Source organism: Amyelois transitella, chromosome Z (genome assembly GCF_032362555.1).
Source record: "Amyelois transitella isolate CPQ chromosome Z, ilAmyTran1.1, whole genome shotgun sequence".
Lineage (NCBI taxonomy): Eukaryota > Metazoa > Arthropoda > Insecta > Lepidoptera > Pyralidae > Amyelois > Amyelois transitella.
This window is the reverse complement of record NC_083535.1, coordinates 5830803-6343464: the sequence shown is the minus strand read 5'-3', so window position 1 is coordinate 6343464 and position 512662 is coordinate 5830803. Positions and strand designations below refer to the sequence as shown.

General features: G+C 34.5%; 26 protein-coding genes and 1 long non-coding RNA gene across 42 annotated transcripts; 13 read left to right on the top strand and 14 right to left on the bottom strand.

Moving 5' to 3' along the window:
- Window positions 1–3144: 3144 nt before the first annotated feature.
- Window positions 3145–16975, bottom strand: LOC106133849 (vesicle-associated membrane protein-associated protein B/C). 3 transcript variants are annotated; one of them, XM_013333690.2, is made up of 8 exons: window positions 16781–16975; window positions 14809–14973; window positions 14631–14734; window positions 14472–14552; window positions 13667–13738; window positions 13295–13372; window positions 11461–11571; window positions 3145–8913 (listed from the first exon to the last, which is right to left on the bottom strand). In XM_013333690.2, the coding sequence occupies exons 1-8, from the start codon at window positions 16830–16832 to the stop codon at window positions 8749–8751; spliced, it is 828 nt and encodes a 275-aa protein (XP_013189144.1). In that variant the 5' UTR covers window positions 16833–16975; the 3' UTR covers window positions 3145–8748. The 3 variants fall into 3 exon arrangements, with proteins under 3 accessions (XP_013189144.1, XP_013189146.1, XP_013189147.1); XM_013333692.2 differs by having other exon boundaries at window positions 14809–14961; XM_013333693.2 differs by lacking the exon at window positions 13295–13372.
- Window positions 16976–17632: 657 nt separating this feature from the next.
- LOC106133841 (pyruvate dehydrogenase [acetyl-transferring]-phosphatase 1, mitochondrial) lies at window positions 17633–22021 on the top strand. Its single transcript, XM_013333682.2, has 4 exons — window positions 17633–18027; window positions 18238–18376; window positions 20112–20278; window positions 20791–22021. The coding sequence occupies exons 1-4, from the start codon at window positions 17812–17814 to the stop codon at window positions 21772–21774; spliced, it is 1506 nt and encodes a 501-aa protein (XP_013189136.1). The 5' UTR covers window positions 17633–17811; the 3' UTR covers window positions 21775–22021.
- A 4721-nt stretch (window positions 22022–26742) lies between these two features.
- LOC106133820 (frequenin-2) lies at window positions 26743–103983 on the bottom strand. The gene is made up of 7 exons (XM_013333653.1): window positions 103920–103983; window positions 30341–30365; window positions 29976–30024; window positions 29466–29555; window positions 27907–27985; window positions 27336–27424; window positions 26743–26910 (listed from the first exon to the last, which is right to left on the bottom strand). The coding sequence occupies exons 1-7, from the start codon at window positions 103981–103983 to the stop codon at window positions 26743–26745; spliced, it is 564 nt and encodes a 187-aa protein (XP_013189107.1).
- On the top strand, window positions 52433–53668 carry LOC132903957 (uncharacterized). Its single transcript, XM_060953691.1, has 2 exons — window positions 52433–52567; window positions 53000–53668. Exons 1-2 carry the CDS (start codon window positions 52547–52549, stop codon window positions 53666–53668), a joined length of 690 nt encoding a protein of 229 aa, XP_060809674.1. The 5' UTR covers window positions 52433–52546.
- On the top strand, window positions 73479–76141 carry LOC106133740 (probable H/ACA ribonucleoprotein complex subunit 1). The gene is made up of 2 exons (XM_060953637.1): window positions 73479–73608; window positions 74998–76141. The coding sequence occupies exons 1-2, from the start codon at window positions 73594–73596 to the stop codon at window positions 75865–75867; spliced, it is 885 nt and encodes a 294-aa protein (XP_060809620.1). The 5' UTR covers window positions 73479–73593; the 3' UTR covers window positions 75868–76141.
- Window positions 103984–134425: 30442 nt separating the features above from the next.
- Window positions 134426–137646, bottom strand: LOC132903994 (uncharacterized). The gene is made up of 3 exons (XM_060953857.1): window positions 137435–137646; window positions 136924–137153; window positions 134426–136831 (listed from the first exon to the last, which is right to left on the bottom strand). The coding sequence occupies exons 2-3, from the start codon at window positions 137117–137119 to the stop codon at window positions 134703–134705; spliced, it is 2325 nt and encodes a 774-aa protein (XP_060809840.1). The 5' UTR covers window positions 137120–137153; window positions 137435–137646; the 3' UTR covers window positions 134426–134702.
- A 7051-nt stretch (window positions 137647–144697) lies between these two features.
- On the bottom strand, window positions 144698–146350 carry LOC106133753 (leucine-rich repeat-containing protein 74B-like). The gene has a single exon (XM_013333584.1). It carries the CDS (start codon window positions 146348–146350, stop codon window positions 144698–144700), a length of 1653 nt encoding a protein of 550 aa, XP_013189038.1.
- A 1185-nt stretch (window positions 146351–147535) lies between these two features.
- LOC106133752 (leucine-rich repeat-containing protein 74B-like) lies at window positions 147536–149194 on the bottom strand. Its single transcript, XM_013333583.1, has one exon. The coding sequence runs from the start codon at window positions 149192–149194 to the stop codon at window positions 147536–147538; it is 1659 nt and encodes a 552-aa protein (XP_013189037.1).
- A 47844-nt stretch (window positions 149195–197038) lies between these two features.
- LOC106134005 (uncharacterized) lies at window positions 197039–213238 on the bottom strand. The gene is made up of 11 exons (XM_013333941.2): window positions 213004–213238; window positions 212708–212836; window positions 210592–210790; window positions 207587–207693; window positions 207044–207248; window positions 206206–206277; window positions 205693–205799; window positions 205097–205225; window positions 203667–203774; window positions 203371–203466; window positions 197039–202986 (listed from the first exon to the last, which is right to left on the bottom strand). Exons 1-11 carry the CDS (start codon window positions 213070–213072, stop codon window positions 202819–202821), a joined length of 1389 nt encoding a protein of 462 aa, XP_013189395.1. The 5' UTR covers window positions 213073–213238; the 3' UTR covers window positions 197039–202818.
- A 20-nt stretch (window positions 213239–213258) lies between these two features.
- Window positions 213259–219418, top strand: LOC106133751 (uncharacterized). The gene is made up of 7 exons (XM_013333582.1): window positions 213259–213348; window positions 213989–214056; window positions 217105–217242; window positions 217611–217759; window positions 218314–218420; window positions 218800–218963; window positions 219322–219418. The coding sequence occupies exons 1-7, from the start codon at window positions 213259–213261 to the stop codon at window positions 219416–219418; spliced, it is 813 nt and encodes a 270-aa protein (XP_013189036.1).
- An 820-nt stretch (window positions 219419–220238) lies between these two features.
- LOC106133750 (uncharacterized) lies at window positions 220239–224774 on the top strand. The gene is made up of 3 exons (XM_060953745.1): window positions 220239–220962; window positions 221040–221171; window positions 222862–224774. Exons 1-3 carry the CDS (start codon window positions 220239–220241, stop codon window positions 224772–224774), a joined length of 2769 nt encoding a protein of 922 aa, XP_060809728.1.
- A 901-nt stretch (window positions 224775–225675) lies between these two features.
- LOC106133749 (uncharacterized) lies at window positions 225676–227579 on the bottom strand. 2 transcript variants are annotated; one of them, XM_013333579.2, is made up of 4 exons: window positions 227400–227579; window positions 226756–226920; window positions 226092–226322; window positions 225676–225911 (listed from the first exon to the last, which is right to left on the bottom strand). In XM_013333579.2, the coding sequence occupies exons 1-4, from the start codon at window positions 227484–227486 to the stop codon at window positions 225744–225746; spliced, it is 651 nt and encodes a 216-aa protein (XP_013189033.1). In that variant the 5' UTR covers window positions 227487–227579; the 3' UTR covers window positions 225676–225743. The 2 variants fall into 2 exon arrangements, with proteins under 2 accessions (XP_013189033.1, XP_060809835.1); XM_060953852.1 differs by having other exon boundaries at window positions 226756–226909; window positions 227400–227480.
- A 1464-nt stretch (window positions 227580–229043) lies between these two features.
- Window positions 229044–254159, bottom strand: LOC106133748 (uncharacterized). The gene is made up of 3 exons (XM_013333578.2): window positions 253997–254159; window positions 231244–231438; window positions 229044–229256 (listed from the first exon to the last, which is right to left on the bottom strand). The coding sequence occupies exons 2-3, from the start codon at window positions 231415–231417 to the stop codon at window positions 229086–229088; spliced, it is 345 nt and encodes a 114-aa protein (XP_013189032.1). The 5' UTR covers window positions 231418–231438; window positions 253997–254159; the 3' UTR covers window positions 229044–229085.
- Window positions 236533–260542, top strand: LOC106133928 (proton-coupled amino acid transporter-like protein pathetic). Its single transcript, XM_013333805.2, has 9 exons — window positions 236533–236721; window positions 253121–253182; window positions 253285–253358; window positions 253535–253609; window positions 254864–255014; window positions 255747–255868; window positions 256458–256542; window positions 256835–257310; window positions 257563–260542. The coding sequence occupies exons 2-9, from the start codon at window positions 253174–253176 to the stop codon at window positions 257972–257974; spliced, it is 1404 nt and encodes a 467-aa protein (XP_013189259.1). The 5' UTR covers window positions 236533–236721; window positions 253121–253173; the 3' UTR covers window positions 257975–260542.
- On the bottom strand, window positions 259038–278102 carry LOC106133927 (USP6 N-terminal-like protein). 2 transcript variants are annotated; one of them, XM_060953849.1, is made up of 6 exons: window positions 277443–278102; window positions 274290–275118; window positions 273905–274140; window positions 273625–273686; window positions 268090–268273; window positions 259038–266035 (listed from the first exon to the last, which is right to left on the bottom strand). In XM_060953849.1, the coding sequence occupies exons 1-6, from the start codon at window positions 277583–277585 to the stop codon at window positions 265657–265659; spliced, it is 1833 nt and encodes a 610-aa protein (XP_060809832.1). In that variant the 5' UTR covers window positions 277586–278102; the 3' UTR covers window positions 259038–265656. The 2 variants fall into 2 exon arrangements, with proteins under 2 accessions (XP_060809832.1, XP_013189258.1); XM_013333804.2 differs by having other exon boundaries at window positions 268081–268273; window positions 277443–278101.
- A 970-nt stretch (window positions 278103–279072) lies between these two features.
- LOC106133967 (medium-chain specific acyl-CoA dehydrogenase, mitochondrial) lies at window positions 279073–291382 on the top strand. Of its 2 annotated transcripts, none has more exons than XM_013333891.2 (10): window positions 279073–279299; window positions 279977–280070; window positions 281340–281507; window positions 284673–284773; window positions 286813–286893; window positions 287770–287900; window positions 288513–288621; window positions 288800–288940; window positions 289470–289659; window positions 290098–291382. In XM_013333891.2, the coding sequence occupies exons 1-10, from the start codon at window positions 279282–279284 to the stop codon at window positions 290331–290333; spliced, it is 1269 nt and encodes a 422-aa protein (XP_013189345.1). In that variant the 5' UTR covers window positions 279073–279281; the 3' UTR covers window positions 290334–291382. The 2 variants fall into 2 exon arrangements, with proteins under 2 accessions (XP_013189345.1, XP_013189344.1); XM_013333890.2 differs by lacking the exon at window positions 284673–284773 and adding an exon at window positions 283809–283912 and having other exon boundaries at window positions 279074–279299.
- A 2357-nt stretch (window positions 291383–293739) lies between these two features.
- Window positions 293740–366904, top strand: LOC106133933 (nuclear hormone receptor FTZ-F1). Its single transcript, XM_013333815.2, is given in 10 exon segments — window positions 293740–294119; window positions 341166–341459; window positions 353697–354319; window positions 357348–357606; window positions 357773–357873; window positions 358094–358141; window positions 358143–358236; window positions 358573–358629; window positions 359891–359940; window positions 361724–366904. Coding segments are annotated over 10 exon segments (1722 nt in total). The 5' UTR covers window positions 293740–293941; the 3' UTR covers window positions 361742–366904.
- Window positions 364899–371044, bottom strand: LOC106133934 (3-hydroxyacyl-CoA dehydrogenase type-2). Its single transcript, XM_013333816.2, has 6 exons — window positions 370803–371044; window positions 370452–370616; window positions 369372–369536; window positions 368479–368607; window positions 367867–367975; window positions 364899–367645 (listed from the first exon to the last, which is right to left on the bottom strand). Exons 1-6 carry the CDS (start codon window positions 370809–370811, stop codon window positions 367455–367457), a joined length of 768 nt encoding a protein of 255 aa, XP_013189270.1. The 5' UTR covers window positions 370812–371044; the 3' UTR covers window positions 364899–367454.
- A 2521-nt stretch (window positions 371045–373565) lies between these two features.
- Window positions 373566–382500, top strand: LOC106133946 (microfibril-associated glycoprotein 4). Of its 3 annotated transcripts, XM_060953407.1 has the most exons (9): window positions 373566–373599; window positions 374385–374761; window positions 378641–378791; window positions 379117–379212; window positions 379559–379715; window positions 380297–380561; window positions 380764–380890; window positions 381373–381529; window positions 382155–382500. In XM_060953407.1, exons 2-9 carry the CDS (start codon window positions 374533–374535, stop codon window positions 382278–382280), a joined length of 1308 nt encoding a protein of 435 aa, XP_060809390.1. In that variant the 5' UTR covers window positions 373566–373599; window positions 374385–374532; the 3' UTR covers window positions 382281–382500. The 3 variants fall into 3 exon arrangements, with proteins under 3 accessions (XP_060809390.1, XP_013189291.1, XP_060809389.1); XM_013333837.2 differs by lacking the exons at window positions 373566–373599; window positions 374385–374761 and adding an exon at window positions 375657–376321 and having other exon boundaries at window positions 382165–382500; XM_060953406.1 differs by lacking the exons at window positions 373566–373599; window positions 374385–374761 and adding an exon at window positions 375657–376321.
- A 1925-nt stretch (window positions 382501–384425) lies between these two features.
- Window positions 384426–441594, bottom strand: LOC106133945 (polyhomeotic-proximal chromatin protein). 8 transcript variants are annotated; one of them, XM_060953403.1, is made up of 28 exons: window positions 441574–441594; window positions 420176–420830; window positions 419816–420064; window positions 419044–419196; window positions 418452–418592; window positions 415686–415808; window positions 415096–415208; window positions 410953–411100; window positions 409041–409131; window positions 405798–405967; window positions 405050–405205; window positions 403694–403895; window positions 401361–401521; window positions 400581–400690; window positions 398579–398693; window positions 398215–398293; window positions 397456–397565; window positions 396986–397087; window positions 396346–396435; window positions 393217–393378; window positions 392055–392223; window positions 391251–391402; window positions 390665–390800; window positions 390182–390273; window positions 389914–389995; window positions 389361–389521; window positions 388659–388872; window positions 384426–388204 (listed from the first exon to the last, which is right to left on the bottom strand). In XM_060953403.1, exons 5-27 carry the CDS (start codon window positions 418476–418478, stop codon window positions 388660–388662), a joined length of 2964 nt encoding a protein of 987 aa, XP_060809386.1. In that variant the 5' UTR covers window positions 418479–418592; window positions 419044–419196; window positions 419816–420064; window positions 420176–420830; window positions 441574–441594; the 3' UTR covers window positions 384426–388204; window position 388659. The 8 variants fall into 8 exon arrangements, with proteins under 8 accessions (XP_060809386.1, XP_060809385.1, XP_060809382.1 ...); XM_060953402.1 differs by lacking the exon at window positions 441574–441594 and adding an exon at window positions 428165–428250; XM_060953399.1 differs by lacking the exon at window positions 441574–441594 and adding an exon at window positions 427977–428119.
- A 537-nt stretch (window positions 441595–442131) lies between these two features.
- Window positions 442132–453392, bottom strand: LOC106133899 (uncharacterized). The gene is made up of 7 exons (XM_013333756.2): window positions 449107–453392; window positions 448184–448343; window positions 445363–445541; window positions 444211–444402; window positions 443686–443807; window positions 442985–443126; window positions 442132–442366 (listed from the first exon to the last, which is right to left on the bottom strand). The coding sequence occupies exons 1-7, from the start codon at window positions 453390–453392 to the stop codon at window positions 442165–442167; spliced, it is 5283 nt and encodes a 1760-aa protein (XP_013189210.1). The 3' UTR covers window positions 442132–442164.
- Window positions 453393–454794: 1402 nt separating this feature from the next.
- On the bottom strand, window positions 454795–458826 carry LOC106133873 (lysophospholipase-like protein 1). 2 transcript variants are annotated; one of them, XM_013333726.2, is made up of 4 exons: window positions 458529–458826; window positions 457687–457953; window positions 455348–455491; window positions 454795–455113 (listed from the first exon to the last, which is right to left on the bottom strand). In XM_013333726.2, exons 1-4 carry the CDS (start codon window positions 458608–458610, stop codon window positions 454914–454916), a joined length of 693 nt encoding a protein of 230 aa, XP_013189180.1. In that variant the 5' UTR covers window positions 458611–458826; the 3' UTR covers window positions 454795–454913. The 2 variants fall into 2 exon arrangements, with proteins under 2 accessions (XP_013189180.1, XP_013189181.1); XM_013333727.2 differs by having other exon boundaries at window positions 458456–458594.
- A 1260-nt stretch (window positions 458827–460086) lies between these two features.
- Window positions 460087–461856, top strand: LOC106133747 (uncharacterized). The gene has a single exon (XM_013333577.1). The coding sequence runs from the start codon at window positions 460087–460089 to the stop codon at window positions 461854–461856; it is 1770 nt and encodes a 589-aa protein (XP_013189031.1).
- A 727-nt stretch (window positions 461857–462583) lies between these two features.
- Window positions 462584–480623, top strand: LOC106133987 (membrane-bound transcription factor site-1 protease). Its single transcript, XM_013333916.2, has 20 exons — window positions 462584–463156; window positions 464742–464921; window positions 465323–465409; window positions 465825–465921; window positions 467052–467272; window positions 467572–467712; window positions 470678–470836; window positions 471201–471288; window positions 472005–472186; window positions 472440–472604; window positions 473132–473281; window positions 473687–473769; window positions 473868–474073; window positions 474651–474849; window positions 475129–475192; window positions 475813–475953; window positions 476385–476522; window positions 476721–476901; window positions 477307–477495; window positions 477869–480623. Exons 1-20 carry the CDS (start codon window positions 462929–462931, stop codon window positions 478090–478092), a joined length of 3123 nt encoding a protein of 1040 aa, XP_013189370.1. The 5' UTR covers window positions 462584–462928; the 3' UTR covers window positions 478093–480623.
- A 632-nt stretch (window positions 480624–481255) lies between these two features.
- On the top strand, window positions 481256–497013 carry LOC106133998 (acetyl-coenzyme A synthetase). Its single transcript, XM_013333929.2, has 9 exons — window positions 481256–481623; window positions 485603–485798; window positions 485996–486235; window positions 487136–487251; window positions 488422–488614; window positions 490479–490612; window positions 491672–491861; window positions 492742–492931; window positions 494187–497013. The coding sequence occupies exons 1-9, from the start codon at window positions 481322–481324 to the stop codon at window positions 494621–494623; spliced, it is 1998 nt and encodes a 665-aa protein (XP_013189383.1). The 5' UTR covers window positions 481256–481321; the 3' UTR covers window positions 494624–497013.
- Window positions 497014–500584: 3571 nt separating this feature from the next.
- On the bottom strand, window positions 500585–507668 carry LOC106133833 (uncharacterized). Its single transcript, XM_013333672.2, has 8 exons — window positions 507543–507668; window positions 505741–505858; window positions 504805–504975; window positions 504314–504611; window positions 503825–504025; window positions 503354–503519; window positions 501208–501335; window positions 500585–500944 (listed from the first exon to the last, which is right to left on the bottom strand). Exons 1-8 carry the CDS (start codon window positions 507561–507563, stop codon window positions 500815–500817), a joined length of 1233 nt encoding a protein of 410 aa, XP_013189126.1. The 5' UTR covers window positions 507564–507668; the 3' UTR covers window positions 500585–500814.
- LOC132903926 (uncharacterized) lies at window positions 502182–502862 on the top strand. The gene is made up of 3 exons (XR_009657526.1): window positions 502182–502266; window positions 502379–502498; window positions 502626–502862. It is a non-coding gene; the product is annotated as an uncharacterized LOC132903926 (long non-coding RNA).
- Window positions 507669–512662: the final 4994 nt, after the last annotated feature.

The following is a 512662-nucleotide window of genomic DNA, read 5'->3' as shown; positions in this document are numbered from 1 at the left end:
GGTATTGATGTTGTCTGGATTCAAGTACGTAAGTATATTTAATCTTTGTGACTTATTATGTATCTTTATTAGTGATAATGTTATAGAAACTTAGACACATGATTAAAAATCTGTGTGATAAGTCGTAAGTCTTGTCGGTCTAAAGTGGAGGGAGAAGCTGGGTGCTGAGGAATTGGGTTTCACGAAGAATGTACAATTGGTAAAAATTTGCGGTAAATATGCATTTAATATTCCAGAGTAAATATTTTATTTATACCTTAAATTGTAGAAATGATTCCACGGCATAATATTTAATTGCGAAATATGTTTAATTAATTAATAGATAGGTTCCCAAATGTAACATTGATGATGGATTAATTTTTTTAATTTATTTAATCCATTGTTAATGTATTTAAATTAATTAGATAGATAAATAGGGTTTCTTTTGATTAAGAACTCCATTTATTTATTGTTTATAAAAATTGCACATTTTACGAATAGTACATTTGGCGGCAAACCCGTAGGGTATTTTTGTATGTGTTGGCTGTATCCGGCGGGAGGTTAGTACGTATACTGTTAGGTACTTGTAGTATTAAGGTAGATGGCCGCTGTAGTCCTACTTAATTTCAATTCGGTACTATTTTGCTTTTTATGCTAAATAAGCTTTGTATGGAACTGACCGAATTGTCTTGAAAGGATGCGGATTTGCAATCAAAAATGTGGACGAAACTTTTCTAAAATTGCTTAAATTTTTTATACGAAAAGTTACTTTGCAAAAATTTGAATAAACCCCAGTAAAAATACGCTGAAAATATGGAACTCATTAAGCTTTAAGTCATGTATATTTTTATAAATTAGATTCTTTCTATTTATTATTTTTAAGCAAGTGTCAAATTATTTTTAATTTGATTAATCAAACGATTGTAAGTTTAAATTATAATAATTTTGCTCGTGCATGATCTTATAAAAAGATTTTATTTTTATTATTTTTCCTTGAATGTTTCTAGTAGCCCGTTCAATACTCCGTAATCCATGGTCCTCTTTCAGGCATTTTTCTTTTCAGTTTGACCAGTCTTTCGTTTTACACTCACAAACATAATCTTCTCTGGTGACGTCATGTTTTCGATCATTTCTCTTTCGGTGACCGACGTAGGCCGCATGGCCTTGAGAAACATTGAAGGTTTGTTCAGAGCTTGGCTGTTTCAGAGATAGCCATTGGTGGTAAGGATGAAAGAGCGGGTGAAAGCTAGCTCTTTATTATCCCTGTAATGGCCAATTTTGAAGCGACACAAGCCAGAGGAGATTAAAAAATTAATGGGGGGTCCCCCATAAATTTTTTAGAACTAAGTTCTTGCATCTAACATATTCAAATATCTGACAAGCACATTCTGGCTTGTGTCGCTTCAAATTGGCCATGATAGGGTTAATAAAGAGCTAGCTATCACCCGCTCTTTCATCCTTACCACCAATGGAACAATTCATCGTGCATTATTTTGCTGAAGAAGCCTTGACGTCACAATGAATGATAAATTTTGTGGTCAGTAATTCTATTTTTATTTTCTTCCTATTTCCACTACTGAGGCTTTAGGTAAATGTTTACTCATGTAGGTAAATTATCATTCGTATTCTCAGTGGATAGATACGAAAACATTATCTGATCTAAACATTTTAATAATCAACGTCTAGATGTTATGTACTTACGCATGCTACCATATGTAAAACCTACTAATTATTTTTGTTAGTTTTATTATTGTTAAGTATTTTTTTTTATTTACAGCATTTAATTTTAATGCATTAAATTAATTAGCAATATCATAATTATAGTTTTCAATATGATCTCAATGATGCACAGTATTTATTATTTTCTGGTTCGCATCAGCCATTTTTCTTAGTTAATACTTTAACTTTATAGGCCGGTGATTGGTTGTCAGGAACCCGACAAATAGAGAACTTCATCACTTTAAGAATTTATCTTTAATTAAGTACATGAAATACTGTGTTGATACTGTTCCGTTTTTGACATTAATATTTTTTTTTGGACTGCTTTATTTGGAATATTCAAGGCAAACAAATTTTTTTCTAGATCATCAGATCTCTCTAACGATACTCTATATCTAATGGAGGGTTTAACCTAACGGCCAATAATCGGTATATATTTAAGATTATGTATTTTTATGATATGTATTATTTTAAGATAAGATTTAATGAAATTTATTTTTATATCAATGTTGATATTATTTTTTAAAATGTTTTATAATGTAATTTGACCATTATATTTGAGTTATACCCTGTTTAATATTTTTGAAACCCAAGATAATATTTGTCACGTGTTACAATGTCTATATGCAATATATTAACAATTTCATCAATGACCGTAATGTTTGTTTTATTTAATCACTAGAGAACTTTCGGAATTTCCTTATACAAAACAGCGACCAACTCAATTGGGACCAGTAGGTTAGATAGAAACTATGGTTAAAATATAAGAACCCACTTATAGGTATGAGTGTGAATCCAACGGGAGGTAACCCTTGGTAGTAGGTATTGATGTTTCTCTTCCTGTGTAAAATAGTGTAAGGAGGTAACAGCAACTATCCCGATCACTAAAATCTGAACTTTTTTGGGTTACAATAAAAATGATAAGAGCGATCAGATTAATATCCTGCCAAGGCACGATTCAGATCTTCACTTTTACGGTGATGGAAATCATTGTAAGAAAACCTGCACGTCCCAGCGTCTGTTGCTTGCTTATAAAAAATAATTGTCTTCTCACTCTTTACATATATCCTTAAAATTTTGACAGTGAACTAAGGGCGTAAAAAGAGGACAAAATGTCATAATGATATCATTTTATAGAGATTTGGTTTACCTTTGAAATTGAACTGAGGGCATTTATGAGGCAAAGCGCTATAAAATCCTCTATGGACTGACTTTCCATAGGGAGGGTGTAGATAGAGGTCAAACCGCCAGAATATCGTTCCTAAAGAAAATTTGTTCTCTCACTCTCGGCTAGCTATAAAATCCTCCACGGACTCCCCCAGGAGATGACAGGAAAATTAAAAGGACCAAAGATAATTTTTAATAAAAATTTGTCTCAAACCTAGTCAATATGAAGTTAATTGTAAAGTCAAATTTTTTCATGCACTTTCCATAAAAGCAGGTAAGTAGTCATAAATTAAGTCTTTTATTTCAGAAAACGATACAATATAGCATAGTTTAATATAACAACAATACCGTAAGGGAATTTTAATTTAAATGGTTCTCTATTGTTAATAAAAAAAGCTACCAATACGCAAATGTCATTAATTACATCAATACAATATCCTCCTTCAAAATAAGATTATACAAGATGACGAAAAGCAGTAATTATTTATAATACAATCATGACAATACATAAGGATTATGGATGATTCTTATTCGATAAAAACCAAGATTATTAATGACATAACGGTTGGTAACAATCCCGATAATGCTACAAACTTGGTTACAATTTAGGGACGCGAGATAAAATTTTCGACTGAGGCGAGAGCAAGTACACACAACACCCTTGAAGAAAGCACGTCTTTACTGCCACATAATGAATGTACCTACATTTAGGCAATGGCTGCGAGATAAACATAGACGATTTTTAAGGAACTAACACGAAAGGTTTACAATGAGTTATTTGTAAATTCCTGGACCTTTTCAACATGATACGAAATATATTGCAATTTAACCTTATCGGTATTTAGTTCCACCTCTTTGATAACATAATATATTGCAGCAAGCAAGGAAAATATTTATTATTTAAACCAAAAAGTCTGATACATAGTTACTATTTACACATCCTTCAATCTCAAAATAAATTGTCCCAGGGCATGGCGATTTTGAATTTAGTAAATCTAATTTGTAAAAAAAATCCATAAATCTTAAAAAGTGTATACGGGATTGTACAAAGGAACTGATTAAAAAAACTGACAGCATACATTTATCTTAATAAAAAATATTTATTTATCACCAATATTAGGTAAGCTTTTATTAACGTTATTCAAATTAATGCAAAAATCGTCTATGATGCCTCTTGTATACTGTTCAAATTTATCTCGCAATCCCAGCGTGGCCAAACTAATGCAAACGGGCGGACTTTTAGAGGTATAGGAACTATGTTTTAAAAAAGTCAATAATAATTAACTACGTTACGAAACAACACCAAAAATTTATGCCACCAATCTGGTCCCGACGAGATTAAATTTGAACGTACATTTTAAACATAACATGATTCTTAAACAGTACTAGCTCCGTCGAATTATGGTTTCTCTCACCATCGTCTCTGTATATGACCCAGTGCTTAACATAGTCATCCTGGCGTTTCGGGACCAAGTGCCAATAGCGAAATGAATACACATACAATGACAGAATGTCACTAATTGTTAAAAAAAAGCAATTTTCTAGCAAGTTCACTAAAATGCTACCGGCACTCTTGGCATCACATACTGAATCGCCCTTCCGGTATAAAACATAAAAACCAAACCACCATTTTATAAAATGAAATTAAAATAACATTAGATAAAATGCAATAACTGAAATCTTTTAATTTTACCGACTCTTCTATTAAAGCTGCTACGAACCACGGATGTTAAAGCCGCTAACGAGTAATGTATGAATTGTATGACACGCGGTCTCATTAATACTTAAGTCATAAGATTGCTACAGATCGATGTTTGTGAATATAACAAGAACATGACCTTATTTACCATTAACTTCTTTGTCAGGTGTTTCTATTGGAATTTCAAAATATTCAACAACTGGTAGTCTAAAAGGAATTAACTAAAATAGCCTGGGTGTTACTATATGGGAGGTGGTAGTTTTATAACTGGCCACAACACTATAGGCAATCTTATTCGTAGATATAAGATCGAAGCTACCCGAGCTTCGAACCAACCTCAATGTTTATAAATTATTCATTCCGCTACATGTTTTATATGCATGAATTGAGTGTATAATTAATAATGTTATAAATAAGCTAGGTAAAGCCATAGCTAAATCATTCCTGTGATAAACCATGGCCTCTATGGGGCACTATTGTGTCAATCAATATTGTCAGAACAAAAGATTCGTTGTTGAACGTCGCTAATATACCAATTCGATCAAATATTAATAATGTTTCAGGAAAAGAATTAAATCGCGGCCGGCGCGATAAACTACACTCAACACGTATCACTAATTTTTAAAATGACATCAATGCAATTATGTAGAATTGGTATATTACACGAACTGTGGCGGCCAGTAAGCGGTGACGTGAAGGCACGGACAATAAGAATACGAATACCTACTTAATAAGCACTCAATACTCAAGTTTAACGAATTGCATTGAAAAAGGAAATATAATACATTTTTATGAAATTAACATATAAACGAGTTACTAAAATTTACCACTCCCTTTCCCCCATTAACATGGCAAGCGTACTTTTAAATCTGTAATTTTTTACTTAAATTGTATTGCAATATAGAGTCGTACACATAATACGAGCACTCATTTGAAACAAATATTACATTTCTTGTGTGGCTAGCTTCAATGTAACATGATGTTAAGACAAATGATTAAGCTTAATTTTTCCAAAAATCTGTTTATAAAACTGGGGCATCAATTGCTTTTGCTATAGAGAACAACGATTTTGTTACTTATTTATGAGAAATGATGAACAGTTGCACAGGTCCCGAGGTCTTAGTTTTAATTCACAAAGGTTCCTCGGTCATATAAATTACTAATCTTAGTAAGCAACCTGTCAGCCTGCTTTCCTCTCTTAGAAATTTTATCTATATTGCGTCTCGGAATATTTGTGTTAAATATCTTAAAAACAGACCAAGCACTTTTCTGTTTCATGATTTCAAATGAGTGCTCATAGATGCCAAAACGTTTAATATTAATTATAATAAGAAATTACAGATACCGATCAATAGATACAGTATTTACATTACTTAAATTTATTATACTCGTCATCTACTCAAATTATATGTTTTTGCCATCAGATTTGTGTAATTCTATAGTTAATATATTTTAAAATTTGTGAACGACATAAAAGGTTAAAGAGCATTTAGCTCTAAATTAGTTTTCATAAATTGTTATGTAATGCATTTTTGATTCGAACCTTTATACAAAGTTTTAAACATGATTATGGGTGATTTACAATAACTATAAAAATACCAAACCACTTTGATATTTGACTGCGATGTGACCTAATAACATAACGGTTTGTAAAATAACTAGTCCGTCATCTTCGTGCACTTTTATTCTAAACATAAGTGGGAAAGGAAAGAGGGAGGGAAGTGTAACAATGGACGTAGGTAGATGGGCGGGTAACGCTTACAATTTTTTTGCATTCCTGATTGCAGATATAAGACACGAAGTTGACGACCTAATACCTAATTATTACTAGAGTTAAAAAGTATTCAAGTATGTATCAGATTTGATTATTAACAGCGTTTGCACCTGACTTCGTTTGTGTTTACGACACTCGTATTAACTCGGTTAATTTCTCAAGGCCAGTTATATGATGCATGTGCATAGATATTTAAGAAGGGTTGGCATTTGATGATTTTTTAAGTAAACTTAAGTTTTTAATTTTACGTACTTAAAATAATAATTGAACGAACATATCTTGATCAAATTAAGGACGTCCTGGTGAAGGGTCAGGTCAAAAGTGCCCGAAACCGCCGAGCTTGCATGAAGAGAGTTATGAATGTGGATGAAGCAAAGGAAGTATGCAGGGATCGTGGCAAGTGGAAAGAGGTAGTCTCTGCCTACCCCTCCGGGAAAGAGGCGTGAGTTTATGTATGTATGTATGTAAATAATAATTGAGTGTGCACTATGAAATTCCCATCCGAATACTTTTCTTTAATTTTTAGTGTAATCTTAAGGCATTTACAACACGTCCAATAATTAGTCCTGAGTAATGTGTTCTAAATAAACCTTACCGATTGTCGTTTCCGCATTTTCATCTTGCTTCAATGTCAAAAACGTATGGTTCGATTTGAGATACTCATTCATAGCTTAGCATATGTATGGCATAAGCTTCTTTCTATTCCGTCAGGGCTCTTGTCAAATCAAATGTAATGTTAACATTTCAGTCTAAAAAAAACTCAGCACTCAAGGTCTGATGTGTGGTTGAACCCAAACAGCAGGAGTATATTCGACTTGGTTATTAGTGAATATAATCGATCGAACATAAGCCTGCCTTTAGGTCAAAATAAGGGCCTCCTTGTTTTCATTTAGTTAATGTATGCAAGTGTTCCCAATATCCTTAATCCAGAGCGAACGTTACGTCGTGTATCTATCTGATTTGATTTTTTTAATACGTAGGATCTCCAAAAGTTACTTCTATGCCGTAAATAGACCTTGGCGTTCCTACCAGTGGCGTCTTGAATAACTCGGTATGCTATACTTTATTTCACTTCGAAATCTAAATAAGTATTCAGGTTCATACTGGTATTTCGTATTTCTGTCCAAGGCTATTCTATACATTGTATTTCATACCAATAGAACGAGTGAAAAACTTCGAGTAGGTACTTGTACGAGTCAAATATTGGGCCTACTTCAGACTACTTCCATGGCCTAGTTATAGGCCTAGTAGTTGAATCAATCCAGATTTCCGATGGTTTAGTTTTAATCACTCCAGTTTTCCTATGGCCTAGTCTTTATCACTTCAGATGTCCCGGGATCGATTCTCAGTTGACATTTGTAATGTCAACTGAGAATCGATCCCGATCCATGTCAAAGAGTGAACATAGATTTCGCTAACAATTAACCAAATAACAATTTTCACAGATTGTATGAGGTTTTGTCTATTATTAGTGTCTGTGTCTCACGATATAAGATTAGCTATTCGCCTGATTCATATACTTTTTAACTCGAGCTTCTTATTTATACAGTAGGCAAAGTATTTGCATAATCAAATATTTTAAGTAAGGGTTAAATCAAAAATAATATACTATTTCAGTGTTGACCCCAAACATGGGGATGCTAATAATGTGCGAAAGATTGGCAAAGACAGGTTAATAATTAATTTATATTATTGCCTCCTGGTATTGTATTATTGTGAACAAGTCTTAATTGCAATTCTTAAATGTTTTACACAACGTGAAGGTAGGTAGTATTTGTTTGGTGTATTTTTCATATATTTATTGTCTGTTACTATTTCAGTGTGAAGAAATCTAAAACATTTCATAAAATGCAAAGAAATTAAATGTTTGTACATTTCACTTTTACATACATATATATCTACCATTCGGATAAATCAGTTTACATAAAAAATAACTTACTTGACGTTGATAGTATATATTGAATAAGCAAGTTTTGATATCATGTATAGTAGAGTAAGAGTAGTAGTATAAGAGTTTATATTTAAACAAAAGAAAACAAAACCTTATAAAGGATAGGATTCTTCTTTAAGGCGATGGGCTAGCAACCTGTCACTATTTGAATCTCAATTCTATCATCAAACCAAAAAGCTGAATATGGCCTATCAGTCTTTTGAAGACTGTTAGCTTTGTCTACCCCGCAAGGGATATAGACGTGACGTATATGTATGTAAAAGAAAAGCGCTTCAGAATTGAAAGAATAGAAACTTAAACGCCTTGAAACCTGACAGAGTGCAGTCAGATCATGAACACAAGTGCACGACAGAATATTTGAGTCATATCGAAACGTTAAGCCTTGTGCTGTTGGTAGGGGAGTGGTATAACAGCGGTGTGTACGAGGTGAGGGTTCACCGCGCGTGTCAGAGAGACCATTCACATGAGGAACTTTCCGATGATGATGCCTATGAAGGCCATGACTAGGGCTGTGACCATCCAAGGCATGGACGCGCCCTGGGCCGTCTTCTCGGGCTCGAACGAGTGAGTGCGGGTCACGCGCCCGTCGCCGCTTGCGCTTTGGTGCAGGCGTAACAGCTCCTCCTGAAATTTCGTTAAGTTAGTTTTTTTTATTTTTAAAAATAAGGTTACTAAGTTACTAAGCTAAACATGAATAAATGAAAATAAGGAATAAAATCGATTTATTATTCCAATAATAACCTTGAAATTACAATTTAGCATTGATCCCACACTAGGATTCCCTCTGTTGTAGAATCCAGCCCCTTACGTAAATTTTACAACAAATCAATATGTAGTCTTTGCTAATGTCCACGCAGTAAATAAAACGATGTGTGATTAATATGTCAAGGAACTTATTTTTTCCAATTCATTCACGATACTCGAAGATATAAAAACAGTTGTATTATGTTGTACAGTCGCTATAGACGCAATGGTTCACTGGTAAATAATGCTTTTAGCATTAGGGTCTGCTAATTGTGCTATGCATTAGTATTTTGTACAATAAAGTTTAAATAAATAAATAAAATAAGAATTATGCACATTCGCAAATCAGCCAATATACAAAAAGGTTCGGTCACTTAGCCATTAGTACATATTATTAATGTGAAAGTGTGTTCTTTTATCAGTCTTTCACGTCAAAAACTTAAACAATTCTCCATGAAAAAAAAATAAAGAAGGGCATAGGATACGGGAGAAAGCTATTATAATGAAATAAATCATCCTCGTTCTGTTAAATCCTTAGATGCAATGCTCTGTTGAGCGAGATAAGGGTCCGCTTTTGCATTTTCACTTCGCAGTTCATGCAAGTCAGTATAATAATAAATCATCATAATCCTTCTGGTTTTAGTTCTTAGATTGAGTTCTATGTTTAGGAGATTAGGGTCCACCTTCGACCGCGATACAGAACCAGTTCAAAAAGATTCTTTCATTTCGCAGTTCATGCAAGTCAATATAATTATAAATCATCATCATCCCTCTGCTTCTGGCAGTAGCGGGTTAAAAAAAATGTTCTTTCACTTTGAAATATATGCAAGGTTTCCTCTTTTTGTATTTAGTCCCTTATAGTTCCCTGTTCGGAATATTAGTGCACTGGCTGAAAGTGCTTATTGCCTTAGCCGTCTCGTACGACATCAACGAAAACTTGAGGCTCAATATTTATGCGCATCACACAGTAGCATTATGGCAATCGCTGCGCTGAAATTCAATGTACCTTTTTTATAAGTGGATCCTCGAATTGAGAAAGAAAAACTGATTGAACTTAATTCTTAGAAAACTGAAATATGACTCCTTATAATTTTTCAAATTCAACCCTCAGTTCAGATTCGGAAAATTATCTAAACTTGTCCTTCGGGCGAAGCCGCGGGTAACAGTTAGTTGTTAGTAGTGACGTACAAATAGTCTATACCTGTAGGCGACTGTACATTTATGTCAGTACTAACTAAATCAAAATTGCATTTTACATTCGCAGTAGCTCAAAGGTAAACTCTCTTCTCTGATTCACGACTTCACTAGAGTCAGCACGCGATTTCACTTATATTATATTATATATATATATATAAATGGTTGTCTATGTGTTATTCTGATGTGTAAGCATCACCGCTAAAGTTAAATTATTAATCGATTATATATTATGTTACGACATACAACTGGACAAGAAATATCTTATTAGCTGTGCCGACTTTGTCCGCGTGGAATAGATATTTTGGGCATCATTGAAGCCCTCAAGGATGAATAATTTTTCCCGTTTTTTTTCACATTTTCCATAATTTCTTCGCTCCTTATAGTTGCAGCGTGATGTTATACAACCTAAAGCCTTCCTCGACAAATGGTCTATTCAACACAAAAAGAATTTTTCAATCCGAAACAGTAGTTCCTGAGATTAGCGGGTTCAAACAAACAAACAAACAAACTCTTCAGCTTTATAACATTAGTATAGATAGGTATTTATTGTTTGTATTGATATAAATAAAAATGTACAGGAACAATATAAATTAAATTCGATTTTTGGCGGTCGTAATAACTTACTCATAAAACCATCTTTTGTTTTATAATAGGAAAGTCTTTTATAAACGAATGTCGGTACTTTAAGTTATTACGAAATAACAATGGTTTATCGGTATCGAGATCGTTTTTATTGTTTTTAATGTGAATATAAGAAACAATACCTAGTTCATTCACGACACCAATCACATAGACGAAGCATAAGAATAAAATTACAATCACAACAACACAGCTTTCTGGGTTCGAAATTGTCAGGTCCCCCATATTGTCAAATATATACTAGATAAATACCTATTTATTAACCCACAAATGTAATAGCATTCTAAAAGTAATTTACAGGTCCTTACATGCATCTTCCTCTGTGGTAGCTCAATAGGTGAGAGTAGTCTGATCCCAAATACCCAAGAGCGTACGCAAACGGGTTTAACGCCAGGGGCTTTTGTATGTAACGTTTAGTAAAGAATAAGTAAGTATGTATTAATTGAAGTAAACGTAACTGTTAGTTAGGAATCCATGTATAAGCAGATCATTCGCGATGCAGCATTATCGCATACCAAAACATGAATTCGCTAGTTAATATATTTACAAATAAAAAAATAAAAAAAAATATATATATAAAAATCTACTCACTTTTAACTGCAAATTCTCTTGTCTTAACTTGCTCTCTTCCTCCCTCAAAAGAATAACTTCTAACGATGCTTTTTGCAGATCGCTTTCCACGTTCTCAGATGTAGGAAGGGTCTGAAAAAAATAAAAATAAAAAATAGACATGCGTTACGCTATAATAAACACAGACGTAATTAATTGCAAATAAAAATAAAACATGCAGTAGAAAGGGAGATCCAAGGTCGTATTAGTTATGTTATGATACAATGTGCCACTCAATCTTATCAAATCCGAGAGACTTTTATTAATAAAGTCAATCCAAGTGTATAAAATTAAATTTATGTTTAAGTAATTATGGTGTCATACGAGGGCGACACTGAAAGTTTTTAGAACTGGCCATTTGTTATTTATATAATAAAAAAAATGAATTCGGATTTCAAAAATGGAACTCTTTAGCAATAATAATGAGTAAAAATTTCATTCTATTGTCATTATTTTTGCAATTTGGCGGCAAAGTGAAAATAATTCGTGCCAAAAATATGAATCTAACGCGAGAAAATTTTCGTGCAATGATTTTTTATGACTTTCGGTGTAAGTTAACTCAATAAGAAAGTTACAAAAGACTTCGATTGGCCTTTCATAATGAAGCCCCATCTCGTGCCACTGTTTACAACTGGTTCAATGAATTTAAGCGTGGTCGGTCTAATCTCACCGATGATCTGCGTGAGGGACGGCCTTCTACGGCGACGAATGAAGAAAACATCAGTGTTGTGCGGCGTATGATAGAGGCTGACAAAAGAGTTACCTATCAGCAGATTCGGACAAGTCTAGGCATTGGCATGAGCCAAATCCATTAAATCCTCCATGAACATTTGGAGGTCAGGAAGATTTGTGCCCCGGTGGATACCCCATAATTTGACTGAGGCCCAAAAACTCCGTCGTGTTAATTGGTGCCGTGATATGATTGAAAAATTTAACGGAGGTGACTCAAATGCCGTATTCGACATACATACGGCTGGATTTATTGTTATGATCCAGAAACTAAAAGGCAGTCGGCCCAGTGGGTGTTTCCGTTCGAGGAGTTGCCCACAAAAGTGAAGAGAGGTCGAAGTATGGGAAAAAAGATGGTGGCTTCGTTCTTCGGAAGGACAGGCCATTACGCAACAATTGTTTTAGAGGATCAAAAAACAGTTAATGCAGAGTGGTATACCAATATTTGTTTGCCACTTGTTTTTGAAAAAGTTCGGGAGAAACGACCTCGCAGCAGAATTCTCCTTCATCACGACAACGCCTCGGCGACATCAAATGTGGAATTACTGGGTCACCCGCCATACAGCCCCGACCTTGCACCTTGTGATTTCTATTTATTCCCCAAAATAAAAGAAAAACTTCGCGGTAAACGTTTCGTGAACGCTGAGGAAGCAGTCGCTACGTTTGAAAGGGCCGTCGAAGAGACACCTAAGGAAGAGTGGGCAAGGTGCTTCTCCCAATGGTTCCATCGGATGCAGCGATGTATTGACGTAAAGGAAACACTATTTTGAAAAGATATAATAAAACTAATATTATAGAAGAATGCTCAGTTTTTGATTTTCTAAAAACTTTCAGTTTGACCCTCGTATCACAGCGTTTTTCATTATCAATGTAAAAAATACCTGTTACAAAACCAAAAATTAAGAAGCCCGAGTGTAACCCAAATAATTATTTTGAATAATGTACCTCAAAGTGCACAAATGAATAAGGCCCGTGAGATTGAAAAATAGCTAACTGATTGACGCTCCATCAATGAAACTGACGGATATGGAAGTGAAAAATGGCAATAATTTTTATTTAAATGAAGTGAGAATACAAAATAAGGTACCGTAGATTTCCCGGATAACCCCGACGTGTGGTCATCATCTCTCCTCTTTGCCTCCTGGTTAAGACCCTCTACAGCATCCTGTAATATAATAATCAAAAACATGCCAGGCTTGGACTGATTTGATAAGCGTTGGCTTTGTTCCCTTAGGACGACCTCATACAATGACGCCAATGAGAAATGAATTTAGTTTTATGAAATTTAGAAGAAAATAGGGGCAAATAAAAAATTAATAAGCACACAAACACTACAAAATTTTCGTGCAACATAAAGCAAGAGTTCCGTGAATATCGAGTTAGTACAATGTCGTTATTACATGAACAGGAACTCTCATGAAATCGAATATGGTGTATTGTGGTGGTCTAGGTTTGTCACCTTTGTTGAGGATTCCGCGACGGCGACTCTCTTTTTGGTCACATCATTTTGGGCGGCATTGTCGCCAGCGTCCTGTAGATAATTATTATATGGAGTAATTAAATTATCTTTATGTCATAATCCATGTAACAATGTTTTCAGTATTCTATAACAACTTTTTTATTGTCTATATTAATTAAATTTTAGTTAACCTGCCTACCTGCCTACTCACAGCATTCGCATGATCCAATCTGGGCAGGTTGCCATACCAAGAATAATGGCCAGAAGACAGTGGGTTGACATTGTTCACATTCCATAAAAAATATATATATATATAAAACATAATATATATATATATATTTATTATTAAAATCTCATATATATATATTAATCTGAACAATGTATTCTCTCGTCCACATTCTATTCTAAATTTGGATATTTGTGCAGTTGATGTTGTTGAAAAAAATGCTGCAGTGCAATTTGTTACCGCTTCTGCTGCACTGACGCCTTGGAAGCGGCAGTAAACTCAGTTTTAAGTAATTTATTTGAGGTCAACCTTGTGAAACCAAATATTTTGACAATTATTAATGATGAAGTATCCTATAATAATCAATAAAAATTTTGAATTTGAATTGAGTTTCTGACTTTACCCTGACATTGATACCAGGATTTTGATTTATTGTGAAACTATAATTTGATATACCTATAGAATATAGAGGAACAAATCACTATGATTTCTTATTAGAGAATTTAAAAATCCAAACATTTCAAGGTATGGTGGTTATATGAAAGACTAATTTAAAAATAAAATTTAGGTATTACATACATTGAGATTAGTGCCACGAGGTGTTTCAAATACACATTTCAGCTTGTAATCCATGAGCTGATCTGGACTTATCTCCTTCCACTGTAAATAATCATTCATTTATAAGATTTTTAAAAAACAAAAAATTCAAATTACATGTAACACATAATAACTACATACCACTTGATCTATATTGGTTTTTCCTTCTGGTGCAATAACACTTTGCACCATGAACTTGTGTTTATTTTTCTCATTGGGGTCGACATACACTGGCTGTGGAGTAACTGAAAAAGTCAGGGACATTAGAAACATATTTTATGCATGCAAATTAAATTTATTATCCTTGATGAACACTTACTTGCTATTTCAACTTTCGAATTAGGCTCCAGCACTCCAGAATTGGGACGTACACAGTATTTCTTTGGTGCAGTAGTCTTAATCTTAAACAATACTGTGTCACTGGAGGGGTTAATGAGTCGCATGTAGGTAGTGTACCCCTGCTCGAATAATCCTGCAGAATCAACTAAAAAAATCAATAATATTGACTATACTTATAACATGAGCTCAAAGTATTAATCGTGAACACCACCGCAAAGGAAAACAAGGCTTAAAAGCAAATAAGAAAATCAGAGTTTAGGAAAATATATAAGTATTTGCCCGTAAATTTAAAGTATGAAGTTTTCTAAAAAATGAGTGTTAGGTATTCCTATGTTACCTCAGAGGGTCTTTCCTAGTGTAACTTGGAGTCAAAATTTTTGGAAACAATTTGTGTTTATTTTTTGTCTCATTAATAACCAATTAAAGACAAATGATCTAGCAGAAACTTAATCAATATCTGTCTGATAACAAAATATTTTTTATTTTACTGACATAAAATGTACAGGTACAAAGAGATAAATGTATGCCTATTACACATTTTATTAAATAGAAAAAGCTCACATTCTTTGAGGTTTGTATCCTGCCACTGCCTGTTTAAAATAATAAATTTAAATAAGTAATTTAATTTGTAAAGATAATGTTTACGTAGAAACAATGTAAAAATTTAAGCAGCATAATTATTATAATTTGTTGTAACTTCTCACTACTTGTACAATTATGATGTCAGTCATTTCCATAAATAAATAATTAAAATACGGAATCCACAATTTAAAAAAAAATAGACATGTATTTATTAAAGATAAGCCTACTTACAATTCAGAACTATTCAATTATGTCAACTAACATATAGGTAAAGCTCTACTTGGTTATAAGAGAAATAAAAAAAAATACAGAATAAATATGTAAGACTAAATAAGTATTTATGACTTATACTGACAATTAGTTGACTTATTTGTTAAACTTAAATGACATGTTAAATGAGCATTATAAATCTTTCTTCTAACAATATGAATCTGAATATGCAACACAGATATCTATTGGCAGAATAGATTTTCATGTTTATGGGCCAAAAAATAATTATAAAAAAGGTGGGAATTGGATATCAAAATGTTTGTAGTACCTTTTTTGTGAATAGGTAAGTAATATTATGCCTATGTTACACTTAAAACATAAATGAAACTGAACAACTATTTGGTTATTTGATTAGTTATTGTATTATAGCTCAACAACTAGAGCATAAATTAAAATATGCAAATGCTGCACTTGAATTAAGTAATTCAATCACTCCTAAACAAACAAAACAATATATAAAAATTAATATATTCATCAGACTATTTATGAGAAACCCTACTGTTTTTTGACAATACAAAACATCATTGGCTGTTTTGTAGCAAAAGTGGTAAATTGTATTATTCTGCCATAGACCAGCATGTAATTAAAAGTATTAAATAGAAAATAAGCTTTTGCTAACATTGTGAATCACCAAATACCGATTCTATGACATACCTACCTATCGAACAACTGTATGTTCCTAAGTATAATTCGCATGTTGATATAGGTCATTAGGTTTCCTTCTTTTGCCTACAATAACTACTGCATACTACTACTATCAAGTCTCAACATGGATTTATTTGTCTTATTGGAATTTTAGTAATAGAGGTATATTTTGATATGAAATAGCGCAAATACAAAATTTATTGTGTTGTAGGTCGTATTTTCGTCGATGTACTGTCCAAGATTAATGTTAACAATGTCACTCAGCTAAATCAGTTCATAGCAATTCTAAATAATATAAGAATACAAACAACATTTACTCAACCGCACCCTAAAAAAATTACGATATCTGGAAATAGAAACTCCATTTGTCAGCATAGTTAGCTCTCGACCTATGTCTGCTGCCCAAGTTTCCAATGCGGCGGTTGCTACTTACGTCAAAAAAATAAGGCACTTACCTTTAAACTTTAGTTCATTTTGGGGCTCTATAGTTAATACCTGGTTGGGCATTTTGTATTTTTATAATTGATGTAATATCTCGTTGGAAAAATTTGTAGATTGAGAAAAATTTAAGTTGCACGATGTCGGCCAAAGCGAACGATGAATGACGAATTCGACATGCGCATAGCGCATGCGCGTTCCTTTTCTTTCTAGGGGAGTCTATTATCGAATTGGGGTTACCAATTTGAAAAAAGACGAAATGAAACGCACAACAATTATTTAAATGTTCGAAATTGAAAATGAATTTACATTTTACAATATTTATTTGTTTCCTTGGTAGCTCATAGTACAAATTTACAATAACATAATTATATTTATTTTATTACTTTGTCTAAATCGATAAATATTTTTTTACTACACCTTGCGCGCGCACTACTGGCAGCAAAAAATTGCATTGTGCCTGGTTATACATAGGTACATCTAGAATTAGTTATTAGTATTTTAGCAACAATTATTACATTAATTTCTCTTCAAGAATATGTAACGCCTAAGTCGTTTCCTTTTTTATTTTCAATTCACGATGTATGTAAATAAATATTACAACAATGATTGAATTAAGAGAAATATAAACGCTGAGCGTAATGATTGCATGAACGAACATACGTAAAAAGCTTACTTAATTTCTCTCTTTAAATTTTTTTAGTTCTATTCCTTCCGCGAGCATAATAGAAAAAATAAGAGCAACGACAATTTAATGTCTATACTAATCGATAAACAAGACATCTTTTTTTTTTAACATATTATCGACTTTCAAGGCCTTCAATTCCGGTTAGGACTTTTAGGTTACCTGCTTGCTCTTCTATCAAAAACGTCAACTTATTTTGTCAATGGCAGTAGAACCAATAAAAATTGAAGTAACTAAGAACAAAGATTTAATTATTTCATTTCACTGATAAACTTGTCAGAAAATCAGCGAATTAAACTTATTTTTTGTTTATTTGTGATTTCATAACATGCCTTGCTATCTTATTAAAACCGTAACGTAAATATGAATTGTTCAAATATCAGTTTTATACTCAATACTTGTCTAAAATTAGATCCTGGGCTAAGACAAAAATTATTAGGTAACTGGTTTATAGACCATAAATCGGAATACCGATGTAAATACCGATCTTCATTTGTCAACTCTCGGCTTTTTCATTCATCTTGTTTAGTTTCACAGTCACAAAAAGATGGAATCACTGTTCTGCCTTCACCACAAGAAGTAAGTATAATTTCATCTTTTTTTGGAATTTCTAAAAAAAGTCTAACATGTGTTTTTGCATAAAGAATCATTCTGGTAATTCAATACTGTAAAGTTTAATTTTTTAATGTTAAGGCATAAAATAAATTTGTTGTCATAACATTTCTGAGAAATTGCATATTATATTTGTAGGAATGTTTACAGTGACTTCAATTGTAATGAATTCTGCAGGTCACACTTATTCTTCGCAAAAATGAATTCAATAAAGAATTCACAACAGGTTCTGTCAAATCATATGACTCAAACCAATTGGCTTCTAACACTCCAATTGAAGATACTCGCAGTGAAGCTCAGTGTAAGATGACACCTGGTGAGTTAACAATTTTAAAATATATTTAAATCTCTACAGTTGAAAGTGTTACTGGTTGAATTGGTGAGTGCCTGGTCAAAATGTATGATGCGCCTAAAAGGCACAGGTTCTAATCCCACTATTTGAATACTAACTGATGCTCTTACGGTGAGGGAAAACATTGTAAGAAAACCTGCACATTCAAGCAACTGGATGTGTCACCATAATCAATCCAATATAGAGTAGGTTTCCCTGCAAAGGTTGCAGAGGACAGATGAGAGTCACTTCCTGTAAAAACCTTACTCATGCTTACTCGCAAGGCTACCAGGCTTATCTTGATTGGAGAATGGTGAGGATGCCATCAACACTAAAGCCAGGAGCAAGGAGAGAATATACATATCTACATATATTTATTTGTTTACATAAATTGTTCATTGATGTATCAACAAAAAGTAGGAGACTGTTTTCTAAAACAAAAAGATACAGTTGATCAAACAATTGTAATTTTACTGTCCAAAGATTGTCCTACAACAGTGTGATACTAGCCAACCTTTTTGTTTCACTTTTAATTGTTACTAAGACAACATTTGGCTTGAAGCAGATTATATTACTGAAAATAGCAAGACATGACAAAAATTCTCTTCAAACTAGAACTACTACTAGAACCATTGCAAATCAAAAGGAAGAGTTGCAATGGTTCTAGTCTAATTTGCTATGGCTAAGAATTAAATACGACTCACATAAATCTATATTATAATAACACTTGTTGCGCCTATGCAACTACCCTATATGTATGTTATTGCGGGTTATTTTCATCTATGTACTGCAAACTCATATAAAGCTCTGTCCAGTGCAGAAGTGTAACAAACTGCATTGCAGCATTTTCTTCACTGACGTCAACTTCACAATTATCCAAACTTAAATTCAAATAGAACCAATTAGAGAACTCAATTTTTATTATTTATTATATACAAAACTTTACCGTTATTGAGTGACTGTTTGAAATACCGATAAAATGTTTCTTAATTGGTCTATTGCACCAAGAGAAAATTTCTGTGAATTGACGATGGACGGGGCATCCTATAGTCTTCAATACATATTTATATTATTATCTTAATTGAGTATAGTTTGGTTTATTACTAATAGAACTACCAGCAAAAACAAATAACAATAAGCAGTTCAGCTCTTTAAAATTGATTTGATTGATTCCTGATGTCAATATCAATTTGTCAGTGCATTTGCATTGTTCATAATTTTGTAAACAAACCGTTACCTAAACATCCTTTTCAAATGTGGGAAAAGCACACTGAATGCAGTGTGATCAGTTTTGACAATTGACAGTGGTTGTTGCATGTACATTTGACAGTAGATTAGTAAGTAAGTAATAAAAATAATGTGGATTTTTATGACTAAGTTTATTTGCAACAGCAATCGCTGTACTGCTTGTTTATTCTTTTCTACGAATCGTAGGTACAGTCTTTTTTGCCTTGTTGTTTCCTGAAACTCCTGAAGGTTGTTTCTGCGCAATTTGTTCCTGAAGGTTGTCTCAACGTAAAATTTCACCAAAATTGAATCTTTTGTTTTTAGTTGATTAGTAAAAAACTAAAATACAGATACGATGTTATTCCCCTTATTAAACAGTTGTATTTCTTTCCCTCATCTTTGCGTGTGCTCGGTAGCTCCTATGCTTCAGTGCCCGAGTACCGCTGTCCGACATTTGCAATATGGTATTTTAACTACTGAAAACAATTTTCAGGTTTACTGATGGGCGTGTACGACGGCCACGGTGGGCCGGCCTGCGCACAAGTCATATCCAAGAGGCTTCTGAACTATGTTGCTGCAGCGCTTCTGCCGGCAGATGTTCTACATAAATACATAAAAGAACAACCCAGGGAGAGCCTGTTAGACACTTTCAATGATAGAGTGAGTTTGTCTCATAATATTTAAACTTTTTGCACTTGTCTTTGATTTCGTAAGCAATAAAAGCCAGACAGTGACAGTTCAGAAAAGAGCTTTGATACTTTAAACAGACACTTAGTTTAACTTTTTATATTCAAGTGATTTCATTGAAATTTTGCCAAAATTGTCATAAACCTTAATAGGACTAAAATAAGACTCAGACTTATTTTAGTCCTTTTAAGGTTCATACTTATCTATCTAATCATGTGCCAAAATTTAGTCGAAATTCAATGTGTTATTGGAAAATGAACGTATATGTATAACAATTTACAGTTATACAGAAGTCTTGTTTTTGGGTGAGTCTTTCCTAGGAACGCAGCATGCTGCTTAAAAACCATACTTAAGATTTACCAACTGATTGAGAATAGTTTTGGCATCATCATCATTCTCCTGACGTTGTCCAGTTAGGTCCTTACCTCTCTTTTAGCTTACCTTAAGATGTACCTTTTTGATAGTTATAAATGTTCATTTTTCAGGTCGAGCTCATAGAAGACTTGAAAGTAGTTTATGAGAATAGTTTTAATAAATATTTATTGCAATTATCAGAAGAGTCGAATAAGAGAGATGTTGGTGCTTCTTTAGAACAAGGCATTATGCAGTTGGATAATGATCTGTCTATGGAGGTTTTGGAGCCATTTCTAAAAGATGGGTACCTAAATCAAAAGACTTTGTCGGTAGCTATGTCCGGCGCGGTCACTTGCGTCACACATATAGACGGTCCTCATCTGCACGTGGCTAATGTAGGAGATTGTAATGCTGTTATAGGCACTAAGACGGAAGATAACGAATGGGTCGCCAAGAAAATTACCAAAGAACACAACTCTGAGAATTATGACGAGATCAAGAGAATATGGAATGAACACCCCGAAGCCGAGAGGAAAACTGTGATAAGAAGAGATAGGCTGTTGGGTGAGCTGGCCCCGTTGCGGAGTATGGGAGATTTCCGATATAAGTGGTCCAAAAAGACGCTCAATGATGTGGCGGTCCCCATGATGGGTAAAAGAGCTATCCCGGCCAACTATGACACGCCGCCATATTTGACTGCTAAGCCTGACATCTATTATCACAGGTTGACACCCAAAGATAAGTTCCTAATTATAGCCTCGGACGGCCTGTGGGATATGATGACGCCGTTGCAGTCTGTCAAGTTGGTGGGAGAGCACATGAAAGGAAAAGTGTTCTTCAATCCTCTCAAATTGCCAAGGAAGAACATTCAGTTGGGGGACATTAACGAATTGTTGATTCATAGGAAGGAAAGTTTGAAGAGTAAACCGAAGGACCGTAATGCGGCCACGCATTTGATAAGGCATGCCATAGGAGGGACTGAGTATGGTGTGGACCACGCTCGACTAGCACATCTTCTGAGTCTATCTCCCGACGTATCTCGAATGTTCCGCGATGATATGACGGTCACGGTGGTGTATTTCGATTCTGAGTTCCTTCGACAATGTCCCGCGTAAATCGCACCAATTTAATACCAAATTTCGAACTGCAGTGCCTTGCGTTTTTCCGCAATATCAGCCTATTACTAGCGCGGTAAATTAATGTTGTGTAGTGCTTATTTATTTATGAAATATTAAACTTAGTCATATTGGTGTATATATTTATTTCTATGTTAGTAGATTACTACTTTCAATGATAAAAACAATTACTGTGAAATCTTTTTCGATGGTGTGTAAATAAATAGTTGAACATAATTATACTCAACTGGGGTTTTTATTGCACCAATTCGGTTTTAACCATTTATACGTGCTCAGCCTTAAATGATGGGAAAAAGTATCTACTTATTAAATGAAATACATCATAATTTCAACTTCGTTTATTAGTAATCATCATTTATTATTAAAAGTGAATATTATAATAACTAGTAAAGTAGGCGAATAATAATTACTATGTACAGATAGAGAGATCTAGATTTGAAAAACATTTATCATAGTTTACGGAGAAATTACATTTTAGCAGCGAACTCAATACTGTACTTTCTTGATTTATCTTTCTGGCTTTTATGTTATTAATCATTCTGCGATGATTAAGAGGGTGAAGTAAATGTAACAATAATATAATCAGGGACCATAGCAGTAAAACAATGAAATTTGAGAATAAACACCTGTTTTTAACGCATCTACTTCAAATTGTCACTGCCATGAGTCACTATGAATGATTTTTTAAATCTTGTTATACATATTTGGAGTTCGCTGCTTGCCAGCACACATACAGAGAACATTCTGAGAATAACAGGTATTTTGTTTACAAACTTGAAAATGTTATGTCCGAAATATAGTGACAAGAAATTCAAGAAATTAAGTAGTTTAATTTGTCTTTGTCGAATCTTGTTGCCAATAATATGAAGAAGTGTCACCTTATATAATTCGCTAACAAATAATTTATAATTTTAACATCAGGTTTTAAAGAAGGAACCTATTTCTCTGTATTTAATTTCTAGAATGTTCTAAGCAAGTACCGGTGCTCTTTCAAATAATTAAAAGCGTGCATAGAAAATACAACTTTGAAGGCCCTGCTTATGCAGTCTCCTTCGTCATATTATTCTGAAAGTTCATGAAAAAGAAAATCATTTCGCTGTTGTATTTTGAAATTTCGATAATAGTGATGTTTTATTGATTAAAAAGAAAATAACAGTTACTAGGTAGTTAAGAAGTATTATCATATGAAGTAGGTTATTAATGCAATATATCAGGAATTACGTTTGCTGAAAGTCTTATAATAACTTCACCAAGATAAATGTTATTATGACTAAGGGAAAAATTATCCCGGATACACAAAAATACAGTAGATACATCCATTACACTTATCCAGATATTTCTGTTGAAAATTTTCTATGTGTAATTTGTTTTATTGCGGATTTAACTGAAATATTTAACATTATGTAGAAGTTAGCAAAGCTGGCGAGTATAGTCTCGATATAAAGCTAGATTTACCTATATACTGCCTGAATAATGTAAAACTAAAGAAAATTACAATAACACATAGGCATAATATTTGCTACTTAAATCTAGACGAAATGCCACAGCCCGCAACAATTTTCCTACTCTAGTTCGTTTGTAAAACGCGCTTTAATCCCTACAAACAATGTCAAAGACACAAATTGACTTGCGATTCGACACTACCAGTTAAACTTTAACTACACTCCCAAAACTCGCTGCAGACATAGCCTTGCATAAACAGCTGAAAGATTACATCAATAGCAAAGATAGTTCACAGTTTTATACTTATAGAAATACGTTAAAGGTATCATAAGAAAGTTTTAAATATAAGCAAAAGATAATACATTTGACTGTATAAAGCTGTTAAGTTACTTACACGATAAATAGATTCTTAATGTTTAAAACTACTACATTATGTTGAGAGTCGCTAACGGAAATATCCAAAAGTCCTCCAAAATATATGTTTTCAGTATTCGCCAAGAAGGATGGAGAGATGAAGATCTAACAATATGTAAGTACTATTCAAAGTTAGTAGTTTGTACACTAAATTTGGCAAAGACAATTTTAAAGGATACATAAGGTATAGGTACGTGCTCTCTGAAAGTGAAGGCCGCAAACTGCGCGACGATATCGATATCCTCGTATCTTATAGCTTCTGAAACTTTACAGGGTGAATAGTGCCTTGTGTTATAAAACTCCTGAAGTTAAATGCTTTCTTATTTCATTAATTACTAAGTCTCTCTAATTTCTGACACTAATATCTAATAACTTTCTCTGCAAAATTTCAGAGCTGATACCATAAATGAACGCATCGTCAAGCGGTCGGTCTAAAAACGTGAAATTCGTGCTAATAAGTATTGACTGTTAATCTTACACATGCTACTATTACACTACAATTCTAAACATGGATAACGTGTCACGAACAAAGTATACGAGTATAAGTGAAATATTTGTCTTTACGAATAGGGTCATCCGCCTGCTATTTTAACTCGATGCCCCAGGTGTCTCTCGAAAAGGTTATTAAAAAACCTTTTATCACCAATTAAATTCTTGCCATTTTAATCGTTTCTTTTTATTACTGATACAAGATATTCTATAAACAATCAAATAATCTAAAAATAATAATTGTAAGAACTGTCTACCTATATACCAAGGATCAACCTAAATTTATTAAAATTATAGCTCTAAATGGTTATGTTTATGTAGATACTTAGCTCCCAAAATTGTAGACATGCAAAACTTATGATATAAAACTTTTTGTGGTTAGCCCACGTAACGCACAACAAAGTGCTAACATGATTATTTTTGTTGATTTTTATCAAAAATTTATATTGTCTTGCAAAAAATTCATGGGGCGCAACTTTTAAAAAATATCTTATTATTAATTAATTTATTAACAATAACAGTAAAACGGTAACCCCTTATTTGTCAACATAGTAAGTTTAATAACGATGAAGAACAGTTTACTTATATCACAGAGTAGACGTAATGATACCAAATATCATACGATCACTCTGTTTTGAGCTGTAAAACTGCTTTTTAGTAGACAAATGTACGTACATTTGGGAATTTTGAAAAATCAGTAGCTATTCACTAGATTTGATAACGCTTAGTCTCATCAAGACTCCCCCCATCGAAACTAAGTATATCGACATCACAAAAATAGAGAGAAAACCTTATCAACCTTCGTGAATAACTGTACTGATCTTAGTGTTTTTAACAATGTTATATTGGCTTTATATTTTGTCTACTCGGTGCCTAAGTTAACTTTAAGTCTTCATCTACAATGTAAACAGGATAATTGCTGAAGAAAAAACTCGGATATTCTAGAAGAAACATTGTATATAAGTAGAAAGAGAGTTTACATTGAATATTAAATACGTGCATGGGCACAATACAATACAATTTATCGCATTATGTCCCTAGTTGGTTTGCTACACAGGGGTGTCGCTTAGTGAACGACCTACTGTTAATGAATTACAAAGAGTTTAGAAAAGTTGCCACGCCAGCTCTCGGCCCGACGCTTCTGCATCTCTCGCCAGGTTTGATTCTCGGTTAGCTATGCAACATTTAAATTCCAGTTTTTATGTGGTTAGTTGCGAAGAAGGCGTCAGTCGTGGTAAGAGGTCACACATCATTTCCAAATTCAAATATTATGTTCTTGATACGACTACAATATGGCAATAACACAATTGTCTACACTTGACGCCCTCTACAACGGTGGTTCCGAGTTATATTGTTCTGAGAATAAAAAATCATGTTCGGCGACACGAAACCACTCATCATTTACTTCAGAAAGAGCATTCAATTTGCCAACACGAAATTAATGGCGAGGATATACAAATTTATTTATTACATTTTCAATAACCAATACACCTAATATTATCATTATATTAAATTATATTTACAATAACAATCGAAACATTAAAAATTCAGAGTTATTATTCAGTCAAACGTTAATATCTCTAGCTTCGGCCAATTAATAAAATAACTGTGCAATCGATGTAACGTACATAAACCTTGGAGTATAACCTGTATTTTTCGCATAATGCTTTTTTGGAAATATAACTTCTTTGTATCATTGAAAGAGATTAAAGAGCAAACGATTAAAAGGCTGGCATTGTGACATCATTTATCGATAGATCACGTACCTTAGTAGTATTATTACCACAGCAGAGTCCGTTGATTATAAGTTCTCCCAAATATTTAAAATCATCACAAACTCTCCCAAAATATATCTTTAAAAAAGAAATATATGTACCAACTTTCTGTATAATTTATGGAAAAAACAAAAAGCCTCGCTCTTTGCTTGGTGTTCATATTGGCAAAATGTAACACAAAAATCGAAGGACCAAAAATAGTCCGCCGCGTGATAATTGTATGTAATAAGTCAAAAAATTCAATGACGGGGATAAAGAGAAAGTATAGGATGGTTTCCATAGGTAAACATTCTCTTAATAAACGTTTTTAATGAGTAGGAAAAGGTATGACTGATCGTGGAGATAATTTAAGTTTCTCTGAAAATTAAAAATCTAAATTATCTTGGCCTTGGGTGGAATTTGGGAGATTTATATAGAACATAACACTTGAATCTACATAAAAAGAAGCTATTGACGAAAGAATCTATGTATATCCATGAATGTGATTTTATAATTTTTAATTGCGATTATTCATTTAAGTTAAAATTTAATTTAATTACTTAACAATTAACATTAAACAGTTACAAAAAGTACTTGATTGTTTATAAGTAGGTATTATTTTAAACATTTCTTATGTAGATAATCCGTAAATAAGTATAGCTTATGATTTCTAAGCTAAATGCAAAGGAAAATTCTTGGTGTGAACATAAACCGGACCAAAATGGCTGAATTGGTTATTTTTATAAAAAAAATAGGGTTATAAATTCAAACCGGAGTGAAAGACACGCGGCGGAGTTTCGGTAGCTCCCTAAGTAAATGTGAAGTCCGGCGAGAGAATAACCGTAGATTAATCTCCTCCCAAAGATAGAGCCTGCACGATGCGAGGGTCCGCTTTGCTGCCTTCACGGAACTCTTCCAGAGTTAGTCGGTCATCGTGGTTCTTGTCCATCTGATCGAAGATCTTGTCAACTCGCTTCTGAGGAGTGTTCTCGTCCTCAGGTTGCGGTGTTTGCCCCTGGAATGTAAGGAATTGAAATGAAATGCACTAAAGTTGTTGATTTATCTTTTTTGGAATAAATAATCGGCCTTTTTTTAGTTCGAAATCAGGAATGCGATGCTTTCTTCATATCGTCGTACTCATTATCAACAGAGTATGGCACTTTTGAACATATGCCTCCTTATTCTCAAACCCCTAATATATCTTTGACGTCAAGTACAGTCTTCTTGCAAAGTCAATCAAGGGAATGGCTTATGTACTTGGGATTCTTCTTTAAGGCGATGGGCCAGCAACTTGTTGCTATCTAAATCCTAATTCCATCACTAAGCCATCCGCCTAAAAGTCGTCTTAAGTTTCAGTCTTTTTGAGACTGTTGGCGGATTTGTCTACCCCATAAGGGAAAAATACGTGATATATGTATGTTTTTAAAAAGAGATACTAACGACCATCTGGTAGATAGCGTCCACTATGTTATACATTTCTTCTCGCGTTATGTAACCGTCGTTGTCTACGTCGTAAAGACGGAAGGCCCCTGAAAGTAAGAAAACGGGTCATGTAAATTATCTTCTCAAGTATCAAAACTGTATTTTACTGAAATTGTTTTAAAATATGAACAAGTTTTTGCTTTTTTTTGTTGTAAATAAGAAAGTCTTGTAATAATTATGCTTTCACGGCTAAACTGCAGCTCCGATTTTGATGGAATTTGATACCTCATAAAGTTAAAGAGTGAGGTCAAACATTTTTTTTTCAAATTTCATCCCTACTACAACCTACAATTAGGAGGATTACCGCTACAAACATTTTGATGAAATTTTGTAGGTACGCATAAAGACAGTTTAAACTTCCGATTTTTTGATAAAACTATATGGGCTGGTCTTTGCTATTTAGCTCCGGACTTCTCAAATGTTGATGTAACTGTCCCACATTCACGAATAATTTAAAAGCAAGACGGGACCCAACATTATCGTCTACATATAGATAGGTACCATACAATTTAGTCATATATGTACGTACAATGTAATTTTTCGTCGAGGTTTCCTCTTGACGTCACCGATAATGCCCGTATGAATTCCTCGAACTCGATGGACCCATCCTGTGGACGAAAACGTTTAGTTATAAATCCGGCTACTCATGATATAAGGGAATATTATTAAAAGTATGATAAAGGTATTTTAGGTTTATCTATACCATATCCATCCATACTTCACTACATAGTATAAAACAAAGTCGCTATTTTAGTCTGTTTGTCTGTATGCTTAAATCTTTAAAATTACGCAACGGATTTTGATGCGGTTTTTTGTAACAGGTAGAGTGATTCAAGAGGAAGGTTTTTATGTATAATAACAAAATTTTGCACTCGTGCGAAGCTGGGGCGGGTCGCTAGTATGTTATAAAGAAAAAAAAATGTAATTTTGTTTGAATTTAATAAATTGAAAAACTACTCTACCGATTTTGACGAAAGTTTTCAGAGCGACAAAATAGACCTTCGGTAGATACATAGGCTACTTTTGGAATTTCCCACCGGATTGAAGCCTCGCACAAAGGCTAGTTTTAGGAAAATCTAAGTGTGGCATGGACTACCAACTTACAAGGTATACAACACTCATACGACAAACGGTTTCCTTAATACGGTTGACAAGTTGTGTAGTTTTTGCATCGCATCCGATTATAATTATGTTATTATGCATTCTATGGCTAAACCACTTAAACTTTTTAATACCATTGACACCTTGTAACGTCCACTTGATTGATTTGAATCCAGTCTAGAAATAAGTTATGAAACTCTTATCGCTTCTCTTTCATTTCTTATGCAACTTTTTTGTCGCACTCCGAAATCCCCACCGTACGTTACGTAATATTTCACAAATTGGAATTTGATGCAAAATCTGCAGTCAGTTGGCACAAAACTCGCTGTTAATTTATGAGCCACCGAAACGTATTGGATCGATGAGGATGAATATGGAACGATGCAGACAAACACACTTATGCATTCAAAGCAATTAGTAATCATACGTTAACTCCTAAAAATGGTCAAGCCAAGCGTGGCGTATTTATTTTATTATGCATTTTTTATTTTGTTGGTGTTTGATAGGTGCATATATTGATTCACATTTACTCTTTTCTAAGTTATGTACTAATTTACATACTTACCTAAATACTAACCTATGCTCTAACTGTGAGCGAAAATATCGTGAGAAATTTGCACATTCAGATCGGATCGATCCAATACGGGTAAGGTTCCCTGAAAAGATTGCGGAGGTCAGATGAGAGTCGCTTCGTGTAAACATCTGACTCTCTCGATCAAGGATCCATCCTCCTCCTCTTCTGAGTGCTGAGAATGCAACCGGTATTAAATCAAGGAGAATAAAGAGATAGAACACTTTATATCATGCGTTTATTAAATTATCTATGAACGCGAGGTACTTCTTAATATAAAATTTATGACGCGGAATTTCGGAGTAAAAATTCCATTAAAGTAAAAGTGAAGTTGATAGTCTCGGAAGTTCTAAAGTGAAGTTTGCAATCTTGCTAATTCAAAAGTTAATAGACAAAAAAGCTGGTGAATAACTTACGTTGTTTTCATCAAACACTCGAAAAACTAGCGACGCAAACTTGCTGGGGTCGCCTTGCGGGAAAAACTGTTTGTAGATTTTAATGAAGCCCTGTAGACAATATTGTTTGTAAGTTTTTGTTACGACAACTTATATTTAATAGTGAAATAGTAAGATCTGGTTGACGGAAGGCTTTAATAACACCTCGAGCCCTATTAGTGAAAGCAAAAAAAATATTTTTTAAATAAAAAAACAATTGGCAGAGATTATTTAACGAGCTCTGGAACTACAGTTGAGTTTCGTAGATTTATGGAAAGTGCTTTCAATACGTAGACCTACGAGAAAACCTGACTTAATACCCTCTGCAGAGGACTCCAGAGACATGAGGATGTAATCGGGACTGATGTTAGTTACAAATAAGAATAAAGTCGTAAAGAGACGTTGGCAAAATGGCTTTTAGGTGCTGCGCCATAAGAAACTGAACAATATTACTTATAATAAGTCAAAAAACCCTAGATAATTAACATTTACCTGTTCCGTAAGTAGACCGTTCGGGCAGTCTTTCAGGAATCCTTTGTGCCTAAAACAATAAACAAAAAGTTAATATGTTTACATCGTATATCGGTGTAAACATATTAGATAAAATTAATAGCAAAAGTTAAGTGAATATAATTATTTTGAGGGTATAATCAATTATGCATTTTAATGTTAAAAATTAAAAAAGCAACGAAATCAAAATACGCTTGACTAATTTCAAGTTCTAATTAAAAGAATAAGTAAACGCTTTTCCATTTAAGTGTGATTTAAGGGGATGGTTAACCAATGCCACTTCAACTTTAACTAAGGAATATATTGAGGATTTATGATAAAACTCGGTCATTGTATTAGATACATACCAAAGTCTTATCTCCTTTTCGGTAACTGAAACAAAGAAAAAGAAATTTTAGGTATTGTATGTAATTGCTAGGATGAGAAAGAAATACAAAGGAAGAACATGTAACTCTTTTAACGTTTAAATACATTGTGTAAGTTCGTGTTTATTCTACTTCATATTCAACCAGTTGAACAGCGAACTGGCATACGAATAAACAAAAAGAGCTTTTCTAAGCCCCTTGAGTATGAGCTTGAAAGCTCAACACTAATTAGCAGAGTTGACAAGAGTTGACTTGACAAAACTTGCAGATTTATGAACTACTTGAAATTGCGCGTAGGTTTGTTTCCGTGAATTCATTTAAATTTTATTTTTTGCAAGAAATCATTATTACTACCCTAAAATTGTGATCTTTTAGATGTAGTTTCATAGTTGTACACTATAGATGTTTTGTTATTAGGTTTTCTTTAAAAAAGACAGTATCTTTTTAATAAGTATTAACCTTAAAATAAGGGCTACGAAACCTTTAATAATATTCCATAGGTACTCCATGATTCTCGTTTTGAAAATTCTGTCCAGTGAGGTGAAGATGCACATGGGACTAACGCCAGGAGGAAGATGGTACAAGTAAACCATTTCCCAACCCGTAGGAATGCAATCGTAAATAAGAAGATACGATACGATGGAACAGATCGAACTTCGTGGAAAAATGTGTGCACAAGCCCTTACATCTGCATAGCATGCCGTTATGTAATTTGTTTATCAGAAGTAGTAGGTACCTATTTTCGGAAGTTTCCATCAGGTATCGGTGTCAAAATGTAACATAGCGCGTTGACTTATTGTGATGGTTGCGTGCGATGAACTACTTAAGTAGCTCATTAAGAGTCACTGTAAATATAGCTATTAGTCAGGGGATTGCTCTCTGTTTTTTTTTTAAAATCTCTCCTTATAATACCAATGTCCAAATGACATAGGTATTCTTCATGAGCAACATACCTCTTCTATTAATTATCTCGTATCGTAAGTATACAGAAAACCGGTCAAGTGCGAGTCAGACAGACTGACAGCGGAGACTTAGTATAGGTAGGTATACTTAGTATATATATTTTTATGGTTCTGTACCTTTTAGGTACGGAACCATAAAAATCATACCAAAGGACATTTTTAAACTTGAATCCCCTATAAGTAGTCAGATTATCTAGTATAAGTAAAATTTAGGTTTTCGTTATTCATGTGGCAAAACGTTGCTTTCTGTTTTGCCTGTAAAGTTTTAACTTTGTGGGCTGGAGGCGAGGGCGGTTACGGCGCGCCATTGTTAGTATGATATTATCGAAACAAAGTTTCAAATTTGCTAAAATATCTGCTATTTACTAAGAAAAACACTGATATGTTTTTTTATAGAACAAGACCTGTGGTATCTTTTTAAAGGTGAAAAAATTTTTTTGATCATCAGCTCTTATAATCAATCTAAAAACCAAAGTTATGAACCTCTTTATAATATTAGTTTAGATTTAGAGCAAGTAGCAACTTTTATTCGGGCTTGGCAAAGATGCATAAGTCAAGGTGTCGAGATAAAGAAGAAAGAAAATAAAAACTAAAGAATAAGATCGATAAAAAGATACAGGAAAACGACGATATCTGGTGGAAACTAGAGCGCTGTCTGATATCTTCAATTTATAGCGGTTCAGGTTCTATTTTCACAGCACCTGTCACCTAAAAACAAAACATAGGTACTATGCGAGTACACAAAATATAACGTTCCTGTATAATGTGGACATAACAGTATTTTGTTAAAATGTTTCTTTAAAATTGTATTCTTTGCTTTTGTCTTCCCAATATTTTTGTTCCTAGGCCTTCTTTAAAAAAAAATCATCCATCACCTCGTGGTCATAACACATGAAAAATCAAGAAAAAACTTAGAACTCACGTGCATTTCCTACGTAGGCTATCTTTTCTTCTAGGTATTTATGTCTGTATTTATAACACGAAAATATGACTTTTGTTCAGTACTCATCTGTCTGCCTCAGAAAATGGGGCGCCACAAATCGACTCCCGAAAATCTTTTAGGATTACATGAAATATGAATTGTGGTGGCGAGGTGTCACGATGACTAATGCGATTTCGATTCCCATAAATAATGTCTGTCGATGTTCACTACCGATTACATACATACATACATACATAAAATCACGCCTCTTTCCCGGAGGGGTAGGCAGAGACTACCTCTTTCCACTTGCCACGATCTCTGCATACTTCTTTCGCTTCGTCCACATTCATAACTCTCTTCATACAAGCTCGGCGGTTTCGGGTACTTTTGACCTGACCCTTTACCAGGACGTCCTTAATTTGATCAAGATACGTTCGTCTAGGTCTTCCCACTCCGACCTTTCCCTCCACACTCTCCTTGTATATCTGCTTAGTCAACCTGCTTTCATTCATCCTCTCCACATGATTCACTACCGATTCTTTATATAAAATTGGTATTTTTTTTTTATAATTGTTACAACTTACCTCGCCTATTTAAATAAGCTTTATTTAAACCAAAATGCTTGATAAGATTAGTTAATTGATAACATCCGAACATTAACAAGATTTATCAACTTAATAGCCTTCACTCCGATTGATACATAAATTAAGGAGCACGCACGGCATAAGAGGTCAATAAATCGGAGTAGTTGAAACTGTAAAAAGTGCTAATATAACGTAAATTTAATCATCTTTATGACGTTTGTCGCAGTTTTGTCCTCCTTGCGGAATTTCCCGGGGTAGGTATGATTTCAATGTAAGTGTGTCTAGGTCGTGAAATTAACCGAAAGACTTAGTTTTATAAAATAACACAATAATGGAACAAGGAGGCCAGAATTTTATTCCATAGCTATAAGTGATTTTAAGATTGATTTTTTCATAGACCTACCCCTATCTCATAACAAGGTCTCCATTCGTATTCATTACCAAACCCTATTATTACTCCCAAACGCTTACGCCAACCCAAACGCTATTGAAAATGGTTTTATATAAATTTAAAATGCTTATGCATCAATTGCTACGTATTAATAATATGGATATAACAGCACAAAAAAGTGCCGTGTGGTTCCCAGCACCAATAAAAAAAAAGAATTGGACCACTCCATCGCCTTCCCATGGATGTCGTAAAAGGCGACTAAGGGATAGGCTTATAAACTTGGGATTCTTCTTTTAGGCGATGGGCTAGCAACCTGTCACTATTTAAATCTCAATTCCATCATAAAGCCAAACAGCTGAACGTGGCCAATCAGTCTTTTCAAGACTGTTGGCTCTGTCTACCCCGCAAGGGATATAGACGTAATTATATGTATGTATGTATATAACAGCACCTACTTATGTAGCAATTCAACTCATTTTAAATGTTTCCCAAAACACATTAAAATGTTGATGTTGATGTTGTCTGCAGTAAAATTCAACATTTTCATAACAAAATGGATGTGCATTTTAAAGTTAATGGGGATAGAGATTATACAATATTATATGATAGAAGAATCATAGTATAAATATCTAAAAATATCAACTTATTAATTAATTCTAATGAAGATGGACGTCGCATTTATATGAGATGGTAGTGAACCACATACAAGCGATAGCGATTAGCGGAAGTAAAATCACAGATCAACTAAACAGATCGTAGAATTTGGAATTACAAATAACGAATTCCTTGATACAGATTTAAGTGCTGATAGTAACATAAAATACTTAAAAATATTATAATAATGTTTTGCACAATGACATAGGTACATGTAGATATTTTTATTACGATATTATTAATTGACAATGAAAAGCTCATAGGTAGATTTATTAATGGTTGTAATAATATTCCAGAAATAGAAAAACGCGATTTTTGGTTTTATGCGGAAGACTGGTGCGTCACACCCAATGTACAATAAGTCCGCGCCCATATGGAAGTGTTATCAAATTGGAAACTAATACTTTATGCAAAATTAATGAATAGAAAGCTTTTATATATAGCAGTCAACTGCAGATTGCTTTATTTCAATTTTATAACATCACAGTGGTGACACCAAGTATGTTTAGCGCTCTGGTTAGTTTAACCAAATATGTATAAATCTTAATTGGCATTTTTTTACGAATAATGTGAGAAGAAAATAATTGTGTTGTTTTTGTTGTAGATATTAGCACTTGTTGTTTTGGCAACGCGCGTAGAAAGCGGATTGTATCCCTACCCCAATGCTGTAAATCAAGACCAAGAACCCCAGGCGATAGTCCAAAATGTGCCAGTAAAACAAGAAGTAAGTTACGAGGTGCCCGAGAAATCTATATCCTATTCTATATCTGCTAATGACTACAATTATTTGAAGCTTCTTAAAAATGGACAAGATGACACACGGTTTAACACTAACAATCTTGATGGACAAGTAACTGCTATTAATAAGCACTTGCCTTGCAACAAGCACCCACATAGTTATGAAAACGTCATTAGTAATGAAGCTGACAATATTTTATCTACACAAGCCAATTTTGTGCAAGTACACAATCCAACACCGGCTGTGCAACCGATTGTTAAAAAATATATTTACTTTCATGTGCCTCCTCCGGAAATGGAAGAGGAATCAGTATACGTCAAGCCAGTTCAACCATCGAAAAAGACATATAACATTATATTTATAAAGGCTCCTTCTCAAAATTATTACAGTTATGCAAACAATGTTCAGAGTTTGTTCAGAAATCAACAACAAGCGAGTGTTGAAGAGAAGACTCTTATCTATGTGTTGGTGAAGAAACCCGAGCCTCAGCCGGAGGTTTTGTTGCCTGATGCACCAAAAAGTTCAGAACATGAAGTATACTACGTGAAATACAAGAATACTCCAGGGGATTTAGCCAATCAATTAAGCAATCTGGGGACATCAAATGCCGAGGAGGTTGCTTCAGTGATTAATTCTGGTGGTGTGAGCCATCATGTAGCATAACGTGAAAAAATTACTTTCTTTAACATATAACAAAATGTTTATTTTTAGGAACAGGTCAAACCAAAGTAAACAACCAAAATATTGCATGCTTAACTTATACAGGTGCCTATACTTTTATATTATCGGTTGTAATTTTATATCATATACAGTTGTTAAAGCTATGCGATTATTTATCACTAATTATTTCATGAATGCCTTTGAAACAACTTTAAATCTGTTTATCTGTTTAAGCTCTATTTTCTTATCCTACAGCTTTAATATTAAATTCTCCAACGATAAGCTATTAGGATTTTTGTATTTATTCTATATAAACTTATTTCTCTTAAAATGTCGTACTCCTGATTTTGTATTATTTTACCTAATTATTTTTTCATTCTTACTTTAAAGAGTGCTTTTGCCATTATATTTATTTATTTATTTATTTATTTATTTATTCGGTAAACAAAAAATATTGTGTTCGAATTTATAAAAAATCTTAAATCTAGGTACTTATAAAAATAAAATATAATGTTACTACTTACTTACATACATTAAATTAAATTAAAATTCACTTAGGGAGTAACAACATTTTTTAACAAGAAGGGCCCTCAACTTTTTATTAAAAATGTTTCGACTGCGTATAGTCTTTAACTCTATAGGCAACTTGTTGAAAAAAACCACTGTTTGTAAACGTACACCTTGCGTTATCACTCTTAGAGTAGGATGTATTCCTGTCCTTAAGTTCTTTCTACGGCTGTTTTCTCTCTCAATCATTTCTTCTTCAGACTCGTAGAGATGCCTTTCTTTATAAAAGTTATTTAAAAGGACCAGGATATACAGACTAGGTACAGTTAAAATTTCTAATTTTTTAAAAAAACTTACACAAGACTCCCAAGGTGGAATTCTCGTCATGGCGCGTATAGCCCTTTTTTGAGCTATAAAGGCTCTTTGCAGATTACATTTAAAACTGTTCCCCCAAAATGCAATGCTATAACGCAGTTTTGACTCGACTAATGCATAGTACACTACCTTCAGCTGTTGAGTTGTCAATTCGTCTCTGAGACTACGGATTGCATAACATGAAGAATTAATTGATTTTTCTACAGCTTCAAGTTCTGTTTTCCAGTTCAAGTCTGAGTCGATATGTACTCCTAAGAATTTAACGTTTTGAACACAATTAATTATTTTATTTTGCAGTTTTATTACTAATTTATCCTTGTTCCGTGATGTTGCTCTAAAAAGAAGAATATTACTTTTGTTGACATTAAGCTCTAAATTATTTATCATAAACCAATTGTTAAACACTGCTATGGTTTTGTTTGCTATCGTTTCTAGTTCATTTATGTTACAACCCGTCAAAACAGCATTTGTGTCGTCTGCAAACAATATAAGTTTTATGTTGGGAATTTCATTATATAAATGTTTTATAACATCATTTATAAAAATTATAAATAATATAGGTCCCAAAATGGAACCTTGTGGTACCCCTCTATTAATTTGTCTCATTTCTGACTTGAAAACGTTTTCAGTTGAGTCATCTTTCATACTTCTTATCTCTACAAATTGTCTTCTGTTGCTCAAATATGACTTAAAGAGACTTAATTCTTTGTTTCTTATACCGTAATGCTCTAATTTATGGATTAGTATATTATGATCTATAGTATCAAACGCTGAGCTTAAATCTAGAAAGAGACCCGCGACTTTCTGTTTTTTATTCAAATTTTCATTGATGTCATTAATTAAATTTTCAATTGCATTATGCGTACCAACATTGTTTTGATATCCAAATTGCCTTGGGTTGATAATTTTATTCAAGTTCAAATGCGACATTAATCTAATTTTTAGCAGTTTCTCAAATATCTTTGATAGAACCGGAAGCAACGAAATTGGTCGATAGTTTTTTGGGTCAGATTTAGAATGTTTTTTAAAAATTGGTATTATCTTTGCAAGTTTTAATTGATCTGGGAAAATATTTTTATGTATGCAATCATTAAAGAAATTCGCCAAGGGTTCCGCCAGTATTTCAATATTTTCCTTAATTATCGAAACTGGTATATCGTCAGAACCGCATGACTTTTTGTTTTGCATCTTACTCACAATTCTCTTGATCTCAATTGCATTAGTACGCCAACAAACCATGTCTCTAGTAGTCCTCTCCGTATTTTTTTGAAGTAAGTTCATGGCCTGTTTCAAGTTACCTTGTCCGTTTGAATAACTGCTATGATCAAATATGTGACTAAAAATTTTAACAATTTCTTGTGGGTCGTCAACTATTTGATCATTCCATTCAAGTTTGATATTCTCCTTTGTACTTGTTTTTCTTTTATTTGTAACTTTATTGACGACCTGCCAGATTCCCTTTGACGTAGTTTTTACTTCTTGTATTTCCGACTGTATCACTAGTTTCCTTGCTTGCCTTAGTACTTTTCTATATATTCTTATGTAATTAGATTTATAATTTACCAAGGTTTCATGACTGTGTTGGCTGTTAATTTGTGACAATACTCTTTTCATTTGGCTGGACACTTTGATTCCCCTAGTAACCCACTTAAGTTTATTCTGTTTGCATACGTTAATGTACTTTTTGGTTTTTTTAAAACATTTTCCAAAAATGTTTTTGAATGTTTTTAGGAATGAATTTAACCCTATGTTAGACCAATCTACCTCCAAAAGTTTTTCCTTAAATAATAGCCTATTTTTAAAACTAAAAAATCGAGACTCCACACACAATTTTTTGTTATAGTTTCTTCTTTTCAGTTTTATTGACTTGATACTAACAGATATCCCATCATGTCCATCAGATAAGCCATTATTATCGACTTGAATATTAGCTAGATTTTCATGTTCAATATTTGTGATAATGTTATCGATGCATGACTCTGCACCATTTCTCCTAAATGTGATTTCCTTGACAAGATGCCTATAGTTGTAACTTTCCAGTATATTCAAAAAATCCATATTAATTTGTTCATCTTTTAACATATCTATATTAAAATCCCCGCATATGACAGTCTTCTTGCTAGAAAAATGCTGAAGCAGCCCATCCAGTCTTTCAAGAAACAAAGATGTTTTTGTGCCATTTTGATAACAACAAATTACATTGATACCAGTATCTAAATCTCTAAGACCACAAACTTCAAAATAATCTAATTTACAAAGGTTTTTACATATTTTTAACTCTTCAACCAATCTGCCTTTCTCAATCATTATTAAAGTACCACCTCTTTTTTTATTGGTTCTAGTATAAAATGTTCCTACCTGATAATTGGAAAAACTAAGAAATTTTATAGATGAATTATTCAAAAAATGTTCACTAATACAAACAAAGTGTACTAAGTTTCCAAGCGATTCTAAATAAAACTCTAATTGATCTTTTTTTGTATTTATGCCACATACATTCTGATGAAAAACATTTAGCCATCTAGTTTCACAATCAGCATTGTAAGTTAAATTACTATTAGTTGACAAATTAATATTATTTACATGCGTTTGAATAGGATGATTGTGAACGAAAAAACACTTTGCTGTCATTTAATGAAGTTTTCTGATTCAAAAGACCATTATCCAATCTACTTTCATACCAGTTATATTCAGTTCTATATTTAATGTGCATAATAGCTCTCCAGATTGACTTACAGGTTTCTGATCTATTAATGTTATAAGTATTGTCATGAAGTATAACTTCAAAAAGACTCATGTCATAATTTTCTAGACATACTGACTTAACACATATATTTAACATATCCATCTTATCATTAACATATTTTGAGACTTTACCTATGACAACATTAGTATTTTTTAGCGATTCTACAGCACTTAATAAGGATGTATAATATTGATGAGGGTTTTGGTTACTTATATCTGCTAACACAATAACAAAATCCTGTTTCGTAAAGCCGCGGCAGTCCTCATTACACGTATCTAGAATGTGATCTATGGTTGCATACGGTTTAAGTATTGATTTTACATTAAATTTGCATCTTAATAACTTCTGGAGTATGCGCCTTAGATGTCTGCCATTTTCATCAGCATAGATCATAACCTGATGGCATTCATTGGATGTGTCACTGCATAATTTATTTATTTTATTCCTCTTTGACTGTTGGGGTATAGCTTGCACTGGGTCAGGATTTTCACCAATATCAGTATTGCCGGACTCTTCAAGATTTGTAAACTTGATTTTGTTTTTAATCAGACTTGATCGTCTTTTGGTCTTTCTGATGCTGCACGGTGTATCTTTCGATTCAGAGTTACAGATTCTGGTTAATTGATCAATACGAATATCGCGTTTCGCCAATTGCTTTTTCAGGACTTGTATTTCCGATAACAGATTTACTATTTCCTGATCCGAACTATCGGCTCTTTCCTTTAATAGTTTAATTTCCTTGCGTAATGATTCTACTTCTTCCATTTGAACAACTTCAGGACAGCTTCTGTGTAGCCTAGTTTGCTTAGATTCATAACTTGTATCACTTTCATCTTCTTCTTGATCTGACTCTGACTCAGATATTATTTTCGATAATTCAGCAAAAGAATTCTCAACCGGAACCCTGGCAAAAATTTTCTTCTTCTGTGTAGTATTCTGTTTTTGCAATTCTGTGTCTTCTTTCAAGACTTCATGACGCGAAAGCGGTGAACTTGCAGTCAAGAGTGCGGTTGGGTCACTCTGTTGTTTTTGCCTTTGAGAATTAGGTGAGGTTCTTATGTCAGAATCATTGCACAAACTCGTAGAACAACCAGGGATTAATTTATTAGTTGTATCTGTGAAGGAGGCATCTGTCAGGACTTGACAGTCCTGCTGAGCGTTATTTATTGCAACCTCCGCATCTGTTTCAAATACGACCTGGTCACTTTGTAGGTTCTTGTTGTTGTTAGGAGGAATAGATATCACTGTAACCGGTGTTTTTGTTTCGACAGATTTTCTTATATTTTTTCTTTCACTCCGTAGACATATCGCACATTTCCAACTTAGCTTGCGATCTTTTGTCATAATATCAAAAAGTTTGGTTGGCTGACTTGAACACTCAGCATGAAAACATTTTAAACAAACAGAACATTTCAGTAGATTTCTTCTGGTAATAGCTTTCTCACATTTGCTACACATAATTACTTGTGGTGGCATTTTACTGTTTCCTTGTCCGTTATAAACACAAATGTAAATTATAGAAACAAAAAAAAAAAAAAAACTCAATATTATAAGTCAATATCTTGGTACAGGCAACGCGATACTTATCGCATTTATTGTCTACTTCGTAGTACTAGGGCAGCGCATGACCACGCAGAAACGCAGAGCCCGCAGTAGGTAGCGATGATTCACTAACTCACTGATTCACCTTAGCGACGACTGTACGGGTTGTCGTAGGTCAGTTATTCAACGGAGTTTTTTAAAATTTGTGCACTATTTTTGCTTGTAGTCTTATAATGCGTGTATTAATTTAAAAAATCTTTAACACTTTTATAAGTTGTTCACTTTAACTTCACAATACTAGTGCTCACACCGAAAACTAATGATTTTTCTATGAGTTTAAGAATAAACAAACGAGCAGCAATTTAATTAGATATTCGCCACTTGACGGCTCGGACGACACTATAAAGTGAATACTTAACATGTAAATATCAACCTTGACTTTTAATTTCTTTTTATTATATTACATATGTAACACTAGTTTTATCCCCAGGTTCTTGGGTTCTATTCCTATAGAGGAGTGAGGATTTTTTTTATTTTACGACTACTTACGTCATTATAGTTGTATATTGTGCCAAATGTTAAAATTATAGTGAAATATATTCGGTTTAATATCAGTTGTGCGTTGTTATAATGGTATTCACCGTTACTTAATATGTACGACTATACATATACAGAAGATTAATAGTATCCGTAATAATTTGAACGTAATACGCATAAATTTATACCTACCTGACCAGATGAAAGTGGCTTAGTCGAGCGAGACTATTATATAATTATTGGTGTCTTCGATAAGAGATAAGGCACATTCATTATTCATATTGTTGCTCATATTTTTCAGTAATAAGTATTATTATCTCCTTTTCTAACAATATCTGAACCTGTCGATCTGTCTACCCCGTAAGGGAGCAAGGTGTGATAATAAAGCGTTATATCTCTTTTATTTCGTACATTTGTTGTCCGTCCCATTATTTTGTGATGCGTTTCGTAGGTACATGAATATACGAGTACATGAAATTTTTTGTACAGGTCAAAAATTTGGCATAACCATCAAAAATGGAAGCTAAACTAATTTGTAAAAAAGGTTGATGTTTGTTCCATTTACGTCCTCTGTCTGTGGAGGAACAAGGATAATCATGGAGCAAAGCGACTTCCGTCTAACCCCCGATACTTCGCTGTGGAACCTTGCCTAGCTTGGGTGTCATCGTTACAAATCCTGTTACTTGAATGTGAAGGTTTCTTTACTCACCGCATCTATTAGTTTACCTAATAGCGTAACTTAAAAATATATTTGTACTAGCCCGCACCTACGCCCGCGCGCTTTTAGGAAAGAAGAGAATACAGGTTTTTCGCAAATCCCACGGGATAGTTTTTATGTTTTCTTTCGACCCTTAACAACGCGTGAAGTGGCAACAATAAACTTATTTAATAAGTTGTGACAATTCATTCGTTACTTATGTAATGGGGCTGACATGCGTCAAGCTTCTCGGCCGCCTATCAGCACATCTCAAATGTTTGTTTTGCTCTTATCTTATCTATTTATAGTCTTAATCGGCGGGCAGCTTGAAGTATTTGGTGTGACGAAAATAACTCTTTCACTTATAGGTACGAGTAGTTATAGTTTGGAATGCATGGGTTAAATCCTATTATGATTGCCACTGATAGTTAAGTTATGAATGTTCTTTAATATTATATAGATTACAGAATGAACTATGGGCCCGTTTGGTTTCCGGCACTTTAGAATAAGGCCATTCCATCACTTTTCAGATGTCACAAAGGCGACTATGAGAATAGGTACATTCATCTAGTGCAGCTTTTACCATGTTCCTATATTTGTTAGGTCGAAGTTGTTTCGTGCAAAAACTTGACTTATTCAATTCAATTCACGATCATGGTAAAAAGGCGCACCTCGGACTCTTCTCCAGAGAGAAAGTCCGGAGGAAGAAGTCACATTTGTCATGGTAATAATATTAGAATAAATAATGTTGATGTTGAATATAAATACGAGTAAATCTGGATCTGTCAAATTTCGAATTTGACTGCTCAAAGCCAAGAGGGGCTTGGGATGCTATTCCGACATTGAATAAAAAAAGTTCGTTTTCAACTGGTTTCACATTTACACCGAAGTATATTCGGATTCGGTTTAGTGTATTTCATTAGATAGATCTATATAATTGATTATTTTTGTAATGTTCATAAATGTAGTCTTTTTAATAACAAAAGGTTCACTTTTATTAAGTACTCATGTTTGTTCAGTTACTTTATATGACATCTTTTTGCATTATTGTAATTGGGCTATCTATTCACCTATTTGAAATAAAAAAAAAAACGATCGTTCGTATACAGGTCTACTGAACCGGTAACGAAAATTCTTCCACTTTTAAAAAGGTATTTTATTTGCGGATGTTATAGGCTATGTAAGTATATATTATGGGCGAAGACTTGCTGAGCAGTCAGCCGTATAAATAAAAATAGCTTGATTACAGAAATCGACACATGTGATACCTACTAAATAAAAGTTCGTAAAAAAGGTGTAAAATTTAATAATAGCCACCCCAGGTTTCGTTTTAGGGAAGCTATGTAACTGAGGAACACAATTCCACGTCTCCTGCTCTTATCTCTATCTCTCAGACAGTTTTATGGTTTTCATTTACTGAAATCCGTTTCACTAGAATAAAAGATGTTTGGAAATCAATTCCAAGCTTAACTGTGTTCGCAATGCCATACTGAGACACTTTTAACTGCGTGAAACATTGTTAAATTACTGTCATTCATGGATTGATAGCTTCGTTTTTGTTTAGTAAATGTTTTGGGATTTGATAGATAAAATCGACTTTTTTTATAAAGTTAGGTAATCTATACATAGAAAATGTATACCTACTTAATATTGAAGAAGCAGATGAAACATGCCTCTATAGACTTTCTGATCTATTTTAATTTACAATCATTAGTCATCAAATAAATACTAGTCTGTTATGCTTTTACAGCTAAATAGGCCCACAGATTTTTTAAAGTTCCACATCGGACATCAAACATATACACTACATTTTTTAGACAAAATCCTACATGAGCATTGAGCGTGCATGCGCTGGAAATTATAAGTAAAATCAACACACACATATTAAAAGAAAAAAATAATAATTGTATAATAATATCTGATAGTCTCCATCGCGTGTTCTCGTCTGATTTTGGCAACTATTGTTCTGGAAAGATAAATATGTAGCGCAACCTAGGGTGGAACGGCTACCAGGTCAAGACCTTCAAGAACGGAAATTAATTCGTTCCTTATCTACAGTCCAGATGGTAGATAAATCCAAAACAGTACCAACTCAAATGAAACACCTTTGATTGAAATCTTTTAGTTTCAGTAATAGGTATAATCACTGAATAATTTATTCAGAATACTGTGGTTATAAATAATCTTTTGTGTGGGTTTTGATTTGATTTGTTAAGTGATTCAGATTATTTTACTTATCTATTTTCAGCGAGAGGTTATGTGTTAAAAAATATGCCTAAAAATAATCAATAAATATGATCTCGTCTTTATCCCTTACGGGGTTGGAAGAGTCAAGAGTTTCGAAATGCTTGAAAGACCCCATTCAGCTGCATAGATTAATGATGGAATTGAGTTTCAAATAGTGAGAGGTTCAAACCCCTAAAAGAAGTCATTTTCCATCATTATATTATAGAACACACAACAATCATGATTAAAAATATGTTTGGACCTATTTATCTGCTTGTCTGTGTCCGTTTATCTCTGATGGCTTAACCGAGCTTGCCTGCGGTTTTCTCTAATGTGTTGGAGTAAGCTTCACTTAACATTTAGTGCTTGATTTAATTCTATCAGTTTTTATATCACACACACATAATCACGTCTATATCTCTTGTGGGATAGGCAGAGCCAGGTTAGGCCAAATTCAGCTGATAGGCTAAATGATAGAATTGAGATTCAAATAGTGACAGGTATACAGTAAATAGCCCAACGACTAAAAGAAGAATCCCAAGTTATTATGCCTATCCCTTAGTCGCGATTTACAACACCCGTGGGAAAGAGATGGAGTGCTCCTATATATATCAGTTTATATAATTTGTTATAAAAATACTTGTTTCGTTAATTCGGCTGAATATTACATCTTGATAATGGAAAAACAGGTATTATTGAATTGTATCTCGGTTCTTTTCATATTGGGTTTGCAGAGTATTGTTTGTGTTCATCAAACCCACTTTACATTCATTTTGTGGTCGCGTTGCTCATTATCATGGCAATAAATAAATATAATCAGGGCAAATAACACAGATTGAGTAAAAAGTGTAAAATAAATACAAATATTATAATAGTTAATGTGTAACTTTGATTATTATTTTTATAAGGGCTTATCTTCAGAAATACTAATTCGTTCGCCGATAAAATGGTAGATTATCCTCGGGTGAAGCTGTGGCGGACCGCCAGTATAAAGAAAACAACCATGACGCAGGACATTGGCTCCAGAAAAATTTAACCTGATTAAAAAAAAAATGTACAAGATATACTATACTTTTGGTTATTGTTTTATCATAAATATTTTATTCTTTACTAAAAAAGGAAATTTCCTCTGACCTGTAAATTGATTGAATCCGGGACTTTGTCATTCAGAAGCAGACTTAATCCACTGCGCTACAGTGGCACTAATATAATGTCGTATGTCTAACCAATCACAAAATTATCGCAATATCGACTTTTGTTTGTGCCATTGCCTACTTTTTGTTACGTAGGTACCTACATTATTAATATTCTCACGTCTTTATTCCACACGAGGTAAACAGAGCCCAAACTTGAAAAGACTGAAAGACCACGTCCAGGTATGGATTGATGGTGGAATAAAGATTCAAATAGTAACAAATTGCTAGACCATTGTCTGAAAGAATTATCATAATGTTCTTTTGCCCTTTCCCTTTATTTACTTTCAGCACAGCACTGCACAGGAAGTGAAGCAGCTGGCACATGCTTTGTTTTTCTTTCGCAATCAGCATGGAAGCTTTATCTTAATTATTTAACTTTTGTATCCAATGACTCGTTGAATCGTTATTTACGGTCTATCTTTACATTTAGATGTGAAAATTCATAAAGTTTTACGGACCATAACTGTCAAATCCCAACAGGCTATTATTCGGAAAGCAAAAATTATAGCCTACGATTACCGTAACTACGGTTATTTATTACATGAATGGTCTTTGGTAGTGTTTTTCTTCATCGCGAAGAACATGAGGTGACAATAAAAATTGTTTAGTTCAAGGACTAGATAGTCTATTGTATAAGAACAAATAACGCAGATTAAAACTAGCAGTAAATCGTATCACTCTTGACTTGACACATTAATTTGAATTAAACGTAGGTATTAAGTATCTAATATAAAATGTTTTTCTGAAAGTCTGATTTATTGTGCCGTTATATCATTAAATCAGTAGTTTCTGTATATTTTATTTGGACTGGAATGGATTCAAATCCAAAGTTTGTTTAATTAATTGAGTGTTCGCATATTGGCAAAACATTGTTCAACGAGATTTGCTTATTGCATATCATATAAACTATAACCGACCTACTCGGTTATGATAGTAACTCCATATTAGGAGTAATTTTGGGTCACGGTCTTATTGGTTGCAATACCTATAATTAACAAGTTTTTTTACTCTTTAAAGGTGTAGGAAACATTGAAACGTCATTATAGATATAGTGTTAATTTGAATTTTTATGATTTCAACGAATGTGAAAAGAAGATTTTTTTTAATAATTACCAGAACTCAAATAATTTTTAGTGGTACTTTTATGTAAGTAGTTATTTTAAGATTCCTTCAAAATTTTGATAAACCACGGGTAAAAACTAAAGTTTCAGATCATTATAACATAATGAAAAATGAAAAGTACAGGAGGTTTCAAACTTTATAGGAGAACACGCCTTAATGGCACAGTTTAAGCCCATTTTGAGTAGGGCGAAGGTACCTGCTTCCTTTGAACTTTGTAACAAAAGTACCTTTCTGCACTTTAAGTAAGTATTTAATCTAATGCCGCTATATTATACCGTTGTCAATGTAATTTTGACTCGTTATTTTGACTTTGTAACAAGTTACTGCACGTCTGACTTAAGAACAGCTTATCTCATCAATAGGACAAATTAATTATCTCGAAAGAAAATTTAGTGCGCTGAAATGGTTATTATAGTACCTACCTATAGGTAAAATAGTACCTACCGAAACATAATTTAACGTTGTTTTCGAAACATGGTATCGTCTTTTCTTGGCGGATAAACAGGTGAAAGTCATCATCATCGTCCTACCGTTAGTTACAGTTGCGTCCTCACATTTTGCATAGAAGCCCGTGGGTTCGCTTTTGACCACAATCTCGGATTGGAAGTGAGGTTTTTACAATAACCAACTCCCGTCGGACCTCCACAACCTAAAAAGGGGAACCTAACCCTTACTAAATCAAACTTACACATCTAGTTGCCATTATTAATTGCCTGGGAAACATCATAAGGAAACCTGCACATTTAGTTTCCCCATGATGTTTTCTCTCATCGTAAGAGCTTGATTTGTAATGAAACTCAGTTAAGTTATAAGCTTTATAGCTAGTACATGGATGAGCTAGGTTACCATATATATAAAACATACATATAATCACGTCAAAGTAAAAGCTAGTCTATTTAATGTATAGGTAGGTAATATTTAGGTATTTGTTTGTTCTGTTACATATATTCGAAGGTTAAATACAAATATTTGCTTAAGACGAATTAGGAGCAACGAATGTGTTTTAATATAAGTATTTTAGGAATTTTATGTAATATCGAGTAATATATTATTTTCACAGATCTCAAATCATATCATTCATATCAAAATAACAATATGTATATAATATTATATATAAGGTTGCGGAGGTCAGACAGGAGTTGGAAGAGAGAACGTACTTAGGACGTGCCAAATAATCGATAATAGTTGTTAACGTTAAAGGCAATTCCATCGATATCGACGACAGCTTTTTTGGGGGCAAGTGAGATTTAAAACATAAAATCTTTGCGGTTTACTTTTGAGAAACTCCCGGGTAACTTAGCTTTTTATTTCTCTTTCAAAGCTTACACAAATTTGTTTATTACTTAAGTAGGGATTTATTTTAAGACAACGAGATTACTTTAATATCTATTTAAGAATCTCTGCTTTCTTTACTAATTAAATAAAAAAGTTGGGAGATGAGTCTGTCGTTTTGATATTATAGATATAAATATATCCTAATCTAAACAAATAAAAATGTCTCTCTCTCATCTTGGCTTGTTCCCAGTTGTATCTTGCGCCATTCCTCTTTCCACCGTCTCCGGTCTACCATCAGTACTAAAACCATTGGCAAGTCTAACTATAAATATTTCTGCTAAGAAAAATTGTCAAAAAAGAAAGGTTGATGAAATTTTGACACAATTTAAAGAACTTTTTCTCATTAGGAGTAAGTTTTAGGAAAAAGCTAGTGTGTAATATCTTTATTGAAGACTAAAAGTACCGCAGCTGAATTAGTGATACGAATTCTCACGCTCTCTCTTCAGTGGTCTGGGATACACATTTTCCCTTCCTACTTTGTTCAGTCTACAGCGCATCAGGATGAAGATTAGTCCTTGTCGCTATTATATGTTTAACTGAAAAAATATATAATATATAAATCTTTGCTTTTAATATTTGGCCAGGAGAAAAATCAAACATTCCGTAAACATATCCCCTCTCTCATAGTTAATCTACAATTACATAGATATATTTACAAATTGTAAAAATGTAAGTAAATAAATATATTTTTTTCCATATTTCAATTTTAGGATCTGCAACAGAATATACACTTTTAAAATGATTTACTGAAGATTTGCCTTTACAAGGTGGAAACTAATGGAATGAAGTTTGAAATCTATTACTATGAATAAAACGATTGCCTTATTGACAATTGTAGGGGAATACTAAGAGAGGAATTGCCGAAATTTCTATTGGACCGGGAAATGCTTATTAGGCTTTTCGTTTTGCTCCGGCGGTTTTGCTGGCGCAATATAATAAAACATCAGCCAGGCATAAACAATTAAAAGATTAAGGAAAGTAATTTGCAAAGTAATTTTGATATCTTCGGTGAGAACAGAATTACATTTATTCTTATCAAATTTTATTTGGTAACAAACGAGAGCTTTTCACATAACATAGAGCTTTTGCTCTGTAATATAAAGCTGTTGTTCTTTATTGGGAGACAATACTTCAAAATTTATCTTGCTTCCGCCTAAGTGCTCTCAACCGCTCCTCTTGGTTTACTAATTCTTTGTTGTCAACATGGATAATATTTGTCAAGGTTTTAATAAAAATGTTCCAGATAATGGAAAAATTTTGTGCAACTTGACGTGTTATAAATTAATACTTCGGTAAAATCCAAGGTTAGGATTCAGTGAAACTTACATTGCCTTTACTTGAATAAACACAAGTTACTTTTCACCTTTAAGTTTCCCAGGGCAAAAACTAGTTACAAATGAACGTAAATTAAGTTATAGGTACATGGAGTAATAGTAAAAAGAGCCATTTGTCTCCGTCGTACACCCTTCCACATAAAAAGTAAAATTATTCGGAATTCCGGAACTAGCATTTTCCAATATACTCTCACGATTAACTACCATACGCTCTAGTAATAGAGTATTATTTCCTTAAAAACTTATGTTAACTCCGGGAATTATTTTGTTTGTGTCAATGGAAGAAATTCTATTTATGTGTAAGTATGACAACTCTACAAAAGGAGGCAAAATGTCAATAGGTATTAATAGCTCCTTTTATGTGACAGAATTTTTTTTGACCTTTGATACGATTCGAGTGTTGAATTTGCGTAGCGAAAGAAAATTATTCAATTTCTGGTCCCGTTTATTTTGGAAAATATATTCATGTGTTTTTGGGGGCTTAATACGAGTAACGTGGGTAATAAATATTTGTTGGGTATAGTGATATTAGTTGTGTTTGTATCCTACGAGTATCATATTTCCTATTTATAAATGCGAAATTTGAGTTGGGTGGATATGGATATGTATGTTTGTCACTCTTTGGCGCAAAATGTTCTAGATGAATTTTGATGAAATTTGGTACACAAGGTAAATTATTACCTGGACTAATATTATATTTACTCTTTCCCCAAAATTCCCACGGAAGCCAAGCCCCGGTGCGCAGCTAGAAAAAATACTAAACTGGTCGCATGTTTTAAATTTACCATGAAGGACACTTTACAAAGATTACAATAATATTATGTTTATTTGCACATAGAATAAATTATCTTACTTTAAAATGACATAAAGTAGATCTTACATTTAGAAGCGTTCATCATTAAACAACCATAAAGTTTAACCAAATGAATAACGAAAGATAAAATAAATTTGGTCATTTTTACTTGCGCTAAAAAATTGGAGCGATAAAGAATAGTGAAGTCCCAAGGACCCTAAAAGATCCCTCTAGAGTCAGCATCATGCTCAAACCTATTACGCAAGAAGTGTCCATGGGCTGTGGTGTGGTAGTTACTTATCCTAATACGCCTTCACCTGCGTATGTAATTACATGCTTACTCATGAGCTTACTTATGAGTAGTATGATGATGATAATAATAAAGAAGTATTATTAAACTACATATAAATATAAATAGCTGTTGCCCGCGACTTCGTCCGCGTAAATTTCGTTACGCATGTTATGTGCGGCAAAACCAGGATACATATTATCAAACTGATATTCACTTATATTTATATGTTATAGGTATAATGCTGTCGTACAATGATAAATGACTTTGAATTTTACATTACGTACCTTATTTGCAGGCAAACTCATGCCTTGAGTTCATTCAAATGACGATAACTTTTTTTTAGTGAACCAATTTTGATGAAACAAACTTTAAATGTTTTTCTGAGTTAAACACAATTGGTGAAAGTTTTTTAGTAAATCGGTTCAGTACTTTCGGAGATAAGCGTGTTCATACATATAGACAGACAGAAAGACAAAAAAAAATTGCTTTCTATTATTCATTCTTAGTGTCCCTCTATCCATTTCAGTCAAAAATACTAAATGTACAGACAAAATATTTTTACTGTTTTATTATAAGTATAGATTAGTTAAAAGCCTTCAGAGCTTACTAAGTAGATTTCTCCAATAAGGGACATTTCTTTAGTCACAGAATTTCTTTCCAGTGGTTTTTACTAAAGGTTTAAATAAACTTTTACAATACATATACATCTTGTTACTATAAATGGAGATCTGTAAATGACTTTATGTTTTTATAACGTTTTGTTTTACTATTTTTATAGTCATTTATCTTCCTAATAAATAAGATCTTGTATGTTATGGTAATGATGATCTGCTATGTCATCAGCAGAATAGCACAATTAAAATTTAAATGCCTCTGTTTAATGAGAAAACACATCTACATATCAGATTTCTCACACAAAATACTGACCATAAGTACAAAAATGTACTGTCAGTCGGTAAAGAAATCGTAGAACCGAAGTTTGTTTCTATAGAGGCAAGCTTTCTTTATTGAAATGGATGTTGAATGTTGTCTCAGTGTCCTAAAAAAGATTTCGGGTGAACCAATATTTCCATCCGTTCATACTCCTCTCCTTGGCTTGGATTAAATATTTTCGACATTTTGTATTTTTTTTTATTATAAACTATATTTATCAAAACATGAAAAGGATTTTTGCTTAAAAGAAATGAAAAGCATATCTAAGTGCCGGAGCAAAAAATTAAAGCGGCCAAGTGCGAGTGGTCTTCTATATATCAGATTATAATAAATTGGCTGTGAACGTACAGACATGATAAAATATAAGGGTTTAATTTTTTGCTGTTCCGCTTCGAAATTGCTTACAATGTTGAAAAAGTTTCTTAAGGATGTCTGTATATCACACAGATTGGTTCGAGTCGATCGCCCAAAGCTTATCTACTCATTCTAATCATATTCTTCATTCTATATATCTATACTTGTGTATTGTTAAAAGATTTGTCAAAAGTTTTATGGTTAGTTGCCTGCAATTAAAATTAATAATGTATGTAGGTAATACATTATAGTCGCTTTGCAGTAATGCAGAGTACGTCATTCGACCCTAGAATAAATTAGAACTTCCAATCAAAAAGGTAAGGAAAAAAAATCTTTAAAAAATATTTCAAAATTCAAAAAATTCAAAATTGTTTAACGTTAACTTTCAAAATATTCTTTTTTGCTTTTTCTTGTTGCCGTTTCTAAGCTATGTTTCGGAGATGTATCGGCTTGTTGAGATTTCAGAGCATTTCTTCACTTCACATTACATAGTTTACTCAACTGGTCACGTTTGCCTAAACGCCGATGTTCGCGGTAAGCATGGATACTATACTTTAAACGATCTACTACGCAAATACTTTATCCACATTTCGTACTCTTTCTCGCCATGAAGTCGAAACGCCGTTATTGGTGTTTGCTCGTTTGTATACATCAAGTATACCAATTAGAAACTATTTGTTGTTATTTGGGATGGGGGTAGGTAACGGGAGTTTTTATTTTTGTTCATATAATTAAACTTTATTGTACAATTTCTAGATAAGGCGGAATCATTTCGGTTAAGCGAGGACTTAGGTAAGCGTGAAATAAAGTCATGATGATGGTTTTCTCTCTCGCTATTTGTAATCAAGCATGTAAAACGGTCTGTAATGTAATCTTCAACTTAACCGGCATCCGTCGTTCTTTGTAAAAATTAAACATCCTTTATCGTTTGTTTTTACACGGAATACGAACAATGAGATATGGCGTGGTCATTATAGCATCATTACGATACGGTATTCAGTTAGAACAATTCCGCCAGTCGTAGTACCTATGGAGCGTGTAAGTGTTTTATTATTTTGTATTTGGCAAATTGATTGAATAGGGTGATGCAATCCTATTATCCTTTTGTTTTGTGAGTGCATATCTATTTACAAGTGTGAATTCAAAGAGTTTCGCCATTCGCGATTTACTTCTGCTCTACAGTGGATGTGGTGAAATGCTTTCTTGAAGACTTTTGAAGATGAATGCAGAGTTTTATAGACGCAGACGACGATTATCGCAGATAATTTTTTAGTTCATTGAATAAAGATGGATTCATTTGATCTAAAAGTGAGTGCTGAATTACGGACGAGTTATTTTGTACACGCCGTAGTAACAAATTTTTTTAATGGTTTTATTTTTTCGTTAACATAACAAACAAGTATAGTTCAAAATAGTGGGTAATTTATTTATGTTTATTTATTTAATTTCGTTTCAATTACTTCTGGGATTTAAAAGTATAATGCCTCTGCGAATAACTGGAAATCGTTTAAGTCAACATAAATTAACCTTTTAAGGCAGTGACCCGGTGTGCATATTTCTTTAATGAAAAGAGGATCTTCTCAGAATTTGCAGCAAATATCAGAGTTGCAGCATTTGAAGGGATGAAGTAAAGAATGTTTTGTTTTCAAACGTTATTAGACACTGGATGTTATAAAGTTTTGTCTTATCTTTTTATTTACTTCTAGTAGATATCTGTTTTTATCTTTATTCATTTTTCAGACGTTGTTGCTGGTTACGATATATGCGAGCAAAATTCTAATGTATCCAATGAAAATGAGAGTACCCCCGTATAGTGCATTATTCAGCGAAGATGAGAAGCAGAAGTCACTGAGCGCCGCTCTTTTGTCGAAATTCGAGCAGAACAGCTTAAAAAACCATTTGGATGCCCCAGGATGTCCACATGGTCTTTCAAGGATAATGTTCCCACTGAAGTTTCATTACGATGACAATCTTTTGGGACGAGGACTGGAAGATCGCGTTAATATAGTGGACTTACCTGCCGTGAAGCAACCTTATCAAAACTACAAGGTGCTGGTGGCAACCGCACCAGCCGGTTTGGAGCTCGACGATGAGGACAGCAAAGCACTTACACTTTACGTAGTGTTTGATAGTGACAATGAGCACAACCCAATGAACTTACCTGCTGTATATTTTGTTAAGAAAAGGCCGGGAGCCTCGCCGCGTGATAATATAAGAGATCCTATTTTTGTAGTTGACAGCAACCGTACAGTCACAAATTTGAGAAGTAAGGAAATACAAAAATTCCTCAAATTCAGAAATAAACTGACCAATCGATTTAGTAGAACCTCCGATAGCGAAGAACTAGACAGTAAACAGGATTTGGAAATTATACCCGAAGAGCTTAAAGAATATCTTAGATATGATTAAGTGTTATTTACTTTTGCAAATTAAAATTAGTTAATAAAGTGTATAACTAAAGCCATAATGATAAAAAAATATTTTATTTATACCGTTATTTAACCGTAGTTAATATATAGACTATATGTATTTATTTTAAGAGTATCTCTTACATTATGTTTTAAACTACTTCCCAAAAATAAATACATACTAGTACCTACCAGCAACAAGCTTTGTCAAATGATAGTAAGTACCTTACAATATTCATTATATCATCTTAAATTTTTATGTATTGTATTCGTCAAAATTAATTAGTCCTGTACCGTCTATACCTATAGTGTATAAAATATAATAAAATGCAACCGGCATTTGCGGAGTTGAGGTAGCGAGAATGGATTTCATAAAGAACCCAACAAAAAAAGGCAATTAGAGTCCCAACAAAGAGATAAACATGGCGGAAAACAAAACGATGTGGAATCATGCGCAAGCTTTTATGAGTAAGTATTTTTTAAGGTGTATTTGTTCTGGATATATTATGATATGGATATGTTTGCAAATCGAACTTAATATTTTAACTTACATAATAATCTTATATACAAAATAAAATCTGACAGAGATTGTTATTTGGCCAGTACATAGGTTTCTCATGTTTTCTTGGGTTGCGCTATGTACTGGATCTCCTGAAATCCCCAGAAATTGCTAGTCCCAGTTACATCCTCAATGTTCTAGAGAGGAGCTCAGGGTACGCTTATGATAAGATCCTGAAGTAAATAAGTTATTCAGTCACGAAGATGTTTATTGCTCTTTACTGGTAAATAATAAATTTGGACATACTAAATTAGGCCAACACAGAAGGCTATCTAACTGATAACATAATAAAGCTAATTTGAGATTTCAATTACTTTTAAAGGAAAGATCGCGACGAATATTTGAAACATTTTAACCTTTATTAATAAATTATTTTTTTGATGAATGTTGTTAAACATTATACATAAAAGCTTTGTATTGGAATAAGTTTAGACCATTATTAGCAACTGATTTTTGTATGTTATCAGGGTTGGGTAACATATATCTAAAAATATAAACAAATTTCGCCTTTGGCAAATTAATTATGCATGACCGCATGCAGGTGACTACATTTAATCTAATTTAAACTGCTTTTTTATACTGAATGTATCAAGTCAGTCTTCTATAAATAGTAGATGACTAATGGGTACAATGTTGAAATACGATACAGTCCATTACTCTATGTATGTTTTTGACTAGTTTTAATAGACGTGACCATATGTATGTATGTATGTAGAAGTTAAACCAAAACTATTAAATTACAGGTGTAGGTATATATCATAGTTAATTATAAAAATATTTTATTAAATTAAAGACTTTTTAAGATCCGAAAGTGTGTTTGTTTGCCTGAAACAATTGGCGAAACTTATTTTTTTTCATTTCTTCTTCTCTTCCATTTTTTTCGTGCCTCAAGAAAAAATGTGATTTCGAAATTGTTTTTTTTTTGCATTTGCATTGTGGATGTAGCAACTGGCAATAGCTAGCACACGTTTTTTTTTAATAAGACTTTTAGAAAGATTCTAAAATTACTATTTAGGTCCATATCCAGTCGGATGTATTTTGCTTTTTTTATTTGTAAGTTTAACTGGAGATTTATATTCATGTAGGCCTCAAGAGCTTACACACTTAACTGATCACACGACTCGAGATGTTATTGCTTAATGTTCAAACATCGATGAATAAGATATATAACAAATTGTACAGATGCTCAATTCAACTAGTAACCTTCGACATTATACACACAAGTACTATCATAATTGCAGGTCAATGATATGACATTGCATATTTATTTGAATACATGCTAAGTGCCTATTTTAAAGAAATTTTAAATTCTGGGATATTTACCCACGGCCTGTTGATTTTTTTGCAATGATCAACTATTGGCATTTAAATAGCTATTTCTTATAAATCTAATGCTCTGTAAGTACATAATGTCTTGTATGTATTTATTTTCTTTTTTGACAAACTTAAATAACTAAAATATAAAATATTTTTTATATATTATAGAGGATTGGCCAGTGAAATATTTTCTGAAAGGTCTACCGGGCAAGGGTCATTTCCGACCCAAAGTGAGGAGAACGATTATAATTAATATAGGGATGTATCCAAATTTATGGTCTGTAGATCTCCTAAAATGGGCAAGCAACTGCTATATTTTCATAGCATGTAAAGTATTTCTTATACTCTTTCAAATGAACTCTAAACTCGAAGCTATAACTTAGAACGAAAATCACAGATTTACCATTATGTCACCCTTGTAGCGTTGGTTCCGGTTGCGTTGTACACCTGTCCTGAGAGGAGCCTTGCTTCCACCTATGACCACAATTCCACGAAGCGACACCCGTCGAACCATCAAAATCTTTGCAGGATGATTGCAAATGTGATCAGGGTCATCAACAATCAAACTATTACACTAGAAATTAAAGAGTCATTCATTCGTATCTGGCCTCATGTAAGGTATGAATTAGAGCAATCACTCCTCACATACAGATCTAAAATTGGTTTATATGATGAGGAGGAGGGAAAGGTATGATTGCGTCCTGGAATCAATCCAATACCAATCTGTGACATGAATGGTAAATGAAAGTACTTATTCGAAAAGTTCTATTGCAACCTTTGTTACGTAAAGGCCCTGCGCGCCAACGGTGCAATTACACAAAATCTATTTTGTTGATACATTTGTCAGGTTGTACGCACTCCGATCTACTTATAATCAATGTATTTTTCGATTTTCACTTAGGCTTTACTATACGTTTTTGGTGAAGTGGGAATTTGGGTGTATTATGACTAGGTACAGCTATCTAGAATAACTTCGATCTCTGTCTAAGTATATTCCTTATGTAACAAAATTTTAATACTCTACGCGTGTAACAAGAAAGAAGGTAACAGGCATAAAACTGAGTCATTTCTCGAAAAAGTCGCTTACAACTAGTGCTTTTAAATTCCTAAGGCGGACACAGACAGGTGTCAAGAAAGCAGAAACATTAAAATTTTAAAAATTATTTCACGGCAAAGTACCTTTTCAGCAAATCGTGCAATTGGTACGTATTATTTTTCATAAACTTTTTTCATCATAAAATATAAAATAGAGATTATAAAACTGATGTAGAAATCAGAAATTTACACACAAACATTGCATTAGATATGTTCAGATAATCACATCTGTTTGTCAGAATATAGTTCGAAATTGTAGACAATTTGAAGATATCAGAAAGAATTAATCGATTTGTGAACAACGGATTTCAATGTTTGTAGTGAACGGGGGGTGGGTAATGGAACGGGGCTGCGCAAAAAGAATCCAGCACGTTGAATAAATTATTCAACAGTGTCAGTGACCCTTAGCAGCTTATTTTATGGTCCCTTTTCCTTAATTCTGTGTGAGGATAAGGTTGGGAGTCACGTAGTGGTTGCGCAAGCGGGTGAAACGCGACGATGATGGGGTCATAGTGGTTGCCATTTATCATGGTGTGATGTGGGAATACCTACGGTTTTCTGAATTCTTATTATTACTATATAGACTGGTCTTATCCTTATGGTATGCTTATTGTTCATTTACCGTCTGTTAATCCCGTTTGTATCCTCAACTAACTGAAGAAGAGCCTAAAGTCCCATCTATTTACTAGATACTAACTAGACTAGATAATAACTAGAGTGGGTAAATCAGGTTTTTACACGTAGCGATTCCTGTCTGACCTCCAAAAGCTTTCAGTGGACTAAAAGTGCATGTCCTCGAGATGTTTTCTCTTATTGTTAGAACATCGATAACAAATATCAAATCAATGATCGTCACTCAGAAATTAGTCATTGGTACTCGTATGCAGCCGCGGTTGTATTCGAACCTACATATGTGACCTTAAAACGGGAACGTTTTAACTAACAAGTCTCGACTATCTTACGAAGTTTTAAAAAAAATGTCCGGCAAGTAAACTACAGTATACCTACGTGCACTATTTCATTTGACCCACAATTTCTTACAAATATATTTTGCTGCGGCAAGCGCAGCCAAGTCTAATCATTAATCAAAGTTGACTTGTTATTCTCCATTTTTGTTTTTGTTGTCTCTCTGACCTTGAGGAAATATCTTACACATTTCGTTACACGTGGCAGAGCGGGGTAGCCGTTCCGTACTTCGTTTTATATGAAATATTTTTTAGAAGGTAATTGCTGTAAGATATTTTACTCATTTAAACTGTGTAGAAATTGTATCAAATGACCTAAGTAAGGTAGTGAACACGTCTTAGGATTCAACAAGGGACATATTCAGTATGATGGATTTTAAATACATTTTGAAAGCAGTAGTTGCAGAAACCATTATATAAAAATTTATCAGTTTATCAATTCTTTCTGATAAAGTTTGCAGTAGCCTGCAAAGATAAAACTTCATACAACGCACTTAGTTCTGCTTTAATTTCCATACCGTAAAGGTGGAACTACCTACCTACTTGTAACTTGATGAAACTTTGGCAAACCGAAGCAATTATTTAAGAGTGTTGAAATCTTGGTTTCTATATTAAAAACCATGTCGCTTAAATTTCGTCAAATTCAATGTGCGAAATGCGAAACTACGTTGTATACATTTATTTTTCTGAACGTTTAGTTCTGTTCTATTGGCAGTGTATTAAATTATGTCAGACCTTTTACATGTACAGAAGATTAGTTTACTAGTACGAGAAACTGTTTTTTATTAATCGTATGCTCAATTATGTAAGATACATTCGACAGATTCTGAAATATAACTTAATTGTTAGGTACGTAACTTGGTGAACTTTTAGTAAATCAATCTTACAAAATATGTATGTCTGTTAAGCTTTTACGGTTAAACCGCTTTATACATGAATATAGTTAATTTCACGAGGGCAACATGGTCCTAAAACGCTAAACGAGAGTGATAAGTACAATTTACGACAAAAACCTAATTAGGTTATTCGCATCAGAAGCATTTTAGAAATTTCTAAGGGAAAGGATTTCCCGGTTTAAAAGTCAGTCAAAGTGGAACAACTCTTACTTTCATTGGCCGAAGAATACCTACAGTTTATCACTCACAAATAATCTTTGGCCGGCAGAATTCGTCGGATTGGGGCATCGCAACAGATTTCACAATAGATCTACATCAAAGTGCATTACACAATCAAATGTCTGTAACCAGTAGCCAAATATTATATGCTACTGTTAGATATATTTTTTGATCATGTGGTTAGCCATCTATTTGCCGTGTGAATAGGACCACTGCATCTAGTTCCCAGGAATGTCGAAAAAGGCAACTTAGGGATAGGCTTATAAACTTGCGGTTCTTTTAGGCAATGGGCTAGCAACCTGTCACTATTTGAATCTCAATTGTATCATTACGCCAAACAGCTGAACGTGGTCTATCAGTCTTTTCAAGACTGTTGGTTCTGTCTACCCCGCAAGGGATATAGACGTGATTATATGTATGTATGTATGTATAATCTTCTTCTTTCTCGAAATAACCGAGATTTTTAGTGTGACACTGGTGGTGCAGCGGCATAAGCATTTGTTCAATATTTCGATAGTGACCAAAGCCAGACAAATCCGCTAATTGCTTAATTTAAAAGCGTATACATAAATAAGAATAAAGATAATTGCTAGAAACTGTACTTATGTCTATCACTAATATAAGGCCTTCTAACGAACAGTTAAATAACAAATGAAAATAATAATTAATTACTGAGCACTATCAACAAGCGCATCTAGAATTGCCAAAGTAGATTGGTGTCAGAGACGGACAGTCTGTTAAAACCTTGCCAGATCTTATAACAGCATGACAAAATTGCGTTCTTAGATTAGAGACTTAAAAACCAACAACTAAGAGATACATTTATTTACTCTATAACAAAATGGTATTTGACATCATATAGTGGCCGAATCGTTGTGGAGTACTGGAGCTTACGCTTGGTGACAGAAAAAAACTGTGTTGTCAAAAAGCTGAAGAGTTTGTTTGTTTGACTGCGCTAATCTCAGGAACTACTGGTGCGAATAGAAAAATTGTTTTTGTGTTGAATAGACCATTTATCGAGGAAGGCTTTAGGCTATATAACATCACGCTGCAACTATAAGGAGCAAAGAAATAATGTGTGAATATGTGAAAAAAAACGGGGAAAATTATTCATCTTTGTGGGATTCAATGATGCCCAAAGTAACTATTCCACGCGGACGAAGTCGCGGGCACAGCTAGTTATGTATATAGTGGGTACCTTTATGTGTGTATCTCTCTATATACATACATATAATGTCTATAGTGCTTTGAAAACTGGGTTCTTTTTTAGTCACCCTGCCTTTCGCAGTGTTCTTCAGATTATTTCGTTCTTTTTTGTACCAGAGTTGATTTCTTGGACCAAAACAATTCATACCTCGAGGTACTCGAAAATGCTGAATTTATTGATTTTATCGGTTCAGATAGTCTGGACTGACGAAGTTAAATAACTTTCGAAGATAAGATAATTAGAGCTCGGCAAAGTTCCTTAAGAAAATTTTCCTGTATTTTGATATTAGACAGAAATCCACGGAGGTATTAAAATGGAATGCCAATAAGAACAATAATATAATAACACGACGGAATGACTTTATAATTTATTTGTATCTGTCTGATTCTGTTGGTTTCCGAATCGAATCACGCCAAACTTATTACGAATTTTGTTTGAATTCGAAGACATCATGACGGCATACTTATAGCCGATGCCAACTTAGGTTAGGCTTCACAAAATTATTATATAAGAATAATTTTACATAATGTAATTATCAAATTTAAGTATTAATTTAAAAAAGTTAGCTGAAGTTCGTCATGTTTTCTCATTATCTTTAGTGAGATTTCTAAGCGGCCAAGTTGGCAAATCTGCTATGTTTTATAATTACTATTCATCTCACGAGCTAACGAAGTACGCAGTTATTTAGAAAGAGGATTTGTTCTTTCACTACCCACATTGTACGAAATATGTAAATTTGTATGCAGAATTGCAGATCATATGGCAACACTTGGTCCTGTACGTGCCTTTAAACACTCTAATGTTAAATAGTATTAGAATGGCTTACGTTCCGCAATGAATTTATTTTTATTACCCCTAAATGCATATAATAAATAAATGGAGTTACAATCGTAATGAAAAGTCTTTAAATTGTCCTATTCCAGTCTAGAACGACGTTATTATTTGTGAGAACGAAAGGAATAAAAATATTGATTAAAAGATTTAACCAAGCGTATAGTCCTAAAGCCCTGATTGCACATAACCGAATTTCGACACAGGTAACTTGTTAACCGTAAAGGACATAAGGCGCTGTTCGTCCCAAAAAATGAGGGTCTCCGGAAGGACGCGTGATAAACCGGATTTCATGCGAGCGAAGCGGAATAACCCGTAGCCGGTCCAATGGCTTCAGGGATTGGTAATAGCCCGAGTTCAAAAGGATACCACATCTATATTCAGTTTTTATACTGTAATGGATGCCTCGTATGCGTGTAGTGGGTGTAAGAGAGACTTGCTCACTTGTCGTCGGTGGTAAGAGTGGAATGAAGAAAATGGTAGTAAGAATTATGGTGTTTATAAGCAAAGGATTACTATTTAAAATTTTATTCATAGAAAATCCTGCCCATATTTGATTTTCCAGTTGTTAGGATAAAAGAGGTCGGAAGTCAAGCTTTACACTTTAATTTCCTTGATGGTGATCATAGGCCGACCTCGAATTCTCCTATCTAGCGAAACTGCTTGAATGTAAATAATGTATCACACATATAATACTTGCATATACTCATAATTAAAAAGGATGATTAATAAGAATCATAAATCGTGTGGACACTGAAATTGAAGATGCCAGAGCGGAATGAACGAAAGCAGAGTAGGTACACGTAATTTGCATATAAAATGTATGTAGTTTGTCGAGGAGTTGGCGGCGTGGGAAATGAGAAGCGCCCATCACCTCAAACATCGGTGACAAACAGCTTCATTTGCTTTTAACTTGTAAATTATAATTTAGCTGTCGTTTCACGTAGTGAAATTTTAGTATCGAAATTCGTAAGATAAATTTACACGGCTGTTGAAAAAGTTATATAATAGGTAATTCTCTTCGAAATTTTATCTAAATATTTTGCCTGATCTTTGAGTTTTTGCTTTGACAGGAATCTAGGCTCGATGGCGATAGAATTGATATATAGGATATATATCAATTCTATCGCCATCAAGCCTAGATTAATGAGTTCTAGCTAAGCTGAGTCGCACGGAAAGACATTGGCTCCTTAGGTAACTTACAAGTTAAAATGTGACTGTACTAACGCAGATGTTACGTTAACGAAGTTGGCGCACATTAGTTTTTAATTGTAAGTTGTACAACAGGTGCATTGTTAGTAATTTGGGGACACATTACAATTCCAAATCCAGTGAAAGTTTTGCATTCATAAAATTAGTAACGTGATACAATTAAAATTGTAAATGCAAATGAGTTAAATGATAGCAATGAAGTTGGCGTGAAATTCAAATTAACAAAACCAAATTTAATCGAGTTATATCGAAGTTAATTTTGAAATTGAGTTGATTAAATGAAATCAAGTAATAGAAGGATGGTTGATAAGGTTTGAAATTGTTTTAATTAGATTATTTGTATGTATTTAAATAGGAAATTGGAACAATAATACTCATGCCTGTCTTTGTCAAGAATTATTCAATAATCCATAAGGCTGGTTGAAGATATTTTTTAGAATATATGAACAGGTTATACTGTACTCAGTCAGAAATCACAAAAAGTCAATGTCATTATAGTTAAAATTTGTGTTGCAGTGCCAAGTATTGACAAATAGGTAATGCAATTTTGAAAGTGAGGTTCGCGACGTGTTTTGTATGAAAAAATGATGATTCACAGAACAAAAGATTATTTGCATGTGACTTAAATAATAAGTATTTTTTCAACCATTTCTTCACTGACGTTCTGCACGGGTTTTATTATTGCAGTCTTTTATGTCATATAAAACTCGTTAAAATAAAAAAATGGCATTAAAACTTTCGAGTGTAAAATTTTTTTTTTCTTATGATTTCTTTTGAGAATAAAAGTAACATACATCCGAATTATGTAAGATGAAGATAAAAACAATTATCTGGCCTGACTATCTCACAGCTGGAAGTCGCTGAGGCTGATCGCGTCTTTCCCAAGGATGGTGCAACTAGGATTTATACGTATGTATATACTAAATGGCGCTATGGTGATAGTGATATAGTTTGCAATTGTAGCATAGAAACTAATGAAAGCAATACGTATCGTTTGCGGTAATAATCAATTTTCTACAAGTTGGATCAAAATTATTTGGACAACATAGAATACGAAAAGATGGCAGAGGATTAAAAAAAAGTAAAGTCATGTCATCATCAATGTCTTTGAATTCTGATCCAGTGGTTTCGATATAATAGTGAAGGTAATATAGCCGTCCTTGGAATCCAGTGCTCCACTTGACCTTTTGAACATCAGTTGAACGTTTGCACATTAATGGTCATTGCCAAGCACATCAAAACTCCATGTCACGCTTATGCAACTTCAATTCTATTACTTCGAAATTATTATCTTCAATGTATGTTTTAAATAAGTCATGTTTGGTTGTATGGTTTATATTATTTGTGAATAAATTATTTATTAGGTATATGTTTATTTTGGTATTAATAATTTGGCCATGAGGTTTTCGGCAAAGTATTAAGAGTCTTTCCGTGAATGTTCTAACTAGGAAAGTAAGAACTCATAAAAAAATATATGGTCAAAAGGCAAAGCATATGCCGGGTATTTTCAGAGAGATGAGAATGTAATCGCGATAAATACCACCAGGAAAAAGAGAAGACTCCTTTCACTAGTCTAAATTAAACTTAATCTAAAATTATAGGTACATTCTTAATTTAAAAAATTATATGTCATGATAACCTTAGGTACAATGATTAACAAATAAAAAAGCATCCTCTACTAAACACCGATGAACTAGTGGCTTCACTACATAGTATAAAACAAAGTCGCTATTTTAGTCTGTTTGTCTGTATGCTTGAATCTTTAAAATTACGCAACGGATTTTGATGCGGTTTTTTGTAACAGGTAGAGTGATTCAAGAGGAAGGTTTTTATGTATAATTTTTTCCGAATTTTGCACCCGTGCGAAGCCCGGGCGGGTCGCTAGTTACTTATAAAAGACGAAAACGTATGTCGTAAAACAAATTTCATGTGAGTAGCCTTATTCCGTTTGCCCTCCAACGAATAAGTGCCTGTATTACGTTCATAGCAATTTTATACATATTTTTGATGGCTACGTATGCATACCCTAAAATATAATGTAACCAATTTGTATAAGAAAAAAATTACTACGAAATGTAAGTGAAGTAAGAGAAGTATGTATGTAGACAGTTAAGTGGACAGATTAAGTCTCTGCCTACTGGTTCTGAAAAAAGGAGTGATTTAACTAATGTATGTAAATAAGAGTAAGTAAATATTTAAATATTTTCTAACCAGATTAATGTAGAAACTGCAACTATCACCCATAAAGCGTTTCAAAATAATAGAAATAATGTTGTGTAAAAGATTTTAATCCAATTCCATGATTGAAGTTATCATCACTGAGGTTCCAAATGAGAGGTCATGGCGACACATTTCGAACTCGACATTATGCAACTTCAACCTTCGGTTGATAAATTAGAGTTTGGTAAATATTCCAACTCTTATTACAAATTTTATGTTGTACTGCGTGACCAGAAAGTCAGGCCGACAAATATGCTAATTAACTAATAAATATTTAGATTATAATTGCACATCGTTGCCTTCGAACCTCTATTGTATAATATATTTTTTAGAAAAAACAACCTCGTCTTATTCAAGGGGAGATTAATTAAAACTATAATTATGGTGTTCACGGCCACCGGTTTATATTCTTAGCGCCTTCTCCTAAGAGACTTTTATATCGCAAGCTTATATAGTATTAAGTCCGACGCTTGAATTACTTGATAATATGTGGTTCATACATATCACATATTGTGTAACCAATTATTACATACGATAATCTATGTAGGATAAATAAAAGTCTTACGTATGAAAGAAATTTAACTCGAACAATTATTTAGATAGTCATATTTTAGTTTACATATATTATCTCAAATCATATCTTATTCCCGATTATTTTAATTGATACCATTTCATTAAGAGAGTTTTGTTTAACGACAAAAATGACAAAAGCATGACTGCCCAAATAAAGGCGAAGGGCAAAGGCTTCCGCTGAAATCTAGTTGAACTCGAGAATCAGAATAGACACCGGCAAAACCCTGCTGGAGGGTTGGTTCATAATACTAGGAAAGAATAGCTTGCTATTAAAATTATATTGTAGTCATATTATCTACTGAGTCATTTGTCAACGCCCACGAACAAAGTTAGTGAACAAAAAATGAGTTGCGTGAGCTTTGACGAGTTATTAAGTTATCATTTCAAATTATGTAGGGGTAGCTTTAAGTATAGGGTAAAGCATAAATGATGCACCGAATTTCAGGGCTATATGATATTACCAATATAAAATTGATCGACTAATATGCTAATGATATGTCAATACTTTAGTGCGAAGAATAATAGGGCGTAACGATTGCATCGATGACACATTGGAAAACAGAATTTTCCCTATTTCAAAAATTATACAAATTACCTATTTTATGAATTGATCAATACCTTTCGGGGAAAAACTTGCCGCGTGCGTGTCGGCCACGCGCACGTAGGCTCTCTTATACGAGTAGTTACTCATCGTAGAATAGTAACTTTAAAAACCTACGAAAACCAGTATAAAATTTTAATTTGAAGTTGTTTCATAATTTTATGATTCCTGTAGAAAGTAGACTATTATTAGTGAAATAATAATCTTAAGTATTTTTAATGCATACATTTCTGTTTCGATGCATTTTCTTCAGGAATTGTACAGAATTTCGAGTATTTAGGAACTTATTCGCGGATGAAGAAATTATGTTTTCGCACACTTTTTTTGCATTGCATCTTTCTCCGATTAAAATAAAAACTTTCTTCATAGATCTAAGCCAAAAGCATTTTGGGCGTTTTGGGCAATTTTTTTTCTTTCAAAAGGAGCCATTGATAGGGCCAGTTATAATATTCCGGCCACGAGAATTCCAAACGTTTTCCGTAACCTATAACTATAAAGACCTTTGGTAATAACCATTTTCCTACATGACGTTTAGAGTGAATGATAAAAGGAAACGCACCTTTTCCTTTTCCCATAAGATTATTTTGTTACCTGTCTGTCTTTCGTTAGCTGTCTCACATCCTTTTTCAGGAAAGCGTACCTACGTATACATATGTAGGTAGGTCAACTATAATAAAACTGTAATTGGTGTATTTATATCCGTAAATATATTATTGAGAACTGGCTTTTGCCCGGGGTTTCTTCTTGAAAGATTTACCAACAATAGTAGCCTATAGTTTGTTCTCGAAAAAAATCGCTTTCGACCATGGCTTCTCTGACGTATAAAATGAAGCCTTTAAATGGATGAGATGTATTAATTCATTGAACTGTTTCCGACAAACCACGTCGTGAACAATAGCTTGTTTATTATACTTGTATTCTAACAAAAATATTCTTAAAATATATTCAAAGCCCACGATGAAATGCCATTCCGGCCGCGTACAGTATATATCTACGCCCGCGTACTTATACTATAAATATATCCGTTAGTATAAAGTGCGTTGGCAACCCTTCAACAAGTCTCTCTTAGTAATGATATTGTTAATCATATACACTAATTAAAAAAAATGGTAAATCTAATCATAGCAACTACTATTTTTATAATAATATTGAAGTTTAAGATATCTTATCTATTATTACCCAAGATTTATGGTTGTAGTTTGATGTTAAATAAACTTTTCCCTTCAAGCGATGTAAATACTTAAACATTCTGCAGACTCTTACAGGGATTGTACTTAAGATTTGTTTCAGTATTATCATTTCAATGAAATTTATCTTTGAAAGTAACGTGTAGAACTTAATCCGAAGAGGTTTTAAGTTTATGAAAAAAGTTTGCTTAGTACTGCGGATCAACTTTGCATTGGCTGTCTACCACGCACACATTGTAAATTTTAGGTACGACAAAATTGATATTAATTATTGGCTGCGTCTTTTAAATAAAAAAACCGGCCAAGTGCAAGTCGTACTCGCGCACGAAAGGTTCCGTACTATCATCACGTTTGTTATTAAACTACTTATTTTTTATATACTCGTTTCTAATTGTTTATTAAAATCGTAGAGAACTTTGAAAGCAAAATAAAATAACAGAATCAAAAACATAACGCATCGAAAGATATTCTTCTCAGAACTAGTTTTCTTGTTGGTTTTTTATCGGTTCGTTACGAAGTCGATTTACTTGCATACTCAACCGAAAGCCAGGATTGGAGATTGTACAATCTTGTTAGTGTACCGATCACTTTATACTTTGTTTCAATCTTGTGCTAGGGTGCATTCACAATGGCGTCTATCAGCGACAGCCTAGTAAGAATAGGACCACTTTATCCTTTTCAACGGATGTCGTAAAGAGCGACTGAGGGATAGGCTAATAAACTTGGGGTTCTTCTTGTACGCGATGGACTAGCAACTGTCGTCACTATTTGATCTCAACTCCATGATATTTGAACGTGGCCTTTCAGTCGTTTCAAGACTTTTTTTTTGGCTGTTATGTACCCCACAAGGGATATTGACGTGATAATATGTATGGATAATAAAAGGGTGACTTACTCCGTGGTAATAAGGAATTGCATACTAAACTACGATAGTATAGATGTATGTTTTACATGTTCTATATAGAGATCTAAGATGCAAATCTTTGATCTATTAGAAGGATTTTTTGTAAAATATAAGGAAATGGATATAAATTCAGTCGTTTTTCTGAGACGGCCTACAAAAAAATTGGGATTACGAAAAAGATCTATTATGTAGGCGGTAATTTATGCGTCGTTTACTCTAACGAATAATCGCTTTCAATTAACGCCCGTGTAAAGTAGCCTTATACTAATGTAAATGTAAAAGTTGATGCCCCTCTTCAATCACAGAAAGAGAGTGGGGCCCATTTCAATATATTATGTGTGTGGTTGATATGTGGTTACTCCGAAAAAGTGCAAAACGATTCCGAAATGGGCAAAGCATTACGAGCGGGCTACTGGCTATATGAACGCATATCAGCTTTGGCACGGTAGCTTAACCAGAAAATAAATAAACTGTAGAATGATGCATAGGAAGGCAAGAACAACTAACATAACATTTGTTGGTAAAATATGAAACTTATAATAAAACGTGTCTCTGAGGAAGGTTGTTTCATCTGTAACCAATATATTTAAAATCGAACACTAATTATTTTCATTCGATAACTGTGCAACTTGTCAGCATATTAAGATGAGCTACATGAGAATATCAATTTTTTTTACGATATTAAGCTACATTTTAACGGCCAGTTTTTCTTCTGTATTTTCCATATAAATTATTGCTATATTTCAGTCATGTGACGCACGGAGATAGGACCGCAAGAAATAATCCTGGCTTGGGTAGCACGGTTTGTTTTATGGACCGTGACGTCATAGAATAAAATTAGACTATTTTTTGTCTTGTCAGTTCCAGGTGAGACGAAAACAATTACGATTCTTAAAAATAATGGTGTTGATTCTGATTTTTTTTAGAGAAAATTATGTACTTTTTAGTTTTTTAAAGATATTTTCAGACAGAAAAAATGGGGTTAAAGACGAGTCTCTAATCTACAAAACGATGGTTTAAATTAATATTCAGCGAGTTTTAATTCCTTCCCAGTTCATTCAGCGATTTTCAAGATTAGAGAGAACAAATTAAAGATTTTGTTGATCTCTCTTTTTAATTATACTTTGCGGAAATAATTGAAATTTAGAATGATTGTTTTATTATAAGTATGTTTAATAAGTGAAATTCATATTTTTGCACTTCGTCGTCTAGAATATTCAGTATGAAGTTATATGGGTATTCTTTTATTTTTCATAAATAATTAAACGTTACAATTTAAAAATGAATTATCATAAGTAAGTTCCGTTCACATTCAACCTGAAGAGTAGTTAAAAAGTAATTCATCTAGGACATTTGTCCTAGATGAATTACTTTTTAATGGTATATACCCTATAAATATAGGGCTTCCCTTCTATGCAACGCGCATAAATCATCGCCGTAAAGATATTTACTTAAGCCTCACCACTGTTGACTCTACAAGAAGCAACGTGATCTAAATAAATATATAAATACACCAATTTTGTTTTCCTACGTCCCAAAACAGTGCAATCATAACATTTGGTGGATACTTAATGTTAACATTTTCCCATCCTTACCGTCTCTTTTCCCTGAGCTGAAACATCAGGATTTTACGATCATTTATATAGATTTCGATTCACAGTAATATCGGACGTTGGGGATTTCAGGCAGCCGCAAAAAACGAGGGCGGGTCACACTGAATGGACTATTCCGTTTATTTTACGGAGTCTAGTTACTTATTCCATTTTGCAGAATGCTATCTCTTTCGGCGGTGTCTCTACAGTCGAATTTCAGGTATATATTGGAATGGATATTTTTTTTGCAATTTCTGAAATGTCATGTATGGTATGGTATCATGGTATCGGATGGTCCATCCGATCAAAGTATGTCGCGACGAATTTATACACGAGGACAAATTTTAAACCGTTCATAATGTAATTATAACGAGTAGTAACAAGACTTTTTTGGTATAATTTAAATTTAAGATTTTGTGGTCTTCGGCGTAAGATCTATTAGTACCAGCTAATAAACTGTATGCACAAATCCGGCAATATGTCGGACAAATGCCGGAATGTTAAATTTTGACAAATAACTGGACCTAAATTACTCTTAACTAATAAAAACTAAAGTTGGAACAAGTAAAAAACAAGTTATTATTGAAATACAATTTGAGCATTAAAGAATTTTGCAGTAGCGAAGTATAACGATTGGTCACTTTCAACCGCCGCCTCAAGCTCAACTTCATACACACAACTATCCAAAATACGGCCAGTTTTCGTTGAGCCCCCTTGACCTTGTTCATGTATGTCATGGCGTGTCATTCATCAAGCTAGACGGCCAAGTGTACACGCAATTTGCTTATGTAATTTTAATACATTCATGTCTTATTAATTGATCTCCGCCTATGTGCCAGCTCAGTTATAAGCAATAGATACCAATTGTCAATTTTGAGTTAAATATCTTTATATTATTTAATCGGATTTAGCGTCGTTTATTCTATCTAATAGATAATTAACGAAGAAAGAACTTAGTGCTCAGTACTGCCTGGAGTATATAAACCCACCCAAATTTATTATTACCACGTCATATAGGTAGTTTCATGCATGACAACTTGATACACGGTTAAGTGCGTCAATATTTAAGTTAGGCAAAAGCTTAATAGTGTGCTAATGTGACCCATTACTTAATTCGAAGTCATAAATCGGTTTAGGACCAAGAGACTCGTTAAGACAACTCTTTCAGAAAATAAACATACCTACAGTAGCGTCCCAGTACATTTTTGATCTTATAATGTATGTAAGGAAAAATAACTCTTTTTTTCAAAAAGTTAGTGCCACAACTGATAGAAATTTACGTAATAAACTTAAATTAGGCATGCCGTATCATAGGCTTAGCAAAGTCAGTAAATCATTTATGGGGAACTGTATACGATTTTATAATAGGTTGCCGGAGTCTGTTCTTGATATGCCCAACCGAAAATTTAAAGAGTATGTAAAGAAAGGCTTATTATAACCTTAATGATAAAAACATCTGGCTTGAGCTTGGCACAGGAACCTCGTAATGAAATGTAGTTTAATTTGAACTTAAATCAAAATTCAGTACACTCTGTACATAAATCTTTTTAAAATTGGCAATCCATATTATATATATATATATATATATATTTTATTATTAAATATATATATATATATATTTTATTATTAAAATCTCATATAAATATATTAATCTGAACAATGTATTCTCTCGTCCACATTCTATTCTAAGTTTAATTGATATTGTGAAGTTGACGTTGTTGAAGAAAATGCTGCAGTGCAGTTTGTACCGCTTCTTCTGCACTGACGCCTTGGAAGCGGCAGTAAACTTAGTTTTAAGTAATTTATTTGACGTCAACTAATGTTGTTAAACCATACGTTATTAAGCAATACGAAGTATCCGATAATAATGAATAAAAATTTTGAATTTGAATTTAAATCTGAAATTTCAATCGAATTTAATTTATTTCATGAGCCTAATGTAATGTTAAAGCAAATATTTGTTTGTTATTTACCAGAATTTATACAACCCTTGAAAGCACTGGAGTTATGCCTTTAATTAGAACTGCATTGTTATACTTTTACAAATTATTGTGTCAGAGTATTTTTACTTATTTTGTATTTTTTAATCTTTTACATAATAACAACTGAACGAATTTGTGTTTAACTATATTATTCAATTTACAAGCATGTAAATCCGGCGCTGGAATGTAGTATTTATATTCTTGCTATTGATTAAAATACACGGTCAGTCCATATATTTCGAGGAAAAGACTTCATATAACAACTTCACCTACAAAGAAAATAAGCATTGTGAACTATGGAAATAATTGAATTGTCGTTTACCCGACTTCGTGTACTTTTATCGATCCAAGCTATTACTAACTCGTATAAGTATGGGCTCTTACCGTATACTCTGTGCTTATCAACGTTTTACGTTCAAGAGGGCGATTTGGGCCATCGACCTCGTCCTGACCTACGGCACGAGGGTTGCTGAACTTTATATATTTTTTCATACGCCCAGTTGTATACAGATTTGAAGACGATAGTGATGTGTACTATTGTTTCAATCATCGGTTCTTTTCTATTTTTTAAATTTTATTGTACATTATTTTTATTAATTTTACGAATAAACATAAAATATATTAAAAAAATATGATGAGAAAAATAATTAAAGAAGAATATTCTTTAATTATTAATTTAATATTGATTGTAATGAATATAATAAAAATATAAGCGCAGAGTTTAACTAGACTTTCAAAAGAAGAGTAGGGTAGTTTTCCAATTTCAAAATAATTATGATCAAAACATTATTTACGACATATGATGTATACGAATCCCTTTCACATCATTATAACGTATTATTCCCGATTGCATTTTCCGTTGTAAGATTCAAAGTTCGGCGTCGACTTAAACAGCACGGAAATAATGTGGCTAACATGTAGATAGTAATTGAATTACGTCTGTTGCTTGTTTCTATGACAACCTCTTGTTATGTATATATTCCAACTAGATTGTGCCTGCAACTCAGCTACGTCACGTCGTAAAAGTCACATGGAAACATTTTTTAAAGAATAGAAAAAGTAAAAATCTAACTTCTTCTAATATTGTTAATTTGCAAAGTTATATTCCTTGTTGTTGTGCCGTGTGGTTCCCGGCACCAATACAAAAAAGAATAGGGCCACTCCATCTCTTTCTCATGGATGTCGTTAAAGGCGACTAAGGGATAGGCTTACAAACTTGGGATTCTTTTTTAGGCGATGGGCTAGCAACCCGTCACTATTTGAATCTCAATTCTCTCATTAAGCAGAATAGCTGACCGTGGCCATTCAGTCTTTTTAAGACTGGTGGCTCTGTCTACCCCCCAAGGGATATAGACGTGACCACGTGTATGTATGTATGTATATTCCTTTGCTGCGATGTAAACGATGTGTGACTATAGCCACGGCCTTGCCAAATCTTTTCACAGGATATCTGTTACTGGGTAGACAGAGCCCCGTTAAGTCGGAGGGCTGTCGATGATAGAAAGAATACAGTAGGACAGAGATAATGACGGAGGGCACAACATCGTCTTAAAGAAAACCCCAAGTTTATAGCCTTTCCCTTGATTATGACTTTAAACAAACTGCATAGGAGAAGTAGATGGTAGCAAAATTTTTTGTTCCACAGGTACCAGACCAGCATGGAAGTATGGGAGCATTTAATCATATAATTAGAGCAACATTTAAATAAATTGTTAAATCTCTAGTGGAAAATTTTTGACAAATTGAGTATGAAATTTATATAATTATTAACGTGAAACTGGTAATATGCTCCTGAACTATGGGAAATAAAGGCTAGAGTTTAGGAATCAAAGATTATGTAGATTGCCATTTGTGTAATCAATTAAAGTAATTAATAACCCAATATTCCTAAACGATTAATTTGTTAAGCCACTGTTTATTGGATTACTACAGAACGGACCAAACAATTGTAGGTACAAATAAGAGCAATTCAAGATATAGGTACATAGATATTAAAAGATTTTGTCATAATTTAGGCTTAATTAAGTGTAATAAAATTTAAATATAGTTTGTAAATATCTTAGATAAACGTTTAACACGGATATGGATTACAGATTAATTCTTGATGACACTAAATTCAAATCGTAATATCGTAATAAAGAATGTCATTCACGATCACTGTGGTACGTTCTAAATATTGATTGATCTAAAAAGCAAAAAAATAATGCTAATGTATCCACGGTAAACTAGACCATACGGCTAGTGATACACCAAAGGCATACGCAGGTACGTACTGCGATCGCTAAGGCAGCATATCGAATGCGCCGGCGCACCGCTACAGACCTCGGCGAAAAGAAAGGACTGTATACTTTTAAATAATGATAGTGAAATGCTCGTAGGGATGGTGTGTACTGACGAGATGAGCACATTGGTATTTAAGAGCGGGTCGGTGTGTGGAATGTCATCAGTTAACACCAACTCACAGCCATAGGAACATCTCCCGAGGCGGAGTTGTTCTACTCTGTCAGATAATATTTCGAGGCACTAAGGTTCTTTACGCATCGGCATCGTTCGACCCAAACCCAATATGCGCGCATTCGTGGTAAGTGTCGTTTGAGGACGAAGGATTCAGTATCAATATTTGGCACATGCCTCTTTTTAATTATATCATTAGTGGTTGAAAATTTTCGGGATAGTGTACAGTGATATGTGTTGTCCTGTTTTGTTCTTTAATACTTATTCATTAATTACTTAATTATAACATGTGCCAAATAGTGATAATTTGAGTGCAAGTGATTGTGATAATTGAATATCAATTCCATTATTAAGCTAAACGTGGCTTTTCAGTCGTTTCAGGACTGTTGGCTCTGTCTTCCCCGTAAGGGATATAGATGTGATCATATACATATATGAGTGTGCTATATTTCATGTAAATTTTCTGGAAATAATAACATTATGAAGTCCTTATATTTTAATACAATAAAATTACTTACCACTAGGGGTCCCTACCCTAACTACCTGGGGCAGTATAGCTAACGGATAATGTAATAATTAAATACTAAAATGTTGAAATAAATATACAAAAATTAGGTAACAATCGAAATCGTCAGAATGTGTCAGATGTTGGGCGGTCACATATTTGTTGCACAAATGCATAGGCATTCACTTCGAGTGCCGTCACCGTTTCTCCGGCCATGTAACAAAAGTAAAGCGATCATCTGTATTCTGAAACGGTGTAAATCAATGACCAAAATTTCAAGTAACTATACCGTGAAATTACGTAATTTGTATAATTTAAACTTCTTCATTCTAACCGCGTACGTTTCACGTATTGCATCATAACATAATAGGATTTTGCACAAATTATTATATATATGTAATCCACTTTCAACTTTGTTATACTTGCGTATATTGTATGTACCTATAATAATTATTATGCTAAGCGAATGATCCTGCTGTGCGGTTTATTACTTACAAACTTTGCCTGTGCTTGTGTTTCACATGTCGCCTTTTCCGACGTCTTTCACTTAACCATAATCTCGTATAACAGAGTTAATAACAGTCTTAAAGAGTTACGTAAGACTGCTGACTTGAAATTTAACTATATCACTTTACGTTGGGTAATTACTTTGTGCTCTCAAAAACTGCACACCGACAAGGACTTTTGATTGCTAACCGGTGTAAGATTGATTGCGAGTTGAGCAAAATCGACTTATGTGATAAATGTTTCGAAACAGATGCAATTTCCGTTATTGACTATTTTCATATCTCGGGAATTAAAAAGCATCTGTGTACTGTGTATCGGAACGGAACGATAACAGAAGTATGTCCAGGCGGCGAACAATCGGTCGGTAATCTAGACTCATCGTAAAATAAACTTTATTATCAAGGAAGATATCTACATTAATATGTGTAACAGGTTAATTAATTAGAATATGAAGTTTTCCAAATTATTATGTCACAAAATAACGATTTTCGTCTTTGTTCTCAGGTACTCGCCTGCGTGGCGCTGGCCTATGGCCGCCCCGAGCCTCCAGTTGGATACAGCTATTCCGCTCCAAGCACCAGATACTCTGCTCCCTCTAGCAGCTATGGAGCTCCATCAGCCGGTGGCCATAGAATCGTTGTCGGAGGACATTCCGGAGGATTATCATTCGGCGGCGGACATTCGAGTGGTATCATTAGCGGCGGACATTCCTCTGGTGGACTCTCTCTCGGAGCTGCTAGCCTCGGAGGCGGTCACTCTGGCGGCCTGAGCTTCGGCGGCGGAGACTCTGGATTTGGTGGTGGCTACGCCGGTGGATATTCCGGCGCTCCTCTTGTCCAGAAGCACATCTACGTTCACGTTCCCCCACCGGAGCCCGTCGAACAGAGAGCCCCACGTATCCCTGCGGTCGCTCCTCCCCAGAAACACTACAAGATCATCTTCATCAAGGCCCCGACTCCCCCGACCCCAGTGGCGCCCATCATCCCCGTGCAGCCTCAGAACGAAGAGAAAACCCTCGTGTACGTCTTGGTCAAGAAGCCCGAAGAGCAACCAGACATCGTTATCCCCACCCCAGCTCCTACTCAGCCATCCAAACCCGAAGTCTACTTCATCAAGTACCAGACTCAGAAGGAATCTGGTGGCGCTATCGGTGGCGGTGCTATCGGTGGTGGATCTATCGGCGGCGGTGATCTCGGTGGTATCGCTCTCGGCGCAGGCTCTGCGGTGGGCGGCGGCGCTGGCGGCCACGGTGGCGATGACATCGGTGCTGACTTCGGCGCCAGCGGCGGCGACAGCGGCTCCGAGGGTGCCCACGGTGGTGCTACGAGCACGCAGTACGGCCCACCCGGACACGTTGCGGGTCCTCTTCATTGAAAAACGTTTCATTCAGGTGGTAGCGGACAGGTGTAGAGCGACAATCATCTATCTGTTGTAAAACGTTCGACCGTGATCTAATCAATAGAAATGTTCCGCGTTGTTCGTGACTAGAATAAGCAGAAAAGATTTGAAGTCTCCCGGACTACACCTGCGGCTCGAGGCGGACGCCTTGTACATAGTCATCTGTTGTGTTCGCTGGTGAGCTCCACCACGACATCAATCATCGTTCTCATTTACTTCATCTACTTGTTAATAGTGCACAGTGTTAAGTTAGTACTAAAGGAGGTTATTTACAGCGACTGTTACGTTATTATGTATTATAGCTTTTTTTACTTTTATAATAAAAAAGTGTGACGCTTAATCTGTTTATTTGATCCTAATGGGGAATGGGTGGTCGCCGATTGCGTCATATCCGAAAGTAGTCGTGAAAGGTTGCCCTGCCGTGACTGAGGGCGTCGGTAGCACTCGCTTGAGACTCCTTTCTCGACCGGTACGATTAGCTAGAACTTAAAATCGGAATTGTGAACGATAATTTGGAGTAATGCAGTGTTGCGTAACAAAGTATAACGAGGTGAGTGAGGGGCTACCATTGATAGCTCGGATTGTAGGCGCGTGCTGGTCGATCCAAACTGCATCGCTTGCGGCTTATATCGGTTGGTGAACACGATGTATTTTCATTTTGATGATATGCTTAAATATAAATAGAATAGATATATAGTTAAAAAGATTTATTTTCAGTACATTACATATCATACATACATATAATCACGTCTAAATCCCTTGCGGGGTAGATAGAGCCAACAGTCTTGAAAAGACTGATAGGCTACGTTCAGCTATTTGGCTTTAAGATAGAATTGAGATCCAAATAGTGACAGGTTGCTAGCTCATTGCTTAAAAGAAGAATCCCGAGTTTATAAGTCTATCCTTTAGCCGTTTTTACGACATCATTGGGCTTTCCCATCTATTTTCCCAAAAATGATATAAGTAGGATTGATGAAAATTGCAGAACAAAAATACCTTATATAAGAAGAAACATGACGAACATATTTCTTTCAACATTCCAGCATACAAGTAAAATAAACCTTAAGAGACAAAGTGAATTCCTATGTCGATATCTATTGCACGTGCGAAAGGTGATAAACAGGTGAAAAACAATAGTAGCGACGTGGTTCGTGGCACATGGTCTCGCCACACACCGCCGCTGCTGGGGCACTCTTAATGGCTGGCTTAATGGATCATACGTGTAATTACACTTTCATATAATTTAGTGGACGTGGTGGTTACATAAAATAATATTATTCGCTGCTTTACACCGTATGAGTCAAGTCATTTTTTATTATGTATTGGGCAAGTTATGTATCTTGTGTTTTCACATGTGCAATACTTTTACAAGGTGACAAAATTGTTTCAAGTAAATCGATTAGCAATTTTTCGATTTAAACCGTAAATCTTCAAACGACTTAAAAAGAAGGACAATTTGTTGCTTTATTGTCTTTTTTCGAAACATATCAATGCTAACACGATTCTTCAAAAAACTTCATGAATCCCTAACTAAACAACTATGTGGGTGTTTCGTGAATGTGATAACTTCCAAAAGAAAAACAAATAAATAACCCTAATAAACAGGCAGCGAAACAAACATTGTTTTTATCCCCAACTTTAACATAGCCGTCAAGGTTCCGTCTATATCTAGGGTTGCCGCCATACTGATAGAGAAATTTGTAGGATTTTTATAATATACTGGTTTTGCCACGTGCAAGTGCCTAGTAGAATGGTATACTCTTCTTCTGTGAATGATCTTACTAATGTTATAAATATGCAAAATTGTGTAAAGATGTGTGGATGTATGAATGCACTTGTTGTAAAATGGTTTAGCATGCTTTTAAGAGTTTCAGGATGCATCATATTTTAACTAGTTAGTTATTCACTTGGCAAAGTCTTCATACGAATATTACAAAATGCTCCTATATTTTTCTTGACTCTAACGATAAAAGTGGATGGAGAAATCTTAATCATTAAAATAGTCAACGTAAAGAGGTATCTCTTGTGTAATTAATACCAAGTACCAAGATTTCTACGTTTTGCGTGGGCAGAGCCGCGGGCGAACGCTAGTATAGAAGACTATTTTCGTATAACGTGCTCGGAATCGAGAGCGTGTTCTAACTGCAGCTTCTACCGTGGCTAGATAGTGTGACAACATTCTAAGCAATATCGCGGTGAGTAAAGCCGACACCTATTAAAGGGTAAGGGACCACACAAATATGGCTGGTATACGGCGAATGCGAAGTGTGCGAATAATCTCCTCGAAGATTGTTACATACTTGTAACAGTTATAAAGTGACGGAGAGAAATCCCACTTGATAAAATAAAAAGGAACGTTTCGTCTCTACAACAAGAAAAAACCGATTTGACGACACCTTTTATTATTGTCTAACGTACCAAGAGTAACCAAACAGAAATCAATTAGCACGACGCTTATTAGCATAATGGATTTTAAAATGTAAATTACCCTAACGTTTATTTTTAATATGGATTACAATCTCGTAACTGCATATGGCGAAATCGTGCAGCAATCATATCTTAGATATGAATAATCATACTGTTTTGCTTTAGTTTTTAGTTCGTGTATATTTCTTCTGATCTCGACCAGAATAAGGGTGAGTTTGACATATTTAACTGTTTGTTACAGCATAGAAAAATGATTTTGGTGTACTTATAAATTCTTTTAGATACACGACAAAAAAAGACATGATTGCACACGTTTGAATTCTATGTAATTTCTACTTTAAAAATAAGATATAGGTAAGACAGACGAGCTTCTCTGAAATAGTGAGGAATAAATTGATTCTCTATAAAATGTTTATAGGAACTACGATATATAGGTTAGACGATAAATGGTGAATGTGGCTATAGCTAAACTGCAGTGATCGTGGCAAGTGGAATAATGGTATACTTATCTCTGCTTACCACATAGGGAAAAGGCTTGATCGATACGTACATATAGTCTAATGGATTTTGGTCTATCGATCCTGCACTTCAGGATTATCTTATCTAAAGCACCTACGGTCTTTAATGTTGCTTGCATCATGGCCATTAAAACACGTTGGTACTAATTAAAACTTCACATGACTTTCAAAGATATTTCAGATAGGCGTTATTTTTATGGCCATAAAGAAGTGTTAATATTACGAGTATGAGAGATTGAGGCAATTGACTACACAATTACCAAAACATACATTTTTATAATGTTACTGCTATGACTTTATCATTATTATGCATCTACAATTTATGACTTGATGGGAATATTTTAACTTGTTATTTTCTTTAGACCTTCTAAGGTCTATGTCATCCACCACAAAGATGAGGTCCTCTTATTATTTAGAACAATATAGAATACCAATAATATACGCATTCGTAATAGTTATATTTTTATCTTCATGCAAGTTCGTTGGTTTATGGTACTCTAAACCTACGAACTTGCATGAAGAGAATGATGAATGTGGATGAAGCGAAAGAAGTGTGGATCGATGGCAAGAGGAAGGATGTAGTCGTTGCTTACCTCTCCGGGAAAGAGGCGGGATTCTATGTACACCTACGTATATTTTAATGATATCAAGATTTCCGAAAGTACGAAAAAAATTTTTTTTCTTCCTAAAACATTAAGAATAAGTTTGAATGTATTTCTCTCAATTCCTGTCGTTCTGGCAAATTGCCAAACACCCACCCATGTGACTGGCTGAGCCACAGAATAATGGCTGAGCTATAACAACTTGTTAAATGTGCAAGTACCACAGAAAATACCGGCGAACGTAGAACTCCACAGAGCAGTTAACTGCCGTCCAATTGGACCATTAAGTCAAAAGTAGATCATAGTTTTAACCTATTTAACTACTTTTTTTTATAAACCGTGTGGTTCCCGGTACCAATAGGAAAAAGAATAGGACCACTTCATCTCTTTCCCATAGATGTCGTAAAAGGCGACTAAGGGATAGGATTATAAACTTGGGATTCTTCTTTTAGGCGACAGGCTAGCAACCTGTCACTATTTGAATCTCAATTCTATCATTAAGCCAAACAGCTGAACGTGTCGAACGTCTTTTCAAGACTGGTTGGCTCTGTCTACCCGGCAAGGTATATAGACGTGATAATATGCATGCATGTATGTTCTATAAACATGCCTAAAAATAAGTGGGTGTAAAAAAAATATCAAAATAAGACTACTGCATCTTTTTCTATTAATGTTGTAAAAAGCGAATAAATATACGAGTATTATATACAGGTGTTCGAAAGATGGGGATAGGTACTTTCATCTAGTACAGCTTTTAACATGAACCATCCAATATGGGTTAAGTTCCAAAGTGATTGTATCTTTTTTAAGTCCATCACACCACAAGTATTATGGTATTCTCATTTGTTCGTTTAGTCAAATTCATAAAGTCAAAATTTTATAAATATGTCTATAAAATTATAAAAAACCCCGGTTGCTCAAGTTTCTATCTTGAATTAATAAATATACCTAGGATAACGTAGGGGATGCTTTTTAATACAATTCAAATCTGTTTACAATGGCCCGAGGTAATGATGTAACAAACAAATTTGAAGCTTCCTTTTTTTTAGTCTGTGACTAAACTTAGTATTAGTACTATATTATTAGTTATCAGTGAAAATGGCATAATCTTACTGTCACGCTACTTTTTAGTTTGAGGTTGAATGTTTTGAGAACAGTTAAGTAAAATATTTTGCAACGATCACTGTCGAGTGAGTCAGTTATATAGTTACGCAAGTTTTATGCCAATGAAAGTGCATCATAATAGTACTTTCAGTGCATTAAATGGACCGCATACTAAAAAGTCTTACGGAAGTATGTTAACTACACGTTCTCATGAAGTCATCGCATTGAACTATAAGTATTATATTCTAGCTATTATCCACGACTTCGTTTGCCGTAAAAGTTCACTGATAAACTTTCATTTCTTTCTTCTTTCCTTTATTAACTACTTCACTCCCTTCTTTTGCAAGAAAAAAGGGTCTACCTCTAACTCTGTACCAAATTTCATCACAATCGGTTCTGTGTGTTTCGGCGTGAAATTGTAACAAACACACAGAGTAACTTTCACATTTATAATATTAGTAGGGATAGAAGGGATTTAAGGTTAGCATTACTCGCGCCTTCGTCGATTAGGTATCACAAATTTTGTTGCACCCTTCGTTACTATGTTTCTGGTCCGAGCATTATTTTGAGATAAAGCAAGTTGACATCTTTTCAGATGATTAAAGCTGTACCATATAATTTAGAATAACTTTAAATCTTATTTCTTATATATTACCTTTAAATGTATTTGGAATGTTGTAGAGAACTAAATAAACTAAAACAAAAATTATTTAACTTAATATTGCAAAAATAGGCGCTAACCCAAATAACCTTATAAAGAGAGATAAATCAATAACTGGTTCTTATTTAAATTTCGCTACTCACGCTCTTTAAAGGAAGACCTTGCTACTGTAGAAAATGTTGTTTACCTCACACTACAAAAATTTAGGTAATTTACAAATTACTTTATGTAACTAACCTAAATTACATTACCTTAGCTCTATATGACACCGTTTCATGGATAAGGTGGATGATAAGGTAATAATATAAATGATTAAATAGTGTGTTTGTATGTGACAAACACACATATCAAGACTTTATCCCTGAGTACCCACTCAGGGATAAAGTCTTGAAGGCAGAGTCAGTATAGTCAGAAGATAATGACAATGATGAGTCCTAAATTTATAGTAAATTTTTAAGTTTACAAAATTATATTGACAAACTTATTTACGCATCTTCTTTGAACGAGCAGGCAGTCACTTTACCCTTGTCACTTGCCATGATCCATGCATACTTTAGTTCATCTCTTAATGTAAGATTGTGTTTAATATTTAATTTTCATATGTATGTGTGTTGTTTTACTCTGAAAAATATACCTAGTAAGTCTTGAAGTTAGACTAAGTACGAGTATTAAACTCAGTCACAGAAGTATCAACATCGAAGTAGCTTCATGTTAATTATACTAATCCATCGTTACATTATAATGCAAAACAGCCATTAGTCAAACAGTTTTTATATGCGGCGAACAAACCAAGACAGCCGCAAGAAATCCCGTTCGATCAATATCGTTTTGTGCGAAACAGCTGCGGAGTTATTTGGGCCTGCGATATTGCGAGGCAATCAAGGAAATCTGGGCCCGCTGGAGACGTAGCTTTACGTTTACCCGGATGCCGATTTCCCCACCTATTTCTGAAATATTTCATAAAATGATAAAGCAGTCAGATTTAATTAAAGTGATTGAACGAGCTCTCCGTACGTACGTACGTGATACCATACGTGAGTTTATCGGTAATAATTTGTCTTGGTGTTTGATTCTATAAAACTATTAGGTATTTATGGTAACCAATTAAATTTGTTTCCAAAATAGAATAAGCATTAAAACAATCGAATATTAGCATTAGAATTTTGCAAGGGATTGTATTATGAAATTAAAAAGATTTCTGTAAATCCAATAAACAAGTGTTTATGCAGAGTGCACTGAATATGACTAAACTTTAAAACACTTCCCGCTCTATTAAAATAACAGTTCACAGTATGAAATTTCAAGCTAAAATTCAATTTGTTGAAAATTTTATGCTTAAAAATATAACACGATGTTTTCCACTTTGCAAAATTTTTTATAACGCCTCGTCATGTACGTGGCTTTAACGAAATATCTATTATGTATAAAAGAGAATGGTGACTGACATAATAATCAACGTACGATTGAATACATTTAACAATTGTGTCGTTGCCTGTTTAATTTTATGGTAAGCTCGGTGTGATGTGACGTAGGCTAAAGAAGAAATATAATTTGCAGATGCAAGAAGTACCTCTGTACTATACTGTAGGATACGGGATCCACTATCCCGTATTGGGCAAGTCAGGTTATGCAACTCCCACCTCATTCCCACAACCTTTGCTGGGTAATCTTGCCCATATTGGATCATAAGCAGATATACAAGGAGAGTGTGAAGGGAAAGGTCGGAGTGGGAAGACCTAGACGAACGTATCTTGATCAAATTAAGGACGTCCTGGTAAAGGGTCAGGTCAAAAGTACCCGAAACCGCCGAGCTTACATGAAGAGAGTAATGAATGTGGATGAAGCGAAGGAAGTATGCAGAGATCGTGGCAAGTGGAAAGAGGTAGTCTCTGCCTACCCCTCCGGGAAAGAGGCGTAATTTTATGCATGTATGTATGTATGTATTGGATCATGGTTATCTATACAATGACCTCAACGTGCACAATGTTTATACTCGGCGTAAGTGTATCGATTACATAAGTACGCATTTCATTTGTATATGTATCTTGTATTGTTGTTATATTCGTTGACAGAATCTCGAGCAAGTATAAACTTAAGTGCCCATTATTCAGTGGATGTTCGGTAGTCAAAGTGTCCATTATCATGTAGTTTACTCTACATAGCCCGGCTGTAAAACTTGGGCCGGGCGATAAAAAATAAATAAATTTGGACACAGCCCGATTGTATTACGATAGATGTAAAAGTCTATCTGATTATTTCTACGTATTGAAAATTTTTAAACGAAGAGACTCCTATTTGACCGCAACCTTTGCAGGGAATCATAATCCATATTGAATCATAGTACCTACACTCGTAGAATGTGCTATTCTCTTACTCGTCTTTTACGACATCCATGGAAAAGAGAAAAGACGGAGTGGTCCTATTCTAAAGTACTGGAGAACACAGGCACCATTCTAAGTAAAATATTAAGACAAATAATATACATTAATATAATATTACACACAGCCAAGATATGAATCGACGCTGCGACATCTTGACAAAGGAATTTTATGGCTTCAGCGTCAAATCCTCCACTTGTGCCAATATCCAGGTCGCGAACCTTGCAGGACAATTGTATCACTCATATGAACAACAAATATATATATACTAGAGATTTAACTCCATAAATAATATTTTGTATAGATTTTATTTTATTTTACATAAATAACATCGTTTGATGCAAATAAGTGATTCAATTCTTTTACATTAATTAATCAGAAATTAACCGCCGAGCCGAATAGAGCTATCGCGCGACCCTCTCTTCAACTTGTTTTCCTGTAGTTCTATTAAAACGAGTAAGTAAGTAGGTATTTCATCATTCATCTTAAACATCTTGTTTTAAGGAAACCTATTTCTTATTCTTCATTGTATGGCTAAGCATTATATTTTAAATTAAAGGAAAACCAAATTCATTAAAAATTTATAAAAATCACACAAATTCCTGGATAAGTTAAATAAAATTTATTCCTAAAGTCATTGAAAAACAAGATGTTCTTCTGTTCTCACTTTTTGTTGCAATTAGCGACATAGCTGATGTTCAATTTTGTGTTCTTAAGTCATGGGAACTAGGTTTGAATTAGATCATATTGCAGTATTTCGTCGTCGACGATGAAAACAATATTTGCCACCATGAGCGTGAAGCCACCCATTTTCTAGGCAATGCACAGCAATTTGTGCAGGTTATATTTGAAGTTATTTCTAAAGTATACGAGCATTCCTGGCCAGTTGTGATAACCGTCCAAGTAAACAACAGTAGAAATGTTAAACATGCTTCGTTAAGTTGATTCGAGCATAAAATGAAATTACTTTTACTTCAGGTTTAATTAAGTCTAGAGTTTTAAGTCAAATATTTTGTTTTGGAGACTTCAGTATTGAGATGTCGGTATGAAATTAATGTACGATAGTTAGTTATTGCTCAATCAATGTTTATGTCATAAGTTTCTTATGCAGTAAAATAAGATATCAACTATATATTTTCAAATTTTTATCTGGCTCATTTTACATACGCCTGGATACATTTCAAAGCCAACCCAGAAACATCTTCAAAAACACAGTCGTGTGAATTTGAAATAGAAATCTTATGAAGTAAGCAGTACATACATAAGACCTGTGCAAAAAATACACCCACAAATAGTGCAGATTGCTGTCCCTTAGTAAGTTTTCATACTTGATAACAGTCAAAGTTTTCCCAAAGAGTGTTGGCGTCAGACAGGCAGCCGACCGTAAAAACTTTACCAAATTGTATCACGGTATTCGTACTTACTGCTAATATTTAAATTAGATAAAGATTTTAATGGAGATAGGGTTAGACATTCGACAAGAGTTTATGAAGAAAACCGAAAGAGGAGCAGACCATAAAAATGTGAGATGACTACACTAGAGAAATAGCAGGATCTCTGCGAAACAGGGGACACACCACAGGCAACAATGGAAAAGTTGTATGAGTTTTTCGCCTACTATGAAAGATTTTCAAAAGTTACTATGTAATAAATCAGTATAATTTTAGAATTACTTAATGTTTTAATACGAGGACTCATTGTGTCTTTCCTTACATAGATACATATATATGTATACTCGTAATCACGTCTATATCCCTTGCGGAGTAGAAAGAGCCAATGCTCTTGCAAAGACTGATATGCAACGTTCAGCTGTTTGGCTTAATGATGATGATGATTGAGATTCTATAATGAAGCCCAACTTTACGAGAAAGATATATATATGAGTATATAGTGTGTGATATCGGAATCACCTTAGCTTAGGACCCTTCTTTCCCACCTTTAACGGACTTATCGCGCCTACTTTATCAAGTGGTTGTTAGAACAAACAATAATTGCATATTGTGACAAAGTTTCTAATTAAATCGTGGCGTCTGACGTCTGAATGGGTCGCTAGCAAAAACTGAACATCGGTAAGCCATAAAATTCTTTGTAGGTATTATCGTAAACGGCGCGGTCGAAGCGGGAATCGGTATTTCTTTTTCAAAGTGCCGTTTCGCTACCACTAACTAATTTATTGCTGATGGAAGCAATAAAAAGTTTTACTTTGAATTTTTAATTTACATTATTGATGAGAAATTTAAATTTCTCATTTATTTGAAATAAGAAATTAAAAAACTGGGGTAACTTTGCGTCACACGCCATCGGGTGCGGTGAATCTGCTGCGATACCCAGACGCTGGCTTGCGAGAGAAGTGATGAGTATGAATGTTCCTCAGGCATATCACCCAGCCTGGTGAAAGATCTTCCATTTGAGGCCGTTGAGCCGTTACAGTTCATACAAATATTAATATAAAAAAACCAAACTCTTGGATTACTGAAGTCATTCAGTAATTAATTGGATTACAGCCGAAACTACTCAAATATATTTTTATATATTTTAGTAGTTTCTGGTATTTTTTATATTCACTAATGAAGAATGTTTTGGAGGAGAAAATAAATTATTTTTACTTCAGTGGGAATATAACTAATCCTTAATTTATAAAAGACCGTATGAAGAAATAGCTAGTTCCTATGCACATATACTTTACAAGACATTATTTTAAAGGGAGGAAAATGGTTTCTTTAGACTGTTTAAATTTGCATCACGAGATAATTAGTCTCCGCGCTGGAGTCTTTGACGCAGATGTCTGAAGACGTAATTGTACAAAGATTTATAGAGTAAATAGAATCGTTCAGAGTTTAGTCTATGTCTCCTTGGAATTTTCCCATATTCGTATGTATGATAATTTTTGTTTTTGTATCCGCGGTGGGCTGCTTCACTTTTCGTGCATATTGCAAAAGTAAATGAAGAGCTTTTACACTCCAAATTCTTTCCTTAAGGCGATAGGTCTCAGTAATTATCGGAATTTCAATTCTAGCACCCAGGGCTCCTTTCTAGGGACTTGTTTCACGCCAGGAGGAACAAAAATCAGTAATTTCAATCATAAATGAACTAAAATGAATCTACAAATTACACATCGTTACACCTATTAATTGTATTTTTTTTACTTTATTAAACAAGGATTTTTAATATTAAAAATTGGATTTCATGCCTGCAGGGCCAGTGACACACGCGGGGCAGCCCTGTTGCCATACCGCATTAATCACTTATCATCAGGTGGTTTGAATTTGTACGTTAGTCATATATTTTTGCTTACTTAGTAGTAGTATGATACAGTGTACCAGCTTCCTCAGCCTGTTACTACGAAAAATTCGAAAATTGTGCTCGGATTTAGCACGGTCAAGTCTTAATTTAATCGATGTAGTAGACTTAATTAACCTGGGTGAAATTCAGCTATGTTAGTTAATATTTGGTAGAATATGTACATACAGCTGAACGTATCCTAACAGACTTTTCAAGCCTGTTGGCTCTGTCTACCTCACAAGGGTTATACACGTGACTATACGTGACTATAAGTTTGTAAATGATTTAAGTGCACAGTTAAATTTGTACAAATTTCTTTCAATATGCAATTTTCATTTTCATCAGGCCACTTGATCGTCAAAAAACGTAATGAAAATGATATGCATTTACGTCCATATGTTGTGAGCATTTAACAAGTTTGCTGTAGATTGGTCCACCAATTTCCAATAATCCCAGCCGCGCAGCCTTTGTCATGGAGATAAGCCTATGATTTTACAATAGGATAACAAACATAAAGTGGATTGTATGGGAATGCCGAAATGGAATAAAGGGAATCGGACTAGTTCCTGTAATACTGAGTTGATAAAAAATGTAATAGCAATCTTATTATTAGTATAAACAAATTGGTTGAAATTCTCAGCTTAATATTCCTGGTAGCATAACATTCAGAACTTCCATCAGTGCGCTATTAAACCTTGATGAACTAAAAGTCCCATTAGGTTTTTATTTTATGACAGATTGTAAAATTTTCCATCACAAACAAGTAAAAATAAGTGGGACGTTGTAACTAGGGGTCACATCCTCCACGCGATATGCAATATGGTTCCGGGACACTTTAGAATAGGACCACCACTCTATCCCTTAACATGGATGTCGTAAAAGGCGACTGAATTATTTCTATTTAAATGTAAATTTCATCTTTAAACCGTACGCTGAACGTGTTGAATTAGTCTTTGCGAGACTGTTGGCTCCGTCTACCCCATATGGAAAAAAGACGTGATTATAAGTAATGTATGTTGTTAATATGAACACACAAACACATATTTTGTCAAGAAAAAAAACAATCAATCAATTCTTGATTATAACATTGCTGATGTTTTACAAGTAAACCTATCATCTATGAAAAGAAAGGTTATATAGAAATCATCAGCTACCTGTGGATACACTGCTACAGTACGTATGAATACCTATGTACTGTACATCCGTTGTAAAATATTAGTTACATATACTATCATTACAAACTCTAAAGAATACACAGACTAATTTTACTTAGTTTGCCAGATACATCATCCCGATGAAACTGTAGGTAGTTTCGAAATTGACATCAGGAATTAGTATTCACTGGTCAAAGTGTACATTCTATCGCCACAGCTTTTACTAATTAACTCGGCGCCGTTGCTCCATTCAGGTAAATACAGACGCAATCAACTAGCATTTAACAGATGCAGGATAGTCGGTTTAGGTTACATTTGATGGGGAACATCTGATGGAATTTGTATAATAAACTTTAATCTTAAAACATTTAGAAAGTTATTCCTATTCTGCATAGCTTATTCTGTCATAGATTTGATATTTAGATGCGATGCTAGTAAATTAGCGTATTTAGTATGTTCAATTGAATTTATAAAAAATAAATAAATTAAGAACAGTGTTTAACATCGGTGAGATGAAACCGTAATAAATAATGCGAACAAAAGAAGACCTCAAGCATTACGCAGCTATGCGAATAGAAATCTGCCGTATTTTCTGCCTTTGTTTTTCCACAGACAAGGAGCCTACGGGGTTGGCAGCCGTGGAAAAGTAAAAAGAATGTCTCTGAAAGTTGCGTCACCTCTTTACTGAACTTATTGTCGTGCAGACAGACATCTGTATTATAAAATATTCAGATTTATTAAAATTTTGTTTAAATGCTTAGCAAATCTTTTTTCGGCTTTTGGTCAGCATATAAAGTCATATTGTGTAAAAAATTGTTATATTGTTTACTAATACTAATAAAAGAAGGCAGGCGTTTTTATCTAATCTTTTTAGATCTACTTGGTTAGAATTAGTATGTTAAGGAAAGGTCCTTTTAGGCCTAATATAATAGCGGCCAAGAGCGCATATTTTTAATGACGTACGTAATTATCATAAGTAATACGGATACATGTTCCGATTCCGCATTATATCATAAGTACTATTATTAATTCTTATTTGAAAAACAAAAGAAAATATTAATGAATATAAATATATAAAGCAGACCGGTAACAACACGTCATAAGTTATGCTATCAATTTTACTTATTTCCTTACGAGATCAAGTGAGTATAGAATATTTGTGCTTGTTGTGGGCTCCAAGTCAATTGCGCGCTCCATATTTGATGGACACTCGATGGCTACAATTGTATCCTCCCTCATCTAGACAGACCGGCGTCATTGTTGATGTGTGTGTGTGTGTGCGTGTTGTGAGTGTATGTAGTGTGCGTGTGTCATAGCTTTGTCAGAACTCAATGTAGCGTAGCCTACGTAACTAACGGGGAGTCACTGTAAATGCGACCAAGAAAAATATGAATATTATGTTTCACATATACAAAAGAGTTAAAATTGTTAACATGCTTATAAATGCTTTTTATTATTCCATAATCATACTCCACTCTATATTATTACTTTTGTTTTATTTATGTATATACTCGACCTCCAAGTATATACATATATATATATATATATATATACATTTATATATATACATTCATTGACATTTATAATACTAGTACGATAGCATGGATTGAAGCGTCAAATTAACATTGTTATTAAATGAGTCAAATGCATTTTTTTTACTTCACCCAAAAACTCCAATACAATTTGTAATACAAATTGCTGTCGTAAACCAAATATGAGACGATCTTATCTAGATGATATAACCACCCTGTCTAGTTCGATCATCTGATAAGGCAAACTTTGTAAATATTACTGCTGACATAGTATATTTATTTTGAAGTTATATAACAAAATAGAAGCTAAGTTAGAAGTGGCGTTAACCTTATAATCGGCTTAGCTTTTGAACCAAGTTGTGAACTGGATTAGATAAAGGTTAGCAAATTCTGAATTATAGGTAAACAGTTATTGGATTATTTACTCCGAATATTTATTAAGTATGTATTTTTTCTGTTTGATTTCTACCAAAGAAGCTTATAAGCTTTTAAAATGAGAGTGTCCCAAGACATTTTTATTTGATATATTATGTTCAGAATAGGTAAGTATATAAAATAAATTGTAACAATAATTTAAGAATCAACTTATTAGGTAAGGAAGCAAAATCTGCTTGCTGATTAAATGCATTGTCTACAAATTCAGTTAGACATAAATAAAATATTCTATATTTTTTTTTCTTTATTCTAATGTCTATATTCCTTGCGGAATAGAAATACTGAAAGGCCTAATGGTAGAACTAAGCACCAAATAGTGACAGTTTTCTAGCCCAACGCCTACTAAAAAAATACCAAGGTTTATTAGCCTTGCCTTAACGGCTTTTTATGACATCCATGCGAAAGATATTGTAGAGCGGTGTCATATGGTGGTAAAATAAAAATTTACAAAACTAAATTAAATCAAAAATTAATATTACATTACTTGTGCTTTACTTGCGACATCTATAATGGTATATGTGGTACTTATTCGTCGAAATAATATTTTTGCTTAGTTGTCGAAGTAAGGAGAATTGGTCCGACTATGTCGAGTCGATTTATTGCCTCGAAAAATATTCTTGAGATTAATTTTTAGAAGTTTGGAAACGGCACGCGTGTTCCCGAGTATGTAGCATATTCATGACACGCGAATTTTTCAAATACCTACGTATTCAAATACGAAAATAATAAAAACAGCCCAGTTATGCTATCATTTTTCAGGTTAATTTTGCTAAACTAGTTAAGACTGTTGTTGAGGTATTCTGATACCTTCTTGGAACCTGTTCTTTACTTGTGCTTTACCTAAAAGTAGTTTAAGTTAATAAAAGGTACAAAATTGGTCGTAAAGCCGCACTCGGCGCTCCTCTCCAGAAAGATGAGGATGTAACCGGGACTAACGTCAGAAGGGAGAAGAAGATATGGGACGAAATTAATTTCATATATCATATTACGACTACCTATCTATGCTTTAAAGTAGACAATCCCGTGACATTTAAACTATGAATAACCTGACTAGTTTGGGATGGCTGAATTACTTGAACCATAGAACAAAAACAGTGGGTATTGTGAAAAACTTTGAGGACCACGAGTTTAGATTTGAGATAACGGGAGACAAGGGTGGACCGCGAAGCTTCGTCATGTCACACTTTGTTCCGGATATGACTAATATTCTGAAGTTTACATGTTATTAATTAGAGGTTCACACGTAACTAAGTTTAAATTAGTTACCTCTGGTGAGTGCGAGTTTGTTGTTACCACTGAGGCTATTATCATAAATTTGCACCTACCTAATTTAGCCAGTTAAACATAATTTAGTCAGTACAAAACGTATGTTATCAAATGTATGAATGCTAAGTATTGTTTATTATCAAATCATTATCTTTACATATGGATTTTGGGTCTTATCATTCCCGAGCTATGATGACTTGTGTTTCAGTTATACAGTTTACTTTTATTCTCTCTATCTCATGTGATATCTTCTATTTTATTGTAATAGTTCTCCTTCGCGGACAAACTATTATTTTTAACACTTAAATGTCTAATGTTCTAAATAAGAATCAACAGACATTTTCATTTAAAATTATTTATTTGTGGTGGATGTGGGCTGTTCATAGAAGGCTTTTTTGTTAAGAATTTCTCCATAAGTTGAAAAATAAGCAGAAGTTAACTTAATGTAAGCCGAAACGGTTTTATTTTTATTAAAAATAATTCAGTCCAGGGTATATCGGATTTTGTTCAGCATTGGTAATGGCAGCTTAGCATTCAGGAGTAATATGAAAATCGGGAGACGTAAACATGTCGTCCGTGGGGTCACGTTATATTTTTAATATTTCTTGATGCATTTTAACCTGTCCCAGGTTAGAAATGATATACGGCGGCCACAACGCGGGTCGTATAAGCATTAGAGCACAAATTTACGAGGCTTGTCGCAAGATGGGTCGTCCGTGTATAAAAATTATGACTTGAATTAAGATACATAACAATTTTAATTTTCCACACAAATGAAAGAAGTTGTTTCACAATAATAGATACTATTGACTTTTATAATCAAAATAGGTTTTGAATGAACTTTGTTCATGTATTCAACCATAGTTGATGTATATGTAGAGTATAATAAGCAATAAATTATATTTGGTGCAGGGTGTCTATTTACAGGGACAATACAATATAAATTTAATTTTGATTTCTTTTATTTTTTATGTAAGACTGAAATTTATTTTATGATTTATTTATTTTCTAATCATTAACTTAGTTTATTTGTCTCCAACACACGTTAAATTAAATCTGTGCCCAACACAGCCAGGGTTTTATTTATTCAATTTTCAGAATTCAGGTGACGGACAAAAATCAACCGACAAAAACAAAAGAGTGCGATATAAACGGTGTCAGACAGGACACTTTGCATTAAATACTGATACACCGCGCCCCAGTGGGTATTATATAAATTTTAAAACGGCTCTCCCGTATCCGGCGTCATAAAGGATGATGGATGTCGCTGCGAGGCCTATTGTTCCTGTGACGTCATCGCCGTTACATTATATAATCCGTGACGTCTGAGCCTGAAAGCATTGAATAGACGTCTACACTAAAACATAAAGGTAGGTTCAATTTCATCTTTGCAAATAACTATTACGTACAGATCGAAATTATGTAGTAGATTATTTGCATTATTTTACTGGAGTTATATTCTGCGGGTGTTTTTTTAAGGTTCAATATGTATGAACAATGGGTCATTCACAGCTTTTTATCATATTTTCTAATTGCTACGTGCAAACATTTACGTCTCTTTTTTGGACTATGATGTCCATATATACATCTAGTAAAAGATTTATAGTAGGTACCATGAATGCAGGATAAATTGATAGTGTTTAAATTTATTCAACGTCACATTCAAATTGTGTACTTACAAATTTTAACTACTCTACTTTTTATGAGATACGAAGAAAATTGAACAGCTTACTAAATCATTATATCCGTTAAGCATGAACCATAAACTTATCTCATTTTCCCGTTAAACAACTTCAGCGCCCGGATCCCCCTTAAATAATGGTTATAAAATGTACAGCGCCGACATGATACAGTAGGATTTTCTTTTTAAAGGAAAAATAAAAATACACAAGTAGGAACGTAAAGGCAAAAAATTTTGAAATGTGAACAATAATAAGATGAATGTCACTATAATATCTGAGTCTATGAAGAAGCTCATATAAATACGGCTTATTAAGGCTTTACGTACACACGACTACAGCTGTATAGCTAAATAATACATACATACATACATAAAATCACGCCTCTTTCCCGGAGGGGTAGGCAGAGACTACCTCTTTCCACTTGCCACGATCTCTGCATACTTCTTTCGCTTCGTCCACATTCATAACTCTCTTCAGACAAGCTCGGCGGTTTCGGGTACTTTTGACCTGACCCTTTACCAGGACGTCCTTAATTTGATCAAGATACGTTCGTCTAGGTCTTCCCACTCCGACCTTTCCCTCCACACTCTCCTTGTATATCTGCTTAGTCAACCTGCTTTCATTCATCCTCTCCACATGACCGAACCATCTTAACATACCCTTTTCTATTCCTGTAACTACATCTTCTTTCACATCACAACATTCCCTTATCACGCTGTTCCTTATCCTGTCACTCAATTTCACACCCATCATACTCCTTAACGCTCTCATTTCCACTGCATTTATTCTGCTTTCATGCTTCTTTTGCCATACCCAACTTTCACTCCCATACATTAATGTCGGGACCAACACGCCCCTGTGCACAGCCAGTCGAGCCTTTTTGGATAGTTTCTGACTGCTCATAAAGGCATGCAAAGCTCCATTCACCATGTTCCCCGCGTTCACTCTCCTTTCAATATCACTATCATACTTGCCATCTGATGTAAACTTTGATCCTAGATATACAAACTCTTTCACTTGCTCCACTTTTTCTCCTCCAATCAAAATATTACATGCTGTCATTTCTTTCTCCATTTCAAAAACCAGTGTTTTAGTTTTACTTACGTTCACTTTCATTCCTTTCTCTTTTAAAGCTTCATGCATACAGTTTACCATCTCCTGTAACTCCTCCGCTGATGACGCCAGTATAACCTGATCGTCGGCATAGAGCAGACATTTGACGAGTAACTCATTCATCCTTAATCCACTTTTAGACTCTTTCAAATCTGTCAAACAGCTATCCATAAATAGGTTGAACAGCCACGGTGACGCAACACATCCTTGCCTAACGCCTTTCTCAATCTTAAACCACTCAGTGTGCGCTCCGTTTATCCTGACACAAGCACTCGAATCCTCATATAAGGAATTCAGTGCTCGTATTAAGAGACTGCTCACCCCATGCATAGAAAGTGCTGACCACAATTCATTCCTCTCAACTCTGTCATAGGCCTTTTCCAGATCTACGAATGTGCAATAGACTTTTTGACTCTTGGCCAAAAACTTTTCGGCTATGCACCGCAAGGAAAAGACCTGATCAGTACATCCCATTCCCTTTCGAAATCCCGCTTGAGCATCCCATATTTTGTCATCAGTTTCATTCCTGACTCTATTAATCAATACCTTAGCATACAATTTGCCGACGACGCTAAGCAGGCTTATACCACGATAATTTTTGCAGTCCAGCTGTGACCCTTTTCCTTTGTAAAGTGGCACGATAACAGCCTTACACCAATCTTTTGGTACTCGGCCGCTTCTCCAACACAAATTGAAAAGGCAGTACAACTGACTAGCTACTACGCCTTTTCCTGCTTTAAGCATCTCGACCGACACTCTATCACACCCAGCAGCCTTTCCCGCTTTCATACTCTTAAGTGCTTCCACAATTTCGAACATTTCAATTTCGCCTTCCATCTCATTCTCTTTTTCTTCGCTATAGCAGAAATCTTTCTTATTTCCTTCCTTTTTTTCAAATAAACTTTCAAAATAGTCCTTCCATATCTTTAGTACACATTCTTCTCCTTTCACAACGCTACCATCCTGGCATCTGATCCTAGTCAGCTCTCTGGTTATAGTATTTCCTCGGGCTGACCTTACGGATTTCCAGAATACTTTCAGATTTGACTGAAAGTCTTCTGATAGCCTTTTATCAAAATCCTCTTTATACTCTTCTTTCTTTCTAATCACAGCTTTCTTAACCAAATCTTTCATTTTCTTATATTCCTTACGTGCTTCATTCACATCTTCATCTATAACCTCTTGCATTCTTAAGTTAGCTTTTGCTGCTAACAAATCCAGCCATGCTTTCTTCTTTAATCGCACAAGTTCTTGCACATCTTTACTCATCCACGCATTTTTGTGATTTTTTCCTTTCCTTCTTCTACTTACACCACACACTTCAACAGCTACTTTCACAATTCTTTCTTTAAATTCCTTCCATCCATCTTCAATATCGCTCATTTCCTCTAAATCTTCAAATTCATCCTTCAGTCTATTAATATACTTCTTACCTACATCCATATCTTGCAAATTTTCTACTTTTACTCTTTCCAAAGCGCTGGTTTGCTCCCTTACCCTGTGCCGCCAGCGATTGAAGATACCCCTTATCCGGGATATCACCAGTAAATGGTCCGAGTCAATGCCAGCACCGCGATATGCACGGGTATCCAGCACTTTGTTCTTCAATCTTTCATCTACAATCACAAAGTCTATCATACTTTTTAAAATACCTTCCACTCTTGTGTAGGTGTGGATCTCTTTATGTTGAAACATTAGCTAAATAATGACTAAATATAATAACTAGCAAAGCACACCTGTATCAAAGTACTCTTTTAGATTTGGTAATAGAATTTTATGGTCATATACCAAATATTACGTGCGTGTTGAGCGCACATTATTAGCCCTAGTGTTTGTTTAGAGTTACAACTATACTTCCGACAATATAATTCCATAGGGTTCATCGCTTTATCCTGTTGTCGTGTGGTTTGTACTTGCTAGCACTTTAGTCCCATGGGTATCCTAAAAGGCGACTAAGGGAAGAAGTACATTGATCTGACTGTTGGTCTGCTAGCGTAAATAAAATATTGTGTGCGTCAGTTGATACTCTTTTCGTGCAGAATGTTAAAAGTTAATTAAGGGAAAGGCTTATGATGTTGAAATTCTCCTTTAAAGCTATGAGATAGCAGCCTTGTCAATCTCATAATCTCAATTCGGCCATTACGTCAAAAAGTGAAAATAAAAAAACGGGTGGTATATAAGCAAGCGATAGTATATACCTAATACGAGCCAAGGGCCGGACTAGTAAGTACTAGTGAGCTAGTATGAAGTTTAGATAAACTTCGGTTTTTATTCTAAGCTAAAGAATATATATAAGTATAACAATTCCTAGCTAGGGAGAATAATGTTCCAATTTATGTCACTTTGATAAGGTATTCACCATTATTACTAATAATTACGATAGACCGACTGATTAGTTCAATTCGTACCTATCTAGTGAAAGCGGATAGCAATAATGGGAAATTACTTTCATTGCACAATTATATGTGGCATAGTAATTACTGTAGAGGAAAATACACGTATTTTCGCCAAATGTATTGAAACATTTTAAAAGTTGCAAATGAAAAGAACATGAATATAAAGTCTGTGAATACATAAAATGTGGATCCGATCTCTGAATACAATACCTATAAAACTCAAATGTGACTGACAGACAGTGCACACTGTAAAGTCAAACTATTTTATAGTCTCAGAAAGCTGTGTTAGTATTTAAATCCTTTGGGAAGACGTCCCGCTAGCGAATTTCCATATTTAGGTAAGCGGCAACGATAAAAACAAATACTTTCGAGATCACGGACAAAAGCACGTTAACTGCAAAATACATTTATTAAAAGAGAAATGCATAATGTTGCACTAAAACCTAAATAAATTTGACCAAAGTTTGTTACGTGTTTTTGTAAACAGGTGTCATTGAGGCGTCCGTTTCCCAGTAGCATTAGGGTGGCCTCCCCATCAGCCTTGACTGAAATGGGACAGAGGGAATGGCAAATGACAAATAGGCCTAAAGCTAAAGGGTATTTTACACATATTCCCCAATACAATTACTGTCTTGGCGAGTCAGTTTTTTGAGCCAGCACAGTTATGCTCATATGTATATAGCTTATAAAATCTAAGGGTAAGTTGTACCTGTAGAATTTGCAATAATAATAAGACTTATTCCGATTTGTATGGTTGCAATAGAAATTAACAATTATTAATGGGTCGCAGTTTAACCAAAACCAAATCTTTACTTTTATCTTTGAAAAAATATATAACCCAAGTTCAACTCTTTATCCTTAATTATTGTGTCTGTATGGCGAATGGTTATAGCTGACGCGCAAAATAGTAATCACACTGGCCTAGCGTTTGGACAGCGATTGGACCAATGTGTAAATCGGACTTGTGATTAGCATTGCACAAATATTTTGTGAGATTAATATTTTTTTTCAAAGTACCCGAAACCGCCGAGCTTGCATGAAGAGAGTTATGAATGTGGATGAAGCAAAGGAAGTATGCAGGGATCGTGGCAAGTGGAAAGAGGTAGTCTCTGCCTACCCCTCCGGGAAAGAGGCGTGATTTTATGTATGTATGTATTAATATTTTTGAGTGCGTATTTTGTACTATTGATTACGTTCGTTATAGGACGCTTTAAATGAATTATCAAAGAAGATAAAAGTTATAAAAAATGAATATCTTTTACATACAGATATATCTAATAAAAGGAATGTTAAAAAGCGTAGTAAAAAAGCATTTGTATCAAACTTATAAACAAGATAAACGTTAATGAGTAAGTACAAAGTCCAAAGTTATCTTTCATAGTCTCCTATAATATATAAACCTATCCAAGAATTCTTATATCAAAATCTACAAGAAAAATTTACGTGACAAATATGGTTTATCCAAATGCACTATGACGAAAATACCAAACAAGTTGCATATCTTTTCACATATTCTATTCTCCATAGGAAAAATCCACATATCACTTTGGAACCATAAAATGCGTCGTAAAACGGAGTATACGCAAAGTAAACCAGGGGGTTCAAAAGGGCTTTATTTTCCTACATATTTCAAAGCTGGTCGTTAAAGTCCGGTCACGTGAACTTCGTAGAGCTTTCTTACTCTGTGTTTGTGTATGGTAAGACAGAGGGTTGGAATGAACTTAAATAGTTGGCTACTTGATGCAACATAGAATTGGTTTTCTGCGGACTTCAAAAAAGAAGGCTATCAATTCGAAGTTATTTTTTGTAGCTTTGTTTTGCGATTATACTTCCGGCAGACTATATCGGATCTCTATCAAGATCTGATGATGAAATCTTAAAGTAAAATAGTTATTAATTGGCAGAATGATTGATGGTGAAAAGTAATTTCAAAATCTTTCAGAGGTTTACATCTGGTCTGTTTGATGAAAACTAAAAATACATACATACATACATAAAATCACGCCTCTTTCCCGGAGGGGTAGGCAGAGACTACCTCTTTCCACTTGCCACGATCTCTGCATACTAAAATAGTAGTAAAAACTAAAAATGAAAGAGGATATTTTGATCTGCTGATGTTCTTCCCCAATCGATGGATTAGCTCTAGAGTATAAAAAGAAAAATGAATTTTGTAATGTTAATGCCTAACCCAAAAAAGTTATAAATAGTAGGTGGCGACACCTACAGCAAATTAGGCAAACACGCGATCTCACCGTCTGAACATGAACACGTCTGGCATTCCACTCCTAACCATATTCTACCCAAAGCAATTTGGATCTTTTATTAACCCTCTGTCATAAATGAGGGGTGCAATTACTTTGATGGACATGCTCTAATCTACTGAGCTAAAACATTCGACTGGTAATGGAAGGCCTAGACGTAAGAATTTGGGTTGTACTAAATAATAGTCAGTGTAATAGCTTAGCATTAAACTAAATGTTTTGTATAATACTTGATTGATCTGAACACGGTAGCTTAATAACTATAGGATACTGCACTTTTAAAGTTTTAAAGTGGTATCATATAAATAAGATGTTAAGCAAGTGTGCTGTTTCGAAAATGTGATCTTTTGCGCCGTAGCTCTTACAATGCCCGAATACCTATATAAATTTGCTGGCGTCTGCCCGAGGCTTCGACGCGTTTTAATTGTAGTCTGAGTGGTATGCTGAAAAATAAGTTACATAACTGTCTTATCTTGTCTTCTTGTCCAAATCAATTCAGGAGACCAACTTAATGTTTTCTTGATCGAACCGTCATGTTTTCGTGCTACGAACTTTTGATGCGATTTGATAAATAAAGTCATAAAAACATAATGTCCATATCGATGGTGATGGCGGTTATATAAGACCAACGATAATTAACGTAGTAGCTAGATACTACTAGTTCGTCGATGTGTATAAAAAAAAATTATTTTTCGCTTATTGAAAAATCAATAAGGCAAAATTCTTTTACTTTATAAGATTTTGCATTTTTGGAAACAAATCTTAATTTCGGAAATTCCCTCAGAAGCATATATAGTTCCAGGAAAGTTCTGATAAGGGTGAAGTTACTTATTAATATGAGTTGAAATATAAATCATGCTGCTGAATAATATTATGTTATTATGAATTTTTGAATAATCTTAACTAAAATGTAACTGGATTAAGTCCGTAAAATGTGAACTCTCGTTTATACCTGTTCCCGATGTTTGTAATTATGGATAAAATAAATAAAAATACTCTAAGGAATGGCAGGATATTCTTCATAAATATTGAATGTGTATTCCACATTTAGCTTTTGACACCCAGTAGTTTGGTATATAGGTTGTCGGTCAGTCACACAATAACACAAAACAAATTGTATTTATTGACTCTTGGTAGATTTGACTGATAAATCAAATACATGTTTATACTTCGGTAATGACAATTACAACTGATTTGAAAAGGCGCATTTGTCATCGTTAGACACGGCAGAAAATACCTGTGTAGGTAGGCGAGTGTTCGCGAGGTCTAACTAGGGCTATGTCTATTATGACGCTGTCAGACATCACTGTAGACCTCACGGCGCCTCCAAGTTTCCCTTAACTCCCCAATAAAGCTAACTTATCCACTTATCCTCGAGCACTCCACAATTACTGGCAAGGTTACTAGCTTTCGAATTAATGCCTTAATTTATTGGCCTGTACATTTCAATTAGTTATAATACGATAAACTTTGTTAATTTGGACTTGCTAAGGATGTACCTACTGGTATCAGTATTATTTTTTCGTTGTTTGGACTCGACCATATAAAAAACAAAATTACTTAGTTACCACTTTTCTGTGATAAACGTTGGTTAGGAATATAAAATAGTCTTTGTCGTCTATACCTAGTAGTTTCAGATGAATCGTGATGGGATAACAAACAAATGTACTTACACACTTTCCCAGAAGGACAGTGATTCTAGAAAATATTGTTCTAGTCAATCCTAAAATTGTATCATCATTTTAGGACTGACTAGCATTGAACCTTCGTGGGAAACTAAAGTAACTGTTATCATCGCTACATATCCAGTTTCCTGGTCGTCCAAGTTCCTTACGATTGTATTCCTTACGACCGTATGAACGTCGGTTTGCAATAACAATCAAACAAATTTATGTAACTCAGAAAAAGGAGGAAATCTAGAAAAAAAAGAAACATTTATAAGTCTCATATTTTAACCCTTCGACTACCGATGGTCATAAACGGTCAGAAGGAAGGAAGAGAGTACAGTATTTTGTTTCTTTTTAATTTGCTTGCCACTTCCATCAGTTAGCCTTGTATTACGTTTATACTGTTTATTTAACTGCTTGTATAAGACACCGTCAAAACGATTAAGGGAGGAGACGGCGAGGCCACAAGGCGTGTCGAATTCACTGCGTAGCAACACGCACACCGACTAATAGCAACACTGTCACTTTGTTTACCTTTTCAAGGAATAAATTAAAACGACTTTTGTCTCGCAACTTTAACGCTGTCAATTTTATTATTATATAATTTCCACAAAAGGCATTTTAATATTATTTTGCTCTACTTGCACATGTAAATACTTCGGTATAGTGGTGCAAGTGAATAAAAAGTCTTTACCTATCCCTCCGGGAAAACGGCGTGATTTATAAGATAACTTTGTGTACTGGATTTGAATCCACGCACTACAGACTTGTTAACAAAAGCCTTAATAAATCCATTGGACTGATTGGCAGTATATTAACAAACATTACATAAATTATGTTACCCTAATATTGTAGTTTTCGTTCTTTGTTAATAAAATACTTACTAAACTGGTCTGTATTTAAAAATTAACAAACATTTGAAATCCAGGTTCATTAGGAAAATAATTGTTTTCTCTTATAACCTGACGTGGGATCGAACCTCGTAACATAAGAGTCAGTACAAAGACTGGCTTAACAAAAATCGGTTATTGGCATTTTGTTTGTGAATTTGTTATAAAAAAATCAGTTAGTTAAATCATTTTGCGTGAAGGTAAGTTTGAACAAAGAGTGATTTAATTGCGACGGCTTGATGAATCGATTTCCACTTATGAAGCCACTTGGCAAGGACGACGAATTCGAATCGAAGCGGAATGCGCAACCAGCAAGGCCTGTCCCAGTTCTAATAGCGCCATAGAGCTATAGCTACAAGAACTGCCTCTCCTGGAAGGTAAAATTAAATACCTACGACACAAAATATCGCGATATTGTTCTAAGCTGGTGTAAATGTAGACGCAGCACTATTGTTTGTTTAAATTTCAGAAAAATATTTCTTTAGCTTCGGTTGTGTTTTAAAGTATACGAAATGATAAAAATATATAAATCGGGTGTACGTAATGTTTGATTATTGTTTTATCATCTCGTATATTTTAAAACACAACCGAAACTAAAGAAATATTTTTCTGTGTAAGTAGATTAGTTACAGTTACTCAGATTTAATAATTCCAAAATGAATTCAAGAGACATATCGCTATTTCGTTTTGGATTGGGTATAGGTTAATCAAACTAACTTATTTAACAAATTATTTTATAATTATTTAAAATGACAAATCACTCGTTTGATAGAGCTTAGATACATGGTACCGTAAGTATACGCAGCTCCAAGAGAGATATTGATATATTGTAAAGGAAAATGTCGTTTCTATGCAAATATAAATTAAAATAAAATCCATGTCTAGTAAGGGAATTTGGGACAACCTGTCTCGTAGATCATCAGTGTTAATTAACAGCGAACCTACTGTACGGGCACGATGTAAGATACGATATATCAAGCTATGTCTCACTTGGCAGAATTCCCGCCAAAATTGGCATGCGATTCAAAGACGCGAGTACGTTTTGAGAGTTGGTATGTTTACTAAATATTACAAGGTGACCTACATTCTAACGACTAAAATTTTACTTTTGTTCAATTTCATTTCGGTTCTTCTGATATTGAAAATAAAGTATAATTTTATTATTGTGCTTCTTTATGTAGTAGTACTGTTTTACTGAAACTGTCAGAGTTCATGTTTTAAAAAGTTAATATTAACTAATACATGATGCCCCATCCCTGCATACTTCTTTTACTATATGATGTTCCCTGGTTTTCTGTTACACTTTCACATCTGATTTTGATGATTTATTTAATTAATAAAGTTAAATATCTGAAGTAAAACAAGCTACCTACTTAATAATATAGTTATTAATACTTATATTACCCTGGCGGAGCTGTGGCAAAAGGTTCGTTTTCTCAAAAATTTGGAAATAAATGTATGTTTGTATAAACATTGAAGCTCACAACGGAGTCTTTAATATCATGTGCACACGTCTATAGAAGTATAGAGCTGTGCCTCAAATATACAATACCTACTATGCGTAGTGTGGTACCACCTATACATGAGCTTGTCGCGTGACATTCACAAAACAGGCAACACGTTGATTTACATTTTATCGTTTCAGTAATGCGCCTATCTGGCTACCTTTATGTTCTTTTATCCATAAAAACATACTTGCATATAATAGGATATCTAGACAGGGAAAACATCGTTCCACTTGCTACAATACCTGCATACTTCTTTTACTCCATTCACAATCATCAATCTACTCATACGCTTGTTGGTTCTTAACGCACTTAACTTTGGTAAGGGTATTCTTGACTTATTCATACACAAGGAAGTCTCCGATTTATACAAGGTACGTACGTCTACTATTAGTATTTTGAAAGTATAAAAGTTATCCCATCTATCTAAAAAGTGAATTTCTAATGAGTACCTATGTACTCATTTTGATTATTCATATATCCCTTAAACCCAGACCTGGGACTTATATTGCCAGAGGGTAAAATCTACCCTTACGACACCACTGTCGAACCAGGCGTTCATACAATTCCATTTAAAAACGACCTTCATAAAAGCTCCATTTCCCTGCGATTTAATTAAAGACCCAAAATGTTACTTCTTTTAAATTACTTCTATTGATATCCAAGTCTTCAATCGTTTCAAATCCAAACTTAGTAATTGTCTTTCATATCCATTAGATCTGAACATTTCACGATCTGACAATAGCCATTTAAATAACTAGGTTAAAAGACTATGAAATATACGAAAAGGTTATTACCGAAATGTCATTTGCACTCTCTTTAGAAAACCCCGAGCTTGAATGAACTCATTGGAGTAAGTAGGTATGTACCGAATTATGGCATTGAAAAAGAGATGCAATAAATAGATAGATGGATGCCTATCCGTATTTACATTTGATCAAAGCATTTTTAATAACATCAATCAATATTAATCTCTATTTAGATCTGTAAGTGTAGCTTTATTTTCAGTTTCCCCGTAGTTCCATTAGTCTGCCAATTTTTCCATAAATAGCTTCGGCCCTATTTATAAAAAGCGGGCATTGAAAGACTGTTCTTGGAATTGACACTTAAAACGGGGACATTGAGAGCAATCAGATGAAACACTAAGGTACTTACAGTAAGTGGCACTCGTCAGTCTATCGATTGTGTCTTGCTTCAGCTTGGAGTTCTTCTTACCCATCTTCGGTGAGATTCTTATAGCCACACGCACACACACACTTGTTTTTGTCACGAGTGACGTTTTACATATTATTCACCCGGTCACTGGTCGGTCCACCTGAAAACAGAGAATTGTATTAAATTTTGTGGTGAAGTATTGCTAATGGGAAATAAGGTTATAGCTGAGGTCACGATAAGATAACGCGTGGATAATATCTATGAATACAATATCAAGTAGTTTTGTGTAATGAAAAAAAAACCTATTTGGCGCAGTGGTAGTGTTTTCTTCCTTCACAAGATCCAGGGTTCGTTTTCCTTAGGTCATGATGATAAACGAGCTTTTTCTGATAAACATGGGTTAAAGATTTTAGTTCAACGTGAAAAGTCTTTATTTTAATTTGTAGTAGGTAGGTAGTCGTTGAGTTAGTATTCAATAGCACAAGTTTAGAATTTACTTTGAGCTTGATCTGTGTAATTCGTGTTTATTTATATAACTAATATTGATTATTTGTACATTATTCCTTTTAGGATCTGTTGCCAGGAAATTCAATGTGATTCAATCATTCCCGAACTTAAATTAATCTGTTTAAATTTTTTTTTTTCAATGATTTTGATAGTACCCAAAAACTATAATTATATTAAAGTAATTATTATAAGAACTTTGTTATTTTATTAAATTTTCATACATAAGAACATTTGTACAAGATAATTATTTGTTGCGACGGATCATACCACTTATTTCGAAATCATGTTTATAAATTCCTTTGATAATTATAAACGTTTTAAGAGTCTAATAAAAACCCGAGTTATCTGATTTCAGTCGAAAGTCAAAAGGACTTACTCCGGAAGATATTGAATAAAGGACAAACAGCAAAATCTCAAGTTGAGTTAGTATCAAGAAGGAACAAGTGTTAGGGGATTATTTGGCTAATATTTTCACAGTAGTATCAGCAGATCCCGAGTTTAAATCTAAAAACAGTTGTATTTTTGTTTGTATTATCTTATCGCACAGAAATTTACACAGTTTCAGGAAAAAGCACATTGAAAAGAAATAAATCACTTGAGTAAGCCAAATAAACTAAAAGTATAAACCTGATTAGCTATCTTAAATATATGCAGTGGCATAGCTAATAGAAATTTCATATACATATAATATTCGTGATAGGTACTTTACAGTTATTTGAACAAGCTTTGATGTTCGACTAAATGGTGAGCGACATTTTTGCGTAACAATATTGTTATAGCACAAGTGACTTTTGAAATTGGGCTTCCAAATAACATGTTATGACAGTTCAATTTTGTGATTTTTTTGCTCAATGAAAATCCAATTTTCACAAGTTTTTGTTTAGTTCCTGAGAGCCACTTGTCTCTGCATCTATCTGCGGTTGTAGCCAGTGTTCTGTCAGTTATGTGGTCGAGTGTCGAATTTGATCAACAATCTGATCCAATCGACCTGAATTTTTGACACAATTTTGCTTGAATGAATGATATTTTTTTATTTCCATTAATTGGTGGCATTCTTATTTTACCTCCAAAAAGTGTTACAAGTATATATATTAAAAATCATAGTATTTAACTTAAAACTGTTTGCTGAAAAGAGAGGCACATACCTACTTTCATAATAATTATTTAAATGTGCAATAAAGATTGATAAATAACTTTTTTTAGTATTATATCGGATTAAAAAAAAAACAACTTTTCAAATTTCATAAAGCAATTTTAGGTCCAGATTGGATTCCATAAATTTTTGTGGCTCAATTTGAAGGAAGCGTTTTTTTCGTCATAATTATCATTATGCATAACGTTTTGCATAAATGGAAAGTATTTTTTTCATTAAACAGTTTTTGTTCTTTCTCTGGAGGCTTAGTGGCAATGTTATCATAACCTACAGAAATTGTCACGTACCTATCCACCCACTCAATGCGTATAAGCTGAGTCAACAGTCCCTGTAACAACTGTCTCTCTCTAATTCTACAAATCATTGTAAGTCTATCCCTTTCAGTATAAATTATGGTTGTTTTCCTTCCCCTGAATATTGTAGGGCGAAAGGCGAGCGGTGGCGGTACGTAAACGAAATACTTATTTTGGCGTATCTTCTACGAAAACAAGCCATTTATAAGCCGACGATAAATCAAGGGTTCTTTCATAATTTGCGAGTAATGTAAGTTTATGTGAATCATACTAATATTATAAATGCAAAAGTTTTTTTTACTCTTGCACGTGTAATCTTCTGAACGTACCTATTTGACTTGAATTTGTACAGTATTAGAGCTGTTTGATCAGAATAATAAATGGGAGCAAGCGACAAACATACATACATTGTAATATTAGTATGAATTAATTAAAACTTGTCGTTCGCCGCGAACATTAGACATCGCAAATACTTTTATTTTTTATAATATTGTGAATTTCTCAGAAACTACTTTGCCGATACCAAATTCTATTGACAGGTCCTACATACCTTTCATATTCCATCAAAATCAGACATACATACAAAAAATGTATTTTCACCCCAAATTCATTGGAAAACCAATCTCATTAGTGTGTACTTAATCTTTGATTTGATTTTGACTAGCTTCAAATAAAATATTTATTAACTACGTACGCCTATGACAATAAATTAAAAGTAAAAATAAAATACCAATTGATTTCGAGAAAATTTTAAAATGTTGTTTTAAGTATGCAAATATATCGGTGAGACCTCAAAACTGTCAAGTCATTCAAATTAATTGGCTAGCAAGTTCACTCGTCAACTTGTAACGTGAAAAAAGAGTGAATGTGACTTCTTTGGATTGTTTTCATCAAATTAGCGAACTTTTTATGATAAAAAATCTTACTTAATAAAGTTACTTAAGTGCTTTGTTTTGTAACTCAACAAATTCGGATCGGACTGACAAAGTTATTGACCCAAGTGAATATAAAATGGTAGACCGGCAGGGAATGCTAATTGGATTGAATTTACTTATTGCAACTTTGAGATAAATATACTCGTTGGATTATGTTTAGGAAGAATACTTCCAATAAATGACAAACAAGATTACCTACAAGAGACTTATTTAAAATCATAAGGTGTTTTTGTTATTTAATTTGTTTTTATTTTATTTTAATAATGTAATTAGGAAACAGCATTAAAACTTTTACTCATATGTGAAAAAAAAACACATAATGGCGGATGTTGCAAATACACGGCGGCGGACAAGTAAAACGCACAATATATATATTCTATTATGTAAAAATATCACTGATTTCCTGCGACATAGCGGTTCAATCTAATTAGATACTCACATACTATGGCATTATGCAGTCTTCGTATATGACTCGTATATTATAAAAAAAATATTATAATAATTAACTTAAAATTATATTAGTTAACTAATCTACTATAACTATAAATTTAAAGTTGTCGGTTTACATGATATATCTACCTTTTTTGTGATGATTTAAAAACACCTTCATACCTTAATGCTGTCGATTCATTCAAATGAGATATTCGCATACTATGGCATTATGCAGTCTCCGTTATTACATACATATTTTATAAAGAAGAAAGAAGATTGTTTGAAATTAAAAACATAACACTAAAATTTATAAACTCGAAATCACCGGTTAACATTTACCTTTTTGTGGCGATTTAAAAACACCTAACTTCATGCTGTCGGCGTCTGGCTGATGTTAATCCAGCTTGGAATTGCTTTTCCCGGTGGACTTTAGCCAATTCTGTTCATTCTGTAAACACCATGACATCCGGCGAACAGCGTTCTGTTTTTTTACGGCATTTGGTAAAAGTATACTGTCTTTAAATAAGTGGTGAGTTAATCGTAAAATTCAGCTTTAATCGTCAGTACTGTATAATAAGAAGGAATTTAATATATTCCCTTAGATTCCCTTGGGAACTCATCTATGACGAGGGTGACCTCGTCATAGATAAGTTCCCAAGTGTCCCTAACTGTGAAGTTATGCGTTGAAATTTAGACAATAGCTGTGCAAGTTCAAACAAAATACAGACAGGAAAAACTGTCTTATGAAACCTTTTAATAGTAAAACAATTTTATTGTGCGAACTTGCGGCCAACTTTGTAGAACGCAAATAAAAGTGACAATTTATCGTTTCACTGAAGCACTGAAGTTCCCTCAGAAGTTAGTCTTGAAACTTTAAAAGCCTTTAACTAGAACTTGATTATTCACGGGACCATGCTCATTTTTATACTTTCTCAGTTTAAAAAATATAGGTATTAACGATAAGACAGGTATCTACGAGTATAATAATAAAACAAGAGCTCGTTTTAGTTGTCTAGTTAAAATAATTCAATTACCTTCATTACACTTTTTATTACTTTATTTATTAAATATAAAAAATATATATATAAAAAAGGAAAGCATTGCAATACAGTCCCTTTTCTGCATATTTTTTAAAATTAGTTAAGTCTCCATCAACTCCATCGTAAAATGGCTTTTGCGCGAGGCTTCGACCCGTGGAAATTTCCAGAAAAAATATACCTATGTATATTCTGTGTACCTAATTTCATCAAAATCGGTTCAGAAGTTTTTGAGTTAATTCGTTACAAAAATACAAATATTATCTCTTTATTATACGTATGGAAGTAGATAAGTAATACGACATCATCATAACACTGTCAATTTATGAAAATTGACAATGGTATGATGATGTGGTGTATGCATCCATAAATTGGCGCTGAATAAATTAACAGTTATTAATGAACTTAACGAGTTAAAATTTAACTAAATACGTTATTGTCAATTTGGTTCAACTTAAATATTAGTATTAGTTATTACCTTCACTTAAACTCTGTTATGGTTTTCTCCAACACGAACCAACAACACCTATACTCCATCACACTTTGACACTATACGAATTCGATTCACTATTTAATTCCTTTCACGATTTCGTTCGGAATCTGAAACGAGGGAGAACTCCAGTTACTTCTTTATATTTAGGGCATTTGCCGACTGGGACATTTGCGCAGTAATCGATGGACCCGAGCAATATTTATAATGTTGTTTGTTACTTTTGCAAATTGCTACTAAGAATATATTAATAGTCAGTTTTGGTTGAATACAAATATGTCAAGAAAAATATTCTATGTACATATTTTTATTTTATAAGTGTTAAATATGACGCAACTGTCAATTATTAAATTTTGTTTGTATCATATCCGCAGAATATATTAATCATAACAACAGGAACACTTGCCCTGAGAGGTATGCCTGAATAAGATTTTTTTTTTACTTTTTACAAGTTAAAACATTCCCATACTTTTGCTTGGTTATGACTTATGTTGTTCTAGACTAGACCTGCCCTTTTTGTACGCCATTTTTATACCTTTCATATAAGCTTATATAAATGTTACTTTTAATTATATCACTTGTGTTTATTATTGTAATGTATGTCTTACTTCGATTATATTGCTCGTTCCAAAATAACTGCTTCAAGTCGGTATACCTTAAAAATTCGCCAAGCAGATAGTTTATATCTAAGAAACTCTAGACAGTGAATCATTGTAAGTATCGAATTATTCGGTTCAGGGACTCCGAATTGATTCACTTTGGTATCAACTTAGATCTTACGTCACCCTCATACGAAAGAAACCAATCCGCATCGACGACGCTCTAAAATTTTTTAGATAAGTAATTTTGGTAAAAATTTTTCAATGCTGGATTTCTTCCCATTTTTGCATTACAAACATTGCTGGATAAAGTATATGTACACTTCCTGTAATACATTGAATCCTCTGGTGATTCATGATGGCTTTTAAGTATAATCGATACAGAGTTCTTTTGTACTCGTACATACATTGAGATTTGAGATCGAGTGAACTTTGATTTTATAGTAAGTGAATTGGATTGCATAGAGATAAAAGTTAACATTTTATTGTCATACTCAACTTAAAATTGACTCTGTCAATAAAGTAAATAAATAAAAAAATTCGCAAAGGCAGTTCGCAAAGCTATACTTACGTCAAACCAATACTCGTTCTATGACAGAATCCAAGGAAAGTCTCACAGATCAGTAGGGTGTATGGTTAGGTTATATTTTATCGCAAGCAATAAAAAACTATAAGTTCTTCGGGTGCTCGAATCAATAAAATATACGCGTCCGTTGGAGAATTTCGAAGTAGGTATTATTAAAAATATGGTTTTAACTTATAGAAAGAATATTCACACTTTTAAAAGGCAAAACACAATCTTACTAATAATATCTCAAACAAAATTGAAATGTGAAAAAAATATACAACTAATAATTATGTAGGCATACAAGTTATGAAAATCACTAGACTGGAACAAATTGATCGGATTAAAAGTTTTTTGAATACCTATATAAAAAATTATCATATTGCTAAAAAATTTCTAGATGAAACCTGTCTATTTTTACATTAAGGTAGTCATCCTTACCTATCTTGTAAGCAAACTATAGTCGCAAACGAAATGGGATTGGAAAAGTTCGTGTTCGAAAAGAATTTTGGGCTATAAAATGTGCCAGAAGCCTGTTATAGGAATGCCACCTGCGACGTTATGATCATAAAAATTCGAGGCGAAAATCGGTTGTTCCGGATTCCGGGTCGTAGTCAAACCATTCATCGAACAGTTCCTATATAAAATTCTGTTCATCGTTATCCTTCTAGTGGACAGGACACGTTAGTCTAGACCACGACCAAGTGTGGGAAAAAAGAAAGGCAGCTTTCCGTACATTTTTGAGATAGGTCAAAATTAGCGTCTTTGATGCCTTGGGGCACAATGCAATTTACCTTTAGGCACGTAACTAGGAAGAGACTTGGTTAACCAAATTCTGATATTCACAAAAAAGTTCTTTGTAACTAAAAAAAGTACAAAATCTTTGTGTTAAACTGTCCCTTAACTGGTCATTGAAGAAATGTTAGCGTAAGAAAACTAACTGCTTTACTTCTTATCAAATTTGAACTTCATCTGAGGTACTACAAGGTTATTAGGAAGTCTGTAGAGATCGATCAACTTTTCTTTGCAACTGAGAAAGAAGTACGAAATCGTTGTGTTAAGCTCTAAAATACTAAGTTTACTTGGTATTTAAGAATGAGAAAGCTAGGTGCTTAGCTTCTTATCGAACTTGAACTTCATCTGGGGAACCACAAGGTTATAGGAAGTCTGCAGCGATCGATCAACTTCCGCCGCACACAATATTTTCCTATACGGTTGCTCGAATTTCCCCAGAGTAATACCAGTGCAGATTCATTCTTCCACATTATATAATTTTTGTAAAATATTGAATGTACTTTTTAAGATTTGTTGTACCTAAACAAATTACTAACTTTAGCTGAGTTAGCTCTATACAGATTCATCAGACAAGTCGTATGTGAAAATATAATATTTTTATTTCTTACTTTAAAAACGAAGTTAATTAGCCACCACCCGGTTGTTTATCAGGCATTACTCGTAGTTAGTTTTACATTTTTGGTGGCAATCGAGCATGAAATTTGTCACTAGCTTCACCCGACTTCTCGTATATTTCCAGCACGTCAGAACTAGATTTGAACTGCATGAATGTCTATTTTATGATGATAAGGATATTAATCGGGAAAGAAAATACTTACAGCTTTAGGAGTGTTCGAGTTTTTGTCATGAGCTATTATTTTATTAGCAGATATTTTTCAGAGACCGCTTATAAGACCGAATCTTAAATTCAACTCCCAGTAGGCAATCGCAAAGAAGGAAAATTATCATCATTAATTTACTGTTGTTTGCATTATGATTTCAGGAAATTTAATTTTGATAATATTACATTTTCTATTAACCCGCTATTTATGGTATTCATATTTTGAGTCATTTATCATTGTCCATTTGCCGTTAGTCCCGTTTGCGTCTTTATCTTCTCTTCAGAAGATAAAGACGCCTAAGGTCTGCTTATGAGAGGGATTGGGATTGGTAAAACACATTTTACAGAAAAAGACTTCCTCGATGGCCACAAAACATTTGCAAGGGGACCTTGGATAGGATTTCAATCTATGCACCACACATATTATCACGTCTATACCCCTTGCGGGGTTATAGGGCTAAATATGGTCTTGAAAAGACTGAAAAGCCACGTTTATGAAATTAAGATTCAAATAGTGACAGATAGCTTCCCTAACGCCTACAAGAAGAATGCTAAGATTATTAACCTATCCCTTAGTTGCCTTTTTTGACATCCATGGGAAAGATATGGTGTGGTCATTTTGTTTGGTGCCGGGAACTACACAAACCTTACACAAACAACAATAAAGTGAATCATGCAAGAGCCAACAATCGGTCAATAATTTAAGAAAAATGGATCCCGAAAAGACGAAACTAAATCCCTACTTGTACATATCTATTACCCTTATGCGAATCAATATCTAATTATTTGCTTGATTTCCACCTAATGAAAAGTAAAACCATTTTCTTTGCCCTCATTTCAGACGAGAAATGACTTAACAAAGGTTCGTTAAGTCATTATTCCTCTGAAGGAGGAGCTTTCCTTCGGAGATAGAAAAAACAGTCTCATCACAATTTGAATAAATAACTGTTTAAATAAATGAATCTACGTTCAGTTAAAAGTAATAATATTTTTCTGACAGGAACATCAAAGGAAATAAAACCTTTTAGTTAAACTTCAAATATAAATCTTTTACCGGATGGGGGGTACCCAAATCGGTTCTTCTAAATCGTTTTTATGTAAATAGGACCAAATACCTAAATTATACCTGCCTACCCCTCCGGGAAAGAGGCGTGATTGTATGTATGTATGTATGTATGTACCTAAATTATAAAAAATTTCGTTGTAATTATTAAAGTAGTCAAAATATCACATACATACATAAAATCACGCCTCTTTCCCGGAGGGGTAGGCAGAGACTACCTCTTTCCACTAAAAAATAAATAAAAAAATATCACAATTGATAAAAATACTACTATCCTAAAATATATGTAAATTATTTTATTCTTTTGTCTATACCGATAAAAATCTACAAGGCGATCGTATAATTTGTTTGTTTAAAACTCCTACAGGGTATTATGTTCATTATTCAACTGAAGTTATATTACAAATTTATGTTTGATGTTCTGATAAAGCACTTCATATTCTGTTGGGTTTTTAATGGCTTATACAAACAACCATTTTCTTGTTTTGTATTCTCGAAACAAAATACTTACTTGAAAGAGTTACGTAACTCGGCTCATGGGAGCCGACGTGGAAAGTTATCAAAGTTTTCTAACTTATTAAAGTTTGACATTATTAAAATTGGTGGTAAATAATTAATTTCTCTTATTTAGAGCGTTGGTGGCGGAATCGGGAAGGTAACTAGTTAAAATGTATGATGCGCATAATGGCACAGGTTTTAATCTATACCATGTTTAAATACCAACTGACTCTGACAATGGGGAAAATATCTTGAAAAAACTTACACATTCAGGCAATTGGATGTGTAACTATGATCGATCCAATACGGGTTAGGTTTAAAGTGTAAAGGTTGCGGAATTCAGATGGAAGTCGCTTCTTGTAAAAACCTGACTCACCCAATGCAGAATCTATCGTTAAAGGCTTACCCCGGGCTAATCTCCAGTGTGATGAGGATGCAACCTTGATTAAAGCCAGAAGGAAGAAGGGCGCTCCTTAAAAAATATTTAAGATATGGAATAATATTTTGAAAATCTACCCTGAGCGCTGAAGCCTTACAGGGGAAGGGTGCAACCGGAAATTTGCAAAGAGATCAATTAGATACTCTACACAAAATTAAATTAAATGAGCTAAAAAAAAAACTTTGACAGATAAGACAAAATTTCGATCCGATTCAGTAACGTGTGTTACTTGAGTCGACTAAAAAGTAATAGAAATTTATGTTTTATTTTTTGCGACCTGTATTTTCATTTGTTTTCCGTTTTCCCCATTTCGACTTTTTAATTACTTGAAACTAAATAAAAGTAAGTATCTACTTTGCTTTTCAAGATGAAAGTAATAGAAAATTCAAGAACTAAATTTATTGTTACAAGAAAAACAGAAAATTTACATGATACTAGACGCTGGTAAATTGCGCTACATTTAAAAGCGTTGCAGCCAAGAATCTACTGTTGGTCTTGATAAAGTTAAGATTAGTCTTGACTCTCTTAGTGCACATATAATTTTCGTTTAAATAACAATACCTTTGTTTTGTTTTGATGAACATTGATGATGTTCCATCGAATTCCCATTGATTTTATTACTGAACTTCACTGCCCGTTTTCAATTGGTGGAGTCATAGTGTTAGCGGATTACTTATCAAACTCCGATGATTTAGGAAGCTCACCGAATTAGACTATATCTCAAATCTGCCGAACAGATCAGGGCAACCATTCGGCGATGGCATGGCTACGCGAGACGCAACGTGTATCGCCAGCCCCCCTAGAATAGGGGGTGAGTACAGAACTAAACGGACACTAGATAGAGATTATGTAGGGAGTCAAGACAGGGTGCGCCGTTGGAAAGCAAACACAAGAGCAGCGCACACCCCCATGATTGGGCTTGTATAAGGGGAGGGTTGGTAGACCCATGGATTGTGGTGGGATAGTTTAAATTCAAAAATTTTATTCATTACTATGGAACATTTCAAACATCACTTAAAATTGACAACATTGGTTGACGTCAAATAAATTACTTAAAACTGAGTTTACTGCCGCTTTCCGTGCAGAAGAAACAGTAACAAACTGCACTGCATCAGTTTCTTTAATAACGTCAACTTTACAATTATCCAAACTTAGAATAGAAATGTGGACGAGAGAATACACTGTTTATTGTAGGGACGATATGTAGAGTGGCTCGCCACAAAATTCAAAAAAATTCAAATACAAAATAATTTTTTACCAGCAGTAAATTTAAAATACTTACTGCTGGTAAACTGTTGCATGGTGTAGTCCGAAATTGGTTTACATTGTACCTATTTGTAAACAGTTTGTAACTAACTATAAATGATATATATAAAAATAGAAAACTTAGAAGTGAAAATGTTGCAAATATAATCCAATGTTTTCCTATTCACAAATATTTTGATACATTAATATCAATTGACCATTGATAACGCGTCAAAGCTTCCCTACACGGGTGGGTGTTCATACCTATTGAATGCAAACTTGTCAAATCTTGGTGCTGCATTTAATACCTCAAACTTAGCTATTAACATTTAAGATTAAAATCGGGAGTACGTGAAGCTGAAAGACAGAAAATTTAAAATCATACTTAAATTAGTTTCTGTGATTACATAGACGGCCGTTGACGAACAAATGCAAATTGCAAAGTACCTAAGTACAGCGAGCGGCAGAGAATCAAGACATAAGCGACCCTGAGGGCCACAGTAAGTACAAAATATCCTATTAACAATGAGGGTCAGGCCGGCTGCTCCTTTATGAGGCCAATGAAGGGCATTAGGGTTAATCTCTATGCGAGTCTGAGCCTGGCATTATCACAGAACAGATAGTATTCTACTCCTCTCACGAAATCAAATTTTAAGGCCCCGCAATAAACGCGACTCTTGTAAGTCAGAATTGGTAATGGAACCATTTTAATAAATAAAAATAAAAATTATATAGGTAGGTACGTAAGTAAATTAGTTTTAAAATTACGTCCACTCGAAAGACATCGAAAACGTGAAAATTTACTAATTCAGTAGATTTAAATTTTCATACATCACAGGTTTTTTTTTTACATTCATGAGTCTTCATGCACGCTCATGAGGTTATGGTACTCTTGACCCATCCTTCCTCCAGGACGTTCCTTTCATCAAGTTAAAATTATGCCATCAAAGGTTATATGTTTTTTGATATCAAAAAATAAAAAATTTGTTAAAGTAATTTTAATAATAGCGTGTTTGCTGTAGGTATTATAATATAGAAATAAGATTGAATAGAATTTTGGCTAAGGTATTTCCATATGTACTTAATGTAAAGTAATCCTTGTTAAGCTGAAGTGGCAATAACCCAATTAATATAATCCAAGTTATATTAATTCGGCTCCCTTATTTTAATAAAAATACTCTAGTACTTGTACTTGTTTGACTTTGGGAATAATTTTGTTAAACCCTATCGTGCACCAAAATTTTCTGTTTTTATTACAATGCCACGAAAGCGGTATTGCAAGTTTTAAATGCTAGTAACTTCATTTCGATTTTCCGCGTTAATTAGGAAGTTTAAAAAAATTGCTACGGTTAAACGAAATCCTTATGTAAATTAATGAAGTTTCCGGTTTCTTAATTTGTACTGATGAATCGTGACACTAAATAAAGCAGACGTTAAATGTATTGTGATAGTGAAGGCTAATATAATATGCCTGAAATTGTACAGAAACCTTTCGCGGCGGTTAAGATTTCAGTAAAAGTTTGAGCATATTGACGTATAAGGTTGCAGTGATGTAATGAGCCTCTGTGGGAACAAAGGGACTTTAAAAAGACGTTACAGATACAGGGAAGATCTAAAAGAGTTACGTAACGGGCAGTACATAAAGGAAGGGGACTTGACGGGAAGTGGGTACGCGGAAAACATTGTGTAAGACATAGCCACTATTCAGAAATGCTTGTGTACATACCTAACTACGTGAATATGAATAGGTACGTATAAATGTACATTCCGTAGTCTCTTAGTAAGTCAAATTTAAAAGTCTATTTGCGTCTATCCCCGAAACAATATGCTCAGGGTTCCTTAATATATCCTTATATGCTTCTGACACTTATTAATAATTGTCTATACGGTACCAATGGTTAATAACTTTAAAATATAGAAAGAATAATTAAAATTTGTTCTGTAGTTCTGTGGGTTTAGCGTGTTCTATGATGCAGCTATGTTAGTTAGTTTGAATCCCGGTCAGGGCAGGTTTCTCCCATTGGCCTGGGTCTGGATGTTTATCTTTGTATATAAGTATTTATTATAAAATATGGCATCGTTGAGTTAGTATTTCGTTAAACAAGATTCGAACTTACTTCGAGGCTAACTCAATTTGCTTATTTGTCCACCAATATATTAATACAAATAGATACCAATTATACAAATAGACATGCAGATCGAAAACATTGTACAAATAATTGTCTATCTCCTTAAGAGAATTTATTTAACGTAAAACGTTACAATTTTTACTGTTTTATTTAATAGGTTCAAGAATCTTAAGTAAATATTAGCATTCACACCCTTACAATCGTAAGTAAGCCTTCCGAGAAATTGGGTCATCGTGACATGATAAATGACTGCTCCAAAGACTTCTCCCCAATTGGATTAAACAAATATTAATGGAATAACCGTTTTTAATCAATTTACCTTTTTTCTTACATAGTTAAATATTTTATTTAATACGTCATGTTAACCACTTCATGAACATTATTAGTAGATTATTATTAGAACATTAATTTAAAATAAAGTTAATTAGTTAGTTGGTGCAGATAAAGCGGCAAAACGAACTTAATATTTACAGTTATTTAATAAACATAAATATAAAAATTAATATGTACCTGTACAATTTACCAAAAGCTATCTTGTAGCGATCTAAGCTGTGCAATTGTCATTTAATTGTTAAAACAAAATACTCGTATGTCGCAAAGTATCCAAGTCACAAATACTAAAACTGAGATTAAAAGAGGATGAAGTAGAAATTATTGACAATGCATCAACGTTACGCGAAGGGTCATAAATCATATTTATTATTTAGACGCTTTACGTGCTGTGGAGCTCGTAACCATTGAAATTTAGCAGATGTTGCCTCAGTTCAAGCCAAATTTATATCAAACCAACAAGTCTTAGGGTATAGATATATGACAAAAAAAGGATGTTACAATGGCGGAACCGAACTTTAATAGCATTTTGATTTATGAGTTTTTAATTTGTAGTTCACTTTATCGGTTTCTGTCGATTTTGTAATACACTTTCAAAGATAAAAGCACTTATTACTGACTTACATGCTATTTTGAGCCAACCCTGTGCTCAGCTTCCGTAGCATGGCACGTGTGAAGCCATGCAAGCGAAAAGCATAATACGTAATAATAAAGGTAAGCATTGTGATGAGAATTATATCAAAAATTTGTGTTAAATCAACTAAAATATAGGTAAGAATATATTCACAATTCTGAAGGCTAAGTTTCATAATTATCAAAGGTACTTAAGCATTATAAATGGTCCAGGGATGTACGGATGCCAGCCTTGTACTAATTAACACAAATAGCTAAGTCGCAAATAAATTATAACGCCTACGTATCTCAGCCGAAAACGGATCTTTATTTATGTGACAGGAATAATTAATAACAATAAAAATGGTAAGCGGAAGTTCGTGGGTATGAAGTGTGTGTAGTTATCTTTATTTTTTTTATTAATTCTAAATCAAGAATTATGAATATAATCGTGCAAATGACAAGGTATTTGCACGATTATATTCATAATTCATTTAAACAATTTATAATGTTGAATTAAACCCCAAATCTACTACAAGCCCCAGAAACGGACATCACGAAAGTTAGTTTTAAAAAGCTTTAGTGTGTCACGATAAATACATTAAGTGATAGTAACAGAGGGTGATGGATATACCAGCTTACACAACTTTCTACATATAATTAACGAGAGGATTAACTTGGTCAATAGGCAACTTCGTCCCTGTTGGTTAAATATCCCTGAATTAATTTTAATTATAGTGAATACTGACAATTCTCGTCAAAAAATTGGAGGAACTAGAAAGAACCTTTACCTCATATAAAAAAGACACATGAAAGTACCGTACTTAAGTATTTTATATATTAATTAATTTATTTACGCATATTTCGGCATTTTGTCGACTTCATAGTTATCAAATAAAATGGAACGGCATGTCTTATTAGTTAACACAGCAAATTATTTTCTTTAGTATCAGATAGTTCTCGCCTTTCCTCGGCATTTAATGAAGACCACGAAATTATCCGCTTGTTAATATCATCCAGAGAGGTATAATAATTTTAGGCCACCGCAAACAACTGATAATCCGGGATTCCGGAAAATTGAAACCTTGAGATGATACTTTTTAGGCATACAACAAATTTTACCATATTTTGGGTTAATTATCTCTACGGTAGTATTAATTGAACTAGAGATTGTATAACAAAACTGAACCTCGTGATACTATGCACGTATAAATGAGCCTCGCTGATATGTAATTCAAAAGTAGGTAGTAGATGCACAGTGAACAAATAGAGATATTCATAAGACCTTATTTTATTTATTCCTTATTTAATTTATTGAAGAAATCTTTGCATCAATAGGTACCTGCAAAAAATGGTTTCAAAGACAGATTGCTGGTAGGACATAGTGTAGAGTGACAAGACGGGAAAGAAAAAGATTGAAGACGTCTTTGCCGTCTTTCAAAGTGATAAATCGGAAGAATACATGCAAATCACAGGCTGACTTATTATTTTGTAATAGGTGCCTTGTTAAGAGATATCTACACTGAAAGATTCTCTTAAAGTAATTTTTTTTAAAGTCTTAGGCTTTCGGGACTAAGTCTTCCCCTGGCTACTGGCTTTGTTTATATTAAGTGTAGTAATGAGTGTTGTCAAGTAAATTTTTCTCGGCAGTGAAATCTTTGATGTATAGGTAGGTATATTAGATATATCCGAGGCAAACAAAACGTTAGCTATATAAAAACTGGCGGCAGGGATGAATACTGATGAAGACAATCAAGTTAACTTGTACTGAAGTGCATTGCCAAAGGTCGGAGGAAATCGTGTTAAAAAGGGTTGTGATGTTCACTGTCAGGCGCATATTATCCAGAAATCAAAGATTTTTTCAACTCAATATTGTTCACTTACGATTTAAACGAAATGTGGTGTGATTCAAGCAAAGGCAAATATACCAACGAAAAGTTTAAAATTAGAGTTGAATAGTTTATCAACTATTTCTAAATATTTACAGTATCCTGTTACTATATATGGGAACATAAAAAACCTTTCATGTGCTCGGCAGTCATACGATAGAAAGTGTCTAGCCAATTTTTGAGCTTCAAACGCATTTTACAATGCAGAAGCTAAATAATTTACCCACTAAAAGCCTTTTCATGCGAATGGTCTAATATAATATTCTCACTAACGGAAAATGGAAAATAAGGGTTGATACCTGTAACTTATATAGAGGTAAATTTCTCAGAAAAATCTAAGTGATTACCAAATTATGTTTTAAGAAATACTTATACGCATCAATTCTTTAAAATGTTACAAATAAACAGAAAAATTCTCAATTTTTATTAATAAAGGGCAGTTAACGGGTAGGTACTCCTAATTAAAACATTAATTTTGAGACCAATAAAAAAGCAGTTGGTTCTTACTTCATTCTCCAATATTATTCAGTAAAAGAGTACCGAAGTGATTCAAGGAATATTAAACCTATTTTTTCACTTTAGTGCATTCAGAAAGACGGGTGTTGCATAATGCAGTAGGTAATTGCAAGTCTGGAGCCGAAACTAGACATCAGCTGCAATTGTATGTAAAATAAAACACCACATTTCCAAATTAATTTTGTTAAATTAATAATAAAATCGTTGTTATTGAGGCTGCGAAATGACTCCACAAAAATTGTAAGAATTTAATTTTACAATGGCGGGAAATTGTGAAGTGGAAGGTTTTGATTTTAAGTTTTTTTTTCTTTAAATATACAGTCTCTTTCTCCGTTGTGTAATTTAACTTTAGGTTTAAAACAAGGGTATCAAATAATTAATTTTGGTTTAACGACACTTTGTTCGATCTTGTGGCTTAGGAAATACTTTTAGATGAAGACAATTTGCAATTATATATTTAAGACCTATATTTATCATATTTATCACCTTATTAATTGCTTATAAAAATATAATTAGTTGATAGGATTTTGCTCATCGAATGAGAGAGTCAGTAAGATGATGGAATAAGTAAAATCAAGATGGGAATAGGTTACAGTAAGTACCCACTGCATTGACCAAGTGTATCCATACCAATTACAATTCCTAATTAAACTCAACAATGCGACATGACGTGAGTAAATGTAATTATTGGAAGTGCAACACTAATTCTGTTTGTCACTGTCTCGATAAGTAATAGCTTATTGTGCGATTGTATAATACAACAATTAAAGTTTGGCAAGCAAACAATGTTTTTCTAAAAATATCATAAAAATAAACTATAGAAATTATTTGTAGATACTTAAAGTTAAAATTAGATTTTTGACACGTCCGAATAATGCTTCTATCTATCTGAATCTCAATGCCATCATTAAGACATACACTTGGGCATAGCTTTATCGGGATATTTAGTTCCCTCAATACCATACGTGCTTGCGATTTGCGAATTGTGTATTAAACATATGTTTGTTCTTTATTTTTTAATATTAATTGGTCCCAAAACTCATTTTTCTAGAGGTCCTTGAGCCCTTGGTAAAAATTAAAAGTTATTCAATTTTATTTCCGAAATGAAACCAAGTCCCCGCGACCGTCTAATTAAGTTTGTCCCAACTCGGGCTTATCCGCTTTTTTCAAGTGTTTTTACTCACCACTTCTGCGAAGGTCAATTCTTTACTAACTTTGCTCAGGGCGACCGAATTACAAATCCCTTTTCAATGAATTTACGAGCTTCGTTACCCTTTGTTTTCTGAAGTAGAAAATTATGTATAAACTTTTATTTAGTTTCAGTTTGTTCAGTTATTAAAACATTTTTTTTATGAACTAAAAAGGAAAATAGCCTGCAAAATACAGGTCGAAAAAAGGAGAACTCTATGTTTATAACTATTTCCTTGATTGACTTTTAATATAATATGCATGAAAGTTTCTAATATCTAAATTATTTATAAAATGTCTGAATGGACTTCGCAAAGCTAAAAGCAGGTAGTTGATAATGACATCGCAGGTCACTAGAAAGAAATTTTACTTCCCACATGGGCGAAACTTGGACAAAAGTTTTGTATAATTACGCAAATAGGAGGAGCTTCTCCAAGTTTAAAACGACGGAACCTGCCATGTCACGTAATGGCAACCTTACTAATGGAACATCTACCCCATGCTAGCCATTGTACATAATTGAAAGCCTTTTACAATAAGCTTTTATTATTATACTCGTATAAACTATCGTGTCGTAATAGGAAAAAATATTTTTATCTACATTTGACCTGTCATGCTGTCTGTATGGAGAAAAATACGTAACACGTAGAGTGTTGGGCAATGATGGTGATGCAGATGAAAGATTTGCTTTTGAGCTCCCTAAATGCAATGACAGGAATACCTCCGACTCATGAGCACAGTGGGGTAATATACCTTTATTCCTCTATGACACTTTTCATTATTTCAGCAACTTATTTATTTCTGTAATTTCGTATTCAGACTTTGTTCATATCTGTCGTAAATTACACTGTGGTATGAGAAAGGCCATCGTAAGAATAATTTTGCGGTGACAGTGATATAAAGCGGCGGCTGACAGATGGAGCCGCGACGTGCGGCGACGCCTGCTTTCTTCTTGATAAGGGATTACCGCACCACGGACTTCACCATCATTTGTAGAATTTTTTGAGGGTCAAAACGAAATAATTTTCTATCTACCCAACAATTTATATCGACTTATATCTCTTTAACATTAATATATTTGACGTGAAACAATACTTATTATATAACGTTATCTTATAAGACTGGAAGGCTACGGTACGTCATAAGGCTTAATGATGGCACAGAGAATTCTCCTAGACTTGTCAAGATTGCGGGTTATGTTTACTCCGTAAGGGATAAAGACGTGACTAAATGTATGTTTCATTAAAAAGGCATATTATAATATTATCTATTTTAGAGCAAAATGACATAATGGACTACAATGTAATCTTACTTAGGGTTTGTTATGGTTGCGTGCCCCAAAAAGTTGGTCTGATATGATCAGGTTCCAATAGTGTGTAATTCAGCCAGAATACACTGTGCGACTTAATCTGAACGCTGTGATTGTGTTAACAAAAAAAACCTTTTCCAGATAGGATCTTAACGTGAAAGTGTTCATTCCCTAGACGAAAAGAGATTGATAAATTCGTAAAGTGAAAAAGTAAGATATCCATTTGTGGAATTGTATTAATACCATTACATTTCACCATCGCTAATTTATATTTGTCGAAATGCGAAAAGTGTTGCTAAGCAAAACGAAATAAACAGTAAGTATGTCCACGAAATGAGCGTTTGCGTATAAGCCGGCTTATCTTTTCTGCTCCGATTTGGTCGTCTGTTTTTCTATCTGCCCCTTATATTTATAACATTGAATGATCAAGAATCTCAATATTGACTTAATTCTCTCATTAAGTGTTTCCCATTTTTCTCCCTACTTGACGCAGTTGAATTAGGGAAGCGATCGTAAAATTATGAAAATCATTTGCCGAAAAGTTAACTTCAAGTAAAGTTTGCTTATAATAGACCCTTAGTTTTGAAGTCAACAAGCTGAGAAGTCAAATGAAAATGAGAAAAAACAAAGGAATTTTAATAAGTTTTAATCTCGATTCCATCATTAAGCCATACAGCTGAGCATTGCCTTTCAGTTTCAAAACTATTTGGCTCTTTCTATCCCGTAATGGATAAAGACGTGATTCTATGTACGTATAAAGAAAGATAATAATCAAGATGCGTATTCTCTCATTCAATAAAAATATACGACGACCATTTGGATAAAAAAAAACAACTTCTTTATTTCCGTTATATTTTACTTAAGAGATTTTTATCGTCTCATTAAGTCATCAAGGACCCGACATAAGTTCTGTGTTCCCTTTCGATACGGGAATAAGCTCATTCGTCAGATGTTATTTTATATCGTTATGTTCGATGTACGAGGAAGTTTGCCGACTTATCCTGTAATAGGAGTTAATTTCTTTTATAGGCAATTAATCACGAACAGCTTTTTTGACTTACTATTAAACATCAGATAAGTTAATGAGAAATTCGCTGAAGGTATTTAATATTTTCTCTATGAAAATTAATAGTTTAATACTTTCAATTCTTAGAGATTAAATAATAAATTCAAGATAATTTTCTATCACCTATTTTTATTTACCAACATAGGATACAATTTTCGTTCCCATGGGACTGCCGGAAAATTATCTTTTAATACACCTGAACTTATAGCTACATACTAAATTTCAGATTTCTAGACCAAACAGTTTACATGTGTATAATATTTGTATTTTTATTAATGGAAATAGTTTAAATCAAAATTTAACAAGCTAACTAGTTTAAATGATTAAAAATTTTGTCCAGAATTTTTAAACTTCCAATACAAATTGCACAGTTGGCTTCGTTACAAAGTTGCCTATCAGGGAGAAACCGCGGCTGTGACGTCACCGGAAGGAGATCTTACGTAATTAGTTTAATTCCACCCCTCGCCATTTCTGTATTTAAACCGCATTCATTAGCAAAACCTTCCAAAACAGCATTTGTTTTGGCCTGAATTTACATTTAAAAATAATATTAACAATAGTACACTCGCGGCTTCGCCCGTGTAAAACGAAAAACCTATTGATTATCGTTTCCGTATAATTCCGTATCGGAATGTTGGGAATCCCCTTATAACACCTTCTTCCTCCAGGCTTTAGTCCTGGTTGCATCCTCACCACTTTGGAGAGGAGTCTGGGTTATGATCTGAAGAGGATCTCTAAGTGCACCTTCACGACCATGATCCCGGATTGGGTGTGTCAGGTTTTTACACGAAGCAACTTCCATCTGACCTCCGCAACCTTTCCAGGGCAATCTAACGCGTATTGGATCAATCATGGTTACACATCCAGTTGCATGAATGTGCAGGTTTCCTCACGATGTTTTCCCTCACCGTAAAAGAGCGTCGGTTAGTATTCAAACTAATGAACATAACTTTGAACATGGCCGAGGTGTGATTTGAACCTGTGCCTTTTTCGCCACGCGCATTTTAACTGGCCACCTTACTGATTCAACCACCGACCCTCCCCTCCTCACCTCCGACCTATACTTATAATAAAACAGTAAAAATATTTTGTCTGTAAATTTAGTATTTTTGACTAAAATGGATAGAGGGACACTTAGAATGAATAATATATAGAAAGCAAAAATATTTTTTTAATAATTTTTGTCTGTCTGTATGTATGATCACGCTTATCTCCAAAAGTACTGCACCGATTTACTAAAAACCAATTGCTTTGTTTTAACTCAGAAAAACATTTAAAGTTTGTTTCATCAAAATCAGTTCACTAAAAAAAAGTTATCGTCATTTGAATGACCTCAAGGCATGAGTTTGCCTGCAAATAAGTTACGAAATTTAAAATTCAAAGTCATTTATCATTGTACGACAGCATAATACCAATAACAAATAAATATAAGTGAAAATCAGGTGAATAATATTCTGGTTTTGCCACACATAACATGCGTAATTCTCACGTAAAAAGATTTTTGGTTTATTAGTCCCAATACCTAACCTAACCAATACAAAAAAGAATAGGACCACTCCATCTCTTTCCCATGGATTTCGTAAAAGGCGACTAAGGGATAGGCTTACAAACTTGGGATTCTTTCTTAGGCGATGGGCGAGCAACCTATCACTATTTGAAGCTCAATTCCATCATTAAGCTAAATAGCTGAACGTGGCCATTCAGTCTTTTCAAGCCTGTTGGATCTGTCTACCCCTTGAAATTTCTCAACTCGTTGAAACAGTTGTTTGGGCTATGCGTTGTCTGCCAGTCTGTCAATCAGTCTAGATTTATTTATTTATGGATAACAAGATACATAAAAGAACTTAAACAAAAAAAAACTCTGTAGAAAGGCTCTGCTTATTTTTCTTCCAAGTAAGTATGCAGTATTTTTATATTTCTAGTATAGGTACAAATATTAATAAAATAAAATCTTTTTTCCAGAACTTTCTCTCTGACTATGACATGTTTTCGAAGCCCTATTATTTATGAGAATTTTATTTTCAATTTGTTGTATTTGAAGACTTGATTTTATGTATAATATGTTTTCATACATACATATAATCACGCTTTATTTTTTACGGGATAGACAGAGACAACAGCTGTGAACGTAATAAGACTGAAAGGCCTCGCTCGCTATAGTTAAAAGATGGAAATTGCTACATTACATTTACGTATTTGAATATTTAAAGTAGTAGAGATAGGGACACATTTAGACATCGCCGGAGTCCTGTCTCCAGGGAAGTTTCTAACTTTGGTAGACTTTCTAAATTTAGGTGTTCAGACAGTGGGTGAACGACTCATGGGCAGTTTGTATAGCGAGATATACATGAAATTTTGATTTGTTGCACGAAAACAATACGTACATATGTATTACAAGCCAACTCACGAATTTCGGTTGGTGGGTTTAAATGAAGTATTTTTTTTATTTTTAATGGTTCTACCACAGAATCACAATGGTCTTGAACATGCCATAAGAAATACTGAAATAGTGCCGAGATGCTAGCCCACCACCAACTCGTTTTTCCTATTTTATCTAAAGATGTGAATAACGCGTTCATTCCTTAGATGGATATTTACGATGTGCGCGGGAAGAAAAGCAGCTGTCTCATTCAATGTTTTGTGTTGGCCCCTAGGCCAACATGAAGGCATCATAGAAAGATTGGCGTGATCATTTAATAGATAAAGTACAAACACTCGGTATGATACCTGTTTTGTCTATGTTATATACATACATATAATAATGTCTAAAACATTTTGCGGGGTACACAGAGCCAACAGTCTTGAAAAGACTTAATGGCTATGGACTTAAACGGCTTCATGATAGAATTGAGATTTAAATAGTAGCAGGTTGCTAAAATTACAGAAGGTTGAAGAATCACAAGTTTATGAGCCTATACCTTAATCGCCTTTTACGACATACATGGGAAAGGGATGGAGTTGTCCAATTCTTATATTTTTTTTTGGTGCCGGGAACCACACGGCATCGTTAATGTTATATCTTTCTAAAATATCGTTCATTTGTTTGCTTAATGTGAACTATAGCCGTGTTACATCAGGGTTTGAAACAATTAAGGGCTGACTTAAATTACGGTGAATAATGTTTGTAGATATTCAATATTTATTTCAAGGTTAGGTTTATGATACGGACGTACAAAATATGAGCCTTAAAATATTTCAGACGTATTCCGTTTCGATTTCACTTCATTAACGCTTGTAGTGAAGTGATGACACGTGTGAAATGACCGAGTGCAAGGTCAACCTGCAATTTAATAGAATTGAAATCGTGGCTGGCGGTCAAGTACTTACACGTGCAATTTATATTCGTCTGGGCGATTTTAATCATTTATTGAAAACGAGAGTACGCCTGTGATTTTGTCTGCGTACTTATACCTACAGAAAAATCAAGTTAGTTTCTCTTATCGCAGAGTTATCGAAATCCTCTATTACATACAATGTGCATTGTTCATAAATAAATTAATGAAAATAAATGAAATGAAATGAAAATATTAGTGAAGCCCTAAATCACTTAATTCAAATCTTTTATTCATTATTATGGGTTTTCAATATCACTTAATATTTGTCATACCTTTTGGTGTCACTACATTGGTTGACGTTATATAAACCAAAGAACCTTAAGAAACCATAATTGCAAAATTTCAACTTTATATGCGACCAGGGGTTTGCGCTGTGCGTTGCATTGTTAGTCAATCAGTCCATTAATAATTTCTTCTTGGACATATAGGTATCGTTAATAGATAATAGAAAAATATAGCATTTAGTGAATTTGATGCACCCTTAAAGTTGGTGATTAGTGCTACAGCTTAGAAATATAGAAAGCAAGAGTGAATAAGCATTATTTGAGTCTGTGTTCACATTTTTAGAGCTCATCTTGCTTACCACTAAGCAGATTGAGATCAAACGCATTCAAATTTCCAATAAATAAAATGTATAAATTACTGTTTTGACGATGAACAGTCACAGTAAGCACACAAACATTTTCACGTGACTTAATCTCTCCCATTTAATTAAAACTTTCTTCAAAATACCAACCTGTGGGAATACCAAAATTTCTAAATGTTTTCATTATTATCAAAGTCTATATCTACTATAATTTATGCTTATCATTATGTTGTTCAGTTCAGTTTTCCACTTAAATATTTTCCATAATAACAGTAATTTCTATGCGAGTTCCTTTGTACTGGTTAGGCGATGTTAATCTACTGCAGCCATCGATCACTAACGCCCATAACTCACCACAAAAGAAAACGCGTTGGTGTTGCTCACTAATAATAAAAATGAATAAGAATTATTTTCGTTCGTGAATTAACCCCTATTTCTGTTATTGGGCAACTATAATTAGCTTTGGGCTATTTTGCTTTGGCTGTCGCATAATCAAGATATAATTACTGCTTTGTTTGTTTATAGGTACTTACACGTTAGGATTATAATTTTGGAATCTGTTTTAAGTTTAAAAAAATTATTGTCAATACGCAAATATACCTATTACTATTAAGAAATAATTATGTAATTTTGATTCCTTCCTTCTTTATATTTTTAATAGGCATGTAAATTCCTTATGTGGTCCAGGGGTGCAATAAAGAAGGATTTCCGGACTTCCCGCTGGAAGGGAAACGAACGGGAATTATCTGGGCATCCTCTAGTTTAATTTGCAATAATTAAATAATAATTACTTACTTCAAAACATATGCAAAAAGGAATGACAAAATGGTCCCTATTAAGTACACATCGTAAACGCTGTCGGCGACTGAAATAACAACAGTTAATTTGTATCGCTGCGTTCAATTTTATTATCCGAACCCGTAGCAAAATTGTGGGGTGATAAATTGAAACGCAATAATGTCTGCGGCAATCAACATACAACAACTAGGACAACATTATATTGGTCTCCATAAAGCGAACGAATCATATAGTCTGTCCAGTTACATTTGTGTATTTAAAACCTACTATGAGCTTAAAACAAATAAATTTGAAATACTTGTGTGTTACCAGTAAATGGACATTTAATATTGACAATCGTTAGGTACTATGCTTATAACTTTTTATTATTTATTTAATTGAATTAAATCTATAAAAACGTTTCATACTAAAAAAAAATTTGAAAATATTCAACTTAAAACCGCTTATAAGTCCGTGAAGTATTTTTAGTCGGAAGAAGAAATTTCCTCTAAAGAAATTCAGTCACTTTGAAGTATGTTGAAGAACTTTGTAGATTTTTTTGCCCCGTTATGCTCCTAGCCGTTTGAAGGTTCATAAATGTTTCTTCCAAGTTTAACTACTGCGAGTAATATTAAAGTACCACAATATCTTGTCGTCCCGTCGTAAAAGCTGAAGGTAATGTTTTACGTTAAAGGAAGCTTATGTGGTCAAATTTTGGAAATAATTTAGGTAAACTGTTTTCATAGTGATGTTATGTGACGAGACTTCTTCGAAATTTCGTTTGGAATTAAAACTCACTTGTTCTAAGATGTTTTTTGATAAATCATCATTATTTCATCGTTACAAAAATACAGAGTAAAATAACAAAATAATTTAAAAAGATAAGGTTTTCCTTTTTCTAAATGCAGTCTTTTTCAGGCTACCACGTAGGCTTAGGAAAAAAATACTATTGTGAATTCATCTTTTTGGGGATGAAGAATAAACTACTTAAAATAAAGTTTCTAAAGCTGAAAGTTAAATAATTCTGTACAATGTAACCTATTAAAATAACTACTCAGTAAAGGCTAGAGGTATAAATAAATTTGCACACAATATATATATATTCGACACTGTATTGGCGTTTATAAAGTTTGTTGTTTAAAAACAAACAGAAAATGCAATATAGTTAATAATTCAGGGATGTGGACAGACGCCAATGTTGCATGCTCCAATGTGGAGACTACGCTTCCAATGAAATATGCAGGGCATAGATTTAAACTTAACTTTTTTATTTTTTTCTTCTTTATAAACATGCGCAATCGTGCATTTAGGGACACAGGTTCAAATCCTTCCTGGGGGATATAGCTTAGACTCTTTTTCGGGAGTTATGTACATAAGTTTGAGTGCAAACCGATGATCTTACAGTGATCGTGAGGAAATCTCCACATTCACGTAACTGACTGACTCTTCAGATAGGTGAGGATGTAACCCGGACAAGCGCCAGGGGGGAGAAGATTGAAGAGTCTCTCCGTTTTATTTGAGTTTATTATTTGGATCGAGACATTGGGACAAAAAAATCTATAGATAGATTCTACTCCTTTTACAGGCAAACAGTTAAGAAGGAAAGCATTCTAGTTCCATAAATGCCATTTTAACGAGGTGCAGAAGTTGTAATCTTTCAAAGCACACTGCAAATGCTCGAATAATTCCATGCAAAAGGGCATGGAATTATTCGAGCATTTGCAGTGGAAAATATGCTGGAAATTATGATAAGAATACTTAGTATAGATACTTAGTATAGATAATTAGTAAGTATTTGTACTCTCAAGTACTCTTAAGTACCATGAGTTAGGTAAATTTTATTGTATAATTTGTATTGACATTTAAGTGGACTTATTTTGAATGAATTTAGTGTAGAATAATGTTAATTATATTAAAGTGTGTGTTCAATAGTATTATATTTTATATTTGTGGATGGAGTAAAAGAATTATACAGAGATTGTAACAAGTGAAACGATGTAGTCTCAGCCTACCCCTCCGGAAAAGAGGCGTGATTGTATATCTACGTTGGTCTTTAGATAAATAACGCCAAAATGTTGTAAATTTAAAAATTTTGTTATGTCATGGAACCTTATTTAATATAAAAAATACATAAATTCATACGTAGGTAAAGGCTACATCATTAACAGTGATGATTGTACTACTATCTACTTACTGATGGTTATTTTTATAAATTAACTTTTGTAAAATAAAATAGATAAGTAACTGTGAATAGGAATTCTTCTTTTTGAAATAGTGTCGTGTATGCAACAAAAAAACCTATTCAGCTTTACTATATGAATTTCAATTCACACAGTTAATTTGATAAATATGACTATTAAAAATAATATTTCAATAAACAATTGGAATAAAATTTTCGATTCACCCTTCCCCTGTTGGTGACATTACTAACCGTGCCAATATTATTAGCTTTTTCATATTCAATAAATTTATGCATGGTAAAGAAATATCGTTTGTAAACATGCCAATTTGGCACCAATTTATTTTGATCGTATATTTTTCCTTTTATTTAAGTTGACGTTAAAAGCTATCATTTTTTTTTAATGTTTTATTGGAATCACTAATAATACCTATGTAGATGCCTCGAGTGAAATCGAAACGTAATTTTGGTATCCATATTTTCTGTTGCGTTGTGCGCGACGACATTTCTACGCCAAAAGCACATAGAAAAATAATCGTTAATAGCGTAAGCAATCTTTCTTTAGTTTGGACCAAAATACAACCTCCGACTCAACATCGTTATAGTTGGCGGATGTTCTTCTCTTTGTGGCCCGAACACCGCTTCCGTAGTCTATGGAAACATAAGTACCCACAATATGTGAATGCAAAAAAGATGCAATCTTTGATTTTAAAAAAAATATTATCTTCCTTCGAATTACTAGTCCTTTTATTTTATGCTGGAAACCAAACAACAAGCCGCTTTTGATATTTTAGCATCACGTTAGCGAACGCCTAAATATAGTTTATACTTCGTGACCTTTTCCCTCATAAAATATGTAAATAATTATGGAATTTAGTGGAGAAATTATATTTAACTATAACTATTCATTGGCTTAATTATATTGACCTAATGGCTCCCTTCTTTGTATATCCTAATCAATAATGTACTAACTGCTACTGATTGGCCATTACTTGGTATTTGCCTTGTCGGTAGAGGGCACGTAGTGGACTAGTGGTATTAATTTCTCTCTCGAACCTTATTTTATTTTATTTGAGCTATTCTATACATGTATACACCCATACATACCATCACGCTAGCCTCCCATTGGGGTAGGCAGAGACTACGGATTAAATAAAAAAAAATAGAAAAACCCCGAAACGGATTTTACTTATAATACATCTCTTTTTTTTACCGTGGGTTAAGATAGTAACACTCATCAATATTCTCAATCAGTGCGCTTTACTCGAGTATATTCGCCGATATTCGGTCTTCCTTCATCATTTGCAACTCCCACAACTTTAAAACGGCTCAACACATTTTGATAAAAAATGTCTAAGAATTAATCACCTGTAATAAAAAAACTAAATTGAAATCGCTTCATCCGTTTGTGAGCTATCATGTCACAGACAGACAAACATATCAATCTTATAACACGTTTTTTAAAACTTATCATCTTTTTCCGTCGGGGGTTTAACTTATGAAAACGCATTGTCACAAAAGTAGTACAGACTGTGTGATTTGTATTGGATACATTTTATTTCAATAAAGGTCAATTTACTGGTCAAATAAGTGTTATAATATTTTTATGTTGCGTGAAGAATATATGACTCAATATGTGGTTTACGTGAAGAATATATAAATCATATTTAAAAGTTCATAACACGTGTAGAAAACCTTTTGGGATTTATATGTATATAGTACAATTAATAATTCCGTGGTGGAACAAAAAAAATGAACTAAAATAAAATAAGCTAATGGAAACTCTCTGAATACATTTACATTATCGTAAAAGCTAATTTATAAAAACTGAAAAGCCTTATTGTGCCGGTAAATACAAAAGAACTAAAATTGAAATTAATTATACATTTGCATGTAACCCACCTTTTGAACAAAATGAAGAAAAAAATATATTATTTTGCGCTCGTTAGGGTTTCATCAAACGATGCCTTAATTTGCATAACTACGCATTTAGATTTATTGCGATAGCTTTATAATATATTAAGCTTTAAAAACATCGATTAATATCATTATTGTAATCGATGTCTAGACTAAAAAAATCTACTTTTCTTTTGCCTATATACGAAGTATTTCGAGAGCGACCCAACCCAACTAACATCTAATGATTTATTCATCCAATCCCATCTAAGAAATTCGATTTAGAATACTTCGTAACTGATGTTGCATATTTCTTGAGTACTTTACTTATTTTTTTCGTTATTATTATTTTATAACACGAATTAAAATCAAATATAAAAATACCTAAACGAAAAACAGTACAATTTTTAAAGTTGTTGTTTCAAATTATAGCAGTAATTTGAGAGTATTAAATTCTAATCAGGATGATCCACTAGGTCTAGTTTATATGACATCGCTGAAAATAAAATCGATGGCCTTTTTATAGAAAATGAATCGTATATAGGTTATAGCCGCGAAGATTTATCACAGCGATGGTAAGCCACATTGACAGTGCAAATTGAAGGCCTGCCAAATCGAAGGCGCACCATATCAATGGTACTCGTACAATGTGTCGAACTACAATGTGTTAAACCGATTTCAAGTCTCATATTTCTTTTGAACGGACTACTTTAGAAGTACAAGAAGATTCATAGAAACAAGAAAATAATCAATCGAAATAATCTCTTCCTTTTGTTTGCTTCGTTTTAGTTGAAAACAAACAATTGCGAAATTCCGTTGAGAGATCAATTCCAACCAGCCAGCTATTTATTATAGAAATTTAACTTTATATTTTATTTTATATAGGTACAAAAAGGTGCCGTGTAGTTCCCGGCGCTTTAAAATAGGACAACTCCATCACCTTACTTACACCTTACTAAGGGGTAGGCTAATAAACTTCGTATTTTTATTTGAATCTCAATTCCATCATTAAGCCAAACAGCAGGACGTGCCCTTTTAGTCTGTGCGAGACTGTTTGTTTTGGTCTACCCCGTAAGTGATTATGATACAGAAATGATTATATGTGGGTATATATGTACATATATACAAAATAAAGTACTCGTAAGTATCAAGTACAAAATTAAATGGATACCCTATTAAATACTACATAGCCCTCGGAAAATCAATCTTTCTTCAAGATTGTTTCCACAGAGATCGACTCCGTGACTTTATTTTTAATAGGGTAAAAGCCGGATAGTTGCCACACTTTTTAAAAAAGCTATTTTTTTTAAAATGTATAGCAATATTTTTTTTATTCAAAGTATATTCTTAAACATAGTTTATTAATCTTCTAACATAGCCTATTTTTTAAAATATAAATATTATAAGTTTTGTGTAAATCCTGTTTTAAGTGACCTCTAAAAAAGCGGATAGTTGCCTACTACGCCGGATAGTAGCCCAACGTTAAAAATGGTTCCGGGGATACTTGCCCGATGTGAGGATAGGTGCCTGTCTGTTTTTTTTTTCAAATAAAAACGAACTTATATTAATTTTAATAATCAGTTTTTATTATTTAAAACAATCTTTTAAATTAAGTATTAATTCAAGTTAACATAATTATAAAATTACAACAAAAATATACTCCAAAATGGCATTTACGTATGCAAAATAATAATAAAGTATTATTAATAATTTTAAAGATAGAACAATAAACAAAATGAGAATCAGCTTTGTCTTTAGCATATATTAAGTAAGTATTCATTCCTTATTATTTACTGAGATCCTTTATTAAGAACTAAGTTTAGTACCTAGTATTTAATAAATGATAATAATGAAGTATTATTATTTATTTTAAAGATAGAACAATAAACAAAATAAAAATCAACTTTGGCATTAGCATCTATTAAGTAAGTATTCATTCGTTATTATTCAATGAGATCATTCATAAAGTACCAAGAGAAGTTAAATTATAACTTTCAACACTCAATAATAGTTTAAAAATTGAAAAATTTAACCTGTAATTTTTTAATAAAATATTAGTATTTATCTTAAATATTAAAAATATGGTAATCAACTTTGGCATTAGCATTGATTATCACCAGAAGCTAAGGTTTTTAACTTGCCACATCTCATGCAATTGTTTTCGAATGTTGTACAAGTTTCATGCAACCACATTAGACACATCTCACATTGAATCCAATCTGATTTTGATTTAGTTAAATTATAATTTTCAAAACATTCTGCACAATAATTATCCACTGAAACTTCTTCATCGGTTTTTTCTTTTTTTGAATTCGCATTTTTTACTTTTAAAACATTTTCAGTGTCTCTAATAGATGTTATGTTTTTTTTGCCTTTAATTGGTAGCCCTTTAGTTGCTTTTCCTTTAGATGTTTTTAAACTTATAACATTTTCTTCATTTTCACTATTAGAACTATAAATACAAATTTTTCTTTGCTTTAAAGCCCTTCCTTTAGTCAAAAGTTCAATAAAACCATCTGTGCTATCTGATTCTGATTCACTGCTGCTAATATCTTTATATTGTTTTGATTTTTTATTTTTTTGTGATCGCCCTCTTTTCTTCGTAATGTTTTCTTTGCTAACAACTGGTTTGTTTTTTGTTTTTTCCGTTTGTTTCATTGTGCTTGTTTTCTTTACTTTCTCAGTTTTATTCTTCTTCTCGATTATTTTATCATTCGAATTTAAAATTTCTGCTGATTGTTTAGCCCTTTTAGACATAGTGAGCGGAATTTTTGGTATGGGAGATGAGTGATGTAAAAATTTTGATGGTGTTTCTTTTTGTAGATCTTTGTTCTGTGACTCATTTAACGATATGATCGATGGCAATGATAGTTCAGCATTATCCAAAATGTAATTCTCAATTTCGCCATCTCCTAGGGCTAAACATTCATGAGAAAGAATCAAAAGACTCGAGGAAGGCCTAGGTGGCGTGTAACTTTGGTTCACGCTATTCTGTTCAGCTTCATTTACGACAGTTTCTGGATTATTTTCATAATGGCTTGGGACTTGATCGCCATGTGGAGTCACTTCATTCTGTCGACTTAATAAATTACCTCGGTCATATTCAGATTCCTGCATGCTCTCACGTAACGCAAGTTCTCTAGAAGCGCCAGGTACTTGATCATTTATAGTTTCAGACTCTTGTTCCTGCGTAAGCTCCCTCAATGCAATATCTGATATAGCAAATTCATTATCAGACAGAGCATTTGGATTGACTGGATAGATTCCGCTGCCGCGAAAACCACTTATTGCATTGGCAGGTGTAGTTGCTCGAATCCACGCCCTTGCTATCAGTTGACCAGAATTGTACCGGTTCAGTTTCTTTTGTGGATTGGTGCGAATAAAATTGTTTGTCTCAGCATAATAGTATTTTTTAAATGGTCCGAAAACAGATACGTCTAAAGGTTGTAAAGCAGAAGTAGTATGACTAGGTAAACAAAGCAGTATCACACCATTGTCACGAGAAGTTTCTAACATATTGACAGCACTAGAATGTGATGAATGACCATCTAAAATTAGTAAAACCTTTCCTGGAGGCTTGTGGGGTATAAAATGTTCAGTCAGCCACTTGTAAAAAAGTTCTGAGGAAATATATGCAGATTTTTTTTGCATATAAACTTTAGAACCAGGCGGAAGTCCTTCTTCAAATTCTGGCTTTTTATTTACTCCCTTGATAATCAGAACAGGTGGGAGAAAATTTCCGATAGCGTTGCAACAAGCAACAACGGTAATTGTTTCGCCTTTTTCTCCGGAAGTAAGTGACTTTACTGCTTTAGTACCTTTCTTGGCTAATACCTTGCCAGGTTTATTATTGAGTTGGACACCACTTTCATCCATATTGAAAATTCGGTCCGGCTTATCAAGCAAATCATTTCTAGTTAAGACGGTTATGAGCAGATCAAAAAATTTGGCAACTTCGGTCCTGCTTAGACCCTTCGCTCTTTGAATTGATAAGCCCTCAGCTTGCCTCACAACAATTTCGGGATTTCTTTCAAGGAAACTTTTCAACCACTGCGGTCCAGCCATTTTAGATTCATTATTAAAATTGTGCCTCAATCCTAGTTTTTCGGCAAACTGATAGGCTAATTGGCGAATTAAACTGCTTTCAGGAGGAAATCCTGCGTCTCCAAGCTTAAGTATATGGGATACTAGTCTTTTTTCATTTTCAAAGCCAAGGACAGGATATTTTCCTAAAAGTGTTAAAAATACAATTAGATTAGAAGGTAGGTATATAAATATTTTTTTTAATTATAAGCTAGATATACGACTTTTAATAACTTACCTTGTGTTACCAGCAGCTGGTTTCTCTTTTCATACCGTCTTCGTAAGGTTCGAGAGGATATGCCATAAATCCGAGATATTTCGTTGATACTTTTTTGTTTTTTATTCAGTTCTTCGAACGCAAGTGCTAAACTATCTTCTGTCCAGTTGATGTGGCGCGGCACCACGCCTGGCTTTCGTTTATACTTGCGAGGCATTTTGCTGTTGAGTATTTATTTTATTTAATATCAACTGTAAAAACAAATGAAAAATTAACTATGAAAAAAATCTGTCTTTGCTCGTTAAAATGTATAGGTACGGATTGTTGCCCTAGGGCAACAATCCGCAAAAGACAGTAGGGCAACTATCCTTTTTGATAGGGATACTTGCCCTTTTTATTTACGAAAAAAATAAAAAATATTTAACAATAAAACGTATTAATCAGTGCAATTTAAAGTCTAATGCATTCAAAAAAATAAATATTTGACTATAATCGCAATAAGTTACAAAAATATTTGACAGAGATTACTTACCAATATAATTCTGACGCTCGCCTAAGTATCACTGCGGAAGATTTTTACTCACACGGACAAAACACGTGCGCCTACTTTAACGGCTTATGCGGCACTAAGGCCTGCGCGGGGGACGCTTTTAACTATGATCAAAACAAAACACTGTCAATACGTCTAACATGGAGCATTTGAAACTGAGGCATGTATCCGTTCGAGGCAACTATACGGCTTTTACCCTAACCAGCGGCGCTAGCTGATGTTAACATCACTTAAGTATGATGAAAAATAAATCTTTTTGTTGATCAGCTTTAGTATGATTACTACGAGTATATTGGCCAGAGATGGCTTGTTCTAGAGAGTGTATTGCACTGCAATGAAAATTCTGAAATCTATTTTCTTTATACGAGTATGTACCTACCTAAGTAATACGAAAGAACATATGTTATCATAGCGACAATAAGACCAACTAACGAATGGAACTCGGGCTGCACTTATGACCACGATCCTGGTATAGGTAAGTCAGTGGTACACTCTCGATTGATTTCCACATTACTGCAGAGGAACCCAACTCATACTGATTACACATCAAGGTACCTGAACATGCAGGTTTCCTTACGATATTTTCCCTCACCGTAAGAGCGTCAGGTAGCATTTAACCTTATGTTCATAACTCAATTTAATTACTCTGCCTCACCCAAAAATTGTCTGTTAGATAATGCATTTAGCATTAAATTCGCCCGTTGTATCCACATTGTCTGTACAATCCAGTTTAAATAAATAAATAAACTCAGAAACGAGTCATAAATAAGAAGGCAATGGTAGGATTTGAACCTTTGCCAACCTGTGCATCACGCTTTTTAATTATGGCGCAAAATATAACGATTATTTCAAAACATAAATGTATTCAACATCATATTCGAATATGTATAAGATGGCATGACACGTTGGTATCAATCCAACATGTTATTGACCGATGAATGGGAATATTCCATAATATGTGCAAAGAATTTCTAAAAGAAGATTCATGACATATGCTTATTGAACTCGGTTATAACATTTATCCACGACCAGTTTCGATTTAACGTCGGATATAGGGAACAAGAATGAGGTTTTCAAGCACGAATGGATCTATACAATAGAAGTGATATGTATGTGTTAGAAAAAGCTAACGGAATAGGTACATATATTTTTATCTACATCGTTCCCTTTGTTGCTTAAAGCGTGTTGTCATGCCTGTTTCCCATGGGAATAAATAAATAAATAAATAGGAGATACGCTAAGAGTGACTTGCTGCGATCCTTTTAAATGTATATTTTACTTCTTCACTCTCTCCCCGTAGATTCTTTACGATTACTAAAACCCATCGTTACATTGAGGTTTTATAAACTTAATTGATATTTCTAGTTATTACTTTAGTGTTCATAAAAATATTTAAGACAGCATATTTTAAAATAGTAGTATTAGTAGATATTCTTAATATTAATAAATCGTCTTTTAAATTAGGTATAGTAAAAATTCAATATCAACTCGTTTCCAGTTTCCAATTTGATTTCCTTTTTACGATGATCATGATTGGCTGTTAATTAAGCAAACATTATTGATGAGGAAATATGAATTCCAACGGAATGTGTTATATTTAACATGCCATATTAAGTAGTAAATTAACAGGAGCATATCCGAAATTGTCAATTTTATTGACAATTTATGTAAATTTAAGAGCTAGTAAAACAGTTTATACCGCATAAACCGCAAGATCATTATCAAATAGGTGACGGACGATGGTATAGACTGCTTTATTGTGTACTTTTCCTGAAAAGCATAATATATTCTATAAAAAAAATTTTAAGGAATTAAATAAAAATACAGTCTATATATATTCTAATATTTTTATGACTATACAAGTAGTTAAATTCATATTTATTAATTTGTCAACTAAGTGTATGTACATTGGTTTTAAAATTAATAGTCTATTCGGTATTCTTTGTCTTCTTAACCTTGCTAGATCACTTTTTGAGCGCATACAATTTGCTAGACAACGAAATTGAAATGTAAACTACATAGGTAAGGTATTTTAGTCACTCGACATGTTTTCAAGAAAATATTGCCCTTTATAGTAATTCTTCATTTTTCTGCTGTGGCCATCTAAATACATTGTGATTGACGAGCTCAGCGTCGCCGGTCAAGCGTGATCGCTATTTATAAGCTGTTCGCTCGACGCAATCACCTTGATAACGTCATACCTATTACTATATAGGTATTATGAATAAACCTTTATTTTTTGTTTCGAGAAAATGAGTCAAGAAAATATAAACATAAATTCATTTTCAACGATAAGCTATTTGATACTTTCAGAAAATTCCAACGCAACAAAATTTTGTAATAAATCAATGACGTGTTAGGTATTACAGGAGAAAAAAACATTTTTCAAACCAGTTTGAATCACTATCAATTGAATTGGTATTCGTATTTTCACATTATACAATTACAAAGTATACCAGAAATATAATGTAAAAATTATGATATGAGCTATTTAGATTTATAAATGATAAGTCACACAAGTCTTGATTTATTCTTCAATTTCTAAAGCTTATCTAATTAGTTTGTTTCTATTCTCGTCTCAAATGCTCACAGAGTAGACATTTGTTCCAGCTTTCCAGGCTCGTTAAGAATTTATACACAATGCACATGCTGTGTTCAGATCCTATTCATGGAAAGAATGTGAATAAAAGAACCTCTTTGAAACTATTAAATATTTTATACGCGGGACCGTTTTCTAGGCAGTGTTCTAAATTGTCTACTTTTTAATGAAACAGAACTGACACATTCCAAAACTTATAACTTAGATTACTTTGTACAGGTGTTTGTGTGTATGGTGTATGGCTAAACCAACTTCAAGTAAGTACCTACTAAGGTAAACTTATAACGTGAAATTATTATTATACTACTTCATAATTAGTTAAATTTAGTTTCGATATACCAATTTATTATTTTTTTTTGGGATTTTTATTATTTATATACTTATTATCTATACATATAATAAAACAGTAAAAATATTTTGTCTGTACATTTAGTATTTTTGACTGACTGACACTTAGAATGATTAATAGAAAGCAAAAATATATTTTTTTAATTTCTTGTCTGTCTGCCTCTATGTATGATCACGATTATCTCCGAGAGTACTGAACCGATTAACTTAAAACTTTCACGAATTGCTTTGTTTTAACTCAAAAAACCTTTAAAGTTTGTTTCATCAAAATCGGTTCACTTAAAAAAAAAGTTATCGACATTTCAATGAACTCAAGGCATGAGTTTGCCTGCAAATAAGTTACGAAATTTAAAATTCAAAGTCATTTATCATTGTACGACAGCATAATACCAATAACAAATAAATATAAGTGAAAATCAGGTGAATAATATTCTGGTTTTGCCACACATAACATGCGTAATTCTCACGTAAAAAGATTTTTGGTTTATTAGTCCCAATACCTAACCTAACCAATACAAAAAAGAATAGGACCACTCCATCTCTTTCCCATGGATTTCGTAAAAGGCGACTAAGGGATAGGCTTACAAACTTGGGATTCTTTCTTAGGCGATGGGCGAGCAACCTATCACTATTTGAAGCTCAATTCCATCATTAAGCTAAATAGCTGAACGTGGCCATCCAGTCTTTTCAAGCCTGTTGGATCTGTCTACCCCGCAAGGGATATAGACGTGACCATATGTATGTATATAGTACATTTAATATTTTGACTGAAATAGATAGATAATTATTTTTTTACATTTTTGTCTGTCTGCCTGTATCTGACTGTATGATCAGGATTCAACTCGAAATATACGCGGACGGAGTCGCGGGCAACAGCTAGTAATGAATAAAATATCACCTAAGATTTTTATTCAATGCAATATTTTTACGTACAGTCTGATGTTAATGGCACCGTAGTAATTCCAGTTGAACGATGAAAAGTAAAAAAAAATCCAATCATGTTGCAGAGGTTGGGCAGATCCTGCCCCGAAGGGTCTGTACGTGTTGGGTCCATTCGAACTTTCCAAAAATAAGGGGTGTATGATGGATATATGATTATACATTTATACGTTCAAAGAACATGTAAGTTACATATATTTACCTACTTTTCGAAATTGGAAATCCGCTATTAGATATTTTACTTCAAACTAGGGCACCACCGCGGAATCAGTCTCGTAAATCAATATTCCCGTACGATTCCGTTCCCGCGGGACTTCGATAAAACCCCTCCCAGTGTATCCCTATGCCACATAAAGAACCTAAATGCCAAATTTCAAGTGTCTACACGAAAAGCAGCTTTGCCTGTGCTTTGATATGTCAGTCAATTATTGTTCCCTTTTATTCAAACATACAGATGGTACCTATGCAAAAAATAAGTAAGATTGTTTATCAATTTTGAATAACGTCTTTCACATAACAACCAACAGATCTCACTATCAGGTTGTCGCTTCAGCGTTAAAGCTTACTATTGCCTCATAATTCCCGATAACAAATAAGATAACTACTTCTCTTTCTCTAAACAGATTCTTGTCGGAAATGAGAAAACTTGGATAAATAACTGCCTCAAGTTTTCTCCTAGGAGCATTTGGTACTAAACCAAAAAGTTGCACCGTACTTAGGTGACTGCAATCACAACGGCTGCTACACAATAGAAACTGTCACAGAGGACCAAATAAAAAATCAAACGTTTTATTGGCTACTACTTGTATTTGATATGATTATTATGGATTAAACATTTTTCCCAACATACTTTTCATACTTCGTACTAACAATGTATCATTCTTTGAGAACGTCAGTCGGTGCCTAGCTAAAATGTTCAAATCCTACCTCGGCCAATGACTTTTCGAGTTATTTACATTAGTTTGAGTGATTTTATGACGAGATTAAAATCGTGAGGAAACCTGCACATTCAGGAAACTGAATCTGTAACTTTGAACCAATATGGGTCTAATTGTCCCTGCAAAAGGTTGCGGAGGTTAGAGGTGCAAGATGCATGTTGTTAAAACCGTATAAAGTTGATCCAGGATCATGGTCAAAGTCATACCCTAGACCCCTCTTGAAAGATAAAGATGTTACTATATCACTAAGTAAATATATTAAGTATTCACGCATTGCTGATTTAAGTACATGCCCATTCAGTTGGCGCGACTTCAAGTCTGATCTGAGGACTTATTGATTTTTCACGCGACCGATTTAATAGCTTTACCTAATAGTTAATACTAATTTGGTTAAAGTAATAGTATACTTAGCAGCCTCTTGACACAGTAGGCTTTTACCTCCAAATCCGGGATCGATGCTTGGGAAGATCAAGATAGACACCTTCTTCCAATTTTTTTATGGGTCATGAGTATTTCTCATAAAAGCTGTGACTTTGACAAAAGTCTTAAACTTAAACAGACACAATTGTAGATAATAATGATCTGAAATAAAGTATCAATATTTTTTTACCTAAAATCCGTTTTTAAGATATAATAACGCAAAAAGTTGCAAGCGTCATAACAAACACTCATTCCCACGCTACCTTAGAGCTCGCGAACTTACTTTAACTTGCTAAACATATTTTTTATCCCAATATTCCAGAAGCTTTTCAATGCACGCTATTTCTTGTTCTATACAATTCGATTCAGCCAAAACATGGACGTACTTAAAAGAGGATAGACGGTGGACAAACATCGGGAATCCACAGCGTAACTTCCATTAGAAAATTGTTTTCTGAACGAGTAAAACGAAAAGCAATTCGTTCGCGACCAACCGCCGGTGACCTTTTCACGTGACAAACTTATTACTAAACCTAAATCTTTTAACGATTCGACAATACTTTTCAAGAAATATCTTAGTTTCAACCTTAAATATCACTACACACAAATATCACGAAGTTTAGCTAAATGGCTTAATTGGTGGAATAAAGATTTTAAAAAAGTAACAGGTTGTTAGCCCATTGCGTCAAATAAGAACTTCGAGTTTTAAACCTTTCCCTTGATTCTCACAAACTGTTAAGTATTCAATACATTCAATAATAGATTTAATTAATAATATTATAAAATGATACAATAATTTTTGCAATGTAGTTGTAGTTTTAAGCATAACTTCCGGTTAGGTCAAAAACAGATTTCCATCATGTTCATGACATACCGGACGAAATGCAGGAGGGCCGACTACACTGGTACGGTCACGTTTTACAGAAGCCTGTAGGCTATCTGGGTAACAAATGTTTGGCCAAGCCGCCTTTACCGAGCCTGGGTAGAAGAAGCAGACGGAAGAAAAAGACAAGATGATATGCGTACTAATAGTCTCAAAAACCAAAAACGCCGCCAGTTACGGATACATATTTATTGCTTTTCCAATTGCTTGATCATAACGACTAATGTTTTAACTGCCGGAATATGGTTCACATAAAATTAAACTGAATATAGGTCTGAATAAGAGAAACAGTAGGACAAATCCTGGTACCACGAGAAAACAGCGTATGAATAACGCTATAATAGTTCATTATTTTGATTGTACATACATGCATACAAACAAAAAAATCACGCCTCTTTCCCGGAGGGTAGCGGTAGGTTCTACCTGCCACGACCCTGAATCCTTCTTTCACTTTATCCACATTCATAAGTCTCTTCAAAGTAGGGTTTCGGGTAATCTTGACCTGACTTTATCACCACTATTCTGATTGTGCTTAATTGATTTTCCACCTACTCAGTTAACGAGCGTGAATTACCACAAGTGTGTTAAAAGGTGTAGGTAAGTCTATAGTGTCGTGAAGAGACTCACAAAAATAAAGACAAAATAACACATCGTTGTCACATATAAAATGAACATTCTTCGAAAATATCCTTCCATCTTTAACAACGTGCCTTATTCGACAATTCAATTTACCTTTGTCTTTACCCTTTAAACCAAACGACACCTGTATCTCCACGAAATTTCCTGCTGGAAATCGTATCGTATTTGTCAGACGAATAGTGTTTTATATACAGCGACTATACATTTAAATGTAGTTATATCGGTAATTTAGCAGAGAAATAATGTAGAATTTATGAAGATAGGATGCTAATCAATTTTTACTAAATAGTAATCAAGCAAGAAAAAAATGTAATATTTCTTTTTTTTAAACAAATTTATTAAAATATTTTAACAACAATATTTTCCCACAATCAAAATCCTTTAAAAATAAATTAATTATTCAATGCTTAAAAACATTTAAAACTAAAATAGCTTCTAAAATCTTATATAATTATATTCTTACAAAACATAAAGGCACATCACTTTTTATTTTTACCTTTCTTTGTTTTTATAACTGGCTCAGGTTCTGGTTCGGGGGGTGGAGTAGGAGGAAGTTTTCGTTCTGGCCATTTTCGCTTAAGATATTCTATGACTGCAGGCAAACTTATTAATTTTATTTTATCACTTTTAGGACCTGGAAACCTATTAGCCATCTCTTCAATCAAATCATCATCGAGCTGAGCTCCATTGGCCCTTATTCTTTGAGCAAAAGTCTTAACGCTCATCGGTTCAGGGTCATCTCTATACATTTGTTGAATAACTAGAGCTATATCAACACGTTTTTTCTTAGATTTGTTGCAGATTGCCTCGCATCTATTAAATACTATTTCTCTGATATCAGTACCAACTGGTGAGAATTTTTTTCTCACCATACCCCAAGTTACAACCGTTTCACTACGAAATTTGTAGGAGAGTATTTCTTTGTGGAGACTAACAAATTCTTCATCCACTATAATGTTATCAAGCAAAAGTCGCTTCAATTTCACTCTGCGCTCTCTCAATCGTTCCAATAAAAGTATAGCATCTTTTGTTGTCAGTGGATTAAAAGATAAATCTAAAGTATCAAGATTTTTAGCCTTGCCTAAGCTAACGGAAATAGATTTAATAACTGGGCCTTCCAATTTATTATTGCTTAAGTATAAATTACGTATTTTTGGATTTGACAAGAGGATCTTTATTGCAAGACCAATTCGACTACCACTTAAAGAATTCCAAGATAAATCCAATTCTTCTAATGAAGAGTTTAACGATAACTGAGTGCAAAGAGCAAAAATTGCATTTGGGGATAACATGCTGTTCCAAGACATGTTCAAATGACTAAGTTTGTTATTTGTTTCAAATGCTTCAGCTAATGCTAGTGGAGATTTTCCAGACAATTTATTAAAACTAAGATTCAATTGTCTTAAGTCTGCCCCTTTGAAAATAGCTTTGGCAAGCAATTCTACGCCAGTGTCCCCTAGGTCATTTCTAGATAGATTTAGACTTTTTAGTGCTTGATTCAAATGTAAATTATGAAATAGACGCCTTGCCCCCGTTGAACCAATTCTACAACCAGTCAAATTCAATTCTCTCAAACTAATGTTATCTATGAGCATCTCACCCAAATGAAAACAGCCGTCTTCGTTTATCCAGTTGTCTGTCAAATCAAGTACTGTAACAAATCTATTTAATTTCAGAGACATTGCCATAGGCCGTAAACCTTTAGGATCAACGCCATAATACTTTAAATCTATTTTATCATCTAGCAGCCCACGATAAAATGATCTTACGGGACACAAATTCATTTCATTACAAAGTGTCAAATAGAATTCTTGTCCGTCATCGGGATAGATGATTCTGGATTCTGGCATGAGAATGGCTCCCACAATACCTGGATCTTTTATTCCAGGGTAGTTGTAATATACGTGTCTGAATACGGAGCTGGCGGAAAGGGGCAAATACTCTGCACAAATTTCTCCACTTCCTGGGTCATAAAGTCCTTGATCATATTTCAGACGCTTTATATTTTCTTGAGGTAATTCCAGTTGAATAGAAGACCATTCCTCCATAGGAGGTTCTTCAGAAGATATTTCATTTTCGAATATGACTTCCACTTCGGGAGTTGCTTCTGCTATCGAGATTTCACTCGACATTTCGATAAATAGTAAACAGTAAAGAAAATTTCAAAATATTTTTTCCTTATTCATTTCATCAAGAAATAAAGAATGTGTTTGTTCCTATGACAACACACAAATAGTACATAAGTATACATTTAAAGAGTATATAACTACTAATAAATTGGTAAAAACTTTTGTTGTCAAATTTTTTAAAAAATATGAATATTTCTTTTCCATTTCATTTTTATCACATATAAGTAAAATAATATTATTAAACTCTTTTTTGCACCAAGATAATATGATATACAGAAAATAATTAAAATATGTATTTACAGTAGTGTAACGACATCACAAATGATACACACCCACTGTCAATCACAGTGAAGAAAAGGACTCTCTCAGCCAATAGCAGCGAAGAGTCAACCAACTTTATATCGTCGGACCTGCAGTTCCGCAGGCATAACACCTAGCCTGGCGGAAGATCTTCCCTTTCGTAGCGGTCGTAGCCGAATCATTGCTCCCGTTATAGTTGTATAAAGACGGCCGGCCCATAGCTTAAGCAATTTCGTACAGGCAACCTGTTTTTAGCATTTATCTCACTCTATATTGTTTGAGAAAATTAAGTGAAGGTATTACAAAAATGCGGGTAGAATATGTCACACATATCGAACGATCCTCCATCTGATTAAACTGCACTTAGTTTTTAGACTTCACTTAGAGATTTTCTATCTATATTATGGACTGTACGAGTACTGTCTATCAGTATACCTACGTTGTAAAATGATAGTCCACTGGGATATGTGTAAAACTAACGCACAGAGATGTTGTATTCTGGTACGACCCAAGAGTAAGCAGGACACCATAAAAATAAGCTAATCATAACAGTTTAGCTAGGAGTGACTGTCGTTGAGTACAGAATAGGAAACCAAGAATCAAGCCCATTCTTAGCTGTGTGCATATGAAAAGAGCTAGTAAGCTGATCTTTAAAATGAACCTAGCAAAATCAAAACGTGTTTCTTGGATAAATACTGTATTTAATTCATGATATAGGTAGGTAGGTATTTGTAAAATGAAATTAAAATGTATAAAATAAATCTTAAATATAAAACTTAATGAATAAAGCTTAAAAAATAAATCTTTAAAAGATATCAAACAAAACAAATCTTAAAAAAAAATAACCTATTAAACATTTAGCAAAAGTTTCATAATGTGTCAGTGTTATTACTTTTTTTTGTTTCCTTTAGCGGCTTTCTTGGGAACAGGTTCCGGTTCAGGTTCAGGTGGTGGTGTGGGTGGTAATTTCTTTTCGGGCCATTTCCTTTGAGTAAAATCTACTAAAATTCTGATATTAATGGTCTTCGCCTTGGCTGATCGAGGCCCAGCAAAAACATTAATTATTTCATCAGCAAGATCAGAGTCCATAGGCACTGATGCCATTGATAATGCAGTAGTAAAATCCTTGGCTTCCATAATTTCAAATTTATCCTTTAGCAATTGCATTGCCACAAGGGTTAGATCACCCGGATTCTTTCGTTGTTTCTTTCTCAAAAACTCAGCCCGATTCAAAAGCACTTCCCGTGGATCAGGTCCCTTAGGCTTAAAAATATTATCGACACGGCCGTATTTCACCACAAAGTTCTTTTTTGATTTCATTTGTTTGAACTGCTCTAACAACTTTAAGAAATTTTCGTCAACAGTTACATTTTCCAACACTAAATGCTGAACTTTTACAGCCACACTTTTAATTTTAGTTAAAACTTTAAGAGCATCATCTATTGAAAGTGGATTATAAGAAATATTCAAATAATTTAACTTTTTGGCCTTGTTCAAGTCTGCTATTATAGTTGTGATGTCTTCACCACTAAACCGATTATTGCTAAGATCTAAGTGACGTAAATTTGGAGCATTTATAACATTCCTAATCCCATTGGCCAGCCGTGCGCCTCCCATAGAATTCCATGACAAATTTAATTCTGTAAGATGTTTATTTTCCATTAATCTGCTTAAGAGACTAAATACACCAACAGGGGAAAATAGATTATTCCAAGAAAGATCAATCACAGTAAAATTATTATAAGTTTCTAAAGATTCAGCCAGTGCGCCGGCACCTTTACTGCCAATTCTGTTGTAACTTAAATAAATTTGCTGGATATCGACACCGGTAAAAACGGCTTCAGCCATATATTGAGCTCCACTATCACCTAAATCATTTTTGTTGAGATTTAACACTTTCAGTGTTTTATTCCCTGATAATCCAGAGAGTAACTTTTTTAATCCCGGCGCTCCTATTTTGCATCCAGATAAATTTAATTCATATAAGCACGAATTTTTGTCCAACATTTGAGCTAAATGAAGGCAAGCGTCTTGAGTTAAGAAATTATCAGTTAAGTTAAACGTTTTAACTATTCTGTTAGACTCAAGCGCTAATGCCATAGCGCGAATGCCTGACGGATTAACGCAATAATATTTTAAATCAATAGTGTCTTCTACCAATCCCCTATAAAATAACTTTACCGGAGGCTGATTCATTTCTTTACAGATATCCAAATAAAGCTCTTGTCCATCATCAGGGTAAATTATTGCTTGTTCTGGGTGCAGCAAAGCTACTTCTATGCCCGGATCAACAACAGCGGGATAGTTATAATAATGGTGGCGTAAAACTGAACTCGCCGACATGGCAATGTACTGTGTACATATTTCTCCACTTCCAGGAGAATAAAGTCTTTTCTCAAACAAAATCCTTTTTGGATTTTCTTCTGGTATTTCGAAATCCAATGAAGACCATTCATCCATCGGTGGATCTTCGGAGCTAACATACTCAACAGACTCTTTGATGATTTCGATTTCCTTTTCTTTTTCTGACTGACTATCATCAGACATGTTTTATCGTGTAGGTAATAATAAAGCGTTAAAAATATCAAAATGTATTATTAAAATATCACAATAAGTATAACGACATTTAGATTAAATTAATCATACCAAATGATGGCAAACGTCAAACTATGTAAAGTTTTACTGTATTTGCACAAAAAAGTTTCAATAGTCTAAGGATTTTCATTTATGGTGGCGCGGGGAGATTTTACATCTTTATGTCAGTACTTCCTTAGCTCTAGTTCTGAAGAGGTAGAATCTATCTAAAATTATAAAGGTTCAAGTGAAAGCTTTGTATTATATAAAAATCATGAAAAATCATACAGCAGTATGTAGGTAATCTTAATTTTGCGTTAACATAAATTTTTAAGTCAAATACAGTGGAACATTCAGTGAAAAAGTGACAAAGTTGTCAGCGTCGTTTTACATTATCTGTTATAATCTTCGGCCTCTGTGAAGCAGCAGTAGTACGCTTGTCTGTGACACCGGAGGTCCCGGGTTCGAATCCCGGCCAGGGCATGATGAGAAAAGAACTTTTTCTGATTGGCCTGGGTCTTGGATGTTTATCTGTATAAGTATTTATTATAAAATATAGTATCGTTGAGTAAGTATCTCGTAACAAAAGTCTTGAACTTACTTCGAGGCGAACTCAATATGTGTAATTTGTCCTGTATATATTTACTTATTTATTTCATCTTAGAGTAGGTATCGACTTCATTATTAATAATTGTTTCAATCTGTTAAAAAAGAATAATAATAAAAATTTCCTATCGCACGTGAAGTAACCTTCATATGCTCAACGCTCAACTTGAGAGTCAATTCATAAATCAAATAAAACATATACTGTTGAAGTAAATATAATGAACCCGTGGCCTTACAAGACATTTTCGTTGATAGATTTAATGAAATATAATAAAGTAGATATACTTTAAGATTGGAATATTGTGTAATTTTTCATGATATATGTGTCATAGAGTGATGTGTGTCATAGAGAATTAGAATGCAGTTACTCTTGCCTTGTGAGGCAGGTATACTCGTAGCTGCAAGGTAACGAGTTCTCTCCGTAGTCTTTTTAGGTCGCCCTTCACACCGAGCCACGAACTGGCTAAAGGTGCGGCCAACAATCCTTACCGGCAGGCTACATCTATATTTAATACACTTAGTCCTCAGCGTGTTCTTTTATTCTACATGAAACATGAAATATCCTGAAATTTATATTTAAAAGAACCTAATGCGAGTAAATAATGTTACTTTAGGACAGTGGAACCCATTAATATGGTCTGCTTTCTTGTCGAGTAACTACGCCAATAAGACGACATTAGACTAGTCATGGATAAACATAATTGTTTTACAATAGGCGTTATTAACCAATAGGTGACGTGACTTAAAATAATTGCACAATCAGAACAAATTGATCTAAACGCCACCGTGTTTTCCATTCTGATACATATTACTTTAGCGTATCATCCTGTATTACTGATACATTCAGTGTTACTGATTGACTGAAAGCTACCCACAGTAGTAACTACTGTAGTATACTCAAAAAGCCGGGACGAATTTCTATCGAAGGATTTTTAAAAACTGTCACTGTGACGGGATTTTAAGTTTAACATAGCCGTAAACGAATGTTACTATTTTTCAATTCTTTACAGCAGGCGTCAGCATCCAACATATTCAGCGTTATTGGCCTTAACCAGTGGCTTACCTAATGTGCACAGCGGCTTAAGACTTATGTGGAGCATCACTTCTAGAGTGCACCTATGAGAGCAGCGTTCAGACGCTTTGATAGGAACCCGTTCTTTATTTGAATTCTACAAAGCACAAAACTGGCAGCTTTTTGTTCTGTTGACACCTTGGTAGATGTATCGTTTAGATGTAGGTAAATGTTCACCATTTACGCTGAACTGAAGCGTTGGTGAGTATTATTATTACAAATGAATGGTTACACAGATATTTAAACCAATCTAATATGTAATAGTTCAAAAATTACAAGTAAATCGAATATTTCAATTCGTTAGTTTATAAAGTACTGCACTTAGGTACTTGTATTGAGTGTGGAAGTATTAATACTCACATTTTTGCCCGACATCAGTTTATTGGAACGACATGTTTCGCGGCCGTAGTTTTGAACTGACTCCAGCATATAGGGTTTTATTTGGTCAATTTAAAAATAACTGGCGTGACGTTGACTGGTTTTTTTGATTTCAGTTTCAAAATAAACGCAGCCGCAGTGCGAAAACATTCCACCATTTCGTAACTCAATTTAGTTTTTGAGTTTTTGTAAGCAAATTGAAATGTTTCACGAAAGTGCTTTTTAACTCGGTGAGATTGTTATAACCACAGAGTTTTGAGCATCGTTACTGGAGTGGTTAGCTGTTGTATCCAACTCCAAGAGTGCTCAGAATCGAATAAGTATTAGTTCGAATAGAACAATTAAAAATTTTACTTTATTACTCGAAAAGATAAATATAAAATTCTAATAAATATCACGTCGAATCTCTTCTGTGTGTGAACTGACCCTTACAAACATTAGCTCTTATGGGACACTGGAGAGTTCGATTCTTAATGAACTTAAAAACTAAGTTTGAAAATTGATTTTCGCTTGATTATCATTATTTAAAATCACATTGCGACAAGATATGAGCAACTGTATATTACTGAACATAGAAAGAAGATGCCGAGTGAATCACTTTTATTACGAATTTCTGTTTCGCTAAGCGTGAAATTGCAGGTAATCCTCACATTGTGCAACCCAGCTAGCTTTGGTCTTAAGTTTCTAACTTATTCTTTCTTTTATACCTATATGAAATTACCTGATAGCTGTCTCAGCCAATCGCTGCTATAGCTCATTAAATAATTGAGATAAAAACCAAATTAACAGATACATTTCAAGTCAGAAATGTGATGCATTGATTCAAATGTGATGCATGTAAATCTGAAAAAAGTTCAGTAACTTGGGAGTTTACTTATCAATGACATACTTTATTTTGACATTTAATATAGATATATCGCTTACAATACATACATACATAAAGTCACGTCTACATCCCTTGCGGGGTAGACAGAGCCACCATTCTTGAAAGACTGATAGGCTATGTTCAGCTGTTTGGCTTTATGATACAATCGAGATTCAAATAGTGAAAAGTTGCTAGCCTAGCCGAAAAGAAGAATCCCAAGTTTTTAAGCCTATCCCTTAGTCTTCTTGTACGTCATCCATGGGACTGAGATGGAGTGGTCCCATTCTTTTTTCTTATTGATGCTGGGAACCACATCGCTTACAATATAATAAATAATAGAGAGAAAGAACATTAACTTTAATTACTTAAATGATTAAAATATATCGTCACTATCACTACATAGTATAAAACAAAGTCGCTTTCGCTGTCCCTATTTCCCTTTGCTTAAATCTTTAAATCTACGCACCGGATTTTGATGCGGTTTTTTTTCAATAGATAGTGATTCGAGAGGAAGGTTTATATGTAAAATAACATCCATTAAATAGTGGAGAAATACTGTTATTTTTGAGGTTTCTAATGTGATGTCGTTAATTATCATATGTTTCAGCTACCCTTTACCCTTGTAAGGCCGGGGCGGGTCGCTAGTTTCCTTACAAATGAAAAATTTGGTACTCTTTATAAAATAAAGCAAGTGCCAACATAGGCGGATCCTGAGAAGCAGCCACTCAAGCTGATGATGAAACTCACAATAAAACGTTGATAAGTAGTTGAGAAGAAATGGTGACATACACTTAGCCGGTTTTCCAGAAATTATTTCAAAAGTCTAAGAAGAAACAGGAAAGTGTCTTCGGCAAATATTTCAAGAGTTCTCTTTACATTTTATCCGTTGCCGCTGTTACATATTTTCATTGTATTGCCTGTAGATATACGAGAAATTATTCCTCATTTTCCCGGTCATTATTCTTCATAGAGACACAACCTTTTGGCTAGATTGTTACTGAATATGTATGTGGCAGCAATGTTTCTACTCCATTAATAGTAACATATGCAGTCGCCGCATTGCCGAAACTTTAGGCGCTTAATTACAATAAGTAATTAATCCACTTATTAATCATAAACTTAGTTATTGTCATCGTTCCCCCAACGCTAAGAGTATAGTCTATAAATAATAATAATAAATAAATATATCGCATATAAATAGATATCCCCAATGACTCCATTCCTGCGTAAGTACATATAATAGCAACGCAAACAAAAAACCCTTTTTAAAGTTTTATTTGAAAATTAATTGTTTACAAAATCAAACGAGTAAACTGTGATATAACGTAACTAAAATTGTTAATGATTAATATATTTATAATTATAACACAAAGAATCCAAAGCATTCCATTTTCGTAAAAAAAATACTTTCCGACTTTGGACATCATGAATTGTATAAAACCTCACGTTAGCTCGCCCGCGATCGTACATGATCCTCGAGAAATATTCACGCGAGCGTGAAAAATATCTTTTCTCAAACATACTTTCATTGTAAATTCTTACCAGGCGTGAGGAAGTCTTAACTAATCCGGATAGGTATGGATGTTATATCCATACCTATCCAGAGCAAATAGAGGAAGGTTGCGCAGTCGGGGAGGCGTTCAACGTTTCGTGTTTTTATGTTATTATGCCTGTGAGAAGGTATAATAAGTACGGACTTTTATATCGATTTGGGTAAGGAAACTATTATAAAATACTTTAGCGTTCTATAATGCTACATAACACCTTAAAGAATATAATAAAATACATACATCACGCCTTTCTCCCGATGGGATAGATAATATATACTTTTACTTGCCACAATCCAGAAATACTTCTTTTGCTTCATCCAAATTCATTCACAAAGATAAATGGAAATAAAACCCACAGTTTAAAAAGATAAATATATTTGGGTTAAATTATTCCAGATAATAAGTAATATCTTGTTGATTTACAAAGAAAAATATCTTCTCTTAACTTTGTTGTTTGCGTTTATTGTTCTGAAGGTAAAAAAAAAAAGAGTTATTTCATAATGCTAACATTGTTTGGGCCCGGTATAAAGCAGACGAAAATTTTGACCTTTTAATTTTACATCTATCTGAATTCTCTCTCGAACAAACATGACAAATCCTCCATACTGAATGTCTCTTCTCTATACACATCTCTGAACTCCATTACGAACCAACATTTATGATAGCCCCGGAAGCGGCTTCTATTGGTAGTTTTGGTAACTACCTGCGCAAACTGCGATGTTCTCACAAATTATACAAGTTGACAACTTAGTGCCCCGACACTGAAACTTTGCCAACTTTGTCCCATCGAGATGGAAATCTCCCGTCCTTTGTCGGTCTCGGTAAGATAGCAAAATGTATTTGACATTACATCACCGGCCTCGCTTTTCATCGATGTATTTGAATTCGTCCGCCTTGTTCGAGTTTTAGTTAACCTTGCTCCCGAAACGCTGGAATTGCATTTTTTTACATACTGATATATTGGATTCAAGGGATTTATTAGTTTTGTAGTTCATTCTCTTTGTCGCTGACGCTTTTGTGATTTTAATGGCGTCATGTTACTTTTGTTGACAAAGTAAATACATTGTGCAGCAGCTCTTTCACAGGATCACCAAAACAGGCTTAATCTGTAGTAATTATGAATGCGACCAAAAAGAAGAATACTCATTCTTTAGATAATAAGAAAAGTATACTCATGTCGGATGTACAAATTTGATTGACGAGGACTGAGAAAAAAAGTCGGAATGCGCAATAATAATAATAGGTATTTAAGACATGATGAGAAAGAAAACTTATTTTCTATTAAAAGAGCCAGATTAAATAACAAAAAACAATCAGCTTCTTAAATTCCTATACTTCTTTTATTGTTATTAGATTATATCGGAATCACAAACAATATATCCTTGGAGCAACATATAGAGAGGCAGTCGGAATTCACAGTGTCTTTGGTAAAATATATTTCTCATAAATGGATATGGCATGTAAGTACGTGTAAATAGCAGAAACAGGGAAATCAGGCCGCGCTGCGGTATGAAAGCGACGCGCCGTACATTCCACCGCAACTGAAGTCACCCTAAGAATTTTCCTTTTTTATTACTGAGAATTATTCACGTTGTTAGCAATGTTATATCTGTGAAATCGGTGAAACGTGACTTTTTAATTTGGTAGGTGCATTTTTTCGACGAAACCAATCTAAACTTAAATTGAAATTTTGCGTAGCATCAATCTATGGGTGTTTTAAATTAAAATCAGATAAATAGCTTTTACTCAGATATTGAAACAAAACTTATGTACAAGAAAATGCAATATTAATTAAACAGCTACTATGAGTTAAAATGAATACTACGAAAGTTAAAATTAACATCATTGGCTTAGCATTTGAACATTTCTTTTGACAAAATAAATTATTTATTACCTATGTAAGTTAACTTTCAAGAACCAAATTTCGAATGCCTTGAAAAAGAGAGATATTAGGAGTACCCATAATCGTCGAATATGCATGAAAAGAGTAATGAGTGTGGAGGAAGCGGAAGAGGTCTGTAAGGATCGTAGCAAGTGGAATTCCATAGTCTCTGCCTACCTCAATGGGAAACAGGCGTGATGGTATATATGTATGTATGTATTACCTATGTAACATGTTTTTTTCAAAAGAAGAAATATGCCTGGCGTTGTTTCTTGGTAATAGGGAACAGCAATTTCTAGTAAAATTATGTATATTTCCAAGCCTGAAATAGGTTTGCGTACTTCCCTTAATTTGATACTTAAATAACCTTTATATTGAAGCTAACTAGAGCAATTACTTTAATGGCTCACTCAATTTCCTGGTATCTAGGATTTTCCAGTGCGGTCATTTAAAATTTACCTTTTCAACGTTACGACGTCGAAACTGTGAAAAGAAAATGCGGTAGTCTTAAGAACTACCTACTTAGATGTCCTGTCTGCTTATTTTTGCCATTCCATTTAAAGAAAATGCAGAATATTCTATGCTTAGAAATTTATATCAATCAGGTACTTATTCATTGAAATGAAGTTCTAATTGAATCATATTTAAAAAAATCTTGCCGATATTTATTTTCGAATAATTTTATAGCCTGCACTCGCTTAAGATAATATGTGACACCTTATATTACCTATTATTGAACTTCATACTGTAGCCTGTGTTTATTTTAAAAACTAATTTTGAAAATTTCCCCTGAAGTGTACTTAGTTCGTAGTCCTCAAAATAATAACAGAAGTATCACTTATTTCGTTAGATGTATCTGCTTATCAAAGTCTAATAACTTTAAATCTGAAACTCTCCAATAAAGTGACGCGTCATTTATTTGGGTGATAAATCATTCTATGAAAAATTGTTCTAAGCCTTACTGAAATTCGGCGACACGATCATTGTTTAAGCTACCAACTTAGTAAAAATAGTAAAAGCATTTTATTTTTAAATATAATCAGGCCCAGATAAGCATATTATACTATTCTGGACCAGGAAATGTGGAAAAGTTTCAGTTAATTTTAATTCTACATAATATATGAGCCTCTAGTGGGATTAGACTTAGATCGATGCGATGCGGATTTGAACAACAATTTTCATCTGGTAGAATTATTATTCAAAATTACGTTAAAAGGAATAAGTGAACAGGGTTACATTTAAAATCTTTAAGAAAATCATTAATATAGCTAAAAAAATCTTTAAGAAAATCATTAATATAAATAAAAAAAAATTCTACGAGTATATTCATTTACACTGACTGTAACTAATGTATTATTAATATTTCTTACATTTATTATGGACATCAATTTACCATGTAATTATTGTGGTTTACATAGGGCATCTCACTAGTTCATTATCGTTTTTATAACGTTTATTCCGGTTGTGTTTCCCCACTTTACCTTTCCATTAATGTCGTAAAAGGTGTCTAAGGAAAGAGGCACATATAACTATTGCATGCTTTCCTGCTTATTTTGGGATTTTTGGCTGAATTTTGACTGGTGATAAAGACGTGATATGTATGTTTTAAAATAAGAATGTATTTAATTGAATTTCATTTGGTATGCGATATAAATACAACCGTTTTACAAAGCAAACCGGGCGCGTAAGGCAGGTTTCATCGGAGATTGTCCGGAAATAACCCAAATGAGCAACCTAACTAGTTTGTCGCTACCCGCCCGGCGCACTGCTAAGTCAGTTAACGGTACGAAAATAATAACTTTGTTTCAGATAAAGCTATCTAACGCATTTAATATTTCTCAATTTAATTTTATAATGTAATTTTGATTTTTGTTTCATGTAAGTTAATTTTCTCGTTTTTGGAATAGAGTATTTACTGGAGTGAGTGTGAGTGAAACCGAGTCGTAGTTAAGGATTTTATTAATTAGTTTTTGACTATACGAAGCGTCTTTTTTCAGGAGGAGTGAACAGAAACTACATATTTTGACTTGACACAATTACCGTGTACATTTGTATGTTCCTCAAATAAAAAAAATATTTTGTACACCAAACACTTTCAGTATTTTAGCCACACGCAGACTGATAAGGAAGTCATCATTTGTAAGGGAATTGGATGTCGAATTTAATTATAATTACCATATATTAAATGATAAATTATTTTATTACAAACGTAGAAGCCGGTCAATGTTCTTGAGAGCTGATTCTTGTCATCGTAATTAATTTATACGATACCTTTAAAAAAAATTGTTGCCCTATTTCTAAGGCCCGTTTGTCCCATTCAATTAAATTAGATTTTTAAATTAAAATGAGATTTTTCAATTAAAATTTCACTTGGTAAGGAGAACTTTTATTGAGAGGGTTTAAATTGATGATTATTAAAAATGTTTTTAATATCTGGACAAAAGAATGATTTTGATGAAGAGAGTTATGAATGTGGATGAAGCGAAGGAAGTATGCAGAGATCGTGGCAAGTGGAAAGAGGTAGTCTCTGCCTACCCCTCCGGGAAAGAGGCGTGATTTTATGTATGTATGTATAGAATGATTTTGAACACGATTTTTTTTTTGCTTAGTATAGAATAGCGAACATAAGAATTAGAACAAATGGTTTGAATAAAATAACATGAATTGAAATGCAAAAAAATGTATCAAGGTTACACATGACGAGGAACATAATAAGCTTTACGTCAAAATACTTTTCTGCGACACAGTGAACATTTATTACACTCCATCGCATTTGCATTTTTTATTTCTTTAATACGAGATCAGATAAAGCAAACCTACTTACTTAGAACTGAGTTTAATAAAATGAATAAGTGGGAAAAAAAATATATGAAAAATATGCGAAATAAGAGAAAATAAAATTAAACGTTAGTAACATAATGTATTAAGGTAACATTTTTATTTTGGTTGCACAAAGAAAAATTTTACACAAATATTATACAAATTACCATTACGGCTTTTTAAACTAAATATTAAAATTAAACGTAGATGTAACGTACTTAGATTCTAGCCTATCAACACCGGGCTAAGGGGCAAAGTGAGTATATTTCAATTCAATAACCCGATATAGCGCGCTCTGGCTGACAGCTGAGAAATCCGAGATGATTCCGGTTCAAGCCGCAGAATATCGACGATTGCTCCAGTAGCTACTTCATTATACGATAGAGTGAGCGCTGCCATTTCTTTCATTTTCGTATATTTTTTACTTTATTGGATACCATACAATAAATTTTAAACAGAGTTATGCGTGTGTGTGGATGAAGCGAAAGAAGTATGCAGGGATCAAAATGGCAAGTGCAAAGAAGAGTTTCTGCCTCAACCCCCGGGCATAGAAAACTCTTCTTTTTATTTTTCTGCTTTCATTATTACCGAACCTCTCAAATTATATGAGCTACCTCGATACTATCGAGGTTTATAATTCTATCGCCATGTAATAATGCCCTCAGCTTAGTAAAATTTACATTATACATATTAAATATAATCGCGATAAAAACGAATCTAACAAAAAATATAAATATTAAGAATATTTGAACTTATCAGACAAACAAATCAGACAAATAAAATGTTGAGTTTCATGATTACATAAATTAAATATGTACATAACATGAAATACATATTCACACTAACTTATACCAAATACTTTACAAAAGGTTAACAAGAAAAGCTTACTTTACACACATTTATTTTTATTTTAATAATAGAGTACCAAAGATGATAGAAGAATATTCGTTACTAAGTTGTAAGAAAAGAGCTCAACTTACTTAGGTTTGAATGAGGTAATCATTGTAATATATTATTTTTTGTTATGCATTTTCTCTGTTCATAAGTAGTTATAATGTAAGTTAACTACAGAAGTAGTAGTGCAATAAATACCTGTTATCTCGATGTTTTGTAAATTCTAATTTGGCATGCAACCTTTGTGGGTAGAGATTCATGTCTCAAGTTCAAATGAAATTTACATTTTCTGTATGCGAACTCATTGTGTAAGCAAATTAAACAATTTATTTTAGCGATTATAAAGCAATCTAGAGCTGTCTCTTTTGTTAGAAAAGGCAAATAATAAGGTACACACATTTGATGACGAATGATTTCCAGTGCCATTTTTTTTTAAATACTCGTGTATCTTTGAAAAGGTCAATATGATTTAAGTATGTTCAAGGATTAAATTAAGTACCGATTTTTGCAGTTCACATTATCGGACTAACATTAAAAGGTTCGGTGAAGCTAACATATTTTCCTTATAACAAATACACAAGGGGATGAAGAGTATAAGATTTTCTATACAGTTGGCTTCGTGTTTACATACAAGTTAAGCCTTTGTGGAAAACAGAATATTTCTTTCGACTTTCTATGTTATTTTATTGGGAAAAGTTCTTCAATATCCTGAGCTGAAACTACCCTTCAAATATTTGTTCTTTTTTATGGACCATAGTTATTTGGGCTTTGTAGAAAATTCTGTAGAGCTGTCTGTTGGTATTTTTTTTTATTTAAAAAGTAATCGCTTCGTCTTTTATATTCGTGTTTTGATGACGAACTTCATGGTATTATATTTTAATTCATTTTTATCATGACCTGACTTGAATCAAGTTCGGGACTTTGCAACTCAGGGACAGCGCTTGTCTCTGAGTTGCAAAGTCCCGACCTTGACAGAGGCCATCGAAAATAATTGTAAGAACATTTCAATATTTCGATAAAAAACTTAAAGAACAAGTCAAAGAGCCCTTCCTTCAAAAAGCTTAACTACAAATGATCATAAGAACTTCTTATGCTCAATTATTTCTTCCTTGCGAGTTTGTATGTATATTATTTTTTGTTAAAAATTTTTTTAGCTCTCGGTCTTAATAATGGGAACAGATTTATTGACGGGGTGGATTCTAGCCTCTGAACTAAAAGGGTCCCGTGAATAAACCTGATTGGTCTGCGTTTTGAGTGTTTCTAATCATTTAATATAAAACAAATCGTTGAGTTAGTATCTCGTAATATAAGTCTCAAACTTACTTCGAAGCTAAATCTAACTCTGTGTAATTAATAATAAAACAATATACTTGTGTATATAAAGGACTTAAGTGTTCCATGGTGCAACAAGGATTTGACAAACTAAACTTGCAGACTAAAGATGCCTGTGCATTAAGGCGGTTGGGTGTTCTCTGCGATAGAAACTAATCCATGAATAGATTCTGCTCAACTTCTATGATTGTATAGTACCTATATTAGCTGTCCGGCAAACGTTGTTTTGCCATATAAATAATCTTTAAGTCATTTCTAGTTAAAAAAATGTTAACACGAAAATTTTATATAAAAGATATTCACGTTATTCATTGCAGAGGGAAACTTCGCAAGAACTAAAGTTTCGCACCGAAATGCCACAAGTGCATCGGACGGTGGTCTGCTGAGTCAGCCTTCGTTTTCTACGTGAAGTTTTTCTTAAATTATGACGGAAATCCTTCGTTCTAGTGGCTTTAATCCCGGTTACATCCTCACCTCCTGAAGAGGAGCTGGGGCGCTTAGACTGCGATCTTAAATTTGGTAAGTCAGGTTTGCACACGAAGCGACTACTGTCTGACCTCCTTAGGGGAACCGTACCCATCATAGTTAAAGTTTTTATCAGGAATAACGAATCCAATCATATAATCAAGCAATTTTATAAAAAAAGATGATAAAATTCTGAAATCCGATAACGACTGCATTCTTTCAAATTGCAAAAAAAAAATCAAAAAAATTACATCTTCTTGGATAAAATTAATTCAGTCCTTACTTTCGTTGAACCCTATCATAAGTCCGCGGGCGACCTTATTTCAATACTATGCAAATCTGCAGTTCATTATTCACTGAACCCGTTGAATGCGGATGTCCGGGCTTCATAGCAAATACTGAAAATTGGACACTGAAAATTGGAAGAGAGACTTGTATTAGATATCATTTACGGGAAAATTTAATATTTTATGTAAAACTAGATTATTAATGCAGCTCCATATCCGTGGCAGTAAACTATTTTCGTATATTTTCCGTTCTCGAGGGAATTTCGGGGTTTTATTCTTTCCTTTTGTACCTTTGGGACATGCTTCATTTTTTCGGTCTCGCAAGTGCGATTTATATAATTTATTCTACTAATATATACGCAAATTTATAACGTTATTTACTCATGCAAGGAATCATAAAAAACATTAAACCAAAGAGCAGTATTTTTTTAAACTCAATCATTTCATGAGAAATGACAATGTTTTTATACCATGTAATTTTTCATTCTATAGTTCAACTTATCGTAATAAAAGGCAACTATAAAACTTAATGACACATCGATAACGTATCGCTTTGTTGAATAAAAATATAGTGCAAAGGTATTAAAATGTTCCTAGCGAAAGATTTCCTTATCAATGGCTACTATGAAATTAGTTATACCTCTGTAAATATGCAATTATTAAGTATTTATTTTATGATTGTATATTTTTATAAATGAACTAACATTTTACTGGAGTTTCGTCTACGTGAAACAATTTTTTTCGGTACCCTTGGGAACCTGCGAAAAAATGTCCAAAGTCATGTCGAAATGTCAAAAGGGATATAAACTTGGGATTTTCGTTTAGGTGATGGGCTAGCGACCTGTCACTATTTAAATCTCGATTCTATCATTGAGCCAAAGGGCTGAACGTGGCCAATCATTATTTTCAAGACTGTTGGCGCTGTCTACCCCGCAAAGGATATAAATGTGTTTATATGTATGTATGAATGTAAAAAAACTGTTTTGAAAGCGGTAAAATCGGCACACAAGTCACAAGAAAACAAACCTTTATTATTTCTATTTTACTTAATATAATATTATAAATGCGAAGTACATATATAAGGATGTGTGTATTAATAACTCTATCACGCAAAAACTACAGAATGATTTTCATGAAACACTACCGTAAATATAGATTATGCATTGTAATAACATATATAATTTTGAAGTAAATTAGAAATGTATAATTTAATTTAGGGAATTAAGGCGGACGAATTCGCAGCCACCAGCACTCAATATTTTTCTCAAGTCTCGAACTGCAACAGTTAACAGTTAATTACACAATAAGCTTAAGCAGTATATTAAATAATATAAGCAAGCTTTAATATTGGCTATTGTCATGTGTTTCAGTTTGACCTTAGAAACTTAACTATATCCGTTAATACAAAATTCACCTAAATCGGTTTAGCCTTGAAAGCATAACAGACTTTCGCATTTTTAATATTAAGTGTTGAATATGAAATTTATATATTAAGAGCGTCGGTGGTCGAATCGGTAAGGTGCCGGTTAAAATGCGTTATGCGCAGAAAGACACAGGTACAAATCCCACCACGACCATGTACCAAAGACTCTTTTCAAAGTTAGACTCTTACTCTTATTGAAGTTTTGTCCATTGGTTTGAATGATCTGACGATGAGAGAAACTTCTTGGAACATTCTCTTCAGGAGTCTGAAGAAGACCAGTTTAAAAAGGGGTTAAAGGATACCCGTTTAAAACAGGTTTCTGTAGGGTTTGCGAAATACCTATATTCCTTTGCCTAAATTCACGAGAGCGCAGCCGCAAGTAAAAGCTAGTATTCATATAAAGTTCGGCGTTCGTTCAATTCTATGTTTCTGGGCGATATCTCCCCTGCTCTAAGCCCAGAAATAATTGGTACATCGTGAAACTTTTTACGAGTTCATGCTAAGTATGAACACGAACATTCTAGTGGGGATACGTCCCCTTTCTGCCATAAAATGTGTCAAACAAAGGAATTTTAGGGCCTCAAACTTGAGCCAAAATACAGAAAATCAAAATAAGAAAAAAAATATTTATGAACTGTATTTTTTTTGTAGATAAATTTGGTTATGCGTCATCAGAAACCACGCGGCAGTTGAGTTATACATACATACATACATACAATCACGTGTATCCTTTGGTGGGTAGACAGAGACAACAGTCTTGAAAAGACTGATAGGCGACTTTCAGCTGTTTGGCTGAATGATAGAATCAAGATTCAAATAGGGTTTTACTTGTATGGTATTTTGTTCGAGTCTTCAAGTTCTTTCTATAAAAGGTATTTTGTAATAAAAAATCTTAAGTGTATCTAAATTCTTAACTGTCAAAACCAATTCCCAGCTGCTTCCATTATCCTGTGAGAGCCATAAGAAAAAACTAACATACATCCTTACATTGTACAGAAATATTAAGATGAAGGCATTGCCAGGATTTTAGCCCATCACCTAAAACATTCATTTAGTACAGCTTTTACCATAATCTAATAAGAATCCCATGCAAAATAATTCCTGTAAAACTTAACTTACTTAATTCAGTATTAAGAAATAGGTCCTTCGCCCGAGTTGCACAATCTGCTTTTATTACGAATGTTGGAAAGTATAAACGGCTTCAACTCATTTTATAAAAATCTCTAATAAACGCAATTATCTAGCTGTACTCGACAAACAACTGAAAATCTGATTGTTTTCTTCCCTCTTTCTGTTTGTATTTTTAATGCTTATCTACCAGTCACTGTTTTATTATTATTAATATTTTCTTTTTCTATATCATTTTATATGTGTGAAAGAAAACGAACAAACAAACATGTTTTAGACAAGGCTAACTAGTGCAACTGGAAATATTAAATTAGGACGTTCTGGTGAAAAGTCAGGCCAAGAGTATCGTAAACAGACAAACGTATATAATTTTTGGAAATTGGCAACTTCGTATAATTAAACAATCCTTAACACTTCAAGGGCATTCTAGCGGATACCAATAAATGGTTGTAATATTTAGAAAATACATGTAAACAGTAACAACATAAAATATAAAGTGTAGGAGTGAAATTGTATTGTCACATGTGTGGAAATTGAATATTACAAAAGGGGCGTGATCGTATGTATGTAGGTATGTATGAATCATATACAGTATGAATTGGAAGGTGTGAATAAATTCCGGCGCGCAGAGTGACATGTCTTTTGTAAACATAGAGTCGAGAGTCCCATTTGACACATGTAGGCAAACAATAACAAAAGAGTTATGTTTATTGCTTATGTTAATAAAATATTCTTTGGGGTTATAATGTTAGTGACATGTTGAACCAAATTTTTCGGGACTCAGTTGACTGTTACTTTGGAAATTTTTTCGTCTGCATCAAAGCACATATTTTTCCTTTAGAAGACCCTATACATTGGAAGCAACAGCTGAAAATGCATTCGAGAATATTCTATGATGAAACAAAGAGGATTATTAAATAAGGTTTATTACAATATACCAGCTTAAATGTAACAAGGCAGGCGATACCAACAATGTCACGTCTAGGCATTATGGGCTTCACGCTATTGGTTGAAACTTTGCTAACAAAAAAGAGAATATTATGCGTCGGGAAAATTATAAATACATAATGCTGGTAAAAGTATCCGTACAAAAAAAAGAAAATATTGTTAGAAACCAGTTAGATGTGTGATACTACATCCAGGTTTTTGTTTGATGTTGCATATAAAGCAAACTGAAATGAAATGAAATTAATAAATTAAATTATTTGTTTGAGTTAGTTTATTTGTATTTTCGTTCCATAATGTGAAAAGTACCTTCTAATATTTATAAATGCGAATAAAAATAACAGCATTGATGTAAAAGTCAAAGACATTGTTTTAAATCGAACAAAAGCTCAATCTATCTACAGCTTACAGTTGAATCATAATTCAACCGTTATCTTTTATCCGAGAGATGTTTTATCGGCTAAACCCCGAATGGAAACAAAGGTTTGACAATAAGGATCGGCGTTGCTCGGGATCTCATCCCAACTCATCCCCCCATCTCAGCTTATGGTCCGTGTAATTAGGTGAGTGAGTCGGCCGACCTTTTGCCCGTCTCACGCCGAAGTTTTCGTGAATCCAAAATCGGGATCGGTAGGTATTATTATCGTGGATATAATTACAGGTAAAAAATGTTTGAATTATGAATTATCAAATCAAAATAACATAGATCCGAATGTAACTCATAAGGTAGGTATAAATTTAGTAACAGTGGAATTTGGGCACAGTGGAATTCTCATCTACTTTAGCAAGGGGTTGATATATAACCCTACGGACGCTCTTTTTTCACTTTATTCTAATGTAAGGTACTAAATGGCTTCATAGTCTTGCATGAAATACTTGCTTTAATAATAAATTACACTTTACTCGTACTTACATGAGCACACTATTTGATTCTAAAATTTTATTTTGATTGACTATTCGACTTTTTAATAAGTGAACATTGACTTACCAAAGCAAAGTTGTAAAATCTGCGTATCAAATCATTATTTATCTTCAACGTTCATAGTTTTGTGTCCAATTAACTGGTCTAACAACTGTTTCCACAATTCTGATCGGAATCTTCAAAACATAACTAGGTGTTTCAACATTATTCAGATTTATATTAATTCGCTGATTATGTTCTTTTAAATTTACTTTAAAATTCGCTTTAATTTAAAAGTCTTTAATTTTATACACCTACTTTAAATTATGGCAAAGAAAAATTAAATTATAATAAATGTAAACTTTCATCGAACGTAATACTTAATGTGAAGGACGTAAGTTTTTCAGTAAAGTAAAATTTAAACTGTCAGCTTCCACTGCACCGTAGTACGAGTATGTTCCGAAGCTAATATCAGGCCATATGGCGTCCAAACATTGTACATTAGTGGTTCCGCCGCGCTTTAGATTGGACAACATGTTTCTCGTTTATACCTCTTTTATTTTTCGTGATATTAGTATCCGGTTGGTGGGCTTCGAAGGCTTTACCTGAGACATTTTAATATGACCTTTTGCCTAAACATTTTAAGGCGAACCGCTTCTCTTTTTTTTTTCCTCTATTTCTCTTGTTAGTTTCTAAACTTGATATCAGCATGTTGCTATGTAATATAATAAATGATATGCTGATGATCTTTTAATGGTCGACATGAAACAATATGTGATGTCTTAGTACTGATTCTGTCGCGGCACAGCTCGCGTGCCCATCATCGCTGATTCGATGAAAATATTACTTTTTAGAAAATTAAGGCTATTTGTAAAATGAGGTGCTGGCACCACGATTTTCAACAAGATTGGTTTTGTTAACTATATCTACTAATAAACTTTAGTTTTGCATTATAAATATTACAGGTTTCAAACCATTTTAATGCCGACATTTCTAAAAACTAATTTGGGTACAAAATTTCGTATTAATTAAAATATTACTTAAGTAAAGTTTGGATGGATGACAGAAGTTTGTAATTATTCAGGCTCCTGTGTTTAGAAATGTACGAAATAAACCACATTATATAAGCTAAACGTTGAATATTTTAAATTGCACCTACGTGCCAAGCCAGCGGACCCCGCCGATCAATGTTAGTACATCTAATAATCTTAAAAGGTCATCTCATACAGCTTGGTTGCTACAATATTAAACCTAATGTGAACAAATATTTACGAAAACATGTCGGCATTTGCATTTAAGACATTCTATCGTTTCTACAGCGGTCTTTGTGGCTTGAATGAGTCACAAGGTCACGGTTTGGATACCCGGTCATATTATGTTAAAAAATACCTTTTATTAAATTGGAAAGAAAAGAATATATACATATACCTAAACATATTAATCACGCCTTCCTATTACTTGCGGGGTAGACAGAGCTAGCAGTCTCGAAAAGACTGAAAGACCACGTTCAGCTTTTTGGCTTGATGATCGAATTGAGATTTAAATTAGCCTGTCCTTACCTGGACTTTCATAATCTGCACGGAAAGAGAATTTGTACGCCAAATGTCTTTTCTACGCTACCGGACCAGCATGAAAGCTATTTTATAATTTTAAAAGAAAGAGAAGGGATATCGTTTCTAGTCTCTCTAAAGTCTGTCTAACAGTCCGTCTCTTCCGCTTTAACAGCTAAACCGCTAGACCGAATTGAATGAAATTTGTTGTGCATATAGTTACAAACGTCTGTTCTAAATCGTGTGGATACATTATTTTTTAAATTACCCATAAAATTATCAATAAAGCTACCCGTGCGAGGCCGGGGTGGAATGCCAGTATTTTCTACATTCAAAAAGTTATTGCAAATATTGTATTAGAATCTATACTAATATTGTAAAGCTGAAGAGTTTGTTTGTTTCTTGTTTGTTTGAACGCGCTAAACTCAGGTACTACTGGTACAAATTGAAAAATTATTTTTGTGTTAAATAGATCATTTATCGAGGAATTCTTTAGGCTATATAACATCACGCTGCAACTTTTAGGAGCGAAGAAATAATGGAAGATGTGAAAAAAAAACGGGGAAAATTATTCACTCTTGCGGGCTTCAATGATGCCCAAAATAACTATTCCACGCGGACGGAGTCGCGGGCTCAGCTAGTAATTTCATATTCATAAACTACGTGTATTTTGTTAGGAGAACTCGTTATTCTTCATCATAAAGTCAGTTCCCTTAATTTAATTTATATTTTTTGGTAAATTTTGGGTGTGGCGGATATTTATACTCCCCATAATCGTTTTCAACAACAAACAACCTTTTTACATGTCATAAAATGGGAAAAGGTGTACATGGCTACATGATAGTGGTATTTTAATGTAGGTACGTATTTAATTATTTCTGGTGTCATATACATAGGTATAAAGTTTACAAAAAAAATTGATTAACTTCCCTAAAGAAAGAAATAATGTTCAAAGGACTTTGTTTATGTTATATCCAAACCGGTAAAAGAACAGTGTTAAACAGATGCCATGTACCCTAATAAATAATTTCACAATTATATGTATATAATAATTACTTAGAGCTTTATTTCAAACTGATATTTGCGTGCCAATTTATTTAGTGTTTCAAACATCAAATCCACACAATAGGGTAAGAATTAACGACAGATATTGTCGTAATCGTAAGATAGCAAGCTTATCGCTGACTGTAATGTCGTAAAGCTGTATAATTTCACTGCCTCAAATCACGAAACGCGACTTTCAAATTGTTAAACCACTTCATTTCAAGTACTCTGTATTGTCTGAATGAATTAAAATGCACAAAATACTTTCCCAGCAGAGACCTACATGCCATTGCAACTTTAAATTAATAAATATAACTGACTAGCTATGCCCGCGACTTCGTCTGCGTGAAATAGTTATTTTGGGCATCATTAAAGCCCTCAAGGATGTATATAGGAGAATAATTTTGTCCGATTTTTTTTCACATTTTCCATTATTTATTCGCTCCTTATAGTTGCAGCGTGATGTTATATAGCCTAAAGCCTTCCTCAATAAATGGTCTATTCAACACAAAAATATGTTTTCTATTCGAACCAGTAGTTCCTGAGATAAGCGCGTTCAAACAAACAAACAGACTCTTCAGCTTTATAATATTAGTATAGATATCCGTTTAGTGCTGATAGGCTTATGAGTCCGCTACCTTTTTCTGTTATTTATAAAAAATGCAACCTTTATTGTTTTGTTTACACAATATGTTCTAACTGATTATTTAAAGAAATGTATCTGATAAATATTCGATTTAGTCAGCACTAAAGGGTGCTGAACTAAGACAAAAACTTCAGCCATTAAACACGATAAACGCAGGACAAAATTAAAGTAAGCTTTCTGACAAAAATTTATACTGGAAATGGGCTATTTCATTGGACGTTTAACAACAGAAACCAATGAAATGATCGACATTCTTGCAATAATTGTCATGTCATCTAACAATAGCGTCGGGAACTCCAGACATCTTCACAATACAAGACCCGTGTCGGGGATATGTTTAGACAATGTGTAGGTATTGCATACATTCTATCATTGGTATTATTCTATCATCTACTCGTATGGTAGTATTCTATCATTGATTATAATATCACGAATTATAATGTCCTGAAAATATGTGAAATACTTTTTAAATTTTTACTTTGACTTCATAAATCTAATAAATATGAGTGTAATATATATTTAAGTTTACTAGTAATGCGGCGATTTTAAAAGTTTTTCAATTTAACATCTGCAAATATAGGCTACTATTTTTATTACCCAGTTGAAAAATTATACCCTTATATGCGCTAATAAAATAAAAAGCAAACGACTACTCAATGGATACACTTTTTGTTAAAATGAAATTTAAAGTGCTGACGGTCAAATTTCCGTAAAAGCCTACCTATTACTATGGAGGGCCCCAATACTCCACCGAATTAAATGGAACTACTCTCAGGTATGAATTTCAGATAAAAGCTGGTTTTGTTTTGTAAATAAATTGCTTATTTCACGAATTCGTGCAATCAACAATCCTTTATTTCTTTGTCTTGCGCTGAATTTAAATTTCTCAAATTACACGCTTATTCAATTAGTTACGATAAATGAATTTTAAACATTTTGCTTGCAAAGGTTTGTTAGCTGGTCAGAACCCTCTTCAAGTATTTATTGCGAGCCCAACATGTATCATCTGAAAGAAAACATTATGTAGAATCTAAATGAAGTAAATTAATTGAATGACCTCGCCCACGAATATTAAATTGATGTTTATTTTCACCCTGCTAGTCATTCTTGACATTAATTAATTAATTACTCGGTTAATTTCAGGTGTTGAGTTCAATTCCTATCATAGACAAAATGGAACTTCGCCTTCGTAAAACGAAAATTGCGTCTTTTATTATATGTATGAATGCATTTTTTTCATACATAGAAATGGAAAGTCACTTTCGAAATGCATGTCATTTATCAATGTCGCTAATCATCAACTGCTACCAACAATATAAGACTTTAATCAGTCATTGATATATCTAGTTGAATTACGACATCATGCAAACACCGTATACAACTTGCTTTATATGTTTGCTATATGATATATATTTCTACTAGCTTCCGCGTAATTTTGACATATGTAGGCTAGGATATAACTGAAAACATATTCAATTCATTCAATTCCGTTCCATAGTTCTTTTATGCAAGATTAACAAACACTGGTAGGTACAACATACTTTGAAAAATTATTCAGATTTATAACAGTATTTTGACAGTATGATGATGAAAAGGAGGTAAAAATATGATTGACACATATAAAAACCGAAACCTCTCAGTGTATTTTACTGAAGTTGACCAATATACCCGTCATCATTATTCACAGATCTGTCTAGAAAACAATCATTTTCGCGTTTTGGTAGTACCGGCTGAGGCTATTTTTTATAAAAATCAATGAGACTTGTCATATAAAATGTATGTATATAACCCACACACCCACAGGTTACCTCAGCAGAATCTGATTGGGGAGACTAGTAATGCGGTTATTTGTATGCAAGTCTGTTTGTTTTCGTAGGCCTCCCTTCGTTCCTACCCTCCGGTCCACTTTTCCACCCTTATTGCGTATAAGAAACAATCGCTAACGTTGGATGAATCAATCGTATCCGGGCTAAGCATTGAGCTCAGAGCACCATTCTGTGTTATCATTCTAAAGGAAATATAAATACTAGATTCAATAAACAAAGAAAATATATTTATTATGTGTAGATAGAATTCGAATAAAAAGCTATTATTGAACAGGTTTATATCCTACAAAGGCCGTGTATGTAGTTACTAATGACTCTTTTTAACGTTATGTACATAAGTTTGATAACTATTAGATGCTCTCGTGGTCGCATCCAGAGCTCCTTTCCATGTGTGGATGATGACGTCATTTTTATAATTAATAATAATATGGTTATATGTATTCCAAAATATCAAATTCTTAAAAATATGTATTTATTACCAGTAAAGAAATGAAATAGAAGTTCGTAATAGTGCTTACAAATAACAATGGCGACCAGTAAATAACTGACCCCCTGCAGAACAAGTTAGTTTTGATTAACCGTGCTTCCTACATCTCATTTTGCAAGACAATCCCTATAACGGCTCGCAGCATACTTTTTCATTATGCTGTAAATTTGTGGGCAATAAAAGTGTTTTGTTCGCACGAGGCTTTGTTCGCAGACTTCCTTTCATTTCTATCTACGCTATTATTCTACGCATTATAATGAATAATTTATAGGGCTTTTAGCATGGTTTAATACTGGATACGATTGTTTGTAAACTGACGAAATTAAGAAGCTCGCCTAAGATCCCGCGGCATAGGCCCTTAAATCTGATTTTAAATTTAAAACAATTAAGTCGTACTTAAACAAAACATTATCTTAAAATGAATCGAATGATAATCATTTTACCTACTTTGTTAACAATAAATTTTTAAGAACTATTAAACTATTTTTAAATTATTACTAAATATGTAAGATACTTTCATATTTTGCTGTCAGACTCCGCAAACTACTCCAAACTAAATTAATACTGATTTGTTGACCCCTAGCTCTCCTGTATTGCTGGAATTCCTGAGATAATGGGATAACCATCGAGATTTGATCTGAGCCGCTCAATTTACGATTCGAATCTCATGGCACGGTAGTCAAAGACAGACATCGCCTGTCCCCTTTCAGCCAAAGGTTTGGGAGCATTATGCTTTCTTTATTGATCTGGCCCATCACATAACAATGGCCGACATTATTGCTCCCATCAGAGATCAAACAGAAGCTCACATGGGCTCATATTCAATCGTGGAGTCAAATATTGGGTGATTTATTTTTACGCATCTGCTACGTATGGAATCTGTTTACAGAGTTTTGTGTAAAAGTGGAAGAGTATGTGAGTACAATAAGTTTTTTTTTTGATAGATACTGTTATCCCTTAATTATGTAGCTAAAAGAATGTATGAGAAAAGACAAGACTTATTGTCAATCGATCAACTGATAGACAACATATTGTATGTAAAGCTTCCGGAAAGCCTTAAAAATCTAAGAGGCATTGTCGAAGAACTTTAATATTATGAAATATTAGTAATAGTGGGGCTTAATATGAATATATTAAAAACACAGTTAAAAGACAAAGTCATTGATGACCTACGAGTAATTTCTGGGTATGGAAATGATTTAGAGAATTAGCAAATATAAATTATCTCGACTTCATCTAAGCTTTCGAGAAAAACAGAGAGATACAGATAAAGCGCCTCTTAATTTTTAAATGGAAAGCGATTATTGAATAGTCTGGTTTGAATCCAAAGCATCAAGTCTTCGGACGACGTGGTCTTATGAAATTTACACTGGTAGTCAAAGGGCTAGTCAAAGAAACTGCAACTCAAGAGACTAAGAACTGGCCACCAAAGAGAGGATATACTATATAACTTGTATCTGGCCAAAAGAAGGCGACGACTGATGGAACCTCAAAACCAAGGAGAATGGCGTGTGTTCTTACATTTCAGCGTTCAATAGAAAGGTACTGGTGATGTACTGAAAAAAAAAGAAAAGAAGCATGCAGATAAAATTAATTTCACAAGCGCTGAAGAATACTAAGCTGTAACATATATGTTATTAGTTCAGATACCGGCTGCTAAGGATGTTTAGTGATTATTTCCCAAAGCAATAATGGAAGTCGACACGTACTAGTTGATCTATATAACTAGTGATAGGAAATACGCTTTAGATACAACAATGGTAATGGACTTAAGGGTAATGGTAATGGTAATCATTGTAAATGGCTCCATATATACAACATAATTAATTTCGACCATTGGCGCTTTAATAAATAGTGTAGATTGTTGGATTTTTGATGCACAGACTGTGGTTTTGCTTAAAACTACAATGAAGAAAGCTTTTTAGTACAAATTAAAATCAGCTTCAATAGTAAGACTCTACACAAAAACTAGCAACCGCTATCTACTTAGAAACTAGATTTAGAGAGACAATGTTCAATGCACAAAGAATCTTTTCAACAACGCCAAAAATCTACTTTCACAGAAGCTCTAAACAAATATATCGAAGACAAAGGAGTTCACAAAGCCGATATTTCAAAAGAAAGTACTTAGATAATCGTTTTTATTTGAAAAACATCAATTCAAATTGAGGTTTGTGTGAGCTTTGCCACTGTGTTTGTTCGATTAAAATAATGGCACCAGGGCGACCACACTTCGCAGTTGTTTGCATTTTCACATAGATGAAATCTATAGCTACATCGATTTATTGCTCCCGAATCCCCATTAAACCGATTCCATCAAATAGCCCTTTCATCAAGATACGCGAAATAAATTTAGATCGAGGATTTATGGTTTCAGTAACTTATTATAATATTAAAATGGGATGTGTATGCTCTGCAAATGATAGAGAGAAAATTCTAGGATTCAAACAATTTAGCACAGGCCTCTCAGGTCATCCCAACCAGAAGCATTACACAATTAAGAAGGTACAACTGGGAACACGCATAAATGAGAGTGAGAGATTTACTATAATTAAACTAAGGGTGAAACAATTCAGATCTAAAATAAAACACTTCATTCTTCGTTGACCATTTCAATTCGCATATCTACAACATCAATTTCGTTAACATATTCAAATATAAACCAATCTACTTATAAACGTGTCTCGCAGTATTATGAAGTTAACTTAATCAATGATCAGTCTCTCCTTCTGTCCCTTTAAGATTGAATTCGTTATAATCTCTCAGATTTTACATCGAATTAATCGTGTTTACTTATGTACGTTCAGAAACTCAACTAAACTCATTAATTTCGGAGAAGATTACGAACAAACGATCAAAATCTACTTTGTTGACTAATACCAAATACTAGTCAAGCAATTATGGTTTGAGTTGATCAACAATATCGCAAACTTGAAACATCAGATAAAACTCATCGTCTCTCATTTAAAACACCGCACGGCAGTAGAACCAAAATGACGACTGTACAGCCAACAGCCACGCTCTCCCATAACACTTCGATTCGTGCTCCTTGATTTGGTCAAGTTAGGAGCCGAATTCTGTATGGTCTTTATTTTAGAATTTGAGTGATCTCTGTAAGATACTCAAGAAAAAGAATCGACCTATATTCTCCAAGCTAGCTAAACGAATTGGAAGGGCAACGTTTTAGAAAGTTTTTTTGATCTCATATTTTTTCAAACGAAAGTAATTCGCCCAAATGGCAGAGGAGATAAAAACAAATTGCAATCCAGGCGTCTAATTTGCTTCAACGTACTGCATTTCATGTTGAATTTCGTTTAGCCATGCATCAAATAAGAGCTAAATGCTTATGTCAGCTTTAGAATAGGGATGAAAAGGAATGCAGCGTTCATTTTGGGGACAACTCTGTTGAATTAAAGGTTTAAGAGGAATGTTTTCAATTAAAACATGGAATCATTAGTGAGCCAGCTAGGCATTTTAAGGATTTATTTTTCAGAATAATCTTGCTAATTAATGAAGATTCTAGATTCACTGGGCTTCCTGCAAAATCACTTCTTTTTTATAATCTTTTTCGTCGTAAAGTAGCTATCTAGAGGTGAGGCTGCATTTAATAATATGACATAAGCCTGCTGAACGTAGCCATCGGGACTTGTGTCTTTAGCTTAATTTTTCCTGTATGGGATCAAAGGCGAAGTGAAGAAAGGCGAATATAAATGATATATGTGTAGTGTTTATTACTTCCACTTTTCTTTATACATATCGAACTCTATTGGAACCCACACTGCTATTATCGAAACAGTTAAACAATGAATCGCACTTGTATGTCTAAAAGTTTGTTCAGTGATGTGATATCACTTCCATTGAGCCGATCTAAACAACCAGTTGCGGCAAATGCAATTAATAAGTTCGAACTCGAGCGGCACCAAAGGGGAAGTATAGTTACACATATACGTGATGAGTGGGTTCGAAAGTTTCTTTGTATTTCCCTCACAAATTAGGTAGGGTCCATACTACAGAAATCCGATTTCTGTGTCACGTATATAAATATTTTAAACTTTTAGAAAATTACTGTTATATTTATTGTGCACAAGCAAAACCAGTTCACGTCAAATTTGATATCAAACATTCAGCTTTTAGCTGATGAATGAAATTTCACTAATATCATATATTTATCACTCAAGTTCACTAATTTCAACAAGGAGCAGATTGTTCATGGGGACAAATGAAACTCTTTTAGACATTGATCTCAAAGAGACGTTGCCAAGAATCTGTTACATGATTTTAGCCCACCATGCTTTTAAATTTCATCATTTTGCCATACATAGCTGAACGTGTAATATATATAGTCACGTCTGTATCCCTTGCTATATATGTGCTTTTCAAATATAATCGCTCGTGATGTTTCTTAGGAATACATAAAAAAGAAAAATCTTTAATGAAGCCACTTTCAATGCTAGCTGAGAAAAAATAAAACGAACGAAGAAGGTCTAAAGATACCTATGTGTTTACGTGGAAGGGGAAAACTTCAATATGAACTCTTTTTGTGTAAGTCGAGTAAAATCGAAGAGGGAAGAGGTGGAAATTCAAATAAAACCTTCACGGCGTTGACTGTATTCTTCGGCGACCCCTTTCCCCCGCTCGTAGTTGTTCTGAGCGCTATCGGACAAGGGAAGGCAAGGGTGGCCCCCATAGCCGCGATTTACCCTACATTGAATATAATGCTCACATTTCACCAAAAACTAACCAATAAGTACAAATTAAGTTAGTTTTAGGTAAAAAAGGATATTCTTGAAATACGAACGAATAGAGAACTAATTAATCTTGTTAGACAGAGATAAGTCGAAATCATTATTTAATTTTACCACGTTTGAATACTTGGCCATTTCTACTATTTAACAAATTTGACAGTTAAATATCTTGGTTACCTACGTTTAAAAATTTAGAAACTTCATTTATTGCTATTTTACCTAAGTTCAGTACAAATATCTTTAAATAAAAAGCCTACCCAAGATGTAGGCTATTCTAACAAGATTGTCGATAAAGAACGCTGCGAACAAAGTCACGGGAAATAGACCGTTATAAATAAACCAAGGTTCGCGTAAAACATTCACATTGCATTCTCAGTAAGTTACATCCGTTGAATAAAATGGCGTGCCACAAAACGGATACTACTCTAAACAAGAAGCCAATGACATAGTTACTTGTAGAATTAATATTGAGAATAACGTCCAAATTTTATTAGAAATTTAAATAAAAGTAATCGAAATCGTTTAGGGGTTAGTCCCGGTTGCATCCTTTCTTCTCTGAAGAGGAGTCCAGGTCCAGCCCACCTACGTTCACAAATCTTGATTTGAAATTAAATCTTAACACGAAGCTAATCAGACCTAGTTCGCAGGGGAACCAATCACATGGGTATTGTATCATTCATGTGTAAAACTGTAGTGGCTTAAATGTTTAGGTTTTTTCATTTCAATTTCGATCAACATATTTTTTTTAATTTATAGAAGTGTATAAGGATCCCTCGCGATAGCGGAGCGAGATGCGAGGATAGGGAGAGAAGGAATTCTTTATCACCCCCACAATCATGTGTATGCCTTTGCCTTCGGTAGGAAGCCTTTCCAAGAATCGCCTTTGAGATCTATTTTCCTTAGGTCGGCGACATTCTATGCGCTTAGTCCCTTGAGTGTGACAGATGGAGCATGCGTATATAGCTCTGCAAAAGGCAATGCGCTACTTGTATTCAAATGCAGATTTCTGAGAAAATGGTGATCATAATGCATCCGAGTGAAAGATTTACATGTTTGTAAGGATTTCTGAAGAATTCGAAACATGATAAAATAAACCTTTCGCATCGCATTGTCTATTTACTAACTATTAGATGCAACAACGCCCGCATTAATATTCCTGTTTTACTCGTTTCCGTGGGAATTTCCAAAAAACGTATTTCAACTTAAGGTGTATTTTCCATGTGTTGTTATTTTAACAATGGCTATATAGGTACAAGCATCAAATCGTCGACCGCAAAAAAATAAATAAAAATAACCGATAGCCCAAGAAAATCTCATGTTTATTAATATAAATCCAAATCAAAAACTAATTATCCTTCAATAGTGAGTAACAATAGAAAACAATAGTTTTGTCTCCTGGTCGTTGAAACGTTAGTACAGAATAGGACGTCCAGATGGAATGCGACCCTACGAGTAATTCGTAGACACAGGCCGATCGCATGCCTAAGTTGAAGTTATAACGATGTTGACAAGCACTGTGGCCAGTTATACTCAGTGGATTAAACTATAATAGCAGAACTGACGGACTCACTGGGCGCGAACTATGGAACACAACAAAACAGCCTAAATGGAAACCAAGCGAAACAGTGAGTTGTCTCTCTAACTTGGTCGGTTAACTGGGACATGGCGAACCAGATTCTTCCAAATGAGTGAATTGTCACTGAGTTATAAGCCAATGGAGATGACGGTATAACTATAATAATAACTACTTGATTTCAGTATTTACAATAGTTATCTCTCATTTGTCCCGTATATATTTATTTATTTATTTTTATTAGTTGATAATAACTGTGTGTTATATGCATTGTCGATCTGAAAGCTTTGCAGAGGATCGAACTTATTTTGCATATTTTGTTATTCTATGTATTATTATATTATATCTGTGGATCAAGCTATTATAGAAAAGGAATTAACTACTAAAACTACTAATAGGTTAATCTTATTAAGTAGGTGTTTCTTATTGTTTGTTGTCTATTCGTTCGTGTAATATTATAAATCGTAGCATATTAAAAAATAAATACAAATAAGAAAAGTTTATTTTTGTGAAATATATAAAATTTTAGTGTGTTGTTTCTACATAAACCTGAAAGCAATTTTTACAAAAATCTTCTTCTTCTTCTTAGCCTTCTTCTATCAGCATTCTGATGTAGGCCTCCTTCATCTCCTTCCATTCTTCTCTATTTTGGGCAGTAAGAGTCCAATTGCTGCCCGCCACCTGCTTGATGTCGTCTTTCCATCTCATTTGTGGCCTTCCCCTGGGTCGCTTTTGATTCCCAAGGTCTCCAGACTAGCAATCTTTTGCACCAAGATTCAGACTTCCTGGCAATATGACCAGCCCACTTCCACTTGAGCTTCGCAACTCTTCTGCCGACATCCGTGACTTTGCTGCGCCGTCTTAGGTCCTTATTGGTCACACGGTCTTTCAGACAGACGCCTACAATTTTCCGCTCCATATGCCTTTGTGCCACCCCAAGCTTGTGTACCTATCACTTCTTGGGTAGTCACCCAGGTTTCGGCGCCATATGTCAGGACGGGTAGTATGCACTGGTCGAAAATTTTACAAAAATACATACATATATTTAATATTTCGTGTCTAAGTATCTCTAAAATTACAGGTTTATCGTTCTCAGAAAAATATAAAAAGGGGCCGACTACGTATAAAAATGGTTAAGCTGCCGGCAAATATAATCATTTTCATACTTTGTTCAGGTATTGTCAGGTACTAGATGAAGAATTTTCAATTATTTTCTTATTATTGATGGCTCCTGCTACCCATCGTTAATTCCTTTTCATAAGAATATTGCTTTGGGTATACGTTTCGTTTATTTTATTTTGATGATTGTAGTTCCTTGTTCGAATAAAAAGTTGTATTTTAAAATGGGAAATCCAAAACTTGCCTCTTCTCAAATTTTTATCTACTTTTGCAAAATAAAATCTTATTTAACACATTATATAGTTTTTTGTCTTAATATATACAGAATCCCAGGAAAATAGCCCTACCGTTTAGATTCTAATTTACTCAGCATAGCACCTCGGGGGCCGAGATATAGCGCCCTCTGGGAAGGAACTTCTTGTACTAAATATTCATTAGAAGAACCCAGTTCGCACGCACTGTCACTAAACGAGCCTACTTAGCTTCAGTTTGTCCTGATTATGAAATGTGAAGACGGAAACAAAAAAAAAAAACAAATTTAGATCTTTGTTGTCTTTATGGTGATACATAAAGTACCGTGGTGGGAATTGTGTTACTTAAAAAAAAGCTCTACCCGCATGTAAAATACTCTATGCCCTTTTTCGTACTCCACACACTTCTTGTTCTGCATCCTAGCGTTAGTCCCGGTTACATCCTAACCTCTTTGAAAAGAAGCCCGGGGTGCACCTTTTTGACCATAATTCAATATTGCCTGAACGTGCAGGATTCCTCAATACGTTTTTCTCAACATAAAAGCATCGATTAGCATTCAGACTAATGTACGTAACTTCTAAAATAGTCATTGGCACGTGACCCAGGTGGGGTTTGAACCAGTACCTATGGAGGTATACAAAGTAAAAAAAGCATATGAATGTATTATCAAGCATTGTTAATATTAGTGCAAACTCTTTCCACAGCAAATACAGGTACTTAATTTGCAAACTTTCTATTTTCAATTTTATTACATTTTGTTTCATTCTACCAAAATGCATCCGAAAAGCTCAGCATGGCTGGGAAATACGAGTAATATCATTATAAAATATTCTACAGGAACATGCCAAAATTGTTTCTAAATATTCACACACGTATTTACCATTTACAGGAGTCAGACTAACAGTTGCAATATTCATCTTTAGCTAGATAACTTAATGACGGAATAGAGGTTTAAGGTTAGTATCTAATTGTTTTCGCCCATCGGCTTAAAAGAAGTACCCCAAGTTTATAAGAATTTCGATGCTTCTCTAGTCTTGTTGGGAATAATGAGGCTTGCGTATATTTTAGGTAGATGTAAAAACGCACTAGAACCTAAATTGAAAAGTTACTGAAGAACTTTAATAACCTATACGGCGCAGTGGTAACATTTTTACCTCAAGAACACGAGTTCTGCAAATTGATCCCCGGACTTAGCGGGGATTAAATCCCGGAGGAGATCAGACCGGTTGGAAAATTATGTTTCTGATTGGCATAGGTCTTAGATGTTGGTAATAATTATTACTTTTTTACAATATGACTAGACTTCAGTAAAATCCCGTTTCTTCCCGTGGGAATTTCGGGATATCTTCTTTAAGTGCACCCCTAGACGCATAACGAACCGTTGGTCTTCCTACGCAACGTATAATTATAATTTTATATACGTATTTATGTACGCAACGTATAATTATAAAAAATTATAATTTTATAAATACTAAAGTACCTCAAGATTGAGTCTCTTTTATTATTTATTTCTTTTAATAGAGAATTTAGACTCGTATCGGTTTTTTTTAATTTCTGAGGTGGTCCCATATTAATTACGTCAAGATTTAATGATGGTCCTTTGTGAAATTCTTAAAATTTTATGGGTAGGGTGATTTTGATAGAAATTTTAAAGATTATTAAGACATTTTCATCTTACAGTAATCATCTAAAGCGGACTACCAAAAAATCTTTCTTAATAAAAGTTAAATAAATTTTTAAAAGAAATTTTGTTGAATATGTTTAAACTAATTGTATGATATGTCGGCGATTATTAAATCGCGAGATTCATACATAGGGTAAATATAATTAATCTAAACTTACGCAAAGTTCCGTACCCGAAGTACAGTCGCTGGCAGCTGAAGATCCCACATGGCGTTGATTTATACTGACCAAGGTTCAAATTTATCGGCCATCAACTGTACATGTTTAATTGCTTTATATTACTAAGTTTACTTCTTCACTCAAATCAAGTTCTAATTATCTAGGTAGTAGGTACATAACCGAGTGACGATTGTATTATTGTGTGGGAAGTTCTAATTAGTAAAAACAAACTTCAGTGCTAAAAGTCTTCTATCCCGTAAAGTCTTAGAGCATTGCGAGGATGAAATTCGAAAACCTAGATTATCCGATCGACATAACGGTTTACGTTGAAATGGAAACAGGCTTCAACAACATTGATTTCATAGACAATATTAAATAGATAGACGAACCTTCATTCAGTGTATTTTTTACTTGTGGAAAAATATACTTACCATTACCTTCATACTTATTATATAATATAATAATCATTATACTATGTATGTAAATATATAAAAGTATATTTTTCTAAGACAGAGCCAACAGTCTCGAAAAAACCGAAAGGCTACGTTACGTTATGCTGTATGGCTTTATAAATGGAATCGAGATTCAAATAGTGACAGGTTGATGATGGCCCGATCGCCTAAAACAAGAATCCCAAGTTTATAAGCCTTCCATGGATAAATAAAATCATTTTATAATAATTTCAAAAATAAAATTATCCAGAGGTTTTACTCACATGAAACTAAACAAAAGATTCTACATATTAAACTCTGATATAATGTAGACAGAATCAGATATCTATAGTTTTAAATTTGTATAACATTGAATTTATTCCAAATGAATGTACTTAATAATTTTCGTGTGTGACAAGGTTGATTATGAATTACATGCAATTGTAGAAATATGCCCTGAATATCTACTTTGTGGCAAGTGGAAAGATGTTATCACTGCCTCTTCTGAGAGAGAGGCTTTATCACATGTATAAAACGTATAGCGGTCATGTTACTGAGGCAATAAAGCAAGTTTCTATCGGTCGTAAACGTTTCGTTATCTATTTCTAATAAGTCAACGGTTTGTGGTTGCTTCAGATCGCTATAATAAATAGCAGAGTCGAATTCGTTCCCGATAAAACCTCATGATATATCGCTCGCGAAAATTGTTGTCCCGAAATACCGATGAAATAAGAATTAATGTCGATTGATGTAATGAAATATTTCCCCGAATTTATCCGAAAGCTTGACTTTTGGAGGTATTATTATTTGAGTATAAAAATAATAATTGATATAAATATAAAATACTAGACATTTTTCCGCGGCCTCATTTCAGTGGCTTACAAATAAAAGTAGTCAATGTCTTTTCTTATCTTGGTGCCAAATATCGTCAAAAGCGATGAAGTTAATCAAGTGAAAGGAAACTGCGACTAGGCCACTTTTTCCTCTAATTTGTAGTAACCTGCCACTATTTGAATCTGAATTCCATGATTACGCCGTACAACTGACGTGGCCTTCCAGCCTTCCATTCCACTACACAATGATAATTTTTTTAAACTTTAGAAACGGTCTAAGCTGCTTTTGCGATTTGGTTATCTAACGATGCAATGCGCCCTCGATTTGGGAATACTAACGATATGTTCCACTAATGATGTGTAAGCTCAGAAATCTGAAAATAACGAGGAATTCTCTGGATGTGGATATTTTTCTTTAGAACATTAATACTACTCGTAAAATAATAAAAGATCTGACATTTTAGTTATTTTATGTAAGTATATGTTACATAAAATAACTAAAATGTCAGATACACTTAAATCAAATATTTTATTTTCTCTCAAATCTTAAGCAGTACTTAAATATATCACGTCTTCGCCCCTTGCGGGGTAGACCTAGTCAATAGTTATAAGACTCGAGGACCGTACATAAATGTTGGAATTAAGATAGAGGTTGCTAGTCCATTACCTTAACTGTTCTTTACTTTATAAGCCTTTTCCTTGATCGTATTTTACAATCCTACCGGAGAGAGAAGGACTTGGCAGAAGTTATGTTTTTCTTCGCTACCCACTGGAAACCCACTGGTGTTTTAAAATATATCATACAATATTATTTAATCCATGTATTTCACATATCACATTGTACGGATACGTCGTTTCTGTAAGCTACTGTCTGCTGTCGATCTGTCCATAACACTGAATTGGCTGCAGGGTTCCGTTGATATGTGATATGCGTATTTGCGTAATTGAAACTGGACGTGTTACAAATTGATTCCAAACTAGCTCTTGCCTGTGACTGGTATTGCCTAGAGAGGTAGACGGAGAATTTTAGGATTAACAGTTTTAAAGTTGAATCAAGCCCAACTGATCTAAGCAAACCGCAATCAAATTGAAATAATTTTTTTCACGTGATGCGAGTACAAACATACAGACAGATAGACGGACAGCCATACTGAAAATCACATTTTTTTATTCTATTGGTCTTTTTTAAGATTACTCCATATCCCTTTTTCGTCATTATCTTTCAAGTACAGACATCGGTCAGTTACTTTTCTTTTATATATATATTATAGAATAGATAAATGGAGATTGGTTATGGCAAGTAAATTGAAAAGAAAACTTTTACAATCCGCCCGTAACGCGCTTCTGTCAAATAAAATGTTTAGAAGGGTCGCCCCTAAGGCCCAGTAGTTTTGGAAACATTGAATGTAAAATTTTGTAGTTTCGCTGTTTATTATATGATATTCATTTTCCTATTAAAAAAGCGTTGAATCCATAAATCAGACTCTGTACGAACATTATTAATAAAAAGACTAAAGTTTTTACTTTTGTTTGTAAAGAAAAAGCTTAAAAACCTAGAACGAGTTTGATGAGAGCACAAAGTCAGATTAGACTCGAGGAGGTACAAAAGCAAATTTTAAAAGAAACCAATAATTTTATCTTAGCTTACTGTCTAAGTCGACTTTAAAATCCTGGGTAAAAGTTTTTTTTTTATTATATACATATATATTTTTCTAAGTAAGTTTTAATATTTATAAAATATATGCTACAAACCATAAGCTTCTATAAATAATTCCATTATTTTCAAATTAAGAAACGAGTCACATCTGTATCGTTTAAAAAATATTCTTTAAAAAAAAGTTATTACGTTTTCAAAGGCAAAACTCGCCGAAGGCATTCCGCTAATAGATGGTCTTGTTCATTTCGCTTCTATTATCGAACATTTAATTCCTGCTCGGGAAGAAAATCCTAGCAGAAACTTTAAATTAAACAATGCGTTCTAGATACTGTACAGTTTTTTAAATGTTTACTTTTAAGTTTTCAGGGTTTCGTACCTACTTATATGTAAGAAATTAAAGAATATTAATGTAAATTCCGTCTATTTAATATCTTTCATCTGGTGTGAGACATTTGCTTCTTTAAATCTTAGATATTCGTGGTGCCTGCTTCTTGACACAATCTCGGATTGTAAAATTAAAAAGTTATCACAAAACAATTCTTGTCGGTACTTTTTAGTTACCTGTACTTTAGTTTCCGTCACCGTAAAATTATAGGTTGCCTTACTGGCAATCTTATATATGTAAGTCTTGAACAAAAATAAACCAACAAAACACCTTTAGTTTTTCTCAGATTATCTGAGTACCAAAGCCGCTATTCTATAATTAAGGCTTCTATGATCCATGTATAAATGTTGTATACGAAAATTTTCAAACATGAAAAGGAATTGATTTTTCAGCTTTTTCAGCTATTCATTGATTCTAAATATTCTTCCATTAAAATGATTCAGAATTTATAAAAAGTCAAATTATAGAGCGCACTCGTTTTAATATCGTAAATATTTATTGAGGGCAATCATTACCATAACCATCATTAAATTGTATATCAATATTCAAGATATACCGAAATAGCTTATAAAAATTATATTAAATTCATGCTGATTTTATAATTTTAGAGAAAGATAGTAAGAAAGCAAACCCACCTCACCTGGCAAGTAAGAGGCCATTGTAATAGTTATACTGAATCGGAGCTGAACGTGGCCTTTAAGTCTTTTCGAGACTATCGGCTCTGTCTACCCCTAAGCGATAAAGACGTGATAATATGTACGTATATACAAAGTTGGCATAATTAAATATTACACCATAATTATTGGTACATATTTTGAACTTCTATAAATTAAAAAAAGTAAGAACATAATTACATTAAATTACAATTACTAGATTTAAAGTAAACTTTATAATAATAATAAACGTTTATTTCATCTAGGTAAATTACACTCGGTTATTTTTACCTCAAGAAATTTCTTTGAGTATGTAAGAAACTTATATTTAAAGCAATAAAATAATATATAATTAATAAGTAATAAAAAATCTTCATAAGGTTTAATTTGATTTTGGGGAAAAGGATTTGGTTTGATAAAATATAGGATACTATCGTAATATTACATTCCCATATTGCATGGCTATAACTTACGTTGCAGCTAGCCTAATCTGTATGAGATTTGTTTCCTATAAGTATGAATATATTTGAAAAAATTAAATATCTTGAAAACATACTCGTACCACAACTAATAGAACCATTTACTCGATTTTGAAGAAATGTTATTTGAAGCTGGTGCACCTTCAATCATTATTCATTAATATAACTTTTTCAGTACAATTGACACGGAACAAATTAATTGAAAGCGCAAACAAAAAACAAACCGATTGTACATTTATTTATCGACACCTGAATTTTAATTAACACGCTACAATTTGTTCAGAACAAAATCATTTTAACTCAACATTGTTTCCAGATAAAAATATAAAAAGATTTTGTGTCAAAAATAAATGAACTAATGGATCTATTAATATAAAAATAAATCGATATCCTACTAATACTATAAATGCGAAAGTTTGTATATCAGGATGTCAGTATGGATATTTGATACTCTTTCACGCAAAAACTACTAAATCGATTACGATGAAATTTGGTATGTGGATAGCTAAAGACCCAGAATAATACATAGGCTACATTTTATCCCAGAGTTCCCGCGGGATTGATTGGGTTTCCATGCGGACGAAGTTGCGGGCGGCCTCATAGTGTTAAAATAATTAAAAAATAAAATTATAAAAGAGGAAATTGATTGACTGACTGTGACAATCAAAAACCGCTGGGTTATATATATTTGAAATCTTTCACGAAAATTCCTTATTTGGATTGCACTTAAAGAGGATTTACCGAAATTCCCAAGAGAACGGAAGATAACGGGATTATATGATACGATACCATTATACGCGCGTTTCTAAATTGTTAAATCTATTACTGAAACCGACACTTGCTCTAAAATAACTTTACATATTTTTGGACTAATTTATCCAAAAATCAGGTCTAAAAACTGATGCCCCGCTTTGATAGGGCCCTTACAAAATTAAAAAAGAAAAACATAATTCATAAAATCACACATGTGATGTAGACAGAGGGAATAGTCACTAAAGCTTGATTTACTACGATTTAGAAGGTAATGACGGTTTGCAAACAGTAATATATGTTTTCCCTTGATTGACTTCTACAATCCATGCGAGATGACATGCAAGTAGCAGACATACATATATTCCATTGCTACCAGACCAGCATATAGAAGGACTAAAATAATCCGCTACGAATAAAAGATGAAGACGGGCTTTGATATAAAAAAAAACTATGTTCAGGCAGAAAAACTGCAATTTAAAAATGTTGGGAATTGTTAGAATTTTTTGTTGGAGTCAGCAAGAATGATATCAAACATATTTATTATAATAATTATTTTCTGAAAACTTCAAAAAATTCAAATAAAAATATCAAATAATCGGTACGGCATTACGGCATATATATAAACAAATGCCCGCAACGCAATACATATATATATATATATATATATATATATATATATATATATGTATATATATTCTCTTTGTCCAAATGTCATATTCGTTCATTATATAGAATTTATTCTTGAAGGATCTACTTAATTATTTCCCCATAGAATAGAAAAATTATAACATAATTACGGTTTCAAAATCATTGCAATAAGTCCGTTTTACTACCCCGTAAAACATCGTAGCAACTATCTACGTCGTAGCTACGAAAGATGCTACGACCGTAAAGGAAGCCCTACGCCGTAGACCTAAGAAAATAGAAATCACATAATATTTGCTGAAAAATGGTTACGGTAACATAATATTTGCTGAAAAAAACAAAGTTAAGTTTACTATGTAATATTACTTCTTAGAATAAACCTTTAACTAAATTGAAATAAGGAGAAATATTAATTTCACGCGTATACCGACGCTGCGAACCATTACTTCGTAGATGTTTATATGTGGATATGTTTTCCGCCACAAGTTTATGCACAATTATTTTTATTTATTCAGTACTTTAGGATATTTTCGACAAATCATAAATTATAAATTTTAGTAGTTCTTAATTAGCAAGCCGAAATTAACAAAACTATCAATAAGAAAGTACGCGTATTTTTAACACCTGAATAATATTCTCACTATTTAATAATGTGAGATCACGGTAAATGAGGTTCCTGAAAAACATTAATCACGCACTCCGGCCGTGGCAGACGTGCAAAAATGATACGAACTTTATTAAACTCCCAGAGGCATGCTGCGAACTCACTACCAGCAGCTTTAAATCTGTTAAAACTTTTATACGAACGTAATTATTCTGGTTAACAATGTTGCATTAACATAGTGAACATTTCACGACGCGCTTTGCTAAGTACTAACATCATTGTCGTTGCGTGACTCGAGCACATAACGACGCCGAGGCGGCAAAGTGTTTTACGCGAATCATTTTGGAGGCGCAACAAAGCCACACCAACCATAAAGTACTTATCCGCCTTATTTAGATTTAATTTACTATTTTAAGAACACCAAACTCGACCTGTTGTACTCATATACAAAAGACGAATTCGCATCAAACACGAACTTAACGGTGACTTAAATATTAAAGCAAACTTTTAAAAAGTCACTTAAATCGCACAGCAAGTAACTGAAAGTGTGATGAGACAACATTCCTAAAAGAAAGTCGAGTCACACAATGTTATATAACAAAATAGCTGAGCAAAAGTACAAACAGTAAAGAATTATGGTAGATAAACAAATGGCTTACCGCCTCCGCCGAGTAGTGAGAAGCCACGAAGTATTAAAGTTTAAAAACGTCTCTAGGGAAATGTTTTGAATAGAGAAAATGTTTAGAATAGTACGGCGATGTCGCAGTAGCGGGAAACGCGGTTGTCGCGAGCACGCGAAGCGAGGCGAAGTGTCGCGCGACGTCGCGTGACAGGGGTCCGCGCGCCAGGGCCGCTCCACTCGGAATCGGCGCCCTCACCCGCGGTTACGTAACGCCGTAGCGCAGCGCCCGACCCCGCACCCCGCTTTTAGGGAAAAGATGAATGAGTAAAGTTTCCTAACGGACGTGAGACCATGGATCGCGCTCGGTTTTGGTTCGCTCGGCGGTTACATAAAGCGGCGTTACACATGCGCGGAGCCCGCCGCCGCATCGTCGACGCTTGCCGCTAGAACGCCCGCGCCGATATCGTATGCACGTCAAGTGCGCAGTTTAACCCTTCTTCGAAATTATCATCAATTTTTAAAAAGCTGGTTTTTACTTACCGCTTTGAAAGGTTTCTACTATGGTTTAAGGTAATAAGTGTGTTCTTGTGAAGCGGTAACTTCAGGCAAGGCAAGGTGATGTAGAGCATTACAGAACCTGCCTGAATTAACCAGTTTAGAGACTTACAGACCATCTGTGGTCTGTAAATCTCTAAACCGGTTAACAGAAATCACTAAACTGGTTGTGTTACTTACAGGCGTGAAGCATGGAACTCGGATAACTTTGAATGAAGATCGAACATAAAAGTTAAGCTATAATTTGGCAATAGCTTTCAGAACTCACACTAAATTTGCATTCTGTATTTACACGGCTATTTAGCCTCATATCGTTTTAGATATTGTACCTAATAAGCAAAAGTTCAGATTGTTTTTCACGTTCCCGCTCTAACGGGCAAACTTCCGTTACCCGTGGGCTATAATTTTGCACACAGATATTAGAACCTTTTTGTACCGGAATTTCCAGGGGTACAAAACTGAAGCTAATTATCAAGTTTATTACAAAGTACCGTGTAATTCCAAGTATTTCAGCACAAAACAAAACCTTTCCTGTGAATGTCATAAGAGGCGATTTAAGGAATAAACACTTTCACCGAGTGAATTTATTATAAAAGTTGACGGTAGGGAAGATAGAGCGGAGCTCTTGAAGACTGCAACTGAGACATATACCATAAGGACGATCTAGTTTATTACAAAGATTAGTTTCATTAGACCAAAATCGACGTCCATGGCGCATTGGCAGTATACTTATATACTTGCTTATATATAAACATCCCCTCTCAATGGTCGTATGCTAGATTCAGATCGAGACCTGGGCTAATATTTATCTAAATTTTTTGCATACCGCCGCAGTGATTATGTTCTTGCATCTTTGCCGTAGTAATTATGTGCTTGCTTCTGAACCACAGGTCCCAGGTTCGAAGCCCGGTCACCCATGATGAAATTAACTAACTTTTTCGAGTTTGCCTGGGACTTGGATAAAAAAATAAATAACCAATACCCATTTTACTATAAATATAATGTCGCTTAGTAAATATACAAGTCTCGATAGAACTTACATCGAGACGACCTCAGTCTACGTGATTTGTCCAGATTAAATATAATTCTTTGTATCCATAATTTTATTTCCTCTTAAAACTTTATTGATAGTGCATTAGGATATCCTGTCATTTGATGCCATTATGCATGGAATATGCTGTCTATTGATGCCCCTCGTTTATAGAGCACAAGAGGAAGGCTTTGTTGTCAGGATGTAACTCGGCGGAAGCCAGTCTAATTTTCAGCTACCATCGTAGGGCTAAAAGTAATGGCAATTTAACATGGTCACATTCTTCAATAATTTTCATGCATTATATACGTATAATGCCTTAGGTAAAATAATTACCTGTTTCTTAGAGTATAATTATACTTAATTATTAATCACTAGCTGTGACAGTTTATTTGTGATGTTTCCAATGGGCAAGACAGCAAATGTTGTATACAAAGAGATACTTTAACTCTCTATTATTACAATATCCTTTTTTTGTCTTTAGAATTTATTAGTTTTTTAACACCTCCGCCCCGGGACTTTGCTTTTGTAGGACAAATAAACTATGTTCTATTCCAGGCATTATTCTTCCCGGGTACGTAAGTTTCATCAAAATCCATCCAGTAGAATTTGCGTGATTGAATAGCATCCTCAAACACGCACTCACGTAGGTACATCTATTTTTTTTTTGCATAATATTACTTTATGTCAATGCAAGGCTCTTTATCTAAGCAATCTTTTTATGGAAGCGAAATTAACGCAGGCGAAGCCGCGGGCAAAAGCTAGTCAATTGATAAGACAACATCATGAAGCGAACAAAGGCAATGATTGATAACTCTTTCATCAGATACAGTTACATTATCTCCATAAGAATTTTTAATTAATTAAAAAATTTGCCAGCGGCTACAATCGTGTTATTTCTTAAATTCTCATGAGGTGCCATCTCGTATCGGGTGGTCAAAAAATAAATATCTAAACCACAGGAAGTAAATAAACAAAGCAAATTGAATTAAATAAATAAAATGCTATTTTTTTATAATTTTTTTAAATCATTATACATATAATAATTAATTATTTATAGATTTTTATATCGATTCAAAAATGACGAAATTCCATACAAACTTGCACCCCCTATTTCATCCCCTTGGGATAGAATTTCAGGATAAAAAGTAGCCTATATTCTAATCCAGGTTACTAACTATATCTGTGCCGAATTTCGTTCAGATCCGTTCGGTAGATTTTGCGTGATGCGCGTACAAACATACAGACAGACAGACGGACAGACAGACAGACAGACAGACGGACAGACAGACAGACAGACAGACAAAAATTCTAAAAAAAATTGTTTTGGCTTCTACTGACCCTAAAAAGACCCCTTATAAATTTTTTTCTTAAATATCTTCAATGTACAGACTAAGTTCAGTTACAGTTTTATTATATGTATATGGATGGATGGATATGGATTTGTCATTTGTTTTAAATGACATCAGAAAAACCACAATTATAGCTACTATCTTGTATAGAAAAAATACTTGATCCAAGTAGAAAATGATTTTGGATTGATTTTCCGTGACGTGAGATCCAGCTTATAATGAAATCATTCGATCATTAGTTGAAATCGTTTTATTTATTATTTCATATATAATTTTGACAACAGCCAACTTTGAGCAAAATCAGTTGAATGCTTTCGTCCGACTATGCACTGATCACTTTAAGTAACTACCATTCTCATCAGCATTTGATTCTAACTTAAGCAAAGCAAATTTGTAATATTGTATGATATTAGCTAGCCCGTCCTCTAAAAAGAGTATCTCGTACCTCTTTTTATCACGTATCAGTTTAAAAGCCTTTCCCTTCAAAAACTTGGAACTCACTATGATTTTTTAATATTCGCATACTTATTTTTCCTTAGTCAAATTTTACGACATCTTTGGTAAAGAGATGTAGTAACTTTCTTTAAACTTGATCTTTGGTAACCACACGGCATATAAAAAAATATTATAATCAATATTCTTGTATAACTTCAATTATGTAATTACCGAAGAAAATGTATTACGGTAATTATGTGGGGCCATGAAGGAGCCCTTCGCAATGCACCAAGGTTCAATGTTTATGAATATTTGATGAAGGGCGGCGGAAACAATATGCGATCGCATATCCAGCGCACCTGTGTGTGTTCACGGCACTCACACACGCACGCTACTTAATAGGGAAAAGTGTTTTAAGCCGATTCCAGATTGGTGCAAAGTGAATCTATCGGTTTTGGTCTAAAATATAAGTATAATTATGTATACATAATCTTGTCTTTATCGGTTACGAGGTAGACAGAGCCAACAGTGTCGAAAACACATTAGTTTTTTAATTGACTCGTACATAAGTATATACAATCATGTCTTTATCTGTATGCACCTCCTTACGGGGTAAAGAGTAAAACAAAGTATTTTTTCTTTTTAATAATCTTTGTTAATCCTTTCACTAGCGATTTTACAGTGAGCTGAAAACCAAATTGTCCGAGGTCACAGGAAATTAATCTAGTTTTTTAATACCAGGCAGATTTTTATACGGACTTGATTCAGACAAAGAATATGCGTAGATTTAAATGTATTAGTACAACGAGGAGCACTAGCACCTTGCAGGGACATACCTAACTTTACATCGTTTCTGAAGAGTAATGCATTTATTATAATTAACAAACGTCCATGATAAGAACCTAAATTTATAGTTTAGTAGCTTTAAAAATAACAGGACGAAATAAGAAGTTATTAAGAAACTATATAGCGTTAAAAGAAACAATCTGGGCAATTTTGATGTTAATTACAATTTGACAAGTCTTCGATCATTATTGTGTTCGAGTAGATTTTGCCCTGCACAAATTGCACACGCGTTTACATATATAAAAACTAAACTCGCGATTTTTTATCATTCTTGCCATAATATAATACGCATTATTGTAAACAGTAATAATACATTATATGTATTATAATTTCATTATTTTAATAGTAAACAGAATAAAAAGTATTCGTGGACTAAAGAGATAACGCTTCGCTTCCCACCAAAAAGTCCTGTATCTACATACCTACCTAAAATCCGTCTAATAATTTGTCATTTATGCTTTCAACGAGCGGTTACGCTTATAACGAAAGTCACTTGTCTAGTCTAACCCGTCGATTCACGTCGTTTAGCTCGTTAGTGTGCCTTGTCTTTTTCTCGCTCGCCTCAAAGCAATCACGTATTCGAAAACAGATAATTCGTCCAACCTCTTTGATTAAATTTTGAAACAAAATCAAATTTAGGTACTTCAATCAGGCCAAAAAAAAACGTTTAACACGATATAATGAGAATATATAATGAATGTAATTACCTATTTAAAATGTTCCGTCGTCCGACCGCGGAAAGTAGGTACCTACTCTATGTTTTTTTCGGAGTTGAACACAAAATGTTTAAATGAATGCCACTTCGATGTTAATAAGTCCAAGTTTAATTACAAGTAATAACAATAAGTGGATAATTTTTTTCAGAACAATTCCTTCGTGACGTCTAGTCAAGTGCATAATTGTTTCAGATTAGCTAATGTTTAATACATTAGAAATAAAAAAATTATAGTCTTTAAATGTCTGTGGAAATAGAGGAAAAATTTTGAAGGCCGGTGAAGATTTTTCTGTTATTTCGTGGCACGATTCACACCGCAAATATGGAGCTGGCTTTATGCTAATTACTCGCGGGGGTAGGCAAATGGGACAGTGGGTTGGTAGATATATTTTTAGACATAGGTATCAATATTTTTGCCGCTTCCACGTTTTAGTACAATCTTTTTATTGACAGTTCAATTTTACAGTATAGACTTAAAAGATTTCATTAACCGGCTAGGCAAAACGTTTTCTATTAACAATGTAGGTACCTAATAAATTACAAGCTCAATCCATTTAGGCGATTGGATCAAAGGAACCTGTAATTTCTTCTTTTTTGCACTACCGGTCGGCACATCCAATGGGCAGTAAAAAGAACTACTGCAAGATTTAAGAGCTAACTCTTGTCATTTTGAATTAAGTGGAGAATAATCCATTTGGAGAAAACAACTTGAATTGGAAACTTGGACAATAAGTCGGAAACTTAGGTTTTTCCGATATCTATAGTCAGGGAAATGAATTGCTCGTTTCATAAGATATATGTGATTAAAAAGCTTTTACCCTGTTATGTGGCTTAATAGTGTAGTTTTCGTCAGAGTAGATAGGTAACATTCCATATATACCTTTAGTACCGTCTTTAACAAAAGGGCCTACGGGGTTTTCTTCCTTAGTCCCGGTTGTATCCTCACCATTTAGGAGTGAGGAGCCCGGTGTATACCCTTGACTATAGATCCTGGTTTGGGTGAGTCAAGTTTTTACACGAAGCGACTCACATCAGACCTCCACAACCTTTGGTAGGGTACCAACCTTACTCGTATTGGTACGATAGATGGTTACACATCTAGTTGCTTGAATGTGCAGGTTTCCTCACGGTATTTCCCTAGAGCAATAATTCAAACTTATTTAATTGTATAACTTGCAAATAGTCAAAGGCCCTGTACCCACCGCCCTTCTCTTCTTGGAGCCTACAGATAATGATCTCTATTTTATTTTTGAATTATGCCTTATCACGAGACCGATGACAAAACAAAAACTTCTCTGGGCATAGGAAAGTACACGAAGGACCCCAAAATTATTACCCGTCAAATTCTTCCGATTTCACCATAATAATTATCAATTAACATGCAATACCTAGCAAGTTTTAGCTCTTTCCCATGGATGTCGTAAAAGGCGACTTAGTCGCTTACAAACTTAGAATTCTTCTTTTAGGCGAACGGCTAGCAACTTGGACTGGATTTTTATTCTATTATTAGGCTCAACAGCTCAACGTGGCCCATCAATTTTTTGAAGATTGTTGCTTACCCTACAAAGGATATAGACATTAATATATGGAGGTATGTATGTATGAAAAAGCAAAAGTTCATTTTAAAGTATTTCTGGTAGAAATTTTATCTTCTATTCAGGATGGAATAAGTTTCAGATGTTAGTTTCCACAGGGATTCCAGTTAACTTTTGAACTTCACAAGAAATAAATCTTAGTGCTGGAATTATTATTCAAAAAGGTGGCATGAAAAGTGATTTTTATTGACTTTTGATGTTCGGTTGAAACTATCTAGGACTTTTACTAGCTACGCGCCAAAGTTTCGTAACTTTTTACTACCAGATTTCAATCGATTTTTTTAAAACGTCGATAGTCGAACAGCTAATATTTACTATCTATATTCCTTTCGAGGTAGACAGAGCCAACAGGCTTGAAAAGACCCATTGGCCACTTTCAGCTGTTTGGCTTAATGACAGAAATGAGATTCAAATCGTGACATGTTACTAGCCAATCGCCTAAAAGAAGAATACCAAGTTTATAAGCCTATCCCTTAGTCGGCTTTTACGACATCCATGGGAAAGAGATGAAGTGGTCCCATTTTATTGGTGCCGGGAACCACATGACACCAGCACTTAGGATAACCAATTTAGAAAAGCGTGCCCATTATAAAGTGCAAGTTGGTATTATCACGTCTCTACCCGTTACCAATACTAACTTTCTGTGTTATTATTTTGATTTATCGATACTCTAGAGTGAAAGACAACATCGTGATTTGGAGAGGACACACAATGTACATTTACGCAACAGGATGCTTCCCCATCATTCAATATGGTTGTGTCAGTCGCTTCGTGTAAAAACCTAACTCAAACGAGTCGATAAATTTTGGTATAGATTTATCTGATCTGCTGTTGACAGTGCTTTTTTTTAAAAATATTTTGTTTACTGTAACAGAATCAGAACCTACACAATCAGTATCAATTTTCCTTATTTTTTCATCCAATCTTCGATTTTTTTATTTTTGGAACCATTTAAAAAAAATAACAAATTTATTATTCTTATACAGACATTGTATTTTCCAAGACTGCCTTAGCCAGTTTGGATACTTTAATAAAATGTGGGTAATTTGCTTGGCACCCAATGATTTAGAGAGTGATGTAAAGAGAGTGTACTTGCGGAACTTAGGTGAAATAAGGTCGAGTATGTCTAATTAGATGGTACCTTTCTGACACTCATTTATTCACCCAGTTTACTTAATTGAATTTGGTCGGGAGGTAGGTAAGGTAACATAAATTTTCAATTAACTTTGGTGGTTAGTCGTGTTATTTAGGTATTTATAAAGGAAACTATGATAGGTAGGTCCATAAGAATTTTAATTAAACTTTTATCCTTTTATTACGTATTACCTAATTATTATTTTTTATTGGGAACTAGCTGTGATCTGCGACGCCATTCGCCGCTAAATGAAATCTGTATTCCTACTAATTCATTGAGATTTTGTCAATAGGTACAAAAAAAACTGACTCCTAAATTACCGCCTTATGAGGGGTGACGAAATAAATTTTTATCCGGTTTTAAGTTGGCCTAAGCCTAACACGTCTGAGAAAACTGCATTCTAGTAAAAGACATGTAATTAAAACAAACTAGAATTTGCCTGGTGTTAACTAATTGTTATCAGTAATTTTCCGGAAGTTGCTGTAGGGAGGTACATTATTTATGCATAAAATATTCATTTTGGTACATGATTATGATTAGATATTACCTTATCAAATTCTATGAAAGTAATCTGGGTAGGTTTTCAATTAATTCCAAACCGTAATTGCAAAATCGTTTTCAGTACGTATGATTGTACGATACCCTTGTAAAAACCATCACAAACATTTTGAACGAAAACTCGTCAAAATCTGAAATGTATCAAAAGTTTTGTAACAGAAGTTTTCGGATAAGCCGAGATTCGATAAAAGGTTATGAATAATAGACGAAAATGGACAAGCGTTTAATTTTTAAAATGACTTGTTTAGATTCTTTTATTATGTGCAAAATGGGTATCTACTCTTTTATATTATTTTTAATATGATCTAGTGTGTTATTTATTATAAAATGTATAAATTTTTGACGAATGTGTTTTACTTCAAATACTATGAATGTCTATAAAAAATCACTGAGCTGAATGCATGTGCATGTAAAAAATACCAATAAATGTCCACATCTGTACATAGTTAAAATTATAAAAAAAGTTAAGACATATTTTGGCTGTCTTTAGGCCTTACGCTTTTTCCGCATTTTAACATTCTCACGTCCTGACGTCTACCATTGTGACTCATAACAATCAATTCTTCAGAGCTCTTGTAATTATAAATATTTATAATCTCAATTCCGTTCTGTACTGATGACATCAACGGACAGCCTAAACTGCTGTCTAAAAATTTTTAATTGGATTGCTTGTGTGGTCTATGGGTGTACAAATAGAGCGATTCTCGAAATTCCGTCTCGAACAGGAATACAGGATCATTCGTTTTACGGGTTGGGCTCTTTGGGTAGTCTTGACTTTAAACATTTAAGTACCTTTCATTTTTCTTATCAATGGAATTTATCATTCGATGGATAGGTATTGGGTGATTTGTACATGGTCATAACAAAAACGCACGATGGTACTTCATATTGTGTATTAATCATTCAGATACTGTACATTAAACATATTTGCATGAAATTCCGAAATTAAAAATAAAGTCATAATCCACATAGGTACACAATAAAATTAATAATCTATATTAAAATCTATTGATCTATACATATGTAACATATTTATCTACTGTCAAAAATTCAAAATAGTTCTGATACAAATAAAAGATAGGTACATAGGTAATAGATTATGATATATACATTATAAAAACGTACCCCGAAATAAATAAAAACCAAAAATTAAGTAGGTAAAATTATAAGTCATGCTATTAAAAACTATTTTATAAATTTTAACAGCAAATATTTTTATTGATTTACAAAAAAAATGGTTAATATTTATTTCCTCTTAACTACTTTATACAGACACTTTGAGTTGACATTTAAGATGAACAAAACTGACTGACATACATACATAAAATCACGCCTCTTTCCCGGAGGGGTAGGCAGAGACTACATCTCTCCACTGACTGACAAATTGATGAAAAAAAGGACAATCAAAACTTTACTAAGACGACAATAACACACGACGCCTTGAACAGCCAAAAAAAGTGGTTTTATTCAGACACGACTTTCCAGACCCTCGGCCCGTTCAAGGAGAAAGTCAGTATGCCTAATTTAATGTCGCTACACAAGTATTTTTGACCACTTGACGAAAAAACGACGGGGTGTAGGAAGTTTGAAACGTCTGAATGTGTTTATCAATCTGTGGCATCGTAGCTCCAGACCGGATGAACCAATTTTGTTTGTTGGAAAGGTGAATTAGTCAGCAGAGTTCTTAGCTATTGTTCATGGAAATGGGACCAAGATAGTCCGAGTCACCATCACCGTCACAAAATGTCCGATTACATTAATTTGCCATAACTTCCAATATTAAATAACAGGACCTGAGAATTACAATAATATACCCCCACACTTGGAGACTTTCGTCGTCTTACTCGCACCTACCTGTATAAAGCACATACCGGTAAAAACGCAACGTGGGCTTCTCAAAGACGAAATTGTCGTGAGCTTTTAAATTTTTTATTTTAATGCCAAATACATTTTTCAATTGATTATTTTAAAACATGTTTACACTGTGTCTATAGGATTGCAAAACACGGCACCTCGTCATATTGTAAATTTATACTAAGAACTAGCGCCGGCTTCGCATTTATAGATATATAAACCTTTCTCAGATAATCCACATTTCAAACAGGAACAAAATCCGTCCAAAACTTTCCAAGATTAGTGCATACATACAGACAGAGAAAATAGGGGAGTTTATAATCTATGGAGAAAGTGGTAATAATTCTACACAGCGTGACAGTGATCAGAAAAGGTTAGAAATAACGGCCGAGGCTGACAAAATGACATGACAAAAAATGAGAGCGGACCAATGAGCGGACAGATGCGTCTTGCATCACGTCTCGAAGGGCACGTGCTCGAGTCGTTTTGTCAGGAAGATTCGCTAGTTGGATAATTAGGCAAAATTATCACACCTAATTTTTTCTTATTATTTGGAACGAGAATCAGAAACCGAGTCCCCTTTCAATATGCAACGCGTTTTACAAGACATCTACAGGGTGTCTTGTAGTGCATGCATGCCCGATGTGACATCTTAAAACGAGCGTCGTATTTTATAACGCCACCTTTGGCTTCTTCATACATTCGGCATGCCCCGGCCTTAAAATACATCTATCTGTATTTTACTACATTATCTTTTACACTATTATATGTCTCTTACAATAAAATTCCATTTACTTATTAACTAAGACATTAAAATGCGTCTATTTAAAAAGATTTGGTAATACTTTTGCGAGTCCGTTTGAAGCACTTTTGTTTAACACTATTTAACAGGATAATATTTACAATGTTTAATTGCAGACTTTTCGCTTTGTGATGAGAAGTATAGTAATTTGTCCTCTTAGAAACTATATCAATAGAAGACAACTTTCAAGATTAATGGTACAATAGAGAGAAACAGTCCACATACATTACATAACTTTAGGGAAGATTTCTTTGTAATAATATACTTAGTAATACACATTCTATTAAATATACATAGGAAACGTACAATATTAATGCATCATGGTATAGTAAGAATAACACGAAGGTAAGTACACGGTGGAATAACAAACTTAAGATTTAGGCTAACTTTTAGTTAACTTAAATGCATCTATCTATTTTTTATACCAAAACATTAAGTGTATGCTTATCAGCCTAAATTTAGTATTATGAAAGGAATTAACTTTACATTATAGTCATTATGAAGAACAGTAAATACACTTTTTTCTCTAACCTAAAATGCATTGTAAAATTTTAAATATGTTAAAAAGTGTGCGTGAATCGAAATTACCTACTTACTATAGAAAGTGTAAAGAATACTGCAGCTACATAATGTGTATGTTTATTGCGCCCATTATCACCTAATCCACATTTAAATATTACTTATAATACATATTTTTGTGCGCATTAACGAGGCGTCTGTCAAGTCCCAGCTAAAAATCTCACTAGTATTTGTAACCATAATTACAAATACATTTTTTTATATACATTACTTATGATCAGTAAGGTGCATATACATATATCCACGGTAAAAAAAAATACGAGGCTTTATATCCTTCCCAGGCCGTAGGCCTCCTCCGTTGTCTTCTATCTTTGTCCCTCGCTGAATGTGGATCTTTTTATTTAGTAGAGGGTATGGATGCTTTTAAAAATTCCTTAAATTAGCAGTTTCGGTGAGATATTAGCTACGACATTTCGATAACAAACACCCTGTATTAGCAACCAGATAATCGAATAATTTAAAGAATAACCACAAATTCGCCATTTATTTACGTGCCCTAAAATTTAATCGCTCACCCTTTTAATACACCTTAAATGCACTAACAACAAATTTTAAAAAGAAATTATACTCACCAAAGTAGATAAAGTTCATAGAAAGTTTATATCAACTTTCTTGAATTATTTTACAATAAAAACCAATTATGAAGACTAGATATATGTGATTATCTCTAATTTGGTGATAATAATATAATAATAGTTCATTAAAATCCAATGTAACAATCAATTGGTCTTGCCCTCCAATGTAACATATAAGCGACCGAAGTTTTTAATGAAAACTTGTTCAGAAACGTTATATTTTCAGGTCATATGGCCAATAAATTTTATTGTTTTAATTTTATTTTGTTGTTATTTTTACTTTGAACATATGTTAATGTGCACTTAAAAAACCGAATATATTTTAACATTCACTATCGACGACGGTTAAACTTTTAGGCTTTTACATAAGTTATAACAACATCAACAACATATAATAATACTTTTTATTATTACTACACGTGAATTACATGAAAGGTATAATTAATTGCTAGTCTAAAAAATATATATTTTAAGCAAATATGATATCTGTTAAAGCTTAGAAGGCCACGATATACTGAAAATGCAAAGCACCGGAAATCGTAATACGAGCACTAGCTAGACAATTGCAAATGCATAAACAAGTTACTATGTCGAACAATGTTTAATAAAATATACATCTTACTTTCTCTCTCTTGGTACCCGATAGAATTTCGATAGAGGTTAAATAACAAGATTTTTCTTTTTAACAGATACAGCTTTTGATAAGACACTTTTTTGTTTGGTAGGGTTTTCGTTTTAAAGGTGAAATGTATCGACCGATCGATATTATATTTGGAGCCATGTTTTAAATCTTATGATAATTATACATAATATAATACAAAATATATCTTTATTTCCAAGGCCTTTCGTCAGAATCCTAGATCCACTTTGGATTCAAATTCTTTGAAGTCAATTGTTGTGAATTGTTACCATTAATATGTACAATACATTGCAACAAAATCTCTTCCAGATACGTGAAGGTCATGCTTAGGTTGTTAAGGTTATAATTATCGGTTTCTCACAAGATTATTATTTAAATTTCGTAATAATTTGTATTATTATATAATTTTACTTGTCACTCATGCACTTCCTTTCCTGATCGGACAAGGTATTTGTTTCATGTTGTACGTACACTTCACAATTATTACATTTAGGTACATTTACAATTACACAATTGACTTTATTCACACCTACAAACGTATTCCATGTTAAAATACTTATTTGAGTCTTAACGTCGAATCAATGATTGCAGGTATTTGAGCAAAAATATTTGTATAATAAAAATTTCGTTATAATTACGCAAAATATAGATAGTTAAATTAAATGTACAACTTAAAGAATAAAATTTTCTATAAAACTCATGTAAAATATTAAATGATTGCAAATTCTTAAGTCCTATCAATTTTTTTTTGTATAAAATCTATACTATTGTGACATTAATAAAATTGTGATGCATATTATACAGCATTATATTACAAGAGAACCGTAGTATGGTTTTGACACCAATCAATATCGAAAACTTAGTCTAAAAACTAGGTTTATACATCGTTAAAAAGAAAGGGTACTTCATTAGGGTAAAGAACAGACAATTTCACGATTTTCTGTCTTTGGAATTTCAGTTTTATATTGTCATAAATATAACGTTCATTCATTTCAGAGAGCGACATTATTTATATTGTAATAAATATATAATTCATTAACGTACTGGGAGTGAAATGGGTTTATTCTTTAGAGAAATAGACAAAATATTTAAATGCATCTGTTTCAAAAGGTGAAATATTCGGCATGTATTAAAGTTTTCACAAAACACCCGAGGCTCTGTCCACAGTAAAAAGGCTGTAGACGTGTATAAACACGTATTATTAAGACGTTAATAATACGTGTACAATATGTATTAAGACGTTAATATTGCAAAATATTTTATTTTAGATATACCGCCATACCCTACCTCTACATTTACTCCGTTGAGCCACCCTAATGCATTACATGTATGCAATGAATAAATGAATTATTGAAACATCTCGCAAGAGTTGGAAATACATATTTGTATCAGGATTCAACAGTTATATGGAAATAGCATTTATTAAAAACCTTTTCTTTACGTCAGAGATAAAAATATAGGTACATATACATTCGCATACATGCATAATTATCATAGTTCATAATAGCTTTATTCAATCCGATACAATAATAAAGGCACTCGTACACCATTCATACATGGAATTTATATTTTACATATTTGTATCAAAAGCCAGTCGCAATAATTTCACTACAACACACTATATTTTGTGCATGAGCAAATGCTAATTATTAGAAACAACAAGTCATGGATTTAAGTTATGTGGATATATCTTTTACCTTTTATACACTGGTAACATTTGAAGGTATCATGTTTACATTCGTTATGCGGAATCCTATTGATTATTATATTGTGAGATGAATATTGTCAGCTATATAATTAACTACAAATTTAAATGACCCTATAATACTTTTAATTTGATTGAAGTGAAGACACAAGCCAATCATATATTATTACAATGTGTTCTAAATGTTGTTCACCAATTTATTGTTTATTAATTTCTCGCATGGTTTGTTTTTTATTCATCACCAGATCTAAATATAGACAAAAATTTTCACTTGCTTCTTAAAAATATGGAAATCACTTTAAATCTAAAAATCGTGGTTCAAGAAACCGCCTCAAAACACTCAATTTGGTAATCCAAAGGTTATAATGATTAAACACAATTTTTAACCTCAACAGTTTGTAGCACAACAATTTTAACAGACATAGTCTTGAGCCTTGATAGAAATTCACAAAATACCATGTCATTTGAATGAATAAATTTTTTTAATTTTCTTAATAAAATTTATTCATTCAAAATCTGGTTCTTTTTCAGAAATGATTGTTCCTAGAAGCTTCTGCGTCCTGTCGGGTGATGTTGAAGGCCTCTGTTTTGAGGAAATCAACGGTTTTGTAAGCGGAGTCTGCGTCGACGGCAGAGAGCGACTTGATGTGAACACCGCAAACGTCCACGCTGTTCACCGGGTTGGGTTCTTGGGACTAAAATGAAAAATACAACATTATAATAAAAAAAATGTAGATATCTATATAATTCTGAATATTTAAGACTCTAGAAGTGGTAACTTCGGTGTGAATATGACATAACAATTGATAGGTGCAATTGACTTATAATATTTTTATATTGCTTCTTAATTTTTGTCAATTTTCAACTGCGCAGAAAATTGCGTGCGATGCAACTCAACGCCAATGCAAGAAAAAAAAATGATATTCATCAGGAATCAAACTACTAGACCACTAGTACGTTAAAGAGGCCACACTATCTGGATCTTAATTCCATCATATCTAGCCACCCACCTGAATGTGTCTTTTTAGACTATGTCTACCCCGTTAGGAATAAAGACGTTACGAAACTATAATGTTTACCTTAGTTGGCGTCGGTTTCGATATGTGCAAGTCCAAATCCAGGTATTGGAGGTTGTTGTCAGACTTCACTTCATTGTGTGGGCTTATCGATAACACCTGTTAATACAAACATTAGTATATTATGTTTTGGAATGGTATGCTTTATTACAGGCAGACAAAATATACATCAATCGCGATCAATACGTTGAAAAAAAGAGTACAGGATATTTAAAATATAATACAAAAAGAGATTAAATGGTGTGACTTTATGTTTTTACGTTATCATTATAAAAAGATTTTGTTATAAAGTAGATTACCTGTCCACTAAGATGGTTTATGTGGCCTATGCTGTAACTGGAATGTCTCGGTTTGAGAGCGCGGTCCACGGCGGGCGGCAACGACGATAAATTGCAATACTGCATCGACTGGCGAATATAAACAATCAATATGGGTCAATATTAGATAGCTATACCTACTATAATTCTAAAAATTGACGGCTAAAATTACTGGAAGACTATTTGGATTTTACTATTACAGATGTTTTTATTATGTAACCTATAAACTGTTATCTATACTAATATTATAAAGCTGAAGAGTTTGTTTGGCTAATCTCAGGAACTACTGGTTCGAATTGAAAAATTCTTATTGTGTTGAATAGACCATTCATCGAGGAAGGCTTAAGGCTAAATAACATCAGGCTGCAACTTTTAGAAGCGAAGAAATAATGGAAAATGGGAAAAAAAACGAAAAATTATCCATCTTTGAGGGCTTCAATGATGCCCATAATAACTATTCCACGCGGACGAAGTCGCGGGCACAGCTGGTAAAGAATAAATCCGATTAGTACTAGGTTCATTCTTAAATTTTGGCATAGAAACTGACAAACCTTCACTATAGGCTACTTTTTTTCTAGAGATTTCCACTCTATTTTAAAAGTTATTAAGCGAATCTGATATATGTTTAATGTGTAAGAAACAGCGATTACGCATAACGGCGACAAATACTCAAAATTTATTTATTGATACATTTAATATTTAAAATGCAAACCGGCTGCATCCGTCCGGTGTTTGCAAAACATGATAACTAAAGGGTTTATATGAATAACTGAATCTTCAATTGAAGCCTTCAGCATGCGGTTTAAATACAAGAATAAATTTTCATGACCACGATATTGTGAATGTATCTTTTTATGGAAAATATCAGCTATAATACGAATTACACAGATTGATTTAGGCTAAAAGTAAGTTCAAGCCTTGTGCTATGAGATACTAACCCAACGCTGCTTTAGTTCATGATAAATACGTCCACGTATTACATAAACATTCAAAAACCCGGCGAATCAAAATTACTTATTTTTTTATCTCTTTATCACTTAACAGGAAGTAAATAAGGATAACAATCTCGAGAATCTCGAAGACCACGTTTAGCGGGATGGCTTAATGATCGAATCGCGAGTATTTTCTTTTAAGGTGATACACTTGTGAGATAGTGCTGTCAAAGTTATCATCTTAAAAGTAAATATGTCAAGAATCCTTTCTCTTGATTGATTCTTACGATTTACACTTGAAAACATTTCTTTTGGAAAATTGCACTTCTTTAAGGCGATGGGCTCGCAACTTGTCACTATTTGAACCTCAACTCGACAATTAAGCCATACAGCTGAACGTGGCCTATCAGCTTTTTGGAGATTGTTGGCTCAGACTACTCCGTAAGGGATAAAGCTATGTTTATATGGATGTAGCCTTACCAGGTGCCCTGGCGATAAATCATCGTCGTCATCAGTGACCCTCAGACAGGGAGTCGGCGTGAGGTGCGATCGAGTCGAGAGTGACAGTGTGCCACCGTGGGACATACGCCGTGGACTACGCATCCAAGGCTGTTTCCAACAAGAAAATAATTGTTACTGATTTATCATTTGTTGTGGAACATCAATTTCAAATGAATGAAGCATCTTCTACCTCCTGGCTTTAGTCCCGGCTACATCCTCACCCACCCAAAGCCAGTGACCATGGACCTGGTCTGATCTGGAGATAGTTTTTACACGAAGCAACTTACTTCTGACCTCCGCAACCTTTTGGAGGAAAACCTTACCCATATAAAATCACGTGCAGGTTTCCTCAACAACAGCCGCGGTTAGTATCCAGACCAATGTACATAAATTCAAAAATAATACAGTAAATATATATCCACGTATACATATGAATATATATATATATATATATTCTCTGTTTTTTTTAATATTATGTATTTTAAGTTCATGCTTATTGCTTTTCTTATGGATTCTAGGTCCCTAGGGAAGATGCGACCGGAACAAATATCAGATTATGTTAATATAATACTTACCGAAACATTATCTTGTACTTCAATAGGCTCCTGAATTTTTGGTCCTTGGTGTATTATCACATCTCTTTGGGGCAATGTTTTTGGAGGTCTTGGGGGTACTGGGGGCCCTAAAAAATCAATTTCCCGCTTAATGTTGGTCTATTAGGTAGCTTTTACATGATTCAAGTTGTTTGTGTGGCCACTTAAGTCAAAATGGCACCCTAATAATATTATAAATGTGAAAGTTTGTATAAGTGTGAAAAATACTGTACGGATTTTAATAAAACTACAGTATGAAATATACTCGTAACTTAGAAATTGGAATATGTAACGCAATTTAAAATAAAAGTCGCGGGCAACAACTAGTTACTATATATTTCACTTAAATTTGGCGTAAAGATAGTGATAAATTGGTGGTAGTGTTGGAGGTCTGAATTAAAAAATAAATAAAATGGGATGTAATTTTCCACAGGGCGAAGCTACAGTTAAATGCTAATGACAGATAAACACCCAAACCATAAAGTAAGTACATACCATCTGCAGATAATCCATTTCTTTTGGGGCTTATTGCTAACTTGGTAAATGATTTCTCAACCGCCCAATCACCTGAAAGTAACACATAGGATTTTTGTGATGACTCAAATAAAAATTTATAGGAATAACTAACATTTACTACTTATTTTAAATAGTTATAAGTGCTACGTCCTCTAGTCGCCTTTTACGACAGATACATTGAGAGATGAAGTGGTTTTATTCTACTACATCTGAAATCAGAGATATAATCTTGCCATATAATTTCTGTGTATCATGATAGTGTTTCATCAGCCGTTTCGTTTAAATTCAAGTATACTCGAGATATTTTTCATGCATCCCATCATTTGGAATCGGTCCTTTTCGTTTCCTTGCTAAGCGTCGTCTTTCGGGCGTAGATAGAAACAAACCATATTGTTTTCACGCCATCAGTGATATGTGCTTAGATTCGCTACCTCATAATCTAGTCTACGATTTATTAAACACTAGCTATTAACCGCAGCTCCACCCGCGCTAATCTTTAAATTCCGTCCTATTTTTTAAAGCGTGCGATTTTTCAGAAATAGTGAATGTTACTTCTAAAGGTTTATTCTTTATATGGGTCAAATTTGGTCAAAATCGATCCAATAGTTTTTGAGTTTATCCGGTACGAACAAAAACCAAATGAAAGAACAATCTTTTCCCTTTATAGTATTAGTATGGATATGGATTACTTGACAAATCTCTATAATATTAGTATACATTTCTAGACCCATCTTTTCCCTTTATAGTATTAGTATGGATATGGATTACTTGACAAATCTCTATAATATTAGTATAGATTACACGACCCAATACATACGTATATTAGACTGACTAGCGTTCAATGACTTGCACTCATCATCGCTCATCGCGGAGTCGTTTTCGGAAAACTCCGCGTTATTGACGCGTATCTGTGGCTGACTCGTGTACATGTGGTGGCCTCTGTTCTCGGACACTTTGTCGAACGGTTTCCGACTGCTCGTAACTATATTTTGCGGATCGAACGTGAACGCTCTACGCGAATCCTGAAATTTTAATGGTCACTTTGTAATTTGTAAAGGTGAAGTTTTATATATGGAGAAAAAGGAATTTAATTTCTTGTTGATTTGGTAGTGAAAAAAAAAATTTTAGGAGCTATATATAGTTCGCACTGTTAGTGTGTGCGAAAATTGGTTGAAGATACTATAAGTCTAACGCTGTAGCGAAGTAGCCCAGAAAAATTACAATTTTCTTTATAATATTTGTGATACAAAACGCGAATGACGCGTACAAAAGCTAGCTAGTTACTACACTTGCCCTTCAATTTATAAGTTTGACTTCAGTATATTAGAAAATAAATCCTTCATTTCTAGTTGTTATTTACCTGAGCTCTCACGCCTGTGATGCATTCCGATATAGGTATGTAGGGACCAGTGCAGTCGTATTGATCATTCATCGCCGTCATGCCGCTACAGTTATTCTGATACGTGCCTGTAATTTGAAAAATATAACGTTTGCAATATGAAGACTTTTATTTAGTTCAAATAAATAAGGGCAGTTACTCATTGACCACTACACATAAATGCAAGGCAAATAAATTTCAAAATTACGTCTATTGATACTATGAACGCACTTAAGTAAGGCGATGAACAGATTTATGTGGAAAACAGATGTTTATCAATTGAAAGGTTCGTTGGTTACTGGAGAACTAATAAGAATATAGCGCAACTCGATTTTCTGAAGTTTATGTAGATCTTATTCAAAAACCTTGATGCATTCACCCAATAACATAATACATTTAAATATTGGTAAAAAAAACGGTAACAGTTTTCATTTATGCATCAATTTTCCAAATGAATAAATACATAAAGTATTATGAAGATCATCAACAATATACAACGCTGCAAAATTTGCGAATAGTCCGACAAATGCAAATGTAAGTTATCGATTCTTTACTATTATTAGAATAAGAATTGACATTAGTAAGTAGTAGTAAGTTAAGGTTAATTATATTTTTTACGGTTTTCAAAATCACTACGGTTAGAATACGAACCACAATTTATTTGGTGCCGTGTGGTTCCCTGCACCAATAAAAAAAGAAAAGGACTACCTAATCACTTTCCGATTGATGTCGTAAAGGGCACTAAGGGATAGGCTAATGAACTTGGGAATCTGCTTTTAGGCGCTTGATTAGCAACCTATCTCTACTGTTGGCTCTGTCTACCCCGCAAGGGATATAGACGTGACTTTATGTATGTATGTATTTACTTGGTGAATGAACGTTTTTGCGATCGATAATAAAGTCATCGATGCATCAAAACATCCTGTGATTGTTTTGCGATGAAATTTGGAGGATTATGTTTAATTTATGTCGCGTTGTTCCAAACACTTTACGATAGGAACATTCTATTTTTTTCTTTAAATATCTTTGAAGGCGACTAAGGAAATAAACACATCAAGCCTAATCTAGCAATCCAGTGACCAGATTGTCAAATTTAATAAAGGGAAAGGCTTATTCACGTGCCCAGTCTTGTGAAAATTGTATCAATACAGTTATCTGTATGACGTTCAATACTCTTAGTATACAGATCATCAAACTATGTAGAAATAAATACAAGAAAATCAAACGTTCGCACAATAAAGAAAGTGAATAATAAATAAGCATTTAAACAGAGCATCAGGTTATCACTAGCGGCTAAAATAAGTAAATAAAAGTGAAGCAGGAAATATACAAATACCATACAGGCACGAGCAGAATAATAAAAAATCAGCAAAAAAAATTAACTCGCGTTAAACACCTTTAGTAAGTAGAATTTATTATCACATTACAAAGAGCCCACGCCGCCGGCGCGTAATTTACAATTTCTGTAGGTATAATAAGTGTTAATATGCCTTCGCTTCTATTTTGCTAAATATGCTTCTTTTTACATAACACAAAATTGTTTTACATGGCCAGCAACATTGCATTTTTTTCTTGGGATTTCAAGCTTACATTGATCACCATCAGATGGGCTATTCACTTTTTACTAAAAAGTATATTAAGCATTTAATGGCATAGTAGCTGAGATTAATACCTTGAGATATCATTCAAATATCGGTTAGGCAAAGGTTAGACAGGAGTTGCTACTTGTATGAACTCCAGTTACCAAGTAAACCAGGATCACGGTCAAAAGGCACACCCGTACATTACACATTGTTCTGGCAGAGAGAGAGAGAGGACCAGGATTTCACGACAGTAATTTAAAAACTGTTGAAAGTATTACAATCAAACACAATTAGATATTGCAATATGGATACTACAGCTGATATTGAAATTTGGAAATGAATGCCTTATTGTTTTAACGACCATACACTATCTTTTGTAACGGGATAGTACCGTTTTTAAATATATATTCTGTCTGTGTCTCAATTAAATTTTTTCACAAGAAATTAAACCCATGCATTAATTATTTTGTTATTAAAAATTCGACCTATGGTTTACCGCTTGGACAATTTCATAGGAACATAATTCACAAACTTCAAAATAAATAGCATATAAGTACTTATTAAATAATTTTATAAATAAGGGATATCCCGCTGTAGGCAAATAAACACATTAATCTTAACTAAAAAATTGCTAAGCAAACACATAAACTGAATATTAAAACTTAAACTTATAATTTAATAAGTTCGCGCATATATAAAAAATCTGTGTATGTTTTCTGTAAGGCAAAGGTAAATGCAACTCATAGCGTAAATACCTGAAGGGATCTGATTAAATTTGGCACATAAAAAGAAATCACCGAATGAACTAAGCTGAAATTTGACATACAGGTAGATATTGAAATATATATTTACAGAAAGGGAGAAAATGTAAATTCTTATTTTATTAATGGCCCATACATATCATAAATTTGACTCCCAGTGAACACAAATATTTGTACGTTTTTAATAGGTGTTATACGCTCTATTGGAGGCGACCTGCATCCAACACTTCAATCATCAGTCCGCCCCGCGAGAGGCCGACCTACGATGCGCTTTCTGGTACTCGAGGAGTTTGGGCCCATCGGCTCTTATATTCTTTTTACATAAATAATGTAATGACAATTTGTAAGATATCACAAAAAATACTCCTAACAAAAACAATATAGGTAGATTAAATTACAACTAATTGTGCCCCAAAATCGAATATTTATATATGCAGTTAAAATTATATTAAAAATAGAACAAAAAAAAGAAAATATTGATGCTTCTATGGGTTAGATTTGGATGGTTTCTATTGTATATACTAGAACCGTAACAGTGATCTTGAATCATATTGTAACATAACTTCATTTTAACTTAACTCAACCTCAACATCAATACTCATCCTTACTATATGAAGATTAAAAATATAAAAAAAATTATTACCTATGGCACCAGGTGAGTCATCCGTGGCCCTCAGTCCGCAGACCCTGCAGATGGCATCCACCCACTTCTCCATGTCCGCTTCACAATCTGCTTCAAGGTGGTAAGTCCGGGATTGGGTCTGGATGGTAAACACGGACCCCCTGTGTTTGGGATCTAAAGGACCATTCCCAGTGCGTTCCATGTGCAAGCCAGCATCAACCTGAAAAAATTAAATTATTTAGCTGAAGGGATTAAAACCATTACATGAATTAAAACTTTTATTATTGAGTAAAGACAAAATTTAACCAACATCATAGAAATTTGCTAGTTAAGATCCTTGCGAAAGACCCCATAACACTATGAGCCTAAATGATGACAGTAGTAAATGTAGAACATTTTTTTAAAGTAACAGTGTTAAAAATTTATTTTCTACTCTGATTAACATAACCTCAAATATATTTTAAATATTGTAAGTATTAATTTTAAATTGTTTGATTATTTTTTCATATTACATGACCATCATACAAAAATTAAAATTTCAGCAATAATAATCTTAAAAGAACATGAAAATAAGGATGTTTCCAACTCATATGGTTATAAATATAGTTCTTAACTCACCAGTTTTGGTAAACATAAGCCTGTAATGTTACATCCATTTTTGGTTCACTACTAATTCAAATTATTATAAATATTGTTTAACCAAACCCGCTTTCCAATTTTATTCATGAAATATTTGCTTTTGATTTTATTATAGTTTCATTGAAAAGATGGAATTTATCATGTCTTCAATTTGAAAATACTATATTATTTCAAAAATATTAAGTTACTGGTAGGCAGCAGACCGTCACTTCAGCAAGAACTATAGTGTACTGAAACTATTTTCGTATTGAAAACACAACGGCTTCACTGCAAGCCGATAAATGCCATGAAAAAGGGACTTTGATGAATACATGCAAATTTTATCCCATGAATAATTTATTAGTACTGCACCCGAAGATACAATGTTATTATCACTACATGATATACAATATCAGGGTTGCCATCTCCTTGAACTTATTTATAAATTTAAGAAGAGTGTTTGATAAGGCGAGCTTGAAATATATATTTACAACTCAAAAGCTTGGTTATCAAATAACGTTTTTTAATAATTTGGTTGAATATTTTGATCACCGCACAAATTGAGCATAAAATATTCTATGTAACATAATATTCAAACTCAACAAACTTTTTTGTCTTTATTATTTTCATAAGATGGGTTAGACTAACATTTTTAATAACAATGACACAAAATATTGCATGCCTGTAGGGGCAAACTGTTTTAATGTATTTTCATCCACATGTCAACACAGTAATGCAATTTTGATCTCTGCCAATACCATATTGCTATAAAGGACAGAGGTATATAAGGCAAGTGCATCATAAAAGAGTTGGTGACCAACAGTGAGGGATCAAAACCCAGCAAAGAAACAAAACTGTTAAATATTTTAACACCACTTAAAGTATAATTTTAATGCTGGTATTAGCCAAACTTAAACCAAACAGCTGAGCAATTGGAATACTCACGCTTTAAAAAAAGGAGATATTTGCAACAAAATTTATTATAACTTAATAGTCTGTTATCACAATACCTTCAATGTGAAATAAATAAACTTTATAAATATAAAGTGTGACTCATTGCTGTTATCACAATTACCTACAAACTTAAAAAATCCTCACTGATCAATTAATTTCTAAACACACAGTAAACCATGAAAACATTCAGTATTAAGTTGTTTACAACTTGTAATACCCTTAGAATGTATTTCACACTCAATGAACATGACATGTTTTCAGCAGTAAATGCAAATAGATAGGTGAGCATTAAGATTTTCAATGACATTAAAATGAAATGCTTTATACAGCTAGGTGTTCATCAATATAATTTATAGTTATTAACCATTGTAACTTTATTGAAAACTTAGAGAAAAGTGGGCGAAATAAATAGGTAAAATATATTTTTATCACCTATTCGATACATAGGTACATATTTCACATACTGTAAATAATTTTAAACTGAGCACACCATTCAAAATTGTTAATTTTGTTTGTATATGTAACATGAGAATATTCTTATGAATTACTAAATGATAATAAATACCTGTTCACACAAATCTAGGTTGATAGTGCCCTTGAGCCGCCTGCGATTCCGGTCTGCGTAATAATCTAGAAAATATTGCCCTGGGAGCTCCCCCGACTGCCGCAAGGCAAACCACCTTCTTCGCCATTTCTAGTAAGTGAACAAATATGCCCATTTTAATGTACCATAAAAACAAACGTTCAAGTTTAATAATGCATAAGCTCGAATATTTCAAAACAATCCCTCAGTGCAACTTAAATAAAGCAGCAGTATAATTCTGTCAACAAAGGTAAAAGTGTGAACTGAATAATGCTTACCGTTCTCCATATACGTTTCGTTGGTGGAGATTTAGTCAGCCATCCTTCGAAAACAATATTTCTGGACATTGTTCCAACTCAAAGGCGTATCATTGGGACATGAGTCACGAAAATTTTTGTTATTTTGTATAAACTTGAGCTTCGTCCATGTCCATACCTACTTCATACATTACTTTTTTCTTTTAACATTTTGGCTTTGGCGTTCATTCATACCGCCAACCTTACGATATCAAATACTACTGTATTCGAATACACATGCAAAGATATTTTAAAAAGAACATTAACGTTCTCATGCAAGAAGGGAAGACAACGATCACATTATTTGATATCGTGACATTTCAACAAGTATTTTTCGATCTATAGTAATTTCGATTAAAATAAAATGTATTACGAGTAGAGGTGTTCGTTATATTAGGTAGCAGAATAAATATTACTAATATAAGATTATATGTAATATTACTAATATATTAAAATAATAGCTAATAATAATATATTGATAAAAAAATATTTTTATCATATATGAGAACAGCGCCATCTACCTACTAATTAATAATATAACTAAATTTTATGACGTCTATTAAATTAAACTGGAGGCATATACTTTCCTGAAAACCGCATCAAAATCGATTCAGGGAAACGTGGGATAATAAAGGACAAATTTTTAATTGCAGTTTGAAATAATATAATAAGCGCTTAAAACATATAAATTACGTTTAATCAGTTAGCATATACCGTTCATAACGTAACGAACCATTTCGCAACTAACACTCGGCGATATTTCAATATGAATCATAGCAGTTTGAACTAATATATTTTAACTTAATAAATATTAGGTTAAAAAATATTAGCATATTCACATAACGCGTTTGCAAAATATAGCCGTATGAACTGAGCACCCTTAATTACGAGCAAGTCGCGTCAAGTTTTCTTCGTTTTATGAAACCGAGTGATACAGACAGAATCATAGGCATCTCCTTCCTAAAAGAATGACCGAAATAATACAAAAAACGCAGAACTAAATTCTTTGGATAAGTCACGAAAATATTCTCAACAGTAAGTAGGTATGACTAGCGAAAAAGCGCAGCTTTATAAAGGCTCGCGAGATTTTTGAGCCTTATAAATAGTTCTTATATTTTTTATAGATCTATATCTACATTTATTATTATTATCCTGTATTATTTTATACATAATTTTATGTTACACAACAAATGACGAGTTCGTTTAGTTAACCTTTACAGTTGCACATCTTAAATCAAAGATGGCGTTAGTGTAACTACATAATAGGGAACATGCAGTAATTTTAGTTTTCATTTCATTTTAAAGAATTCCATGTATAATAAATAGGTCTTAACATATTGAAAAATTAAAACAATCTAATTTGTCGTAAAAAAAATGTGACTTTAAACGGATTGTTTAAATTTTCGCGCCAAAACGGACCTACACTTCCGATGACGTCACTCCAGTCTGTCTGATCGTGCTTGCCTTCGTTGATTATCATAAATTGCAAATTTTCTCGACTTAATTAAAATTAAAATTGAATAAAAAAACAGTATTTTCGAAGCATAGTTTTATTTTATAAATTATGGAAGTTTTTGACAAAAAAATGTTTGAATATTATATAATGTCTTTTAATTTCGGAAATACAGCATCTATCCTGAATTTCTTTGAAATATTCATAACACATACAATACTGTTATCATATGGCACATGGTATATCTAATTCTTTTGATATTTCAAAGTTTGAGTGTGCTATACAGAAAAGTGCTATTTTCCTTTTGCTGAAAAACTTTTGCAGTTGTACTTGTATCTTGAAAGTAGCAAAGAATACTTGCCCGACAATCGTTTCTATTGACAGCATCTACGAATTCTTTTAAAATATCCACCTAAAAATATGCATCTTTTATTGTAACACACATTTAACTTCTTTTCAATCTCTTTAAATAAAAACGCTGCTTACTTGAGAGAAACTGTTATTGACTGAAACAGAAAACCCTTATTAAGTAGTAAAAACAAAACCTCAGTAAATCCATAGAAAATAAGTATAATTAAAAAATCAAAACCCACCACAACTTAGTAAAAACAAAAAAAAACGCTGTTGCCAAGGACCGAACCAAGGAGTTTAGGAGAAAATAAGGTAAAACAAATTTTCCTTCATGTGGGACCTAGTTAGATCGATTTTCTACCTGCATATGCACCTATAATTTAAATTTTAACACAAAATAATTAGCGCCGTTGTCGAGAACACGAGTACAAATATATAATACAGTAGGTACCTACCATTTTTTATAATGTCGATACTCTTAGCTACGAGTCCGAACACCAGTAGTCAGGTTGTATGTGAGTTAAATTGACAATGACAAACGATAGCGGGACAAATATAAATCTATTTCTTTCTTTCTTTTCTATATTATGGCTACCACCGGACTTTCGGTGAATCTGCCGATGTCATGGTTTAAAGAAGAGACACGAAGTTACAAAATTGGTCGATGGACAGTTAGAAATACAAAATATAAATTTACGATGTAAGAGCAATAAGAATAAAAAAAGGCTGTCACTTATTGAATTTTACATTAGATAACACTTTTTACTTTTCGGAAGCTGCTAATAGATGAACGCGTAAATCCACAGTTTTTGATGGAGGTATCTGGCAGTTAGGTAGATAATGTAAAACATGCGTAAGAGTGATGTCACTTTCGGAAAATTAAATATAAGCTTAAAAATATAGGGCTTAAATAGGTATCTCAGGACATAACCATCGGATTTTTTACATTCCTTTAAATGCAAATAAAATTTAAATAAGGCAAGAACTACTGTCGCCTTGTCGATCTAAACATATCTAGAAGTTGGCCGATTCTCAGACTACTTAATATATTCACAAAATTTCATGAGAATCGGTCAAGCCGTTTCGGAGGAGTACGGGAACGAACATTGTGACATGAGAATTTTATATTTAAGAAGTTCCAAAAACGAAAATGAAGATTTTTATCGTTAAATAACCTTTTCCCGCGATTTCCATTCTGCATAATGTCAACGTATAACGCAAATTCGGCGAACTCTTTTTGTACGATACTTTTCCAGGATTACCTAAAGTACCCAGTGTGGTGCCCAATGGTATTTACCGTCTTTTAAATAACCCAGTGGTTTGTGTTTTGCCTTAATAATCAAGTCAATCAGTCAGTCAAGGTCCATTGATGAATAGAGTTTGGTATATCATAATTTACATTCATTATTATTATCTTCTTAAAATTTAAGACTAAGTACGTAGGTATCTATAGTTTTTTCCTCGAATAATCGAGTGGCAATACTTTATAAAAGTCACTCAATTTTGAAAGATACACAAACGGTACAAGCACAAAATGATTTGATTAAAACTATTAATTACTCTCAATAACCACGGTTCCCAATGGATAATAAAATTAACCTGCATCCCTCAGAACCACCAAGCAATGTTGCTAAATTTGGCGGATATGACCCTGACAAGTAAATGTCTATTTTTTAGATTACACAATATATAGGTACCTATCCAACTTATTAAAAATGTAGTCTAGAACAAACACAAACTTATTTTCACGTCTTAAAATGACTAACAAGCACATCCGTCACATCGTAGTCTGCACAAAGACTAACTACCTATTTACTTACCAACTGATCAAGAGGACAAACATTTATTTGCATGTAGAAGACCCTCATCTGCTCGCACCTCGCACCAACACAACCAAGAGCATACAATTACCTATGCTGTCAATATCTGCAGCTTTCTTTTTTGATTTGGAAAGCATCCATTCAGTAGCTGCCCCTTTCAATGGAAAAGGTTGTTGGGTGTTGGTTACCAAAACTCGAACTTATGTCGAATTATTTTTCCTCTTATTTGGTTATCTCATTTCTGTAGACTTACCCAAGGAACTTGGATATTCATTACTACATAATCAAAAAAAGCGTAGCTTTGACATGAGGCTTTCACTCTTGGAAATTAAAATATGGACTCGAAGTTATGATACAAAACGCCGTTCACTGGGTCTTTAATATGCATCTCTTGCACCAGATTTCCGATGCATCTGTAATTTGACACAACCACACCTAATAGAATTTTCTTTATTTCAGATATGTATTAGATAGGGCTCCATTAACTGTCTGTACAGATGAAAGTCTGACCCCGGGTCGCCCACCGCGACTTACTCAGAACACTATAGGCAAGTTCTTGCAGCCACTCACTCGTGAGTTGGTGGAAGTTCCTCCCAGGTACCTAAGTAAGATTATAACTATATCCATCTGCTACAGTAATAATTTAGCTACAGTATACCATTCAATTAGAATCTCCGTTTCGATATCCGGTCAGAATGAAAATTAAGTTTTTTTAGACTACATCTATGTATAATTTAATCACTTATGGGTACTTTATCAGCGAAGTTGATGCTCACAAATGTGTTTCTGTTCTTTTCTAATTAGGTAGGTGATACCCTATAAAAATCCCGTCAGTGGCACGTAAGTATCCCTCCACCCCTCCACCGTTACCCATACACGCTACCTGAAGATTCCTTAATTCAAACTCCTAACTATAATTTACTGAAATGCATCTATGTATATTATCAGAATCATCCAATTCACAGGCCTACAATAAGTGAGTTGCCCGACGCAGTAATTGACCGGATGGTTCAGAAGGACAAAGCATTCTGGGTGGACAAACCTGGCCTGAACGCTTACACCCTTCATGATGCTCACTACAATTGCGGTATGACTTCGGAGAAGGTACAGCCTCGTATGTGTCACGCTGTTTACTATATGTTTCGCCAGTTTGGAGTAAGCCTTCTCCGTCTCTTTCTCGTCAATGTCCTGGATGTCGTTCTTGTCAATGGGCGTATCTTGAAGTGCAATAACAGTGATCCAAGTTAGGTTTCCTTGTTAGAAGGACGAAAGTTGATCTGGGTGATTACCTAATTTTAACTTGGAACTTGGTCAGAGCTGGATTTTTGGCTCCCCTCCAGAGCTGACGCTACCGGGGCAAACACCAGAAGGAAGATGATGATGATGACTTAGTTTAACCCATTTCTTGGCTAACATATCTTCAACTCTTAAACTGAATCTTTTCCTATTAAGAGATTTTGTACACGTGATTGTTTGTTTTTTTTATATATATTTTGAATCATTCAATCAAAAATATCTCTTTCAATGAATTTGCACCGGTTTTTAAGTTCGTTTCTAAGTAAGACCAGCAATATCACTGTGAATTCCAGACCATTTTTTGATTCAGTAGTTTTGGCGTGATGTAAATGAATTCGCAGTAACTACATACAATTTATTTACTTGTTAAAGCTCACCAAGACGTGTTCCCTCGTTCGTATCAGTACGATCTGGAATGTGTGAGGTTTCGTCGTTTACATGCTTGCGATGGGTTAAAGGCCGCTGCTAAAGGACCACAGGTACCTTTTCTCCAAGTATTAAGTATTACCTACCTACGTTATTATTCCCACGGAAATAATATCACTATCGTTTTGAAAGTTTCAACGAAATCCGTTTGATCTGACTGGAGACAAGAACTCCATCTAGGTATTGGTATTAAGCCGATGGATGGTTAAGAATTAACGACGTTTCTTGGTATTTTAATACCTAGGAATAACCATAAGTTAAGATACGGTCAACTTTATAATTTCTACAGTTATTTTATTTAAGTAAAATGACTTTACTGTGATTTAAAAATGCCTGTAAACGTCATAACTCTTCGTTTATGCCGATACTAAGAAACATTATTGCGCATTTCTCTTTACATTCAGAGAATTTTAAAATATCATAATTGTCCAGAAGGCAGTAAGTCCACATTGCCGAGACTGCAGCAAGTGGTTCCAACCGGGTCTGACCCCGTTCCAGCTTGCCTGGGCACAAGATGCTGTCCAGAAAAGGTGGAGGTACTACCCGGATCTGACGGCAGACCTTAGCGCCGAACAGATCAGAGCGTCCATGGATGAGTATGATTCTTTGTACATACTTTTTCGTCCTGGCGTTAGGCCCAGTTACTACTACTACTCTTTTCCAGCGAAGTGAGGATTCACTTCGCTGGAAAAGAGCCCGGGGTGCGCTCTTTGACAATGATCCCGAATTGGCAAAGAAGGTTTCTACACGGAGCGACTCCCACCTGACCTCCACAATCTTTGCAAGAGAACCTTACGTACCTTACCCATACGGCAATGAATAATAGGTGGTCCTATTCTAAAGAGCCAGGAACTATGGATTTGATAGTGATGCTACTTGGTCAACCTCAGTGTCATAAAGGTAATTTTCATGTATGATTAATCTTTTATATTAATTTCTACTTCTTATTTACAGTGTAGGTCGACCATTCCAGAACGAAGCCTGTAATTGGTACTACAAGAACTATCCAACAGTAAAATATAATTGCATCATCCGAAAATTCTCTCAATAATATGAGATTTTTTTCTTGTTATTTTATATCTGTGATAAATAAAATTATTGTTCATTCGTACTTATTTATTTTATAGTCCCTCCGTCAATCGTATTTACCTATAGCAACTCAAAAAGTAAAAAGTGTTTCTTTGTATTTTACCTGTTAGTGGATTTACAACAGTTTGGGTTGCAGGCAGTTATTACAAAAAGTCAAGTGAAAGAGTGCGGAGGTCAGGTCAGGGAGTAGCTTAGTTTCGTATCAAATTCTGACTAACTCACTCCAGTATGCTGCTTGAACCCCGGCTCCGATTCAGAGAGGAGTAATCACAATGCTTGAATGATAATCGCTGTTATTGCCACGGTAAAGGTACGTAGAGACAATAACCCAACACCGAGTGGTTATTACAGTATTAAGTATATTTTTCTTTCGAGAGAATTTTAAACTCTGAAACGATTCATGTATTTCTTTATTGCGCTAGGCCCAACGATCGGTCAGCGACCTGATAAAGCTCTCCACTGTTCAATAAGTGTCATTACACTCATTACATAACATATCATTGGTCCCGATTTACCCCTTGTTTAGCAAATAAACGGTTCGTTAGTGGGACAAAAGTTTGTAGCGTCTACCTCCTATTTGCTAATAATTTGCCCTTGTCGGTATTTGCTAAACAGAACTTTTCAGCAGTTGTAAACTTTTCAAGAAAAAATAATATTTGATGTCACTGCTTGTCCTTTATGTTCTTTTGTTATATCCATCAAATTCACAAAAATGATAAAACACTTTTGAAAAAAAAATATATTAAAATTCTAAATTTCCCATCCCCTGAACGTATTTAGCGATGGCGAAGCAAGATGATGGCCTCTTCCTCCTTGAGGTGCTCATAGATAAAATTGTATTCGTGAAGAGTCCATGTTTCACCGACAAAGACTTCAGGACTTGTGTTAAAATAGACTGTCCCGGAATGGAACCACTGGAGATTTGCGACGATGAACTCGATCCATGCGCCGCAAAGAGCGGCGGACCTTTCGTCAAGACATTCAACAGTGGCAAATCGTGTCTGTTTTCACTTAAGGAATCTGAAATCAGCAATGCCATGAGTTCGTTTCCGATCAAAATATGCGTATACAAAGCACTGCCATGTGGATGCTTACCAGCAAAAATCGTAATGGGAGAGGCAACAATTGACATGACGAAAGAGTTTGTTCAAGCACGAAATAAGTTTCTGGAGTTTCCTAATACTGTTAGCTACCAAGCTTTGAAGGATTCGTTCCGCATAATGGGACCCGATGGCGCGGAAAGTGGTGAAATCGTGATGTTCTTACGCATTTCATGTTTTGGAAAGTTGATCATAACGAAGTTCCAGGGCGCTGGTGGACCGCCGACCTTAGGTGGTCCCGCAGGTGCATCCATTAATGATCGCTCGTGTAATCCGCAGCGAAACTTTCAGAGCAGTGACGATCCTTGTGTCTGTGGAGGTGCCCGAGGAATGCCGGGGGGTGGTGGTGGCGCTGGCGGTGCCGGCGGACCCTGTCCCGGAGGTGGGGGAGGAGTCTGCCCCATAGGTACTTATGTATTTTACGTTTTATATAGTGAGCATTTAATTGATAAACTCAACATGCATTATACCAAATGTTTTCAGCGAGGGATCCATATAACAGCATGCCATGCGTAGAAGGTGATGATGTTTGCTACTGTTCCGGTCCTAAACCAGAGCAAAAGATACCGATGGCATGTAGAAACACTGATCAATACTGCTTACATGTACCAAAAGGTAAGTGTGGGGTAACCACTGTTTGATTGAAAGATAGCGTATATTTTCTGATTATACCCAGGTAATTTACTACGAACTATTTTGGAGTCGAAAAAATTCCATTCAAACCATTCCGCTTTATGCACGTATCTATAACACGTTTGCATAAGCAGACAATGATAGTGCAATATCGAGCAACTTCGAGTAAAATTGACAATCAGTATCTCGGGCAGGCAAGAATTTTTCATAGAGAAACAGCAGGGGCGGCTCTGAACTTCTGATTGTATTAAGGATGCAAATATTTTTACTCACCTTTCAAATAAAGCTACTTCAAAGTACCAACACTACTTTTGGAAATTTTAAATGTACTTATAATTATGTCGGGTAACATTAAGTCCTTACAACCCTAGGACAGGGTCGCCCCAGCATGAAAATCAATTTGTTAATGACCAGGTCGCAGTAAACAATTCGAAGAGATAGGTACAACTTTGGGTGACAATGAACTTAGAATTAAAGTACCAGCCACTTCTTCGATTATAAAGAAGATAAGTCAAACACGTTGCAGTTTACAATGTCCATATGCAAAGGGTGTAGATGGAGGACCTTGTGAACCACCGTGTGGTAAAAACCAACTAAGCTTAGCTTTGCCTAGCGAAGCCACATGTTGCGCTGGCGCTCAGCCGACCACAACACAATTTACTTGCACTACTGAAGGTTGCACTCAAATATCTAAACATGCTCAACAAGCAGCACTTGAAAAGGGAGATACTAAAGACCTACCGCCCACTGATTGTTTTGTTTTAAAAGTCGGAAAAACAGCAATGCAAGGAGATAGGAAGTGCAAATTGGAGCTAGAATTGGTGACACCTAGTGGTCCAGATAAGAAACCGCCTGTCAAAAAAGTTGACACACGCTTACAGTCTGATTTAGATTGTGAATGCTGTGTAAGGCGACTTAAGAAGCCAAAGGGGAAAAAACGTCACTAGATACTGATTTACCAATAAAAAGAAAAAATAAATTTTAATAGTTTATAACTTTTCGGTAGCACTCCAAAAATTAAGGTAAAAAATACTTGACATATCTATGCACTTATTTTAAATTTAGTACTTTGACATAATCAAAAAATTGTGCAGATTGCTGTCCAACGGGGAACAAAGTGGTATTCCAAATGCCATCAGATACCTGCGGGATGGCACATACTCAACGTGCACATTTTAGCCTTACCTCTGAAGGCGTTGGAGATGTCGCAAGAGATGAGCCTGGTCAATTAATGCCAGTCACGGCTGAGGATTATCCGGGCGTAGTGTACGACTTCCCCAGGCAAATTATCAAATTGAGAATAGGAAAGACAATAGAAATGCCAGGAAGGAAGTCCAAACTTGAATATCAGTTTATTACGCCATCGCGATGCCAAGAAAAATACATACCAGTCAAAGATAGTAGTACTGCACAATGCGCTAAAGCTTGTCCAAATTGTTGCCCGAGAAATCACTGCTGTTAAAATACAATCAATGTATTTTTTTTTAATCTATGTTTTTTCAATTAAATTTTATTTGTTGATTCAATCCCAATTGTCTTATTTTCATGAATTACAATTATAAAAAAGTGACTGCTACTTGCATTGTATAGTCACATATACATTTACATACATAATTTATCTCACATTTTTTGCATGTTTACATAATATAAAATTATCGTCAACTGGTCGTAGGTGCCCTGCCGAGCTTGCCGTTTTATCAAGAAGTGACTGAAGAACAAAAACTGAGAATGAAAATATCGACTGTGGTCATGAAGCACTTTATGGATAATTATTATAATATTCCTGCTTTAGATCTTCTTAAATTATTAAATCCACCCATTTCCGACAGTATAGCCCAATATTTGAATGAACTTAGAGGTGTCACAACTTCTATGCAATATTTGTTTGAAGGTTTCCGTTCGAAAGATTCTTTATCTATCACATCTATAAATACCCTATTGGTAAAAGAATTGTGTAAAGAAGATAATCGGACGTCCAGATTAGATCGATCAACATATGGTGAATTGAAAGGTTATAATAGTGGACATTTATTTATTGAAAATAACACTTTTGGCCAAAAGGAAACTGCAGTGTATATGACATATTTAGATGATTTTCGCCATCGCACCTCGGGAACACAAGCTACAGCTTCAATAAACAAATGTTTGCAAGTCAATACTAACACCAGTATTGGTTCATATTACCCATCAAGTTGTAATTCCAATTTAGATGCACCTTCATTGTGTAATAGTGTATCAACAACAGCTTACCGCAGTAATAGAAATGACGTAACTAACAAGATGCACTATTCTGAAGTATATTTTTGGGGAAGAAAGAAAGATGATGAGGGGATGGGAAGTTCAGGATGTAATGAATGTAAAGACTGTAAAGAAAAACTTTCCAAAAAGTCCTCACCACTCAGATCACCAACAAAATGCTGTGGGTCCCAAACAAGATCTGTAAAAGGAGCATCTGCTTCTACGGGCACTGGTAAATCAGTTTGTATAAAAGATGACAAACCAAATAAATGTTGTCCGGCTATGGCTGTATCTAAAGGCGATATATCTGCAACAGTCTCTCATATACGTATTGGCCCAAAAGAGCCATGTCCAGTTCATGGTTGTACTCCATGTCAAGGACCAAAATGCATTGTGGCTTCATCAGGAGAACAACAAGTCCCAGTCAAAGTATCTACAGTGACGAATCCACGTCGTGGTGTATTTGAATTAGTCATCCGAAGAATGACTGGAGCACCGCTTGCAAAGAATGAACTGATGTTAGAATGGACTCCACCTCCAGTCCGGCCTCCGTGTGGTTCACCATGTGCTCCCACGCCTTGCTCGCCGCCGAGCCCTTGTCGGCTTTCTAAGTGCAAAATGATTGTATGTCGAGCTTCACCTTGTAAACCTAAAATATGTAGAAAGGGATGCAAAAGGCCTTGCCGACCAGTGCCATGTCGACCTACACCTTGTAAAAAATGTTGTAAACCTTGTCCTCCCTCCCCCTGTAGACCTTGTCCGCCACCCAAATGTGGTGGTTGTGGCTCTGGGTGTTGCAGTAGATGTCCCTCCACATGGCCTTGTAGACCCTTACCACCATGGCGATATAAAGTTTGTTCTCCATATCCTTGCAAACCTTGCCCGCCATCATCATGCATTTCATGCTCATCTTGTAAGCCATGTCGACCGCGGTCATGTCCTCGCCCTTTGCCTTGCTGCGCTCCACCACCTTGCAGGCCTTTCCCGCCACCACCTTGCAGACCTTGCAAGCCTTGTCCACCCTCGCCTTGTAGGCCTTGCAAACCACCTTCACCGTTCAAGAGTCCCTGTCCGTCCCAGTGTTGCAAAAAGCCATGTTGTGCTTCTCCTTGCAGAAGTTCGCCATGCATACATCCATGTAGACGCCGAAAGCATCCACGCAAATGCAGAAGCTCGCCTAAAATTAAAGCACGCCGAAAACGTATATCGCCTTGTTGTAACCGCACCAAGCAGTGCCCCGTGGTGAGGTGCAGGAGTTTGCCCGGACCCTGCGTCATGTGCTGCAGTGTTCCCCGGTGCCCGCCACGCAAATGCTGCTCCGTCGCTCCATGCAAATCTCCATGTTAAGTTAAAAGAATCCTACTTTCTGCTGTTACGACGCTTACAAATAGGAAATTAAATAGTAATAGTGATTATCTACAATATTTTACACAAGAGTTACAATTTTAAGAAGTTATGTAAAAGGGTACAGCTCGGCATGGCAACCACGGCTTTCTGCATCCCTATGAATAAAAAAGTAACGATATTATACGTTTCGTTTAGGAATAGAGAAGAGGAGCGTATCGCTGAACTAATCTCGTAGAGGTATAACTTCAGTTCAATTTTTTATAAGGTCCAGTGTAAATAAATAAAATATCAATTTAAAATCCAATTTGTTGTTACCAAATAAAGATAATATTTGAAACCAAAATATATGTTATCTATTTGTTTTTTCAAATCTTTTTAAACGATCAATTGTAATCCATTATTTATCCTTTTTGTAAAGCCTTTTGCACATAATTTAGTACTGGAGTGATGAGTAAAGTAATTAAGTGATGGGAGAAATAATTTTGATATTTATGGAGAACCTTACTAGATTGTTATGGAAAATTTATGGAGAACCTCACTAGATTGTTATGGAAATTGCTCATTTTGGAAACCATTGGGATACCAATGATTATAAGTATAAATACTTTGTCAAAGGAACTAACCATCTAACGTGCAGAGAGGATCTATATGTATCTCTACGTTTGGTGTCGCAATACTGTTAGGGAGGGAAGGCATTTTCGTATTGAAGACTGGCTATAATCCAACAAAACACGCGATGCGACTAAGTATACTAATCATCTCAACCGGTTTTTGAACCCCCTTAAAACATAGGATAATGAGCTGATAATGAGAGGGAAAGCAACTTCAATCTATTTATACCAACAATGTAAGTAGGAACCATTCAGTGGCCAAGCTTTATACTGAAGCAAAGAAAAGAAGGTTGAAATCTCAAATTATTTATTACAATTTTTCTTCTTTCCAACTTTTTACATAATGTTTTTACACATTTTACGGGCAACACCTAGGACGCCGTGACTTCCTCTTCTTTGCAGCACCTCCTCGGCACACCCTGCATGGAGCGCAGCACGGTATATCCTGCTCCTCGCATTGGATCTCCTTACACGAGTGAGTGGCCGGCCTTAGCTTAGCTGGTGCCCGAGGAGTCACCAATTCCACCTGAAGACATTAAGTAGTGTAATACAATTGTATGTAACAATATTCCAGCCTGTTCACTTGCTACGATCTGTATAAGCTAGCAATACCTTGTATTATTTACTTGATTTGATTGTCAGATACGTTACGATTTTCTACATAATGTGGATTTAGCCCTTCTATAATAATGATAGCGATACCTACCTCTATATTTCCAGTACGGTTAGGCTCATCCGTTTGTTTACCAATCTTCAGTACGAACACGTCCTTGTCTGGATGTAAAACCTTGTGGGCCTTTACTCCTTTGGGGGCATTTGAGGGGGTCACATTGCAGACGTTGCAGAGGTCCTCATGCGCCTCCATGCCCTTACTGTAGGTTAGCTCAGAGTTTAATGCGTTCCTATTAGTGAGGCCTTCGCATAAGTCATCAGGGATCTGTAAAGTGAAAAGGCTTAATTCACGTATTTTTGTAAATGAAATGTTTGTGCAGTGGTTATCGAGTATTTATTATTAACCACGTCCAGCAGGAGTCAAGAAGATAGCACCTTCTTTTGTTAATCGGTCTGTTTGGTTTGATCACAATCCAGGGAGTAGGTGAATTAATATCCGCACACATCGCAACCGTACCATACATATTTCACGTTATCCTCGTTGAACAACTGACAGGTATGCACAACTAGTTGTGCCAACCCAGTTATGTGTTCTATTCGCCTGGTTTTTTTAATAACATTTTTCTCTTCCGTAAAAGCATCCAAAATACTGTTACCTAACACAGAAAAGTTTCATCTTTTTTCTAAATTGAGGACCTACCTACCTTTTTGCTTGAAAGTTTATTGAAGATATGTGATCACGGGTAATGAAAAAATACCTGAAAGTTGAGTTTGTTGCCATAACCGCCGCCTCCTTCAGACTGACCGCAGGTCTCCGAGCACACGGACTCGTCATCATCGCAGGTGCACTGTTGCTGCAACTTCATCTGAGATGGCGTCAGCTTCGGAGGCTTTGAGGTGCTCTTCGGTACTCTTATCTTGACCTACAGGAAATCCATACTTATAAATGTGAAAATTGGTGTCTTTTTGACCGACTTTTACGTCAAATCCACTAATCCGATCTCTGATTTTTTTTTCACATATAATGTGGAGTATGGAGGAGGGTGCATTACAAGCTATTATCACCTACTCATTAAAAGTAACGTAGGTATTGCCGTTTAAAAAGAAATAATAATGTCATAGGTACTATACCTAGCTATTTAGCATTGCTTTTTTAGCTGTGTTAAAAAAGGAGAAAATTATCTAGAAAATTACTATAGAATTCTTTCATGGAGGTAGAAAAACGACACTTCGTTAAGTTATATGATTCTTGTTTTATGTTAGTGCAGTCAAGTACCTCATAAAACCAACTAGTTCCATTGTGGGACACAAGTGGGACGATTTTATTTGAGCCTCCCATGGCAGATAATTAATAAGTACACAAAGCAATACCTAGTTTAAATTTTCTTTTCATTGTTTTTACCTCATTTCCATTGAAGAAGGCTCCTATTTCTTCATACGGTCTTCTCGGTTTCTTTTGCTTTTCAGAGTTATCGGGTGTCTTCCCCATTTTACATTACAGGGACATAAACTTTAAATGTAAAAATCTGCGACATTGAGTATAAACTACTGAAAATTTACTTTGATTTTCGATAAACACATTCTAAATCTTTGCCCTGTAAGGACTTTACGACATATTTATCTGTCAGTATTGTCAATTTTTGTTGGAATAGACATTACAAAGAGTAAATATTTGACTGGCCAGATCTTAAACTAGATCTTTATGAAGAAGAGTTTATCTACCGCCGATACTAGTTTCTCTTCCTCGAGGACTAAACTTTAACAAGATTTTTTTATCTGTATTATATTTGGCTTTTGAGACTAGAATCTGTTCCTAAGGGAAGTAGTTGTGATATTTCTTAAAAATGTGTATGTAATTCAAGAGCACATTATTAATTTTACAACCTTTACCACGTAACGTTATATAATCATTTTATATTAATTAGATATAAGTAATTAATATATTTATTTTTATGGTTTAATTTCTAATTAGAAGAATGTCAGCATAACGCTTTTGCTGAAATAAGGAACCGAAGATGAAACTACGTGAGATCGAATTTCTTGTAATACCTACCTTTTTCATGATACATATAATCACACATATAATCACACATATAATCACGTCTACATCCCTTGCGGGGTAGACACAACTAACAGACTTAAAAGACTGATAAACCACGTTCAGCTATTTGGCTTGATGATAGAATTGAGATTCAAATAGAGACAGATTGCTAGCCTATCGCCGAAAAAAAGTATCCCATGTTGAAATGGCTATGTTAAAGGTAAAAGAACTGCATCTTGGAATTCGCTATAGGGAGATAGATCCTAAACACATACTACCTATCTAATTCGATCTAATGAATTACAGCGCATACCTAGTTGTAGTTTTGAAGATAACTGAACTAATTTACACTTCATATAGAGAACATTGTATGACTCATGTATGACTGAACGAACATTGGGCCTTGCCACAGATCTTCACTATAGAAATAATTAGTCTCATCTTAATTACTAAAATTACCATAATCTTCTTTGCCTTAGTCCCAGTTCTTTAAATACTCCTAAGTCTTTAAATCCTAGTTGCATCCTTTTCTTTGAGTTGGGTGGTTACAAATCTTCCTAGTTGTGGGAATGTACACGTTTCGCCAAGATGATTTTTCTCGCCGTAAGCGCAATCAAACTAATCTAATCACGTAAATTTAAAAAAAGCCATTCATAGGTGCAGGGTGTATGCCTAGAGTAGGCTTCGAACCTTATGCGAACCTTGTAGTCTGATTTCATAGCCGCTAGACCACCTACCCTTCCCTTCTATCTATAAATACCTGTAGACGTTATTTATAATATATACGCAAAAGTCAAATCGGTCCGTTACTCGGGCACCCGTGTACTACCTACTGAATTGAATTGCAATTTATAATATTAATAAATATTTTTAATGTTTCATCTGTTTCTAACAATGGATTATAATTCAATTCCAACATAAATATAAGAAGGTATTTCATTGTAATCCTAAAATTTTATTGGTAATAAGAAAATTTTAGATTTCACGGAGAAGGCACATAGACTATGGTCCTGAAGGACATAGACAAAATTATACAATAACGTGTTTTCACTTTCTTTTCTTCTTACTCCTCATACAGCAACATGGAGGTGGGTCTGGGTCACACTGGGCCTCCCTGGTGTCAACCCGACCTGGAGGCTTATTGTCGGGCCCTTTGGGAGTGACCAACTCTAATTCCATTTTGCAACGCCGATCTCCAGTAGCTCCAATTTTCGCTACCTATAAACAAAAACAATCCTTAAACTATACATGTAATAAAATTGTAGCTGACAGATGGCTTCAAAGAAAATTACAAAAAATAGACGACAAGGGATCTATATATTGACCAACGGAGAACATGCATACATATTATAATCACTATTCACTAAGTATATATCCCTTGCGGGGTAGACAGAGCCAACAGTCTTGAAAGTACAGATAGTCCACGTTCAGCTTTTTGACTTAATGATGTTTGCCGTAGCTATGAAGGAAGGTTTTTAAAATTTCTATCTGTCAGAATGTTTGTACTCGCATTAAGCGATAGCTTTTGCTCCGTATTAATTGCGGATATCTCATATATTTATGTTTGACATAAAAACATTTCTAACCCCACTCTTCTAAAGGAGCAATACAAAGGGTTATAGGATTTATTTATTGAGATTGTCAGTGAACTGTTGGTCATATACATTTCGTTTTACGGCAAACAAAGTTGCGAGTTACTCCTAGTAAGTAGTACAAAAACTATGTAGCTTAATTCTTCCCATGCAGATCGATAAAGATGGTCAAGAGCTATTAATAGGTCATGTTATAACAATCTGCTATCATTGCAGAATTTCCTTTGGTATATTCAAGTCCACGCCAAGTTTAATATAGTCCTCTCCCTCTAATGATAGTACATATCTGAATGCATGAACTGCTAGCTTATAAGCTCGCCCATTGAAGAAAGTGATAACTACTTTATATGGTTTAAATTGGAATATTTTTACTGTCTATCCCCTGACTGACATTAACTCTAGGAAATGGAAGGCCTACACGAATTTATCATGACCAAATTAGGGATATTCTGGTAAAAGGTCGGGTCACGGGTGCCATTGACTGATGAGCATGCTTAAAAATATTATGAATTCAGATGAAAAAGGTGGAAACTTCAGTTAAAATTCGCCCGGGAAAGAGTTCTTTTCATATTTACTAGCTATAAATCCGTCGATTATTAAAAATCTTCTTAATATACGATTTTATCAAAACGGAAATAATTATAAATACTAATGCGTACATAAATATAAACACATCTTTATCTGAAAGACTGAGAGGCCAGGATCAGATGTATGGCTCAATTAATCAAATTGTAACTCAAATAATAGCAGGGTGCTAGCCCATCTCCTGCAAGAAGAATCCCAAATTTATTATCCTTTCCCTTTGTCGTTTTACGACATCCATGATAAAGATATGGAGTGATCCTATTCTAAAGTACTGGGAACCACACGGCACGAAATATGACAAAAATGCAATACAATACTTAATACTGCCAGTGGTGTTTAATTCTGATGCCATGTATGAAATGTAGTTTCTGACTTCTGAGAAAACCTTTACTTAAAAGGCATTGGAATGTATAGCAGCATCACATGACATGGCCGGTCCTGTGTGTGGCCACATCATTCAAAAAAGGACAAATAATTTTTATTAGACAACACAACACTCAACAGCTAAGTTAAGTAAGCTAAGTATAAAGTTTCAAAATTTCTTTAGTATCTAATTGAAATAAAGGTAAACTAGAAATAGGAAATGTCTTTTTTGCTTGTTTTTCTCATGGCTCACTCAAAGGCATATCAAGATTGTTTTGCCTTTATTTCAGTACCTATAAGGACTATAGTTTGTCAAATTTCTCATCCAGGAGTTTCTTCCTAAGAAGATTAACATATGGCCTGTTTGTCTTGGTGACTGAGTTTGTTTCTCTAGATAGAAATTTAAATAATAATTATTGTACAGAAAAAAATATTTGTATTTTTTCCATTGCTATGAACTGTGCAGCGATAGGAAAACTCACGATGGTGTTCACGAAATTCCCTGTACACACTATCTACCTATATATTTTATGTGTATATGATTGTGGATGATGCGAAAGAAGTACATATGTAGGATCGTGAATGTGGCCTTTCAGTCTTTTCGAGCCTGTCGGTTCTGTCTACCTCGTGAATGATAATTACGTGATTTTATGTATGTAACTAGCCTTAAGAACGAACACATCCTTGTTGGGGTGGAGTACCGCCTGAGCTGGTCCTGGCCCTGGCACGTTCACGGGCACCTGGTTACATAGCCAAGGACAAGGGCCTCCTTTGGTAGGCGGCTTAGAAGGAGGCTTCTTGCCTTGAACCTGGGTCCCTTTGGCGGGCTTGCTAGGCATATTTACACGGAATTCCCGCAACTAGAATTTCAAAATTATTTATACATTAGGCTGAATTACGTACGATCATTTTGGCATTTTAGTGATAAATATAATTGAAAGAATATTTATCAAAGTCTAGTGACAGTGATTTTTTTTATCAACGAATTAGAATCTCAGAGCAATAGATAAGTCTTGTTTAATTGAAAAATGAATTAAACTACAGCATATTTATTACATTCCTTTAAAAAAATGTTTAAAGTGTAAGCTCTGTGGTTGCCCCCAATAACAACTCATTAGTCATAAGCAAAATATTTTGTAGTGCTTAAGAAAATTGACTCTTATTCTTCTCGCAGCTAATATAGGTATTTTGGCAAATCGCCAATGATGAATGGCCTAGCTTATTACATAACAACGATGTAACAAGTGCTAAAATTCAATTATAGACCACGAAAGTTATTTATGTACCTATACTTACCTACGACATTGGGATGAAGCTTTAGATACTCCCAGTGTTCATAAATTAAAATTTTAATGCAAAAGGGAAGATAAAGGCTAATAAATTTAGGATTTTTCTTTTCAGTTTGTGTCGTGAAAAATACATTCATGTATATTTACGTTTGAGCATGAATTTCAAAATTAAAAAGGTGTGTATTATACTGATCACTAGTTTATGAATGAAATGTAATGTTACATCTTGCGCCAAATAAAGATTTCTTTCTTTCTTTCTTTCTAGTTTCCGCTTTCATGATTTTGGAAGGTTAGTGCCGTGTCCTTGTGGTTCCCAGCACTTTAAGGCCACAAGAATCTGTCAGTAACTGAATCTAGGTTTCATCGTTAAGCTAAACAGCTGAACGTGGCCTTTCAGACTTTTATAAGTAGTTACACTACCTTTAAAGTTAACAATTCCAACTTATGGTTCTACCATTGCCATTTAAACTTATGGTTTTACGAAAAATAACCATAGTAATGGTTATTTCAGCAAGCCACAGATTTCATAATATTGCTTGTTTTTGAGAAATGTTGTGAAATACCGAAAAAGTTGACTCATAGAAAACTTTTTAGACAATTTTCGTGTTCTTGATTTTTAAAAAAATTTGAATCTTGGTACCTATATGATTTTCAGCTATATACAGCATTACAAAAAATATAAATAAAAAGTCGATAAAATAATAAATCAACGACATCGACATTTTTTTTAAGTTTTGAGTAAGGCATGATTCTTCCGCAGAAACACTCCGTAATTCCCACATCAATCGTTAAACCGGCCATACGTAAAGACAATCCAATTAATATATTTATCTAAAAATACACGAGTAGAAATTAAAAAACATAATTTATCGTTCGCTTTATCTTATTTTTGGAAGTCCACAAATAATTTTTCCACAAATAAGTAGGTTTTATTTTTTATAAGAGACAAGACGAACAACAAAAGCTAGTAAGGAAATGAATTCAAAAGCGTTGTTAGATGTTATGTAGAACTTTGATGAAGTGATAGCCAAATTTGTAACACCCAAATGGAAAGTACACCAATAAAGCATATGGCTAAAATGGGCATATTAGATCACGTCAACATGAGAAGATTACGTTACGCTGAAACATGTCATAATCGTCATAATACGACATAACATATGTAGGTACCTACTTACTATACATTACTGTAAACGAAGCGAAGCGCCCGCCCGTGCCGCGCCTGCCGTAAGTCTATACGCTATTGCGTCAGCTATCGATATTTCGCTTGCTGGCTGTACACATATGCTAAGCTGTTGGCAGTCCTACAATGGCCTATACATCAATATGGATAGACGGAGATCATCTTATGTAATGATCATCATTAACTTGAAGCAGAGTAGTAGTTGTACTGTTTCCGGGTCTCAATTTGGGATTGAGGGGTTTCAAGAAATCTTAAAATTGATTGAAGAAGCGAAATAAGTACGCAGGGATGGTCGCAACTGAAAAGATGTACCTAGTCTCTGCCTACCCCTCCAGGAAAGAGGCGTGATCATATGCGTATGTTTGTTGGAATTTTTTTTAAAATTGTGGTAGGTATTGACATTTTTTTTTCTGGGTGGACTCACTAAGAATTAGGTAATTGCTTGTGGAGCCACCCAGGACGAGGTTTGGCACCATTTAGGCCAAGGGCAACGCCCTCACAAGTGTAAAAACCATTGCTTGCCCTTGAACTATGAGTTCGAATTAAATCTTAAAATTATTGAAGAATATTGAATTTTTCATTTTATCTAAAGTTAAAAGCGTTATGTTATATAATAAACAATACTAGAAGTTGATTCATATAACTTTTCGATAATTTAAATAAAATAAAATAAAATCTTCAGATACAAAAGTAGCTAAAACGAAACTAATGATGAATTTTGAATGAATGCAGGGTAATGTCATTATTTTAACTCAGTCTTATTTATTTATCCCATATAAGAGAAAATCCATACAAATATAATAAAATTGTAACAGACCGATGTCTGTACTCGAAAGATATTGGCAAAAAATATATAAGACCAACAGAAGCAAATTTTGATTTTTTAATTTCTGTATTTATATTTGTACTCGCATCACGCGAAAACTATTGCTACGATTTACATGTTACAGACGTAGAAGGCTTGGTCCAACTTAAAAACTGGTTTACAATAATTCCTACCCCAAGAATTACAGGAGGTCAGCTTTTATGTCTTAAGATTATCTTTTGACCAGTAGATTTTCTTAAACTCTACACAATCAACTTATGTAGTATATGTATGTTTATTTTATATGCAGTATATATCTATAGTCATAATTATGTATGTAAACTAAATTATATGTAAGTGTATTAAGTAATATATTATTCATATTTTTATTATTATTTCTTTTTTAGTTGTTGCACCACCTGTACATTCATCTCAGTTTCGACTGGCAGAGAATGCCTTGTGGCATTTAAGTCCACCTGTTGTACATTTTACGTGCATAAAGTTTAAATAAAAAAATTGTAGGCGAACGAAGTCGCAGGTTGTTACCTGCTAGTATATATATATATAACAAAGATATATTTCATAATACTTTAACTTTAACAAAAAAATGAAAAATAAACATCGAATCATCAAAATAAAACGCAAATAACAAATCCAAAAGCTTAAAAGCTTGTCTGCAGCAAAAGCTTTTAAAAGCTTTTACGGTGTGGATTTCGATATGACTTAAAAAAAGCGTGATGCATATGTAATGTCGAATGAATCTTATGTTATAGTTTTAGGTATATATTTCACTGTTTAAATTTTAAGTAAATACCAAATTTTTTTTTATACGAGTCGTCGTTCACCCATACCTTTTTAGAGAAGAATAAATGGGTAGATCTTGAATAGGCATATAACGCCTTTGTCTTCATCGCCACCATCATCAGGTGAAATGGATCACAAATGCATAAACCAAATTTAAAAAAAAAACCTTAATTTTGTATGTGATCCTTTAAATTTATGATTGGCTAGATGTGATCCCACTCAGAGATAAGTCCGCTTTTATACTGTGGATCGAAAACAGAACCTCCCTATTTAATTTAAGTCAGATAAAACATGATGCATGTCGTCACCCGTAGGTTAAATTCTCCAATTCACGTCACTCACTCCTCCAACCCACAGATCTTGCTCCCACTCCCACTTGAATCTGACGCAATATAGAGCGTCACTTTCACGGTGCCTTTCTAAACAATGCAGTACCCCCTTGTTCGAAAGTCGGTCAAGTGCAGCCTGCATAGGCAAAGACCTTGGTGAATTTCAAATTCAAATTGCAACAAACGGGTTTGGGTTCGGAACATATTGACCACTATAGTGTCAAACGGATTTTAATAAACCTAGGTACGTGTGAACTCCAAAATAATAAAAAATAATAATTGATTTTATTACATACTAGCTGCGCCCGCGACTTCGCCCGCATGGAATAGTTATTTTGGGCATCATTGAAGACCCTCAAGGATGAATAATTTTCCCCGTTTTCACATTTTCCATTATTTCTTCGCTCCTTAAAGTTGCAGCGTGATGTTATATAGCCAAAAGCCTTCCTCGATAAATGGTCTATTCAACATAAAAATATTTTTTCAATTCGAATTAGTAGTTCCTGAGATTAGCGCGTTCAAACAAACAAACTCTCAGCTCTATTATAATATTAGTATAGATTAATCTGCATTTGTAAAAAAGAATAATCTGACAGGATAATTAACTTTGTGTTTTACTTCCTTAAATTCGGATCCTTTTTGACAAAGGTAGGTTTATCATTATTTTGTTATTGAATACTCAAATTTTTAATGGTTCACGGCCAAATAAACTAATGAGATAATTATTCATTATTATAATTCATTCATCAATTCATAAGTTGCGGAAAGTTTTGCTAACCCCTTAAAAAATTGAAAGATCCCGATAACAATTCTCCTTGGGGATCCAATATCCCTAACGAAAAACACTAGCCATCTAAAAATTATTGGTAATCAAGAGAACGATGCACAACTTTGATAAAAGAATAAGATATCAATATTTATACTTGTTTATAATTATGTCATAAAAAGGAAAAGTGATTGAGGTATTTGTGATCTAAAGTTTGTTTGATTTTATTTTATGTTTCTGGGATTAGAAAATAAATACCCTTGTATCGCCAAGTCTAGATCTAGATAAAATATCTAGGTCTTTCCTGTCTGGAACATGAATGAAACACATGTTTTTTTACACGATGCTAATAAATGAAATAGCTTAAACGAATTAACTCGGTTATTGGCCTCTCGTTATAATCGATTACAACTTAACATTAATCCAAAGTCAAGAATGAGGTGAATGACTTGTCAATTCAATTCTCGTGACCTAAGCCAAGCAGCTCTTTGTTTTTTTAACTAGCTTCAACCCAAAATGAAATGTAAGGAAGTAACTAGGTAAGAATGCACGTAAAATCACATAACAATGTATCGTTTGGTAAAACGAGCAACTGCATTCCAACTGATGCCGGTATTCGATAAGAAAGAATGCACGTTTTATGGGATTACCTACGTTACAAACTATGAGTAAGTATGACGCAACATGGGCTACCGCTTGCTAACGTAGCCAGGTGACGCGTATAGTATAGGCGTAAGTCGCTGTATAGTGGCGGGCAGTGGCTAGCCATGCGCAAGTTTCGTTTCGAGGGCCGTCGGCCGTCGTATACGTTCTTCGATTCGAATGACTGCCAGACATCGCTCATTCTGATTTTACCCAGCGCGCCGGCCGCTCGCGCGCCCCTCGCTATAAACAGCACGTGGTTTGTGTTTCGAACGCATCCTAACCTATAACCCGTCGGCTGCCAGCGAATACGACACCGACCGAGGTAAGTGTAACGTTCACGATATTTATAATATTTTTCTGTTTCTTTGAAAACTGAGACCAAACGTAGCTTATTTTCATGATCTGTGGCGATCGATCGACATTTATAGTACCTAACTACGGCAACGTAGCTTTACGTAAAAATTTATATTTTTCTTGCATTTATTTTCACTGAATTACTCGTATTTAAATCAAAAATACTTTGTGTATGTTCCGGGAATTTCAATCGGAAGTAGCATATCTAACAGCAACGAAGTATTTGACGATACAACGTTTAATTTTAGTCGAGTTGTCAAGCAGTTCATTTTATTTTCAGTAAGACCTGACATTATGATTACCTTTTTTCGTATCATGCGACTTATTTATCCAGAAATTTTATATTATATTTTTTTTGAGACATTTTTTCTAGACATTGAGCAAGGTACAAAATCTTGTTAAATGTGAATAAATTCGTTACTTTATCATTATTTTAAAAAATTGAGCAGAGGAGTGTTAAAGTGCTAAGTAAATAGATAGGTAGTTTATTTAAAACCACTTTTTAGATTCTTTCTAAATATCAAATCTGTGCGCTTCACCAGTCAAAAAGGTGAGGTAATCAATTCCTCTTCATGTAATTTAAAGTTAATCACTTTAATAAATACAGTCTTTACATTTATTTTTGTTTTACAATCGACTATTGTTACTGTAAATTCATTAATTTATACAATGATCTTGAACTTTTCGATGAATGGATATTATTTCTAGGAATAAAGTTTATTATCTTAAATAAAATGCTTTTATTAATTCTGCATTTTATTGCATTTACTCGATTTCAGTTAGTAGGTACTTTCTTTTCAAGCAACAGACCAAAAACATTGAGATTTTATTAAGTAATCACTGATACTGTCACAGAAATCTGATACAGATTTGTATGGATGCTATCAGTTTTTATTCCTCAAGGAGCAGTCAGCTAATTGTTGACATTTGTCTTTTATTTACATAACTAAATAGTGCAGAACCGGTATATGCTCGGATTTAAAGGTCACAACAATATGATTTGCTACGAGGTTAATGCGGTTCTTGTATCTCAACTCAAAAAAAAGGGTTTAAAGTAGTAAAAATTGTCGTAGCTGTAGAAATCGATTTCTATGATCGATAGATAAACATAGAAAGTATGATATAAAATTTCATAGTTTTGCTTAAATATACTGCCGAAATATAAAAAAAAAATCCAGTGTTAATTCAATACTTAATGATACAAAGTGTTATTGTAAATATGTATTACCTAATGTATAATTGTAAAAGAAAACAAAAATGAGGTTAACTGATTCTATATATCTTTATACGCTATACGCATATTTTTATACGCTATGTTGAAAGGGAACTATTATATATCCTAAGAACTACATTAAGGATACAAAGACGTTTTTAAAGAAAAAAGGTACCTATTTGTAGAGAAAATACATATATGTATTTTTGCTGGTAACGAGTAAACACCACTGCACCAATTTTGACGAAATTTACCAGAATAGAATAGGAATTTTAATAATTTAGAATAGGCCTTTTTATGGAAATCCACACGGAAGCGAAGCATCAATAGATCCTAAGTGTAACTGTATCCGTTACGGTGAAACCCTTCATGTTCGAGCTTAATTATATTAACTTGTATTAGGCAGGTACTTGAACTTACAAATCTTGCATACCTGAAACTGAAAAGGCACTTATAAGTTCTTATTTACTTAAGATAAAAATATGAAATCAGAGAAAGTTGAAGTTTTATTAACTGAATAATTTGTAAGGCAGGTATCTACATGAACCTAAGGCAGGTTCATGTAGATACCTACCTTACAAATAGTTTAATAGTACTTTATCTTACTCACTCGTTGGTAAATAGTACACCAACGAGTGAGTAAGATAAAGAAATAAAAATACAAAATCACAGGAAGGTAAAATTTTGAAAATAAGTACCTCTGTTATTTTAAAGGAAATTTAGATATTACAAAATATAACGCAACCCAAAAATATATTTTTACCGTCATGGACATTAAAGGATATGCCATCTCCATGCCTTAATTAAAAGGCCACATTGATTCTGATAAGCCTGATCAAATGCATTATATCGCACACAGTTCACAATTTCTGCGATAAGTTTCAATGCCAACACATGTTTCGCTAGCTTACACACATCTGTAATTAAATTTCGCAATTTTTTTAGTTCAAGAAAATGTAGCCGAGAGGTCTGTAATAGGTATACAAACTTAAAAAACACCATAGAAATATTCAAATTTCTGTGATATGTCGAAGTTCCATCATTAAAATATGGCTAAGACATTTTGCACCATCCCCTACAAAGTAAAAATAGGATACCATTGAAGTGTAAAATTGTTACAAATAGGTAATGTATGTTATATTTTTTTATGAAGCTTTACCTACATATCTCGTAAACATCATCATCATAAGAGAAATAAAAAAATGGTTTTATTAAAAAAAAAAATATTTAATGAATTTAGGTATCCTATATCCATATAGGAAGTGCTACTGTTAAAAAGCAAATTTTTAATGCAAAATTAGAGATAAACAACTACAAACAGCAAAGGTTATTTATATATTTAATGTGCGTATGCGACAGATAACATGTTAACCACGATTTTTATAGTTGATGATAACCATTGAACTAACAAATAAACATACGTAGGTAAGTAATTTGTAAACGTCAATAATTATATAAGCGCTAAAGTTTGAAGGATTATTTGTTACATTTTACGCAATGACTTTCAATGTATGATGACTTAGGTCTTAGACCATAACGTTCGTCAGGTATTTTATGAATAAGGGATTAAGTATTCATGAAATGCCTACGTTTAATTAAAAACTGGGTAGGTATGCGAAATTGCATAGATATCCATTCAATAATTTTCAACTGTTGGTTGGTAATATCTTATAAGTCAAGCACCTTTTTTTATTTTGAAGTACAAATTGAACATTAACATAAGAGACGTCTCTCATAAAGAAGAACTACACACCTTTACGTTATATTTCGCTAAATACCTATTAATTACACAGAGTAACAACTTAAAAAATTTATTCAAGCTATGATTGATTGAAATTCAGCTGCAAATGAAAAATAAAAACATAAATAAGTGGTTAATGTTGTATTGTCGCTGAATCCTAGTTAACTTGGAATAAGGAAATTACATCACAATTGCTATAATAAGCGTTGTCATTACCTTGTTCAGTTTGATTAGCTCGAATTGTCAACTAACGACATCAGCGAACCGTTAACATAGTGTAACTTATAGCTAACTAGTTGTTGCCCGCGACTTCTTGTTCTTCCTTCCTCCGTTTATCTCACAAAATTTGGGTATATAACAGTTCGCAAAAAAGCTGCCCCCTGTATTACTCCTTTTCGTTTTTTACAAAATATATGTTTAAAGTAGTTTTTATATTGGATCAAAGAAAACCCCATCCGGAGCAATGCCACCCTATTCACTTGATGCGAGTACAAACAGTGAGAAATTAAAAAATCACATTATTGGCTCTAGTTCGTTATGTTAATAAGTTGGTTGGTAAACTGATATCCTGATATCATGCAGTTAATAATCATTTTTGAAGCCAACTAAAACTCGCTCGTATTTATTTTTACGCACACGTAGTTTCAGCCAAAAGCCAATGACTTCAAATTCCCCCAGTTGGCAAAATAACAGTTTAAAAATAAATTAGTGGTTAATGATGTCCCAAACAACATAAACTTATGCTTATATATCACATCTATAACCTTACGTGGCAAACAGAGCCAACAGTCTTTGAAAGGCCTCGTACAGCTGGATACTCAGTTCAAAACTTATTTTTATATTTTTTTTCTTTATGGCACAAGCAATTCTGCTTATTTAATTCTTAACCTATTCTGCTTACACACGAATCTGTTTTAATTAGAATGTAAAACATAACGGCAGGATTAAATTTTCACACCTTTTTTAGTCTGGGTTAAAAGTTAATCAAACAAGTTATAATTCTGACGAAGCTGCATACTTTACGAAGAATATACTTAGACTGTAGTTTTCTACTAAATCTCTTTATTAATTCATTAGTTTCGGAGGACTCTAAAATATTCATACTTTAATTCGACTTTACAAGCTAAAACGAAGGACATAAAAAGCGATCGATTATATAATTTATACGTTATCAAATGTAAAGTGTGACATGGTATTATTTATAATTGAATAGAGTATCCATTCAGTTATAAATATGTAATACCAATAATATCTTATGGTGACAACAAGCACTCTCTGAAAGTCAAAACTAAAATAAAAAAAAATCAATGTACTTAAATGAAAAGCAGTTTAACATTACCAAAATGTATTTCATAGAATCTTCTTCTTAAATTTAAGAGCTAACTCTTGTCGGTGCAGTGTCCTCCAATCATCTCTTTTCTCTGTTCATTTTATTATTTGTTGGTTCGATGTAACGTGTACTTTTTGCTTTATTTGATCAAAAGATTTTATTATCTACTTCCTCTCTTTCCATTAATTTATCTTCTACTAAGGTTTAAAAAATTTGTCATCGTCATGTCGGATAAAATGGCCTTTCATTTACCCTCTCCTTTATCTATCTTTTTTAAAATGATTTTTAAAAACGATAGTACTAGTGATAATATTTTGTTGAAATCTATTGGTCCTGCTATCAATTTGTATTTACACAGTCGGGGCTTAGTTTCCATCGTTCGTGGTCAAAACTAATGAAACAAAGCAGTTAACTCGCACTATATTTAAACGTGAACTAACATTGAGGATGGAATATAGTTACAAGTAATTAGTGCCGCTGAATAATTATACAGACTACATACGTAGGTATAGTGTACCAGTAATACTTACACTAGATATTCCATAATTAATGTACCAATAGTCTATTTCTTTAGGCACTGAAATCAGATTTGATAAGTCTTCTAAGTTAAAAATACATTTATAGCCTATAAGAATATATATATATATATAAGAAGAGCAAAATGAGATGGCTAATGTCATAATGAATTACTGTGCTTTGATAATTTCGAATTGATAGACATTTTAAGAATTAGTCCCTTTATTTCTGTTTCCAAAGAAACTGACAATGTAGGTACACAAAAAATTACCTAATGTTGACTGTCACGAGTAAATCTTATAATACCTGATTTATATAAAATGCTCATTATTCAATTTGGAACATAGGCATTTCCCCAGCGAGGACGGAATCGGAATAAACAAAAGATAGATGTTACGAATACATGATTAGTCATACTAAGTTCATGTTGTCTTAAGTGAAATTGCATTATTTTTAATAAATAGGCCAGATATGCAATTGGGTTACGCTATAATGAGATGGAGATAATAGGAGATAACACATATCTTATCGCACTTCCTACGTAACACAATAGTCGGTGGCACCACTCGTCTGTTTTGGCATTTCTCCAAGACATTCATTTGAAAACACACGTGGTACTTTCTTTGTCTTACTTTCTTCTTTATTATGTTGTGACATACAAAATATAAGATGATCATCAATTCATTAATGTGTAGGTATGTAAAATATTAGTGGGAAACGTAAGGGCAATATCGGCAAATCTCATTTTTTGCCTTCAAAAATTCCTTTCTACTTCAGGTAGAAGGACAAGGTACAAAGGGAATCTATCAGTTGGTGCATCGTTATTGGCTATTATTCCACTGGCACATCCCCCTCTTCAAAACACATGAACCCACATTCCAAGCTTGCAAACCATCATCGCATCAGGGCGCCAAAACGTAGATCGAAATCATTTTTATGTACAAATAAATCACTATAATTTTTTGTTAATATTAATATGAAATAAGATCTTTTTAGGGTTGATTACGAAATGCCCTAATATAGATTTTAACACAGATGTTATAAAATATATTGATTTTCCATAACGAAACAGTCTCTTTATCTATCTGTACAAAAAGATTACCGAAATAACCACACAACATATATCTCTATAGGTAAACTACTTAATTGATTAACCAACACTCGTGTCACTCGTCTTGTCAAAAGCAAACTGTAGTTATTAGTTGATAGCGGCACAAAAAATAATAAAGAACCTTAGCTAAGTATACATATTTCTATCAACAATGCCATATTGACTTAGCAAACAAAGTCAAGGAGCAAACCGAGACTGATTTGGCTTATAACAGCAATATTTATTGCCTTCTACTGCTCGTATTTTGTACAAATACCCACTTACTATTTTATTTAAATTTCTGATGTTGCATAAATGGTCTTAATAATAAAGTGCGTACACGATTTTATTTTATAACGTTTACTCATATCCTCTCTTTGTTAAGCTCCGCATAATTAAGTATAGGTACTGCAATTTTCTTATTCTTCCATCATTAGCCAAATAATCCATCAACGAACGAGCTCAACGTTCTTTTCAGTCTTTTTAGACTTTTGTCTTTGTGTTCCCCTAATAGAATTTAGTCTGTCATATTTTGATAGATCAACTCGGGGCGATAATTTAAAAGATCTATCTGTCAATAATATCGTTTTGAGGTATATTCACAATGTTGTCAAAAATAAAAGTGTTTACGACGTCTAAGTTCGCGGCGAACGACTCGTTTATTTTAAAATGCAGTATGCACGTGTAAGTATGTATAATGACATTGTATTATATCTTAGAAATATGTTAGTCCATATAAGTATGTAAAATGAAACGCAAATCCGGCGCCAAGTCAACTCACACGTACGCAAATGTTTACCTCCTCGATTACAAACTAAGAAAATTATTTGCATTAAGAGTACTTACGTATTGTATAGAAAAAACGCAGTTTAGTAATACACTACGCAAAGCAGCCGTGTCATTTTCGTAGTGCTGTGATGTCGACGTTAAGGTGTGTAACCGCAAAAATTAACCTAATGATTGATCGATATCATCATCACAGGTAACCTAATTTTGATGCATTATTTATGTGCGAAATGTCTTTGACCTGCGATCCTCCTTGCTCGTCACTCATATATCAGAGTCAAAGCGATGATTGGATTAACGCGCGCAAAACGCAAAATTAACATGAAAAATATAGGACTGTTTGTTATTAAAAAAAAACAAAACATTTAAATTACTTAAAATATTAGGTCCTTTGTAGTGTGAAAGCAACTGGACAGTCTTACGTCGCGCCTTCTTCTGTCGTACTAAAAATAAAATGTGTGTCAATGTACTGCGTACGGCACATGCCACATGACACTTGAATCACTAGGCCAGGCTTAACTAATGATTTAATTTATATGAATACCTAACACGTTTGTCAATTATCTTAGACACAGTAAAGCTTCCGTTTTAGGCACGTTTTTTGTATGAGTATCCTATTATGAAAATTAATCTATAAAGTTATACTTTAAATTTGAGTATTTTTAGTTTAAAAATTCGATTGCGATCGGAAGCAAGGTGAGGTCTGAAGTGGTACCTACCTTATTGATACGCACAAACTCAAATAAAGATATTCACTTTTCCCTTGTCTATTTGCTACACCAAAGTCCTGTGTTTAATTTCTAATAATGCTTCCCTGCTGTCATAGCTGTATTAGGGATGTGACATTGCTGATAAAAAATCGATTTTTATATAATCGATTTATTTTTTAAGTATGAAAAATCGATTAACAAATAATCGATTTTTCTTAAGAAAATAATCGATTTTATTATATTGATAGATTTTTTCCAAATTTTTCAATTTATGTCAAAATAAACGCCATATACATTATATCAATAGATTTATTCATTAAAAATGAACAACAGAATCAGTAAGTTCTTATACGGGGTGACATTTAATTCAACTGCATAAATTTAACTGTTAAGTGTACTCATCTAAAGGATATTTAAAAACGTAAAAAGAAAAAAATATCGATTCATATTTCAGAAAGTACGAAAAAAAATAAAAGTATCAAAATCCACGATCGTAATATCACCCCGGCCGGCGGAAAAGCGACGCGTAAGATTCAGAGGTCAACGACACAATGCATTCAGCTGAGCGATCTCGACAACTCTGTACTTTACTTGATTTTGATACTAGAAAAATAATTTATTTTTCAGACATTTATTTACATGTTTAGTTTTAAATTATTTTTGTAGTATTGGTCTTAATAAAGCGTGTGACGTAGTTTTTGAGGGTTTTTTTAAATGTGAAAATGATGACGTTTACTTTAAATAAAAATAGGCTCAAACGGCTCAGAAGCATGGGTATAGTGTATGTTTAAAAGGATGCAGTTGTTTTAAATGTCACCCTGTATAATCAACACAAATTTAAGTTTTTAACAATCAAGTTTGAAAAATGAAGTTTCAGCAACGAATAATGAATAAAATATCAACCGAATGTCGGTAAAATACTGTTCATCGACTAATTCCATCTAGAGAATGTTTGATTAAATTAATCATCTAAACTGTTTTAAGAGCACAGAAAGAATGCACAGATGGCGTTAATGTAATATTATGGAGCTATGATAGTATTCTTTGGCAGTTCGCGTTCCAGGCTCAAAGCCAGAAGACAAAAACATAATTTCGGAGTGCATTTATTGGATGATTATAAAAATCGATTTTTAATCGATTATTAATTAAAAAAAAATCAAGTATAAAAATCGATTTTTACTTTAAAAAAATCGATTTTTAATCGATTTTTTCCATAATCGATTTTTTTTTTCACATTCCTAAGCTGTATTTAGTAGACGATTCGTGTGTTTTTTCATCAGTTAGTTTTAGGACCCAACATACGAGATCTTCCTTAAATCATATTCCTACGCGTTAGGGTAATACGTAGATACTCTGTAATATTATGCATTCTGGCGAACACGTGTATCAATCTTAAAATTCAGATTAATTTACCTTTATTGCAGCTTAAATCATTAATTTTATTCATATTCAAACTTTTAAGTAACTACAAAATACTGTCTAGCAAAATAGACGGCGGTATAGAATAGGTAGGTACTATTAAATATATTTGTAGATTGGCACACAAAAGTAAAAGCTTACTATGCATAAAATAAACCGCGTATTTTAAGTGTCGGAAACGATGGGAAATTCTTCCACATAGTAAATACAACAACAATAAAGTATAACACCTGCTGCTACTAGCGTCATACCATTCAAATCATGTCATCTATATCAATATTGTTGTAAAATACATCTGTTTCAACAAATCATTATGCAGATACATACCGTATGCATTATAATGTTATTATCTAACTTCACTGACGCAGGTGCCATTTTGTATTTATTATTGTTATTAAAAGCTTTTATTTAACTTGCAATGTACATAATTATGTATGTTAGTAGGTAATGTATGTTCGGGTAGAATCATTGAACTCAATTTTGAATTTGATATCTTCAACCAATTGAGCGTAATTTTATATACACATTTAGTTTCAATGACAATACATGATAAGGTTTATGACGGCATTCTAAATTAAATATGGCGACTAATATAGCGCTACAAGATAGCGTAATTAACTTTTCCGCCTTTTCGTATGGTTCGCCGTATTTTATGCACTTTTGAACTATGTGTATCTAAATCTAATGTCCATGTCATCCTGATATTCTATTCTTATATTTTGGTGAAACAATTTTCAAAATCGTTTCATTACCTAAGATTACCCCCTACATATAACTAACAAACACTTTTTCTTTATAATATAAGAGAAAGTCTGTTTTATTTTATAAATCTACATATTTTCAAAGAAATAAGGAATGTTAAAAATATCTTAAATTACGCGAAAGATGCGTGTAAAACTTAGAAGTCGGCATATTGAAATAATTTGAAAAATCGGTTATACAGGTCTCTCTTTAATTTTTCAACATCTCCTTTGCTCTACACAAGTTTAACTCACATTTTTTTGTATAAGTTCAACTAAGTACATTGCACACAAAAGAGCCACGCAAACATCAAACTTGGCATGCATTGGGGCACACCTGACAATACACTTGTAAGGTTTATCGAAACATTCACCTTATACGGTTTCTCAAACGATTAATCGATTTCACGATTCCAGTTTTTATTTCATTCAGGCTATGGAATACTTTATTCCATAGCAGGCAAATGATCAAAAAATGACGTTCATCGAATTGTGTAATAGGTGAGAAACACATGTTCAGAAATATTATGAACTTAAAAATGTCATGTCATTCTACCATAAAGAAGGAACTGAATAAGTACAAATGATCTACAAAATCTACTGTTTATAAAAATATGAAATTAAAACAAATATGTTTCAGAAAAGAATAAAGGGACTACTACAAAATTGTAGTGAAATAGTGAAATGTACATTAGCACGTAGGATCAAAAGCTAGTCATACCAATAGTTTGTTGACCATAAACTGACATGAAGTAAAAAAGGCTTATTTTACCGTAACTAATACGACATGAGCTAGAGCAGTAGTTTTCGCTTACTTTGCGGTGGGCTAAAGATATCGGCACATCGACTTACGCAAATTCATCCTTGTTGAGCTATATTACCAAGAAGTAAGGGTCTATGCATGATAATTTGATATGCTGTTGACTATACACACATGCCTATTTGGTAGTAATGTAGATATAGCATACCCGATAATTAGTAACGTGATACGCAACTCTAAGATTTCTTTTGCGTAAGTACATGAAAATCTATTTGATACTAAGAATGGAATGTTGAATTTGTTATTTTCGACTTTCGCTATGTCATCATCCTGCTCTTGGCGTCTCCTGGTTACGTCCTCCACAGGGAGGAGTAAGTACGTGTTTATTGGAAAAGGTATATAAGGACTACTGAAGCCATTCTTCAATATTTATTGATTCACAGAGATTTGAATAGGTGTAATATACTCTTCCCCCTGGCTTTAGTCCCGGTTGCACCTTCACCTCTCTAGAGGGGAGCCACGGGGTATGCCTTTGGCCATAAATCCTATAAGAATACGTATTATGTACTAACGTCGGTATAATATGCTTCATGCACATGACTCGCTTCATGCAAGCTCGTCAATTTAGGGAAGGTTACTATTTATATAGCTTCGTTTATGGACAAAAGGAGTACATCTTTTGGTTCACTGTAAATTTGGAATAATATTGCAAATCATTCATTTCTTTGTGTGAGGCACTTAAGTTTGTGCTTTTTTTATTGTTTTTATAGATGCCGTTTATAGTTGTTAGATGCCGCGTTGTTCCCGACACTGTAGAATACGACCAGTGACCACTGCATATCTTCCCATTGGAAGTCGTAAAAGGCGACTAAGGGAAAGGCTTTTAAACTTAGGATTATGCTTGTAGGCTAAAGGCTAGCAAGCTGCCACTATTTGAATCTCAATTTTGACTATCATTAAAGCATACAGCTGAATGTGGTCCTTCACTCTTTTCAAGATCTGGATCTGTCTCTCCCACATGCGATAACGACGTGACTATATGGATGTATGTTTAGATATAGTATTTTATTAACAAGTTGTTTTGATTTTAATAACTAATATTGTGTACATATGAAATAATAAGTTGCATTGCATGTGTGCTATGTAACTCATACACGTGACTAGAAGTTATCTGCGTTTGCTAATTAATATTGACATAGTGGTCATAACATTGATATCCGGATGTATCAGATCATATCGCTTATATTATTTACTTAAAAATAACATTGTGTTACTTGGTTATGCCTTCGGGTAGGCCTTCTGTTCGATAGATATGCTATGATTAAGTCATGACCCAACATGACCACATGTGACCAACCGACAACTGTTGAAGTATTTCAATGTTATTTTAATAAAAAACTATTTACACTAGCAAATAAAAGAAAAAACACATATTTTGGTTGAGATTTCGTTGAAATGTTTGATCAGATCAGTACATGACCTAAACTTACCAAATGAATTGGCTGGTGTTATGAAGCCACGGTTCTAATATAATATGCGTTGTTAATCTTTGGTAATTTAAAAGCTATCCGACTCCCCGGAAAATAATTTTGCCCATGGGGATGCGATGTTTTTCCGAGGTCAAAAGTAACTCATGTTCTTTTTTAAGTCTCATTCTATCTCCTTACCAAATTTCATTTAAATCTGTTCAGTATTTTAGGCGTAAAAGCGATTGGCCCACCTGAATTTTCCTGTGGAAATGCGTCATTTTCCCGCCGCGAAATCTTTCATCAATGGTATCAAATTTTTTTTCAACATTGTCATATAAATCTGTTCTTTCTCATTCTTACTTTAAAGTAAAGATTAATCTTTACTCTCATAATATATCAACTTATAAATGCCATGTAATTATGTTCATATAGACTTTGGTTTTATCAGTATGTTTACAAACTCGTTACCACTCAATGCTACTAATACAAACACAGTAAAGAAAGATAAATCTTCATTGATAACAACATTATTTGTGATCTTAGTTTGTTTTTTCCTTTGGATTCCAATCCATTGGAGTGGAGTTCATAAAAAACTCTTATACATACTTTAATAAAGAAAGACGCAAAATGACATTTTACAAAATAAAATCTCATTTATTCTACTGTACAGAAAGTATTTTCTGTACTCCTTTAAACTAGAAAAACTATGACATTTATTGTATGAACGCTTTATAAAATGAAATAGGGAAATTTCTGGCGCATTCTTGTATAAACCCCCTAATTTACCTAGTAGTATGAGTAGTAGTATACTAGGAGAACTACTAGGATTTTTCTTCCCAATACACTTGCTGATAGCAGGACTACGCTTCTTGAAAGGAGACAATTGTTTTTGGGCCCACCCGGATGTATTAGCGTTTAGTGATGAAACTTATAATATGCTAGCTTTATAATTAACTGATTATATTATTTGCCAAGCTTTATCTGCTTCCACGGCGGATATAAACCCGTTTCATCAATAAATGCTTTACGAACCGCCGTGGGACCATGCGCCATAAGAAAATAAATTAACCTCTTCTCTGTAGTTTTACCTATTATTTTAAAATTGCTCTCTACTTCGCCCACTTTTTGTAGAGTTTAAAACCGAATCCCGGATTAACTTTTCACGGGATATAAGATTATTAAGTATATGGAAAATTCAAGAAAAAATTGTGCTAAAGTAAAGCTGAATAGAGATAAGAAAATAAATGTACTAGCTCCCTATTTTGTTGGTTAGGAATCTAGCCGAGACGTTGACACGCCAGTTTTCAATGCTCACCAAAGCTAGTACATTGTCAAAATAACTTTCAAGGCTACGCGAATATTTTCATATTCATACAATTACATAAACTTATTTTTTACAAAACATTATTGTGCACACAGTACAGTGCGTAATTAGGTAGATAGTTTTAATTTTAATGTAAAACGGAACGGTAATTTTATAAATGGACAGGTTATTTATTTTATGAGTACATCAAAATGGTACTACTGTATTATAATCGTAATTTATAGTCGGTATTGTTTTTTAGAATAGTGGCATTGTCACCGCCTCTCTTATCACCGGTTGCTAAACCATGATAAGAGAGGGCAATCATTATCACTACATAACAAGATATTGCGACAAATATAATTTATACAAGATCACGCAATCGAATGTACCCAATATATTTGCATTTACCATATTTTTTTTTTATAATAAACATATAATATATTAAGGTACATTGCGGCTCTTGAATTTCGCTACATTTAAGGTTATCTTGAATCCAATAATATTTCTCTTTTTTTGATTTGTAAGTAAGTTAAAATGCAGTAGGTAGTGCAGAATGCAAAGTTTGAGCATGTATGCATGTTTGTTACTCTTTCTCTTTTTCAGTCTTGTCAAGACTATAGACTCTATCTTCCCCGCAATACGTATTTATTAAAAAGATTTACTTTTACTTATTAAATAGCCGCTGTATGAATTTTAAAAAATCAAGGTGTTTATACCGCATTTTGTGATATAATACTTAATCGATTATGCTTAACCAAGTAATATCAAATGATAACAAAGATACATAGGTATAGTTGGACTAAAAGTCGAATTGGTATTCCTTTATCATAAATGGAAGATCATTATCTCGATAAGAATTTTTAGTAGTGCCTAATTCTGGCAATTAGCGATAGGAAAAGCCGAAGTTTTGAATCGATAGATAATGATTAACAATACTTTTCTATTTACATATTGTTTTAATGACAACAAATAGGCATATAGGTACCTACCGTTTCCCCCGTTCAAGTTATTAATATTTCTGAGCTAGCACACGAACCTCAAATGTAAAACCTAAATGTATGTTTTTATTCAATAAATAAATGCAAATTTGCTTATTTTTAATGAAATATAATGATTGATGATAATATTTGCTTAAGCTTCCTACATTGGTAGATACCTAAACTTTTTTTTGTAAGGGCTCCACAAAGGGCACCGTTCACGTAATAAATGTGTACTAACAGAATGTTGTTACAAATGTCTACAAAAAAGTCTTCTTTATAATTCACTCTCGTCACACTCGTATGACAGCCAGTACCTTTTTTATCATGCGACAATAAATTCCTAGTTGGTATTAAAATTGCTTCACTCTAGAAATTAAATACATTGTTAGATCGTCATTATCGAAAGTAGTAACCAGAAATCAAGCACTGAAGCGTAAATTCTTTTGTACGAAAAATTGACACAACGTCGGCGTAAAAAGTTCGTTTCAAAATGAAAGTGTCTATCAGTGTAACCTATTTTTTTATGCCAAATTTCAATTTACAGCAAAGTCGTGCCGATATAGTTAATAGGATTGCATTGCTTAGATGTATCAATGAATTATCACATTTGTACAAACAGATCGTGACGTGACTGTACTTTTGTTATTAGCTAAATGATTTCATAACTTGCACAATTGATCTAAACGAAATTTTACGTAGTTGCAGTCGTATCACTATCCCTAACTTAACTAATAAAAACCTATATATTTACACATTCATTAAATAAACCTACAATGATATATATATACCTACCTATAAAAAAATTGAACCCAGTGAACCGGCAAACAGTTGAAAAGCATTATTATAATGTTTGACGGATTTAAACATAGCCTTAAACCTTAACTTGAACATGTCTAAGGTATTAACATGTGAACGTGCGTCGCTTCCATTCAACGAGTTGGTATCATCGCCGCCGATCGCCCCCGCATCGAGAATAACAAAACGTTAGGTACGGTTCACTGAGGTGAAAATGTCATATTTTGCAAGTATGATTTTATTGATTTGCCAATGCCAACCTCTTGCGCAGATAAGTAGGTCCATTGAAATCTAAATAATAAGTCTATTAGTAAAATTTCTATGGTGTCTGCCGGTCTATTTGTATATCCAGATACTTATTAGTGATAGTTAGTAGCAGGCAGGAATAATACAAACTAAACAACTTAAAATCTGGCCTTTGACAAATAAAAATTTCCAACACTGCCACTGCACTAAAAAATAAAATTATACTTATTTTACTTTTAGAAAACATTTATTTTTAAGACAAGAGTTCACTTTTTATGTAGTTTCAAGAATACCAATTAGCCGTCATTGTCAATTGAAGACCCTTGCCTGTTTACTTTTTATTTATTCTTTCTGAGTTTCTCTTGTAATGAAAATAATGGTTTTGTTTTTCAATTCTAAGTAGGTTCAGCTATTGTAGGTAAATAAAACTGTTCTGTTTTTACATTTATAATCTATATGTAGTAAGACTATGAAATATTTCAAGATATTTTATTCGTCTTACAATAAAGACAGGAATATTTATAAGAAAATCCGTACGTTAGGTAAATCTTTTGTTATTCAAAATTTTTATTCATTATTATAGGATATTTCATATCGCTTAATAATTGTCAAAACTTTTAGTTTCACGACATTGGTTGACGTCAAATAAATTACTTAAAAACTAAGTTTACTGCCGCTTCCAAGGCGTCAGTGCAGAAGAAGCGGTAACAAACTGCACTGCAGCATTTTCTTCAACAACGGATTTATGGAGCCGTATTCTCTTCAATAAAGCAGATTTTTTTATTTTATCATTATCAACGCTATTAGGGATATTCTATTCTATTTCAGTAGATAGTGTTTAACTGTGATGTCATCTTCAAAGATAAAGACTGGTTTGGGTTTCAAATATAGTACTTGTATACTTATACAAAAACCAAGTCGTACGGTAGGTTTACAAAACCATTTTAATGGAAAAAATCTTGGAATATTGGATTTTAAACCTAAATATCCCTATAAAAATTATGTTTGTCTTATTGTTTGCATGAATTTATGCAAGCACATGAGATAGGTTACATTTATAACGGAATACATAATGTGGTAATATATATACGATAACGAACGATAAGTTGCTATTTACGCGATCGAATGGTTTTGAAAGCCACTTGAGTAGCATTTGGTAAGAAACCTAGCAATACCTAAAACTGCGCCATAAGCTACAATTCACATCGACATTATTAATTATTATATATTATACACACATTCTTATAATTTTTTTTTTGTTCACAGATCATCACTCATCCAATAAATATAGGCTATCGGTGGGAAACCAGGTCATCAAAATGGTCAATGTAAGTAAAACTTTTTATAAAAGTTTAATTAATCTATACAAACAAATTCTTGGTGAAACCAAATTTTTGCAAACTCTTGATTTTTTACTTTTTGTTGTTTAGGAAAGTAAAGCTCCCCAGGAGTTGGAAACGTTTCTGTCTCCACAAGAAAAAGGAAATGAAAAAATTGTTAGCAAGTAAGTACGTAGATATAGTCACGTCTATATCCCTTGCGGGGTAGACAGTGACAACAGCCAACAGTCTTGAAAAGACTGAATATATTATATTTTTTTATTTTACGTGAATTATTTTAGTGTTCTTCGCATATACTTAAGTAGTTTGACGAAAAAAATATTATTATTCTTGCTTTCAGATATAATTTAGCAAAAGATGCGGAATCCGGTGATTTTGATCCCTTCACTGAGAGAAAGTTGGATAACCCTACTTCGTAAGTAGATATTTATAATATTTTGTTTCATGTTTCTTCGTCATAACTTGTTTCTATTTTTTGTATATATTGTTCTTGCCAATCTTTTTTTCTCCCGTGTAGGTATCTTTTTAAATTTCTCATATCGATAACTCAAACCTAAATTTTATATACGATACGCATACGAGCAAAAGCGAATACATTTTTTATTGCTCTGCGAAATTATAACGTGAGGTTTTGGGCAATGCTTGCGAAACAAATGCTTATATCGTAGGTAGGTACATGTGGGAAAATCTTCCTGAAATTTATTACTTTATAATTGATAAGAATGATTATAACCTTTTAATTGCCTAGTTTTAACTACGAATAGTAGGTACTACAACTTATTATTATAAGCTAGGTACTTACATGTTATTTCCGCATTTTAGATAAAATCAACATTACAATGGGTATATTTTACAATTTGTAACTACTTGGTGAATAATAGTTTAAATATAATTATACATTGTTTCCGAACTTTTATAAAGGTGTACGAAATAAGACTTGCGGAGTGGTTATTTAAGCGACAAAAATCTTGTTACCGTTTCTTCTGCACTGACGCCTTGGAAGCGGCAGTAAACTTAGTTTTAAGTAATTTATTTGACGTCAACCAATGTTGTTAAACCATACGTTTTGACAATGTAATAATGGAAAAAAAATTTTGAATTTTTGAATTTTTTTTGAATTTTGTTACGGTATAGTAAAAATGCACCGTACACAGTCCCTGTATGGAATATAAAAGATAAAAAGAAGGGGTGAAATACACCATTAAAAAAATTACAATGAATGTCATACCTAAGGGGGAATAACAACATCAACAAATGTATTTAAATAATTATGACATACCACTTAGATTCTGCTATTATCAAACCATATGTTTTGAAGAAAGACATGTTATCTACCAGTGATTTTATGTATATTTGCAGGCAAAATCAAATAAAAAGCATTGCGATTTTTTCTGACTTTTTCTCTCGCTTACAGTACTTATGAAATATTTATTATTTTAAAGTTTATTATTCTGTCCACTCCACACTATTTTAGAAAGTGACAAAGTTCTGTCTTGCCAGTACGTAGGCATTTGTCTTTCTTTATTATTTTACGCTACTTTATTGAATATTTTGCAATCTATTGTTCTTCTGCCGCTATTGGTACTTACAATACATACTTTTTTCCTAGAGAGGTAGGCAAGGACATTACCTATGAATTGCTTTTTATTTATTTATTTTTTTATTTCAGAAACAATGACACCCTCACCCATCTTTTGAAGGCTTCTCTGGGCACAGGTATCCTCGCGATGCCCAAGGCTTTCAAATGCGTGGGCTTAGTTTCTGGGGTATTCTTCACCATCCTCGTCGCTGTGATTTGCACTCACTGCTCTTATATTCTTGTAAGTAAACTTTTTGTTAGCATAAGCGAGCATAATTGAAATTGGTAAAAACTGTATTGTTAACCCACAATCGCCCGCGGTGCCGCCCACGTAAAAAGTACGCAATTTCCTCCGTACTCCACACTATATCAGTACTTTTCTCATTTTTTTTTTCAAAACATTGAGATCGTTTCAGTGGTTTTGACGTGAAAGACGTACAAAAACACACATCTTTCACATATGTAGGTATATGACGTACATAATCTAACAAAGCGTGTTCTACGAAACAGCGCAAGGTAAATATCGACTCGTATTGGCAAAGTTAATTTGACTGAAGCGAATTTAGCAAAGCGAACGGATTACGTAACTGTTACTAGGTACCATTTTGTTATTTAAACTGAGCCAAACCAAATTCATACTAAATCCTATCTTAAACTTAAGATTCAGACCCACTTTACAAGTAAGAATTTGGTTATGTTCCTACCAAAAAAAATGACACCATACATTCTTCCTCCTAGCCTTAGTCTCGATCACACCCTCACGTTTCGACTATGATCCTGATATGGGTGACACAAGTTTTTACACGAAGCGACTCCCACATGATGTCCCACATAACATTCAGAATTTGCCATTCAGTTTACGGGATCAGTTAAATGAATGTGCAGGTTTTCTTACTTTTTTTACCTCGCCATAAGAATATTATTCTCTGGTGTAAGTGTTGACTGATTAATAAAATATATATTTCGGTTGCAGATAAAATGCGCCCACGTGCTTTACAAGAAAACGAAGAAGACCTCTATGACATTTGCGGAAGTCGGCGAGGCGGCGCTGGAGAACGGACCGCAGGGTTTAAGGAGATATGCTAATGCCTTTAGGTTAGACTTTTTTACTTGAGAATTCCAACATGATACACCAGTTATTAACCTGTGCTCCGTGCCATTGTGAATGTGGAAAAAGTAGGTACAACTTTGTTATCTAGGTACCTATTTCTAGACAAATTTTCATTAATCGGAGAGGTTATTCATCAGGATCAACTGATTCCGTATAATATTATAGGACTTTGGATAATCATGATTAAGATTTATACAAAGACATTTTGTCTTAACTTAAAAATAAAGATTGAAGTGCTAAATAGCCACTAATTTAAATCTAATAGGTACTTATTCCCGAACTAATAGTTGTTGCGCTACATGTGACTGGCAGTTTCTTCATGTTTATAAAATTATCCGATTTATTTAATCAACACAGACCAGGGTTTCGAACTCGTATTATGTCTACTGCTGTAATTTAATCTATTTTTTATCCTGGTGCTATTGTATGGATATATTATATGTTCATCCCTCGGATTTGTTTAGATTAGCTTAACTTTAGGCTTGACAATGTTGAATAAACACTTGGCGATTATGAATGTCTGAAAATATCTGTTTAGCATGTAACTGACGTCAGAATCTTTATTTTTTTCAGAATATTTATCATCGTGAGTCTTTTCATGACGTATTTCGGAACTTGCTCCGTTTACACGGTCATTATATCCGAGCACATAATGAAGGTAAGCCATTATGTCTGTACTTTGTCATGTTTTAACCGGTTCTTTACTTAAAACTGCCGTTGCTAGATAAGTACTAGTAAGATAGGTAGGTAGGTGCATGGTAGTAAATAACTGTTTAGATTATGAATTATTATCCAAAGCTTTCATTATTTGAAATAATTGTATGAAAGTTTTTTATCCCATGGCCAATATGATCGGTGCTGTGTGCTCTCTTTTCCTCTCATTGGTTACATAGATGTACATAAACTCTTAGCTAAGTAAACTTGTTTTAATGACCTTTCTATTGTTGCAGGTTGTAGGATTCTACACGAAATCTGCCGGCGGGTACCAAATCGATATAAGATTATATATAATAGCTCTTCTTCTGCCACTCATCTTCATGGCTTGGGTGCGCAACCTCAAGTATCTGGCGCCCGTGTCTATGATGGCTAACATCTTCATGGGACTCGGTTTGGGAATCACTTTTTACTATTTAGTGGGCACTGGTGAAATGCAAATTGATAACATGAAAAATATGCTTTTCAAGCATCCAGTTGAATGGCCAGAATTCTTCTCCCTTACAATCTTTGCCATAGAAGCTATTGGAGTAGTGATGCCACTGGAAAATGCCATGAAGACGCCTCGCTCCATGCTTGGCTTCTGCGGGGTACTGAACAAGGGTATGACTGGCGTCACCATTATCTACTTCACTCTTGGTTTTCTCGGCTACCTTAGGTTTGGCGAGGAAGTGAAAGATTCCATCACACTGAATTTACACGACGATCATATGTGAGTACATTCGCTCTCTCTCATTACATTACGTATACTGAAATGAATAAGTGTTTAAAATAGATGTTCAATTGCATACCTTTTGATTATATATCTTTAACTAGGTACACGAGTAATGTCAGTAAACTAATTAAATTCCAATTTGGTAGATTAAACAAGACTAAATTAAAATAAATGAGGTGAACCTAGTCGTGTAATTTAAATATTGTAAAATAAAAGTGTTAAATAAATATTGTAATTTTACAATTCCAGCCCCGCTCAAATCGTCAACATCTCAATTGCCATTGCTGTGTACTGCACCTTTGGCCTGCAATTCTACGTGTGTATCGAAATCGCATGGAACGGGATCAAAGATAAGTTCACCAAGCGTCCCGACCTGGCCGACTACATCATGCGGACCATCATGGTTACGGGGTGCGTTCTCCTGGCCGTCGCTGTCCCCGCCATTGCGCCGTTCATGGGAGTCATTGGCGCTTTCTGCTTCTCTCTTCTCGGTCTCATTGCCCCTGCCTTTATTGAAATAATCACTTACTGGGACATCGGTTTCGGACCCTGCAAATATCTTATCTGGAAAAACGTTCTGGTCACCTTATTCGGTCTGTTCGCACTCGTCTTCGGGACCAGGGAGGCCGTAAGTAGTATAATACAGAAATATACTACGTAATAAGTTAAAAAATCCAACGGTGTTAAAACCACTTTTAAGGTCTTGATACTATTTCGTTGGTGTTTTTTTATGAATTAATTGGTTGAAACAGACTGATTTTGGAATAATGCCTCCGTATTTCAAATTGATCAGTCTTTTTAACCAGAGACGGTTTGCTTGCTAAGTATTTTATTGTTATACGTATGAATGTAAATGTGTGTTCAGTTGTTCGTGAAAATTCAATGCATTCCCAACCTTGTGAAAGAGAGGTGCTTGTTAGCTGTGCCTTATCTTAAACCGTTAAGAGCGTGTCGCAACGGAATATGTCTAGGAATGGGGTCAACCAATAGGTATTTGCAATCTACGAAATCTTATAGGCAGCACTTTGTATAATAAGTAGTTCATATTTCACGTTCATACCATATTAAATATTTCGTAAAATTTAAAGTAATTATCCGTCTTTATATACACGATAGTAATGTAAGTATATAGTATAAGTATTTTGAAAAATATACTTTTTGATAAATTATAATTGTATTAAATATGTATAAATACTTGTGCACTATTTCTTAGCTTTAATCTTTCTAATACGCAGATGCCTATCGGTTCTTCAATAGCCTTGACTATCGATGGACACGTCTCATGGTTTTTGGTAGATACTTCTTATTCTTTTAAGAACATTCATAATTTGGGTCGCGGCACATTTGTCGTAAGTGCCTTTTTGTCTGTAATTTATCTGGCTAAAGTCAGAAACGTAAAAATAATGTCTTAAACGAATTTCAATTAGATACGTTGGAATGTGTGGAATGTTATCAACGACTTTAGAAACCTCCATGGTCCTAGTAAACTCCATAAAAATCGAAATACTTATTCTACTCGTTTTTCAGATTTTTATGGTAAATAGCTATTTTTTTAGTTTCACAGGGTAGACAGATTCACTATTGGTTGTTCGAATCTTCGACTGTATTTTTTAGCATATTTACTAGGCACTGTCTGAAATCATGGAATTATTTAAGCCGTGAAACCTGTTTTTAAATTAATTGGCCATAAAGGCTACTTAATAGATACATTTTTTCATTCAGACTGATTATATAGGTTTCTGAAGTCGTTGAATGAAATGGTTTCAAGGGTAAAGCCTAAAGAGGCGAAAATGTATTTTGTTACATAAAGGGTAAATGTTTTCATTACCTATATAACTGTTTTGTGTGCATGGTTATTTTATAATCAACTAGCTATCGGAAACAGGCTGTCATTGCATTTAGTTTTAAGTAATTAGTGATTGCACAGATCGATTTTTTATTTAGGAATGTTTAGTGAGTAGGTATCTACTTACATTTAAATGGGAAATCAAGTTTCAAGTTTCCAATACTTATGTAAATTAAAAGTAATAACGTTGAATGTTCGTAGTTGAATTTTGATATTTTTATTAGGTAAAAAGATTTTTAAGACCTATTTTTATTGGGTAAACAGTCAATACTCTATAAAAAACTATTTTTATAGGGTATTGCCTAAACAAAAATATCAAAGTAAAATAAATTTACACATTTTCCAATCCAGATGATTACATAAAGCAATTCTGTGTTCGTTACATCAGAAACTGGAATTAATCTCTGTTTGTGTTGGATGACATCTAGATTAAAGGTGACTTCTTTGTTCATTATATATTAAGATAAATGACTGAAGACCGCAGAATTGCTTTATTATCCAGATTAAGAAACAGAGTTTAAAAGGAAATTGACAAACCCAATCAAATAAAATTAATAATATAGTTACTACATAAAGAATCTATCTGCGACTTTCTTATTAAATATATAATAGGTTTTAAAATATTACATTTGGGTCAGATTAGAATCTTGCTTTTTTAATTTGCATGACTGTATACTCTTTGTAAAAGAGGCCTTCAAAATAGATATTGAATAGGTATCCAAAGATTGATGTTATTTGTCGAAGTATATTTTAAATCATGGACTTTACAAATAATTTATATTTACTTACAACTTGTTCAATTTTTATGCGTAAGAGCAGTTTTCATTAATGGGTGCTTTGATATGCAGAGGTGAATTGCATCCATTTTTATCATTATATTAATTATACACATATTATAACCAATGTATTAATGTTTATGAAAATAGTACTTTTATCACCGATTTTTATATAAAAATCTTACTAGTATTAACGAAAAAATTGGTAATATTGCAGAGACTTAAAAAGCCGGCGTCGGCTATTTTGATTTGCTCTGTGATAACCTCTCTCTACAAATCTTACATTTATTGAAACGAGTCCTAATACTATCCTTACTATAAGATTTATATAATATTCTGCAAAATTATGTATTTTAAAGAACAAATGCAACAATTTTATTGAATGCCGATTAAAAATTAATTTATTATAATTAAAAGTTCCTATTTGATACGATTGTCCGTATAACAGTTTAAATGCCACAAAGTACTTACATATAGGAATTATTCACGACTGATATCTGTTGTTTTGAAAAATGCCTGTATGTATTATCAGTTTAATGATGTTATTTTTATGCATAATACGCGCAATACCTTTGCTGTGAATATACACAAATGAAGTAAATACATATTTATATGGTTTTATTTTTATGAACAGCTTTCCTAGTACCAACACACAAAAGGTATCAGGTATCTAACGGGTCTTTATAACATGCCCAAATTATATCCTAGTTCTCAGCCAACAGCGTCTTATACTATGATGAGACAAGAATTACTAAAGTTTGTTGAAGTGTTATATACATATGTTACATAAATTGGCCAGTTTGAATAATGGTATGTTCTGGTTTCCAGAATGCGCAGGTTTACTCAGAAAAGAGTCATAAGTAGTAGTAGTACATGCCCACGGCAGGTACGCAAACTACCTAAACCCACACCTAGAAACGGACTGTTAAAACACTTCTGACGGTTCCTTTATTAAATAAATTAAATGAAAAACAAAACAATTGCTTTACTCGTTGCTATAATTCTCAAAAGAAAAGAAAAATATTCTTTTAAATAACTAAATGTAACTACAAACATCCATACAAGTATATAACAATAATGGTCAATACTTGTACGTTTTTAACAATAAGTGTCATCGTTAAAATTTTTAAGTTTGCAATATCAACTACACGTTAAAATCATTTTAAATCTTGCGTTATTCGGAATAAAGAACTTAAATTTATAAAAGACTATTAAATTATTACGGATTATATAATTAATCAAGCGAAGCACTTACAAAAATGATAAAAAAAAATAAAATGCGGTGGCTTACCAGATTATGCTTAAATTTTAGAAATGGCACATTTTAACAAAACTTTGGACGTCCATCTACAGTTATTATATTTTAAAAGGTTGCCATAATTTTAACGGTTAGCACCACAGGTCAATTACTTGTACATCACATAAGGGATGAATGGCTGTAAGTATTTAAAAATGCTGCTTGCAATATTCATTTCACAATTTCCATGAATGTTCGACATTGACGGTCGCGATAGCAACGAACCTATTCGGCGTATTCACAATATCACATCTCTTATAACAATTTGCAGTATTTACTTTGGTTACTACAACTTCTACAATAAAATCTATTATTAATTGCTAAGTTGACCATATGGTCAGAATCAATATTATTTTCTCGCCAGCGATTTATATTCGGATAGATGATGTAATGTGTTATACTAGGGATTATTACGAAAATTAGCAGTAGGTATATAACACGATAATTATCAAAATTAAAACTAACAATTTTGATAATTGTCAGTTATAAAATATTGCTATTGCCACAACCCTTAAATATGCAAATATATGACTTGTGGTGTCGTACAGCCAACAAATTAGGTACCTATAAATGTAAACATTGTGCCTTTAAATTGTGACGCCATACTTACATTGCATGCGTACATACTTACATATTACTACACATTTCAAATATAATTTTTCATTGGGGTTATACATGTTTTTACAGTCGACATAATTTTAAAATTTCAAATTAACTACATGATATCGTCACTAAAATAGCAAACTTGATAGTTTTTACTTCAAGATCATTATGCATGGATTTCCCAATAAAATGCAGCTTAGATACAATGACAGCAGGACGGAACGATACTAAAAATAAAAAAGAAATAAGTAAAACTATTACGGCTGTCATGGCGCTTAGCAAAATTTTACGATGTAAGATAAACAGGTGGGTTCAACCGTATAAGGAGAAGTTTTACATTTCAGACGAAACACAGACCAGTAAAATAAAGGTAATACTATTAAAAATTGTAAAAGTGAATTAAAAATAATATACATATTTGATTGAGTTTTAATTATAATGGTTGAAGATTATTATCAATCGGTGATATTTTTGACATTTGTCACAACTTGAGTCACAACTTTCTAGTTATTCCGATTACGTTTTATAGGTATCATGGAGAATTACAAGCACTATTATCAGAGCCAAAGACCATTAAGGTGATACAATTTACTTATAAGAAATACATGATCTGCAGAACATCCAATATACCTATTAAATAAATATATACCTACTTTGACAAGCTTATGAAACTAGCATTGAATATTTGAAAACGACTTTTCGCAATTAGATTTATACCCAATACGGTTGGTGTATCAGCAATATGTACATCAATATGTACAACAATATCGCATATAAATACCTTAATTCTAAGATCTCACTTAACAGTTTTACTGACATTATTGCATTTCTCACTGAAAGTTTAGTAATTCGTAATATTTAAAGGTTTATTTCAACTATTAGCCGCCAACCCAAGGTTTCGTTACTCATTGAAGCGACTGCTAAGCGCTGCTTATATCCATTAAATGAGTCGCTTCGCTCAAATTTCCAAACGTGATGTTTGCTGTCTCTCCCTTTTAGAGACATTTCTTCATAAGATTAATGGTACTAATTAAACAGGAGATAATGTTTCAGAGAGCCACCTCGGAACAGACGGCTAATGTCTAACTCTAACGACTTCCAAGATCCTAAATGCGATTTCTATTCTAGCAAAAATAAAAGAAGAATGCTATTATACTTGTTATTAATATAAGGTGCAATACAATTCTTTTACAATAAATACGATCTTTATAAACATCTAGCAACCAACTAGTTAACTATAATACACATACTTATATAAGTCGGTTTACAATACATTAAGAGTGCTTTTCCTAGAGCCATGTACATATTTTCTTTTACACAATACGGTACAAACATTGACTAAATCAGAGGTTTGATTTATTCGTGCTATAAAAACTTTTGGTGTTCAATCTTGCACCGAATTCTGAGGAAGGTTTTTCAATGGATGACGATTCGTTTTTCGAATTTGATTATGATTTCCCAATGATATCGAACATTTTAAGATACGATTGAAGCTAACTAACTAAACATTGTCTTTAATATCAAGTTTAGTACAAGTCAATACCTAAAGTATTGGAAGTGCGTAATATATTTTTGAATGCAAGCTTTCTATGTTTTTTTTTTTTCATTATTATATGTAAATAGTTTTATCATCGCACCATCCTTCATATCAAGGGAAGAGAATTCATCTAACTCTTAGAACGTGTGCTTAAAATCGATTTCACTATAAGAACCATTAATCTTAAGAGTGAATAACAATACTTAGTGGTGAAGCTCAAAAACGCTTCACCCAAAACCTATAAAAATATACACATATTATGACTGTTTATCCCTTAAGGGAAATTGCCTAATATCGTCTTCCTAATTTAAACATCAATAATTGTAGTAGAATTTAAATATTTTCGTTAAAGTTTAATTCCATCAATAGTATATTCCAATATTATGGGGACATTAGTCATTTTTAATAAACAAGTATGACATCACACAGAATTTTATGGTTGACGCATTCTTTAGCGGGAAAGAGGCTTTTGTTTATTTTGAAGAACGGTTTTTGGTTAGTTTGAAGAACACACCGAACAGTTAGGCCACATTTATTAAATAATTATCAATCTACATATATGTTTATCAAACAAAATAGCGCCCCATTCTTTTTTAAAATTAAACAATTTGTATAAATTTCACATCAAGATTACTCAAATAATGTCATGTCCTAATGCGCAGCACTTCTATTACGTCAAATCTAAAGATATTATAAGGAAATCTTCATCGAAATTCCCAACCTTTCACTTGATATCAACCTCACATGGCGGCCCTGTCAGTGCTAACTTTATACATCACTCTCCGATGGCGACCCCGCCTTTACACAATATCCTTCCGACAAAGTGCTCACCGTGATTTCACGATGATGGATTGGTGTTATGATTTATTTAGCTTATATCAATATCAAAAATAATATAAACACTTGCGTATATACCTTACAAAATTAACTACACAGTTGATTTAAAACTTGAATAATATCCTAATATTCTCTCTTTATGTTACACTAAGACGTGTTATATTGCTTTTGTAAATTCTATTACGTTTATTATAGCTTTTTTCTTAATCACATAATGTATATTTCTGCAAATAAAATGTGTAAATATAATGAGATTAGTTTTGAGTATCGAATTACAACATCTAAACTTTTGGCCCTACAAAATTGTTAATTTAAATAAAGTTAAACCAAAATACAAGTGAAATAGGAAACTTATCATTTACATTTGGCAAAATAGTTTTTGGAGTACAGTTTGAGTTATAATTTACTAAATATATCAACTAAGTACTTAGTAAGTGAACACTTTATATTCTCGTTATAAGTTAATAATTTGTCTTATTCAACTTGCAAAAGATAAACACCTAATACAATGATAAATTCATAACATTAGACGTCTTTCTGAAACTGTATCTTCTAAACTATTTTATAAAAAATGTTGGAGGATGGAAAATCAGTATAGACTTCGTTGTATATCCTAAGTGTATAAAGTTCAACAATTAATATCAAATTGACTTACAAAGTCGCTTAGTTATACATACATATTATAGAAAGTAATACTCATTTATGTGCATTACCACCCATGCGCAGTGCACTTAATAAAAAAAAATACTTTCGCGGTAGCAATTAATAAATTATTAAAATTTTCGGTCAGAGACTAAACATATGCCTTCCTTTTTGCGGCAGAGGTGACTTTTTTAATAAATTTTATTATAAACTGAATTTAATAATTTTTGTTTGTAACCAGAATGAAATAATAACTTAAATACCTACATATTAATTTTGAAATTCATACGCATGGAGCTAGTAGAATATGTCTATTATGTTTTATCATTTTGACATCTTCACACTTGAATTTGGGTTCAGTTTTAGGGCATCTTGCGACAAATGTGACATCTGGAAAATGTTATTTTTCTTAGGATGAAATAACATTTGTAAATTCCTACATGAACAAAGTCCCGAAGTAGAAATTTAAAAAAAAAACATCGTCCTAGAATAACGACATTAATAGATGATAATGTGAAAAGAGTAATCTCTACTTATGCAAAATTTATGTTTTGCCTGTACTTGAAACTTTTCTACTTTTTCCTCAAATATTTTTTCTGTAAAACTATTTGATTTGTATATAAGTGCACTAGTTTACACAAATAAGAACATGTGTTTTTAGATTATTTCAAGAAATCTACACCACTGCAACCGCATAATGTGTAGATGTGACCGTACCTTAACTCTAAGTTTCGAGGACTAACAATTATAAACGCTGCGAATCAGTGACTTATTAACGTGCAACACATACATATAAATTGACATACTATTTCAGATCGTACACATCCGAATGAGATTCTATATATCGTGGGGTAATTATTCTTCCAGAGTCGACGACTGGTGTCAAGAGTTCTTCAGAGGGCACTTGTATTCTAATTCTGTTATCTGAAGGAAGGTTGTTGGCTCCGTTACCCTGGTAGAAGCCTAAGGTGACCGGTTTGTGATGCTCCTCGGCGTAGGCCTTATACTTGGAGGGACTAACTGGGTGCAAGTGGGATGGACTAGCAGCGAGTGGGTTGTACGTGACATGTATACGAACGACGTCATCAGAAAGCGGCGAGACAGAGGGCGGATGAGGCGTGGCCCGCGGGGTAGAGTGCGTCGTCGATGGCGCCCTCTGTATACTTAGGCCGCAGATTCCAGAACTGAAAATTGTTATCATATATCATTTGAAAATACTCAAGTAGTTTTTATTTCGAAATAATATAAATAAAAGGCGTTGTCCAGCTTTTCTTCATTTAAGGCTATAAAATTATTTAAAACAAAATGACAAAAGACAAGTTAGTTAGCCTGAGGCTTGGAACTTCGTTAAACGGACGCCCGCGTGGTTGCGCGTAAGGAGACGGGTCTAGGGTCCGCGACGCGGGGCCCGCTTTTGAGCGAATGAAACCCGTTTGACTCCCGCAGGCGCACTAGAGAACTAAAGATCCGCGAAGAAAATGTTTAAAGGGAACATATATCTCAATATTACCCATAATAAAAAATTTATACATCCGTAATACATCCATAAATCACCATCCCCTACCCGAAAACCTAAGAAATGACCAAAAAAGGGTCATCCGAAAACTTTATGTGTGTAGCGGGAGTTATGATTCATATGAGTTATTGTTAAAGATTTAAAGATGTAGAGATATACATATATTAATGAAGTATAAATAAATTTATCTGATGTATGATTGATTGATAAAGATGTAGTTTAAATTTAAAGAATTATAAAGATGATATGTAAAACTGATGATGTAACTTTATCTACAAATATAAATCTTTATGACGAATCATTCATGAATTGCAAGTCATGCATTAATTTAAAATTTAAAACATCTCTAACGGGAACACATTCTATAATCCGGCCTACCCCGGACCTACGGAGCGCACTGCGTTTTGGCACGCAGTGACACGACACACGACAGTAGCAAGCCGCGGGCGTCCGCTTAGCGCAGTTTCAACCATTAAAGGGATTGTTGTGCCATCAAATAAATAGTCAAGACAGCAAACTGGCACTTAAAAAAATTAGCGTTGTTGCAAAGTAAAACTCCAGCTAATCATATATATCAATTGCTATAACAACTATTTCATTAGCCAACGCTACTTGCAATTTGACCTATTGCACATTAATTGCGTGGTTTTGCTCACCGAGGAGACTTCCCTGGTGTGAACAGTGAAGTCAGGCTGCAAAACATTTATTCTGTAGAGACATTTCTAACCCTAGGTTATCTATTATTTAGTACACAAAAATTTTAAACCGTTAATTATTGAGAAGAATAACGAAATGACAATTATTAAACATGGCAATCTTATACTAGGTAATAGTAGAATAAAGGGTAGTTTAAAAGACGCGTGGTTTCAAAAAGAATGGCGTCCAATCGCTGTGGATGTTTAAAGGGCAAAAATACTAATTAGTGCATCAGAACATCCCAAGGATAGTGCAGCTTTCCGCTAGTGACAGGCTCATATACTTTTCATTTTCTTAATTTTGCAGGTGCTTATATTAGCGAAACTAAAATTATTTTTTTAGGGACGATTAATTATAATAATATCTAAGCTCTAAATAATACTATTGTTACATATCTATATTGTGTGAATTTGTTTTGCGTTTGAACTTAATTACTGAAGTCAAACATAACCAATATGTCAGATTTGCCTAACCATAGGACCACAAATAAGACTTTTTGTAGTGGCTACTAACATATAGAGAATTAGTAGTTTTCCTACTGCACGAGAAAAATTTACTTGAACTAATAAATTTCAAAACATAATAATGTTAACTTTTCTTTATAGACCAAAAACTAAGTGTCAATGCCGATTTCTATCAGTTGAGAATTTTTGTGATTCTTCCCTCAGTGCTCGCTTAGTTTTAGCTCTCTAGAGCAAACAGTTCCTGATGTACGTTAATCGATCGAGACAGTCAGATTATTCATTAAATACATTATTTTTATTGGACACCCACCCACCAACCGATTGCCATATCAACGCGCAGCCCGAACCGCTGGGTCTAAAGGGTTAAAGTTTAGATTTAGATAGAGAGACCACATGTGGAGGATTCTTAAAATTAGGAAAAAGGTCTCTTAGAAAAATCCCGATAAATTAACGAGATTTTTATTTCGAGAGACGGATCCGTCAAGCGTATTCTAGTTTAACGTATGGAACTAAGTTCAAACACGAAGTAGCAGTCTACATTAAATAATCTCACCCATCTGACCCAGTGCCATCGTCGCTAACGTTGCTATGCGTGTCCAGTGAATTATCCGGGGCATGGGATCTTCCACTAGAAAACACACTCAGGTCCGCTGTACTGGTCACACTGGTATCGGCCAAGGAGCGTCTAGAACCCAAGGCCGACACGGAGTCGTCGCAACGAACGCCTCCCGCCACCCCGCTGTGTTCTGTCCAATCACAAACAACTTTGAGCAAGTTTAAAATTTGAATTCGACTAATGCGAACTTATTGGTTTTAACTGGACCATAGCACATTATGATTTACTTCTAGAACCAAAACCTATTATTTAATAGCTGACATAAAGAATAGGAGGCAGACCGCATAATAGTATAATAGTATTATCTACATAAATGCTATGTCCCAAGTTATTCAGCGTAAACATTTTTCACAACTGATAAGAAATGCCAAAAGGATTAATCACTTTATCATCGACCTACTTTGGCTCATCTACCAACACTTAAGTTTTTTTTAGTAATAATTATGTTTCAACTAAAAAGCAAACACACGACCGCGTGTGGAATTCCAGAACTAAATACGCTCATGAATTTTCTTGAGGCATAAGACATGTTCTAATTTATTGCATTAATTACATGGAGTGTCGGAGAGGCAAGGATAGGAAGATGACAGTTTTTGTTTTCTCTTAGTGAAATTTTAAGACGTGAAGTGTAGTCATATGCCCATGGTTTTGGGCATATGGCTATAATCACTACAAAACCTAAATAGAGCTTCTTTTAGCATACCTTATCGGTCACTGTCACTAATACAAAATCTGAAACATCATAAGCACATTACTAAGCATCGCGATATAATTGCGAAGTTCCTGATAATCACAAAAATGGCCGGTGGGCAAAGCATGCAAATGGTAAAATAAAAAATTTAACTTACCGGTTTACAAGATTCACAAGCGCCACAAAACGCACATGCAACTAATGGAGGATTTGTATAATCTCTGCTCAAAACTTTACAAATAAAATGCGTGACAAAATATTCCTTATTTATTGAATAATATCTACAATTATAAACTATCAATGTCTTTGCTTCGATCTCTTACGGTGCCTGGCATTCATTAAATAAGTTTGTAATCCGGGATCGGTGTTACAGGCGGGGATAGGTGCGGGATAGGACACATGGATATCCACGGAGGCGAGAGAATTGCGAAGAGGCACGGCCTGGGATAAACTCTCATCTGCGGTAAAAACACAACATTTACAACGCTTTCCTAAGTATTGGTGAAACAGTACGACTACAGGCACAAATTATATTGTGTGTGAAAAGGTGTATTTAAAGGTATAACATGTTTATGTATTATATATCATCCACTTGGCGTTTGGCTCGGTCGCGTCCTCTCCCTGGAGAGGAGACTAGTGTTCACATTCAGAAAAGCGCGACTCCCGTATGAAATTGATTCCTCCCCTGATTGTTTTATACATAAAAATAAAAGATAATAAAATAATTGGAAGTGCTTTGACTATGCTTAGTGACGGCTAGACAGCAAAACATACCGGACAAGATTTCGGACATGTCGCTTTGTCATTTAATAATTCATGTTCCTCACACTACCACGGGCGGCAAAACTAAAAATAAAAGGAAAACTCCTGTATAGGTTTCGTTGTATACACCAATAACATAAATTGCATTTTAGCCAAGCCAATAATATCGTATCAATTCTATCGAAACAAAAACGCTAATTAGTAATGAAATTTTGAGATAAAAGGTATGAATTTTTTCAACAGATTTGATACAGACTCTTCATTATGTATGTAGATGATATGAATAATTAACTATAACTTAGAAAACTCAAATTATATTCGGTAATAGGAAATAAACTTTAAAAAAGCACAATTGGCCGTAAATAAACTAACATAAAAAATAGAATTATGGTGATTACATTAAACAAAACCAACATAAAGGGGTGGGTTTATGTGATAAAAACGAAACAAATAGACAAAATCAAGTGTTGAGCAGAGATCCACTTAAGCAACAATAATCAATGATACAAAAAAGATTTAGGAAATTAAGTGAGCAAGTGCTGGGTAAGGTTAAACTTAATTATTACCCGTAAAAACAGCCAACTAAATATACTTATGTATATATATGAGACCCAATTTCTCTCAAGGAACAACATGAAATAGAAGAACCATGTACTGCGATACTCATAAATATTCTATCAAAAATTGTGAAGTTTTCCCTTGAGAAAAATTATTAATTTCCGCATGAAATTTGTTATTTTGCAAAATTTTCATCTTTATTCAAAATCGATGTTATTACACTTGATGCGTGGTGTGCGAGTATGCACATAAAAAGCGCAGTGTGCCCTAAGATTCGAGGATTATCCTTAAAATAAACCTAATAATTTACTATTATGTTGAGAAATGTTCACTAGAAATAAGACAATTGTATGGAATTCAAATATGTACATGAAAACAAAAATATTTTCACAAAGAACTTACATCCCATTGTTATTTTGTTAAAAAGTGCTTCCGAATAAATATAATTAAATTTACCCGAACGTCGTGAAAGGACAAAATTATACTACAAAACTAAAATCAGATCCAATATAGAATTATATGGTAAATTTTGCTCACAACAGTAGAAAATTTTTGTGACTCTAATCAATCTGGCCCGACAACCCTCGAACCTTATGAGACGGCGTGTTAAATGCATATCTTAACTGTTGTGTTAATAACGACATAAACCCACCGCCAAACCACCAACATTGCTTATACTTTGTAAAATGTTACATTGCTAACCGGTAACAGAAAAAATACAGTGTGAAGGGTTTCAAATTGCTCAAAATGCCCTGCAAGCTTTTCAAAATAGTCTTTTCATACAACGAAATTTTGTTTTAATTTCCAGAATATACATTAGATTTCGACAAAAGCGAGTCTCCGCTGTATAAAAATTTATCCGTGCAGCCAAATGTTACAGAATTTACTTTCAAATAAATAAAAAAGCAAAGCTTATATATTATCGCAATGACTCCATCTAAAAACTTTATTCACATATATTTAATAGCTTTCATAGAAGCCGAGCTACAATTTACAAAGTATACTGCAATCTAATTTTTACATCAAGTGCCGATAAGTAGACACGAGGAAATAGGGGACACAAATGGCAAGCATTTCAATATTATAAAAAAATAAAACGAATTAAATTAATAACCATGATCCTTAGATTATATTATATCTAATTATGTATAAATGCTGTAATAAAATCCTTGTCATTATCGAATGTATTGCACTAGGTAAACAATATTTAAAGAATAACACTGATTTTCAAAAGTTATCGTTTATGCATTCACATTATTTTATACAACCGCCTATGAATGAAAAAAGATAATCTATACCATAATAAGTAGCACTTTTGTAGCACAATCGTTCATCTGACTTATTCTTACAACATATATTATTAGCTAAACACTTAATAATAGCATGAATAGTTATAAAATAATACAAATAGATTAAAGGAACAAAATTAAACTTTATTTTAAAAAGTAAAATAAAATTAAAATATTAAAAAAGTTCAGCAACGTTCCTTTTATCTACACATAATAACGTTCCTTTTATCTACACATAATATTAAGTTTTATGTATGAAACAAATATTAGACATATCACACAGATAAAATTATATACAAGTATATATATATACAACTTTTTTATATTCAGTAGGTACTAAAAACAAGTGTTAAGTTACAGTAATTTAGTTTCCTCTTCATATCGGCTTTAACGATGTATTTCTCAAATCTAAATATTTATTTTACAAAATTTTATATTATTATATACTCATTAATATTTGTGACCCTTGACTGAAATATTAACTAATCTAAAACACTCATAAACAAAATTTGGGGTTATTATTTTGTACTCGAAATATTTAAATGACAAAACTAGCTAGTGAATCCTACTTTATATTACAAATCCACTCTAATGTATAATAAAATGCTGCTACGCATACAAAAATACAAGGAAGATCATTCAAGTTTTGCTGTAACATTTAAAATTTTTGGAATGATGGTGGTAGAAGGATTAAGTTAATAAAAGCTTACATATGTCTTTCCCAACCATTTATTTTAAATTTACAGCTGCCGCTGCCGTCACGTTTTACATAAATGTTTAACGTTTCGTGAAAATAATTTTAAAAACGTCATTGAAAATTATTCACATTGTGAAATTACACGTATCTATCAACATTATTACTTAATAAATTATTTCTTATCTTAAAGGTTTTAGTTTTTTTAATATTTGTGTTAACAATTTGTGATCAGTACTTAATCAGTTACGTAGAACGGAATATCAGTTCTTCCTAGTGCTTAAAAACGTTAAGTTTTACCTTTGTTTACTTATAGAACAAATATTGCTAAAATTAATAAAAATTTTGGATTTGCAATTCAGAAAAATATTTATGTAATTTTAAATCGATTAAATATTCTTAAGATTGATGAATTAAATCTCATCGGTAACTCATTAATACAACCCAAAATGAGCTGCCAGAATTATAATAACAAATGGTTGGACAAGAAATAGTGCACAGATTTCAAATTCAACCGCGTGCATTACCAATGATACTTTTCTAAATTATGTACCTACATCCATCCATTGAAATGATCCTGGATTCGGTAATTCAGGATTATACACGAAGCAATCCCGTCTAATCGAAGCATCGAATCATTTAATGGCTATGATTTGGCAAGGTTTCGGCGCCTTATTCTCATGTCCGCGTTCATATATAATAATTAATAATTACAATAATTTTAAAATTAATATTTTCTCTAAAAATCTAACAGAAAATGAATGATCTTGGCACTTGATTTACAAATATTAAAACTGATTAAATTCATGCACTCATAAGACAAGCGGCACCTTTCTACTATTTGCCGATCCAGATTTTCTTCACACAAACTGGACACAATTACCTTAGTTTGACCCACATTATGATAACGTAAAAACTAATCTTTAATTTTTTGAAATACGTCTCTTTTTTTAGAAAAAAAAAAGTAACATATAATAAGCTATAAAATCTCTTTCTCAGCAAATGATGAAATGTAGCCTCAGATGTTTACAATCGAGGTGAAATATGTTCAAATAAAAAAAACGGTAAATGCAACGGTTGGCGTTCACACAAACTTCATGCAAATTAATTTTGAAATTATCACATAACAATGGCACATATCGAGATAACCTTGTTAGATTTTAAATAAAACCGAAACGGTAGCTTGTAAAATTAGTGACAAAGTAAGTGATTTTCATAAGAGCAATCAGAAGTGGAATTTAATTTTAATATTAATATTATTTTCGGAATCAAGAGGGGGATTATACTAACGCTCATCCAAATTTTCAAATCTGATATAGATTTCTAAATTTTAAATCTGTTTCAAATTCATCTGTAAAACTAAACTGACAGACATTTTAAAGTGTTGCCATCGTAATGTGTATAATTTTATAAATGCGTGAAATGATTAGAGCCGAGGCTTTCGTCTGAGGTGGAGCGTGTGGTAGGCAGGCTGGCCTCTAAATTACCTGAAACTGTGTCGCTTTGCGATACGCGTAGTTCCTGCAACTCCATTGCCGCTTTTTCTCGTCTGCAATAAGGAAAGTAGCGTAAAAAATCCTGCTAAGAAGACTATAATTTTTAAATAGATAAAGTTAACCAAATTTTAAGGTTAAAGTTGAAAACCAGACTCCAAACTTTGAATCATAACAGCTAAAGGCATCTTTGAATATGCGAAGATGAGAGACATATATTTGAGAAAAAAAAACACTTCTACACCCTTCAAACAAACTTTTGGGTTAACCATACCTTAATATCACAGTAGCACGAGCTTGCTTTTCAGTCTCTGAAAAATTCTCAGCCCGCTGGCCAATTTTGGATTTCTTGTCTGGCTCAACAAACATGCCAAGTGCACGTTTTGGTAGCTCACTGGGTGGTGGGGGTCCTGGATAGTCTAACTTCGCTCTCTTCAGCTCATCCATTGAGCGTTCGAGATGATATATAACAATGTCGTCGTCATATCCAAAATCTTTATGAAGCTTCACCTGAAATCAAAACAGAATAAATTGTTTTGAAACATATCAAAGTGTTCAATCTATTGATTTGATTATGAAAAGTTATGTACTCTATTCATTACAAATTTGTCATAAAAACTAATGACTAAGATGAATCTTAATATAAGATTAAATTATACCTGAATATAATTAACAATCAGATCCATATCATGTAACTTCATGATTGCTTTTTTGTGAAGCTTGAGTATCGTATAGGCCATAGCAGTGATCACTCTTTCACCATCCAACAAATATATATCCCACACTCGCAAACACAGACTAAAGGGCACTCGCTCGACGAAACAAACAAAAAACCATTTGAGAGAATAAAGTATTGCATCCAAACCAAATTTATCAAAATGGTGTTTTAATTTTGGCATGAACTTTGTGAGTATTTTATCATGATGTTCCAGGAATCTCGTTAACTTTGGGAAGCCTTCGACATACAATCCGTGCATCAAATACCTCTTGTCTGACAAGAGTATAGCTAAAGCCCAAAAGGCATCCTCTTCATCCATGTACATTAGAAGAACACCGGCCAAGCCGGACATGCCTTGGCAGTAACCAACTTCTGAATTGTAAATGCTGTAGGCACATAGCACATTGAACAGGGAACATTGCTTTTCCGAATATCTTTCCCTGTAAAACTGATGTTCTCGAAACTGCCTGTTGACATCTGAATCTATTTGTCTTACGTCTGTGGACCACTGCTTCGCTAGTTTTAACATTTCTTGGTACTTTCCGGGACTCTCTGATTTAACTCTATTTATATCGAGTAATTTGCACCATATCTTCATTCGCAGTGACTTTGGAATGCCCTTGTATATCCGCCTGTGTAGTTTCTCCTTCGTGGCGGGGGAGTCCCACGTGGCGAGCATTTTCACCCATTTCTTTTCCCTTTCCACCTCGACGTTGATCTTTTGAGGCGCCGTTTTCTGCGGCAACCGCTCGTCGTGAATGAAGCCATATCTGAAAATTTATAAACTTTATATTGAAAATTAAATTGAAACTAACTAATATGCTACTTAATATGTATTTCCAACAAACAACGACATAGACATCTGATATGATTTCATTTTGAAAATTAGATTATTTTGATATCTTGTGTCAAATTTGCAGTAATTATAAACAAGGCCAACCAGATATTACTTAATTGAGGATGAACCACATATATAGTTTAAGCAGTTCTCATATATTCCTTATTTATTAAAAGTAAGATTTACACATTTTATGACACTACTGCTGAACAAGTATATCTCACATGCCTAGTTGCATGCAATCATGCATTGATAAAATTATCTAAATTGGTATTATAATAATATGTTGTCAAATACCATGTTCGCGATTTTCTAAGGATTTAAGTAAGTACCTACACATGCTTGAAATATAACACAGTTACGATAACCACTAAGTTCATAGATTTTTATAATTTTACTCATCAGTTAACACCTTCGCACAGCATTTGTTTAAAAATATGTGTATGTAGAAGACTGTATCTTGTACAATAGTTGTAACCAGAGTAAAACATTTTTCCTTATGTTTAAAGATGTTATTATTTTGTAGTAGTGAAGAGTGAGCAAGCAAAGAAAGAAGTATAAGATTTGTAAAAAGAGAACTGCTTCCACCTAAGTGTAATCAAAATAAATTCAGTGAAATGCGAGATTATCACGGACAAACATACATAAATACAAGTCAAACTGAGAACCACCATTATTTGAAGGTAGTTAAAAAGGGAATAGACATAATTAAGTATTTCGCATTAATCAGCATCAAATTACAATAATTTCAGCAATTAATAATAATAATGAAAAACCAAAATACTAGTAAAGAGTCTAAAATATGTGGGATGACCCTTATGTAAAAGCCTATGTACAGAAATACAATTCAGTATGCTTCAACACTACATACATTTAGTCACATCTGTATACCTTGCAGGGTACTCAGATGATATAATTAAAAACCCCATTCACATAACATGACCCCATTAGCAGCTCGTTTTTTTTCCTTGTAAACCTAAGAGTATAATTTAAATGCCATTGCCACAATGCCATATCAAGTTCGCTTCAGCCATAGTTATTTTTTAATAATAACTTACAGAATAGAAAAACACACTAAATAGAAAATGCCTTTGAGATTATAATTTTGTCAAAGTTAAACATATATTTTTTTTAATGGGAATTTGGTATTATTTTTATCCCTCAGTCCCTTCCGACGGCCCCTCTCACTACAATCCAGGTATGGGTAAGTCAGATGATTACAGGAAGTGGCTGTGTGACCTCTGCAAATCTGTTAATATGGAAATCCTAAACAATTTTGCAGTGTATTTTTCCCATTATTTTCCCTAACCGTAGGTGAATATTGGTATTTTTAAAAAAAAGGCAACTGGTCACAGTGCATAAAAATATTACATTATATAAATTTCAAGTCAACAATATTAATGTTTGGAGCATCATCCATTTGTTCATTTTAATCAACTATTTCTAAACAGGAAATTAAATACCACATTCGCTTTGGCATTCAGTATAAAATATTGTTAGTTATCACTGTAATGCAGCTTATCACAATAAACTAATCATCCCAATGACAGTGGGTTTCAAAGATATGTACATGACAAAAAAAATAACAATATAAGCATATAACAACAACAACTATTGGAAACTTCTTGATTTTCTCAATACAGATTAGTAATCCACTTTCCTTGCATAGATAGTAGAGAACACATAATTTTAACATGTCACCACCAGCACCCTGTTGTTTTTTTGCAGGTACTTTCTTCCTTTATCAGGTAAAAGGTAAAGCAACTCCAGTCTGACCTAGCTGTGACCATATGAAATAGGGCAACTTAAACAATGGGTGTTGCACGAGGTAAAATGCTTATTGATAGTCACCCTAACATCCATGAGAGGCAATGGTATTTAAAGACAGTGTATTTTTTTTGTTGCTAATGTATCATTTTAGTTAGTGATGCATTATCCTAATGAACAAATAACTAGACATTATTACAATACATAATCAAAACATCGAATTAATTAATATCTACAAAAGATTAAGAATCTCCAGCTCAATACTAAATAACCAATAAATTCCTAAGATGATATCATCTTTAATTAAATACAAACAGGTAAAAACTCTTAAAATATGATAGATGTATGATATTTTAATTTATGTATAATAATACAAATATTTATAAAGATAATTTTCATAAAGATATTGTGTGCTTCCTTACGATAAGGACTCAAATTCGCGTAGGTGTAGGAATATTGGTTATCAACATTTGAAAACAACAAATTTACCTGTCAGTTTTGTGATACTCTTCAAATTCAGGGTCTTCCCAAGGATCTATCTGGCCGGCTAGGTTCTCTCGGCCACGCTCGTACCTCTGGAAGATACGCTCCCGCTCCTCGGAAGCCCGTACTAACAGAGCCTCCTCATTCATAACACGGCCTGACTGTGCCACATACCGAAACACAACTTACGTCCGGGTTTGACCTACTAAAATTTCCAATCACTTTACACAATACACATAAAATAACCTGCCTATACTATGTACTACCCCAATCAACCCATCTTACATGAACTAAATTAACAAACATCACCGCCCTTACACCTTACAATTTCAATTCGCGGACGCCAGACAAAATATTTGAATGACGTTCCCATGTCATGCATGTCATAAACTCGAAACATAAACTTTACACAAGGACATTACGCTGGAAACCAAATATATTTTTTTGTTGTTCTATTGAACAATAATTTATTTTGAGGCACAATTATCACGAATTACAGGATGTTACTCCCTTTCTTTTTTATGGTTACACGACACAAGAAAGAAGCAAAGCAAAACGAGGCGAAACGAGACGGAAATAGGCGAGGGATGGGCGAGGCGAGGGGAACAACTTTTTCAAAACGGACAAACCCAATCAAAATCCAAAATGGACAAGGACAAAAGAACCAATGAGAATCGTGGAATCATGCCAGAAGAAAACTGCAAAAATGTATATAAATTTGTACATTTGAATCAAAAACAAAACGCAGCAGACCCAAAGATAAACTTGGGAGAATTTACTGGGGGCGAGACCCGTGTCCATAAAGTTAAGACTCGCAAGTCTAACATACATAATATGCATACACTATATCTTTCCACTTGCCTGATCGACGACGAAAATTAACGATCCCTGCATACTTAAAATTTGAGCAGACTTGTAAGGTCACACAACTTAAGTAATTGAGGAGAAACTTAAAGAACCGCCAAAGTCAAGAAACATATGTTCCAATTTGGTCCTACTGATCATTAGACGTACGTTCTCTCTGCCATTTTCCCAATCTGCTTTGCACTACAGATCCATTTCCTCCAACCAAAAAGTTGTAAAGACTGATAGGCCACGTTCAGCTATTTGGCTTTAAGATAGGATTGAGATTCAAATAGTGACAGGTTGCCAGCCCATCGCCTAAAAGAAGAATCCCAAGTTTATAAGCCTACCCCTTAGTCGCCTTTTACGACATCCATAGGAAAGAGATGGAGTGGTCCTATTCTTTTTTGTATTGGTGCTAGGAGCCACACGGCAGGATAAATAAATAGGTACTTAATGCTGATCCCTAGTGTAGACCAACTCCCACACTAAACTGTTCAGTAAACCTCATTATAATCAATACATTCTGTAATAAAGTAATAAAAAGAGATGGTGTGGTCCCATTTTATCAAAGTGCCAAAAATCACACGGAAAAGCATAAAATATAATAATAAATAAAAAAATATCGTTTACAGAACCCGATTCCTAAGAACCCATTTTACGGTATTTCGACCGCCTCCTCGAAAGTGCCATTAATATTAAGCAAAAGCAAGTACAATTAAGCAAGAAACAAAACGCAATACAAGATTTTTGACATTGACAATTTGTCAAGTGACGTTTATGTTTGGATACGATCCTCCTTCCTGTCATTTTGCGTGTTGTGTTGGATGAGCGGGGTTATATTTCTTTTCAATTTATTTTATTTCATTTCATTATCATTCGCTGGTGGCCGTGGCCGTGTTCTACGGTTCATGAAATAATAGTACAAAGTCCTCATAATCAAAGTTGTACAATTGTCATTTTAACTTCATTTTATATTCTCTTCTGTTTATCGGATCAAAGATGAATCCAATCACTCAGGTGCGTATTTATATATATAAGTTTGCATTAATTTTTATTTTATTTTATATAAATATTTACATGCTAGATCTTCAGTAAAGATGATTGTCATGTATTTTTTATTTTACTTTTAAAATAAAACAGAATTATCGAATCAGTGTTACAAAATCAAAGTCCAAAGTTCACTAGAGTTACATTTCATGTTTTAGTTATCGTACTTATTTATAAAGTAAACAGGTACCTTTTATCTAAACTATAATAATAATTAAAGCTGTTCAATAGCTATAAATTAGATTAACCTGTAAATGAATCTATTTTGTCAATATAATATTTTTGGTGACCCTTACAATAAATGGAATTATTAAAGTATCACTTCTTTGAAATCCCAAATATCAGAGAAATCTTTAATAATAAGCAGAGAAAAAATGGTTATGACAAATAATTAAAAAAAAATAGGAATTAGTTTTTTTTAATGCCACACTGTTCTTAAAGTCTGTCAGACAATACATAATATCTATATGAATATTGCAGTATTCCAATGCAGATGATATACTAGGCGTAAGACCTGCCAGACCTTCATTTCATTTTATTATTTATTTTTTCTGTAAAAATGACACTATGATAATATCACTAGACAAATGTATATAAAATTTCCAATGTGCGTCATATACTTAAAGAATTTTTGAATTTTGTTCTAGATTGTCCGAGCCAGTAGACCTATCTACAAGAAGTTTTCTACATCAGCTTCTCTTTCTTCCGCGAAACCAATTCCACCTACAGGATATTGTTTTGGTAATTTCTTGTTTATTTGTTTACAAATGGAACATACTGAAATTCTTTGTTCTAAGTTTTTGACCCATAGCTTGGAAAAAGCCTTACCTTTTATTTGCCACAGATTTTTTATTGAATGCAGCATTCCATCTGAGCATTTCGACTTAATTTGTATGCTCTTATTGTTTACAATCATATCACAAGATCTTTGACCATTTACTGTTTTGACACTTTAAAACATCATACTTCTCTCAATTCTTTCATTGGGCCAAAGAGATGGCCAAAAAGACTGAAAGGCTATTCAATCATTTTACAACTTTTCTCTGACTACTCAGTAAGGGATAAAGTACATGATAATATGTATGAAAAAATATGTATTATCATATTATGCAAATATATTTGCATAAACAACCAAATATAAACAAGTAATCTGTATAAATAATAGAGGCACACATGCCAACACTTTATGTTAACAGTTGTGAAAATGTGGGATGAATTATGAATTAATTAATAATAATCTGTTTCTTTTTAATAAAAGTAACAAATTGCATTTGTATAAGAAGAGTTTTTGTAAATCATTCATTTATTATGGATTAAGAATCTTTATATAATATAAGTAATATCTATGACATTGTTGATAACAAATTTGTTAATAAAAGATGGGACAAAGCTCACTACATTATCAGATATATTTGTTATTGTAAATGACTATGGGATATTATCATACGAATTTATTAGACCACAGAGATAAAAATAAACTTAAATATAATCTTATCAACCTCGGTATTAGTGTTTGCCCAGTCAGATAGCTACAAAACAATATGTTTTCTTAATAGATATTATGAAGACTTAAAAACTGTATCAAGAGAAGCTGAAAGTATGTAAATTATTTTTAACTATAATATTTCTTGAACAATGACAAATTATTGTTTTTAATACTGAACTGTTATTGCCAAGCGAACTCAATATTTGACATAACTTCACTTTTTTTTGGATCCTCAATGTAAACATTTTTTTCATTACATTTTTCTTTTCTTTACTTAGAATCTAGGTGTTCCTAAATTCTAAGTAAAGAAAAGATTTAACGCATTCATTTATTTTCCCATTATCTTCTTCCTCTCTTTTAATTCTCTCATGTTCAGTAAAAATCTTATGGAATCATTATGTTTCCTGTACTTTTATTCAAAATATCTCTTTTCAGGTACCAAGCTGTTTTTTAATCTGAAACTTCAATGTTGAATTGATGATAGATAGATTGTTATCTAAGTGTAATAAATAAATAAATTTCAGAGCTTAATGACGAGCAGAAGGCCTTGCAAGAACTGGCACGAAAATTCACCAAGGATGAGATCATTCCTAACGCGGCGCACTATGATAAGACCGGGGAGTACCCTTGGCCAATCGTCAAGAAGGCCTGGTCGATCGGGCTCATGAACAGCCACATCCCTGAACATTGCGGTAATGATATCAATTTCTTTCTACAAAAATCTGAATGTGACCTTTCTGTTTAGCAGTTATTAATTGGAAGTAAAGATTTGAGTTTTCAGTAACATAAATTTATTTGAAAATGCTTCTTTAATAATGTGTAATGAGATATTTTACCGAAGATGGTTCTTAGTAGTTGTATAGTAAGATTTTGATTGCTAATTGTTTTGTGATTACAATTTATTTGTTCATCCCATAGTAGATTAGCGCTGTCATGCATAAACATGTTTCCGCAAAAACCTTCACGTCTTTAGACTATACCATAAACGAATAGATGATAGTCTAGAAATTAAGTAGATAAAATAACAATTAGTTTCACTATTTTCATATCACTAATGGGGACGCTAAAATCAGAAGTATAATTAGGTAATTTATTTGTATAATACCTATGTTACATCCTTTAGAAGACATTTTATGTACTTATTTGCCGGAGGTTGATATGGCTAATTCAAATTAATATTATGGTCAATTTTCCAATACCTTTTCTTCTTTCCGTTTATATTGCTGAACCATCGGTGAAGCATTCCACTTAATTGAATGACAGCCCTCTTTCTTCCCGGCCATAGCCATAAAAGCCAAGTCTGACAGTATTAGACTGCCGAAGACTATGATTGATGTGCTTATTTGCAATAAACTAGATTTATTTTCAAGAACTCTGACCATTCCAACACCTCTCAAGGTAGGATCGGCTACAAAAATGAAATATATTGCAAAAGATGTAAAACAGTATTCAAGTATACGGTCAAATTGGGAAGACCTATTTTTTTTTTGTTTGATGTTTAAAAATTAATAAATGTTTGCAACTTATTAAAGTTCACCGTGTTATTACATCTGCAGGTGGGCTAGGGTTAGGCGTGTTTGAAGCTTCTCTTGTAGCGGAAGAGATTGCGTTCGGCTGCTCCGGAATAATGGCGGCTATTTATATCACAGACGTCGCAGTGAGCTGATGCATAGAATCTTGTGTGGCTTTGTAACCATTCGATTGACTTTCATTCATTTACGAGATTGTTCTGATTGTAGATTTTCCTGATCAAATGCATGAGGTGACGAGGTGGAAGTTTATGAAAAAAAATTATCTTATATATTTTACTAGTACAACTAAGTTTTGCTCGCGGCTCCTTTGTAAATATATTTAAAAGTAAATTTAAATTAAGTAGGAATAAAACTTTTTCTTGATACTTAACAATAGGGTGAATGAAAATGCTGTATGCAAAATGTTTCCAGGAGGTATGCAGTTAGGAACTTTTGATTCGTGTCTTGTTACCGAAGAAATTGCTTTCGGCTGTGCGGGTATAAAAGCAGCCCTTTATACCACCAATATAGCAGTAAGTTGATGCAAAATACAAGCATCCTTGTATCAATGTACATTCAGTTAAAACAGGCTCTATTTATGTTGCCAGATTTATATAAATTTTCCTCTAGTAGTCTTCATGGAGCGTAATAATTTAACCAAACATGAAATAGCTGTATCATACCACCTCTCGCCACGAATTAGTTCAAATATATTTAAAGACCTTTAAGGATAAAAAGATAATTTGTTGTTAATATTTTTATGACTTGCCTATCTTTTAGATGTAACTTTGTACTTGCGATATTATTATTTATTACATTTCGTAGGTATTAACGTAATAACTGCTGCTTCAATAAACGCTTATCATTGTTTGTTAGGTAAGTGAGTTTGCAATAGATAACGAATTACTATGGACGGAGAGTACAAAGTACTTTAACCTTTGATATCTTCGTTAAGACTAAATAGCAACAATATGTTTATATTTAGGCTACATAGATACTTACAATAATGAATGGCCAAGGGTTGGTATCAGGTCGTCAACTACGTGCCTGACACCTTAGCACATGATCTTAGCACCCACATAGTTAGCATCAATAGGAATAGGTACATGACCATTTATTCTTATTATACTCGTATGTGATATATTGGTCAGTTTTAGTTTAGAAATGTTACTTTAAATAATCGCAATAAGTTTCTGCAAGTATATTCAATATGAGTGACCTTTGCTCGCTATTATCCATTGACGACATTCAAAAGATCCGTTTTCGACCAAGAGGTCAATAAATTTATTTATATCAGTCTGAATTTCGCTGTGTGGAAAATCGAAAATAACACGTTTCAGAAAGGAACAAGGGATGGTATAAGTAGATCATAGTATACGTTCGGTTATTTATTGTTCTAGGCAATACAAAAAAAAACAGACCAAAATTATTTTAAGTTTCTTTTGTGTAAACTTTTTTCATTATGTATACGACGTATTTCAGGGGGTATGGGTAACATGGGGGTGTTCGAGGAATGTTTGATGGGGGAAGAGATGAGCTTTGGTTGTACGGGGATTACCGTCGCCATCGGCGGTACCAACCTAGGCGTGAGTGAGATGTTCTAATGCAATTTAACACTGGAATAAGTGTATGATGTCTGTTACGGGGTCACGGTTCATATTTACGATTAAAGGTCAAAGTGTCTTGTACCGGAAAAAAATTGTGTGCATGTAGAGTTTAAATTTTCTATTTGGAAATCACGTTCCAAGACACTTTAACCAGTTTTCTTAAAGCTCCTACTAAAAGCTTTACCATCTTTTCATTAAGCTTCTCTCATCTAAAGCATGAGCATTACGATGTACCTAGGTGATGCACTATGCTTTTTATATACCTATGTAAGTGGACACTAAAGCAAACGAATGAATGAATCGATTCACGTAAGTGTCTGAAGGGTTCGGCTCGATCATTTCAAGAATTTAGGAAACAGTCCAATCTGAACTTTAACTCAACACACAGAATACTGTACGTACTACTTAGATTCGATAACCCAGAATTTTTTACAAAACACGTCTACTTTGTTTTACAAAATCTTCCCAGTAAGACAGTGTAAATACTTTTTTATCTAGTAAAGTTGTAATCAGTAAAGCCATTAACGTTTTCACTTAATATGAACGACAATTAAACTAACAGATTTTTTTTTTTGAAATGTCACCATATCAAGACTTGTTCACTGATAAGGTTATTTTTTTTACCTAATATGTAACTATTTTCGATTGGGAAGACCTATATCTAATACTTATTCATCTACACTTTTAAACATATGTAATTATACACTTTTTTAACATGTACACTTTCATACCGTCGCAGGTGGTATGAATTTAGGGGTGTTTGACCAATGCCTGGTGGCTGAGGAGATTGCTTACGGGTGCACAGGAGTAATGACGGCCATGGAAGCCAGTGGTCTTGGTGTGAGTGTTCTTGTCTTTTCGTTCCTTTGTTTTGTGTGAAGCCCGCTGTACATATTCAGCTAACCAATACACATATTCAGTGAAAATTTATATGACTTAAATGTAGTAGGCGTGTGATTATTTTTTTTATATCATCGTCCTAGCGTTTGTCCCCGTTCGGTCTACCCTGAAGAGCCGAGAGTTGCCTTTATAGTTGTAGAATGTCAGTCAGGTTGCACGGAACGACCTCCGTCTAACTTTAGGGCGACCTAACCCAAAATTTAGTTCATGTTACACTATATTCAGTTCCCTGATTGTAGAGATTAACTCACCATGATTTTTTTAATGAATTTATTTGAATCAACAATTAATTCTCTCATAAATTGTATGTCAAATGTAAATTATATTTTTTCATAGTCTTCTCTCTCTCCATTTATGCAATACGTGCGTGCTTGCAATACGTTGCTCCATTGCAGCTTATATTATTTTTAAAGACACAATTTAATGTGCTTTATTTGTATGTTTCTATATTTAGACTTATTTCGGCTGTTTCTCTGACTAACCTACGCTTAACATGATCCATATCTATCAGCCTGAGATAATCATCTGCTATCAGGACATGAATAAAAGAACATGCTTTCCCTGTGCTTTTTTAAAGAAATAGTATAGCAGAATGTACAAAAATCTCCAAATAACTTACATAATCACTATAATCTTCAATAGAGTAAACCAAGGTAATACCTTGATTGATTACAAAATCGGCTCATGTGTCTTGATATTTTCTTCAGTTATATCTTAAGTCAATGTCCGTTCTAAATAACTGCAAATATTGTAGTGACAAAAACTCAACAGATAATCAATTTACAGAAAAAGTAATGATCATTATTACTACATTTAAAGGAAAAGATGATCTACATAGTAGATCGTCAACTGTTGCAAGAATAACGTAAAGAGCAGCAGGTTATTATTTATTTTTTTTGTTAGCCATATATTTATTTATTAATTTTATTGTAGAATTTGTATTAATTAAATCTTAGTCTTCCCTTTCCATGCAGTTTACAATATTTTAGTTTTAACACTTTTTAGTTCTTTAATCTTTATTTTTATGTAATGGCAAAAGCATGTCCAAAGTGCTGCAAAAGTTGTCAACCTTAGAAGCTACATTAGTTTGTAAAACCATTAATGGTTAGTTGTCAAGACACATGTAGAGTATTTCTTATTAATTAGCATATAAGGCTTGCAAAATTATATACAAAATATTAAGGGTGAGTTTTATTAAATACTGAACTAAATATTTTCAGGTTTACAGCATAATAAAAATGTATCTATATATTTATTTATAAAAAATAATTGTAACAATTTTTCATTAAAATTAAAGTACCTACCGATTAATAAAAAAATATTCGTATCAGTTGATATTTCAAAATCATAGAGGTTTTTAAACGGTTTTATTTAGCTCACCCCGTTTGTTATAAGAATAAATCTTACTCTTTAAATATTCAAATATAGTGTATTCTTGGCAGAAAATTCCTTAAAATATTTGTACTTTATTCGCACAAGTCTTATATTTGTCTGTTGTTTATTCTCTGTACGTGTTTTCTACCTGAAGAATATAGTTTTTATGCGATTGGTCTTAAAAATAACCACCATCATCACATTAGCGCTTCATGAAGACATGATCACAACTATTTCGTAAATCATTTCTTTATCTTATTTTGTTAAATATAAAATATATATTCTACTACAACTATGTTGTGGCTGAGCAATTTGTAAGCTGATTGGTGATCAATTGACAACAATGTGACACAATTACTAGTGATTACAAGACATAATTATTTGTTATAATTAAGATTAAGGCATATGCTCTGTCAACATCAGCATCATTCTGCTTGTAAAATTTAACTTATGTGTGTTTTGTAAAGACAAAATTAATTCGTTTAACCTGGCATCACACAACCCGCTTTAAAATGCTTGTAAAGCTTGGAAATAATTAGCTGGAATTAATATCGAGTATCGTGATTTTGACTATAGAAATACAGCGTTTCAATGTTATGTTTCAGCAAGCCCCAGTCATTCTAGCGGGGACAAAGGAGCAACAGAAAAAGTATCTTGGCAGGCTTATCGAAGAGCCTTTAGTGGCTGTAAGTATTAATTAATTTATCCTGTAAATTTTCCACTACATCTCAATGAAATGTTGAAAGTTTTGACTGGTTAGCTATATCACAATTTTATATTTTGTATTTGCCACACAGTATTACTTTTATTTAATCACTACATAGTATAAAACAAAGTCGCTATTTTAGTCTGTTTGTCTGTAAGCTTAAATCTTAAAAATTACGCAACGGATTTTGATGCGGTTTTTTGTAACAGGTAGAGTGATTCAAGAGGAAAGTTTTTATGTATAATAACATTTATAATTTTGCACCCGTGCGAAGTTATTGTTGAGTGTTTAAAAAATGACAATCTTTTTTTTTCTATCAGTGTTTTGTATCAGTGAGGACATGTAATTAACCATTTATTTCATATGGTCTATATTGGAATAAGCTATAAAGACACTCATTAAACAAACTCTATCTTGAATATTATACTGGATTTGCTTCGAAAATAACAATGAAATATATAACAACCATCACCTGCACTTTCACGGCTTACCAGCTGCAAAGAGAAAGGGGTTGTTCGTTAAAGCGTTATCCCTTCTGGCGAGTAGGTGACCAATACTGAAAGAGTTTCCTCAGCTGGTGCATCTTCTCTAACCAGTGGTCAATTTGTCTGGGCGAAATACCAGCACCCTTTTGGGGAAGGTGTTCGTTTTGAAGAGCGTTCCATTTTGTTCCTTGAAGGGGACGCTAGCCTCAAGGGGGTTGAGTGCTTAGGTAATTTGTTTTTTCTAACTTTTTGAAATATACGACTCTATTAGATATAACTTAAATTATTCAAATGTAAAATCACATGATGAAAGTGCCTCCGCTGGCCTTTTTTCTGAATAAAATATTGATTTTGATTTACTTATATTTTAGGCTTACTGTGTGACTGAACCCGTAGCGGGGTCCGATGTAGCCGGAATTAAGACCAGGGCTGAGAAGAAAGGTGATGAATGGATCCTCAATGGACAGAAGATGTGGATCACCAACGGTGGAGTTGCTAATTGGTAAGTTAGTAATTGTAACCGAAACCGGACCATACTTGACATAACGAATGGTTATATTTTTTCTTCCTAAACTGCATATATTGTGCTTCAGGAATAATCGTCTTACTCCTGGATTAAGTCCCAGTTGTGTTCTCTCTGAAGAGAAGCCCGAGGTGCGCCTATGACCATTATCCTAGATTTAGTAAATCACATTTTTAACACAAATCTGACCTCCGCAACCTTTACAGGAGAACCTCACACATTTTTATCATGCCTGAACGAATATCTAGGTAGATATATCATTGTTGTACTCAAAACGAAAAAGCAGGTGCAACTGTTGGGTTTTTTTTCCAAATGGAAAGTCTGCAAAATGTAAGTTGTTTTACAGACTTGTAAATAGATGGCACTACTGGTGAGTACTTCGTAAATTGCGTGTTAAAACCGGATCCAGGAAGAAACGGGCGGGCCAATGAAATCCTGACATGGGGAAAAATAAGCGAATTGTCTTATAACTGAAGACGCTATAGATCGGACGAAATGGTAGGAGAAAAATCACAAAGCCAGGCGCCGAAGTATATTGTCGGAGGATGCCACTGGGAACAGGCAAAGATGAGAGTAAATTGCTTGTTCTAGGTACTTCGTGTTGGCGCGCACCAACCCAGACCCCAAGTGTCCAGCCAGCAAGGCCTTCACGGGCTTCATTGTGGAGAGGGAATGGCCCGGCGTTACCCCGGGGCGTAAGGTAAGTGTAAATATACATTTATTTTCATTAAATCAGCTCCTATGTGATAAAAGATTTTTTTCTTCCTCTGTAGATCTAATGGGCTTTCTATTTTTTATGTGTTTTTCTTTCTTTTAACATAGCAGTAAATTTGTCGCATAATATAAATAACAAGCTATAAAATATCCCCTACAAACAGGAACAAAACATGGGCCAGCGGGCTTCTGATACTCGCGGCATCACGTTCGAGGACGTGCGCATTCCCAAGGAGAATGTGTTGATCGGGGAAGGAGCCGGCTTCAAAATCGCCATGGGTACCTTTGACAAGACCCGCCCTCCGGTAAGATATTTTATGCATCAATAAAATCAGTAAACTGTAAACTAAACAACTTAGGATTCTTTTTTAGGCGATGGGCTAGCAACCTGTCACTATTTGAATCTCAATTCTACATAATTAAGCCAAATAGCTGAACGTGGCCATTCAGTCTTATCAAGACTGCTCGCTCTGTCTACCTCGCAAGGGATATAGACGTGTGTATGTATGTATGTAAACTGTAAACTGATGATAACAACTTTTCCTTGGTTTGAAAAAGAAGCAAGTAACGTTTTAACTTTTTTTTAATTTTTTGTATTTTTCTTGTATATTTAAGCATCACGCAAAATCTTATAAGAATCACATACGGGTCTTGCAGATTTTATTCTAACAGGTCTAATTTTAAAAACAGGTAATGTTTATAATCCTTTCTTAAAAACATGGTAACACAACATTAGGTTTATGTGAGTATAGATTACTAGGTATTTTTAGTTGGCGGGCAGAAGGCTTAAATAACACATGGACGCATTTATTCTAAATCAGTTTCTGGTTGAAGGTTGGCGCTGGTGCGACGGGCTTGGCTGCTCGTGCTCTCCACGAGGCCACGAAATATTCTCTTGAGCGCAAAACCTTCGGAGTCCCCATCGCACAGCATCAAGCAGTGGCTTTCATACTCGCTGATATGGCGGTAGGCGTGGAGACCGCGCGTTTGGCCTGGATGAGAGCCGCCTGGATGGTCGACCATGGTGAGTGACCTTTTGAACATATAGCAAGCCACACCTTACGAAAAAGCCTAAAAACTACTTTCAGCTGATGAAATATAATTGAAATTCAGATAGCGACAGATTGCTAGTTTATCGCCTAAAAAGAGAAATCGCAAGTGTCTTTTCCTTCTTTCTGTCTTTTCCTTGATTGACTTCTACAAACTGCGCGTGAAGAGAAACAGCTTGGTACTCGCATGGCCTGACTTTTAAACCCCATAAAGAACTTTTTTTATGGGCAATAAAGAGAATTTGTATTTGTAACTCCCGTTTACAAGTTCTGCCTCTGTTTGTGTCGCGTCAAAGTAAACTTCTCTATTTAATTTATTTTACCATTCAAGGCAGTTGACCAATATGATTTGGTGTTATATTTTTAACATAATTATAGCTTAAGCTCTTATATACTAACTTACATTTATACAGGTCAAAAGAACACAGTACTCGCATCAGTTGCTAAACTCCACGCGTCCGAAGTCGCCAACAGGGCAGCCAGCGACGCTGTCCAGATATTCGGTGGCAACGGTTTCAACCAGGACTACCCTGTGGAGAAACTGATGAGGGACGCCAAGATTTATCAGATCTACGAAGGAACATCCCAGATCCAAAGACTTATAATCTCGAGAGAAATCTTGGCCGCCGCTAAGCAGAGCAATGCTTAGTTTTATATCAACTTAGAACTTCATCACTTCAAAATCAATCTCGGAACGTACTTGACTTTGGACGTCCGACACGACACGCAGCAATGTGTCGCAACGCGTCGTGTCGTGTCGGACTTCTGACACGAACGCTAGTGTTCATACTTTACGGCTGCATTACCGCAAAAGCAGTGTCGCGCGGGTACAAATTTACCAATCAGGTGAAATAAAAAACGAAACTCTTTGATTTTTTGATTAAGCAAAGCACCGCTTTTGTGGAAACTCTGCCTACTAATAAAACTGATCCTTTTCTCCTGTTATTGTTATAAATATAGATGCTTATTGGAATTCAAAGAGTAGGTATATCGATGACATTGTTGTGTGAGAAGCGTTTTTGGAATGTATTAAAATGTGTTTGTTCTTAACACAAGATGTATTTGGAATTTATGTATTAAGTCTTTTGTTAAAAAGTGTATAGGATTATAAGAGTAGCAGGACAAAATAAAGAATGTATTGCAGTTTTTATAGCACTTTATATTAAATCATGATCACAAAAATATTTAAAATCATATCATTTATCATATCAAAGGGGAAAGGGTCAAAATTAGATTTTAATATTTATAAGGTATTTTATATTGTTCCACATGATTTTTAGAACCCCATTATTGTGTTTGATAATAAAATGATGATTTTTATATACCTACAATTTTAAATAAACATGCATAGGTGAGTATTAAAGTGAAAATATTACTATTCTAAATAAAGTGTTGTCATTCAGCCACATCCATTTTATAGAGGATAATATTTCATAATAAGTCAGTGCAATATTTTTTTATATTTCTTATGTCGATTATTTTAAAATATTGTAACCGTAACTAAGTGTTGTATTTAAAATGGAGCGGAGCGAAGATGTCCAGTTTTTAGCAGCACAAAGAATTAAAATAACAGTTGAAAAGTTGCACAGCTCCATTCATGTCAGATTTTAAAACAAATTCAGTTACAGTTAATACACTCATCTAGGCCATGTTATATAGACTTTTTCAAGAGCCGTTACAATAAATTTTTTAATTATGTTAGTAAAGTTTTATTTTAATTAAATTTGAAGAAGATTCCCATATACCCTGAATTCTTCATCATCAAAGTACGCCTATGACCACGAAACGACTCCGCTGAGTTCTCCGCAGGGAAAACAGCGACCTAGCACATGTTGACTCACATTTACTGCTACTTACATTTACATTGTGTTCAAGGAATTGTCAATAGATTTTTGTAAATGATATAGAGGTCGCGAAGGCAGTCTTTTTATTATGCCAAAATTTTGAGAAATATAATCTAACTATGCAGATAAAAATTATTTTAATAACTGGAAAACTATGAAACCCAAAATTAGTTTCTACCAAAACTATTTAGTTAACTTATAAGACATGGAATAACACAGTCCAGGGCCTCTTTAAATCGTAAAAGCAGTATCCAGGGTACAACCACCATGATAAGTTAGAATCATCTGATCACAGATGCTTATCTGTATGTTGACACGTTACGGGTCTAAACGATAGGAAAATGCACTAGCACTCCTAACGGAATTTAGGTGATGCAAAATCCTTCGCAATTTCAGATTGCACTAAGGCTCGTTCGTAGAGTTTCTAAACTTAATATGTTTCTCTAACGCTTGTCTGTGACACCGGGGGTCCCGGGTTCGAATCCCGGCCAGGGCATGATGAGAAAAGAACTTTTTCTGATTGGCCTGGGTCTTGGATGTTTATCTATATAAGTATTTATTATAAAATATAGTATCGTTGAGTTAGTATCTCGTAACACAAGTCTCGAACTTACTTCGAGGCTAACTCAATCTGTGTAATTTGTCCCGTATATATAAAAAAAAACTGCAAAATTAATTGGTTCAGAGAAAAATCGGAATTAATTATTCAGATTTTTGAGATACCGATAAATTTTCTTGGTTTTGAAAAGGGACAGGCCAATTTAATTGCTGAAAAATTAAATAAATGATTTATAGAAATTTTAGATACTTTAATTGAATAGATTCAATGCCAATTTGCCAACCATTTGATGCATTTCCCACTGTGATAGGAGTGGGAGTACCTATGTTGTGTTTATAGTTAAAAAAATAAGATGGCGGATGACGCAGCTATAAGGTTCTTGAAATGAAAAAAGAAAAACATGTTATGTAACAATTTTCAGTGCTTTTGAACCCCATCTCTATAAAACAGCTACATATTTTTTCTCTTTATAAAAGCAAAATTACTACCTAGGTAGTGCTAAAAGTTGTTCAAGAAGAAGAATAGATGGCGACCCTAGCTAGTTATTGTTGCAAAAAAAGGTATTTTTAGTTCATATAGTACAGGATAAATAATTTAAGCGTAGGTACTGATTTGTGTTGTTTGTTGTAATATCAAATAATATTTTTGTAACACCAGTTTGGCTTATGACAAAGTTTGAAAATAATTAATATGAAAAAGTATAAAGTGAAAGGGATGCGGTAGGAATATCTACATAAAATAGACGATTGGTTTTTAATACAAAATTTGCAAATATAGGTATATGCAAGTTGCTTTAAAATGGCTTTGAAACATTTCTTTACATTTTAATAACATGTATTTATATTACATTGCACTGGCGAAAGCATGTCAAAAATTATTAAAAGGGCCACGAGATGTCGAGACTATCTTTTAATTACATTATTCATACAGGAATAAATAATTAAAAAAACACTACGGATATATTCAAATCGTCGCAATTTTGTTACACAACTTTCTAAAATGTACGTAAATACATAATATTAATACAAAATAATTTAAATTTGAGAAGTTTTATTCGCGCCATCTATTGAAAACTATTTGTATTAAGACAATATCTCAGTATTGCTTTCTTGTACCGGAAACAACTTGATGCTAATATAACTTTAAATATAAATTAAATAATTAATTCGCAATTCGTATGCATAACATTACAGTGATTGTATTAATAATTAAAAAAATATTAATTTTAAAATACATCTTACTATTCTCTGTTCTTATTAAAACGACTGTATTTGCAATCATACTCATAAAGATTGACCTACATTCAGAGCCCTTGTGAAAGGATTGTGCAATAGAAACGGTCATTTATTACTCAACACAGCGCATTCATAAGCAAACAGATATTTTGCATCATTAACATGACTTTTTTGCATAACAAAGTAAAGTACCTACCTATAATAATATTAAATTGTTACAATAGATATTCTCTTTTATATTTTGTTAATTATTTCTATAAATAAATATGATGTAAAGAATGACAATGTCGACTTTTAAAATACCTCAACATATATCGATAATATTAAGAAATAGGTCACGACACAGATTTTCATAAATTAGGTTAATTTCTTACTGCCCTTTGCCGACATATTTCAATGTCAGTCATGAGTACGGTAGCTCCATTGAACCCGGGTTATGTCGGTCGGAATATCAAAGTGTAAGTGAAGTGGCCTAGAGACCTACATTTTGTGTTTTAATCATTTTATCGCTTATAATGAGCGATTATTGAGATAAATTTTCTTTTTTAGTCTGTATTTGTGATATTTCATAGATTCTGCGCTCGGTAAAGACGCCTCGTTCGATACTTATTCGTGTATCATGCACGAAGACGCTCCAAAAATGAGTGTAGCACAAGGTCTGGCCGCCTCCACTAGCCAGGCGAAGAACGATTTGGTCACAGAAGTGCCAATAGATTATGATTTGAACTCTGTCGATGAGAAACCTCCAGAAGCAATCGGTATGGATCTGAAGATTGCTTATGTCGATCCGGCGAATGGTATGTAATTACTAATTTTACTTTTTTAGTTGGACATATTGCTGGACCCCCATGTAAATATAGATGAGCATAGTTTGAATTTTGGTAGTGATTTCATATCTTAGGTATGGTGATTCAAATCGAAAGTAACTAAATAAGTCTGTATTCTCCTAACTTTATGACAGTATACAGAACTCAATTTCTTATTGACTATCTATGAGTTAACCGAATCGGAAATTCCCAACTTGTTGAGAATATTCAAATTAGATTCTGCTAAGATATTTCGGATATGAGGCCTGAAATAAATTTATGAATAACTTTCATGTAAAATAGGGAACAAGTGTTGTATAATGTACATACATAAATACATTGCGTCGTATGCATTGTGGAGGCTACCTACCTGCTCGTACGCTCCGTTCTGTTGCACAGTGCGGCAACGCCGCCGCGCCGCGCCGATGGGTTTTTTTTCGCGCTATCCTGTGATAGAACTCGCTGGTGTGAAACAGTGTTCTAAAAAAGAGTTAGGCCGGCGCTGAATTTGTTGATTACCTATCTGTTATAAGTTTATAACATTTTGGTTCAATATCGCAGTCAATGCTAATGTTTATGTATTGTCAGCGTATTGTTGTTCGTTACGTATTCAGCTGGTGGAGCGGCGACGCATTTTGATTTCATTCGGTGTCAGTAGGGCACGCCTGGTCGTCAGCGTGTTGCCTGCACTGCAGTGCTTCGCTCACGACATCATTGACTCGTTACAGCTTATGAAACAATTACACGTGAACATCGCGTGAATACTTCTTTTTGTATGAATTAATTATAGATTTAATGTAGGTAGTAAATCTATGGTGTCTATTTATATTTCAGACATTTGCTCCTCACAAGTTTGATATTTTACAGACGACGGACTACAGTCTTCTCGTGGCGTGTTGGGGCGAATGTTCAGTATATTTTTGGAAGTAGGGCGGGCGAACGAATTCTGCTTGGAATCTGACAAGTGCGTTGTAATAAAATAAATTTAATGGAAAACGTTTGCAGACTTAGACCCGGATAACCCCAAATTTATTTATAACACATAATTTTTGTACAATCGTCCTAAGGAATGTGTAATCATCTTTCATCATGCATTGTTTAAACAACGTTAACATTGTTAAAATATATCAAATTTTACGTTGAAATTATGTTTTAAAATTCATACATGGTTAACAAAAGTTTTTAAAAAAAAGTAGACTTTAATAAATAATACTTACAAGCAAATTATAATTAACAAGTGATCTAGCAGTAATTTATAAATACCTACACTCTTATCAAGATTCTTTCAAGATTTTAAAGATGAATATCAATACTAGTGAAAATCTACACGTAAGAAATAACTTGAAAGGTTCGATACCTTACCTAGTTCTTATGAAATCCCTAGTCTCTTTTTACGAAGCTATAAACGGAATCAGTTTAAATACTAAAAAAAGGAATCAAAACTCTTCGGCTTTAATTCAATAAGGGAGACGCTAACATCATAAGTAACGTGTGCACGTAACTATGGAAAACAAAAGCATATTGATCTAAACGAGACCGCTGCGTGCTAATTTCAGCGGCCAAAGTCCGGAATATGAATAAATTACGGGTACTTTTCGTGAGGAAAATATTGATTAGCTTACAAAATAGCGCTATATACGTATTTCGGGGATATTATGAGCGTAACGGAAACTATCACATATGTATTATATTGATCCAAACTTTTATTAAGTAAAGCGTGAGCGTGATTTGTCAACAAAACTTAAACTGCTAGCATTAAAAGGTAGAATAAAATATTGTGGTAAAACTTGGCATGCGGAAAAAAGGTTTCCTGCTAGCTTCCACGCCAGCTGAGCTACAATTATCCAAATTGCCATATGTTAAATAAACAACAATAATATATCTACAGAATAAGCTGAATTATGGGAGAAAATTCTAAAACTGAACAGTTGTTAAAAAAATACACTCAATATTTTTAATGCATAGATCGTAGAACGAAGTATTTCATGCTTTAGAACTAAAAATAATTTGCAACTAAATCATTTTTTTTTTTTTACAAATTACACAGTTTGAGTTAGCCTCGAAGTAAGTTCGAGACTTGTGTTACGAGATACTATAGAATATATTGTAAAATATAGTATCGTTGAGTTAGTCTAACTCAACGATACTATATTTTACAATATATTCTCATACTACCGCTGCGCCACAGAGGCCGTCTGTGCGAATTGCTATTGTAAGCATTGTGTAAAATCATTCCACATAACATAGTAAGCCAACTGACAAAACTTGAGAAGTGGAAAGGTAGCAGGGACTCAACGAAAGTCGTAGTATTTGGGGAGCGCGATAAATTCTATGCACACTGCATAGTCACATATATGTGGTATAGTCTACAACAAGTACGGCAAGAGTAGAGCTGTTCTGATACGAGTACTATATACAAATTTATGCCAGGGCATCAGCTTGTTTGGGCTTAGAATGGCTTTTTAACGGTTAAAGAACAACAAGGCGTCGGGGAGAAGATGTAATAACAAAGTTTTTGAAAATAAATGGAAAACCGATATTAAAGTTTTCCAGAGGTTTTTAATGCAGTCGAAAGTGAGATATGAGTGAATATGCCAGATAAGAGGCGAGGATTTCAGGCATGATGTAACTTTTCTTTTAGAAGAACTTTGACGATATTCTTTTGAGGAATTATTACTTATCACATCTTGAGCCACATAAAAGTTTTAATTATTCTCTATGGTCGTCACGGATCCTTTCACAAACAGGTTGATAACTTGAAGCATTCTGAACAAGTCGGGTTTCGAAAAAGGCTCTTGCATCAGACAACTAACGCGTTGTTAATCAGCGTACCACCATGTCAATCCAGGTACAGGAAGGAAACATGAAGGCTATTCCATATCGATATGTTGTATCTCCGAAACTGTTTATTACTTTTCTTCTGCGGCTTTACTGCTGGGCCCAACGCCAAGGTAGCTCTTATTTCGGGGGTAGTGGCAGGTAATGCTCAACTGGCAAGCACGATAAATTATGCCTCACATGGGTGATTGGTTTCCTTCCTTATTAGTGGTAAATTGCCAAGCTTCACCATCGAAATAACCTTCTCGGCCCGAGATACTATTTAGATCGGTAAATGTACTTCTTAACTATGTAGGTATATATATATATATACATATATGGAAAACCCTCACAAATGACTGGTATCATTTTTTTTATTTAATTTTAATATTTAGTGTAAGGTCGGAACGTTGGTACATACAAACAGAAGCGTAGCATTGATGGAATCACAGGCAGTTTAATTTTTGTTGACAGAAGTAATGGCATAATAAAACTTGTCAAACGTCTCTTTATTTTTAAACTTCTGTAGCTAACATAGGTAGATTTCGGAAGCTCTTTTTAATCTTCGGGGAGCCTTTATTCTACGCAAAGAATGTACTATGGCAGAATAATTCTTGCATTTATTGGTCGGTAAAAGACGTATGCGTCTTTTGATGTAGAGAAAAGTTTTTGCAAAACATGTCGCAAATGTACATATTTATTTAAAAACTCGTCATTCGCAGGTGAAATAGTCTGCTTCAATTGTACTGCTTTTCCTTTGAACCTGTTAGATTTAAGCTCTTCATTTTTTTCATAACAAAACAATTATATTTCTTTGAAAGCCTCATACGTTGCTATCGTAAACACGTAACTGTCGCAAAAACTTATTTTTCGATAACTCTTATGAGCTCAATTATTTGGGAATAATAGGTAATTGTGACGTAAAAATATATACAGGACGGGACAAATTACACAGATTGAGTTAGCCTCTAAATAAACTCGTGACTTGTGTTACAAGATACTAACTCAACGATACTATATTTTATAGTAAATACATACTTATATAAATAAACATCCAAGATTCATGTCAATCAGAAAAAGTTCGTTTCTCATCATGAACCGACCGGGATTCGAACCCGGGACCTCCGGTGTCAGACAAGCGCACTACCGCTGCCACAGAGGCCCTCTATGTGCAAATACACTCCTTCTACGCCGGCCACGTACCATTGACTCTTTTTTGAGTTACAGTCCTTACGAGTACACATGTCCTAACAGTGAAGTAAAACTTCGTGATGAAACATCCAGCCAACTGAATGTGTAAAAATGGCCCAATGTCTGTTAGGTTGCCATGATAGGCTGTAAGGTTACTCAATCGAGGAACCTGTTCAATAGGCGTACCCCGGGGATCTTTCTCTAGAGAGTTTATGACCCGGACAAACAACAGGAGGTAGTATAGAATAAAGTAGCACCTTCAATAGTGAAAAAAAGTATTAGAGGATTCTTATAATTGATAGTCACGGTAACTAAGAAACTGCTGCCCAGCTAGATGGGAAAATATTATTTCTATTTGATAGAGATTCCCATAAACCAAAATGTACAAAAAATTATAGGCATTTCCAAGAAAGGAGTTAATTTCTTTTTGTATGGTGCATGAGCTCACGGCAGATGAATGAATTGGGACGTCGTTAAATCCTTTGGAATTTATATATTTTTGATTGTTGTTTTTCTCAACTATCGCATTAGATATGTAAGACTTGGTTAAAAATATTTCTGGGATCTGGAGATAATGGGGAGCAAAATAATACGCATTTCATCAATTAACGCTATACAATCCTCGGTGGGCCTAAATAAATGTATAATCGATCAGGATTTCGTCTTTTCTCACTAATTCGAAATTTCTCCATATTGTTTGTGAATATGGAAAAATATCTAATTAGTGAGTTGGACCTCGGGACTAAAAAGTAAAGGCTACATTTTTCACCGCACCGATCGTCATCAACAGGAAACGTATTCATTCCTTGTCGGTTTAGGTTCTAGACTTCATACGGGGAGTATATATATACTCCTCGTATGAAGTCCCGACTGTCGAGAGGATAAAAACATGTGATGTTAGTGCACAGCGACTGTTTCGGAAATGGAAATGGCATTCCTTTTAATAATAGCAGCATTAATCAGATTGGCAGAGAAGGTGCTTACGTATTGACAAAAAAAATGCGTAGGCGTGGAATTAGGTAAACATTATTTCAGTTCAAAACATAGTTTTGGAAACAACAGGCGTGCTATCAGCACTCCTCGTCGTTGACCCAGTGACACACTTGTACACGCCAGAATATCGCTTGATTCGTCCACAGTGTGGTCGTACGTATTTATTAGTCAGAATAATTAATAGCAGAATCGTAGTTATATAAAGACGAACTAAATATTCAAAGATTGACTAGAACTATTACTACCTATATTCATTCTGAAATGGTATTTTTTTTTTCTTATTAACCGGATGAAGTCGAATTGGTTAAGTTTTTTGTTTTGCAAATACCTTGTCTCAATAGGATATTTTACAAAAAAAAAACATTTTGTTACAAGCGTATTAAGTGCGTACGATGTCAAATTCGGTGACCGAGCTATTCGACATCAGCTGTTCAGTCTACTTACTCATCATAAATTGAACTGTCACGCGACATACATATAAAGCAAACATGCATACAATTTTAGCGCTATCGATTGAATATATCTGCTTCAAAACCTCGATTCCACGTGAACGAACATAAATAAATAAATATATACGGGACAATTTACACTGATCGAGTTAGCCTAGAAGTAAGTTCTTTGAGACTTGTGTTACGAGATACTAACTCAACGATACTATATTTTATAATAAATACTTATATAGATAATCATCCAAGACCCAGGCCAATCAGAAAAAGTTCTTTTGTCATCATGCCCTGGCCGGGATTCGAACCCGGGACCTCCGATGTCACAGACAAGCGTATTACCGCTGCGCCACAGAGGCCGTTAATAGTAACATAATTATGTACGTTGCAACATAAAAAGATGGAATCGAAAACCACGTTCCTAAATTCGTTAAAAAGTAGTACATGGGGTAAATTCTTATACTGACGCACGACTACACATCGCAGCTACCAGCCAGTAATCCGAAAATTACGTGTGTTTCTAGGGCTTCCTTATGTCATCATAAATGATTTTTATTTTAGGTACACTATACAACATAATTTTATCTCGATTTTATTATTTACCGCTGTTACAAACGTTAGCGCTTTAATATAACTATAAATACAAGTACCTGATGCAGCGCTTGGACTATAAATACAAGTACCTAATGCAGCTTTAGTGGTAGTTTAGGTGGGTTCCTTCAATCCAGAATAAAGTTATCCAGAATAGAATATTTTTCATAGAACAACCCAACTACATCGTTTACCCATCTTGAATTGTGGTTCTGTAAAGAAGTGATATGTATGTGTTAATTGTATAATAAAGCAATAGGTTTCTACTCGTATCGTGAGGTTTTAACAAGCTGCAACAGTCTGATTCTCGGGTGGGTTTATTTTTAGAAGACGTTAACCGTCTTTGTTGGACTTATTTGTGGATTAACTGCTCAGCTCATACAGAATTTTAACATGTGCTTTGAATAAAGAGTTCAGTTTAAAGATAGGGATATAATATTTCTTATTTATATTTCTCTTGGATTTCACGGGTCTATACACCCGGATTTTTGAGAGGCTTGCGTGGGGATATAAATCCAACACGTAGAGGCCCTTTGGAGAAGTTGATGTTATTCTCCTGCCAAAACCCGTTACCGGGCATATCAATAGAGGATATGTCCATGAACAGGTCTCGGCAGGAGGTGGAGCTATTACAAAATAAGGTAAAGGATGATGGGTTATGGAGTTGACGTTTGGATGGATTTAAACTGGGCTATTGCTTGAGAAGTTCGGACACCTGCCATATTGATGAATACGTGACTATTATGTGGCAGGTGGTGACTCGCCACTCACTAAATGGGTCCCTCAAATCAGTCACCATGATTGGCAACAAAGGGGCAACATCGGCGTGGGTGGCTAAGGATGTCGAGAGGTGAGACTGCAGGGCGTGAAATCGTGGTGATCCAGTCAGGCACCCCCGGCGTTATGACATTTTACACTTCTATCCTTCGAGCGTATAGCTCTCGCGACTCCACTCTGACCGGCCGGTCAAGGCAAGCCAGAGGTAGGGGTCCTGTCCTCATCGGTTTCCACTCCGACCTTGGCAAAAAAGACCGGAGGCGAGGAACAGGGACCTCCCCTGGGAGCACTCAAGTCCGTTGTGTCGCTGCTCCCTAACAGCTCGCCACAAGCTGCCCTGCGGAGACTGATTGCACTGGGTGACCCAGGGGGCGATGGGGTCGTCACGTCCCTACGCCTTTATTTATATTATTGTTATTCTTTTCAAAGCTCTATCTTTAGGTATTTTGAATTTATGTAATATTTAGTGTCGGTTTATATGATTTATTTTATTTAAAGCGTGCAGGCAGTTTCTAACAAAAATTAGGATTACAACGTTCTATCGTGTGGATCAAAAATTACCAAAAATTGTTCTCAGGAAGGCTACCGAAACGCACTTAGTAACATGCTGTCGTGAATTTTTTTTTAAAGCTGTTGATAATGACATAACCAGAAACATGCAAAAAAGTTTCAATTGAAGTTGCTCTTAGAATAAGATTTAAAACGACTACTTCGCACAGTACATTATAGTTAACCTAGTAGGAATAATTGAACAAATTGAAAATTATTTATAGTTCGCCAAGATCCGATGGTCCAATAAAATATTCGGATGACGCCCAACCCGCTGACCCGGCACACATCAGCTGGCGCCAACAACTGCGACACACTTTAGTGCAGATTTTTTTTTAATTTTCCTACGTATTTTAAAAGAATTCAGAACGAAACATCTCATAAATTTAAATCATTTGGCTCGGTCGTGATTATGAACACCGAAATGATAAGACACCGTGTTATGTATAACGTCCGACGTAAATGATTGATTGCAATTTTCACGAGCTGATTCTTGCGGGGAAGGATCACGTTCTCTCCCAACTAAAGAAGTGTTGATTTTTTAAGGAGACTTTTTTATTTCCTTCATTTATTTGAAATTTACCAAAAACCACATGAAAGTTAAGAAATCAGCCCCTATGCACTAAAGCGTTTACATGCTTGCCAATGTTCACTGCACTGATCGGATGGCTAGCACAGTTATTTACTTTTCTTATATATCATTTTAATTCTTGTCTGCAGTACAATCTGTTATTTGAATATAGCATTGAAACTCGATTATGTCATACTAGCTGTTTCCGGCGGCTCCGCTCGCGTGTAGATCGCTTTTCGCGTAACCTTTGGAAACTGCAATTATCCAAACTTATAGTACAATACATGATATAATATCCTATTCTCGTGCCAATTTTATATAGCCAAAACAACGTAAAAAATTTTAGCTTTAAAAATACGTCTGTGAAGAAGCCGCATTCTGCTTCAAACTGAAACAGAGTTGAATGCGGTTTACATAGACGTATTTTTATTAAAATTTTATTTAATGTACAAATATGTACTCCATTTTTACTGTTTTATTTTGTGTATTTATTAGTACTATTAATGCTGCACCAAATCATAAATTCCACTAAGTATTGTAGAAGTTCCCCGTGCATTTGTCGACGCCAAAAAGTTGTCATCAATTGACATAAATTTCTGACATTTGTCGTAAATCATACAAGAATGAAACTTACTTTTCCGTAATTTAAATTATTTGCGGATCTTCTATGTTTGGGCGAATTTCAAGTATTTGTTTAGCTACATGTAAAAAGTAATTACGCAAATCTTTTTCGCATATATTCAATAAATAGAATATGATTTGTCAAATCCGCACGTTTCTTATTGGCATGTAAGTAATAAAATATATTCTCGGTACTCTACAGCAACTCGTCGTTTGCAGTATTATAAGATATGAGTAATAAGAACATACTTGTAAGGATTCCCAGTAAGAGAGTCCTTGATATTTAGTAAACAGGAAAGTGATTTTTTTTCCGGTTCCTTTTCATTATTTTCATTATTAATTTTTTTTATGACGGCAGTCCGAGAATTCCAGGTTATTCTACAAAAATAAAATTGTATGTAAATATTTTTTGTTGTAAGTCGCACGTTTCCTAATGAAATAATTACTATATAGGTACTCTGTAAATAATGGTATGGAATGGATACATAGATTTTAGTTGGATAGGCGGGATTTCTGTACGTTAAGCATTAGGAGAATTCCCTGATCGAGCGAGGAACATGTAACGTAATCCATACAGTTAACAACCTAAGCAGGTCTGTCTGTCAACAGTTCTATTCCCTTAATCCGTTTAACTGATTAAACTGCCACGTAGATAGTTAATGTAATTAAATGAATTTATCAATTTCTTTGTTTAATTTATTTGCAGGCTTTATACATTTCGTCGGGAATATTACGTTAGTATGTTAATTTTTTTATTAGTTTTTCTTAATAGTAAAATTAACGCTAAATTACAAATTTTTGATTAGGTTTCTTTTCATTGGAAAACACAATTTTGGGAGGACATTTTTTTAAAATAAGCAATTATAACCATGATGGCGAGGATTATAACATCTGAATAGAACTTTATTTATAAAAATATAGCTTTTGCTACATATCATGATCAAAATCAAATCAGATGACAGAATTAAAAGAAACAAAACTTTAAACCTAACTATGGGTATGAGTGAAAATGACAGAAAATTAAGATTTTATTATAAATGTTATTATTCACTCACTTGTTTTTGTCTTTATATAATTTTTTAATCTTTTTATAAAATATTATTATTTTTCTTATATAATAAAAGCAGTGGACTTAAACCCGCTACGTGCGCTACGAAATCGGTAGCTAAAGACATGGTGAGCTCGTAGGTCGTGCCATCGTAGACGATTTCGTAGCAGACGTAGAGCGTAGGCAACTGCGTAGGCTACGACTACGGCACTTATAGTTCTCTTAGTAAAAATTTTTAATAGAATAAATTAAAGAATCTGTGTTTTTAATAAGCTACAAACATATTTAATAACTAGCTGTTGCCCGCGACTTCGTCCGCGTAAATTTCGAGTTGAATCTTGATCATACAGTCAGATACAGACAGACAAAAAAATGTAAAAGAAAATCTCTATCCGTGTCAGTCAAAATACTAAATATACAGACAAAATATTTTTATCGTTTTATTATATGTAGTATTTTGATTTTCAGTTTTTTTAAATAAAATACTCAAACAACACAAAAAAATATATTTTTAATAAAAAAAATATCTTGCTTTTGTTGGGGCTCGAACTTGGACCGCTAACTTTACAGTCTCACGCGCCAACCACTGGACCATCGAGGCTGTTGCGATGGTATCGCAATTAAAGTAGACTACATACATATGGTCACATCTATATCCCTTGCGGGGTAGACAGAGCCAACAGGCTTGAAAAGACTGAATGGCCACGTTCAGCTATTTGGCTTAATGATAGAATTGAGATTCAAATAGTGATAGGTTGCTCGCCCATTGCCTAAAAAAGAATCCCAATTTTTTAAGCCTATCCTTTAGTCGCCTTTTACGATCTCCATGGGAAAGAGATGGAGTGGTCCTTTTCCTTTTTGTATTGGTGCCTGGAACCACACGGTACTAAAGTAGACTAACAAACCAAAATCATTTTACGTGAGAATTACGCATGTTATGTGCGGCAAAACCAGAATATTATCAAACTGATTTTCACTTATATTTATATGTTATGTATAGGTATTATGCTGTCGTACAATGATAAATGACTTTGAATTTAAAATTTCGTAACTTATTTGCAAGCAAACTCATGCCTTGAGTTCATTCAAATGTCGATAACTTTTTTTAGTGAACCGATTTTTATGAAATATACTTTAAATATTTTTCTGAGTTAAAACAAAGCAATTGGTGAAAGTTTTAAGTAAATCGGTTCAGTACTTCTGGAGATTATCGTGATCATACATACAGACAGACAGACAAGAAATTTAAAAAAAAAATTTTGCTTTCTATTATTCATTCTAAGTGTCCCTCTATCCATTTCAGTCAAAAATACTTAATGTACAAACAAAATATTTTTACTGTTTTGTTATATGTATAGATTACGTATCTTGTTATACTGTAAAAAATGTGCGCATATAAGTGATGCGTTTTCTGTGTGCTACTAAATCCCATTTTTATAGGATAGAGACAGAAAACGAATTTCGAAACGTTGCTTCATAAGAAGTACTCGTACAACTTATAAGTCAACATGAATTAATATCTAAACTTTTCGTTTAACGGGTTCCATTCCATGTTTTAATATAAGCTTTATAACATTTATATACCTATATTATATTAAGATATAATAATATTTAATAACTTACGTGGTTAATGTAGTGTAATACGATTTCACATAAAGATTTTACAGTCGATTGCATATGTTATTACCTAGCACAAAAATAGATATGGAAGTGCAGATCATAATATGCTCGTATATAATAAATAAACTTCTGAACCAAAAAATTATTGTTTATTATGTATAGCTAATTCAGATTTATATGATAAATACGAATTATAATAGCATTTCAGAGTGTTTGGCAGGTAATTTTATGTAATTATTTCACGCATGTAGTTGCCTTGCATACTGCTTTGAGTGTATTTTTCTTTTTCAATGACTGCTTTGGAGTCACTAAGACCCTGATTCGACTTTCGGTCATGATATGTCTATTATTTTCTTATTATTGTGGGTCACACGAAACGATTACCTTATTATTCCGACCCTTCTTTGGTTTGATTAATTAGTTGTCTAATTATACTAAGTACGTTTGAGTAAGTTTCCCATTACATAAGGAAACCTTATTTGGGGCAAATTCAATTAGTCTGATTTGTTCTTATTTTATACTTTATTCTTATTATAGAGTTAAAGGACTTATATTGTTGTAACAAATAAACACAATAACTACTAGAACGATTGTGATGAAATATGGCACAGAAATTAAATAAACCTTCAGGATTAACAAAGCCTACGTTTATTTTTAAAACTTCCAACGTGAGCGAAGCCAAAAAATAAATTACTTTTTTTTATTTTATACACATAATAACGGGAGACTACAACCGACGAGGCGGCTCTTGGCGCAATCCCACACGTGTTTCTTTGTTTGCTTGTATGGTACAGAGCAAAGAAGGTGAGTAGAGATTCAGTGCTCTGTGGTGTGTACTAAGTTATTTAATGGTGGTAGCGTGGGACCGGGGAGACTGACAAAAACTCTTGACGTCCCTGATTCGAAAAGTTTAAAAGATATCGTTTTAAAAAATTAAAGAGCTCGTTTTGGTAGCGTTTCATAGAATACACTTCCCAAATCTCAAACTTACATATTACTACACCTACACATACATAGTTGTGCACACTGAGATAGAAAGTTGAAATGCGTAAGGAGTGCAAGTATATAAAATGGTTTGACAAAATACATTTAAATTTACTGGATGTCAGACGAAATTCTTACTGCGTTTATAACGATTTATAATTTACTAGCTGTCCCGGCAAACGTTGTTTTGCCATATAAATGAATTTTAAGTAATTCCTAGTTAATAAAAAATATGTTCAGGGTGGACTTGTTCTTCCATATTGCCCATGAAGTATATTTGCAAGAATTTGTGCTGTGCATCTTCATCATCATAGGTTGCAATGATCCAATGCGATGGCAAATTTGGCCTTGACTCTGTAAATTCAAAGCCATTTCTGAACACACGAAAAATATTTTTCAATCTTTTTTTAAAAAAAATCACCTAGTTTATTCATCCGTTTTAAATGGTTTAGTATAATCAATACACATTTCTAAACGCACGCGTAATATTTTTCAATCTTTTTTAAAAAAATACACATAATAGTTTATTCATCCATTTCAAATAGTTCTATGAACGCATGGATGAATGTCAATCATTACTTACAGATATTGACAAAAAAAATTGACAGTTCCGAAATTAAAGAACTTTTAGGGAAAATAACGCATTTTTCAAGTATTCGTCAATTTTTCAGTATTTTTAAGATATATTCTGCTATTCGGGGCGGATACAAATCCATCAAATCAAAAACCATGAAAATTTGTCCAGCAGAACTCGAGTTATAAGTGTTGTAACAAACTTTGTTTTATATATATAGATAATCGAGAGTGTTTGAGAATGATTAGAATGTTTTTAAATAAAATTATAAAGATGGTGTTAGTAGGTATTCGTTATAGGTAGGAATGGTGTGTAGAAATAAAAAGGGGTTCGGAAAGTAAAAACAAAAATACAACGCTACAACTCTGTTGCTAAAACAGAACTTTAAGAATAATTTTCATGGTTTCCAACTTTTTAGTACTCTTTTGTTTACGGCAGTCGTGTTTTTCAAAGTTTAAAAGTGCGAAGGATTTTATCTAGAAGCCTTTCTCGTTGGCCTGACTCGCAGCTGGCGTTTGCTATTTAAAATATATTTCGGTAAACGTACATATAGTCACATCTATATGCCATGCAGTGGGAAGGCAGAGCCAACGGTGTTGGAAAGACTAAAAGGCCACATTCAACTGTAAGGCTAAATGATGTTATTGAGATTCAAATAGTGATATGTTGCAAGCTCATCGTTCATATGAAGAATCCCAAGTTTATTAGCCTTTCCCTTAGTGGCCTTTTACGATACCAATGGGAAATATATGGAGTGGTTCTATTCTTTAGTATCGGAACCACACGGCAATAAACCGGTAAGTATATTTTTAATTTAATAAAACCTACGATATCCGTAGTATATACGAGTAGCTATTAGTAGACTAGTTAGGATAATAATTGCTAGATTTCCAAACGTTTCCTTCTCGGTTACGAAATAATTTAATTACTAATATACCTTCCAGTTAAATAAAATATTAACCGAATGTTGCAGTGGCTTATTATTTGTCTGAGTTTAGCAATGTTTGCGAAGGTCAAACGCAACAAAAGTGCTAGTTGCGAATGCTGTTAGAATAAATAATTTGCTTCTTACGCATTCGTTGCGAAACTTTGATTTTTACCAAAATTGTCTGCTGCTGAAAGTACATGGATTATACTGTGTAAATAAATACACAAATTAAATTTTAAATACAAACAGTCTTAACTTTTTTATATTTTATTTTATTACTTTTCTTTATTTTTAATTAACAATGGTTTCAAAAATAATTTATATGATATAATTAATATGACAGAATGTAATAATTTGATTGGAGGAGAATAAAAAAAACTAAAAAACTACGCTTTATTGCTAATCAAACTAAAAAATAGAAAATAAAATTTAAAGACAAAGGAATTATAAAACAGTAGTAGCAAGTCGAACAATCGGTTATAGTCAATTACCTCCGATTAAAATTATAACAAAATTTAATTTATAAACAAAACAATTGAAATCTGAGTAAAAAGCGTGGGGTGCCTGATGTAGTAAATATTAAAATCATTCTATTAGCATATATTTATGACAAGAGAGTTATGAAAATGAAGTAAAATGCACCCCACGCTTTTTACTCTGATTTAAATTGTTTTGTTTATAAATTTAATTTTGTTATAATTTTAATCGGAGGTAATTGACTATAACCGATTGTTCGACTTGCTACTACTGTTTTATAATTCCTTTGTCTTTAAATTTTATTTTCTATTTTTTAGTTTGATTAGCAATAAAGCGTAGTTTTTTAGTTTTTTTTAAACTATTATTTATTTTCTATTTTTTAGTTTGATTAGCAATAAAACGCCTAGTTTTTTAGTTTTTTTATACAATTATTTTTTGGTAGAAGTGTTAACTTCCTACTACTTCTACTACGCTGTATAACTATCTTACTAGAAATGACTTTCGCAACCATGCGCCCATCGCCGGAGGTTTTCACAACTAACTTTCTTAAAGTTATATGTGGCCTGATTGGATTAAATCTCATAATATTCTCATCATCATGATTCTTTTTTAGGCGATGGGCTAGCAACCTGTCACTATTTGAATCTCAATTCTATCTTAAAGCCCAATAGCTGAAGGTGGCCTATCAGTCTTTACAAGACTGTTGGCTCTGTCTACCCCGCAAGGGATATAGACGTGATTATATGTATGCATGTATGTATGATGATTGTTAAACCCAGTTGAAAAGAATTTTATAGTGATAAATCACTGTTAATAATATTTTTGACTATCCAGCAAACAACAATTTTCGATTGTGGCCTTGCCAGGAATCAAACCACAAGATTAAGAGGCAGATTGATACAGGAACAAAAATATTTCAAACATACCTCCACTGCCTTTACAACCAGGAACGCAACAATGTTTATCTGAAGACATCGTGGCACTTTTGTAGTAAAATCTGTCTTTCACAAAAACAAACACAAACTTGGGACTCCTATCTCAAATAATCAGGTACTTTTTACAGGAGTCCTATCTCAAAATATCTGCACAACACAGTGAACACAGTCAGAGTCCAATCTCAGATGATAAAATCACACGAATATCCGGAAGAACAAAGCTCGACTCAACGGAAGATTCCAAACTCCAAATAACGACAAGTTATCAGCACAAAACAAAGTGCAAATAGGTAAATACACAGGCACCGGTAAAAAAACAGAAAGAAAGTTTACAGGTGTTAGAATCGAATTCAAAACTTACTGCAAAACTTATTTTACATAAATAAACAAACTGTCACTCATTTTCCAAGCGAGTATTACAGTGTTGCTATTATAAATATGCAAAAGTTACATAATGTTAATTCAAGAATCGCATTAATATGTTAAATACGTATTAAATATCGCAAAGTTCTGTAGGTAGTAACTTTATTCTTGTATTGTTGTAAATTTAGTTGTTCAATTTTCATTTATTACTTTTGTTTTATTACTTATATATTTTTTATTGTTTTAAAATATTCTACTAATTCTACTATTGTTTCTAATGGTAATTCTAAATGGAGCGATGCGATGAAATAAAAAAGCCTCAGGTTAATAGTAACATTATATGGAAATATATTACATCTCTTTTTGGACTCCTTATACGTCAGAACTTCTTGGTTTCTTGTATGGAGATTACTGGCACTGGTGCTATCTCTGTCTCTCTTACTCTCATACGAAGGATCTAAAAATGAATTTATTAATCCTGGCAGTTTTAATAAGGATAATGAGAAACTCTTATCAAAATATTGCATTGTCATCGGTCCTTGATACGTGTGCAAAGTTTCAAGTTGATCAGACGTTTAGAAATCAGTGAAAATTAAGCTCAAAGATTCCGTTACATACATACATACATACATACATACAACCCAAGCTAATAAAAGCGTAGTAAAAAGTGGAACAAGTGAAAGGGTTTGTATATTTAGGTTCAAAGTTTACAGCAGATTGAAAGTATGCTAGTGATATTGAAACATGTGTGAATGCCGGGAACATGGTGAGCGGAGCGCTTAGGGTATGATCGGTTTTAAAATTGAGTGACAGGAATAGAAAAAGGAATTCGGTTCGTGTCAAGAGGATGAATGAAAGCGGTTTGACTAAGTAGACTAGTATGAACGGGACTGTTGGAGTGGGAAGGCCTAGACGAACGTACCTTGACGGAGACGTTCTAGCAAAAGGTCAGGTCAAGAGTACCTGAAATCGACGAGCTTGCATGAAAAAAGTTAGAAATGTGGATGAAGCGAAAGAAGTATGCTATATAACTAAAGATCCTGGCAAGTGGAAAGATGTGGTCCATGCTTACCCCTCCGGGAAAGATGATTTATGTTTGTATTCCTTTATTTTAATCATGAACGTTAAAAATTTAAATACAGCTTACATTATAATTATGTAGTTATAGTTACCTTAATAAAACTAAAATAAATCTAAATAAAACTAAATAAAGAAAACTAAAAGATAAATCTACAAATAGGCTTAAATATCCAAATATAAATATATAAATGAACGTTTAAATCTCCTTAGGTAATTGATATTGGCTTTATGAAGAATCCTTTTGTTTTGATACTTGAATTGATACGATCAAAAAATATCGCATTACATATCTCCGAAATGGCTGGATAGATTTTTACCATCAAGATATCGTAAAATGTGTATGTATATCCGTCTTATTGACCTAATTGACCTTAGATAGTAAATGTATAAAAAAACGTTGCTTAATTTTATCTGTATGAATTATTTAAAAAAAATTATTTGTTAGAAATAAATTGAAATACTTAAAAACCGATTTGATCAAAATTTGCCGTAGAGGACAAAAAACTATATTTTAAGAGTTATCTTGCAATATCAAGAAAAACAGATGACGAACCGCGGGCGAAGTTGAGAACAGCGCAAGGTGTTCTGGAACCTGAAATTGATTTTTCTGTGAATTAACTTAAATGCTTACTACCTTTCGTCTGCGACTTGGTACAAAATCTCATACACAATCGTGATAAATGAAATCTACTATACTGACTTCATGGAACCGACAGACTGGTTGCGAAACGAGAAATCCTGCGAATCTTTTTTCGAAATTCCGTCGCAGCCACAGGTCAGAGATTGCGATGCAACACCCATGTAAATCAGCCCTTACTTTTGCGATTTCTACATTCGGAAAGCCACATGAATCATTGTTATTTCTTCATAAATGGTATGTTACGTATAATCTTTATTTTTTCTCTGTCTTTGTACGATTTCACTCTTCGTAGGGTTTGAATATGCAGTCTCAGCTGCTATTAAAGCCTATCCTGTGGAGCTATTCACAAAAATTTAAAAGGACTTAATTAATGTTACATACATACATACATACATAAAATCACGCCTCTTTCCCGGAGGGGTAGGCAGAGACTACCTCTTTCCACTTGCCACGATCTCTGCATACTTCTTTCGCTTCGTCCACATTCATAACTCTCTTCATACAAGCTCGGCGGTTTCGGGTACTTTTGACCTGACCCTTTACCAGGACGTCCTTAATTTGATCAAGATACGTTCGTCTAGGTCTTCCCACTCCGACCTTTCCCTCCACACTCTCCTTGTATATCTGCTTAGTCAACCTGCTTTCATTCATCCTCTCCACATGACCGAACCATCTTAACATACCCTTTTCTATTCCTGTAACTACATCTTCTTTCACATCACAACATTCCCTTATCACGCTGTTCCTTATCCTGTCACTCAATTTCACACCCATCATACTCCTTAACGCTCTCATTTCCACTGCATTTATTCTGCTTTCATGCTTCTTTTGCCATACCCAACTTTCACTCCCATACATTAATGTCGGGACCAACACGCCCCTGTGCACAGCCAGTCGAGCCTTTTTGGATAGTTTCTGACTGCTCATAAAGGCATGCAAAGCTCCATTCACCATGTTCCCCGCGTTCACTCTCCTTTCAATATCACTATCATACTTGCCATCTGATGTAAACTTTGATCCTAGATATACAAACTCTTTCACTTGCTCCACTTTTTCTCCTCCAATCAAAATATTACATGCTGTCATTTCTTTCTCCATTTCAAAAACCAGTGTTTTAGTTTTACTTACGTTCACTTTCATTCCTTTCTCTTTTAAAGCTTCATGCATACAGTTTACCATCTCCTGTAACTCCTCCGCTGATGACGCCAGTATAACCTGATCGTCGGCATAGAGCAGACATTTGACGAGTAACTCATTCATCCTTAATCCACTTTTAGACTCTTTCAAATCTGTCAAACAGCTATCCATAAATAGGTTGAACAGCCACGGTGACGCAACACATCCTTGCCTAACGCCTTTCTCAATCTTAAACCACTCAGTGTGCGCTCCGTTTATCCTGACACAAGCACTCGAATCCTCATATAAGGATTTCAGTGCTCGTATTAAGAGACTGCTCACCCCATGCATAGAAAGTGCTGACCACAATTCATTCCTCTCAACTCTGTCATAGGCCTTTTCCAGATCTACGAAAGTGCAATAGACTTTTTGACTCTTGGCCAAAAACTTTTCGGCTATGCACCGCAAGGAAAAGACCTGATCAGTACATCCCATTCCCTTTCGAAATCCCGCTTGAGCATCCCATATTTTGTCATCAGTTTCATTCCTGACTCTATTAATCAATACCTTAGCATACAATTTGCCGACGACGCTAAGCAGGCTTATACCACGATAATTTTTGCAGTCCAGCTGTGACCCTTTTCCTTTGTAAAGTGGCACGATAACAGCCTTACACCAATCTTTTGGTACTCGGCCGCTTCTCCAACACAAATTGAAAAGGCAGTACAACTGACTAGCTACTACGCCTTTTCCTGCTTTAAGCATCTCGACCGACACTCTATCACACCCAGCAGCCTTTCCCGCTTTCATACTCTTAAGTGCTTCCACAATTTCGAACATTTCAATTTCGCCTTCCATCTCATTCTCTTTTTCTTCGCTATAGCAGAAATCTTTCTTATTTCCTTCCTTTTTTTCAAATAAACTTTCAAAATAGTCCTTCCATATCTTTAGTACACATTCTTCTCCTTTCACAACGCTACCATCCTGGCATCTGATCCTAGTCAGCTCTCTCTCTCTCTAAACTCATTAACATTAATTAATGTTAATGAGTTTAATCATAGATAGAAAGTGTACCTTTTTCTATTCTTTTATGTAAATTGCATAAATGAGGCAATAATTTTCGCCCCTTTTCACTAATCAAAAATACAAACAAATAAGACTTAAGCGAACAAGACTAACATAGTTACATTTGTTGCAAAATTTATCTAAGTCAAAACATCATATTTATATAGGTATATCAGTTATTTATTTGTCAAATTAACCCTAGCTTATTACCCGCTCTTTGACATGAGTACACGATAAATTATGTATTTAGGTCGTTTATTTATAACAAGTCTAGTCTTGGTCGATACAATTTTACTCCATTCAATTTTATCGATTTCGGTAAGTTACTTGTCCTTCAGCATCTCGCTTAATAACAACTTATTATTTAATTTTTCGTCTTTCATGGAGTTTAATTTTACCATTGAGAATCGTTGCCTTTAAGTCAAAAGCCAAAAATTTAATGCATTTATCTTTTTCTGGTAGAAAAGCAAATCATCTTTTTGGGTAACGCCGTGCGAGGGCGAGATGGAGCCCTCAAGCTGTAATAATCACCATGCAAGATCGTTATTGTAAGCAGAGGTAGATACGCCAGAAATTAAAAACAGTGGAGGCAGCGTCCGGTTTTTGTGTATTCAAAACGACAGTTTGTGCGCAAAGTATGTCAAGGTACGGATCAGCTCTTGCGCAAGTCGTGTTTTTTTAATACTACGCCCGGTTGCCGAGGTAATTAATTCGATTCAGAGTGTCGCAATGAGCGATACCCGCTGCTTTTCGTGCATTTAAAGCGTTATTTATTTTAAACTCCAATGGTGGTAGATAGGTTTAAAAACATGTGTTGTTACTTATTTGCAACTGTTTTCTTAACATAATTAACACCAAGCGCAGCACTTAAATAATTACTGATATTTCGAGGTAGAATTTGGACCAAAGTTATAGTGACATCCGTTAAGGATGAAGTTTGGCAAATTTCCACCGAAGCTGAACTTTTAGGAAAAAGCTATAGTTATATTTTATTTTATATGATAATTAAAAAATGGTTTCCCCATACGATAAGATGACAGAAATAAGAAATTTAGGACTTTATCCACCGATACGCTGAATGGGGTCCAAATGCAGAGCCTGAGAGCACCTGCGAAATCATACGAAATCCTTGTCGCAAAGACAAAAATGATATAGGCACTCCGACACCGAAATTGCTGGCGCGGCTTTTGGATTTTTTGGTATCTTAATTCTAATATACCACCACGGCATTGGTTAAATTAGAAGATAAACACATGTTTCGTTTTAAATGAATGATTTCGTCATGCTTCTTTATCCGCTGGATAAATCGGCGTCATCCGTTAACCGATGGCCATCTAGGTGTGCATTCCACACCATATTTTAGGTTTGATCAAAGTGTGTATATTAATGTGTGTTAATGCGGAAATATATAATTTATATTTATAAGACCTAATAAAAATGTTATACTAGCTACTAGCCAGTAGCTTAGTAGACCTCGTACGCGTGAAAATGTCTATTACTGTACAAAATTCTGGATTGGGTAAGTCAAGTATTTCCACAAAGCGACTCTCGTCTGACATCCGCATCAATGGAGGGTTACACATTAAGGTATTTGAATTGAGATATTTTCTAACAATCTTTTCTCTCACCGTAAGACCATTGGTAATCAATTCAGTTTCAATAAAGTATTATTAAAAAAATCTCTATATCTGCATGTTTTTAATGTTTTTTGTTTTCTGATTTGTTGGTACTTTTTTCTATTCTACATCATTTTATGGCTTTTCTCACGTCCACCAAGCACCGCTTGGTCAACCAGGTACACTAACTAAAATGGGATTGAATGGGTTATATGAAAAAATATTCTCATGAATACTCGTATACGCCACAAAATCATCTTAGCTACCCCTCTTAAAGAATCTTTAATTATGTTTTCAACATGTTGAAAAATCCGAAGAAGATAATTTTCCGCTCATAAAAATACATGGCGTGTCTGAGAATCCTTTAATTATGATATCATAAGTTCTACACCAACTGTCTTCTATCTTTATTTGAGCTGTACAAAGATAATATAAGTAAATAAACAACAAATAATGTCCCCTTAAGTGTCGAGAGCCGGTGGCCCTGCTCTCGATAGCTCTCCTTAGATGGCTCAGCTGCAGACTAGGTCGAGGATAGCAACTACGATGTCAGTGTCATAACACGCTCTCCTATCCGAAACTATTAAATGTTCATTGTCCAATGCGGCTTCCATTTGAACCAGCGATTTGCTCTGCTGCACTCGAACAGAATGCAACAGCGCACCCAAGGACCGGTTGTTCCACTGCAATGGATAAGTTGCTCAATGGTAGCGGCCAGCGGTGTGGTCAGGCGTATATTGCATATGTACCTACTTTGTTATACACTTCTGTTATTTGCGGCCTCGCGTTTCAAGGTATCCGAAAATGGGATATTAAAAATATTTTTTTCAACCTACGCATATATATTCGAGTATATAGAGAACAATACCACGTATGGGAAAAAATCACTGCATATCTGTTACACAATTCCCATAATTTTTATACCACATTGGTTTTAAGCGGTTTCTGATGGGGATGTGGGAATGGAATTTAATAATTCATATCACAGACGTTGTTTGATAGTTACTTGACCTTTTTCTGTATAGTGCGGGGTACAGTGGGCCACATGTAAAAGTTTCTTTAGTGCGTCTGCGCATCGACATTTAGGTAGTTCGATATTTTTTAAAGAAAGGTTTCGCACTCGGCTCCACCGCTTGCTTTTGTACCTAAAAAAAATTAAAATAATTTTTATCTGCAACTTCTACCTCTGCATCAAATTTCATTCTGATGCGATTCAGTTTAGAGTCAAGGCATGTTTTAGTTTCATGGAAATGGTTTCGCAAATGTGTTGTTGAAGATTTCGAATCAAACAATAAGCAGCACGTAAAAATTTGCGTTTTCAAAATATTTTCGGTGTTTCTTAATGTTTTCTTCTAAACTAATGAAACAGTGAAACAATAAAAGAATTTGCATTGAATTGACTCGAGTTTGATGCATTCATTGTTTTTGCTTTCATATGGGCAGTCCTTCATAATAAGCCAATTTGGAAGAAACTTGGCTAAGCTTAAGCATCAGTATGAGGTATTTAATAAGAATATTTTTTTTATGTTAAATGCTCGACTAACTTTAATATAATGAAATGCCACATCTTGCAAACCAATGGAAATTTAAGAAAAAAATCCCAGAATTTTCCACAAGTTTGTTATTAAAGATACAACCAAATAATGGAAAATTCTGGGAAAGAGCAGGAGACATACTCGAAGGTCTCCATTTGTCGAGGTGCTTGTATTTTATGTATGTGTGTATGAATGTGTACCCGTTCCGTTTCACTCTCGGGGTCACCCGCACATGTGAGTTACTTTATTTTTTGTTAACCTTGCATGTTGCGCAATGCTATTCGGCTATTTATTTAATACTAGAGAACGCCCTCGGCTCCGTTCGCGTAATACTAAAAAATCCGATAATTTCCGTTCCCGCGAGCATTTCGAAAAATGCTCTCTTTGTGATATACCTAGACCACATAAGGAATATACTTGCTTCCCAAATTTCAAATCACTAAGTAATATGCGTTGATTGTTATACAAATTATAGACGCAACTAACAGATACAATTTTTTTGACATTGGTGTTACCCGTAACAAAGAATAGTAAGTTGTAACTGGCAGGTGATATTGGTGCTTCAAAAAAACCGTTTTATGATAGAATTTAACAAGAAAGGCTTTAGGATATATAAAATTTGAAAAACGGGGTAAATTATTCATCCTTGAGGGTTTCAATGAAGCCCAAAATAACTGTTCCACGCGGACAAAGTCGCGGGCACAGCTAGTATGAAATAACTCTTATATCGAAATGAATGAACACATGTAAGTACCTAAGTTACATTTTGTGTATCAATACTCATTGTCTGCAATTGTTTCGGTATTTACTATTATTAAATAAAAAGCTTGTTGCTATTGGAAAATTATGGTCTCTGCCTACCATGTGAGTAGCAATTTGATGGTATTTATGTTTGTAAAAAGCGATCGTAAATGGCTTTAAAAAAATTATATCATGGTTCTAATGTTGAATGAATCTCTTAAATCCGTTAAGTACCAAATGTCATAATAATGCGCTCATCGTCTCACAACGGCACACAGTGCAGATGGCCAATGGCTATAAAGCGTTATCGCATCAATATAATGACGATAAAATAAAGTGATTTCGGTACATCCAGATGATCTAGCAGGCCCACCACGTCTCGCAGTAATCTCGGTATATTCACGGCGCACACAATGGCGGGACGACCTTCGCCTACTTACCCACTCGGTCGGATCGGAGCAAGCCACTCGGAAAATCTTTTCAAAACGCTCATATCTATCGCTCTCACTCTTTTTCCAACCGTATAATAATATACGTAGGTTACGAAACCTAATTCGTCGATAGCGGATCGTGGATGGACTTGCATGACTCGGTATTAACATAATCTGAAGGTTTTGTTTCGTTATTCCCCATAATTTTACTGACTTCAAATGTAAGATAATATTTGGTTGGCTAGTTTGTGTTTTTGAACGTTCTCGTATTAAATGTGATCTGGTGCAGATGCTATTTATCAATTTATTTTATGTAGATTTCATTTTTGTTGTCGTTGTTTGGGTAACATCCCTATTTCCAGTGATACTATTGTACTTCCAAATATTGCAAATAAATAAGTAAATTTAGGACTATAGCGCAATATTCACTTAATTCCCATAAGTGGAATGACCAATGCAGTGTATCCCCATGGCTAGACAGGCGCTGCGCCGGCGCACACGCGCATATTCGCAGAGCGCGGTGTTCTACGCATGGGCACGTGCATTTACATGCGAGCGCGTAACGGTGGTGAATTAATATTAAAGCGAACGTAGACTTTTTCCATTAAAGGTAAAGATTAACTGTAACATTCTCATAGCATTACCTTTAATTTTGTAATTAAGGCTTTTTATGATTAGTAAAAAAGCCTCAAATATACTTGAGTTTGTGTACTTTCTAGAGTCAAAATGACTCTAGAAGTACGAAGATGGATAACACGCTCGCGCTTATACAATGGATACTACCTTAATAAAGATCAAACGATGTTATCAGGACATTAAGTCGTACTACGAGGCTGCCCTGAATAAAAATATAAAATTCTTGAAACCAGCAACATTAAATGTAAATTTAATCAACGTCTCTGTGTAAAGTGGCAAGCCTTTTTATTTTTAGTAGAGACATCTATGAATGCTGCGAATGATTAAATAGCAAACAAAAAATCTGGTACTTATTTTTGTTTAAAAAAACACGAAATTACCTATTTGGTTGACTGGAAGAAATCCCATTTGGGATAAGTCCGCCATTGTACATATTCTTCTAAATCCAGTTTTGTAATTTGTTATATTTATTCTTATGTGCAATAAAGAGTTTACAAACAAACAAATCAATTCATCTAGAGAAATATTATAATTAAATTAATATGCATTCTGTTGACAAGTGCCAAGCGTATTATTGGAAATCTCATTGAAGTCAATAATTATGGTATTGATTAATTTGTAATATAAAATCAAACCGATCACGAAAGCCCTATTTTGCCATCTGTATTGTTTCAAGCACCTAATCACTGTTTCTGCAATAAATGTACCAATATCTAGGTCATTTAAGAAAACTGTTAGGTAGGTACATTCAATAAAAGAGAAATCTAAAGTTTGTATCAGAAGTGGCTTTTGAAATAATTTATTTAAACGAACGAAGTTTCTGGTAGATACTTGCACTTAGAAATGATTGTAAGATTTGAAATGAATTTGAAGAATCTGTAATGATTACAGTATAATTTAAGCTTTTACGGTATTAATTTTATAATTTGAGAATTTGTTTTCTGTATAAGATTTCTGAATTTAGCGGGATGAGTGAGGAAATATTTTCAGTACTATTTAATGTGAACAGTAATGTGTCATTTGTAGTTATGTCTAATAAATAAAAAGCTTTGCCTTCTTAAAGCGGTGACATGTATAAAGATCATAATACAACGAAGGCATACAAAATTTCTAAATATTAAACATCTTTCTTATATGTACATATTCTTTCTTTTGTATGTTGTTTAAGCCTCAATACAACACTGCTGAGCACCATGAGAATTCATAAAGAAATGCGGTGAAGTTCTGTCGCGACTGTGGTATCGCATTATTTACATAAGGCTTAATCACGCTTTATAAATAGCATATCTAGGCACACGAGTTCTCGGCGACCTACATGTAAAGTCAATTGCAGTTTTGTTATCCTGTCCTGGTTTTTGTAAACTTGACCCACTTAACAATATATTCTTGTATAATTAATACAATCAACCTGCACGTATCTACTTTAAGTGTTGAAACATGAGTACGTATGCAATTTGAGTTCGTGCGCTGCGCATGAGCTGCATTAGTACGCGGTGCACCAAGGATTTGTTTCGATGGTAAAGTGAATTTGAAATTTTGCAGCAAATTCTACTTGAACACAACATTTACGAATGAGAAATACAGGGATCATGTATTGATTTCAACAAAAAAATCGGTATAAATCTCTACCTAGACAGATAAACAATTAAATCTTTACAAGGAATGTTCAAACATATCTTAGAAGTGATAAACAAGCAGAATGACTTATATTGCTTAAAGTTACACTACAAGACAAATTAGTAACAGTGCCAGTTCATTTCACAACAAAACTATTAGCTACTCCCATATTCACTCACGGACTTGCATGCATGACATGAATAACCTTATAAAATTGTACTTGAACACTGATGGGCGCTGTCTACCTGCCCACCCTCCTACCACCCCTGGGGTGGCATGAATGCTGTTCCCATCTGACCCATTTCCTGCTTTGATCTTGACCCGACTGCCCTAGATTCGTAATCGCGCGATTTTAACCTACATTCCGAGCTAGGTACATGAATATCCAATATGATACAATTATTTACTGAACTACTGATGGGTCAAATTGTTGTTTAAGTATCTTACGAGAATTATTATGAATAATATAAACGTCAATGGTTTTCGATGTGTGTTATGCATGAATATCTGCATTCATTATAAGTATTATATGCTATGCTCCATAATAATTAATTATCATCATATTTCGAAAAAGAGGCGCTTATAGCCATTAAAAAACTGGACTTTATACGGACAGAACATAATAGCACTGGGGTGATCTTCCGAAAGTAAGTAGTAAGAAGGTATGTAGGTTTTAAATGAACAAAGTATGCTTAATTTGATTGGTATAGATTTTTTGGAACTAGTTTTATTTTTATGGTCTGCCGTGTGCAATAAACGACACAGCTAAATATGTGCATAGCGTGATAACATCGTCACATGACGAAGCCGCGCGGCGCAACAAATATATCCGTTCGGGCTCGATCATTTGGTCGCAGTTGTTTCATTCCCCTGACCTACTTCCATTTGAACTTGACCCATTTTCTCGAGGGGCCCAGTGTACGCACAACAGCGTTATATTAAAATATTACAGTTGATAGTTTTACAGTGATGTAGTAAGTTATTTAGGCGTATTCGTTAATATTGAATTATCCTTATATTTGTCATTAAGATTGGATATTTTATTAGTATCATAAAATGGCCTAAGCCGCAGATAGGACGTAGCTATTAGAAAAAAAATACAACATTTAGTATTAGCAATGTTAATATCTCGTGTCATTATTTATCGCTAAGAAAACACACAAATACTCGGTATTTGAAATTATTTGTGCCGTGTGGTTCCGGCAGTGCCGTGTGGTTCCGGCAGTGCCGTGTGGTTCCGGCAGTGCCGTGTGGTTCCGGCACCAAAAAGAATCGGACCACTCCATCTCGTTCCCATGGATGTCGTAAAAGGCGACTAAGGGATAGGCTTATAAACTTGGGATTCTTCTTTTAGGCGATGGGCTAGCAACCTGTCACTATTTGAATCTCAATTCCATCATAAAGCCAAACAGCTGAACGTGGCCTACCAGTCTTTTCAAGACTGTTGGCTCTGTCTACCCCGCAAGGGATATAGACGTGATAATGTGTGTGTGTGTGTGTTGAAATTATTTTTATGATCTAATTGAATCTACATTCTAAATTACCAATTAAGACTGCCTTACTGCATCTACTTTAAATGAAAAGTACTCATTCATTTCAAATTTAAATATTAGAAGCCATATTATCGACCCGCCGCGGCTTCGCACGGGTAGCCTTTATAGATATAAACGTTCCGCTGAAAACCCGCTTTCCAACATTTAAACAGGAACAAAATGCTTCCACTACTTTCCGAGATTAGCGCATAAATAGAGACAGAGAAAAATATTTGATCTCAATAAAAACAGAAGTAGCATTGCCAAGATAATTAAGCAATTAATTTTCGTATCAGATATGTATTTTACAATAATTTTATACCACCTTCCTAGCTACAGTTCACTGCAAAATATGAATTACTTACAAGGAAAATGAGTATACTGTGCAGCAAAGACCTATTGATGTCAAGGTCACAGAGTTCTGGAAAATTCACCGATTTGTTAGCGTATCGAAATTTTTAATTCATGTAATAATTTCGCTCGTGCAAAGCTGTCTTGCAAATATTTATAATATCTATCTATATCTATACTTACTCGTATAATAAATCTGTAGAGAGGTCAATTCTTTTATTTTTCATTCAAGTACATGGAATACATTTTCAAAATAACTATCAGGGGGTGATTAGTGATCGATACTGATGCCAAAAATGCAATCAGTAAAATTTTTGTCTGTCTGTCTGTATGTTCTTTATAGAAACAAAAATTACTTGATGGATTTCACCGAAACTTAATGCAGTTATTCTTCATACTCCTGAACAGGTTATAGTATACTTTTCATTACGCTACAATAATAGGAGCAAAGCAGTGAAGGGAAATGTTGGGAAAACGGGAGATTACTTGATTTTTTAAGCTTCCGTTGCGTGTGTTTCCTTAATGGTTAAAGCTACAGCGAAACCATGTATAACGGAAATATTCTTCATAAAATTATTTTAAAAAATATCCCAATTTTTGTTTATCTTCGGAAACATAGGTATAGTTATTAGGTTATAAGGTAAAGTAGCAGTAGCTCAATAGAGGGATACATACAAACATACATATGGTCACGTCTACGTCCCTTGCGGGGTAGAAAATGATATAATTGAGATTCAAATAGGTTGCTAGCCCATCGCCTAAAAAGAATCCCAAGTTTGTAAGCCTATCCCTTAGTCGCCTTTTACGACATCCATGGAAAAGAGATGGAGAGGTCCTATTCTTTTTTGTATTGGTGCCGGGAACCACACGGCGGAATAGAGGGAGGATCTCCTTAATTATTATAAGCCTAGCCGTATTTGGGTCCAATAGATATTTTATAAGATGTCATTGTCAGAGTTACTCAAAATGGAGAAATAAACCATCCACGCGAAGACCGACATCCGCGCGGACGGAGTCGCGGGCGGAAGCTAGTTTAAAAATATGTAATTTAAATTTCAAAGTAATCGATTTGATCCTTAAGTAACTTTCAATATATTATGAATTAATTATGTACAAGGAGGATGTCATCAACTTTCTGCAAGATGAAAACGAAAAAAAATCTCTTTTTGTAGCATTTTATAAAGGAAAAGAAATCTTCCATCGCAATCAATTGCCAAAAGATTTCGACTGCATTTTCGGATGTTGGCATGGAGTATTCCTTTCTGCTTTTAATATTGGTATCTGAACGAATATTTTTCGAAATCGTGTTATCCATATCGATAAACTTCCGTTAAAACGAGTACACGTGTACACAAAGCCTTGATTTATGATAAGGAATCGTCGTGTTTTAATATGCTTTTTCGCTAGTGCATCAGTAATCCTTTTTTACTATAAATGTTTATCCTATTTTTTGTGTTCTGTTCCGTAATAAGTGCAATAATGCAATAAATATACCTAATGAAGAGATCCCTCCTATGGATAAGTCTGCCATTGTGCATTATTTTTTTGTCACACTATGTTTTCTGTTATTCTGTTGTGTACAATAAAGTATATACAAACAAACTATAAGCTTTGAACACTTCTATGAAAACTGAAACAAAGGTCGTAGGTATCACAGAATTATCAGTTACTTTGATATGGCAAATTTGACGGCGTCTGTGGCGCAGCGGTAGTACGCTTGTCTATGACAACAGAGGTCCCGGGTTCGAATCCCGGCCAGGGCATGATGAGAAAAGAACTTTTTCTGATTGGCCTGGATCTTGGATGTTTATCTATATAAGTATTTATTATAAAATATAGTATCGTTGAGTTAGTATCTCGTAACACAAGTCTCGAACTTCGAGGCCAACTCAATCAGTAAATAATAAATAAATAAATAAATATATACGGGACAAATTACACAGATTGAGTGAATGATCAGTGTAATTTGTCTCGTATATATTTATTTATTTATTTTATTATCAAGTTATTCAGTAAGGGGTGGCGTCACTAAAAAGCGAGACGAATGGCGCGTTTAAATCGTTTTAAAGAGATGTTATTTATACCATATTTTAGCTTATTTAATAAACTCATGCCAGTTTTATATTTTTATCTGGTTACTTCTAGAAGAATTTATACAATATATTTACGCTTAGATACTATATAGAATGTACATTATAACTATCATAGATATCACAATAACATTACGAAGTACTCTCACATAATTATAAACAGTACAACGTAAGGTTATATTAGATATTTGACGTCAAGAGATGGTATGTGTATGTTGGGTTCAACTTATTTAAATTGAATGTAAACATAGTAAGTCTATGTTGAATGCTTTGGAAAAACGTGAGGCAGACTGTACATCCTGTTTTGCGGTAGCAGGTAATGACTCACATTTTCCCGTATTACTTTTACATCTGTATGACCTTCGTTTGTATGCATAAAGTAAAAAAAATATGGTTAAAGTTCCAGGATAGAGGACAGGACATTAAATGTCGGCGGTGCAAATAAATGGGCCAGTATAGTTATTATTATCTTATACTTTACAATGAGTGCTTTTACATAAATACATATAATACCTCCTTCCTCCTCCTCCTCCTCCCTGTCTTAATTCATTACTGATAAAAAATCTAGAATGGGTATAATATTTTAAATATCGACCTCGATTTAATCGCGGTAAAAAGTAGGTAGGTATTCTTTCCCAAGTTTCAAACGAGTTTTATATACCTGTAGGTAGGTAATGTTCAAACAAAATACTAAGTATATACATTTTCAAATTATATACATAGATGTTCAGTGTGTAGCTTTATTCTCATTAATGCCTATTTAAGCCTGGTATCAAAAGGTGTCAAGGTCGAATCGGAAACAGATTACCCACGGGGACGCAAAGGACGCGTGCACTCGGGAGTCCCTGGGAGCCTCCGCCCCGTGATTGAAGGAAATTGCCATAGATTGTTTCCTAACAAGATCTACATACAGCCTGTTTATAGTCCCAGTAGAGGACGGACCTCGCATAACATTAAGGTCAGGCTACTTTATAACACAGATTAATAGGTTGTTGATAATAAAATGAGTTACGCTGGTCTATTCGAATTACATGGGTGAGGGTTGACCGCCATCACTAGTGACTGAACGCTCAGTTCTATTTATCGTAGGGTAATGCAAAATAGGGTATGTGCAAATGAAATAAGCATATTCTTAATTTCAAGTAGAAGTTTTACATTTTTACGGTTTTAATTGGAATACAATAAATAATTTCTATGTCGGGTCCACATCCTGTTTTTATTCGTAAATAACCCTGAAGGAAGCCTAGCAAATTTCAAAGACCCTTTCACTTCTTTACAAGCGTCGCGTCGCCCATTATTTATTCAAAATTATTTAATTACTAAATAAACATTTGGCAAGGTTAAAATCATCTCTACGCAATGAACAAGTTAGACCTTGACATAATTAATATTCTTTATTCATAGAAAAAGATTACATATTCGAGATGAGTATTTTTAAAACATAAGTATTATATATACCTACTACCAAATTTTTACTATAGCCACGTCATATTTGACGTTCTTAGCAAACCATTGCACTCATTCAATACGAATGTGCATAACACAGTTGATCCGTTATTATGGGGCATCCACCATATTGGATTTAGAATGACATCATCATGCTAATCTCATATTTGTACTACACAGCACAAGCGATTGTGAGTGTAAAATTTATCAGTTATATGCAAGTTTTGACTTGAGTATGAACAAAAGGACCTACGAACAACCGGGAAAATGAAATGCCTTTAAACGGTAGTTGCTAAGGGATTCAAACATATAAACCTTATTATTGAATCTTATCTAATAATAAACATGTTTGAAGTAACGACATGGCAAGGCCAAGCTGCAATTTATTCCATAGCAGGCAAATTACGTTGATTTTCTTTTCAATTTCTTGCATTCAAAGAAATTGAAAGATAAGTACAGACTCCAAGGGAATACTTGATCCTATTCTTACTGCCATATTACCTGACCTAAATATATAATCCGCTTCTCTATTCTAAGGAAGGACACCAGATACACAGATATGGACACACTGAGCTTTTATCAATGTATTTTGCATTGTTACAAGTGCAACAAGGAAACATAAACTCTATTATATATTCAGCGTAAAAATAATTTATAGTAGTTTAAGAATAAAAATCAACAAAATTTTTATATTCAAAACTTAAAACAAATTTTGATGTAGTAATTTATCAAAACACTAATTTTAATAAAAAATCAGCGGCATCGACGAGTATCGGATATATTCACATTCATTTATGTGCGAAGTGTAGGTTTTTTAAATTAGGAATGGAACTTATTACTTAGAAACCTTTACCTAGGTATGGAAAATAGGCGGCGCCAAATATATAGGTACATAATAACAGTATACATGAATTTTGACCCATTTAAAAATATCGGGCCATCCAGGTTCCCCGCAGTTTTCTGTGAAAAATGTTTTTTATTTGATAATTATGATATATACAAGCATATAAGGTTAATGTCAACCTTCAGGGTAAAATTAAATAACTGTGACCCAATGTATTTTCTTTAACTTGGTTTAAAAAAAGAAGCGTAGAAAACAGACAGGGGCTGAGGTAGATTTAAAGTCGTAATAACGTCATGTCATAATGTTGTTTTGGCTTAATGATATCCATTTCTTCGTACGATCTACATGAAAACATATCCGTTATAAAGGCGCGTGTTTAGTGCAAAATTGAAATACAAAATATCTGCCCTAACTTGGAATAACTCTGTATTGTAGATATTTATGGAAAAAAAAGGGATGTCCTTAAAATTTTAGGACCACTTGGCAAACTGTCCAAAAAAGCACTTAGCATTAGTACATATGTAACTTATTCATTGTAAACATTAAAAAATACATGTCAGATGGCGTCTGTTTATTGGAATTGAAAACATACTGTCATGTCCTGTTTTCATAATGTTCCCTTTTTTTCTAAGAATTTAAAGTAACTGGTACTTCAATTGAAATATTGTTCAATATGAGCTGCCATAAAGTGACAGTGAAAAAATGTATGATCCCAACTAATATTATTAAAGCGAAATTAAGTTTGCTACCACTTCACGAGTTATCTGCTGAACCAATCATCTTGAAATTTTACGTATACATTATTAAGGTCAAGAGTACCCGAAACCGATGAGCTTCCATGAAGAAAGATATATGAATATGGATGAAGCGAAATAAGCAGGGATCGCGGCAAGTGGAAAGATGTGGTCTCTGCCTACCTCTCCAGGAAAGAGGCATGATTTATGTATTTATTATGTATGTAGGTACTTATTAATTTTGCCTTTGATGTCAAAAAAGGAGCAATTAATTTCCAAATAAACTTGATAACACACCTTACTTACTCGTAGCACGTTTTATTGTAAGTATACTTATTTATACCAATGTAATGGTGGAAAAAGTTTTCCATAAAGAATAATATATTTCTCTGGAACCGGGGAATTCTCAAGCGAACCGTACCACGTGCTAAAAATGTTTTCAATTTATCTAACGTAGCAGTGTAAATATTAATTATTAAGTAGTAATGAAGGGTGAAATGATGCGCTGTTCCTTAAAGGAAGAAATTGGGAAATCTATCACACAGGCTCATTATTTGGGTGGGTTCTGGAGTTCCTTGAACTGCTTATTAATATGAAGACAAAATGGTATTTGAAACAACATTCCCAACCCGCCGTAACATTTCCATTCATAAGGGACCTCTACTAATTCTGTGAAAGCGAGTACGTTTCCGAGAAATGCGCTTCACACATTTAGATATGTAAGCTTTATATAGCTACATATCACACATAATCATATTATATCGTCGTAGGACGCATTGTGCGACCTCGGCGGACCAAAAGCAGTACCACTGTCACTAGGTAAGTGTGTCAGTGTGCCAGTAGGTCGCGCGTCATCCGCGGCCCTGTCTCCCCCTCCCCCTCCAGCTCCCGTCCACCAAGGTCCTGAGAGACTGCAGTTGCCCGCACCTACATATAAAAGGGTTACTTGTCCAGGTTATCATGCCACCTTATCACATGCTTATAATTCTTGTATTTTCATCATTATAAAATCTTAGATTTTTATTCGCCTATTATTTTTATTGATGATTATTTAGACTCACACTGCGTAAGACTAAGATAAGATTACAATTCAAAAACATATCTATACGTGCCTAGAAATATTAAATTCAATACTTTCTTCTTGATTATCAAGGATTTTTTTACATAAGACATATCTTTATTACTCTTAAGTTTAGCGATAATAAGCTACTTCAAAAAGAAAGGAGGAAAATTATTCAAAGCCAAATTTCTAGATTGTTTAAGGGACTCCGTAGTATCACGCTATTTCATCTTTTACATATGAATCATAATCTAATTTTGGCACTAGATGACTGTTATTCCTTAGATCTAACAAAGTACAAACTTTTCTAAAAACGGGTTGATTTTATAATTATATTAAATTGAGGTCATTAGACCTCAGGCATAAGAACTATAAAACAAAAAAAAGTTTAATTAAAATCCGCTCAGTAATTCCGGAGATAAGCGTGTACCAACGAACATTCAAACAGACAGGACTTTTTTTGAAAATATACTCAATGTACAGACAAAAAATTTTTAATGTTTGTTTTTTGTATTGATCAGAACTCTGTTAGTAGTGTGCAAGTTTCATGTCTGCTGCCTGGTCTAACCGTTGGTCATCTGTTTCTGAATATGTCGTAAAAGACATAATATTTCTGACTCATATGTCAAGCATATTCTGGAACTTTTCTGGCACCTGGAATAAATATCGAACTTTAATCCTTACGTACATCTATTCCTATATTCCTTACTACTGTCTACCCAGACAGAGCCCACCATATCCAAAATACTTTGGTGCTTAAAATGAGGAAATAAAAGGAAATTTTCCCAAGATAACTTCCAATGCATAAGAACGAAGGACGCAATCGAGACCACTTAGTGATGAGAGCAAAATAGTATTATTACAGAACATTGTAGTTTATAAAATATGTACAAAGCGAGGTTAAAAGCAATTAAAAAGTGGACCGAGTTACATAAATATTTAACTAGCTCTACCAACCACGGTATACTATCGATCCGTTTATAGTTGCTGGCGTTGTTAGTGTATAAATAATGCACTTACCTTGTTAGTAAGTACCTAATGCAGGGAAATCCTTTTACTGTTTTTCTTTTTATAATCACGTAGTTTATACATTTTATAAGATACAAGCTTTTACCCGCAATTTCGCCGGTGCGCTTTTGGTGCCATCTACATGCACGAATTTAGCACCACCTACAAAAGAATACAGGTTTTTCGTAAATCCTACGGGAACAATAGTTCTCTCTACTTTAGACTTAATTATATATAGGAACGCAAAATTTCGTAATCATTGGTTCAGTAGATAACGCGTGAAGAGATAAAATCTTATTTTTGCATTTATAATATCAGTTGGGATTGAGATAAGGGTGCGTAGTTCCAGAAACTGTGCAATCAAGCCCTCGGAGACTAGAGAGTTTAATTAGCAGTATGGACTTCTTGTTAAGGTCTTTCCCAGATTATGAGTATCTCAACATTGTAAGCTAATGAATAATTTATTACCCAAGGTCAACCTGGCTGTGGCTCTGTAGTACGTACAAAAATAATGTAGTGTCAAATGTGTGGGTAACACCTCTGCGTGTTTCACATAAGAAGCTCCTTTCAAGACTCCGCTTTTGTTTTGTTTCTAGAAAAATGGACAGAAAAAGCTCGGATAAACTCAGCTTATTAACGCTTAAATCTGTGAAAAAAAAATATTACCTATTTTCATTCAAATTGTTATTCCGATATCTATGTCTGAAACTATAAAACGATTGTTTACTAGAACAAGGACATTATTGTTTAGCCACAATTATCAGATTCGGAAAAAGAGAGTAAAATCGATTGTATTAATAATTATGTACGCTATAATTGAACTGTATTGTATTGATTCTTAATCATTATGTTTCGTAATTGCAACAATCAACCTACTTAACCGATGCGCGGTCAGGTGCGCTGAGCTGACTTGACACGCAAATTGTTAGCTGCTGCAAACTCTTATTCAGTTCGGCTTTTACGCGGATATGTCATGTTATGAAAAACCAGCCGGAAATTTAATACTATCAAAGTTGAAGCTCTATGATAAAGTTATAAATATATAACTAGTACCCATGCAGACTTGACTAACAGAGGGATACAGGAGACTTTTATTATTTGCCATTTTAAAAAAAATAGCAATACTTCTAAAAAAAATAAGTTAATATTTCAAAATGCCCATTCTAATTACATCCCTTTATGCAATTATTCAAGTATTTTGGCAACTCATTTTTTCGTCGAGATCACAGTACCCGACGCATATGGCGGCGTGGGCTCGGTGCGTGTGCGTTTCTTTTCCATGTTGAAGGTTATGTCAGTTGTGCAACCGCTGACTTGGAGGAGCGGGCGACCAGAATATCTGATGAACAAAGGGTTTTGTTAATACCCGCACACTGCTAGAAACCTACTTTTAACTTTAAGTAAACTAACTATATAGATGGTTTATTATGAAAAGTTAACACAATATCGTAACTTTTAAAAAATTTAGTTAACATTTAGGTCAGTAGGTATGCAAATCTTTGCAAACCTATTCAAAAATTATTACATATTAAATATTTTCTGTTTCACCGAACGTTACATGTAACGACAATAAAAAAAATATCCGTTTGGTTTTTCGTATAGGTAATAATAGGTGGCTTAACACAATGTACAGAAATAAATTTTAAATCTTTGAAGCGTTTAGTATTCAGTTTGCGCATATGACTGTTGCCCTTTGGCGAAATTGAATTTCAATTTATCTTTGTAAGTGGGACACGGTGCTCGCGCATGTTGCAATACGCGTACCAATGAATGTGTTTCGCGGAGACACAGAATTGTTTGCACCAGGGCTGTACCTTTGTGTTTCTCTTACAAAACAAAGACATACGTTTAAAAAAAGAGCAATAATTTATGTTTAATAATCTTTATCCTCTTTTTTATTCATTAGAGCCCCAGCTGCCCTTACCTACACGATACGAATACGATACTGCCCTTATATGAAGTGTAAAACAGGGCTAAAAAGGTCGCATTATTCTGGCCTATATAGGTATTTATAGTAACAGATACTGGTATTATAGAAGATTATAACCGAAACCAAAAAACTGGTTAGTCAATCTTGACATAATAGGATCAAATCAGAGTCGATCAGCCGCGCGAACGGTAAAGAGTTAGACAACAATATTAAAAATTTGACGGCTAACATTAAAAGACGTATTAACGTATAATATAAAGAATAACAAGATTTAAATCACTACATAGTAAGTATAAAACAAAATCGCTTTCTCTGTCCCTATGTCCCTTTGTATGCTTAAATCTTTAAAACTACGCACCGGATTTTGATGCGGTTTTTTTTTAATAGATAGAGTGATTCAAGAGGAAGGTTTATATGTATAATAACATCCATTAAATAGTGGAGAAATACTGTTATTTTTGAGGTTTCTGATGTAATGTCGTTAATTATCATATTTTTTTTCGGTTACATTGCAAACGCAGGCTAAATCCTACGAGATTAATCAAAATAATGTACTAATTATTTGTACACATTGAAAAGGTCTACAGAAAACTCCGCGATGGTATTTATGTCTATCTCTCATGGATATCCCATAATAACATTTTTTTGTCATTTACTTTTTACGACAATCAGCACCCGTGCAAAGCCGGGGCGGGGCGCTAGTATTCAAAAATTACAATTCATCATCATAGTTTTTATGCTCATTAGCCTTTACATATCCACAACATGATCATTCAGTTAGTTAAAAATAACACTCTTCTTTAAAGAATAATTGTAAATATCTTTGTAGATTTGTGAGATTATGGATAAGAGGCAAAATCCAATAAGAAGGTACAAACAAAAATAACATAGCTGATAAATTTATGTGCGTGCCCAATAAAAAACAATTGGATCAGGTAGCAAATTGAACAGAAATAAGTAGCAATCACATTATCTTTATTATAATATCGTTATCGATGTGGGGAAACGGATGAGATCACTTAATGAATTGGTTCAGATCGAAAAATAGCGAGCTCATCACCATACGCGTATCTGCTTTAGCGACTGGCTGCGGTGATGAAGTGCACTCACATCGATAGTTTACGGTATATTTGGATATAAAAACAATATGTTTTTCAAATGTGTCAAGTACCTAACAGTTGCAAAATCATTAAGTTGGTGTAATGAAGTGAAGACAAGGTTGTCCCGTTCAAAAGTCTGACGCGTCTTAATCAAGGGTTCTTAGGCAACTCGCATGTGACTTCGAGTTGTTCTTTACTTATAGACTACGGCCCGTTACGGCTTCGCCTCTGGGCACATAGTTACACGTCTATAACACTCGCTAATAATGTACCGTTTTAACAATGAAACAATTTCCATGATTTGTCTGCCCTTACAAACAAACAATTAAAGTTACAATACATACATACATACATATGGTCACGTCTATATCCCTTGCGGGGTAGACAGAGCCAACAGTCTTGAAAAGACTGAATGGCCACGTTCAGCTATTTGGCTTAACGATAGAATTGAAATTCAACTAGAGACAGGTTGCTAGCCCATCGCCTAAAAAAGAATCCCAAGTTTGTAAGCCTATCCCTTAGTCGCCTTTTACTTTTACGAAGTTACAAACTTTTCAATATTTGTATACGTAGATACCGTCCAGCAATTACACAATTTTTATTTATGCAGCTAGTCATGATTTACACCTTACAATATATGAGTATTATGGTAAAGTGTAACTCATTTACTTCCCCAATAAATGCATGATCAAAACGATTAACATTTGAAAGTAATGATAACCTTATATTTCAATTCAATCTCACCGATCTTGATCGATATGGATCTAACGTTGAATTAGGCAATGGAACTGTGCGCTCTACATTAAGATTAAATAACGAACTCAATTTCGTAATTCGCAAATACCTACTATTAAACATTTAGCTATATGCATCATACGTTATTTGAGTACGGTTTATCTAAATTTCAATACTCGAAAAACAGCAATGTATGCAATAAACATACATATTATCTAAATATAATAGTATTAAATGTGGTTTCTTTTATATTTACCACATTGTCATAGCATGTTGCTAAGCATTACAATAAATATGTGTATAGGCAGCTGTTTCCCGAGTGTAGGTCGCTTTTGCATAATCTTACAATTATCCAGACCTTATAATTAGTTCTATAGTATTCTATTCCCGTGCCAAACGTAGAAATCCCGGCTTTATGTTGACCGCATTCACCTCTGTTTAAAAGTTTTGATGCAGTACTTGAAGTAAATAAATTGACCATAAGCTACTTTTTTCCTTAACCGTTGACGATAACTTAACGAAGCAAAGTATTGAAAACGCTCCTATTTATATGAAATCTTCCTGTGAAAACCGCGTTCAAATACGTTAAGTATCAACAGTTAGAAAACAAAAATAATAAAAGTTGTTTTTTTGTTTCTGTTACTTATCTTTTTTAGTACCCTAGTAGTTAGTAGTAGTCCCTATCAGTTTTTTGGAAAAATATTGGATTCAATTACAAGCGATTTTTACCGTCTTTTTACATGAATAGATGAAGATTAAAGTAAACAAATAGATTACGTTCTGCTCATGCTCATCAGAAACAAACGGCTTTCGGTAAATCGTTCGTTTCCGTTTGTTACCTCGCTGAACGAACCTCACCGTTTCTACCGACAACCTTGTGCTACTTCCACATGTGCTGCATATTCGTTTATCTGTACAGTATGTATTGATTGATGCGTATTCGTTCATGATTCGAATGGAATGCAAATCAATTAAAGCCTTAAATGATGCAGACGTATTTCATTTAATTACTAAATTTATTATTTTTTAAATCTAAACTGGCTCTACGCTAAGGCACAGACCCATAAGAATTGAATTTTTAATTTGTGAGGACTAAATTTAAGGTGACTTTTAGTAGAAAAAGAATAACAGCAAAAGTTTAGGATATTATTTACCTTATTAGGCTTTATTTCATAGTTTACTGAGTACTAATATAGCACAATACACATTTGACTTAGCTATGTCTTCTGAAGACATTGCAAATCTGACGAAATTGTAATATGGGAGCATATTGACAATTTGATATTTGGGAAAATAGGTCAATATGAAGTCTGTCGCCAACTTTGCCCTATTTTGTGATGTAATAAAGACAAGTAAGTAACCGTAATGTTTTAGCCAGAAGAATGAGTTCATCGAGGTCTTTGTAAGGAAAATCTTTCTCTCTCGGGCTAAAAATAAATGGTAATTGGTATAACAGACAGCGAAGGTTGTTGGGAGGTACTAACAACATTACATATTTTCTTACTTTGTACTTACCTAATTCATGTTTATTTTATATCTTTGATAAACAATTTCTAAACAAGTTTTTAAAACCAGTTACCAACTGTTCTTAAATCAGCAGTAGAAATTATGAGAATATTTACGGACTAGAACTTGGAAGACAAAGGATCCTAAAAGCTGGATAGTGAGAGAAAAACTAAAGGGCAACGTGGAAGCCCAAAGAAAAATGTTTAATCTATTCAAACAATTTTTACAAAATTTCTATATTTGTTAACTTACATATATATAGTAGTAATAGTAATACAACCTTAAATACTTGATTGAAAGAAGAGAACACTCTGCAGTTGGTAACCTAGACGAATATTATGTGATATGTGAGAAATTTGTTAAATATTTAAAGTTTTAGGAAGTTTAATTGAAGTAATTACAGTAGCTGTTAAGTAAAGTTTCCTTACCAAAGGATTTTCAATTTTTCTGCGAAAGTAAAAATGTTAATGTATTTGAGCTGAAATATATTTTTTTAACTATTTATTGTTAACATTTAATCATATTTACTGCATATAAAAATAAATTGAAACTATATCTAAGTGAGGGTTTCTGTATATGTGTGTGTGTGTGTCTGTAAAAACAACAAAACACCTCAATTATTTTTCCCAAATATTCCTCAATTATATGTAGGTATTCGACATACTACAAGGTTTATACTTCATCCTATTTCAGTGAATTCAATCCCACCAAAAACAATTGAATAAACAAAGATAATAGGTATTTCAACTTGCGTTCTACTTATGGCGAACATTAGGATGGCAATATAATTGCGATTGCTGACCAATTATTTTACAAATGCTATAAAACTTGTAATGCTGATTTTACTAACCGATCGCGACATCCCAAACAATTGTTTTATTATTAAACTCAATCCAAATAGTAATATTATAGGTGTATACGAGTAGATGAATGAATAAATTTGACGAAGAAAGACATGTAACTTATGTTTGAATCATTTCTGTTTAGAAACTAGGACATGATTGCGCCAGACTATTGTGTTCATTGCTCAATTTAGAAGATACTTAAAGATGAAAACGCATTCATTCGTATTATCTCTTATAAAAAAAGCGCGTATTATCTCGTTTTCTACAAAACTGTTACTTATGGTAACTGTTACTTTTCATTCTGATCAACATTGAGCAAAACAAATGAGCAACTACTAATTATTGAAATCATAGGTTTAATAAATAAATTATATTTGTTAAAATGCTTAGCTAAATTCAGTGTACAGTCGCATTGCGCCAGCGCCGCATCACCCGGCCATTTTGTAACACCGCTAAAATCGTGGTAACCGGGCCAAGGCAACACTTATTTACATGTACGTGAGAAATAACGTTCTCATTGTAAATATTTAATATTATCATTTGTTAAAGCAAGCATAGATATGGTTTAAATAGCACATAAATTAAAATTTAATTAGTATATAATTTAGGTTCGTACCTATATAAAAATACTTTTAAGGTCTCTAGTAGGTATACCTACATAAAATTTTCTTAAATAAAAAAGGAGTAGGTACTTGCTATTATTATTACCTTTATACTAATTTATATCATGAAACACCCACAACTTTCATAGTTTCATCACGGAACATATTTCAGGCGAAAGCCACTACGAGTGCTACTATTACCAACAAACCAGTCACCAATACTTGTGTTTTCTGCAGTATGTGTACCGTGCGGTGTGCCCATCACTTTATTTATTTCGATGTATGCGCGCATTGCGCCAGCGCCGCATATCGACGTGAGATTTGATAAAAAAGTGGGTCATCGCCTAATTATGCTTAATGTGGTGCCAACTTACGCGAAACAATTCTGGATGGATTTATGCTAATGCATGCTATGCAATTGTGCTCACTGCGATTTTGTATGCAGCGTTTATGATTACCAACAAGGGCTATCTATATGGGTATTGCGATTTTTCGTATCTAGAGCGTGTTCCAATTTGAAATGCTTGAAAATAATTAATTGCACAAACCTGATGACAATTTTGCTATATGCTATAGTTTATATTTTATCTTTGAAGATCATCAAGCTCATGGACCATCACTGAATATCGTATTAATATACATATTAATATATGTAGTCAATGAACTATAAATTTACTAAGTGTGTAAATAATTGGATGAAATGAAGCATAACTAACTTAGACAAAAATCGTAGGAAATTATGTTCGTTTCTTTAAGCCTGATGTCTGAAGCCTATAACTACAAAGTTCTAGAAATCTATATGACAATAAGGTCCTACGAATTAGGACAGTGCCAGACTGCCGGCGGCCCATAACTCAGAACTTAGCCTTATTGCTACGAAAATTAAGCAAACTGCCTCTTTATTTTCAAAAAACTTTGTTTCGAACCAGAATTTATCACTTTCCCTGATATTAAGACGTCTGTAATAAGTAGATATACATACTTCAGTTAAACTGAGTACCTATTCTCGTTTAAAATGTGTCTCATAGTTCTAAACCTATAAAAATAATACCATTTATAAGCGAAATAAAAACACACTGTAATTGTTTTAGCTTTGGTATGATAATTTTTGAATTTGAATTACCAATTTTCGACTGTTTTGTATAATGAAATATTAATCGGTTGAGAAACGCATCGTAGATGGAGTGAAACTGTCGCATCTTGGAATCAGGTCGCCTGTTTCTTTGCAAGTATTGGATTGAGCAATATGATTTGTTATTCCAAGTAGTTATCTGTATTTTGGAACAGCAAAATGTATTTACCTACTTGCTTCTACCAAGTGTTAATACAAAAAGCATTATTGATGCGTAATGGAACAAAATGCTTAATATTTTCTTGACAAAGTAAAACGGTTACTTCAGGAAATTGTAGTGAGGCAATGATTCAGGTTCGACCGCCACCAAAAGGAAGATCTTCCGCCAGACTAGGTGTCACAGTCCGTCAGAGAGATCTATTCAACATATTTTGAGTTTCGAAATGATAAAACTACTACAAGCTTACGCCCGTGACTTAATACTTAAAACAGTTCGGTTATTTCGGTTTTAAGTTTATGGTTTAAAAGAAGTTTAGTCTTAACTCGTCTATCGCATCTTCCCCGCCTTTTATATTACTGTAGTCAAGCACGAGATTATTGTTTAAATATGTTCATTCATACTTTTTTTATCTTTTCTATTTAATTGCATTCATTAATTACTAACAATTTCCCTTCATTTAAAATTTACTTGCTGTTGCTGTATTTTGTAACGAGATATAACCGTTGAGTAGATAGACAGGGACACCTCAACAAAAAATATTAATGAAACGGATGTCTAAATTGAGAAATAGTGTTCTCAAGTCATAGTATATTTTAAAGACTTGTTCAACGATAGACCATACGATGGGTTAATGAAGAAAAACAAACACACAATGATTACGTAGCCAGATCATATTTAAACATTCGAAGCTACTGGAATTTCTTAACAACCGGGATGATTTAAGAATGTTTATAATCACGTTTTAAATAATTTCGCTTATTTTCAGCTCCTTGGGATTGTGAATTCATGAAGCTTCACTGATAATTCTTGGTCTTATTTGAACGAACTAACAGCTTTCTACCACTTATGGTTTTTGAATAAAATCGGGATTTAAGTCAGCGATAGTGCGCTTATCTCTGACTGTGACATAGTAGGTCACGGGTTCGAATCCTGGCTAGGGCATGCTTAAATACAAACTTTTACTGATTGGCCTGGGTTTTGGATGTTTATATAGTATCGTCGAGTAATACAAGCTTCAAACTCGAACCTACTCCGTGGCTAACTGAATCTGTGTAATTTGTCCCGTTTACCTATATTTATTTTATTATTAATCAAGCGAGCCTTGCAACTAGTAATTGAAAAATGTTTACTGGGCTGCAACAAAACAACTGTCAAAAATAAATTGATAATCATTCGAAACTTTGAAATCTAACGTTCATATCACTTACACATTACAGTTTTATACTTTAGTATTTAATCCTTTAGGATTGAGAAGCAGTTGTAAGAATATTAAATGACGAACGATAAGGCACTGATTTTTCTTTTTAACTAGCTGTTGTTTGCGACTTTAAATAACTTATTATGTTAGTTCAATGCCTTAGCTATATAACTGCAAAGTTTCATGAATATCTATGCAGCAGATTTTGTGTGAAAGAGTTACAAACAAATACTCACATTCACACAACCCATCTAACTTACGCATTTATAATGAAAAAGGAAGCATCGCCCAATATATTTAGCAAATTTTCTTGAGATATACATAATGGGTCGATTTTAAATTCCGTGAGTTCATTTATATGTATATGTTAATTTACGGTCTAAAAACAGATGTTTAACAAGGCAAACAGTACAAGTTATCCCATATGAATGCAATCTGCAATGATATCGTCAAAGCGACAATCGTTTTCATAATATCAAACAGAACAGGTATTTATTACGTGTCATGCGGCCGTGTATTACATGAATCAATGCGCGTCATCGTGCGCAGGGAAAGTGTGACGTCATTTGCGCGTGCGAAGAAAGCAATGTTGCGCGTGCGACGATGCCGCGTCCACTCTTGCTTTCGCAGGAGGTCACGACGTCTGCACGATAGCGAAAACGACACACTTTACGTATACCCACCTCTATAGTTGCTTTTCACTCGATCCTCAGTTCAGAATTATGAAATCGTTGAGTCATTGTAACTTTGTTTTGATGAAAATCTAATTTTGCTTTATCGAATAGTAAGTTCATTAAAATATATGTTTGCGTGATGCTTATTGCTTGCCTATACGTTAAACCAAAGAAAAACGCTAATAATTCAACCCTGTGGGCAGTGGTGTCAGCTTTACCCAGTAGGGGTGTATGAGAATTAAAATTCGTAAATGAGTCTTTAAGGTGCGAGTTAATTTTTCTCCTTCAAAAATATCAGATACTGTTTGGCTTAGCAAGATCATAACTATCTCCAGTAGTCGGTTTAACGATATGCTAAGTCTAATGCGTGGAAGGCGCTCTGACTGCAGTGAATTGTAGTGTTCTCCACCTTGACACAGATAACTGTGAATCTCCAAAATAAAATAACTGTCGTGACAGCATGAAGAAAATGCTTAATGAATTGCAATTTTTAAGTAATGATGGGTCAATTTTTCAAAGACATTGATGACAACTACATTTTATTTTGTGTGTGTAATATTTATTAGTTGATGTTACCGAAATGCAGAATCGCATTATATTGCAGTTACAAGGCTATTACTGACAGTCACTTGTTCGTAACCAGTTAACTGATTTTAACAAAATCCAGGTCAAGATCTTGAATTTATTTCACCTTATCACACGTCACATTGTATAGTCTGAAAATGAATAATTATTTGATTATTGCCGTTAATGTAATTGGTGATTCTATCACCTTAATTTTGTTAGCAAGCGTCACTTGTAATACAAAATAGATACGATTAATCATTTCAATGATGATCTTACTCTACTTAGTTTAGTTAGTGTGTTTGTTAAAGATACCATCTAAAATGAACGAAAAATTTGCAAACGCAAAAAAATATTTTTCGCACATTTTAGCGGTGAATACCGTTAGTTTTACCAACCGGAATGTCTACTTCAGTATACGATTTGGTGTATGTTCTTTAATCGCAAGCGTATCTGCAGTAGTTCCGCAGACGCGTTAGAGCCGTTTGTTTAGTGATGAAATATATGATCCTATTAAGTTCTATTTTTATTTATTGCAATCTCAACAATTTTTTTTTATTATTATCGCTTATCGGACGGGGGTATGTCTTTTTATCTAAGAGATATGTCGCGTGCGTGTCATATTGAATCATGTCTGCTAAAGCAGGTCGAATAATGTCTCAATTCGGTTTTGTCAATGTCAGTAATTGCAGTATCTACGGTAGTGCGCTTCTTGCAAACGAATGCCATGTGAACATAAACATGAGTTGTTCGCAGCAACCCTGCCCTGCTGCGGCACTGCGCGCAACTGGGTCAGTGGGCCGCCCCCCGCGCCGCCCTCAACCCGCGCGGTGGCGCAACCGCGCGAACGCGCACTAACATAGACCTGGATCGCGGGAAAGTGGGTCACCGACTCACTTTCACTTATTACATGGGCTCCTAATCGTTTTCCATTGTGCGAGCGGGCGGGGGCACGCGGGTAGCGGCGGGGCGCGCATGCGGGAGGCGCCGGCACGCGCGCTGTTGTCGCCGGCCGGCCAGCAGTCGATCGCGGAACGTCTCTCGAGCGGCACGCGCGCCGCTTGTTGTAAAACTCTAAACGAGATCGTAACATCACGCGCGTCAACACTCTATGAAAGCTTTGCTTCGCCGGTGAACTGCAACTAAGAGCGTCAACGCCTCCTAAGTTATTGAAACCAATTTTTGGACAAAATGCTCTGGATTTATGTGTCTCCTATTACAGTGCTTGAACAGGTGCAGCCCGCGAGCGGCAGATAGTGTTGCGGTCAGACCGCTAGTGAACTCTTGTGACTGTGTGAACGTTGTTGCGGTTGAACGCCGCTGTAGGGATTTGTAGTGAGTTGCCGCCCTGCGCGGCCGAGCATGACGATGGATCAGCAGGCCGGCCTCATGTCTCTCAACATGTCCCCTTTCGATTTGAGTCCTGGCCCTGACGGCTCTGGTTCGGGGGGTGGACCCTCTGGTACTTCCCAGCAATATGTCCCGCAAGGCGCAGCATACCAATGCGCTCCTGATCAGCAATCCTTTGGTTATGCCAACCTGGATCCGTCTTATCTTTTTCCAACAGGCACTGGAGCTGAACCTGGAGCTTATCTGCCAACAGCTGGCACAGTGTGTGATCAAACTGATACAAAGGATGTAATTGAAGAATTATGCCCGGTTTGCGGTGACAAAGTCAGCGGATACCATTATGGACTTCTGACCTGCGAGTCTTGTAAAGGATTTTTCAAGCGAACCGTTCAGAATAAGAAGGTGTACACGTGCGTCGCTGAACGTGCCTGTCACATTGACAAAACGCAGAGGAAACGGTGCCCTTTCTGCCGCTTTCAAAAATGCCTGGACGTGGGAATGAAACTTGAAGGTAAGTTTAAACCACATACCTATAAAATTTATATTATTTGTTAACAGATATTTTTCGTCGGATACAATAACATAAACACCAGTTGGATTAAGTTTGATTACTTCCAAGGCTCGTGCGCATAGCAGATTTAGGTTGCACGGCCTCTGTGCCTGGCCCCCAACATGATTACATCATTCACTGTCTTGCAAAATTCAGTCAAAACTGAAAGTTTGTTAAACATGATTATGTGTTTTTGAATGAAATATAACCTCAGCTTTGTATAAAAAAGGTTAATTGTATCCAGATTGAACCATTTCATGCTATCCTTATCCTATCTTATTAATTCTACTACAGTTCCACTCTCTGATTAAATTTTCAAATAATTGAATAACAATTTTAGCCACCCAAAGTCTTTTTATAAGTAATTTAAGGACAAATATTGAATACATGATGGTTAAGTTACAGATTATTTAATTCTTAATAACTTAATAAGGAACACAACATGTTATTATAAATAGTCAATACATACTATAAAAGTGTAAATAGATTTTTTTAAAACCAGAACAAGTCACGTTTGTGTTACTTTACTATGCGAATACATGAAATTATACACAAAAAATGTGTCGAGGCAAAGATAAGCCAGATAAGAAAATTGTTGATCAAAAAAGACTTAAACCGCATCAGTTTTAAATGATTCTCATTTCACCTGCTCTTCATAAATAATTTTTTTTTTCTATAATTTACAAAAGAACGATGTACCTAAGTAAAAATATAAACAAATATGTCATAAAAAATTACAGTGTAACATACCTGTTAACCTTTTTTTTTTAATTTTTAACTAGCAACTCGTCCTGTTTTTACACGGGCTTAGTTATAGATATAAACCTTTCTCAGAAAACCATCCAACCAACATTTCAAACAGGAACAAAATCAGTCTGCAGCTTTCCGAGATTAGCTCATACATACTGATAGAGACAAAAGGGGGACTTAGGCCAATGTAATTCGTAAGCTTTTTAAATAAATTAAAAAAAAATTTGTACAGACAATAATAGGGATGGTGTGTCTAACTATCATGACAAGAGTTCTATTGCAGAAAATACGTTCACACTTCGGTAGTTACCAAGTTTTGAAAACCAAACTCTTTTACCTAATAAAATTAGATAACAGACTCGCAATACTTCGTCGTTTTTGTTTTTAAATTTCAAAATAGATGATGTCTTTATTGACTAGAAAAACGGATACCAATGTTATAAAGGTAGAGTTTGCAACATTCAGTCGCATCGGATATACATAATAATCAATTTATATTCCCTAAATTGATAATTTACAATAACCTGGATAATTTAATATAAATCTGCTATAACTAAAACAGCAATGTATTCTCTTTTTCTTTATTTATATTTCTTTTGTTTTGAATACATTTTTTTTAATTTTTTTTGGGATAAGATGTTTTACACAATTATCGTATATAATATTACTTAAATTTCTAAATTTAACCTGCTTGTAGATACCAATTAATGAATAAGCTCTACTTGGAATTTCAAATGTCATGAAATGGTAACATCAATTTTTTAATTCAATTTTTTATCGATACCAGACAAACTTCGTATCTTGTATACACCCCCATTCATAACTTATATATTTTCTAGTGACCACATTTAACCATATTATTACATTCTGGCATATAATAATATCAGGTCGATTTGTTACGCATATTTATTATGATACCTCAAGGGTGTAAGGTCAGGTGGCTGTTTTGAAGGTAAACATTAACTCGTAGTTAAATGATCGCGCCGGGCGGAGCTTCAAGCGCTGATCATTCTAAATTTAAAACGCGCGGCCACAGAGCGCCCTGACCTACTTGCGAGCGGGGCCGCGATGCGGCGCGCGCGCTGCCTGTTTGTGCGTGCATATATACGCAAAGCGAGGTTGCCGCTGTGTGCGTTAGTTGCTCGCCATTCCGCGTTTCGCCAGATGCTAACCGTTGTTTTGCAACATCTAGTTTTCCCAAATTTATAAATAGTTCCTAATCCCTGTGTTGCTTATCGTCAATTAATTTACATAATAAGTCTTGTTAGTATTCAAAATTCTTATAAGAATCTGCCTAATTAGTTTTTAATTTCACATTATGACATGGTCTGGAATATAATGCTTACAAAGTTTCTTTTGATCTTTACGTTTGCCAATACGCTTAATTAACGAGAAACATACAATATGTAGCAGTCCCGAATCTGAATGCTAAATGAATAGATACTTGCATTGATACGAAAAAACAAAAGGCAAACAACAGGCATTAACAATGAGCATATGCTAGATGACACAATTCACACAAATCGCTGGCTGACCCGAATAGCACGGTTGCGAGAGCCTCGCACCGCCTGCCGACCTGGCGCGAGCCTTGTGCAATGCTAGCACCAAACCGCGTCTGCAACTGTGAGTGTTATTGTAGATACTAAATATGTCTGAACGAAATTCTAGTTGCACTTCCAAGCAGGCTCTAGATGATCTTTAAATAAAACAAAATTAAAACTTGTGGAAGATGTAAGTAAACAAACACAAGTGAGGTAAATTTAGAAAAGTCATTAAGTACTTGATAGCTTTTCAAGCAAACAGTGTATTGTCCTTTATTACTTGAATCTCTTTCTAATTTATTAATATTAATCAAGGCACATGACTTAAAGAAGTTTTCACGCTAACTTTAACTTCATAACAATTACATATTCCTGACGCGTCAAACGTTTATTTTGAAAAAGAAATGACAATAAGTAATGTTAGATCAATAATTTATACTACCGTATAATAACTTCTAAGTGGCCTTAAAGCCTTCGCAAATTATAAAATTGAAATCTCTTAATTGTTTGTATGAAATCATAACAGTTTGATTTCGTTTGATCGGATCAAGTGTGTCAGTGAAGAAGATTCAAGTAATGTTCAGAGAGCCTAGTGATATTTAAGTGTAAATGTCACTCATACAACGACGAGTGGGGGTTGTGAATCGGGCATGCGCTGGCGACTGCAACGGCGTTTCATCACCACTGCCGTCGGTGGGGTGCGCATTGCGCTGCGCAAGCGGCGACGTTTCACAAGACTCCTCGCTCGACCTGTCGCAACAGACAACCCAAATGTGACCTGAACACGTATCGCGTTACAACTGTGTATGCGTGCCGCTTTACTTATGGTGTAGACTTTGTAACCAAATTCTGGTAGTCATGTAACTCGCAGGAATACCTATACGCCCGGCAATTAACCCAGGGGTAAAGATTTATACGATCGAAATACAGACAAACTAATCTGTCTGTAACTGGTTCTGAAACACTTGGCAATTGGAAATTAGGAAAAGACATGAATAAATAATATATTCATTTCAAACATGATTTAAAAGATAATCCTACTCTTATAGTTAAGGTATTAGTGGCTAATTGATTATTTTGGAGTATCAGGTTATAGATTTTATAATCATGGATGGTTGACTATGCAGCAAAATATCAACCATAAAGTTATTCACATTCATGTTCTCCTCATTTATTCTGTTTTGGACAAATCTAAGGGGTAGTTTTAGTTAACATACATATATAACTATGTCTTTATTCCTTACGAGATAGACTGAGCCAACAGTCTCGAAAATACTGAAATAAAATGAATAATCAACATCAGTCAACAGATCAGTCTTGCGGAGTAGCGGCATGGTAAAGACGTTATAACAAAACTTTGTCACACATGAACGCTTCTATTTCACCGATTTTACTAATTTTCCTTCCAATTGCGACCTCAAACAATCAGCTTATAGATAATTATACAACATTTCAATTAAAAGACTTGTCCAAAACTACATACATACATAAAATCACGCCTTTTCCCCGGAGGGGTTGGCAGAGATTAAATCTTTCTACTTGCCACGATTTCTGCATACTTCCTTCGCTTTACCCACATTGCCCAAAACTACTTGTTTTAAATGTAGTCTTGCGACACTATAGGTATTATGAAAATAAAATGACGTCAAAACTATAATCTAACACTACTCGTCTTAAATACCCAAGTTTGTATTAAATTGAGCCTATGAGATAAATAAGAATAAACTTCTTAAATTATTTGTCTTTTCCCCTTACGGTGTAAACAGAGCGAGGTGTCACAAGACTTCTAAGACCACGTTCAGCTGGATGGATTAATGATGATAATGATAGAATACGATACTTGTAATAAGAAATCGAATATGGATTTGTTCTACTATTCTACTGACATAATTGACCTAGTTTGGAATTAAAAAATAATTTATGATATCACATGATTTTGATTATCTAAATGCTACCGACTATTAAAATCAAAGTATGTTTGTTGACCACTTCATATAAAAAATAAAAAACCTTATATATCAGCGTGCATAAGATTCTAATTAGATTCCGTTGATCGGTTTGCACCGATATTTGAATAAAGATTTTCTCATTCATAATTTCTAATTCAAGGATAACTTTAAAACGATATTCATGTCACGGTGAAGCGTTTGTATGAGGCACAGGGACATAGGCTGCGGGCAACACAGCGACAGATGTTAGAGCACAAACAATAAAAACGCGCGCCAGCCGACTATTTCGGCGCACTGCCTTGACCTGAATCGAGTATTTCGACAGAGCGGCCTCGCACACCGGGCCTTTCTATTTTTTAGGTATTACCTGTCGTATTATTACGACAGTCCTATAAGCCGCCATCTTGGAAGGATTTCGGTGCGCAGGCGCAGGCGCTTCAGTCGGGTCGCAGTCACGCCCTGCTACTGCAAGAACCGGTTCCAGTACGTAAAATTGTACTTGGGTCGCTAGCATTCGTTTCACCTTACACATAATTCGCCGTTTTAAATCTTGAAGTTGAAGCGTAACGCAAAATAACGTCATCAAATAGACCACCATAAACCTTAAATTAGTGCCTAATAAATGAAGGTTGTTTACTTATCAGAATCTAGTTGGAATCTTGTTGTAAAAGACAATACCTTCGAGGCGAGATCTTGACACAGTTAGCTGGATGATCGCAGGTGATGATTTATCTTAGTTGTGTAACGATTGGAGCTACTACTATCTAGGCGCGCGATCGAGAGCGTGCGGGCGGTCGGCCACAATCGGTCGGCTCCGGCGACGGTCGGAGTGCGGCGTGCGGCGAGGTGCAGAGCGAGGTGCGGGCGGGACGTCAACCTTGACCAAGTTTCACTGGCTCGTTAGAGTCGTCAGTACAAGGAGCGATCCCCACCTCTTCCCGTCCTTTCGATACACGTGTTTTTTTCAAATCTCGTTAGCACAATTACTTAATTTATCGGCCCTGATGTTTATGCCAAGGTTTACGCATACTCGTCACATAGAAGTCAACATGAATGAACTTCCTAATAAAAATTCAAACAACTTTGCGAATTATGAAAACGAACCATATAGGAATATGGCCCGGTAACCTCATTGGCAAAGTCGACCTTGACCCATCTCTGAACAAGTGGGACAAAGTCACAAATAGTATGAGAATGCGAGGTGAACTCATACGTATGAGTCTATTTCTACGCACAGCTGTTTGTCACCGTGACTTATGTTTTTGATTTGTAAAAATGACCTTGACCTTGATCTAGTTTAGTCGCGCAACAACAACTGACCTCGTTTACCGCATTATCGGCTATTATCAACTGTTAATTACATTATAGTAACATTAAGTGATTAGTGATTTTGAAATTTAATAATTGTTTATTCGAGTAGTACTATTTAAAAATAAGTCTGCAATAGTAAAACATCATCGCACTCTTGAATCTCAATCCAACCTAAGCTAGTATTTATAGAACTAGCTTTTACCTCCAGCTTCGCCCGCGTGAATTTAATGTCATCTACAAAAAACGAGAAATTTAACACCATCCACATAAAAGACGAAATTAGCACCACCGCATACAGGTTTTTCGCAAATCCGACGGGAACTTTGAAGTCTTTACGTGTACGTAAAGTGTCTAAGTCTCATAATTATATAGGTACGTGATATTTCAAAAAGATTAATTCAGTAGATAACCCGTGAAGAGGTAACAAGCAAACAAACTTACATTGGCATTTATAATATTTACCCACGAGAATTAAGCGCCATTTACAAAATGAAACGAATTTAAGTTTAACGTCATCTAACAAAAATAAGCAACGAAATTATTACCATCCTCAAAAAGCATCGAATTAAACGCCAACTACACAATAAGACAGGTTTTTCGCAAATCCCACGGGAACTATGTTTTTACCGGGATGAAAGGTACCCTATGTCCTTCTCCAGACTCGTTATATATACATGATATTTCAAGATTAATTCAGTAGATAACCCGTGAAGAGGTAACAAACAAATTAACTTACTTTTTAAGGTTCTTGTAGCGGGAGCGATGATTCAGCTCGACCGCCAGGCTAGGTGTTATGCCTGAAAAACCGCGGCTCCAACGATGTTGTGTTGGAGGTTGTATATATAGCTACAATCCGTGAAATTTTTGCTTGCGCGATTTAGGTTTTTTGCTGTTTTTAATTGATAGTGTTGCGTGATTTAATTTTTTATTTTTGTGACTTGTGGCGTATAGATTTCGCCACAATCCTGATGACATTACCTACATATGAAACTGGCGTATTGGCAACTTTAATCGCAAATTTCGCCTCTTTGATTAGGAATTCGAAATTCAAATTTATACAGCTTTTTTCTATTGATTTTTCTGTTTGCGTCACTCAGTTTACAAAATGGAAAACTTGAAATTTCGCATTATTTACGAGTTCGAGTTCCACCGTGGCACCAGTGCTGCGGAAACGGCTCGAAAGGTTATAGATGTTTATGGCGATCGTGTCACAAAAGAAACACAGTGCACAACGCAAAACACACAAATGTCTTGGGTTCTTCTTTGGTTTTCGTTCTGGAAATTTTGACCTTAAGAACAAGTCGCTCCTTGGATGGCTGGAGACCATAGTTGATAATGAAGAATTGAAGGCTATTGTGGAAGCATAACCATTGCAAACCACGTCCCGAGTTAGCTTTAGGCTTCGGTATTAGTGATAAAACTATTTTAATCCACTTGAAGCAAATTGGGAACATTAAGAAACTTGAAAGGTGGGTACCTCACGAATTGAGTGAAGTAAACCGGCAAACGTGTGTCGACTGCTGCGTTACATTATTTAACCGGCACAATCGACCTCGACATCGACCCTGGTCAGCCAGTCAAATCCTGCTCCATGCGACAATTGACCCAAAAAAATGTTACTTGTAAGCGTTTGGTGGACTAGTGCCGGTGTCGTCCATTACAGTTTTCTCAAATCTGGCCAGACGATTACGGCAGACGTCTATTATCAGCAATTATAATGATGAACTATGATGGAAAAGCTAGCTGTTAAACAGTCGAGGCTGGTCAATCACTCCACGCCACTGCTGCTTCACGACAACGCTAGAGCACACACTGCACAACAGACGGCTACTACCAAATTAGAGGAGCTTCAATCGGAATGTCTAAGACCTACATTACTTCCCGGACCTTGCGACAACAGATTACATTTTTTTTTTTCGAAATTAGGATATCTTCTTTCAAAGTCCAAACCGCCTTCAAATATTATATGGGGATCAATAAAATCTTTCGTAATATAAACTGGAACTCCATTGAACAACAAGATATGACTGTTTCTAAACCATATTATAGAAGTTCAATAGCGAATGAATTCTTTAAAAAAGTAATCGTCCTGCCATTATCAGACTAAAGTGATATTAGTTATTTTGAACGACTGTGGTTTCCTCAGCCTTAAGCACAGTTTAAATATACAATGATTTCTTCTGCGTATTTTTGTCAATTTACTTGAATTATTTTATAATAGTAAATGAAATAAACCTTTAAATAATCAGGTCAAACATAATAATAATCGTGAGGCAATGACGTGTTGATGCTAAAGCAGAATATATAAATTAGCCCACTGCCCCACTTTTTATTGACTTAAATACAAAGTACTTTTATGTGTGTAAGAAGTGGTAATTAAAATGCCTGAAATTATGTTCGCTTTAGTTTATTTCGCATGTTGGTAAAAAAAGTATATAAGATTGCAAACGTAATTTACAAAAAGTATAATGTGAAAGTTATATAATACTCGTAAACATTGAACTGGTCTATTAGTATTACATAAAACAAAGCTTCGGTAAAATATATTCCCCAGCCACAGCAAACCGGTTCTTTAGTATGCCAGGGGACAATGTTTTGAACCTGATTGATATACTCACGTGGATGGCACAAATGCATACATATTTTTCTTACAAATAGCAACGCTTCTTATATAATTCTTATCTATATTGATTATTTATTAGTGCATTTCTTTCACGGGACGGGATCCTATTCCTAGGCTATATATCTAAACTATCTTATTGTCGATTTTAATAAACAGGTAAAAGAGCGAATTAAAAAAAAATTATATTTAAGTAACAAACGAGATTATGGTATGGAATCCTTCGTGCGCGAGACCGACCCGCACTTAGCCGGATTTTTAAATATTAATATGCAAAAAAGCTGTGAAATATTATTAGATTTTTTTAAATACCTATGTATCTATGAGCGCGTCTTACAAGCGTCGCTGCCTTGTATAATTCAATAGAAGGGCAGTTCAAACCATATGCTGTGACACTTAATTCACAGATTTGAGAATAATTAATGAAAGAGGTAATCACCGGGCCACGATTGCCTCAGCAACGAGCACATGCAGCACCATACCGGCGTTTAATTGCCCCATGTTTGAGCTCTGTACAAGGGTAATCATATTATCATCAAGCCTGAACATGGCTTATCAGTCTACAAGACTGTTGGCTCTGTCTACCCCGCAAGGGATATAGTCATGATTATATGTATGTATATATATTAGGTACTTATTTAAAAAGAAACTCGCGAAAGAAAATAAACATGTTACCTACACAATTTAATGGAGGTGTAGTGACGTCAGTCCTAAACACTGCTATGGCTTCCGTTTATTTACGCCAATCTGTCAGTTGCAACTCGTTGATATTATTAAACCTACCGAAGCGATGTGAAAATAACATAATATTGTGATTCAACAATACAAAAGGTTTAGAATAAGGAGTAAGGTACTGAATCATAGGTTTCCTGCGTTTACCTCAAGCAGCCATTTGGAAAATATCCTATTTTAAGTACGATACACATAATGATTTAATAAGTTTCTAAATAAGAATATTGTGTTCATGCTTATTTAAAAATCAGTACCTGAGCCACCGAACACCATATCCCACCACGCAATTGGTCAACACAAAGGTAAATCTATCCGATTTCTCGGGATCGAACCCAGGGCTTGACCGATTTCTCGCCGATTGAGCCATCGTGTCAAGTAATCGCGCCGAGAAATTATTTATCTCTAGCGGCCATTTTATATGGAAAAACATATTTTCCATATGTGTATTTATTTTTTCAAATTAGAGCCGTTTTCGAGATTGCTAGTAGGTACTCGTACAAATATATTTATATAGGTACTGGTACGGCATACAAATACTGCTCAAATTCCGAATTCGGTATGAATTTAGAATTAGAAAGTTAAAAATAAGTATTTCCCATTAACCCTACAATGAACTAGTTAAAGAGTTGGATAGCCTAAATCACATAACAAGATATGATACTAATGAGACCATTTGAACATTATCAACGAACTATGGTTCATAGTTCGTTGATAATGTTCAAATTCGTGCTGCAAACCATTGTAGATCCGATACGTTAGTCAGTCTCATTTCAACAAAGCTTTTCACGAAACTCCGTAAATCTTAGCTTATCGTATCACGAAGTTAATCATTTGATGGCTGGTTTTGCTCAACCTCAACGGTAATAACTGATAAAACACTAAGCTTATTTGGAGCAGTAATACACGAAAATATTTTAGTGTACAAAAAGTAAAACGTAAAACATGCACGTCGCTGAAAATCAAAGCCCTACTTTACTTTTCCAACGAAAATTCTTAGAGACACTGAGAAACTCCTAAACTTCACCACAATCTATATGACTGAACACGACTTTTCAGCCGACATGAAAAATCATTGGTTAAGGATAGAAAACAAGTAAAGACACTTATCCAATCCATCGCATAATATGATTAAAAAAACATTAACACTTATTAATTTTGCTGAGTGGTCTTACCACCGGTATACTTAAGGACTTGATAATTGATTAAGTGCTTTTAGTTTTGTATTCCAAATTTTCGGATGGTCGACATACGGAGTAGGTTATTAAAGCGAGGAGAGAGATTGCTCGAAATTTGGAATTCAGCCAGAATCATAAAGAATACTCTCTCCATTCGTTGTTATGAGGCCGCCGCTTCGAATATCAAGCCGATAAATGTTAATATTGATTGAAGAACAATACTGGCTAAAATTAAATGATACTAATATTGAGTTGGACCTATTTATTGCACTAGAACTAAAAAAAGATATTTGTAAAGACAACAAATATAAATAACAACGACAAAAAAAAATTAGATATATAAATTGAAAAAGCACCTAAGTTTCTAAATAATAATATTGTGTTCATGCTTATTTAAAAATCAGTACCTGAGCCACCGAACACCATATCCCACCACACAATAGGGATGTGGACTGTACTCAAATAAGTATAAAATTTTACCACGAAAAAGTAGTTTCTATAGTAAAAATAATAAAAAACACAATATTTTCCTCAATAAACAAGGGATTATTTTTTTATTTAATAAAATGTAATTAAATATTTCACCCTCAAGTCACGTGACAATGAACACCAATCAAAATGCGTGACGTCACGCGTTGCAATACAAGAATTTTCGCTGTCAAGTATTATGGTGTTTGTTGATATTTGGATCATATTATTACCATGATTTCCGTCCGATTATCTTTTTGAATAAAGTTATAAAGGTTTTACCAAAATGGAAAGTGGATATATTAAGGCAGATAGTTAAAATTTGCCAAGAATTGATTGCTTTACGGTGGCTAATTTCTTCGCAACAAATAGTAACTTCTGCTCTGTTGAATTTATAAAATTTGAAGACATCCATGTAAGTAATATACTCAAGATACATTATAATAGTAATAGTAGGTATTTTTAAACTCGAAAAGGTAAATTATAAGGTAAAAATGAAATAATATGATTTTGCCATATCATTGGCCAACTATAATGAAAGAACGAAACATTGTTTACTTTATTTCTAAACTAAAAATTCGAGTTTTCGTCTTTGAAAACTTGAAGAGAAAAAATATTTTAATACAAGTAAATGTTACAAATATTATCAAAATAATCTTTACAAAAATGCATTTTACAAGTGCCGGATCCCGACGGGCTAATTGAAGCCACTTTTTCCGCATCGTTTTTGTACGTGGAACGTGAATACGTGGTTTTTCGGGTGTTTTAATAGTGGTACTTTAACACTGCGGCACCGCACAATATTTATAAAATTTTGAATTCATATTATTATCACACAACTACGAAATAACTATTCAATACATACAACTTCGACAATATTTTGTAACGCGTGACGTCACAGCGGCCGTTTGACAGGTATTCGCGTTTTGGCGCGATATTTTAAATGGAATTTTAAATAAATTATTTTAAAGGAATTACTTGAAATAAAAAAAAATATAATAAATAGTTTGGGTTATATTGGGTACTTATGCATGGTTTTAAACACTTTCCCAAAAATAGTCCACATCCCTATTGGTCAACACAAAAGTAAATCTATCCGTTGTCGGGGATCGAACCCACGGCTCGACCGATTTCTCGCCGATTGAGCCATCGTGTAAAGTAATATATATAAACCCTAACGATTTATACATTGGCCTACAACGATTATTTGATCTCTAAGACTATTCGGCCACATTCGGATCTATTCGGAATTTTAAAACATTGTTTATTTTTAGATTACTTAACTTACTAATAGGCCGCTATTCGGCCAAGAACCTAATCGGATATTAGTAAGTCAGTATTTAACTGAATGCAATTATTCGTTGTAAAACATTATATTTAAGGACTTATTATTAACATTAAATTTATCCTCTATCAGTCATGATGATGACTTAACATTTTATCGTTCATTAGTAGTTGACTTTCTATTATGTATAATATAAACCTGTTTTACATAAAAATCTAAAAACACCCAAATATGAGACAATCTCATGTTATCAACATACCATTGCGCAGTATTATTACTTCGATGAAATAAACGCCTAACACCATCTCTTTAAGTAATTTATGCGTTTTTACCAGATTTTGCTAACCTTTTATAAAATTTGTTTCAGCTGTAAGGGCAGACCGTATGCGAGGAGGTCGAAATAAATTCGGACCCATGTATAAACGAGATCGCGCTCGCAAACTACAAATGATGAGACAGCGGCAAATTGCAGTGCAGACATTGCGTGGCTCGCTAGGTGATGGCGGGCTGGTCCTCGGCTTCACCTCACCTTACGCTGCCGTGCCTGTTAAACAAGAGATTCAAATTCCCCAAGTGTCGTCACTGACCTCCTCCCCGGAATCATCGCCAGGGCCGGCCCTCCTGGCCGCCCAGCCGCAGCCGCCCCAGCCACCCCCGCCTCCTGCTCATGACAAATGGGAGGCGCGCTCGCCGCATTCCGCATCGCCGGATGGATTCACGTTCGATGCACCTGCCACCACAGCTGCCACACCATCCAATACTGCCGAGCCTACCAGTACAGAAACCCTCCGACTCTCACCCATGATACGCGAGTTTGTGCAAACGATTGATGATCGCGAGTGGCAGAATTCGCTTTTTGGACTCTTGCAGAGCCAAACCTATAATCAGTGTGAGGTCGATCTATTCGAGTTAATGTGTAAAGTGCTGGACCAGAACTTATTCTCACAAGTGGACTGGGCGAGAAACACCGTGTTCTTTAAGTATTTAAAGGTGAATTTCCAGATAAGTATGAAAATCCTGTCCCGAATCCTTGATCCACATCCTGGTGTACACCAAATTGCTGGCGAATAAGACGCATTATGCTGCTCTGCGAATTGTTTTCTTTAGGGTTAATCGCAAGGCTTGGCGAATTTATATTTATGTATCTATGCGTGCTGACAGTAGTTACGATATTGTTGTGTGAGTAGGGGCGCGTGTGACGCAGCGGGCGCCGCGGTGCCGCTCACAATCGCAATCGATACACCGCGCCGCCCGCGCCACGCCACCGCTTCAACTGGGTCAAGTTCCCACGACAAACTTTTCGATTGCGGTTGTCATCGCGTTTAAGTACACGTTTCAAACTATCGACATAACATTAATGTTCGGTCGTCAATCACTAAATTAGGAATATCTTGATATACGCTTATGAAGGTTAAGAGAATCCAATATGTTTAATGTGACGATGGCGTCATTACATTTTCGAAACAACATGCCAATAAATTTATTGTCCTATAGTCAATTCACAAGCCCCACGCGAGAGTTCAATCAATCAGCTAGAGTCAATCGGCGAGGAACGGGAGCTGAGGCAGCCGCAGTGTGGTCGTCGTACGCTTACGCAAGACCCGGAGCCGGTCACGTGGGCGTGCGCCGTTGCCACATCGCACACATTGCTTCGTCTCACTCTAGCCTGACAGCCTACTCCACCTCGTAACTAGCAATTTTTGTTTGTGCTAAAATGACGCAGCATAGTTCTGATCCATATTCTGCGTTTGGAAATAAGATAAATAGGTACTTACACTAATTTATCGCAGATTTGATATATTTTTTGAAACCTTTCATCGACTCCTGAATGAATCGGTTGCCTATATTTTTTCCAAAACAATAAAAGAAAACTATGCTGTTACTCGAGGAGAAGCTACATAATAAAATTCTAGAACAAATGTTGGTTTCCCGAACGCGAGATGTTGATGACCTACGCTTTCTCCAGACGGATATGATGTAACGGTTCGACGTACGGGGCGGCAACGCTGCACTTTCGTCGGCGCACTTGACACACTGCCCGTGGCCGAGTTGCCGCGAGAAAGCACTTTTTACCGCGCCGCGTAACCGTAGGTAACGCAAACGTAACGAGTTATGCCCTCTTTCTACGCTTTCTCTTACGCAATGTTACCAGGTACGATTAGTCATATAACAGCGCGATGAACTTGAGCGGTTGATGACGTTCTTTTTATCATATTCATAGAGTGCACGCGGTATCGAGGTCTGCGGTGTAAATAGATGCAGCTTGGGATATACATTAGTTTTGTATGCATTTTATTTGTTGCACGAGAGGTTATATGGACGGCGGAAGACTTGCTTGATCTTCTTAAGGATCAATTTTATTTCTTTTGTATACCACGCATACCAGTTATAAGCAGATTGCTGATGAATTAAAAGTAATTGAACGAAATTTTTATTAAATCAATTCCATGGAATATCGGCGAATTAATATAATTAATTATTAATTAGGTTTTTTTTGCCGGATTATTATAAAATTTACCGTTTTCAATAAAAATAATATTCTATATTTCGATCCAGTTATGAGCAAGTTTTCAGCCACGCGGAGAATCGACGCGACTTTGACCTAGTTCGCGAGCGCGCCACCTCGTACCGAGAACTCCGTCCAAGATGGCCGCCGAAGGGAATTCTAAGTGTATCTGTCCTAAAAGGTCGCATCTCTCGTAGTCGCACTATGCCTTACCATCCTCAAAATAGAAGCTCATTCCGTGCCTACTCGAGTTATAGGCCGCGTTCATTTCTTATTATTAGGATTGATGTTCATGTCCGTGGATCGAAGTGAACTAGTAATAAAAATGAAGCGACTTCCTTCAATAAAATCAAATCAAATTAATGCAAAATAAATAAATCCACCTCAAGTTTTCAATACTTACATTTCACCTTCCAGTATGTTAGGTCAAAGAATAAATAAATTACTATTATGAACTTAGATTGAAATAGTTTTAGGTTTCTTAAGAGCCATTTCACATTTTCAATGGCGCAGTGCGCGTGGCAATGAGGTTACTCATTTGAAGTAAATAATTTTGTCTAAAGCAGTGACGAAAATTATTAAGGTTCTACATTAAATAACAAGATGATAACAAGCGATTGTTATCATCTTGGTTTTCTAAGTTATTAAGCGATAATTTCTAAAAGTGGCCACTTTTAGCAATAATCGCTATTAACGTAGAAAGAAAACATCTAATTTAATTATATTATCATATTAAATCGCTTGTAATATTATTTAGAAATTTAATGTAGAACATTTATAATGTTCGTCTTTGTTTTAGATTAAATTATTTACTTCAAATAAGGGCATACTGCGCCGTTGAAAAATGTGAGATATTTCTTGTCCTTAAAGTGTCCCGTAGCAAGTAAAAACAAGCACTGAAAGATTGTTTCTATTGATAGCATTCTTTCAATTTGACTGGATCGATCTCGATTCATCTTGTTGAGCAAGCAGTATGGTGTAGCAATAGCTCCAAGCTTTAAAATTTAGTTGTAACATTTCGTAAACGGCAAATTTAACGCGCTCGCGCACCGCCTCGTATTTTCTAATGCAACTCAGAAAAATGTAGGTCACGAAACGACACCGTAGCGGTTGCACCTTGGCAGATAGCGTTTGGGTTCCAAATACGAGTAAAAGTGACTTAACAGAAAAATAGCCTGTATTATTATTGAACGAGTAAAATAATCAATTAAATTTGATTAAAAACTTTTACGATGTTCCACCAACTTGGTAATTTCGTCACACGCTCCATACTACACAACAAATATCTTTTCCCTGACTTTAACCGTGAAGTTGCAGTTTGTAATACGCAAAACCTTTAAAGTTCTTTGAGTAAGAGAGGAGTTGATTTATCAAAAAAATATGCCTGTGCGAATTAAATTTCTCTTTTACTCAAGAAGCAAAAAGACGGTAGAATTCCTTTTACAAGTTCCATGATTACTCAATCGGAATTATGATTGGCGCGTGTAGAAATGTGGTATTTCTTTGTTTCAGGTTGATGACCAAATGAAACTATTGCAGCATTCGTGGTCGGATATGTTGGTGTTGGACCATCTTCACCAGAGAATGCACAATGGACTGCCAGATGAAACCACCCTTCACAATGGACAAAAATTTGATTTATTATGTTTGGGACTTCTAGGTGTCCCATCATTAGCAGATCATTTTAATGAGCTGCAGCACAAACTATCCGAACTAAAGTTTGACGTCCCAGATTACATCTGCGTAAAGTTTCTGCTCCTATTAAATCCTGGTCAGTATCTATTTCCTTTAAATCTTGACTTTTTAATTTTAATAATGCGAATGTCTTTGTGTTTTTTTTTTATTGTCCGTTTTATGTTTTCTATGTAAACTGTGATTACACAGGTTCAACGAATTTATTCATATGTTTGTTTTGAAGAGTTCTCTTGGGGTTTCAGAGGTGAGGGGCATCGTTAACGTCAAATGCGTTCGAGATGGCTACCAGACGGTCCAGGCTGCTTTACTTGACTACACCCTCACCTGTTACCCTACAATACAGGTAAGTACTGGTATCAAATTATCATATTTGTCAATATCACGATAAAAATGAAATCAGTCCTCAATAATGTTAACACTTATCAATAAATTTTTCTTTCGTAAACAAAATGCGCGAGCGTATTGAAAGATGACCCATAAATTGAAATGTTATGAACCTAATCGACAATAATAATTACCTCTTACGTAGTACGCATAATTAAATACATTTTTAAAATTTTCAGGACAAATTTGGGAAACTAGTGCAAGTAGTACCCGAAATCCATGCATTAGCGGCCAGGGGAGAAGAGCACTTATACCAACGACATTGTGCTGGACAAGCGCCCACCCAGACTCTTCTCATGGAAATGTTGCATGCAAAGCGCAAGTAAGTTCTCACCTACTGCGTTTACTTGTGCTGTAAAACTAATAATTGTTTCTATGCATCCTGTCAAATATAGTTATAATTTTATGTACTCATCTGTTAATGTATTTACAGTATTATAAATACATATTTATATTCACTATTATTAAAAAGTTTCTATTAAAATAAGTTTTGTATGAATCATGTTATGTGTTAAGAAGTTTAATAATTTATTTTGTTAAAACGTGAGTAATGAATTTTTGTCCATAAATGAGATCATAGTAACAGTACGAAATAAAAGTAGATCGATAGTTTTTATTTCATATTATTCAAGTGATCGATGACTATATCTCGTTCTAGGCCGAACGGAGGTGAAATGGTTAACCGGAGTGAGCACACATCGACTCTTGACAGATTGTACGTTACCAAATGACATTATCATCATATTACATTTTAGTTTCATATCACTCATCCAGCGAACGGAGTTGCCAGCTACATAAACTAACTGAAAAGATAATTAGTATTTATTTAATTAAGTAGAAAATATTTTATTATATTTAATTTTATACCTTATGCACATTTGTGACTAAAGAACAAATATTTCTGGCAGCTCTAATACAATCATTTTGCATAGCTTTGTTGTATCGGTATAATATTTAATTTTGCTTTTACTCATTAAGTAGGGAAAGACATTCATTGCTAGTTGCTTTTATGTGTGTTAAATTAGAAATACGACTGATATATTAAACGGTCTACTAAAACTAAAATTAATGAGTAATTAATAGGTATCTAGAAAAAAAAACCTTACTTTTCTCATAATGTTAAAACCAAACAATACTGCAGATAAAAAAGTTAAGACTTATAGGTTATATTTTAAGTTTGGTTTTAATTTCCGACTACATTTCTTGCTCCATTAAACTCTCTTCGGAACATCATGATAAAGAAATTGGTCGTTTTAATAAATCATTGCGATCCCTGGTGTTGTATGCCCCAAATTAACTTATAAATACGGTCCCAAACAGAGAAGTGAGAACTTTAAAATAAACAATCGATATAATAACATGAAATTTCATGAGTCTTTTTAAATATCGTGGATATTGATTCTGAGTCGTCACTCAGTCATTACACCGTCATTATGATGAATTCGTATCAAATCTTTTAGGAGAACAATCATTTTGCAGCACGTATTGACGGCAAAAAAAATCACATTGTTACAGTTAATTGTTTTATCTTTGTCCATAAAAACAAAAAACAAATAAAAATTAAATCTTTGTCTTGAAATAGATTAATAAAAATATATTTATTAATTTTAATATTAATTGTAGGTAAAAATATATTTATAAATTTTAATATTAATAGTAGGTAATCCATTTAACTTATATTACATACTACCATAATTCGAAATGTGATGGTATTTTGTCCATTAATATGCTTAATTTTTTTTTAAAATATATTTTGCATTATTATCTCTTATTTTTGTCATGCAACTCCATAGTAATTTATGAATTTGATATATACATTTGGCTTGTAAATATATCATAAATGCCATGATGTATATAAAAGCGAATCCATGTGCTTTAATTGTTGCTAGATAGAATGCGATCTTTATAGGCATTATGAAACATGATATATATTATGTACGTGCCTCAATACTGAGAGTGTAATCTGTATGTGGCAGGTGCGGTTTCCTGCCAAACGACACGATTGAGCCGCATTCGCCAATCTAGAGTAAGCATTAACATATGTGTTGTATTGTTATCACAATATGCAACCTGCACAATGCAATAATAAACAATCCTATGGCACTTTCACCTCGCAGACAGCACGTGATCAGTGAGCCGATCCAGATGTAATACAATTAACCCATCTTCTTCATGAATGCGGCTTAATCATTAATTTCCACTTTCCAATGCACCCGTTAAATCTACTCTTCCCATTAATTGCAAACTATTTACATATATTTATACGCCTATAAATATATCACCCTCAGAAACAAATTTGTGGGAAAAAGAGACTCATCAAGACAATTTACATAACCAGTTGTCTTTTTAGGATTTTTCTATTATGTTGCTTTCTAGGATCTTCTAGAAGATATTCCTTGGCGGTACTATGTTTAAAAAAGTTCTCAATTTCAATGTTATAACTCTGTGCACACGAATTGATAAATACAATTTGAATGGTGATAAATTTTGGTTACAAATTTGAAATTAAACTTAGTGCCTGAGAATTACTTTATACGTATTTAATTGTAAATTATTCTGACCTTGATGGCGCCATTGTGAACGGGTTAAAGTAAGAAAAATATCCAATCCATAATAAATAAATTCATAAAAAAAAACAATTAATAAAATATAAGAATATATATATATCAAAAGAAATTAAAAACAGGGTCTTATGTATTTCTATTTGTACATACTTGACATTAAAACCTAATTTAATGTATTGAAATTTTATATCAAAAACATAGTACATTTATTTTATGTATTATTGCAACATTCAACTCTTTTCATTATTTTATTGCTAACATTATTTTTAGAGTATTTTGGTTAATAACATCTACTAAATATTTTTTATCTATTATTGTTCAGAGTAGCAACAGTTGAAGAAAAAAACTCTTCCCTATTGCCAGTGACAAATTCGTTTTATCATATAATTTAACATTTAACGTTTATACACACAGTGTCAACTTTATATTATCATTGATACTAATAACAATGACTGGCTTGTCTATTAGCCCACTGGAAATGTCTTTGGAATGAAAATTAACAAGAAATATATTTGGATTGGTTATTTGCCAATGTTTTCTTTTTAATTTTACTGCTGTTATATTATCTGTAAAACAATACAGTACATTACAGGAATGAGCCACCTTGTTACTACAAGTATTTGAACGCAAAAATATTATTATAGCTCTGAATGAAATAGTTTTATGACACGACGTTTTTCTGCGCGTACTGCATTCTGCGCAATCAAAATCTGCCTAAAGCCAGTTGACAATAGTTACAACTGGAACATTTTACAACTGACTACATGAGGAATTATTTAAAACATTTTGGAGAAGGCTTATTATAAATATTGCAAATATTTTATTTCTTCAATTTATTAAAAAAAAAATTATATGATTTTTTTTTGTGTTGGAATTGCGTCAAAGTGAATTAATAAGAACTTATGTTATTTTTTACTTATACATGAAATACATTTAACAGACCAGATTCTTGCATATTTAAAATTAATTCGAGAAGTTTTGTTTTGTAGTAGGTATATTGTATAACTCGCTTAAACATATATTTATAAATATATATAATATATATATTTATAAATAGTTCTTGTTATTCCTATCAGCCCCGGAGCATGGCACTCGCGCCGCCGTTTATATCGCGATGACTAATCGCGCGATAGGAGCGCCGTCGCGGGTGCCATGCTACGGGGACTGCTAGAATAAAATGCAATGTATCATAACAATTCATATTTATAAAGGAAATAAAATGCGTTTGTCGATTTATATTTTCAGATCTTGAATGGCCAGTGATTTTTTGCAGTGAGCAAGAGATAGAAGACGCACTATGCGCCCCGATACCGCATCAATAGAATGTTATACAAACTTTACTTATTAGTTAGCTTAAGTTTTACTTGGTGTGTGATTAAATTTAATAAGTTATTGCGCCGGCCGGTGCCGCGCGTGCCTAGTCCGAATACAGATAAAACAAATATTTATCTACCTAATATCTGTAACATAAATATACAAACATATTTTACACCAGTCTTGTGTAGCTACGGTTAATTTATTTAGCAATCTATATTATTTTACATCAAAATTAAGTACATGTAAACTAAGTACTCTTTAAATCCGGTGCGTAAACGAAGAGAAATATTATTACATATTTTAGGAAAGCGTCTGTGATTGTAAAAAAGAAGAAATTTGAGGAAGAACCATTATTGTTGTTAGTTGAGATGAACATTAAGTATAATGATTAGGTTTACAACAGCACCCGTGCAAGCACGGGGCAGGCGGCGCCGCGACCACCATGCGACGTCCGCTCTTTAAATTCATCGTTACTTATTAACTTTATAAATGTACCATTTCTTATTCATTTAAGTCTTAAAGCACTTATCTGTCACAGTTTATAAAATGTAAACAAATTGAGTTGTAAGAATGCTTATGCTTATCCCTAGGATGTATGTGATCGGTTCGTTTTTGTGACATGCTCTTTTAAGTGTATGACACTCACTTAGGCATAATAAATTTGCTCGAGTGTATCAGATTTTAATGAAAGTTAATATATTTAAATTATAAATTAAATTATATACTTGAAATTCACCCTTTTAAAATTTTACAGTTGTTCTTCAAAAATGTTTATCTAAATGTTGTAAAGCATAATTTATATCGGCCATACCAGTACAAATGTAACTATGATCCTTGTAAATAACATGTTAGCACGTTTACAATTATATAAATCTACTTATATTGTAATTATTGTGTAATATATTTCTCAACATACAAGCACGAAGCCTTAAAAATCATAGATTTTTAAAGAAATGTGGGTACTAGCATCTACCGGTCAGTGGCCGAAAGAGATGATGTATTTTTATAAAACATATTGTTCTTTATTAACATATATAATATGTTAACTGAAGGTACATGATTTCGTATTTTTCTAACATAAATATAGTACGTAAATAAACAAGTGTAACGATCAACTTTTAAAGTGGAAAAATTATGTATACATAAATATAAAATTAATCTTATCATTGTCTTAAATACATTACAACGTTGAAAATTTAATTTGAAAACGTTTTAATTTTATTTTGTTAAATCAATTTGGTGGTGTAGAGAAGTTCCTGGTACATTCCCATTATAAGCCTAAATGAAATAAAAGAAATGGATATCTGATAATGTTAAATGTTGTAAGTGAACTCTAAATACATGCCATGTATGAGCAGAACGCGGCACGGAATGTACCAAATGCTCCTCCAGTACACTTGGCTACGAGAAGTACGACTTTATCAGAAATGTGATCGACGGTTTGTGTTGTACAGTGGATGTTTTAATTCTAACAGTTCATTGAAAATTATTTTAGTGTCTTTGCACCAAGTGCGAATGTATGTATAGTAGGCCGCAGCAACGAGTAGTAGATATTATATAATTATTAATTGATGTATATTTTCCATTTGGCTTAGCGGCTCTTACCTAGGCTATTATATGATTATATATATAATAAAATTATGGCACCGATTTTGTCTTATACCGTCCAGTGAACACAGTTATATTTATGACATGACAAAAACAATATAAATTATATTCATTTGTGATTAAATTGCAAATTAAAACATTTTACCCTAGTTAACTAAAGTACGCCAACTGGCAAGATCTTTAATTGTCATACTATAGACGTAAATACTAGTTGGAAAATACAATAATATGGAAAGTAAAGTAACATTGAAAGCAAAAAAACAATTCGAACAAAGTTCCTCAGTATATCGTTGTGGTACAATTTTATTAAATATACATTTCAACTGAATTTATTTAATCAGCACAATCTGAATGATTTTATAAAAATATACTAAAACTAAGAAGTCACGTTCTCAATTATTCCGTATCGAAATAAGAATATACCTACCTATACACAACATTTTTTCAATTCGGTATCTCAAATTATATTTCTAAACGGATGATCACAGATAATACTTATTATATGTGTATAGTATTTATAAATGATTAAGTTAGGATCAGTTAGAAACCCCACGTCCTTGTTATTACTAAAAACACAATATTAAAAAAATATATATTTTACATAATAACGCGAAGCTGTGGTAGTAGCATCGGATAAGAAAGCATGCATTATAAGTTTAGTTCCATATTTTCATTAGGGTCTGCTAAAGTGTTCATTGTTTTTTCTATTCATCACTTAATTCGCCTTTTTAGCAGTATATACCAATAAGTTAAGGAAACCGCAGTTTCGTGATTAAGATGCTTTATCGAAGGCAAAGCTAATCTGTGATGGTAAGACATAGTTAGGTACATTAGGCTGTGTGGGTCTTTTTGTCCATACTTTAGAGGCACAACGATAGTGACCATATTAATATATTTTTCCATGCAGCTTTAATGAATATTATTTTATTAACTTCAAAGCCCTACGTATTTGAACCGAATATTTAACTATTTTAGTGCACTTTAGTGAAAGAAATTATAACTTGTGTGTGCTACTAGAGCAAAGCCCATTTACCTCCACCTTAGATTCTTTTTATTAGTTTTGTGCATTTTTGATTACCAAACAGATGTTACCATTTATATACATCAAAATATTTCGACTTTATAGAGATAGCCAGTAATTTGTTATCATTAACACATCTCCAATAAAAAGAATCTTGTTTGCCTCCGAAGTAATGACTACATATTGTATGTATATATACATATTTATGTATGCATGATATTACACATTTTTATCATAATAATATTCAGGGTATCAGGTATAATGTTTAGTACATAATTGTACATATATATATGTATAATTTATATGATCTAATAATTTCGAATAAACTACATTACTATTTGAATAAAATATCTTTATATTTGTTTTTAATATTTTTTTATATTATTTACGTAACAAAGTAATGTATTGTAGTCCTTCGTGCGTTACTCGGTCACGAGGCTATGGGCTGTTTACACGGGTTTTTCGCTAAAACACCAGTGATTTTTATTCAGGTAAAGTGAACCCGTGTAAAGCAGTCATGTTTATGGAGTCGTGTGCCATTAGTTAAGTGTTTGTACAGGGTCAAGTACAACGTCAGTTTAAGCGCGAAACAAACATCTTTTCCTTGTTTGACAATAAACGGTCTGTTAAGGTGCCAGAGTTCGTGATTGCTTTCCTTTATCATTTCCGTTATTTCAATTATTTGTGAATTATAATCGGTAATCACTATCATTTTAATTATTTAATTGATTTCAAATAATGCTATAAATCTATCTCTAACCTACTATTTACGTCTAAGTTTAGGTTGTAATATACAGCGTAATGTTGTATTTTAGTGTTTGTGTAAGTAAATCTATATTTATGAATATAAATGATAAGTATTTTTAATTATTATGATACACAATGAGTGTTCTATGTAAATGTACATTTTGAGTTCAACTAGTTTGTAAGTAAAAAGTAGGTAATATAACTGCGTATAGAGGGCAAGCGGGCGGTGGCGGTTCTTGGAGCTGATAAAAGTGAACAATAACTATGTTAAACATTTTATCAATTGACTTGCTGTCAATTGTTAAGTTCAGGTTTATGGTCAGCTTTAAGGCCGGCAACACCCGCTGCCCGCAATGAGGGCACTGTTATTTCGCTCAGATTCGCCCGCGCAAGGTCAAGTTTCAGCGATGCGGGCGGCGTCTGTGGCCCACTGTGATCGCCGAAGCCGCCACCGCCGCATCATCGTCATAACCTTTCATTCGACGGTATCGGTATGTTTGGGAATTGATTGCTGGGAAGAGGGTACGTACGCGTCGCACACATTCCAAAATAATTTTATTAGTAACGCCAAGTGACGCGACGACGAACGCGTTACAATTTGTAAGTTAACCACTTTGTTGTTCATTATCGATAAGTTAGGTTTAATCTCAGTCGATGTTTTTTAACTTTAGTATGTGTATAGTGTTTTCTCTGATAAGTATATGTGAGGATGTGAATTTGAGCGAATCGACAGGTCACACCCTGAAAAGTTCATTACTAGATATAAAACTAAGTACCTAATCTATTATTTCTGTTGCACCTAACTTTATTTCGCGAGCCGTGTTAGATATATTTTAATAATTGTACATATAGTTAGGGCGAGGTATACAGTGTTTTAATTCAATCTTAAATGGTTATTGTTGAATCTGAAATATGGGGCTGGCAAATACCAATGCAATGTTGCATTTGCTGTTGATGAATTAAAGTAAATAGTTTATCTGATACCTAGATGTACTGGTATTGAATGTGTTACGTTGTTAGAGAGCAGTGCCGGCCGGGAACTCGAGCCTCGCACCTCGGTCCGCAGACCGGCATCTTATTTTAATGTAATCTTAAGTACACCCAATAAGTTAGCCACGAAGGCTTGTTTTGTGAGGCTGCTTCTATTTTAACTGAATCCCAGAGAAGAGAGCAATCGCAATATAAACGCTACATCACCGCTGACATCACTAATGGTAATAATAATGTACAAGTTGTGCGCGTCTCACTCGTTGTAAAGTTTTGTTATCACAATTGAATCTTATATTTGATAATAGAAACTGCCAACGGTAAATTATCTTGATTACAATAAATGTAACATCACGAATACTAATCGTTGCGTTCAGTTAGAGTAAAGCAACCAGCATAGTTCACCACAGCCACATTTGTACCGTGTCATTACCTCACATTGACTTTTTTACATTATAAAATAAAATTATAGTTATTGTTGTCGCTAAATCTTTGAACTTATTTTTATTGTCGATATTGTTTAGAGGTGTCATTAAGTTATAAACTGTACACAAAGATCTATTTTTAGATGGCAACATAGATACATGTATATGGCGGTGTGAAGTGTCGGCCGTGCATCGTCAGTGTATTTATTTTCATGGTGATGAATAAATATTGTGAGACGCACGAAAGCCGCGACGGCGAGGCGCGCCCGCAAGCCTTGTCGCCGCTCGTTATTGTAGAAATAAATGATATTTTCGTTTAAATCATTGCGTCTTTATTTACAACTAGCTTATATCCGCAACTTCTCTCACGCGAATAACATATATAAAATGCTGCAGCGATTATCGACATTAGTAAAGTGAGTAAGCCTCATTTAGAGGAGGCGCAATTTCATCTGCTGTTGGCTATAAAGCTCAGCGCAATCGCTCAAGAGGTTATGGTAGTGATACTTTAACTACACTATGATCTATATTTTCCATTCTTATGCTATTTTTTATTATTTCCACACAAAGGGTCCATTGGTCCAGTGCTCCTATGCTACTCAACTGGACACTTCCAACACCATATGTCTACGTAGTTATCAATACTAATACAATCAAATACTATACTGCCACATTTCAATCATTGTTTTAAATTAAAAGCTAACTTACTGGGATACCTCCACACTCTGATGCGGTTGATTTTTATCTGAAGAAAAAAGGGGACAATCTACCTACTAAAACTACTTTTACCAATAATACGTTTATTTACATTTATCAGTCTACTCATATTTGTCTACATAATGAGCCTGATATCACTCACATCCTTCACATGTCACGGCTGCATCCTAATGGACCCGTCTAGTCTTATAGTTTCTCCATTCAGCATTGGATTTTGAATGATGCTCTGAACCATCAGGGCAAACTCGTGTGGGTGACCCAGCCGTGGGGGGAAAGGAACTGAAGCTTCCAATTGCTTGATGGCCGGCTCAGGAAGCGACGCCATCATGGGAGTCCTGAATAAACCTGTAATAATAATAATAATTTCGTAAAAGGCCGAGTGAAGGCTAATAAACTTAGGATTCTTCTTGTAGGCGATGGGCTAGCAAAATGTCACTATTTGAATCTCAATTTCATTATTTAGCCATACAGCTGAACATGGCCTTTCAGTCTTTTCGAGACTGTTGGCTTTGTCTACTCCGCAAGTGATATAAACGAGATTACATTTATGTATTGTATATGCCCACCTGGTGCTATGGTGACTACTCTGATGCCTTGCTTGGCGAGATCTCTGGCAATAGGCAGCGTCATGCCCACTACACCAGCTTTTGAAGCAGAATATGCTGCCTGCCCAATCTGTTGTTAAAAAACTACATGGTAAATTAATATCATTAACAACAGAACTCGTTTAAGTCCTATTGCAAGTATTTTATTCCTTTTCTAAACATGAACTCTTTCTTGTAATTGTGTAAATTTCTGGGAAAAACAAATATAACAAAAAATAAACAGGTCAAAAGAAGTACACATGAAGTACGTACAAAAGAGGCGCGATTTTATGTATGTATATGTATGTAAACCTAACAATATGAATTACATGGGACAGATTAAGCTTTCAAGTTCAAGACTTGTGTTATGGGACAATATATACACACATTTTTTTTTTAATTGATACTTTTATAGATAGATGCTCATTAAATTAATCACTTTTTGATGTACCTCTCGAATTTATTTGTCTCCCTAGAACAAGCACAAGTATGTTACTCAGGCAACACAATTATGTTTTGGGCATAAATAATATATTTTAGTTATTTTTAAAACTAGACTAAACATAAGTACAAAACAAGACAATATTTTATTACCTGTCCATCAAAAGCAGCCACACTAGCAGTGTTCACAATTACTCCTCGTTGTCCATCTGCATCTGGAGCGTTTTTACCAATGAGTCCAGCCGATAGTCTAATCACGTTAAAGGTACCCACTAAATTCACCTGAAAAGTTTTTAAAACCTGTTTAAAATCTTTCATATAGAACTAAGTTAAATCCAGAAACTAAAATTGAAGATAAAAAATATAAATAAATATATATACAAATTCCACAGACTGTCTCAAAGTAAGTTTAAGACTTGTGTTATGTAATGCTAACTCAAGAAAAACTCCTTACATACATACATACATATGGTCACGTCTTTATCCCTTGTGGGGTAGACAGAGCCAACAGTCTTGAAAAGACTGAATGGCCACATTCAGCTATTTGGCTTAATGGTAGAACTGAGATTCAAATAGTAATAAATAAATAAATATATACGGGACAAATTACACTGATTGAGTTAGCCTCGAAGTAAGTTCGAAACTTGTGTTACGAGATACTAACTCAACGATACTATATTTTATAATAAATACTTATATAGATAAACATCCAAGACCCAGGACAATCAGAAAAAGTTCTTTTCTCATCATGCCTTGACCGGGATTCGAACCCGGGACCTCCGGTGTCACAGACAAGCGTACTACCGCTGAGCCACAGAGGCCGTCGCCTAAAAAATAATCCTAAAAACTACTTCATTTTAATAATAAATACTTATATAGATACAACATTCAAGATCCAGGTCAATCAGAAAAAGTTCGTTACTCATGATGCCCTGAGTGGGATTTTAACCCGGGAACTACTGTGTCACAGACAGTCGCACTACCACTGCACCACAGAGGCAGACAAAAAAGATAAAAACTTTAAGGACAATTTCCCAACAACAAACCTGAACTGTTCGCTGGAATTCTTGCAGGCTGAATGGTTGTTCTTTTTTAAAATTGTAGACCCGCGATGCTGTTGCTACTCCAGCGCAGTTGACAGCCACATCTAACCGTCCGAACTTATCCAATGTTGTTTGTAGGGCATTCTTAACATCTTGTTCAGAAGTTACCTTAAAAAATATTGTAAACTGGTAGGAGCCTCAATGACTGGAGTCTAATCAGGATTTTGGCAGGGGCTTTTGGTCCCTCGGTGAACACAAAACTGGCCTAGGTTGCCTTACGAAGTTGAATGAGTCATTTTTATACAAACAAATGCAATACAAAATACCAAATCTGTCCTCTGTAAGTATGGGCTAAAGATAAATATAGCCATTATAATGAATGTTTATTTAACTATATTTTTTATAAAACACATAGTCCTTCCTTATGTCCTTCTCCAGTCTTAATTATACATACATACATATAATCCCGTGTATATCCCTTCTGGGGTAGACAGAGCCAACAGTCTTTAAAAGACTGATAGGTCACATTCAGCTGTTTGGCATATGATAGAATTGATAATTAAATTTAGACTCTTAATTATATTTAGACATATTCCATTTTTTGTTGCTGGTCTCACATTTATTTGCTAGTAGGCCCTGCATATTGTTTAAAGTGTGAAACAGTTTGTGGACACAAATATATGAAAAAAAAAATTTCTAGGAATTTGGTTCAGTAGATAATGCTTTGAGGAGACACTTAAAATAAATTAACTTAATTTTGCATTTATAATATTAGTTGGGATAAGTTTTATTACACAACAAATCTTGTTCTTTCTTTTGGTATTAAACGCAATGAGTAAGATCAATTTTTTAAGAAAAAAAATATTTTAAATTTGTTACTAAAGGAGATTCTGTTAGTAAAACATCATTTAAAAAAATAATGCATCTCTTTTAAATGGATGTTGTAAAAGAGAATATGCAATTAAAGTGTGGAGGTTACACAGCAGTTGTTATACTCTTAGTGTAAAAACCTTACTTACCCAATTCAGGAGCTTAGTCAAAAAGTACATGAGGAAAAAGTAATGAAAAAGCAATAAATCTTACATCAACTGGTACAAATGCTGCATTTTCCCCAAGCTGCTTAGCAGTTTGTTGCCCATTGCTGGACGGTAGATCACAAATGATAACACGCCCACCCTGTTTTATCAGCTGCTCTACTGTAGCCAAGCCAAGACCAGACGAGCCCCCAGTTACTAAACCAACGAGTCCCTAAAAATATTAACATCATACATAAGATATTATAAACTATAGTTATTTTTAAGCTTATAGGTTATGTTCAAATATTTCAATGATCACTAGGGCATAATATCATAATGGGGCACAATCTATTTCATTCAACTTTATTAGAAAAAATTGCCTTCAATACAATAAGTATTGAAGGCAATTTTTACTCACCTTAAACATTGTAACAAATTATTTTCAACGTGCTTCCTGGCGGCGGTGTATAAAAAGCGAAACAACCTTTGCACCTTCAGTAACAGAGTTCTTTAACCTTAGGCAATAATTATCATATAACAAACAAATCCATTTAACAATAAGTAGGTATTGTACTGATAATGTTATCAACTGCGCATAATAAACAAAAGCATCGTTTAGTTCCTTCGATTTGCTCCGCCCGCTCGCTCGTTATGTTTGCTTCAAGAAACTGACAACTAGCTTAGCTAATGAGTATGACACTGACAGAAGTTATTACCAACTGTCTTCGGAGAGAAAACTCTAAATCAGTCCCAATCGTCTAAAGAAATGCGCCAATTGGCTAAAATAAAATACACCATCTTTCCAGCCACGATCCAGTCAACCGAACGTGTGCAGATATCATGAACGTTGACATGTATCAAAAAATCGTTATTTTCACTAGTCGTTTCTATTTTTACAAAATGATCACCAACTACTTTACCGAGTTTGATGCCCTACGAACTTAAAAAAATCTATTGCTTAATTTCATCAATATCAGACCGATCTCTCAAACTAATTTACCGAGTTTGAAACCCTACGAACTTAAAAAATTCTATTGATTAAATTCATCAAAATCAGTTCCAGGTAATCGCTTTACAAACAAACATACAAAAAATTTATTTTCGCCCCAAGTTGAATGATAAACAATCTTTCGGATGAGAAATATAATGAAAAGTGACAAAAACATAAACTGTCAACTAAATAAAACGTAGGTAACGCTCAGAGTATCCACATCTGCAACGACCTTTTTTGAAGGCCTATTCCTTTTTTACCTTTATTAATCTTTAAAACCCCTCATAAATCATTAACTGTTTGCGCCAATTACTTATCTGTGCGCAATTTCCATAGTAAAAAAAAAGAAGAAAAATCTTCCCGCCTTTTTTTAAACGTTTTTCCGAATACACACACATCTTTTATCGAGTCAGAAGAGAAAATTATAAATTAGGACTAGTTGTCCTCATCATGGTCCAAAACCGAAGCCGGATGAATAATTAATCTGGATCAGCGTCAATATGTATTATTTCAATAAATTTGACGATTATTAATATCACCGGACTCGAGGCGGCATTACTACCTAAAGGAAAATTCTGCAGATGACATTTTATATGGTGTTAAGTAGCAATATTATATTTAAGTAACTTACCCAACACTCGAACAGGTAATGTTAAGTGTGTTAATTAAAGATTTTATAAGGTTAGTATTATTTGTTAGTACACAGCATCTTTCTCCATTGTTTTTGCGTAATATTTGCTATAATTATATCCAAATTATACTGAATTAGGTAGGTATAGGAAGCATTGTTGTTTTATTATTTGGATATATTATTTGTTATTTTAGCAAATTCTTTTATTATTCACGTAAAATAAAGGTGCATAGGTCAGTTCATTGTTACTACGTTGTCATCGCAGGTGTATCATATGAACCTAGGTACCTAGGTCAATTTTGGTTGCCGTGTATGATAGTGATTTGTTATTTCGGATTAATGAGCCTATTTTATTTTATGGTGATGTACTTATTTTCAATGCAAAGTAATTAATTAACTTGATAGTTTATTTTTGCAACAAAAATCACTTGTTATCATTTAATTCAAGGACAGTAAAGTTTGTTTTATTTAAATTATCGACACATTCATTTTCAATTAATCCATTTTGTTAATTTTATTGTCGACAAATTATTGTTATTACGCATTAAATTGGTAGGCATAACTGTATCTTTACTTTAAACATCGATTGTTTATATTTCCGTTGTAAACATTTCAGGTTGACCACATCCGTTTCCCAATATGTCTGAAGAGAAGTAACTTGTTAAGAAACTAGGTAGTTTTAAAGGACTTTTGACGCTATTCATCAATTACCTGGATGGGATGCCAGAATCTGATGAACAGTTAGACAGTTGTACAGTCACGGAATTGCCATTACGGATGGGGAACATCGAAAGTATGTACGAACTTTACAATGAGGTACAGTTATGTTTAGAATGTTTAGCTGACAATATCAATTTCCGATTAGCCGAACGAGCTGAGTTCGAGCCTTTGTATTACAACTCACTGTCTAGGGCACAGGACTTACTATGTAAATACAATAGTGATAAAGAATCGGTAAGTAGTGATAAAACTACCCGTATTAGTCATCGTAAGCCTGTTAGGTTGCCCACCATACAGCTTCCAAAGTTCAACGGGACCTATAGCAATTGGTTGGAGTTCCGTGACACTTTTATCAGCCTTATTCATTGTTATGACGACGACGAATGATTGACCAAATTAATAAATTCCATTACTTGCGAGCGTCTTTGGAGGGATCTGCTGCTGTAGTAATTCATGCCGTTGAGTTTTCAGACGGAAATTACGACATAGCTTGGAAAATTGATATGTGATCGTTTTGATAAAAGATTATTGGTGCAGAATCATTTATCCTCCTTATTTAATTTAAACGCTATAGTAAAAGAGTCATCTTTTGTGTTAAAAGATTTAATTGATCAACTTAATAAAAATCTACGTGCATTGGAGTCACTAGGTGAGCCTGTGAAACACTGGGACACTTATTAATATATATAGTGACTTGTAAATTACGTCAGCAAACATTGCGTGAGTGGGAGGATCATAAGGGTCGCATAGATAAAAATATAGTAATAACATTTAGTACATTCCTACAATTCATTCGCTCGCGCTCTGATTTGTTGGAAACCTTAGAGTTAGCACGAGCTCGCAATAATGCTTCTCCCTCTAAGCATAGTACAGGTATGATACAATCTATGTTTGTTGCTCAGAATCCCAACAATAATAATATATATAATAAGTCGGATCACTTGTTAAGTAGTTGTTCACAATTCCTTGCACTTAGTGTTGACTCCCGTTACAAGTTAATGCCTAACCTTAAAGTTTGTTATAATTGTTTTCGTGTTGGTCATTTCGCCAATCATTGTAAAAGGCCGGGTTGCAAATTGTGTAAACGCCGTCACAATATATTTGACGGATAATAAGCGTGTTTCAAATTATTGCAATAATAATGATAATAAAAATACAGGCGTAGGGACGTGACGACCCCATCGCCCCCTGGGTCACCTGTCTGTTACATCTTTCGCTTTAGATTTCTTTGTAGAATTCTGAACAAGTTTCAATTTATTTATCAGTAATAACTTTTGTTTAAATTGAAGAACACCTATGTTTCGACAATTTGGCTGGGGTGTAAATATTTAAATATTATTTGGATATATATAACGTTATGGACAACTCCTTGATTATATCACCATATGCTGATATCAAACATCCGAGGCACTTCGAGACAAATTACATAAAATAAGATGTACCTACAATTACACAAAGTGCAGGTATGATCTGAAATTTAAACATTCATTGTGTGATTTTATTTAACAATGAGCGATCTCTTGTTTTTGTAATAAGTTAGCCTTATGTTAAACACGATTCAAGGGGTCGTCATTGTTCCGCATTCGGCAGCCCACAGCGGTGGCTACTTGTGAAATGTATAAATTAATATTTTTCCATCTCTGGTTGATCGTCAGCAGCTTTGCCAGAAGAGAAAATCCTAGGATTCCTAAACATCAGCCGGATTCAGATGAGGTTTCCAATAGCTACTTTAGCACCAATGTGTCCCACCCAGCAAATCAATGGTCGAAGAGTGATTTAATTGTCGAGAAGTTTGTAGAGACTCTTATGACTAGTGAAAGGTATTTGAAGATGGTCGAGACCGTGGAGCGCAAACTAAACCACTTGGATGCGAGTTTCCACGAGCGGACGAACAGCATCCTGAAGCATCTAGCGGAGATGCTCCGTACTGTGAAGGCGTCCCCCGCCAATGCTCTGGAGAACTCGCTAGTAGCAGTCAAGAACGATCTAGACAAGTTAAGGCATTACTTGACGGTCGAGCAACCTTCAATGCGAGGTAACCTATATATATTTTTTTATACTAAACTTGTTAACAATTTCATGACTGTTTATGAACAGGCCATCCGGCATTTCGTTATGAGGGTTGCAACTTAACGCTAGCTTCAAGTGACAAAGGAGAAACAAAGTAGAAAGATATCGATAAACCTCCAATGGATAATAAAAATTTAAAACCTCCAATGGATGTTGTCGTCTTGTATCCCTACTTTGTATTTACAAATACGAATACCTACTTAAATTCCAGAATCAAACTGCACAGTCATTTATAAGCTAAGTTTGTTTAATATGTTAGAACAGCAGCGTCAATAACAATAGCAATGTCCTACAATATCTTCGCAAGTTCTTGTCCTGAGTTTCATCGTCGTTGCGTATTTCCGTTTTCTTGCTTAGAGTTGGCTTCAATATATTAAATTATACTTTATCAACAACATTATGAAATTATTTTTTTCGAGAGATTATTATCACTGATCTAATTGAGTAGTCTACTACGACGCCAACAGAAACAGATGCCAAATATCTCGAAATCATCAAATCATTAAAAAAAATCATGTGATGCTTCCTAACATAGAAAAGAGAATGCAACAAGTTTGAGCCTACACGAAATTCTTATTAAAAGAAGTAACCAGGTGTTCAAACTAACCAGATCTCGATGCTCCAGCAGTAAATTGGTCTTGAACACCCTGCCAGCTTACAGTGCCTGTTACTTCTGTTCAGTCAGAGGAATGATCTTAAGAGGCTAGTTAATGAAACATGAACACATAGTTCGATATTGAAGAGATAATTTATATATGTTTTAACGAAACATAACTAGTGATTTATGAATGTCGGTTTTCAGTATGTACTTTTAGTAACAGATAAAAAAATCCATTTTATTTAGTGATATAATACTTTGTTATGAAAACAATGTGTGGGATCTGTGTTACAGGGTATACGCTGAGCCGGACGCCCCGGTCACCTCTTTGGCATGTTCTTTGTTTATGTTTGTTGAATTTGTTTTTGTAAACTCATTTTCCGCTCATTGGAATCTCACACACAGTCGGCCCGCGTTAAACCTACGGGTCACATCTCGCGATGCTACGCATACTAGTGTTTTCATACATTGTTCTCGCTGTGTTGTCTGCCGTATCTTGCGAAAAGAAAGATAAGAAACAGAGACGGAGAAACGATCACTTGGAAAAATCTTTATGGAAAAAGGAGTATGAAAACGAACTCACTGATGCCATGCTAGCGGCGGCTAGAAAACACCAGAATAACACAAGGAAAGCTGTTGCATTTTCGGATTCTGAGAATGTGTTAGAAAAATTGATGGAAACCATAGTGTCCAGTGAAAGATATTTGAAGAAAGTAGATAGTATTGATTTTAAATTGAATCGTCTTGATATAGAAGTCCATGAGAAAACGAACACAATACTAAAGCAACTGATAGACGTAATGAAGATGCTACGTTCTGCTCAGAGGAACGATCATCATCAATCCTTGATGAATTCTGTGAAGAACGATATTGTCGCTTTACGAGCAATGTTGGAAAAGGGCTCCGGTACTTACAATGAGGGTAATGGTTGGTAATAATACGAATTTGTTTAATTTGTTTCTTGTTTTGTAAAAAAGAAACCAGGGAAGATATCAACGAGTATTTCGCCGGATCACACCTGTAGTTAAAAATGTATAACTCTCCAATACATAACCAATGGGTTCCCAGAAAAACAATGAAGTTATAGGGACGTACATGAGAGCCCCTTCCGTGGTTATCGTAAGGAAATTAGATGACCTAACTGAATTCACAACCTATAAGCAGCTGGTACTGTGACCAGGATGCTACTAAAAATATCTGAATATTTTTTTTATAAAGCTATCTATTATCATTGACCCAGAATGATCTGCTCCTTTAAGGTCCTTTTGGTCTCTTTAGGAATCAAATTCATTTTCCAATATGTTTGGAATATATTTTCGTTAAACGATTTTACGCAAATTATTTAGTTCAAATTTAACGCAGGATTTAAACATTTTGATAGATATATGTGATAATTAAATAATATCAATACATATAATAAATCTGTAGAAGGGTCAATTCTGTACATTGAAAATATTGAAAAAAATAAATAACAGGGGATGTTACTGGACCGATACCAAACCCAAATATGTGATTAAAAAATTTTTTGTCTGTCTGTATGTTCAGTCATCACGTGAAAACAAACGGTTCGATTTCGATGAAACTTGGTATAATAATTATACCTTATTATTCTGGGCATAAAATAGGATACTTTTTATCCTGGTAAGATACGTAGAAAAAAAAATCTTTATTTTTCAGTTTTATCCATAGACGTTGTTCTGTAGAACCGCAAACCCACGTTGCGTTACGCGCAGTGGATTCAGCGCCGTTTCCCAACAATTTTCTAGAATACAGTTTCCTGTAGCTTTGTGTTACGCCATGACAATAAATAAGGCTCAAGGTCAGACCCTAGGAGTTGCTGGCGTAGATCTTACCGCGAGTTGTTTTTCACACGGGCAACTTTACGTAGCTCTTTCCCGTGTGAGCAGTTCAAGAAATGTGTGTCATGTTCATATTCAGGACAAGCTCACTTACAATGTTGTGTATGCTGAAGCTCTCAATTAACTTTCTGTCGAATTGTCACGATCACTTTTTCATTTTTGCAAACTTTTCATCACTGTCAGTAATTTACTGCTACATGCTGTATCAAGGGCGGAATTACTATGAAAAAAGTACTTACTACAGATCGCGAGCTCAACAGCAGTAACTTAATCGAGCGAACTCCTTAATTATTATAGGCCTAGCCGTATTTGGGTCCAATACATATTTATGAGATGGCATAGGCTATTTGACTGTATTAAAAATATACATTTCTTTTATGTCATCAGTCTTAATATTATTCTTTTGGAGCTATTTGTAATAACACGAGATAAAAATATTGCATTATTTAAACAAAATCAGTCTCAGAAAATTAGGTTTTTATATGCAGCTGTCACGTGACTAAAAACGAACGTGATTGGCTATTTCTATTATGACGTCAATTATCCATAAACAGACTGTGGATCGTACCGTTCCTTAGTGTTCGCTATTATTTTTCAAGATTTTATAAGTGTTTGATCGCTCAGGATTACTCAGATAACATAGGTATTTAATAATGGAAACCAATTCCGCGAAAGCTGACAGTCGAAACCTACAAAAAGTGGACGCAATACTTAATGGTTGGAAGAAGAAATCTGGATTGTCTCCTTCAAAGACAATCCAGATTTCTATGCTGCCGAACTGAGGAATGTGAAAACATCAATGTAAGTATATCTTGGTAACCACTGATCTTAGATCATGATCTGAAACCACTTCTTGCGAATATTCAAATCCATCGGCATAGAAAAAAATAGTTTCGTAGGAGATTTTATTGTTGTATTAGTGCATTGAGGCACTGCACAAAATTTATAGGAACTCATTTTAATAATTTTCACACATATGACGTGGCACAAGTTAAATAAAACAAGAGAAAATCAAAACTTTTCGAAACACCAACATGCTTTGTATGATATTTACACGAAATTTACGTCACTGCATGCCATGGCCGCCATATTGCTAAAAGTCGCGTTTTAGCGGCATATTTGAATATTTCATTTTCTTTTTCGAATTTTTAATAAAATAGCTGCAATAAAGGCAGAAAAGTATTTTTGTAGGGCTCCTTATAAACAAATAAATACCCTAAGATAGTTTTTAGAACTTTGTCAAATAGCCTATTGTCAGAAATACTCAAAATGGAGAAATAAACCATCCACGCGAAGACCGACATCCGCGCGGACGGAGTCGCGGGCGAAAGTTAGTAATTAATATAACCTACAAATATGCTTCACTCCTCTATTTTTCATTGTTTAGCGGACGAGCGAGCTTTTCACGCTGGCTCTCCCTTCGACGCAAGACTAAGCATCCTGGAAACCAACGTGAAGAATATCATGTCAGGAGTGGATTCCATCGTCTCTATCATATCGGAAGTTAAATCAAGGCAGTTAGCAAGAACAAATTCCAAGTAAGTGGCCACAATAAACAACAAAATTCGGAATAACATAATCCGATAACCCCCTGAAGCACGAGCCGTGTGCGATTGAAATGTTGAATTACTTATCTAAATGTGGTTATCATACCATCTTTAAACTAAGGCAAGTTTTACTTAGGTTTGACGTAGGCTATTTGACCAAACATATTAAAACATACTTCACCTGGCTCATAAAAGCATGTGGTAGCCGTGAGAAGAAAACTGAACTGTGACTGAACGTGAAGAACCGTTAAAGAATGAATCTTTAAACGGGTCTTCACCACAACTATTTTAATATTATTGTGGCATCATTTTCTAGAAACGAATTTGCACAAGGATCAACTGATGCTGCTGCACTGATAAATGAGTTCAGGAAAACTATGCACGAACAAAAGACGAGAAAGTGCGAATGCAAGTAAGTTTCATCTTAGGTATTTGTATACTACTTACCTAAACTTTTTTCTTCACAGATGATTCATATAAGATTATTTATAAATACAAATAATACTAAGATATTGCAAAAAATACAAAAGATAAGCAAGCAACGAAGCATCCTTTAAACAAATAGGAACATTTTTAGAGATGGTATAAAAATATATACTTGGGTATTTGCATGGCAAGAGTGAATAAGTAGGCATTATTTGAGCTTGTGTGCACCACATTACGCCTCATCTTGCTTACCGCTTGAAATGAAAAGGAGTAACTAAATGCAAAGGCATAGCTTGCGCTGCAAAATCTTAAGATGATTTTATTTAATGCAGAACCGGACGCGTGGACCGCGCTGAGCGGTATCCGACCGACTGTCACGAAATTCAGATGCAAGGCTTCAACGTATCTGGAATTTACAAAATAAAACCTGACGACATGGAGCCTTTCTACGTGCTGTGTGATCTCACGACCGCGGGCGGCGCTTGGACCGTAAGTTACTTAAGCATGACATTCTTTAGCTTATTCTCTTTTCAGACTAGTCGTGGTCTGGCGCACAGTCTCAGTTCAGACTCGACTTTGTTTTGACGTCGATAACCCTGAACTACAAGAAATCTTAGATTGTTGGGCCGGCTTGATTCTCTTTCAAGAAAGTATTTCATATGTAGATTGAGAAATGGTCAATAAATTTGAATATTCTGCCTTACATGGATCGTTCCAGTACAAAAATATAAGAAGGGTAGGGCCATAATTATATTTTTTTAACATTACAGAGGTACAAAGGGTAAAAAGAGCTAACAGTCTTGAAAAGACTGATAGGTTAAGATAGAATTAATATTCAAATAGTGACAGGTTGCTAGCCCATCGCCTAAAAGAAGAATCCCACGTTTATAAGCCTATCCCTTAGTCGCCTTTTACGACATCCATCGGAGAGAGATGAAGTGGTCCTATTCTTTTTCTATCGGTGCCGGGAACCACATGGCGCTTTTATTTTTTTAAAGTGGTATGTATTAATTAGCCTTGAAAGCTTTTATTGGGAGTTTTTCGTTACAATAGATTTTATTGTAATTCAGGTCTTCCAAAACCGCTTTGATGGCTCGCAAGATTTCTTCAAGAGTTGGTCCGACTATAAGAATGGGTTTGGCAATTTAGCGGGCGAGTTTTGGCTCGGCCTGGAGAAACTCAGCTACTTGACAAATCAGAAGCTGTACGAGTTGAGAGTGGAGTTGGAGACACAACAAGGTCATGAAGGCTACTCGGCCTACTCCGTGTTCACGATAGGACCAGAGCATGAAGGCTTTAGAATCAGCACATTGGGCACGTACTACGGGACGGCAGGTTAGATATATTTTTATTCAAATGTTTCTACATAGTTCATAGTGAGCTCAGGGTTACCTCGTTTATTACCACGATCTTGGATTAGTCAAAGTCAAGTTTTTGTAAAGAAACCAAACCCACATTAGAATCTCATTTACATTTCCAGTTACCTGTAAGTTTAAACTCTTTTTTTCAATACTGGACTTAGCTTTTTCATTAACAGGTGATTCATTATCGTACCATGCGGGACAAAAATTTTCAACATTCGACGTAGACAATGATGAATGGAAGGATGGAGCATGTTCCATGGAACACGGGGGTGCTTGGTGGTACAAGGAATGTGACAAAAGGTATGACTGCAGTAGAAATACTTGGAAATAAGATCTAAGGTTCGAACCGTCTCACAGAATAATTCAGTGAATATTTTAAACAATTAAATTCAACATATTTATTCATTGTTATGGGCCTTTTGAACATCACTTAATAATTGTTATATCTTTCGGTTTCACAACATTGGTTGACGTCGAAATAATTACTAAATTTATAGCCGCATCCATAGCGTCAGTGCAGAGGAAGTGGTAACTATCTGCACTGCAGTATTTTCCTCAATATCGTCAACTTTACAATATTCCAAACTTAAAATTAGAATAGAAATTTGTACCAGAGATATCAACCTTATCAACGTTCGAGATTTAATCGCCTTATAGAAAATTAGACGAAAAAAGAGTAAGTAAATAAAATGTGACAAGATGAATGGTGGGATAACTGAATTAGAGCATTTTGCGATATGTGTGGCAAAAGTTATTTTGTGAAGAATAACATATGTTTTCAGTAATCTAAATGGAAAGTACTCTTTAACTGGTGACGACCAACGAGGCCAGACTATATACTGGATTTCGTTCAAGAGCCCCGAAATCCCTATCAGCAAGACCAAAATGATGATCCGGCCTCTCCCGGCTAGCAAACCAGTCAACTACGAAACCAATAGGGTAATGTATGACTGATTTACCGACCGGCTGTAAATAATATGCGAAATAGATTAAACAAATGAATAATTTTATGTGTTTTGCTAATTAGTGTAGTGCTCCAAATTAGTGTAGTTAGCTACTTTATTTACTTGCCGACTAGCTATCAAATTAGTACTTAGTAAATACAATTTTGGCATCCCAATTTTAAGCTCTTTAGGGAAAGGTTAAACGTAGTTTACTACTTTATACTAATTAAGAGTATAAGACGGTTAATTAAACCTGTATTGAATTTTAGAAACGCAATCATGCAATATAGTGTTTTTTAATAAAAAAACTAATACTCTTACCTTCTTATCAATATAAATTAGATATTTATATTGATGTAAGAGTATTAATTTCTTTATTTTCAGCATTTGAACAGACAGGTAATTTCGGTTTAATTATATATCTATATATTTATTAAATTAAGTTTTTTTATTGAAATTTGTTTAACAATTATATTGTGTAAATACCCACCCCCCAGTGTAATTACTTATACAAAACTCCTTACTATTTTAATTATAGGTAGCGAAAACTGTTAACCCATGCAGACAGTTTGTTTATCTAAGTTACTTACCTTAAGGACGAACAGCTCATATCTTTTCAGAATTTTTTAGAAAGCCCCGATCAAAGGATAAAGCAAATAAAACCTAGCGGGACAAAGGGAGGGGCGGCCCGCCTTCCCTTTCGATATGAGGAGCCGAGCCAAGACTTCTTCAACAACTTGAAATGAACACCTTCACGCGAACTTTTATAAATACAACAACTTACAAGTCACTTGTGCTTCGACGAATCGTCAACGTAATGACCAATGCTATGCGAGAAGAAAAAAATAATAAAAAATGTGTTGTAAATATGTTTTTCGTAATCATTATTTAAACCTTCGTAGCAACTTTCTCCGCATGTAAAGGACGCATAGGCATATAATGGCTTTAAGTTCAAATCTCTTGTTATTGATGTCCCGTAGGTTTAGATTATTTTTGTTTAATTAAATTTGCAGTACATAAGCCATTTTGTATTTATTATTAACACTTAAATTAAGAAATTAGAGGTGTGGTTTCTAGCGTAGCAGAAAAAAATCACTTTAACCAAATCTTTCCCTGGATGTCGTAAGAGGTGACTAAGAAAAAATTAGGCTAAATATAAGCTGCTGTTGCGACAAGGATGATGATTATTTAAGAAGTGAGAAGAAAGAAAGAATATTGATTCACGCTACGCACGAGTCGGGTGATCTTTACGCGTGGTTCTATCACCAAATCCCATTGACGGGTGCACGGGAAAATAATTTGCCGTTTTATTCCCATCGAAGAAAAGTATGTAGAATTCTATCAGACATTTCTGTGGGACCACCAAATAGATTTACTGCGTCATAAATGATATTTTAAGTAGAGTAATTAGTTCAACGACAGTTTCTTTTTTTTTTAAATTTGTTTGGAAGGACATTTTCCTTTCATTCTTCTTTCTGATTTGTATGGTAGTATTATGGTACTTTGCTATGATTCTCTGATATGTCTAGTCTAATTTGCTCGCATAAGTATATTTTGGAAATCACAATTAGGTTCATGACTTTGGCTTGAAAAACAAGAGTATTTGGATACCAACCTCCCAATCTACTGGTAGTACGTTTTATTCTACTGGTTCGAGCTTATGCTCTGTACACTTTACACGGGATGGAGTACCAGCACTCCTGCACAAAATGTCGTTCATTATTTGTAGTCAGAACAATCGATTAGTGGCACCACGCATTATTGCATTTTTTTTAAATTAATGCAAACATATAGTCACGCCTAGAAACATTCTCGAAAAAAACAGTCTCAAAAAGACTGAAAGGCACGTTCATGATGGAATTGAGATTCAATTAGTAACAGGTTGCAAGCCCATCGCCTACAAGAGGAAACCCAAATTTATAAGCCGCTTATCTCTTTAGTCGCCTATTATGACATTCATGGAAAATATATGGAGTGGTTCTATTGGCTAGCAACCTGCCACTATTTGAATATCAATTCTATCATTAAGCCAAACAGCTGAACGTAAACTAGCCACGCTTTTCAAGACTGTTGGCTCTGTCTACACCACAAGGGATACAGACGTGAATATATGTATGTATGTTGAAATTATTCAGGTCTTCTCTATTTGACCCGGCGCCTAAAGTCCGATAGTAATTCATAATTTCACCTTGCTTTATTTTCGACGATGAAACACAATTTATATACGAATCGCACTACACAAATCAACAAATCGGATGACTTACAATATTTACTACATACATACACACATATGGTCACGTCTTTGAGCCAACAGTCCTGAAAAGACTGATAGTCCACGCGCAGCTACTACGCTAATTACTTATTTATGGCGTCCAATAAAGTTACATTAGATTTTTCGCTATTTGCACAATTTAGTTAAAATGCAAATCAATTTTCCAATATGAATTTGTTTAAATTACATTTTCTTCATTCCTTAGTGTTTACGGCGCTATCATTACTGGTATAATAAAAAACTTTTACTATCACAAACAGTAATGCACTAATTTCAATGAAAATTGACAGAGATAGCGCCAGGAAAAAGTATAATAATAATTATTTCGATGGATATAAGTATTATTATTCCACTCTATCAATATGAAAGCTGATGATTAAAGCGGATGAATATCTCGGTCGAGCATCATTCAGTAGATTCAGACAGTCTTATGATTTCTCTGTACCGCCTGTACTCTCAAGTTTCCTGCAATTTTTGCTTATTTCTCATAGGTAAAATTTCCAAAAAGAAAAGCAATCACATGTACCTCACTCTTTCAACAATGAATATCTTGATTGTACAGGCGGAAGTCTAATAGAGTAGCGAGAAGATACAGGGTGTATCAAATAAAAATGAAAGGTATCAGTCTTTTTGCTTTATTTTTCTACATTTTCATTAATTCGACATGAACAGTAATGAACAATTAACGTGAACCGACTTGAGCAATGTGTATGTGGACATCGAATTTACAATTTCAGCAACAGGCGACCCGACAATTATCTATCACTTAACACTTAATATACCAGAAAGTTTAATAAGTAATTATCTGTACAAATGTCACACCATATCCAACAAGGCGACGATCGTCGATCGATTCAGGTCGCATGTGTCTGTGCTAATTTCGTGGCAGTGCTTAAGCTGAGCTGTTTTTCAAATGTACACGTATATATCCTAATATTTAACTTACAACCATGGTAAATTTGAGAAGGCATCTCATAATTAGATGACGACCCAAACTGTTGACCTTTTCATAGAATTTCTAAAGATATTTTTACATTATATCCCTATAATAAAGTCAATTCAAACGATCGAAAGAAACTATGCGAGGATAGTTGTGATTTAAAGATCTAGCTTTCTAACTCTGTCAGGAATTCAAAACCATTTTAGTCAATATGGCCAATACTAATTGTCTAGTTAGTTTTAAAATCTACATGGAGGCAATTTTAAAATTTATCCAAAACGCGTGTACATACTTAAAATAGTTTAAATTCCCGGACATGATGTTTCACTGACCTGTTTTTGATAGCTGATTAATATTTTAACAATTTCATTATGTACAATATGTTCACATGCAAAATGCCTTACATTAACTTCAATTATCTAATATTAATGTCGATCAAAAATTATGTGTTAGTTGTAACATTAAGAAAATTCCCTAGCAGCTTATAAACTATAATTACTTAAAATTTTACTGATTTTTGATACTGCCTACGAATATAACATTTTTATACGCCACATCAAACATATCAAACAGATGGTAAAAATGCTACAAACGAAATCTAATTAGCACCATAGATATAATTTGATTAATACTTGAATGCTATAAAAGGTGTACATTAAGATGTACTTACTAAATTCTCTCGTTATACATTTTCACTTGTTATCTATAAGAAAAGCTTATACATTGCATTGCACCTCCATTGTCTAATAGTGCAAGCTCCAACGAGATTTTGTGTAAATATTGACGACATTTTGACCAATGATGTACTTGATGTAATGATCATTATTTTCGATAGTTATAATAGGTAGAAATGTAAAAGATATGAAAAGACTACTCAATAAAGCACGGCCCATGATTAATCTTTTTCTAAATTGGTATATAAGCCGATGGCGACCATTAGAGCCTAGACTATTCGGCAGTTATTTAAATACCTAAAATAATCATCTTAAAATCTAATCGCGACAAATGAAAAAAATCGCTCATATTTACAATTCACAATTTTATGGTAAGTAACAACGCATTTTATTTATAATTTAAAATTTAAAACTATTACAAACGAGTACCAAAGAAATTAAGGCTATATTTCGTTGCAAAAGTACATTCACAACATTTACATAGTATTTTCAGATGTCCGAACTACGTGAATCAATAAACTACAATTGAATTAATAAAGAGGATTACCTGCTGCTTGCAGTAACAACTATTAATGTTTGATCGTTGTGATATATAATTTGGGCAGGTGCAAACGAAATCCTAGAAGGCAGGATTCTAACCCGAATATGCTTACCCACTGTCCTTAACCAGTATTTATATTATCACAAATAAAAGATTATTCGTTCAGCACTTATTTCAGATACCAGAAATATATTTGTCGTTTATTTTAGAATCGATCGTCTAAATAAATCATTACTTGGTGGAGGTTTGTCATTTGGCACTAAAACACTAGTTAATACACTAAACTACTTATCTGGTCTGAACAACAGATACCAGTTTTCAGGCAAAAGCGAGTTTGAACACAGTCGGCTTGCAGCAGACACAAATATGTATATAACTATGAATTAGTGGAGCTAGTAGCGTCAGGAGAAGTGAGTTAAGCTTCTGCCGCAGGATACCATAAATAATTAGTATAGTTACTAGCGTCATGTTAAGTGAATAAAACTTCTACCGCAAGAATAAATACAAAAGACCAAAATTTAAAACTACGAGATGATTTTTATGGTTATCAAGCCAAAAAGTGGCTTTTTACACATTATATATTGTAGGTATTGTCATGCTCAGAATAAGAGTTTGTGTTTTATTAAACAATGTCTTTTTGATTTTGATTGTTTATAGTATTTTGTAAACAATTCGAAAAGGAAACAATCTTTTTTTTTGTGTCTCTGTTCGCGGAAATAAGGTTGTTGTAATACTTTTTTTAAATTTCGGCGTTACACTGGAGGCACCTACAACGGTTCTTCTTTAAATAATTAATTAACTAATCCTTGCACTCCTTATCTTTATATGTAAATAAAATAATATTTTTGTCCAAACGTTTTTAAATTTAAATGTTTCGTAGAAGTTTTTTATTCCTGGGCTAGAAGTCAAAGAGTATATAAGACTTAAAGTAGATACTTAAAACTAGGTAGGCGGAACTTTCGACATTTGTCCTAAGTGCACTGGGCAGGCGAGCGTACGCAATTGCGTATCTAGGACCTAAAGTTAAGGGCCTAGCGCAGGGTTCATACTATTTATAGGACGTCTAACTTATATTAATTTAATCAGCGGATAGAGCCAATTGTATTTTAGAATGAAGGTGAAATCGTGCGGTTCTGTTAAAGTTTCCGTCAGATCGCTCATCAACTGGAGTGCTTTCAGGCGTCTAATCCAATGCACGCCTTCTTCGGTTTGTGCGGTTCGATGTCAAAATGTCAAATTAATAAAATCGCTCATATTTCAATGCCAGCCCCAATTTTAGTGCGGCACGCGCGACGCCGTTTAAATCACGCGAAAAACTATCGCTGTCCCGTTTCACGTCACGCGTTCAACACTGCGGGGACGAACGCGTTTAAAAATGCTTTTATATTGAAATACTGGTCATTGTCGAAATAGTTATGTGATCGCTTTCGGAACACTAGCTATTACCCTGATTTGCGTTGCTGCGTAACCCACCCTGACATAGACGAATTTATAATGACACGCTAAAGAGGGTGTCGAGGGCAGCCATTTCGGGAGATAGATTACAGGACCTGCCTGCTACCACCCAAAAAGCCGCGCTTTAAACGACGATCCTTCTGACATAAGGTGGACACAGAGGTGCCGCATGCCATTTTTGATTTATTTTCTTTGAGGTTGTATGCAGCCTGGCACACTCATGCACGTCACAATCGCGCGGTCAAGTCTGCGTTCTCCTTTAGTGCCGACTTTACAATAACCATAAAAACCTCAGAAATGCGAACCTAACTATTTCTGACAAGTGTTTTAACTAATGTCAGATACAAATAAACCATCCGAGGTTTCAAAACAATCCCTAATAAGTTAAAAAGTTAGTAGCATTAATAAACAAAACATCATTGTAATAAAATTATTGTTAACCAAAATTTAGATAACCGAGCCACAAATTTGATAACCCGAGTATTTCCACAACCAGCCACAACTAATAAATGATGCAAAATACTGTTTTATCGCAAAACAAGTGGCTCAAAATCGTTACAATTTAAAACGTATATCTATATTAAAAAACTTTATACCGTTAACCAACTACGTTAAGACTTACATTTAATCGTATGCGAAATATCGCTATGCAACTACGCTAAAACTACTTATACTTTAGTACAATTACTTTACAATAATAATAAATTAGTTTTCACTCTTACTCATGATTAATGAACACGGTTCCATTATCCGACTCGGCCAAACTTCACGCAGGCCTTAAAATAGATCTGAAAAGAATCATTTAACATTAATATATTTTCCAATACTAACGTAGCTGTCAAGTGGCATGTTCTGAACAAGAATTATTAAATCAAAACTGATATTAAAAAGATTTCTGCTTGGTGGCATACCCAATCTAGAATCAAGGTCAATGCGAGCCCCAAGTGCCCAGAGAGGCGACAAGTCCAGGGGGCTTAGACACGACTCCACGACGTTCGTAAATAACGAACGTTGTTGAGTCGTGTCTTATCTTTTCTTTCTCTCTAAAGAAGGTTATGATAAAGTTTATGGTTCGGATGACGTAGAAGACGAGGTTATCCGAACTATGAAATCAGAGAGGGGCCTGACTCCCATATCAAAACTACCTTAGGGTCAAACTACCTTGGATGTGTATTAAATGTTTTCTGACATATGCCTTGTCAATGTTAATAAATAAGGTGTATGACGAGTAAGTTTCCTCACCTCAGTCGTGATCTGTTTGTTCGCTTTCTGGCCTCAGTGAGTCTATACAAGCGACGATCTTAAGGGCCGGCCCTAATTTCATGGATAACGCCATAACAAGGTGTTCAGGCTTGATCAGCAACAACGCCTCGCCGTCCACTTCTTGCATCAGGAACTCGTCAGCGTACCCAGCACACCCTGGTATGTTGCGGATAAAGTCGCATACTTCGGCCACCTGACAATACAGAATACATTGTGGATTAATTCACTGTATATTATATATTATAATTTTTTCTGGTAAAGGGTCAGGTCAAAAGTACCCGAAACCGCCGAGCTTGCATGAAGAGAGTTATGAATATGGATGAAGCGAAGTAAGTATGCAGAGATCGTGGCAAGTGGAAAGAGGTAGTCTCTGCCTACCCCTCCGGGAAAGAGGTGTGATTTATGTATGTATTTTATAAAAACCGCTGATAAAATGGGCGGAGATAGTTTGTATAAAAATCGCGTAAAGGGCTAAACTATTGGTTCAACAAATCTCACCGTGGTTCAACTAATAGCAAGGTCAAGAGTAACCGAAATCAATGAGCTTGCATGAAAAAACATGAATGTGGGGGAAGCTAAAGAATGCAGGCACCGTGGCAAGTGGACAGATGTAGTCTCTGCCTACTCCTCTGGGTAAGAGGAGGCGAACATTCATACATAATGTATGATCAAATATCTCACCGTCCACTTGTGGGCATTGGGTATCTTCGGCTGCTGTTCTTCCGTGGCGGTGTCCGCGGAATCTGTAACCATGGGCTCTTTGGGCGGGTTCGGCTCGCTCGTGTCCATTGTGGAACTGATCCGAGGCAGACTGCCCACATTGTCCAGCATCTGCTTCTTGCCTGTACAGAATAATTTGTATGTAACAAATTTCTATAGCCGGTGATTGGACTGATCTCATTAGGTTATAAAAATATATTGATTGATCTATTTCTTAATTGGGTTAATTGGTTAAGGGTTAATTGGTAAGTTCTGGTAGAAAAAGTGTGAAGTGTTAAGTGTGACTGCTTTTTGCGCGGAATACAATAGCGGGCAATCGAGGGAAAGGCTTAAAACTTGGGATTCTTCTTTTAGGCGAAAGGCTAGCAGACCTACATAGTGACCCGTTTGAGTCTCAATTTCATTATAAGCCATCTCAACTAGATGAAAAATGGCCTTAGATTTTTCTAGACTATTGGCTCTTGCTACCCCGTGAAGTCAGCATCAAATACTTTGTGTGTTTGTATATACTTACGTGGTGGCTCATCAGCAGAAGGCAGTTTGTTCTCCTTGTCCTGCTCTTTGTCGGTGCCCCACTCCCGCAAAGGCCGATTTACCTTTAATATAAACAAACTCATATTCAATAAGTTTCTTAACAAAATCACTGTACAAATTATTTCGGGTAGAACATTTCTATTATTAAATAAGAATATCTCGGTCTGCTCTATACGAGGAAATATTCTATAGACATATTCAATCAAAAATATTCCAAAACCAAAAAAAAAGCAAGTAACATCACTTACAGCAAAAGGTTCCCCAGCTTCTTGGATCACGTATCCTTCGATGACGTGTGTCAGTATGTTGGGCTTCACCATGGCCTTGGGCAGACCTTTGTCTGTCAACAAGAGATGAAATATCTTTTTAATGAAACAAATTATAAAAAACAACAGGATGCCAATCATACGCTATTCGCTGTAACATAGTGGCTATTTTTAAACCTTTCTGCTTCATCGGCTGTCTGTTTTACGCTTCTTTCTGACACGAGTAGTTTAACCACCTCATAACTAAACTAAAACAGCCCCTCACTACCGCCGTGACTCTATCAACCTTCTGGTTATCGTCGCCGAATCATAAGTGTTTTTCTCGCGTGTGTTTTTCCTATAAGCGCAGGCTTTCTTTGACTCCCTTCAAAACTTTACAGTGTCTTTAAAGTTTTATATTACTCATCCTCTTTCACACATGCTGAACTAAAGCAGAACAAACAAAATGTATCTAAACAAAATTACCTGTATTAGCCTGACTGATGTGGCGAGGTGTGCATTGAGAGCTCTTGAACAACGCCGTCCCGGAAGACACAGGCGCTGTGATAGCCGCAGTCATCGTCGCTGATGACGAAGTTGACGAAGCTACTGTGGTCACCACCTGACAAACGAAAATTAATTAATTAAATTCATCAGAAACACGCTTAGACAAATAATAGGGTGATCACTGTTTAATTTAATTTAAGAGCTCATTTACCGGTTCTGATCATGCTCCGATACCAAATCTGAAAGTACCTATGACCTGCCTCGCCACATCAGTACGAGGTACCTTGCATATACTGGGAAAAAGTAACGTTAACGTAGAATTTTCCAAAAACGTTTCCAAGATGCGAGACAAAAGGTAAGTTATTTTTGTTTGTAAAGAATAAAGTTAAAAAATTATGAACAATTGTTATGACATTTTAAACAATGACAATCAAACCTTAATTTATTATTGTACTATTTATAAATACCACAGGTATTAAACGTGCACATAACGGACTTATCTCTTCATGTGTTATTTCTGGAGATTCCCAAAGGACAGCCGCGGACAAGAGCTAATAATACAAACCTGTGGCGCCACGGGCGTGGTTTGCTGAGCACTGCTCGGCACAGGCGCGGTGGAAGTGGGCACCGATGGTGCAGTGGACGAATTGTCCGTGGCGGGCGCGGGTTCCACCTTCGTTTGACTGGGCTTGGAGGAGTCGGCGGAGGGTGACGTACCTGTATGAATATAATTTATTTTGTAGTTAACAATGCTTGAAAAAGCAGAGGTAAGCTTCGATCAACTGTGTATATGATTTAGAGATGATATCAAAAACTTAAAACTCCTCCCTTTTATACGTCATTACATATAAGATGATAAGCATACTTGAATATTGTGTACTTTATTGCAAAACATTAAGAACCATTTTCGAACGGACGGACGAATTTGTTTTGGTCACTTTTTGAGCGGGATTTTGAGGCTATAGATAGTACATCTATGGAGGTAAGTAAGTTCGTCTATTTCTTGGAGCTGCCTGAGTTTAGACAAGGTATTATATAAGTTTAATACTTGATCCCAATCCAATATTTCTTATATGCGAAAGAAATCATATTATATAACTTTAATAACATTATATAAGTTTTGATTGGGATGATTTGTTACTATTTCACAGTTAATCTACAGAACTGATTTTAATGATAACTTTAGTACAAATATAGATTTGCGTCGCTTATTGTAGGTGGCGCTAAATTCAATGCCTTCAATTAACGTTCAATTCGCAGAAGTTGCAGCTAAAAGCTAGTTAGTAACCCATTGAAACTGAAAAGAAAGTAAGGGTATAAAACGTACATCACGTGTTTGTGTGTGTATCAGAAATGTCAATAAGCTCACCAACGGCAGCAGTACTAGTAGATATAGCGGCGTCTGCATTCGTCACGGAGGTAAGCGTAGTGGCTGGCGCGGCGGAACTGAACACGGTTGCCACAGACGTAGCGGGTTCGACGCTCGCCTCAACACTCGCCATCGGCTGCGGAGCTATTTGCTGGACCACCGGTGCTTGCTGATGGATTGATGGAATTGAAATAAGATTTATTTCTTAAATACGATATTAGGTATCAGTTAATGACTTTAAGACAATCAAATCTACCACACCTTCCAATGCGTTAGTATAGAAGAAACCGCGGAACAAACTACACTGCAGCATTTTTACTGCACATCAATTTACTTATCTTACCATGAACAAATGTACACGTCAATGATGTTGTGTAGTTATTAAATATTATGACGGTGGTATCACAATAAACGGTTGTTGTCGTGTAAATATTTATAGTTTTTAAGTTGCTAATCTTAACTGTTACTATTCACCTTGTCGGTAAATTTTTACTCCTCTTGTAAAGGATAACACATGACGTGGACATGCAAATGTTGAAGATTTTTCAAAAATATTGCACCATCTTAGATTAAATATGGCACGATTTAAAAATATCAATATACATACATTAGTTAAATGCATCGACATTTTGAAGAGCTGTGGATTTTGTGATATTTGATGAAATAAAACACTCACTACCAAGGGAATAGGCGCATGCTACTGCAGCTTTTGCCATGATTCAATGTGGGTAAGGATCCCTTGATAGAGTTGCGGAGGCCAGACAAGAATCGTGACTTTACCCGTTCTAGATTCATAGTCGAGAGGCACACGCTGAGCTCCTCTCCAGAGACATGAGGTTGTACATACATACATACATATAATCACGTCTATATCCCTTGCGGGGTAGACATGGTCTACAGTCTTGCAAAGACTGATGATCCACGTTCAGCTTTTCGGCTTTAAGATAGGATTGAGATTCAAATAGTGACAGGTTGCTAGCCCATCGCCTAAAAGAAGAATCCCAAGTTTATAAGCCTACCCCTTAGTCGGCTTTTACGACATCCATGTGAAAGAGATGGAGTGGTCCTATTCTTTTTTGTATTGGTGCCGGGAACCACACGGCACATGAGGTTGTAACCGAGACTAGCGGCAGGAGGAAGAATAATTAAATGAACTAGTCACCGGTGGCGCCATCTGTTGGCTCTTGTCCTCCTCGCTCTTTACATGGAGCATCGTGGAGGACTGCAGCGGCAGCACGGATCCCTGCACCGGCGCCGCTATCAAGCCGACGGTGCCTGGCGCTTGCAATGTGAGTTGCGGAGAATTTAGGTTGCTCGCCGATACCTGGACAAGATCATTCGAAAAAAATTCCAGTTATTATATTTTTACTTTAGGTGGGGTACCTCAATAATTCAGTACTCTTTAATTGAAGTACTTACTTATACTTACATTTTTAAAGACTCATGTTCTAGTTTAAATGTGAATAATTTACTTGTTCGAAAGAAGAGTATTTGTGGCTAACTAGTTACTCTAACAGACTTGTAAACTGGGTCTGTAACCTGCATCAATAATGTATGACAGTTTTTTTGATATTCTTTTTCATTAGTTGAATATCAATCGATGCTTTAAAACATCATGAGAAATATAATGTATGGTACCAAAGGTCCTGCCCAGTAAGAACGTTAATAAGCACAAACGCCATAATGATGATAAAAATAAAATATTGTAAAAGTTAAATATTTAATATCCGCGTAAAGTTTAAAAATGTCATGCACGTCACACACAAGCTTGACTAAAGATTTAAATAGATTTTTTTTGTATATGTAGTACGCATTTACATGCCATAAACCAAGTTCAAACATAAATAAAACTAGAGACGTAATACAATACTAAACTTTGTTCTTGCGATATCATGCACATACATATTGTTACATTCAGAAATTCCAAACATACGCATAAAAAAAATATAGGTAATTTTAAGAAAACGATTTCCCGACTAATTACCGATTAATAAACAAGGTAACTTATAATAAAACAAATTAGTCTTTTCACAAATAATGATCTGCGTACCCTTGAGGCCCACATAATATTTAGGATTTTGAAACATGCAAAACCTAGTGACGTTCTACATTTTAATAAGAATGAATTAAAATAACGTGCTTAACTTTTGGAAGGTAATAAAATTAGACGTATTTAAACAATAATAAATAAATGTAAGAAAAATATCTTGTGGCTTGAAATTGTAAAGTTATAGATTATAATAAATAATAGTTACTACCCGGTAATAACTACGGTCTACCAGAGATGGCGCTGATATAGTTTCTTAAAACGCGGTTTTTAAAATGTTTATGTTCTCGAACCTAGGACCTTGATAAATCGATTCCTTGAGCCGAAAAGCCCCTAATCTGTAACTTTCATGAAAATCGTTGGAGCCGTTTCCGAGATCCTGATTATATATATACAAGAATTACTCGTTTAAATATATTAGATAGATTATAGGCACATTGACACATAAGGCAAACATTGACAGCTGATAAAGATATGTTAATTTTCCTCTAATATTATTATTACTCCCTATTACTTTTAATTATTTGAAATCAGATACTGGATGGCCCCATTGAATATGCATCGCAATTAACCAGACATTGTTAAAGATAAAGAATGTAAAAAACCATGTTGAGAGACTTGATAGTGCACCAAAAACTTCGAAATCTCATCGCCTCATTTGACTTAAATAAATGGCAGGTCAGAAGAATAATTAACAACATTCAGGATGATTTAAAAGAGAGTCAAACTAAATGACAGGCAAAATGTCGAAAATCGCACCCAAAGCATTGTGGCGTGGGCTTATAACTTTAAAACAGTAATAGTCCTGTGATTCTTATCTTTTCCGAGATTTCGATCAAGTACTCGTTAACATAATACCTCCATTGGTCGTTTAAGTTATGAATGTGAGCAAAACAATGTTATTATTTAAATAAAAAACCTATGATATACGAGTGTTTTCTATAAGAGTATATATATATATATATATATATATATATATATATATATATATATATATATATGTACATATAGTTTAATTAAAACACAGCGGTTTTACTAAGAAACGCCCAAATAAACTTTATCAGTGAGAACCGTTCGTTACTTCAAGCCACAAGAGTTGGTACAAAACAACTGAACGAGATAGTACGGGAGGCTGCTACATCTACCTCGTGATGCAGTATAGCCGGGGAGACTTGCACGAGTGGCGACGCCAGCAGCGAAGCCCCGTCGATCGCCAGCCCGGGCTGAGAACGCCACGCTCGATCATTTAGTTTTGACTACCATTTTTTTATTTTTTTTATATCATGTTGATGTCATGTTTCTTTAAACTATTTATGTTATGTTTACCAACGGTTTCATTTACCGACCAAATAATAATTTGGCTACGTTCAATATTTCAAACTTTTATTAATTTACAGTTTGTTTATTTCTTTCTATGATCGAAATGAAAATATTTTATTTCACATTTGAATCAACAATTTTAAAGACATTGAAGGAGTCTTTTATTATAATCGTAGTAATAAAGTTTAATATATTAAAGCATATTAGCAATAAATTTAATAGTTATTTTCGATATTATACTCAATAAATATAAGCACACACTTGCACACTCTCGGAAATCTTGGTACTTAAATAAACATAGTATACAAGTCAGGGGATTTAGCTACTTTGTCATAGCATTACTTACACTTCAAATAAGTGGGTTCTTTCAAAGGGGAGATCAGTGCCTTATGTGGTTACATGCTTAAAATTTGGGCATAACTGGCGACCACTCACTACATAGTGAAATGTCAAAGTAGAATAAAGAAGATAAATATTTGATGGTATATGAGTACTATGAATATTTTATCTTCTTTAAATTAAAATATATAGGTAAGTTATAAGAACACGAAGATATTTCTTTATTAGTTCAGTAAATGTATAAATATACTTTACCATGTAGTAGTAAATTATGTAATATAGGAAATAAGCCTGACTTTATGCATAACCTAAATTCCCTTACGCCAAAATCGATGAAATTAAGTGACTTATTTCAGAATTCGGTTCCAGCAGATTTACTAATGGCGCATTAGCATCATCATTGTTGCACATACAAAAGAACTTCAGGTCCTACTAATTAAAATAATATCTTTATGATTTTAATTATGAATCCTCATATTCTACTAAAAATACCAATAATTTCAAACCTATATAAATTGAGTTTCAGTTTCGTTTGCCAGTTCCATGATAGTAAATTTTAAGTGAGGGTCTAGATTTCGTACTTACCGTTTGCATCTGCGTAGTGTGATTCAATCCCTGTTGCTGTTGCACGGCCATCCCGACTGAGGTTTGAACAAGGCCACTGCCTACCAATGTCTGCCATAACAAATTATATAATTAATAATTAATACCAAATAATAATATTAATGCGAAAGTCACTTTGTTTGTTTGTTACCTATTCACGCGTTAACTACTTGCGTATATATAATTAAAAGTCTGGAGGACTAAGAGTACTTTTCATCCCAGTAAAAACTATAGTTCCCGTAGGGTTTGAGTGGATTTGATGAAAAACGAGTATTCTTCTGTGGTGGCTAAATTTGCGCGGGTGAAACAACAAATGCTAATAAAATAATAGTTACAATACGGACATGAGTTATGTGCAAAACGGATAATAAGCGCGAAACGTGATTGAAACTAAAAGAGTGAATACCATAAGTAACAACAACCAACGACGCAACAGCTTTATTATTTTGAATGTGGCTTCCATAAAAAAAAAATCTTATAAAATTTCCAAAAACGTAGCAACGGTGACTTCGGTTCACGACAGTTTGTTCGCGGGGTTGTAAACGCAACCGCCTGTGACGTCGTTTGTACAGTCGGCTGCAGATAAACATGTGGATTTCACCTGTTATGAGATTAAATTTACCTGCGGTTGTTGCAGAGTTTGTACTTGAGTGAGCGAAGCGTTAGGTTGTTGTGAAGTGTTGATCTGGCCAACCAAAGTGCCAGGCTGGCCCATTCCTCCGAGCTGCACACAAACAACACAAATATTATTTAAACATAATTTTATAGAACTTACATACACAATACACTAAACATAGACAAACACTCCATAGGTAAGTAGTTATACGTTATGAACGTATTACAGTAAAAGGAGCGGCTACTCTTATAACTACTACTTCTCTCTTCAGTTTCATCGTAATGATAATCATTCTTCTGGCCTTAGTCCCGGGAGCGATCACACCTCAGTTTACCACGATCTTGAATTGAATAAATCAGGTTTTTACACGAAGCTTCTCCCATCTTACCTTCGCAACCTTTGCAGGGTTGACTATCTCACTGTTTTAAAGAGATATTTTACAGGAACCAAGCTATCATCGCACTACGATTACTTACTGGATGAATCTGTGGCACCATTGATATGGTTTGCGGCATTCCGGACATAGGCAAAGTCTGCGCGACGGACCCCACAGGCAGAGTGCCTTGCTGCATACCCAGTGTCATACCTACACAAAACACCAAAGCTCAAAAGAATATTTTAAGAAGCTGAATTGAGAACCTTCACCATTTTAAGTGCTTGACAAGGTTAAAAAAAAAATGTTAAGAAAGACTTCCACAATATTCGAATGAATTTCACTTTGGTCATATTTTATCGGTTACTATAGCGGTACCGGTAACCGGAAGTTTCACGGTTTTCTTGGGATTTCATTATCGTTATAATAATGTGGATCGACCGACATTTAGCTATTAGGCCTCACTAGAAAATTCTAATAAACTTTTCAAGAAGCAGCAGATTGTCCCTATATTTTGTTATCGAGTCGCGCTTCTGCGACATTCACAGAAAGAGTGATTTTACCATTCCGGATGCCAGACAGCACAAAAATCTCTATCATTCATTCGTAAAAAGATGTTACTCTCATATTAATTTCTTATACTTATACACAGTTAAATTATAAGTCAATGTAGTGCAAATCTTATCATATCGGTTCTTTTTTTGTTTATTCATATTTCTTTTTTGTATTTAGGCATTCAATGAACTATCAGTCATTTAATAAAAATGGATTTAACCGCCCAAAACAGAGCGGCTTAGATAACCCTACATCAAAATGGTCTAAGAAGGTTTAAAATTATGAATTGAGAAAGAAAATAAATTACCCTGTTGATAATGTTGAACCATTTGCTGAGTTTGTTGCTGTTGTTGGTGGATCAGTTGTTGTTGCTGCTGTTGTTGTTGCTGTATGTAAGTAAACATTAATATTTCAATTAAAAAAAAAAATATCCATCATAGGTAAAAAACATAGTGTCTTAAATATAAGAAAGAAAAGCAACGTTAAAGTTACTTTACACTAACGTAACTGATTGCTAATGACATTATAATATTAAAAATACTAAAACAAGAAAGGTAACAATGATGGCAGATAAATGTGAATACCGAATATTTTAACGGCGTATTTAAAAGTTGATTTTCACGAATTATAATACTTAAGCTGTTGGTTTTATAATAAAATAACTAAATCACCTGCATAGCTTGCTGTTGCAGCAGGGCTTGCTGCTGTATGCCCTTGCTGATGGGCTGCTTGTCTGGGACGCTCGTGATTTGAGTCATCTGGCCTGACGCGTTCATCACCAGTAACCTGATCAATCAATTAATTTATGTATATCTGTGAAAACAACTACAGTGGGCCACATAGAAATGCATACGTTTCGATAAGTAACTACGATACAAAAGTGACATATTTTTCTTTGTGGTCCATTAGGTATACAAAATTAAAAAAAACTAAAAAACTACGCTTTTATTGCTAATCGAACTAAAAAATAGAAAATAAAAATTAATGACAAAGGAATTATAAAACAGTAGTAGCAAGTCGAACAATCAGTTATAGTCAATTACCTCCAATTAAAATTATAACAAAATTAAACTTATAAACAAAACAATTTAAATCGGAGTAAAAAGCGTGGGGTGCTTGATGTAGTAAATATTAAAATCATTCTATTAGCATATGTTTATGACAAGAGAGTTATGAAAATGAAGTAAAATGCACCCCACGCTTTTTACTCCGATTTAAATTATTTTGTTTATAAATTTAATTTTGTTATAATTTTAATCGGAGGTAATTGACTATAACTGATTGTTCGACTTGCTACTACTGTTTTATAATTCCTTTGTCATTAATTTTTATTTTCTATTTTTTAGTTCGATTAGCAATAAGAGCGTAGTTTTTTAGTTTTTTTTAAACTATTATTTATTTTCTATTTTTTAGTTCGATTAGCAATAAAAGAGTAGTTTTTTAGTTTTTTTATACGATTATTTTTTGGAAGTTAACACTTCTAGTATAACTATCTTACTAGAAAAGACCTTCGCAACCATCTAAGACAAAGAGATAACAACATAATATACTGACATAATTAACATGCAACAGAGTTTTTCCAATATAGATCATTGTATGAAGTCGAGCCTTGTTTTTCTGAATGAAAAGTATTTTCGTTTTAGTCAGTGATTTATGGTTCGATATATTTGTATTATATTTAATTTCTTCTTTGTCGACTGTAAGTCCAAAGCTAGGCCAGGACTGACCTTGACACAAAATCAATCAGAATAGATATAACGGGCAGAGAGAAAAGAAACCGAGGGATATATTAACACAATCAAAACGAGATGCAAAGTTCCAGTTTGGTTTTTTTCAATTCATTTTTGTTAATTTCATTTATATAGATTATAATCTACTCGATAATTGATGATTAAAATTATTTTGATCACGATAAATTCCCTCTTTACTTCCGAAAGTTTTGTTTCGTAAAATAATTTCAAAGTTTATGTTCTGATTAATTTATTGTAATTATAATCTATGAAAGGCGTTAATAAATCGAGGTTGTCATCAAACATCTTATATAAATGTCAAATAGAGTAAATCTACGTGTATGAGGCTTATTAGTATTCACGCAAGTTCGAAAGAGTAGAGTGCTAGCTCTGTCTCTCTTACTCTCCTACGAAGGCGTAGCAGAGTAAGAGAGACAGAGCTATCTAAAAATGAATTTATTAATCCTGGCAGTTTTAATAAGGATAATGAGAAACTCTTATCAAAATATTGCATTGTCATCGGTCCTTGATACGTGTGCAAAGTTCCAAGTTGATCAGACGTTTAGAAACCAGTAAAAATTAAGCTCAAAGATTCCGTTACATACATACATACAACCCAAGCTAATAAAAGCGTAGTAATCACAATCACAAAATTTGTTTAATGGGACAAAACCGCGGTTTGCGCATTATTAAAAAAAAATTATTACTTTCGATTCAACTCAAAAACTATTAAACCAAATTTGATGAAATTTGGTACAAAGACAAATCCATCCGGAGTAATAACCTTATTATTCTCTGGGAATTCCCATGGAAGCGAAAGCCAATGTTATCATTTCTTTCATCCATTTAGAAGACGTGTACAGAAATTATAGAGTTCAGACCACTTCTGAATGAAAGTCAAGAAGCTAATCAACTATGAATACATATAAAAACAATGACTTACTGTTGTTTGGGTTGCTGCATCTGATGTTGCATCTTGTTTGTTTGGTTGGCGGCGTCTTGCTTCGACGCAGGGGCCGGGGACCGTACGCCTGGTTTGCCACGATGTTTGGCCTGCACACGAATAAAAAATAAATACATACATATGCATATACAAGACAAATTACACAGCTTGAAGTAGCCCCGAAGAAAGTTTAAATCATATTGCATATATATAATTAACAGTCTGGAAAAAGATACAGGGTACTTTTTATCCCGGTAAAACTATAGTTCCCGTGGGATTTGCGAAAAACCTATATTCCTTTAAAGATGGCGCTAAATTCGCAATTTTTATTAAAAAAAAACATGATACACTAACGCTGAGGCCTATTAAACCATGTTTTATTTAGTTTGAATGTCGTGAATAGGTAATATGATTAACCGTTCACAGTACTCAAAACTTCTAGCACTACATTTGGAATAAAACTATTCTCTTTTTCCCTTCAAATTATAATCCGATCAATTCTAGTATTCATTTGATAATACGTGATATGAAGAGGGGGTAATAAATAGCTGAAGGGACATTTAACACATTTTGTGGAGAGTCAACAAAGTTGGGGTAAGAGAAAGTAAACGCGAATGCGGCGCGCTCCACCCATGATTCGGGTAATTATCTCGGCGTGGCGACAACTTTCCAACGACAATCAAATTTTGCCACTACAGCCACTTTTAGCATCATCGATCTCTGACATTAGGGTGACAGCAGGTGCTCACAGGAGGTTGGTGGTGGTGGGGTAGTGCTCACCTGATTCTGAGCTTGATTAGCGCTGGTCTGTGTGGAAACCGACGACGCCGGTCTGATGCCCGATGGCAATATGTTCGACAGCGGCCGTGGAGCCTTCGCCATGCCGTCCGATGAAGGCCGGGGCTTCGCCACCGTCGCTGTAGCACACGCCACGCTCGCATCTGAAAAGATCAAGATTAAATTTAATTTAATGTTAAAATATTTCAAGTGTATGGTACTCCTAATGATGTTCATTCGATAATTAAATACCCATAAGACAAAAAAAATTTTATAAGTATAAATACGAGCAAAGCGTAGACCGTACAAAAATGTCATGAAGAAAGGGAGATTAACTGACTTCAAAAATACCATTGCTATTTTGTTTTAAGATTTCTAACGAAATAGTTCCAATATTAGGGTCTATAAGATATAAATTAGTGCTTAGCAAGTATTAAGGCCAATAAACAAATGTGAATTTTGGTACTTCTAACTAATAAAAACAGGCATACTTCCCACCAGATGACAAACGGTTATCGCAGCCTATGCAACTCTTATATGAATAAGCTCACACGCATAGATCCATGAACAATTCAGTATGAATTTAATTCACAACGCGTTATTATTATAAACTAGTAAAGCTGCTAGACGTAACACTTGTTTATGAAGTAATTCAGACAAGTGAAACAACATTTTGGAAGTCGTAGCTACTGAACGATTTAAGGACGTCTGAATGATTTGAAATTGAAAACTAGTCAAGTATATACACGGTTAAACAATGTTCTATTGTAAATAATTTTGAGATGAGTGGGGATACAGTGGGCGTTTTCAGGAACGCCAACGGATGTTTTGTAAGATTAAGTTCATAGAATACAATGTTAGGCAAATTGTAAGCAGATTTTATTGACTTGATTGCGCAACAATAACACTTCTTTGTGTTACAATGTTACAACTAAACAAGAGTTATTTTAAGAGAGACTTATTGTAAGCATTATTAAGAATATGCACAGCTTGTTTAAAAAGTATACTTTAATTTTATTTTAAATGGCAGCGCATAATAATTTTATTAACAATGTAAGATAACACTGCAAATCAAAACGATTATGGATATTTATACACGATGATTAAAATTTATTTTGTTAAAACCCGATCGATACATGTTGTTTAATTTGCATATAATCACGAATACATCTCTGTAAATTGATGCTAATATAAAAATTAGCAAAGTATATATATGTTTACATGTTGTTCACATAACTATGTTCTTTAATCTCTATAGCAGTGTGGTTACACGGCTATAAAGATAGAATAGGACCACTCCATCTCTTTCCAATGGATGTCGTAAAAGGCGACTAAGTTAACGTAAACGTTACGTAAACGTTAACGTAAACTTTGAGGCGATAGGCTAGCAACTTGTCACTATTTGAATTATGTAAACCATACGTCTGAACTGAACATTGCCTTTCAGTCTTTGCGAGAGGGTTGACTTCACCTACCCCGTAAGCGATTAAGACGTGATTATATTTCATACTTTTTACATGAATTTTAGAACTTAATCTATCTCTTCATGACGTGAGATGTGACAAAAAGAATAAGCACCAACCCTTAAGTACCCTGTTAGGTGACAGAGCACGGAGATCATATGAGAGCTCGTGGTCACATGCAGACCCCGACTTCCTAGGAAGGACTCAACCGGTACAAACGCCAGGAGAATCATGATATAAGACCATGAAAGACAGACAGCTAACTTTTGCCACGATATTATCTAAGCCAAACCAGCTAAACATAGCCTTTCAGTCTCTTCGAGAGTCTTGGATCTACTCCGTAAGACATAAACACGTCATGTATGTTTGTATTAAGTTTTCTCAAATTCAAGGTTTAAGGTTAATCCAAGGTTGTAGAAGTCGCGAGTGGCAGTTTGTTTTGATAAATGCACTGTTGGTGATAAACAATTCTTCCAACATTTTGTTAACTCGCAATTGCGCTTGCACTTAAAACTAGTAGCACATAAGCAACAAACACGATCGACATAGCACAAAAACATAAAGCAAGTAAACAAGAAACAATTGAATTAATTTAAAAAATAATTTCATAGCAAAAAACATATACATTGCGCGATCTGATCAGAATAATCAGACTGATACAGGAATTTATCACAATATAATTTAAATAAAATACACCATGAAAAAACAATAAAACACGTACAAAGGTAGGATACAGAACATTGATAATAAATAAGGGACAAATAACAGATTGGCCTAGCCCCAAAAATGATTTGAGATGAGAAAGGGACTGGCGCAGTAGAAACTACAACAACATAACTTTTCATCATAAAGCACGAGGAAATGAATACTTACTGGTATGCTGGACGTTATTCTGTGGCGAATGCTGTATAAACATGGAGGGTTGTGCGTCTGGTTGTGTGCCCCGTATGAAGATGGGGTTGTTGGCTATGAGGCCCCCCGCAGGCAGCGTCCCGGCTTGGAGCCCCCCGGCCCACACCTGGGGCAAAGCCCCGGATATCTGCCACGGGGCGAACTGCATCGTCTGACCGCCAGTCTGGGTGAAAATATGTTTAAATAAATATATTTGTTTAGTTCTGCCTCGGCCACCGGGATAGGGATATGATTTTATGTATGTATGTTTTTTATAAACTTACATATAATAAAGCACTTATGTCAATAAAAGGAGCCGGACTGTAACCTAGCGTGGGTGTAAGTGTCAAATGTTTACTGTATAAACGATTGCTGATTTAAGATGTTAATATATAGTTGGACATCAATTCGAGTCCTGGATCCAATGGGAACAGCCGATAATATATTAAAAAGCCCTTCACGTTCTAATCATCACACAAATAATCAGAAATATTTTTTTCATAAAATATCAAAGACCACCAGAGATGCGATCAGGATACCTATTTTTTTGCCACCCTAGAGCAAAAATACTGAAATTAGGTATATATGTTTCAATGATGAACGTTATAATATTTCTTTTAAAAATTAAACAAAGCATAGCCATGGAAATAATAATAAAACAACATAGAATAAGCATCGCATTGAAATATACATCATATTACCTCGCGGAGCGGAGACATTAAAAATGACATTAAGCATGAAAATCGCATAGCAGAAAATAAATCACAAAAGAAAATTAAAAGCATTAAACTGTTTGCATTTTGGTCTGTTTCCCCCTTTCCATATACAAAATGTATAAATCAAATAAGGTTTCTATTGCTATCTGACGAATCCTTCGAACCTGCTGATTGACGGAGTTTCATACAATTCCTACAATCAACTTCAATCAACTCTCTGGTCGAAATACCCTGCATTAATGATCAAGGCAAGTAGAAAGGCATAGTTTTTGCCTACCCCTCCGGGAAAGAGGCGTGATTTATGGTATGTATTGTTTATCTAGGTTCCTATAAACTTACGTAAAGAATGTGGAAATGTTGAGAACTTTTATGTATTTACACTACTGCCTGCTTAGTACATTATTATGTATTATTATTTATTTAACGTCATCGAGAGTTCTTATATTAAAAATTTGAAAGTGTATTTGTTTGTCCGTCTTTCACAGCAAAACCACTGAAGCGACTCGTTCATGATATTTTATACATACATAAAGTGAAAATACGCAGAAGAAGATAGGGTAGGCTTTCCACGAGGCCGGAGCCACGGACGAAGACTAGATATAAGTATATATATGTATCTAACCTGTAGCGGGCTGATGATCTGCGCCTGCGCCGGTTGCTGCGCGCTGAGCACGGGCTGCGACACTTGAACACACTGCGCCTGCACCGGCACCGATTGCGTGTTGTTGCCGTTGTTGTTGCCGACCTTACCGCCAGTAACCTTGCCACCGCTCATCACCTAATGTAATACAAACAACAAATACAATATATATTCGCACAAAGATAGTTATAACGTATGTAAAAACACGCTTCTTTGACGAAGGGGAAAGCGGATACCACACCTTTTAACTTGCCACGATCCCTGCATACTTTTTCGCTTCAAAAACATTCATAACTCTCTTCATGCTAGCTAGTGCGTTATGAGTACCCTTGAGCCGATCTTTCGCCAGCACGTCGCCGAAATCGAGTCAGTCATATCTAACCTTATTAATAGACAAAATAGGCTTTGTCTAAATCTAAAAAAAACATAACGAATAACAAATCTTTCCTTAGCAAAAATCGGACTTGGAGCATATAGAAATGGACTGGGAGCATATAGAAATGGACTGGGAACATGCATGTGAAGAAGGGAGTGTATAGTGAGATAGCAAGTAAATAAATTGTGCGAAAGACCAGCATCATGGTTCGCACTCTGACTTTGCTCAGCTAACGCCATTAGGTATTATAATACGATCTGTTGGCTCTGTATTTGTATGGCAATTGCTTTTAGGTACCTACTTCTTACTGCATCGAATACACATTAGATGATAAAGTAGCGAAAAAGGACAAACCTTGTGCATTTCGGAAGGTTTCTGTTGCTGACTGATGCCAGACACAATCGGTTGCGAATGAGCCGGCAGTATGCTGGGCTGGGAGCTGATCACACCGAGTGGACTGAACACGAAGGTCTGGTTCTGCGTCGTCGGTATGGCGGGAATCGTCGTGTATCCCGGGAACGGGGCTGTAGGTGTGAACACGCCTTAATATCTCGAGAAGACATGGCCGCACTGATCCGAAGAGTGGTATTGGCATGGAATGGGTGGGATAAAATAGTTCTCGTTTTTAGATTCTGATTTATCCGATTCATGAAATAAATACACTTAGAAATGAGGCCGAAAATTAAAAAGTTATCCTTTATCTAGTTGTAAATGAGATCAGGCTGATATTGTAAAGTCAACTTGTATCTTGTTATAAACGATATCAATATCAATCAAACATCTGTACTTAATAAAACTGTCACTTCATGGAATAATACAAGGTGGTAATTATTTTTTTATCTATTCCCATTCCCTGTTAAAAAGTAATTTACAGTTTAAAAAGAATACCTATTACATTAAATTCATATTGAATATTTAATGTTTTTTCACCTTGAGACGCTCAATATATTTCATTATATGCCTGTGTCCACTCCTCTAGACCTGTGTGCTAAAGGCAGATAAGGAGCAAATTTACAGCATGCATTACACTACCTTACCTAGTTAAGGTTAAGTTGCGAGTGTTAAGTAAGATATTATTATATTATTTTGTACAATATTTCATTGAGATAACTGATTTAGCAGCTATTTACTTATTCTTCGAATACGCAACGTCCATGCAAAAATATTACAGTGATACCATATTATGGTACAGTGATTGTATTTCACGTTTTTGAGTACATTTGTTGTTGTAATAACAAGTGATTCTATACGAATATTAAACACTGCAAATGAATAACAAAATAAAAAACACGATTGCAAATTACTGGTACGTAAAATATATCTAACTTTATTGAAGCACAGCAGCGGGTGGTTAATATTAGTATAAAAAAAGTTACTGTTCAAATCTGTGACAGGTCACAAAACTCTTCAAAATGCTTTCAAAGCTAAAATCATAAGATGCTGCACTTGCAACTGATATGTGGAAATTAAGTTTAGAAAAAGCGGTGGCGTGATATTTCTAAAAAAAAATTTTGAAAATACCGAACATGAACTCATAATTAACGCCAATCACAAAGATACGGTCAATTAACAGAATTATTCAAATTAACAAATTAATTAAATCAAATTGTTTTTCAAAAATTAATTCACATTCACATAGTCCAATCACGAGACTCGAAACAAATATAACTCAGTTTGAAAATGTTATAAACCTTGATCCTGATATGTAGTGAGACCTGTAAAATTTACTGAAAAACTAAATAGTGTAGAAGTTCATTGTCTTTCGCTCGCGAGTGCTCCAGCTTGTAGGCTTTCTATTGATTACGAGTACAACGGTGATAAGTGCGAAACTCTTTGAAGGAAAAAAACTAACATGTTTACAACACCATATATTATATATCAAAATATTAATTACACACATCATTTCTATCAGGAGACACATTTATATCTTCCATATTGTGTTTTCTAAACTTTTGTGGAATACATATTCTGTTCAGCGAATATTTTGTCAGTCTAGATTCGTGTCAGCAAATCTTTAATACAAAGCCATGTTGTACAAAATCTACACTAGTGTACTTTCGAGTGAAAGATTCAAATAATGGCCCTAAAAATTCTAAAATTATTTTATTATGTGCAGCTAAAGGTTATTGTGTAAATGGTACATTAGTACATTGTTCAAACATTTTCATTTAATATCGCCGTTTTCGGACAATTAAATCCTGTTGAGGGCTGTTTTGTCCGTAACATCCTTACGAGGTTGAATCCAAAAGTTTGTGGCCTCACCTAGTAAATAATTTTCTATATTTTTTTTATTTTACTACCCTCATTTTGTAGCTTGTATATTTAGTAGTAAGCGTGCAAATTTGCAATTGGATACATCTCTCTGTCTTTGTTAAATATTTTTTTGTGCAAAGCAAGTCGTGAAGTTTTCTTACTATGGAAAAAATTTAACTGCGTGCTGTGATTAAGTCCTTGTATAAGAAGGGGTTAACGCCAAAGAAAATCTATGAAGATATGGTTAAATCATTATAAGAATCGTCATATTCGTATGTAAAAAAGTGGGAAGCTGAATTGAAACGCGGACGGGAGAGTCTGGAAGACGAACCCAGAAGTGGTCGACCATCAACTTCCACGACCCAGGAAAACGTGGATAAAATTTGTGATCTTATATTAGGAGACCGAAGATTAACTATTAATTATATTGCTGAGATCACTGGCATAAGTTATGGACGAGTACAAAATATTATAACTCAAGATTTAGGTTTTCACAAGGTGTCGGCGAGATGGGTGCCGAGATTGCTTTCAGCTGACCAGAAAAGGGTTCGTTTCACCATTTCACGTGACTGTTTGGAGATGTTTGAGTCCGATCCTGATGATTTTTGTTACGATTTGTAACTATGGATGAAAGTTGGGTTCACCAATTTACTCCCGAGTCGAAGCAGCAGTCTAAACAATGGAAGCGGTGTCCAATTCACCGACTTCCAAGAAGGCAAAGGCAGTGTTGTCAACCAACAAAGTTATGGCGTCTGTTTTTTGGGATGCAAGGGGGGTTATATTGGTAGATTATTTACCAAAGGGTGAAACAATTAATTCTAAATATTACTGTAACCTGCTGAGACAATTAAGAGCAAAAATAAAGGAAATACGACCGGGAATGATCAGTAAACAAAAATTATTTCACCAGGACAATGCCCGCGTTCACACCTCAGCAGAATCAATGGCTGAAATTCACAACTGTGGTTTCGAACTGCTGCCACACCCTCCTTATTCGCCGGATTTGGCTCCGTCGGACTATTACCTCTTTCCGAATTTAAAAAAACACTTGGGAGGATCAAAATTTTCTAATAATGACGAAGCGATAGTTACGGTGGACGAGTATTTTGACGACCTTGAGGAATAATTTTTTTTTTCGAAGGTATTAATATATTGCAGGAATGATGGAGGAAGTGCATTGAACTAAACAGTGATTATGTGGAAAAATAAAAACATTTCTCTTTAAAAAAAATTGTTTTCTTGGTTAGGATACGAACTTTTGGATTCACCCTCGTATTATAGTAAGGTCGGATAGTAGCACCATCACCCTTTTAATTTCGTCATGATAAATAAATGTGGCCTTACCAGCTTGTCCCTGCAGCACCTGTTTCCCTTGCGTGGTCAACATGTGTGGTGCCAGTTGGTTGCTTTGAAACGGCTTGCCGGCAGCAATAACCTACAAAGAAGAAGAAATTGAGCAAATTGAACTGTATACATACATTACAAATGCGTCTTTATCCCGTACGGGGTAGACAGAGCCTACGCTCACAAAACAAAGGCCACGTTCAGCTATATGGCTTAATGGTGGAACTGAGATTTTAGTGACAGTTTGCAAGCCCGTCGCCTAAAGGAAGAATCCCAAGTTTATTTGCCTTTCCCTTGAACTGTAGGTATACATTTTAAATATTGAGGTTTGTATCGTACATACATAAAATCACGCCTCTTTCCCGGAGGGGTAGGCAGAAACTACCACTTTCCACTTGCCACGATCTCTGCATACTTTCTTCGCTTCATCCACATTCATAACTCTCTTCATGCAAGCTCGGCGGTTTCGGGTACTCTTGACCTGAACTTTACCAGGACATATTGTGGTATTGTATTTTACCACTTGCTTTATCCTGCTGCTCCCCCAGAGGGTCCATAAAATTCCAGTCTTTCATCCAATCGTGATAGTTACACATATTGACTGACACTAGAAAGAAGAAGAAGAGAAAAGGAGGGTATTTTCTATTCTTAACTGCCGAGAGCCGCACGACACAAATATGAAGAATGAAAAAATATTTACTTGGAAACGAGAACAAGTACATACAGTATTTACAGAACATACAGTAGGGTATCAATGACATCTGCAGAAGTTATTCAGATCAAGAGCAGCACCAAATCAAGGTGTATTATTGGTGAATTGATTGATCTTCGCCATTCATTGCTAAAAATAAACTTCGTTCAGCAGATAATTTATTTGTTGCCTCAATTACCATAGCCTTTATTAGTCTAGTAAGTAAACATATCAATTTGGGCCCAAACGAAATGCTTATAAAAGGTAATTGGTGTTTTTCCCAGAGTCGCAATCTTTGAAGCCATAAGTAGACTACTTACAAATGGACTGTGATGAAAAATATCTTCTTATTTTTAATTTCCTCGTGACATCTATTTTCGGCGTAAGGGTCGTGACTCAGAATATATTGCGCACACACTTTATCGCAAAAATATTATTGATTGACAAGATTTCAGAATAGATTGACTAGATATCTAAAAAAGTACAAACGTGCCGATGTATGTAGAGTTACCGGGAAAACTATGTCTTTTTTTATTTGAAGAGGATTAGATTAATAAACAACTAGTGAAAACTAGTTAAAACTAGTGAGATATAATAAAACAAATGTGAACAATTTCTTAAGACACGAAATAATATAAATAATGAATAATAAGTAATAACATTATACAGTTATATCTAAAAATGTATCTATCAACACACATCCTAAGCTACAGATGGGATTGCTGTTATTTGATACAGTGATAACGACATAAGTATCCGCTTACTAAGAGTTTATAAACGATCCCACGGGAGCTAGGCGCTATCTATTTTCCCAAACAATAGGTCGGTTTCGTGAGCATCAAAACTCAGGACGGCACAGTATCCAATTCTGCCTAAATTACACTTTTCTAAGTTATGCAAATTCGCAACCTTATCACCAAGAAGAAAAAGATATATGTATTAATATAAATTAAATGGAATTTTGTCTAAATAAACATCATAATATCTTATTGAATTACATTTTACAAAGTACATATATGTGAGGCATCCGCTGCTGAAATCAAACCCTGTTCAAAAGGTATTTTTAGATAGTAGTATTGGACCCACAATAGCGTTCAATAAGAAGCAATTAAAAGTGGACATCCATGGAGAAGAAATTATTAGGACTTCAGAACGAAGGGTCAGTCTATGATAATGCCCGAATTTAGTCTATGAAGAATACGACGAATGAGTCTGTCTCACCTGTATTTGCTGCGAGTTGATCCCGGGATGAAGCGCAATATTCCCGGGCATCAGAAGAGGGCCCTGGGCGTTGTACAGCTGCTGCAGATACGTGCTGTTCTGAAGTGGCTGTTGTATAACTTGCACGCGACTGTGACCCCACTCCGCACTGCGATATACAAAAATATGTACAGGATAAATCACATAGATTGAGTTAGCCCCACAGTATGTTCTATACATAAGAAGTACTTAAATAGGTGTTGTTTTTAAACTTAAATTGCTATTATAAATGTAAGTTCATTTAAAGTTGTAATTCTGGACGAAATATCCAGCTGTAATTTTACTTCGGAGCTGCTATTGTAAAATAATGTACACATTGTTTCAAAAATATAATGGATCTTAAATAAAATTATTACTCTACAATAAAATAAGGATATCACACTTCATTCTGTCTTCATTCGCCACAGACATGAATCAAATATTGAGTTAAAATTCTAACTTAAAATCACCAAATAATAAAATTAAATATATGTATAATGTAAAATAATTAGCCTTATAAAAGCGATCGCCACGAGTGCGTGTGCTCATGACGATCGCTTTTACAAGACTGGCTCAACACGACTCAATCATAAAATGTTACAGTTCTTTTATAAAAACATAGTCAAAACAAGTTGCCCTACACCAAAACAAAAGTAGCTTTCAGCTGCACATGATTACGTCATTTCTACGTTAATATCAACATTTTTTATCGGCGCCAGCGCAGAAATGAGACGTTTCTTAGCAGGTGTACTATTGTCATAAGTTCGTCGCGAAAAATGATATGCGTGCCAATGGCCTTAGAACTTAAAAAAAGTACACGTCAACCTCTATTATAGTATTATATTAAATTAGAGACCAGCCCCGGTTTCGCAAGTGTGCAATTCTGACGTTACCTTCCTCGTGAATCACTCTTATCTATTTAAAGAACACACCAAAATATGTTTGGTAGTCATAAAGATTTATGCGAACATAGGGACATACAGCGTGAAGCAACTTTGTTTAGTACAGTGTAGTGATAGTATTGAAGCAAAAAGGATGTATTGATAAGGCGTACAATGAACTTTACAACAGATGATGAAGGACCGATCAGACAAGAAACCGATGAAATGAGATGAATGTCAGAACTTTCTTTTGATAAAAAGTGATGATCTTATGGCCTTCAAACCTTGACGATAAAATCCGTTATCCCGAAGAGTGTATCACTGATTAAGCTATTAAAATATAAAAAGACAAAGGAACGAAGAAAGAACAAAAAATCTTGTTGGATTGTAAGGAGATTTCACTGCGGTCAGACAAACCCTTCGTGGTTTAAGATCGCCAGAACTTTTTTATTTAATACTAGCTGTGCCCGCGACTTCGTCCGCGTGGAATAGTTTTTTTGGGCATCATTAAAACCCTCAAGCATGAATAATTTTCCCCATTTTTTCACATACTCCATTATATCTTTGTTCCTTATAGTTGCAGCGTGATGTTATATAGCCTAAGGCCTTCCTAGATAAATGGTCTATTCAACGCAAAAATAATGTTTCAATTCGAACCAGTAGTTCCTGAGATTAGCGCGTTCAAACAAACAAAATCTTCAGCTTCATAATATTAGTATAGATAGCTTCCCCCCTCGACTCCGTCCGCGCGGATGTCAGTCTTCGCGTGGATGGTTTATTTCTCCATTTTGAGTAACTCTGACAATGACATCTTATAAATATCTTTTGGACCCAATTACGGCTAGGCCTATAATAATTAAGGAGATCCCTCTATTGAGCTACTGCAGTTGAATTCGCGTTCTGTAGTAAGTAGTCCGGTCAATTTAGACCAAAAAATAAGAATGAAGCTACAGTAATCAAACTGTAAATGAGTATAATTGTATAAAACACAATCAAAAGAATTATTTCAAAATTCCCTATGATTCCGGTTTAAGGAAAAAAAATTACCCAAGGTCAAAGGTAAAAAATGGGGTTTTCACGATTTTCTTCAAAGTAAGTTTTATACATAAAACGGTAAGTTTTATCGGAAAATTACCTCAGACATAGATTGCAGATCATGAAGTTCTCTATAAAAAGGAATCAATATTTTTTTTTCAATAAAGCTACCGTTTCTGAGATATAACGATGCAAAAAGTTGCAAGCGTCATAATATGCATAAGCACGTCTCGTATATACTCTGTGTAGCAGAAATGCTTTATCTCAGAATGCTCAACACATGAAATACCGTTAGTCTTTAATAATAGTAGACGGCTATGGACACCACGGCCTCTCATGCCCTAGCAGTGCCGGCCGTTTAGGGCGCCATGCCGCCCTAAATAATATAATCCTCTGTGCTCTAGCCACCATCCATGTTCCAGCCGTTCTAGAACCAAACGGTCTGGCTCGGGATGATGCCAAGAGACCGGATGGTATGACTTTGGTACCCTAGAGATTGGGGCGGCCTTTGGTGTGGCATGCTACTTGTATCGACACACTTGCGCCGTCTCATCTTCAGGTTACTAAATCTAAAGCCGGTTCTGCTTCAAATGAGGCAAAAAACCTTAAAAGATGCAAATATGTAGGTATCGGTAATACCTATACTTTTGAACCTTTTGGGGTAGAAACTCTGGGACCGGGGGGCCTATCTGCCCATCAGCTTTTCCGACAACTGTCGAAAAAGCTGATTGAGGTATCTCTTGACCGGAGGGCTGGAAATTATCTGGCTCAGGAATCAGCATTGCCATTCAAATTGGCAATGTTGCCAGCCTTCTGGGCACACTCCCGCATGTTGATACGAGACAGGGACTGTACAATTTATAAATTAAATTTAAGTTTGTAGTCATCTTTTTTCTTTCTTTTATAAGTAGTTTTAGTTTTAAGTTGATTTAATTGTAATCTCTATTATTGTCCTAAGATGATTTTCTTCACTTAGGGTTATTCTAATTTATTAAATAATAAATGCGAAAGTTAGTCTTGAGTGCCACTGCGTAGTGAAAACACGTGTATGTAATAATAAGAATGTTAAAAAAAACGCGCTAATAGTACACTACCTCGAGAGGTGGCGTGGAAACGTGTGCATATTATGACGCTTGCAACTTTTTGCATCGTTATATCTCAGAAACGGTAGCTTTATTAAAAAAAAATATTGATACCTTTTTTATAGATAACTTTGTGATCTACAATTTATGTCTGAGGTAATGTTCCGATTTGAAAAACTTACCGTTTTGAAGAAAATCGCGAAACACCTATTTTTTACCTTTGACCTTGGATAAATTTTTTTCCTTGAACCGGAATCATGGGGAATTTTGAAATAATGCTTTTGATTGTGTTTCAAACAATTATACTCATTTTGAGCTTGATGGGAATTAATGTAGCTTCGAATGTCTAGATTGACCGGACTAAAGTATTTTTTTCATAGTAATTAGTAGCGGCCCGCGTGTGCCGCAAACGGTTCAAGCTAAATCCGACTATCGGCGCTACAGTTACGGCGCTGAATCCACTGCGGGTAACGTAACGTGTGTTCGCGGTTCTACAGAACAACGTCTATGGATAAACTGAAAAATTAACATTTTTTTTTCTTCGTATTTTTCCAGGATAAAAAGTATCCTATTTTATGCCCAGGATAATAAGGTATAATTATACCAAGTTTCATCAAAATCGAACTGTTAGTTTTCACGTGATGCCTGAACATACAGACAGACAGACAAAAATTTTTTTAATCACATATTTGTGTTTGGTATCGATCCAGTAACACCCCCTGCTATTTATTTTTTCAATATTTTCAATGTACAGAATTGACCCTTCTACAGATTTATTATATGTATAGAATAGATGTAATGATTTTAAATAATAAAAAAAACTTGCATTGTTTTTGCGACTTAGAAAACAAGTAAAGGGAGAAATGAAACTAGAATAGGTATGATAAACCCCTTATGTTTTCAAATAAAGTTCTCTCAATCCGAAAATCGATCTGCACCCTTATTTACGAACATTGACTTCCATATGTCTTAATTAACATCTCTCTTCTCAATCTTTGACGTTAACCGCAGAGAAAGAGACAGAGTGTAGATAAGGCATGTCTTTATAAACGTTCTTGAATCGACCCACTGATGGTAGAGAAAGTGTCAACATGTCTAAATCGCCCCCATTGTGGGTCAAATGTTACCTTATTTGCTGCGGATGCTGTGCATTGGGCGGTAGACTCTGCAGAGGCGGCATTGTAGAGATGCCGGCTCCGGCTTGCTGTTGGATACCCGCTGTGGGCTGCTGTTGTTGAACCTACAATAAAAAGGTAATAAATAATCTTATAAATAAAAAATATATATGTTCTAGGCATCGCCCATGGATATCGTAAAAGTGACTTGAAAATACAGGCACATTTATTTATATAGGTAGTTCATGTTTTAACATAGGCAAGGTTCCCCTACAATTGCTGCGAAGGTTAATCAGAAAACACATCTTACTAAATCCAAGGACAAAGGATGCACCTCGGGCTTCTCTCCAGAAAGGTGAGGACGCAACTGGGACTGACACAAAGAGAATGATGATGATAAATTTAGAGTTTTATAAAAGACTAGCTTTCGTCGGTGGCTTCGCCCTCGTTAAAAGCACCGTCTTCGTACTCCACACTAAATTAAACAATGTATGCAAAATTTCATGGAGATCAGTAGGCACAGCCAATTTGACGAGAAGGGCAAACAAATACACAAACATACTTTCGCGTTTATAATATTAGCAGGATACAACAGAACTGACCTGATGCTGCGCCATGCTGCTGGGCATGGAAGACACCACGGTGACCGTCTGGTGGTGTTGCTGTGTGGGCTCGTGCTGGGCCATACTCATTTGCTGGACTACTTGGGTTTGACCGTCTACTATCTGCCGACAAAAACCAGGACTTTATCGTGGAATGCCTTTTGTCCCTCAAAGTGTAAGAAGGCGCATTAAATTGGTTTAAGTGCGTAGGCTGGACAGGTGCCAGGATTCCCACACTCTCCTGAGTGAAGAAAGGCTGGTCGTAGAAAGGCTTTCCCTTTCGTAAAAAACACAGTAACTATTAATTCAAATCTAAAAAATCGAGTTATATTAACTATTAAGAATTTTAAAGAAGAGATTTTTTTTTTATATCTTATTGAACCTATCCAAAACTCGAAGTGAAAGTGTTCATGAGTTCAAATAACACTACTGTTTTATAATAAATTGTAATATTAACTGATTCCCTGTTTATATGTGATTCAGCGGACAGGGCACCTGTTTTAAAAAACGCCTCTTTTGGTTTACAGCTAAAAGAGCAATGAAAATTCTTCAGATATAATACGTTCTTAATATCTTACATTGACAACAAACTGATCCAACACTCACAACACGGCACTGATGACTTCGTTCAAGTGACAAAGAGGACTTATGCACATAAGAGGCAGGTGTATTTATTTACTGTTGCGTTACAAATTGCACCACTTGTCCCTACGGAGACACTCCGGTGCACATGTGAAAAATAATGACATACGACGTCTCTTTCTGACGTGTCGCAGTTGTGCAAGGGAAAACACATTCTGATGACCATGCATTATCGAGAATCACCAGTATCATCACTTAAGTTGTAATGAAAAGCCTCTCGTTATCGATGTTTGCTTATTGTTAACCGACTTTTAAACAATGCTCTGCTAGGCTTTTGTACATAGTTTACCTGATGAAAGTAGGGATTTATATAATTGCAGTGGGATTCAAATGGGCAGCTATTGTTTTCTTGGGTTTGTGGTTAACAAAGAGAAGAATAGCAATACGATTAAATAAAAATAAAACTTAAGGGACTGATGGATGAAGAAACATTGTTAATAATTTTATTTCAATAAATTTGGGTGGGCGAAATAAGTATTTACTATAAACTAACCACGAATATTTATTATATTTATTAATAACTAACATACAAAAAAAACAATCTATTCTCTTTATTAATAGTGCGGACTAACGTCCCGCGGCTTCGTTCACGGACATTGTTATTTAACGCAAATCCTATGTAAATAGAATTTTCCGTGATTAAAAGGTATAAAAATAAAAAGTTTCTTCACTGTGGGTAACTTTTGACCGCCAATTGATTTTCCGCTTCCATAGGTATTTCGGGAAATCCTATTAGTGTTCTCTATACTAAGAAAATTAACGATGATTATAATTAAATATCACTGATAAACAATCCCGCGGGAACATGCCTACATTCCTTTTTTCAGGATGAAAGATACCCTTGCAATGTCCTTCTCAGTTCAGTTAAAATTTTGATTTACATACACTCGTTTAATTACAACCCTTTAATAAATACAACATGGCGGCGGTAAACTGCTAATAAAAATATCTAATATGAAAAAAATTGTTAGAAATTGCAATACGAGTATCAATATTTAAGGTTTAATCACAAGCATTTAAAAAAATAATAAACCTGATTATATATTTTATTAATGTATTGAAAACGTGTTTTTTTAATGATAAGACATGATATTTTTAATTTTGTAAAACACCAGGGTTTCAAAAAATTACTTTAAATATACAGTTCAAAATTGATCAATCGGCCTTGTTCTCACTTTCGCCCGGAACCGAAATAAGCGAATGTCCCGTTTGAACTAAAAACCTGTTTTGGTCGGACATTAAATAAAATCTCATGTCGTGTTTCAAAAACGTTATTTTTAATCGATGGCGATGTGCGCCATGCCGAGTGAAGGAAGTGTCGTCCAATTACAAAAACGGGAGAGTACGAAAGAAACTCGAAACTAAACGAACAAATATGAATCAACTTTGCTGCGATGCGACGACGCGCCGTAAATATTAGCATACACAAAAGTCAATGTATTTACCCAGTATGGATACAAATAAAACTATGAACCAGAGCTTAGGCTCTGTGCTTGTTCTCTTGGGCTGGGTTATGTTCTGTGAGATATTTTTTTGTAATTAAAACTGACACCCGCATCTCAAGTGACATTTTTAATGTTAAAATAAATTTAATCGGTTCAGCCATTTTGGCAAATGAAGCTAAAATAGTGCCTTAGCAACAGCTTTTTTCTTAACATTTTTAAAAATACAAAATATATTATTTATCTATTCAAAATAATGTGTCCAGTTGGGAATAGAACCTAAAATTGTCGACATGATAGGCTAACACTACCACTACACCAACAAAAGCGCGCGGGCGACACTGAAATTGTTATATGTAAAAAAGTTTTGGGTGAAAATAAGGAAAAATCTAAATTTCCCAGACCTGGGACCAGCTACATCGTATTTTTGCCCCTTAAGCACATATATTTTAAATTTCAATGATATCTTTTAAGCCATTTTCGGACACTTACAAAATATACACATATATTGCTTGTTTAATAGTAAAGGATTATTATTATTTGAACTACTCATATTATATGGCGTTGGTTTAGCAACCAACTATCTAAGTCTCAATTTGGCGAACGTGGTCTTCGATACTTTTTGTGACTGTTGGCATCATTTACCCCAAATAGGGAAAAAGACGTGCAATGGTTTACTTACTTGTTGCTGTTTGATCTCTCCGCTCATACCGGCCTTCTGGTTCTTTTCAAAAAGCAAGTTGACGTTGTTCTGTGGAGACGCCAAGAAGCTGAGATTGATTTCGCCTATCCCTGGTACGTTGAACTGCTGCGTGTGCACCGGCTGTTGTGGAAAAATGTACGTTAATAATTTAATGATAATATTATAATCGTATCAAACATAGACATAGCTTATTTTTTAAACACACTTTTTATATCAAGATCAAGGAAAAGATTCAGGATTTAAGATTAAAACCTAAGTACATATATAAGAAATTTTTTATTAGAATGATTATTTTTATTAAACCTATAATGAAAACGCCGGTTTGAGGTTGGACAGTAACTAAACTTTATTCAATATGTGACACTGACATGACACTAATTACATACAAGTACCATAGATGGCGCTACTAGTAACAACAGGAGATTATTTGTATATAAATTCAACACCCCAAGTTCAATGAATTTTTTTGGACTATCCAGAGTTACTTCCCGTTGACCAAAGTTCATTTATATTGTACAAAAGAAGATTATAATACCGTACAAGAACGTTAATGTGAGCAAATTGTAAGTACCTGCAATAATTTCTGCTGTTGTAATTCAGGTTGTTGTGCCACCGATTGAAGCTCTGTCTTTTGTTGCTGCTGCTGTTGTTGTTGGTGCTGCTGCTGTTGAAGCTGTTGTTGTTGTTGTTGCTGTTGCTGCAGTTGCTGAAACTGTTTCTGCAACTGAAATGTTTATCAAAATTTGATAATATTATACAAGTAAACAAACAAAGGTCGATAACAATTCAGCAAATGACGCCTAAATAACACTTCGGAGCAACTTCTTTGAGAAAGTCGAAAATCTCGCCATTGTTTGGTATACCTGCTTTTAAAAATATAGTTATATTAAGTGACTAGCACAAAAGAAAAGAACGAATCGTATGCGACGCTATCACTCAACCGTTGACATTCATTAGCTATGTTTATGTTGTGAAAAGTAAAATGTTTAATATCAAACAAATATCAAAAAATAATTTAATAATGGTAGTAATTTTTCAAAAAATTTTATGAAAAATAACAAAGTTATTCCACATTTTGTAACATTCCTACTACTTTTGTATCGATGAAGTCTGACAAATCTGTTTACAAAAGTTTGTGAGAAAGAAGTCTCACAAATTTTACTTCATCACAAAAAAGTTGTGGTACTTTCGTTTTTCATTGTTATGAAATTGTTGTTTAAATTTCGCAGTACGTTCCCTTGTTCTGGCCTACTTTTTATGTTCAGAAGACATAATATTGCAGTTATTGCAAATATAACTTTTTTAACCTTTGAATTAATGGATTTAAACTTTTGAAGTCTTACAAGTTCTTGTTGATCTTGATGAGACTTGATGTGCTGTTGAAAGACCTGCTGATGCTGACGTTGCAGGGCCTGTTGTTGCAGTTGTTGTTGCTGAAACTGTTGTAGTTGAAACTGCTGCAGTTGTTGTTGTTGTTGTTGCTGCTGCTGCTGCTGTTGTTGTTGTTGTTGCTGCTGCTGCTGTTGCTGTTGCTGCTGCTGCTGCTGTTGCTGCTGTTGTTGTTGTTGTTGTTGGATTATCTGCTGCTGGATCTTGAAAATAAGACATAATTTATGAGATATGATCGCTTTAATTGTATAATTAGATGAAAAGATTATAAATAAATATCTTGACATCAGATGCCAATAAATATAAATTATTACCTGCAACTTATCATCCTCTTCTTTTTGATTTCTATACCTGTACTCCTCTCCTTGATTATGATTGTCTGGTTCAGTTTTAGGCTGCTTCAACTCAGGCGGTCGCCTGTAGCTATTATTCTGTTTATCCAAAGCCAAGAGTGTACTTGCGGCTTCGTACTTATCCTCGAAAGTAATCCCAGCTTTCTCTGCAAGAGTTTCTAAGCACTGTAACGGCCGCTTGGCAGGTTTTGGCGCTACTTTCGATTTTTCCGGCTGCCCGCCACCTGGCGATTGTTTTGGTAAAGTCCTAGTTATAGTAATACTATTCTTGTTACAGTCATCTTTCTTGTCATTCTTGGGCTCTAAAGTAAAATAATTTTTGGGAAAGTTATTGTCTTTATCTTTCTCACTATTGAGATTTCCGTTATCTATTAAAGTTATAGTAGTTGAATTAGCTACTTTTATTGTCTTGTCTTTGTCATCCTTTGCTTGGATAGGCTGGGAACCGTGTGTTGGAGACAGGAGCTGTTGAGCTGGAACATGTTGATTCACTGGAGAGCTAACATTTTCAGGAACGTGTTTGTCAGTAGACTTTACTAATTGTGGTTGGAAGCCAGGGCTCTGGGGCTCCTTTTCGTGCTCTTTTTTCTTTTGTATATTTTCTAGAATTTCAGACCTGGAAAGGAAACATTTATGAAGACATTTTGTTTTCAATTAAAATGACAAAAAAATTACTATGCTCATTTAATTACAGTAATAATAAATCCAATGTGCTATAGATATTTTAAGAATGATTCCTTAAATATTTTGACTGAAAATCAGTTGTGAATAGGCACTGGGAAGAGTGAACAGACACTATTTGAGCTAGCGCGCACAACACCATAGGCCTTATCTTACCTAGCACTAGGCGTATAGAGATCAAACACACTCAAATAAAAAAACTGTCATGTAAACAGCAAGTACAAAAATCCATAGAACATCGCTAGAGAAAAAACAATATAAAGGTTTTTTAATAAACATTATTAACAGTTAGTCACAAGTAAGGATGCAATGGGGGAAATGTGGTAACCAGCTGTCACCCGCAATTTCGTAAGCGTGAATTTTTGACGTGTATTTATTGATTAATACGACAAAAGAATTGCTCATTTTGCTTTGATATAAACTTGTCTAACATGATGCTTCATCAGGTGTTACAGTGATCAAAATAGTATAATCCATGTATGTTGCAGAGACTTAATAGCTATACAACCAAAAAAGCATTTCATTAAATACCGGCCCGTAGTTCCACAGATCAGCGTGATTAATCTGATCCCCTGGACAGTGGACCTACACTACATCTACAACATCAAATCTAGGTTGCTTTCCGCGATAATATCCGTTGAAAATTTCCAAGAGAGTAAAGCTCCCTCATGAGCTAGCAGTTTAAAATATAACAAATATTTATATATATTATTTCTAGTAATGTAAATGACAGCAACATTTTGTTTTTACTTCAGATAAGATAATGAAATTGTTATTAGGGTATACTATATTGTATATAACAAATTTAAAGAAGTAAATAATATGGCAATGACTTTGGTACAAACAGCAGAATTATCCCTTGTAGAGATTTCTTCCAGTTAACCAGGTATAAATGCTTACTTAAAATAAAAGAATTCAAGTAAAATATACATATTACATATGGTATTATTACAGGGCAGGTATTATAAATTATTTGTATGTATGGTATCAATTTTAAATTAACTTCAAACAATATAAGTTTTGAAAAATTTAAGATCTGTTCCTAGTCACAAGGAATATGGGATCAATCGATTGTGAAACATTGCGTGGGTGTGTATGATGGAGCAGGAAAGAATTTAATACTCCATATTGAAAGAGCACATAGATCTATCCTAAAGGTTATCTATCATGTTTTTACTTTTATTTTCTTAATTTGATATTTCCTTTCCAACAACATGGTAATCACAAAGTTTGTGAAAACTTTGACTTGCCTTCATGTTTTTACTGTAAAGGTTCCATACCTTTGATTTGTATCAAAAAAATACAGTGTCTTGTCTTGTGTGCAAACTTTTTGTTTTAACGATCATCATGAGAAAACCATAAAAAGAATAAAAACGCTTATTAACATATGGGCCAACACTCTTTATAAAATTAACATATGTAGGTATGACTTGGGGCATATGAAAAAAGATGGTTAAGGGTTGGCTATCGTACTTGAGTTATGCTAAAACAGAGGCATTCGACAGCATTGAACTTTATTTGATTTCACTCTTTTGTCAATATTTTTTTTATTTAATTGATGAGCTTAAATTTAATTTTGTTAATTTACAAATTTACAAATGAAATATACAATTCAAATTGTTTTATACCACTCACAATTTGTCAAACTGCATATTTTTCCCTGTTGGCCTGAAACACAGGCTTTCGACTAGCTAAGGCACCAGTCTTCCACTTTTTTATGCAAAAATAATAGAACCTGCAACCATTTTTAAATGTTTTTGCTACCTTATTAATTTGAATTATACTAATAGTGCTTATTGTGCGAAATATAAAGATATATATTACAAAAATAAAATAAAACAATATTATATAATAAGAACTCAACATGTTACACTAACAATAACATTTTTTAAATTTTCTTGGTTTTTAACTTCATAGGGAAAAAGTGTAATAATAAGTGGTATGACATGTGAGTGTGCTAGAGAAATAAGATTCTGAAAAAGTATTATTTGCCACAAACACCTTGCTACTTCATTAAAAATTTCAATTGTATTTATGAAAGCTAGGTATTTAATATTCCTTAGTTCCACCTTGAGGAGTTTGAATCATTAACCATTTAAATTACAATCTCTATCATCAGCCGCTACAGCCATCATATTCATACAAATTTATGCCATTTTTTATATACAATCTTAATTCTAATTAATTCTTGGGAATAGGCGTACATTTGTAGTAATAATAATATCCATTGTCTTTTGCACAATCTGTAGTACAACTTTGGAAATATGTTGCTTCCAATCTTATAGCCCGATAATAATTACCCTATGGGATGAAATCATTAGCTTATGTTATATTATCTCTAACGGTTATGACGTTAACCCTTTTTACTCTCACCTAAATAGCTATTACCTAGGTATCGACCAGATCGTGTAGGAAGCTGCATATGCAATGAACAGTGGAAAGTCGAAACATACCTGAGCATATAATCAGCCATTGAAAAATAACAAAAGTGGTTTATTAAGGGAACTAAAAAGTGGAACAATCTTGTCCAACTAAAATAAAACTTCTAAAATATGTTTTTAACAGACGATCACAAATTTAATAAGGTAATAACCATGTAAATTTGTACATCTTATTAAATATAAGCAATTTTAGTATGAAGAAATAAACCAATAAAGTACACAAAGTCGCAAAATTATAAAAATAATTACCAAATAAAGATAAGTTACATACCACAATAAAATTGAACGAACAGGAAACAAACATGAACTATCAGCTGTCAAGCGTCAATGTCAACTCACTGTCACAAACAAATATTCTCGTCGTTGAAACGTTCCATTTGCCCACAATATTTTTTATTTATATCATCATAAAAATAGTTAAAAAATCACAGATTTAAAACCATTATTTATTATCATAGCTTGATATAATGTCTGTCTGTGCAGTTATTAGTTTTTTCTTTCAGTATTTCTCAGGCTTTAGGCGTGCTTTGGACAAATTTTGCCCGCGAATTCGTACGTACCGTTTTTCCGCTCCCGTGGGAATTCCTTGTTTACTACACTTTGGATTAAACATCCGCGGATTTAAACTATCAGCGGTCGTTCGTAGACAATCCTGGCAAACATTTCATTTTTTAGGTATGAAAGATACTCTTATAGTATTCTTCTTAGCTAGGGCTAGGAATTTTGGAAGCACTTAGTTAGATATTACTTATGAACTTTTTGTGATAGAGTTAATATCTACTACCAAATTCAATACATAGCGCATTCTTCGGAGTACAAAGAACTTATATAGTGACAGTACCAAATATATTTTTACTACCTAATCAAAATTTAAAATATTTCCCGTCACAAATCACCGTTAGGGCATCATTTAACACTAAAGTAAAGTATATAACTCAGAAAAGAGAATGGCATAGCCCAGGTTGGATTTGAACCCGTCCCTCCACACCACTGTTCGCAATCAATTCATCCAAACATGAATTCACACAAAATTTCAACCAAATATGACATTACATAGGACATTATTTGGATTAACAAAAAAATACTTTATATCCCGAAATTCTAACGGCAGCGGAGCCCCAGGGCACATATAGTTGATATCAAATAATTAATAATCCGTAGGTACCTACTAATGGACTGGACTGATTTAGCATCAGGTAGAACAACTTTAGCTTAGACGTTCTTTCCGTACATATTACAGAGTAACTGGTCCCTTTGGCTTTCAGATCACATGATTCAGATCTTCCACTATTTTTTTCACCGTCAGATTATGCTTATCAGGCTGAACAACTTTTGTGAAGACGTCTTTTCGATATTTAGTTATGGTTCAACGTCGGCTGTTCCAGATTCCCAAATAAATTATATTTATATAAATAAATAATTCTTTGAAAATATACTCAATGTTCAGGCAAACATTTTTTACTGTTTTATTATATGTATTGATTGATGAGTATGATACAATGTTGTGAATACCTACCTTATAAAATCTCATTAGTTAGTTTTAATATACTTTAACGTTAGTTTTTGTCAAACATCCATACTGACTATTAACAAACTTTCGCATTTATAATATGAGTAGGATTCTGCCTGAAATCTAATTTATTTCAAAACAAATGTACACCTATGGCACTTTCGCATAATACAGCTTTCTAATGGTGAAATAATATTTGAAATCGGTTCAGAAGCTTTTAAGTTTATTCGTTACAAAGATACAAAAATACAAGTCTTTTCTCTTTATCAATATTATGGATTTTTGTTTTCGTAAATATATAGACCCGCTCCACTCTCCTATCAGCAATAGTGATGGGGGTGTTAACCAGCAAATTATTATCGATAAAAAGATGATAAGTAAGTAATTTTATTCCGAATAATAACTTATTTATTTAAGGTCCTATTTTTATTTTATTGTTGTTGTTTTCATATGTATCACAAACGCTAATTTTTAATACATATTCATATTGAAAATTGTTATCCATCGTCTTTTTTGGTAAAATAAGTTTTTTTTTTTTATATATATATTATCTAAGTAACGACCTGTTGAAATGCTAGTTCAGGTGGTCTGATAGTAGTTAGTTGTGTAAAAATAATAAAAAAATATATTTGAGTTAAATGATTAAATCACAAAGATATGTTAGTAGATTTTAGCGTTTCTATTTTTTTCAGCAATTACTTGCCATAAAAATTTACTTATCAGTACTTCGAGCACTTCGAGTATTGTAATTTGTAAGCCACGTGGTTTCTGGTAAAATAGAAAATACGTTAACCTTTGGGTTGCGAAGGTCAGACGACAGTCGCTCTGTACAAAAACCAGAGTATATATCTACCTCGGCAAATCAACTATGTTGGGTGTAGTGGAGCCTGGGGTCTGATTAGGCACCACTTAACCAAGAAACTGTGACCACACTCAGATGAGAACCATGCCTATTCATTACTGTAAATTAACTGTCTCTTTCACATTAAAGTCATTTAAGTATAATAGTAAATTTAACCAATTTTTAGGAAATCTATGGAAAGCAATGACTTAATGAGTCTTGAACGAATTCCTATTTTAGTAAGTGTTGATTTAAGGTGTAGGACTATTACAGCTCGTGAAAAATGAATATGTGTTTTAACTTATACATATAATTTAACTTAAAAGAGTAAACAGAAACGAATCAACAGTCAGAAAGTTTTGCCAAGGCAAAGCCACACAGCTGGACGTGGCTTTCAGTCTTTGTAAGACTTTTGACTCCATTGTATTTGTACCTAATAGTTTGAGTTGTGACTGTTGGTGATGTCTGTTGGTTATACATAATATTATAAAGAGAAAAGGTTTGTGGTTTGTGTACTATTGTTTGTAACGAAAAAATTCAAATACTACTGGACCTAATTTGATGAAATTTGGCACAAAGATAGATCAGAAAGTAAGGATTAAAAAAAAATTTTCTTAAATTAATAACTTTGAACCAATTTGGCAAATTTGGCGAAGAGATAAAATAAGCCTTCAGGAATAACATAACATTTTCTGGGCATTCCCACAGACACAAAAGCCCACGCAAAATTTTGTTTGCATCTGATAAACGTAAAATCTAGCGAACAATTTCGATAAAATAGCTTATAATGATAGCCCAGACCTTTGTAAGTAACGTTAACTACTTTTCTTGCAAAAAGTATGCCGATACAAGTGTCACAGGCAACAGATATTGAGGTTCAAAAGACAGATAAAAGGGGGTTTCGACAAACTCGGAAATCAACATTTATATCATAAAAACTAATAAAGAATCCGTAATTTTTATATTGGAGTTTCATTGTTCATGTAGATAGGTACTCATAAACTTTAAAGTAAGCCAAAGCAATTAATATAAAATTAACTTATTATTATTCAAAGGTCAAAAAAAGTGACATGGCCGATAATTGGTGCCAACTGTTATACTTTAGTTTAGTGCATTTTAAATTTTGACCACTAGCTTAAAGTGCACTTTTGGTGAGTGGTCAAAATATCGCATATTGGTCAAGAAATGGCTTGGTCTAGTATTTAACCAACAGGGGGTCCATTTCATAGTAGGCAAGTATATCAGCTGAGAGTTAAACTATTCAAACAAAAAATTTAGAAAGATTACTTAGAACCTACTGGGACCTACCCAATAGTGTTTCGTAAAATTCACACAAAAAGTACTGGAGAAACTCCTTGAAGCTGTTTTGATAGTTCAACATAGGGTAGTAAAGTTGATTTTGTTACTGTAAACCTAAAATGTATGTAAACAAAATTTACGATAATAAATTTGCTAAGTATTGTATGTAAGTTGGTATCCGTGTAAGTTAAGGTACTAAATGAACAAGTACGTCACTTGTGTAGTAGGCAGGTACTACGATGACTAAATTATAAAGCATCATTTATACCTATAAAACTGTGGATAGAACTGAGTCAGAATTTACTAATTTGTTAGTTACGATAGCCATGCTTGTCAATATCAGCATTGTTACTTACCTGTATGACCATTTTTTAAATACTTATCAATAGTCCTATACTCATTTTAGGGACAAATACCTAAATAAAACAACACGTCGGGCATTATTTCACAAGGGGAAGCAAAAAAATAATGAAAACGAGCGAGCGAGATGGAGTCATGCAAACGCGTGTGGTGTGTGAAAGAGATATTCAAATACACAAGGGGAGTTGGCCGGAACGCAAACCGGTTCTGCATGTGTGCAGACAGACGGCGCCCTCCCTCCCCTCGGCTGTCGACCCTCGGGTGCCAGGGCCCCACATTGTCGGCGTTTCCCCGAAGCGTTGCAATAATAATACCAACGAACCCCATTAACAAGGCAGGGCAGGCAGGCCTGAGTTTGGAAGTGTTGAAATTAAGTAATTAACATCCCAAAAATGACAATAGTACTGTTGGAATCATAAAGGTTGTAACTGTGTGTATTTTATTAACTAATCCTTTCTCTTTCACTAACCTATCTATAGGAGAGTTTTGCACTAACACTGTCATTGGCTTACCATGGTAGGAAAGCGTTTCATTGTGATTTATAAAATCTTCAGCTCATTAAATCAAGCCACACGCGTCGCACTCACCACACTTGTTCGCAATGGTAAAGTAAAAAATAACATAAAATACCTTTTGGTGTAAAAACCATAAGAACAACGTTCCATCGTTTCAAAATAAAAGGTTAACTGAAACGTAAGCGCCGTCCCATGCGGCAGTTATTAAAATAAAAAACAAACAAAAAGGTAAGGATTGAGACATTCGCACGGGAGAAAGTAAACACAACACTTATTATCGACGAAAACGACATACAAACACACTTTATCGATAGTCCGGCGCCCGTCTCATTGTAACTATAACCTTCTTTCGAGTAGCGAAACACGACTGTATAAAGTGTAGAGCGCGCGTTCAGCCGGGTACCGGCTTGCCGCACCCATTCCCCGCACCACCCCGCTTCTTAACGCTCTCCACCGCCTGTCACCAATGGTACGCCCGCATTATACTATGGCTTCTCATTGGTTGGTTCATTTTGTGACCGTTCCACAAACAAAACCGGTTGCCAAGAACAGCACGGAAGGGCACGAGGGACGAAATTAGTGTTTTGCAATTTACTTATTTCTATCTCTCTCCTACGCCAGGAAACGTCAAATAGGGATTAAAAATTAGCATCTGCTCGCTTGCTACTCTTTTATCTTACTATGTTTTTTATCTGAACATGAGATTCTCGTAAATGTTATTAAAAACTTGTTATCTATCATTTATCTATTAAATGTACTTTAAATATAAATCATACCATGTTGTTAAAAAAACCATTTAAAATTTTAATAATGATTAAGTATGTAATATTGATACGAACGATTTATTGTTGTGAAAATATGGATTTGATACATAAATTATTTTTATGATCCCCAAACAGTCGTTAGGTACTTATATATTTTGACATTAGTTACATTACATTAGAAAAAATATATATTTAGAATAGGCCCAGTAGGTATATTTTGTGCGTAAATGAAAGGGGTGCTTACTGAAGCACAGGTAAATCACATTTTCAAACAAGCAGACCCCAATTGTTTCAAAAGATTACTCTCAAAAATCCCATTTAAAGGTTTCGTAAAAAATATATATATTACCTATATACCCTGTAGGATTTGTACCTGGGATCACTCGAGCGTCGAATTGTTTGACCGTTCATCCATTACGTTCACAATTGGCTTTAGAAGGTAAATATAGGTAAGTATATAAGTAAGTACCGTGATCCAAGGAGTGGTATATTTTTTTGAGAATCACTGGGTGAATTTGGTGGTAATATTAAGAAAATTAAAAGTAAGTGTCAATATTTGCGAACTGTGTTATTAAAAATGGCGCAATACCTATGGGGATACCAAGTATTAAATTTTTGGGCATTTTTGATTTTATTATATTTTGAAATGAATAGTGTTGGTTTAAAATAAAAAAGATGGAACAAATTTAGCCTAGTTCCATTAGTATTTAGTAATAAACACAATTTAAATTTGGTTCGCGTAATAAAATAGATAAATACATTCTTATTCCACTTATGTTCCGCTCACAAAAGAAAGCAAGCAGTGAAGGAAAGTCTACCTAAGTGAAACTGCTAAGATACCCAAGCTCTTTTTCAACGTTTATGAATAGCCCTGCGTGGGTTTTATGTTTTATCGATTATCGATAACTTTTTTTTTGTGTTGATGATATCACTAACATTTCTATTTCTGACCCTGGTTACTTGGTTTAAAATCCCGTAATCAGTGTTTATTTTTACCATACGAATTGTTATGACATGTCATACCAAATCACTTACTATTGATCAAGTAAGAAAGTAACTTTTTACAGGTAAAATAACGCGTTGGTTAAATATTTAGAAATTAAAAATATGATTAGTAGCGCCATCTATTACACTGTTTCAAATAATTTACAAAAGGGCTTTCAAAGGTATGGTGCACTAGATGGCAGCACAAACTCAAAGCACTGAGCATTGCGAGAATGTACTCGTGCTCGGAGCACAGCACAGAATCTAAAGCTGAGTTAAATCAAAATTCTAGCTAGTCTTTAAATAAATTTTCTTGTACAAAAAGTAGACTCTGGATACAAAACGTATTACAAATGTTTTCAGATATATTACGATCACCTAAAAATTCTTGATTTATAAACTGAGTTTGTGACAAAGACAATTTTAGCACAGACCTTTCGGCGGGAGAGACGTTATTATTGATTTTTTGAGTGCTGATGGCCCAACCATAGAATATACCTATATTTGTTTAAATAAATTTGAACCCTCAGATAGCCAGCACCGTTAATAGACCCTGGAGACCATATCCGACATTACCACGAAGTTTCCAATAGTTACTCTCATATTTTTTTGGAAAACTCTCATGTAGAGGAGACGGAAAGATGACAGAGGGGCTCGTTGCACCACACAGATATTCCCATTATTTTTTTGTTAAAAACTTAGGTAATGACCGAATGTTTTGACCATTATTCTAATGGTCAAAACATTCGGTCTTAACCTAAGTACCACTAGTACCTGTATCAAATAGCAGGTGCCCATCATCGGCGCGACTTTTGTCTACAGTAAATCTTGAAAACCCAATCTAGGAAAAATATTGCCAACATAATGCTTAAATATATAATAAAAAAAAAGTTCCACTATTTGCAATCCTCGGTTTGCACTTAGGTTAGGTGGGGAGGTACTACCTGGGTGCCCAAAGTATTCGACATTTTCAATTCTACTTGGAAATGCGTATACCTACCTATAACACCCCGGTGAAATAATTCGACATAAATGACTGGAGGACGTCCCCCTTTACAACGGAACATCGGCAACTTGATATGAGGTATTGCCTATTCCGTAAAATTTCTCTTTGTGCTAAGTTACCTATATTTTTTTTTCTTTTTATCTTGCTAGGCACTATTAATGTAGGAACTTACGTTGCAACATACTGAACCGTATAAAGAAAGCCCATCAAAAGTAACTAAACTGCTCTGTAAATTATTTTCTTAAATATCTATGGTTTCCATCGTCAAACCTGGGTGACCTGGAGACCTGAAATACAGGTCTAACCTAGTTTAGGCTTCAGTCCACCAGTATAAATATAAATTTAATTAGTATATTGGTATGTTGTGGAATAATAAATCTTTTTCAATGTGTCAAAAAAAACCTGTTATGGCACTTAAGTAGGTATATATAACCCATATGGGCAGGCGTTTACCTACTTTTCAACAGATCAATCAGAATCAGAATCAATTATGTTTAAACACAGGGCTAAAATACTTTTGTTTTTGACCTGGATAGGTAATCTTATAGGAATATAGAAAAAAGAAAACGCCCTTTCCTTCATTCCTCGATATGGAGTTATGATATAATACTCGTATATACAATGTTGATGATCGGATTAAGTATGCTCTTTTGGGCATTAAGGTCTTAAAAGGTTTCAGAAATCTATATTGGTGTAATCCGCGACATAGTCAATATGATCAATACTCCCAATTCTTTTGTTCCGACTGCTGTTGATGATACTGATACCATGCAAAGGCATGCAGGACTAGGTGAGGCGCCCGATTCTGCAGCCACCAGAGAAAATTCCCTTTTTTCTTCGTTGCGGCCGTCAGTGTGGAGTTGAAGTCAGTCCATGTCATATTGAAACTCATAAGAAGGGAACTAAACACAGTGTACTATGGAAGTGCTCCATCTATGGGGAAGCAGGAAAGAATCTTTTAAATAATGCAACCTCAGGGTTACTACACCGGCCTCATGGGATCTAAGCATCGGTGGCACACGATTCAGAGCAACTGCGTGAAAGATCCGATAAACCGGAACGTTATTTAGGATTTTTATTATCAAAACAAGAAATATGCAGTGCTTCCCGTTCTTATCTCTTCCAAGAAATTCTATCTTAGTAGGTACACCAATTGAACCCACAAGGAACCAATAATCTTTTTAGATCTAGCGGTTTGAGCTGTGCACTGATATATCGGTACAAAGAACTTTATTCCTCAGAAATCACTTGTAATTTTAATTAAAATATACAAAGACAATATTTTATTGTTCTAACTCTACATCAACAACTTGTCTGTCAATTTAAGTAGTTTCTTGTTTTATTTCTTACAAAAATTCAGTGCCGGAAACCACGCGGCACAAACCATAAGTAGTTTTTTTTGTTTCTGTCTTTATTCCTGAAGTTCACCCTATTTGTGCCAAATTACATCAAAATCGGTCCGGTAGTTTTTGTTTTGTGTTTATTCGTTACTAGCTGTTGCCCGCAACTTTCTTTGCGTGTTATTGGAAATACGAAGGTTAAGGTTATTAAAATTAACTCAAATTCATAAAAGACAAAAAAATAAAACACTGGTTTTTGAAATGGAGAAAGAAATGACAGCATGTAATATTTTAATTGGAGGAGAAAAAGTTGATCAAGTGAAAGAGTTTGTATATCTAGGATCAAAGTTTACATCAGATGGCAAGTGTGATAGTGATATTGAAAGGAGAGAGAACGCGGGGAAAATGGTAAATGGAGCTTTGCATGTCTTTATGAGCATATAGAAACTATCCAAAAAGGCCCAACTGGCTGTTACTACACTTGGCGGCATAGGGGCGTGTTGGTCCATTAATGTATGGGAGTGAAAGTTGGGTATGGCAAAAGAAGCACGAAAGCAGGATAAATTCAGTGGAAATGAGAGCGTTAAAGAGTATGATGGGTGTGAAATTGAGTGACCGGATAAGGAACAGCGTGATAAGGGAATGCTGTGATGTGAAAGAAGATGTAGTTACAGGAATAGAAAAGGGTATGTTAAGATGGTTTGGTCATGTGGAGAGGATGAATGAAAGCAGGTTGACTAAGCAGATATACAAGCGGAGTGGGAAGACCTAGACGAACGTAGCTTGATCAAATTAATGGACGTCCTGGGATGAAGAGAGTTATGAATGTGGATGAAGCGTTTACAGACATGACAACATTTTTTTGGAAAATATACTCAATTTACAGACAATTTTTTTACTGTTATTATATGTATTGATGATAACTAAAACACGAGAACTGTTACGAATAAACTCAAAACAACAACTTTATAATTTCTGTTGTATGGATTTCCTCATATCATTTACGAGGTAAGTCAGTAGGCTCTATCCATATTCATCTAAGGTAACGTTCTCTCAGTGGTATAGTTTTGGTGGGGCATGGCCGGTGGTATTGGCCGCAGTGCGAAATTCCATCATTATGTTTCTTATTGTTACTTTTAGCTCTGTCTATCCGTAAGGGTTAAAGACATGATGCGTGTGAAAGTGAATCGCAAAGTGCGTGTGTATAAGCACCAATCGAAATCAGTAAAAAATTTGTGGAATACTCGTATAAACCACATCTGTGGATCGTAGTGAGCAGAGCGCGTTCACCTACACATCTTTGACTGTCTCTAGGGCGGCTATGCGAGGGGTGGCTCCATCGATCGGAGAGGGCAACCTCACCCCCCGCACCCTATTACGTAAACCCCGTAACGCTCGTTAAATGACGTAGGACATTGACCCTGGTTGACAGACGACTTTGAAAGTATCAGAAATTGTTCGCCGTCGCGTCGTGCCGAGAAACCGGTGAATGTGGAACATGTTTCGATAGCCTACTTCTAAAAGTGTGCTATTTTGCACGTGAGTTTTGACAACTTCAACTGGGGATTTGTTAAAATATTTTACAAAATCGGACTATGTTTACTTATAAGTAGGTATTAGTCGTTAGACTAAGTAGGTAGTACTTACTACAATTGTTGTTCAATGAATAAGATTGACGATTGGTAAAATGTTAGCGCTACTGTGTAATGAAAAAGCGCGAACTAAGCCATGAAATTTTATCTAGCTATCTATAATAGTTTAATCGTTCATTCGAATCGGATTCCTGAGTGGATATCCTAAACGCAACAGGGATGCATGACCGCATCGGATCAATACTATCGTCCCCTGTAGAGCTTATAATTACCCGGTGGGCCCGGGATTTGGGCCCTATACCGACCGCAATAGACCGCAAGTTTCAGCGACCAAGCGTACTCGGACTCCGGCCCAGTCCTGCCGCGTCCCTCGTCTTTATAGAAATTACACTGGTACCCAACAAATTAACGCTAGGTACAACTAAGAACTAACTCATCATTCTTGGAGTCAGTAGAGGTATAAGCCTAAAATCTAAAATTGTTTGTACAACTTTTCAATCAAAGTTCAACATAATATTATTATTATTCAATTTGATAGTAAGTAGTTCTCGGTCATGTTTTGACGAACTATTGCACTATGGCACTGGCAGCTTAGAGCAATAGTACCTACCGTACTGCTGAATGTAGTGATTTCGAGACATGTTATTGTAAAATATGGCATATTTTAAAATTACTGTAAAAAGATCAAGATCCTTTTTATACAATGTCACCCTTATCCCACTCTTTATGTAATATACTCGTATCTAGAAATTAATGCTAGGAATTTACAACCCCAAACCTTTTATGTATGCATAGATTTTTTCTCGTTATACTGGTTATACCCACCACGCTGTTGTAAAAATACAGTCGACGCAATAAATATTGTTTATGCATAATGTTACACCTATGGTAGAACAGAAAGTAACTTAGAGGAATTAAATAATAAAAACGAGTCGATCAAAAATAATTTTCTGTGTTCGTTAAATCCTACGGACTCACTACCTTATAGTTTTGTGACCAAACTTACGATTTGGGCGTTGACAACAACATCAAGCCTTCCAAGAACCATTAAGATGCAGGTAATGAAATGTACACGTGGCAAGAAAACGAACTAAATTGTCCCTTACTGTCTACACGATAGAGTCTAAAAATCTATAACGGAACACTGGGTTCCATTGTCTTTCGACACCACTTCGTTTGTTTGTATCTAAATGAAACTTTGTAGGTAAGTATGTACTAAACTTTCAAGGTTTTGTGTATTGTTACATACATTATTAACTTCTCATACTTAATAACATAAGACACATTAATATATGACCCCTTTCAATTAGGGATGTGCCGTGCGGTTCCCGGTACCAAAACAAAGAAGAATAAGACCACTCCATCTCTTTCCCATGGACGTCACAAAAGGCGCATTAGGGATAGGCTTAAAAATTTTGCGATTCTTTTTTTAGCTAATGGGCTAGTAACCTGTCACTATTTGAGTCTCAAATCTATCATTAAGCAAAACAGCTGATCGTGGCTTAACTATCAGTCTTTCCAATACTGTTGGCTTCGTCTATGTACGAGTATGTATGTTCAATAAGGAATAATACCAACCTATTAATTTTATCGATAACAAAATACTGAACTGATGAAGGCTGTATCGCTTCTGTACTTCTACTGTAGAAAGCTTCCACAACTGTTTATTAAGGATTCCATACCTAAAAGGTATATTATTAAGCCTCCACTGTCTGTCTGTCCGTCTGTCTATCACCAGGCTGTACTTATCTCATAAATCGTGATAGCTAGAAAGCTAAAAAATTCCTAAATTATAAATTTTACCATTTCCATACAATAAGCGTAGATAGCGCTAGATGGCGTTGTTATGGATTTTACCGATATGAACTGTTTTGATATTTCTTTTTCTTGTGGACCCCATGATGTGGGGTCATGGGGTGGAGCTTGATGGATCTCTCAAAAGCCTGCGAAGTTGAAAATGCTCAAGGACTATTTTGGTAATCCGTACCTAAAGGGGTAAAATCTTTATCACTAAGACATCGCTGTCCGTGTGTCTATCACCTACTAGACGTCGAAATTTTGGCAGAAGATGTATTTCTGTTGCCGCTATAAAAACAAATCTACTAACGGACAAGTACAAGACAACGTACAAGAAATACTAATAGGATATTTAGTTTTATAAATTAATTTGAAAAACTTATTTCTGTTTATACTTTATAAACACATATACCTAAGATTTGTATTTTAGTATTAATGAATAAACTCAAAAATACTGGACAGATTTTCACCGAATTTCCCACGGAAGCGAAGCATATCATTAAATAAAACAAATATTTAAAGGTCATTTAAAAATGTGAATTTCGTGCTCTCTTGGGCCCCGATACAACCCTATCCCGGCCAGGGCATGATGGGAAAATTACTTTTTCTGATTAGCCTGGATGTTTATCTATAGGTATGAGTACATACATACATACATAAAATCACGCCTCTTTCCCGGAGGGGTAGGCAGAGACTACCTCTTTCCACTTGCCACGATCCCTGCATACTTTCTTTGCTTCATCCACATTCATAAATCTCTTCATGCAAGCTCGGCGGTTTCAGGTATGAGTATTTATTATAAAATATAGTATCGTTGGGTAAGTATTTCGTAACACAAGTCTCGAACTTACTTCGAGGCTAACTCAATCTGTGTTATTTGTCCCGTATATATTTAGTGTATTCTATTTATTAATGCAATTTTTTATTTGCGTGTGTTTTGTTATAAGTAGATAACGTACGGAACACTTAACGCGCACATCCGACTTGCACTTGACCGGTTTTTCAAAATAAGAGATCCGTTTGCGATAGTTTAGGCATTTTACTTACAAATTCATTGTTTTGAAATAAATACATAAAATATGACTTCCTTATTCTCTTTGTCAAGAAAGCTATTTTATCGCAGGCACGTACGCCGAATATATTGATATCAAAGTAGGTACCTAAAGATTAGGTGTAGTTGGCTTCCGATCAAATACTACGAAAATAATGATATCGACTTAGAGTGATGTCACCTACTTACCTAGTAAAATTAGACTAAGGGTTAGTCAAATATACCTACTTAATACCCTTTCCATATTATGTATCAATACAAAAATCCGGCAAAATGAGAGTCTTGGTCCAGTACCCTATTACAAAGCCTCCGCTGTCGGTCAGTCTATCCGTCACCAGGCTTTGCTTTGTTTTGCTTTCTAACTATCATTATGAGATACATCTCATAAACAGTGATAGTTAGAAAGCAAAATTTTTGTTAATTATTTATTACCGTGGCCGCTATAATAACAAATACCTAATTTTTTAATTGTTAGGCTTAATATTTATTACGGTACCAGGTACAGCAAAAAAAAAATCACAGAATATTTACATGTATATAACCTTTCAAAATAAATAATTAAATAACAATAAATATTGAAAGGTAATACAAAAATCCGTGTGATTTTCGGCACTTTAGAATAGAACCAACATGGATGTCGTAAAAGCGTCACTATTTGAATTTCAATTCCATCATAAAGTCTTTTTAAGGCTTGATTGGCTCTGTCTACCCTGCAAGGGATATGGACGTGACTATTTGTATGTATGTACAAAAATAAATATTTAAGTAACAAACGTGATGATGGTACGGAACCCTTAGCGGGAGTCCGACTTGCACTTGGCCGTTCTTTTTTCTTAGTAGGTATCCTGGGTCTTGGATCTTCATTTTTTTTTTAATTATTGATTATAAAATAAAGTAACGTTGTGTTATTATATATTATTATATATAATTTTAGGGCTTGGAAGATTTTTATTCTTAGAAATAAATTAATAATGAACTTTTTTTTTTCTTTTTTTAATAAAGCGAAGCATGGACGAAAGTCTAGTCAATATTAACCCCTATATATTAATGTTTTCAATCTCATAAATTTTCACCGCGACAGGGAAATTTATTTTAAAAAAACCCAAGCTATTCATTTCTTTTTATTGTTTGTAAAAGTAACACTCGTAAGGATCTTTACATTCGAGGGACTCATACTTTGTTGTTTAATTGTATTCGTTCGTATTCACTATATTAAAATCTATTTACAAGATTTTTAAATAAACAATAACAATAACCAAACAATCTTATCAACTAATCGCTCCCTACCATAGGTTCAACTCAAGGGTCTGAAATCTAAGCATAGGTGAGTGACATGTCGGTAGATCAGTTTACAAAGACGTAGTTCTTTCTGAAATTCCGCTTTTTTGTAAGTGAAAACGACGGAGAAATTCACAAACCGCATTATGACGACGTCACTTTGTTAGAATAATGTTCGAAAGAACACACAAAATGTAAAAAGACCTTTTTGTATGCAAATAAAAAATTTCACAGGGTCTCAATTATTATTTTTTATGAAAAAGCAAGAGCTAAACAAAGAAACGCACCGATTCCTTTGTGTACATTTATCTCCCTCACGTTTCATTGTAGTTGGAAATTTTGATATTAAAATTTCACAATACGCAATAATAATTTCTCTAGTTATAGATAGAGATGAATATTTTCTGAAGTGTTGTACTTTCTATATATATTTACTTGAATTCAGAGATACCTTTCTCTGTTTTTAAGACATGCATTTGTTTAAATTATTGTAGTCATTTGCAAAGTGATTGTATCTACATAATGATAATAAAAGTAAGTATAATAATTACAATGACAATCTCAATAAAAACTAAGTAATTGGTACATACCACTGATTTCTTTTTCCCAATCGTGTAAGTAAAGCTTTTATGCCTGTTGTGCTCAAACTTTTTCATAAAAAAATAAAATCTCAGTTCGAAGTATATTTCTTGAGATGTCACTGTGAAATGCGTCTATTGCTTGAAAAATCAATAATTCACTATGGTGCAACCTAAAAGTAGCTTAGTCCTTTTTCACGAACACTGATTAGATTAATAAAGTCCTTGTGAGTTGCGCGCCGAAATTCACAGGACATTCACTTTCTATTCTAATCAGATAAGCAATTTTATGTTTCACAGTTTCTTTATAATCAAAGTAGGGAAGTACCCTACTTAGGTTAGTATATTTAACAATATTCTGGGGGGTTTTGATGTAAACAAAGATCGCTCGTTAGTTATTTCTATTCACAAAGCTGTAATTTGGCACAAATTCATCATGTTAAACTGGGGGTCGAAGCTAGGGGCCAAGTTAGTAAAAGTATAGAAATACTTTTACTAACTTGACCGAAATGTGTCGATATGGTGTCGTATTTTGTCGACTAGTTGCTGCCCGCAGCTCCGCCTGAGTGTATGTCGCTTTGCGCGTAAGCTAATAAATTTGCTCACGGGCCTCATTGCGCAAGAGCTATAATAGACTTAATTCTAAAACCATTGAAAAAAAGCAGAACAAAATCAGAAATAAAATCAAACAACATTTTTCAAAAATAGGTAAACATCATTTACTTAACCGATGAAAAACACGTAAACCGGCGATTTTCCATAACTGAACTTGATTTGTGGCCTCATCTGTCATTTTTACTAGGGGGACCAAAAATTTGCCGACTGTTCAAATAACAATCTGTAGGTACATAGAAAAAAAACCTTAAATGGCTATTTTTTTCAAATAACTTAGAAGCATTGTATTCCAGAATTACCAAAAAATATTTATCGTGATGTCACACAACCATCGCACCCTCTCGGTGCTCCTTTTCCTCCCGCCAGCATTCTTTAGAAAGTCAGTGGTTCCAAACTTGTTGAAGTGCACAGTCAGAACAAGAAGGTCCAATAATGTCAAAGGAATTTCCGAATTTAAAAATAGAAGAGCAAAAAAGCGTAGGTACCTAATTGAAAATGATGGTTTTAGTGTAATTACTATAAATTTTGTGCAAATATTGATAGGTGTCATTGCAATCTAGCGTTTTTTGATTAGACTGACTTAGTTCCTTCCCGTAAGAGAAAGAGTAGGCAACACTGCCAAAGAGTTAAGATCAAAGAATTTTTAAGATTTAGGTACTTATTGGAAGTGCCGATTGTACACCTATATGTAATACGCAAACTTGGACTTCCATAGTGTGGTTTTTACAAATCGACGGCAGGTGGAAGGGCAAAACTGTTTGTTGTTAGTACAACGTTGAGTTGCTATAATATTCACGGTCAACGATTAATTATTAGAGTACATAATCTTAGAAACATTTTTGACAACAGACGATAGATACCTATATAAATCAATAAACACAATGCCCGATAGCGAAAATTGTAATCCTCCAATTTGAGTCCAAGATCTAGGTTAGTCATATATCTCATCCTTGACCTAGTGTTTAATCACGATAAGCAAATTTATGTGTGAAAGTGAACTGATGATTAGGTTATACTGGCGTCATCGGCCGATTCACAGGAATTGGGAAACTGTATGTATGAAGCACAGAATAAAAAAGGAACAAACAAAGTGAACGTTAGTTAAACAAAAACAATGGCTTCTCAAAAAGAGCTGGAAATATACAGAATGTAATATATTAATTGCGAGCTTGTGAAAGAATTGGTTTATCTTAAGTTTATTGCAGATAAAGTGTGAGAAGAGAATGAATGCAGGGTGAAAAATATATGGACAGCGCAGGTGATGTTAGAAGCTGTAGAGAAGAAAGGTACAATTAATAAAAAAGTAGTAGTGGAGCAAAAAGGCAAACACGTAGCAGTGCAAGGCATGGGAGTGAAAATTGAGTAAACGCAGTAGAAACGAAAGAATCGGTGTAAAATTGAGGGATGTAAAATTGAGACATGGTACTTTTAACGGTATGTTGTGATGTGAGCTGATAAGTACTGATACTGATAGATGGGTTGAAAGTAGATTATTGTATAAGCCGAAAGGGAACGTTAGAATTGGAAGGGGACAGCCAAGACGAAAGGACCGGAAGTAAATGATTATTAATATTTGCCAAATCCGGGACATTCTGGTGAAAGGTATGCCATAATGTATGTGCAAATTAGATCATTGTTGTTCAATTAAATAAAAGATATTAGAGGTGCAGTAGAATCCTGCCCAGAACCAGACAACACAAAGCGTTAAGTAGCTGATGATGATCGATATACCTAGTTACAGTCTTAATAGGACTTCATCCAAATCCCATTAGCATCCACTCAAGAAAAGCCACAAGTTGTGGCCATTGACAACCCTTCGTCAAACAAGTCTAATAAGAATCCCACTGAGGGTCGATGTATTTCAAAGTTATCAAACAAAAGACAAGTGCTAAATAGTTAGGGTGACTGTGTAGCGGTCGCATTCCAATGACTCCTGCGATAATGATTTGGGTAACATAATGTTTTGTCTTTATAGAAAGATTGGTGATGGCCTTTATCTCCCCTTTTTAATTTTGGGAAGTAGTTCGTCTATTGCTATTTGACTAAAAATGATCGTTACAAATGTAGACGCATTTACACAGGATGCAAGCACAGCTAACTAAATATTGTGTCACAAAGGCGTGAAATTAATGTTACGGATGGTTACTTCAGGAATGTCTAATTGGATACTTCTAACCACTTCAGTTATGAAATAATTATCATTATAAGCTTCTAATTTTTCATCAAGATATATTTTGTTGTCATGTACAGAAAAAAGAAATGGTACAGAACCTACTTTAGGTACGGAGTTTGGTTACTGCAGGGCCTGCAGTTGAGTCAGCTGTTCTATTGGAATCCGTTTCTAATAAAAATACGACCTAAATATTACAAAAGTCTTTCTGTTATGAACGGTGTTTTCTGTAATTAATTCATGAACAATAAAGTGCAGACATTTCATAAAGGTCGGCCTCACATTCTTGCATTTTTATTTGATCACAGTTCATTGACTCTTGAGGATTCCTAAGCTGCTACCCCTAGCGCCATCTATTGTCGGTATGACAAATCAAAAATTAAGTTAACAATCTACTTACACGAAAAGCCTGCCATTGTCTTACGTGCCACGTCTCTTTTCGCTTGTATTGCACATTCACGCACCAATCAGCACATTTGTTGACAAACAACCTAGAAACGCAAGCTTAATAAATCGCGTCGATAACACGATCCTTACCAAGGGCCCGGACGGACTGTCTGATCGAGCGTGCGTCTTTCTATGCGGTCCCTTTCCTGCTAAGGGCACACGATCGGGCAGCTCTCACATTGGCTACGCTGCGAGCCAATCACGACCCCCGCCTCGCATCTACCACTAGCTTGCTAGCGTCACGCCGGAAAAAGCGGTGGGGAAAACTACAGAAACTGACAAATTCGCTTCTACGCTGAACAGACAGCTACTTTACCCGCCTTTCGTTTCATACTCTCTCGTTTAATTTCGAGGCCTTATTACGGATACACTACTCGCTGTCATCGGCTGCTTCGATAGACAAACCCACCGACGCGATGGACGATTGCAAATCGTCGTTTGTACACTACCTTATATAGAGTTATATGGCATATCTCCTCTTAGCAAGCAGAAAATGTATCTTTTCTCTCATTTATACTAATTAAGGAATAAGAGTAATTTTTTTTGTACTTTATTTATATTACAAGAAACACTTGTTTTTTTAGCGATACCCTGAAATTAATAAAAAAATATTCTCACAAAATAAGGACATCAAAAAAGGACTTTATTAATAAATCAAATACCTACTTACAAATAACATAATCACTCAGGGAAGAATGTGGGCTCGCTAGTTTCCGTTTTTGTCTTGGCCGAGGCTTCTTCCATGTTATTGCATTGGCATTTCATCTTTCTTCTCTCCGCCTTGGTGACCGCCTCGCCAGCGGCGTTGTTCATTTCCCACCAGATGGCGCCACCGAGAACGTTGCGGAAATAAGGAGGAACGGTACCCTCGCGGAGGAGGTTCCTGCGATAACATACTCAATATAAACTTCAATAGGTATTTTTATTTTAAAGAGGCCATTTAAAGTCTAGATAATCCACTATAGTAACTTTGACAAAAATTTATAACCCAACTACGAGACGCAATGGAGGTTAATGTGTAAATGTGAATATATATATATATATATATATATATATATATATATATATATATATATATATATATATATATGCATTTATCTATGTTTGTTCCTTAATGACAATGTTGAGACCAAACGTTTTGGATGTCTGTGATGTTTTAACGTTGCGATTGTCACTAAACGCATACTGGCTTGCACACAAATACCTATTTTGAAATGTACAAGTTATATACAATTAAACATATGTAGTTGCTATTATAAGATACGAATTTTAACATGGAGATGTCCTCAGAAAAATGGCAAATATTGTTCACCCTCCTTAGTTTCCGAAAACTGCATGTACTTATGTTGTATGTTTAATTGATATGCGTTACTTGCTGAATCTACATGACATAGGCTTTAAAGACTGTTAGACTAAGCTTGGGCCACAACCTTACATCTTAAGATCTCACTAAGGCCTCAACAAACTGAATTAATAAATAAACAAAAATTTGAGAGTTTACTTGTAAAACTCCTCCTCCTTGAGTTCCTCAGCCCTGCGGCGCCAGTAAGCCTTCAAGTTTGGACTCATCTCATCAGCCGCCTCCAGATCCCTAATTAGGCTCTCTCTTTCCTCGTCCCGAGCTTTTTGTTCATCTACCGCGTCTGCAACAGACAACTCAATACGAATCATCATTGTATTTCTGCCATAAGTTTCTAGTCACGCAATAATTCGACTAAATTTAAAATATCTCTTTCCCATAGATGTCGTAAAAGGCGAATAAGGGATAGGCGTACAAACTTGAGATTATTTTTTAGGGGATGGGCTAGCAACCTGTCACTATTTGAATCTCAATTATATCTTTAAGCCAAATAGCCGAACGTGGCCATTCAGTCTTTTTAAGACTGTTGGCTCTGTCTACCCCGCAAGGGATATAGACGTGACCACATGTAGGTATGTATGTAAATTTAAAATATTCAAAAATCCTTTTTAGACCACTATGTTCGATTTACAATCCCCTCGGGCCATTTTTGGGTGACCACTCACGTTAGTATCTACGAGTTCTTATCGTTAAAAGTTTTATTGATTTTACTTGTAACATGTGTCGAAAATATTTCAGCATTTGAAACTACTATGACGACAAAACGTGCAAAGGCCACAGGGCCACCGCCATTTTGGTTCAACTGTACTCCGGATATTTTACTCAAAGAAACAGCTGATCACCTTCGTCGCCCTCCCCTTCTACAGACAACTCTTCGGGGACAGGCAACGGCTTTGTCGTGATGTCGAGATTCATTCTGCTCTTTACGTCGTCCGCCAATCGCTGTTTCAAGTCCTCGTACGTCCTACAGACAACTTAGTTTTAAAACATTGGATAAAAGAAACGCATTTAAAAATTCACAGATATAATATAAAATGATAAACGATTCAAAGAAATATTTTTGATGGAGCACTCTCTAAAATAGGATTTTTAGTAAGTCTCTTTTCCTTTTTATGAGTTTCACATGGAATATCAATGTACTTAACTATATTATCTCACGAAACCCGCATTCCTTGCTTGATGCAAGACATGGAACATTTTATCTCATGGTTCAATGGTATCTACAAAATCTCTATGCCACTAGAGTTTAAAAAAAATAATTGTAAAAACTCTTACATTTAACTAGTTGTATCCTATCCCACCCGCTCCTAAGTTCAGAATCAGAGGCATAATTTTACAACATTACAAAGTATCGAAGCTTTACTAGCCTATGGGCTATAGCTTGCACGATATCATCAATGTCGCGTTCGTCCTCAGCGCGGGGGTCTATGATGGGCACGTTGAGAATAGTCTCGCTGTCAGACTCCATGATCCTTCGGTAACGCAATATCGCACTGACCAACTCCTTGGCACCCCTCCACTTGTTCCTTGTCTGTTCTTTCCATTGCTGTTCTAAAGTCCTATGAAACGATAAGATATAGATAGATAGAATACATGTAGGTAGTTCTACATATTATTTTTATTACCTACATACTTTCATTTTATTTTTATTGTACTTTCAATAGCTACTTCAGAGTAACTAAACCACTTCATAGGTGCCTAACTTAGGTGATACTTGGTGTTAACATAAAGTTGTTCAGAATTGAGATGAAGTCAGCTCCACAAAAAGGTAGACCAGTCAAGCTTAATTTGGTTTGTTGTTGATAATTAACTTCATTATGGACCTATTGAATTTAATTATCAACTTAAATTGATAGCAATAAATGGCTTAAGAAAAATATAAATCGAGCCTAGAGAAAGCCAAAAGAGGATTAAATCTCCCCACTACCAAGTATTATCTACCAAGGTAAGACGTCGAATTTAAATCTACGAAATAAATTTCAGGTAAAAGAGAAATTATTCTCTTACAAGACTTTTTACACTTAGTATTTATTAACTTTTTAATCCGATAATTACGTGCTGATTGTAAGACGATTCATTGACTTTTGCTAGGCTTCCTTATATTGCTGGATCTTGTAAGTACAGTTTAAATGCCATTTATTTTTTTTTATCTTTCTACTTTCGGCTAGAGTGAATCCAGGCTATACTAACCATCCGCTTCGTTCATCGATTCTCTTTAGTACTTATAGTAACTTATCCAAGGTTTTACGATTTAGATTAACCATACCATACTATCCGTCAAGCTATTATTGTAAAGAGAAAAGTAATATGCTGGACGGATTTAGATGAACACAGATACAGAAGACTTTTAATTGCAATGTAATTTTACTAAGCAAGTAATTTATATTCTGTCGCCGATAACTACGATACTTATATATCTTTCGCCTGGCGTTATTCCTGGTTACTGCCCGCCGTGCACCTTTCGACCTATGTATGTTATTTTATTTATTGTGCTTTAAAAAAGAAATAAAAATTATAACCTTAGCACGTAGGCTCTCGGCAGCCTTGGCGGTAGCACATTGACCGGTTTCATTGGTTTCGGTTCGAATCTGCCAAAAGGACGCATCCAATGATAGAAGCCTTTACCCGGGTCTTTCTTCAAATCCTTGTAGGCTAGATATGCTGGTTTGTCAGCAAGCTTTGAGTCCATCAACCATTTCTATATTTAACATGTTAAAAAAATAACAAATTAATATCTAATATCACTTTCCTAAAAATATATATGTCCCAGAGATAATAAATAAGTTCCATTTTAGTCCGTCGCAGGCAGATATTCCATAATAATTACCTACAACATTATATATACCTAGAGAAAAGATTTGTGCATTTTGTATGGTCTTCAGTAGGTTTATTATTATCTGGAAATTTTCAGGAGAAGCCCAGATCAACATACATTTTCTATGAGGTATAAAATTTTGTACTTATCGATACATTTTGCCCGTGTATGACAACAACATCTAAGTAATATTCTATCATGTGCATATGAAACAAACAAATTTAAACTGCTGGTGGGTGGCATAATAATGAACTTTTGACTAATACTACTAAACCTTCCTAAACTAAACATCATTCAATTGCTCCAATTTATTTGCTCCAAAATGTTTTTTGTGTTTCGAATCGACTATACTTTAGTGACGTTTTGATGAGTTAAGTATTTGCTAGCTGGTGAGGGAAAATAACGTAAGGAAGCCTGCATATTATGGCAACTGAATGTATAATTATGATCCAATGGGTTTTATGTAAGTTCTTCGTAATGATTGCAGTGATAAGAAACCTCCTCGAGTGCCCTGTCTCTTGAAGGCTTAGCTTCTGTTCCTTGATTCAAATGAATCCGGTAACAGTGGTGGGCTGACAAGGGACACGGGACGGTGCACCCCGGGTGACAGCAAATAACTCCCCGATTGACGGGATCTTGTTTGTTGTTGGCCATAGTCCCGCAAATGCGGGGGGATGTTGGTGGGCGGGGTCTATTTCCGGATCTTCGCGTGTTGGGCGCCGCTCCCTCTTGTCTGCATCCAGACGAGTGGATGTGGCGCAACTCTTCGCGCGGCCAAGAACCGACATAGGGTGCCAAGTCGCTCAATTTTGACGTCGCAGCCAGAGGCTGGCTCACTCTCCGAAGGGGAATGGGTGAGCGTGGAAGGATTGTTGGAGGAGCAACCCTGGCAGCGGGCTCCTAAAAGGGGCCGTGAGGGTGAGGATGGTGCCAGTACAGAGGCGCCCAAGACGCCTGCTACTCGTATGAAGGCGATAGCGGCCAAAAAAGGTCGGCTGAAGTCGACTTTGTCCGCTGACGCCCGTCGGGAGCTGGTAGCGGCAAAGCGCGACGAGGCCGAGAAGTCCGTGGCCAAGATGGCCAAAAAGGCGGAGACGCTGCAGGCGATTCAGACGGCATCGCCCGCAGACAAGGGCACCTATCTGAGTGCCCTTGGGGACCAGGCCGCAACGAATATAAAAGTAATTCGAGACATTGCGGCCCGGTCTCCTGCCGGAGAAAACCTTGCGGCCTGCACTGGCGGCTGACAAACGCCGTTTGCCGGCGAAAGGGACGGCGGAAATGAGAGGCTGGCCGACATGCTGTCGGCGTCATACACCAATGAGGAGGAGGTGCCGGCACGGGCACCGGTAAGCCGTGCGGCCATATGGCGGAAATCGCCCCCCCCAACCGGCCCCTGAACCCAAGCCCAAAAAGGGCAAAGGCAAACGGGGTAGGAAGGGAAAGGGCAAAAAACTCCGCCCCACCAGCGGCTGAACCTGACCCGGTACCATTGACATCGGCGGCGCCTCCACCTCGGTTGCCAATTCGCCGTCCTATGCGACTGTAACGGCTGCGCCGGCGTCACGGCCACCCGTTCTGCAACCAGCTTTTGGGCCAAGTGAAGTGCCCTGGAAGAAGGTGCTGAAGAAGGGCGTCAGGAGGAAGCCCGCCGCTGCCGTTGCCCCGTGGTGACCAGGCTGCGACCAATAAAGTGATGGTCCACCCACAACCGCCCTTCGCGAGCGGCTGCGGTTGTGATGAGGATGCAGCCGGACGCGGAAAAGCGGGGAGCGACCTATGGTCAGATCATGAATCTGGCCATGGATAAGGTGGACCTCAGCGCCCTGGGTATATCCGGGGTAAAATTTAAAAAGGCGGCATCCGGTGCCCTCATTTTAGAAATTGCGGTTATAAGGATACAACTACACTAGGCTAACCTCCTGGCGTCCAAATTAAAGGAGGTCCTCAATCCTCAGGTAGCGGAGGTACTCTTTCTACCGGCTGTCGTGAGACAGAAGGTCGACAGCAAGAGGTCGTGGACAGCAGTGCAGACCTTTGCGGAGAGCGTCATGCTCCGCAAAGAGGCGGCGGAAAGGGTGAGAGAGGACACGTCTGACCTCCACATACGCCGCCGGCCGGGTAGACGAAGGTCTTTCCACACGTTAAAAAAACTTCGTTTAAAAACCTGATTTACTCAATCTTTATCGTGATTACAGGCTGACCTCGGGCTCCGCTTAAGAGTTGAATGCGCATCCTTAATGACTAAAATGCGCATCCTTAATGACTAGTATGATGATGTTATGTATGACTGTTACTGTATATTAAATAACCCTGCATGGAATTTGGATAGGTTGATATGCTGCTGACTGTACGGGATGACTCTCGTACCGATGATTTGATGAAATATTATAGGTATTTAAGAAACGCTAATACAATTGTCGTGTAAAAGTAGAAGTTGTCAACTATGGGATACCATATTGTGGTTCATTAGCATTCGTGGTGAACAACTTTTAATTAAAATCTGTAGTTTCAAACAAACAGACCTCTGTTTCGGTAAGGTGTATCGGAGTCAATATTGAAACTATGCTTCTGTTGCCACCAAAGGTGTCGTAATTATTTACTGAGCACCACGGCAGCCAACGACAAAGTTGCTTGTATTCTTCTAATAGTCGTCTGTGCACCAGTTCTGAGCATCCTAAATCCCTAAAATAAGCAGTATATTAAGTAAATCAACTCTCACCCACAGGGATCTCTATCATCTACACTCATAGTACCTACATAGTGATGTTTTAACACGTTTCTTCAGTGGCTAAGTACAGACTACACTGTTCTTAATTATCCTTAATCGTTGTGTCGGTGACTAAATTATCATTACAGAATTGGAATAACGATTCTATACGAGCAAAACCTATAGTCAGTGGCAATGGCAATCTCTGTGTTTAGAACACGTTACACACTCAGAAATTGTAGACTGTACTGCATTTAATAGAATTTTACCTATCTGGGATTCACATCATCACAATATACCAAAGCGCAACTTGCATGGAGCGCATGTTAATCCGTTTTAGTCACGGTCCATTAGAACCAACGCCTGAGCGACTAGGGAACATTGAGAGTACATTTAACGTGGGTTCTACATACATTAATGCGTCGGTGGACGAATAGTCAAGTTAAAAGGCTTCTCGAAATCGAGCGTATGCGTTCCATTGCGGCTTTGCACCAATGACAAATTTATGAGTTATGCGCAAAAGTTTAAATATTACATATAATCACATCTGTATTCCCTGCTGGATAGACAGAGTTAATAGTCTTGAAAATACTGAATGGCCACGTTCTTACCGCTCGACCCTACGCTCTCTGAAACCTGACCCAGAGCCCCAGAGAGGTGAGCAGAACGCTAGAAGGATGTTCATACACTGCGAGGTTTAAAACTAAATAGATTCAAGTAGGTAATTTTAAATCTTACCGTCGAAGAACGAAAAACTTGATAGACCTTGCACTATACATATCGTTGCATTTCCCATGAGCTATCATAGACACCTCTGACTTGTCATTGAAACTATGTGCCATTTTTGAACCATTTACTACTTCGTCTTCAATAACTTCCAAACTATCCTTACTTTCACTTCTACTTCTGCTAATATTACCCTCTTCATTAACAACAATTTTGTTACTAAAGGAGTCCTTCATTGTCAACCAATGTTGATGTACTTTAGTAACGCTGCTTTCGTCATCTGATTTTATTTTAACTTTACAAGTAATATTCGACTGGCAATCAGGGCAAGTTTCTTGCTGTATTATCAAATTTTCTCCATCAAATGAAGCTGAGGTGGATTCATCGAGACTAATGTCATAATTATTATGCTCATCTACAACCACACATGTTCCATTTGGCGAATCGATACTTATTTTTCCATTCAATTTGTTCACAGCAACCGTAGCAAAATTTGCATGTTCAATGTTGAAAGTTATTTGAACAGATATGTATCCATCCGTTCGCACATATTCTTTAATTTCTTCTTCTTCTATCACTTTCTTTGATTGGTAACTCATGCCACTGACGCTGCTTTTTTGTGATACAGATACTTTGGACTTTGTGTCAGTCTCCTGTGTATCAGATTCATACATATCAAAATATTCACGTTCTTCGTCTGTCCACTCTGGATAAATTTCTTCATCTTCTATTACATAAGTAGTAATAATTCTGGTTTTATCAGGGAAAGTTACTACTTGTACTCCATCTTTATTTAACAAAATATTAGTCCCATCCATTCTTTTTGAAAACACTTCTCTTAAATTGAATTCTGTCGCTGTTCGGATTAACAATTTTTCTATATCTGTGGGTATTTCTTTGATCCATTTTTGTCTGAGGCCATTAGTCTCTATGCATTCAAATTCATCAATTACCAACTGATATTCAGGCTGTTTCAAATCAGATATTTTATCTTCGTCCTGCAACGCATTTTTTGAAGATTTCGACGAAGTTTTGCTAGATTTTGGTTTCAGCTTTTCCTTGCCTTTGCCTTTTTTACTCTTATCGGAACTAGTTTCACTGGGAATATCTTCAAAGCCTTCTGGTTGTATAAGTTTTTTCTCACATTTAGTTATTTTTATATAGGAGCTATCTGGACGAAGAACTTCAATAATACCCGATGTTTTAAAAATAATAACTTCTCCATTCAGACTTATGCATCGCATATCTTCTTGTAGATTTGAGATTTTAGTGACATGGTATTGTTTTATATGGGATAAATTTGGAGAATTTTCTTCATATACACTTTCTGTTATAAGACCATTGGGCCAAGTTATAAAAAAATTATGATAATGTCGAGTTTCAAATAATTGAAGAGTACTGATAAGTTTGTCTGAAGATTTCATTTCTTTTCGACCTTTTTCTAAAACAGATGAAGATGTTGCAATTGGTAACGGTATAGAGTAAGTTTGCTTTCTAATATTAATCAAAACTCTGTCTTTGCTAGTTATTCGAAATGATTCACATGTATCAATAATATCTGGTGTTATATTTTCACCTAATGCTCGATGAAACCAAAATTCATTCTGTCCTTTACCTGGCTTTACGCTCAGAAGAATACTCTCAACGTTTATAGGTATAATAAGAGTATAAAAACTAGAGACGCGAGTCCCGTCTTTCGAGAAGTATGTCACGTCTTTTCCGAATACTTCGACTCTTCTGTCGCTTAAATCATAACCTGAAAATGGTTTTCTGGGCGGCCCGGATGGGGTTTGTGGTATTATATTACGAGGCGTGGAAGCTGTCGGTTTCGCCTTTTTAGCACTTCTGGACATATCTGTAGTTGACGGTGAAGCTGTTGTCTTTTTAGACGTTATTTTTGATTCGGTGAATTCCGGGCTAGATTCTTCAATTTCAGCTATTGCTTGATATTTAAGGGAGCCTTCCATAAGTAGCTCCATTTCAATATCAGTATTTTCAATACATGATTTCGCAGCTTTAGGGTCAATCAATTCTATGTTTTCAGACTGTGCTATTACTGCCATCTTCTCATCATAGATCCTCTCTTCTTTTTGAATCCAATCGTAATGTTCTTCTAATACAAAATCAAAAAAATCTTGGAGACAAAGTGGAGTTGGCAAGTGACAGCGCCACTCTTCACGTGCAATTCCATCGTTATCGCAACTATTGTAGAACATCAACACAATACTATCTGTGACTTCACAATATTTGTAATCTACACAGTTAAAAGTGTTAAAAGCATCAAGTATTATTTGAAAAGCACTTACTCCTGTAAATTCATCAAAAAACTCATAATCATCAATCATATGATCGATAAATTTTCCATCGGCAATTTCACTGGCTGTGACTAATTCGCTTAAATCGGGACATTCAAAAAGAAATTTAATGCGGCGATCCTCGATTTCGTAACTGTTGATATTATTTGAAGCGTCCTCACTTTTGGTCATGGGTGGAAAAGACGGTGATGCTGTACTCGAGGTACGCATTAAGGATGAACGTGTCTGTAGAGGTTCAGCGAGCACGCTTCTTTTTAAATATACTTTTTTAAAATCTAATATCGTCGAAGAAGGCAAGTGATGCTTTTTCAATGAACTTCTATTGTTATATAGTTTACGACAAGCCAAAATATGAATCAGTCTGTTGAGTTCTGTATTTTCTACGTCCGGTCTCTCAAAACAAGATAGTAATACATTAATGTGAAAGTTTGATTTAGCTTCTTGCTCTTCCGTGAGTTTAGGTTGACTTGCCCACAAATTGTTTATAGGCATCCCAAGTAACGTATGCCAAACAATATTGTCCAAATTTATATTACCCAAATGGAATGTACTATTTTTTGCGAAATCTCCAAAATTAATAACTACAGGGTCTTTATGTTCCTCGTATTCTTCACCATAAGTGGATCTATACATTTTTTTGTCAGCTTCAGTAATACAAAGTTTAGTGAACACATCTTGCACTAAATTTTCAGCTCTTTCTATTTTATAATCTTCTCCGCTTTTACGAATCTGATTTAACGTCAATGCGGTAGACAACGATGTGATTGTACTTTTTTCTTCCATGTTTTCCATTTGACATACAGTGCGAAGGACAGTATCTAATAGGGAATAAACTGTAACACATTCTAAAGGTACATCCATCAACAATTGATCGTAGTAGCTAAAATAACGTTCTTTATTTGCGGTCTCTTCAGATGCTATCTTAATTATGTCCATATTATCAAGATAATGTAAATGTTGTCTTGTTAAATCTTGAATATCATACATTAAATAACACAGTTCGTCGTAAACTACTTCAGGATTACCACATAAATTATCTGTATCTGAGTATGGAGGCGTAAATACAATAAAAGCTGTTTTTTTATAGTCATCCGCAGAGTCCTTATGAATTCGCAATTGTTGCAAGTCTTCCCAGAATTTTAAAGACTGCTCTGCTAGCATTTCTGTTTGACTTTGACCTCTTTTAGTAGGTCTCAACAAACTGGAAGGGATCCGTATTGTTGCTGGATCAATTCTTACCTGAACTATAGCAGTTAATGGAACTCCAATTTTGATGAGACACCCAGCTAGACTTGGTTCCATAAATCCAGTTACAGCGATATATAAATTAGGACCATCAGTAGGGTAGTCATCGACATAAACTTTATCCCTCCATTCTTCTCCTCTAACTCTTAGCATTGTGTTATATTTCTTTCCTTCAGCGGGCTCCGGTGGTAGCTCGACAGGTTCCTGCTTTTGATTTTTCTTCCCTTTTGAAGGTGGTGGCGGGGGTTCCGCTGGTTCCGGTGGAGGAACATTGACCGTGCCACGAACCTCAGTTCTATCGATCATAGTTTCGGATTCTCTCCTCATTCCTACTTTAACCTCCAGTCGTTGACGTTTTATAAAAAGGTATTCTTCTTTCATTTTTAAGATCAAGTGTTTTATTATTAAAGCTTGAATCTCTGGAGGAATTTCTTTCTTGTCTTTAAGATATGACTGCCCTTCTTCAAAAACACGAAGATTATCGTCTTTAACTTTTTTTTCGCCTCCTAGTTGATTTATCATGAATATTGTTTCAGTTTTACAAATATTTTTTATAACAAATCTTTTTTCTTCGGCAGCATAATTTTCAAATTTATTTAAATAGATGCGATCCTGGTCGCTCCCGGCAGACTCAATCACCAACACGATCGCCTTCCAGTTGTCATCATTTAACGATGTGTTCTCTATACAAGTCCTCCAGAAGTTTTCATCTGTAGTTGCAGTCTTCTTTGGTCCCATTTTTTCTTCAAATATTGATCAATAGATTTATTGGATTTAATCTTGATCTAATAGGTAGATACCTAGGACCGAGACTAAATTATTTGCGTTCATTTTAAATTTCTATGACAAATGTCAATTACAGAATAGGACATATATAATTGTGTCATGTTACTCGTAACATAAAAATAGTTCGAAGTCAAAAAGCAACTGTATAAAAAAAATACTCGCAAAGCAGTCGTGGTATTTTTGCTTGCCTTAAATACTGGAATATCCTTAGACAATGTAAAATTAAAAATAAAGCAAATTATACTTGTTCAGTTGATAATTTTAACTTACATCTCAGACACGTCTAATTATTATTATTACATTGGTAATCAACAGCACAGATATATAATTATCAACGGCGTAATATTTTTATCCCTGTTACGTACTACCTGATCTAGTTTTATAATTTCGTAAAAGCATAAGGGGCAAGTTACGTTCGACCTGTCTGTACAGCCATACGGCCGGGCGGCCTTAGTAATAGTAATACGTTCACGTAACGTACCTTTATTTTATTTCGAACGTTTTGAATCATGTTACAATGACCTGTAGCCGAGCGACGGAAAACCAGCGGGCTGTTACTCCATCTGCACGGCAGACTGTTCTTCTACCGCCAAGTTGTCAACACGCCAACTACCGTCACAATACACACTAACAGAGTCCGTATTCTGGAACACATCCGTTTTAAGGTGAATATGAACAGACTTTGCAGAATGGGGTTACGTTCTTGTAATCACTGGATTCCACGCTCAGGATAACTTAAGACCATTGTCCCTGTTTAAATTGTTCGAATGTTTTTAATTACATCTGCTTCACGAATTAGCTTCGGATAATAATGTCGTTCGTTAGACACTATCTGCGTGCGATGAAATTGTATCCAGTGATTTTCCCCTGTGTCCAGAAGATGTTTCGCTGTGGTCAACTTAGTAGTCTGACGTTTCTTTACAGCTGCAAAATGCTTTTGTTTCCACAATGTTTCGCTTTGTTTAGCCTACTTACCTATGACCTAGGTTAAGTGCGCGTTTAATACCTGTATTATTTAGAAATGGTCTTAGTTATATTTGAATTGATACAAAATTTGGAAGGTCCAAGGTCAAAACCCCAGGACTCTTCGCTAAATGTATTGTAGAAAAGTCGCGCGGACAGGACAGATAATATGCACTAAAGAAGTCTGTCACCACTACCACGTAAAGATTCCCACACATCAAGTCCCAGGCTCGATCGGGATGTATGTGAAATTCTGACTGAGAATTCTTACACAGAAAGGAATAGGTAGCCTGTCAACGCAAAAAGGACTGCGAAATAGTGGACCAATTGCAGAAACTTAGTTATAACCTGCACAGCTAAGTTCTAAATTTAAAAATACAAATACTAAAAGTATAATAAAACATTTTATTCTGCATTTCATTTCTCTTATCAGATTGCACATATATATAGCTTGCTATAAACATTTTAATAACTACCTACCTAGTTGCTATTCATTCAACCATCTTGTTGCTATTCATTTTCAGGTAAATATTTATCAATAAAATCCTTGATTCTTGCCATTCCCCGTTTATTTATAGAGTGGCCTAGCCTTTCGAGGATAACAAACTCTCCTTTGACACCAAGCTCCTTCAATTGGTTGTAAGTCTGCTGACCCCATTTCAAATAAACCATTTCGTCGCTATCGCCGTGTAATTGCAGAAAGGGTGGCACTGTAAAGAAATTAATCAATAAAAACTAAGTATTTGGAATATATGATGACCATGGTCTATATTAATCAGTGCAGCGTCGGAAAAATCTTAGTCCTATGGATTCTAATAACCTGATATAATTACTTCTAATCTTAATCTTATGTAGATTAGATCATAATATAGACATCCATTTATATGGAAATCCAAGCAAGGATTCAGTAAATAATTTTTTACGGAAAGTAGAACTATACTGACATGACCCACTAGGTGAGTTCTTCAAATCATCAAACACCAAAGATTTTTCATTAAGAAATGAGCTGAATACAAATGCAGCAGCCAAATTGCGATCCCATCTGTAAGCTGTGTGAAATGTCAAGGAGCCCCCCATCGAGAATCCTCCTGCAAACAATAAATTTTAATGAGAACAACTTAGCTAAATTAGAGATGACACCGAGGCGTATATTTACTGACTAGTATCCATGGATGTTAAGCAGCGGTATCGGTAGGTACCAAGTAGGTACTTGGAACATCCTCCCCACTACTATGCATTAAAAATTAAAAATCACAGATAACACCAATTATATTCCTGCCTGTATGGGCTCTTGCAGTCACCACACATTAATGATTTATCATAGACTAGCTGTACCCGCGACTTCGTACGCGTGGAATAGTTATTTTGGGCATCATTGAAGCCCTTACATCCGTAAGTAAGAAGGATGTAGTTCCTGAGATTAGCGCGTTTAAACAAACAAACTCATCAGCTTTATAATATAAGTAAAGATAATTCGTTGGAATGTTAGTAGCTCTTTTAATTTGAAGGAAAAAAATATTGATTGTTTACTTTATTACTGAAATGATGATAAATTTAAAATGAACATTTTAATTATGTAATCAACCTTCTTAATATTCTCTTTCAGTGAACTCACACACACAAACACCAAAACTATCTTTAAAACAAAAAAAAAATATGCATATAATAAATAATTTTTTGCATATGTGCTGCTTTAAAATCCCAAAGCTAAATGCCTCCTTACCACAGATGAGTCATTCAGATATTCTTTGAATCACAAATGGTTTTTAACAACATGTTGAACAAATATTGTCATATTTCATTTAATTTACACTCTACCTACCTACAACTTAAAACTGCATGAAAATCCGTTCAGTACTTTTTGAGTTTATCACCTTATAATAGACAGAATTATATTTATTAATTTATATCATATGATAAGTCATATACTACTACATACATACATACATAAAGTCACGCCTCTTTCCCGGAGGGGTAGGCAGAGACTACCTATTTCCACTTGCCACAATCTCTGCATACTTCCTTCGCTTCATCTACATTCATAACTCTCTTCATGCAAGCTCGGCGGTTTCGGGTACTTTTGACCTGACCGTTTACTAGGACGTCCTTAATTTAATCAAGATACGTTCGTCTAGGTATTCCCCCTCACTGCTTAGTCAACCTGCTTTCATTCATCCTCTCCACATTACCAAACCATCTTAACATACCCATATCTATTCCTGTAACTACAATTTCTTTCACATCACAACATTTCCTTATCACGCTGTTCCTTATACCGTCACTCGATTTCACACCCATCATACTACTACTACATACAACTGAGTAAAACAAGTTTAACTCAACATAAACTGCCTTAACGGTAACTCCTAAGATTTGCTACACAATTGTGATAAATTAAAAAAGAAAATAATAATCATAAAACTATTAGGACTTTTTATTAGTTATGTGATAAAAAAACATAATATTTAGAAGAGAACCTAATCCATTTCAGAAGTCGCGATAATTATTATAGTTACATCTATACTAATATTATAAAGCTGAAGAGTTTGTTTGTTTGTTTGAACGCGCTAATCTCAGGAACTACTGGTTCGAATTGAAAAATTATTTTTGTGTTGAATAGACCATTTAGCGCGGAAGGCTTTAGGCTATATAACATCACGCTGCAACTATTAGGAGCGAAGAAAAAATGGAAAATGTGAAAAAAAGGGGGGAATTATTCATCCTTAAGGGCTTCAATGATGCCCAAAATAACTAACGTGGACGAAGTCGCGGGCGCAGCTAGTGTTTGATAATACTTTAACGACTCGAGAAAACTCGATTATCAACAAAAACTTCGGTATTTTCATAGACAATGTCCACAGTTCATCTAATTATGGTGACTGTAGAAGTGAACAAGTATTAAACGTCTGAAGAACTTGTCAATAAATGGAGCGTTTACACAATGTTTGTATTAGATATATTTTCAGTCTCTGGAAATACGATCATATTTCGAAATTTCGTGATCAACTGAACTGGTTGCCTATCAGAGCTCGCCGAAATCTCCATACTCTTTCTCTTCTGTTTTATGTTCTTTTCAATCCATCTTTCCATTTATTCTTTTACACTCTTCCCATTCCTACTCTTTTGCCATTGCAAGTGATTTGTTTCTTTTATAACTATGTACTATTTTCTTATAACAGTGTAAATTTCTATGCAATAAACATATTACAAACAAAACTCAGTGTATGTATAGGGGATAATCTGTGAGATGAAACACAAAATTATTTCGAATTATGTTGATTACCTACTATAATCCTGTTGCTGGGTATGCCTGCATCATTTTCTAGTTTTATTAGTTTTTTTACTTCAGTTTCGATTTTGGCTAATGATTCCACTTTCTCTGGTACATTTGGATTTATATCAGCACGGTCAAACCACACATTGCTCATGTGACCGCCTGCTGGTGTGTACGGCTGCAGGGGAGCTGTGGGATACATCACTTTGATGTGGGGAAAAGTGAAGTTTTTAGACATTATTGAGACCCATTCTTTCATATCATTTCCCGATGAACCTGAAAAACAAAATATCTATCATTAGTGAAAAAGATGGAACATCATTGGAAATAGACATTACTAAAACATGTAAAGAATACATAATTATTTAAATTTCTGTTATATATTTTTTGTGTTTATTGAATTAGTGCCGTGTGGTTCCCGTAACCAATACAAAAAAGAATAGGACCCCTCCATCTCTTTCCCGTGGATGTGGTAAAAGGCGACTAAGGCATAGGCTTACAAACTTGGGATTCTTTTTTAGGTGATGGGCTAGCAACCTGTCAATAGTTGAATCTCAATTCTATAGCCAAATAGCTGAACGTGGCCATCCGTGACCATATGTATGTATGTATGTTTACTGAATTGAAACCATGTTATTATTAATATTTCCAACAAATAATATCAAAACTTTACGTTCATAAAGAGGTTATCTATGTAGTTTGTAACTTTGTTTGTTTGGCTAATTTTGGGAAATAATGAAACATGATCATGAAAATTCTATCACCGATAAAAACTTACATCATCTGCAAATGATATCTATTATATTATAGGATATCGTAGGTTTGTTATTTATGAGTTAAAAGAAACATACCAGACCCATGGAAAAAGATAACAGTAGCTGTATGTTTCGCTCCTGTATGTTTAGTCAAATGTAAAGCTCCTAGTTTCGACATAATTTACATGAGAAACAAATGAATGAGAAAAAAAGCGTAGTAAAAAAGTTATCGTTATCCAAAATAATATTTGTTACATATAAAAAGATTATTTGCAATTTAGAAAGGTAGCTAGAATGTAAACAAGGTATTCGCGGCGTGTTTGCGGTGTTCTTAGCGTTCGTTCGCTGCCGCTGCACGTTCGTCGTTCGGACTGTTGGACAAAGGCACAGATATTAAAATTAATCAAAAAATTTAAATGAGACAAAAGTTATAGTCCGTTTTGACAATGACACATGAACATTTTGATCATAGACTTTAAATATAATAGTTACATTTTTTCAAGAAAATTCCGGATACTTCAAAATAAAATTTACTTTAAACAAGATCCTTGATCAAGTTTTTAACCGACTACGACGGAAGAAGGGTTATGTATTTTCAGTTTAGTGAATATAAATGTATAAAGTTGTAGCGGGAGCGATGATTCGGCTCAACTGCCACCGTCGTCAAAGCCACGGTTCCCCAGGCATAACACCTAGCCTGGCGGAAGTTCTTCCCTTTGGTGGCAGTCGACCCCGAATCATTGCTCCCGTTACATACTAAACAAAAAAAAATAAAAAGTCTGAAAAAGTAAAAAAATATATAAGAAGAAATACAGAAAATCAGCTAACCTAATGCTTTTAAATCTGTGGCTATCCTAGATGACAGAGAAGTAGTGTCCGCGAACATTCAAAAGTAGAATTAAAAGTTATCTCTTTGTTAGACGAAGCTGTTACTCTTTAAGCTCTTTATTTTTTTGTGATTGGAAAACAGATTTAAAAACGTTACTTGAAGTATTATCTGTGAACACGAAGCGAGTTCGCAAATTTTGCAGGGAAAATCTGGGATAGGTTTTCTAAGTTAGGATAAAGGACGTTGCACTGTCGTTTTTTTATTCAATTTTAATTCCATGTTGTGTTCTACATGTCATGTTATATTATATTATGTTATGAAAAATAAACAAATTGAATATTCTCATTTGAGTTGATTGCATCTGGACATGAGTGTTAGCCCATGTCTACCGTATTCTGTGTCCGAGACATAGCTAAACATGTGGATACAATAATAGATAAGGACAAACACCGTTATGTGTGCCTTTCACGTGCACCGGATTTTCGTCTAAGTGCACAGTCCAGATGTCATTGAATTTTTCATGTAACTAAATCCAAGGATTTTTTATGGTAATATGACAGTAGTTAATTCTTAGCCTAAAAGTGAGATTTAATATTTTAAAAAATATCACAAAAATGTAATGTCTGCTGTCATAGGTTTGATTTGACAATGCCACCAAACCAAAATTATTAACAAGAAAAATTAAAGAACCGCGTTTTTTAAAAAAATACTATTCATATTCTTTCGTTTTTTTCTACTTGTTTTATTAAATTTAATTTTTAATCATTGTTAATTGTGATATTAAATAACTTTATGTACGTACCTATATTTTTCTGAAATTTAGATATGGCATATTCTCTGGAAGAAAGATTTCCCTTACCTCCTAAATATTATCAAATTTTCGATCCAGGGGCTTACCTAAATGTTAGTGGTTACAAATTTAAACAAAATAAAGCTCCATTTCTAGTAAAATCTCCACGTGTTACACAATCTTGTAAATTATGGACACACAGCATTTATGATGCAAATATCCCACAAAAAATACCTAACCCGACATCCTTAATGTCAAAATGTCCAAGATTTCCTTATGAAGCTTTTAGTAAAGAAGATTTGGAAAGGCTTCTGTGTCAATGTGGATTACAAGATGAGTGTGAATGTCCAGTCGAGGAAGAAGAACATGAAGATATAACATGCCAAGGAAATATTCCGAGATGTTTGTTTAAAGGACATCCTCCTAGATCAATGATTTTGGGAGATAGTGGTTTATCAGCGCCTTCCAAAAGGGACAATGGATTTGAAATATCAGAAGATGGTTCGCAAAGGCGAAATATAGATAAAGTTACTGACGAGAGCCCCCCATTTTATGACGCCAGAGTTTATGAATCAACAGAATTTTACCATGGATGTAAATGGAGCAAATGGACTACTAAAAGATTTACAAGCTCTATTGCAACCTCTCCAGGACCTGCTGATTATACAATCATGACCAAGCCAACATTTGAACAAATTTGTTATGAAAAAAATCGACATTTGAAGAGAAAAGCTTCAAAGCAATTACGATTCATAGAAATGATTCAAAATTTAAACATAAGAGAAGGACGCCCGGGGCCAGCTTCATATAGTCCTGAGTTACCTAAATCCATTAATACACAACATTATGGTTCAAAAGCTAAAAGGTTCTCTTCATCTAAATATGAAATAAATCCTGGTCCAGCTGAATATACTTTAAAGAGAGTTTTTGATTTACCAGAGGTTCCCGAAATGCCATGTCATGCCAAACTTCCTGAAAGAGCGTGTTTCGGAGTAAAGGCACAACGATTTAAGCCTCAAAAAGAAGAAGGTGCAAGTCCTGCTAGTTTCGATGTTAATTATAAATCTTGTCGATTTTTGCATTGCCCTACTGCTCCATTTGGATCGTCTTCAATTCGATTTAAAAAACCTGTGCCCGACTATGAAGATGATGACGATTTAGTGGCTGTAAATGAATCCAAAAATAATGATGATATAGAGGAATCGTCAAAACAGAAATGTTCTATTCCTACTTGGGGGTTTAAATCTAAAACTATTCGTATGAAACCTCTGATAAAGAGATTTCACGAACCAAGCCCCGCCGATTTACCACAACCTAACAAGAAAGTAATACGGTTACCAGAGCTTCAATATATCGCACCTTTTTGTACATCAGAAGGTCGGTTTGAGCCTTGGAATGACTGGATGCCAGTATTGGGAAAAATGAAAACCCCTGGCCCAGCTTATTATTGTTTGGAAAAACCTAGGTGTATTCCAGCTGTTACTTGTGGACCTTTGGTGCGTTCACCACGGTTTCCTACTTGTAAATGCTCAACTCCAGCTCCAAATGAATATAATGTAGGTGGCGGGCTTGAAATGATACTAAACACACATAATCAACGTCTAAAAAACAATATGGAAAATCAACATAAATTTCATTGGGATCCTCCAAAAGAGCCAAGAAAACTTACGTTTGAGGAACAGGAAATGGAATTATTGGAAAAATCTATATTGTTGTTGGAAGTTATTGACTCTTCTGATAAACCTAGCAATCCCGAATCACCACAAAAACAAATAAAGTCGAAATTTTTACGATGTTTTTTGTAGGTTCCAAATTCAAAAATTCATAATATATTAGTAATTAGTCAGCTTAGTACTGCGTAATTAAGCTCTTTTTATGAAAATTTTAAATCCATTTACATATAATTATTTTATAAATATATACATATATGAATAGAAATTGTTCAACTGTTTTCTGTGCCCTCGTCTGAAATGATTTTGTTATTTTCCAAACCGATTTATTAAAGGAATAATTTTATGTTTTTTGTTTTTGCTATGATTCCTCGAGTTATTATAATTTATTTTTCCTTGTCTATGATGCAAATTGTACCTTAAACCAATCGATATAGACAAATAATTGCACACATTTGTATTGATTTTAGTTTCTTTTCCATTATTTGATCAGAGCATCCACAGATGCGTAGTTTTACATCACCTTCACCGTTCTTAGTGTGGTAGGTAAATGGGCATTCAGGGCATTTTATATTTCGGTACATAGACTGTTACAACTCTAATTGTAGTACTATATATATAGTTGGCAAGGCATATTAGTCATTCTCCAACAAAATTTTATTATGATTAGTTTGGGTTGGTGATAATGGTTTCCCGTTTTCAGGTGAAATATTTTACCACGGGCGTGATCAAGCGGAACCATTTTTGTATATTTGTACCTACATTCTTAGCATGGCCTATGCCTCTTTTTGTGCTGTGACATGAATTTCATTGTCATTCAAACAATTGTCAGGTGCCGTGAATTTGTCATCTGTCATGAATTTCATTGGTGATTGATTTTCACGGATTTTTGTAGGTGTTGGTACCTACCTACCTATAAAAAAATACCTATGTGTTTATTATAAACGAACAATCAACAAATATTATACGCCTAAACAAATATGAAGAGAATTGTTTTATTCGCTTTTGTACAGTAGCACCTACTTTTTAAGTATTTTTTTTTAAATTTGGGAAAAAGATATATTACTATTGAAATTACAGATATGTACTTACTGATCATAATGTTTAATCTGAGTTATTTAGATCGAATTTATCGGAATCTTGTACACAACGTGATAATGCATAAATAGAGTGAACCATGTGTAATTCAATAAAATTGGCGTAAAAAATGGGGCTAATCCTTAAATATTTTGGTATTTTGTTAACATTAAATGGTGTATTATTAGTTTTCGCACACGAAGATTCAGTTGGAGAATGTAACAATACAACTACAGCTCGAGTTGAATATGAGTACAACACAGATGTTGTTAGTACTGAGCATATTATCACCTTTAATGGTTATTTTATGAAATCTACACGAGAAAAATATGTTACTGCTGCATTGAGTAACATTGGGGTAAGTTTCATTAGAATATTTAGGTATTTAAGCTGTCATTCTTCACCAGGGAAGAAGTTGTTCTGATTTGGAGTTATGGAAAGTCTGCTATGACTATGAACCTATGTTGTTCCAAAGACATTCTAATAAATATAAATTGGTACAAATGACACCAATTGAGTTAGCTTTAAACAAATATTGTCTGACTCAACAATTCTATATTTAATAATAATACTAGTGACCAGCCCCATTTGTGTAATTGTGTGAGTGTGAGTGACCATATAAGAAATAATGTGATAAGGGAATGTTGTGATGTGAAAGAAGATATATATATAGTAATAGTAGTATTGACGGCCTCTGTGGCGCAGCGGTTGTACGCTTGCCTGCGACACCGGATGTCCCGAGTTCGAATCCCAGGCAGGGCATGATGAGAAAAGAACTTTTTTTTGATTTTCTGAATACATAGATAAACATCCAAGACCCAGGCCTCTTGGATGTTTATCTATATAAGTATTTATTATAAAATATAGTATCGTTGAGTTAGTATCTCGTAACACAAGTCTTGAACTAACTTCGAGGCTAACTCAATCTGTGTAATTTGTCCTGTATATATTTATTTTATTTATTTAAATAGAAAATGATATGTTAGGATGGTTTGCTCATGTGGAGAGGATAAATGAAAGCAGGTTGATTAAGCAATTATACAAGGAGAATGTGGATAGAAAGGTAGGAGTGGGCCAAGCTTGCATGAAAATAGTTATGAATTTGGATGAAGTGAAAGAAGTATACAGAGATCTTGGCAAGTGGAAAGATGTAGTCTCTGCCTACCCCTCCAGGAAAAAGGCATGATTAAATGTATTTGAAAACTACTAATTATAAGCAGAACAGTGAAAACCTTTTTAGCTGACCCAAAACTTGTATGTAACTAGTATTTTTGGGGCAACCACTATACAATACACATATATATTCCTTCCATAAGCCTATTAATTTAGTTTCATCTTTTGTATGTATATAATGTGATAACTTTACAAACAGCGGTTAGAAAGTTATCACGTAATTGCATAATTTGTTATCTGATTTTGATGATATTCAAAAGGTGTGTAGGTCCTGTGACTAGAATTTTTAAGTTCCTTGTGCATCAAAATCAATTAAGTAGTTATTGAGATATTCACAATTATATGTAAATAATTAAAGTGTTTGCAATGTCCAAGAACTAATTGTCACATTTAGGTAAAAGTCATAAGAAAGAGTGATGAGAGATAATTTAAAAATTAATAGGTTTTTAAAGGGGGACAATGAAGAGGATGAAGGGGGGCGCAGGGGAGACCGTGACGCTTTTGTGGGCTCTGTTAAAGCTGTTAAGCCTCTGATCTTGACGACCACTCTTTCTTGTTCCATAGAGCTCATTAACATTCCCATTTGTACATTGGCTCACAAGTCAGTCCTGGCAGTTTCAAGCCAGATCTTTTGCTATGCCTGTTTTATCTAAGCCTCATGGAAGTAGAATGTATGTATATACTTTATTGTTAAAAAGAAGTAATTATTTACACCGCAAAGAGAGCTAAGCCATAATTTTTCACTGCTAAGTACTGGTTATTTTTAATAGATATCAAATTGGACAATACTACAACGGAATAATCCGGCAAATGAGTTTCCTAGCGACTTTGATGTTATTATCCTGGAGGAAGGAGGACGTCGAGGATTGGATGCATTGCGCGACCACCCTGCCATTCGCAGGGTAACCATCCAACGGCAGGTTCAGAGGACCATCAAGTACATTCAAGAGGTATGTCCAGATTTAATATCAAATCCATCATTGTTAATAACCATCTTTGTTATTATATACCTTAAACAACTTCACTGTTATTGAAAGTTTTACTCCCTTAGTTATATCTGAATGTCTTATTTACCGACTCCAGTACTGTGGTCAGGATCCAGTCAGATCCAGGGTTCTTTGCAGAAAGGTGAGGATGCAACTTAGACTAAAACTAAGGGGAAATTTGCTAGCAACCTGTCACTATTTGAATCTCAATTCCAAGATTAAGCCGAACAGCTGAACGTGGCTTATCAGTCTTTTCAAGACTGTTGGCTCTGTCTATCCCACAAGGGATATAGACGTGATTATATGTATGTATGTCCTTCAAAGATTTTATTAGGATAAATATTTAAAAAAATGTGTATTTTCAGGATGATTGCGGCTCACCACCCTGCTTATACAGTGGATGGCGAAACCACCGCGCACGAAATATCCGTTCCTTCAGAAAAACACGTGAGGTAAATCATAGTTTTGCCCGCGGATCTGCCCACGTGAAAGTACTCATATCGTTCTCCGTACTCCAAAGTATTATGTTTATGTAAAATTTCATCGAGTTCGATTCAGTGGTTTTGGCGTAAAAGACGGACAAACAAACCTCCGTCCATACTCTCCAGCTCAGCATGGCCTTTGAGTGGATAATATGGGCTCTATCTGCTTAATAGGGTCATTTGTATGCGTTTATACAACATTTTTGATGATGCCAGGTTAAGATTTGACGTACCTACTCTTATGTGTTTTGTAAGTAAAAATATATAAATGTAATTGATATCATTTGGGTGGTTTGGATAACGTAAGGAGTGTCTTTAATAATATGTACAGTACATAGACTTACTACTTGTTATTTTTAAAATGATAAACATAATTGTATTGCAGAATGGCGGTTACTCGTCCAGGAAGTTACTGAGAACGGTGCCGCGTCAGATCACGTCAGTGCTCAAGGCAGACGTCCTCTGGTCACTTGGCGTCACAGGTAAACCATACGTAAAATAAACTTCTTTCCCGGAGGGGTAGGCTTCATTTTTCCACTTGTCAAGATCACTGTATACTTTTCGCTTCATTCACATTGATAAGTCTCTTCATGCAAACTCTTCGGTGCAGGGTATCTGACCTTTCATATTTAAATATATTTTTTTTATTCATTGTTCAAAATTCAAAAATTTTATTCATTATTATAGGATACTTCATATCGCTTAATAATTGTCCAAACGTTTGTTTTTACAACATTGGTTGGCGTCAAATAAATTACTTAAAACTAAGTTTCTAAGGCGTCAGTGCAGAAGAAGCGGTAACAAACTGCACTGCAGCATTTTCTTCAACAATGTCAACTTCACAAATATCCAAACTTAGATTGTGGACGAGAGAATACATTGTTCAGATTAATATATTTATATGAGATTTTAATATTAAAAAAATATATATAAATTTTATGATTTGCCAATTTTAAAAAGATTTATGTACAGAGTGTACTGAATTTTGATTTAGGTTCAAATCAAACTACACTATTACTACTGTACGTATACGTCCGTACTACTAACTATTGTTATGGAACATCTCGAACATAGTCTAATAATTGTCATATCTTTCTGTTTCACTACATTGGTTGTCGACATTTAGGTAGGTATAGGTAGTCATCAGTCTTATATTAAGCCTTGTCACAAAATACATTCTTTATATTCACTTTGAATTTTCGGTTAGGCTTACCAAGAACCGATTCCGGCAATCTATTTTAGTATCGTATCGTGTAGTACCTACCGCTGCCGTAGGAACTCAAAATAGGACCACTTCATCTCTTTCCAATAGATGTCGTAAAAGGCGACTTAACGGAAAAGGCGCACATCCATCTTGTGCAAGGTTGTGCAATGGTAGTGAAGAAAAAACTTACATTAAAGTTATACAAACTCACGAGAAGAACTTAATCAAGGGAAAAAATAAACTTGGGTTTCTTCTTTAACGCAATCGGCTTGCAACCGTTCAATATCTGCATCTCAATTCCAACATTAAGCAGTAGACATGAACGAACTCTTAGTCTTTTGCGATATTGTTTTCTCAGTGTAGTTCACAAGGGATAAAGACGTAATTTGTGTTAACTTTTTCAAACAGGTGAAGGCATCAAAGTGGCCGTGTTCGACACGGGTCTAGCGCGTCACCACCCACATTTCGGGCGAGTAAGGGAGCGCACCGACTGGACCGGGGAGAACACGTTGGACGACGCGCTGGGCCATGGGACCTTCGTAGCGGGCGTCATAGCGTCCCGGGCCGACTGCCTGGGATTCGCGCCAGACGCAGATCTCCATATATTTAGAGTGTTCACGGATAATCAGGTGATTGATAGATTTGTGTTTTAACTATTTTGTATTATACCAACTTTGCACGGTGGACATTAAAGCAAGTATTGTATGTAGAATCATTCGGAAATAAATTGAATAAATGATAGCGAAAATTGTTTGAAAATCCGGTGATTTAAAAGTAGTAATCTTAGAAACTATTTTTATTTTACAGAGCAATCTGTGCCTATTGTTTGGTCGCGACTAACGGCAATCTGCATCATATATTTCGTACTTTAAATTATAAAAATTAAAATTAAATGTAGTGTTAAATGAAGCTACCACATTATGTCCAGGTCTCATACACGTCGTGGTTCCTGGACGCGTTCAACTACGCGATAATGCGGAAGATCGACATTTTAAATCTCAGTATCGGAGGACCTGATTTTATGGACCATCCCTTTGTTGATAAGGTGTGGGAACTCAGTGCTAATAGGGTAAGTATCATTTTCATTATCTAAAGTAAAAATATCAAATCAATATACCTACACTTTACACGTAATAAATGTGTGTTATAAATATTAGTAGAGAGGTTCTGTATTTTACTCGCAGGCGTACGTCAAAAATACGGGATATCAGTAGTGAATTTAGTTTTAACACTCTCCCTGCCATGGGATCCGCCGGCGACCCCCACTAATTCTTGTTCCGCAAGCCAAAGCACTTTTGTAACTTTTTAGTTAGGAGGCCATGGGGTCCGCCGGTAGCCCCCAATTATTTTCTTTCCGCACGCCACGCACAATTTGTATAGTTATTCATTAGCACGCCACCCTTTTATTATGACAGTTAGCCGCCGGCCGCCCCCACGGCCTGTCGTGTGCGTTTTTCCCGCGTTTTTACATCGATCGCGAAACTCGATCTTCTTTTGATAATGTCCGACGACTCAGATTTCGATCCCGACTTTATACCCGAGTCGGACGATAGTGAATTAACTTCGGACGACGATGAATCGACGAGTAACAGTAATGCTAACTCCGATGGTGATACTATGACGCCGCCGAACCGCGGCGCTGGCGCCGGCTCATCTCAACGTCCAGTTCAACGTGCGCAGACGTCGAGTAACGCAAGTTGCTGGTACCCGCCAACTGGAACCCGTCAGCAAGTATTTCCTTTTACTGGCACTCCTGGTGTGAAAAACATCCCCCAATTGTGTGAGACTGAATTGGATTATTTTCTTTTGTTTGTTGACGAAGAGATTATCAACTTGATGGTGACAATGACTAATTGTTATGCAGTAAAGACCAAAATAACTACAACTTTGCGACGTTCGAGTAGACTGAATGACTGGAAAGATTGTGATCAACAAGAAATGAAAAAATTTATTGGCTTATTGATGTGGATGGGCCTGAAAAAGCTGCCTAAAATTGCAGATTACTGGAGTCGTAACCCGCTATATGAAAATAAAGTGGCTGGATCTACTATGAGCCGAAATCGTTTCGAATTGTTACTGCGTTGTTGGCATTTCGAAGATACCTTTTTTGCCGAGACATCACGCACAGATAAGTTGATCAAAATAAGGCGTTTAGTTCAGTTGATCACAACCAAATACCAAAATTTTAAGACTCCTGATGAATACCTGACAGTCGATGAGACCATGGTTGCGTTCCGTGGGCGTATAAAGTTCATGCAATATATACCAGGTAAAAGGCACAAATACGGTATCAAGCTTTTTAAAATATGTGGAGACGACGGTTATACGTTTGATTTAATTGTATACGAAGGCAAAAAGGGTCCTGAGCGCCAACAGAATTTATCCAAAAACGTGGTGATGGAATTGAGCACTAAGTTCTTAGATGCTGGCCGAAGCATCATTACTGATAACTATTATACGAGCGTAGATTTGGCCGAGTCTCTATTACAACATTCCACGCATTTGATAGGCACCGTCAGAAAAAACCGGAAAGGGTTACCCAAGAATGTAGTAGGCGAGAAATTGAAGAAGGGAGAATTGGTTGCGATGGAAAACGAAAAGGGGATTTTGGTATTTAAGTGGAAGGATAAGAGAGAAGTCTTGGCCTTGTCTACTAAACACAAAGTGGGATTTGTCACTGTTACAAGCAAGCGCAACAAAAATAAATGTTCTCTGAAACCTATAGCAATTGCGGACTACAATAAGCACAAATGCTCAATTGACCTTTCTGATCAGATGGGAAGCTACTGCAACCCATCACGACGTAGCATTCGTTGGTTCCAAAAACTCGCAGTAGAATTGATACTGAACACATCTGTCATAAATGCTTTTCTTGTTTACACGGCACATAAAAGAGTGAAATCCAAACGCTACACTATAACAAAATTCAGAGAACAACTAAGCATACAGTTATTGGGTTTATATCAGGAAAGCACCAACGTTGCAGAGAATCGCGAAGCAGTAGAGCATAAGTTTGGGAAAAATCCTATAGCTGACCATCGTAATCGGATCATACGGCGTAAATGTATTCATTGTTACCAACTACTGCGCTTGCAAGGTAAAACAAGTGTTGAAGCCAAAAAGCTAACCAAAAAGACAAACACTGTCTGCCTTTTATGCCCCACTAAACCCAGTGTTTGCGCAGAGTGTTTCGCGACAATACACACGAAAAAGTAATTTTTTGAACATTATTATGTGTTTTTCAAACTTTTTATAATAACTAACACAAATAAATACATAAATACTCTACTTATGCTGTTTTTATTTATAATTTTCTCAGTCTCATAAAAAACATATTATTGATCCTACTGACTTGCTTTTTTTTTTTATTTGTAGTTAAGTTCACGCTGACGCCATAACACATATTGAATTTTCCGTATTAGCCAGCCAGCAGGTACAAAATCTGTTTGAATTTGGGAGGTCAAGGCGGATCCCACGGCGTACTGAAACAATTTTTGTTGGTCCCGCCGGCAGACCCCATGGCTTCCTGGAACCATTTTATCTTGTAATTCTCGGCCTATTTATTGCAAAAACTTGGGGTACGCCGGCGACCCCGTGGCCTCCTGAACTAAAATATCATTATACTTTGCCGGCAGGGAGAGTGTTAACTAGTTTTCCCCTAGCTCCACTTGCGTTTTACTAAAAATTCCCTTTCTGGTAAGAATTTAGATAATGCAGAAGCCTATGTTAGACCTCGCCATGAAAGCGTGACAGAGTGACAAACAGATAGATAGACCTTTGCATTTATAATATTTGTTTATGGATAGTATGGATTATACGTAGTCTAATAGTGTAATAATATAATATAAATATAAACTATCTCCTTATAGGAGGAGTGCGCTGCTGTAGCGCATGCGTTCTCTAACAGCGCACCCTTTCTTGAAATCCCAACAAAATCTATTTAGCGTCCCTTTAGTTTTGCATTACTTAGCCTCTGTTCTATGGCGTTGATATAATATTAGTATTATATGATTTCTCAACTATTTATTGAACAGGTAATAATGGTATCGGCGATTGGCAACGACGGTCCCTTGTACGGTACACTCAACAACCCGGCGGATCAGATGGACGTCATCGGTGTGGGCGGTATTGGGTTCGATGACCGCATCGCCAAGTTTTCCTCTAGGGGGATGACTACTTGGGAACTGCCACACGTGAGTTTGTAAATATTACTTTATCATTTGCTGACGCTACTCCGGTGAGGGAAAACATCTGTGGAAACCTGCACGTCGCCCAACTGGATGTTTTACTATGATCCAATACGGGTAAAAATCCCTTGCAAAGGTTGCGAAGGTCAGACGGGAGCACCTTGGTGCTAAATCTTGACATACTTACAAAGGATTATGGTCAAAAGACACACGCTGTGCTCTGATTCACGAACGTTGTTGTCTTTGGGTCTTTTGGCGGTTAACTTCAAAGATAGAGAGGAGAGACAGTGCTAGTAAGGCATAAGACTTTTTAACGTCCAATATTCGAAACCCAAGTGTGTCTTGTACCTTACAATCCCATACGTTTCAGGGCTACGGTCGCATGAAGCCGGACATAGTGACGTACGGCAGCGGCGTGCAGGGATCTAGTGTTTCGGGCGGCTGCAGATCTCTAAGTGGTACGTTTATTTATTTATTTGATTTCGGCAAAAAAAATAAATATGCATAGACCGTAGTTAGTGGAAAAAGTCGTGATTACAATGTATAGTCCATTTCTTTTTACGTACTGAAATAAAGGTTAACTATCACATAATTTTTTTTAAAAATTCATATTGTTGTTAAAAAATTGTAGCCTTGGAAAGAAAAAGAAAAATGAAATAATAATTAATTACTTTTGTTATTAAGTCGGCCTCTGTGATCCCGGGTTCGAATCACGGCCAGGGCATGATGAAAAAATAACTTCTTCTGATTGGCCTGGGTCTTGGATGTTTATCTATATAAGTATTTATTATAAAAATAGTGTATCGTTGAGTTAGTATCTCGTAACACAAATCTCGAACTTATTTCAAGGCTAACTCAATCTGTGTAAATTGTCCCGTATATGTTTATTTATTTATATTAACCATACTTTATTTTGAAAAGCGAGTGAAGCCTGTAGAAATGTATATGTATGTATGTTTGTAACGACATAACTTTAGAACCGTTTTTCTGATTTTGATGAAATTTTAAATGTATGTATTGAAAATCTTTCAATGGTATTTTTAAGTTCGTCGGGCATCAACGTCGGTTAAGTAGTTTTAGAGATATCCACAATTTTGTAAATATTGAAAGTGTTCGCGAGGTTTAAGTAACGACTTGTTACGCAAAACTGTAATTATTAAACCAATTTATTTAGGTACCTCAGTCGCTTCTCCAGTTGTAGCCGGGGCTATCGCGTTGTTAGCTAGCGGTGTGCCCCGACATCACCTCACTCCGGCCTCAGTCAAACAAGCTTTGTGCATCACCGCGCAACGACTCAACGGCCCTAATATGTTCGAACAGGGCCATGGGAAATTGGACCTTATTAGTGCTTATCAGGTCAGTACTAAAACTAATGTGATAGATTCTGTACAGAATCCTAATTTTATTTTGTATGAAAATTTTACGACAGACTTATTGTGTACCGTAGACACGATCGGACGAAAAGTGTGTAGTCTGCGGCGCATAGGAGACAATTATGATAAGATTTATCACTAATAATTAATGATATAAAATTTTATTAATAAAATAATTTTTTTTTTATATATTATATCAAAACACGCGAACAAAATTTGTTTTCCTTAAATCGCAGTTTCTTCGGGAATACGAGCCGCAAGCGAGCCTGAGCCCTCCATACATTGACCTCACAGAATGCCAGTACATGTGGCCGTATTGCACTCAGCCGCTCTACCACAGCGCGCAGCCAACTATTGCTAACGTTACGGTCATCAACGGACTTGGAGTGGCCGGTGAAGTGGTAATTTTGCTTTATTTTTGACAAAATATAGATTACGTAAACCCACAGTTTTCTTAAGTATAAGAACTGAGATCCTCACATTGACCTCACCGAATGCCCGTTCATGTGGCCGTATTGCACTCGGCCTCTTTACCACAGCGCGCAGCCGACTATCAACATAATAACACACTATAACCTCACGGTCATCAACTAACTTAGTGTAGCCGAAGAATTGATAAGTTAAAGTTCATATTAAAGTTCTCTTTCAGACCTGTATTTTTTACAATAAATTAAAATAATAAATTAGTTGGTGTTATTTTAGCAGCAAGCTGCAAGCGGGCTCGTTATTTCATTATTAGGAAAATGTTGAAAACGTATACCCGAAACAGGAATACAACTTTAAACCACTTTGTTTTCGGTCCACATCTTTAATAGGTATTTATAAAAACGTGCAACGCAATAAACACAATATACCTTTTATGCAACATAGCATAAAGTAAATAAGTATAGAGCCATTATTAAGATTTTGTTTTTGTAAATTGTAACAGAAAGAAGTAAGCTGGCACCCCCACCTGCCCCACGGGCCGCTGTTGTCGGTGTGGAGCGAGCACAGTCCGATCCTGTGGCCGTGGTCCGGCTGGATGGCGCTCAGCTTCAGCGTTACAGAGGAAGGCGCTGATTTCGATGGAATTATTGAAGTGAGTGCCGTTATATTGCTCTAACACCATCCATGTCACGGCTGTCTGACTTTCCAAGACTGCTGGCTCTGTCTACCTTGCAAGGGATATAGACTTCATTATATGGATGGAAGGAGCACCATCCATGGCTCTACTAATTTTGGGGCTATCGCCGCCAAATCATGGGAGAACTGCGCTGGATTCTCTAACAGCGCACGTTTTTATTGACTCCCTACAAAATCTCTTTAACGTCCCTTTGGTTCTCTACCTATTATTCTTATTCTCAGGACTGACGTTAATTATCACGCCGGGTAGATATTTCATGTTTTGTAAATAAAAATCCTAAACACAGACTTGGTTGATTTAATTTAATTTAAGGGTTTAATTTAGAGATAATTTAATTATTATTCCTTTTTTAATCCACAGGGTCACGTGAATGTCACTATTGAAAGCCACACCGATTTTGGCGATAGGACTATGAAAAATGTAACTCTTATGCTTCCTATACGGTAAGCTCTAAATCTGAATGTATAGGAGATATTATTTACGTCATTTCCAACCCTTATTATCTACCATTTGTTTACAACGCCCAATATTTTTTCCCCAGCGCCCGTATTATCCCAGTACCGGTGCGATCGCGTCGTCTTCTGTGGGATCAATTCCACAGCCTCCGTTATCCCGGGGGGTATTTCCCCCGGGACGATCTCCGAGCCAAACACGACCCCCTGGACTGGCACGCCGACCATATCCATACAAACTTTAGAGATATGTACCGACGGCTAAGAGAACACGGGTTTTATCTCGAAGTAATGGGTATGTCTTGTTGTTTATTACTTACAGTCTTCTCTAATAAGGGAGCTACTTCCCTCGGATGATCTCCGAGCGAAAGATAGGCGCCCTGGATTGGTACGCCGATGATATTCATTCAAACTTGAGATGTAAAGCTTGAACAGAAATAAGTAGATCTGTCAATGAGGGCGCTAGTTTTGCGTTTCATATAGCAACACCAAATAGTTGTCATATTAAGTTTATAGTAAAGTGATATCACATGCATACTATTGTCAAATATAAACGGACCTGTTTTAGAAAATTCATAGAAATGAAAGCCATACACCAAACTGACAATTTGATAGACTTGGGTTATGATAGACTTACTTTTTAGAAATTATGATTGCCAGCCTAATTTTTTTAATTCCTTTTTTAATCCGCAATATGGCGTGGTCTGCCATATTTTTGGTAAAGCTTAACTTTGTGGTACAGTGTGAAATTTGTGTGAAATCATTGACAATAAAGATATTTTATCACAATTTTATAAATGTTTTTTATAAAAAGTTGAACCAAACACCAAAAGTCGCGGCTGTAAATTATAAGTTTATAAATTTTATTTCAGGTACTCCTTTGACTTGTATCGATACCTCCCTATACGGGGCTTTACTATTAGTAGACCCTGAAGATGAATACTTCCCCGAAGAAATGTCCACTTTGAAGAAAGCTGTGGACGCGGGCTTATCTCTTGTGGTGTTCGCTGACTGGTACAATGCTTCTTTGCTGCGACACGTCAAGTTTTATGATGAGAATACGAGGCAATGGTAAGTGTTGAAAAGTCTGATAAATTACCTACAATAAAACGGTATGACTGAGACGCTTTTAAGTATACAAATATATATAATATTTGTTGAGATTTATTTGACGTCGGCGGTTAAATACTTAACATACTCGTACAAACTCGCTGTCGAGCAGACAAGTGAGAAATAAATGTATTTTTGTAGTATAACAAGGAAGTATCTATGAGTAGGATTGAACGCACATGACAACATTGCAATAAAATTATATTATGAAGATATATATAGGACTAAATTTTTTACCAGGTGGATACCAGAAACAGGAGGTGCTAACGTCCCGGCATTGAATGATTTATTGAGCATGTATCAGGTTTGTAGCACCAACGTTTTTTTTTTAATTTATGAATATACATATCTGCGAGACGATGAGGGAAAACATCGTGAGGAAACCTGCACAGGATATGTAACCACGACCGATCCAATACGGGTTAGTTTTACCTGCAAAGGTTGAGGAGGTGAGATGGTAGACCATGGTCAAAGGCATACCCCGGTTTCCTCTCAGGGTGGTGAGGATGCAACTGGGACTAAAGCCAGGAGAAAGGATACTTTAATTATCACCAACAAATACTGATTTATCCTGAAATTCTCCGGACTCTAATTATGGGAAGTGACTCATCATACATTTTCCTGAGCTTAGTCTCGTTTGCATTCTCAAAACTATTCAAAATTGTTTATTTCCATTAAATTACATGAGATGTCCCTGGGGAACTGGTCCCCGCTCTGTCCCTCAGGTTTACTTTTGACCGCGATTCAAGATAGGTTATAGCGATAAGTCAGGTAGGTACCTAATTAATTCCACGAAGTTGCCGTCCGGTCCATGTTTACAAGGCACGTCACCTAGCTTCGATAAATTTGCCTGAATATTCGACATTCCTTAAAATATTCTCTCGTTATTCTCTTATTCGTTTTTCTACCTTTTTACTTCAATAGGTGGCGCTAGGTGACCGCGTGTTTGAAGGCACTTTCAAACTGGGCGGCCATTCTATGTACTACGCCAGCGGTACACACATACACAGTTTTCCTGAGCACGGGGTACTTATTACAGCTCGTTTGAGCGATCAAGGGCACCAGGTAATTGTTTATAACTTTGGATTTGGTATTTTCTCATTTAATTTTTCACGTCTGTTGGCATTGACTATTCCGCAGGAGATACGCCTTGCGGAGTAGTCAGTGCCAACAGTTCTGAAAAGACTGATTAGCTTAATGATAGAATTTTATTGGTAAATGCAAGAAATTCGTTATTACTGCTTTACCACATCCCACAAAGAGTGGGCTAGTAATTTTTATGTAAATTGCGAGAAATCTTCTATTAGTGCTCAACTACACCCCAAAAGTTGCTACTAATTGCGGGCTTCTAATTTTTTGACATTATGCAGAAGTGTAGTTTGAGAAATGAAACCAGTGCAACTCATTTGTCAACGAAAAACCGACCTGTTTCCTACTATATTTTATTTGTTTTATAATAAAGATTTAATATTTAAACCTTCCTTGTTAATTTCCAGATAATGTCCGGCGAGAAACTAACTGGTTCTACGTCGAGTACCACCACGCAGACGGTGGATGTTCCTATATTAGGACTACTGCAGACCGACGGCGAAACGAGGGACTACGCCAACGATACCATAGATAAAGTGCCTAAGGTACCTAGTTGTTTTTGTAGTAGCTGTATGTTTGTGTTAAGTTTAAGTCCATAAAATATTACTTGATCTTTGTAACAGCAGGATGGAACGATAATTATGACTTAGGTGCCACCACCACTTAGTACGGCAAGTTATATTTTACAGAGTATAAATTGATAATAAGCGATTAACCCTTTTTGACAAATGTATAAATGACAGGCCGGCAGACTAGTGGTATACGGCGACTCCTCCTGCCTAGAAGGCGGGGCGGCCCGGCCTTGCCATTGGCTGTTGCTAGCCGCGTTACAATACGCGCTTGTCGGACATCTGCCTTCAGTTCTCAAGGAGGCGGCCACACCGCGTCAGAATAGACTGCGGGACGTACATATTATACCGTCAGGTGAGAACTCCATATGTGGTATTATCTTCTTCCTCCTCCTTCCCATCCTAACCTTTCCAAATAGGACACCGAGAGCGTCCGTTGACCAACATAATAAATAAATAAATGAAATAAAATTAATTTATTTCGGATAGCAGGGACCCATTTCAACGATAATTACACATTTCATAATGCACATTTTTTTCCAATTACAGTCAATAATGGATTAGGTAAGTCAGATTTTAACAAGGAGCGCGTCTTACCTTTGCATGATAACCTTACCCAAATAGGATCGTGGTAACACATCAGTTGCCTGAATGTGCGGATGCCTGCGCCTCGCGATGTTTTCCTCAGTAAGAGCATCCGATTGCAATCACAACAATAAATATAACCCACCAAAAATATTAATTTCTCTGCATTATAAAGATCTCCCGAAGCGAGCGGAAGGCGGTCGTCTCCACGTGTATTCTCGAGTTTTATCCCCGGACGGGAGTGGCCCCCGCCCCGTCCCGGAATGCCCCAAAGCGAACCCCATGACCCCTCAGCCGGTGCATGCGGCCCCAGCGGCAAGGACATTGGCCCCGAGACATCAACCGACTGACCCTAAGAGCATTGGTAAGTCTTTATCATGTGCTTTTTAAGTTTGTTTCTATTAATTAATTTTTGATTTGGAGGAATCCTTAGGAAAGGCTGTGTCGCCATATAGTACGCGATATAGATAGGAGTGAGGAACTCGGGTGCCATATGGCCCTGATATATATAAGTGAGAAACTCGGGTATTAATTGTGGCGTTAATAGATGGGAGTAGAGTCTTTTACACACGTTAGAAGGCTGGTTGAGGATATTTTCGATTTTCAACATTAACAATAATGTTCACAGTTATTTCAACTGGCACTTTACAACTAGTTAGTGGGTGTTACTCTTAATTATTTACTTTGTAAGTTTGTACCAAAATATATGTTTGGTATTCACCTGCAACATGTTCCAGGGGCTCCAGAAATTGAAGGCACAGAACCCGCTCCCAGGGCATGGCGCGGTGCAGGGGCGGCTCCTTCCAGATCCCACCCGGGAATCGAACCGCAATACCCCAGCACCACCAACCGAGCACTCACGCTATTAGCCATCATAGCCATCATTTACTGCATAACAGCTCTGTGGAAACGATGTGGAAGGAAAATCAGGAGGCGGAGACTCATGTCCCTCGCCACCTAGCGGAAAGTGAACTCAAATAATGGATAGAAAAACGAGTAGTGTGGATGTGTACTTGTGTGTGTGTGGAAAGCAGTATATTATGCGCTTTATATGCAGCAAGAACATCCCAGAAAGGAAGAAAATAGACTCTAATTAGTATGTATTTGAAATAATTGAATTCCATCTGATTAATTCATATATTCTAATGGAAATTTGTCAGTATTTTGTACTATCCCGATTGAAAGACTCCTATAAAACTTAACCTACCAGGGAGAGCAATATTAGGTACTAAGGGATTAATAATGAAATGTAAATTATTGAAAGCTATTTATTAAAATAAACACTTGTATGATTGTGTATTGTGCGTGTACATATGAGTATAATGCTCTGCCTTCGTTCGCCTTGTGAAGGTATCGCTGAGAAAAGACAACGTTAAAAGAAATGTTTCGTTGTTTTGTACATATATTTTGTTACGGTAAAGATTATCTTATCATTAAACGTTGTAAAAAAGTTTTTATATAAAGAAATGTAATAATTAATTGAAATCTAAAACTAACTCTTAGATAGTCGTTGATTTAAATTAAATCGTGGCGCGTCGTATTAATTTTTTGTACAGTCAAACGCTTATACGCTTTTGGTACATATTGCCTCACGACTTTATTTTAATCGACAACTATTTAATTAATTACTAGGTATTTTTAACTACTTAACCGTCAAATTAAATAAATCTGATATTATTCTAAAAATGCTGAGTAAACATAGTATAGAGAAAATACATATCTAAGTTTGTTACATAAGTATATATTAAACAAACAAAATTATTAGTCATGTAAATAGCACATTAAGTTTATTAAATGGATTATATAGTATGATAAACATATAACAATTCTATCTCATCTGTTCAAATGAGCGCTGTTCTTAAGAAAATCTTATCGCAGCCTACTTTAAAATTATGATAAATTTAGGAAAATAGATTGGTGGCTATTTCTTATATTTTGTTATTATCGTCTAGATACGATTATACAATATTTGGAGTATCGTTTTTAAAGCTCTTGCTAATGACGTAACTATGTACGGTATAACGGTAACGGTATAACTGGTACGGCGCTACGTATTTGACCTAAATTACCACTGTCTATAGATGTATACCATATAAATCTACTTTGTTATTCATGTTTTAATATCATTGAAATATTTTCGTGTCTATACTCTTATGAGATTGTTAGCTTTTTATTCAACCACGATTTACAAGTTTTACGAAGTAAGGTCATCATCTCACTTATTGAGGTATTTATGGTTATAAACGATCAACTGCTTCATTACCTACTTAAAGAGTTTTACTTATAACTGAGCAGTACTAGGGTACACCCGCGGCTCCGCCCGCGTGAAATGAAAAGTCCCTCTTATTTCTATCCCCGCCTTAATTGCGAGAAATCCTGTCATAGGGTGCTCTTTGAGAGAATATACTCGTACCACATACCAAATTTCAAATCTATTTCATTGGACCCATCGGTTTAGGCTGGGCTTTTATGTAATTTACATATAATATAGATATGTAGTGACAGCCTAAAATGCTGTGGATGTCTGTTTAGAAATTAAACAAAATAAATATAGGTGTTAAATAAATTATGAATAATTTGTGCAAGCCAAAGCATCTAGCGTAGATAATATTTGTGTAGAGAATGTTTGTTTTTCTTTAGATTACTATGTTTATGGATATCAGCTGTATATTTTTTATGTTTATTTTTGTTTAACGTAGCTAAAGGCGGGTCCGTAGCGGCGTTTTACATGTGCAAACAGGATAATATTGTTTAACAAAATTAAATAAGGCGCTGCGTAATCCACCTAAGATGTACAGAAAGTTTAAAATGAAGAAACATTTCTACAACATTCTGAGTAGCCGCTACTCTGTAGTTTCAATATTTTGTAATTAACAGCATTGGATGTTTTGATTATCTGGGAGAGAAAAAGGATCTTTAAAAATGTGGCTGAATCGAAAAACTTAACGACTACTGGTTGTATTATTTTTAATATTGTTCACGCACATGGAACACATAAAATAAATAAATAATGACATACAGACAGATTTACTTTATTTAGTCTGTAGATGACAGCTTATACAGCTATACTCATAAATGCAAAAATAACAAAGCTCAGTTCAATTAATTATATAACAATGATACGATATCCTTTATTAATTATATCTTGATATTATAAAATTACTCGTAGCGGTATATGAAGTTATAATTCAAAAGTATTTTATAAACAAAACACAGTGAACCATCACAATTATTAGATTTATATGTATTATGTATTACTTAGATAATTGCATTAAAAATCTTATTCTTATGTATTAGTTGTTTATATTAATATGTGTACCTATTTGATAATTTACTTTTACCATATGTTTGTAAATATAGATTTAATGGTTTTTATAAGTAGATATTTTAGTAGAACTTTGAAGTGTAACAATTGAACGACTGACATGTTACTTTCTCGAGAAGATTGTTAGATATTATATATCTGGAGCTTGAAAATGGTGATTGTTTATTTGAAATAAAGTATTTATATCCTTTCTTAGTTTTTTCATTATTAAAATAACTAACTTTTTACATTATGAGAAAAAAAGCTCCATAGGTCAGGTTGGTGTCATATGATTTAATAAAAAAAAAAATATTATTGGTTACGTTATTAATGTACCAAATTTGTTTGTATTTTTGATATTTTTTCCAGCGTTTCGCCACTTGAAGACCAGATATATGTCCACTTCTGAAAAACTAAATAGTAAACGTAGGTAGCTACCTACCTATAAAAATTTGGAATTTCGTCTTGGAATAAATCGTATCAAATATTTGGCAAGACTAGAGCAACTATTATACATAACGAGATGATGTTTATCATCATAGTCAGCCGGCCTAAAAACTTGTTTTGTCGTATTTGTTGCTAACGAAAAGTAAGAAAGTCTATTGTTCTCATGTCACATCTAATCCACGGTCTCTTATCAAATAACTCTAACTCTGTGGGGCATATGTCACTAATCACGTCTCTTGTCTCCAGAGCAAGCAGTAGAATATTGTACGGACACGCGCATAGCATGCGTGCGTCACTTCGCTAACGACAAGGCGAGCCATCGGGGCGAGTCGAGTGGTCAGTGTACTCGTACTCGCTCCTCATTTCGCTCAGTTGTCGCGCGAACTCCGTCGCGAAAAGTCAACACCTGAAAAGCGACGGCCCGGCGCACGACTCCGCGATGACGCGCGTTTATCAGCCCTCCGACTATGTCGTCGAGAAATCGCGCATACCATCTTTCGATAAATACAAAGAGATGCACAAAAAATCCCTCGAAGATCCCGAGGGTTTCTGGTCTGAAATAGCCAATGAATTTTATTGGCAGACACCGCCGCAGCCTGGTAACTTCGTGTCCTACAACTTCGATATAAACAAGGGGAACATTTTCGTGAAATGGATGGAAGGAGCGGTGACCAACGTTTGTTTCAACCTCCTAGATCGCAACGTGAGGAACGGCCATGGAGATAAAATTGCATATTATTGGTAAGTACCTAATTCAGACTGCTATGAATCAATAGTCAGCTGAGCGACTGCACCACTGAGACGGCGCGCGAAATATTGATTTTCCGAAGCAAATTTTAGCCGTTGGTTCCGTCGGTCTATGCTAGACGGGACTAACCCTTGAGTTATGTAATGTTTTATCTCATCTCCACGTTCATCATGCCGCTATGCGAATGTCACTAGCTCTACACTTATCATTGCTTGTGAAACATCGAGATCTGTATCATTGTGATACTATCTTGTCTTAACTCATCTACGTTACCTACTTATTTGTTTTTCCTCAAACACACATTTATGAAAATGTACATTCACATAAATTGATAACAGGCTTATATTGCACAAAAACTAATGTACAATAGTGCCATAAGACGTTTTCTTTCAGTTAAATCTTTGTCTATGCTGTATATTTTATAAAAGAAAACCCTAGAAAGTTGTAATGTAGGTGTACCTAGCAAGCATAAATGTTCATATTGAACATATACTTGCACCAAACAAACAAAATTGTAGAAAAAAATCATTGCTATTAAGGCTTTTAGCCATTTTCAATTCATTTTGCAAGCATTTAGTGCAAATGTTTAGTAGAGTAACTGCTCTTGTTATCCTTCCCCTGCACCCGACTTAATCTTTGTGTAAGCTAAAGGTAAATTATATATAATAAAGTAAAACCTCTGACGATGCCAATGGAGATCTTGGTAATTCAAGGTAACCTACTCGCACATAGGTACTTATTAACCGGATGACTTTTATCTTTGCTGAAACGGTAGCTTAATTGTCATCAAGTAGCTATGAACTATCCTTTTTACTGACTTAAAAAAGTATAATAAAAAAGTAAAATAAATAAATAATTCGACCGTATTTTTGACGGTCCCATCTGCTATTTCCTCGGCCTAGACCCAGGGTCCGCTTATGACATTGGCAGGTAAGATTTTAGAGGTGTGTGACTGCCGCCTTACCTTGTTAACAAGGGAACTTAGATTGGATCGTGGCTACACATTCAGTTTCCTGAATGTAGATTTTCTCACAATGTTGTCCTCTAAGTGAAAAATAGGGATAAGAGATATCCGTTAAAATTTATGATAAGAAGACTGCGCATACCTAGTAGTACGGAACGACATTGCGCGCGCCCGATTATTCAATAATGTCGTCTGGCATATTGCTGATTGATTTGTTAAGTCATCAAAGCAACTCATGTTCGTTACCTATAAGTAGGTACACATGAATGTAACTGATATCAAAATCTTTATTTTTAAGGTATTTACTAAATATGCACTTTGAATGCATATTTAGTAAATTACCTATACATATAACAAAATAGTTCTTTATGCACGCACGATTATTTCAGCGCCGAACAGCTTGATATTGATTTGTCTAATATTAGCTCCAGAGTGATGTTCTCATATGTTAGTTTATGCAAGTGAGGGACTAGGAAAAACATCGTGAGAAAATCTGCAGATTTCAGGCAACTGTATAGCCATAATCCACATTGAGTTTGGTTCACACCTGCATACAACATGACACTAGGGTCAAACGAGAATTCAATTATACACACATAAAAGCATGCCTCTTTGCCGGAGGGGTCGGCAGAGACTAGGTATATCTTTCCACTTGCCACGATTCCTGCATACTTTCGCTTCATCCACATTCATAACTCTCTTCATGCAAGCTCGTCAGTTGGCTTTGACCTGTCTTTTCGCCAGGACGACTTGGATTTGATCTAAATTACGTTGTTCTCGGCTTTTCTCCTCCAACGTTCTCATTCACACGCTTCTTAAACATTTGCTTAGTCAACCTGCTTTTATTCATTTTTACACTAATCATACTTCCTAACGCTCTCACTTCCGCGTTTTTCTGCCACGCCCTTTGAATTTTTTGCGAGAAATGTCGAAGGTTTCATATGCATGGCAATAACTTGCGGAAATAAAATTTTGTAACACGAAATCCCATGCATGCAACATCAGGGCTTCTTTAGGACTTATGATTTTAAACGAATATTTTATATTTTTTAAATTAATTATGTATGAGAAACAAATGTAAATTAAATATGAAATTAAACATAATAAAACTAAAAACTTAAAGAAAACTTAGATCTTTTCATAATTGTATGACTAGCTAGCTAGTCATATTTATCGTGCCTTGCTGGATGGAATAGGCAGGCCACTAAGGGTCTTAGGTCATGTTGACTTGAATAAAGGCTGCATTGAATTCGAATGAGCGTTTATCGATGGTATTAGGATAGTTTCATGTTTGTCAAAAAAAATTAGTTAATTTTTAAACAGGATTTTGTATAATATCATTTACGGCCATTCATGCACCTAACGAAATGTAGGTTGTAGTAAGAACATGTAGCTTCGTGTGATTCTTTTAAAAATAATAAATGTAATGTTAATAACATTTCTTATACAACCAAAGGGTTTCTAATGTTTAGGCAAGAAAGTACATAAGTGGATGAATAAAATATAAATACCACCTTAAGTATCGACCGTAGGTAATTGTGTACCTATGTAAAGGTCAGAAGATGCATGCATACTCGTAAACTTGCAGGTTGCAACATGCAATCTAAATCTATTATTAATCAACTGGAAAATTGCTTCATCAAATTACTTTGTAAGTATTTGGTTGGTACAAATTAAGAATAAATATTTAAGGGTAGATAAAGTCAAAGATATGCCGGGTGGATTCCAGTAAAATTACATACATACAACTCCTTATTAGCTTTCAAACATATACTCGTACAATGACGTGTGTTTGTTTGACAACCATTTAGTGTGCCGTGTGGTTTTCGGCACCAATAAAAAAAAGAATAGGACCACTCCATCTCGTTCCCATGGATGTCGTAAAAGGCGACTAAGGGATAGGCTTGTAAACTTGGGATTCCGCTTTAAGGCGATGGGCTAGCAACCTGTCACTATTTGAATCTCAATTCCATCATAAAGCCAAACAGCTGAACGTGGCCTATCAGTCTTTTCAAGACTGTTGGCTCTGTCTACCCCGCAAGGGATATAGACGTAATTATATGTATGTATGTATGTAGTGTAGTAAAACTTATCGAATCCTGAGCTAGCTCTTGTCGTCCGAGCCATGTAGAGAGTACTCAATTCATTTCTTTTTCTGTTTAAATGGAATTCCATTTGTGCGTCATTGGTGCAGACATTATGGATAAATAAATAAATAAATATAAATATATAAATAAATATATACGGGACAAATTACACTGATTGAGTTAGCCTCGAAGTAAGTTCGAGACTTGTGTTACGAGATACTAACTCAACGATACTATATTTTATAATAAATACTTATATAGATAAACATCCAAGACCCAGGCCAATCGGAGAAAGTTCGTTTCTCATCATGCCCTGGCCGGGATTCGAACCCGGGACCCCTGGTGTCACAGACAAGCGCGCTACCGCTGCGCCACAGAGGCCGTCGATACCTACCTATATGTTATGCAACTTTAGCTGAGAGTGATGAAGGGCTTGCATTACAGATCGATAGCTCGAGTTTAATAATTTAAATAGCTTTATTCGTTTCCTCTATTTTCTTTTCTATTTATTTTCTACTAGTGAGGATAACGAGTACAAAGGAGTTTTGATCTTATTTCTTTATTTTTGCCGTACCTACGAAAAAAAGCCTACAAAAGTCAGTATTTTTATCAATTATTGTGAAGTATCATTATATTGATGTTTTTCGTCATCATTTCTGCTTTTTTTTTTAAATTAGTCAATTATTCATTTCAGACTTCCTGGCGAAAAGTAAGAATCAAAAGTACCCTAAATCGACCATGTTTCATAACCCGAGTGATGAATGACGTGGAAAGTTGTAGTCACTGCGTTCGGAAAACAGGCGTCATTTTGTATGTTATATTTGTGTCTACATACATACATAAATCACGCCTCTTTCCCGGAGGGGTAGGCAGAGACTACTATTTGTGTCTAGATGTTATTAAAGGAACGATCTTTCGCAGGGAAGGCAACAGCCCCGATGACTACTGCCGGGTGACGTACAAAAAGCTGACAGAGTTGGTGTGCCAGTTCGCCAACGGACTGCGGGACAGCGGCGTGACCAAGGGCGACCGGGTGGCCGTCTACATGCCCATGATTTTGGAGACGGTGATCTGTATGCTGGCATGTGCGAGGATCGGCGCGGTCCATTCCGTTGTGGTAAGTCTTATTAACTGAAGTTTATACAGAGAAAATGTATTGTAGTCATTGAATTGTATATGACTTTTGGAGTATACCTATATTACAAAAAATAAATAGGACTCATAGGCGTAGATCTGTTAATCTGCCACAGGCGATTCTTTTGTTTTTTATTATCTAGTGATTTTGATTTTGTGATTATATTCAGTTTTTCTTAGTTCGCAGGTTTTTCATCGGACTCTCTAGCGGAGCGCATGTCCGATTGTAAAGCGAAAGTGTTGGTGACTGCGGATGGCGGCTGGCGAGGGGAGAAACTCCTTGTGCTAAAGAACATCTGTGACGAAGCCATACAAAAAGCGAAGACGAAGCACAATCACACGATCAAATCCTGCATCATTGTGTCTCATCTCGATCGAGTGACGCCCTGCGGCCCGTTGCCTGAAGATATTCGCACTTTAGTGAGTTTTACACGTCTCTTATAAAATTACTAAAGTTAGGTATACGAGTGAGTTACGCAAAGGAAATATAAAATTACGTCCTAAAAAAGTTAAAACTTTAGGCAACATATTCCTTCGTAACAATGGTCTATGTTTCGCATAAATAAAATAATTCCTATGTGTCGCAATCAGTTTCATGACTTATTGTTCTATTTCACAATCTGTTTTAAGTAGAGCGTGTGGTCCGAAATACTAAGAGGGCCTCTACAATATTTGTTTACTCATGAATTTAATTATGTTTTAATAAACAAACATTTAACTTGATGTTTGTGTAGTTGATTCTAGTGTTTTTGTTTTTAGTATAGTTATCACGCACATATCAGCCGGGACTTTGTATTTTTTTCTCACCTTTGTCTTCTGAACATAGATATTTGGTACAAAGTCCATTTTGGCCCATTAAAATAACTTTCTTATTATATCATAAGATTAGTATGATCTGAAGGGCGATAGTAGAACTATATATATATCTCCAGGTATATATTTTTTATTATCTTGATCATATCGAAGACGTTCTAGCATAAGGTCGGGTCAAGTACCTACCCGCAACCGATGAGCTTCAATGAAGAGAGTTTTGAATGTGGATAAAGCGAAATATACTTCTTTCGCTTCTTCCACTGTCCGAAGTAGACAGAGCCAACAGTCTTGCACACTCAAATATTGATAGGTTGCTAGCCCATCACTTTAGAGAAGAGTCCCAAGTTTATAAGCCTATCCCTTAGTCGCCTTTTACGACATACATGGTAAAGAGAAAGAGTGGTCCTATTCTTTTTTTTATTGGTGTCGGGAATCACAGGGCACAATCTCTTTTTTTTTATTACTACATAAAGTTGTTTAAAATGTTTAAATTATTTTGCCATACAGTACAAATGGAACGATGAGAGGGACATCTGGTGGCATGATCTGTTGGAGGGGCAGTCCACCATCTGTCCCCCGGAGTGGATGGCCGCTGAAGACCCACTGTTTATGCTGTACACTAGGTATTAAATCAATACACATACCACGTGATTATAATTTATGGAATAAAATAGCCATTCACGTCACAATATCTTGTTTGAAAATATGTCTATTTAGTGTGAAGATTCATTCACTCAAATCCTGAAATAAGAAGTTAATGACAGCACGTCTATTACACGTTCTTTAAAAAATGTTATGCCTAAGGTTGTCTTCATAGTACTTGTATCAACAACGCGGATACCTATTCTAATGAATTAGGTCACGATCACGTATAGATTGCTTGAAACTTGATGTCATTGTACGAGTGTCTTGAGGATAATGATTGTAAATTAGGTATTACAATTTTCTTCCTAGCATCAGTGCTAACGTGTTGCCTTTGTTAATTTTCCAGGATCATATATTTTCCGTAAAGGTAGCCCACGATGCTATATATTGACAGCATAAAATCTATCGATTAAAAACTTAAAATGCGTTTTCCAATTTAGCATACCATCTTTGAATTACCTATAAATAAAAAAAAAATGTTTCTTACATCATTCATACATGGAATTTGTAAAATTGCCATAATCTGCGTTGAAATTAAGACATGTAAAAATACAACACTATGCATACAAAAACAATAATAGGGTTATTTATGAATAACAATTCTTGTTACATTGCAAATATTTTTACTTATACGAAACTTTTTTGTTGCAAAATTGTTGATTTAGGTGTAACAAGTAAAACATTTCCTGTATAAATTATGTCATTAAATTAATGTAGATAAGAAACAACGTTTAAAAAAAATTACACGATAATATGATTAACATTGTAAGTTTGGCATCTCGTTTCCCTGAACGTTTCCCGGAAATGGTTCGACGACAGCATAATTTTATCGCCATCTTGAATTTGCCAACAGCAATATTTATTTAAAAACTATTCATCGACAAAAAATAAATATCCATTCTTTAGACGAATGAAAAATCCTATTGAGTACCGCCCGAGGACGAAAAAATAGTTCGTTAGATTGGTCGTAGATCCAACGGCATTCAGAGAACTGTTTCTGGCTCTGTGGTTAAACGGGAGTCGCTTCTTATATTGTGGTCAAAGGAAAAGTAGCCCCACCTAAGGAAAGACGTAAAAATGACAAAAGCCGATGATGCCGCAGATGAACTGCCACAAGACATTTATAGCATGAAAGTTATTTTCTCCAGCGGATCAACGGGGAAGCCCAAAGGTGTATTGCACACCACCGCGGGATATCTCGTGTACGCCACGGCTACGTTCCGTTACGTTTTCGACTACGTGGACAAAGACGTCTTTTGGTGCACAGCCGATGTGGGATGGATTACCGGACACACGTATGTTGTGTACGCGCCTTTAGCGAACGCCGCTACCTCTGTGATTGTAAGTATTTTTTTATGCTGTTACAGTTTATTTGATTTCATGACTCATTAATCATTCAGGATGTACGTATACAACTATGTATCCACTTATTATTACTACTAAAATACTAGTTTAGTGTAGTTATTCTATTTGAGTCACATTTTTTAAATGAACTGTGACACATAGATAGTTGATACATTGTAGCCGTAGCATATCTTGATTGAATAGATTCTTTCAGAAGATCACAAATGTTAATGAACTTTCGGTTAATATTTTGTTTGCCTTATCATAGAAAAGGTCTTATAGGATTTTAACATTACTAATTTCATGATCATTAGACATAGGTACCCCAGATTTCACGGGATAAAAATGCTTATAATATTATGGGGTGCTTACCTACGAGGAGTTCCATAATTAAATACCTATAGATTGACCGCTATACAGGACTTAGGTTGTTAGGTATAATTTATTTACATTGTATAAAATATAAATTGAATAATACAAATGATAAACTCAATAACGATAATCTGGTAAAATATAACAAAATTACAAATGTGTGGCATTAATCCAATTTCTTTGTTCTATAATGACCACTAGGTATAATATTATGCAGTAAGTAGATATGCATTTTCTCTTAATACTGCCGACGTAAAATCAATGTTTGTATTGTTGAGTAAATAGCCACAAATAATAATTTTTCTTAAATCTTTTTGAATCGGCTGATATGCTGCATACAGGATCATTTAGGTAAAATTAATTAAATGTCTCCCTGAGGAGAGAGTTATGGTACATACTAGGCTTCATGTATTCTGTAGGTAGGTAAAATTCATAGTTTGAATAGATACTAAACAACTTTCCTTATAAACAAGGGTAATCGAAATCAAGCGAGTTTTAAATCGATTTTCCAACTTAGAGTTTATTGAAAGAATATGTTCTTTGTCTTTGACAGAACTCCTTTGATAGATTTATCTTAAAATTGTACTTAATTATAATTAGTAGGTATTTCAATAAAACTTTATGGCATTCTCTTCCACTGGACGTTCTCCTTGCTTGACCTTTAAATGTTCCGCGATATTGGAGGTCACCAGCTTGATCCAACTACCCAGATACGGGCTTGAGAAGTCCCGACGAAATCTAATCGTGTATTGTGTATTATTTTTAGCAAAATATACCTATTTTTTCAATGATATTACTAATGAGCTACTAATGAATTAGTAGATAGTAATAGAATAAAATAAATATATATATATATACATATATATATTAATACTTCTTTACGTTACAAAGTTTGGTCCAGTATTAGACTAGACCTCTATTAAGGAATAACACTCAGATTTGCTTTTTCTGGAATTTCCCATTAAAATCCCAGAGGGAAATCTAGTAATAACTTAGCATACATTCTTGAAAATGTGGTCTAGGGATGATTATAGGTTATTATGATTATAGAGATTTAAGAAAATAGGCTCCCACGGGATTCACAGCCTGTATTCAATTCGGTAACACAATCTCTCCTATCTTTAAAAGGTACTTAACAACTTGATAAATAAATGAAAGTTGTGTGCTTCGTAATCTGTTGTAATATCATCTTATTTATCTTAATTGAGATTATTCAATAGTTTCTCAGTTTGGGTCATAAAGATAAATGCCCGGCATGTCTGTGACAGTACGAGGACACGGTGTTTTGCCCTGACGTCTAGTGAACAAGTTCAAAGTTACCCAGTTCAGTTCTACACAGCAGTATACCGTCATTCGTTCTGATAAAAACGATAGTTGTGTTGCTATCACTGAAATATAATCTCATTTTATTTATCCAACTAAGTCAAATGCAAATAATCAATATTCTGTCAGTTTAAATCATATTAAATACGTGATATGTGTGTGACAGTTCGAGGGCACGCCATTCTACCCCGACAACGACCGCTACTGGGCCCTCGTGGACAAGTTCAAAGTCACCCAGTTCTACACGGCACCCACCGCTATCCGCTCTCTTACCAAGTTTGGGGATGAATACGTCAAAATGTAAGTTTAGATTGGAATTAAGTTACTACTTACGTAATCACAATCGATCTCGTGTTTATAAAAATATATAGTGGTATCCGGCACTTAAAAATAGGACCAATCCATATCTTTTCTATGAATGTTGTAAAAAATCGAATTTAATTTACATCACTAAGCCATATATGTAGCTTAGTGGGCTTTCAGTCTCCAAGATTGTTGGATTTGCCTACTCCACAAGGGATATTGAGTTGATTATAGGTAAACTTCCACGGTGTAAAATATAGTACAGTATAAAATGAATGACGCGAATAGGTACTACTCATATATATATATATATCTAGAAATGTTTGTAAATTTAGCCCTTCCTGATATACCAAAAGGAAAGCAGGTGAAAGTTAACAGTTCCTATGGGTTACCAGTTTTTCGGGACTTTTTAAGATTATAGTCCTTTTAATTGATTAAAATAATTTTATAATAATCGCAGCTAAGCTTCCTGTAGGTAATTCAGGGTGGGTAATTTAGCATTAATACCGCTATCAAGCCATTCCAACGCTACCACAATTTGACCTCGGTTGGAAAGAACAATTTATGTCACGCTCAAGGCCCTTAACTATTCCGTTCTATACTTCCGCGAGGGAATTTTGAGAGGCCTTTTGGTGTCAGTTTTGTGGCACAGTCCATGTGTGCATTGATTTATAATAGATTTTTCATCAAAAGTAATACTTACTTCCGCCAATCGTGAGATACCTATTAATATAATTTGCAAGGGCCTACAAAGTTCATTTATGTCCAATATAATATGTTGATAAGTAAACGCGATTGAAAAAAATATCAGTATTTTCATAGAATATTTTTGGATTTCAACAAGCCAGACGAGATCTTTTAGGGAGTCGCGACTTAAGGAGCTCGTGCGCAATACAGTTATTTGAGTTTCATTTTAAAGTGACGTTAATTAAAATTATTACCATCAGTTGTGACGCTGCCTAAGTATACTGAGCAGTACCTGTACACCACTTCAAAAGTCTCACATTAATCCCAACACAGTATGGTCTCTACAATATCACATAAAATCCAAAACAGGCATAACCTGTCGACTTTGCGAGTTCTCGGCAGCGTGGGAGAACCGATCAACCCCGAGGCGTGGTTGTGGTACTACAACCTGGTGGGGCACGGCCGCTGCTCCATCGCGGACACCTTCTGGCAGACGGAGACTGGTGGCCATGTGCTCACCAGCTTGCCAGGCGCCACTCCCATGAAGCCTGGAGCTGCAGTAAGTATAGGAGACAAACGTCCTAGGTTCGAATCCCAAGGACATCATGAAGAACCAACTTTTTCTTATTTTGTCTTCATTTTTATTTATAACGAATCGTCTTATTTATAACGAATAGTACCGTGTGGTTCCCGGCACCAATACAAAAAAGAATAGGACCACTCCATCTCTTTCCCATGGATGTCGTAAAAGGCGACTAAGGGATAGGCTAACAAACTTGGGATTCTTTTTTAGGCGATTGGCTAGCAACCTATTTGAATCTGTCTACCCCGCAAGGCATATAGACGTGACCATATGTAGGTATGTAGGTATGTAACGAATCGTCTAGTCGGTATGCCATTTACTTACTTTGACTTTTACAATTTTTCCGACATTTTTCTTTAACATGTTGTTCTATAAGTTTAAGAAATCGAGTTTTTCAAGCAGGTATCATGTTATCAATTTTTATAGAACAGCAACACTGATCGGCTATTCTACGACGAAAATATCTGACACATGAATTCTTACACAATGATATGCTATCTTTTGCACAAGTTCAACCAAATCAGATCTATCATTACAACACGTCCATTCTTCTTATCTTACAATGACCTCATAAACAGCATCCTAATTTTCACAACTGGTTCAGTAGGTACGTGAGACAATACAAAATTCAATAAAAAAAATATCGCTAAATAAAATGTTATTTTCATTTCTATTATCATTATGTGGTTAATTTTTTTTAATTTTCTTGCAATTAATCAAATAATAAGGGACCGACTCTGATGTAATTTTCAGGAGTAACCTGAGAACAATTCGTTCATTCAAATTCGCATAGGAGAGAAGCCGCTGACAGAACTTAATTGTACAAGGACTAAAGTAGGTATTATTTTCGCTTTAGGGTTTTCCATTCTTCGGCGTGGAACCCTCGCTTCTGGACGAGAATGGCCAGCTGATCGAAGGCCCGGGGGAAGGGTACTTGGTGTTCGCGCGCCCTTGGCCCGGCATCATGAGGACACTGTTCGGAGACCACGACCGCTACGAGAAAGTATACTTCTCCAAGTTCCCTGGCTACTACTGCACGGGAGATGGTAAGTCGATTTATTTTCTTTTGTACACTGACAATATCTTATCTGCTAAGTTTTGAAGATTCTTAATAAAATCACGTATATGTACCAATATATGTTTCCTACTGTCCAGATTGACCTAGACTGGTCCAAGTGAACGAGACAGAGCCTAGAAAAGACTCCAAGGCAACGTTTTTTAGCCCATCGTTCAAAAGAAGAATCCTAAGTTCAATAAACCATCCCTTACTTGACTTTTATTATCTGCCGAGAAGAGTAGCCAAATTTAATTTCATTATCATTAGGTAACTGGTTATAATGTTTGATAACTGGTAACAAAATGAACCGATAAGCAGACAATGAAACATCTTTGTTTTTAATGATTCTCCAAAAAAATATGTGATAACCTAAAGAAATATTGTAATTCGAACGTGACTTCCGCACTTTGATTTGTAATTGTTTGTGTACCTACAAGAATGTGGCCGAATCTAATTAATATGTTAGTAGGTATCTAATAGGTTCAATTAAATGCAAACAACATGGCTTTAAAATATTTTTGAAAATGTGCGATGTCATGATACTATACCGACTTATCTACATATATCACGTCCATATCACATTTTCCCTTACGGGAAAAATAGAGGCAAAAATCTCCAAAAGATTCGATGGTCACATTCAGATGTTAGTTAGAAATTTACTAAACTTCTCTATTGATTAGACATCGCTCTGTTTAACTTCCTTTCTTTTTCAACTCGTCACAGGACCTTTAGCGTTCCCAGGTTGGACGCAACCGAGACAATTTCAAAACGTTTACATATGTCATTGTTATTTGTCCATATCACTAACCCTAACCTTTGCCCAGGTCGTTAAAAATAGTTCGGGTATATTTGTATAAATACTTAAAGCAGTTTTACGTATAGACAAAAATAAGTGTTGAAATAAATTGCCTAGGTATAAGAGCGCTGTCAGAACGGAACTGATTTAACCGCCTGTAGTTACGTTCATAATTGTACCTACTTGCATCTCAAATTAGCAGTGGAGTTCAACAACCCCGCTCATGACCGCACTGAATTACCGAATATTTGGAGCGCCGCGTGCGCAGCTAGAAATCAATCCGCTATGTTTGTCAAGTCATCAAACACGTAGCCTATTCACTAATACTTAGTAGTTATTTTCTGTTTGTTTCGTGTAGTATCTTGAATAGACTTTTAAATTACGTAGTAACAGAACAGTTTGGTCAGCCACAAATAACGACTCGAAAATAAGTTACGTAACATTTCAGGTGCTAGGAGGGACGAAGATGGCTTTTTGTGGGTAACCGGACGTATCGACGACATGCTCAATGTCTCCGGACATCTGATGTCCACCGCCGAAGTGGAGGGCGTGCTGACTGAGGAGCCGAGGGTCTCCGAAGCTGCCGTGGTGTCCAAGCCGCACCCGATCAAGGGCGAGTCGTTATACTGCTTCGTCATTCTGAATGACGGTGCAAAATTCGACGCCGATCTAATAAACTGCCTGAAAAAACTCGTCAGGCAAAGAATTGGTGCATTCGCAGCCCCGGATGTGATCCAGTATGCTCCTGGTCTTCCCAAGACTAGGTCGGGAAAGATCATGCGGCGGATCCTCCGCAAAGTCGCTTTGGGAGACCGGGATATTGGCGACACGTCCACTCTCGCTGATCCCGGAGTGGTGGAAGAGCTCTTCAAAAATAGGCCGTAAAGCGTCATGTTTCAAGTTAGTTCAAGGCGGTTATTTGTTTCTTATTATGTAGGTATGTGTTTACCTTTATGTTGTTCTCGACAAGATCCATCCGCTTCCATACAGTAGCCCGCATATTATAAAGTTAAAACACTCTTACGGCTGTCAGCTTTGCAAAATGTACTGGATTTATTTTTAGCGACTGTAGATGTCGATATCATAGAATATACCTCCTATCAATAGTTCCTTGCATAATATATATTTTCCTGGCAAAAATCCATGAATAAAAGATGTCTTAAAATGTTTATTTATAATTGCAATAAATGAATCGGCTATAAGTATTTAAAAAAAAATAACAATGATACATTCTATTGTTTATGTATATGAAAAACGGTAAAAATAATCAACTTATAACTTGCTTGATAAACTGTTATAAACTTACTATGAAATAAGAAAAAATTTAATCTTATCCATTATATTTGTATTGACTATCGAATAGGTATTTATTTATGTCTGTATAGAAAGCGATGTGACATACAAAAGAACTTTTGAAAAGTAAAAATGTTATATAAGTAAGAACATTTTCGGTCTTACATTTGTTGAAATAGTTCTTAGAGCTTTGTTTATATTTATTAACTTAGCTTTAGTTGGTATTAGACACCAAAAAACATTATTTATCATTCCACAAGGTACTGTTTGTATATTTGGTAGTATTTTATTTCCTTTAGAGCTGTGGATATTTTTGTTGCCCCTTTATTGTACAATGTGCAGTCACTTGCATTAATAAGAGCACACCTTTCTAAATATCTGCTTCTTCTTTTCATATATATAATTATGTGTGTTTTATTGCACCTGACTGTACAAGCTGGTAACAGTATATTTTATAGCTTTTTTTACTGGTTGTTCGGTTGTGATTATTTTTCAGTTTATGAATTAATTCTGATCGCACAATTTAAAATGAAGTGTTATTCGGCAATAGTTACCGATAAAACATTAAGATCTTATTAGTAGTCTACGTCAGGGAATGGCGATTTTTGGAAATTTTAATATATTTTAATTTAACTAGGGGATGGACCTCTATACACGTATATTTAATATCTAGATTTATATGTGTCTATCAAGTGTCTATATACAGATATAATAATAGCTTGATATTTATAATGATCATTAAAAGATGACTATTACTAAACACTAGTTCGTCTTAAATCAAATAAGCAGGCATATGTCTACTTAGTAGGTACTTAGGATTTATTAAAGTGTATTGTAAGCTATGTTATAAAATTCTCAAAGCACTTATTTGTGATGCACAAAATAGGTAAGTCGCGTAGGCGAAATATGTATACCTATGTAAAAGAGGCATGTCGTGGGGAGATTTTAAAATTAATCAGACCATGATTACGACAAACGAACAATAAATCTCAACTACCATTTATACTACACTAATATTATAAATGCGAAAGTAAGTTTCTTTGTTACCTCTTCACAGTTAGGTATAACACTTAAGTTATCTTCATTAAATGTGCGTTTAGTTTGGAGTACGATAAAGGGCGTATTATTTTTCCGCGAGGGTGGAGCCGCGGGCGAAAGCTAGTAAATTGTATTCAGATAAACCAACCGGAAATGGTCAAAAAATTATAGATCTATGTTAATTGAATTTTAAGATCTAACTAGGACATGCGTAAAATCATAACTTTAAGCTTCTTGCGTGTAAAAAGAAATGCAGGGCGCGTATTAACCAATTTCGAACAAGAAAATTTGACTTGGATCCCTTCATAACAACACTAGCTTAAAAATTCAGCAGAATATAATGTAATAACATTGTTTGAGATCGATATTCGTAGGTGCCGTGTGGTCCCCAGCACTGTGGTCCCCAGCACTTTAAAATAATAGGACCACATCATCTCTTTCCCAAGGATGTCGTAAAACGCGACTAAGGGAATAAGCGCACATTCATTTTGTGCAAGCCAATTTAATAATTTTTCTTACCTATGCTTTTGTTATTAACTGGTTCACTTTATAAAACTTTTAAGTATTTTTCGATTAGGTACCTAACCTACTCTTTTAGTTTTCACTTTTATTTATCCTGAGCACAATTCGCTTAAATTTTTCATCAGCTGTAATTGGTAAATATGCGCCATGACATGAGCATTATATTGAGCTTCAAGATCTAAGCCAAGTTTAGGTTATAGTAGGCATAAGACATATGTAGATTGTAGACAGAACAAACTACGTGCATGGCCAGCAATAACGAACATACAGAAATAAGCTTAAAATATTGTACGTGTAATTATATTTTATTTCACAGATATTGTCATAATAATATATAAAATGTTGTTAAGTGTGTATATAAATATGTGATGCTATTTCTTGAATGCGTTTAACAATTCGACTGAATAAATATCATCTTCAGATTGCGATTGATATGAAATTAATCATTTATGTAATAAGGTGGTCATATTTATACAGATATAAAAATCGGTCTAAATCTAGTAAATATATATATATGTTAGGTATATATATATGTATGCACTACGATATCTGTGTTACTTTGATTGCAGAAAAATGAAAGTGGTAAAATATTAAGTTTTAACACCTAAAGACAAAAATGTGTTTTATGTACCTAGGTATTTTTTACGCAGGGCACGCAGGTGCAGCTATCCTCGCACTTGCTGAATTGCAATTGTTTGTCAACAATTTGAAAAACAAGTTATAATAATATCGCATAAAGTTGTCGAAATTTTTTAGTTACAGAATTATCAATAGTACTTCATAGAGTCATTGTTACACATAGACGCAATGATAATAAAAGCAATGGGCGTAATATTATGGGCAAGTAGAGATGCGTCGTAACAGGAATATCCCGGTTTTAATTGCTTTTTATAGTTATAAAATAAATGAATAAATAAAATTCTTTATTGTCTTGATAATTACAATTTTCGAACGAAGGTTGGGCCTTTCTTTCACGTTATATAAACTTGTGTCAGAAACAATATGAAGTTTAACATCGAATTTTTTTGACACTTAATCGATCAAACATATTTCTTGCGTAGTTTGAATTTATTTTGCTATATAATATATAGATAAGAATAGGTATTAAAACTGTTAGCGATAAAGATGTGTGTATTATAAGATGTTCAGAAAATGCAACCAACATATTAGTAGAAACTTGTCAGTAACAGGCTAGCACAAACTCAGATGTTTCGTGTCTTGTGCCTTCTGCAAGTATTTAGTCTTTATAATAGAAGTAATTAGAATAGATATCTAATCATTGAGCACTATGTTTTAAGTATGATAAGTACGAGGGTGATATTATGCACCTTAGGAACTGTAGTAAAAAACTATAGGGATATGTTACTTTCACAGAGCTACCAAAGTTAGCAGCTATCTCTTCTTTGGGTGCTGTTGCAACAGTAAGCTTATTATGAAGAAATTTCGTTTATGATTGTTACTATTTTAGAAGTCTTAAATTATATGACCTCTAGTCGTTGAGTAAAATGGTTGACTACTCAGTCTTAGTTACAGAAATAGCACAGATTAGATATTCTTGCCTATATTTTGATTTAAAGTACCTCAATATATTTTTCTTACTGCATTACTTGCACTTCTTATTTTTTCAGTATAAATATAGGTAAAATTTTGAAATTAGAAGGTAATGAAGCGTGTAACCGTAGGCGTTAAAAGCATCTAACGTATAAAGCTGTTACAATTAAATTGTCACTTTCAATTAAGTCCTAATTCGTCCACAGATGTATTTAGCTATTATGTTGATGTCGCTTCACATACTTAGGTGTGTTGATATGAGTAGGTACTATATCCTTCTCTAAAGCAAGGAGTGTCAAGATACTTAACGTGTAAAAAAGTAAATTTTGATCTAAATATAAGCCAAATTTTGGGATCGAGGCTAACATAGCTTCTGCTTATTGTAAGAAAATTTAGAACATATTATGTACCTTTTCATATAAGCACATAAATATTTCGCATGTTATCGGGATTATGATATCTGCCTAGCCGTATAGCAAAATATAATGTAATTAGGTATAAGAAATATTTATTTCACTAGACTGGGTCTAGTTTAGGTAGGAATTTCAATGTGTCCAAAACTTTTAATGTTATATTATCTTGTGAAGTGCAAATTCACTGAGTGTAAGCAAAGATTGAGTATTTAGTGACAGAAGTTTTGTTAAAATTTTGTACTTCCTAATTCAAACTAATATTTTTCGTGATCCTACGTCGCCTTAACTAACCGTTAACTTATTTATCCTCTATAAATAGAAGGAAAAATGTACCTTATCAAAAAAATTATAAAGTTCAACGATGCCTGTATACTAAACAGCTATAAAGTAGCTAAGGAGGGTCAAACCCGATTTATATTCAAATACGTAATCTAAGTAACGAAAAAAATATTTTCAAATATTCCTATTCTGTTCAAGGCTTAGTTCTATTGATTTCACGACAAGAAATGATATTGAAAAGTAAAGTTACTAGGAAATTGCCAATTTTCGCAAAACATCTAGTAACTTTAAAATGTTGGAAGTGAAAATACTGCGTTTTAGTATATAATTACCTATTAAAAATATATGGTTGTTTCATCTTGATGTTATTAAAAAGTTTCTCTGTGTCGGCTTGGTGATACCAACTCTTACAAATTTTCTTGCACATTAATAAAAATGTGGATAAATATTATGATTAACATCGACATGGTTAACTTGCTGTAAATTAAAAAATAATATTCCTTAAAATCATACAAATACACAATCTGTAACTAGATATAGAAAGGGTTTTGTTTGTTATTTATGTATTAAAAAACCTATCATTCCATATGAAGTCTCATTCATCATCAATCATCATCATAACCGTATATTATTAAAATTTAATACAAATATATTATTCTCAGGCACAAAAGGTAGTAAATTAGTAAGTATACCAATAGGGGATCTTACTAGTGCTGCACTAAGTGTTTCACTATAGGAAAATTGGCACTAATTATGTGTAATGATGTTTCTAGTTGGTAAGGGATGTTATTGTGATTGTATGTCGAACCGAACATATCATTAAACGTGATTAAATATTGTGATTATATTGAATTGGTTGTCGACCATTGACTGTTTTCTTTCAAACCTGATTGTGAATTTATATATTTTAATTCTGACAAAAAATACACACACTACTAATAAATCTACCTACAATCACTCATTTTCATTAAAAACTACATTTTATTACGAACTCTTGTACGAAAACGTGCACTTGTTTGCAGAAAGAAGTATTTATTAGCATAGATCACAATTTCGTGCTTGGTCAATTCTTTCTAAATCCCTTTTAATGTTATTTTATTTGGCAACTACGAAAGTAAATGAATACTTATAGCTTCAAACCTTAACAAAAAGAGTATCACTTTATAACTAACTCTTGTTTAGAGTATTTGGGCTAATGCGATAAAAAATTTAAAGTTTTTATAAACAGTAAAATGAGAAAATATGAAAAATATGAATACTTTAGGCTTTCATTGACTAAGTACTTATGTATTAGGAATAAAAATAACAGGAGCGGCAGTGGCTTGGCAGCGGGACGAAGGAGGAAATAGGCTAAATAAAGAAATAAACCTACACAAATTCAAGAGCCAAGTTCCAATAGTAATATCGTAACAAATTTAGCACTTGAACTTACAGACATATCTTACACACTGATTCGTATAAATAGTAATATAATACACGATAGTCTTTGGCCCGTGGAAATTTGGTGAAAATCATCACAAAAACATAGTTACTAGATACTCCTAAAATCAAAATTTCGTTTTGGGTTAGTCGTTGTAAACGAATAATTATATTATTAGAAAGTACCTACTAGACCATCGAAATAACCATTATATAAAATACTTACTATTATTACGATTTGTATGGTATAACGTACCTACGTACTACGTAGGTTTTATTTACCGCGTGGAATTTAATTTTAATAAATAAATAATAATAAATGTTCGAAATAACATGGGTATCTATAACATTTTTATTCACTTTATAACATTATGACATACAACATAAACAGAGATTCCTTTAACATTAAATAGAACGAAATACTTGGCAACAATTATATGTAGGTACTTGTTTATTCGGTGTAAGTTAGAAAAATATTACAATAACGAATTATGAACTGATTTCTGACTTAGATTTAAATTTAAAATCATTTGCTGAGACCGTAGGATTAAAATGGTCTGATTATTTGGTTTTTTGCTTCTTAGACGGTGGTGCCATTGCCACCTGTCCGGTTTTAAAGTAAAGCGTGTAGAAAACACTGAACGCTACCAATACTATCGTAGATATCACCGTGATGTACTCCATGCGATTCCTGAAATTTTTAAAGGAAAAACTTAATAGTAAAATTATACGTTATGTATATAGGCACCTCTAAGAAACGTTCTATAAACTCCATTTACAATTTCTGGAACGAACTTTTCGTAAATAAATCGATAGTCGCGACTTACAACACTACCTACCCGCCTTTACGATGATATTTCGTTTTTTACGACTCTCGCTTTAGACTTTTTAAGGGACTTCACACTTGTCAAACACAAATTTCCAAACATAAAGGTAGAAATATATAATACTCACTCGAAAGGCGTTCCACAGATGACGTACCAAAGCGCCCCATTCGGAGGTTTCTGACCCCCCACACAGTGGAAGTCGAAGTATTTTTCGTCGTAATCTTCCGGGCAAAAATATTTGCGCTTGTAGAGAGTCTGTAAAATAAATAATTATATTTATTCCAGGCAGAGTGAACTATAAGATTCATGGTTAGTACCTACCTAACTATTTAGTTTTTGAGCGGCCTACAGAGCATCGAAGACCGCCCCAGCTGGTTTATAATAAACGCTAAAGCATGGTTTATTATACATTTTTGTGTCCTGAAAACACCTAATGGCAAATCACCTGGGTGATGAAAATATACAAGATTTGATTCCACATATTTGTCATATTTTTGTAGATTAAATAAAAGTAGCTCGTCAACATCAGTCCAGTATTTTTGTGTTAAATCAAAAAAAAAACCACTAATGATTCCTCCATTTTATTTCTATAAAGTTATGCATTTCGAGAACTAATATAATATCTATAGTTTTATTTATCCACCCGTACATCCATCTCAGTTTGGTCCAAAGGTTCGACTGGCAGAGAATGCCTTGTGGCATTAAGTTCACCTGTTGTACATTTTACGTACATAAATAAATAAATATTTATATAGATTTAGATACTTAATTACCCACCAAATTGTTCACGTGAAATATGAAAATAGTTCTTTTTATGCCTGATTTAGACTAAATGGGGATCAGCATTTTAATTATGAAAAGGTACCTAATACCTTTTCAACACTAGTTACTTCTTGGGTCAATCGAAACTTAGGTTAAGTGGATAAATCTTCTGGACATTACGAAAACACGTTCAATCTAATTATTTTACTCCTGTGCCATGGGTCAATGAGTCTCAGAAGAGTACAAAGATTTAGTCTTTGGTCCAAAGCTTTGGTCTAAGGATAAAAAGAGCCGTTTTGACAACGACAAAATTCTGTCTTTTCTCATTATTTCATAAGGCGTAAGCCCATCAGAATTATGGAAAAATCCAAATAAATTACTAAGTGGCAGTGAGAAAAGGCGTACAGTTACAGAAAAAAAACGTGTAAGATCACTTATTTACTTATTTAATAAAAAAAAACTAGCCGTGCATCTATTGTAACGATGTAGGTAACTAATATTTACTATATAGGTACTTAACTGTTGCTTTGTTATAGAAATTTTTATGGAACATCCATTCTAGTGCCGTTATCTGAGCATATTCTAGTGAGCTCATTTACAGTTCCGTACAACAATGGCATCCAGCGGCGAGCAAAATAAATCCTTAAGATCAATAGGTAAGAATGTAGGTACTATGTACTCGAACTATACATTTATATGATTAAGGTGAAAAGTGAATTTCTTGATTGAGGCATTTGTCCAAATTACTTTTTTTTAAACGTTTTTCACGATTATTTATTTCAGGTACCCACCCTAAAATAAGGACATCAAGGCATCGTTATTATGGTAAAAATATATATCCATCGGTTGTTGCAATGATTCACTTCATTCAGTTGATTATTTGGAATCTTTTCATATATAAAGTGGCCCCAGAAGTCGAAGAAAATGTTGAAAATGCCGCACAAAATTTAGTACCTGAATTGCCCTATTTCTGGTGGTAGGGCTTGCCTAGAACTTTTTTATTCATCCGTTTTTGTTTGTGGAGGTATCAAGCGTTAACGAATATGAACTTAAAATTTTATTTATTTATTTAAGTAACATGAGGTTTCATTAAAAAATTTAATAGGTATTTATAAAATATTTGATTCGAAGAAGGATATTAAGTAAGATATAAAATAAAAGGTTAAGATATAAGATTGAGGTATAAAATAAAAGCGTTTCACCCTTTTATTTTATATTCTTCTTAGGCATATGTCATTTCTTTTATCATCTATAATTTACAAAAGAGCGAGACCGAGGGATGACGATGACGTGAACTTGAAAAATCTAATTCTAATAAAGAAATCTATTAAGATTTAATGTTATAAATCTAAAAGAGTATTTGTAAGTCCGTCTGTCACGTCAAAACTTCTTAACTGATCTCCATGCAATTTGCAGACATATACCTAGCGTTCAGAGAAGGACATACCTAGAACATATTTCATGCGGGCATAGAGTCGGGTGAAAGCTAGTTAACTATAATAGGTCCGTACCTGTCCAAAAGGCGTAACCAGGGAGGCTTTCTCATTGCACGGTCCGACTGGCTCGTGGAGACCCAGGGACCACTCCCGCTCGGGGTGGAAAAAGATCACGAACACCAGATAGAGCAAAAAGTGCACAGCCAACTGCAGGATCAGCAAGTAGTCTATGGCAGTCAGTCTGGAAATTCACTTGTTGTTAGGGCCGGCTCTACCAATGCCGATGCGACCATTGGAGGGCGCCCTAACTTAGGGCGCCCTCCAATGGTCAAGATGTTGTTTTAAGAAGTGTTACACGCATCTTCCCACTGGCCACAATCCCTGAAAACTTCTTTCGATTCATCCACATTTATTACTCTTTATGCAAGCTCGTTTTCATTGTTTACTAAAATTATATAGGACCTTCAGTAGGAATGGTAAGTATTATAGGTACCTAACACGCCTAGGGATGTAAACTCAAACATAGTAATATGTTTATATTCTTACTTGACTTTGCACTTCTCCCGTTCGCTGATAAGTCCTCGCAATACGATGACTCCGAAAATGGAGAAGAGTGCAAAGAAGGTGACTTCTGTGTGTATGCCGTAGTTGTCGTGCAGTGGGTGGTAAATCGGCACAAACATGAGCACGCCTCCCGGCATTCCCAGGAGCACCGCGATTATAAGGGACTTTATTTCCTTGGTGAAGCTGTCAAAAATTACATAGGTAAGTGAAGCGCTTTTCAATGTAGAAAAGTGCAATAATAATTAATAATAAGTATTCAACATACCTGTTTACATATCATATGACAGAAATATACTTAGTTTTAAGAAGAAATGTATAAATCTAGATGCCTACTTCTACGTTTTCAGTATGTCATTGACTATGTTCTTTATAGACGTCTATGTCCACAGGTTTAAGTATAAGGTCACTCTAAATCAATTCGTCGGAAATCTATGCTTCATAAGAGCGCAGGGCAATTTTAATTTTACTTACCCAGCCGAATCCCACTGGTCGACTTTTGGTGCAAACCACTTGCGACTAGCATTGAATAGAAAATAAAAGCTTGCAGCGAAGGAGGCATGGAAATAGTAGGAGTTCCATGGCACCCAGTAGTGTCTGTCTGCAATATTAGGGTCGGTGTCGTGCCAGGTCCAATGGACGAACTTCACCGCTACGATATCGTAAGGGATATCGATCAGAACTGTGAGCAGACCCACTGCGAAGGGCTCCGCATATTTGGGCAGGTTTAAACGAGAGACTGCATACGCCGCATGGTATATGAAAGCGGGGTCTGCAATAGAAGATTAGGTAATAAGTACCAGATCTTATGATTCGCTATTAATCTACCTAGATTGGGTGGCGAATGAATGATCTGATCTAGTTATGGTTCAACAACAACGAATATTTGACATGTTATAGTTAGAGAACAGTTGACATCTTACTTTTGTTCAAAAGGTAATGTTTATAATTTAAAAAATTCTTACATAAGAGTATAATGTGCAAAGGCAGTCGGTTTCCCAAAAACATGACTGGCGTTTGTGAATGCCAGAAATTATCATAATCTGGAACGACCACGTGCCAGAAGTTATCAGTATACTGCCCGTGCAGCACCACGGCCAACCAGAAATATGGCCATCTTCCACCTTTCCTGAAAGCTGAACAATTTACTAAATTAGAAAATAAAAAACAAACAACTTGATTTACTCGTACCTAATCGTTCGTTGAAAACACTTTTGTGGTGTCAGTTGAAACCTACCTTAAAACAAGTAAATGCCTAAGTAGGTACCTATGCCGTAAAAATTTGTCGCTAAGTTATTCGCTAAGCATTTAAAATACCTACCACTAAACAAATCATAGACGACTTTCTTTTAAAAAAAACGGTTGTGAAGCTCATCCCCAAATATATGGCAAATCCAGGTTTTAAAAAAAATCTATCCTTTTTAGTCAAAATACTAAATGTACAGACAAAATATTTTTACCGTTTTATTATAAGTAGTATTTTGATTTTCAGGATTTTTAAATAAAATACTCAAACAACACAAAAAAAAATATTTTTAATAAAAAAATATCTCGTTTTTGTTGGGGCTCGAACTTAAACCGCCAACTTCACAGTCTCTCGCGCCAATCACTGGACCATTGAGGCCGTTGCGGTGGTGTCGACATTAAAGTAGACAACATACATACATATGGTGAAAGTTTTAAGTAAATCGGTTCAGTACTTTCAGAGATAATCGTAATCATACATACAGACAGACAGACAAGAAATAAAAAAAAAAATATATTTTTGCTTTCCATTGTTCATTCTAAGTGTCCCTCTATCCATTTCAGTCGAAAATAGTATTTTTAATGTACAGACAAAATATTTTTACTGTTTTATTATATGTTATAGATATAGATTAAATACACTGAAGAAAAGTTACCGTGAATGAGCGTTACGAGCCCAGCAAGCACGAAGACAGCCTGCGACAGTAGGTACGTGGGCTGGGCTGACCACAGTTGGTTAAGATCAGTGTTGACGTGCACCAACCATTGGCCCCACTAGAAGAGAGAAAAATAAAGAATTTTTGTATTGAGTGAAACAACGCACCCTCTGCTAATAGAAAGCAACCGCGAGAGCAGCGCATCCCTCCCTTAATTTGGCTTGTATAATCGGAAGGTAGTGGTCGGATAGTTATTCCCCACTGAAAAATAAATTATTGACAAAAAGTTACTGAACTTTTTTTAGTTTTCAATTAAGTAATTTGTATATTTTGTGGAAGTGAAGATACTCGTACACTTCCCAGAAACCAATACCGAAACACAACCCCACAAAACGTTAGAATTTGTTTGCTTACTCTGAAGAGAAACCTATGACAACTATCCAGTAAAGGGTAAGTCACATGACTTTTGTTACCATATTAACAGGGGAATAATACCTAGGTTTCACCACGCAGCAAAATATCCCTAGATGATTTTCTTGTTGATGAAAAATTGCGAATGTAAACACGCTTCTCCTATCATAAGGCAAATCTCTTTATGATCGTTAGTTTTGTTGGTTTCTCACGAGTGACTTTCATCACCACATTAACAGAGAAACGATAACCTAAGTTTGTTCTCTTTACGACGTCCACGAAAAAACAGTAAGATCAATCAGTCCTATTTCACGTGCCAGGAAGGGAAGCATTCCACACGGCATCCTTGTTAAATTTAAAAACATAATTTCTAGTTTTATATGGAAATGAAGAGTGAATAGTTGAAATAGTACCTACGTACAGTAAGGTTGCGTACAGTAAGTGAAAATTGTTTATCCAAGTGTTCTTTATATGTCTACTATCCAGCCAAAAATGTGTTTGTTGTCCAAAAACTTATTTACTATGTACGCGTTCATTAATGTACCTATTGTCAAACGATGAACAGTCTTACTGCTTTATTGCAACACCTGTTAAAGGGATAAGTTAAAGTGCAGGCGGGGCCATGTACTTATGGCGTAAGGCCCGCTCTCTTGACGATATCTCACACACATTTTTGTCGCCGGGTGGCGAAGTTTCCGTATGGTGAAAACTGGGTGAAAATAACGCTCGATTGTCATTGTGAAAAAAACGAAGCGTTTCGTTACGAAACGAAAAAGGTTAGTCCCAGCTGCCTCTCATCTTTGAAAAGTAGACCGGCGCCCGGCTTTGACCACAATACTGAATTGCGTAAGTCAGCTTTTAACAAAAAGGTTCCCTCACTATAAGGGCATCGGTTGGTATTCAAACTAATGTACATGACTCAGGAAAAGTGTTATTCATATAGTCGCAATAGTATTTGAACCTGTGCATCAAATTTTTGAATATTTGATTGCCGATACTTCAACTTATTGGGTTTATAATAGTTTAATTATTTTTATAACCGCGACTACAGAACCACAAAATAAGCCAATCTCCATCTTATGCCGACTACCCTCGTCAGCAGCAGCTGCTATTGCCTCGGACGCGGATGATACAGATGCAGACGACGTGGCACTTTAGGTGATATAAACATAGCCTCCATGTGAAGGTTAAGAGTGTGAAGTATCTATAAATATTCTCATTTAAAACTACAACATTTTTAAAAACTTCCCTACAAAATTTTTAAACAAGAGTAATGTAGATCGCAGAGCAAAAAATTAAGAATTATCGCAGGCGATGTATAAAATAATTGAAAAGGTTGATTTAGCGTGACCTTATATTTATTTACTCAGCCACGAAACTGATAAACTCACCGATATGGTGTTTGCCGCCATTTTCGTCTGGTTTACTCACGATTCCACTTCGAAATGATCAAAATATGTGGCTTACAATAATAAATGAATCAAGTGTGAGCGCTAGTGATGCGTCTTCAATATATCGATGAATAAATTGTAAGACAGTAGATGATAGAGTACCTTCTATTATACTGGGTGGAAATACTTGTGAGTTACGTTGAAGTAATTCGAACGCGACCAGGTTTGAGCCCTGGATTTTAGGTACAAGTGCGTAAACCAGGGTTTAGCCCGATATACTTGCGAACTTGCTTAATGAATTTAAATTTACATAAATAAAAAGAAATATTCGACGATGCTATTAAGCTTTAATAGGTTGGTAGATAATCAATTATAGTAAGTCAGGTTATGGTCTTAACAATACATAATATATCGAAGTATCAAAGTATACTATTAAACGAGCAACATTTGTAGTCGTGTACGTACTTACATAGTATCCATATTCCAATGGGAATTCCAGTTTTTAACAGTTTTCAAAATATCAAATGAACTAGATGTTTGACTTTTACTAAAAAAATGGATTTGTTTTAAGTAACTAGGTACCTACCTAATTACTTTAAACAGATTTTGATGCTTTGGACTCTACCTTATTACCCCTTTTTAGTCGTTTATTTAACGAAATAAATTAAGCGAATTCCTACAATACAAGTTAGATTTACCAAGCAACGAAGTTATCGACAAAAGTCATAAAAACAAGTGTGAACTCCTTATCATTTATCATTTTGTTATACCTAGTGCGCAACGTGTCTTTAAATTGTGCCAACGTATGCCACATTATATCATACCTATAGGCTGAGTTAGAATGCATAAACTACAGGGTGTAACAAGAAGGGCTACTTATGGAGGGACTTACTTATGGAGGTTCGCACACACATAAGTTTTAGTACCGTATGGTACAAACAATGTTCCATACGGGACTAAAACTTAAAGTGAGACTTATGGGAAAACATCGCGAGGAAAACTGGACTTTTTCAGTGCTGTGGAGCGGATGGAATGAATTGGAGGATACCTACTCATTATTCGATTAAATTGTATAAAAATATAGTTAACTAGCTTTTGCCCGCGGCTTCGCCCGCGCAAATGTAATATTATAAGGATACGCCATAAAATTTCACCCATTTTTTTATCCCGTATCGTGCGGGGCTGTTTTATGTTTATAATAATATTTGGTTTAAATTCATATGGCTTCTCCCGTCTTGTCTCTTCTCGTTCTGTTCCGTCCCGTCCCAACCTGTTGTGTCCCGTCCTGCCCCGTCCAGTCCTATCCTGTCCCATCCCATCCTATTTAGTGCCATCCTGCTTTCCGCAACTGATACGTATTTTTTACTAACCAATATTTAAGACTTCTCGCACTTCGACACCTATCACTATCAAAAATATCAAATCTAATCAACAAATCAAAAATTAACTGAAATAGAGTGTAAAATAAGTCAAGTTAAAAGTTAATGAATCAAACGAATAATAATTTCAAATCAAAATATTTGTAGTGTGTAATATGTAGTTTCGCGTATGTCCGCTAGGGGCGCTGCTAAAATTACACGATAATTTAAAATATTTTACGCTACCTAGCTAAATGACGGTAACGAAACCATAGCGCGATCTATCTCGATGCTAACGCCATCTATCGAGCATCGAGACAACTCGTGATAGTTAATAGAAAATAAAATTCGGGTGTTTTATTTATGCATACCGATTACGCCGAGATTTATGGACCGATTTACGTGATTCTTTTTTTGTTCGGTAGAGTATACTTTCAAGTTGGTCCCGTTGTTACCTAGTCAGGATCTGATGATGGTATTCCAGGGAAATCAAGGGCAAACCTCAAATTTACAGGCAATTACGTTTTTGACAATTTCATAGATCTGTTTAAGTATTTGCGTCTGATAGTCATCATCCCATGTGAATGAGCTGATGATGGAAGGTACAACTCCTCAACGGTTAGGAGTTGAAAGAAAATTCTTACGAAGTTATACGTACATGTGAGGCTATTAGGTTGACCTGATAATAAAAAGTAAATCTCATTAACGTTAAGAATTTAGGTGAAAATGGATGCGGACAAATTTCGTAGCTGTTTGTATGGGTAGTGTTAACACAAAATAGGGATTTAAAGGCGTGATGTTATTAATGTTATGCATGTATGTACATAATTATGTATGTTATTATGTATGTTAAAGAGACGACCGAAAGTTGTCATACAAAGTCTTTTTTTTTAAGGATGGGAAATCATCAAATGACCTCTCCCGCTCTGGGTGGAACGGAAGGGAGTGTCAGACTTTTACTGACTAAAACCCACCTCGTTCCTTCAGTTGCCTTTTGCGTTCCGGGGCCACGGTATCACGTTAGAACTTTCCCGCAGCCCCGGCTCAGTTTATCCCGTTTCCCCCCCTTGGGGGTTGACATTTCAAAAATCCCTTCTTAGTGCTCACTTATGTTACTAAAGGAACCTCTGTTCAAAATCTCAGACTCCTATACCGAGCGGTTTCGGCTTTGCGTTAATAAATCAGTCACCCAATCGCACCCCCTAAATCACGATTGGAGGGTAGTTTGAAAAAACTTATAATGTCAAACATATTTACTTGCCTATGTACGTGTTCATGCCAAGTTTCAAGTTTATAAACCCAAGGAATAAGATTTTTCATAGAAACGTTTTTACCCCTTTTCCCCCCCTTGGGGGTTGAATTTCCAAAAATCCTTTCTTAGTGCTCCCCTACATATCCCAAGGAACCTACATTCCAAATTTCAGCTGTCTACGACCAGTAGTTTCGACTGTGCGTTGTCTGTCAGTCAGTCACTCAGTAACGGAAGAGTTTTATATATATAGATTTACATGCATCTTCAAGACAGTGTAGAGAGTACGGATTATGGTGCGTATAAAGTGACAAGCAAAACCTATTATAAAAGAAGCCATTCGGAGTACTGGGAATGAAATAGAGTGCCTATCATCCCGGGAAAGTGTTGGAAAAACCCTGTTCCTAAATCGACAATGTGCGCGGGAGAGGCCGCAGTACAGTAAAAAGCTAGTACTACTCATATCACTACATTATTAGAATCTATTATCTAATAGTATTTACTCTTTACATTGAAGGTTGGCCATTAAAATCACTGTTCTTACGAAGTTCTCGTCATGGTAATTTAGGAGCATACGAAGTAGCTTTTGCTACGCTTCCTTGGGAAATTCCAGAAAAAAGTAGCCTGTTACACCCCGCCAACGTGCCAACTAGTCCAGTAGTTTTTGAGTTTATTCAGTACAAACGTACCTACAAATCTTTTCTCTTTATTATAATTCTTGATTATAGATGTGGATATTACCTGCCTAGAGACAAATCACGCATCAGAGGCGAGAACCCAACAAGGCGCGTTGGTTAGCGGGGTTATTCAATTTTATTCATGTTTATTGCTTATACCTGCTCTTTTTGCGGGGTCACCTAGAACCCGTCACCTAGAACCCATCACCACACACAACTAGCTTGTCCTAAGCCGCTGTTATGCGGATTGTGGGCCTTGATCGATGTTGCGCGTAGGCGTAAAAAGGTAAAGTACCTAGGTACCTACAGGTCACAAATATTAAAACTGGTGTGTACTATTTTACCTAGTCTATGCATATTTATTTATTTAAAGCTTTATTGCACAAAAAAATGTACAAAAGGCGGACTTAATGCCGTTTGGCATACTCTACCAGTCAACCAGCTGACCAAACAGAAAAAACTTGAGTTGGTGGTGCGATAAAGTGCACATTCATACTGAAAAATACATACTTACATTATAATAAACATACATACATAAAATCACGCCTCTTTCCCGGAAGGGTAGGCACAGACTACATCTTTCCACTTGCCACAATATCTGACCTGACACTTTGCCAGGACGTCCTCAATTTGATCAAGATACGTTCGTCTACCTTCCTTCCCACTCCGACCTTTCCCTCCACACTCTCCTTGTTAATTTGCTTAGTCAAACTGCTTTCATTCATCCTCTCCACATGACCAAACCATCTTAACATACCCTTTTCTATTCCTGTAACTACAACTTCTTTTACATCACAACATTCCCTTATCACGCTGTTCCTTATCAGGTCACTCAATTTCACACCGATCATACTCCTTAACGCTCTCATTTCCACTGCATTTATTCTACTTTCGTGCTTCTTTTGCCATACCCAACTTTAACTTACATACATTAATGTCGGGACCAACACGCCCTTATGCACAGCCAGTCGAGCCTTTTTGGACAGTTGCTGACTGCTCATAAAGGTATGCAAAGCTCCATTCACCATGTTCCCCGCGTTCACTCTCCTTTCAATTATATCACTACCACACATACCATCTGATGTAAATAACAAAAAAAAAGGCATAAATACATACAAGATACATAATATACATTATAAATACATATGCATACATAAAATATCAAATTAGGATGACCCATTATTGATCTGCCGAAGAAAGAACCCATTCACAGCATGTTCGAACGCAGAGCGACTAGGAGCTCTCCTAATCATTTCCGGAAGAGCATTCCAGAGCCTATACCTACTTGCCACATTTAGCTTCTATCCCTCCCGAGTCCTGAATCCGCTAACACAATATCATTAGCCAGCCTGCATGAGCAAGCCACGCGTACTGCAGCCAGCTTACTTACTGTTTACCGTAAGTAAGCTGGCTGCAGTTATTTATATTTATTTATTTCTAAGAGATTTTAGAGTGTTTAATTTGGCTACTCAATCTGCTGTCGACAAGTCCATTACATTAAAAGCACATTTTAGGCATAGGCACTGTGCACATTAGGCAAGTCGCACAGAGTGGATTGTGGCCCTTATTTAAACGTCAAATTGACAAGTATTTAGTTATGTGTCATTGCGCGTTTATACATAACATAACGAAACGTTGCAAACGGTTCACAACGTTGTCCACGCCGTTTATTTTGAAAACGATCTATTTGACAATCAACAACTATAATGAATGGGTTAAAACTGATTTAGTACAATTTCTAAGGTATTATCTCACAAGAAATTCGTTTCAGAGTTGTAACGAGGTAGTAAAACTAAGTGGTTGTGATAATATAGCGTTATTTGTTGCTGTCATTGC

Excerpts from the sequence above, each read along its gene's own strand:
- LOC106133849 (XM_013333690.2), bottom strand. The coding sequence starts at position 16,832 with ATGCCCAACCAGGTATTAACTATAGAGCCCCAAAATGAACTAAAGTTT. Across the intron at positions 14,974-16,780 it reads AAATGAACTAAAGTTTAAAG|TTGATTCTGCAGGATTATTC; the intron begins GTAAGTGCCTTA and ends TGATTTTTTTAG. Across the intron at positions 8,914-11,460 it reads AAGAGAATTTGCAGTTAAAA|GAGGAGCTGTTACGCCTGCA; the intron begins GTGAGTAGATTT and ends ACGAAATTTCAG.
- LOC106133841 (XM_013333682.2), top strand. The coding sequence starts at position 17,812 with ATGAATTGTTCAAATATCAGTTTTATACTCAATACTTGTCTAAAATTA. Across the intron at positions 18,028-18,237 it reads TTCTGCCTTCACCACAAGAA|GTCACACTTATTCTTCGCAA; the intron begins GTAAGTATAATT and ends TGAATTCTGCAG. Across the intron at positions 20,279-20,790 it reads TAGACACTTTCAATGATAGA|GTCGAGCTCATAGAAGACTT; the intron begins GTGAGTTTGTCT and ends TTCATTTTTCAG.
- LOC132903957 (XM_060953691.1), top strand. The coding sequence starts at position 52,547 with ATGGATTCATTTGATCTAAAA. Across the intron at positions 52,568-52,999 it reads TGGATTCATTTGATCTAAAA|ACGTTGTTGCTGGTTACGAT; the intron begins GTGAGTGCTGAA and ends TTCATTTTTCAG.
- LOC106133820 (XM_013333653.1), bottom strand. The coding sequence starts at position 103,983 with ATGGGTAAGAAGAACTCCAAGCTGAAGCAAGACACAATCGATAGACTG. Across the intron at positions 29,556-29,975 it reads ACGGTCTACTTACGGAACAG|GGCTTCATTAAAATCTACAA; the intron begins GTAAATGTTAAT and ends TATTGTCTACAG. Across the intron at positions 26,911-27,335 it reads ACGCTATCTACCAGATGGTC|GGGCAAACACCGCAACCTGA; the intron begins GTTAGTATCTCT and ends CTTACATTCCAG.
- LOC132903994 (XM_060953857.1), bottom strand. The coding sequence starts at position 137,119 with ATGCCTCGCAAGTATAAACGAAAGCCAGGCGTGGTGCCGCGCCACATC. Across the intron at positions 136,832-136,923 it reads CCAGCTGCTGGTAACACAAG|GAAAATATCCTGTCCTTGGC; the intron begins GTAAGTTATTAA and ends TAACACTTTTAG.
- LOC106133753 (XM_013333584.1), bottom strand. The coding sequence starts at position 146,350 with ATGTCGAGTGAAATCTCGATAGCAGAAGCAACTCCCGAAGTGGAAGTC.
- LOC106133752 (XM_013333583.1), bottom strand. The coding sequence starts at position 149,194 with ATGTCTGATGATAGTCAGTCAGAAAAAGAAAAGGAAATCGAAATCATC.
- LOC106134005 (XM_013333941.2), bottom strand. The coding sequence starts at position 213,072 with ATGTCCAGAAATATTGTTTTCGAAGGATGGCTGACTAAATCTCCACCA. Across the intron at positions 205,800-206,205 it reads AAATGGATTATCTGCAGATG|GGCCCCCAGTACCCCCAAGA; the intron begins GTATGTACTTAC and ends TTGATTTTTTAG. Across the intron at positions 203,467-203,666 it reads TAAACCATCTTAGTGGACAG|GTGTTATCGATAAGCCCACA; the intron begins GTAATCTACTTT and ends TTGTATTAACAG.
- LOC106133751 (XM_013333582.1), top strand. The coding sequence starts at position 213,259 with ATGCAAAGATATTTTAAAAAGAACATTAACGTTCTCATGCAAGAAGGG. Across the intron at positions 213,349-213,988 it reads ATATCGTGACATTTCAACAA|AATGACCGAAATAATACAAA; the intron begins GTATTTTTCGAT and ends CCTTCCTAAAAG. Across the intron at positions 214,057-217,104 it reads TCACGAAAATATTCTCAACA|ATATGTATTAGATAGGGCTC; the intron begins GTAAGTAGGTAT and ends TCTTTATTTCAG.
- LOC106133750 (XM_060953745.1), top strand. The coding sequence starts at position 220,239 with ATGGCGAAGCAAGATGATGGCCTCTTCCTCCTTGAGGTGCTCATAGAT. Across the intron at positions 220,963-221,039 it reads GGGAGGAGTCTGCCCCATAG|CGAGGGATCCATATAACAGC; the intron begins GTACTTATGTAT and ends AAATGTTTTCAG. Across the intron at positions 221,172-222,861 it reads CTGCTTACATGTACCAAAAG|GTGCCCTGCCGAGCTTGCCG; the intron begins GTAAGTGTGGGG and ends AACTGGTCGTAG.
- LOC106133749 (XM_013333579.2), bottom strand. The coding sequence starts at position 227,486 with ATGGGGAAGACACCCGATAACTCTGAAAAGCAAAAGAAACCGAGAAGA. Across the intron at positions 226,323-226,755 it reads GCAACAAACTCAACTTTCAG|ATCCCTGATGACTTATGCGA; the intron begins GTATTTTTTCAT and ends TTCACTTTACAG. Across the intron at positions 225,912-226,091 it reads ACCGTACTGGAAATATAGAG|GTGGAATTGGTGACTCCTCG; the intron begins GTAGGTATCGCT and ends TAATGTCTTCAG.
- LOC106133748 (XM_013333578.2), bottom strand. The coding sequence starts at position 231,417 with ATGCCTAGCAAGCCCGCCAAAGGGACCCAGGTTCAAGGCAAGAAGCCT. Across the intron at positions 229,257-231,243 it reads AGGATGTGTTCGTTCTTAAG|GTAGCGAAAATTGGAGCTAC; the intron begins GCTAGTTACATA and ends TTTTGTTTATAG.
- LOC106133928 (XM_013333805.2), top strand. Across the intron at positions 255,015-255,746 it reads CTCACTGCTCTTATATTCTT|ATAAAATGCGCCCACGTGCT; the intron begins GTAAGTAAACTT and ends TTTCGGTTGCAG. Across the intron at positions 255,869-256,457 it reads AGATATGCTAATGCCTTTAG|AATATTTATCATCGTGAGTC; the intron begins GTTAGACTTTTT and ends TATTTTTTTCAG.
- LOC106133927 (XM_013333804.2), bottom strand. The coding sequence starts at position 277,585 with ATGAATGAGGAGGCTCTGTTAGTACGGGCTTCCGAGGAGCGGGAGCGT. Across the intron at positions 274,141-274,289 it reads TGATTGTTAATTATATTCAG|GTGAAGCTTCATAAAGATTT; the intron begins GTATAATTTAAT and ends TTTTGATTTCAG. Across the intron at positions 268,274-273,624 it reads GCAAAGCGACACAGTTTCAG|AACACAGCGGGGTGGCGGGA; the intron begins GTAATTTAGAGG and ends GTGATTGGACAG.
- LOC106133967 (XM_013333890.2), top strand. Across the intron at positions 283,913-286,812 it reads TCGGCGGTACCAACCTAGGC|CAAGCCCCAGTCATTCTAGC; the intron begins GTGAGTGAGATG and ends GTTATGTTTCAG. Across the intron at positions 288,941-289,469 it reads TTGACAAGACCCGCCCTCCG|GTTGGCGCTGGTGCGACGGG; the intron begins GTAAGATATTTT and ends TTCTGGTTGAAG.
- LOC106133934 (XM_013333816.2), bottom strand. Across the intron at positions 368,608-369,371 it reads AATTCCAGCGAACAGTTCAG|GTGAATTTAGTGGGTACCTT; the intron begins GTTTGTTGTTGG and ends AAAACTTTTCAG. Across the intron at positions 367,646-367,866 it reads AGTAGTCACCATAGCACCAG|GTTTATTCAGGACTCCCATG; the intron begins GTGGGCATATAC and ends TTATTATTACAG.
- LOC106133946 (XM_060953406.1), top strand. The coding sequence starts at position 375,835 with ATGCTACGCATACTAGTGTTTTCATACATTGTTCTCGCTGTGTTGTCT. Across the intron at positions 379,716-380,296 it reads CCGCGGGCGGCGCTTGGACC|GTCTTCCAAAACCGCTTTGA; the intron begins GTAAGTTACTTA and ends ATTGTAATTCAG. Across the intron at positions 381,530-382,154 it reads TCAACTACGAAACCAATAGG|AATTTTTTAGAAAGCCCCGA; the intron begins GTAATGTATGAC and ends ATATCTTTTCAG.
- LOC106133945 (XM_060953398.1), bottom strand. The coding sequence starts at position 423,949 with ATGTTTAATCCAAAGTGTAGTAAACAAGGAATTCCCACGGGAGCGGAA. Across the intron at positions 411,101-415,095 it reads CAGCATCCGCAGCAAATAAG|TGCGGAGTGGGGTCACAGTC; the intron begins GTAACATTTGAC and ends TGTATATCGCAG. Across the intron at positions 396,436-396,985 it reads AAACTCTGCAACAACCGCAG|ACATTGGTAGGCAGTGGCCT; the intron begins GTAAATTTAATC and ends TTGTTATGGCAG.
- LOC106133899 (XM_013333756.2), bottom strand. The coding sequence starts at position 453,392 with ATGGGACCAAAGAAGACTGCAACTACAGATGAAAACTTCTGGAGGACT. Across the intron at positions 445,542-448,183 it reads TACACCTTACCGAAACAGAG|AAATGGTTGATGGACTCAAA; the intron begins GTCTGTTTGTTT and ends TGTTAAATATAG. Across the intron at positions 443,127-443,685 it reads AGAAGGGGAGGGCGACGAAG|ACGCGGTAGATGAACAAAAA; the intron begins GTGATCAGCTGT and ends TGTCTGTTGCAG.
- LOC106133873 (XM_013333726.2), bottom strand. The coding sequence starts at position 458,610 with ATGTCGAAACTAGGAGCTTTACATTTGACTAAACATACAGGAGCGAAA. Across the intron at positions 455,492-457,686 it reads CAGCAACAGGATTATAGTAG|GAGGATTCTCGATGGGGGGC; the intron begins GTAATCAACATA and ends TATTGTTTGCAG. Across the intron at positions 455,114-455,347 it reads GAACTCACCTAGTGGGTCAT|TGCCACCCTTTCTGCAATTA; the intron begins GTCAGTATAGTT and ends ATTTCTTTACAG.
- LOC106133747 (XM_013333577.1), top strand. The coding sequence starts at position 460,087 with ATGGCATATTCTCTGGAAGAAAGATTTCCCTTACCTCCTAAATATTAT.
- LOC106133987 (XM_013333916.2), top strand. The coding sequence starts at position 462,929 with ATGGGGCTAATCCTTAAATATTTTGGTATTTTGTTAACATTAAATGGT. Across the intron at positions 475,954-476,384 it reads TGAGCGATCAAGGGCACCAG|ATAATGTCCGGCGAGAAACT; the intron begins GTAATTGTTTAT and ends GTTAATTTCCAG. Across the intron at positions 476,523-476,720 it reads CCATAGATAAAGTGCCTAAG|GCCGGCAGACTAGTGGTATA; the intron begins GTACCTAGTTGT and ends TATAAATGACAG.
- LOC106133998 (XM_013333929.2), top strand. The coding sequence starts at position 481,322 with ATGACGCGCGTTTATCAGCCCTCCGACTATGTCGTCGAGAAATCGCGC. Across the intron at positions 488,615-490,478 it reads ACGCCGCTACCTCTGTGATT|TTCGAGGGCACGCCATTCTA; the intron begins GTAAGTATTTTT and ends TGTGTGTGACAG. Across the intron at positions 492,932-494,186 it reads CTACTACTGCACGGGAGATG|GTGCTAGGAGGGACGAAGAT; the intron begins GTAAGTCGATTT and ends GTAACATTTCAG.
- LOC106133833 (XM_013333672.2), bottom strand. The coding sequence starts at position 507,563 with ATGGCGGCAAACACCATATCG. Across the intron at positions 504,612-504,804 it reads TTTGCACATTATACTCTTAT|ACCCCGCTTTCATATACCAT; the intron begins GTAAGAATTTTT and ends CTTCTATTGCAG. Across the intron at positions 501,336-503,353 it reads TGGTTACGCCTTTTGGACAG|ACTCTCTACAAGCGCAAATA; the intron begins GTACGGACCTAT and ends TTTATTTTACAG.